This window comes from Scyliorhinus torazame, chromosome 2 (assembly GCF_047496885.1).
Source record: "Scyliorhinus torazame isolate Kashiwa2021f chromosome 2, sScyTor2.1, whole genome shotgun sequence".
NCBI classification, from domain to species: Eukaryota; Metazoa; Chordata; class Chondrichthyes; order Carcharhiniformes; family Scyliorhinidae; genus Scyliorhinus; species Scyliorhinus torazame.
Genome location: NC_092708.1, coordinates 200,260,931 through 200,837,646, shown reverse-complemented (window position 1 = coordinate 200,837,646; position 576,716 = coordinate 200,260,931). Strand labels below are relative to the sequence as shown.

General features: G+C 49.6%; 1 protein-coding gene across 4 annotated transcripts; it reads left to right on the top strand.

Annotated features, from left to right (window-relative positions):
* Positions 1 to 162,929: 162,929 nt before the first annotated feature.
* On the top strand, positions 162,930 to 419,193 carry LOC140395135 (disintegrin and metalloproteinase domain-containing protein 23-like). Of its 4 annotated transcripts, none has more exons than XM_072482614.1 (26): positions 162,930 to 163,242; positions 163,857 to 164,047; positions 183,844 to 183,920; positions 252,837 to 252,900; positions 284,720 to 284,802; positions 286,485 to 286,548; positions 295,415 to 295,484; positions 315,698 to 315,777; positions 316,683 to 316,751; positions 318,695 to 318,766; positions 322,762 to 322,928; positions 324,830 to 324,914; positions 331,222 to 331,312; positions 333,695 to 333,746; positions 354,314 to 354,413; positions 355,890 to 355,961; positions 358,997 to 359,083; positions 359,841 to 359,921; positions 365,133 to 365,183; positions 365,302 to 365,365; positions 368,848 to 368,953; positions 374,442 to 374,561; positions 377,046 to 377,214; positions 381,453 to 381,564; positions 398,938 to 399,028; positions 415,700 to 419,193. In XM_072482614.1, the coding sequence occupies exons 1-26, from the start codon at positions 163,167 to 163,169 to the stop codon at positions 415,746 to 415,748; spliced, it is 2,343 nt and encodes a 780-aa protein (XP_072338715.1). In that variant the 5' UTR covers positions 162,930 to 163,166; the 3' UTR covers positions 415,749 to 419,193. The 4 variants fall into 4 exon arrangements, with proteins under 4 accessions (XP_072338715.1, XP_072338732.1, XP_072338706.1 ...); XM_072482605.1 differs by lacking the exon at positions 398,938 to 399,028 and adding an exon at positions 402,280 to 402,370 and having other exon boundaries at positions 162,931 to 163,242; XM_072482631.1 differs by lacking the exons at positions 374,442 to 374,561; positions 398,938 to 399,028 and adding an exon at positions 402,280 to 402,370.
* Positions 419,194 to 576,716: the final 157,523 nt, after the last annotated feature.

Sequence of the window (576,716 nt, the reverse complement as noted above, 5' to 3'; positions counted from 1 at the left end):
AACATGATACCAGGAGATTACTAATTTAAGGTGGCTTACCTCAGTCCATTCCGTGACGACCAGCAATTGTATCCCGGCACCATGGAGAAGATTCAGGCTCCTCACCAGCTCAGGACCTCTGGCAATCTCAGTGCCAACTGGTGGACATTCAAGCAAAAGTTTCGCAGCCTCAGACCTCGAGGGTGCGTCTGATGCAAGAAAGTTTGCACTTCTCCTCTCACCAGCGGGTGATCAAGCCATCCAACTCTTCAACTCGTTTAACTTCACCGAAGGCCAGGACAAGACAAAGTTTCAGACCATCCTGGACAAGTTCGATAGTCACTGTGAAGTGGACACCAATGAAATCTTCGAGCGCTACATATTCAAACAATGTCTTCAAGGGAAATATGAATCTTTCAATGCCTTCTTAACTAACCTCCGCCTGCTAGCGCTGTCCTGCAACTTTGGTGATATTGCTGACTCCATGATCAGAGACCAAATCATGTTTGGAGTTTAATCTGATCCTCTGAGAGAGCAGCTCTTAAAAATCAAGCATATGACCCTGCCAGTCGCGATTGAAACATGCACAGTGCATGAGCACGCAACAAATCGGTATTCTCAATACAAATTGGCTGAAAATGGGAAACCTGCCTCCCACGAGGCAGAGAGTGTGCAGGCCATCTCCCGGATGCAGTGCCTAAGCATTGAAGACAGCGGCCATCTCGCACACTTTTCCCGGAGCCCCACGCATGCGTGATGCGAACGGGATAACGAAGCGGCCGACACCCACACTGCGCAGGTGCAGACGCCTGCCGACTGCACTGCGCATGTGCAATGACGTACACCGCATCACGACGCCGACGTCATGACGTGCCCGAACTGCGGCAACGCCCACTTAAAGGGACACTGCCCTGCAAGAGGCAGGCGATGTTTAAACCGCGGGAAGCCTGGACACTATGCAGCCTTGTGCAGGTCTGCACCACCAGTCAGGGGCCAGCACTCCCAATTCCGACGATGGCGCGTCCAGAATGTGCAATGACGATTACAGGATTCTGATCCTGGCAGTACAACGGATCCAGAGGACGAGTGCCTGGAGTCCGCCTACTGAGTGGGCATCATTACCACCCATGAACATGCCACACCTAACTCATCTGGCATTCAGTCCATCCTCGCTGTGGATTCGGAGGACGAATGGCGTGCGGTGATGCAGGTCAACCGCTGCTCCATCCAGTTCAAGCTGGACACAGGTGCTTCTGCCAACCTCCTCTCACAAGCAGACTTCAAACACATCAAGAAGCCCCCCAAGGTCCTTCCAGCAGCCTGCAGGCTCCTGGACTATAACAGCAATGCCATCACGGCACTGGGATCCTGCCATCTACTCATCTCCAACCGGAGTACCCATGCACGGCTATGGTTTGAAATTGTCAAGCCGGACAGGGCATCCCTACTGGGCGCGCATGCCTGCACAAAGCTAAACCTGGTGCAGCGGGTTTATTCAACGACATCCCCCAAAGTGGATCTTCAAGCTGGCATTGACGACATCCTCGCTCAGTATCCAGATGTGTTTGACGGGATATCGGTACAAGGTCCTACTGCGACCTGATGCCAAGCCAGTGGTCCATGCACCACGCCGGGTCCCGGCTCCGCTGGAGGAGCGCCCGAAGGAACAGCTCAAGGAGCTGCAGCAGCGGGGGATCATTTCTAGGGTAACCGAACCGACTGACTGGGTCAGCTCAATGGTGGTGGTTAAAAAATCCTCTGGAGACCTGCGCATCTGCATTGATCACAAGGATCTCAACCAGAATATAATGCGTGAACACTACCCCATCCCGAAGCAGGAGGAACTCACCAGTGAGATGGCACCTGTACGGTTTTTCACGAAGTTAGATGCGTCACATGGATTCTGGCAAATCCAGCTGAATGAGTCAGCAGAAGGCCCTGCACCTTCAACACACCGTTTGGCAGGTACTGCTATAACCGTAAGCCGTTCGGCATCGTCTCGGCATCGGAGATATTTCATCGCATCCTGGAGCAGATGATGGGGGACATCGAAGGTGTTCGTGTGTACATGGACGACGTCATCATATGGTCCACGACCCCTGAGGAGCATGTTTCCCGTCTCCAGCATGGCCTGAAGCTGAACAGGGCCAAATGTTGTTTTGGCATGTCGACGCTCAAGTTCCTAAGAGATCTCTCAGCAGGGCGAGTGCCCTGACACAGACAAGGTCAAGGCCATCGCTGCCATGAAGGTCCCGGAAGACAAGAAGGCAGTATTGCGCTTCCTGGACATGGTCAATTTTCTGGGAAGTTCATCCCAAACATGGCCTCACACACCACGGCCCTACGAAACCTAGTGAAGAAGTCCACTGCCTTCGGGTGGAGGGCGGCACACCAGGCAGAGTGCTTGGAGCTGAAAGCCAAGCTCACCACTGCACCCGTATTGGCATTTTTCGACCCAGACAGGGAAACGAAAATCTCAACAGATGCGAGCCAGGATGGCATCGGTGCGGTCCTGCTGTAACGCAATGACACTTCATCCTGGGCACCGGTTGCCTATGCATCGAGGGCAATGACGCCCACCGAACAAAGGTATACACAAAACGAGAAGGAATGCCTGGGCCTCCTCACTGGCATTCTCAAGTTTCACAACTATGTCTACGGCCTGCCGACATTCACTGTCGAGACGGATCACAGGCCCCTGGTCTACATTATCCACAAGGACCTTAATGACCTGACGCCTCGGTTGTAGCGCATCCTCCTCAAACTCAGAAGGTACGACTTTGACCCGGTCTACACGCCTGGCAAGGAGCTCATCATTGCTGATACACTGGCCCTCTCCATCACCATGCCTAGTGAACCACTGAACGTCATCCGGCAAATTGAGTCACAGATTGAATCACAGGTGCAGCTGTGTGCTAGCACCCTCCCGGCATCTGATGAGAAGGTGATTCGTATCCGTGAGGAGACAGCCAAAGACCCCCTCTTGCAGTGTGTTATGCAACACCTAGCCAATGGCTGGCAAAAAGGGCAGTGCCCTCAATTTTTCAATGTAAAGGATGACCTGAGGGTGGTTGATGGTATCCTCCTCAAACTGGACCGGATTGTAATTCCGCACAGTCTCCAAAGCTGGTGGTCCGTCAAACCAACGCTTCCAGCCAGCGCAGAGTAAGGAGACACTTCAGCAGCATGAAATCGAAACCTCTCCGTGGTCCAAGGTTGGCATCGACCTCTTTCATGCAAATAGTCGTGATTACATGTTAATCATTGATTACTTTTCCAATTACCCTGAAGTCGTGAAGCTCTCAGACCTCACATCTCGGACCGTCATCAAGGCCTGTAAGGAGACGTTCTCCAGACATGGTATCCCACTCACTGTCATGAGTGACAATGGCCCGTGCTTCAACAGCCATGAATGGTCTCTGTTTGCTCAGTCGTATCAGTTCAAACACGTCACTTCCAGCCCACACTATCCGCAGTCAAACGGAAAAGTTGAGAAAGGGGTGCACATAGTGAAGCAGCTCATCTGCAAGACCGCGGATTCTGCTTCTGACATTCACCTTGTGCTGCTTGCGTAAAGGGCGACCCCACTGTCCACTGACATGTCGCCGGCTCAACTCCTGATGAACAGGGACCTGCGAACGACACTTCCAGCCATACACGTGCCCAACCTGGATCACCTCCCGGTGCTGCAGAAGGTGCAGCAACTCCGAGACCGGCAAAAACAGGGCTACGAAGCTCATGCCACCGATTTGCCCGTGTTATCCCGTCAGATACTGTTCGGGTCAAGATCCCTGATGGAGGGTGGTCAGCTCCAGCTGTCGTTGTTCGACAGGCTGCCCCCCGCTCGTATGTTGTGTGTCTGACTGATGCTTCTGGTGTGCGACAAAACAGACGGACACTGCGCAAAGTTGCCTGCCTGCAACCACATTCTTCTCCGTTTCCTTCTGTTGTTTTGCCACCTCCTGATACCTCCACTCACGAGGCCACCAGTCAGGCTTCAATCCCGCCCATCAAGGCGCTGTCGTCCCCACCACCACCTTTCCGGCGGTCGACCAGGATCAGACGCAAGCCACAGAGTCTGGACTTATGAACATTTGTTCTGTTTGCTTTGTTCTGTGTTCTCGCATTGGACAGCTGTTTTCACATGTACATATGTTCACATCCACTGCATGTATATATGTTAATATTGGCCTATTCTTGTAAATACGTTCACATATGTCATCCAAACATAAAAAAAAGGGGAGATGTCATGATATGCAGACACACACATAATGATATACAGGCAGGCACAGACAAGCAGCTAATGGACACAGAGAACAGGAAATGACCAATAAGCAGGCAGGACACTCAGGGGTGGGATCTGACTATAAAAGACACAAGGCACTCACACCCCGCCTCTTTCCATTGATGAACATCTAGAGAGTCAGTCAAGGGTGTTGTTACAATCTCACACCCCCACCACGTGGCTAAGAGCTAGTCTGGTTCAGTCAGACAGAGTAACCACACTTAACTTAGCATGGAGTCGAACTCACAGAGAACTGTGCTAACTGTGCTTTTAGTTCAATAAACCTGATTGAACTAACTTCAAGGTCTGGAGTATCTTTTTGATCTAAGCTGCATCCAGTTGCAGCCAGTGTTATACCAGTGTACCTAACATGACACAGCACCCCCCCCCCCCACCCGGAGTGAACGGATGTTTATCGCATATCGGTGCCCACACTGACACCCCCTCCAAACCCCTGTGCTGCCGCCATTGTCCCCACACCCTCAGGGCTGCCACTTGTGAAGTATCGAGCCGACGAGAATGGCAGAGGTGCTGTTAAAATTGCCCTCAAACCCGTGCCCTTACAGGATGCCGCCTCCACTCGCTCCCACACCGAACCTTCCCCCACTACCCACTTCCTGACCATCGATATACTCGCTGCCCAGTAATAGTTAATAAAGTTGGAAGAGCCAGCCCCCCCCCTCCCACCCCCCCACTCTAGCAGCACCTTCCTCACCCGCGGGGATTTGCCGGCCCAAATAAATCTTGAAATTACCGCATTCATCCTGCTAAAAAACGCCTTGGGTATAAAAATTGGGGGAGACTGAAAAACAAGCAGCAACTTCGGGAGGACTGTTATTTTCACAATCTGTTCCCTCCCCACCTGAGACAGCGGGAGCGTGTTCCACCTCCGGAAGTCCCCCTTCATCTGCTCTGCTAGCCTACCCAGATTCAATTTGCGGAGCTGTCCCCATTCACGTGCCACCTTAGGTTGTTGTTTTTGACTGGTGCAGACGCGATAGGTCAAAGGGCTTTTTCTGTGCTGTGAACCTTTTGTGAGGGCCAAGAAGAATCCAGCGCAAGTTTGTAGAAACAAACTAAATAACTTTATTTACAATTACATATATACAACAGCAGCATCACTTCACCACTGCTCACTCCTCTCTCGCTGGTTCCACACTGGCCAGCTCTATTTATGCAGATGACTCTGCTAATGATTTCTCCGCCCCCCTCATTGGAGAAACTCATACTCCCTAAGGATTTTGAAGTGGGTGCAGCCACTCTCTCTGTCTCCGTTGCTGCTACTGTTTCCAGTGTTGAGCTGCATTGAGCAAGGAGAGAGAGGAAGGAGAGTTGGAGCGGAGTTGTTGCTGAAATGGCAGACCAGGGTCGGATTCAGGTCAAGGGTGGAAGGCTGACTTGGCGCTGTATTGCTAAAGATCGTGCCCCGCCGCCTGCAGCTCGAGGTGAATTGATGGTGGCCTGCTGCTGCTCCTGGAGGCTCCGGGGGTTGGCCCCTTGGACTGTTGAAGTAGACTTCGGGATTTTGGTACCTTTCGACTGACATTTGTCTGTTTTGGAGAGACTATCTGGGGTTTTCCCCTACACGTTGCCATGTCACCGGGTGGCCATTTTCTGGATTGTTGGTGAACTTCTCAAGCTGCACCGGGTGTCAGCGAGTTTGAGGCACGATCAATTTGGCTGGAGACGAAGTTGAATTCAAACTGAGGCTTTATTAGTAACTGAACAAAGAACAAAAAGAACAAAGAAAAGTACAGCACAGGATCAGGCCCTTCGGCCCTCCAAGCCCGTGCTGACCATGCTGCCCGACTAAACTACAATCTTCTACACTTGCTGGGTCCGTATCCCTCTGTTCCCATCCTATTCATGTATTTGTCAAGATGCCCCTTAAATGTCACTATCGTCCCTGCTTCCACTACCTCCTCCGGCAGCTGGTTCCAGGCACCCACTACCCTCTGCATAAAAAACTTACCTCGTACATCTACTCTAAACCTTGCCCCTCGCACCTTAAACCTATGCCCCCTAGTAATTGACCCCTCTACTCTGGGGAAAGCTCCCCAGACCAGGCAACATTCTGGTAAATCTCTTCTGCACCCTCTCTAAAGCCTCCACATCCTTCTGGTAGTGTGGCGACCAGAATTGAACACTATACTCCAAGTGTGGCCCAACTAAGGTTCTATACAGCTGCAACATGACTTGCCAATTCTTATACTCAATGCCCCGGCCAATGAAGGCAAGCATGCCTTTTGCCTTCTTGGCTACCTACTCCACCTGTGGTGCCCCTTTCAGTGACCTGTGGACCTGTACACCTAGATCTCTCTGACTTTCAATACTCTTGAGGGTTCTAACATTCACTGTATATTCCCTACCTGCATTAGACCTTCCAAAATGCATTACCTCACATTTGTCCGGATTAAACTCCATCTGCCATCTCTCCGCCCAAGTCTCCAAACAATCTAAATCCTGCTGTATCCTCTGACAGTCCTCATCGCTATCCGCAATTCCACCAACCTTTGAGTCGTCTGCAAACTTACTAATCAGACCAGTTACATTTTCCTCCAAATCATTTATATATACTACAAACAGCAAAGGTCCCAGCACTGATCCCTGCGGAACACCACTAGTCACAGCCCTCCAACTAGAAAAGCATCCTTCCATTGCTACTCTCTGCCTTCCATGACCTAGCCAGTTCTGTATCCACCTTGCCAGCTCACCCCTGATCCCGTGTGACTTCATCTTTTGTACTAGTCTACCATGTGGGACCTTGTCAAAGGCCTTACTGAAGTCCATATAGACAACATCCACTGCCCTACCCGCATCAATCATCTTTGTGACCTCTTCGAAAAACTCTATCAAGTTAGTGAGACACGACCTCCCCTTCACAAAACCATGCTGCCTCTCACTAATACATCCATTTGCTTCCAAATGGGAGTAGATCCTGTCGCAAAGAATTCTCTCCAGTAATTTCCCTACCACTGACGTAAGGCTCACCGGCCTGTAGTTCCCTGGATTATCCTCGCTACCTTTCTTAAACAGAGGAACAACATTGGCTATTCTCCAGTCCTCCTGGACATCACCTGAAGACAGTGAGGATCCAAAGATTTCTGTCAAGTCCTCAGCAATTTCCTCTCTTGCCTCCTTCAGTATTCTGGGGTAGATCCCATCAGGCCCTGGGGAAGTGTGGCCTCCTACAGCAGCTGACGAAATGGCTGCTAGCTGAAGGCCACGCATATTTATAACCTGACCCCTGGGCGCAGCTAGCATGCAGGGGTCCAGGCGAACCTGTAGTGCATGTTCTACCGTACAACCCTTAATATAGGAACACAGTGGTTTACCACATTCAGCCCTGTTAAAATTGAGTCCGGCGGGGGTGGTGGATAACTATATATAATTCGCAATCTTTAATATTTACAGAACAGTGAAAAAAAAAGTCTCTGGTCATCCGGTGGGCCGGTCAGAGGTTCAGCCGGTCCGGCACCTTGATCGTCCTCTGGGATCGACGAAGTGGAGCCGACGATGTTGGTGCTGTCGTGGTCAAAGTTGACTCCGGGAGCGTGCCAAAATCCTCATCATCAACGGGGGTGGGCGGGGGGGGGGGGTCCTGGGGGGGGGTGATGGGGGCAGCGGGGGAGGGGAGGGTGGCGCCGGGGCGACAGGGGTGGTGTGGGGGTGGAGCCTGCTGGTGCCAGGTCCCTGAGGGAGACAGTATCCTGGCGGCTGTCGGGGGACGCCACTTAGGCGTACTGTGGGTTTGCGTGGAGCAGGTGCACCCTTTCCACCAACGGGTCCGCCTTGTGGAGCCGCACATGTTTACGGAGAAGCGTGGTTCCCGGAGCTGTGAGCCAAGTTGGGAGTGATACCCCGGATGTGGACTTCCTGGGGAAGGCAAAAAGACGTTCATGCGGTGTACTGTTAGTAGCAGTGCAGAGTAATGAGCGAATGGAATGTAGTGCATTAGGGAGGACCTCTTGCCAGCGGGAGGCCGGGGGATTTCTGGACCGTAGGGCCAGCTGGACAGCCCTCCATCCCATCCCATTCTCCCTTTCTACCTGTCCATTTCCCCGGGGGTGGTAGCTCGTCGTTCTGCTGGAGGCGATACCCCTGCTGAGCAGGAACTGACGTAGCACATCGCTCATGAATGAGGGTCCCCGTCACTGTTGATGTAGGCGGGGAAGCCGAACAGAGTGAAGATAGAATTAAGGGCTTTAATGACAGTGGCAAACGTCATGTCGGGGCATGGGATTGCGAAGGGAAAATGGGAGTATTCATCGATCACACTGAGGAAATACGTGTGTCGGACGGAGGAGGGGAGGGGGCCTTTGAAATCCACGCTGAGGCGTTCAAAGGGGCGGGAGGCCTTCACCAGGTGCGCGCGGTCCGGCCGGTAGAAGTGCGGTTTGCACTCCGCACAGACCTGGCAGTCCTTGGTGATCGTCCTTACTTCCTCGACGGAGTAGGGCAAATTTCGTACCTTAATGAAGTGGTACAACCGAGTGACCCCTCGGCGACAAAGGCTGTCATGCAGGGTGCGGAGTTGGTCTACCTGTGCGCTGGCACATGTACCTTGGGATAGGGCGTCTGGGGGCTCGTTGAGTTTGCCAGGGCGATACTTAATCTCGTAGTTATAGGTGGAGAGCTCGATTCTCCACCGCAAGATTTTGTCATTTTTGATCTTGCCCCGCTGCGTGTTGTTGAACATGAAGGCTACCGACCATTGGTCAGTGAGGAGAGTGAATCTCATGCCGGCCAGGTAATGCCTCCAATGTCGCACAGCCTCAACGATAGCCTGGGCCTCCTTTTCGACGGATGAGTGCCGAATTTCGGAGGCATGGAGGGTGCGTCGCTTTCTACTTGGAAAGGAAGTGTTTCGTCTACAACGTGCATTGTGGCCTTGGCAATATCAGCTCTGATCCGGGCGAAGGCCTGTTGGGACTCTGCCGTCAGGGGGAAATGAGTGGACTGTATGAGTGGGCGGGCCTTGTCCGCATAGTTTGGGACCCACTGAGCATAATACGAGAAGAACCCCAGGCAGCGTTTGAGGGTCTTGGGGCAGTGGGGGAGGGGTAGCTCCATGAGGGGGCGCATGCGGTCACGATCGGGCCCCAGAACTCCGTTCTGGACCACGTAGCCGAGGATGGCTAAGTGGTTTGTACGGAACTCACACTTCTCCTTGTTGTACGTGAGGTTGAGGAGAGTGGCGGTGCAGAGAAATTTAGCGAGGTGGGCGTCGTGGTCCGACTGATCATGGCTGCAGATGGTCACATTGTCTAGGTACGGAAACGTGGCCCGCAAGCCGTACCGGTCGACTATTCGGTCCATCTCCCTTTGAAAGACCGAAACCCCATTGGTGACGCCGAAGGGGACCCTAAGGAAGTGATATAGACGGCCGTCCGCCTCAAAGGCGGTGTATGGCCGGTCCGATTTACGGATGGGGAGCTGGTGGTAAGCGGATTTCAGGTCCACCGTTGAGAAGACCCGGTACTGTGTAATCTGGTTAACCATGTCAGATATGCGTGGGGGGGTGGGGTACGCGTCGAGCTGCGTGTACCTGTTGATGGTCTGGCTGTAGTCCATGACCATTCAAATTTTCTCCCCAGACTTAACCACTACCACTTGAGCTCTCCAGGGGCTGTTGCTGGCCTCGATGACGCCCTCCCGAAGCAACCGCTGGACCTCGGACCTGATGAAGGCCTTATCCTGGGTGCTGTACCGTCTGCTCCTGGTGGCGACGGGTTTGCAATCTGGAGTTAGATTGGCAAAGAGGGAAGGAGGATTGACCTTTAGGGTCGCGAGGCCGCACACAGTGAGGGGTGGTAAGGGTCCGCCGAATTTAAGGGTCAGGCTCTGGAGGTTGCACTGAAAATCCAGGTCAAGGATAAGTGCAGCGCAGATGTTAGGGAGGACGTAGAGGCGAAAACCGTGGAACTCTATGCCTTGGACTGTGAGCGTGACCGTGCAGTACCCCCGGATCGCTACACGATGGCATCCGGAGGCCAGGGAGATACTTTGATTGGTAGGGTGTACCTTAAGGGAGCAGCGCCTGACCGTATTTGGATGTACAAAGCTCTCGGTGCTCCCGGAGTCCAGTAGGCAGGAGGTCACGTGGCCGTTGACTTTCACGCTGGTGGATGCGTTGGACAGAGTGTGAGGTCTGGACTGGTCGTGGTTGATCATCGGGTAGTGAGGCGGCCGCTGCGTCGGGGTCCTGAAACGCCGTTGGTCTCCGTGTGCTGCGGGGTAGACAAGATGGCGGCGCCCGAAGGTCCTGGGGGGGTCACAAAATGGCGACGCCCATGGAACGCACGTTGCGGGGCTGGAGCAAGATGACGCCGCTCATGAAACGTACGCGTTGTGCAGGGGAGAAGATGGCGGCGGCCATTGCTCGCACATGGCCTGGGAGGAGGGGAGGTTAGCGGTGCCCATTGTCCGTGACCGGGGCGGGTGGGGGCGACTGCTGCCGCTGAGCGGGGGAGACGATGGCGGCGCCCATTGCTCGCACATGGCCTGGGGAGGAGGGGAGGGTAGCGGTGCCCATTGTCCGTGACCGGAGTGGGTGGGGGCGACCACTGCCGCTGAGCGGGCCTGGTGCGGGGGAGAAGATGGCAGTGCCCATTGCTCGCACATGGCCTGGGGAGGAGGGGAGGATAGCGGCGCCCAGTGTCCGTGACCGGGGGTTGGGTGGGGGCGACTGCTGCCGCTGAGCGGGCCTGGCACACCGCTGCGTAGTGGCCCTTCTTCCCGCAGGCCTTACAACGGGCAGCGCGGGCCAGGCAGTGTTGGCGGGGGTGTCTTTGTTGGCCGCAAAAATAGCATCGGGGTCCCCCGGAGATTACCGGCTGGCGCGTAGCGCAGGTGTACTGGGTGGGTAGCGCCCCCGCTGGGGCGGCTGCCTGAGGGGCCCATGAAGTGTAGGCGGAGTGGGCCGCGTGGTTGGGGGCGTAGGACTGGACATTGCGCAGGGCGACCGTCATGGAAACCGCTAGTGTTTTTGTCTCTGCGAGGTCACGCGTGGCCCCTTCTAGGAGTCGATGCCTGATAGCATCGGACCCAATCCCAGTTACAAAAGCGTCCCTCATAAGGAGATCTGAGTGCTCCTTAGCTGTAACGTCCTGGCAGTCACAGTCCTGAACTAGTGGGATCAGGGCCCTGCAGAAGTCCTCGATTGACTCACCGGGTAGTTGAGTAGGCGTTGCGAGCGCGTGTCTGGCGAAGAGCGTGTTCGTCTTCTGCTCATAACTCTCTTTGAGTCGAGTCATAGCATCAGCGTAATTGGGCTCATCCTGGATCAGCGGGGAGATTTTAGAGTTGAGTCTGGAGTACAAGATTTGAATCTTCTGAGCCTCTGGAACAGGGGTCGGTGCCATGTTGATATACGCTTCAAAACAAGCTAGCCAGTGCTGAAAGTCCTTTCTGGCGTCGCTTGCGTGTGGATCCAGCTGCAGTCGATCTGGTTTAATCCGGAGGTCCATCTTCTGAATCAGATACTAATAAATTGAGGCATGATCAATTTCACTGGAGACGAAGTTGAATTCAAACTGATGCTTTATTAGTATCTGAAGTGTGGCCTCCCACAGCAGCTGACGAAATAGCTGCGAGCTGAAGGCCACGCATATTTATAACCCGGTTTTGTGTCGGACTCTGTTTTTGTTGAATTTGGACTGACCTTTTGGACTTTTGTGTTTGATCTGTTACTGTTGTTTCCATGTTGTTAAACTGCACTGCTTACAAATGGTCCCTTGCCTGTTGGGCAGGTTACCACGGTTCTGTGAAGGAAGGTCGCTCTCCCCTCTGCCACACCCTGGTGTGTATCTTTCCGGTGGTTTGTGTCGTGTTGGGTGTTCCGATACACAAACGAACCAACCCGGTTGTAGATGGTACAACTTTGTTTTATTATTCTGTACAATAATAACTATTAACTTCTGGCTGTGGTTCGTACTTCACCAGCTAACCTGTGGACCCAGCCCTATCACTATCTTAGAGAGGCACTCAGCACATGGTCTATGTCTGAGTGGCACACTGTGAGCTCTGTGCTCTGAGCTATCTCCTGGTAGAATGAGCGGGAACTGTGGTGTTCCCTGTTTTATAGTGCGTGTGCTCTCACTGGTGATTGGCTGTGATGTGTGTGTGTTGATTGGTCCGTCAACCTGTCCATCACTGTGTGTGTGTGATTGCACCATGATATGTTAATATGGATATCATGACAGTTTGTGCTGCTCCTTTGGGCGCTTTTTTCCCGATGTGAGGCTACTGCGCCAGGCCCGGGCGGGGGGAGGGAGGTGATGAGAGAAGCGGCCGTTTGCCAGCTTTACGGCTGGCAGCCTGGAACTGTTGTTTTGGATTTAACTGGGAACCTCTTCATGGGAGGGGAGAGTTTTTCCTCTCTCTCTCTCTAACGCTGTGCTCTAAGGTGGTATGTCTCTTTCCGGTGGCCTGTCTCCCTCGTTGGGGGCACTTTTCCTCCGAGGTGAAGCTACCGTTGAGGAGAGGGCATTGGTGTCCCCTTTCCGCTGCTCGCCTGGCCTCGGCGGGCACTTTTCCACCGTCGTGGGGCTGCTACTGGGGAAAGGGGGTGATTGTGTACGTATACTGGTGCTTTTCTGTATTTAGTGGATGTTTTTGGTATGTTACTGCTTTCTATTCCCTTTGACTATACTGTTTCTATATATTGATGGATTGTTTAGATGTTGTGGAGATGCCGGCGTTGGACTGGGGTGAGCACAGAAAGAAGTCTTACAACACCAGGTTAAAGTCCAACATGTTTGTTTCAAATACTAGCTTTCGGAGCGCTGCTCCTTCCTCTCTCTTCGGCAACCTGCCGGGGGCGGGGGAGGAGGATATGTGCTGGCTTGCAGCCGGTGGCCTGGTTCACGACTCATTGTTTTGAGTTGCATTGTGGCCCCTTGTGGAAGAGGGTTTATTTTTCTACTCTCTCTCTCTCTCTCGTACTGTGCCCTATGTGCCCCTTTTCGGTGGTCTACGTTGCTCGCTGGAGTTCCTTTTCCGCCGATGTGGGGCTGCCATTCGGGGCGGGGTGGTTGTATGTGGCTGCACGGTAGCCTTGTGGATAGCACAATTGCTTCACAGCTCCAGGGTCCCAGGTTCGATTCCGGCTTGGGTCACTGTCTGTGTGGAGTCTGCACATCCTCCCCGTGTGTGTGTGGGTTTCCTCCGGGTGCTCCGGTTTCCTCCCACAGTCCAAAGATGTGCAGGTTAGGTGGATTGGCCATGATAAATTGCCCTTAGTGTTCAAAATTGCCCTTAGTGTTGGGTGGGGTTACTGGGTTATGGGGATAGGGTGGAGGTGTTGACCTTGGGTAGGGTGCTCTTTCCAAGAGCCGGTGCAGACTCGATGGGCCGAATGGCCTCCTTCTGCACTGTAAATTCTATGATAATCTATGTATGTGTGTCCTGAAGATTTTGTATCTTATGACTGTTTTTGATATGTAACTGTTGAAGTGTGTTGAGGCCTTGTGAGTTTTTGCTATGTAACTGTTGAAGTGTGTTGAGGCTTTGTGCCTTGTGACAGCTTTTGATCTGTAACTGTCGAATTGTTAATAAACCAAAATATTACAACAGCAGCAGTACTCCACCACTGCTCACTCCTCTCTCGCTGGTTCCACACTGGCCAGCTCTGTTTATGCAGATGACTGCGAATTATTTCTCCGCCCCCCTCATTGGGGAAGCTCATACTCATGAAGGATTGTGAGATTGCCATTAGTCCCAACCAGTAGTATTCAGGCAGGTTATAACATCTCCCCCCCACCCCCGAAAGTCCAAAGAATCCACCGAAGACCCTGGCGAAGGAGGGCGTCGGACTCGTTTTGCCACAGGCCGGACACCATTTGCACGAGGCGCTGGATTGGACGGTGTGTAACAAGAAGGAGAACGGCGCTTTCGTGATGAACGGCGTAACGGTTGTACATCCACGGGCCATGGGACAGAGGACTCCCCCTCGGAGGCGTCCTGTGTCTCCATCTCGGAGTCGGAATCCACTGTCTCCGTCATCTTGGTGTCTCTATCTCCACGCGGTTCTGCAACGACCTCCGCAGGCTTTGAGTGCAGCGCCAGAGGAAGATCATGAGGATGATCTTCCACTGTGTCTGGTCTCTGCAGCTGTAGAAGTGAGCTCCGGGGCGGGGAATCTTTTGAAGAGCCGCCCTTCTGGACTGAACGTGGTCTACATGCTTGCGCTGGAGACGACCCTGGGCTTGCACCTGGTAAGTGATAGGGCCCGTCCGTCGAAAGATAACGCCAGGGACCCACTGGGCATCACCAGCAAAATTTCGAACAAACACCGGATCACCAGGCGCAAACTGCCGAATTGGCCGATGCTGAGAAAGGTCATGCCCCTGGTGTTCTTGAGTGTGGTGTACTTTTGCGTCAATATCCGGGAAAACCATGCTAAGGCGGGCGCAAATTCTCCATCCCATTAGAAGTTCCATGGTAGCCACCCCAGTCACTGCATGTGCAGTGGTCCTATACGAAAACAAAAAATGAGCCAGTCTAGTATCCATAGACCCGGAAGACTGTTTCTTAAGGCCCCGTTTGAACGTCTGCACTGCGCACTCTGCCAACCTATTGGAAGCCGGGTGCTATGGGGCGGTGCGGATATGGCGTATGCCGTTCATCGTCATGAACCTCGCAAACTCCTCACTTGTGAAAGGATTGCCATTGTCCGTGACGAGCACCTCGGGGAGACCATGCGTACTGAAAGACAAACGCATCTTCTCGATCGTTGCACAGGACGTTGTGCCTACCATCTTATGCACCTCGAGCCATTTAGATTGGACATCGATTAATAGAAGAAAAAGGGCCGGTGAAATCCACATGCAAGCGCGCCCAAGGCTGCCCTGGCCATTCCCAGTGATGTAAGGGCGCAGCCGGCGGAAGCTTCTGATGCTCCTGGCAAATGGAGCAGTTTTGGGCCACCTTCTCAAGGGCGTCGAGGCCTGGCCACCAGACATAACTCCGAGCCGGGCCAACATTCATTTTGGTCACACCCGGATGTCCATTGTGAAAGTCCTTTAGTACCAGCTCCTGTCCTTTTCCGGGACGACCACATGCGTCCCCCACAAGAGGATATCGTATTCCATGCTAAATTCTGACAGCTTGGAGGAAAATGCCCACAACTCGCCTGGGAGCTGTCTCTGCTGCCCACCATACAGGACTATGTGCCGAACCTTGGTGACAGGACTGGCTCCATCTGGGTCCACTCACGGATCTTCAATGCCGTGACAGGCAAGGAGTCCATAAAATTTAGGGATGCAACCGCCTCACCAGTCATAGGGGTCGACATGGGGCCGGTCGACAAAGGCAATTGGCTCAGTGAATCGGCATTTGCTATCTGGGTCCCCGGTTTATGCTCCAGAGAATACTCGTATGCAGTGAGCAACAAAGCCCAGCGCTGGATCTGTGCGGAAGCAATGGGCGGTATTGGCTTAACCTCTCGGAAAAGTCCCAGCAGAGGCTTATCATCAGTCACGATAGTAAAGTGGCGGCCATACACGTACTGGTGGAAACGTTCCACCGCAAAGACCACCTCCTTCTCGATCTGCGCATACTTCTTTTCCGCTGCAGTCAATGTGCGGGAGGCGAAAGCTATCGGTCGCTCGGCCCCGTTCTCCATCTTGTGGGACAGGACGGCCCCAATACCATATGGTGATGCATCACATGTGATGAGCAAAGGCTTTCCAGGATCATAGTGGGTTAGTAACCCAGTTGACGACAATTGCTGTTTCACGCTCCGGAAAGCGGTTTCTTGCGGCTGACCCCAAACCCAGGTGTGATTCTTCTTCAGCAGAAGGTGCAACGGGGCCAGTGTATTTGCCAGATTGGGGAGGAACTTCCCGTAATAGTTTACGAGGCTGAGAAAAGAACAAAGATGCAAATTATCAGTCGGGGCAGGGGCCTGTTGAATTGCGTGCAGCTTCTCTGCGACGGGGTGCAAATCTTCACGGTCCACCCGATAACCCAGGTAGATCACTTCCTTCGCCTGAAAGACGCACTTTGTACGACGTAAACGGACTCCAGTCTCTGAGAAGCGTCTAACAACAGACTCCAAATTTTCCTGTTCCGCCGTCTCTGTAATTAAAACGTCGTCTAAGTAAACAGCGACATGTGATAAACCTATCGAGATGCCCTCCATGACATGTTGAAAGATAGCGCAGGCAGAGGATACTCCAAAGGGCAATCGTGTATATTCATACAGGCCTCGGTGTGTATTAATCGTTACAGATGGTCGGGATGCAGGGTCCAGCTCCAACTGTAGGTAGGCGTGACTCATATCTAATTTCATGAACGAGAGTCCGCCTGCACGCTTCGCGTCGAGATCTTCTATGAGGGGTATTAGACATCGGTCGAGCCCTGAAGCCTTTTTCACTGTAAGTTTATAGTCGCCGCACAAGCAAACCGTGGCATCTGGCTTCATTACAGGTGCAATTGGCGCTGCCCAGTCAGCAAAACTGACGGGCCTGATAATAGCCAAGGACTCCAAACAAGTGAGCTCCTCTTCTACCTTCTCGAGCAGGCGCAAGGCACCAGGTGCACCTGGAAATAACATGGCACGGCTCCTGGTTCAAATGGGATACGGGCTACGGCCCCTTTTATCTTCCCCAAACTGGGCTGGAATACATCTGGGTACTATCCTAGTACCTCCGTCAACCCTCCAGAACCTGTTTCAAGGATGTGCTGCCACTGCAGCCGCAAATGGCGCAACCAGTCATGACCCAACAGGCTGGGCCCATGGCCTCGCACCACGATAAGTGGGAAACGCCCCTCCTGGCATCCATAAACAACAGGGGTCATCGTAGTTCCAGCAATATCCAATGGTTCCCCGTATAGGTAGCCAACCTGGCCTGTGTATAGGTTAATGTAAGGGTCTGTATACCCTGCTTGATGTGGTCGAATGTCCTCCGGCCAATCACGGAGACCATCTCAAGCGGGTGACCATTGACCCATACTGTCACCTTAATGGGGGCCACACGGGGAGCTGCCACACAATGCAGCTGCAGGCAGTCGTCCTCCGTCTCCATGTCCTCGGGAGTAGTCGCCGCAGCTTCATCCAAATGGATGGTACGGCCCCTGGGCCGGCCCCAGTTTCTGTCTGAACGACGGCGCCTCTGGCGCCCCAGGATCGGCGCCCGTGACGGGGTCAACTCCCACAAGTCCGGCACTGACATGGCTCCTCATCCATTGGTTCTGGAGAAGGCTCCCTTTGGGGAGGAACGTCCGACAGCCACTGGCGTCAATCTGGACGTCGTCTCGCCCAAGGTACCACAGGGGTGCGGGGAGAAGCTTTTGGACGGAAGGGGTTGCGTCCCAAGGCGTGCACCTCCATTCCCTGAGGCTCCTGCACTCCCCGTCCTGGGCTCTCTCGGGAAAACGCTATCTGAATGGCCTGTTGAAAAGTCAATGTCGGCTTGGCTAACAGCTTTCTCTGGGTGGCCACGTTGTTAATACCACAAACCAAACGGTCACATAACATTTCTGACAAAGTCTCACCATAGTCACAGTACTTTGCAATCCTGCGTAGACTGGAAAGAAACTCTGCAAGGGATTCTCCAGGGGTCCTCTCTGCAGTATTAAACCGGTAACACTGGACTATCGTGGACAGGGTTGGGTTAAAATGTTGCCCCACCAAGGTCACAAGTTCATTAAACGTCTTAACGTCCAGCGCAGCTGGGTACTTAAGGCTCCTAATCACCCCAAATGTATGTGGGCCAGAGGCGGTGAGCAAAATAACCACCTGGCGCTTATTTTCGGTGATGTTATTCACCCGGAAATAGTGACACATCCGTTGTGCGTACTGGTTCCAACTTTCCAGCGCCGCAGCAGCACTCCACCACTGCTCATCGCTCTGTAGCTGGTTTCACACTGACCAGCTCTCTCCACCCGCTTCATTGGGGAAGCTCAAATTCACTAAGGATTGTGGGATTGCCATTAGTCCCCAGCCAGTAGTAATCAGGCTGGTTATAACAGAACCTCCACGACTCTAATGTGCCAATACCCACAAGAACACAAGTGTTAGGAGCAGGAGTATGCCATTTTGCCCACCAGGTCTGTTCAGTCAGTCAGTGAGATCATACTGACTTGACTGTGGCCTCAATTTCATCTTCTGGTCTATACCCAATAATCCTTGACTCCCTTGTCGATCAAACATCTAACTCAGCCTCGAATATATTCTTTTTAAAAAAATGTATTTTATAACAAACATGTATCAAAACAGGTTTTTGGAAGAGGGGAAGGCGCCGCTGGAAGGGATCAAGGCAAAGTGGGAGGAAGAGTTGGAGAGGGTATGGAGGAGGGGTTCTGGTGTGAGGTACTCGTGCGAGGTTGGGGCTGATACAGCTGAAGGTGGTGTACAGAGCGCACCTTACAAGGGCGAGGATGAGCCGGCTCTTTGAGAGGGTAGAAGGTGTGTGTGAACGTTGCGGGGGAGGCCCCGCAAACCACATTCATATGTTTTGGTCCTGTCCAAAGCTGGAGGATTACTGGAAGGAGGTTTTTAGGGTCATTTCTAAAGTGGTGCACGTGAAACTGGACCCGGGCCCTCGAGAGGCCATATTCGGGGTTTCGGATCAGTTGGGGTTGGAAACGGGCACGGAGGCAGATGTTGTAGCCTTAGTCTCATTGATCGCCCAAAAGCGGATCCTGTTAGGGTAGAGATCTACCTCTCCAACCTGTGCCCTGGCGTGGCGGGGGGACCTGCTGGAATTTTTGACTCTTGAGAAGGTCAAATTTGAACTGAGGGGAAGGATGGAGGGGTTCTACAATTCATGGCCGTTATTCATTATGCACTTTAGAGAATTGGATCACGTCGAACATTAGGGGGGTTGGGGGTTGGGGGGAGGGGGATTGTATGTGTTAATGGTGACTATGGGTGATTCCTAATTCCTTTTTGTCATTTGTTTATGTTAACATGTGGGCTAATGTTTGGGGGTTTGGTGGGAGGATGGGATCGTTGTTCTGGATATGGGGATTAACATTACATTCGTTCCTGATTGTTGTTTATTGTTGGGTGTAAATTTGGGAGAAAATGTGAAAAAGAAGGAGAATAAAAGTATTTAAAGAACACAACTGTATCAAAACAGATCACACCAAATAAACACCTCGGGAAACATACTTCCCAACAATCAACTATACAGTCTGTACGGATTTTCCCCCTTTTTGTGGAACAGCTCCTCAAACACGGTCACAAACATCTCCCACCTTTCCTCAAACCCCCCTGATGAGCCCCTTAACTCATACGTTATCTTCTCTAACCGCAGGAAGTCGTACAGGTCACCCAATTGTAGCGCACAAAGACTCACGAGAGACGAATAGAGATGAAGTCGATGAGGCTTTATTAAGCGTGACTTGTTCCCCGCAGTTCAGTAACAAACTGGCCTGCGGGGGAGAACTCCTGGTTCTTATACTCCGCCTTCAGGGCGGAGCTAGAGGTCAACAGCCAACCAGGACCCGGGATCTGTCAGCCAATGACATCACGGCTTCACCGTCCCACATGACCCCTAATGCATACTACCACATTCACCCCTTGTTAAAAATTAACCCGGCGGGGTGGTGCTTCGCATGGTGGTAGGGGTTTACAAGGCTGGTCCTGGGAGGAAAACTTTTGCATGTCATCACAATATGTACAGAGGTTTTTTTTTGTTTTGAACTATTTACAGTAAAAGGGGGGAAAAAGAAAAGTTCTCGTTAAAGTCCACAACATTGTAGTGTTACATCGATGCCACGAGTCAGTCGGGCGGTCTGGTCATCCTTGTCGATCGCCTTGGCCCCGGTGGTGGTGCTTGTTCCAGTGTTGTCGTCTCCGGGAGCCTTACGGTTTCTGCTTCAGCTTCACTTCTGGTCGGACCTGGGAGGAGGACCGATCCTCCCGGGAAGGGGGCGGTGGCGGGGTGCGCCGGTGGCAGGGAGGGGGCAATTGGTGTCGGGGGGGTGTGCGTGTTGCCGGTGGGCGCCAGATCTCGCAGGGAGACCGTGTCCTGTCGGCCGTCGGGGTACTCCACGTAAGCGTACTGCGGGTTCGCGTGGAGGAGGCGAACCCTCTCGACCAACGGGTCCGACTTGTGCGCCCACGCATGTTTTCGGAGCAAGATGGGTCCTGGGACCGCCAGCCAGGTCGGCAGCGACGTTCCAGAGGAGGACTTCCTGGGGAAGACAAGGAGGCGCTCATGAGGCGTTTGGTTAGTGCTAGTACACAGTAGCGACCGGATGGAGTGGAGAACGTCCGGGAGGACCTCCTGCCACCGTGAAACTGGGAGGTCCCTGGACCGTAGGGCCAGTAGGACGGTCTTCCAGACCGTGCCGTTCTCCCTCTCTACTTGCCCGTTCCCCCGGGGGTTGTAGCTGGTCGTCCTGCTCGAGGCTATACCGTTGCTGAGCAGGAACTGGCGCAGCTCGTCACTCATGAAGGAGGACCCCCTGTCGCTGTGGACGTATGCGGGGCAACCGAACAGTGTGAATATGGTGTTAAGGGCTTTAATGACTGTGGCCGCTGTCATGTCAGGGCAGGGGATGACGAAGGGGAAACGGGAGTACTCGTCCACCACATTCAGGAAGTATGTGTTGCGGTCGGTGGAGAGGAGGAGCCCTTTGAAATCCAGACTAAGGCGTTCAAAGGGACGGGAAGCCTTGATCAGGTGCGCACCATCCGGCCTGAAAAAGTGCGGTTTGCACTCTGCGCAGATGTGGCAGTTCCTTGTGACTGTACGGACCTCCTCCACAGAGTAGGGGAGGTTGCGGGACTTTATAAAGTGGTAGAACCGAGTGACCCCCGGATGGCAGAGGTCCTCGTGGAGGGTTTGGAGGCGGTTAATTTGTGCGTTAGCACGTGCCGCGGGATAGGGCATCGGACGGCTCGTTCAGCTTTCCGGGACGGTACAGGATCTCATAGTTGAAGGTGGAGAGCTCGATCCTCCACCTTAAGATCTTGTCGTTTTTAATTTTGCCCCGCTGTGCATTATCGAACATGAAAGCTACCGACCGTTGGTCTGTGAGGAGAGTGAATCTCCTGCCGGCCAGGTAATGCCTCCAATGTCGCACAGCTTCCACTATGGCTTGGGCTTCCTTTTCCACTGAGGAGTGGCGGATTTCTGAAGCGTGGAGGGTTCGGGAGAAAAAGGCCACGGGCCTGCCCGCTTGGTTAAGGGTGGCCGCTAGAGCTACATCGGAGGCGTCGCTCTCGACCTGGAAGGGGAGGGACTCGTCGATGGCGCGCATCGTGGCCTTTGCGATATCCGCTTTGATGCGGCTGAAGGCCTGGCAAGCCTCTGTCGACAGAGGGAAGGTCGTGGTCTGTATTAGGGGGCGGGCCTTGTCTGCGTACTGGGGGACCCACTGGGCGTAATATGAAAAGAACCCCAGGCAGCGTTTTAGGGCTTTTGAGCAGTGAGGGAGGGGAAATTCCATGAGGGGGCGCATGCGTTCGGGGTCGGGGCCTATTATCCCATTGCGCACTACATATCCCAAGATGGCTAGCCGGTTTGTGCTAAAAACGCACTTATCCTCGTTGTATGTGAGGTTCAAGGCTTTAGCGGTCTGGAGGAATTTTTGAAGGTTGGCTTCGTGGTCCTGCTGATCGTGGCCACTGATGGTTACGTTGTCGAGGTACGGGAACGTGGCCTGCAACCCGTGTTGATCAACCATTCGGTCCATCTCTAGTTGGAAGACCGAGACCCCGTTTGTGACGCCAAATGGGACCCTTAGGAAGTGGTATAATCGCCCGTCTGCCTCGAACGCTGTGTACTTGCGGTCACTTGGGCGGATGGGGAGCTGATGGTAGGTGGACTTGAGGTCCACGGTGGAGAAGACTTTATATTGGGCAATCCGATTGACCATGTCGGATATGCGGGGGAGAGGGTACGCATCTAGTTGTGTGTACCTGTTGATGGTCTGGCTATAGTCTATGACCATCCTTTGCTTCTCCCCTGTCTTTACTACTACCACCTGTGCTCTCCAGGGACTATTGCTGGCCTGGATTATGCCTTCCTTCAGTAGCCGCTGGACTTCGGACCGAATGAATGTCCGGTCCTGGGCGCTGTACCGTCTGCTCCTAGTGGCGACGGGTTTGCAATCCGGGGTGAGGTTTGCAAACAAGGATGGGGGCTCAACCTTGAGGGTTGCGAGGCCGCAGATAGTGAGTGGGGGTATTGGGCCGCCGAATTTGAAGGTCAGGCTCTGCAGATTGCACTGGAAGTCTAATCCCAGTAATGTGGGCGCGCAGAGTTGGGGAAGGACGTAGAGCCTGTAGTTTTTAAACTCCCTCCCTTGCACCGTGAGGGTCACTATGCAGAAGCCTTTAATCTGTACGGAGTGGTATCCTGCAGCTAGGGAAATCTTTTGCGCACTGGGACGGATGGTCAAAAAACAGCGTCTTACCGTGTCGGGGTGGATGAAGCTTTCTGTGCTCCCGGAGTCGACCAGGCATGGTGTCTCGTGCCCGTTTATCAGCACCGTTGTTGTCGTCGTCTGGAGCGTCTGGGGCCGTGCTTGGTCCAGCATCATTGAGGCCAGACGTGATCGTAGTGCTTGAGCGTCTTCCTCAAACCCCGTGGAGCCGTCGACACTGGGGTCCGTTGTTGCCGTCCAAGATAGCGGCGGGGGTGAACAAAATGGCTGCCCCCATGCATCGCACATGGCTGGGGGGTCACAAGATGGCGGCGGGGGTGGACAAAATGGCCGTCCCCATGCGTCGCACAGGTCTGGGGGGTCCCAAGATGGCGGAGCCCCTCCTCCCCTCGTGGTGGCCGGGACCCAAAATGGCGGCGCCTGCGGGTCGCACATGGGGCGCTGGGGGGGTTGGGGAGCATTAGAAACGCGCAGGACACCTTGTTCTCCGGGGATAGCGGTGGCCGGGACCCAAACTGGTTGCGCCTGCGGGTCGTACATGGGGCGGTGGGGGGGGTTGGGGAGCGTTAGAAGCGCGCAGGACTCCTTGTTCTCCGGGGACAGCGGCGACCTCCCGGGACCGGCACACAGCCGCGAAATGGCCCTTTTTCCCGCAGCTCTTACAAATCGCTGCGTGGGCCGGGCAGCGCTGCCGGGAGTGTTTCGCCTGGCCGCAGAAATAGCAGCGGGCGCCCGCGGGACGACTTGGTGCCTGAACCGCGCAAGCCTGTGGGGTGGGGGGGAGGGGGGGGGTTAGTCTCGACGGGGGTCCACGGAGCCCCAGGGGCTGCCGCGTGGTCGGGGCCGTAGGCGCAGGCGTTTCGCGCGGCCACATCTAGGGAAGCTGCAAGGACCCGTGCCTCTGAGAGTCCTAGCGACTCTTTTTCTAAAAGTCTTTGGCGGATTTGGGAAGAGTTCATACCAGCCACAAAAGCATCGCGCATCAACATGTCCGTGTGTTCCATCGCGTTTACCGGCGGGCAGCTGCAGGCCCGTTTCAAAATTAGTAGCGCGGCGTAGAATTCATCTATCGATTCTCCGGGACTTTGCCGTCTCGTTGCGAGTTGGTAGCGTGCGTAGATCTGGTTCACTGGGCGAACATAGATGCTCTTTAGTGCTGCAAACGCCGTCTGGAAATCCTCTGCGTCTTCGATGAGAGGGAAAATTTCCAGGCTTACCCTCGAGTGCAGGACCTGTAGTTTCTGGTCTTCTGTGACCCGGCCGGGGGCCGTTCTGAGGTAGGCCTCGAGACAAGTCTGCCAGTGTTTGAAAACTGCTGCTGAGTTCACTGCGTGGGGGCTGATCCTCAGGCATTCCGGGATGATCCTGAGCTCCATAGTCCTTTAAGCACGCTTCATAAATTGTAGCGCACAAAGACTCACGAGAGACGAATAGAGGTGAAGTCGATGAAGCTTTATTAAGCGTGACTTGTTCCCCGCAGTTCAGTAACAAACTGGCCTGCGGGGGAGAACTCCTGGTTCTTATACTCCGCGTTCAGGGCGGAGCTAGAGGTCAACAGCCAACCAGGACCCGGGATCTGTCAGCCAATGACATCACGGCTTCACAGTCCCACATGACCCCTAATGCATACTACCACACCAATCAAGCCGCTACCCCCGGTGGCGATGCTGACCACCTCCCTGGCCTCCTCCACCAGCTTTGTTAAGTTCCATTTATGGAACCCGCCCATTCCCTCGCTACCTGAATCCCCAAATACCAAAACCTATCCTTCGCAACCATAAATGGCATCGCCCCTAAATTAGCCCGCTGTCCCAGCTCATTCACTGGGAATACTTCGCCTTTCCCTAAATTCAGTTTGTACCCCGAGAACCCTCCAAACCTCCCCAGCAGGCCTATAATCCTTCCCATACTATCCAACGGATCCAAAACACACAGCAAGAGGTCATTGGCATAGAGTGACACCCGATGCTCCCTCTGTCCCCTCATAATCCCCCACCTCTCCGCCGATCCCCTGAGAGCCAACGCCAATGGCTCTATGGCCAGCGCAAATAGCAGCGGCGACAGGGGGCACCCCTGCCCTGTACAAGTCAAAGCTTGGTGAACTCATATCATTTGCCCTTGCCCTTGGTGTCACATACAGCAACTGCACCCATGCCACAAATCTCGGCCCAAACTCAAACCTTCCCAAAACTTCAAACAAGTACCGCCACTCCACCCGATTAAATGCCTTCTCTGTGTCCATGGACACCACCACCCCGATGGATTAATCACAACATTCAACAGTCATCTTATATTACTTGCGAGCTGCCTGCCCTTTCACGAAGCCTGTTTGATCTTCTGCAACCACCCTCGCGACACAGTCTTCCATCATCCCCGACAACAACTTAGCCAATACTTTGGCATCCGTGTTCAATTGTGATATGGGTCTATACGACCCACATTCCACCGGTTCCTTCCCCTTTTCCGGGATCAGTGTGTTTACTGCCTGCGTCATCATCTCCGGCAACACCCCTTTCTCCAGTGCTTCGTTAAATGCCCCCAATAGATATGGCGCCAGGTCCATCGCAAATTCCTTATAAAATATGCCAGGTACCCATCCGGCCCAGGGGCCTTCCCCGACTTCATACCCGATACTATGCAGCTCCTCCCTCAGCCCCAGGGGCTCCTCCACCTGGGGAAATTCCAGCTCGTTCAGAAACCGCTCCATGTCCCCCTCCTCTCCTCCCGGGTCCGCCTCGTAAAGTCCTAAATTGGGGGAAGGCTAATTATAACAATATTAGGCGGGAACTGAAAAACCTAGATTGGGGGAGGATGTTTGAGGGTAAATCAACATCTGACATGGGGGAGGCTTTCAAATGTCAGTTGAAAGGAATTCAGGACCGGCATGTTCCTGTGAGGAAGAAGGATAAATACAGCAAATTTCGGGAACCTTGGATAACGAGAGATATTGTAGGCCTTGTCAAAAAGTAAAAGGAGGCATTTGTCAGTGTAAGAAGGCTGGGAACAGACGAAGCCTGCGTGGAATATAAGGAAAGTAGGAAGGAACTTAAGCAAGGAGTCAGGAGGGCTAGAAGGGGTCGCAAAAAGTCATTGGCAAATAGGGTTAAGGAAAATCCCAAGGCTTTTTACACGTACATAAAAAGCAAGAGGGTAGCCAGGGAAAGGGTTGGCCCACTGAAGGATAGGCAAGGGAATCTATGTGTGGAGCCAGAGGAAATGGGCAAGGTACTAAATGAATACTTTGCATCAGTATTCACCAAAGAGAATAAATTGGTGGATGTTGAGTCTGGAGAAGGGTGTGTAGATGGCCTGGGTCACATTGAGATCCAAAAAGATGAGGTATTGGGCATCTTGGAAAATATTAAGGTAGATAAGTCCCCAGGGCCTGATGGGATCTAACCCAGAATACTGAAGGAGGCTAGAGCGGAAATTGCTGAGGCCCTGACAGAAATCTTTGGATCCTCACTGTCTTCAGGTGATGCCCCGGAGGACTGGAGAATAGCCAATGTTGTTCCTTTCTTTAAGAAGGGTAGCAAAGATAATCCAGGGAACTACAGGCCGGTGAGCCTTACGTCAGTGGTAGGGAAATTACTGGAGAGAATACTTTGAGACAGGATCTACTCCCATTTGGAAACAAATGGACATATTAGCGAGAGGCACCACGGTTTTGTGAAGGGGAGGTCGTGTCTCACTAACTTGATAGAGTTTTTCGAATAGGTCACAAAGATGATTGATGCAGGTAGGGCAGTGGATGTTGTCTATATGGACTTCAGTAAGGCCTTTGACAAGGTCCCTCATGGTAGACTAGTACAAAAGATGAAGTCACACGGGATCAGGGGTGAGCTGGCAAGGTGGATACAGAGCTGGCTAGGTCATAGAAGGCAGAGAGTAGCAATAGAAGGGTGCTTTTCTAATTGGATTGCTGTGACTAGTGGAGTTCCCCAGGGAACAGTGCTGGGACCTTTGCTGTTCGTAGTATATATAAATGATTTGGAGGAAAATGTAACTGGTCTGATTGGTAAGTTTGCAGACGACACAAAGGTTGGTGGAATTGCGGATAGTGATGAGGACTGTCAGAGGATACAGCAGGATTTAGATTGCAGCTGTATAGAACCTTAGTTAGGCCACAATTGGAGTATAGTGTTCAATTCTGGTCGCCACACTACCAGAAGGATGTGGAGGCTTTAGAGAGGGTGCAGAAGAGATTTACCAGGATGTTGCCTGGTATGGAGGGCATTAGCTATGAGGAGCGGTTGAATGAACTCAGTTTGTTCTCACTGTTACGATGGAGGTTGAGGGGCGACCTGATAGAGGTCTACAAAATTATAAGGGGCATAGACAGAGTGGATAGTCAGAGGCTTTTCCCCAGGGTAGAGGGGTCAATTATTAAACATAGGTTTAAGGTGCGAAGGGCAAGGTTTAGAGGAGATGTACGAGGCAAGTTTTTTACACAGAGGGTAGTGGGTGCCTGGAACTCGCTGCCGGAGGAGGAGGTGGAAGCAGGGACGATAGTGACATTTAAGGGGCATCTTGACATATACATGAATAGGATGGGAATAGAGGGATACGGACCCAGGAAGTGCAGAAGATTTTAGTTTAGACAGGCAGTATGGTCGGCACGGGCTTGGAGGGCTGAAGGGCCGGTGCCTGTGCTGTACTTTTCATTGTTCTTTGTTTGTTCCCCGGGTCTGTGTGGGTTTCCTCCGGGTGCTATGGATTCCTCCCACATCCAAAGATATGTAGGTTAGGTGGATTGGTTGTGCTAAATTACCCCATAGTGTCTAAGGATGTGCAGCTTACGCTAAAGGGTTATTGGGATTGGGCTTGGGGGTGGGCGTGGATGTAGTGCTCTTTCAGAGGGTTGATGCAGACTCGATGGGCCAAATGGCCTCCTTCTGTACTGTAGGGATTCTGTGAATTCTGTTCATCAGATGGTCAGCATGGTCGGCACAGGCCTGGAGGGCCAAAGGGCCTGTTCCTGTGCTGTACTTTTCTTTGTTCTTTTGTTCTTTGTCCCTGATAGTACTTCCCTGACTCTGACACCACATCCCAGCCTCAGTCCGTATCTTCAATAATTCCCTGGACGCAGCCTGCCTCCGCAGCTGGTGCTCCAGCATGCGGCTCGCCTTCTCCCCATACTCGTATTGCTCCCCTCTTGCAGTTGCCCTACCGCCCTCCCCGTTGTCAGCCTGTCAAACTGCCCATCCAACTTTTTCCTCAACAGTGGGCACCCTCGAATATTCCCTGTCCACCTCCACTATCTCGCTCACTAGACGGTCATGTTCCTCCCTCATTTCCCTATCCGCACGAGCCTTAAACAAAATAATTTCCCCCCGGACCACTACATTCAGTGCTTTGCAAATAAACATAAGAACATAAGAACTAGGAGCAGGAGTAGGCCATCTGGCCCCTCGAGCCTGCTCCGCCATTCAATGAGATCATGGCTGATCTTTTGTGGACTCAGCTCCACTTTAGGCCCGAACACCATAACCCTTAATCCCTTTATTCTTCAAAAACTATCTATCTTTATCTTAAAAACATTTAATGAAGGAGCCTCAACTGCTTCACTGAGCAAGGAATTCCATAGATTCACAATCCTTTGGGTGAAGAAGTTCCTCCTAAGCTCAGTCCTAAATCTACTCCCCCTTATTTTGAGGCTATGCCCCCTAGTTCTGCTTTCACCCGCCAGTGGAAACAACCTGCCCGCATCTATCCTATCTATTCCCTTCATAATTTTATATGTTTCTATAAGATCCCCCGCATCCTTCTAAATTACAACGAGTACAGTCCCAGTCTACTCAACCTCTCCTCATAATCCAACCCCTTCAGCTCTGGGATTAACCTAGTGAATCTCCTCTGCACACCCTCCAGTGCCAGTACGTCCTTTCTCAAGTAAGGAGACCAAAACTGAACACAATACTCCAGGTGTGGCCTCACTAACACCTTATACAATTGCAGCATAACCTCCCTAGTCTTAAACTGCATCCCTCTAACAATGAAGGACAAAACTCCATTTGCCTTCTTAATCACCTGTTGCACCTGCAAACCAACTTTCTGTGACTCATGCACTAGCACACCCAGGACTCCCAGCACAACAGCATGTTTTAATATTTTATCATTTAAATAATAATCCCTTTTGCTGTTATTCCTACCAAAAGGGATAATCTCACATTTGTCAACAGTGTATTCCATCTGCCAGACCCAAGCCCATTCACTTAACCTATCCAAATCCCTCTGCAGACTTCCGGTATCCTCTGCACTTTTTGCTTTACCACTCATCTTAGTGTCGTCTGCAAACGTGGACACATTGCACTTGGTCCCCAACTCCAAATCATCTGTGTAAATTGTGAACAATTGTGGGCCCAACACTGATCCCTGAGGGACACCACTAGCTACTGATTGCCAACCAGAGAAACACCCATTAATCCCCACTCTTTGCTTTCTATGAATTAACCAATCCTCTATCCATGCTAGTACTTTACTCTTAATGCCATGCATCTTTATCTTATGCAGCAACCTTTTGTGTGGCACCTTGTCAAAAGCTCTCTGGAAATCCAGATATACCACATCCATTGGCTCCTCGTTATCTACCACTGGTAATGTCCTCAAAAAATTCCACTAAATTAGTTAAGCACGACCTGCCCTAACCCTAACCCACGCTGCGTCTGCCCAATGGGACAATTTTCATCCAGATGCCTCACTATTTCTTGCTTGATGATAGATTCCAGCATCTTCCCCGAAGTTAAGCTAATCCGCTTTCTGCCTACCTCCTATTTTAAACAGTGGTGTCACGTTTGCTAATTTCCAATCTGCCGGGATCACCCCAGAATCTAGTTAATTTTGGTAAATTATCACTAGTGCATTTACAATTTCCCTAGCCATCTCTTTTAGCACTCTGGGATGCATTCCATCAGGTCCAGGAGACTTGTCTACCTTTAGCCCCATTAGCTTGCCCTTCACTACCTCCTTAGTGATAACAATCAGCTCAAGGTCCTCACCTGTCATAGTCTAATTTCCATCAATCACTGGCATGTTACTTGTGTCTTCCACTGTGAAGACCGACCCAAAAAACCTGTTCAGTTCCTCAGCCATTTCCTCATCTCCCATTATTAAATCTCCCTTCTCATCCTCTAAAGGACCAATATTTACCTTAGCCACTCTTTGTTGTTTTATATATTTGTAGAAACTTTTACTATCTGTTTTTATATTCTGAGCAAGTTCACTCTCATAATCTATCTTACTCTTCTTTATAGCTTTTTTTAGTAGCTACACCTACCCATTCTGATTCAACTCCACATAATCCTTAATCATCACCCGCACCTTATCACAAAAATCTCCATCTGCCAACATCCCCAAATCAAACCTCCACCCCCGACCTCTGCTCACCTCCCAATCAAAACTGAATCTCCAGCCAGCGGGGTGCATGGTCCGAGATAACTATCCCCACATACTCTGCCCCTTCACCCCAACCAAAATCTCCCGACTCACTACAAAATAGTCAATCTTCGAATACACCTTATAAATGTGTGAAAAGAAGGAATACTCCCCTCCCCCCGGGTTCTGAAAGCAATACCCATTCTCTCCATAAACACCCCCAGCTCACTTGCTATTCTTATCCTACCCATCAACCTGGGGCTCAATCTATCCACCATCGGCTCCAGGACACAATTAAAATCTCCTCCCATGATCAACTGGTGCATGGCCAAATCTGGGATCGCTGCCAGCAACTCCCTCACAAAACCCACATCATCCCAATTTGGGGCATACACATTTCCCCACACTACTGGTGCCCCTCCCAGTACCCCACTCACAATCACATATATCCCTCACCTCCTTCACACTCACAATTTCATTTCGTTGCTCATTAAAATCGCCACTCCCCTTGATTTCAAATCAAACCCTGAGTGAAAAACCTGCCCGACCAACCCCTTCCTTAATTTAACCCAATCCAAGGGCAGCACGGTGGCACAGTGGGTTAGCCCTGCTGCCTCACGGCGCCGAGATCCCAGGTTCAATCCCGGCTCTGGGTCACTGTCCGCGTGGAGTTTGCACATTCTCCCCGTGTTTCCGTGGGTTTCGCCCCCACAACCCAAAGATGTGCAGGGTAGGTGGATTGGCCACGTTAAATTGCCCCTTAATTGGAAAAAATGAATTGGGCACTCTAAATTAAAAAAAAAACCTAACCTAATCCTTCACACGAAGATGTGTCTCCTGCAGAAAGACCAGCCCCCGCTTTCAGGCTCCTGAGGTGCGCGAACACCCGCAACCTTTTAATCGGCCCATTCAGTGTCTAGACATTCCACGTTCCATCCTTACCAGAGGCTTATGCCTCCAATCCCCTCTGCTGTCCGTCATCTTCCCCACTTAACTCCCACCCCCTTAATTCCATACTATACGAAGCCCATCCCAGATGGCCTCTTTCTTCGCCCCTGACCATGTCACCTCTCACCCCCTGCCATGTCGCAACAACCTCCGCCCCCCCCCCCCCCCACCCATTCCCCCATCTCACTTCCGTTCACCAGCATCAGCTGCTAGCACGGCTGCCCCTGCCCAAAGGCACCCCAATGACCTCCCCTTCCACCACTCTCTGCAGCTCAAGGAGGAAGGTTCCCTGCTGACCTTCCCCTTCACCACCCAAACAAGGATTTCTCCTGAACTCCAGGCAGCCTTCTCCAAAAGCAAACAAACAAATGTTAAACACAAACAGTCCCATAAACCAGGCGGGGTGGGGGGGGGGGGGGGGGGGGGGGGGGGGCGGCGGCGGGGGAGATGAGAACATCCATCCCCACATAAAATCTTCATCCCTAGAACTCCTTACAATCTCAACAGTACACAGCAAACCTCCCCCCCCCCCCCCCCTCAGAAAAAGACGAAAATCCCCCAATTCCTACACCCACTTCAAACATGCTCCCGACCATTACAAAGTGCCAGCACCCCGGTTCCCAAGCATTGTCCGTACAGTTCTCCCCCAGTTTATGAGTTTATGATACTTAATGAAATTTGCGGCCGCTTCTGGGGACTCGAAATAATACTCCCGGCCTCCGAACGTCACCCAGAATTTTGCCGGGTAGAGCACCCCTGATGCACGATCAATTACACAAAGACGAGAGTTGGATGCAATCGAGGCTTTATTACACTGAGATGTGTGGCCTCCTACAGCAGCTGGCGAAATGGCTGCTGTACGAGGAGCACACATATTTATACTCCGCCTACTGGGCGGAGCCAGCAGGCAGGGAACTACCCCCGTACCTGTAGTACAGAGCCTTACCACAAAGCACCTAATATATACATCAGTGGTGACTACCACAACCCCAAACCTGTGTGGGTGGGTTATGGGTGTGTGGGACGGGGTTTGGTGCCAAGGACACAGTGCTGCCTACTCACCCTGGCCACCCTGAGGAGATTGTGCAGTTTTTCCCGGCACTGCTGACCGGTCCGGACAGTGTTGTCCACTGCACTGACTACTTCTGCCATCTGCATCCAGGCCCGGCGAACGGTGGTGGCTGACAGCATCCTTCCCACTCCGGGGTCCATGGTTTTCTGCCTCTCCACCATGGCATCTAGCACGGTCTCCACGTCCCCCTCGGTGAACCTCGGGGCCACACGTCTTGCTACCACCTTGGTGCCTGGGATGGTGTGTGGAGGAAGTGCAGTGTGTCTATGCATCTACAGCTTGTCAGCCTCGAGTGTCAATCCTGGACCTGGCGAATCCGACACAGTTTCTCATTGGAATCGATTGTGTTTCACATGCCATCAGTGCTGACCCCTCAACACTCGCTGAAACGGTCCAAGTGTGGCGCCAGTTCTGCTGTCGTAGAAGTCCACGAATCCTGCCCCGGCGTCAACGGAGAATCCCGCCATATATATTTCAGTTAGATGGCCTCTCATTCTCCTAAACTCCAATGGGTGTAAGTCCAACCTCGTCAACCACTCCTCATAAGAAAACCCTTCACCCAAAGAATCAGTTAGGTGAATCTTCTCTGAACTGCTCCTCAGACAATTATATGCTTTCTTAAATAAGGAAATGAAAACTGTACACAGTACTCCAAGATGCCGACTATCTGAGGGTCTGTACAGCAGACTCGATTTACTCATACAATAAATGGCTGTACCTGCTTACTAACCTTTTGTGGTTCATGCACCAGGACACCCAGACAGAAAAATAGAAAGAGGAGCCGGAGGACTCCTTTTGTCCCTTCAACCTGCACCGCCAATTGTTATTAACAGAAGTGCTATATTAGTGGTTTTCCAATCCGCTTGGACCATTCCAGAACCTAGGGAATTTTGGAAGATCACAGCCAACGCAGTTCATTAGGTACCTTCTTCAAGACCTTCGAATGAAAGGTATCAGATCCAGGGGACTTGTAAACCTTTAGTTTGAATAGTGTTCCCAGTACCCTTTTCCTGGTGACTATGATTGTTTTCAATTCTTACCTCCCTTTTACCTCTTGATTTTCCAATATCCTTGGGATTTTCTTTGTGTCTTTTACAGTGAAGATGGACAGAAAATTAATCCATGATGCTGACACAAATTAAACAGAAACAGAAAACGCCTGTTCAATGCTTCTGCCATTTCCTTGTTTTCTATTATTAATTCCCCAGTCTCACCTTTTGAGGGACCAATGTTTACTTTAGTTACTCTTTTCACTTTTTAAATACTTGTTGAAATTCTTGCTATCTGTTTTTATATTTCTAGCTGGCTTTCTCTCATATTCTAATTTCTCCATTGTAATCTTTTTTGTCATTCCTAGCTGGTTTCTAAAATCTATTCAATCTTCTGACCTACCACTTAACCTCACAGTATTATATATCTTTCTTTCAATTTTATGCAAGATTTAACTTCCTTCCTTTTTTGTCCATAAAATTTTAGAGTACCCAATTCATTTTTTCCAATTAAGGGACAATTTAGCGTGGCCAATCCATCTACCCTGCACATCTTTGGGCTGTGGGGGAAAAACCCACGCAAACAAGGGGAGAATGTACATTAACATCCTTCCTTAAGCATGGATGGTACATCCTTCTCATACAATCTTTCTTCCTCAATGGAATATATAAGGGTTATGAAGAGACTTCTGGTGGCGGCCATGGAGGAGTAGGTCGCACATTTGATAGCTTCTGCCTGTGACGGACTTTTGGACCTTTTTCTCCCGTTTTGTTCCTGGATTTTATTGGATAAGTCGGTGGAGAGTGAGACGGTGAGGAGAAACCCCCCTCCAGTCTATGGAGAATTGGACCAGAAGTGGCCGTGTGAGAAGACAAAGTTCTACAAGGAAGACGCGAGCAGATCCGGAAAACATGGCGGAGAAGCAGGGCCGCGGGGAGACGGCACAGTGGTCGACGGAGCAGATGGTGAAGTTTTTGAAGATTGCTTCGCCAAGCTTAAGAAGGACACGCTGGACCTGATCAAGGCTTTGATTGATCAGGAGGTACAGAATCAAGAAATCCACGGACATGCGATCCAGGAGGTGGAGAAAAGATGTCAGAGCAAGAAGAGTACCTATCCGTGCTGGGGACCAAGGTGGAGATGATGAATGACCGCCAGAAAAGAATGCGAGAGAAGCTGGAGGACCTGAAGAACATGCCCAGGCGGCAGAACCTGAGAATCGCCGGCCTCCCTGAAGGCAGTGAGAGGTCGGATGCGAGGGCCTATGTGACGAACATGCTGGAGAAGTTGATGGGGGCTGAGGCATTCCCTCGGCCCCTGGAAGTGGATAGAGCGCACAGAGCCTTTGCGAAGAAGCCCCGAGCGAACAAGCCGCGAGGGCGATGATGGTACGTTTGCACCGATTCCTGGACAAGGAACACGTTCTGCGGTGGGCCAAGAAAGAACGGAGCAGCAGGTGGGAGAATTGTGAGCTGCGCATTCATCAAGACCTGGGCGCAGACTTGGCCAAGAGGCGAGTTGAGTTTAATTGGGCAAACGTGGCCCTCTTTAAGAAGGGGGTGAAGACCCAGCCCATCTGTGGGTCACATATGAGGAACGGGATTTTTACTTTGAAACACCAGATGATGTATTGACTTTCATCAGGGAAAAAAGACTGGATGTGAACACTGAATCCTTGGGGAGAGTATTGCAGTGGCGATTTGTTGACAATCACGTTTGTGCTGGTTTGAATAAGTCGTGTTATGTGCAATAAGGGGGTGCTTCGATGGCTAAAGTTAACTTTGTCTTGCTGGGTGGGGGGGGGGGGAGTTTCTGTGGTTGTTTTTGCTGTGGCTGTTTTTCCACTGTTTTTTCTGATGTTTGTTTACTGGGGAATGTGATACTTTGAATATGTATGTCGGAATAAAGTGCTTCGAGAAGTTGGTCATGAAGCGCATCACCTCCATACTCCCAGAATGCCTTGATCCACTGCAATTCGCATACCACTGCAACCGGCCCACAGCAGACGCCATTTCCCTGGCCCTACACTCATCCCTAGAGCATCTCTACAACAAGGACTCCTACATCAGTCTCCTATTTATTGATTACAGCTCCGCCTTCAACACCATAATCTCAGCCAAGCTCATATCAAAGCTCTAAAACCTGGGACTTGGCTCCCCACTCTGAAATTGGATCCTCGACTTTCTGACCCACAGACCACAATCAGTAAGAATGAACAACACCTCCGCCACAATACTCCTCAATACCGGGGCCCTGCAAGGCTGCATACTTTTCCCCCTACTCTACTCCCTGTACACACACGACTGCGTGGCAAAACTTGGTTCCAACTCCATCTACAAGTTTGCTGACAATACGACCATAGTGGGCCGGATCTCGAATAACGACGAGTCAGAATACAGGAGGGAGATCGAGAACTTAGTGGAGTGGTGCAGCGACAACAATCTTTCCCAATTAAGGACCCCACGCACCCTGGACATACTCTCTTACACCTTCTTCCGTCAGGAAAAAGATACCAAAGTTTGAGGTCACGCACCAACCTACTCAAGAACAGCTTCTTTCCTACTGCCATCAGACTTTTGAATGGACCTACCTCATATTAAATTGATCTTTTCTCTACACCTTTCTATAATTGTAGTATTATATTCTGCAGTCTCTCCTTCCTTCCCCATGTACGGTATGTACAGCATGCAAGAAACAATACTTTTCACTGTATACTAATACATGTGACAATAATGAATCAAATCAAATCTCAATGGCAGCAAAACTGAAGAGCTGGTCATTGACTTCAGGAAGCAAAGTACTGTACACACCCCTGTCAGCATCAACGGGACCGAGGTGGAGATGGTTAGCAGTTTCAAATTCCTAGGGGTGCACATCTCCAAAAATCTGTCCTGGTCCACCCACGTCGACGCTACCACCAAGAAAGCACAACAGCGCCTATACTTCCTCAGGAAACTAAGGAAATTCGGCATGTCCACATGAACTCTTACCAACTTTTACAGATGCACCATAGAAAGCATCCTATCGGGCTGCATCACAGCCTGGTATGGCAACTGCTCGGCCCAGGAACCGCAAGAAACTTCAGACAGTCGTGAACACCGCCCAGTCCATCACACAAACCTGCCTCCCATCCATTGACTCCACCAATACCTCCCGCTGCCTGGGGAAAGCGGGCAGCATAATCAATGACCCCTCCCACCCAGCTTACTCACTCTTCCAACTTCTTCCATCGGGCAGGAGATACAGAAGTCTGAGAACACACACGAACAGACTCAAAAACAGCTTCTTCCCCGCTGTTACCAGACTCCTAAATGACCCTGATGGACTGACCTCATTAACACTACACCCCTGTATGCTTCATCCGATGCCAGTGCTTATGTAGTTACATTGTGTACCTTGTCTTGCCCTATTATATATTTTCTTGTATTCCCTTTTCTTCCCATGTACGTAATGATCTGTTGAGCTGCTCGCAGAAAAATACATTTCACTGTACCTCGGTACACGTGACAATAAACAAATCCAATCCAATCCAAGTGGGGGATGAGGAGAGAAAACAATGGGGAGACAGACTGTTTGGTGCCATGGGCGGGAGCTATCAAGTCAGCTAGGTTAGCTGACTCATGGAAGCACAGCGGGGGGCGAGAAGGTGTTAAGCTTGAGCTTGATATGGGAGGTTGCCCCCCGACCAGGCTCCCCCCCCCCCACTCCGGAACGTTAGAGGGTTAAATGGGCCGGTCAAGAGGGCTCATGCATTTGCGCGTTTGAGGGGGCTGAAGGCAGACGTGGCAGTGTTACAAGAGACACACCTAAAGGCTATAGACCAGACTAGATTGAGAAAGAGATGGGTTGGCCAAGTATTCCACTCAGGGCTGGACTCAAAGGCCAGGGGGGTAGCGATTTTGATCAATAAACGGGTGGCATTCGAGGCAGGGAGAATCGTGTCAGACACGGGGTAGGTACATAATGGTGAGTGGGAAGCTGGAGGGGGTGCGAGTGGTACTCGTGAACGTATATGCTCCTAATTGGGATGAAGTGGAATTTATGAGGCAGATGTTAGGTAAGATCCCAGACTTAAAGTCACACAACTTAATCATGGGGGAAGATTTTAACACAGTCATTGATCTCGAATTGAACCGGTCAAAATCCAGGATAGGGAAGGTGCCAGCCGCGGCGAAGGAATTGAAGGGGTTTATGGAACAGATGGGTGGAGTAGTCCCATGGAGGTTTGCACGGCCAAGGGCGATGGAGTTTTCTTTTTTCCCCCATGTGCACAAGTATACTCTCGCATCGACTTTTTTGTTCTGAGCAGGGCGCTAATACTGGAGGTGGTGGATACTGAGTACTCAGCAATTGTAGGGTCGGATCATGCCCCGCATTGGGTGGATCTACGGGTTAGTTTGGAGAGAGGACAACGCCCGCTATGGAGGCTGGATGTGGGGTTGTTAGCGGACAAAGCGATCTGTGGGCGGGTGAACAAGTCTATCCAGAACTACCTGGAAACAAATGATATGGGGGAAGTCTCTGCAGCAATGGTTTGGGAAGCTTTGAAGGCAGTGGTCAGAGGGGAATTAATCTTGATACGGGTCCACAGAGAAAAGGTGGAACGGGCTGAGTGGGATAGATTAGTTGAGGAGATACTCCAGGTGGACAGGAGATACTCGGAGGCCCCGGACACGGGGCGACTGAGGGAGCGGCGGGGGTTACAGGTGGAGTTTGGGCTGTTGACTACAGGGAAAGCAGCGAAACAGCTGAGGAAGGCAAGGAGGGGCGATATATGAGTATGGGGTAAAGGCAAGCAGAATGTTAGCGCACCAGCTCAGAAAAAGGGAGGCGGCCAGGGAGATAGGGAGAGTAAAGAGTAGAGGTAGGAATGCTGTCTTGGACCCAGTGGGGGTGAATGAGGTGTTTAAGGACTTTTACAGTAAATTATATGAGTCAGAACCCCCGGCTGGGGTGGAGGGAATGAGGCAGTATTTGAGTCAGTTGAGGTTCCCGAGGGTGGATGCGGATTTGGTGGAAGGGCTGGGAGCCCCAATTGAAATTGAGGAAATAATTGAGGGGCTGGAGGACATGCAGTCGGGCAAGGCCCCAGGGCCTGACGGCTACTGCTGGTGCGGACATTTAATGAAGCAAGAGAGAAGGGAGTCCTCCCCCCAACAATGTCGCAGGCCTCGCTTTCATTGATCCTGAAACGGGAGAAAGATCCGGAGCAATGTGGGTCAGACAGGCCAATTTGTCTACTGAATGTGGACGCCAAAATGCTGGCTGAGATACTGGCCACAAGGATAGAGGACTGTGTCCTGGGGGGTGATAGGGGAAGACCAGACGGGATTTGTAAAGGGCAGGCAACTCATGGCCAATGTTCGAAGGCTTTTAAATGTTATTATGATGCCCTCAGAAGGAGGGGAGATTGAGGTGGTGGTAACGATGGATGCGGAGAAGGCTTTTGATCGGGTGGAGTGGGCTTCACCTGTGGGAGGTGTTGGGAAGGTTTGGGTTTGGTGAGGGCTTCATTGATTGGGTGCGGTTGCTCTATCAGGCACCAGTAGTGAGTGTGCGTACGAACCGGTTGAGGTCGAGGTAATTAAACTACACCGAGGGACGAGGCAAGGGTGTCCCCTCTCCCCGCTACTGTTTGCTCTGGCCATAGAGCCACTGGCCATGGTGTTAAAAGCCTCTAGGAACTGGAAAGGGCTGGTTCGGTTGGGTGGAGGGGGGGGGGGGGTGCAGAATGTGGAGCACCGGGTCTCGCTTTACGCAGATGACCTGCTCTTGTATATTTCAGTTATGCGGATTCTCGGGGAATTTGGTAATTTTTGGGGCTATAAATTGAACCTGGGGAAAAGCGAGATGTTTGCGATCCAGGCAAGCGGGCAGGAGAAATCTGTCCAGGGGCTGGGGATGTGGTGTCAGAGCCAGGGAAGATAAATGAGGCATTTAGAGAGTATTACCAGGGACTTTATGAGGCAGACCCATGAGGAGAGGAGGGGGACATAGGGTGGTTTCTGGACGATCTAGAATTTCCCCAGGGAGAGGAAGCAAAGAGGCAGGCGTTGGAGAAGACCCTGGAGCTGAGGGAGGTGCTGGACAGTATCAGGGGTATGAAGTCGGGGAAGGCCCCTGGGCCAGATGGGTACCCGGCAGAATTTTATAAGGAACTTGCTGCGGACCTGGCACCACATCTGTTGGGGGCGTTTAATAAAGCGCTGAAGAAGGGGGAGTTGCCGGAGACGATGACACAGGCAGTAATCACACTAATCCCAAAAAAGGGTAGGATCTGGTGGAATGTGGGTCGTATAGACCCATCTCGCTATTGTACACGGATGTGAAAGTATTGGCTAAGTTGTTGGCGGGAGGATAGACGATTGTGTCCCGGGGGTAGTTGCAGAAGATCAAACAGGCTTCGTGAAGGGCAGGCAGCTCGCGAGTAATATTAGACAGGTGTTGAATGTGGTGATGAATCCGTCGAGAGCTCTGGTACCGGAGCTGGTGGTGTCCATGGACGCGGAGAAAGCATTTGATCGGGTGGAGTGGTGGTACTTGTTTGAAGTTTTGGGAAGGTTTGGGTTTGGGCCCAGATTTGTGGCATGGGTGCGGTTGCTGTATGTGGCGCCAAGACGAGGACGAGGACGAATGATACGAGCTCGCAAAGCTTTGACTTACACAGGGGTACGAGGCGGGGTGCCCGCTGTTGTTGCTGATGTTTGCGCTGGCCATAGAACCATTGGCGATGGCTCTCAGGGGGTCGGCAGAGTGGCAGGGGATAATGAGGGGACAGAGGGAGCATCAGGTGTCGCTCTCTGCCGATGACCTCTTGTTGTATGTTTCGGATCTGTTGGAGAGTATGGGAAGGATTATGAGCCTGTTGGGGAGGTTTGGAGGGTTCTCGTGGGAAAAGCGAAGTATTCCCGGTGAATGAGCTGGGACAGCCGCTAATTTATGGGAGATGCCATTTACAGTAGCGAGGGATAGGTTTAGGTACTTGGGAATTCAGGTAGCGAGGGAATGGATGGGGCTCCATAAGTGGAAACTTAACAAAGTTGGTGGAGGAGGCGAGAGAGGATCTTAAGAGGTGGGATACACTGCACTTAACGTTGGCGGGGAGGGTCCAAGTGGTGAAAATGAATATTGTGCCGAGGGTCTTGTTTATCTTTCAGGCTCTCCCGATCTTCATAGCAAAGGCCTTTTTTCGGAATCATCTCTGACTTTGTATGGGCGGGGAAGGTGCCGAGGGTCGGGACGATCCTGCGACAGAGGCAGAGGCAGCAGGGGGGGTTGGCGTTGCCAAACTTGCTACATTATTATTGGGCGGCGAATGTGGACAAGGTGCGGCGGTGGTGGGAAGGAGAAGGGGTAGAGTGGGTTAGGAAGGAGGAGGAATCTTGTAAGTGGTCTAGTTTGAGGGCTATGGTAACGGCAGCATTGCCAATGGCTCCGAGTAGGTATTCAGGGAGCCCAGTGGTGCAGTCCACGGTGAAGTTATGGAATTAGCTGAGGAGGCATTTTAGGGTGGAAGGGATGTCGGTGCTAACGCCGCTGTGCGAGAATCATGGGTTTGAGCCGGGGGGATGGATAGTGTATACAGGAGGTGGAGGGAAGTGGGGCTGGTCAAGGTGAGGGATTTGTATTTGGAGGAAGGGTTCGCCAGTCTGGAGGAGCTAAGGGAGAGAGTAGAGCTGCTGAGGGGGAGTGAGTTCAGGTATCTACAGGTTAGGGACTTTGCACGAAAGGTATCCCAAGGTTGCCGGGATACACCCTGCTGGAGCGACTGCTGCTTCCTGACGTGGAAGGGGAGGGAAGAATTGGGGATATATACAAGTGGCTGGGGGAGCAGGGAGATAAGCGGGTGGTGAAGATCAAGGAGAAATGGGAAGTGGAGTTGGGAATGGAGATCAATTGGGGAGTATGGAGTGAGGCACTGAGAAGGGTAAACGGGACCTCCTCTTGTGCAAGGATGAGCCTGATACAGTTTAAGGTGGTACACAGGGTGCATATGACTCGGGCGAGAATGAATGGGTTCTTTCAGGGGGTAGCAGATGAGTGCGAGAGGTGTGGGCGGGGGCCAGCGAATCATGCGCACATGTTTTGGGATTGTGAAAAATTGGGAAGATTCTGGGCGGGAGTGTTCGTGGTCTTAGCCAGCATAGTGGAGGAGGGAGTGGACCCAGACCCTTTGGTGGCGATATTTGGGGTTTCTGAGAAGCTGGAGCTCATGGAGAGGAGGAAGGCTGATGTCGTGGCCTTCGCCTCTCTGATTGCACGGCGACGAATTTTGCTGGAGTGGCGGTCGGCATCGGCACCGGGGATAGCGGCATGGTTGGGTGACCTGTACGACTTCCTGCAGTTAGAGAAGATAAAGTATGAGTTAAGGGGCTCAGCAGGGGAGTTTGGCAAAAAGGTGGGGGATGTTTGTGACTGTGTTTGAGGAGCTGTTCGTCGCGGGGGGGGGGGGGGGGGGGGGTGGTGATGGGGAGGTGGGGGTGTGAAAAAGGAGAAAAATCTGTACAAACTGTATAGTTGATTGTTGGGAAGAATGTTTCCCGGGGTGTTTATATGCTGTAACCTACTTTGATACAAGTTTGAATAAAATGCGTTTAAAAAAAAAGAGGGCAGGAGAAGAGGTAGAGAGAGCTGCCGCTTAGAATGGTGGGAAGGAGCTTTCGATATCTGGGAATCCAGGTGGCTCGGGAATGGGAGGCACTGCATAATTAAACTTATTCCGGCTCGTAGAACAAATGAAAGAGGACTTTAAGAGATGGGACATGCTCCCGCTATCACTGGCGGGGAGGGTACAGACTGTGAAAATGACGGTCCTCCCCAGATTTCTGTTTGTCTTTCAGTGCCTCCACATCTTCATCCCGAGCGCCATTTTCAAGCGGGTGAATAGGGTTATTACGGGCTTTGTGTGGGCGGGTAAAACCTCGCGAGTGAAGAAGTGTTGCTGGAGCGCAGTCGGGGGGAGGGTGGGTTGGCGCTGCCGAACTTTTGCAATTACTACTGGGCAGCTAATATAGCCATGATTAGGAAGTGGGTAGTGGCGGGGCGGGGGTAGGGGGGGGTGGGGGGGAGGTGGGGTGGGGGGGGTTTGGTGTGGGAGTGGATGGAGGCGGCGTCATACAAAGACACAAGTTTGGGAGCACTGATAATGGCACCTCTCCCGCTCTCGCCGGCCCGATACTCCACAAGTCCGGTGGTGGTGGCGGCTGTGAGAATCTGGGGGCAATGGAGGAGATATAAGAGAGTGGAGGGAGCATCGATTTGGACCCCGATTTATAATAATCATCGGTTTGTACTGGGTAGGCTGGATGGTGGGTTCCGGAGATGGCAAAGGGCAGGAATTAGAAGGATGGGGGATCTATTTATAGACGGGAGCTTCCCCAGCGTGAAAGCCTTGGGGGATAAATTTGAATTGCCAGCAGGGAATGGGTTTAGTTTTCTGCAGGTCTTCTTGAGAAGGCAGGTTCCGGCCTTCCTGCTGCTGCCGCCACAGGGGGTACAGGACAGAGTGATCTCCAGTATATGGGTGGGAGAGGAGAAGGTATCAGATATTTACCAGGAACTTATGGAATCAGAGGAAACTCCGGTGGAGGAGCTTAAGGGAAAGTGGGAAGACGAGCTAGGGGAGAGATAGAGGCGGGTCTGTGGGCGGATGCCCTAAGCTGGGTTAATACATCCTCATCATGTGCCAGGCTTGGCCTGATACAATTCAAGGTAGTCCACCGGGCACACATGATGGTGGCCCGGATGAGCAAGTTTTTCGGGGTAGAGGACAGGTGTGCGAGGTGCACGGGAAGCCCAGCAAACTATGTCCACATGTTTTGGGCATGCTCAAAGCTTAGAGGGTTTTGGCAGAGTTTCGCTAAAGCAATGTCCACGGTACTCAAAACACGGGTGGTGCCGAGTCCGGAGGAGGCGTTGTTTGGAGTGTCGGAAGAGCCGGGAATTCAGGGGGCGAAAGAGGCCAACATCCTGGCCTTTGCCTCCCTGGTAGCCCGGAGACTGATCTTATTAATGTGGAGAGACCCGAAGCCCCTGAGTGCAGAGACCTGGGTTAGTGACATGGCTGGGTTTCTCAGTCTAGAGAAAATAAAGTTTGCCTTAAGAGGGTCAGTGGTAGGGTTGACCCGGAGGTGGCAGCCATTCGTCGACTTTCTGGGGGAAAATGAAAATGTCAGCAGATGCAGAATTCAAAAAATGGGGTGGGGGGTGGGGAAGGGAGGGCGGGGGGGGGGGGGGCAGACTGTTGTTTTATTGATGGGGGTGTGAAGATTGGGATGGGGGTGGAAATGCTTTTTGTACCATGATTATGTCGCCGTTATTGTTATTATAAAAACTTGCAAATACCCTAATAAAAATATATTTTAAAAAAAGATAAGGGTTATGAAATATCAGCTCAAATGTTTGCTGCGGTTTCCTACTTTTAACCTATTTTCCAAGCTCACTTTAGCCAACTTGGTCCTCATACCCTTGGAAAACCCGTTATTTAAGTTTAAGACACGAGTCTTAGACCCACATTTCTCACTTTGAAATCCACGGGGTTGTATTCAAGAATGGCCCAATACCAACACGATTGTACGCCGGAGTGTGTCAATACCCGCAGAACTGTGCCCAAAATACATTAATACCCTCAAGAATGTACTCCAAAATGTGTCAATGCCCACAAGGCTGTACCTCCGTTCGGGCAGCACGGTGGAGCAGTGGTTAGCACTTCTGCCTCACAGCGGCGAGGGCTCGGGTTCAATTCCAGCCCTGGTCACTGTCTATGTGGAGTTTGCACATTCTCCCCGTGCCTGCATGGGTTTCACCCCCACAAACCCAAAGATGGGCAGGGTAGGTAAATTGGCCACGCTAAGTTGCCCCTTAATTGGAAAAAAGGAATTGGGCACTCTAAATTTATATTTAAAAAAAAGCTGTACTCAGAATGTGTCAATATCCACAGGACCGTACCCTAGAATTATTTAATGCATGAAACTTTCCCAGCGTCTATCATCAGCTTCAGGACAAAATGAAAATAAAATTGAAAAAATAAATAAATTGGCACTGGTGCTGTGTGAGGAAGGTTATTTACGCTGTGCAGCAACTTGAGTTGAATCTGTCTCAGATTTCCTTTCCAAACATCTGGTAAGCAGAGCTAATCTATTGCAGTGATCTGAAGTGTAGGTTTTAGCAAGGCATCAATAGTTGAGAATATGCTGACTGGGTATAGAATAGTCAGTGGATGATGCTGTTTTATGCGGTGTGCTGGTGTCATCTTGGGAATGCGCACTCAGCAGGAACAGAAGGCCTGTGACAGTGCATGTGAGAAGCACAGGAAACAAAAGCATTTCAGAGTAAATAATTTCCCTCAGCTTATTTGCACCAAGCCACCCCCCCACCCCCCGACCTCCATCCATCAGCCCTGCATTAGCTGCCATCAGCACCCGTATTTTAGCTCATCCATGTGATCAAATCACTCCATGGCCTGGCCCCTCCTTATCTCTGTAACTTCTCCCCAGTCCCACAAAACTCAAGAGCTCTCTGCTCTCTTCCAGTTTGGGTCATTTGTGTCAGGCCCCCTGATTTTAACTACCCCACAACTGGTGACCATGCCTTCAGGTGCCTCGGCCTAAGCTCTGGAATTTTCTCTCTAAACTCCTCCGCCTCCATCTACTTCTTAAAGGTGTTCATTCCACTAACTCCCAGATCAAGCTTTTGGTCACCAAGCCAAACATCTCCTCACATGCCTGCTGTAAACATTGACCTGCTAACACTCCTGTGAAGCACAGGACATTTTAAAGGTGCTCAATAAGTGGGGCGGCACGGTGGCACAATGGTTAGCCCTGCTGCCTCACAGTGCCAGGGACCCGGGTTCAATTCTACCCTCAGGTGACTGTCTGTGTGGAGTCGGCACTTTTTTCCCATGACTACGTGGGTTCCCTTTGGATGCTCCGGTTTCCTCTCACAGTCCAAAGACGTACAGGTTAGGTGGATTGGCTATGCTAAATTGTCCCTTAGTGTCCAAAGGTTGGGTGGTGTTACGGGTTACAGGGATAGGTTGGGGTAGTTGGCATAGGTAGGGTGCTCTTTCAGAGGGTTGGTGTATACTCGATGGGCTGAATGGCCCCTTCTGCACTGTGAGGATTCTATGATATTCTAAGTTGTTGTTATAAAATTGAATCGGTTCTATTTGAATCGGTTCTACCCTCCATTGGGATTAGGCATTCATGCCAGCAGAGTCTAAATATCAAGAGCACCTAATTCACCCTCTAAATTCTGAGAGGTTCCATTTAAATATCTATTCTTTCAGGTGGCACGGTGGTGCAGTGGTTAGCACTGCTGCCTCACGGCGCTGTGGACCCAGGTTCGGTCCCAGCCCTGGGTCACTATCTGTGTGGAGTTTGCACATTCTCCCAGGTTTGCGTGGGTTTCGCCCCCACAACCCAAAGATGTACAGGTTAGGTGGATTGGCCATGATAAATTGCCCCTTAATTGGAAAAATAATAATAATTGGGCACTCTAAATTTATAGAAAAAATAATATTTATGCAAATCATAATAAAAACCCTAAATTATCTACATATTATCACATTTAGTCACTTGGTAGTGTGGAACTTGAGTATTGTAGAGAAAAGGGATTTGTTTTACCAAAGCTTTTCATCTTGCACTCACCAGAACAATATGCAAGAATACCAAACCCAAAGAATACCAAATATAAAACCCATGCAAACACGGGGAGAATGTGCAAACTCCACACGGACAGTGACCCAGAGCCGGGATCGAACCTGGGATCTCGCCGCCGTGAGGCAACAGGGCTAACCCACTGCGCCATCGTGCTGCCCTGCCCTGGACACTATTTATACCTCAATTAACATCATTAAGCTCATCGCTGTGTGTGGGAGCTTGCTGTGCACAAATTAGCTGCTGGGTTTCCTACATCACAACATTTCAAAAGTATTTCTTTGGTCGTTAAACGCTTTGGGCTGAATCTGAATGCCACCCTGCTCCTTATATACCCAAGTCAGAAGCTGGGCATGAACGTTCAGCCAACTGGCTCCAGGAGTCCTTTCTGTGCAGGATATCAGACTGGGGGTGAAGCCCGGCCTCTTATTAAGACACAAGCTGCTATAAACAGGTAGTTCAAAGGTCCCAACTACTTTGACAGGAGAGAAGTTCAGTGTTGAAGGTAACTGGGTAGGATGGGTCATGTGATCGGGGTGGGCGGGGACCGGGTGGTAGAAACAATTAGTCAGGGTGGGGGAGGGAGATGGTGGAGTAGTCGGGGTGGGTGGTGGCAGTGCCAGCTTTGACATAGCAAGCGGTCACTTGGAGGGTAGAGGAAACATTTCAGGGACATCCTCAAAGACTCCTTGAAAAGAATGCAACTGATGCGACCATCAATTCACACGAGACGGAGAATTGAAGTGAACAGTGGTTTTCATCAGCTAGAACTGTGCCTGCCTGCGATTGCTCCGTACTGAGTGCCGCCTACAGGCTGCAGCTCTATATATCTCTCCCGAGGGGGCGGTGCCACAGGCAGAGCCCACAAGGGCATCAACAGAATACAATACAATGTAATGTAATTACAATGGTGAATGGTAGCAGCAATACATTCACCACATTCACCCCCTGTTAAAAATTGAAGTCCAGCGGGGGTGAAGTGGGCTCACAGATCGAGTCTGTCCGGCGCCTTGATCGTTCGCTGCGATCGCCTGAGCTCTGGTTTCGCTGTGGACATGGGTGTTGAACTCGTCATTGCGGGCACAGGTGTTGGGCTCGTTGACTCCGAGAACGTCTCTTCTGGAGCTCCATCACTGTAGGTTGGCGATGGGGTGAGGGGGGGTGTAGGCCATGTAGGGGCGGGGGCGGTTTTCGGTGTAGGGTGGGGGGGGTGGTAGGTGATGGTCGCAGGGGAACCGGCTGGTGCCAGATCCCGGAGGGAGACTGTATCTTGTCGGCCGTCATGATGCCCCACGTAGGCATACTGAGGGTTGGCGTGAAGGAGCTGGGCCCTCTCGACCAGGGGGTCGGACTTATGGCTCCTCACATGCTTTCGGAGGAGGACAGGCCCCGGTGTTGTCAGCCAGGACGGAAGCAAGACCCCGGAGGTGGATTTCCTGGGGAAAACAAATAGGTGGTCATGAGGGGTCTCGTTCGTGGCTGTGCAGAGGCGTGACCTAATGGAGTGGAGTGCGTCGGGGAGGACCTCTTGCCAGCGGGAAACTGGGAGACTCTTAGACCGTAGGGCCAGAAGGACGGCCTTCCATACTGTCGAGTTCTCCCTCTCCACCTGTCCGTTTCCCCGGGGGTTGTAACTGGTAGTCCTGCTCGAGGCAATGCCGTTACCGAGCAGGTACTGACACAGCTCATCGCTCATAAACGAGGGGCCCCGGTCACTGTGGACGTAAGAGGGGAAACCGAACAGTGTGAAGATACTATGCAGGGCCTTAATGGCAGTGGCCGAGGTCATGTCGGGGCATGGGATGGCAAAGGGGAAACGGGGATCCTCGTCAACGACGTTAAGAAAATACGCGTTGCGGTCAGTGGAGGGGAGGGGCCCTTTGAAATTGATGCTGAAGCACTCAAAGGGCCGGGATGCCTTCACCAGGTGGGCCTTGTCTGGCCGATAGAAGTGCGGCTTACACTCCGCGCAGACTTGGCAGTCCCTGGTCATGGCCCTGACCTCCTCGGTGGAGTAGGGCAGGTTGCGGGCCTTGGTGAAGTGGCGAAGCCAGGTGACAGAGGTCATTGGGGATGGCCCGGAGTCGGTCATCTTGCGCGCTGGCATATGTGCAGCAGGACAGGGCATCTGGGGGCTCGTTGAGCTTCCCCGGACGATACACAATATCGTAATTACAGGTGGAGAGTTCGATCCTCCACCTCAAGATTTTATCATTCTTGATCTTGCCCCGCTGTGTATTGTTGAACATAAAGGCTACCGACCGTTGGTCGGTGATGAGGGTGAACCTCCTACCTGCCAGGTAGTGCCTCCAGTGCCGCACAGCTTCCACAATGGCCTGAGCTTTTTCGTCTGAGGAATGTCGAATCTCGGAGGCGTTGAGGGTACGGGAAAAAAAGGCAACGGGCCTGCCTGCCTGGTTAAGGGTAGCGGCCAGGGCGACATCTGACGCGTCGCTCTCCACCTGGAAGGGGATGGACTCGTCCACCGCGTGCATCGCGGCATTGGTAATATCTGCCTTGATGCGGCTGAAGGCCAGGCGGACCTCAGTCGTCAGGGGGAAGATGGTGGCTTTGATAAGTGGGCGGGCTTTGTCCCATAGTTGGGGACCCACTGGGCATAATATGAAAATAACCCGAGGCATCTTTTCAGGGCCTTGGGGTAGTGGGGGAGGGGGAGTTGCAGGAGGGGGCGCATGCGGTCGGGGTCGGGCCCTAGGACTCCGTTTTCCACGACATAGCCGAGGATGGCCAGTCTGGTAGTGCGGAAAACGCATTTCTCCTTGTTATCGGTGAGATTGAGGACTTGGGCGGTTTGGAGAAACTTCTGAAGGTTGGCGTCGTGGTCCTGCTGATCATGGACGCAGATGCTGACGTTGTCCAAGAACGGAAATGTGGCCCGCAGCCCGTACTGGTCCACCATTCGGTCCATCGTTCGAGATGGAAGACCGAGACCCCGTTGGTGACGCCGAAGGAGACCCGGAGGAAGTGTAAGAGGCGGCTGTCTGCCTCAAAGGCCGTGGAGTGGCGATCTTCCGGGCGGATTGGAAGCTGGTGGTATGCGGACTTCAGATCTACCGTGGAGAACACCTGGTAGTGTGCAATCTGATTCACCATGTCCGCTATCCGGGGAAGGGGGTACGCATTGAGTTGCGTGTACCGGTTTATGGTTTGGCTGTAGTCTACAACCATCCAGTTCTTTTCCCCGGTCCTGACGACCACCACTTGGGCTCTCCAGGGGCTATTACTGGCCTCGATGACCCCTCCCTCAAGAGCCGCCGGACCTCTGACTTGATAAAAGTCCTGTCCTGGGCACTGTACCGCCTGCTCCTGGTGGCGATGGGTTTACAGTTGGCGGTGAGGTTCGAGAAGAGGGGGGGGGATGGGGGTGGTACCTCAGCACATCTCCTGGGACACCCCAAGGTTATGATCCCCTCCCCCACCCATAGAACAGAAGATCTGGGCCTTTGTTTCAGTCGTGATTCTCCAGCCTCGTTAGCACACTGAGTATAGAGCATTGCTGCTGATATAGAACATAGAACATTAGAGCGCAGTACAGGCCTTTCGACCCTCGATGTTGCGCCGACCTGTGAAACCACTTGTGGTAATACCAGGTATTGTGGTACCAGAGAGAGGAATAACCATTGGCTAGACCGCGGGGTCTACCATTGGGCAATGTACATAGCCCCGCCCTGAGAGGCGGGGTATAAGAACCAAAGTCGTCCCAGCAGCCTTCACTTCTGTAACTTCGCTGCTGGGTACAGTTCTATCTGATTAAAGCTGAATCGATATGACTCCACGTGGACTCAAGCGTATTGATTGCGTATCACCACTCTAAAGCCCATCTACACTATTCCCTTATCGTTCAAGTGCCTATCCAATTACCATTTGAATGCCCTTAGTGTTGGCGAGTCCACTACTGTTGCAGGCAGTGTGTGGTATGAATCCGCCCTTACACTCTGGAGTTCATCCAGCACTTGTAAGGTGAGTGCTTGGAGATGCCGGAATCGTAAAGATAAGCGGCCCACATCCACAGCATCTCCCTGTAACTCCAGTTATAGGCATGTCTGTCACTCTGGGCTGTGGCAGACTCATTAAAATCTCACCTCTCCTTTTTCACCATCTCACCTTTCCTGAAAACGACCTGGGATACTCACTGTCTATTTCGCTCCTAAGCCACTCTGATGTAAAGTGATGGTGAGCCTTACCAATGACCAGGCCGCTCAGGGGTACTGCTCCTACGATTCAAATCCAGAGCCAGTGACATCTAATGGAAGGGTCGGTGGATTCCTAGGTACAGGTGGAGGAGGGATTGGGGTGGGGGAGGAAGATTCAATTTACATTTATCTTTCCCTCACTCAGTATTCCAAATTGTTATCACTTTGTGGAAAACAGATGTGGATTTTAATCATTTGATTTTAGGCATTTATTTCTGGCATTAGAAAGAAAAAAGTAACTGCAAAAAGCCGACAAGGATGCCCGGTGTGGAGGCTTAAATCTGTCAGAAATCTTTCCCATGGCAGGGTTCTGCCAGGCACAAATTTGGTTCATATTCATAGAATTGCATAGTATTTACAGCACTGAAAAAGTCCATTCAGCCCAAAGGGCATGTGCTGGTCCTTACGCACCAGTTCCGTCGCCTCCCACCCTTCTTCCATCTCAACCTGTCATCAGAACCTTCCATTCATTCCTCATCAGAAATACTGACTGAAATAAAAGCAAAGTATTTGTGGATGCTGGGAACCCAAAATGAAAGCGGAAAACGCTGGGAAAAACTCAGCGGGTCTGGCAGCATTTGTGGCGAGAGAAAACAGATTTCTTTTCCCCCTCTTTTTTTAAGGGGCAATTTAGCGCGGTCAATCCACTTACCCTGCATATCTTTGGGTTGTGGGGGTGAGACCTGTGCAAACACAGGGAGAATGTGAAAATGCCATAGGGACAGTGACCTGGGGCCAGGATCGAATCCACTGCCACCATGCCACCCAAGAAAACAGATTTAGCCGTTCGAAGCCGTATGCCGCAAACTCTATTTTCTCTCTCCACAGATGCTGCCACATTTGCTGAGTTTTTCCAGCGCTTCTGTCCTTGTTTCACACAAGAAGTAATCTTTGGTAGGGCCCAGCCCTTGTTTTGCCAATAGTAAAGGGATGGAATTGGGGACGTGCAAGAGGCCAGAATTGGAGGAATGCAGATGCCTTGGAGGGATATATGGCTTGGTGCAGATTCCAGAGATGGGAAGGATTTGGAAATGTGGGCGGCATCTTCTGCTCTTGCTGGTGCCGAGCATGGAGGCGGTGGGAAGGGCATGTAATTAGGTGGGATGGTGCCACATTGGAACACTCCCACCTTCCCACCACCACCAGAATTAATTTTTGGGCGGGTGGCCAATGGTCGACTTCCCTGCCCTGCTGCCTATTGAGGCCTTTCAGTGAACAATCAATGACAAATTAATGGTCTCATCCCGTCACCTTGAGTATTAATGTAATGGCGGGTGGGCCTGTTGCCAAGCGACATGCACAGCAGCTAAAGCCATGAAATCAGCTTGTCACCTTCTCGGGGAGGGGGTGCCTCTTCATGAAAACGGCTCAGTGCCTAATCGAGGGACTGGGTATCGGGAAGGTGGCACAGTGGTCAGCACTGCTGCCTCATGGCGCATTCTCCCGTGTCTGCGTGAGTTTCCTCCGGGTTCTCTGGTGTCCCCCCACAACCCAAAGATGTGCAGGATAGGTGGATTGCCCACGCTAAAATTTTCCCTTAATTCGAAAAAATTAATTGCGGACTCTAAATTTAAAAAAAAAAGAAGAAAGCAGATATTGCAAAATTTCCTGGCTCACCTAGCCTGCCTTGGGAGGAACACATATGATTGGCAGGTCTTTGCTTTGGGGAGGGGTGGGGGTGTAGTGAAGGATGGAGTCGGGCTGCTATTCCTGGACACAGATCATGGGTGGCCAGAGGGGTTGTCGAGTGCTAACACAGGTTGGTTAAAGAGGACTGCCTGGGTTCTCTGGGACTTTGCCCCAGTTGTTTTGTTAAATGTAGGCCCTTAACCTTCATGCCTTACACCCCTCACATCTCCACCCAGTCCCCAAGCCTCACCCATTCCAACCCATGACCCCCATGCAATGGGTATCTCATACTCTCTATGCCACCCATGCCCCATCTACCCTAAAGTCTCCTTATAGCCTCAGTCAACTTAATTCCAACTCATGCCACTCACCCAGTGTCCTTTGTCCTTACACCCTCTAAGCCAACTCATCTGATATTCACTATAGATAGGCCTCAGGAGTCATGTTGAGCTTGAATAAAATACATTTCTTGATATCTATTACAATCTTTACTCTATTTTTAGACAGCCCATTCAAAATATTTAAATCCCCCCCAAGTACTTAATCCATTATTTAAACAAACAGACATATTCATAACCCCACATCAAAAACCGCTTGGAACTGTTAATCAAATGTGAACTCAGGATCATCGCTGAGATAATAATAGGTTGTGGAATCTAGCCAAACATTAATAATGACATAATGATAACCCTTGGGGTAATGTCAGCAGACAGCTATTTTATCTGCTAATGCAGATTTTTTCCAACTCTCACTGACACAGGCAGCATATATTTTTATACATTTTTAAAGTCTTTCCTGGTGATTTAAGTATCTTTATGACTTGAGTTTTCTTTACATCTCACTGACACAGGCAGGCTGTTTATCTAATTTTTGAAAAGGTAGGGGTTCAAATAACTTCACAGCTTTGTGCTGCAGGCCTTTTCCATCCTTCAAGAATTACTCTAAAAATTTGTAGCCCCCATGCTATAGCCCCCTTGCTACAATGAAAATAGAGTCTGTTTGAATTCAGCACTGACTTCAGTGGCAATAGAGGAGTCAAGAGAGATTACATTGAGGTAGAACTAGGTGCAGTGGGCATACATTGGCATCATGCTTTTGAATGATGTTACCGAGGGGCAGAGTGTAGGTGAGAAATAAGAGGGAGCCAAGGATCCATGGGGGACTCTAGAGGTAGTGATGTGGGAAGGAGGAAGATAAGTCATTGCAGGAAGTTCGCTGGTTATGACCGGAGCATTAAGAACAAAACAAGCTGAGAACAGTCTCACTCAGATGTAAAATGGAGGAGATGCGCGATCAACCATATAAAAGCTTCTGACAGGTCACGTAGCTGGGGAAGGATAATTTATAGAATACAGTCACATAGTACAGTTGTAACTGTGATAAAAGTTATTTCAGTACAGTACTATAGCAGGGTGGAAACCTGATTGGAGATGTTCAAACATGGAGTTCTGGAAAATATTGGGAAATGATTTGGAAAGTTTCCGGAAAGTGCAAAAACTTCGGAGAGGAAAGGAAGGTTGGAAATAAGGAAGCAGTTGCACAGACAGAAGGGTCAAAGATTTTTTTTTAAGGAGGGTTGGACAGAAGAAGAGATGGACAGCATCTAAGGAGAGGGAATTGTTAACAACATCAGGTAAAATAGGAGCAGGGAAGGAAAGTGGGGTGGTCAGCAGTTTGGTAGGACAAGTATCGAGGGAGCGGGAGGTAAGTCTCATGGTCAAGGTGGGATTGGAGGGGACATGAGGGGAGATAGGCGAGGGACAAAGGACAGGTGCAAGGTCAGCATCGTGACAATGGGGAACATTGGACAAGGTTTGGCCCAGTGGGGTGAGAGAAGACAGGAGTGCAGCAGGGGCAGCTGACTTCCTCACAAAGAAGCCCAGAAACCCCTTGCTCTTGTTGTTGAAGGTGAGGGTGGAGGAGAATGTTAGCATTGAATAAGACAATGTCATAATTACACTTTGTGAATCCTGCTCTGAAAAAGGCACATGTTCTCTTAAAAGAGTCCTTTAGACGAATTGATCGGCCTTTTGGGCAGCATTCTCTACACGCCATCTGAAGGAATGACTGGGAGAAGTGAAAGAGGTAGTTAGAGGATGGAATATGGACGTGATTGGCCAGGTTGTTGTGTTTGTAATAAGCTGGTGCATGTTAAGTTTCTTGCTGCTGATTGGTTGACTGTGGAGCATGGATGGCAATGTGTTTCTTGCGCACGGGTAGCCAGATGCCACTGAAATCTTAACACATGGAGTAACCATAAACTTATCTTCCTCACTGTTACTGTTCTCACCATGAAAACCATCAACCGACTTCTAATTATAGAATAGGCGCAGTATAGGAAGGCCATTTGGCCTGTCAAGCCTGTGCCAGCTCTCTGCTGGAGTAATTCAGCCAGTCCCAGAGGTCAGCCCTTTCCCCATAGTCTTACACATCCTTTTCTCTTCATGTGTCTATTCAATTCCCTTTTGAAAGCCACAGTTAAATCTACCACCATCTCATGCAATGCATTCCTAATCCTAACTACTCACAGTGTAAGATAAATGTTTTCTTATTTGACATTTGTTTTTTTTTGGCAATCACAGTGAGCTGGATTTTAGGACTCCCTTATTCCTCCACACACACTGGGCTTGTTTTTAGAGAGAGAGGCAGGTAAAATATATTGTATGACCAGAACTCTGCCTTCTCGCCTATCCCTGACATGTTCCCCAGTATACATGGGGTCTCTAAAGTGAGCCCGGAAGCCCATAGATCTACTGAAGGCTGGAAGTGGTCAATTATTTTCCACTTAAGATCTCATTCAATCTTCATTGCCATAAAACATTGGGCTGTGGCAGGTGAGCAAGAGTCAGAACTCTATGTTTTTATAACCTTGTTGAAAAGGCAAGAAAGAAGGGGGGGGGACATCATTCGGAGAGATGTTCTGTGTGTATTGCGACACCCAGAAATGATGCTATCCCCTTTGTCCCTCCCACCAAGCCTCCAAGGCCCGCTCCCCCAACCCTCTCACCACCCTCCCTAGGATGCCTTATGCATTCCTACTTTAATAGCCCAGGCCTTCCCTGGCGCCCAAACACCATCGAGATCTCTGTGGGCCTCTTTGCAGTCCCAGCAATGTCCACTACTAGGTTATGGTGCTGTTGGGACTGTTAGAACTGTGGGAGAACCTGAGGGCGGGGCCGTCTGTCCACTGAGGGGTGCAAGTCTGGCCCTCAGTTTGTTTGGGCCACCCCAGCGTGTTCTCCCTGTCGGGGCATCTGAAAGTGCGGGTGTCCAGAATTGAGCACATCCTCCAGCCATTGGGATTCTCTTTTCCCACTTGCAGCACACCCCTACCTGTGGATTTCCCCGTGGTGTGGGGTTACTTCAAAGGGAAATCCCATTGTCAAGTGGCGGGAAGAGAGAATTCTGCTGCCTGGCAGAACAGTGTGCGGCCAGGAATCTCGTGGCTGGGGGACTGGAAAATCCTGCCCATTCCAGTTGATATTGAACAAGTGTTGTCCAAGGATTCTTCATAGGTTCTGTGCATTTGCATTCTGTGCCTCGATTTATAAAGTCCATAAACCCCGTTTACCTTTTTAACCACTTTCTAAACCTGCCCTGCCACCTTCAACAATTCGGACACAAAAATTAGGCGCTGGAGTCGACCATTGTGCACATATACCCTGAGGTCCCCCCATTCCTGCTGCACCTTTAGAATTGTAGCCTTTATTTTACATTGCGTCTCCTTGTTCTTCCCAAGGAGGTCTTGTGACACAGTGGGGAGCATCTCGGAACCAGAGTGTTTGGGTTCCAGTCCCACCCCAGGACTTGATGGCCAAGGAAGGTGCGTTCATAATGTGGTTAAACAGGCTGAGTATCAACATGCAATATCCTCCCAATGGCTGGTGGTCAGAGTGGGAGAGACTCCTGATCAGCCATGCTTGATGTGAAGTTGCGCCCCTCAAGATGTAAGCCTCTGGCGACAGTAACCTGTTCCAGATAAAAACTTGTTAGAGAAACAGATGAAAGTCTGTCATGTGCACCATTTGGTGTGGGAAGAGAAACAATAACATTCTTCATACCAAAATGAATCATCTCACATTTCTCTGCATTCCATTCCATCTGGCCTCTCAACCAAACAAGGCGGGACATAAAGTCATATATCTCATATATATGGGATCTTGCTGGTTGCCACCTTTCCTGCATTTAACCAGGGGAGACATTTCATTGGCCATGGTCCTGTGGACGTGAGAAGTGATAAATGTGAGGATCAGCTCTTTCAATTCTGGTGTGGGCACAATTGGCACAATGTTTTTCTCCCTCACATTGCCAGTGAACTCTTTGGGAACTTGTGTGCCTTTGCGAGTTGTCCGCTGGGAGTGAAGCTCAGGTCTGCGTTGACCCTCTTGGTGGAAGGAATTGGTGAAAGAAAGAGAGGCGAAGTGTGAAAATATTTATTTTACGCAGCGGTTTGTTTTCTTGACCTGGAATGCGCTTCCTGGAACAAAAGGGGATTGGATAAATGCTCAAAGAGACATGTAAATTTGCAAGAAGGAGTCGTGGGGTGTGACTAACTGGATAGCCCAGCCAAAGAGCTAGCAGGCTGCAATGGGCAGATAGCCTCCTTCTGCGCTCGGATTCTATGATTCTATGAGCCCACCAGCAATCACACTCGGTCCTCCCACATGATAAACAGGCGGAAATGGGTGAGATATTGGAGGGTGCTGCTATGGTGTGAATCAGCCCTTTCTGGAGCCTGGCAAGGGAAAGCGCAAAGGCGGTATAGGTAATAATAATAATAATCTTTATTGTCACAAGCAGGCTTACATTAACACTGCAATGAAGTTGCTATGAAAATCCCCAGTCGCCACACTCCGGCGCCTGTTCGGGTACACTGAGGGAGAATTCAGAATGTCCAATTTACCCAACAAGCAAGCCTTTCGGGACTTGTGGGAGGAAACCGGAACTTCCAGAAGAAACTCACGCAGACACAGGGAGAATGTGCAGACTCCACACAGACAGTGACCCAAGGTGGGAATCGAACCGGGGACCCTGGCACTGTGAAACAGCAGTGCTAACCACTGTGCTATCGTGCCGCCTGTGGTAGTCACCACTGATGTATATATTAGGTGATTTGTGGTAAGGCCCTGTACTACAGGTACGGGGGTAGTTCCCTGCCTGCTGGCTCTGCCCAGTAGGCGGAGTATAAATATGTGTGCTCCCCATACAGCAGCCATTTCGCCAGCTACTGTAGGAGGCCACACATCTTAGTGTAATAAAGCCTTGATTGCATCCTACTCTCGTCTTTGTGTAGTTGATCGTGCAACACCGCCCACACCTGTAAACTATCGGTTGCTAATGGGCAGGTCAGTGGAATTCAGCCAAAAGCAGAAGAGAGGTCAATGACTTTTAACAGCCGCTTAATGATTCTTAATTGGCAGAGGGTACTTTTCCCGTTCGTATTAACGATACAAAATGAGTTTAAAAAAAAGGAAAACTGAGCAGATTTTCAGTCCTTGAATAGCGCTCTGTTGGTTGTGCATTTGCAGTGTTTAATGCTGATTTGACAGTTGCCCAAGGTCTCACGACTGAACAAGTCAGCTGATCACAATTCATTTGATTTGTTCAAATTGTGCTGAATGCAGGGAACAAATTACTAATTTTAGCCCCAGCAGCGTGGATATGGATTTAATGGGAGTGGGAGGCTCCAGGGAGGCCAGCAGCAGCCATTAAAGAGCTCCAAAGTGAATTTGATGAAACCAGCTGCTAGAGAGACCCATTTTGAACATGTGTATGGTGTCGGCCATGGCAGCAAGTGACCTAAAACAACATAGAAGGAGCTCGAGATGCAAGTCGGTACTAACATATCTGACCACTTTGACCGAGCTTTTGGTCTCGTGTGGTGTCAGGCTTTGTCTGATAATACTCCTTGGGACATCTTATTATGTTGGAGAAGCTGTACAAATTCATGTTGGTGACGTTGATATTGTTGTAATCTCAAAATGGACATGAAGGCAGTGAAGGAGCTATAAAAAAGGCTGCCCGGAAAATATGCCCATAATATTGCCTCACGCTTCACAGGGTGGCGAACCTCTGCAAATATTAACCAACTCTCAGAGGCGATTAAATGCAACCTGGAGTCGATCCCGGGTAAAACCTTTGCAAATATTAACCGCCTTGCAGCCCAATGCAAATGCTGTGCAATCTTGTGGGACCGAACAAATGTTAACACATTCCCGAGGGATTCCATGCCAATACCGATATGCTCCCCTCGACTCAAAGCAAATAGGAACGCATTCTCTCCACAAACAATAAAATGCCTTGAAGATCAATGCAAATATTAACACACACCAGGATGTCCCTTCGATTATTAATATAAGATCATGGTGACTTCCGGGTGCGGCGATGACCAGCTGAGTCGCATGTTTCGGCAGCTCCCGGTGGAATGGACTTTTGGGCTCTTAATAAGAGCCCCAACGGCAATTTTAACGGCTAAAAGTACTGTGCGGTGAACCAGAAGGGAATCCCCCCTGGATACGGATGAAAAAAGGAGAGGAAGGTGGCCGGATTGCGGTGGATCCTTTAGAGCAGCGGCAAGGAAGGCAAGCAAAAACCAAGATGGCGTCGGAAGGTGGCAGTTTAATATGGGGCCCTGAACAACACGAGTTTTTGAAACGCTGCGTGGAAGAACTCAAAAAGGAAATGAAGAAGGAGCTGTTGGCCCCGATATTACAGGCGATCGAAGGGCTAAAGGAGGAGCAAAAGACCCAGGAGCGGGAGCTTCGGGTCGTGAAGGCAAAGGCTGCCGAGAATGAGGACGACATACAGGGCCTGGTGGTGAAGACGGAGATGCACGAGGCACACCATAAACGATGTGTGGAAAGGCTGGAGGCGCTGGAGAACAACGCGAGGAGGAACAACCTAAGGATTCTTGGTCTTCCTGAAGGTGCGGAGGGAGCGGACGTCGGGGCATATGTGAGCACGATGCTGCACTCGTTAATGGGAGCGGAGGCCCCGGCGGGTCCGTTGGAGGTGGAGGGAGCATACCGAGTGATGGCGCGAGGACCGAGAGCAGGAGAAATTCCTAGAGCCATAGTGGTGAGATTCCTCCGTTTTAAGGATAGAGAGATGGTCCTTAGATGGGCAAAGAAAACTCGGAGCAGTAAGTGGGAGAACGCGGTGATCCGCGTATACCAAGACTGGAGTGCGGAGGTGGCGAGAAGGAGGGCGAGCTTTAATCGGGCCAAGGCGGTGCTTCACAAAAAGAAGATAAAATTCGGAATGCTGCAACCGGCAAGAATGTGGGTCACATATCAAGGGAGGCACCACTACTTTGAGATGGCGAATGAGGCGTGGACTTTTATCGTGGAAGAAAAATTGGAATGAGCGGGTTATTAAAAAAAGAACGTTTGAAACAAAGTGGTGGGTCGAGTATGGGGGGCGAAGAGGGGGGTAAAAAGGGGGGAAAGAGGAGTTTTATGTTATTAATCCTGCGATGTGGTAACTTTTCTCTCTTCCACAGGAGGTGGTGGGGGGAGGAAAGGAGGTGGAGGAGATGGGGCGTTGGCCATTGGGGGCGGGGCCAAGGGGGAAGCGCGGGCTCGGTTCCCGCGCTATGATAATCATGGCGGGAATAGGGAAGCAGGAAGGAGGGGGCGTCGCACGGTGCGAGCCGAGGTCACGGGGGGAAGCCGAGGTCGGCCAGAGTTTGCTGACTTCTGGGAGCAACATGGGGGGTGTAACTACGCTAGTGGGGGATCTAGCGGGGGGGGTGGGAGGGGGGAATTATTGGGCTGCTGCTGCTGGGGAGAGGGGGGAGCTGGTATGGGGTGGGATGGGCGGGGGGGCACCGCCTGGGGGGGACACAGCTGCGTGGGAACCGGGTGAGGAGCTGGAAAAAGGGGATGGCTAATCGATAAGGGGGGGGGGTAAAAAGCCCCCCAACCTGGCTGATCACGTGGAACGTGAGAGGGCTGAACAGGCCGATAAAGAGGGCACGGGTACTCGCACACCTTAAGAAACTTAAGGCAGACGTGGTTATGTTACAGGAAACGCACTTGAAACTGATAGACCAGGTGAGACTACGCAAAGGTTGGGTGGGGCAGGTGTTCCATTCGGGGCTAGATGCGAAAAACAGGGGGGTGGCTATATTAGTGGGGAAGCGGGTAATGTTTGAGGCAAAGACTATAGTGGCGGATAGCGGGGGCAGATACGTGATGGTGTGTGGCAAACTACAGGGGGAGACGGTGGTTTTGGTAAACGTATATGCCCCGAACTGGGATGATGCCAATTTTATGAGGCGTATGCTAGGACGCATCCCGGACCTTGAGGTGGGAAAGTTGGTAATGGGGGGAGATTTCAATACGGTGTTGGAACCAGGGCTGGACAGGTCGAGGTCCAGGACTGGAAGGAGGCCGGCAGCAGCCAAGGTGCTTAAAGATTTTATGGAGCAGATGGGAGGAGTAGACCCGTGGAGATTTAGCAGACCTAGGAGTAAGGAGTTTTCGTTTTTCTCCTATGTCCACAAAGTCAATTTGCGAATAGACTTTTTTGTTTTGGGAAGGGCGTTGATCCCGAAGGTGAGGGGGACGGAGTATACGGCTATAGCCATTTAGGATCACGCTCCACATTGGGTGGACTTGGAGATAGGGGAGGAAACCTAAGGGCGCCCAATGGGACTAATGGCAGATGAGGGGGTGTGTCGAAAGGGTGAGGGGGTGCATTGAAAAGTACTTGGAACTCAATGATAATGGGGAGGTCCAGGTGGGAGTGGTCTGGGAGGCGCTGAAGGCAGTGGTTAGAGGGGAGCTGATATCAATAAGGGCACATAAAGGAAAGCAGGAGAGTAGGGAACGGGAGCGGTTGCTGCAAGAACTTCTGAGGGTGGACAGGCAATATGCGGAGGCACCGGAGGAGGGACTGTACAGGGAAAGGCAAAGGCAACACGTAGAATTTGACTTGCTGACAACGTGTACTGCAGAGGCACAGTGGAGGAAGGCACAGGGTGTACAGTACGAATATGGGGAGAAGGCGAGCAGGTTGCTGGCCCACCAATTGAGGAAAAGGGGAGCAGCGAGGGAAATAGGGGGAGTGAGGGATGAGGAAGGAGAGATGGAGCGGGGCCCCCGGATGGGAGGGAGAGAATGATGGGCTTTCTGGACCGGCTGGAATTTCCCAAGGTGGAGGAGCAGGAAAGGGTGGGACTGGGAGCACAGATTGAAATAGAGGAAGTAGTGAAAGGAATTAGGAGCATGCAGGCGGGGAAGGCTCCGGGACCGGATGGATTCCCAGTTGAATTTTACAGGAAATATGTGGACTTGCTCGCCCCGCTACTAATGAGGACCTTTAATGAGGCAAAGGAAAGGGGACAGCTGCCCCCGACTATGTCTGAGGCAACGATATCGCTTCTCCTAAAGAAGGAAAAAGACCCGCTGCAATGCGGGTCCTATAGACCTATTTCGCTCCTAAATGTAGACGCTAAGATTCTGGCCAAGGTAATGGCAATGAGGATAGAGGATTGTGTCCCGAGGGTGGTCCATGAGGACCAAACTGGGTTTGTGAAGGGGAGACAGCTGAATACGAATATACGGAGGCTGCTAGGGGTAATGATGATGCCCCCACCAGAGGGGGAAGCTGAGATAGTGGTGGCGATGGATGCCGAGAAAGCATTTGATAGAGTGGAGTGGGATTATCTGTGGGAGGTGCTGAGGAGATTTGGTTTTGGAGATGAATATGTTGGATGGGTGCAGCTGTTGTATAGAGCCCCAGTGGCGAGTGTGGTCACGAATGGACGGGGATCTGCATACTTTCGGCTCCATAGAGGGACAAGGCAGGGATGCCCTCTGTCCCCATTATTGTTTGCACTGGCGATTAAGCCCCTGGCAATAGCATTGAGGGGTTCCAAGAAGTGGAGGGGAGTACTTAGAGGAGGAGAAGAACACCGGGTATCTCTGTATGCGGATGATTTGTTGTTATATGTAGCGGACCCGGCGGAGGGGATGCCAGAGATAATGCGGACACTTCGGTAGTTTGGAGAATTCTCAGGATATAAACTGAACATGGGGAAAAGTGAGTTGTTTGTGGTGCATCCAGGGGAGCAGAGCAGAGGAATAGAGGACTTTCCGCTGAGGAAGGTAACAAGGGACTTTTGTTACTTGGGGATCCAGATAGCCAAGAATTGGGGTACATTGCATAGGTTAAATTTAACACGATTGGTGGAACAAATGGAGGAGGACTTCAAGAGATGGGACATGGTATCCCTGTCACTGGCAGGGAGGGTGCAGGCGGTTAAAATGGTAGTCCTCCCGAGATTTCTCTTTGTGTTTCAGTGCCTCCCGGTGGTGATCACGAAGGCTTTTTTCAAAAGGATCGAAAAGAGTATCATGAGTTTTGTGTGGGCCGGGAAGACCCCGAGAGTGAGGAAGGGATTCTTACAGCGTAGTAGGGATAGGGGGGGGGCTGGCACTACCGAGTCTAAGTGAGTACTACTGGGCCGCCAATATCTCAATGGTGAGTAAGTGGATGGGAGAAGAGGAGGGAGCGGCGTGGAAGAGATTGGAGAGGGTGTCCTGTAGGGGGACTAGCCTACAAGCTATGGTGACGGCCCCATTGCCGTTCTCACCGAAGAAATACACCACAAGCCCGGTGGTGGTGGCGACTTTGAAAATTTGGGGACAGTGGAGACGGCATAGGGGAAAAACGGGAGCCTTGGTGGTGGGGTCCCCGATAAGAAATAACCATAGGTTTGCCCCGGGGAGAATGGATGGGGGATTTGGAATATGGCAAAGAGCAGGAGTAACGCAACTGAAAGATCTATTTGTGGATGGGAAGTTCGCAAGTCTGGGAGCGCTGACCGAGAAATATGGGTTGCCCCAAGGGAATGCATTCCGGTATATGCAACTGAGGGCTTTTGCGAGGCAACAGGTGAGGGAATTCCCGCAGCTCCCGACGCATGAGGTGCAGGACAGAGTGATCTCAAAGACATGGGTGGGGGACGGTAAGGTGTCAGATATATATAGGGAAATGAGGGACGAGGGGGAGATTATGGTAGATGAGCTGAAAGGGAAATGGGAAGAAGAGCTGGGGGAGGAGATTGAGGAGGGGCTGTGGGCGGATGCCCTAAGTAGGGTAAACTCATCGTCCTCGTGTGCCAGGCTAAGCCTGATTCAATTTAAGGTGTTACACAGGGCGCATATGACTGGAGCACGGCTCAGTAAATTTTTTGGGGTAGAGGATAGGTGTGCGAGATGCTCGAGAAGCCCAGCGAATCACACCCACATGTTCTGGTCATGTCCGGCACTACAGAGGTTCTGGGTGGGGGTGACAAAGGTGCTTTCGAAAGTAGTGGGGGTCCAGGTCGAACCAAGCTGGGGGTTGGCTATATTTGGGGTTGCACAAGAGCCGGGAGTACAGGAGGCGAGAGAGGCCGATGTTTTGGCCTTTGCGTCCCTAGTAGCCGGCGCAGGATGCTGTTGATGTGGAAGGAAGCCAAGGAGTGGAGACCTGGATAAATGACATGGCAGGGTTTATAAAGCTGGAACGGATTAAGTTCGTCCTAAGGGGATCGGCTCAAGGGTTCACCAGGCGGTGGCAACCGTTCGTCGAATACCTCACAGAAAGATAGAGGGAATGGAAAAGAAGAAGGTAGCGGCAGCAGCCCGGGGGGTGTGGGGGGGGGGGGGGGGTGGGGGTGGGGGGGGGCGGGGGAACCAGAAGGACTCTCAGGGTTGTTAACATATATGTATAATATGTATAGGTCGTTGCTATAAATAATTGTATATTGGACTGTTAAATCATATTTTTGGAGAGTGTTTATCTGAGACAAGGCAGTTGCCATTTAGTTTTAGTTTTCGCTTTTGTTATATATTATTTATTCTTTGTTTATAAAACAGGTCATTGTTATTTATACTGTTATATTATTGTGTAAAGGATACACAATGTACTGTGATGGTTGACCAAACATTTTCAATAAAATATTTAAAAAAATATATATAAGATCATGGTGAACCCCAGCAGATATTAGCACACACCAAAAGTTCAACCTTGAATATTAACACACTCCCAGATATCACCCTCAATATCACACACTCCCTGAGATCTCCCTCAAATATTAACACTCACCCTGAGATCACCCACAATTATTAACACTCTCCCAGAAATCACCCTCAAATATTAACACACACCCTGAGATCTCCCTCAAATATTAACACACACCCTGAGATCTCCCTCAAATATTAACACACAGCCAGCGATCACCCTCAAATATTAACACACAGCCAGCGATTACCCTCAAATATTAACAAACACCGGAGTTCACCCTCAAATATTACCACACTCCCAGAGATCATCGTCAATTATTATTTTTTAAAAAAAATATGTTTATTCAAATTTTTCCAACAAAATTTTTTAACAAACAAGCCCCCCCCCCATAACAAAAAGAAGAAAGAACACAAACACCACAATCAAAAATAATAAACTACTTATACATTGGGTTTCTCCCACATATATTAACCCCCCCATATGACATTCAGGAGTACCCTTGGGGAACCCCCCCCCCACCCGCCCAAATACCCCCCCGAAAGAGACCCCACCCCCACCACCCCGGGTTGCTGCTGCTGACCTCCTCCTAGCGCTCCGTGAGATAGTCTAGGAACGGTTGCCACCGCCTGAAGAACCCCTGCGCAGACCCTCGTAAGGCAAACTTTATCCTCTCCAGCTTAATGAACTCAGCCATGTCATTTATCCAGGCTTCCACACTGGGGGGCTTCGCGTCCTTCCATAGTAGCAAGATCCTCCGCCGGGCTACCAGGGACTCAAAGGCCAGGATACCGGCCTCTTTCCCCTCCTGCACTCCCGGCTCGTCCGTTATCCTAAATAATGCCAACCCCCAACTCGGCTTGACCTAGACTTTCACCACCTTGGACATAGTCCTCGCGAAACCCCTCCAAAACCCATCCAGTGCCCGGCACGACCAGAACATATGGACGTGATTTGCCGGGCTTCCCGAGCACCTCCCACACCTGTCCTCCACCCCAAAGAACCTACTCATCCTCGCCCCTGTCATATGCGCTCTGTGAACAACCTTGAATTGAATTGTATTAGGCTGAGCCTTGCGCAAGAGGAGGAAGAATTAACCCTACTCAGGGCATCAGCCCACAGAACCTCATCTATCTTCTCCCCAAGCTCCTCCTCCCACTTGCCCTTTAGCTCCTCTACCGAAACCTCCTCCTCTTCTTTCATCTCTTGATAGATCGCCGAAACCTTGCCTTCTCCGACCCATACACCCGAAATCATCCTGTCCTGAATCCTCTGTGCCGGGAGCAACGGGAATTCCCTCACCTGCCGCCTCACAAACTCCCTCACTTGCATATACCTGAACGCATTTCCCGGGGGTAACCCAAACTTCTCCTCCAGCGCCCCTAGGCTCGCAAACATCCCATCTATAAACAGGTCCCCCGTTCTTCTGATCCTTGCCCGATGCCAGCTCCGAAACCCCCCATCCATCCTTCCCGGGACGAACCGATGGTTCTCCCGAATCGGGGACCAAACCGAGGCTCCCATCTCGCCCCATACCGTCTCCACTGCCCCCAGATCTTCAACGTTGCTGCCACCACCGGACTCGTGGTGTACCTTGTCGGCGAGAGTGGCAGCGGTGCCGTCACCAGCGCCCTCAGGCTCGTGCCCCTGCAGGGCGCCATCTCCAACCTCTTCCACGCCGCTCCCTCTCTCTCCATTACCCACTTATGGATCATCGCCACATTGGCTGCCCAATAGTAGCCGCACAGATTCGGCAGCGCCATCCCTCCCCTGTCCCTGCTACACTCCAGAAACACCCTCTTTACCCTCGGGGTCTTATTTGCCCACACGAAACCCATGATGCCCCTACCTACCCGTTTAAAAAAGGCCTTGGTAATCACAATGGGAAGGCACTGGAACACAAAGAGAAACCTCAGGAGGACCATCATTTTAACCGACTGTACCCTGCCCGCTAGCGAGAGTGGCAGCACATCCCATCTTTTGAAATCCTCCTCCATCTGCTCCACCAACCGCGTCAAATTGAGCTTGTGCAGGGCCCCCCAGCTCCCAGCCACCTGGATCCCCAAGTACCGAAAGTTCCTTTTCGCCCTCTTCAATGTTAGGTCGTCTATCCCCCTTCCCTGGTCCCCTGGATGCACCACAAAGAGCTCACTTTTCCCTATGTTGAGCTTATAGCCCGAGAAGTCCCCAAACTCCCTTAGGATCCGCATGACCTCCACCATCCCCTCCACTGGACCTGCCACATACAGTAACAGGTCGTCCGCATACAGTGACACCCGATGTTCCTCTCCCCCTCGGACCACCCCCCTCCATTTCCTGGACTCCCTTAGTGCCATGGCCAAAGGCTCAATTGCCAATGCAAACAACAAGGGGGACAGGGGGCACCCATGCCTCGTCCTTCGGTACAGCCGAAAGTGCTCCGACCTCCGCTGATTCATAGGCACACTCGCCACCGGGGCTCTATATAGGAGCCTGACCCAGCTGATAAACCCCTCCCCGAACCCAAACCTCCGCGACACTTCCCAAAGATACTCCCACTCCACCCGGTCGAAGGCCTTCTCCGCGTCCATAGCTGCCACTACCTCCACCTCTCCCTCCACCGATGGCATCATAATCACGTTGAGGAGCCTCCGCACATTAGTGTTTAGCTGCCTGCCCTTTACAAATCCCGTCTGGTCATGAATCATCCCAGGGACACAGTCCTCAATTCTCGTAGCCAGCACTTTTGCCAGCAACTTAGCGTCAACATTGAGGAGCGAGATCGGTCTATACGACCCACATTGCAGCGGGTCCTTCTCCCCCTTCAGAATCAGCGAGACCAGCGCCCCGGATATTGCCGGGGACAGGGTCCCCCTCTCCCTTGCCTCATTGAAAGTTCTCGTTAACAACGGGCCTAGCAAGTCCACATATTTCCTATAAAATTCGACCGGGAACCCATCTGGCCCCGGGGCCTTCCCCGCCTGCATGTTCCCCAATCCTTTAACCAGCTCCTCCAACCCAATTGCCGCCCCTAAACCAGCCACCTCCTGCTCCTCCACCCTCGGGAACTTCAGTTAATCCAAAAATCGTTGCATCCCCTCTTCCCCTGCTGGGGGCACAGATCTGTACAGCTCCTCATGGAAGTCCTTAAATACCTCATTTACTCTCACCGCACTCTGCACCGTATTCCCCCTGCTATCCTTAACTCCACCTATCTCCCTCGCTGCCTCCCTCTTACGGAGCTGGTGTGCCAGCATCTGGCTCGCCTTCTCCCCATACTCATACGTCGCCCCCTGTGCTTTCCTCCACTGTGCCTCTGCTTTCCCTGTGGTCAACAGGTCAAACTCCGTCTGGAGGCTTCGCCGCTCCCTAAGTAGTCCCTCCTCGGGGGCCTCTGCATATCTCCTGTCCACCCTTGAGATCTCCCTCACCAACCTCTCCCTCTCCCTGCCCTCTCTCTTCTCCCTGTGGGCCCTAATGGAGATTAACTCTCCCCTGACTACCGCCTTCAACGCCTCCCAGACTACCCCCACCTGCACCTCTCCGTTGTCATTGGCCTCCAAGTATCTCTCAATGCACCCCCGCACCCTCCCGCACACCTCCTCATCCGCCAGTAATCCCACATCAAGATGCCACAGCGGGCGCTGGTCCCTCTCCTCTCCTAACTCCAGCTCCACCCAGTGCGGGGCGTGGTCTGAGATGGCTATGGCTGAATACTACGTTCCTTCCACTTTTGGGATTAGCGCCCTACTCAAAACAAAAAAATCTATCCGGGAGTAGGCTCTATGTACATGGGAAAAGAATGAGAATTCCCTGGCCAGGGGCCTAGCAAACCTCCATGGATCCACTCCCCCCATCTGGTCCATAAACCCCCTAAGCACCTTGGCCGCAGCCGGCCTCTTCCCCGTCTTGGATCTGGAGCGATCTAATGCTGGATCCAGCACCGTGTTGAAATCCCCCCCATTATCAAGCTTCCTACCTCCAGGTCCGGAATCCGACCCAGCATGCGCTTCATAAATCCGGCATCATCCCAGTTCGGGGCATATACGTTTACCAGTACCACCCACACCCCCTGCAACCTACCGCTCACCATCACATATCAACCTCCATTATCCACTACAATATTCTTGCCCTCAAACGACACCCGCTTCCCCACCAGTATTGCAACCCCTCTGTTCTTCGGATCCAGCCCCGAATGGAATACCTGTCCTACCCATCCCTTTCTCAACCTGACCTGGTCTGCCACCTTCAAATGTGTCTCCTGAAGCATGACCACGTCTGCCTTCAGTCCCTTTAAGTGCGCGAACACTCGGGCCCCCTTAACCGGCCCATTCAGGCCCCTCACATTCCAAGTTATCAGCCGTATTGGGGGGCTTCTCACCCCCCCTGCCGACTAGCCATCTCCTTTTCGAGGCCAGTCACGTGCCCGCGCCTCCCGCACCCTCCAGTCCCCCAGACAGCGGACCCCCGCCCCGACCGCCTCTCCTATTTCCAGTTCCCCATTGGCCAATGCAGCAGCAACCCTTTTCCCCCCCTCCCCCATCCCTCCCCCCCGCTAGATCCATATCTAGCTCTTTTGCTCCCCCCATAACACTCCCGTAAGTCAGCTGACTCCTGCTGACCCCGGCCTCTCCCGCCTTCCCATCGACCCCCCCAATGTGGGAATCCCCCCTCCCCCTCCTCCTTAGCAGTCAGTGTGCGCTCCTCCGACCCCTACCGCCGTCCATCCCTAGCGCAGGAAAAAGCCCACGCTTTCCTGAGCCGGCCCCGCCCCCTCTGGCGCAGCTCCTTTTGCGGCCTTATCTCAATTCCCCCATCCCCGGGCCTCCCCTCCCTCCAACACCGGCACCCACACTGTCCCACAGTCTCCCCATTAAATCCCTTCATCCATCCCCATCCAGCACCCAACCAAGGGAACATTCCCTACACGTAGTTAAAACCATATATACAGCAGACATCCCCCCCTCAACCACAGACCCTCAATTTGAGTCCAACTTTTCAGTTTGTATAAAGCTCCAAGCCTCCTCAGGCGTTTCAAAATAGTGGTGCGATCTTGGAACGTGACCCACAATCGCGCTGGCTGCAGGATACCGAACTTCACCCCCTTCCGATGGAGCACCGCCTTGGCCCGATTAAAGCCAGCTCTCTTCTTGGCCACCTCTGCACTCCAGTCCTGATAGATTTGGATCTCCGTGTTCTCCCACCTGCTGCTCCGCTCTTTCTTGGCCCATCTCAGGACACACTCTCTATCCATAAAGCGGTGGAACCTCACCACGACAGCCCTTGGCAGCTTGTTGGCCTTGGGTCTCCTTGCCAGGAACCGATGAGCCCCATCTAGCTCCAGGGGCCTCGAGAAAGCTCCCGCGCCCATCAGCGAATTGAGCATCGTGCTCACATATGCCCCGGTATCGGACCCCTCAACTCCTTCAGGGAGACCCAGAATCCGAAGATTCTTCCTCCTCGACCTATTCTCCAGGTCCTCAAATCTTTCTGCCCACCTCTTATGCAGCGCCTCGTGCGCCTCCACCTTCACAGCCAGGCCCAAGATCTCATCCTTGTTCTCCGAGGCTTTCTGCCGCACCTCCCGGATCGCCGCCCCCTGGGCCCTCTGGGTCTCCACTAGCTTCTCAATCGCCACCTTCATTGGCGCCAGCATTTCTGTCTTCAACTCCTCAAAGCATCGTTTAAGAAACTCCTGCTGCTCCTGCGACCACTGCGCCCATGCTGCTTGGTCTCCACCCGCCGCCATCTTGCCTTTTCTCCCTCTCACTTTTCGCTGCTCCAAGATCTCTTTTTTCACCGCTCCACTCCTGGTCCAATCCATATACTGTTGGGGGGACACTGGAAGCCGTCGAACAAGTGCCCTTGAGGCCCCTCTAGAGAGCCCTAAAGTTTGTTCCCGGTGGGAGCTGCTGAACGTGCGACCTATTCAGGCATGGCCGCAACCAGAAGTCTCATCGTCAATTATTAACACACAGCTAGCGATCACCCTCAAATATTAACAAACACTGGAGTTCACCCTCAAATATTAACAAACACTGGAGTTCACCCTCAAATATTAACACACTCCCAGAGATCATTCTCAAATATTAACACACTCCCAGAGATCATTCTCAAATATTAACACACACCCAGAGATCATTCTCAAATATTAACACACACACAGAGATCATTCACTAATATTAACACACACCCAGAGATCTCCCTCAATTATTAACACACTCGCAGAGATCACCCTCAAATATTAACACACATCCAGAGATCACCCTCAAATATTAACACACCCAGAGATCACCCTCAATTGTTAACACATTCCCAGAGGTCACCCTCAAATATTAACACAATCCCAGAGATCACCCTCAAATATTAACACATCCCAGAGATCTCCCTCAAATATTAACACACTCGCAGAGATCATTCTCAAACATTAACACACCCAGAGATCACCCTCAATTATTCACAAACACCCAGAGATCTCCCTCAAATATTAAAACACTCCCAGAGATCACCCTCAAATATTAACACACACCCAGAGATCACCCTCAATTATTAACACACATCCAGAGATCACCCTTAAATATTAACACACTCCCAGAGATCACCCTCAAATATTAACACACACCCAGAGATCTCCCTCAAATATTAACACACACACAGAGATCACCCTTAAATATTAACACACTCCCAGAGATCACCCTCAAATATTAACACCCATCCAGAGATCACCCTCAAATATTAACACACCCAGAGATCACCTTCAATTATTAACACACTCCCAGAGATCACCCTCAAATATTAACACACCCAGAGATCACCCTCAATTATTAACACACACCCAGAGATCTCCCTCAAATATTAACACACTCGCAGAGATTACCCTCAAATATTAACACACACCCAGAGATCTCCCTCAAATATTAACACACTCGCAGAGATCATTCTCAAATATTAACACACTCGCAGAGACCATTCTCAAATATTAACACACTTGCAGAGATCATTCTCAATTATTAACACACTCGCAGAGATCATTCACAAATATTAACACACATCGAAGATCTCCCTCAAACATTAACACATTCCCTGAGATCTCCCTCAAATATTAACACACTCCCAGAGATCTCCCTCAATTATTTTACATACATCCAGAGATCATTCACAAATATTAACGCACATCGGAGATCTCCCTCAAACATTAACACATTCCCAGAGATCACCCTCAAATATTAACACACACCCAGAGATCACCCTCAAATATTAACACACTCCCAGAGATCACCCTCAAATATTAACACACACCCATAGATCTCCCTCAAATATTAACACAATCCCAGAGATCACCCTCAAATATCAACACACACCCAGAGATCTCCCTCAATTATTAACGCACTCGCAGCGATCACCCTCAAATATTAATACACATCGGAGATCTCCCTCAAACATTAACACATTCCCAGAGATCTCCCTCAATTATTAACTCACTCCCAGAGATCACCCTCAAATATAAACTTACTCCCAGAGACCTCCCTCAAACATTAATACACGGCCAGCGATCTCCCTTCACTCATGAACACAAACCCAGATATTTCTGTCAAATATTAACACACTCCCAGAGATCACCCTCAAATATTAACACACACCTAGAGATCTCCCTCAAATATTAACACACATCCAGAGATCATTCTCAAATATTAACACACATCCAGAGATCAGTCTCAAGTATTAACACACACCCAGTGATCTCCCTAAAATATTAACACACACCCAGAGATCTCCCTCAAATATTAACACACTCGCAGAGATCATTCTCAAATATTAACACACTCGCAGAGATCATTCACAAATATTAACACACATCGGAGATCTCCCTCAAACATCTACACATTCCCAGAGATCTCCCTCAAATATTAACACACTCCCAGAGGTCTCCCTCAATTATTTTACATACATCCAGAGATCATTCACAAATATTAACGCACATCGGAGATCTCCCCTCAAACATTAACACACTCCCACAGATCACCCTCAAATATTAACACACACCCATAGATCTCCCTCAAATATTAACACAATCCCAGAGATCACCCTCAAATAGTAACACACACCATAGATCTCCCTCAAATATTAACACAATCCCAGAGATCACCCTCAAATTTAACACACACCCAGAGATCGCCCTCAAATATTAACACAATCCCAGAGATCACCCTCAAATATTAACACACACCCATATATGTCCCTCAAATATTAACACACACCCAGAGATCTCCCTCAATTATTAACACACTCGCAGAGATCACCCTCAAATATTAACACACATCGGAGATCTCCCTCAAACATTAACACATTCCCAGAGATCACCCTCAAATATTAACACACACCCAGAGATCACCCTCAAATATTAACACATTCCCAGAGATCACCCTCAAATATTAACACACTCCCAGAGATCATCCTCAAATATTAACACACACCCAGAGATCATTCTCAAATATGAACACACACACAGAGATCACCCTCAATTATTAACACACTCCCAGCGATCATCCTCAAATATTAACACACACCCAGAGATTACCCTCAAATGATAACACACTCCCAGAGATCACCCTCAAATATTAACACACTCCCAGTGATCTCCCTCAAATATTAACACACTCCCAGAGATCATCCTCAAATATTAACACACACCCAGAGATCATTCTCAAATATGAACACACACACAGAGATCACCCTCAATTATTAACACACTCCCAGAGATCATCCTCAAATATTAACACACACCCAGAGATCACCCTCAAATGATAACACACTCCCAGAGATCACCCTCAAATATTAACACACTCCCAGTGATCTCCCTCAAATATTAACACACTCCCAGAGATATCACTCAAATATTAACACACACACAGAGATCACCCTCAATTAACACACTCCCAGAGATCACCCTCAAATATTAACACCCTCCCAGAGATTTCCCTCAAATATTAACACACTCCCAGAGATCACCCTCAAATATTAACACACACCCAGAGATCACCCTCAATTATTAACACACATCCAGAGATCACCCTTAAATATTAACATACTCGCAGAGATCACCCTCAAATATTAACACACACCCAGAGATCTCCCTCAAATATTAACACACTCGCAGAGATCATTCTCAAATATTAACACACTCGCAGAGACCATTCTCAAATATTAACACACTTGCAGAGATCATTCTCAATTATTAACACACTCGCAGAGATCATTCACAAATATTAACACACATCGGAGATCTCCCTCAAACATTAACACATTCCCAGAGATCACCCTCAATTATTTTACATACATCCAGAGATCATTCACAAATATTAACGCACATCGGAGATCTCCCTCAAACATTAACACATTCCCAGAGATCACCCTCAAATATTAACACACTCCCAGAGATCACCCTCAAATATTAACACACTCCCAGAGATCACCCTCAAATATTAACACACACCCATAGATCTCCCTCAAATATTAACACAATCCCAGAGATCACCCTCAAATATCAACACACACCCAGAGATCTCCCTCAATTATTAACGCACTCGCAGCGATCACCCTCAAATATTAATACACATCGGAGACCTCCCCCAAACATTAACACGTTCCCAGAGATCTCCCTCAATTATTAACTCACTCCCAGAGATCACCCTCAAATATAAACTTACTCCCAGAGACCTCCCTCAAACATTAATACACGGCCAGCGATCTCCCTTCACTTATGAACACAAACCCAGATATTTCTGTCAAATATTAACACACTCCCAGAGATCACCCTCAAATATTAACACACACCTAGAGATCTCCCTCAAATATTAACACACATCCAGAGATCATTCTCAAATATTAACACACATCCAGAGATCAGTCTCAAGTATTAACACACACCCAGTGATCTCCCTAAAATATTAACACACACCCAGAGATCTCCCTCAAATATTAACACACTCGCAGAGATCATTCTCAAATATTAACACACTCGCAGAGATCATTCACAAATATTAACACACATCGGAGATCTCCCTCAAACATCAACACATTCCCAGAGATCTCCCTCAAATATTAACACACTCCCAGAGGTCTCCCTCAATTATTTTACATACATCCAGAGATCATTCACAAATATTAACGCACATCGGAGATCTCCCCTCAAACATTAACACACTCCCACAGATCACCCTCAAATATTAACACACACCCATAGATCTCCCTCAAATATTAACACAATCCCAGAGATCACCCTCAAATATTAACACACACCATAGATCTCCCTCAAATATTAACACAATCCCAGAGATCACCCTCAAATTTAACACACACCCAGAGATCACCCTCAAATATTAACACAATCCCAGAGATCACCCTCAAATATTAACACACACCCATAGATCTCCCTCAAATATTAACACACACCCAGAGATCTCCCTCAATTATTAACACACTCGCAGAGATCACCCTCAAATATTAACACACATCGGAGATCTCCCACAAACATTAACACATTCCCAGAGATCACCCTCAAATATTAACTTACTCCCAGAGACCTCCCTCAAACATTAACACACGGCCAGCGATCTCCCTTCACTTATGAACACAAACCCAGATATTTCTGTCAAATATTAACACACACCCAGAGATCTCCCTCAATTATTAACACACTCGCAGAGATCACCCTCAAATATTAACACACATCGGAGATCTCCCTCAAACATTAACACATTCCCAGAGAGCACCCTCAAATATTAACACACACCCAGAGATCACCCTCAAATATTAATACATTCCCAGAGATCACCCTGAAATATTAACACACTCCCAGAGATCATCCTCAAATATTAACACACACCCAGAGATCATTCTCAAATATTAACACACACACAGAGATCACCCTCAATTATTAACAAACTCCCAGAGATCACCCTCAAATATTAACACCCTCCCAGAGATTTCCCTCAAATATTAACACACTTCCAGAGATCTCCCTCAAATATTAACACACTCCCAGAGATCACCCTCAAATATTAACACACTCCCAGAGATCTCCCTCAAATGTTAACATAAACGCAGGGACCTCCCTCAAATATTAACACACACACACAGATCACCCTCAAATATTAACACACTCCCAGAGATCTCCCTCAATTATTAACACACTCGCAGAGATCACCCTCAAATATTAACACACATCGGAGATCTCCCACAAACATTAACACATTCCCAGAGATCACCCTCAAATATTAACTTACTCCCAGAGACCTCCCTCAAACATTAACACACGGCCAGCGATCTCCCTTCACTTATGAACACAAACCCAGATATTTCTGTCAAATATTAACACACACCCAGAGATCTCCCTCAATTATTAACACACTCGCAGAGATCACCCTCAAATATTAACACACATCGGAGATCTCCCTCAAACATTAACACATTCCCAGAGAGCACCCTCAAATATTAACACACACCCAGAGATCACCCTCAAATATTAATACATTCCCAGAGATCACCCTCAAATATTAACACACTCCCAGAGATCATCCTCAAATATTAACACACACCCAGAGATCATTCTCAAATATTAACACACACACAGAGATCACCCTCAATTATTAACAAACTCCCAGAGATCACCCTCAAATATTAACACCCTCCCAGTGATTTCCCTCAAATATTAACACACTTCCAGAGATCTCCCTCAAATATTAACACACTCCCAGAGATCACCCTCAAATATTAACACACTCCCAGAGATCTCCCTCAAATGTTAACATAAACGCAGGGACCTCCCTCAAATATTAACACACACACACAGATCACCCTCAAATATTAACACACTCCCAGAGATCTCCCTCAAATATTAGCACACACACACAGACCTCCCTCAAATATTAAACGCACTCCCAGAGATCTCCCTTATTTATTAACACATTTCCAGAGATCACCCTCAAATGTTAACACACTCCCAGACATCTCCCTCAATTTTAACACACAGCTGGAGATCATCCGAAAATATTAACGCACGGCAGCACGGCGGCGCATTGGTTAGCACAGCTGCCTCACGGCGCGAGGTCCCAGGTTCGATCCTGGCTCTGGGTCGCTGTCCGTGTGGAGTTTGCACATTCTCCCCGTGTTTGCATGGGTTTCCCCCCCACAACCTAAAGATGTGCTGGGTAGGTGGATTGATCACGCTAAATTGTCCCTTAACTGTAAAAAAATTAATTGGGTAGTCTAAATTTATGTTCAAAAAAATATTAAATCACTCCTAGAGATCACCCTCAAATATTAACACACCCTTGGAGATTACTCTGAAATATTAACACGCATCCAGAGATCACCTCAAATATTAACACAGTGATTTCTATCAACTATTAACGCACTCAATCTCAATTACTAACACACACCCAGGCCCACAAGCAAATATTAACACATATCTGGGGATCCCAAGCAAATACAATACACTCTTGGAGCCTCCATGCGTATGCTAAAAACACTGTGCGGGATTCTCTGTAGCCCAACAATGGGTCGGGTTCCGGACGGCATGAGCCACGTGTGGTTTCAAGCGGTTGGGAACCCGACGTGCCAGCTGCGGACAGTGTCCATCACCGCCACATTCGTTCGGGATCAGTGCCACTGGCCAGGGGTGGCTGCTGCTACGGCTGGGTGGGACTGGTGTGGGGTGACCATGGGGTGGTCAGGGGTGGGCTGTGGGGTCACGGTTGGCGGGTTAGATTTTGCGCACGGCCGGCACCATGTAGTATGTCGCGACAGTGCAGGTTGTCAGCCATGCGCATGCACGGCCAGGGACCTGGCCATTCTCCGGCCGTTTTTGGTGCGATCTACGGGAGTTTCACTTATCGCCAGTGCTGGCCCCTTACCGGTACCGGATTCGCGCAGATTGTCCTGTCATGAAAGTCCATACATGCTCCGCTGGCATCATCACTTAATCTCAGAAATGGAGAATCCAGCCTACTTTCTGGAACTGTATGCAAATATTGACACATTCATGGGGACCCCTGCATATATTGATGCACTTCTGCAACTATTAACTCATTTCCAAGAACTGCAGCAAGTCTTAACTCAATTCAAGGGATCGCTTGAATGCGTGGCACGGTAGCATAGTTGTTAGCACTGTTGCTTCACAGCACCATGGACCTGGGTTTGACTCCTGGCTTGGGTCACTGCCTGTGTGGAGTCTGCATGTTTTCCCAATGTCTGTGTGGGTTTCCTCCGGGTTCTCTGTTTTTTTGTCTTTATTCATTCATGGGATGTCAGCGTTGCTTGCTGGGCCAGCATTTGTTGCTCATCCCTGAGGGCAATTAAGAGTCAACCACATTGCAGTGGGTCTGGAATCACGTGTAGGCCAGACCAGATAAAGATGACAGATTTCCTTCCCTAAAGGACATTCGTGAACCAGATGGGTTTTTACAACAATCAACAATGGTTTCTGGCACAGTGGTTAGCACTGCTGTCTCACGGCACCGAGGTCCCAGGTACGATCCCGGCTCTGGGTCACTATCCGTGTGGAGTTTGCACATTCTCCCCGGTTTTGCGTGGGTTTCGCCCCCACAACCCAAAGATGTGCAGGCTAGATGGATTGGCCAAGCTAAATTGCCCCTTAATTGGAAAAAATTAATTGGGTACTCTAAATTTATTTAAAAAACAATGATTTCATGGTCATTAGACTTTTAATTCCAGAGTTTACGGGCGGCATGGTAGCACAGTGGTTAGCACTGTTGCTTCACAGCACCAGGGTCCCAGATTCGATTCCCACTTGGGTCACTGTCTGTGCGGAGTCTACATGTTCTCCCCGTGTCTGCGTGGGTTTTCTCTGGATGCTCCGGTTTCCTCTCACAAGTCCCGAAAGACGTGCTGTTAGATGAATTGGACATTCTGAATTCTCCCTCTGTGTACCTAAACAAGCGCCGGAATGTGGCGACGAGGGGATTTTCACAGTACCTTCATTGCAGTGTAAATGTAAGCCTACTTGTGACACTCAGAAAGATTATTGTTAGAATGATGTAACATAGAAGAGGCCATTTGTCCCATTGTGCAAATGCTGGCCCTTTGGAAAACCTCTCCAATTAGTCCCCAATCTTTTCCTCTTGCCCTTTAGCGAGTAGTGGACGGTGTCAGCTCCCTAAGGAAAATAGTGCTAGCATTGCAAGAAACAGGCTTTGTAGGGTTTTGTGCTTGTTCCAGCAAGTCAGAGAGTACACAAGAAAAATAAACCCAAAGCTGATGGCGTACTTAAATCTATTGACAACAGGCTTCCAAACAAGAAATTTAATGAGCTTACCAGTCCAGTTAAGAGGAGCTGGTCACAATTTCTTGGAGTATGTGAACATAACACCATGAACTTAAGGAAAAGCTGGGAGTTAGGGGAGGGAGGTGAGCAGGGAGAGTGGGAGAAGTAAATCGCGTTCAACAATAAAAACTTGCATTGGTATACACCTTTTTTTTTTGTAGCACCTTTAAACATTGTCAAGTGTCCCGAGACACTCATAGAGAGGTAATCAAACAGAATTTGATACTTAGCCACATAAGGAGATATCAAGACAGATAATCGAAAGGTCATTCAAAGGGGTAAATGTTTAAAGAATATCTGAAAGGAGAACAGAGATATTCCAGAACTAGGGCCTTGTCAGTTAAGGGCATGGCTGCTGATGGTGGCACAAGTAAAATTAGGGAGGCTTGAAAAAGAGTGAAAAGATCTCAGAGGGTTTTCATTGCCAGAGGAAGTTACAGGGATTGGGTGGGGTGGGAGTGTCAAGATAGGGTAAGGGAAGGGTGAGCATTTCCTTTTTAATTTTTTTTTCCAATTAGGGGCAATTTAGTGTGGCCAATCCACCTACCCTGCACAGCTTTGGGTTGTGGAGATGAGACCCACGCAGATATGGGGAGAATTTCCAAACTCCACACGGACAGTGACCAGGGGCCAGGATTGAACCTGGGTCCCCAGCGCCATGAGGTAGCAGTGCTAACCACTGCACCACTGCCCAGGGGAGGGTGAACATTTTCAAACTGGGTTTAAGTGTCGGTCAGCAAAGACAGGCATGCTGGCTCAATAGATTTGGAGCAAGTTAGGCAATGAGCAGCAGAGTTTTGAATGAGTTGAAGTTTCTTATAGAATACTGCGAGGCCTACACAGAGTGGGTGCGGGAAGGATGTTTGCACTAGTAGGGAAAATTGGAACCCGAGGCCACAGCCTCAGATTGAAGGGATGATCCTTTAAAACTGAGATAAGGAGGAATTTCTTCAGCTAGAGGGTGGTGAATCTGTGGAGCTCTTTGCCGCAGAATGTCTTTAAGATGGAGATAGATAGGTTCTTGATTAATAAGGGGATCAAGGGTTATGGGGAGAAGGCAGGTGAATGGGGATGTGAAACAAATCAGCCATGATTAAATGGGGGAGTAGAACCGATGGGCCGAATGGCCTAATTCTGCTCCTTAGTCTTATGGTCTTGTGGTCTTAGTGGATGGTGGAAGATGGGGAGACCAATCAGGAGGGAATTGGAATAGCCATGGCTAAATTCAAAATTCGATGAACATTAAAATTAAAGAGAAAGGCTTCTGTTTATTATTCATGGGACCTGGGAGTGGAGCTTATCTGATGTGGTATTTCTGGGGATGATGTAAGAGTCCTTCTTGCTTATTTTCTTTGTTTTCATTTATTTTTATTATATTGGCCCATGGACCCGTAATCGGGATGTGCCTTTAAGCAGAAGACTCATGTTGAAGCAGCCTGATTGTCAGGACACTGTGTTCCCAGGTTTTGTATTTTGTAAGGGAGAAGCCGGACTCTTCGGCACCGAGTGGCTCTTAGGAACCAGCTTTGGAGGGAATTAGTTTGATTGGTTAACTGGCAACCCGTGGTTGACAATGTCCTGCCTGATAATGGTCAGTGATTGGTTCCTGCATGCTGCTTTTGAGAGAATTGGGCAGAAGGGTTTAGACCTTGGAAGTGAAACAAAACTCTCACTCTCTCCTGCTTGCTGAAGTGAATGAACTGCTCTATGTTTCCGAAAGCAACGAGTGCTGTGAACCTGAAATTATGCTGAGCCTACAAAGAAAGCAGGCAACGTATCCAGGGAAAGCTACCTGAAGTTCAAAGAAAGAAATACCAAAACAAAAGCCTGAACTCCAGAAAGACATCAACTGGAAGTCATCCCAGTGCCTCAGAGATCCTTGTCCTTTTATTGTTATTAATATTTTCTTTCCCTTTCCACCACTCTTTGCCCCCTGTGGTGTGTGTGTATGTCTGTGTGCGTAGAGAGTGGGGCGAGTTGGAAAGAGGGGGTTAGGAAAGGGGTAGTAGATAGTCAGTTACATTTTCTGTCCGTTCAATTATAATACTGTACATAGTAAAAGGTTACTTGTGTCATAAGGCGAGAAAACAAGGTTAGAAAACCTGGTGACTGTAGTTTATTGGGTTTAGCCAAGGACCTCGAATTTTAAAAACGAAATCTAATTTCACTTGGGTTGTGACCCCAGGTCAAGTGGTGAGTGGAATTTGCCGCGACTAGGCCAGGGTGTTGTGACAGCGTAGTGAGCTGCCTTCTTGAACCATTGGAGTTTATGTGGTGTAGACACACCCACTGTGCTGTTAGGGAGGGGTTCATTATTTTCAGCACTTTGTTTTGTTATCAGAATATTGGGTGGGATTTTCTGCTCCCCCTCCCTCCTTTTGCGGTGGGACCAGATGTTCCTGCCAGGGGGAACGGCTGGAAAATGCTGCCAAAGGGCTTTGTGAGGGAAGGCTGTTTGACAGTCAACCATTATCCAGTTGAACCAGAAGGAATCTGCTTGCTTTCCAATTGGAATGGGCAGGCAAGTGCCATGAAGATCGAGGTGTTGGTTTACCAATGGTACAAGTGTGGAGGAGGGAAGGGAACTGGATGGAGGCAGTGGGAGGCCATGTAATGAAACCTCCAGGAATACATCCAACCAGAGTTGGCAACCCTGGGTGGCAGAGGGGGAGGGGGAGAGGGAGGGGGAGAGGGAGAGGGAGGGGGAGAGGGAGAGGGAGGGGGAGAGGGAGAGGGAGAGGGAGGGGAGGGGGAGAGGGAGAGGGATCGGAAGCCAGATCCGGTCCTTTATGGACCCGGCTGCAATCCTGGGCCTTTTGTTTTGTGTGGGTCAAGATCACCCTGTGTCTTTATGATTCAAAATCGTCAGCGTGTTGATGTTCTGCACGAGTGATTTGATGGATCCAGGGCAGACCCCTCTCAATTAGAAATAAATCTATGGGATTATGGCATCATAGAAAAGCACAGGACAGAAAGAGGCTATCTGGCCTGTTGTGATTATACTGGCTTTTGACAGAGCAGTTACGCTTATTCCTACACTTCTGCCTTTAATCCTTAACTCTGTTACTTCCTCATCCTCAAGTACCTTGACATCGGAATCAGCTTCCACCACATTTCAAATCCCGATATCTCCCCGAATGAAGAAACTTCTCTTCATGTCTGCTCTGAACCTTTTGTCAATGTTTTTGAATCTATGACCTCTAGTTATTGATCCATTCGCAGAGGAATTTCTTTCTATCCATCTGCTCTCTTTCATATTTTATCTTTCCCTCTTGTATGCTGTCTCTCATTATACACATGCTGGTCGCATATGACTGGGTCACGTGCCAATGCGGTGAGCCAGGTGGTCAGCGGGCAGTCTTTGTCACCCGGCAACCGAGCTCTGGGTTGACGTGGTGTCTCAAATACGGAGGGGATAGTGGACTGGCACAGAATAAATACATAACTTTTTAAAAAATGTATTTTTCCCCAATTTTCATCATTTTACAACAAAAAAATCACACACCCAATACATTAACCTCCCCCCCACCCAACAAGAAACCCTCCCCCTCCCCCAGTGCATGGTGTACATGGTGGTTGCACATCAGCTGCAGGTTGAGTGAGCGAGAATCTTCACGGTTGTGGGGAGGGAAGGAGTGTGCGTCTCAGCAATGAGGTGCGGAACTTGCAAAGACACATGTGTGTAATCAATGGCCACACTGTGCACCATGGGGAGACCCTGCTATGCTGGCCCCTCGCTGTTCAGGGAAATACAATGTGTTCCCGTGCCCTCTCAGAAAGAGCAGTGATCACCAACCCCCTCGTGCTGCAGTGGATAGTGAACTGGGAGACTTTGCCGACGTCACCTGCTCCAGCCTGGAAGGAGCTGGGGACGTGAAGAGATTCATGATCAAGGTCATCTTCACAGCCATAGGCAGCACTTGTTCTTCCCTTGCTCTGAGGCTGCACGCTGGCTGACAAGAGGTGTCAGCTTTCCCTCAGCACCTTTGTAAAACGGATAACGTATGCACTATTCCTCTTTGGTTGATATAAGAGGAATATTTATGGAGTCCCTGGTTGGTTAAGACCTCCTGCTGAGAGTCTTCCACCTCTCCTCGCCACTCCACATCCTCCTCCCTCCCTGAGCAGCCTGTCCACCTCTGTATTGCCTCTACTCAATCTCCCTCATACTGTAGCCCAAAGGGCGACAGAAACTTGAGCAACCATGCCTTAGAGCAAGTGGTCTGATCAGAATCTTTAGAAATCAGAACCAAATCTTTCTCAGAATACAGGTCTACTTCTGCTGGTTTCACCAACTCCTAACAACTTTAGAAACCACCAAAGGTTATTACAAGCACAGACAGAGGTACTAGAAGTTCATCAGTAACTAAGCTAGAGAGTGGGTGATGTCCTTTTAAGTAGTGCTGCTGCTGAACACACGCTAAACTGTGCATGTTTAAAACAAGATAGAGTGGTTGAAGATGGGAGTGTCGCTGTCAAATTGTTCTCTCTCTGACTCCCTACTACTTTCTTTATCTCCTTGTCCTCCTGTCTCTCCCTGCCATTGGAATTTAAGAACATAAGATACGGAAGCAGGAACTGTAGTGATAGCATGGTTGTGTTGTAATTCACCGACTGACTGCCAGGAGTCTCATTAGTATATAAATGAATGTTAGAGTCAGGTGATCTCAGGCTGATGAGGGAACTGAGAAAGAGAGGCTGTTTGTGCATGTTCACACTGTTATTAATCTGTTGTTTTGTATATATTTGACCCACAGTTAATGTTAATAAATCATTTACAGCTTTAGCTACAAGTGTTTTTGTAATATATAACAGGCCATCCGACAAGAACATTATATGGTACCAGGGTTGGATGGTATTAAACACTGAAAAAAATCTATCAGACTGCCTCGAGCTCCACAGAGATTTTGAGATTTTGCAGACTGCAAGAATGAACCACATGGGGGTGTCAAAACCACCAATGAGTCTCAGAGAATGGTAATGTGGACAGCAACTGGCATGTGTTTAAACAACATTTTAATCTGTTTCTTACTGCAGTAAATTGAGTAGATCAATCTGATTTGCCTAAGGATGCTCCTAGCAACGGCAGGGCCCAAAGCAATTGTGATTATACGTTTAAATTTGCAAACAATGAGGATAGTAAAAATGTTAACGCAGTAATTCGAAGATTTGATGAACATTGCACCCCCAGAAAAAATTTATGAAGGCTGTATGTTTAGATCACGTTTACAGAAGACATGAGAGTCCATAGATCATTTCATCACTGATTTAAAGTTAAAAGCTAAAACCTGTAATTTTTCTGCGGTGGAATCTTCCATGATTCGGGACCAGGTTGTGTTTGGTGTGAATGAAAATAAGCTGAGGGACCGGTTGTTGAGGGAATCGGAGCTGTTTTTGGAACAAACAGTTGAGATTTGTCAGGCTCACTAGCTAGCAGCACAGCATTCTAAAATGTTTCTCAGTAATGGCAGCGTCTTCTTGGAGGAAAGCACTCCGGTTGCCGCCATTTTTCCAGAAAGGTGAGAAACTCAAAAAAAAAGGCGGGGAAGTTCCTGCAGTTCCTCGCACATCAACAAACAGGTTAAAGATCAGGACACAGTATTTCCGTGTAAAGGATGTGGTGAATGGTACAAATTAAGGCAGTGTTCAGCGCTTGGCAAGTTTTGTTTCTAATGCAAAAGAAAAAAATCTAATTGTTACTCTAAGCTCAACCCCAGATCAGTGAGCACAATGGATGACACAGTCTCCACTGATGAAACATCATTGTTTGTTGGAATAATAAGAGAATAAGAATTTTGGGGAGACATCAAAAAATTCTCCAGCATTTATAAAAATGCAAACTGATGCTCCATTTAAAATAAATGCAGTTGATGAGGACAAATGGCTGCTACCACTTGAAATCAATGGTACAGTGATCCGATTGAAGTTAGACACTGGTGCCAAAGCCAATTTTATTTTTTTTAATTTAGAGTACCCAATTAATTTATTTCAATTAGCGTGTCCAATCCATCTACCCTGCACATCTTTGGGTTGTGGGGCCGAAACCCACGCAAACACGGGGAGAATGTGCAAACTCTACACGGACAGTGACCCAGAGCCAGGATCAAACCTGGGACCTTGGCGTCGTGAGGCAGTAATGCTAACCACTGCGCCACCGTGCTGCCCCTACCTTGCACATCTTTGTGTTGTGAGGGCGAATCTCACGTAAACAAGGGGACAATGTGCAAACTTCACACGGACAGTGACCCAGAGCCGGGATCGAACCTGGGGCCTCGGTACCGTGAGACTGCAGTGCTAACCACTGTGCCACTGTGCTGCCCGCCAAAAGCCAATTTTATCACCATGACTGATATAAAAATCTAAAAATTCAGCGGTTTAGAAGAAATCACAAAATATCTCTGAGAGATTATAATGGTTCAAGCATTAATTATTGTGGTGCTTGTGACCTGAGTGTGATGGTGAAGAACACAGTTTATTCTGTCCCATTCTGTATTGTATCCAAGGGCTTGGATTCATTATTAGGTGATCAGTCCTGTGAAGAATTAGGTCTCGTGCAGTTGGTAGACAGCATCTACAATGGATTGGATCAACACTCCAACAATTCTGAGAACATCCTCAGCAAATTAAGTGATGTGTTCACTGATTTTAGTGCACTACCATTCGCCAATGAGATACAATTTGAAGAAGATGCATATATAAAGCACCGGCACAAACTATTTGTAGTGAAATTGCTGAAGATGTAGATCTGCATGTCAATCTCATTTCTACCCTACCACCCCTATCAGATACAAAACCACAAGTTATTAGGGCAGCACGGTAGCACAAGTGGTAGCACTGTGGCTTCACAGCGGCAGAAAAAATTTCTGGCCACCCAGAAAAAATTTATGAACGCTATATGTTTAGATCACGTTTACAAAAGACAGAAGAGTCCATAAATCATTTCATCACTGGTTTAAAGTTAAAAGCTAAAACCTGTAATTTTTCTGCGGTGGAATCTTCCATGATTCGGGACCAAATTGTGTTTGGTGTGAATGAAAATAAGCTGAAGGAATGGTTGCTGAGGGAATCGTTGTCGCTTTGTTGCTATTTTGGCCCCATGGCGCCCCAATCTCTTGACCCCCCCTGACGTGACCCCTGGACTCCCCAATGCCCCAACTAATCTGCAACAGTGTCCTCAGGCCTCCACACCCGCCTCACATGGGCAGGGCACCCCCGAGCCCACTGCCTGACATGGGCAAAATGCCAGCCTGGTACCTTTGCACTGACAGCCTTGTAATGCCAGGGTGGCAGCCAGGTGGCACTGCCAGAGTGCCCAGATTGCACTGCCAAGGTGTCAGGTTGGCAATACCAAGGCGGCCAGGTGGCACCTGCAGTGCCAGGGTGCCACCCTACCCAGAGACTGATCACCTGGGCCTCCAATCACCTGGGAGACCCCCCCAAGTGCAATTCCGCCTGTTCCCCTTTTGTGGGGACCAGTGTTATACAGCGCCTGGCTTGGATTTCCTCAGTGAGGCCGGTAGATACTGGGTGGCTGTTCAATTCGGTATAGACATAGTTAAGTAAATTTCTAAACTTATTTAACAATGTGAGTCTGGACCCCACCCACTGTGGGCGGTATCCAAAGCGCAACGTCTCGCGAGATCTGGTTAAACCTCGTGAGGTGTAACGACTGTCGGGAATCACGGGACAGGTCTCTCCCAGGATCTACCGGCCAAGTCCCATCCCGATTCCGGTGGAACATGGCCAGTACTTCGCGCCCTTAGTTAGCCAACAATACTTCGCAGCAAGAGAACATTGGTCACAGCTCTGTTCAGTTCAGATGTTCCTTCCCTTAAAGCTAGTCCCAATGTCCCAGGAATAAAACTCTTTTTCCTACACCACTGCTCCAGCCGCGCATTCACCTGCATGATCTTTCTGTTTCTATTCTCACCAATAGACGGCATTGGAAGTAATTGTGAGTAATTACTGCCTTTACGTTCCTGTTTTGTAATCTATTCGCAAAGCTCTGCCCAAAGGACCTCAAACCTTTCCTACCTACATCATTGGATCCAACATAGACCATCTCCGAAATTCTCTGTCGTCCTTCATGACTGGGATTTTCTGTTTCACTGAAAGTGTATGGAATTTTGGCTGATTCGCCAAATTTTCCGTTGTTACTCACTACGAGACCACCATGGATAAGACCCGAGACTCCCGCCCTATGACCTCTGCCTGACTATGCAAAATATCCTGCACTCGCTTGATGATATCACCACCCGTGCACCAGGAGACAACATGCTTTTCAGGAATGTGTACGGTTATAGAAATGCCTATCTCTGTCCTTTAGTACTGCATTTCTACTCTTTTCTTTCCTGTGTACAGTCAAATCTTTCATGTTGCTTCTTATTGCATTCCTCCGAGAAGTAATCACTCTCGCTGGTATACAAACTGAAAACTGGTTAGTGAGTGCCACTGGCTTGAGGAATTCCTGTTCCTTCCACCTACCCTTTCTGATAGTCACTCTTCCCTCACCATCTACACCCTCTGTGTCTCTGGGCTGACCACCTCCTGGAAGATACAGCCGAGGACACTCCCAGACTCAATGGATGCATTGCGGTGACTGTAGCCGCTGGTCAAGCTCCAAAATCCAAAGCTTGAGCACAAACAATTTATAGAATACCTACAGCACAGGAGGAAGCCATTTGGCCCATTGAGTCTGCACTGACCCTCAGAAAGAGCACCCCACTCAGGCCCACTCTCTCACCCTATCGCCGTAACCTTGCAACCACAATTAACCTTTAGACACTGAGGGACAATTTAGCATGGTCAATCCACCTAGCCTGTACATCTCTGGACTGTTGGTGGAAACCAGAGTACCCGGAGGAAACCCACGCAGACATGGGGAGAAAGTGCGAACTCCACACAGTCACCCAAGGTTGGAATCGAACTAGGGTCCCTGCCGCTTTGAGGCAGTAGTGCTAATCACTGCGTTACTGTGCTGCCCTAATGGCACTTGCTGCACAAGGAATATCCTGGCATTCTGACATAGAATTACCACAAAGTGCTCCCAGCTGGCCTGCTGTGCAACTCAATCTGCTAACCTCAAAATCACTGAGATCCTGTCCGCGAAAATACTGAACTCGCATGGGCGTGGTGGTGGCACAGTGGATAGCACTGCTGCCTCACGCCGCTGAAGACCCGGTTTCGATCCCGGCCCCAGTCACTGACTGTGTGCAATTTGTACATTCTCCCCGTGTTCTGCGTGGGTCTTGCCCTACACAACCCAAAGATGTGCCGGTTAAGTCAATTGGCCATACTAAATTGCCCCTTAATTGGAAAAAAATAATTGGGTACTCTAAATGTAAAAAAATACTGAACTTGCTAAAAATAAACACTCATGCTCTGACCCTGAATATATGAAAAGTATTGGAACAGTGTTACTCAATGTTGAACAAGGCACTATTCTGATACTGTGGTGCAGACCAGAAATAAAATGGCCATGCTCTAATCAAATTGGTCAAAATCTCCATGTTTGACTACATTTCTAAGGTACTTAATATGAAGCGCTTTGGAATGAACTTCAGTTGTGAAACGTGATGACCTTGATTTTTATTTCTTGCCATGAATATATAACCTTACCAAGGCAAGTAACATAATCTAACTCTCAATAATGCACATCGCCTGGCATTATTTTCTGCTATCAATTGTAAATAAGTGAATTAGCTTAATTCTTAGATGAAGAGACAAAGAGTAATGTATCAGTTTGCTGATCATACCAAACTATGTGAAACGATAAGTTGTGAGGAGGACACATAGAGCTGAGTGGGCAACACGATGGCAGATGGAGCATAATGTAGGGAAATGTGAAGTTAGGCACTTTGCTTGTAGGAGTATTTTTTAAAAGGTGAGAAACATGTAAGCGTGGATGCTCAAAGAACCCTGGGCATGCTTGTACAATCAATGAGAAGGTTAGAATACAGGAAGCAATTAGGAAGACAGATTGCACGTTGGCCTTTATTGTGAGGGCATTGGAGTACAATAATAAAGTTTTGCTGCAGACGCACAGGATATTGTTGAGACCATCTCTGGAAGACTGTAGTTTTGGTCTCCACATTTAAGAAAGGATATACTTGCATTGGAGGTATTTCAGCGAAGGTTCACTAGATTGGTCTCTAGCACGACGGGGTTGTCCTATGAGTTCAGGCTGAGTAAATTGGGTCTATATTCTCTGGAGGTTAGAAGAATGAGAGGCGATCGCATTGAACGTATAAAGATTCTGACGGGGTTTCCTAAGGCGGGGCGCTGGGAGGTTGTTTCTGCTGGTCAGGAAATCTAAAACATGGGGGCAGGAGTGGGGGGAGCAGTCGCAGGCTAAGGGGGCCGATCATTTAGGACTGAGATGAGGCGAGATTTCTTCACTCAAAGGGTTGTGAATCTTTGAAATTCTCTACCCCAGAGGGGTGGTGATGCTCCATCACTGAATCTATTAAAGAGGCTGGGTTGACAGACTTTTGGTCTCTCTGGGAATCAGGGGCTATGGGGAGCCGGCAGGAAAATGCGGATGAAGCCCAGGATCAGCCCTGACTATTGAATGGTGGAGCAGACTCGATTGGCCATATGGCCCCCTCCTACTCCTTTTTCCTGCATTCTTATTTGTTAGTCAGCGTAAAAATGACAGACATGACTCATGTGTTACATAAGTTGGAGACCCGTGTTTAATTCTTGGGCTGGTGGGGAGAGGAAAAAAATCACCTCGAGCCTATTTCAAATAGTGTTAAGGGATCGGTTACGTGAGGGGAGAGAAGGCATGGGTTAAATGGGTCTCACCCGAAAGCTGGATTGAATGGCCAGAAAGAGAAGACTCTTGGGTTAGTAGAATGATATCAAGTCACAGACTTAGGAAGCAGTTGCTGCTGGCGCCCAGTGATCTGCACCCATAAGCTATATTCAGAAAAGTAATGCAAGTTGCTGAAATTTGCAAATAAAACTAAATTACGGGTAAGGAAGCGGGAACAATTGAGTTTATTAAGGAGCCATGGAACTGTAGAAGAACTTGCTCGTGACAGCATTACTGTAAGCGAAAGTCGCTAAAGACCGACGTGTTTCACGTTGGGATGAAATAATTAAACTGTATTGAGAGTAGCTGCTTGCCTTCTGTTCACACCCTAAACTAAAACTAAACTCAAACTCCAGAGACTGCTTCAGCCTGATGCACTATCAATTACAATGAGGCGAGAGTAGAGAGTAATCGAGGCTTTATTACACAGAGATGTGTGGCCTCCTACAGCTGCTGCCGAAATGGCTGCAGTTCGGAGAGCACACACATTTATACTCCACCTACTGGGCGGAGCCAGCAGGCAGGGATCTACCCCCGTACCTGTAGTGCAGGGGCCTTACCGTAAAACCCTCGAATGCAGTGCAGTATATACAATATAATACAACAGTGGTGACTACCACATTCACCCACTGTTAAAAATGAGTCCAGCGGGGGTGGTGGAAAACTATTTACATACAGGTTGTCATTAAAATTTCAGAGGTTACAAATTTAGACGGGCGGGCACCTTGATCCATCGTTGAGAGCGCCGCAGTGCTGGTGGCGAGTCAGGCGTCGGCTCGGTCGTCGGTGACTCCGGGAGCGTGTCGACATTCTCTTCATCCCCGGGTGGGACCAAGGGGAGGACGCATTGTCCTGGAGCGGGGGCTGTGGTGGGGTGCGCTGGGGGAAGGGAGGGTGGTGCCGGGGCAGAGGGGGGGGGTGTGTGTGGGGACCCAGCTGGTGCCAGGTCCCTGAGGGAGGCTGTGGCTTGGCAGCCGTCGGGGTACACTATGTAGGCATATTGCGGGTTAGCGTGGAGTAGCTGTACCCTCTCAACCAATGGGTCCACCTTGTGGAGCCGCACGTGCTTGCGGAGGAGAACGGGTCCTGGAGCTGCCAGCCACATTGGGAGCGAAACCCCGGAGGTGGACTTCCTGGGGAAGGCAAAGAGACGTTCATGGGGAGTTCCGTTAGTCGCCGTGCACACGAGCGACCGAATGGAGTGAAGTGCATCGGCGAGGACCTCCTGCCAGCGGGAGGCCGGGAGATTTCTGGGCCATAGGGCCAGCTGGACGGCCTTCCAGACCGTCCCATTCTCCCACTCCACCTGCCCATTTCCCCGGGGGTTGTAGCTGGTCGTCCTGTTTGAGCAATGTCCCTGTTGAGCAGGTACTGGCGCAGCTCATCGCTCATAAATGAGGATCCCCGGTCGCTGTGGACATAGGCAGGGAAACCGAACAGAGCGAAGATGGTGTTGAGGGCTTTGGTGACGGTGGCAGATGTCATATCGGGGTATGGGATGGCGAAGGGGAATCTGGAATATTCGTCGACCACATTGAGAAAATACGCGTTGTGGTCGGTGGAAGGGAGGGGCCCTTTGAAGTCCACGCTGAGGCGTTCAAAGGGGCGGGAGGCCATCACCAGGCACGCACCGTCTGGCCAATAGAAGTGTGGTTTACACTCCGCGCAGACCTGGCATCTCTGGGGACAGCCCTGACTTCCTCGATGGAGTAGGGCAGATTGCGGGCCTTAATGAAGTGATGAAAGCGGGTGACCCCGGGGTGACAGAGAGCGTCATGCAGGGTCCGGAGTCGGTCCACTTGTGCGCTGGCACATGTACCTCGGGACAGGGCATCGGGGGGCTCATTGAGCTTACCGGGGCGATACAAAACCTCGTAATTAAAGGTGGAGAGCTTGATCCTCCACCGCAAGATCTTATCATTTTTGATCTTACCCCGCTATGTGTTGTTAAACATGAAGGCAACCGACAGTTGGTCTGTGAGGAGAGTGAATCTCCTGCCGGCCAGGTAATGCCTCCAGTGCCGCACAGCTTCAACGATAGCTTGGACCTCCTTTTCGACGGAGGAGTGCCGAATTTCGGAGGCATGGAGGGTGCGGGAAAACAATGCCACGGGCCTGCCTGCCTGGTTGAGGGTGGCGGCCAGAGCGACGTCTGATGCATCACTCTCGACTTGGAAGGGGAACGTCTCGTCGACCGCGTGCATCGCGGCCTTGGCGATGTCGGCCTTGAGACGGCTGAAGGCCTGGTGAGCCTCGGCCGTCAGTGGGAAACCGGTGGAGTGGATGAGTGGGCGGGCCTTGTCCGCATAGTTAGGGACCCACTGGGCGTAGTAAGAAAAGAACCCCAGGCTTCGTTTGAGGGCCTTGGGGCAGTGAGGAAGGGGGAGATCCATGAGGGGGCGCATGCGATCGCTGTCAGGCCCTAGAACTCCATTCTGAACCACATAGCCGAGGATGGCTAATCAGTTTGTGTTGAACACACACTTCTCCTTGTTGTAGGTTAGGTTGAGGAGTTTGGCGGTGTGGAGAAATTTGGAAAGGTTAGCGTCGTGGTCCTGCTGGTCCTGGCTGCAGATTGTGACATTATCCAGGTACGGGAAAGTGGCCCGCAGTCCGTACCGGTCAACCATTCAGTCCATCTCCCGTTGGAAGACCGAGACACCGTTAGTGACGCTGAAGGGAACCCTAAGGAAATGGTAAAGGCGGCCGTCTGCTTCAAACGCAGTGTATGGGCGGTCCACCTTGCGAATGGGGAGCTGGTGGTAGGCAGATTTCAGGTCCACTGTCGAGAAGACCTGGTACTGGGCAATCTGATTGACCATATCGGATAAGCGTGGGAGGGGGTACGCGTCAAGCTGCATGTACCGATTGATGGTGAGGTACCCTCAATAATGATGCTTAGAGATTAAACTGTAAAGAAGGCTTTATTAGGCTAATAACTATGCTACAGATTTGGACGAGAGCTGACTGCTATACAGACCATGAGGCAGGCCTTTATGTATGGCTCCCAGATGGGCGGAGCCAGAGGCGGAGTCCCCAGGGTTCCAAGCCTGGTCTTAAAGGGGACATCACCTTACATGATGATAAGGCAGTAACCGTTCATCACATTCACCCCCTGTTTAAAAAGGAGTCCGGCGGGGGTGAAGTGCCATCATAGGTCCATCCGTCTCGGCGGCCGGATCCTCCTCGATCTCCTCAGTTCGGACGGTGGTGCGGCGGGCACGGACGTCCCGGTTGAGGGCACATCCGGGAGCACAGCGGTCGGAGCTTCGGTCCGGGTCGGGGCAGAGGAACTAGGCAGGGCCGGGGGTAGCGGAGCCGGCGCCGGCGGGGTGTGTAAAGGGGGGGCGCAAGGGGGGGGCGCACGGTAGGAGCTTACCAACGGGTGGTAGGGCCGGAAGGGGGTGTGTTGTAGGGGGCGACGGGTCCTGCAGGGGAACGGCGCGGGAAGGGGCGTCTGTGGTGGAGGATCCAGCGGGCGCCAGATCCCGGAGGGAAACCGTATCTTGCCTGCCGTCGGAGTACTCCACGTAGGCGTAACTGGGGTTGGCGTGGAGCAGTCGGACCTTTTCAACTAGGGGGTCCGTTTTATGGCTCCTCGCGTGCCTCCGGAGAAGAACAGGTCCCGGAGCCGTCAGCCAAGGTGGAAGCGAGACCCCGGAGGTAGACTTCCTGGGGAAGAGAAACAGTCGCTCATGAGGGGTCTCATTTGTGGCCGTGCAGAGGAGTGACCTAATGGAGTGTAGGGCATCGGGTAGGACCTCCTGCCAGCGGGTGGTTGGGAGATTTCTCGACCGCAGGGCCAGAAGGACAGCCTTCCACACGGTCGCGTTCTCCCTCTCCACCTGCCCGTTTCCCCGTGGGTTATAGCTGGTCGTTCTGCTCGAGGCGATGCCTTTGCTGAGCAGATACTGACGCAGTTCATCGCTCATGAATGATGTACCCCCGTCGCTGTGGATATAAGCAGGGAAACCGAACAGGGTGAAGATGCTGTGCAGTGCCTTAATCACCGTGGCTGAGGTCATGTCGGTGCAGGGAATGGCGAATGGGAAACGGGAGAACTCATCGATCACGGTGAGGAAATAGGCATAACGGTTGGTGGACGGGAGGGGCCCCTTGAAGTCCACGCTCAGTCGCTCAAAGGGGCCCGAGGCCTTCACGAGCCGAACGTTGTCTGGCCGATAGAAGTGCGGTTTGCACTCCGCACAGACCTGGCAGGCCCTGACCATGGCCTTGACCTCCTTGGTTGAGTAAGGTAGGTTGCGGGACTTGATGAAATGGACGAGCCGGGTAACCCCCGGGTGGCAGAGGTCATTGTGGATGGCTTGCAGGCGGTCCTCCTGCGCGTTGGCGCATGTGCCGCGGGACAGGGCATCTGGGGGCTCGTTGAGCTCCCCTGGACGATACTTGATATCGTACGAGTAGGTGGAGAGTTCGATCCTCCAGCTCAAAATTTTATCGTTTTTTATTTTGCCCCGTTGCGTGTTATCGAACATATAGGCGACCGACCGTTGGTCGGTGACGAGGGTAAACCTCCTACCGGCGAGGTAGTGTCTCCAGCGCCGCACAGCCTCCACAATGGCTTGTGCCTCCTTTTCGACTGCAGAGTGTCGAATCTCGGAGGCGGTGAGGGTTCGGGAGAAGAACGCTACTGGTCTGCCTCCTTGATTGAGGGTAGCAGCCAGGGCGATGTCTGATGCATCGCTCTCTACCTGGAAAGGGATGGTTTCGTCCACCGCGTGCATGGCGGCCTTGATGATGTCGGCCTTGATGCGGTTGAAGGCCAATTGAGCCTCAGCCGAGAGGGGAAAAGTGGTGGTCTTTAGGAGTGGGCGGGCTTTGTCCGCATACTTGGGGACCCACTGGGCGTAATAGGAGAAAAGCCCCAAGCACCGTTTGCGGGGGAGAGGGAGTTCCTTAAGGGGGCTCATGCGGTCGGGGTCGGGACCTAGGACCCCGTCTTCCACGACATAGCCGAGGATGGCCAGCCGGGTGGTGTGGAAAACGCATTTGCCCTCGTTATAGGTCAGGTTAAGGGCTCGGGCGGTCTGGAGGAACTTTTTGAGGTTCGCGTCATGGTCCTGCTGATCATGGCCGCAGATGGTGACATTGTCCAAGTACGGGTATGTAGCAGCCCGCAAACCGTACTGGTCCACCATTTGGTCCATCGCCCTTTGAAAGACGGAGACCCCATTTGTGACACCAAAGGGGACCCTGAGGAAGTGGAAGAGCCGGCCGGCTGCTTCGAAGGCAGTATAGAGGCGGTCTTTTGGTCGGATGGGGAGCTGGTGGTAGGCAGATTTGAGGTCGACCGTGGAAAAGACTCGGTATTGGGCGATCCGATTTACCATTTCCGCGATGCGAGGAAGGGGGTACGCATCAAGCTGCGTGAATCGGTTTATGGTCTGGCTATAATCCACGGCCATCCGTTTCTTCTCCCCGGACCGGACTACCACCACTTGCGCTCTCCAAGGGCTGTTGCTAGCCTCGATGACCCCCTCTCCCAGTAAACGCTGGACCTCTGACTTGATAAAAGCCATATCTTGGGCACTGTAGCGCCGGCTCCTGGTGGCGACGGGCTTACAGTCGGGACTGAGGTTAGCGAATAGCGAGGGGGGGTGCGACTTTCAGGGTCGCAAGGCAGCACACCGTGAGGGGGGGCAAGGGTCCGCCGAACTTCAGTATCAGGCTTCGGTGGCTGCACTGGAAATCCAGTCCGAGCAGCAGGGGGGCACAGAGGTGAGGGAGGATATAAAATTTGAAACGGGTGTATTTGGCACCCTGGATCGAGAGATCCGCAATACAGTACCCCGTGATTTGTACCGAGTGGGACCCAGATGCGAGGGCTATGGTTTGGGATGTGGGATGGGTGCGTAGGGAACAGCGCCTTACCGTTTCAGGGTGGATAAAGCTCTCCGTGCTCCCGGAGTCGAAGAGGCATGCAGTGTCGTGCCCGTTGACCTGGACCTGCATCATGGAGTTCTGCAGGTGTTTTGGCCGAGTTTGATCGAGGCTGATCGCACCCAGTCGTGGGTAGTCGGTGTCGTAAAATGGCCGCTGCCGTTGGTCGCACGTGTCGGGTCGAGAAGATGGCCGCCGACCAGATGGCCGCTCCCATGATTCGCACGAGGCTGATGACGCGTCAGAAGAGGACGTGTCGGGTCGGTGCGCAGCAGCATTGCGAGGCCTGCGGGCCTGAGAGCCTGATTTTCGGGCCGGCTGTTCTTTGTTTTTCTGGCCCCTGGGTCTGGCCAGGCAGACCCTCGCAAAGTGCCCTTTCTTCCCGCAGTTGCTGCAGATCGCGGAGCGGGCTGGGCAGCGTGGGCGTGGGTGCTGGCCCTGCCCGCAGAAGTAGCAAGGTGTGCCCCCATGGTGAGCGGGTCGCCGCATGGCGCAGGCCTGTAATACGGGCGAGTCTGAGGAAGTCCGGGGGGGGCTGGCAGAGTCCGTGTGGTACGTACCCAAGTTATGTCGGGCCACCTCCAGCGAGGAGGCGAGCGTTAGCGTCTCCTGGAGGTCTTTTGCCCCGGTTCCGAGCAGTCGCTGCCGGATGTAGGTCGAGCGGATGCCGGACACGAAAGAATCTCTGATGTGCAGGTTCATATGGACTTCCCCTGTTACATCCTGATGGTCACAGTCCCTGGCCAGCGCGGTGAGTTTCTCAACAAACTCGTCGAGCGATTCCCCCGAGCGCTGCCGACAGGTAGAGAGCAGATGCCGGGCGTGCACCTCATTGACGGGTTTGACAAACCGCTTGCGGAGCAACTCAATCGCTTCCTCATAAATCGTCGCCTTTTCAAGCGTGGCGGAGATTCTGTGACTCACCCGGGCGTGGAGTAGACGCAGCTTGCGTGGCCCCAGGATGGGAGTCTCTGCGGAGTCCAGGTAGGCCTCGAAGCACCGCAGCCAGTATTTAAAAATTTCCTTTGCCTCCGGCGTTCGTGCTTCCAGATTGAGCTTCTCTGGTTTTAGGCCTGCGTCCATCCTGAATCTAGTTTAGCCTAATAAATTGAGGTACCCTCAATAATGATGCTTAGAGATTAATCGGTAAAGAAGGCTTTATTAGGCTAATAACTATGCTACAGATTTGGACGAGAGCTGACTGCTATACAGACCATGAGGCAGGCCTTTATGTATGGCTCCCAGATGGGCGGAGCCAGAGGCGGAGTCCCCAGGGTTCCAAGCCTGGTCTTAAAGGGGACATCACCTTACATGATGATAAGACAGTAACCGTTCATCACAGATGGTCTGACTGTAGTCAACGGCCATCCTGTTTTTCTCCTCCGTTTTCACCACGACCACGTGTGGTGAATGTATTATACCAATAATCCACCACTGTATCAGTTCCATGCTTTGCCTTTGTATTTGCATCTATGCTATGTTGTTGCCCTTGTGGGCTCCACCTATGGGCCATTGTATGGCATCATCCATAGGGGGCAGCACGGTAGCCTTGTGGATAGCACAATTGCTTCACAGCTCCAGGGTCCCAGGTTCGATTCCGGCTTGGGTCACTGTCTGTGCGGAGTCTGCACGTTCTCCCCGTGTGTGCGTGGGTTTCCTCCGGGTGCTCCGGTTTCCTCCCACAGTCCAAAGATGTGCAGGTTAGGTGGATTGGCCATGATAAATTGCCCTTAGTGTCCAAAATTGCCCTTAGTGTTGGGTGGGGTTACTGGGTTACTGGGTTGCGGGGATAGGGTGGAGGTGTTGACCTTGGGTGGGGTGCTCTTTCCAAGAGCCGGTGCAGACTCGATGGGCCAAATGGCCTCCTTCTGCACTGTAAATTCAATGGTATAGGGGAACATGTTTGGACACGTATGGACTCCGCCCATGGCTCCTCCCCTTGAGGGGGGTATAAAAAGCAGTCGACCTGTAGGCGGCGCACAGTATTGTTTCAGTCGCAGGCAGGCACTGTTCTAAGTTGATTAAAGCCACAGTTTATCTTTACACTTGTCTTGAGTGAATTGATGGTCGCATCACCACTAGGGCTCTCCAGGGGCTGTTGCTGGCCTCGATGATGCCTTCCCGCAGCAGCCGCTGGACCTCAGACCTGATGAAGGTCCTGTCCTGGGTGCTGTACCGTCTGCTCCTGGTGGCGACAGGTTTGCAATCCGGGTCAGGTTTGCTAACAGAGAACAAAGAACAAAGAAATGTACAGCACAGGAACAGGCCCTTCGGCCCTCCAAGCCCGTGCCGACCATACTGCCCGACTAAACTACAATCTTCTACACTTCCTGGGTCCGTATCCTTCTATTCCCATCCTATTCATATATTTGTCAAGATGCCCCTTAAATGTCCCTATCGTCCCTGCTTCCACTACCTCCTCCGGCAGCGAGTTCCAGGTACCCACTACCCTCTGCGTAAAAAACTTGCCTCGTACATCTACTCTAAACCTTGCCCCTCTCACCTTAAACCTATGCCCCCTAGTAATTGACCCCTCTACCCTGGGGAAAAGCCTCTGACTATCCACTCTGTCTATGCCCCTCATAATTTTGTATACCTCTATCAGGTCGCCCCTCCACCTCCTTCGTTCCAGTGAGAACAAACCGAGTTTATTCAATCGCTCCTCATAGCTCATGCCCTCCATACCAGGCAACATTCTGGTAAATCTCTTCTGCACCCTCTCTAAAGCCTCCACATCCTTCTGGCAGTGTGGCGACCAGAATTGAACACTATACTCCAAGTGTGGCCTAACTAAGGTTCTATACAGCTGCAACATGACTTGCCAATTCTTATACTCAATGCCCCGGCCAATGAAGGCAAGCATGCCGTATGCCTTCTTGACTACCTTCTCCACCTGTGTTGCCCCTTTCAATGACCTGTGGACCTGTACTCCTAGATCTCTTTGACTTTCAATACTCTTGAGGGTTCTACCATTCACTGTATATTCCCTACCTGCATTAGACCTTCCAAAATGCATTACCTCACATTTGTCCGGATCAAACTCCATCTGCCATCTCTCTGCCCAAGTCTCCAGACAATCTAAATCCTGCTGTATCCTCAGACAGTCCTCATCGCTATCCGCAATTCCACCAACCTTTGTGTCGTCTGCAAACTTACTAATCAGACCAGTTACATTTTCCTCCAAATCATTTATATATACTACAAAGAGCAAAGGTCCCAGCACTGATCCCTGTGGAACACCACTGGTCACAGCCCTCCAATTAGAAAAGCATCCCTCCATTGCTACCCTCTGCCTTCTATGGCCTAGCCAGTTCTGTATCCACCTTGCCAGTTCACCCCTGATCCCGTGTGACTTCACCTTTTGTACTAGTCTACCATGAGGGACCTTGTCAAAGGCCTTACTGAAGTCCATATAGACAACATCTACTGCCCTACCTGCATCAATCATCTGAGTGACCTCCTCGAAAAACTCTATCAAGTTAGTGAGACACGACCTCCCCTTCACAAAACCGTGCTGCCTCTCACTAATACGTCCATTTGCTTCCAAATGGGAGTAGATCCTGTCTCTAAGAATTCTCTCCAGTAATTTCCCTACCACTGAAGTAAGGCTCACCGGCCTGTAGTTCCCGGGATTATCCTTGCTACCCTTCTTAAACAGAGGAACAACATTGGCTATTCTCCAGTCCTCCGGGACATCCCCTGAAGACAGCGAGGATCCAAAGATTTCTGTCAAGGCCTCCGCAATTTCCTCTCCAGCCTCCTTCAGTATTCTGGGGTAGATCCCATCAGGCCCTGGGGACGTAGCTACCTTAATATTTTTTAAGACACCCAACACATCGTCTTTTTGGATCTCAATGTGACCCAGGCTATCTACACACCCTTCTCCAGACTCAACATCTACCAATTCCTTCTCTTTGGTGAATACTGATGCAAAGTATTCATTTAGTACCTCGCCCATTTCCTCTGGCTCCACACATAGATTCCCTTGCCTATCCTTCAGTGGGCCAACCCTTTCCCTGGCTACCCTCTTGCTTTTTATGTACGTGTAAAAAGCCTTGGGATTTTCCTTAACCCGATTTGCCAATGACTTTTCATGACCCCTTCTAGCCCTCCTGACTCCTTGCTTAAGTTCCTTCCTACTTTCCTTATATGCCACACAGGCTTCGTCTGTTCCCAGCCTTTTAGCCCTGACAAATGCCTCCTTTTTCTTTTTGACGAGGCCTACAATATCACTCGTCATCCAAGGTTCCCGAAAATTGCCGTATTTATCTTTCTTCCTCACAGGAACATGCCGGCCCTGTATTCCTTTCAACTGACACTTGAAAGCCTCCCACATGTCAGATGTTGATTTGCCCTCAAACATCCGCTCCCAATCTATGTTCTTCAGTTCCCGCCTAATATTGTTATAATTAGCCTTCCCCCTATTTAGCACATTCATCCTCGGACCACTCTTATCCTTGTCCACCAGTACTTTAAAACTTACTGAATTGTGGTCACTGTTACCGAAATGCTCCCCTACTGAAACATCTACCACCTGGCCGGGCTCATTCCCCAATACCAGGTCCAGTATCGCCCCTTCCTTAGTTGGACTGTTTACATATTGTTTAAAGAAGCCTTCCTGGATGCTCCTTACAAACTCCGCCCCGTCTAAGCACCTGGCACTAAGTGAGTCCCAGTCAATATTGGGGAAGTTGAAGTCTCCCATCACCACAACCCTGTTGTTTTTACTCTTTTCAAAAATCTGTCTACCTATCTGCTCCTCTATCTCCCGCTGGCTGTTGGGAGGCCTGTAGTATACCCCCAACATTATGACTGCACCCTTCTTATTCCTGATCTCTACCCATATAGCCTCACTGCCCTCTGAGGTGTCCTCTCGCAGTATAGCTGTGATATTCTCCCGAACAAGTAGCGCAACCCCGCCTCCCCTTTTACATCCCCCTCTATCCCACCTGAAACATCTAAATCCTGGAACGTTTAGCTGCCAATCCTGCCCTTCCCTCAACCAGGTCTCTGTAATGGCAACAACATCATAGTTCCAAGTACTAATCCAAGCTCTGAGTTCATCTGCCTTACCCGTAATGCTCCTTGCATTAAAACATATGCACTTGAGGCCACCAGACCCGCTGTGTTCAGCAACTTCTCCCCGTCTGCTCTGCCTCAGAGCCACACTGTCCCTATTCCCTAGTTCTCCCTCAATGCTCTCACCTTCTGACCTATTGCTCCCGTGGCCACCCCCCTGCCATACTAGTTTAAACCCTCCCGTGTGACACTAGCAAACCTCGCGGCCAGGATATTTATGCCTCTCCGGTTTAGATGCAACCCGTCCATCTTATACAGGTCACACCTGCCCCGGAAGAGCTCCCAGTGGTCCAGACAACGGAAACCCTCCCTCCAACACCAGCTGTTTAGCCACGTGTTTATCTGCTCTGTCTTCCTATTTCTAGCCTCACTGGCACGTGGCACAGGGAGTAATCCTGAGATTACAACCCTCGAGGTCCTGTCTTTTAACTTTCTGCCTAGCTCCCTGAACTCCTGCTGCAGGACCTCATGCCCCTTCCTGCCTATGTCGTTAGTACCAATATGTACAACGACCTCTGCCTGTTTGCCCTCCCCCTTCAGGATTCCCTCTACCCGTTCGGAGACATCCTGGACCCTGGCACCAGGGAGGCAACATACCATCCTGGAGTCTCTTTCACGTCCACAGAAGCGCCTATCTGTGCCCCTGACTATAGTGTCCCCTATTACTATTACTCTTCTGTGCTTTGACCCTCCCTTCTGAACATCAGCGCCAGCCGTGGTGCCACTGCTCTGGCTGCTGCTGTTTTCCCCTGATAGGCTATCCCCCCCGACAGTATCCAAAGGGGTATATCTGTTCGAGAGGGGGGCAACCACAGGGGATTCCTGCACTGACTGCCTGCCCTTTCTGGTGGTCACCCATTTCTCTGCCTGCACCTTGGGTGTGACCACATTTACATAACTGCGATCTGTGACGCTTTCCGCCACCTGCATGCTCCTAAGTGCATCCAATTGCTGCTCCAACCGAACCATGCGGTCTGTGAGGAGCTCCAGTTGGGTGCACTTTCTGCAGATGAAGCCATCCGGGACGCTGGAAGCCTCCCGGACCTGCCACATCTCACAGTCAGAGCACAGCACCCCTCTAACTGACATTGCGTCAATTAATTAAAATTAAAATTTGTCTTTTTTTTAAATACTTTTTTTAAAATTTCAAAGTTACTGTCAACTATCTGTTTCCTAGAAGGCGGGTCGACCTTAAATGTCGTGAGGCCGCATACAGTAAGGGGTGGTAGGGGCCCACCAAATTTCAGGATTAGGCTCTGGAGGTTGCACTGGAAGTCCAGGCCGAGTAGCAAGGCAGTGCAGAGGTTGGGGATTACCTAGAGCTGGAAGCCGCTGAACTCTATGCCCTGGATGGTGAGGGTGGTGATGCAGTGCCCCCGGATCGCCACGGAGTTGGATCCGGTGGCCAGGGAGATTCTTTGGTTAATGGGGTGTACCGCGAGGGAGCAGCTCCTTACCATATCGGGGTGGATGAAGCTCTCAGTGCTACCGGAGTCCAGAAGGCAGGATGTCTCATGCCTGTCGACCTTCACCTTTGTCGACGCGGTCGCGAGGTTGTGCGGTCGGGACTGGTCGATCGTGACGGAGGCGAGATGCGGCTGGTCGTCGGCGGTTGCAGGCGATGAGTGGCCCGATGACGTGCCCGACGGGCAGGGGTCCTGAGGCGGGGAAGATGGTGGCGCCCACGGGCCGCACGTGTCCTGAGGCAGGCAAGATGGCGGCGCCCTCGGGCTGCACGTGTCCTGGGGCAGGCAAAATGGCGGCGCCCACGGGCCGCACGTGGTTTGAGGCGCGGAAGATGGTGGCGCCCACTGGCCGCACGCGGGGGTTGCAGGGACGATAGCGGCAATTGAGCGGGCCTGGCACACTGCAGCGAAATGTCCTTTCTTGCCGCAGGCCTTGCAGAGCGCGCTCTGCGCCAGGCAGCGCTGCCGGGGTGTTTTGTCTGTCCGCAGAAGTAGCACTTGGGTCCCCCGGGGTTGGTTGGCAGCCGTGCGGCGCAGGCGTGGGTTTGGCTGGGGGCGGGGTCCACGATGCACAGGAGGGATGGGCTGTGCGGTCGGGGGCATGCGCCTGTACCTTGCGTGAGGCGACTGTGAGCAAGAGCGCTAGTTTTTTGGCCGTCTCGAGGTCAAGCGTAGCCCCTTCTAAGAGGCGCTGGCGGATGTCGGCCGACCCTATGCCCGTAATGAACGCGTCTCTCATTAGCAGGTTAGAATGTTCAGCGGCCGAAACGGCCTGGCAATCACAGTCTCTCACCGGGGCGAGCAGGACACACCAAAAATCTTCCACAGACTCACCGGGAAGTTGGTGCCGCGTGGATGGGAGGTGCCTGGCGTAGATCTTGTTGGTCTGCTGAGTGTAGTTCTCCTTTAGTAGCGCACAGGCCTCTGCATTGGTAGGCACGTCATGGATGAGGGGAAAGACATCGGAGCTCAGCCGCGTGTACAGAATCTGGAGCTTCTGTGCTTCTGGGATTGGGTCTGTCGCAGATCCGATGTATGCTTCAAAGCAAGCTAGCCAATGTGCAAAGTCCTTTTTGGCGTTGTCTGCTTGAGGATGCAGCTGCAGGCGATCCGGCTTGATGCGGAGATCCATCTTTGTAAAATCTCTGTGTAATAAATTGATGCACTATCAATTACGACAAAACGAGAGTAGAGAGTAATCGAGGCTTTATTACACAGAGATGTGTGGCCTCCTACAGCTGCTGCTGAAATGGCTGCAGTTTGGAGAGCACACACATTTATACTCTGCCTACTGGGCGGAGCCAGCAGACAGGGATCTACCCCCGTACCTGTAGTACAGGGGCTTTGCCGTAATACTCATATATACAATATAATACAACAGTGATGACTACCACACAGCCCCTGGTTCCTCCCATTAAATACCTCATTGTACTACGCTGAACACAATGGGCGGGATTCTCCGACCCACCCCGCCAGTTTTCGGGCGGGGACGGGTTTATGCCACGCCAGTCGGGGACCGATCTAAGGGCGGGCCTGTGCCATGGGGGCACTCTTTCCTTCTGCGCCAGCCTCTGTAGGGCTCCGCCATGGCCGGCGCGGAGAAGAAACTCCGTGACGCCTGATCGCCCCCCTGGCCATCCATGAGGCCCCCCCTCCAGTGATCAATCCCCCTGCCCCCCAACAGGGTGGCTGCAGACTGATTGTGGTTAAAACCACAAAGTCGGGAACTCGGCCAGTTTTCCTCGGAGAATCGCTGGGGGGGGGGGGGGGGGCTCTGTCAATGGACCCCTACCCGTGCTGCGTAGTTCGCGCGTGCAATTTGTGAGCGATGCGGGAGCGGTGTCGGACCGGATTTCGGCGTAAACGGCCATTCTCTGCCCCCGGCCCAATCGCGATATCGGTGTGGCGGCTCGGAGAATCCAGCCCCACATGCCTGACACAGCATGTGCTTTTGAATTGATTAGGAACTAGAAATTCCACTTTGACTACACTTCCAATGCACTTCATTGACAGTAAAGCACTTTAGAATATCCTCAGGTTATGAAAGGTGCTATATAAATGCATGCCCTTGACTTTTTTTTACAGCTTGTCATGTCCCTCCAAAATAATATAGCTTAATTTAAGTCTCAATAATGCATAGAACCCATAATTATTTTCTGCGATTAATTATAAATAAGCAAATTAGCTTGATTTACTCACTGACAATTCAGCGTGTTCAGGCATAGTTTACACGTTGTACTGATGGGGGATTAGGATTGTGTGATTGGACTGGTGGGGAGAATGGCAACTCCCCTATGTCATGATATTCAGGAGAACATCACAGCACATACATACACACATAATGATGGACAGATCAACGGACCAATCAACACACACAACACGACAGCCAATCACGGACAAGAGCATACACAGTACAAAGCAGGGAACACGACACTTCCTGGGCACTCGAGCAGGAGAGGGCTCATTGCCAGCCACTCAGAGGTTCACCATGTGCTGAATACCAGAGTTTACTATGTTTATAGTTCAATGAAATAAAACTGCGTTGTACCATACGCAACCGTGTTGGTTCGTCTGTGTGTCAGAGTACCCAACACTTCACCCTACACTTCTTCAAATAGTGCACTGTAATCCTTGATGTCCATCTAAGAGGGCAGATGGGACATTGGTTTAACTCTACATCTGAAAGATGCCACATCCAACAGTGTAGCATTCCCTTAGTATTGTACTGGGAGCGTCAGCCTAGATTTTGTGCTGAAGCCTTTGGTGTGGGACCTGGACTCACAACCTTCTGACTCTGAGATGAGAGTGTCCTCTCAGAGTGACCCACAGGTAAAATACAGAGGTGGGTAAGGAATTGTATGAAAGAGAAGAAGCAACAGGCACTCACAAGTTGATGATATATGTAAGAAGTGCACGCTCCCCTTTACTCTTACTGTCAGTTCTTGACTTTAGGAATTTATAAAGGACAAAATTATACAGACACAGGGGATTTTAGGCTCATCCACAAATGATTTTATTAACAAAAAAAACACTGCTAATTCCTAAAATTAATGGAATTATGCCACAGCACATACTAAACAATGACTTATTAATAAAAAGCCACCATGAAAATCCAAAGGCAAAATCCCACGTCTCTGCCTAGAACCACAACTCAACCCCCTTCACGACTTTGTTGCTACTATTACGATCCCAGTGAGACCCCAACAGTGGCTCAGTGACTGGATGGAAACCCCAATCTTTTATTTTACTTTTGTAAGACTGTGAGGAAAGGAAAATAATAATAATCTTTATTATTGTCACAAGTAGGCTTACATTAACACTGCAATGAAGTTACTGTGAAAGTCCCCTAGTCACCACATTCCGGCGCCTGTTCGGGTATGCAGAGGGAGAATTCAGAGTTTCTTGTACCAGGAGTGATTTCACGGAAAATAGGGATATGGGGCGCGATTCTCCGCAAACTGATGCGATGTCCGCTACCCGGCGCCAAAAACGGCGCGGATCACTCCAGCGTTGGGCCGCACCTTTAGGGGCCAAGCCCTCACCTTGAGGGGCTAGGCCTGCGCCGGAATGGTTTCTGCTCCGCTGGCTGGCGGGAAAGGCCTTTGGCGCCACGGCAGCCGGCGCCAAAAGGACTTCGCTGGGCGACGCATGCGTGGGAGCGTCGCTCACGGCATCCCCGCGCATGCGCAGGGGTAGGAGGTCTCTTCCACCTCTGCCATAGTGAAGACCAAGTGAAGATTAGACCATAGTGAAGGCGGAAGAAAAAGAGTGCCCCCACGGTGGCCTGGCCCGTGATCGAGGCCCACCGATCCACGGGCGGCCCTGCGCCATGGGGGCACTCCAGATCGCCCCGTGACCCCCCCCAGGACCCGAAGCCTGCCCGCGCCGCCTTGTCCCGCCCTTCAAAGGGAGGTCTAATCCACGCCGGCTGGCGAGGGTTGACAGCGGCGGGACTTCGGCCCATCGTGGGCCGGAGAATAGCCGGGGGTGGGCCCGCCGACTGGCGCAGCACAATTCCCGCCCCCGCCGAATCTCTGGTGGCGGAGAATTCGGGACACGGCATATGCCCTGATGGCTGAGCATGTCTTAGTTGGCCATTGGCCTTGCTTTGTTTGTGTCTTTCTGGCGCCGGGATGCCTGCAATAGTACCGGTTACCTGAGTGTCATTCCTTTGTTTCCCGGAGATGGGCCATCAATATGCTAATTGACCTATAGTTTCAATTCCGTCTGGGAGCTGTTGCCCAAAAATACATTCAGGCTTCTGTGCCTGCTTGTTTCCTAGCATTGTCCACAGTTCCCTATATTCTTTGCGAGCGTCCATTTTGTATTCTGGAAGTGGCCATCCCAGATGGCTACACCCCCTCCTTGTGATCCTCAACGCGAAGCGTGAAGGATCATATTACTGCATCTTCTTTGTTCTCTTCCTAAGTCGAGCACCTGTAAGCAGGGACAGGCTCCACTCTACTATGTCCTATGGATTGGAACTTTACCTAAATTGTTTTATATACACACATTATTATAAAATGCTACGGGGCGCTACGACATTCATGCATTACAAAATAAAAACACGGGAACCTCTAAGTATTCTTATTTAAACTTTCCTTGATCAAGTAAAAGAATTTACAACATTATAAACTATACAGTAGCAGCAATACAGGTCTCTGTAGCTTGGCAGTCAAGCACAGAGTTTTACATCTTTTTATTAGAACAAACAAACAAAAAAATCGATGCACTTTAATTCACTTAAAAAGAGTGGGGGGTTTGCTGAAGTCCGAAAATAGGGAGTCTGAAGGTATATACCGGAGTGCGGGAGGCTTTCCTTCGCCATTTCCTAAGTCTCAGTGTCTGGATGACACTCCAGAGTATTGCAATAACTAGCAATGCTTCTACGATATAGGACAGGGAATACCAGGTGTTAAACTTGTCACACCAGGTTGGTGTATCAGTTACTGTCTCTGGGTGTAATGTATGGCAGGGATGGGAAACATTCACGGCCTGTGGGGTAGGGGGTCAGGGGGTCGCGTCCGCACGCAACTGGAGTGATCCCGCGAAGATCCAAATGTGGACCATGATGTTTGTCTTCATGTTCTTTTCTTCCTTCTGTGGTATTCCTATGGCTTCTGTGGTTCTGGAGTTCTGTGGACACAAGCATAATATCTGTTATTATCTTGCTTAAGATCTCGTATGTCTGTCTGTCTGTCCTTTTATTATCAATTACGCATTATAATTGGTCACCATATGTGACTCCCTCATTTTTTTTTAAAACCAAATATTTTGGGACAAGACATCCGAGAAGAAAATACTTTTTTTTAAGAAATATTTTTCTTCAAATTTTTACATATTTTCAACAAACCCCCCCCTTACAGAAAAAAGAAAAACAAAGAACACATAAATAAACATCTTACAACTACATCACAAATTCCCCCAATATACAAACCCCCCATTAAGCAATAATAAACACAGTAGACAACACAAAGTACCCCCCCCCCCTGCCCCCGGGTTGCTGCTGCTGCTGACCACCTCCTAACGCTCCGCTAGAAAGTCTAGGAACGGTTGCCACCGCCTGAAGAACCCTCGCACAGACCCTCTCAAGGCAAATTTTACCCTCTCCAATTTGATGAATCCTGCCATGTCGCTGATCCAGGCTTCCACACTTGGGGGCCTCGCATCTTTCCACTGTAACAGAATCCTCCGCCGGGCTACCAGGGACTCAAAGGCCAGAATACCGGCCTCTTTCGCCTCCTGCACTCCCAGCTCGTCCGATACCCCAAATAGTGCTCACCCCCAGATCGGCTTAACCCGGGTGTTCACCACCTTAGTCACCATCCTCGCAATACCCCTCCAGAACCCATCCAGCGCCGGGCACGCCCAGAACATGTGGGTGTGATTTGCTGGGCTCCCCGAGCACCTCCCACACCTGTCTTCCACCCCAAAGAACCTGTTCAGCCTCGCCCCTGTCATATGCGCTCTGTGAAGAACCTTAAATTGTATCAGGCCAAGCCTGGCGCAAGAGGAGGAAGAATTAACCCTACCCAGGGCGTCCGCCCACGCACCTTCGTCTATCTCCCCCCCAAGCTCCTCCTCCCATTTATCCTTTAGCTCCTCCACCGAGGTCTCCTCCTCCCCCCTGCATCTCCTAGTAGATCGCCGAGATCCTGCCCTCTCCAAGTTGAGCTTGTGTAGGGCCCCCCAGCTCCTGGCCACCTGGATCCCTAGGTACCGAAAACTCCTTTCCGCCCTCTTCAGTGGAAGCTCGTCTATCCCCCTTCCCTGGTCCCCTGGGTGTACCACAAAGAGCTCACTCTTCCCCATTTTGAGTTTATACCCGGAAAAGTAAACTTCCTGAGGATCCGCATCACCTTCGGCATCCCCCTCACTGGGTCCGCCACATACAGTAGCAGGTCATCGGCATACAACGATACCCGGTGTTCCTCCCCCACCGGACCAGCCCCTTCCAGTTCCTGGACTCTCTTAGAGCCATGGCCAAAGGCTCAATTGCCAATGCAAATAGCAAGGGGGATAGGGGGCACCCCTGCCTCGTCCCCCGGTACAGCCGAAGGTATTCCGACCTCCTCCGATTCGTGGCCACACTTGCCACCGGGGCTTCATAAAGTAGCCTAACCCAACTAATGAACCCCTCCCCGAACCCAAACCTCCTCTACACTTCCCAGAGGTACCCCCACTCCACCCTGTCGAAGGCCTTCTCCGCGTCCATCGCCGCCACTATCTCCGCTTCCCCCTCCACTGCAGGCATCATGATTACGTTAAGGAGCCTCCGTACATTGGTATTCAGCTGCCTTCCCTTAAAAAACCCGTCTGGTCCTCGTGAATCACCCCCGGGACACAATCCTCAATTCTGGTAGCCAACACCTTCGCTAACAGCTTCGCGTCCACGTTGAGGAGAGAGATTGGCCTATACGACCCACACTGTAATGGGTCCCTGTCCCGCTTCAAGATCAGCGAGATCAGCACCCTGGACATCGTCGGGGGGTAGGCCCCCCCCCCCCCCCCCCCCCCCCCCCCCCCACCTCGCCTCATTGAAAGTCCTCACTAATAGAGGGCCCAGCAGGTCCATGTACTTCCGGTAAAATTCCACCGGGAACCCATCTGGCCCCGGTGCCTTCCCCGCCTGCATACTCCCCAGCCCCTTAGTCAGCTCCTCTAGCCCTACCGGTGCCCCAAGCCCAGCCACCATCTCCTCCTCCACCCTCGGGAACCTCAGCCGATCCAAAAATCGACGCATCCCCCCCATCTCCGTCGGGGGCTCAGACCTATACAGCCCCTCATAAAAGTCTCTAAATAACCCATTTATTCCCACCGCACTCCACACCGTGTTCCCCCCTTCATCCCTAACTCCCCCAGTCTCCCTCGCTGCTTCCCGCTTCCGAAGCTGGTGTGCCAACATCCGGCTAGCCTTCTCCCCGTACTCATACACCGCCCCTTGCGCTTTCCTCCACTGCACCTCTGCCTTCTTGGTGGTCAACAGGTCGAACTCGGCCTGGAGGCTTCGTCGCTCCTTGAGTAGTCCCTCCTCGGGGACCTCTGCATACCTCCTATCCACCCTTAAAATCTCCCCTACCAATCTCTCCCTCTCTCTCCTCTCCTTCTTCTCCTTGTGGGCCCTAGTGGAGATTAGCTCTCCCCTAATCACCGCCTTCAGCGCCTCCCAGACCACCCCCACCTGCACCTCCCCATTATCGTTAGCCTCTAGAAAGCTTTCAATGCACCCCCGGATCCGCCCGCTCACCTCCTCATCCGTCAGCAAGCCCACATCCAGGCGCCACAGCGAGCGCTGGTCCCTCTCCTCCCCTAGCTCCAGCTCCACCCTTTGCGGGGCATGGTCTGAGATGGCTATGGTCGAATACTTTGTGTCCTTCACCCTCGGGATTAGTGCCCTGCTCATAACGAAGAAGTCTATCCGTGAGTAGGCTTTATGGACGTAGGAGAAAAAAGAAAATTCCCTGGCCCCCGGCCTGACAAACCTCCATGGGTCCACTCCTCCCATCTGGTCCATAAACCCCCTCAGCAGCTTGGCCGCCGCCGGCCTCTTACCCGTCCTGGACCTGGAGCGATCCAATGCCGGATCAAGCACCGTGTTGAAGTTCCCCCCCCTTATCAAGCTCCCTGCCTCCAGGTCCGGAATCTGGCCCAACAGGCGCCGCATAAATCCGGCGTCGTCCCAATTCGGGGCATATACATTCACTAATACCACCCGCAACCCATGCAGCTTACCACTCACCATCACATACCTACCTCCATTGTCTGCCACGATGTTCAGCGCCTCAAACGACACCCGTTTCCCCACCAAAATCGGCACCCCTCGATTCTTTGCGTCCAACCCCGGGTTGAAAATCTGCCCTACCCACCCCTTTCTCAGCCTAACCTGATCTGCCACCCTCAAATGCGTCTCCTGGAGCATAACCACATCTGCCTTCTGTCCCTTCAGGTGCGCAAACACACGGGCCCTCTTGACCGGCCCATTCAGGCCTCTCACATTCCAAGTTATCAGCCTGATCAGGGGGCATCCCGTCGCCACCCACCTGCCGATTAGCCATCCCCTTTCTAGGCCAGCCACGTGCCCGCACCTCCCGCACTCTCCATTCCCCCCAGCGGCAGGCCCCCGCCCCGACTCTCTCGCCGAGCTCCAGCTCCCCTTTGGCCCATGCAGCAGCAACCCAGTTCCCCCCTCCCCCCTTCCTCCCCTCCCCCAGCAAGGTCCCCCCCTAGCTGCGTTGCTCCCCCCATAGCACTCCCGTAAGTCAGCTGACTCCTGCTGACCCCGGCCACTCCCGCCACTCCATCGGCCCCCCAGTGTGGTAGTCTCCCCGCCCCCTCCGTCCATCAGCAGGCGCTCCTCTCCAACACCGCCCTTCCCCCCTGGCCCCACCCCCTTCCCTCCCTTGCGCGGGAAAAAGCCCGTGCTTTCCATCAAACCGGCCCCGCCCTCTCTGGCACAGCTCTCTTTTGCGGCCTAACCCCAGCTCCCCCACCTCGGGCCTCCCATCTCCCCTCCCCCAACGGGGCCCCGTCCTTCTAACCACCGACGCCTACACTCTCACAAAACCCCCCACTTCGAACCGCTTCACCCTACCCCACCCAGCACCCAAGGAAACAATACAGAACAGAACAGAACATCCCACAACATCCCCCAAAGCACAGTAACCACAGTAGCCCCCCGCGACCTCCCCTCACAACCGACGCTCAGTCCGTGTCCAACTTTTCGGCCTGAATAAAGGTCCACGCCTCCTCCAGCGTCTCAAAGTAATGGTGCCGGTCCGTAAACGTGACCCAAATTCGCGCCGGCTGCAGCATCCCGAATTTCACCCCCTTCCAATGCAGAACCGCCTTAGCCCGATTGTACCCGGCCCTCTTCTTGGCCACCTCCGCGCTCCTGTCCTGGTATTTACGGACCTCTGCATTCTCCCACCTGCTGCTCCACTCATTTTTTGCACTCCTTAGGACACACTCCCTGTCCACCAAGCGGTGGAACCGCACCAATACCGCCCGCGGCGGCTCGTTAGACTTGGGCCTCCTCGCCAGGACTCGGTGGGCCCGATCCAGCTCCAGGGGCCTCGGGAAGGCACCCGCGCCCATCAACGTGGTCAGCATTGTGACCACATATGCTCCAGCATCCGACCCCTCCACTCTCTCCGGGAGACCCAGAATCCGCAGTTCTTCCTCCTCGACCGATTCTCCATGTCCTCGAACTTCTCCTGCCATTTCTTATGCAGCGCCTCGTGCGCCTCCACCTTCACCGCCAGGCCCAATATCGCGTCCTCATTCTCCGAGCCCTTCTTCCGCACCTCCCGGATCGCCGCCCCTTAGGCCTTCTGGGTCTCGACCAGCTTGTTGATCGAAGCCTTCATCGGCTGCAGCAGCTCTGCTTTCAATTCCGTGAAGCAGCGCTTGAGAAACTCCTGCTGCTCTTGCGACCACTGCGCCCACGCTGCCTGGTCTCCAGCCGCCGCCATCTTGGCTTTCCTCCCTCGCACTTTTCGCTGTACCAGAATTACTTTTTTCACCGCTCCACTCCTGGTCCAATCCATACAGTGCCGGGGAAATCGCACTGTCACCTTCCCACATTGGGAACCGTCGAACAAATGCTGCTGGGGCCCCTAAAAAGAGCCCAAAAGTCCGTTTCTAGCGGGAGCTGCCGAACGTGCGACTTAGCTCAGCATAGCCGCAACCGGAAGCCCCGAGAAGAAAATACTGTCACAGCACGAGCAGTCTCGCAGCCTGTGCGATCGATGTGGTGAGTGTACCATCCCAGTGTTTGAGGATGTAAATAGCATATGGAGAGCAACCTAAGGGTCGCCGTAAAATAAACAAAGGAGTTTTGAACCACAAGTTCCGAATGGGGTGCGTATGGGCCGCAGCGGATGAGAATGAGTGGAATCCCCCGGTAGGACGGTGACCAGTGCCATATGCGCACTACCCGAGCGTAGCTGGCCAGATGGGGGTCCTCAGGCAGGGCGGGGACCTGTGTCGTTTCTCCACTGCCTGAGCGACCGGACAAGAACGGTAAGAATTTGTGTTCGCCGTGGATGTTGCCTCTCGTGATTACCTTCAAATCTGGAGAGTAGTTATGATCAGTTGTCTGCCGACAAGCTAGTTCCTTTAACTGCCAGTGGCTGTTAAAAGAGTGGTGGCCTGGGGCCATGAAAAACTTTAAGTGGACAAACAACATTCAACATTTACAGTAACAGACATTTAATGTAACACACAAACATTACAAAAATCGTGCAGGTTCCATCAGAAAGTCACCGTAAATCTCCATTGGTTCCTTTTTACCATCATCTGGACACCTCATTGCTCTATAGCGAACAGAGTCGCAAAGGGGTTCATCTGGTGGGAGTCAGACTCTGGGACATCATCTTCTCCCGGTTGCCTTACTCGTGACTGGAGTAGCTGTGCCAAAGATGCTTGGGGCGAATTGTGGTCCAACTCATCATTCCGGATGAGTCTGTACGAATTATCTCGGCGCCAGTGTTTTGTGTCGAGTTTGGAGCTGGTAGGGGGCAATCCATAATCGTTGGGCAGTGGGTCTAGATCAGGGGCCTTAATGTGCGTGGCTTCAAAGGGGTTGAAGGAATCTTGTTCGGAGTCGCTGGGAGTGGGACCTGGTGCAGGTGTGTAATCGTGGCGTGGTGGCATGGGGCTGTCGCTATCGCTGTCGCTGCTGGTTGAGGAAGGGAGAGGCAGAGTCGTGCCTCTGGGGGTGGAGTTGAAGTAGTGTCTGAGGATGGGCTGGACTGGTTGGGGGAGGGTAGGAATAGGTCGTTCGTGGGCGGGGCGTGTTCATCTGCTGCTGTAAGTGAGATGTGGTGTGAATGGTTGTTCTGTGTGCCAGAAGCCTTATGCTGGTTTATGTGGAACCATGCAGACTTGCCATTGGGATAGGTGATTTTATATATGGAGGGGCTGACTTTATCAGAAATAGAGTACGGTCCTGCAAATTTGGGGGAAAGGAATGAGCTGGGGTTATATCGGGATAGCATGACCTGCTGCCCTACCACAAATTCTGTGGCGTGTACTGTTTTGTCGAAGCAAACTTTACTTTGCTTCTTCTGTGTCCCAAGCCTAACCACTGCTGCGAGCTGGGCTGTTTTTACATTCTTAACAATCTGCTGAACTGCTTTCTCATGGGTGAGGGCGGTGACTGTGGGGCTGGCCAAATCCAGTCCTAACAAATATTCTGTCCCCTTCATGGGTCGTCCGGTCATGAGGGTGTGGGGGGTGTATCCTGTCGACGTGGATCCCGTGTTCCTTATGAACATTAGTGCAAAGAGGAGAACTGTGTCCCAGGTGCTATTGTGCTGTTGCACCATTTTCCTTAGGGTTGCTTTGAGAGTCCTTTTCATTCTCTCTTCCGCTGGAGTGGGGGTGGTATGCAATGTGGAATTTTTGTTTGATTCTGAAAATTGTGAGGACGTTTTTCATCACTCGTCCTGTAAAATGTGAGCCTTGGTCGGACTCTATGCTGTGGGGAAGTCCCCATCTTGTAAAGATGTGCTGAGTGAGGATCTTGGCTGTCGCTTTAGCCGTGTTTGTTCTGGATGGAAAAGCTTCCACCCATTTTGTGAAGGTGTCGATGACCACCAACACATACTTAAAACCATTCTTGCAGGTGGGTAGGGGTCCTATATAATCAATTTGCAAATTCGTCCAGGAGTCATTAACGGGCGGGTGTGACGAAGCTGACCTTTCCTTGCATATCTGTCGGGATTGTTCTGGGCGCAGATTAAACAGTTTTCAATGTCGTGCGTTACATTAGCTTTTAAATCAGGCCACCAGCAGAGAGTCTGAGGTGGGCGAGGGTTGCTTCTATGCCTTTATGTTCATTGTTGTCATGGAATTAACAAATAATTTGGTTTCTGTCCTGACCGGGGACCACATAGATACCTTATTTTAAAAGTACACCGTCATATGTTGTCAACGTGTTCTTGTATTTATCGTAGGGGGCTGGGAAGTTGCCTTTTAAAACTTCCCTGAGCTTCTCATCTTCTTTTTGGGCCTGTGCTAAATCCTGAATGTTGGTCTGTGAGTCCTGAACCGCATGTACTGGGGCATTCTTGGGAGGATTCCAAAAGTGACCGTGTCTGGAACCTGCCTTTGCTAGGGCGTCTGCCTTAACGTTACTGGGTGGAAGAACGATGGTGGCTGTGAACTTTAATAATGCCATATTTCCGATCTTTTGCTGTCTTTAGGATATGCTGGAGTAATGGGGCTGAGGGTAGGGGTTTTTCATCTGCGGAAACGAAACCTCTAGATTCCCACAGGGGTATGAATTCTGTCAAAATATTACAGACATATAAACTGTCCGAATATATATCAGCTGGGGTTGGGAACGAGTCGGGGTGTTCTACAATATAAGCTACGGCTGCTAGTTCTGCTGCCTGGGAGCCTAAATGTCCAGGCAATTTCAAAGATATTTCTTCTAACGCGCGTCCCCGCGCGTCCTCTACATGTATACCGCAACCAGTAATCCTTTTTCTGTTCAAAATTGTGGAGGAGCCATCCACATAAATCCTAAGGGGTGCGCCAATGTCTGTGGGCTGGGGTCTCTGGAGTGTAGTACCTGGTTTCGAGGGAGCTGACTTTGGTACAAAGGTTCCTGTATTCTGTTTGGTGGAGATGATTTCACATTCATGTGGGGTGTCGGCATAGTGTAAATTGTCTGCGAGGAAAGTGTGTGTTTTTGTCCTCTTTACTGTAATGTCCCGTCCCTGGAAGAGGAAGGTCCATCGGGCTGCGCGAATTTAGCTGACTGTGCCGTCCTTTAATCTACCATCAAGTAGGAGTTGTGGTGGGGTGTGCTCAGTTAAAATGGTGATGGGGTTGAGTCCTGTAATGTAGGCAAAGTATTGGACTGCCCAAAAAACTGCAAGCAGGTGCCTTTCGCAGGCAGAAAATCCTTGCTCAACTGGATCAAGTACTCGTGAGATGTATGCGACGGGGCCTAAACGATCATGTCTTTCCTGGAAGACCACAGCCAAAAGGGTTCGGTCGGTGGTTGCAACTTCAATTGCATACGGGGAAAGTGGATCTGGGACCTGTAATGCGGGGGCTGTGCTGAGGGCTCGATTTAATGCATCCACGGCATCCGTGTGCTGTGGAAGCCATTCCCATGGGGCTTGCTTTAGAAGTTCGGAGAGGGGGGCTGCTTTTGTGGCAAAACCGTTGATGTGATTCCTACAGTAGCCAACCAGCCCTAGAAATGACCGGAGGGCTATGACATTATGGGGCAGGGGTAATTTGACAATCGAGTCAATGCGTTTCTGCTCGATCTCGCATTTTCCATGGGTGATCACTGTTCCTACGTAAAGTACTTTCTCTTGTAGAATTTGGGCCTTTTTGGGGTTCACTTTACATCCAATTTGTTGAAGGAGTCCTAATAATTCGGTGAGAAGCAAAATGTGCTCTCCCTTAGAGTCCATCTGTAGGAGCAAATCATCTATGTACTGGACAAGGCAATCGGGTCAGGAAAATTTGGCTAAACCATTCGCCAGCTGGAAAATGGAGGGGGAGTAATGGAAGCCTTGTCGAAGGCACGTCCATGTATATTGCTGTCCCTGGAAGGTGAAATCAAATTTATATTGGCACGCTTTATCCAATGGAATGGACCAAAAGCCGTTTCTAATGTCCAAAACCGAATTTTTTTTTGACTGTAGTCCCTGTTTGAGCATTGTCTCAGGACTCGTGGCTGCGGTGGCGGCTGCTATTGGGGTTACTTTGTTTAGTTCCCGGTAATCAATTGTCAGTTGCCATGATCCATCAGGTTTCCTGACGGGCCAAATTGGGGCATTGTTCGTTGAGGCTACTGAACGGAGTACGCCTTGGTCAAGCATACTCTGGATAACCTTTGAGACTTCTCCCTCTGCTTCTTGGGGAATACCGTACTGCTTTTGGGGTTTGGGGTCGGGACTTGTAATGCTCACTAAGACAGCGATCTTGCCACAGTCGTGCTTGTGCTGGGCAAAAGCTGCTTTGTGTCATTGCAAAACGCCCCTAACTTCTCTGTTCTGAATAATGGCTCGAGGGTCGAACCAGAAGTCTCCTACTGCGCTGATTCTGTTTTCGTAGTCTCCAACTGCGAGCGTGGCGGGGGCTCGTGCTGTCTTTGCCATTCTCCATATACATTTGTTTACTGGGTCGAATGATAGATTTTGGGAGCTCATAAAATCAAAACCTAAAATGTGTTTGGCTGTCTGGGGTAGATCGACTAGAACTACGGGGTGTTTAGTTTTAATGTTCCCTATCTGAATCACTACAGGGGCTGTGATCTGTCCTTGCTGCAAATGCCCTGTAAAACCGCTGAGAGTAATGGTGTCTGTGGTGGGCCATGTGTCTCGCTGAAACATTGTGGAGGAGATTAGCGTGGTGCGGGACCCTCCTGTGTCCCAAAGAAATTCTACGGGGTGTCCCCGAACTGTGCCTGCCACTACCGGTCTCCCGGACCTGTTCCAAAAGGTGTCGCAGACCCAAGTTGGGGAGTCCGAACACCGTCAATTGGTGCCGCTCATACCTGCGTTCTTGGAATGGGCGCTAACACTATGGATTGGCTTGGCCCTATTCTTAGTCAGGGTGCCTGCCTGCTGGCTTCGCTGCTGTTTCCGGGGGGCTTGATATTCTCGTGCGTAACTTCCTAATTGGCCGCAATTATAACATTCTTGGGATTTAGTTTGCTGCGGGCTGTTTCTTCCCTCATTTACCCATGCAAGGTTCTGGTGGTCCTAACTGGATGCATGTTCGCATCTGCCTGCTCTTCCTCTGCTTTACCGTAAGCTGATTTTCCCTGGACGGACTGTTCCCAAGCGCGGGATAATCTTTTTAGTACCCATTTCTTATTGTGGGTAAGAAATGAGGGATCGTAACTTGCGCAAGCTCTCGGTCCTGCTTCTGTCGCATGAGAGACTAGGATGCGGGTCCATTTGGCCATTTTGTCTGGGGTCAAATGGGCGTGGGCTAACTCTCCAAATACCACTGTGAAATGAATCCACAGGCGCCCAGCAAACGCTGTGGGGTGCTCTGTCTTTTTCTGCCTACATTTGTTTAGGCCTTCTACGGGGTCTCCTTTGTTGTAGCCGATCGCATCTAGAATCGCTGCATGCATTTCTTGGAGGGTGCCTCCTCCTACATTTTGTGGGTCGGGAAGGGCTGCCACGACTGAGGGGTCGAGGCTCAAAACTGTGAGCTTCACTTGCTCTTTTTCATCCAGGCCGTACATGGTCGCCTGTTGTTTGACTCTTGCAAAATAATGGTGTGGGTCTGATGTGGGTAGGAACGGTGTTATCTTATCGCACGCGTCCCTTAATTGAGTGACGGTTAATGGGGTTTGTGTACAGAAAATCTGGGTCTCCGTCTGTTGTGGCCCTGCGCTGTGTGGTGACAGGGTTCATAGGGTTGTGCTCTGCCTGTGCAGTCGGAGGTGGGGGTGCTTTCTTTTTCCGTGGTTTGTCCTGTGTACATGTTCCATGTACATATCTATGGGCAGTCTCATTTAACTCCTGCCAATCGGGGCCATTTTCTTGATCTAATTGGGGTCCAAACGTGTTCTGGAAACCATTTTGTAAAGAAAGCAGAGATTGCAGGTCTGCAATTTGCTTTCGGCATTTGGCGTGGTTTACCGAGCTCTGCCTTTGTTTCGTCGTGGAACTGTGGAGTGCTCGTAGAGCTGCTTTTAAATCATTACATTGTTTCTGTAGCTGCTCGACTTGGTGTTTTGTTTCTTCTCTTACCAACACCGCTCGTTGTGTGTCTTGGTAGGCCTTGTCATATTGCGACTGAAAGCTGCTTAAATGGACGAGACAAGATTGGTGTGCCCGTTTGACATCAGCCATCTCCTTGTCCTTTGCCGCTAACTGCTCTCTCAGTTCCCTGTTTTCTTTCTCATACTCACTCACTTCTCCTTCACTATTCTTATCTCTCTCTTCAATCTCGCTGCAGAGCATCCTCACGACCTCCTCTGTGCCTCGCAATTGTGCCAAGCAGGACACGATTGCCATCGACTTACGAGCTTTCCCTAAGCTCTTCTTATGGATCTCTGTCAGGTTCTCCAACCAAGTATGCTCTATACTTTCGGGACCTGTTTCAGCATTCTCACAAAATTCACTCCAAAGGGGCCATCCTTTCCCTTTGAGGTACTTTCTGATTTCCTCTTCCCATACAGGACACTGTCCGACTCTACTGGTCGCTGCGACCTCAAATTCCTGGGGGTTCATAAGGTGTTCCATTGCCTTTGAGGAACTGAACAAACGAATGTGATATAAAATAGTTAGTTTAAATATTAGTTACAGTAATGTGGATGTGATCAGTCTAATGGTAGTAAGTTCACAGACAAAGCATTTCAGAAAGCATGGCAAGGAAGGGGGGAGGGGTGTCTGGTGGAGGATGGGAAAAGGATGCTGGGTAACAAGAGGCCCAGGGTTAAGGAATGAGAAATGAGCCAATCAGGATATATGGCCAGGTCAGGAGGTGTATAGGATGGCCTATGGGAATCTTGTATGTGAAACTTGATGCCATTTGAATGTATTTGCAGAGATCTCTTTGTCTCCGACCTCATTCGTTTCCGAGGGGTCCAGGAGACAGTTTCTGTGTTCTGAGTCTCTGTGAAGCGAGTCAGACTTGCAAGTTGGTTAAAAATAAATAATACTATGCCTACAAATCCATCTCGAGTTTTATTGAGGCCAGGCTGACGGGTAAAGAATTCAATATTGTCACCTTCATTGCCATTTCTATCGCTATCTCTGGGGTTTCGACCAATTTTGGAAAAGGGGGGAATAAAGTGGTGATGTAAACATGGGTACGGCTCAAGCTATTTTCCGTTCTATAAAACTCGCGACAGTTTTACACAACAAAATCTCTCAGGTTTACCTTATATCCCTGTTAGTACGTATGCAAATAACACACTTCCGAATCTTGGTGGTTTGATTAGTATTGGTCTTACGCCTGTGGTTTTTCTTTTTTCCAATTGGATTCTAATTCAAATTTTGGGTTCTCTCGGAGTGACTAGGCCACTTCTAGGTTGTGTCCCGTCAGATGTCGCCAGTAATGCTGCTCTGTTTATCTGGTTATAAATATGGCGGTCAATATGGTCGCCTTCCTTAATCCTAATTATGTTTCTTTAGAGGCGCTAGGTATCTCTCGATTCCGCCACAAGGTTCAAACTCGAATACTGATCAAAGAGCCAATACACCAGTTAGTTAGTTCAAAGTCAATACTATTTATTTGCACACACAGTAATCTACTCATGCACAACAGTACTACAAACTAAACTATCTCTAATGCTAACGCCTATACTTAACTTCGGGTGCCCACTTAGTCAGAGGAACAATAGCCGTTGTTCGGATCTGAGGTTGTTGGGTTCGAAGATGTACAGGAGAACAGCTAAGGTCGTCCATCTGGTAGCGAGCGTTGACCTTGAACTTACTTGCTTCTGGTGATGCTGGTTGACGAGAATCTCCGCTTTGAGAGCCAAGTCCAAGAGAGCAAATCTCTTGCGGGGGTTCCTTCTTATACTTGGAGGGGCTTCGCGTGCTTTTAGGCAGGCCTTAGACTTGGTCCTAATTAATTGGGCCGTTTCTTGATCACTGTGGTCGATCTTGACCAATAAAGGGGTGAGTGCCCTGATGGCTGGGCATGTCTTAGGTGGCCGTTGGCCTTGCTTTGTTTGTGTCTTTCTGGTGCCGGGATGTATTGGTTACCTGAGTGTCATTCCTTTGTTTCCCGGAGATGGGCCATCAATATGCTAATTGACCTATAGTTTCAATTCCGTCTGGGAGCTGTTTCCCAAATATACATTCAGGCTTCTGTGCCTGCTTGTTTTCTAGCATTGTCCACAGTTCCCTGTATTCTTTGCGAGCGTCCATTTTGTATTCTGGAAGTGGCCATCCCAGATGGCTACAACAGTTGCTGTCAGATCTGTTGAGATTGTCCAGTATTTTCTGTTTTTGTGCCATTGATCATGATGCTGTTTCTACAACAGAAACAATGGATCCCATCCAGGATTGATGTCTTTGACTTCCATTATGTCATGTAGGTGATAAAGTCCATTTCTCCTTCCTTACCTGCTGTTGATGTTTGGGCGTCATGGTAGCATGGGTGGCACAATAGCATTGGCGGCACAGTAGCACAGGGGTTAGCACTGTTGCTTCACAGCGCAAGGGTTTTGGGTTTGATTTCCGGCTGGGTCACTGTCTGTGCGGAGTCTGCACATTCTCCCCGTGTCCGCCTGGGTTTCCTCCGGGTGATCCAGTTTCCTCCCACAGGTCCCGAAAGATGTGCTGTTAGGTGAATGGGACATTTTGAATTCTCCCTCCGTGTACCCGAACAGGCGCCGGAGGACCCGGGTTCAATCCCAGCCCCCGGTCAGCCCATGTGGAGTTTGCACAATCTCCCCGTGTCTTTATGAGTTTCACCACACAACCCAAAGATGTGAAGGGTAGGTGGATTGGTCACGCTACATTGTTTAAAAATTGGATTGTCTGCTGGCCACTGTTTTTGTCTTTGAGATGGCAATGTCTCAATGTCTTGGTTTCAGTACCAATATGTTTTGAAGATTAACCACTCATAGTACAGCTGAGGCTTAGCCCGTTTGCAGCGTTTATGTCCATGAAGCTTTTGGGTTTTATATTTAATAAAAGTCCAGTTGGAGGAGATTCCAATCCTACGTTAAGGGTTTGGAGATATACGCAGCATTTGGTGCTGCGGACACTTGATTCTAATTTATAAAAATATTCAGATAATCAATTCCCAATGTTGAAATTAGCAAGAGGAGCAACTGGGTTTATGAATCAGACGTGGGCCACAGAAAGATGTGCAAATGGGGGAATCACAAATCAGATTCAGTCAGGGAAAATCCACACGTGTTTCATTCTTACCTAATGCATTTGTGTTGAACCTATTAGAGGATAGGCTGAAATTGGACAATAGCAAACTCACAATTTACCAGATTAGGTCATTGCAGAGTGATAATTGACCACAAGTACACAAGGAAACAAAGCAGGAGTAGACCACTCGGCCCATCGAGCCTGCTCCGACATTCTATACCATCATGGCTGATCTTGGACTGCAAAGCCATTTTTCCACCCGCTTCTCATAATCCTTGATTGCCTGAGAGACCAAAGAAATCTGTCTATCTCAATCTCTTACCTGTAATCACCAATGGAGCATCCACAACCCTCTGGGGTAGAGAATTCCAATGATTCACAACCCTTTGCGTAAAGTCATTTCCCCTCATCTCAATCCTAAATGATTGGCCTCCTTATCTTGAGGCTGTACCTGCATGTTTCAGATTCCCTGAACAGTGGAAACAACGGGCGGCATCTTCCGTTTCCGCCGATGGCACCCCCCCACCATGGGTTTCCCAGCGCTGAGGGATGCATTCAATGGGAAACTCCATTAACAATAGCAAGACCAGAAGGTCCCGCTGCTGGCCAATGGTAGGCTGCCTCTCCCGCCGTGAAACACTTAGCCGGTTGCACTGAAACTCCCACCCAGTTTCTTCTTGATTGAGAAATTCTTGATTTCTTGAGGAATTAAGGGCTATGGAGAGAGAGCGGGTAAATGGAGTTGAAATCAGCCATGATTGAATGGTGGAGTGGACTCGATGGGCCGAATGGCCTTACTTCCACTCCTATGTCTTATGGTCTTATGGTTTCTCAGCACCCACTCTGACTAGTCTCTTCAGAATTTTGTAGCTTTCAATGAAATCGTCTCTCATTCTTCTGATCTCCAGAGTCTATAAGACAAAGAAAAAGTACATTGGGCTTTATTGCTAATTTATTAGAGGAAAACGTGACACTGGCCGCAATTCTCCGGCCAGGGGATTGAATTTACCCGCTGGTAGCACACCCCCATCAGCGGCGTGGGGTGGTTACAATGGGAAATCCCATTGACAATTGGCAGGAAGATAGAATCCAGCTGCCAGCGAACAGTGCGCGACTGAGAAACACGCGGTTGGCAGACCGGAGAATCTTGCCCATGTCTATTAAGCAACATCACTGCAATGATTATCTCCAACAAAAGAGACAGTATAATCTACACTGTTCGACATTAAATTGCATCGCCAATGCTGATCCCCGTTGTTATGGGCCAGGGTTTAGAGAACCCCAAAGTGTATCGTGGAGTTCACCTGACCCACAACTTTTAATAGATTGTGGTATGGGGAGCACACGGCCAACTCTACAGGTATGGTACAGCAGAAATGGAAAAGTATATTTTAAAGCAACACAATGTTTACTCTATGAACTCAGTTAACTTTTTTAAAACATACAGTGAACATCTTAGCAACCATTAATTCAAATACAACCCCCAAAGAATACAACACTAAGTACTGTTTAAGCTGTCCTTTTAACATCCATAAGACTTAAAAAAGAACTTTTAACAGAAGTACATCAGGTTAAAGTCACTACTGAGAGCAGTTATAAGTTTTAAATCACCAAAGGATCGATTTACAGTCTTTAGATTACAGAGAGAGACTAATGGATCACCTTCGGAGCCGCGTGCCAGGATATCACCGCCAAATAGCCCACACCCACTGCGGTCCCTGCTCCACCAGGCATGAACTGGCCCTACCACCCCTACTGCCATCGCCACCAGCCCCTGTCCCAGTTGTGGCCACAGACAAAAACCCCCCAACTGAGGACACCGAGATGTTGGACGAGGATCCACTCAGCTATGACTTAGAGACCAAGGTGGCCATGCTGCCCCCGGCCCAAGGCACCTGCACCAGCACTGGCTGCTCCAAAACCTCTGCCTCCACCTCGGCAGTCGTCATGGAAGCGCCGTTCTCCAGTCTGGCACCCCCCCCCCCCCCCCCCCCCCGGGGCTGCCACAGACCACGCTAGAGCATCAACCCCGATACAAACGAACCGGAGGCCCAGGACAGGTTTTGATAGACATGGACACCTCTGTGGACTTGGGGAGGGGAGGGGTCTTATAACCCCAGCGGAGGATCCATCGGGTTTCCCATGCCCTGCGGGGAATATTAACTTCCTCAGTAAATGGCGGGCTTCCCCGTAACAGGTGTGGCCCCTCTAGTATAAAAACTCCAACCTGGGTGCAGGTTGGGGAAAGGGGACCCTCTGGGGAGTGGTGGTGATTTGACTGTAAGTAAGAATAAACCTCTTTGTGCTCTAACCTACTGCTTATGCATGGCTGCTTACCTCAGATCTAACAGCTTGTCAATGAGTACTAGCGTTGCCAAGAATATTACTGTCATAATATACACCAGTATATCATGGTGCAGACACACACACGCACACTGATGGACATGCAGTGGGACCAATCAGCATACACAACACCGCAGCCAATCACCAGATCTGCATTGACCCAAAGGATCTGAATCGCAACATAATGAGGGAGCATTACCCTATCCCCAAGCGCGAGGAGATCACGTGCGAGATGGTTCGAGCCAACATCTTCACCAAACTTGACGCCTCGAAAGGATTCTGGCAAATTCAACTAGACAGGTCCAGCAGAAAGCTGTGTACCTTTAATACCCGGTTTGGCAGATACTGCTACAACAGGATGCCGTTTGGGATTTTATCGGCATCAGAAGTATTCCATCGGATCATGGAGCAAATGATGGAGGGCATTGAGGGTGTGCGCGTCTATGTTGACGACATCATCATTTGGTCCACCACCCCGCAGGAGCATCGCAGTCGCCTCCAGCGCGTTTTCAAACAAATATGGGACCAAGGCCTTCGCCTCAACAGAGCCAAATGTTCCTTCGGCCAGACGGAACTCAAGTTCCTAGGGGACAACATCTCCCGGTTGGGTGTGCGACCGGATGCGGACAAGGTGGCAGCCATCACGGCCATGCAGAAGCCAGCGGATAAGAAGGCGGTCTTCCGATTTTTGGGCATGGTCAACTTCCTGGGGAAGTTCATCCCCAACCTTGCCTCCCATACCACAGCTCTCCAGAACCTGGTCAGGAAGACGACAGACTTCCAGTGGCTTCCCGCCCACGAGCGCGAATGGGAGGAGCTTAAGACCAAGCTTACCACGGCCCCGGTATTGGCGTTTTTTGATCCCACGAAGGAAACAAAAATTTCAATGGATGCCAGCCAATCCGGCATTGGGGCGGTGCTCCTGCAACGTGATGAGGCCTCATCATGGGCCCCCGTTGCATATGCGTCACATACCATGACCCCCACAGAACAGCGCTACGCGCAGATCGAAAAGGAGTGCCTGGGCCTGTTGACTGGGGTCGACAAATTTCATGATTACGTGTACAGCCTCCCCCAATTCACTGTCGAGACCGACCATCGCCCACTGGTCAACATTATACAAAAAGACCTGAATGATATGACCCCCTCGCCTCCAGCGCATTCTGCTTAAACTCCGGCGGTACGATTTCCAGCTCCTATACACCCCGGGCAAGGACCTGATCATAGCCGACGCTTTGTCCAGGGCAGTCAACACCCCGTGTGACCCAGAGGGGTTCGTCTGCCAGGTTGACGCCCATGTGGCCTTCACGGCCTCCAATCTGCCGGCCACGGATGAACGCCTTATCCACATTCGCCGCGAGACTGCGGCTGACCCCCTACTACAGCGTGTCATGCACCACATGACGGACGGGTGGCTCAAGGGCCAATGCCCGCAGTTCCACAATATCAGAGACCATCTGGCAGTAGTCGATGGTGTCCTCCTGAAGCTGGACCGCATCGTGATCCCGCACAGCATGCGCCAGCTCGTTTCGGAACAGCTACACGAGGGCCATCTTGGTGTGGAGAAGTGCCGACGGAGGGCCCGAGAGGCTGTGTACTGGCCCGGCATCAATGAGGACATCGCCAACACAGTGCTCAACTGCCCCACCTGTCAGGGGTTCCAGCCGGCCCAACCACGTGAGATCCTACAGCCCCATGAGTTGGTCACGTCCCCTTGGCCTAAGGTAGGCGTTGACCTGTTCCATACGCTCGGCAGGGACTATGTTCTGATTGTAGACTATTTTTCGAACTACCCGGATGTCGTACCCCTGCACGACATCACATCATCGTCGGTCATCCGTGCCTGCAAGGAGACCTTTGCTCGTCACGGCATCTCACTCACTCTGATGTCGGACAATGGCCCGTGCTTCGCGAGCCAGGAATGGTCCAACTTTGTCAGCAGGTACAACTTTGTGCATGTGACATCCAGTCCCCTGCACCCCCAATCCAATGACAAAGCGGAAAAGGGCGTCCACATCGTCAAACGGCTCCTCTGCAAGGCTGCTGATGCAGGATCCGACTTCTACCTCGCCTTGCTGGCCTATCGTTCAGACCCACTCTCCACAGGCCTGTCGCCAGCCCAGCTGCTCATGGGTCGCACCCTCAGGACCACAGTGCCGTCCATTCACGTCCCAGACCTCGACCACGTTCCAGTCCTTCAGCGGATGCAACAGTCTTGTGCACAACACAAGGTGGCGCATGACGCTCGGCGACTGATCTCCCTGCTCTAGCGCCGGATGACAACGTCCGCATCCATCTTCCGGAGGGTGGCTGGGCTGCAACTGCTGAGGTTCTTCGGCAGGTGTCTCCCCGCTCGTTCCTGGTTTGTCTGCCAGATGGTTCCATTTGCTGCCGCAATCGGAGTGCCCTTCGTCTCGTTCCACGCTCGCTACGTGATCCTCCACCGGTGCCACGCCCTCCTGTTGTCCCCAACCTGGACTATGTGGAGATCCCGAATACTCTGCATCCTCCTCACTCTGCCGTGGCCCAGCCCGTTCCTCAGCCGGTGGCTCCTGACCCACCCTTGAGGCGGTCAACCAAAATTCGTCGCCCACCTCAGAGACTTGACTTACGAGTTTTACGATGTTGGACTCTTTGATCAGTTCTGTTATCCTGTTTCATCGTTCCAGTAGTTTGTATATAATGTTCATTTCGTTGTTGGTGTGACACCCTATTTCTCGGCACCAGACACCTTCCCGTGTAAATAGATTAGCCTCATGTACATAGTCATGTAAATAACACGCACACATAGTCAGGTACATTCACTACACAATATTTATTGTCACGCAGGCACATATTCTTTATATAAAAGGGGGGCTGTCATAATATGCACCAGTATATCATGGTGCAGACACACACTGATGGACACACAGTGAGACCAATCAACATACACAACACCGCAGCCAATCACCAGTGAGAGCACACGCACTGTAAAGACAGGGAACAGGAGAGTTCCCACTCACCGGGAATGAATTAAAATATGCTTAGGGCAGTGTTACTGCACAGTGAACAATGACCGACAGTGCTCAAAACTCTTTGAATTGTCTACAAACTCCACTTTTGAATACTTCAAAAATAATCCATTGGCTGTTAAACACTTGGAGATGATTTCAGGTCTTGAAAGGGTTATATAAATGTATGTCCTTGCTTTTTAATGAATGCCATAGTATGTAATCGTCCAAAGGAATACAGCATAATCTAAGTCTCAATAATGCATTCGGCCTGATATTATTTTCAGCAATCAATTATAAATAAGCAAATTAGCTTAATTTGCTCAGTGACAATTCAGCATTAACTTGACAGTAATGGAGACCAGGGTTGTCTGACTGGACTTGGCATAGTGCCATTGGATTTTTTACATCCACTGTATAGATTGGGCAGGACAGCCAAAACATTGGCACCTCTGGCAGTGCAGCTCCCTCTCAGTGCTGTACTGTGAGTGTCAACCCTGTTTATATTCTCACTCTGGAATGAGACCCGAACCCATAATATTCTGAGGCTGAGTGAGAGTGCTATCCAAGGGACTTCACATATGTGAAAGGGGGGGAAGGGGAGGTTGAGGAATTGTCTCAAAGAGAATGAAACCACAGAAATGGGTTAGAGAAGCAATGTCTGGGTTGGAAGTGAAGTGAGTCATTGGTACTGTGGGCCCTGAACCTACTTGAATACACTGCATTCAGCAAAGCAATGCTGAAACTCCCAGGTGCTTGGCGAGAGGGAAGAGGAACAGTTGAGCAGTCGTGGAGACTAGGGAGGACTGGAAAGTGGCAGAGCTGCAGAAGATGAAGTTCAGCCAAGTGAGGCCAAACTCTTTCATGCTGGGGTCAAATAGTGAATACATCCCGACTTAATGAGTTGACCTTGGACTTATTAAAGGTTAGGCTGGAAAGGGAAAGTGATAGTTCACAATTTACAACATCTAGCCATTACAGAGCTGCAATCAAAACAAACAGAATTCTGAACTACATTGTTCAATTAATTAAAATTCACAAGTATCAAGTCATTTCCGACAAGATGGACAATAATCAACTTTCCTGGGCATAAAAATGGCATCGCCATCACTGGATTCACCTGATTTCCTCGCCTGAGGAAGGAGCAGAGCTCCGAAAGCTAGTGACATCGAAACAAACCTGTTGGACTTTAACCTGGTGTTGTAAGACTTCTTACTAAGAGAACCAGACATTGACAGTGTGCATTAAGAAACATTTGCGCTCAAGGCAATGATCAAGGCAATGACCACCTATGATGAATGTGGGAAATTTTTATATAGATTGCATTATGTATATCTGTTGCAGTAATGCTATCAAAAGCCTGGTTCAAGGTATATATATCTGATGCAGTGATATTTTTTTAAAATTCTGATGTAACATACAGGCAAGTGATGTGTCTGCAAAAACTGCAATTAAGATGTTGTAAAAATGAGGTGATCATTCATTTAAAAAAATAAATTTAGAGTACTCAATTATTTTTTTCCTATTAAGGGGCAATTTAGCGTGGCCAATCCACCTATCCTGCACTTCTTTGGGGTGTGGGGGTGAAACCCATGCAGACACGAGGAGAATGTGCAAACTCCACACGGACAGTGACCCAGGGCTGGGATTCGAACCCGGGTCCTCAGCGCCGTAGATAGCAGTACTAACCACTGTGCCATGTGCCGCCCTCAGAGAGATAATCATTCATTTCAATCATGTACTTCTTTACAAAGAGAAGCCGAATGGAACTTTGTTATGCTTGCTGAAGATTTCCTGGAGAATAGATAATTTGAGACATCTGGCTGGATTCTCCGCCTCGTGACACCAAAAAAGTGAATCGCGATCGGTCAGAGAATCAGGCATCCAGCAGAAAGGGTTTGCGCCCGGCACGGATTTCAGGCGCAATCCTCCAGTCCCTCCCTGGCGGCGTAAACAAGGTTTGCACCTAATTAGTGGGTTGGACCCAGTATGCTCTGCGCTTCCACGATGCTCTGCCCGCTCTGTGGCAGAAGTTACATGAGCGCAATTACTACAAATATTTACCAATGGAGACTCAGTGCCATGGCGGTGAAGGGGGAGCGGCAGGCTAAACAAACACTGAAAAACTATGAAAAACTTCCAGGCTTGCTGGGGAATGGCTACCCGGGCCAGGCACAGTAGCAGGGAGTAACTTGGTGACTTAGTGCAAAGTCCGTGGACTCAGGGTGTCCCCACGAGATTGTGGTGGCCTGGCTCGGACCGCTATTGCTGCAGTCTATCTTTTAAACACACCCCTTTGGTGCTACTTACAGGTTCCTGGCTGCTCACACTACTGAGTGCTGCCTTAGTCGTTTAAATGCTCAGAAGGCCTTTGGTCATCTGGGAGCCCAACCAGGCTGCCCCTCTGGCTACCCTCAAACCCCAGCTGTTTAATGAAGGGGATAGGTGTGGCCCAGCTCAATCAGGGGCCCGCCAGGTGTTGGCACTCCTCAGAATTGCTGCCCCATTGCAAAGGAAGCAAGGAATCAGCAGAGCTCCCGCCAACCAGAGGACACCTGCACCACAGCCTTTGGAACCCTCCCTGGTTCTCTGCCCCTCTCAGGGCAGAGGCCCCACCAGTGACCCCCAACTCTCCGGATCACCCGCTGTTCCTCCTGGTGAGACTGGCAGCGCTGACTGTCTCTGCCACCTCCTCACAGGCAGTGTTCAGGAGGACAGGCTTGAATCTGTGCCCAGCCTGGGGAAGAGGGTGTCCCTCCGTTCCTCACTGACATGGAGCTGTGGGTCCACCTCGGACCCTCGAACTCTTGGGGGTGTGTATGTCAGGTCTTCTCTGAGCCATCTTGGTGACTGCAGTGAGTGTGTAGTAAGTGGAACGCATATAAACCGCTCCAGCTGCCAGGCTCTTTAGCACTAACTGCGGCCCCAGTGGTTAGAAGGCCGGCTGGGCAGGGAATGGCTCGGAATTCGCACCAGCAGAGCACTGGCCCACTGATGTTCTCACTGAATAGTGCCCCCAATGGGAATGCGAAACGCATGCAATTCAGTTCCAGCATTGACACTTAAAGCGGATCTGCCAGTCGTGTTGCGCCTGAAAAGCAGTGTGGCACAACGCCAGTAGATGCCGGGAGATCCCACTTCTGGATCTACCCGGCTTGCCACACCTCACAAGATCTTATTAGATCTCCCGGGAGGTCGGGAGATCTCTAATATGCGTTCCAAAGATCCACTCGAGAAGGCGTGGAAACTAACTCCCACGCCTTGGAGACCTTGGACGACTGTCATTCTGTGCTGGTCTCCAAAAACAGGGACGATGCGGAGTGGCACTCGTGGGGGTCTCCCAGGGGATTGGAGGTCCCCAGATGCATGACACTGCTAATGCCACCCAGGCAGCTTTACACTGCCAGCCTGGCACCCTGGAAGTGCCTAGGTGGCACTGCCAGCTTGCAAGGGCACTGCCATGATGCCAAGCTGGCCTTTATTTTCACAGCGGTGATCGGGCTGGGGAATGTCTTGTGTGGGTGTGCAGAGGGGGGCCTGGGACCCCCTAATCATGAGTTGGGGCTTGGGGGTGGTCGGGGGGTCACATCGGGGGCTTGACAGATCAGGACGCCATTTAAAAAACGGTGTCCCGATCCGGGTGCCGCCATCTTGTCCACCCCGCAGCACATGGACACCAACGGCGTTCCAGGACCTCAACTCAACGGCCGCCTCACTACCTGATGATCAACCACGGTTCGCCTCCATGGCAATCGACCAGTCCCGACCACACAACCTGACCAATGCATCCACCAGCGTGAAAGTCAACGGCCATGTGACCTCCTGCCTACTGGACTCCGGGAGCACCGAGAGCTTTGTACACCCAAATACGGTAAGGCGCTGCTCCCTGAAGGTACACCCTATCAATCAAAAAATCTCCCTGGCCTCCGGATCCCATCGCGTAGCGATCCGGGGGTATTGCACGGTCACGCTCACAGTCCAAGGCGTAGAGTTCCACGGCTTTTGCCTCTACGTCCTCCCTAACCTCTGCGCTGCACTTATCCTCGGCCTGGACTTCCAGTGCAACCTCCAGAGCCTGACCCTTAAATTCAGCGGACCTTTACCACCCCTCACTGTGTGCGGTCTTGCGACCCTAAAGGTCGATTCTCCTTCCCTCTTTGCCAATCTAACTCCAGATTGCAAACCCATTGCCACCAGGAACAGATGGTACAGCACCCAGGAGAAGGCCTTCATCAGGTCCGAGGTCCAGCGGTTGCTTCGGGAAGCAATCTGACATGGCTAACCAGATTGCACAGTACCGGGTCTTCTCAACGGTGGACCTGAAATCCGCCTACCACCAGCTGCCCATCCGTAAATCGGACCATCAATACACCGCCTTCGAGGCAGCCGGCCGGCTATATCACTTCCTTAGGGTCCCCTTCGGCGTCACCAACGGGGTTTCGGTCTTCCAAAGGGAGATGGATCGAAAGATCGACCGGTGTAGTTTGCGGGCCACTTTTCCGTACCTAGACTATGTCACCATCTGCGGCCATGACCAGCAGGACCACGACGCCAACGTCGCTAAATTTCTCTGCACCGCCACTCTCCTCAACCTCACATATAACAAGGAGAAGTGTGTGTTCACCACAAACCGCTTAGCCATCCTCGGCTAAGTGGTCCAGAACGGAGTTCTGGGGTCCAATCCCTACCGCATGCGCCCCCTCATGGAGCTCCCCCTCCCCTACTGCCCCAAGGCCCTCAAACGTTGCCTGGGGTTCTTCTCATATTACGCGCAGTGGGTCCCAAATTATGCGGACAAGGCCCGCCCACTCATACAGTCCACTCACTTCCCCCTAATGGCCGAGGCCCAACAGGCCTTCGCCGTGATCAGAGCTGATGTTGCCAAAGCTAGAATGCACGCCGTAGACGAAACACTTCCCTTCCAAGTAGAAAGCGACGCATCAGACGTCGCCCTTGCCGCCACCCTCAATCAGGCAGGCAGGCTCGTGACATTCTTTTCCCGCACCCTCCATGCCTCTGAAATTCGGCATTCGCCCGTCGAAAAAGAGGCCCAGGCTATCGTTGAGGCTGTGCGACATTGGAGGCATTACCTGGCCGGCAGGAGATTTACTCTCCTCACGGACCAACGATCAGTCGCCTTCATGTTCAATAACACACAGCGGGGCAAGATCAAAAATGATAAAATCTTGCGGTGGAGGATCGAGCTCTCCACCTATAATTACAAGATTAAGTATCGCCCTGGCAAACTCAACGAGCCCCCAGATGCCCTATCCCGAGGTACATGTGCCAGCGCACAAGTAGACCGACTCCGGACCCTGCACGACAGCCTTTGTCACCCAGGGGTCACATGGTTGTACCATTTCATTAAGGCACAAAATTTGCCCTACTCCGTCGAGGAAGGAAGGACAATCACCAGGGACTGCCAGGTCTGTGCGGAGTGCAAGCCGCACTTCTACCGGCCGGACCGCGCGTGCCTGGTGAAGGCCTCCCGCCCCTTTGAACACCTCAGTGTGGATTTCAAAGGCTCCCTCCCCTCCTCCGATCGACACCCATATTTCCTCAGTGCGATCGATGAATACTCCCGGTTTCCCTTCGCCATCCCATGCCCCAACATGACGTCTGCCACCGTCATTAAAGCCCTTAATTCTATCTTCACTCTGTTCGGCTTCCCCGCCTACATCCACAGCGACAGGGGATCCTCATTCATGAGCGATGAGCTACGTCAGTTCCTGCTCAGCAGGGGTATCGTCTCCAGCAGAACGACGAGCTACAACACCTGGGGAAACGGACAGGTCGAAAGGGAGAATGGGACGGTATGGAGGGCCGTCCAGCTGGCCCTGCGGCCCAGGAATCTCCCAGCCTCCCGCTGGCAAGAGGTCCTCCCTGATGCACTACATTCCATTCGCTCATTACTCTGCACTGCCACTCACAGTACACTGCATGAACGTCTTTTTGCCTTCCCCAGGAAGTCCACATCCTGAGTATTGCTCCCAACTTGGCATACAGCTCCGGGGACCGTGCTTCTCCGTAAACATGTGCGGCTCCACAAGGCGGATCCGTTGGTGGAGAGGGTTCACTTGCTCCACGCAAACCCCCAGTACGCCTACGTGGCGTCCCCCGACGGCCGCCAGGATACCGTCTCCCTCAGGCATCTGGCACCAGCAGGTTCCACCTCCACACCACAACCGGCGCCTCTGGCGCCACCTTCCCCTCCCCTGCCGCTCCCATCACCCCCCCTAGGACCGTCCGTCCTCCCCCTGCCCACGCCCGCCAATGAAGAGGATTTTGGCATGCTCCTGGAGTCAACTTCGACCACGACAGCGCCCATATCGCCGTCACCACTTCGCTGATCTCAAAGAACCATCAAGGCACCGGACCGGCCGAACCTCTGACCGGCCCGGCGGATGCCAAGAGACATTTTTTTTGCTGCTCTGTAAATATTAAAATTTCTAATTGTACATAGTTATCCACCACCCCCGCCGGACTCAATTTTAACAGGGGGTGAATGTGGTAAACCACTGTGTTCTGATATTTGAGGTTGTACGGTAGAACCTGCACTACAGGTTCATCTGTGGCCCCTGCATGCTAGCTCCGCCCAGGAGGCGGGATATAAATATGCGTGGCCTCCAGCTCGCAGCCATTTCGCCAGCTGCTGTGGGAGGTCACACATCTGATACTAATAAAGCCTCAGTTTGGATTCAACTTCGTCTCCAGTCAAATTGATCGTGCCTCAGATTGGCCATGCTAAATAATTTTTATTTATTTGTTTTATTTAAAAAAAAAAAATTTAGAGTACCCAATTATTTTTTTTCCAATTAAGGGGCAATTTAGTGTGGCCAATCCACCTAACCTGCACATCTTTGGGTTCTGGGGGTGAGACCCGTGCAGACACGGGGAGAATGTGCAAACTCCACACGGACAGTGTCCCAGGGCCGGGATCGAACCCGGGTCCTCAGGGCCGTAGGCACCAGTGCTAACCACTGTGCCACCATGCCGCCCTTGGCCATGCTAAATTAACTCTTAGTGTCCAAAGATGTGTAAGTTAGGTGACATTATGGGGATAGGGGGTAGGGTGCTTTTCCAGAGGGCCGGTAGCCTCCTCCTGTTCTGCACCCTCACCAGTATCTCTCTATATTTTTATAACGTGGTGACCAGAACTGTTTATAGTACTCTGATATGGTCTAACCAACGTCCAATACAGGTTCTGCATGACTTCTCTACTTTTCAATTTTAACCCTCTAGAGGTAAAGCCTAGTGCTTGGTTTGCTACGCTGAATGCCTTGCAACTCTGTGGTGCAGATAGTAATTGGTGTATTTGGACTTGGAGATCCCGTCCTGTCTCCACCTTTTGAAGGAGGTGCCCATTGTTGCTGGTATGAACCTGTGGTTGTTGCAGATGTGGGGCTTGTTGGGTATCTCGGTCAGCCCTAAGTGCTGTCGCAGTTGGTTCCACAAACGGAGTGTTGCTACCACCACTGGGCTCGTTGAGTATTTATTCGGTGGGGATGGGACTGCCGCTGTGGCTAGGACGCAGAGGGAGGTCCCCCTGCAGGAGGCCTCCTCCATAACACTCATTCGGCTTTTGGCTCCTTTATCCACCCCTTTACCCCCTCCGCAGTTGCCGTCCAGTGTAATACTGCAGGTTTGGGAGGGCTAGGCCCTCCATGGTTCTCCCTCTCTGCAGTACCCTTTTTGGGATCCTTGCATTCTCTCTCCCCCCCCCCCCCCCCAACACACACACACACAAATGCCATAATCAGTTTTTCCAGTGATTTGAAAAAGGCCTTGGGTTGAAAAAGGCCTTGGGGATATAGATCGTAATAGATCTGAACAGGGAGAGGAACCTGGGCAGCACGTTCATATTGATCATTTCCACTCTCCCAGCCAGGGAGAATGGGAGTGTGTTTCATCTCTGCAGGTCCTTTTTTACTTCCTCCATCAGGCTGGTCAGGTTCCACTTGTGGATCCCTGTCCAGTCGTGAGCTAGCTGTATCCCCAGGTAGCGGAATTTGTGTTGGGCCTGTTTAAACGGCAACCCCTTCAGCTCTGCCCCTCCCTCTTGCGGGTTCACCAGGAAGATCTCAATTTTGCTCAGGTTAAGTTTGTTTATCGTCACGTGTACCGAGGTACAGTGAAAAATATTTTTCTGCGAGCTGCTCAAACGGATCATTTAGTACATGAAAATAGAATAAAATAAAAAGAAAATACATAATAGGGCAACACAAGGTACACAATGTAAATACATAGACACCGGTATCGGGTGAAGCATGGGCAGGATGTCTCCTCTGGGGAGTGAGAGTCATCATTCTACCACTATTAAGAAAACATGTAATGAACCCATTACACAAGGCTATCGTGGTATTGCGTGAATTAATAAGATAGTGAGGAGCTATTTCTAGTAGCCTGGTTTGGATGCCGAAATAAAGGAGAAGGTGGGAATGTGTTCATCTTGCACAAAGATGTGAAACCTGCCGCCATTAGTACTGATGCATCTGTGGGAATGGCCAGAAGAGGCTTGGCAGCGGGTACACATTGACTACCAAAGACCGTTTGAGGGCCGCATAATTCTCATTCTAGTTGATGCTCATTCAAAATGGCTGGAAGTTGCCATCATGAAATCAATGTCATTGGAAAAGACAATTGAGGGGTTCGGAGAAATCATTATCAGATTCGGTTACCCTGAACAATTGGTGAGTGACATTGGAGCACAGTTCATATCTGAAGAGTTTGAAAACTTCTTGAAGGAGGATGGAATACAACGTATCAGGTCCGCACTATACCATTCTGCTATGATTAGATTAGCAGAACGTGTTGTGCAAATGATAAGCACACATTAAAGGTAACCAAAGAACAAGGGGCGCAATTCTCCGAGCCCAGTGCCGGGCCGGAGAATCGACGCAACTGCGCCATGACGCCCCGACACCGGCGCGCGTTTCTCCGAGGTGCGGGGAATCGGCGCCATTTGCGCCGGTGTGTTTGGCCCTGGCCCCTGGCCGTGGGCCGCTGGAATCGTCGGGGTCGCCGATTCTCCGGCCCGGATGGGGCGAGCGACCGCTCTGACACGACAGAGTCCCACCGGCGTCGTTCACCCCTGGTCGCTGCCGGCGGGAACTCTGCGGGAACGCTCAGGGGGCGGCCTGGGGAGGGGGGCTCCTTCACCGGGGGGGGGCCTCCGATGGGGTCTGGCCCACGACCGGGGCCCACCGATCGGCGGGCCCGCCTCTCCCGCCCCCGGGCCTACTTCCTGGCTCGGCCGGCCCCTGAACACCGACCCCATGTTGGGTCGGGGCCGGCGCACGTAAGAAGTTCCCTGCGCATGTGCAGGATGGCGTGGCCCAACTGCGCACGCGCAGGATTGAGCTGCCCCAACTGTGCATGCGCGGGTTGGCGCGGCGCCCATTTGGTGCCGCGCAAGGAGGCTAGAGCGGCGTGAACCGCTCCAGCGCCGTGTTGGCCCCCTGTTCATGCCATCGTGAAACGCGACGGCGGTTACGGCGGCGCGAGCACTTGGCCTCAATATCGGAAAATCGTGCCCATGGTTCCTTGACCAAACGCTTGAGACAATTCCTGCTCTTGCACAGGAACACTGCTCACGCAACAACCCAGATTTCTCTCGCGTTGCTAATGATTAAACATCAACTACGTACAACATTCAACTTACTAAAACCACTAAAAACAAAATAAATCATCCAGAAAAAGCAACAGGATCAGGTCATCTGGTGGGAAAACAAATCCCGCCGCACCTGTTTTCGGGTGAAGCACGCCCTCGCTGGCAGCAGGATTCTCTGTCCCACCAACCAGCCAATGGGGTTTCCCAATTTCGGCAGCCCCACGCTGTCGGGGAAATCCCCGGGTGTGGGTGCATCATCGGCGCAACGGAGAATCCCACCAGCGCAGAATCCAGCCCGTTGTATTTTCACCAGGGACAAGAAGTTCTGGCAAGAAACTATACTGCAAGTGAAAAATGGATCCCTGCCATCATTATAGCACAGACTGGACTGGTCTCCAAGACTGTCCAAACCTGTGATGATATAATCTGGAGGCGGTTCATGGTCAACCTTTCGCGACAAGAGCCAATTCGCCAGAGGCAGAAATGACAGAGTCAAATCCAGCTGTGCCGTGAGATGACCTGGACCTTCCCGAAAATATGACACCAACAGAACCAACTGGGAAAAACAGCACCTCAATTGCCAAGCAAACACCAAGTCAACCTGAGATCATTACATGGACTCCGGTTAAAACAGCCGCTGATGATGTTCACATCAAGCCAAAGACAAAGAGGGTGCAGCAGGTACTAAGAAGGAGACACCTGAGTTTGCCAATAACTTTCAGGGATCGATGTCCCCACAACGTCTGACTTATTGACCGTGGTTGCTCACTGATTGTTCGTGTTATACTGTTTAGTATGTTGGGGAACGTTTAATTTAGTGGGGGTTGAAATGTTGAGCATTTATCGGGTAGGATTCTCCATTTGAGAGAGACTATGGGCAGAATTCTCCATTGGCTGACGCTGAAATCGGGAAATGCGATTGGGCGGGGAATCGGTTCCGATGCTAAAATTGTGAACTTAAGGCCACAGGTCGTATGGGTCCCCCCCCCAGGCCACCCCCCAGGTGCCCTCTGGCCCCAGTCGACCCATCAGCTGTATGGGCATGATCCAGCACAACCAGTGGCACCTTGCTGGCTGGAATGAGTGTGTGTGGGGATTGTAATGTGTATGTGCAAGTGCAGCTTGTCAGCCTCCCGAGTGTCATTCACGGACCAGCGAATCCCGCACCATTTTTCATTGGAATCGATTGTGTTCCACGTGGCGCCGGTGCTAGCCCCTCCACAGTCACTGAATCGATCCAGGTTGGGCACCAGTTTTGCTGTCGTGAAAGTCCATGGAACCTTCGTCGGCGTCAACACAACGGAGAATCCCATCCTTCATCTCAGGAATTGAGGAGAATCTAACCCCTGACTAGTTTTCTCTTTCCAAGAATTTCCAGGTGCTGCTTCCTCTGTCTGAGCCAACAGGTGTATTGCCCAGGTGCGTTTTAAAGCTCCAGACAGGGATTTCACTTCTGGGGGGGCATCCAGGTAGGGGTCTTTCTTCGGGGTCTCTTTCATTGGGTGGTCTCTTTAATTAGGGGATCTCTTGGGGATCACTTTAATTAGGTGGACTCTGGTTGGGCAGGCAGTGGGGGGTCTGGTGGGGGTGGGGTGGGCGGGTCTTGCATTGTAGGCGGGAATGTGACCCTCCAATGAACTTTGGGGCAACTCCCTTAATGAGATACCCTCTTGGCCCACCACAAAGCCCACCATGTCAGGTCCATGCTTGTCAAGGCCTGTACCAATTCTTGCCCATGTGTTTCCTGGCCCAGAGGACCGGGATTCACGCGGGCTTGGAGACTGAGGTGCCCAGCCCGATAATAAGATGCAAATGGGTCTTAATGGCCCATTTTCATCCTCCCACTGGCACGAGGCGTGAACCTCGATCCCGACGCCAGCAGAGGACCAGAGCATCGGAAATAGGTTAGTGCCGGGTGCCAATTCCATTTATCCCCCAGTGTTGGATTCTCCGCCACATCGGGATTCTGCTACCGGCGGCAGGCGGTGGAGAATCCAGCCCATAACATTGTGGTGATATGCCTGTAAGCAATATTGTAGATAGTTGGTGGTGCGACCTCCAACCAGCAGGTGGCGGTACAGATCCACCATGCGGTCTCGAGACAGAGGTCATGTGACAAGGCACTCAGATATAAGTGAGGGCAGATCCAGGGATCAGGAGATAGTTGTAAGGTGTACATGAGGACTGTCATGCATAGAGGTAGTTCCAGGGGAGTATGAAGAAACTGCATGATAACTTGCTCTGTAGCAGATCATTACCTTACCACATGTGTTTGAATAAATATCATAGTTTGGACAAGTCACAAGCAGTTCTGTAAATTCCTTGCTAGACATTGAACACCGAACACAACATGGTACCGGAGTGCTGAAGATTTGAAGATAACGACGGCAGTGACAAAATTAAGAAATTAGCGGAAGAACCGACCTGGTGAACTGCAACCTTTGGGAACTCAATGCACTAGCAGACACTGAAGCTCAAAATGGATGGGCTGAGAGCCCCCCACCAGCTTCAAGTATTCGGTAATATAGATGAAAACTGGCGGCTCTTCAAGCAGCCGTTTAAACTCTATGTTTCGGCCAAGGCCTGCAGGCACAGCCTAACGAAAGGCGAATAGTGTTACTGCTAATGGTAGCAGGTCCACAAGCAATTGAACTGTATAATACTTTTGCTTTTGACAATGAGAAGGATAGCAAGAGAAATGATGAAGTCATTGGGTATTTTGATCGACATTGATCCCCCAAAACGAATGAGACATTTGAGAGATATATGTTCCATACGTGTACGCAGAAACCTGGTGAATCGTTCAACAGTTTTGTCACTGACTTGAGGCTGAAGGCCCAGTTGTGCAACTTCAGTAGCCTGAAATCTTCTGTGATCCACGACCAAATTGCCTTTGGTGTATCAAATGATAAGCGACGTGAGAGGTTGCTGCAGGAAGAAGATTTGGTGCTGAACATGCAATAAAGAGCGAGGCAGCTGCACAGCAAATCAGCACACTCTGCTAGAAAAAAATTGGTGTCAACTCAGCGGAAGAAGCCAGCACCATTAGTGCTGTGACGTACGTCATGAAGAAACGTGGTCTCAATGCGGGCGGCCATTTTAAGCCGCCGACAGGAGCCGCCATCTTGTGCCGAAAGTGTGGCAATCGACATGGCCCACAACAATGTCCGACCTTTGCGAAAGCCTGTTCCAGGTGCGGCCGTATTGGACATTTTGCGAAACAGTGTTTTGCGCGTCCGTCAATGGACCATATAAGATCAATAAATGTGGTTGATGAGATACATCTGGATGAACAGTTCTTCATCAAGGTCATTACAACCAAGGACCAGAAGAGTCCGAACAAAAAAGATGAAAACACAATTTCAAAAAGGAACAAAGTTAGTATGAACTCTCCGGAAACCATCAAAACCAGATGGAAAGCAATGGTGTTCCTAAATAACTCATTAACTAATTATTACTATGCGACTTTGACATTAAAATGAGGGTCAACCTCCCCAGTTGGTCTGCCTTGCACAAGCTGAACGCGCAACTGAAAGTCAATGATCGGCCGGTACTGCCGGTGTATTACGGTTCAAAAAAGATGGAGACTTTCGGTGATTGTGGACTTGAGCACTCCGTGGACGACATGGTATGTTACTGTTTTATATTGTGGGCATGAAAATTGAGTGCATCATAGGAGCAGATTCATGTGAATCCCTGAACTTAGTTCAGCGACTGTGTGTCCCAGAAGCAGTACGGTAGCATTGTGGTTAGCACAACTGCTTCACAGCTCCAGGATTCCAGGTTCGATTCCCGGCTTGGGTCACTGTCTGTGCGGAGTCTGCAAGTTCTCCCCGTGTGTGCGTGGGTTTCTTCCGGGTGCTCCGGTTTCCTCCCACAGTCTAACGATGTGCAGGTTAGGTGGATTGGCCCTGTTCAATTGCCCTTAATATCCAAAATTGCCCTTAGTGTTGGGTGGGGTTACTGGGTTACAGGGATATGGTGGAGGTGTGGGCTTGGGTAGGGTGCTCTTTCCAAGAGCCGGTGCAGACTCGATGGGCCGAATGGCTTCTTTCTGCACTGTAAATTCTACTCTTCGAGAAGATGGCTGGCCAGCTGAATACTACAGATCCCTACAAGATATCAGAGTGTGCACGTTTGATGAGGATTAAGAAGAAATCCATGCAGAGAACAACAAATCAGACAGAGACGGTAGAGCCAGCGAGCATTCTGCAATTCTGGTTAAGTCTTCAAGAACGTGCATGCGCTCAGTGGCATGTTACAGGAGCATGACGAGCCCGTATGAAAGCATCTGCAAGATGCGAGTGTTTAATGGACAGAGCATGAGAAGTCGCGGAGCTTCACTCTGGAGTTGAAGTTCGAGCCCAATGAGTATTCACAAAAGAGGTGATCATGAAAGTATATCAGCTGGATTCGCGTCCGCTTGAATCATCGTTTGATGAGCCAAATATCATGGGCTGCACAGGCTGTAAGATCGACTGGAGGGAGGGCAAAAATGTCACGTTGAAAACAATGAAAACTAAACCGAAACACAAAGGTCGAAGCACTCGCAGAACAGTTACGAAAACTGTACCAAGTGAATCGTTCTTTCATTTCTTCAGTCCTCCCGAAGGTCCACAGCGTGGAATGTTAAACCAAACTTCAGCAGTCAAACTCAATGCTGATTTGAACTTTGCTGCCTCTTGCGTGAACCCATAATTCCGTGTGCAATGTTGTATTTTACAGGAGAGATCATTGTAGATGATGCTGAATCGGACGCCCAGACCGCGCTGGACACTGAGAAGAGCGGGAGCTCTCAGATGGCGCACTCCAAAATAAAGACTGAGATCGCAGTTGCTGATACCTCGGTGGACCAGCCACTGAACAAGCTAGAAACAGATGACATTGTGCCAGTCTTAGAGAAGCTTGCTCCAGAGGCACTTGGTGAATCGTTTCAGACCTCTGAAATAGTTCCGGTAGTTGACTATATGATCCTCGAGGATACTGACGATGAGTGGGAAGACATTGATGATGAATACGATGATAGCAACTTTGATGTTGAAGAGATTGACAACTCCGTGAGTGAACCAGAAGAGGAGCTGCTGACTGTCTCACTTTGCAACACAATGGATCAATCATATGTTCTCGAACAACCCAACACCTGGATCGTCACGACCAGAGAGTGTCAGCATTGTTATTTCCAGTGATGAGGAGCCAGTGAACGTTGCTTCAATGAGCCAAGAAGGGAGAGCACCTGTTATCGTAGATCTAACCTCCACCCAAGCACCAGAAAGCGAGGTGCTCCAACATCCATTTGAGGCTGCAGAAGTGAGAGGGGTCACACAACCCAGTGATGACACATCAGCAGCTCAGGATCCACTTAAGACACCGCAGGCCTTTGAGCACAGGGTGCAGACCAGCATCAAACCAGGGGCTGCCAAACCTCAACATAAACACAAAGGAATTTGCAAACCAACGTCAAAACAAGAAGGAAGACTGGGAGAGTAGCTCATCCAATTGACAAAAGTAAAAGCGAAGAAGGTGAGGTCATGACTGACAAGCCAGAGACAGATGAGACAGAAAACATACAGCGAAGTAGCAAACAGCGTCGCGGCAAGAAACGAGAAAAAAGAAGCTGGTGATGCATGTGTGGCATTCATGGATGCATGCCTTCCAAAGGCACAGAGCAAAGAGGATACGAAGCAAGAGACTGGCACGTAAATCACTCTTCAAAAAGGCTAGCAACAGCCCGAGTGATCACAGGGGTGAATCGGTGAGGGAGGGACAATGATCTGTGCGAAAGGGCCCGACACTGACCAGGCATATCATGTTTATGGACACCCTAGATAAATCTGTTCACATTGTTTAAACAAAGAACAAAGAACAAAGAAATGTACAGCACAGGAACAGGCCCTTCGTCCCTCCGAGCCCGTGCTGACCATGCTGCCCGACTAAACTACAATCTTCTACACTTCCTGGGTCCGTATGCCTCTATTCCCATCCTATTCATGTATTTGTCAAGATGCCCCTTAAATGTCACTATCGTCCCTGCTTCCACCACCTCCTCCGGTAGCGAGTTCCAGGCACCCACTACCCTCTGTGTAAAAAACCTGCCTTGTACATCTACTCTAAACCTTGCCCCTCTCACCTTAAACCTATGCCCCCTAGTAATTGACCCCTCTACCCTGGGGAAAAGCCTCTGACTATCCACTCTGTCTATGCCCCTCATAATTTTGTAGACCTCTATCAGGTCGCCCCTCAACCTCCGTCGTTCCAGTGAGAACAAACCGAGTTTATTCAACCACTCCTCATAGCTAATGCCCTCCATACCAGGCAACATTCTGGTAAATCTCTTCTGCACCCTCTCTGAAGCCTCCACATCCTTCTGGTAGTGTGGTGACCAGAATTGAACACTATACTCCAAGTGTGGCCTAACTAAGGTTCTATACAGCTGCAACATGACTTGCCAATTCTTATACTCAATGCCCCGGCCAATGAAGGCAAGCAGGCCGTATGCCTTCTTGACTACCTTCTCCACCTGTGTTGCCCCTTTCAGTGACCTGTGGACCTGTACACCTAGAGCTCTCTGACTTTCAATACTCTTGAGGGTTCTACCATTCACTGTTTATTCCTTACCTGCATTAGACCTTCCAAAATGCATTACCTCACATTTGTCTGGATTAAACTCCATCTGCCATCTCTCCGCCCAAGTCTCCAAACAATCTAAATCCTGCTGTATCCTCTGACAGTCTTCATCGCTGTCTGCAATTCCACTAACCTTTGTGTCGTCTGCAAACTTACTAATCAGACCAGTTACATTTTCCTCCAAATCATTTATATATACTACAAACAGCAAAGGTCCCAGCACTGATCCCTGCGGAACACCACTGGTCACAGCCCTCCAATTAGAAAAGCACTATTCCATTGCTACTCTCTGCCTTCTATGACCTAGCCAGTTCTGTATCCACCTTGCCAGCTCCCCCCTGATCCCGTGTGACTTCACCTTTTGTACTAGTCTACCATGAGGGACCTTGTCAAAGGCCTTACTGAAGTCCATATAGACAACATCCACTGCCCTACCTGCATCAATCATCTTTGTGACCTCCTCTAAAAACTCTATCAAGTTAGTGAGACACGACCTCCCCTTCACAAAACCATGCTGCCTCTCACGAATACATCCATTTGCTTCCAAATGGGAGTAGATCCTGTCTCGAAGAATTCTCTCCAGTAATTTCCCTACCACTGAAATAAGGCTCACCAGCCTGTAGTTCCCTGGATTATCCTTGCTACCCTTCTTAATCAGAGGAACAACATTGGCTATTCTCCAGTCCTCCGGGACATCACCTGAAGACAGTGAGGATCCAAAGATTTCTGTCAAGGCCTCAGCAATTTCCTCACCAGCCTCCTTCAGTATTCTGGGGTAGATCCCATCAGGCCCTGGGGACGTAGCTACCTTAATATTTTTTAAGACACCCAACACATCGTCTTTTTGGATCTCAATGTGACCCAGGCTATCTACACACCCTTCTCCAGACTCAACATCTACCAATTCCTTCTCTTTGGTGAATACTGATGCAAAGTATTCATTTAGTACCTCGCCCATTTCCTCTGGCTCCACACATAGATTCCCTTGCCTATCCTTCAGTGGGCCAACCCTTTCCATGGCTACCCTCTTGCTTTTTATGTACGTGTAAAAGCCTTGGGATTTTCCTTAACCCTATTTGCCAATGACTTTTCGTCACCCCTTCTAGCCCTCCTGGCTCCTTTTTTAAGTTCCTTCCTACTTTCCTTATATTCCACTCAGGCTTCGCCTGTTCCCAGCCTTTTAGTCCCGACAAATGCCTCCTTTTTCTTTTTGACGAGGCCTACAATATCTCTCGTTATCCAAGGTTCCCGAAAATTGCTGTATTTATCCTTCTTCCTCACAGGAACATGCCGGTCCTAAATTCCTTTCAACTGCCACTTGAAAGCCTCCCACATGTCAGATGTTGATTTGCCCTCAAACATCCGCCCCCAATCTATGTTCTTCAGTTCCCGCCTAATATTGTTATAATTAGCCTTCCCCCAATTTAGCACATTCACCCTAGAACCACTCTTATCCTTGTCCACCAGCACTTTAAAACTTACTGAATTGTGGTCACTGTTCCCGAAATGCACCCTACTGAAACTTCTACCACCTGGCTGGGCTCATTCCCCAATACTAGGTCCAGTACCGCCCCTTCCCTAGTTAAACTGTCTACATATTGTTTTAAGAAGCCCTCCTGGATGCTCCTTACAAACTCTGCCCCATCTAAGCCCCTGGCACTAAGTGAGTCCCAGTCAATATTGGGGAAGTTGAAGTCTCCCATCACCACAACCCTGTTGTTTTTACTCTTTTCCAAAATCTCTCTACCTATCTGCTCCTCTATCTCCCGCTGGCTGTTGGAAGGCCTGTAGTAAACCCCCAACATTGGGACTGCACCCTTCTTATTCCTGATCTCTACCCATATAGCCTCACTGCCCTCTGAGGTGTCCTCCCGTAGTACAGCTGTGATATCCTCCCTAACCAGTAGCGCAACTCCGCCACCCCTGTTACATCCCCCTCTATCCCGCCTGAAACATCTAAATCCTGGAACGTTTAGCTGCCAATCCTGCCCTTCCCTCAACCAGGTCTCTGTAATGGCAACAACATCATAGTTCCAAATACTAATCCAAGCTCTAAGTTCATCTGCCTTACCCGTAATACTTCTTGCATTAAAACATATGCACTTGAGGCCACCAGACCCGCTGTGTTCAGCAACTTCTCCCTGTCTGCTCTGCCTCAGAGCCACACTGTCCCTATTCTCTAGTTCTCCCTCAATGCTCTCACCTTCTGACCTATTGCTCCCGTGCCCACCCCCCTGCCATACTAGTTTAAACCCTCCCGTGTGACACTAGCAAACCTCGCGGACAGGATATTTATGCCTCTCCAGTTTAGATGCAACCCGTCCTTCTTATATAGGTCACACCTGTCCCGGAAGAGCTCCCAGTGATCCAGATAATGGAAACCCTCCCTCCTACACCAGCTGTTTAGCCATGTGTTTAGCTGCTCTTTCTTCCTATTTCTAGCCTCACTGGCACGTGGCACAGGGAGTAAGCCCGAGATTACAACCCTAGAGGTCCTGTCTTTTAACTTTCTGCCTAGCTCCCTGAACTCCTGCTGCAGGACCTCATGCCCCTTCCTGCCTATGTCGTTAGTACCAATATGTACAACAACCTCTGCCTGTTTGCCCTCCCCCTTCAGGATGCCCTCTACCCATTTGGAGACATCCTGGACCCTGGCACCAGGGAGGCAACATACCATCCTGGAGTCTCTTTCTCGTCCACAGAAGCGCCTATCTGTGCCCCTGACTATAGAGTCCCCTATTACTATTGCTCTTCTGCGCTTTGACCCTCCCTTCTGAACATCAGAGCCAGTCATGGTGCCACTGCTCTGGCTGCTGCTGTTTTCCCCTGATAGGCTATCCCCCCCGACAGTATCCAAAGGGGTATACCTGTTTGAGAGGGGGACAACCACAGGGGATTCCTGCACTGACTGCCTGCCCTTTCTGGTGGTCACCCATTTCTCTGCCTGCACCTTGCGTGTGACCACATTTATATAACTGCTATCTAAGACGCTTTCCACCACCTGCATGCTCCTAAGTGCATCCAATTGCTGCTCCAACCGAACCATGCGGTCTGTGAGGAGCTCCAGTTGGGTGCACTTTCTGCAGATGAAGCCATCCGGGACGCTGGAAGCCTGTCGGACCTGCCACATTTCACAGACAGAGCACTGTACCCCTCTAACTGACATTGCATCAATTCATTAGTACATTAAAGTTAAAAGTTGACATTTAAAAAAAAAAGTTACTTTTAACTATCTGTTTCCTAGCACTAGATTTCTACTATAAATGTGAAAGCTAAATATAGTACTCTCCGATCTCTGGCTTAGATACCCCTCTAAATTATAATTAAGTAATTATGTTTAATTAGTTACCAATGCTTGATTTTTTAAATTTAGTGCAGATTCCCACCCAGCCACTCAGGTCACAGCTTTTCTGTGATGTCACTTCAGTTCTCTCCCCCCCTCCCCCCCCCACCCCCACACACACAATTTGAAAAGGTAATAAAAGTAAAAATGAGTAAAAATCACTTACTTGCCTTCTGAGGGTCTCAGATGTTCTCAGGTTCTCTCCCTGCTGATTAAAAGTTACAGGCCAGAAGAAAGAGACAGAACAAAACAGTAGGGAAAAAGCACCTTCTCCTACTCTTCACCGAATTACCTCACTGCACCAAATTACCAAGTTTCAAATTCTCACTCAGTCTGTGTCTCACTCATTCAGGCTGTGTCTCCTTGACCAGCGCAACGCTTACTAAGTGCGCTTTCTGTCTGTCTTTTATACAGACTTTAGGATGACTCACACTACTTAAACTTCAAAGAGAAGAATACAATGTGTACCTTTGTGCCCCTAAACAGGCCTCGGGTGACTGCCAGATAACTGCCTCTCAGCAATTAGGGTGGGGGCAGCTTCAGCCAATCAGACACTAATCTACACTGCACTTTTAACTGAAAAACAACAGAATTAGATTTATCACTTACCTTTCCTGGTTACCTCACTGCACCAAATTACCAAGTTTCAAATTCTCACTCTGTCTGTGTCTCACTCACTCAGACTGTGTCTCCTTGACCTGCGCAACGCAACATATCACAAATGTATAAAGTTAAAATAGTAATCATATTTGTAAACAAACATTAAAATTTCCTGAGGAAGAGGGATGTGGTGATATGCCTTGAAACATTATTGTAGATAGTTGGTGGTGTGAACCTGTGGATTCCTTGCCAGACATCGAAAACTGAACACAACAAATATGTCAGTGATTCCTTACCAGCAGCCTTGCAACTGTACAAGGACACTTTAAGAGAAAGCTTGCGTGACGTCAGTTGTTTGCGCAGGCAAGTGTAACATCGTAGCCTGTAGTGTTAACATCTTCCGAATAACGCTCTTAGTTTTTATTGAACCTCCACGGCCTCCTAAAGTCAATCCTGCAAACATCAGAATGCCCACACCCAGAGAATGAATTTATAAAAATGGTGGTCAGGGATTCTGCACGTGCTCTCATTGCTGTATAGATCAGAAATAATAATCCTGACACACAGCTTTCCCAAAATCTTTCAACTGGCTGCAACTCTACATTTGACAACACTTCAAAAGTAATTTGTTTCTTGCAAAGTGTTTGGGGTTATCATCAGGTCATGAAAGGTGCTGTATAAAAGCACAACCTTGCTCTTTAATGCTTGCCAAAGGAATATAGCATAATTCAAATCTTAATAATTCACACAGCCAGATATTATTTTGAACAATCAATTATAAATAAGCAAATTGGCTTGATTCATTCAGTGATAATTCAGCATAAAAATGACGAGCATGGCTTTGGTGTTGCAATGGTGGAACCGTTGTTCGACTGACTGAGGAGAGCAAACCCCCCCCCTCCGCCAAACAACTCCCTTTCATATAGAGCCAGTGAATCCATTATTTATAGCAATCTGAGAGTGATATCGGTTGATGTCTCAACCGAAAGATGGCACCTCCAGCGCTGCAGCGCTCTGTCAAGCATTGTGGTGCGAGTGTCAGCCTAGATTATGTGCTCTGGAGTCCAGAGTGTGACCTGGAACCACAACTTTCAGACTTTGAGGTGAGAGTGCTCGGGCACAATGGCGCGGGGCCCCATTTTGATTCTAATGCACATGAATAAGCTGCATTCAGAAAAGCAATGTGCACTGCTGAAATTGCCATATGAGACTAAATTGAGGGTAGCGATGGTTGGACGGACATTGAGTTTATGTAGCAGCTAGTGAATCACAAAGGGACTTGCAATGGCAGAATTACAGCGGGTGAAATTTAGCAGATATTAGACCACAGGGTTTCAAATTAAGATAAAGCATTGAGGGCATTTTAAGTTAATGAATTGGTGTTAAACTTGTGAAAAGGTAGACTGAAAAGTGGGAACAATGGAAAACCCATATTGATGGCTCCGTTACCTCTAGACCTATTTATTCTAATGCACTCCTGGCTTGCCTACCACATGCAACCCTCCATAAACCTGAGGTCATCCAAAGCTCTGCTGCCCCAACCCTTGCTCACATGAAGTGTTGTTCATGTATCATTCCTGTGCTCGCTGACCAGGGGTGGCACAGTGGCATAGTGGTTACCACTGCTGCCTCATAGCGGCAGAGGTCCAGGTTCGATTCCCACCTTGGGTAACTGTCTGTGTAGAGTTTGCATGTTCTCCCCGTGCCTGCGTGGGTTTCCTCCGGGTGCTCCGGTTTCTTCCCACAGTCCAAAGATGTGCTGGTTAGGTGGATTAGCCATGATTAATGCCTGGGGTTACAGGGATAGGGTGGGGGAGTGGTCGGAGGTAGAATGCACTTTCGAAGGGTTGGTGCTGACTCGATGTGCTGAATGGCATTGTAGGGATTCTATGGACCGGTTTGCTGTCAAGCAATGCCTTGATGTTAACATTTTCACTCTTGTTTTCAAGTCCCCCATGGCCTTGTTGCTCCCTAACCCTGTAATCATATCCTGCTCCACAGCCCTCCGAGATCATTGCACTCCTCTAAAGTGACTTCTTGATAAAATGATGTCAAAAACAGGGGTTAGGGAGCGGAGGAAATATGTAAGGAATTGATGGAGTGGGAAGGGGTCCCAATCGGGGAGGTGAAGAAGAAGTGGGAGGATGAGTTGGGGGGGAGTTGGAAGTCGGGCTATGGGAGAAGGCCCTGGAAAGAGTCAATGCATCCTCGTCAAGTACCAGGCTTAGCCTGATCCAGTTCAAGGTGGCCCACAGGGCTCATATGACTGTGGCCCGGATGAATAGGTTTTTTGAGGAGGTGGAGGACAGGTGTGGGGGCCGTCCGGTGAATCATGTACGTATGTCCTGGGCGTGTCCGAAGCTGAGGGGATTTTGGCAGGGATTCTCAGAAGTCATGTCAGAGATCCTGGGAGGGAGTGTGACTCTGAGTCCAGAGGTGGCAATATTTGGAGTGTCGGAAGATCCGTGAGCACAGGGGAGGGGGGAAGAGAGGCCGATATTTTGGCCTTTGCCTCCCTGATGGCCCAGAGACACATTTTGCTGGGATGAAGGGACTTGGAGCCTCCTAAGCCAGGGGTGTGGGTCAGTGACATGGCAGGGTTTCTTAGGCTAGAGAAGATTAATTTTGCCTTAAGGGGTGCATTACAGGGGTTCGCTCGGAGGTGGCAGCCGTTCATCGACTTCTTTAAGGAAAACTGATCATCAGCAGAAGAGGGGGGGGGAATGGGGGCAGGGGGGAAAGGGGAGGCATGGAAGTGGAGAATAAGGGCAGGGAATCTAATATATGGGTAGCTAGGAGTTAGGGCGGGGGGAGGTTGGGTATGTTACTGTGGGGTTTTTGCATGTGTCGGACCGCTCTGCTATTTAGAATGTTGATACGTTAAAATGTTAAAATTATAAATGCCTCAATAACATGTTTTCTAAAAAAAAAAATAAAGTGACTTCTTGAGCAATCTTGGTCTTAACCGCTCTGCTATAGTTGACCATGGCTTTCGTCACCTTGGCCCTGTGGTCTGGAATCTCCTCCATGAACCTCCATAGCTCTCTACTTCTCTTTCAGACAATCCTTAAAATCTACCTCTTTGACCTGGGTTTTTGATCATTTGCACTAAAATTGCCTTGTGTGTTTCCACCTGGGGAGACAGTGGCATAATGGTAATGCCATCGGACTGGTAAACCAGAGGCTGAGGCACTCTGAGGCTGAGTTCTGGAGACACAGGTTCAAATCCCACATCAGCTGGTGGAAATTCAATGAATACATCTAGAATTATAAAGTTTGTCTCAGTAATGATGACCATGAAACCAGTATGAATTGCTGTAAAAACCCATTAGGTTCATCAAGGAAATCTGCCATCCTTACCCTGGTCTGGCCAATATGTGACTCCAGACCCACAGCCATGTGGTTAATGCTTAACTGGCCTCTGAAAATTTGTTGCCGATCCTTAATTGTCCTCGAACCAAGAGGGCAATTAAGGATGGACAAATGTTTTTAGCCTTGCCTGCGATGTCTATATCGCATGAAAGAATTAATAGAGAAAAATGTCACGTGGGATTCTCCGTTCCTGGGACTAAGGGCGGGATTCTCCGATTGCCAAAGATGAAATTGCGTTTGGTGATTGGCCGGAGAATCCGTTTTTGCGCCGAAATCAGGAACTGCGCCGTTTTTCGGATGCTCTGCCCTCTCAAAAATGGCGTAATCGCTCAGTACGTCGCACGCCGTTGGGACGGCCTCAGGACGTCACCTGAGGACCTCCCCCAATGCTCTGCCCCAATGTGCCGACTTCCCGACGGCATCCGTCGTGTGTGCTCACAGTTTTCGGGGACCTTGCATGGTGGCTGTGGACTGTGTCCAGCGCCGCTGCAGTCGGGGGGGGTGAGCCGTTCCGCTGGCCGGTGGGGGCTTCGGCGGGGCTGGAGGACTGGGGGGGGGGTTTACAGGGGGGCACTATCTGTCATGCTGGGTCCGCGCGTGGCCGCCACAGATCACCGCCATGTGCATGCGCGGCCACGCACCCGGCCATTCTCCATCTGTACCTGTAAGTAAAGCCGTGCACTTTACGTGGTGCGGCTGTAAGCCCCCCACCGGGCAGAGCATCAGTGCGGGGGCAGTGCCGGCTTTTTGGTCGTAAGACCAGACACACGCTCCGGACATAGTTTCAAAATCGGAGAATCCAACCTTTAGTGTTGACGCCGGCGTAGGATTAGTGGACTTCACGACAGCAAAACTAGCGCCACACCTGGACTGATTCTGCAACTGTTGAGGGCCTAACACTGGTGACACATGAAATACAATCGATTCCAATGAGAAACGGTGCCGGATTCGCCAGAATCACCCCTGTACCCTGTTATGGGCCAGGGTTTAGAGAACCCCAAAGTATATCATGGAGTTCACCTGACCCACAACTTTTAATAGATTGTGGTATGGGGAGCACACGGCCCACTCTACAGGTGTGGTACAGCAGAAATGGAAAAGTATTTTTAAAAAACAAAACAATGTTTATTCTATGAACTCAAGTTAACCTTTTTAAAACATACAGCAACATCTTAGCAACCATCAATTCAAATACAACCCCCAAAGAATACAACACTAAGTAATCCTTACTTTCCTTTTAACATCCATAAGATTTAAAAAATAACTTTTAACAGAAGTTCATCAGGTTAAAGTCACTACTGAGAGCAGTTATTAGTTTTAAATCACCAAAGGATCGATTTACATTCTTTAGATTACAGAGAGAGACTCTAATACACCTTCTGGCTGTGACTGCAGCTATCCAGCTCTGAAAATGAAACTAAAACACACCCTGCAGTAAACAGACTAAAACAAAAGTAAAATGTTGACAGACAGCCCAGCCCTACCCACTCTCTGACAACATAGAATCATAGAATCATAGAAGTTTACAGCATGGAAACAGGCCCTTCGGCCCAACCAGTCCATGCCGCCCAGTTTTTACCATTAAGCTAGTCCCAGTTGCCCGCACTTGGCCCATAACCCTCTATACCCATCTTACCCATGTAACTATCTAAATGGTTTTTAAAAGACACAATTGTACCCGCCTCTACTACTACCTCTGGCAGCCCATTCCAGACACTCACTACCCTCTGAGTGAAGAAATTGCCCCTCTGGGCCCTTCTGAATCTCTCCCCTCTCACCTTAAACCTATGCCCTCTAGTTTTAGACTCCCCTACCTTTGGGAAAAGATGTTGACTATCTACCTTATCTATGCCCCTCATTATTTTATAGACCTCTGTAAGATCACCCCTAAGCCTCCTACGCTCCAAGGAAAAAAGTCCCAGTCTATCCAGCCTCTCCTTATAACTCAAACCATCAAGTCCCGGCAACATCTTAGTAAATCTTTTCTGCACTCTTTCCAGTTTAATAATATCCTTTCTATAATAGGGTGACCAGAACTGCACACAGTATTCCAAGTGTGGCCGTACCAATGTCTTGTACAACTTCAACAAGACGTCCCAACTCCTGTATTCAATGTTCTGACCAATGAAACCAAGCATGCCGAATGCCTTCTTCACCACCCTGTCCACCTGCGACTCCACCTTCAAGGAGCTATGAACCTGTACTCCTAGATCTCTTTGTTCTATAACTCTCCCCAACGCCATACCATTAACTGAGTAGGTCCTGGCCTGATTCGATCTGCCAAAATGCATCACCTCACATTTATCTAAATTAAACTCCATCTGCCATTCGTCGGCCCACTGGCCTAATTGATCAAGATCCCATTGCAATCCTAGATAACCTTCTTCACTATCCACTGTGCCACCAATCTTGGTGTCATCTGCAAACTTACTAACCATGCCTCCTAAATTCTCATCCAAATCATTAATATATTAACACTGCAGTAATAAACACCCATTTCTTAAAGGTACTCTCACTACAGATACTTATATACACACCCATTTATAAACACCCATTTCTTTTAAAAAAAAAATATTTTTATTAAAGGTTTTTAACAACACAATTTTTTCCCCTTACAAACAGTAACTCCCCCCCCCCGTAACAAAATAACGCAAAGTCACCCTGAGCCAGATATATACATGGCAAGATGGTATATTTACATAGCTTTATACACTGGCCCTTGGCCGCACGTGCCATTTCTCCCCACCTTCCATACCATCTCCCGCTCGTCCATCCCCTCAAACAATCTCTCGTTCCCCCCTCCCCCCCCTCCCCAGGATTGCTGCTGCTCCTGACCGACCTTCCTCTAACGCTCCGCGAGATATTCTAGGAACGGTTGCCACCGCCTGTAGAACCCCTGCGCAGACCCTCTCAAAGCAAACTTAATCCTCTCCAATTTTATGAACCCCGCCATGTCGTTAATCCAGGCCTCCAGGCTAGGGGGCTTTGCCTCCTTCCACAATAGCAAGACCCTTCGCCGGGCTACTAGGGACCCAAAGGCCAGAATGCCGGCCTCTTTCGCCTCCTGTACTCCCGGCTCATCCACTACTCCAAATATTGCTAGTCCCCAGCTTGGCTTGACCCGGACTTTCACCACCTGGGATATTACTCCCGCCACACCTCTCCAGTACCCCTCCAATGCCGGGCATGACCAAAACATATGGACATGATTCGCCGGGCTCCCTGAACATCTTTCACATCTATCCTCTACCCCAAAGAACCTACTCAGCCTCGCCCTCGTCAAATGCGCTCTGTGAACCACCTTAAATTGTATCAGACTGAGCCTGGCACACGAGGAGGAGGTATTAACCCTACCCAGGGCGTCAGCCCATAGCCCTTCCTCAATCTCCTCCCCCAGCTCCTCCTCCCATTTACCTTTCAACTCTTCTACTAGCGCTTCCCCCTCTTTTTTCATCTCTTGGTGTATTTCCGACACCTTGCCCTCCCCGACCCATACCCCCGAGATCACCCTATCTGAACTTCTTGCGCCGGGAGCAACGGAAATTCCCTCACCTGTCGCCTCACAAAAGCCCTCACCTGCATATATCTAAAGGCATTTCCCTGGGGTAACTCAAACTTCTCCTCCAGTTCCCCTAGGCTCGCAAATGTCCCGTCAATGAACAGGTCCCCCATTCTTCTAATCCCCGCCCGATGCCAGCCTTGGAACCCCCCCCGTCCATCTTCCCCGGGACAAACTGGTGGTTACCCCTGATCGGGGACCACACCGATGCTCCCGTTGCACCCCTGTGCCTTCTCCACTGGCCCCAGATCCTTACTGTTGCCGCCACCACCGGGCTTGTGATGTATTTTGTCGGCGAGATCGGCAGCGGTGCCGTTACCAACGCCCCCAGGCTCGTTCCTTTACAGGACGCCATCTCCATCCTCTTCCATGCCGCCCTCTCTCCCTCCATGACCCACTTGCAGATCATCGCCACGTTTGCTGCCCAGTAGTAACTCTCTAGGGTTTGGCTCCTCGGTCCCTGTTGCGTTCCAAGAACCCTCTCCTAACCCTCGGGGCCTTATTTGCCCACACATACCCCATAATACTCCTACCTACTCTCTTGAAAAAGCCCTTGGTGATCATGATGGGGAGGCACTGAAACACAAACAAAAACCTCGGAAGGACCACCATTTTGACCGACTGCTCCCTACCCGCCAGCGAGAGTGGGAGCATGTCCCATCTTTTAAAATCCTCCTCCATTTGCTCCACCAATCTCGTCAAATTCAGTTTATGTAGGGCCCCCCAACTCCTGGCTATCTGGATCCCCAGATACAGAAAACTCCTCTCCGCCCTCCTCAGCGGCAGGTCCCCTATCCCTCTTTCTTGGTCCCCCACCTGTAATACAAAAAGCTCACTCTTCCCTACATTAATCTTGTAGCCCGAGAACTCCCCAAACTCCTTCAGAGTCTGCATGACCTCCACCATCCCCTCCATTGGGTCCGCCATGTATAGCAGCAGGCCATCTGCGTAGAGCGATACCCGATGCTCTTCTCCCCCGCGGACTATCCCCCTCCATTTATTAGACTCCCTAAGTGATATGGCCAAGGGTTCGATCGCCAATGCAAACAACAGGGGGGACAGGGGGCACCCCTGCCTCGTCCCTCGGTACAGCCGAAAGTACTCCGACCTCCGCCGGTTCGTCACTACACTCGCCACCGGGGCGCTGTAAAGGAGCTTAACCCATCTGATAAACCCTCCCCCGAACCCAAACCTGCGCAATACCTCCCAGAGGTACTCCCACTCCACTCGGTCAAAGGCTTTTTCCACGTCCATAGCTGCCATTATCTCCGCCTCTCCCTCCTCCGATGTCATCATTATCACGTTTAAGAGCCGCCGCACATTGGTATTTAACTGCCTGCCCTTTACGAATCCCGTTTGGTCCTCATGAATCACCCCCGGGACACAGTCCTCAATCCTGGTGGCCAATACTTTTGCCAATAGCTTAGCATCCACATTGAGGAGCGAAATCGGCCTGTATGATCCACATTGCAGTGGATCCTTGTCTCGCTTTAGAATCAAGGAGATTGTCGCCTCCGACATTGTCGGGGGCAGGGTTCCCTCCTCTCTTGCCTCGTTAAAGGTCCTCACTAGTAGCGGGGCCAGCAGGTCCACATATTTTCTATAGAACTCCACCGGGAACCCGTCCGGCCCCGAGGCCTTCCCCGCCTGCATGCTCCCCAAACCCTGACTCAACTCCTCCAACCCAATTGGTGCCCCCAAACCAACCGCCTCTTGCTCCTCCACCCTCACGAACCTCAGTTGGTCCAGGAATCGTCTCATCCCCCCTTCCCCCCCTGGGGGCTGGGATCTATACAGCTCTTCATAGAAGGCCTTGAATACCTTATTTATTTTCGTTGCACTTCGAACCGTGGCTCCCCTTCCATCTTTGATTCCCCCTATTTCCCTCGCTGCCACCCTCTTACGGAGCTAAACACCCATTTCTTAAAGATACTATCACATGACACCTCCCCCCAAGAAAACAAACAAACCATCAACTTCAAGATGGTTTCATTTTTCACCTTATCACTACCCTTTAAGAAATGCACACAGTAAATACACTTGTTCTTTTCAAAAAACAACACACGCAAACAGGTCCGTTTCTTTTTTTTTCTTCTTCCTCCAACTGAAACTGCTTTCGTTCATCACATTTGTGACAAAGCATCGGCTATTACATTTTCTCGTCCTGCCAAATGGACTATTTTTAAATGAAATGGCTGCAACAATAAACTCCAGCGAAACAGCCTTGCATTATTATTCTGGAATCGCTCCAAAAATGTCAACGGATTATGATCAGTATATATAATGGTGTCAGACGGATTGCTGGTCACATAAATGTGAAAATGTTGCAAAGCTAGCACCAAACTCAACGTCTCCTTCTCAATCGTTGAATACTTTTTCTGGTGAGAATTCAATTTCTTTGAAAAATAACCAATAGGCCGCTCTAGCCCTTCATCGCCGTCTTGTAGAAGCACCGCACCTACACCCACATCACTAGCATCAACCGCCACTTTGAATGGTTTGGGATAGCTAACACAGGAGCAGTGGTTAACACAGCCTTCAGGCCGTCAAATGCCTGTGGACACTCCGCTGTCCACTGGAAGTTGTTACGCTTCTTGAGCAAGTTTGTCAGTGGAGTGGCCACACTGCTAAAATTCGACACAAATTTCCGGTAAAATCCACTCATACCAAGAAATCGCATTATTTCCCGTCGTGTCGAGGGTATCGGAAACTCCCCAATAACTTTAGTTTTCACATCCCGTGGGACCATTCAGCCCTGTCCAATTATATGGCCAAGGAAAGTGACTTGGGCTTTTCCAAATTCACTTTTGGCTAGGTTTATCACCAAACCCGCCTCCTGAAGTCGATCGAATAACTCCATCAGATGTTTTAAATGTTCTTTCCATGTCTGGCTAAAATTACCATATCGTCGATGTATACTGCACAATTGGGTAATCCTGAAACTACTTTGGTAGTTAATCATTGAAATGTGGCTGGGGCGTTTTTCATGCCAAATGGCATAACATTGAATTGATATATACCATCTGGAGTCACAAAAGCTGAAATCTCCTTCGCCCTTTTGGATAAAGGTACCTGCCAGTAACCTTTAAGTAAATCCAGTTTGGAAATAAAAACTGATTATCCCACTTTCTCAATGCAGTCCTCCAAATGTGAGATAGGATAAGAGTCTGTTCTCGTAACTACATTAACCTTTCTATAGTCCACACACAACCGTTGGGTACCGTCTGGTTTAGGTACCATCACTATGGGTGAGCTCCATTGGCTGCAACCCACTTCAATTATGCCATGTTTAAGCATCCTCTCAATCTCTTTGTTAACCTGTGCCAATTTTAAAGGGTTAAGTCTATATGGATGTTGTTTGATTGGAACAGCATTTCCCACATCTACATCATGTATAGCCATTTTAGTACTTCCCAATTTATCTCCACAAACTTGCCCATGTGATATCAATAACTCTTTCAGGTCAGTTCGTTTTTCCTCTGGAAGGTAACTCAACAATTTATCCCAATTTTTAAGAACATCCTCATTTTCCCATTTAAGTTGAGGTGTGTCAAATTCACAGTCATCTGGATTTGGTTTGTCACGTTGAGTTAGAATCATTAAAACCTCCTCCTTTTTCCCTCCTTCCCCTTCAAAGTACCTTTTAAGCATATTCGCATGACACACTCGGTGAGTCTTCCTTCTATCTGATGTTTTTACCACATAATTCACCTCACTTAATTTCCTTTCAATCTGATAAGGTCCACAACACCTTGCTTTTAAAGGTTCACCTACCACTGGTAACAACACTAAAACGTTATCTTCACTGGCAAAACTACGAACTTTGGATTTCTTGTCCGCTACCCGTTTCATCACATTTTGTGGAACTTTCAAATGTTGTCCAGCCAATTCACCTGCTCTATTTAATCGTTCTCCAAAATTTGACACGTAATCCAATAATGTAATTTCCGATTTCTCACTCAACATTTCTTCCTTAATCAATCTCAGTGGTCCTCTTACCTCATGACCAAAAATTAGTTCAGAAGGACTACATTTGGTTGACTCATTAGATGCATCCTTAATTGCAAACAGTACGAATGGAATTCCTTTATCCCAATCCTCTGGATAATCTTGACAATTAACCCTCAACATTGTCTTTAATGTCTGATGCCACCTTTCTAATGCTCCCTGCGATTCTGGATGGTACACAGTTGATTTAAATTGTTTTATTCCTAAGCTATCCATAACTTCTTTGAATAACCTTGAGGTAAAGTTTGATCCTTGACCCAATTGTATTTCTGTGGGTAGTCCATATCTGGTAAAGTATTTAAGTAACTCCTCCACAATCTTTTTCCAATGAGTCAAACTGTATCTCAGGCAACTTTAAATGCTTAGCCACCGTCATAATGACTTCACCTTTTCGCATTCTGTCAGGTAATGTTAACTGCAATGTTTTTGCCAAATCTAACAGTCTGCTTTTAGTCTCTGTCCGTCAGGTACTGTGTGTGACCGTCTCCACCCCCAAAAACTTCTGAGCCTCTGAAAGAGCCGTTGTCCACAACACACTCCCTACTTGAACTGAAATACCACACCTGAAAAACAACCACAATATGCTCACCCCTCACTGTCCTTAAGTTCAGTAAGCCAATCTAATAGATAGACTTTTATCCCCTTCGAGCCCCCAATTTGTTATGAGCCAGGGTTGAGAGAACCCCAAAGTGTATCATGGAGCTCATCTGACCCACAACTTTTAATAGATTGTGGTATGGGGAGCACACGGCCCACTCTACAGGTGTGGTACAGCAGAAATGGAAAGTAATTTTTCAAAGCAAAACAATGTTTATTCTATGAACTCGAGTTAACCTTTTTAAAACATACAGTGAACATCTTAGCAACCATCAATTCAAATACAACCCCCAAAGAATACAACACTCAGTAATCCTTACTTTCCTTTTAACATCCATAAGACTTAAAAAAGAACTTTTAACAGAAACACATCAGGTTAAAGTCACTACTGAGAGCAGTTATTAGTTTTAAATCACCAAAGGATCGATTTACAATCTTTAGATTACAGAGAGAGACTCTAATACACCTTCTGGCTGTGACTGCAGTTATCCAGCTCTCAAAACGAAACTAAAACACACCCTGCAGCAAACAGCCTAAAACGAAAGTAAAAGGCTGAGACAGCCCAGCTCCACCCACTCTCTGACATCACTGCAGTAATAAACACCCATTTCTTAAAGGTACTCTCACTACATATACTTATATACACACCCATTTATAAACACCCATTTCTTAAAGGTACTCTCACATGACAACCCGGGTCTAGGACAAGGTTGCCAGCTGCCACCATTTGCTGTGCCTGGGCACAGGTGTCAGAGGCAGTCAGCGCCACCAGCAGCACCGTCTGGACCGGGCAGCAGTGCCATATAAAACTGCACAACCTCATCAGGGCAGCTGGGTGAGTAGGTAGACTGGCACCAACCCCCATACCACACACCTGTAACCCTATCCCGCCTCCTGGTGGGTGGCTGAACCTGCAGCACATGTTGACACCCATATCAACCGCCATGGCTGGGTGCCCGGGCCACTGAAACCACCAGCTACCCACCCCCTGGGCTGCATGCGTCGGGCTGTCTAACACTGCGCATTTTCTCTTTCCCACTCCCACCAGGAGAAGGCTGCCCATAACCACGGGAGAAAACTGAGGGGGAGCGCCGGACATGCAGGCCCCTCACCGTGGCAGAGCAGAGGACCCTGGGCATGGTCGGCGGCCCAGAGGAAAGGCAGGTCGCCGTTGGCCGCGGGCGAGCAAGTGTGACCCTGCTAAGTTGCGGTTCTCCATGCCACATGCGTCAATCCCTGCCAACACCACCCTCACCCCACACCACCCCCCACACCACCCACACCCTCGTTCTTACCCCCACCACTCGCAGTCTAATCACGCGTCTTGTCTTGTGTCTTGCAGGACCTGTTGGTGATAGGGCGGGTCCATAGGGTGTTCACTAGCCAGTGCCATCGCTTGAACCCCCCATGTGCCGACCAGCGATGAGGAGAGCAGCCCGGACAGCAATCCTCGGCAACAGACCCAAGACACCCAGGAGCTTGAGTCCGAGGATGACACAGATTTCCCGTCATAACCGTCTCCAACACCCTCCACCATCCCAGGGACACTCTCCTTGGCTGCGCACTCCTGGGACACTATCTGATGTGCACCACATACTGATCAGGACAGCAGGAGGAGGTAGGTAGGCCGACCCCCGGGTCACAGAGCCAGGGACTACATGAAGGATTATCAGCATCATCCAGTACCTGCAGGCGAATCATGTGCAGGAATAGGAGGTGGTGCCGACAATGCGTGCCATCCAGGCCAACACCGCACGGGTGGCATTTGTGATGGAGGCAATGGGGGCAAGGGTATGAATCAGCATGTCCAAGGCCTGGGGCATTCTCTGCAGGCAGTAGCCAAAGCCCAGGACAGGGTTGCCACCTCACAGGCAGCCACGTCCCAGAGCCACCTGGAAATTGCAGCTGCGCTCCTGAGCGTGGCCCAACAACAGCAGGCTATGGCTGGGAACGTCGGCGGCATTGCCCAGGCTTGTTCGACATGGCGCAGTCACAGAGGGAAATGACGCAGTCACTGGCTGATGTGACACAGACCGAGAAGGTGGTGGCACAGTCAATGGGTGATGTGGCACAGTCCCAGATGGAGATGGCCCACTCCCTGTGCTCCATGGCTGCGAGCATGCAGACCCTGGTGGAGACCAGAGCGGGTCTCTGGGACCGGCAGCGTCAGGTGGCAGGGGTGCCTTATGGGTTGGCTCCGCTCACACCCCCGTCCCATGGAGTAGCCCGGGATCCACCAGTCACCCCCGAGGGAGGGGGAGGTAATGGGGCCAGTGCCGGTGACTCTTGCGGGGCAGGTGCTGGAACACAGCAGCACCTCGGACTCCACCCCCCCCCCCCCCCCCCCCCCACCCCCCCAATCCTGTCCCTGGTGCATTTGGTGGGCTGCGGGCAGAACAGGGTGACACCATGCCACCTGGGACACCCGAGCAGCAGCCAGGTCCATCCAGGCCTGGTCGCCCCAGTAGACGCCCGCCAACGGGAATCCAGGTCACGGGGCAGGAATCACAGCAGGCCGCTTCCACTCCTGCTGTACCATCTGGAGACCCCACCTAGACGTAAAGTTCGGGCCCGTAAGGCCCGAAAGTTAGGCGTTAGGTCAGCATGGGTGCAGGACACAGTATAGCATTAGGGGTTAGGGCACGTATCTGTAAATATTTGTGCACATTAAACACCTGTTACCACTGTTACAGCCTGCCTTGGTGTTCTGTCAGATGGGTGAGAGGAGTGGGCTGGCTGGGCTGGCCAGAGAGGGGGTGAGGGAGAGGGGGGGAATGGGCGGACGTTGTGGGTGACCTGACTCGCCACCCTTCCTCACCACCGTCACCCCAGAGATCCGTGTGAGGGAATGGCCAGCTTGCATACAGGGATCACCCAGGTGACGGTGGGGAGTGCAACCGTGGGACATTCACATATGCTGCGGAGCAGAAGAGCTCACCACAGAGCAGGTGATCATCATCCTCCAGACCAGACCTGGAGTTACTGCCAACCCAGGGCCCGCACCCTGTGATGTGGCAGGTATGTACCACGGAGGACATTGCAAGCACGGGGGTGGCCGGGGAAGGGAGGAGTGGGGGTGGGATGCGGTGTCCGTGTCCCTGCATAGTTTCCCCTCCCCCAGTTGGTGAACCTGGAGGCGATCAGAGCGTATCGTGCCCGTTGGCCCTGGTGCACACATCGTGCGGCCTCCTGTGAAAAATGAAAAAAAAAGAAAACGTTTCCAGCCAAGGCCCCACGTCCTGCCCAACCTCACCATTCCCCGCAGCCTCATCATCGAATGAGGACTTGTGTTCATCCTCCTCTTCCAGCGCGATGTTATGGAGGACGCAGCAGGCCGCCACGATGCCGACGACCCTCTCAGCGTCATACTGGAGGGCGTTTACATAGAACATACAGTGCAGAAGGAGGCCATTCGGCCCATCACTCTGCACCGACCCACTTAAGCCCTCACTTCCACCCTATCCCCGTAACCCAATAACCCCTCCTCACTTTTTTTGGACAGTAAGGGCAATTTTAGCATGGCCAATACACCTAACCTGCACGTCTTAAGAATAATAATCGCTTATTGTCACAAGTAGGCTTCAATGAAGTTACTGTGAAAAACCCCTAGTCACCACATTCCGGCGCCTGTTCGGGGAGGCCGGTACGGGAATTGAACCTGCGCTGCGGGCATTCTTCTGCATTACAAGCCAGCTGTTTAGTCCACTGTGCTCAACCAGCTTTGGACTGTGGGAGGAAACCGGAGCACCCGGAGGAAACCCACGCACACACGGGGAGAACGTGCAGACTCCGCACAGACAGTGACCCAGCCGGGAATCGAACCTGGAACCCTGGCGCTGTGAAGTTAGGGTTAATGCTAACCACAGTGCTAACCACTGTGCTACCGTGCTGCCCGTCAACTGATGCAAACGCCGTTTACTGTACGTTCGTTCCGGAATGTATTGACACCGCTGTCGAGGTGACGGAGAAATGCGATTTTGCGTCAAATCAGCGCCCACCGCGATTTCGGCATCAGAACCGATTCTCCGCCCAATCGCGTTTCCTGATTTCGGTGACGGAACCGATTCTCTGCCCAATTGCCTTTCCTGGTTTCGACGTCGGCCGACGGAGACTCCCGCCGTCATATTTTGTTTTGTGCAGTGACTGCTTATGTTTTATGGTGCTAGAGATGCTAAACGAAAGGAAGTTGTTGTTCCCATATCTAGTCATTGCAGAATGTCAATTGACAAAATGAACAGACTACTGAATTATATATATAATATATATAAGCTATGTAACGGCATCAACAGAGCAAGACTTGACATTATGTAATCAGTAACATTTCCAAGTGTCAAAGCAACGATCATTTCCAACAGGAGAGAACGTAACCCTTTGGCTTTAGTTAGCATCATCCAAGTCCCCCCATTACCGACATCCTGAGGTAGTGCGGGTGGGTGAGGGGGCAGAGGGGATCAGAAATTGGACAGGACCAGCCACATAAATATTGTTGCTATGAGAGTAGGTCATATATAAGAGTGAGTAGCTCATCTCCTGACTCACCAGAGCCTCTCCATCACCTACAAAGCACAAGCCAGGAGTCTGATCGAATAACCTTCACTTGATCAGAGGGATGCAGCTACAGGAAGATTATCTGGGGCAAACCATTCCTCTTGATTGGCATCCATCCTCTGATGGAAACATGTATCTCCTCTAACATTGGTGCACTGTGGCTGCAGTGTGTACTATCTGCAGGATGCACTGCAGAAGCTCTCAAAGGCTTCATCCCCAGCACCACACAAAAACAGCCACCCGCAGCCTAGAAGGACGAGAGCAGGAGGTGTACGGGATTACCAACAGCCCCAAATGTCCCTCCAAGTCACAAACCATCCTGACCTGGACATATATTGGCCATTCCTTCATGCATGGTTACCGGGTCAAAAATCCCTGAGCGGCCATTGAAGTAGCGCTGTTGGAGCATCTTCACCACATAGAATACAGCGGTTCAAAAAGGCCCACCAGTACCTCCTCAAGGGCTTTGGGGGATGGGCAATAAATGCTGGGGTTCCTTGGTGATGCCTATATCCCAGGAGTGAATTTAGTTTGAACCAGGGTGAACAGGGAACACTATTTGGGGTAGGGATCAGGAATAACAGACACAGTGAGGATCTTTGAGTCGACTGGAAACTTCACTTTTGATTGGATTCAAAAGCAACTGAATAGCTGCAAAACCTCCTCTGATGCACACACGTCCTTTTTTCTTAATGCATGCCGCAAGTATGTAACCCTCCAAGGGAATGCAGCATAATTAAAGTCTCAATAATGCATACTGCCTTATATTATTTTCTGCAATCAATTATAAATCAGCGAATTAGCTTGATTTGCTCAGTGACAATTCAGCATAAAAATGACAGGCGCTGCTCATGTGTTGCATTGGTGGAGCCCAGGGTTGACTGACGGAGCTGGTGGCGATGGGGAGGGACCCTGAGTGCGCAGGTGCGGCACCTGGTTCAGCAGCACCAGTCAAGATGTCCACAGTCAGGCATCCCTGAGACAGAGGAAGAGAGAGAGAGAGAGAGAAAGGGAGAGGAAAGGAAGGAAATAAGGAGCCAGACGGGATCCGATGCCGCATACCCACACCTCTTTGAGTAGGGGAAGAAGGAAGCAGGCGGTGGAGGAAGGATTTCATCACCAGAGCCAGAAGGGAGACAAATATGAATCATGAATCTTCCCGGGCGCTGCTGTTTTTTGTCCCTGCTTCTCCTATGCTCCAGCCTTCAGCCTTTTGGTGCAGCGGGTATGTAAAGGGGAGGAAAGGGGATGGGAGTGGGGAAATCCCATGTGGATGGATGCATTTTGAAACATGGAATAGCCACAGTGCAATGCAGTGCAGAATGACTAATGTTGGCGGGGGGTGGGGGTGAGCTGTGTGTGCAGTAAGCGGGCTGGATGTTACACTGGGTGAGAGAGTGATAGCATTGCAGATACCCTGAGAATTGTTCAGACGCAGAGCGTGTCTGGAGAACTGTCCGTGATTTAGTTTCAAATGTAATCCCTCCACCCCCCCCCCCCCTAACCCCTACACCAATGCAGGTATTTCTATTTGAGTGTAAAGGGTTGAATTTATTGTAGATTCGAGATTGCATCATTTGAGACAAGTGAATTGGGAAAAAAGGGGAAATTTGTCCCCTTAGCAACACGGTCTCAGAATGCATTGTAAACATGAGGGGTTGCTTTTCTTTCTATCTCGCTGCGGTTCATTTTATTGCATGCAGAAAGCATTATTGTGACCCGTGCCTGTTTCATTCAGCATTTCTTTGTATCTTCGATTGCCTGACAAAAGCCAAAGTGAACACGCCTTTCTTTCCTCCCTCTTTTTTTATTTAATCTCTCCCTGCTTGTTGCGAGCAGTTCTGCAGTTGAGCGGTGCTGATGGAGAGCCACTGGCAGCGGGAACTACTGCAACACTCAACCACAGCAGCGATACGCCTCAGCAAGAGATAGCGTGGCCCCTACGCTTGATCTATTACGTCCACGATGACAATGAGAGCACTTACCACGTCCTGGACACCAAAGCCAGGGACCAGCAGAAGCACCACCAGGTAACCAGACCAGAGCCAACACCCCCCTCCCCCAAATTGCCACCCTAGTTTATGGGTGTGTTGGCACCTGCCAACCATTCCGGTATAGAATGAAAAAAACAGTGAGAAGGGGGGGTTGTACAGTACCCCAATTCAAAAGGTTATTGAGTCCTTGGCATTTGCAACATTGACCTGGTCATTTTTTAGCTAATATTGTGCTTTGCTATTTCACCCTTCACCAGAAATTCATTGATTCCAGTGTCAACTTTGCATTTTTGCACTCATGAAATTAATTTAGAAAATCCAAATACCGGTTTATTAACTGCAGTTGTAAGCAACAACTTGAGTTTCATATCTTGCCCAAAATGGAATAATGGATGAGTTATCCAGAGGCCCGGGCTAATGCTGTGTGCGCACAGGTTTAAAACTCACCACGACAACGGGTGGAATTTAAAATTCGAAATGGCTGGAATTGAAAGCTAAGTCTCAGTAATGGCAACCATGACTCTATCATCTATTGCCATGAAAACCCACCTGGTGAACTAGTGCCCTTAGGGAAGGAAATCTGCCGTCCTTACCCGGTCTGGCCTCTATGTGACCCCCAGCAATGTGGTTCGCTCTTAACTGCCCCTCTGCAATGGCCGAGAGAGTCACTCAGTTCAAAGGGCAATAAATGCAAGTGACATCCACATTCCATTAATGAATGAAAAAATAATGTAATAAAATGTTCCAAAGCCCATTTCCGAGGAGTGTTTTAAACCAACATATGGAGCTATTAGGGTGGTTGACTAAAAGCTTGGTCTCTGAGATAGTGTTTAAAGGGGAGGAGAGGTAGTGCAGCTTAGGGAGGGAATTCCAGTGTTTTAGGACACAGACAGTGGACGACATGGCCACCAATGGTGGAGTGATCCATTAGGGATGCACAAGACCAGATTGAGAGCAATGCAGTAGATCTCGGAGAGTCGTAGGGCTTGAGGAGGTCACAGAGATCGGGCGGGGTGGTGCCACGGAGGAATTTAAATACAAGCCTGAGAATGTTCAAACTCCAGAATTTGCTGGGTGAGGGGCCAGAATAAATCAGGGAGCACCGCGACGAAAGAGAGAGGCAAACTGCTTACGTGGTGTGGGCGAGACCAGTTTCAATTAATAGAAATAAACCAGATAGGGATGGTTGTTACGCTGCTAGCTGAACTTGGTGCCAAAGGGATTGGGTGAGGATAAATCAACTTCCTGCTCCGGCTTGCATTCCAGTAGCCTCCCAGGTGTGTAACTGTTCATGGCCATCAGGTGAGGGCATCACCAGGTTTGATTGTGATGGCAAGAAAGAGTTGCATTTATAAAGCGCCTTTCACGACTACTGGATGTCTCAAAGTGCTGTACAGTGAATGAAATACTTAGGCAGTGTAGTCACTTGTTGTAATGTAGAAAACCCAGCTCCAGAATGTGCAGAGTAAACTCCCACAAGCAGTAATGTGATGATGATTGGATCATTTGTTTTTTTTTAGTAATGTTGGCTGGGGGATAGATATTGTCCAGAACACCGGGAAAACATCCCTACACTTCGAATAATGCCTCAAGATCTTTCTCACTCACCCCCCCCCCCCCCCCCCAACACACACACACACAGGTTTCTGGAGTGGGATTTGATCCCACAATCTTGCGATTCAGATAAGAAGGCTACCGACTGAAGACCACTGATCTCCTAGGGGATTGCTGATGGCCTTGGAAAAAATGGCAGGGTGTCACCTTCTCAACAGGAGGAGATGACCCTGTGGAAAACAGCTGTCGTCATGCTTTGACCTGAATGCAAACTTGTCTGATTGGTTGAGGTGACCTCACTTCATCGAATCTTACAGCCCATTGTACCTGTCGCTGGCTCTTGGAGATATATCTAAGTTAATGCCACGCCTGCTCTATCCCCTTAGCGCTAACTTTCCTTTTCAAATATATATTCAATTCCCTTCAGAAAATGAACATTGAATCTGCTTCCAGCTTTTCAGACAGTACATTCCGGAGGGTGACCACCCGCTGGATTTTAAAAAATCCTCATCTCTCCTCTGGTTCTTTTACCAATTATCTTAAATCTGTGTCCTTTGGCAACTGATCCTTCAGCCCATGGGAACAGTCCCTTCCTGTTTGGTCTCTCACAATCTCTTGTGGCCCTTTGTTTAACCATTTCTGCTCACTAGTGGCCAATACTGCCCAATTCCCTTTGCACAGGGCATCTTTGAACGACGCGGCAACTCATGAAATTTCTTTTGTGTGTGCAAAAGTGAATCGGAGTAGCAAAGCAACTTTTTGTGTTCATGCTAGATTTCCGTTGAGCAAGGGTTCGAAAGGCTACAGAATCAAGGTGTGGAGATGGGGAGTTTAGTTGCAGATAATCTAATTGAATGGTAGGACAGACTCCAGGGGCTGAATAATCTCCTTTGGTTCCTAAAAGCCATTGCCTTTTACATCAGGAAGGTTGGCAAGCTGTGATGACAACCTTCAACTTTGTTCATCACAGCAGTAGCGCATTATGCTTTCTATCATATCTGCAATAGCAGCATCGAAGGTTTACTGCAATATTCCAGTAGTGTATTGTAAAGGATATTACAGAATTGTAATTCTTATAATTCTAAGAAATATTATTTTAGAAATATATCACGTAAGTTAGTTATGGTAATGGCCGATTGTCATTTATTTATGGGAACATGTGTGATTCAAAGCTCTTAATTTCAAATATGTGCAACTTCCATCCAATTCCATTGCGGTGTAAACTGCTTCCTACTTATTCCCGTTGTGTCAACGGACTGAAACCTGTTCCATTTTCTGGCCGTCGTAATGTAATCCCAGTGGGTCACATCAGTTCCCCTTTACTCCCAAATGTATCCAGTCCCAAAGGTCCAAGCCAAGCCTTTTCCCGCGTTGTACCGAATAAAACCAAACCTCGGGTATTCCCAATGAGCAAAAGGCAATGGGCCAATCCACTTCCCCATTCAAACAGCTGCTGGAAGATTCAACAGTCATTGACTATTAGGACTGGGCTGGCCCCAGTCGAGTGATCCTCTTGTAGAGTGACGTTCCTCGGAGGTGCTGATCAGGAGGAAATCCTGGGCTATTTTTTCCACTCAAGAATGGGCTTCCCAGGGTTGAGGAGAAAGTCATGTGTTTCCGCTCCCATTTGAAATGCTAGGGCAGCAGAGGCTCCAGGCAGGAAATTGTCTCCCAAGCATCCGGTTTCCAGTTGCTGTGGACGATTCCGTAATGTCATGTGCCCCACTCCACGGCACTGTTTCCCTTTCCTGCGATATTTGAAAATTACTTCCAGCCTCTGACCAGGAATACAGAAACCTCAATCCACCAAAGCAAAATCCTGATGAAGGATAAACAGATTTGTAATCACTTCAACGTTGTATAGAATCTTTGCAGCATGGAAGAAGACCACTCGGCCCATTGCCCTTGTGTTGGCTCTTTGAAAGTCTCCCCTACTCTTTCCTTATGATCATGCAAATTTTTCCATTTTTGAAATAGAAATTCAATTCCCTTTTGAAAATTCGTAGTGAATCTGCTTCCACTGTCTTTTTAGACATTCCTCATCAGAACAACTTGCAACGTTAAAAAAATGTTTTCCGAATGTTCGTCGCTCTTGTCCTTAAGTCAAATACTTTCAATCTGTACCCTCTGGTTCTCAGCACTCCTGCCATTGAAAGTAGTTTATTTTGAATTGCTCCATTAAAACTTATCCTAATTTTGAATACCTGTACCCAGCCTCTTCGTTACCTCCTCTACTCTAAGGAGAACAGCCTCAACATTCTTTCCTTGTAACTGAATTCCCTCATCCTGGTACCAATTCTAGTCAGAGTTATTTACAACACAGAAGGAGGTAATTCGGCCCATCGAGTCCGTGCCGGCTCTCTGTAAAACAACCCGGTCAGTCACCCCCCACCTCACTCTGTCCCCGTCCCAGCAAGTTTAGTTCCCTTGTGGGCCCATCCAACTTCCTTTAGAAATCATTCATCGCCTCTGCTTCTACCCTCCATGTCCGCTGTGGGCAGCAAGATCTTTCTCTAGGAGTTCTTCCTTTCAGACCCCCCATCATATCTCTTACCCAAACCCATAAACCTGTGCCCCTGGTCCTTACCATGAGATAATAGGCACATCTTTGCTTTGTCTACCTTATCAAAACCTGTTGCGACCTTACACAGCTCTGTCAAGTCTCCCCTCAGGTTCCTGTGCTCATAGCTGGAGCCATCCTGGTAAATCTCCTCTGTGCCCCCTCCAAGCGCTTGATGTCCCTCCAAATACATAGCCATAATCGAATATAACACTCCATCTGGCATTTAACCAATGATCTATAAAGGTTCAGCAGACTTAACAGAGCCACACTATACTGCTGGCGGCCTATGAGCCAGGAGACAAACAGACTTGGTTCCCACAACCATGTTGAGCTTGCTAATCTTACTAAAGTCAGGGTGCGAGATTGCTGCAGTTCACCTCAGCTCTACCTCTTTACCTTGGTTTAGGGAGGAAGATTGTGGACTGCTGGGAAGTGCAGCCGCTGAACTGACTTAGTTGCTGCAGTACCCACAGCTGAAATAAAGTGCTCGCACTTGGCCTCCGGGCTCACTCTTAGACAAAATCCCAGTCTAGGATGGTTTCTGGGGAGCTGTCGTACAACCTGTGAGCTCGTGATTTCAAACAGGGAGGGAAAAACTGGGAGGAGCATAAGATTTGTTCCCTGTGGCCTGGATTTTGTGCCTGTCGGACATCCACATTCAGCAGGGCTGGAAGCGAAATGCTCCCCTGGCTGCGGATGAGCACCAGAAAACAATTTCATGCTTTCCAATTCATTGGCAAACAGTGTGAAACATATGCTGAGAAAGGCTGCGTTCTGCCAGGGAGAGCGGGAGTGGGCGGACGCCAGTAAGAAGGAAGGTGTTGGGCTCCCTCGTGGCAGACAGCTGTCTCAGGGAGCTGTAGACGTGTACGGATTAAAGGATAAAATGCAGCAAACGGTGTGCATACAGCTTAGTCAAATACCTGACAGCAGTATTCAGTCCACAGATATTTTTTTAAAAATTATTAAATTGCATCCCAGACATCTCCTCCCGCCCTGGACCGAGGTTAAAGTGAAAATGTAAAGGCCGATTGACCAGCCCGCCACCTGTAAAAGTGGACGGGCCTTGTAAAATCGATTTTATTTGACTCATGGTTCATGGGCTTGATTGTCAGCGGGTACACGCCTGACTCCCGAGCGTGTCCACTGGCCGATGTGAGTGCGCGATGGTGTCGGGATGCACGGCCGATGATTTCTTGCTTGGTTTCACGTGCTGTCAGGCCGGGCGAGCACCCAATCAAACTACTTTTAGAACAAATTACTGAATAATTGTAGCATGAATAGCGATATAAAGATTTGCAGTTGCGAATTGGCACAATTGTACCAATTTTGGGTTTCAGCCTCAATTTCCTGACTGGCGCGCAGAAGGATTTCAGGGTCAGAAGCCATAAAATGAACCATGTTCAGTCAAGGGACGGGAAGGAGAAAGTGTGTGGGGTGGGGGGGGGGGGGGCGTTCCATTGGAAGACTTCTTTTAACATAAGCCCCCCCCACCCACATGCAGCCCTCCCCCATCCCCAGCCTCTTCTCCAACACTCCCATCATCCTCTGCACACACCCCTGGGTCACAAGTCCCCTCCCTGCCCTGAGTCTCTCATTAAAGTGCCCAACAACCCCACACTCTCAGCACTTAGGTCCCGGGAACTGTTTTCAGTCCCAGTCCTGCCCAGTGCAACCTCTGGCGAGGCAGGGATTGGCCAGAAGCACCTTCTGGGGTGGCGCGACCCCAGCCCCGGGTCACTATCCGTGTGGAGTTTGCACATTCTCCCTGTGTCTGCGTGGGTTTCACCCCCACAACCCAAAGATGTACAGGATAGGTGGAGTGGCCCTCCTAAATTGGCCCTTAATTGGAAAAAGAATTGGGCACTTTAAATTTAAAAATGAATGCACCTTCCTTGGCCATCAGGTCCTGGGGCTCAAACCCAGAGCTCCTGGCTCAGTGGCAGGAAAGCTACCTACTGTGCCACAAAAACTCCTTCCTGACAGCCCTACATTACAATGGCATCAATCCTTCAAAAGTGGCTTTGCGATGTCTTGAGGCCATACAAACTGCTACATAAATTCAATTTCTTTTTATCTAATTATTCCCTTCGTTGATTCCTATGGATCTGCTTTCACAGGCCAACCAAGCTCTTTTATTTCACTGGGGGTGGGAAGGGATTAAGTAAACTGTCAGTGTGCTAGGGAGGTGATAAACTGTACAGTGAGCTGTGAGACTGCAGCTTGACTGGTGTTGCAGGCAGCAAACTCTCTTCGCTGCTGTGCAAAAGGCCTCCTTCTAACATCAGCCCCCCCCCCCCCCCCCCCCCCCCCCCTCCCCCCAATCCCTGCAGGTCTTTCCCTGCAGTCTCTTCACCAACACACCCCCTGTCCACCCAGCATCCTATGCTCACACCCCGGCCCTCACCTCCACTCCCTGCCCTGAGGATGCTGATTTAGACTCTGCTGAAGAGTCACTCTAAAATGACTTCCACCCTGGCCCTAAGTTGACATAACCAATCAAAACAGCAGGCCAGAAGTACGGCCCTTGAGGATGATGTAATTGGAGTGAATCATTCTTTTTTTTAATAAAGAGTACCCAATTCTTTTTTTCCAATTAAGGGGCAATTTAGTGTGGCCAAGTCACCTACCCTTGCACATCTTTTTGGGTTGTGGGGGTGAGATCCACGCAAACACGGGGAGAATGTGTAAACTCCACATGGACAGTGACCCGGGACGGGATCAAACCCGGGTCCTCAATGCCATGAGGCAGCAGTGCTAACCACTGCACCACCATGCTGTACAAAAGCAGTCTTAATTAAAATAAAAAATTCCAATTGAGGGGCAATTCGCGTGGCCAATCCACCTACCCTGCACATCTTTGGATTGTGCAGGTGAGACCCAAGCAGCCACAGGGAGAATGTGCAAACGCCACAGAGACAGTGACCCGGGGCCGAGATCGAACTCGGGGCCTCAGTGCTAACCACTGCTCCACTGTGCCGCCCTCAGAGTGAAGCATTCTGATGTCACACCAGGAAGAGTTCCGTTTCTGACCTTTTGCCAGGCAGCCATTTTGAAGCAGAAACCTACGTACGTACAGGGTGACAGAGGGCCGGTGGGAGTGATTCAGGTATCTCCTGCTACAGCATAATTAGAACATCGCAGGTAAATAAATTCCCATTTATTGGATTTTCATTCCAACAGAAGAGGGTAAGTGGCTCATGTGAGTGCAAAAATAGAATTTCATCTGGCCTTTAGCTTTGCGTTCAATGGACAGCTGACATTCAAAGGCCAAATACATCCAAATTGCACACTCCCTTAATGGGGGTGGGACTGTTCAGATGGTAGTCGTACTTTTAGCTGTAAGATACCACAAGCAAATTTTGTAGATGTACGCAGCAAGTGCTCTGTGAGGCGGCAACGGTAGCACAGTGGTTAGCATTGTCGCTTCACAGCTCCAGGGTCCCAGGTTCGATTCCCGGCTTGGGTCACTGTCTGTGCGGAGTCTGCACGTTCTCCCCGTGTCTGCGTGGGTTTTCTCCGGGTGCTCCGGTTTCCTCCCACAGTCCAAAGATGGGCAGGTTAGGTGGATTGGCCATGATAAATTGCCCTTAGTGTCCAAAATTGCCCTTAGTGTTGGGTAAGGTTACTGGGTTATGGGGATAGGGTGGAGGTGTTGACCTTGGATAGGGTGTTCTTTCCAAGAGCCGGTGCAGACTCGATGGGCCGAATGTCCTCCTTCTGCACTGTAAATCCTATGATAATCTATGATTAAATGATAATCATGTTATAACAGGCGATATCTGAATAATCATATGCATAATTGATTTCCCAGTTATAGGACTTCAGTTTCATACTGAACCCAAAGTGTAGAACGTACACTCACAAAAGCTATCTTTTGTGAGGGCCACGAAGAATCCAGCACGAGTTGTAGAATAGAAAGAAATAACATTTATTTACAATAACATATATATATCTTTACAACAGCAGCAGTAACTCCCTTGCTGCTCACTCCTCTCTAGCTGGTTCCATAGTGGCCAGCTCTATTTATGCAGGGAATCTGCTAATGATTTCTCCGCCCCCCTCATTGGATTGCCATTAGTCCCTAGCCAGTGGTAAGCAGGCAGGTTATAACACTATCCAAAGTCCAAAGATGTGCAGATTAGGCAGATTGGTCATGCTAAATTGCTCTTTAGCATCAAAAGGTTAGGTGGGATTGTGGGAGAGTGGGCCTAGGTAGAGTACTCAATTGAAGAGTCAGTGCAGACCCGATAGACTGAATGGCCTCCTTCTGCACTGCAGTGATTCTATCCCTGACCTAAGAGAAATTGATGCGCTGTATTCTAGTCGTTTAAAGTCTGTTATCTCACTTCAAAAGATTCAAGATCTTGAGGGTGGATGGGGAGAGGATGTTTCCTCTTGTGGGAGAATCGAGAAAATAATGGGTCGCTCATTTAAAACAGCGATGAGGTGAAATTTTATTGTTTGGAGGGTCGTGAGTCCCAGGAACTCTCTTCCTCAATAAGTGGTGGAAGCAGAGTCTTTGTGTATTTTTAAGGCAGAGATGGATATATTCTTGATGAGCAAGGGGGTGATAGGGGTATTGGGGGTAGGCGGGATGCAGATTTGAGGTTATTATCAGATCAGCCATGACCTTATTAAGTGTCGGAGCAGGTTCGAGGGGCTGAAGGGCCTACTCCCGCTCTTTGTTCATAAATTCCTATGTGCGTAAACCTATCTCAAAGTCTCTCGCTGCCAGGTTATTGGTCTGTTTGAACAGGTTCAATCCCGTGGCAGCAATGTCGTCTGTGGGGTGTTCACTCTGGTGGATGTGAGGAAAATAAAAGGCAGTTTTAAGGGATTTATATTTGTATTGGTAAACATTAAAAATAAGGTATAGCTTTAAGTGGGTTTAATTTAATGGATTCATATTTGTGTGTTGGCATTTTTGCCTGGAGATGAGGGAGGGGGCTCATGTGAGAATTACCTGTGCACACTGTCGGTTGATTGGTGGACCGTACGGATGGGCATTTTTCCTGTCTGGAGATGTTGCCACACATTCCAAGGTGCCTCAAGAGGCTAATAGATAAAGAGTAACACCAAGTCAAAGGAGAAGACATTGGTACAGATTGCCATATGTTTGGTCATAGTTCAGCTTTAAGAAAAGGCTCAAGGAGGAGATGGAGGCCGAGAGGTTTAGGTTGGGAGTTCCGGAGCTGAAGGCCTAGACAAATGAGGGCAGCCAAGAATTGGGTGAAGGGACTGGGAAGGAAGTACTTCCCAAACCTTTTCCCCATTTTAGCACTGGCAAATTTGCTGGCCTCCGAGAGAGTGGGGGAGGTAGGTCGGAGATTTGGAGAGTTGGGGGAGAGCACTGGTAGATTGGTGGTGGGGGGGGGGGGGGGGGGGGGAGGGGTTAGAGCTGTGAGGCCCGTGGGTGGGTGGGGGGGGGGTCAGGGGGAATTGGAGAGCAGACAGCAATACACCCTCCATACACCTCACCATTTAACAGGCTCTGTGGGATACCATGATTAGGGCTTGGAGCCCATTTCATTAGGCCATACTCACTGAAACTTGGCAAGGAAACAGACACCTGCACACACATCATAGGGCTTTCGAGCCGATACCAGGGCCGACTCATATTACAGTCCCAGCAGATGTTATAACTGGACGGGAAGGATCCCAGAATGGAACCCTGGCTGAAAAGACTGTAACTTTTACTTTTTGTTATAAAGGTGGAGGAACAGAGTCACAGGACTGCTAATTAGTTTTAAGATCAAGAAAAATCATTTATTAAACATGAAAAAGACTCCTTTAATTTCCATTTTATTTTTAAAATTATACACAGGTTTTGAGATTAACACAGATTACAAAGTACATCTTAAACTACAATGGTCTCATTAACACGGCAAGTCCCTTTTAAGCACACAAGATGACTGTGGCCAAATACATACTCTGCTCTGAACCCAAGTTAGTGTCTGTGGATTTCTCCTTAGAATCCCCCAGATGATTATCACATGGGAGTTTCCAAACTCCCCGCCCCCCAAAAAAACACTCTTTAAAATCTTCTGTCATAATAATGCTTTCACTTTAGTGGTTTGTATTACAAAATCCAGACATGTTTTATAAATGACTCTTTTTTAAACAGAGCTCTCGCTCCACTTTTAACTGGGAATCCAGTCCACGATTTACACCAACCCCGTTAGGATTTTTTTGTCTTGACTGCTTAACAAACCTTCACAATTGCTTTAACTCCCGATTCCCAGACTGTAGTAAATGGCATCACTTTTAGTTTAAATTTGAAGTCTGGTTTTCCACTTTAACTCTGGTTACTGCAATTGTCTCTTTAACTCAGAATACTTTGTTTACTCTTCCTTGAATTCTTCTGAACAATACCTTGGTCTCTGTTCTCTAACTCCAGTCATCTTAGACATTCTTTCTGTCCCAATTCTCTAGTTATCCGGATTGTATCTTGTTCCTGAGGAAGTTTGCACCTTTGGAATTCCTTTATCTGTCCAACTTCTCCCGGCAGAGTTGAGAGCTGTTCACTCCCCAGTGTCATGTCTCCCATTTCCCTTGCTTCCAGTTAAAACTAAGAACAAGGAAAGTCCTTCCCTTTGGAAAGTGTCTCTTGTTGCTAAGCAATGACTTATTTATATTAATCTTTACGTCGTAACTCTCTCTAAGCACAATAGAATCACAGTTTGAATTGAAACCAACCCCCACACGTACAAACACTTTTGCCCATCATGAATCTAACTATAGGTTTTACCCTTCCAGGCACAGAGACATTAAATTAAACCCACTTATAGTTATACCTTATTTCTAATGTTTACCAATACAAATATAAATCCCTTAAAACTACCTTTTATTTTCCTAACATCCACCAGAGTGAACACCCCACAGGCGCCATTGCTGCCTCGGAGGAGAGGGAGCTCAAGACCCTAATTGCTCGATGCATGCCCCCACTAGGGGCTGCGACCCGCAGTTTGGGAACTCCTGTGCTGAAGGACAGAATTAGAGTGGTGCAGAGATGTTGAAAAGTCATAAGGCTGGATGAGGTTATAGAGGTAGAGAGGTCTGAGGCCATGGAATGTGAGGATAAGGATGTTAGGTTTGAGCCTTAGACAAAGGGTTATAACAGCAGGCGAACCGAGCTGGGGACAAACCAGCCAAATTACAGAGCGAGACATTGCAGGTGTGGCTTTTTTTAAAGCATATTTCGAAGCCATGTTGTTTTTTTACCTTCTGGGGAATAATGGAGGGAAGTGGCAGAAGGATCCCTGAGCTGATTGTCAACCCGTTGCTCCACATTATGAACACACATCCTGTGGCCGTCGGACTCGAAGCCGGAGCTACTGGTCCACATGTTCTCAAATTCTTCCAATTCATTAAAACACTTTCCCCTTTTCCTCAAATGTCGCCACTTTTAAAAAAATTATTTTAATTTTGTTTTGCGTATTATTTCAGTTTTGATTTTGAACTAATTCATTTTGAAAATCTGGAATTGCTGTTTTCATAAATAAAATAGATTGTGTTTCACCTTAGATTGGGGAAGGACAGCTTGTGTGCGCCGTAGTAAACACAATGAACACTTAATTTATTCAAAGCAAAACCATTTCCGTCGAAGTGTTGTATTTGACCTTACTCAGCCGTACCGATCCAAACTGCAGAAACTTCACTGTCTCAAAACGTTCCAGGTTACCAAAGTTATCAGGAGAAAGCAACTCAAGGCTTACAATTTCTACCCCTTAATCAGTGTATAAACCTTATGTAAGCCTGAGGAAGAGGAAATGGCTGAGGCTTTGATTCAGGGAGAATCTGGGTGACTATGGGGTTTGGGAGAGACACATTGATTGTGGGGCCAAGGGAGCTGCTAACAGATCTTGTGGCTAAGGGACATATTGATGAACGCATGGTGCTTTTAGGAAGCATTGATTCCAGAGATCATGAGAACCACCGACTGTGGGCTGAAGGAGACACTGATTGTCAGAGGCAGATGTGGGAGACATAGGGTGCTATTCTCTAATAATGGGGCTATGTCCCCACGCCGGCGTGAAAACTGGTGCCAACGACTCCGTCGTCAACAGCCCCTGAGAGTGAGGAATTCTCAACTTTCTAGGGGGCTAGGTTGCCACCAGAGTTGCCCCTGCAGCTCCAGCCGGCATGGAACGGCCCGCGTGAGTCCGCGCATGCGCAGAACAGCCAGCCTATTTTCGCGCATGCGCAGAACGACCGCTGTATTTTTGCACATGCGCGGAATGGCTGGCGTGATTCGGCGCATGCCGGCCCCTGGGAAATATGGCGGAGCGCTACAGGGGCCCGGCGCGGAGTAAAGTAGGCCTCCACGGAACCAGCCCACCGATTGGTAGTCCCCGATCGCGGGCCACCGTGGAGGCCCCCCCACGGGGTCAGATCCCCCCGCCCACCCTCCAGGATGGCCCCCGCACACTCACCTTCCAGGTCCCGTCGTGTGGGAGATGAGTAATCCACGCCGGCAGGACTCGGCCAAACTCGTCGGCCACTCGCCCTATCGGGGCCCGGAGAATCGCCGGTGGGGCCACTGTCAACGGGCCCCGACTGGCGTGGCGGCAATCCCACAGGCGCCCGAAAAACAAGGGCGGAGAATGGGAAGCCGGCGTCGGGGCGGCGCCCCCTCGGGGATTCCAGCCATAGATTGTGGGAGAAAAAAAAAACTATCAGAGTATGAAAGAGAGTAATGCCCTGTGGATGTTGCTATCCACAAAGCCTCTTGGGTATCGGTCTCCTCTACCAATGCCAAACAACCATGAAATGGGTAAAGACTGCACGCTCACTCCCTTGTTTTTTTAAATACATTTAGAGTACCCAATTCATTTTTTCCAATTAAGGGGCAATTTAGCGTGGCCAATCCACCTAACCTGCACATCTTTGGGTTGTGAGGGCGAAACCCACGCAAACATGGGGAGAATGTGCAAACTCCACATGGATAGTGACCCAGAGCCGGGATCGAACCTGGGACCTCGGCGCATGAGCTGCAGGGCTAACCCACTGCGCCACCGTGCTGCCCACTCCCCTGTTTTATCCTCATACTCTGCAACATGATACTCCAGTTAACCAGTTGAGAGTTCTGGCTTCCGCACCTCAGGAAGGATTATATTGGCCTTGGAGGGAATACAGGTTTACTAGAATGATACCTGGGCTAAAAAGGTTAAATTAGTCAGATTGAGGAGTGAAACGATTGAAGAGATAAATGATTTGATTGAGCCGCTCGAGAGAACTATTTTCTCTGGTGGGGAAATCCAGAACTAGGAGGCAGAACCTTGAATTGAAAGCACTGTTGTCCACAGAACCACGAATCTCTACAGTGCAGGAGGAGGCCATTCGGCCCTTCGAGTCTGCACCGACCCTCTGAAAGAGCACCCTAGCCCCCCCCCCCACCCCCCCACACACACACACACCAAGGCCAATGGCTAGCTGCCACCCTTAGCCAGAAAACACACCCTGGGAGGGGGAGTGGAAATCCCCTCATTTGTGTCCATCCTGCATAGCTCCGCTGTTAGCTCTCTAATCAACCTATTGATCCCCTTGTCCCCTTGCCAGCTGCCGCTAAGTTGGTAGCACTCGTACTTCTGAGACAGAAGGTTGGAGCTGGAAATCCCACTTTGCAGGCTTGAGCACATAGCCTGTGCTGACATTCCTAGTGCAGGACTGTGGGAGTGCTGCACTATCAGAGGTGTCATCTTTCGGGTGAGCTATTAAACCAAAGCTTTGTCTGTCATTTTAGGTTGACTGTAAAAGGTTCCATGACAGAAGAACAGGATAGTTCTCCACATGTCCTGGCCCAATATTTATCCCTCAATTAGCATCACCAATCGGTTGTCTGGCCATCTATTGCAATGATTTTGGGAGTTTACAGTGTGTAAATTAATACCTCCTTTCTGTAACAGTGACTCCACATAAAGTATTTCATTGGCTGCAGAGAGCTTTGGAATGCCCTGATGTTTAGAAAGGATAAATGCAAGTCTTTGCTTATTTTAGATGCACACCCATTTCCTCAGAAACACGAAAGCTGTCCACTGAGGCACAGCTGGCAAGGAGACTGCAAGTGGACAATAGGTTCATAGTCCAAAGATGTGCAGGTTGAGTGGATTGGCCATGCTAAATTGCCCTTCAGTGTCCAAAAGGATAGGTGGGATTGGGGAACTCGGACGTGGGCCTGGGTAGGGAGCTCTATTTGAGGGTCGGTGCAGACTTGATGTGCCGAATGACCTTCTACACTATAGGGATTCTATGATTCTATCTGAGGACTTGTTGATGGTACTTAGTGAGTTGCACATCAGCACACATAGGAGTGGTGATGTCCTGGCATTTTTGGGATGAAAGGAAAATGCCAGTCTAGACTCATCTGCTCATGGCCCTAGTTCTGGAACGCACTGCCGTTGACAGCTGCTGGGTCTTTGCAGGCTGCTGATGAGGCCATCAATAACAGGCATCAATGTATAACTCATCGCCGAATCAGACAGATGACTGGCGCCTTTGTTTGCAATGACCTCACTTTCCCCATGGAATCCAGAGAACAACAGGAGACGCTCTGGGATGTTTTCTTCCAGTTGGCAGGAGTCTGAAATATGCAAGGTGTTGCTGATGGCACCCATTTAGCCCTGTGAGACTAAAGAATTAAATTAAGAAGGGAGGTCACATTGACTAGGTTTGTATACCCCTGGGTATAGATGATGAAAGGGTAATCTCATTGAGTGTTCAAAATGATTTTTAAAAATAATAAATTTAGAGTACCCAATTCATTTTTTCCAATTAAGGGGCAATTTAGCGTGGCCAATCCACCCACTCTGCACATCTTTGGGTTGTGGGGGTGAAACCCACGCAAACACGGGGAGAATGTTCAAACTCCAACGGACAGTGACCCAGAGCCGGGATCAAACCTGGGACCTCGGCGCCGTGAGGCAGCAATGCTAACCACTGATAGACCGTGCTGTTGTTCAAGATGATTAAAGCATTTAATAGGGTAGATAAGAGAAACTATTGCCTCTGGTGGGGGAGTCGCAAGCAAAGGCACAGGATCAGAGCTAAAGGTCATTCAGGGGTGAGGTCAGGAAACACTTATTGACACCAAGAGCATGGAATTCTGGAACTCTCTGCGTCAAAAAGCTGTTGAGGCTGGGGTCAATTTAAAATTACAGAATTGAGAGCGGTAGATTTTTGTTGCGTGAGGATTACAGAACTGACTCGGGAATGTGGAGTTAAAGTATGGATTGGATTCCAGACGTCCACACAACAGCCACTGTACTTCAGAAACAATAAATTGGAAGGAACTCAAGCTGATGTGATGAGACATGCCGTTAACATCCCCATCCTCCATGCTGAGGGAGTCCAACATGGGCATTTGCAACCACCTTCAGCCAGAAATGTCGGGTGGATGATCCATATCGACCTCCTCCCGAGGTCCCCAGCATCACAGATGCCGGTCTTCAGCCAATTTGATTCAATCCAAATTATATCAAGAAACGGCTGAAGCCCCTGGATACTGTAAAGACTGACAACATCCTGGTTGTACTGTTGAAGAGCTAGTTTCCCCCCCTAACCAAGCCGTTCCAGTACAGCGCCAATACTGCCATCAACACAAAAAAAGTAGAAAATTTCCCAGATATGTCCTGTCCACAAAAAGTAGGACAACTCCAATCCTACCAATTACCGCCCAATCAGTCTACACTTGTTCATCGATTAAGTGATGGGAAGGGTAATCGATGGTGCTATCAAGCGGCGCTTACTCAGCAATGACCTCACAGACGCTCGGTTTGGGTTCTGCCAGGGTCACTCACCTCCTGACCTCATTGCAGCCTTGGTCCAACATGGGCAAAAGAGCTGAGTGCCAGAGGTGGAGGGACTGCCCTTGACATCAAGGTGGCATTTGACCAAGTGTGGCATCAAGCAGCCCTAGCAAAACTGGAGTCAAAGGGAATCAGGGGAAAATCTCTCCACTGGCTGGAGTTATACCTGGCACAAAGGAAGAAGATTGTAGTTTTTGAATGCTAATCATCCCATCCCCAGTACATCGCTGTAGGAGTTCCTCAGGGTATTGTTCTAAGCCCAACCAGATGCTTCATTACTGAACTTCCCTCCATCTTAAGTTCAGAGTGGGGATGTTCACTGACGATTATACAGTTGTTAATTCCCCTAACAACTCGTCAGATACTCAAGCAGTCTGTTCCCACTTGGAACAAGACTTGGATAACATTTAAGCTCTGGTTAAGTGACAAGTCAAATTTGTGTCACATAAGTGCTGACTATGTCTAACAAGAGAGTCTAACCACCTTGTTTTGACATTGAACGCCATTACCAGAATTGAATCTCCCATTATCAACATGCTGAGGGTTATGTCGATTAGAAACTAAACCAGCCATATATATCTTGTGGCTACACGAGTAGGTCAAAGATTGGGAATTCTGCAGCGAGTAACTCACCTGACTTCCAAAGACTGTCAAACCATCTAGAAGGTACGAGTTAGGGGTTTGATGGAATACACTCCACTTACCTGGATGAGTGCAGCACCAACAACACTCAAGAAGCTCAACATCATCCAGGACAAAGCAGCCCCGCTTGATTGGCACCCTATCCACCACTTTAAATATTCACTCCCTCCACCACCAATGCAGTGTCAACAGTGTGTACCATATGCACAAGATAGGTTTCAGCAACTGGCCAAGGTTCCCCCAACACAAACCACCCTGATACGGAAATATATCAACGTTCCTTCGCTGCCACCTATGTAACGCAACACTGGGAGCATCTTCACCACATGGACTGCATCAGTTCACAAAGGTGACACCTCCTTTGTGTTTTCACCTCCATCCAGAGAATGAACTAATACATTTTTAAAAAAAGTGTAAGAATATGGGGCCACTTTGATTTTGCGCGAGATTGGAATAGAATGTTGGGATATGTGTCAAAAGGGTTATCAATTCTTTTCTGCCTGATTTGCACCATTGCTGAAGCAAAATGACTTGTTCTTTTGAGGGAACTTCACTTGCAAATCAATGGCAGTCAGTGACAAGTATTTGAAATTAATAATTTATTATTGGCACAGGACTGCTCCATTAGCACTGCCCTCGCCCTCTGTAAAGGTGATGTGCAGCCACATGAATGTGTCCTGGATTGTGGACTTAATTCATGTCAATATTGTTTGGGCGCACTAAAAGCAAATCCAAGATGATGCCCAATCGCTGTGTAAATGGATGACATGGTCCCGACTGATATTATATCCATATTTTGCCCACAGAGGTTATGCTTTCCAATCCTTAATTAAAATTCAACAACTTCAAAAGGCCATCATTTGGCCTGAGAATATGAGCTGCTTTTTTGCAAGCGGATGCTGTGAAACCATTTATGTTAATATCTTTGCTGCAAGTGGAATATTTGTCACTCCTGTTGTCTCTCTCACACACACTTCAACCCACTTTCCTAAAATGGCTCCTACCGTGAATTGAGCCGTATAAGTTGACCAGGTGGATAAGACAACCCCATTCTTCTAGCACTAGATATTTAATCATGTACTCAGCATATTCTTGCAGAGGCACTGGCCATAATTTTCCAGTGATCCTTCGACACAGGATCAGTGTCAGAGAGTTCCATACTTTACCCTGTTTTTGCTACTTTTCGTGCCCAGCTGTCCTCGGCCTTGTATGAGTCACTATGCCAACTATCTGCTCAAATTCCCCATGATCGGGATTGATGCGTCCCCAAGCGTACATACTCTAGCCAGAGGGAACAGACTTTGAGTCTGTATTTTATGTACTGCCGCTGGGTGTGTTTTGGGTGGAAGCGGCATTGGTGCCCATTCCACAACGTTCCTGCCCAAACCTGACCTCACCCCCATAATACTGGGAGCGGGCAGCAAAATCGGCAGGAAATAATGTGCAAATAAATAATCGAGTCAGTCAAGTTTGCTGTCAAGTCAACTGATCCTGAGAATAAACTGCTCACATTATAAAACATTTGGCACGGGCAGCTGGGTAGGAACGGGAAGCCTGATTTCAAAAAATGTTATTCCAAGGGTGGGAAGGTATAAGGGTTCACTCTTCCGGGGCCACACTTTCCAAATCGTGGGGTCTCCCCCTCCCTATGATCGAACCTCCTTTCCTTCCAACCCACACGCAGCCTTAAACCCAAACCCTCAGAACCCCCTCACCCCACTGACCTCGCCAACCTCTCTCTCCCTGACCTACCTAAATCCCCCCTGCCCCCTGCCTAAGACCTTGCCTGCTCCGGGGATCCATGGGCCTTCTTCCTTCTACTCCTGTAGTCATGACAGCATCCACTGATGCGCTCCCAGCCCCATTGGGACTGATGGAGTTGCTGGCCTTCGAATTGACAGGCAATTCCAGAGGGCCCTTGGTTAGCTGTCCCGCAGTCATAGAATTATAGAATCCTTACAGTGCAGAAGGAGGACATTCAGCATCGACCCTCAGAAAGAGCACACCACCCAGGCCCAGTTCCCCGGAGTCCTGTCACCCCACCTAACCTTTTGACACTAAGGGGCAATTTTGCATGACCAATCCACCGAACCTGCACGTCTTGGGACTGTGGGAGGAAACCGGAGTACCCTGGAGGAAACCCACACAGACACAGGGAGAATGTGCAAACTCCACACAGTCACCCAAGATTGGAATTGAACCCGGGTCCCTGGCGCTGTGAGGTGGCTGTGGGCCACACCAATTTTGCTTCTCGGGAGGTGGAGGGGGGAACCATCCCCCTACCATATTACTCAGCCCAGGCCCATGTCTTAACTCATGCATCATCCTAGTTCCAAGGGCAGAGCAGGATGTTCTTCCCCAGTTATCCTGGCCTGCATTTATCCCTAAACCAACAACACTTTAAAACAAAAACGCACATTATTTGGACATGATCACTTTGCTGTTGGGATTTTGTGGTGTACCAATTAAGACTACATAAATGCATTTCTTCCTTTTCCATTCATCATCAAAGTGAATATCATAGTTACCACCTTGGTTTTGTAATTCAAATGTCTGACTGTGCCAAGTGAGCAAGTTAACTACTGGTCATTGGTTTAGTTATGCACTACTGGGTGGGGACTTGTGTTTGGTGAGCACAAGTTGGCTAAATTAACACATCTGTATGAAATTCTTCTGTCGGTTTTAATATGGTGCATTCACTAAAATAACGAAGAGGTATTTAATACAAAGTAATGGCTGAGGCCCCACCTTCTCAACCTTGCCCTCGCCTGGGGCCTCAGGTTTATTCACCACCAGTCAGCTCTCCCCTTTCAAAAAGGGGAGCAGCCTATGGCCATCTGGAACTACGGCAACATTACTGACTTGATTTCATACAAACGTCTGTTCACCATTATTGGTGAGATTATAACACTGATTATAACGCTGTGGGATAATTAGACCCCAGGGATGAAATTTCTTGCAGTCTGCCTGATAAGCTGATTGTGACTCATCTCAGCTCATTGAATCGTTAAAATGGGAAAAGGCCAGTTGGCCCTTTGACCCATTCCAGCCACAGAGGAATGATATAGCACAGAAGGAGGCCATTTGGCATGTCATGTCTGTGCCGCCTCTTTGGAAGGGCCATCTAATTAGTCCCACTTTCTCCTTTCTCTACTGCCCTTTTTTAATGTGTGGCGTCCAATGTTGGAAACCGTTCTGCAGATGAGGCCCTTATTCATGACTCATCAAGCATTATTAACCCATGTCTCTCTGACTTACCCCCGCAGGCTGTACACCTTACTCATGCAAGCTTCCAGATCGATGCCTTTGGGTCCACCTTTATCCTAGATGTTACACTGAATCAGTAAGTATCGGCATTCATCTGGAAATGGTCTGAAATACAGTGGTGTAGTTAGAGGCTCCTTCTTTACACATACCGAACACCCGTGACCATTGACTGGCTATGGATTTAAAAAAAATAGATTTAAAGTATCCAATTCATTTTTTTTCCAATTAAAGGGCAATTTAGCATGGCCAATCCACCTACACTGCACATCTTTGGGTTGTAGGGGTGAGATCCACGCAGTCATGGGAGAAAATGTGCAAACTCCAGACGGACGGTGACCCGGGGCCAGGATCTAACCCGGGTCGGCGCCGTGAGACCACAGTGCTAACCACTGTGCCACCGTGCCGCCCCTACTGGCTACGGATTGCGTGATGTTCCAATCCGAGAGTTTTTCATTGCAGATCTTTAATTCTTGTGCCTCACGAGGGTGGCTTTGGGTAATGGAGACAGAAGTACAACTTCTGGGAGAGAGTTCAGGCATAAGCAGACTCATAAGGTATAAGCAAGAATGAGCTTGTGTTTATATAGGTATGGGTGGTGGGGCGTGGGGGGTTATTCTCCAGGGCCACTGGCCAGCAGCAGGAATCGTGATGGTCCGGTGAATCGGGCGGGAGGCAAAAACCAGTTTTCAAGCTGGGCTCTTTGCTCGAAAGAACATCCTACAAACAGAAGGTGCTCAGACAGAGCACCTGGTATTTCTAGGAAGCTCTTCAGAACAAAGAGACAGCCTCTTTAAAAACAACTGCGGTTAGGAAGAACACCTGCTCAAAAGAGGAAATACTTCAGAGTTAATGGTCTCCTTTAAAACTGTAGAAATAAATAACGGTAATCCTTCCTTTGAAACTGCTTGGAGCTGTCAATCAAGAGGCTTTCAAAAGGCGATGGTCTGTGAAATTGAATGTAAACAATGCAGTTCAAAGCTTTTAGGCTTCTAAGCTTTCAGAGATGCTTGAATAAATTAAAAGGAAATGAAATTGTGAAAAAAACACATTAAAGTGAAGACATTAACCTTCATCTCACGGATCTTTAATTTTCTCATGACGGGAGACAATTTAATGGGTTTAAAAGCTATAGATGGAAAGACCAGCCAAACAAACTCCATCCCAGGAAAGACCCCTGATCTGAGCTCCTTCAGCCCAGCCCAATCCAGCAACCCCCAACCTCCACCTCCTCTGATAGACCTTCTTGGAACCCTGGAGGCAAGTGTAGGGAGGGTACTCACCCCCTTGCCTCCCGCCGGAGTCCATGGTGTCAGCTTGGCACTGCAAAGGGGTGGGGTCTGAAGGGAGGGGAATAATGAGTGGGGGGGGGGGGAGATGATGGGGGGAATGGGGGGCATTGAAGGGGGGGAACAGGGGATGGAGGGAACTGAGTTGGGGGGGTACTTTGCCAGCAATTAGGGAGGGCGATCCTTGCTAGCGATTGTGGGGGGTTGGGGGAAAGCTCGTGTCAGGGATTATGAGATGCTATGCCAGCAATTTAGGGGGCTGCAACAGTATTCTGAGGTTGGGGCGCCCTTTAAATATAGCGCCCCAATCTCTGAGGAGCGGGACTTGGGAGAGAGATTAGGCCCCTCTCAGGTTCAGCGCAAACCCCAGTGTGTCATTGAATAGTACGAAAACCCCGATCCTCGGTAAAAAAAATTCTAAGTGCCATTGAATGGTGAGTCAGCTTCAATCCTAGCACCAGTGGAAATCAGTCCCGATTCTCCACTGACGAGAGCACATAGGGCGCGATGCCCAGGCCTCGTTGCACTCTCACTTGAGCGAAACAAGGCCGGTGAATCGCAGGAAAGGTCAAAAACAAAACTGTGCCAGACACCAAACATTTGGAGATGCAACCGGCCCGCTCCCGTGGGTGAAATCGTGATCTAGCCGTAGCGTGGCAAGAAACCAATTATCACCACTTAAGCCCTATTGCTATACAATTAACAAGAGCCACCCCATATCCAACGGCCTCCCGTCATTCACCGGCCTCCCCAGCAAGTGTTCACCCTGACGCCGATTAGTACTCCTTTTGAAAAATGTGACCCTGGCAGAAGGACTTCTGTGGGGAGCTGAGGAAGTGAGTAGCCATCTTTGCTCACAGGCAAAGAGCCCTGGGGTGCTGGGCCTGCCGCCCCAGTGCTCAACGAGGGCGGGGGGGGAACGGCACTCTTGGAGGGGTGGGCCGCCATGCGAAAGGGGGGTGGGGAGTAGAGCGCTGGGGGGGGCAACTCCACGAGGCACCAGCATGCCGACCCCTGGATCATGTGTACCCATTCCGGGGACAACCCTATCTGCTGCCCGTCTGACCCATTGACCACCCATAATCCCAATGACTGCTGAGGCCTCTGGCTCTGTGGCTGAAGGCTATTGCTAATAGGGAGTTAGCAATCGTGGTTAAGTGAGACAACCCAAGTGGATTGCCGTGGGTGGGCGAGCCATGTAGCATGTGGGAGTCATGCCTAGCATCCCAATCACACCCTGAAACATGGACTCTGCCCGAACACTGTGGGAGGCAACACCACACATGCAGCAGCCAACACCCGAACACCCAGGGGATGGGACACAGCTCCGGGGACATATCCACAGCTGGAGGTTTGGTGACTGTTAGGGGTAGTGGGAGATGCCTGGAGTGATGGGCCAAAGGTTCAGTGTTTGGCCTGCATAGTGGAAGAAAGTGACAGAGACGTCATTCTGGTTGAGCTCAAGGGTTTCTAATGTGTTGCAGGTGTTAGATAATTCCCCACTCCCGTCGGTGCCTCCCACTTTCATCACCACCCCCTCACCACCCCCCTCACCCCCTACCTATCCCCCCATGCACCCCGCCCTCCCCCCTCCCCCTCCTCCCCCTCCCCCCTCTCCCGGTGCCTTCAGTGATCCTGCTGTGAAGGAAGCCTGCTGCTTACCTCGTCCCATGGTCTTCGATGCTCCTGACGAGTGTTCTCTGGGGGCTCTGGGGCTGGAGGGTCCTTGCACAGCTTTGCTGCCCTGTCCCGTGTGCTGACCTCGAGCACGGCCTCATCAGAGGGGTGGAACTTGGGCGAGCTGGTGGCCACCAGCCCCACTCCATGGGACAGGTCCGGGTTGGCACCCAGTGCGCCTCCCCCGCTCGGTGCCCATGGGGCCCTGGGGTTCAGCTCTGGACAGAGGGGCAGCTGGTGTGAGCCCTGGCTGTCTGCACCATGGTGTTGATGCCCTCGGTGATGTTCCTCAGTAACTGGGACATTCTCTGCGGTGCCTCGGCAATGCCCACCTGCGACTGGGACAAGCCCCGCGGCACCTCGGCCATTCCCATCTGAAAGCGAGACATGTCCCGCAACAGCTCATCAAGGTCAGCTTGATACTGGGTCACATCCCCCAGCGAGTCGGACATTCTGCCGAGACCCTCAGCCATGGCCGTCACCGACTGCGCGACGCCTTGGTAATGGTGCTGACGATGTGCACCAGGCTCTCCATCGAGCCACGCTCCATGGTGCCACACATTGCCGGCGACATCTGTGCCCGTAGCCCCTGGGACTCCTTCGATCGACCATTGATCTGCTGGAGTGTCACTCCCTCTGAACGTCCTGGCTGCTCCCTATCATCTCCATGAGCTCCGGGTAACCCTGTAGCAGAGCACAGCAGGGATCCAGCTGGGTGCTGGGATCCAGCAGACTCCGACTGCCATCTCACCTGGGGGTTCCTGCCTTCACATGTTGTGCATCAGCAGCTGTGGTGCTCACCAGATTGTGCCCCAGAAGCCTGACAAACGTTTCCCGCCGAGGTGTGTGTATTTGCACTGGTGGAGGGTGGGGATGACTGCTGTGACGCATCGATCGTGTCTTCTTCGGATCGCTCCTCTGAGGTATTCTCCTGGAAGGCTGGAGAAGGGGCCACCGGGATGGGCTGGTGCCGTCAGCTGGAGGACCTGTGGGAGAATGGAGATGGGATCAGTGGGAGGGGTGGGTCAGTCAGTGAGGCAATAACAACTCACGTTTGACAGGTCCCCCGGGTGGGACTCTGTGTTTCCTCACCTCTGCGACTTCTGCCAATCTCCGCATGGGTGACTGTCACCCCCTGTCACCTCCAGAGCCCATTCCTTGAAGGTGGTAAGGATTCTTAAGTCGGGCACCCTGCCCCTTGACTGGGCCTTCTCCCGGCGATTGGGCAAGAGCTTCTCCCGCAGAGACACAGAGAGAGCATTGTTAGCCACACGCATGGTTCATAGTGGTACATAGATACATAGAAGATAGGAGCCGGAGGATGCCTTTTGGCTCTTCGAGCCTGCTCCACCATTCATCACGATCATGGGTGATCATCCAACTCAATAGGCTAATCCTGCTTTCTCCCCATAACCTTTGGTGGGGAGATGTGTTGGGGAGATGTGTGAAGGAAGAGCTGGGGGTGGGGGTGGGGTGGTGGTTGTAAGGAGAGGGGGGGGTTGAAGCAAGGGTTGGGGGCTGCCTTGAGAGTTGGGGGGGTGGGGTGGATACTCATGTGGGGGCAGCAAGGTGTCATGGAGGAGGTGGGTGGGGGGTGGGGGGGTGGTTTGGTGTCCACTCACCCGTGCTACCCAGTGTAGGTCATTGAGCTTCTTGCGGCACTGGAGGTCAGTCCTCCTGACCGCGCTCCCAGAGCTTACAACTGTCGCCACCTCATCCCAGGCAGCACTGGTGCCGTGTGACTCACCCTCCGGGACCTTCGAGGGAACAGGACATCCCACCTGGCCTCAACCACAACTAGGAGCCTTGCCAGGTCCGCATTGCCGTAATCTTGGGTCCGGTCTTCTCGGTGCCATGGCTGCGAGCTGGCTGGGGTTGGCTGTGCAAGTGCTGTTTAAGTACTACACGACCTTGTTAGCCGGGGGTGCTGGGAAGCCCGTGGCACCTCATTAAGAGGACCAATTAACATTGAGCGTTGCTGGCCTTGCTGGGCCGAGTGCCGGGAAGCTCACAGCAGTTCCTGCTTGCTAGAATACTGAGGAATCTTTCCAGAATTATGCCCTTAGTCTGCAAACAGTAGAATTTTGCCCAGTGTCTTTCCGTACCCCAAGACATCCCAAAGCACTTTACAGCCGATGATGTACTTCGGAAGTGTAGGCCCTGTTGTAATGCAGGAACCAATTTGCATAAAGCAAACTCCCAGAAACAACAATGCGATAATGACCTGGAAATCTGGGGTTTTTGTCATGTTGATTTAGGGATAAATATTGACTAGAACTATTGGAAGCTCAGAGATTGAGCGTGTTGAAGACAGAAATCTTTTAGAATTCTGGATACTCATGACTTTGAGAGATTTCACAATCGGTAGTGTAGATGCAGATGATCAGCTTGAATGGTGAAACAGGCTCCCAGGTTCCTACGATACCAGGGATGTTTGGTACCTATGAAGAATGAATGAAAATCGCTTATTGTCACAAGTAGGCTTCAAATGAAGTTACTGTGAAAAGCCCCTAGTCGCCACATTCCGGCTGGTGCGGGAATTGAACCGTGCTGCTGGCCTGCCTTGGTCTGCTTTAAAAGCCAGCGATTAAGCCCAGTGTTCTACCTTGCTGTTTGAAATAGTGTCATGGCTTCTTTTACATTCATCTGAGGACAGATGGGGCCTCAGTTGAAAAATCTCGTATCCCTCAGCAGTGGAAAGTCAATCTTGATTTGTGTGCTCGGGTTCTGGAGTGGGACTTGAACCTGGAGCCTCCTGCCTGAGGCCGGTTCTGCCGGCTGAGCCATGGCTGTCACTTTACACCCTGTAAATAAAACTGGCGATGGATTCAAACGGACAACCGATCGGTTAATGACTAGCGATTTTCATGATCAATCTGAATGGGGCAGTGCGTACAACAGATGGATGGTGCCCAAGTTTATTGGCGAAAGGGCAAGCAAGGGTTGCACTTTATGACTTTTGGTGGGATGAAGGAGTCAGGATGGAAAGTGAGTGGGATATTCAGTCCTGCCCTCACCTCGGCAGGCATTAGCATCAAGGCCAGTGTTTATTGTCCATCACTAATTGAGAAGGTGATGATGAGCCAATCCTTGAATATAATTCTGGGCCATTTCAGATGTCAACTAGGTATTAACCACTTTGCTGTGGGTCTGGAATTGCAGATATCATTCCCTTAAGAAAGAATATTGACATGAGTGAAGTGGACAGGTTTTTACAGCAATCCGTTAGTTTCATGGTCACCATCACTGTTGCTAGCTTTTTATTCCACACTTACTGCATTAACAGAATTTACATTTCCCAGCTTCTGTGGCAGCATTTGACCTTGGTGGGCTGGGTTTCCGATCCTGGGCCCCAGTGCCTGGATGAAATGCAGCACAAGAGCCCGGAAAGGCCGACGGTTGAACCCCGAGGGAGATTTTCGAGGAGATGGCCCACTAAGAGAGAGCCCCGTCCAACTAAGGATAATGGATGGGATGTTTAGCCGGGCAAGCCAATCGGAGTACCTGAGGCTCTGGTTGGCCCGTTGGGAATGGTGGGAATTGCCAATGTTGTTAGGAGAAGGTAACGTCGATGGAGATGCCCCGTGAAGACTTTAGGAAGTTTAAAAATAAAATGTGTCCACAGCTGCCAGACCAACTGTGTGGAGAGGGAAACACTTCGGGAGGATAGACTGTGGCTACAGCTGTATCCATCTGGTACCCATTGTGCGAGGGTGTGAGGGAAGATAAAAGAGGCATTGTTGGCTACCCAGCCTGTCACCTGGAGATAGAGCAAGGGCTCTATTTGGTGTTTGGAAAATTCCGGAAGGTATGTCAACAATGTTCTCGAGTGGCATTTTTAATTGACGTAATTGGCTACCAGTCGCTGGCCAGTGAGTAGCCGACAGTCCACCTCACAGAAATAGCTCCCTTAAAATAGCCGGTGGCAGAATCTGCAAATTTGTTGGACCCCCATCCTCTTAACTCTCCATTTGTTTGCTGTATGAAAACTCAGCCTAGTGTCTCTAAATCATTCGTGCAGGCCTCTGGATTATAAATCCAGTAGCATGGCCACCGTACTACTGTATTTTGAATTGAAAATTGAAAATGTAACTGCGCCAACTAAAGAAATAAAGGAGAGAGAGAGAAAACAGGGAATAATAGGAAGGCTAGTTAGTCTGCCATCAGACATAGGAAAAATGCTACAGTGGGCGGAATTGTCCACACTTCTTCACATGTCTTGCTGAGGTGGCCCGCTATTGGCTGTTGGTGGAATCTTCTAGTCCCGCTGCTGTGCATGGGGATTTCTCATTGTTTCTGGGGAGGGGGTTACCCTCGGTGATACCAGAAGATCCTGCCGCAGAAATGGCTGGAAAATCCCCCCCAATCTATAGGCAGAGTTAGCATGGTCTTAAGAAAGGGAGCTGGCAGGGCTAAAGATTTTCAAGAAGTATTTGATGAGGTACAGCACAAAGTTTCTACACAAGGCAGTAGCTCATAGGATTAGCATGGATTGAGGACTGGCAATGCCCGGAAAACAGAGCAAGGAATAATGGTCAACTTTGTGTTGATAGACAGTAATTAGTCGAGTGCTGCAGGTATCAAGTGTTAGGGCCTGAGCTAGGTACATTCTGCATTAACGTCTTTGACAAGGAGTATTGCGTGCAATTCTGGTCGCCGCATTATAGGAAGGATGTGGAAGCATTGGAAAGGGTGCAGAGGAGATTTACCAGAATGTTGCCTGGTATGGAGGGAAGATCTTATGAGGGAAGGCTGAGGGACTTGAGGCTGTTCTCGTTAGAGAGAAGAAGGTTAAGCGGTGACTTAATTGAGGCATACAAGATGATCAGAGGATTAGATAGGGTGGACAGTGAGAGCCTTTTTCCTCGGATGGTGATGTCTAGCATGAGGGGTCATGGCTTTAAATTGAGGGGTGATAGATATAGGACAGATGTCAGAGGTAGGTTATTTACCCAGAGAGTAGTAAGGGCGTGGAATGCCCTGCCTGCAACAGTAGTGGACTCGCCAACACTAAGGGCATTCAAATGGTCATTGGATAGACATATGGACGATAAGGGAATAGTGTAGATGGGCTTTAGAGTGGTTTCACAGGTCGGCGCAACATCGAGGGCCGAAGGGCCTGTACTGCGCTGTAATGTTCTATGTTCTATGTCCTAAGGGTGCCAGGGTAGACTTTATCCAATAGGCTGAAAATTCTATGTTCAATAGGAAGTTAAACTGTGAGGAGGACACACACAGGTGGCAAAAGGTTACAGATAGGTTAAGTGACAAATGGAGTGCTTGTGTGGGAATTCTGAAATGATCCTATTGGCAGGAATCACAGAAAAGCAGACTACTTTTTTCAAGAGTTAGGGACTTGGTTTTCAGATGGACCCAATCACAGAAAGTTATCATGCTGGCACATCTAAAAGACTCATACTGAACTCCAAACCTTAACTCTGCTTCTCTCTCCACAGATGCTGCCAGCCCTGCAGGGGTTTTCCAGCATTTTCTGTTTTTATATGCAGGCGCAGTAAGAGATTAAGAGAACAAATGGTATATTACCCTTTATTGTAAGGAGGTTGGAATATAATAAAAGTGCGGAATTTTGCAGGGATTTAGTGAGACCACACTTGGAGTGAAGTGTACAATTTTGATCTCTTTGACTCTGGAAGGATGTAAATGCCTTGGCGGAGATGCAACAGAGGTTTACTCGATTTATTCCTCGAATGAGGGGGTTGTCTTATGAGAAGTGATTGTGTAAAGTGGACCTTTAAAGTGGGAGACTGAGAGGTGGGGCGGGATTCTCTCAGCCTGGGGCTGGGCTGGAGAATCCCTGCGACTGGCGCAAATTGCGCCACGTCGCCCCGACTCGATTGTCTGCTGAGCGGAGAATCGGCGCCATTGGCGGCGGTCACGGCCCCCCCCCCCACGCTGAGTCTCGGGCCCGGGATGGGCTGAGAGGCCCCGCCAGCGCCGTTCACACCTGCTCCCAGCCGGCGGGACCTCGGCGTGGAAGGGCCCGGGGGTGGCCTGTGGCGGGGGTGTCCGATCCTGGGGGGGGGGGGGCCCTCCGATGTGGCCTGGTCCATGATCGGGGCCAACCGATCAGCAGGCTGGCCTCTCTGGCTGGGGGCCTCCTTTCTTCCGCGCTGACCCCTGTAGCCCTGCGCCATGTGCGTCGGGGCCGGCGCGTTGTCACTGGTGCCACTGCGCATGCGCGGACCCCGCGGCACCCAATTCACGCTAGGATCAGCAGCTGGAGCGTTTCCGATGGTGTCAACACTTAGCCTCAGGATCACAGAATCCCGCCCGTGAATTCTTTAATGTATTTTAAAAATTAATTTACAGGATGTGAGCGTCGCTGGTTAGGCCAGCATTTTTTGTTCATCCCGAGTTGACCTTCAGATGGTGGTGGTGAGCTGCCTTCTTGAACTGCTGCAATCACTGAGTTGTAAATACACCCATAGTGTTGTGAGGGAGGGCATTCTAGCATTTGGACCCAGTGACAGTGAATGAACGGCGATATATTTCCAAGCGGGATGGTGAGTGGCCTGGAGGGGAACCACCAGGGGTTGGTGTTCCCAGGTATCTGCTGCTCTTGTCCTCCTAGATGGCAGTGGTTGTGGGTTTGGAAGATGCTGGCCAAGGCATCTTTGTGTATTCTGCGAGCCTGACAGTGTAGATGTCAAGAGGCTGTTTCACCTGAATGGATTCTCTAATACTGAAGGTCATAGTCTCAGGATAAGGTATCTACCATTCATGTCAGTGATGAGGGCAAACATCTTCACTGGTTATGGGTCTTTGGAATTGTCTTCCTCAAAGGCCGTGTGTGCTCAGTCATTGAGGATCAAGAAATAGATTTATGGAGATTCAGCGTGTCTAGAGATAGGGCAACAACTTGGGATTGAGGAAGAAGATAAGCCATGATTTGCCGGAGCAGGCCAAAGAGGCTTTAACAGCCTTCCCATTCTCCCATTTCTTATGCTCTTATTTCTCAAGTTCTTTGTAAGTTTAGAAAGAACTCTAAACTTAGAGTGGCCATTTTCTTTCTGGGCTATCGTATTTTTTTTCCTTGAAGAACCTGTTTAAAGATTTTTTTTTTCTTGGTGAACCCTGCTCTGTCATTTTCGTTTCTTGGAATGTGTTTTAATTGCTTCAGTTTGAGTGACATTAAAAATTGAAGAGCTTCCGAATTCCCTGTTGTTAAGCACTTTGAGCTTAATGTGCATGAATGATGGTTAGATAGCTTGATAACTTTTAATTTTCATTCTTAAAGAGGGAATATACAATAAGAATTCCAAGCTTCCTTGCACTCAAACTGCTTGCGCTGACCTCTAATTGTTTACACCGATTTTTATCTTTGGCAGGAGGCTTAAGAGTACTTTTGGCTGTAACTTCCTGCAGATAATAAACATCCCTGTGGCAATAGTTGTAACACCTAAGCTTAAAATTTTAAATTCACCTCATCTTCAGCTGCTTCCCCCATCCCTTCCCTCCATCATAAAATCAGAACTGGGTGTTTGCTGATTTCGCAGTGTTCGTCTCCATTTGCAAGCCCTCAGGTCCTGAAGCAGTCCACTCCCATGTGAAATAAGAACTGGACAATGTCCACGCTTGAGGTGCTTAGTGACCAGTAACATTCACAGCACACAATGCCAGTCTATGACTATCTGCAATAAGGAAGAATTAAACCACCTCATGACTTTCTATTACATTATGATGCAGATGGGGGGGGGGGGGGGGGGGGGGGGGTTAATTTAAACAGAGCTAATTTCTCCTTTCACCCATCCCTAAGAAGAAAGGTGTTTTCAATTTGCTTCCCCATTTATAATTAGCATATTCCCCAACCCCTTGGTTTTGGTGTGATCCAATTTCTATTAATGACACGACACTCGAGATAAGACAAACTCAAAGGGTTCATTTATTTTCACACATTCAATATACGGGAGGAAGGGTGGTTGCACTGCTGCTTCCTTTGTAGTCATAGAGTAAAAGAGCGATAGAGAAAAGAAAGTATTAAAATGCAGAGACCACAGAGAAGGGAAATGGTGTTTCACATGGGTTCCAGAGTCTAAAATCAAAATTCAATAAGGTATTCTTTCATGGAGGTCAGTGGGCCGAAAATCGATGCTGTAGAATTCACTTATCTCGTGGGGTTGACTTCATATGATGAGATAGGCATGCAGAAATGAATCAGTCTCCTAGGCGATGGTGTAGAACCTCCAGCATTAGCAGTGTAGATGGGGTGCAGCAGTCCAGACTTGGGCAGGGCACCTTTTATGTGAGGCTGCTTGTAGGATGTTAAAAAAGGCAAACTCAGATTTTGCAGCACAACAAGGTGATATTACTGATTTCACAAACTAGAAGCCCATGTGACAGGAGTCCCACCTCTCCACATTGCCTTTGACAAGGCAAGTATATCCCTCACCTGGGACCCAAGATTGTTAAATGTCCCAGCCATTAAGAATTCAACGGAATGTCGCAGGGTCCTTTTGTCTGAGCAGACTTGGAGACTCCAATTGGCCAACCTGCGTTCGGAAATGCAGATGGCCTTTGGACAGTTCTCTTTAAACATGGTCTCTGCAGCCCTCAGCGGGGTCTCTTCAAAGACAACAAGGTGCAAGGGCACTGTCATGATTGCTCTTTTTGTTCGCAGGTCACAGACAAACATAGCTTCAACTATTTTAAACGGTCTTTGTCCAGTTGTTTAATTTTAGAAGTAACCATGAGGACATCTATGTATATTTTGTAAAAAAATATACAGCCGAGGTCCTAATCCTATTACTATTACCATCACCAAATTCTCCCATCAAGGTCCTGAGGGTCACTATTGCCCAGAAACCCAATCACACCCCATCCACAGATATACACCATGGCTAATAGCACAGGTCAGAGCTGCGTACACTACAATAAATACCATCATCTCATTGGTACTCAACCACCATCGCCAGGAGTGTAATCGATGGATGAGTGCAGCTCTAATCGTACTCAAGTTGTCTGCAAGATCAACATCTCATCCATCATTAAGCATTGCCTCCCTCCTTCAGCGTACCATGGCTGCCATGTGTATTACTTCCACCATCTCACCAAGACTCCTTTGCCAACAGTACCCAATCTGGAAATCTCCACACCTAGAAAAACAAGGGCGGCAGGCACATGGGAACACCACTCCACGTTTCCCTCCAATTCGCACTCCATCCTGAATTGGAAGTATGTCATTAATCCTTCAAGGTCACTGGGTCAAAAGTATCTCTTTAACAGCACTGTGGGAGTACCTTAACCAGGAAGACTGCAATGGCATCCTACCACCTTACAAGGGAAACAAAGGATAGGCCTTGTTAATGATGACTACATCTCAAGAGTGACCCAAAAGGAGATGGAAAATTCATCTGTGGAGGCAGGGAGGTTACACAACACTGGATCCAGTGCAATGTTAAACCACTTGCTCTAATCTCCAGGGGTGGAGATATCCGTTGTTGTTAACAGGACTTAAGCTAATTGTTGAACCTGAAACCAAGATACAGAGTTTTTCTTTATCAAGAGAGCTTACTAACTTTCCCAGTCTCACAGCTCTCCTCCCACACTGACCACTGTCCCAACAGTCCTCTATGTATACTCTTTTCATTAAACAACAAATCAATAAATTAAACAAAAGGTGAAAAATGTGAGGGGGTGACAGTCCCTGATTTCTCTTAACCTTAATAATGCAATTGACAAGACAGTGACAATATAATTCTCACCTTTGATGGAGACACAAAATTAACTAATCGAGTTGACCAGGGAAAACTGGTAGATGTGGTTTATTTAGACTTTTAGAAGGATTTCAACAATGTCCTGCATAGCAGGTTACTATGTAAAGTTAAAATGTGTGGAATTGCAGATAGTGCCTTAGGATGGATAGAAAGCTGGTTAGCAGACAGGAAGCAAAAGATTGGAATAAATGGGTCTTTTTCTGATTGCCAGGCAGTGACGAGTGGGGTACTGCTAGAATTCCAACTGTTCACATTATACATTAATGATTTGGACGAGGAAACTAAATGTATTATCTCCAAATTTGCAGATGATACAAAGTTGGGTGAGAGGGTGAGCTGTAAGGAGCATGCAGAGATGCTTCAGTGTGATTTGGACAAGCTGAGTAAGTGAACATATGCATGGCAGGTGCAGTACATTGTGGATAAATGTGAGGTTATCCACTTTGGTAGCAAAAATAGGAAGGCAGATTATTATTTGAATGGTGTAAATTGAGAAAGGTGGATACTCAGCGAGACCTTGGTATAATTATAATTTTTATTAGTATCACAAGTCGGCTTACATTAATACTGCAATGAAGTTGCTGTGAAAATCCCCTAGTCGCCGCACTTCGGTGCCGGTTCGGATACACAGAGGAAGAATTCAGAATGTCCAATTCACCGAACAAGCACGTCTTTCAGGACTTGTGGGAGGAAACCAGAGCACCCGGAGGAAACCCACACAGACATGGGGAAAATGTTCAGACTCCACACAGACAGTGAGCCAAGCCGGGAATCAAACCCAGGTCCCAGGCGCTGTGAAGCAACGGTGCTAACCCTTGTGCATCAGTCACAAAGTAAGCGTGCCGGTGCAACAGGTAGTAAAGAAGGCAAACGGTATGTTGGCCTTCATAGTGAGAGGATTTGAGTATAGAGAGGGGGATGTTTTACAACAATTGTATCGGGCATTGGTGAGGCCACACCTGGAGTATTGTGTGCTGTTTTGGTGTCCTTACCTGAGGAAGGATGTTCTTGTTGTGGAGGGACTGCAGCGAAGATTTGCCAGGCTGATTCCAAGGATGGCGGGACTGTCATATGAGGAGAGACTAAATCAGTTAGGATTATATTCATTGAATTTTAGAAGAGTGAGAGAGGTTTATCATAGAAACTTATAAAATTCTAACAGGATTAGACAGGGTAGATTCAGAAAGAATGTTCCCGATGGTGGGGGCATCCAGAACTAGGGGTCATAGTTTGTGGATAAGGGGAAAACCTTTTAGGACTGAGATGTGGAGAAATTTCTTCACCCAGAGAGTGGTGAATCTGTGGAATTCACTACCACAGAAAGTACTTGAGGCCAAAACCTTGTGTAATTTCAAGAAGGAATCAGATATTGCTCTTGGAGCTAAAGGGATCAAGGGATATGGGGGGGATGGGATGATCAGCCATGATGATAATGAATGGCGGAGCAGGCTTGATGGGCCGAATGACCTCCTCCTGCTTCTATTTTCAATGTTTCTATGTAAAGAAAGCCAAGGTGAATTTGATGAATAAATGAAAAGATGGACAGGGGAAGACCAACTGTACCAATTAACTACTCCCAGCTCATTATTATGCTAACGAAGGACAGTTATATGAGTCACATCATTTCCTGACAGAAGCAATAAAAAATATTTAAAACCCTAAATCAATTGGGGAGAGCAACAGTTGAGTCGCTCTCACAGTCCTTAAAGCAATCAGTAACCAATCCAAGGAGGCCAGTGACCATGAGGTACAATTCTATTCCACCTACCCTCTTTACACAATGATATTAACCACATTCAATAATTTCAAGTACCATTCAACACAACATGCACGTGTAGTTCACAAGACTGTATACGTCGACCATTGAATCAAACAAACAAAGAACAAAGAAATGTACAGCACAGGAACAGGCCCTTCGGCCCTCCAAGCCCGTGCCGACCATGCTGCCCGACTAAACTACAATCGTCTACACTTCCTGGGTCCGTATCCCTCTATTCCCATCCTATTCATGTATTTGTCAAGATGCCCCTTAAATGTCACTATCGTCCCTGCTTCCACCACCTCCTCCGGTAGCGAGTTCCAGGCATCCACTACCCTCTGCGTAAAAAACTTGCCTCGTACATCTACTCTATACCTTGCCCCTCTCACCTTAAACCTATGCCCCCTAGTAATTGACCCCTCTACCCTGGGGAAAAGCCTCTGACTATCCACTCTGTCTATGCCCCTCATAATTTTGTAGACCTCTATCAGGTCTCCCCTCAACCTCCTTCGTTCCAGTGAGAACAAACCGAGTTTATTCAACCGCTCCTCATAGCTAATGCCCTCCATACCAGGCAACATTCTGGTAAATCTCTTCTGCACCCTCTCTAAAGCCTCCACATCCTTCTGGTAGTGTGGCGACCAGAATTGAACACAATACTCCAAGTGTGGCCTAACTAAGGTTCTATACAGCTGCAACATGACTTGCCAATTCTTATACTCAATGCCCCGGCCAATGAAGGCAAGCATGCCGTATGCCTTCTTGACTACCTTCTCCACCTGTGTTGCCCCTTTCAATGACCTGTGGACCTGTACTCCTAGATCTCTTTGACTTTCAATACTCTTGAGGGTTCTACCATTCACTGTATATTCCCTACCTGCATTAGACCTTCCAAAATGCATTACCTCACATTTGTCTGGATTAAACTCCATCTCCCATCTCTCCGCCCAATTCTCCAAACAATCTAAATCCTGCTGTATCCTCTGACAGTCCTCATCGCTATCCGCAATTCCACCAACCTTTGTGTCGTCTGCAAACTTACTAATCAGACCAGTTACATTTTCCTCCAAAACATTTATGTTTCTACAAACAGCAAAGGTCCCAGCACTGATCCCTGCGGAACACCACTGGTCACAGCCCTCCAATTAGAAAAGCATCCTTCCATTGCTACTCTCTGCCTTCTATGACCTAGCCAGTTCTGTATCCACCTTGCCAGCTCCCCCCTGATCCCGTGTGACTTCACCTTTTGTACTAGTCTACCATGAGGGACCTTGTCAAAGGCCTTACTGAAGTCCATATAGACAACATCCACTGCCCTACCTGCATCCATCATCTTAGTGACCTCCTCGAAAAACTCTATCAAGTTAATGAGACACGACCTCCCCTTCACAAAACCATGCTGCCTCTCACTAATACGTCCATTTGCTTCCAAATGGGAGTAGATCCTGTCTCGAAGAATTCTCTCCAGTAATTTCCCTACCACTGAAGTAAGGCTCACCGGCCTGTAGTTCCCTGGATTATCCTTGCTACCCTTCTTAAACAGAGGAACAACAGTGACTATTCTCCAGTCCTCCGGGACATCCTCTGAAGACAGTGAGGATCCAAAGATTTCTGTCAAGGCCTCAGCAATTTCCTCTCCAGCCTCCTTCAGTATTCTGGGGTAGATCCCATCAGGCCCTGGGGACTTATCTACCTTAATATTTTTTAAGACACCCAACAGCTCGTCTTTTTGGATCTCAATGTGACCCAGGCTATCTACACACCCTTCTCCAGACTCAACATCTACCAATTTCTTCTCTTTGGTGAATACTGATGCAAAGTATTCATTTAGTACCTCGCCCATTTCCTCTGGCTCCACACATAGATTCCCTTGCCTATCCTTCAGTGGGCCAACCCTTTCCCTGGCTACCCTCTTGCTTTTTATGTACGTGTAAAAAGCCTTGGGATTTTCCTTAACCCTATTTGCCAATGACTTTTCGTGACCCCTTCTAGCCCTCCTGACTCCTTGCTTAAGTTCCTTCCTACTTTCCTTATATTCCACACAGGCTTCGCCTGTTCCCAGCCTCTTAGCCCTGACAAATGCCTCCTTTTTCTTTTTGACGAGGCCTACAATATCTCTCGTTATCCAAGGTTCCCGAAAATTGCCGTATTTATCCTTCTTCCTCACAGGAACATGCCTGTCCTGAATTCCTTTCAACTGCCACTTGAAAGCCTCCCACATGTCAGATGTTGATTTGCCCTCAAAGATCCGCCCCCAATCTCTGTTCTTCAGTTCCCGCCTAATATTGTTATAATTAGCCTTCCCCCAATTTAGCACATTCATCCTAGGACCACTCTTATCCTTGTCCACCAGTACTTTAAAACTTACTGAATTGTGGTCACTGTTACCAAAATGCTCCCCTACTGAAACATCTACCACCTGGCCGGGCTCATTCCCCAATACCAGGTCCAGTACCGCCCCAAAAATGGGGATTGACTTATACGCTGAGTGTAAAAGTGAATCACAGGCGTGGCTGGTTGACATCGTTATTGTTCTCACGTGGAATTTGCTTTGTGTGGGCCTGCCTTAAACTGCTGCGCACCGTTGCGACATAACCTATATCGCCTGCTTGCTCTTCTTGTGCCAGTTATAGGGTACTGGTAAGCGTAGCATGTGTTTGTGGGTGTAACATTGAAGCTGACTGCTAATATGAGTATAGCATATGATGACTGTAAAGGTCGGTTGGGGGGGGGGGGGGCTCGATTTACATTCTGAATCTTTACAAATGCATGATTTTTGGGGCAGACGAAAATATGATTAACTTATACGCTGGATCTACGGTAGTTTCAGTTGAAGAAAACCCTTCAGACCATCTGGTCTCATCCTTTCAGAATACCAACCCTACTCATTGAGATATCCAACTGCTGCTTAAACAATTGCTGTGTCCTAGCCTGAAATACCATTCTGAGCAACCTCTTCTAGCTGTTGGTCACATTCCTACGTCAGGCACCCTGTCGTCCCTCTATGGCCCTGAACCTGTGACCTCAGTCTTATCGTTGCAATGCTAATGAACAGAAGAATTACATAGTATCATTCTTCACGCGTTCCAAACCTTGTATTCTGTGTGTCTGTACGAGGGCCTCTCTCCCTTTGGATTCCTCTCAGGGTTCAGTGGCATTTCAATGGTGAGTTGAAAGAAAGGTTAGCGTTAATATTGCACTTCACAACCGTGGGATATCTGAAACGTTCCTCGCTACCAATAGCATACTTTTTTAAGTCACTGTTCTAATGCAGGAAATGCAGCAGCCAATTGTCACGGAGCCAGCTCCCACAAACAGCAATGTAATAAATGACCAGGTAATTTGCTTTCCGTGATGTTGGCTGAGGGATGAGTGTTGATCAGTACACCCGAGGAGAACTCCCATACTCTTCTTCAGATGGAACCATGAGAGGGAAGATGACGGGGCTCGAGTTTAAGGTCTCATCAGAAAGGACGGTGACCGGTGGAGAAGAGCTACCTCTTCGAGGTCTTGAGGCGATTACGGTACGGTTCAACATTTATTCCCTGGGTGAAACTACTATATAATGCTCCCATGGCTAGTGTCCGGACGAATGCTGTTAACTCAGGATATTTCCGACTATACAGGGATATGATACAGGGATACGAGACAGGGATGCCCGCTGTCCCCACTATTGTTCGTGATAGCGATTGAATCGTTGGCCATTGCGCTTAGATCGTCAGGGGAATGGAAAGGTATTGAGAGGTGGGGTGAGGAGCATAGGGTTTCCCTTTACGCGGACAATGTTTTATTGTCTGTCCCTGATCCTCTCATAGTCATGGGAAACATTATGAAACTTTTGAAAAAATTCAGATCCTTCTCAGGGTACATATTGAATATGAGGAAGAGCAAAATCTTCCTGGTGAATTCCCTGGGGAAGAGGACAGGCTGCCTTTTAAACTGGCCAAAACAAAGTTTAGGTATTTAGGGATTCAGGTGGCGTATGATTGGAGAATGTTACATAAGCTGAACTTGGCCGGTGTTCCTCCGATCTTCTACCGATCTTCCTCCCATACCCCGAACAGGCGCCGGAATGTGGCGACTAGGGGCTTTTCACAGTAACTTCATTGAAGCCTACTTGTGATAATAAGCAATTATTATTATTAAAAATCTTTCTTGCTAGGGTTGGGAGGTAAATCTCTGCCTTTGACTGGGTGAGAAAGACTCTCAGAATTAGAAGAGCTTTCCTGTAGAGAGGGTGACAATCGGGTGGGTTGGCGCTACCAAACCTGTGCTCTAATTACTGGGCAGCGAACATTGGGAAAGTGCAAAGATGGTTTGAGGAGTCGGGTGTAGGGTGGAGATGGATGGAGGAGGCATCGTTTGAAGGGTCGTGTCTAAGTGTGTTGGCTACGGCCCCTCTTCCGTTCTCCCAGATCAGGCTCTTGATGAATCTGATGGTAGTGGCATCTTTAAGAGTTTGGAACTAGTTTAGGCAACATTTTGGACTGTGGGCATTACTGTGATAATCATAGGTTTGCACTGTCAGGGATGCACGCAATCTATAAGATCTGAAGGAGAAAAGGGGTTGAGGATTTCAGGGACTTGTTTGTGGAAGGTAGGTTAGCGGGTTGAAGGTAGGTAGGTTTAAGAGGCGATGGAGGATAAATTTAATTTCCCGAGGGCGAGTGCATTTAGGTATTTGCAGGTGAGGAACTTTATTCGTAAAGAGCTGTCTTTGTTCCCCCAGTTGCCGAGACCCACACTGATATGTAGGATGCTATCACGGGATGCGATGGGACAAGGGAAGAACTCTGATATATATGAGTGTTTGCTGGAGATGGGGAAGCCATCACTAGAAGAGGTGAGGGGGAAGTGGGAATTAGAGCTGGACCTTGGGCTCGAGAGAGGGGTTTGGAGTGAGATCTTGCATCGGGTACCTTTACCTCCTCCTGCGCTAGGTTGAGCCTGATACAGTTTAAAGTAGTACATAGAGTGCACTTAACTAAGACACGTATGGGTTCTTCCCTGGGGTGGAGTACAGATGTGAACGTTGTACAAAGGGGCTAGCAAATCACTCACACATGTTCTGGTCCTGCCCCACGCTGGTTGGGTTCTGGGTCTCGTGTTTTGAGATCATGTTGGAGATCGTTGGGGTCAAGTTGGAGCCGTGTCCACTGGCGGCGATCTTTGGGCGTCAGACTCGCTAGAGCTCCTTGAGGGAAGAGGGCTGATGCATTGGCCTTTGCCTCCTTGGTGGCCCAGAGACGAGTCTTGCTTGGATGGAGGTCGGCAGTACCACCAAGGGCCTTAGCATGATTGGGAGATCTGGCAGAATTCCTGCTTTGGAAAAGATTAAATATACCTTCAGAGAGTTGAAAGAAAGGCTCAATTCTAGACGGATGCCTTTCATCACTTTCCCTAGGGACCTGTTCGTAGCCAGCAGTTAGGGGGGTGTTGGGCAGTTGGGAGGGGAGGGGGTGAGGGAGGGGAGAGTGTGAGGGAGGGAAGATAGTCGGGCTGAGGTTGGATAAGGGATTTAGGGTTGTTACTAATACTTCGTTAACATAAAAATGACAAACTGTTTGTATTATTAGTTATGCCTTTACACGTAAGAATTTGATAATGTTTGGAATAAAATATATATTTTTAAATAGGTGGCACCTCCAACAGTGCAGCGCTCTCTCAGTACTGCATTGGAATGTCAGCCTAGAGCTTTGTGCTCAAGTGTCTGACTCGGGCAAGAGTGCTATCCACGGAACCATAGCAGACACCCCAGCTGGAGCTACCTAATTAGCTGTTTGCTGAAGCGTTCCCTGCTCCTGCCTTCTGTGTTGGGTGATTCGCAGCTGTCGTGTGGGGGCATTGTTCAAAATACTGCTGCGTGAGAGAGGACAAGCCCGTCATGGTGTAGTTCCCAAGCTCCCTCACCATGATACCCAACAAGCCTCATGAATGAGCTTCTGGGTTGAAGCAATATATAAAGCCAAGGGAAGTAGGTTAGTTGTGGTTCAACTCAACGTGACCAGGGCTATCCAGTCTGTTAGATGCAGGAACCCTGAGGGGGGAAACACCTTGGGACAATTTGATAGGTGACCCAGATTCTGAAGTGGACCCAGATTCTGAAGGGTTGAAGAGATGAGGTCAAGGAAAGGTATCAGATGTAGTCAATGCGATCTCCGAAGAAGTTGAAAGATACCCATCTCGCATGGCTTACTCAACAGAAATCACACGTTTGCTCTTGGCAGTTCATTTACATGTGTCAACAGGCTTTTATTCATTAAGGTCTTCGTTACTAATTTTGCCAACAAATAGCAACTGATTGTCAAGTTAAAGCCTATTAGAATGTAGAATATGACAAGTGTACATATTAAGCCAGTGACTAATGAAGTAGAGGATAATTAACTGCTAAATTGTGTGCAGGAGCTAAAATGTTCCTTTTACATTGACTTTGCATATTTTCTCCTCTTCCCTATTATACTCTCTTCCTCAAATGGTGATGGAAGCAGAGTCTTTGAATATCTTTAAGGCAGAGGTGGATAGATTATTGGCGAGCAAGGGGTGGATAGGGGTTTGGAAGTAGATGGGGTGTAGGTTTGGGGCTACTTCAGATCAACCACAATCTTATTAAATGGCAGAACAGGCTTGAGGGGCTGAATGGCCTCCTCCTGCTCCTTGTTTCTTTGTTTGTATGCTGGCTGTCGTGTTGGGTGTTCTGGTCTACAAACAGGTCAACACGGCTGGAGATGGTGTAACTCTATTTTATTAACAACTCAACTGTAATAACATACTGTAACTTTGGGTGCGTGCATTACCAGCTTATCTGTGGACTCTGTCCTATCACTATCTAGGTGAGGCACACAGCACATGGTGAATGTCTGAGAGGCAGGCTGTGAGCTCTGTGCTCTGAGCTGGCTGCTGCTAGAATGAGCGGGAACTCTGGTGTCCCCTGTCTTTATAGTGCATGTGCTCTCACTGGTGATTGGCTGCGATGTGTATGCTGGTTGGTCCTACTGTATTTCCATCAGTGTGTCAATGTGTGTGTGATTGCACCATGATATGCTGATGTAGATCATGACATCCTCCCTTTTTGCAAAGAATATGTGCCTACATGAGAATAAATAAAGTGTAGTGAGTGTGTCTGATCATGTGTGAGCATTATTTACATCAATATGTACATGTGGCTATACTATATACACGGGAAGGTGCCAGGTGCAGAGGAAAACTATGTTACGCCAAGAACGAAACAAATGCTATTAACAAACGATGAAAAAGTCTTAAACAGTACTGCAGAACAAGTCAGTGAGTCCAATAGTGCAAGGTTTATAAATCAAGTCTTTGGGGTGGGCGACGAATTTGTGTTGACCACCTCAAGGGTGGATCAGGATCCACCGGCTGAGGATTGGGCCGGGCCACGATCGAGTGAGGAGGAGGCAGAGTATCCGGAAGCTCAACAAAGTCCATGTCAGGGACAACAGGAGGGCGTGGCACCGGTGCAGAATTTTGTAGTGAGCATGGAACCAGACGAAGGGCACGCTGATTGCGGCAGCGAATGGAGCCATCAGGCAAACGAACCAGAAATGAGCGGGGAGCCATCTGTCTAAGAACCTCAGCGGTTGCCAACCAGCCACCCTCCAGAAGATGTATGCGTACATGATCTCCAGGCACCAGGACAGGAAGATCAGTTGCCCGAGCATCATGAGCCGCCTTGTGTTTCTCACGCTCTTGTTGCATCCGCCGAAGTACCGGAGCATGGTCGAGGTCTGGGATGTGAATGGACGGCACAGTGGTCCTGAGGGTGCGACCCATAAGCAGTTGGGCCGTCGATAGGCCCGTGGACAGTGGGGCCGAGCGATAGGCCAGCAAGGCGAGGCAGAAGTCAAATCCTGCATCAGCAGCCTTGCAGAGGAGCCTTTTTACAATGTGGACGCCCTTCTCTGCTTTGCCATTTGACTGAGGGTGCAGGGGACTGGACGTCACATGTGCAAAGTTGTCTGCACTAGCGAAGGAAGACCATTCCTGACTCGCGAAGCAGGGGCCATTGTCTGACATCACGGTGAGCGGAATGCCGTGGCGAGCAAAGGTCTCCTTACAGGCCCGGATAACAGCCAATGACGTGGTGTCGTGCAGGCGTATGACCTCAGGATAGCTGGAAACGTAGTCGATGATGATGATGTAGTTCCTACCGAGCGCATGGAACAGGTCCACGCCCACCTTCGACCAGGGGGCGTGACCAACTCATGGGGCTGAAGGGTCTCACGGGGTTATGCCGACTGGAACCGCTGACAGGTGGGGCAATTGAGCACAGTGTTGGCAATGTCCTCATTTATTCCCGGCCAGTATACAGCCTCTCGGGCCCTCCGTCAGCACTTCTCAACGCCGAGATGGCCTTCGTGCAGCTGTTCTAAGACAAGCCGGTGCATGCTGTGTGGGATCACGATGCGGTCCAGCTTCAGGAGGACACCATCAACAACTGCCAAGTCGTCCCGAATGTTGTAAAACTGTGGGCATTGTCCCTTGAGCCACCCGTCCGTTATGTGGCGCATCACACATTGCAGAAGTGGGTCGGCCGCAGTCTCACGTCGAATGTGGGCCAGGCGTGCATCAGTGGCCGGCAGATTGGCAGAAGTGAAGGCTACATGTGCGTCGACTTGGCAAACAAACCCCTCTGGGTCGGTCAGAGTGTCGACTGCCCTGGACAGAGCGTCTGCTATGATCAGATCCTTACCCGGGGTGTATGCAAGTTGGAAGTCGTACCTCCGGAGTTTGAGCAGAATGCGCTGGAGGTGAGGGGTCATGTCATTGAGGTCCTTTTGAATGATGCCAACCAGCGGGCGATGGTCAGTCTCCACAGTGAACTGGGGAAGGCCATACACATAGTCATGGAACTTGTCAAAGCCAGTCAACAGGCTTGGGCACTCCTTTTCAATCTGCGCATAGCGCTGCTCTGTGGGGGTCATGGCACGTGACACATAGGCGACAGGGGCCCATGATGAGGCGTCATCTTGTTGCAGGAGGACCGCCGCAATGCCGGACTGGCTGGCGTCAGTCGGGATTTTTGTTTCCCTTGCAGGATTGAAGAACGCCAGTACCGGGCGGTGGTGAGCTTGACCTTGAGCTCCTCCCATTCACGCTGGTGGGTGGGAAGCCACTGGAATTCAGTTGTCTTCCTGACAAGATGCCGGAGAGCTGTAGCGTGGGAAGCAAGGTTAGGGATGAACTTCCCCAGGAAGTTGACCATTCCGAGAAAGCGTAGCACCGCCTTCTTGTCTGTCGGCTTCTGCATGGCCGTGACGGCTGCCACCTTGTCGTCATCCGGCCGCACACCCAACCGGGAGATGTGATCCCCCAAGAACTTTAGCTCAGTTTGTCCAAAAGAACATTTGGCTCTGTTAAGGCGCAGGCCCTGGTCCCGTATCCGTTGAAAGACGCGTTGGAGGCGACTGATATGCTCCTTCGGTGTGGTAGACCAAATAATATCGTCCACATAGACGCGCACCCCTTCGATGCCCTCCATCATCTGTTCCGTGATGCAATGGAAAACTTCCGAGGCCGATATGATTCCAAATGGCATCCTATTGCAGCAGTATCTGCCAAATGGAGTGTTGAAAGTGCACAGCTTCCTGCTGGACTGATCCAATTGAATCTGCCAGAAGCCCTTTGAGGCATCAAGCTTGGTGAATCTTTTTGCCCCAGCCATCTCACTCGTGATCTCCTCACGTTTGGGTATCGAGTAATGTTCCCTCATTATATTGCGATTTAAGTCTTTCGGGTCAATACAGATCCGGAGTTCGCCGGAAGGCTTCTTGACGCACACCTTGGAGCTGACCCATGCAGTTGGCTCCGTCACCCGGGAAAGCACTCCTTGGCCCTGAAGGTCCTGCAGCTGCTGCTTAAGGCGGTCCTCGAGGGGTGCTGGGACTCTGCGAGGTGCATGAACTACCGAGGTGGCATCCTGTTTGAGCAGGATTTTGTATGTGTAGGGCAGTGTACCCATGCCCTCAAAAGCATCCTGGTTGTGAGAGAGGATTGAGTTTAGTTGCGCACTGAATTCTGCATCTTGGAAGTCAGACGTGCCTTCTGGAGAGAGAGTGTGTACTCGCTGAATGAGGTGGAAGAGTTTGCACGCCTGTGCGCCTAGCAGAGAGTCCTTTGAAGAGCCCACGATCTCGAAGGGTAGGATGGCTTTACACGAGTTGTGCGTCACTTTGAGTTGGCACGACCCCGTGGCGGGAATGGCGTTGCCTTTCTAGTCGACCAGTTGACAGATTGATGGAAGAATTGCTGGTTTGACCCTCAGGGTTTGAAATGCTGACCATGCGAGGAGATTTGCGGAAGCACCAGTGTCCAGGCGGAATGTGATCTGGGATCGGTTGACCGTCAGGGTGGCACACCACTCGTCGTCTGGATCAATGCTGTGCACCGACAGCGGCTGGTGCGTTCGACTCGGGGACAGCTTGTTCTTGTTGATGAAAGCAATGTGGAGGGGCTCCCTGTCCTCAGTGTCACTGGTCTGTATGATGTTGCGATCGGACTCGGTGAACGTGGGTAGAATTGCTCGAACATTTCTGCGAGACTGGTTAAACTGTTGCGAGTTGGCAGGCTGAGGTGCTTGACAGCAGGCAGCATAGTGGCCAAGCCTGCCACAGCGTAGGTGTTGTCGCGCTTTGGCCGGACATTGACGCTTTAAATGGGCGGAGCCACAGTTGCCGCACATCATGACGTCAGTGCGTTCGTTGCGCCACGGCGCATGCGCAGTGCGGTCTTGCGTAGTGCGCGCCTGCGCATCACGTTTCTCGGCGTCAACGTCCCCTCTTTTGTCGCGTACAAGCGCGGGAGGCCTCGGTAAGAGCATGAAATGGCAGCCCTCCTCCAGGCCGCGGGCCGGAAGGTACTCGATCGTCTGGACCCGCTCCCCCTCGTGGGGCCCCTGCCGCGCCGTTTCAGCCGCCTGGATGTGTGAGTACCGGCTGGTGGCGTTCTCATGCAGGACGCAGGTCTCGATGGCCGTCGCTAGGGTGAGTTGCTTGATTTTAAGGAGCTGCTGGCGCAGGGTGTCCGACATGACCCCGAAAACTATCTGGTCGCGTATCATGGAGTCAGAGGTGGGCCTATAGCCGCAGGACTGCGCGAGGATGCGGAGGTGCGTTAAATAAGACTGGAACGGCCCATCCTTACCCTGCAGGCACTGCAGGAACAGGTATCTTTCGAAGTTTCCGTTGACTTCAACGCTGAAGTGCTCATCAAATTTTAGGAGCACCGTCTTATATTTGGTTTTGTCCTCGCCGTCCGCGAATGCCGGGGAGTTAAAGATGTGGATGGCGTGTTGCCCTGCCGTGGAGAGAAGAAGGGCAATCTTCCTGGTGTCCGATGCATTCTCTCTGTCTGTGGCCTCTAGGAAGAGCTGGAAGCGCTGTTTAAAAAGCTTCCAATTCACCCCGAGATTGCCAGCGATGCGTAGCGGTGGTGGCGGGTTGATGTTCTCCATGCTGCAGGATGGCGGATTGCCGATAAGTTGCAGGTAGGTCTCACAGGGGCTAGTATGTGCCCACTCCTGGAACCATGTCGTGTTGGGTGTTCTGGTCTACAAACAGGTCAACACGGCTGGAGATGGTGTAACTCTATTTTATTAACAACTCAATGGTAATAACATACTGTAACTTTGGGTACGTGCATTACCAGCTTATCTGTGGACTCTGTCCTATCACTATCTAGGTGAGGCACTCAGCACATGGTGAATGTCTGAGAGGCAGGCTGTGAGCTCTGTGCTCTGAGCTGGCTGCTGCTAGAAGGGCCGGGAACTCTCCTGTCCCCTGTCTTTATAGTGCTTGTGCTCTCACTGGTGCTTGGCTGCGATGTTGTGTATGCTGGTTGGTCCTACTGTATGTCCATCAGTGTGTCAGTGTGTGTGTGATTGCACCATGATATACTCGTATATATCATGACACTGGCCACCGATCGTCATGTGTTTCCATTACACACCAAAGCAACCGTTACCATGGTCTTGCATATTAAGGGCCAGACTTTCTCTCCTGAGGCAGGCAGATTGAGTTAGGAAATTTCTCGGCTCAGCCCACCTGAGGAAAAGGTGCTCCGGGAGATGCGTGTGGGATGACGTTGACCTGCCAGCCCTGGATACAGATTAGAGGAGACCACGGAGCCTGCTGGTTATCGGAGGACAACTGGTTAAAAGGCGTGCCTCAGTTCTATGGGACATTGTCCCAATTGTTTTGTTAAACATCAGGCTCTCCAGCTCCCTCGCCCCCTCCACCCCATTCCCCATGCTCATACATGCCAACCAATGCTTCCACCCAACCCATAGCCTTTTATAGCCCAGATGCCTACAGTGCCAACTCATGCTAAACCATGCCCACAGCATGGTTTTGTCCAGGGAAGGTCATGTCTTACAAACCTAATAGAATTCTTTGAGGAAGTGACAAAGTTAATTGATGAGAGAAGGACTGTAGATGCCATATACATGGACTTCAGTAAGGCGTTTGATAAAGTTTCCCATGGCAGGTTGATGGAAAAAGTGAAGTCGTATGGGGTTCAGGGTGTACTAGCTAGATGGATAAAGAACTGGCTGGGCAACAGGAGGCAGAGAGTAATGGTGGAAGGGAGTGTCTCAAAATGGAGAAAGGTGACTAGTGGTGTTCCACAGGGATCCGTGCTCGGACCACTGTTGTTTCTGATGTACATAAATGATCTGGACGAAGGTATAGGTGGTCTGATTAGCAAGTTTGCAGATGATACTAAGATTGGTGGAGTTGCAGATAGTGAGGAGGACTGTCAGAGAATACAGCAAAACATAGATAGATTGGAGAGTTGGGCAGAGAAATGGCAGATGGAGTTCAATCCAGGCAAATGCGAGGTGATTTTGGAAGATCTAATTCAAGAGCGGACTATACGGCCAATGGAAGAGTCCTGGGGAAAATTGATGAACAGAGAGATCTGGGAGTTCAGGTTCATTGTACCCTGAAGGTGGTGACGCAGGTTGATAGAGTGGTCAAGAAGGCATACAGCATGCTTGCCTTCATCGGATGGGGTATTGAGTACAAGAGTCGGCAGGCCATGTTACAGTTGTATAGGACTTTGGTTAGGCCACATTTGGAATACTGCGTGCAGTTCTGGTCGCCACATTACCAGAAGGATGTGGATGCTTTAGAGAGGGTGCAGAGGAGGTTCACCAGGATGTTGCCTGGTATGGAGGGTGCTAGCTATGAAGAAAGGTTGAGTAGATTAGGATTGTTTTCGTTGGAAAGACGGAGGTTGAGGGGGGACCTGATTGAGGTCTACAAAATTATGAGAGGTATGGACAGGGTGGATAGCAACAAGCTTTTTCCAAGAGTGGGGGTGTCAATTACAAGGGGTCACGATTTCAAGGTGAGAGGGGGAAAGTTTAAGAGAGATGTGCGTGGAAAGTTTTTTACGCAGAGGGTGGTGGGTGCCTGGAACGCCTTGCCAGCGGAGGTGGTAGAGGAGGCGGGCACGATAGCATCATTTAAGATATATGAACGGGCGGGGAACAGAGGGAAGTAGATCCTTGGAAAACAGAAGACAGGTTTAGATAAAGGATCTGGATCGGCGCAGGCTGGGATGGCCGGAGGGCCTGTTCCTGTGCTGTAATTTTCTTTGTTCTTTGTTCTATCCCTCCACCAATGGCTTATCATACCCTCCATACCAACCCATGCCCCCCATCAATCCCCATGGCACCTTATAGTCCCTATGTCAACTTACTTCCAACTCATCATCCATGCCTGCCATCCACCAGCCTTTACCCTTGTATCCCCCATGCCAACTCACCCAGCATCTACAATAGGCAGATCTTGGGGGCCATGCTGAGATGAAATTAAATCAAGTTCTGAATATGTATTCTAGATTTCACTGTTTGGAAATACAGTCCCATTCATGAATTACGATTCAATGCATTTAAATTCCCTCATGCATTTAATTGTTTATAAAGACAAACATTTGTGTTCATAACCCCATATCAAAGGCAGCTAATCCATTAATAAATTATTTGATTTGTCAATCAAACTGTGAACTTACAATCGCCTCTCTCCCACCCCCCACCCCCATGATAGATTTTGGTAATTAGCCAAACAAAGAATGCCACGATGGTGGCATTTCGGGTTATGTTAACTAACAACCATTGAAATTACTAGAACAGATTGTTTTCAAATAGTTGCTTGGTAGTTAAGAACTTGAATAATGACAGACAGCATGGTTTTATACGAGGGAGGTCATGTCTCATTAATTTAATTGAGCTTTTTTGAGGAAGTGACTAAAATGATTGACAAGGGAAGGGCTGTGGATGTTGTCTACATGGACTTTAGTAAAGCATTTGACAAGGCCCTCATGGCAGGCTGGTGCAAAAGATTAAATCACATGGGGTCAGGGGTGAACTAGCTAGATGGATTCAGAACTGGCTTGCCATAGAAGACAGAGGATAGCAGTGGAAGGGTGTTTTTCCGAATGGAAGTCTGTAACTAGTGATGTTCCGCAGGGATCAGTACTAGAACCTCTGCTGTTTGCAATATATATAAATGACTTGGAAGAAAATGTAGCTGGTCTGATTAGCAAGTTTGTGGATGATACTAAGATTGCAGGAGTTACGGATAGTGAGGAAGATTGTCAGAGAATACAGCAGGATATAGATAGGCTGCAAAACTAGACGGAGAAATGGCAGATGGAATTTAACGCGGACAAATGCGAGGTGATGCATTTTGGTCAATCCAATTCAGGTGGGAGCTGTAAAAAAAATGGCAGAACCTTCAGGAGCATAGACATACAGAGAGATCTGGGCGTGCAGGTCCACAGATCCTTAAAAGTGGCTGCACAAGTGGAAATAGTGGCAGGTAAAGCATATGGCATGAATATCGAGTATAAATATAGCACAATTGCTTCACAGCTCCAGGGTCCCAGGTTCGATTCCTGCTTGGGTCACTGTCTGTGCGGAGTCTGCACATCCTCCCCGTGCGTGCGTGGGTTTCCTCCGGGTGCTCCGGTTTCCTCCCACAGTCCAAAGATGTGCGGGTTAGGTGGATTGGCCATGATAAATTGCCCTTAGTGTCCAAAATTGCCTTTAGTGTTGGGTGGGGTTACTGGGTTATGGGGAATAGGGTGGAGGCACTGACCTTGGGTGGGGTGCTCTTTCCAAGAGCCGGTGTAGACTTGATGGGCCAAATAACCTCCTTCTGCACTGTAAATTCTATGAAAAAAAGCTTGCAAATTATGTTACAATTGGTTGAACTTTGGTTAGGCCACATTTGGAATACTGTGTCCAATTCTGGTGACCACACTACCAGAAGGACGTGGAGGCTTTGTAGAGAGTACAGAAAAGGTTTACCAGGATGTTGTCTGGTATGGAGGGTATTAGCTAGGAGGAGAGATTGAAGAAACTGGCATTGTTTTCCCTAGAGAGACGGAGGCTGAGGGGCGACCTGATAGAAGTTTATAAAATTATTCGGGGTATGGATAGGGTGAACAGTTGGAGGCTTTTTCCCAGGGCGGAAATGACAATTACAAGGGGGCACAATTTCAAGGTGAGGGGGATAGGTTCAGTGGAGATGTGCGGGGAAGGTTTTTTACACAGAGGGGTGTGATGGCCTGAAACGCACTGCCAAGTGAGGTGGTTGAGGCTGATACGTTAGCGATCTTTAAGACTTATCCAGATAGACACATGAACAGACGGGGTATAACTTCATTGAAGCCTACTTGTGACAATAAGTGATGATTATTATCGAAGGATACAGACAGGTTGGTCTAGGTCTAGATAGGACACGTGATCGGCGCAGGCTTGGAGGGCCGAAGGGCCTGTTTCTGTGCTGTATTGTTCTTTGTTCTTTTGTTCTTGATGCGATCGAAGTTTACTCATCAGGACAGATGCAAGAATGCCAAATTTCAAAGGAACAATAATTTATACTGGATGAGAAAAGGATGCTGATTGATTGGCAAGTGGACATTGATTGTCAAGGGGTTGCCTTGGAGAACTATCGTCCTCCACACGTCCATTCAATTCGAAAAGGTGCAATGCCTGGATATGTTCCTTTTTCCTGCAGAGGATTGGTCCCTCCATGTGAAAATATTGTTTCCAATAAGCGCAAGTGAAAATTGTGAGCTTGGCTGATAATCTTAAATTTGTTGTTAGTGTAATTCTTAGCACATTTGGGTTCAGCAAGTGAGGTCCAAATGTGAAATCACTTCCAACATTGGACAGTATGTTCTGAGTTTTGCAAAACAAGCTGATTTAGTATTGTCTGTATTGCAATGTGCCTCACTCACACTTGCTAGAAGCTACATATTTTCATACATGGGAGCCTGCCCTGTTCAAGTACAAAGAACATGTCCAGACATTGCACTTGTTGAATTAAACAGAAGGGTAGGGAACAATAATTTCCTGGTGCATCCTCCATGACAACACCATGGCCAATCAGTGTTGATTTGCCAACCATACATCGCTGTTTTCCCATGCAGTATAAAGTGAAATTTGGCATTCTTGTGCCTTCCCTGATGAGTCCATGACAAAAAGCTTCAACAGCATGTCTCTTCCTTCAGCAATACTCAAGGTTTCTTTTCAACTCTCACAGACAGAGGCCGTCATTTCTTTTTTCAATTTTTAAAGGCTGGCCATTTAAATAACTTGACAGCGGACAGTTCTACAGATCTTATCGACCCTATAAGACCTTTGGAAAAGATTTGTAACAGAGGATAATATCCTTGCTCCATTGAAACGGGGTCTGTTTGAATTCAGCACAGAGTTCAAATGGCCCTGTTGCCCCCTCCCCCCCTTCCGGGTGAAAGTAGAATCTCTTGAAAATGGCGGTGGCAGGATTTCTAGATCTGGCGCCAGTATCCATTTTTAAAAGTCTCTGGACTCTCCCTGACTGCGTGAAAATCTAGCTCTATGTGTTATCTGGTCACTCAGTGATAAAGATACAGGCCTGGCTCCGTCTTTACCTGCTGCCATGTGCTATTTTCTAGCACTTCATGAGAGCAAGAACCCAACTCGTGATATTTCTTGTTCACTCGAGGGCAATTACAATGGGCCCATCGGAGGTGAACTAATTTAGTATAAACTAAGAACTGAGCCTGAGATCTTCCTGTTGTATACTGCCCAGCACTTTAATAAATGATGTATTAAAACCACTGAACCAGTGCAAGAGCCAACCGAAGAATTTTGGTTAGTTAACTTTGCTGACCCGTTTTACTATTCTTTAGTTTCTTGAGGTCTAATCTCTCCATGGCTTTGTCTCTTATCTTTATAATGTTCTTCAGCCCTACAACCATCAGCCCTCTCTTCCTACCATTCCGGCCAATCCCCAATTTCCTTTGCCATACCATTGGCTGAATTCCTTCCCTAAACTCATTATCTCCCTCCCCGCCTTTAATATACCCCTTAAAAGTTATGTCTTCTTGTCCAATCTATTGATCACTTGCCCTAACGTCTCCTTGCGGCAGCTCTTGTTTGATAATGCTCCCATAAAGTACCTTGGCATGTCTTACTGCAATTAAAACAAAACACACATTGTTAATTCAACACCGGGCAAGTTCGATGTCAGAGACATAACTTGCCTGAAATTCATCAGATTTTCCGTTTTGGACTGAATATTTTAGAGTCTGAATTATATTGCATTTCGAGGTACAAGTACGTTCTGTGCAGGAACATGCTTGAAGACTGACTACAGCTAAGGAAATAATGAATATCACGAGCAGACTGTTTTTAGAAGATGGTGTTTATTTCTACATTGGCGTGTCTGCATTGCTTAATGTTTCCAAACCGACTACCTGCAGTGCTGAGATTGACATAAGCTGTTATTTAAACTCTTGGGTGTATGAACTGACCTCACTTATCTCCGCCCCCAGAATTTGGCATTCATTTTGCATTTATTAAGGGGAATGAAAAGGGGGGAGGTCAGTAGATCCAGCCGAGGTGATTGTGCAGAACTACAGTTATATGGCTGCAATAATTCCACTGAATCTAACAACACAGAGGGTGACCATTTGCCCTTTGCCCTGTGCTGGTACCATTCATCCATTCTCATCCCCCTGCACTTTCAATCAGAGCCCAATAAATGTCTCCTTTTCAAGTATTCAGCCAATTTCTTTTTGAAAGCTATTACTGAGTCTGCTTCTACCACCGTTTCAGGTAGTACATTGCAGAACATAATGAGAAACAAAGTTCTACTCGCTTTCCAGCTGGTTCCTTTGTCAATTACCTTGCATTTGTCCTTCACTCCATTGGTTAGCCAAACAGTTCCGCCTATGTACTCTATAAAACCCCGCATACCCCCCATCCTTCTCAACACCTGCATTAAATTTCCTCTTAACCATCTCTGCTCCAAAGTGAAACACCACATTTGTTTGTAACTCTGGAAGATGCTTGGCTGAGTTTCACATTGACATTTGGCTAACTGCTCTGTGTGGGGGTAGGGAAGGGTCAACTTTTCAATTTGAGCTTAGCAATGAAATGTTTTTTAAAAGTACAAAATGATAATGGGACAGTGCAACTGGTTGGAGCTTTAATAGGTTCAGCTGTAAACTGGGCAGATATCACGCTCTGCACTAGTTCAGCTTTACATGGAGCTGACCATCCCATCAGTGCCAATATAAGAAGATGGGCAGCTATGGTTAGGCACTCCTGCAACAGATCTACAGCAACCTTCTGTCTCATAATACGATGGCCTTCCTCCTTGGTGGTCAACTCTGTCTTAAGCATTGCTCGGTGTGGCTCAGGGGCTGCACTCTGGCATGGTAGTTCCTGGGTGCATTTGCTGCCAATGGAAACAATAGGGCTGAGAAGGTGCGGGATTCGCTGGCCTTTGTTTTCTCTGGGCTCGCTTCTCGGTCAGCTGAGCTGTTTGTTACTGCTCATCACTCCCAATGCCGCTCCAAACAGCCAGCTTCCGGAGAGCATGGGTAAACGACTCTCTCCCATTTGTCAGTGTCATTGTCCGCTGTCTTCATATTCCGATTGCAGGCGCTGTTGACCGGGACCCTTGCCCTAGTCGACTGATAGATACACCTTTAACTTTGAATCAAATCATTTCTTTATTGAACACAAGATAAAATCACAATGTTTATCAATATGACAACAGAGGTTCTATCACACAGTGCATGAAAAGCACTTAAACGATTATCCCTTCCTTTGCTATCACTACATGTTCACAAGCATAGGTCAAACTGTTAATGCTTATCAAACGTCTAGTAGTGGACTTGAGGAGGACATTGTTACCCATGGCACTGGCCTGGCACAAGTGGGGATTGGACTCTGTCTTCAAGCTGGAGACTTGAGGCTTCTTCCTTCTGTGATGCTGTTCCTCGAGGTTTTGCTCTTTGCTGCTCCTTCTTTTACAGATCTCGCTTGCACTGATCTCATGCTTCCAGCCCTGTGCTCACAGGACAGCACTAATCAATCAATGTCCTTTCTGGTCACAAATGCTCAAAAGAGTCATGACTCACTCACTAGAATTAGCCTGCCTCAGACCCTGTGAGCTGATGACCTTGCCCTGCCAAGAGATACCGTGAATACCTCAGAGACAGCAAAGGTGGAAACTTCTTTCAAGCCTTTTCTTCTGCTTGAAATATGCTGTCCAGCTCTCACCATTGCAGAATCATCCTTAGGCTCCTTTTGTGAACAGTGTGACAGAAGTCAATGATGATGTCCTCGCCTGCTTTGCTTCTTGGCGGTAGTAGGAATTATACAACACAATCCTGCTGAATAGATTTGATCTGCACAGTTACACAAGAATCCCTTCTCTGCTAAGGGAGGCAGTGGCGCAGTTGTATTGTCATTGGACTAGTAATCTAAAGTAATGATCTGGGTTCAAATCCTACCGCTACTGCAGACGGTGAAATTTGAATGAAATAAAAATCTGGAATTAAAAGATTGTCGTAAAAACCCATCTGGTACACTAATGTCATGTTGGGGAGGGAAATCTACCATCCTGATCTGGTCAGCTTGACATGTGACTCCAGATCCACAGCAATGTGGTTGACTCTTAATTGCCCTCTCAAAAGCAATTAGGGCTGGCCAATAAATGCTGGCCCAGCCAGCGCATGCCCTACAGTACAGAAGGAGGCCTTTTGATCCATTGAGTCTGCACCAACCCTCTGAAAGAGCATCCTAGTTGGCCCCATCCCCATAACCTCACCAAGCCTACACACCCTGAATAAGGGGCAATTTTAGCACCTTTGGACTGTGGTAGGAAACGGAACACCCGGTGGGGAGAGTGTGCAAACTTCACACCGACAGTCCCCTCAGGCTGGAATCGATCCCAGGTCCCTGGTGTTGTGAGGCAGCAGTGCTAACCACTGTTCTACCATGCTGCCTGAATAGACAAAAGTCAACTGCAAACATACCATTACGTGACAACTCCTGCTGAATAAATGTAAAATGTACATTTATTGATAATAACTTTGCTGAATAAACAAAGAAAGGTCTTGGAGGTACTGGAAAACAGATAAATAAGGAGGATACCAACACGGAAAGTGATCATCATTATCAGGAAAGGTTGAACAGGCTGAGGCTGTCTTGCTGAAAATGTGAAGGTCTGGTGAGGCCTTTAAGAAGATGAAGGGGGCTTAGACATAGATATAGACATAGAATTTACATTGCAGAAGGAGGCCATTCAGCCCATCGAATCTGCACCGGCTCTTGGAAAGAGCACCCTACCCAAGGTCCACACTGCCACCCTATCCCCATAACCCAGTAACCCCACCCAACACTAAGGGCAAATTTGGGACACTAAGGGCAATTTATCATGGCCAATCCACCTAACCTGCACATCTTTGGACTGTGGGAAGAAACCGGAGCACCCGGAGGAAACCCACGCACACACGGGGAGAATATGCAGACTCCGCACAGACAGTGACCCAAGCCGGGAATCGAACCTGGGACCCTGGCGCTGTGAAGCAAGTGTGCTAACCACAATGCTACCGTGCTGCCCGGTAGGGTTGATAGGCTGGAAATAAAGAAAATGTTTTGATTTGTGAGCAAGTCGAAAACTAGAGCCCATTAATATATGACAGAAATCTCGTAGAGAATTCAGGAGAAGCTTCTCTACCTCGAAAGTGGTTAGAATGTGGAAACCACTGCCAGACGGATAAGTTGAGACAAATGACACAGGTATTTTTAGGGGAAGCTAGTTAAGTGAAAAAGGTAGAAAGGAATATGCCGATAGGGTTAGGTGGAGGAGGGATGGGAGGAGAGTCACGTAGAACACGTACACCAGCATTGATCAGTTGGGTCGAATGGTGTCTTTCTGTCCTGGGAACTCGATGTGTTTCTACATTGACTGAAATAAAAACAGAAAACACTGGATAAGCTCACCACGTCTGGCAGTACCCGTGTAGAGAGCGTCAGAGTTAACGCATCGAGCCCGTATGACTTCTTCAGAGCTGAAGAGGGGTAGAGATGTGCCTAAACTGAATGGGGTACACAAGAATACTGAATAGTGGCACACTTGGTGGACATGTTGCAGACTGGCTGATATTGGTTAGATTGCCATGGAGAGGCCTCGGAGGCAGAGGAGCACAAAGCCGAATGGCTCAGGATCCACCTGCAGAAAATCACATGTCTCCTGCAGTAATTGCCTGGTGAACCTGAGCCAACATGTACATCACAGCCCCGTAACGATCAGTTCAGTCACAGCCCCGTAACGATCAGTTCAGTCACAGCCCCGTAACGATCAGTTCAGTCACAGCCCCGTAACGATCAGTTCAGTCACAGCCCCGTAACGATCAGTTCATTCTCCAGAGACACTAAGTGCAGCCGGCATTGTAGTCTCAAGCCGGTGTCCGCTTTATTCCTTAAGATTTCTGAACTCCCTGGCACCCAGAAGAGTTCCATCCAAAAGCCTTGTTCTCTTCCTCCAGGAGACATGTGACTTTCTACAGGTGGATCCTGAGGAGGCACCTAATGGAACTTTTAAAAAAAAAATATGTTTTATTGAAATTTTTTTCCCAAACAACAATTTTTCCCCTCTTACAAAGCAAACGCAACAATAACAATACAGGCATTTTAACAATACACAAATAACAAAACCCCTTTATCTTTGTCCTAAACTAAACAAACTCCCCCCTCCCCCCCCCCCTCCCTCCCTTCCCCCTGGGTTGCTGCTGCTGGTCATCTGTCTTCCCTCTAACGTTCCCCTAGGTAGTCGAGAAATGGCTGCCACCGCCTGGTGAACCCTTGAGCCGATCCTCTCAGGGCAACCTTTATCTGCTCCAGTTTAATGAACCCCGCCATATCGTTTACCCAGGCCTCCAGTCCGGGGGGTTTCGCCTCCTTCCACATGAGTAGGATCCTGCGCCGGGCTACTAGGGACGCAAAGGCCACAACGTCGGCCTCTTTCGCCTCCTGCACTCCCGGCTCTTCCGCAACTCCAAATAGAGCTAACCCCCAGCCTGGTTTGACCCGGGCCTTCACCACCCGCGAAATCACTCCCGTCACTCCCTTCCAATACCCTTCCAGTGCCGGGCACGCCCAAAACATATGTGCGTGGTTTGCCGGGCTCCCGCCACACCTCCCATATTTGTCCTCCACTCCAAAGAACCTGCTCAATCTTGCTCCCGTTATGTGTGCTCTATGTAGCACCTTAAATTGAATCAGGCTAAGCCTGGCGCATGAGGAAGAGGAATTTACCCTGCTTAGGGCATCAGCCCACATACCCTCCTCTATCTCCTCCCCTAGTTCTTCTTCCCACTTTCCTTTTAGTTCGCCCACCGACTCCTCCTCCTCTTCCCTCATCTCTCGGTAAATCTCTGACACCTTGCCCTCTCCGACCCACACCCCTGAAAGCATCCTGTCCTGTATCCCCTGTGTCGGGAGCAACGGAAATTCCCTCACCTGTTGTCTAGTAAACGCCCTCACCTGCATATATCTCAAGAAATTTCCCCGGGGCAACTTATACTTTTCCTCCAATGCTCCCAAGCTCGCAAAAGTCCCATCTATAAATAAATCTCCCACCCTCCTAATTCCCAACTGGTACCAGCTCTGAAATCCTCCATCCATTCTTCCTGGGGCGAACCTATGGTTGTTCCTGATTGGGGACCCCACCAGGGCTCCCCGCACCCCTCTCTGTCGCCTCCACTGTCCCCAGATATTCAATGTTGCCGCCACCACCGGGTTCGTGGTAAACTTTTTAGGTGAGATCGGTAGCGGCGCCGTCACCAGCGCCTCTAAACTCGTCCCTTTACAGGACTTTCTCTCCAGTCTTTTCCACGCCGCTCCCTCACCCTCCATCATCCATTTACGTATCATTGCCACATTGGCGGCCCAATAGTAATCACCCAAGTTCGGTAGTGCCAATCCTCCTCTGTCCCTACTACGCTGAAGGAACCCCCTCCTTACTCTCGGAACTTTCCCTGCCCACACGAAGCTCGTGATGCTCCTGTCTATTTTATTAAAAAAGGTCTTGGTGATTAGTATAGCGAGACATTGAAATACAAATAAGAACCTCGGGAGGACCATCATCTTAATTGCTTGCACCCTGCCTGCCAGCGATAGAGGCTGCATGTCCCACCTCTTGAAGTCCTCCTCCATTTGTTCTACCAACCGTGTCAGATTAAGTCTGTGCAAGGTTCCCCAGCTCCTAGCGATCTGAATCCCCAGGTATCGGAAGTTTCTTTCCACTTTCCTTAGAGGCAAGCCTTCTATCTCTCTACTCTGGTCCCCTGGATGTATCACAAATAATTCACTCTTCCCCATGTTTAGCCTATACCCCGAGAAATCCCCGAACCCCCTCAAAATTCGCATAACCTCTATCATCCCCCCCGCTGGGTCCGACACGTATAACAATAGGTCATCCGCGTATAACGAGACTCGGTGTTCTTCTCCCCCTCTAATCACCCCTCTCCATTTCCTGGAGTCTCTCAACGCCATGGCCAGAGGTTCAATTGCCAACGCGAACAACAATGGAGACAGCGGGCATCCCTGTCTTGTTCCCCTATATAGTCGGAAATACTCCGATCTATGTCGACTTGTAACTACGCTTGCCGTTGGAGCCCCATAAAGAAGTCTAACCCAGCTAATAAACCCGTTCCCAAACCCAAACCTCCTTAACACTTCCCATAAATACTCCCACTCCACCCTATCAAATGCCTTCTCTGCGTCCATTGCCGGCACTATCTCTGCCTCCCCCTCCACTGGGGGCATCATTATCACCCCTAATAGTCGTCGCATGTTAACGTTCAGTTGTCTCCCTTTTACGAACCCTGTCTGGTCTTCGTGCACCACCCCCGGGACACAGTCCTCTATCCTCGATGCCAGTACCTTTGCCAACAATTTGGCGTCCACGTTCAATAATGAAATGGGTCTATAGGACCCGCACTGCAACGGATCTTTATCCCTCTTCAAAATTAACGATATCGTCGCCTCCGACATCGTCGGGGGTAGAGTCTCCCCTTTCCTGGCCTCATTGAATGTCCTCACCATCAACGGGGCCAACAAGTCCACATATTTTCTGTAATACTCCACCGGGAACCCGTCTGGTCCTGGGGCCTTCCCTGCTTGCATGCTTCCCAGTCCCTTAATAACCTCGTCCACCCCAATCGGTGCCCCCAGGCCTACCACCCCCCGCTCCTCCACTTTCGGGAACCTCAATTGGTCCAGGAACTGCCGCATCCCCTCCTCGCCCTCTGGGGGTTGAGACCTATACAGTTCCTCATAGAAGGTCTTGAACACCTCATTTATCTTTCCTGCCCTTCGCACCGTGTCTCCCCTTTCGTCTCTAATTCCTCCTATCTCCCTCGCTGCTGCCCTCTTTCGCAATTGATGAGCCAACAGGCGACTAGCCTTTTCCCCATATTCATACCTCCTCCCCTGTGCCTTCCTCCACAGTACCTCCACCTTTCTGGTGGTCAGAAGGTCAAATCCCGTCTGGAGTCGTCTCCTCTCCCTGTACAATTCCTCCTCCGGGGTCTCTGCAAATTCCCTATCCACCCTTAAAATCTCCCCCAGTAATCTTTCCCTTTCCTTGGCCTCTGTTTTCCTTTTGTGGGCCCCAATGGAGATCAGCTCTCCTCTGACCACCGCTTTTAGTGCTTCCCATACCACTCCCACAGGGACCGCGCCGTCGTCATTGACCTCCAGGTATCTCTCAATACACCCCCGCACTCTTGCACACACTCCCTCATCCGCCATCAGTCCCACATCTAATCGCCAGAGTGTTCTCTGCTCCCTTTCCTCTCCTAATTCCAGGTCCACCCAATGTGGGGCATGATCCGAAACCGCTATGGCTGAGTACTCAGCTTCTTCCACCCTAGAGATCAACGACCTTCCCAAAACAAAAAAATCTATCCGGGAGTACACTTTATGGACATGGGAGAAGAAGGAAAACTCCCTAGCCCTAGGTCTAAGAAATCGCCATGGATCCACTCCCCCCATTTGGTCCATAAACCCCTTAAGTACCTTGGCCGCTGCCGGCCTTCTTCCGGTCCTTGAGCTGGATCTATCTAGCCCCGGGTCCAGCACCGTATTAAAGTCCCCTCCTAAAATCAAGTTTTCTACCTCCAGGTCCGGTATACGCCCCAGCATCCGTCTCATAAATCCCGCATCGTCCCAGTCTGGGGCATACACATTAACCAACACGACCTCCAGTCCCTCCAGCCTGCCACTCACCATTACATATCTACCTCCGCTATCTGCTACGATGTTCTTTGCTTCAAATGCTACCCGTTTCCCCACCAAAATGGCCACCCCTCTATTCTTTGCGTCCAGTCCTGAGTGGAACACCTGTCCCACCCATCCTTTCCTTAGCCTGACTTGGTCCGCCACCTTTAGGTGCGTCTCTTGGAGCATAACCACGTCTGCCCTTAGTCCTTTCAAATGCGCGAGCGCTCGGGCCTTTTTTATCGGTCCATTTAGGCCTCTCACATTCCACGTGATCAGCCTCACTAGGGGGCTACCTGCCCCCCTCCCGTGTCGACTAGCCATTACCTTCTCTAGGCCAGTCCCATATCCCGCCTCCGCGCTCCCGCTCGCTCCCCCAGCGTCGCACACCATCCCCGCCCACCCACTCTTTAGCCATTTCCTTTTGGATTTCCGCAGCAGCAACCCAGTTGTCCCCCCCCCCTCCCCCGCTAGATCCCTATCTAGCTTGATTGCTCCCCCCATATCGCTTCCGTAAGTCAGCTGACTTCAACTGACCCCGGCTACTCCTGCTCACTCCTCGACCCCCCCGTGTGGGGAACTCCCATCCGCCTTGCGCCTGTCTTCCCGCCTTATTCTTTCTGGCGCGGGAACATCCCTTTACCTGACCCGCCTCTTATGGCGCAGCTCCCTTTCCCCTCCCCCTCCCCTTCCCCATTCTCCAAACCTAATGGAACTTCAATGGGAGGAAAGCCAATGGTCCGTTGGTTCGAAGATGATTCGAAGGTGACACCTGCTGAGGGCCTGCGTTTCTGCCATGGGGTCTTCACGTGACTGAACAGGCTTATTCTAAATCTGCAGGATGTCCCATGAGGCAGTGGGATCCAGGGTGCAGGATTTGCTTCCTTTTCTTTCCTCCCCTGCTGCTGCTGTGCCTCATCATTAAGAGATTGTGGCTCAAAGCGTGATGCAGCTTGACGGATAAGTTGTTGTCATTCTAAATAATTGGTTGTAAATTCCTCCCATCATTCATGTCAAGGCTGCCCTGCTTCAGTGAGGTCTTCAGAGAGTCTTTGAAGTGTTTTCTTTGTCCTCTCCTGAAACTTTGGCCGTTTTGAGAGTTGTGAGAACGGGATCGGGCAGGGGAGACAGCCTTCACCCATCCAGACACGGATTCCAGCCCATTATGGCCGAACCTGCAGGAGCTTTTTCCCGAATGCTTGTGGAGCTGGCTTCAAAAGAGGACGGTCCTCCCATTGAACCCGAAGGATGCGATGGAGGCATGGCTGATGAAGTTTCTCCAGCCCGCTTTGGGTCCCTGATACACAGTCCCAGATGTCATTGCAGTGCAGGAGTGTGGTGGGAACACTGCTCTGTACAATAGGATGTGTTGACTTGCGGAGGTCTTTGCTGTCAAACACTCGCTGCCGTCATTTGTAGAAGGCTGAGCTGACATGGCTGACCCATTGTTGGACCTCCTCGTCAGTGGTGGAGAAAATCACCCGCACATTGAAGGCCGGGAAGTTAATTTTGCCCAGTGGCCGGAGGTGACATTAGTTAAAGTTACTGCAACACCACTTGCTATCTGTCCCTTTAAAAAGCCCAGCTGACCAGAATAACCTCTCATTGGCACCCGCTAGGGGCAATGCACACTTTACCGTGCTTGCTTTTATAGAGACAGAATGCAATAATCCTAATACTCACTTTTAGGAGGGCAGACTGCACTAATCTAAACGTCCACTTCTGCAGGGTAACCTCAACTAACTGTAACCCTAAGGCCCCGCTTTATTGAGGCATCTTTTACTAGAGTATTGTGTCCACCACACTTCAAGAAGGCCATAGGGTGCGGAAGTGATTTACTAGAATGGTTCACGGATGAAGGAATTTGGTTACGGGGATATTGTAGACTGGAGACACTGGGGTGGTTCTGCTTAGGCCAGAGAAGAGAATGAGGAGATTTTTAATAGAACAATCATGGGCAGTTTTGATAATTTAATTAAGGAGGAATTGTTTCCCTAGGCAGGGAGGCTAGTAACCAGAGGACACAGATTTAAGGTGATTGGCAAAAGAACTGGAGGCAATGTGGAAAATTGTGATCTTAAATGTAATTACTGCCTGTGGAAGCGGATTCAGTGGAAATGGGAAAGAAAAAATTAGATCGACAATTTTCAGAGCTTTGGGGAAAGAGCAGGAAGCATGGAATTAATTAGTTGTTTTCAAAGAATGGTTCCAGGGATAAGAAACTTCAGATATGAGGATGGATTGGAGAGGTTGGGACTATTCTCCTTGGAGAGAAGAATGCTAAGAGATTTGATAGAGATGTTCAAAATCATGAGGCGGCTGGACAGAGTAGACAGGGAGAAACTGTTCCCGCTCTTGAAAGGATCAAGAATGAGAGGGCACAGATTTAAGTTGATTTGCAAAAGAATCAAATGTGATGAGAGGCACGATGGCACAGTGGCTAGCATTGCTGCCTCACAGTGCCAGGGACCCGGGATCGAATCCGGCCTTGGGTGACTGTCTATGTGGAGTTTGCACGTTCTCCCTGTGTCTGTGTGGGTTATCTCCAGGTGCTCCGATTTCCTCCCACAGACCAAGGATATGCAGGTTAGGTTGATTGGCCATGCCCCTTAGTGTCCAGGGATCTGCAGATTAGGTGGGGTTACAAGAATGGGGCGGAGGAGGGGGACTGAGTAGAGTGCTCTTTCAGAGGATTGGTGCAGACCCGGTGGGCTGAATGCTCTCCCTCTGCACCGTAGGGATTCAATGATTTTATGATGTGAGGAAAAACGGTTTCACACAGCAAGTGGTTGGGGTCTGGAATGCACTGCCTGGAAGTGTGGTGGCGGCAGGTTCAATCGAGGCATTCATGAGGGCATTGCATGATTGCTTGAATGGAAACAATGTGCAGGGGCACGGGGAAAAGGCAAGAGAATGGCATTCAGCCATGATGCTTGTTCGGAGAAGTGCTGCAGACACAATGGGCCAAATGGCCTCCTTCTGTGCCGCAACAATTCTATGATTCTGTGAAGGTGGCACAGATTCAATGGGCTGAATGGCCTCAACGGGTGCTGTTTCACTCTGATTCTCGCTCCAGGGGCATCCTGCACCAACAAAAATTCTCACTAGAACAGGGCCAGTTTACATCTGACCAACAAGTGGGGCAAATCTGGTCAAAGAGTTAGTCAAAGAGGATTTCTCCCAGTGAGCCAGAGAAGACACAGCCAGAGTGAGACAGCAAAGAGTGAGTTTGGGAATTTGAATCAAGGTGGGAATTCGTAGCTTGTGGGGGAGGAGGTGCTTTTTATCCCTGGTAAGTGACTGGTAAGTAGTTTTTCTGTTTTCTTTTTCTTTTCATTGGTATATTTATTTATTTTTTCTTAGTTGTTTTTTTTGTGGAAATTGTAGGTGTTGAAGTTAACTGAAGGTTTAAGACATGGCAGGAGATCTCAGACCCGTGTCATGCTCCTCGTGTGCGTCCACTGCCCCTGGCTCCTTCACGTGCAAGAAGTGTGTCCAGTTGCAGCTCCTGTTAGACCGCTTGACGGCTCTGGAGCTGCGGATGGACTCACTTTGGAGCGTCCACGATGCTGAGGACGTCGTGGATAGCACGTTTACCGAGTTGGTCACACCGCAGGTGAAAGGTACTGAGGGAGATAGAAAATGGGTGACCAAAAGACAGAGCAAGAGTAGGAAGGCAGTGCAGATGTCCCCTGTGGTCACCTCCCTGCAAAACAGATATACCGCTTTGGATACTGTTGAGGGAGATGGCTCACCAGGGGAAGGCAGCAGCAGCCAGGTTCATGGCACTGTGGCTGGCTCTGCTGTGCAGCTGGGCAGGAAGAAGAATGGCAGGGCTATAGTGATAGGGGACTCAATCGTAAGGGGAATAGACAGGCGGTTCTGCGGACGCAATCGGGACTCCAGGATGGGATGTTGCCTCCCTGGTGCAAGGGTCAAGGATGTCTCGGAGCGGCTGCAGGACATTCTTGGGGGGGGGGGTGAATAGCCAGCTGCCGTGGTGCACATAGGCACCAACGATATAGGTAAAAAACGGGACAAGGTCCTACAAGCTGAATTCAGGGAGTTAGGAGTTAAACTAAAAAGTAGGACCTCAAAGGTAGTAATCTCAGGATTGCTACCAGTGCCACGAGCTAGTCAGGGTAGGAATGTCAGGATAGATAGGATGAATGCGCGGCTCAGGAGATGGTGCAAAGAGGGAGGGATTCAAATTCCTGGGGCATTGAAACCGGTTCTCGGCGAGGTGGGACCAGGTCAAACCGGACGGTCTGCACCTGGGCAGGACTGGAACCGATGTCCTAGGGGGGGTGTTTGCTAGAGCTGTTGGGGAGAGTTTAAACTAATGTGGCAGAGGGATGGGAACCGATGCAGGAAGTTGGAAGGTAGTAAAACAAGGACAGAAACAAAAGGCAGTAAGGGGGAAAGTGTAAGGCAGAGAAGCAATAGTCAAAAATCAAAAAGGGCGACAGTACAAGGTACAGTGACTGAGGGGAGCTCAGTGAATAGGACCAGTAATACTAAAAGGAATAAAACGGGAAGTAAAAACATTAATGGTATGCGACGCGGCAGGTTGTTACATGAAGATATGGGTTCAACGACAAGGAAAATTAGGAGAAAAGTTAAGAGGAAATGTCACTTAGGAGAGGTTACTGATCGAGGTGTAAAGATTCAGAACAGAGGTAAAAAAAGCCAACATAAGTGTACTTTACCTGAATGCTCGTAGTATTCGGAATAAGGTCAATGAGTTGATGGCGCAAATCATCGTGAATGACTATGATTTAGTGGCTATTACTGAAACATGGTTAGAGGATGGTCACGACTGGGAGTTAAATATCCAAGGGTATCAAACTATTCGGAAGGACAGAGTGGATCGTAAGGGAGGTGGTGTAGCTCTGTTATTTAAGGATGACATCCGGGCAATAGTAAGGGATGACATCGGTGCTATGGAGGATAAGGTTGAATCCATTTGGGTGGAAATCAGGAATAGTAAGGCGAAAAAGTCACTGATAGGAGTAGTCTATAGGCCACCAAATAGTAACATTATGGTGGGGCAGGCAATAAACAAAGAAATAACGGATGCATGTAGAAATGGTACAGCAGTTATCATGGAGGATTTTAATCTACATGTTGATTGGTTTAACCAGGTCGGTCAAGGCAGCCTTGAGGAGGAGTTGATAGAATGTATCCGCGATAGTTTCCTTGAACAATATGTAATGGAACCTACGAGGGAACAAGCGGTCCTAGATCTGGTCCTGTGTAATGAGACAGGATTGATTCAGGATCTCAGGAGGGCTGTTTCAGGAGGGGCTGTTTAGCACAGGGCTAAATCGCTGGCTTTGAAAGCAGACCAAGGCAGGCCAGCAGCACAGTTCGATTCCCGTAACAGCCTCCCCGAACAGGCGGCAGAATGTGGCGACTAGGGGCTTTTCACAGTAACTTCATTTGAAGCCTACTTGTGACAATAAGCGATTTTCATTTCATTTCATAGTTAGGGATCCTCTCTGAAGGAGCGATCACAATATGGCGGAATTTAAAATACAGATGGAGGGTGAGAAGGTAAAATCAAACACTAGTGTTTTGTGCTTAAACAAAGGAGATTACAATGAGATGAGAGAAGAACTAGCTAAGGTAGACTGGGAGCAAAGACTTTATTGTGAAACAGTTGAGGAACAGTGGAGAACCTTCCAAGCGATTTTTCACAGTGCTCAGCAAAGGTTTATACCAACAAAAAGGAAGGACGGTAGAAAGAGGGAAAATCGACCGGGGATATCTAAGGAAATAAGGGAGAGTATCAAATTGAAGGAAAAAGCAGACAAAGTAGCAAAGATTAGTGGGAGACTAGAGGACTGGGAAATCTTTAGGGGGCAAAAGAAAGCTACTAAAAAAGCTATAAAGAAGAGTAAAATTGATTATGAGAATAAACTTGCTCAGAATATAAAAACAGATAGTAAAAGTTTCTACAAATATATAAAACAAAAACGAGTGGCTAAGGTAAATATTGGTCCTTTAGAGGATGAGAAGGGAGATTTAATAATGGGAGATGAGGAAATGGCTGAGGAACTGAACAGGTTTTTTGGGTCGTTCTTCACAGTGGAAGATACAAATAACATGCCAGTGACTGATGGAAATGAGGCTATGACAGATGAGGACCTTGAGAGGATTGTTATCACTAAAGAGGTAGTGATGGGCAAGCTAATGGGGATAAAGGTAGACAAGTCTCCTGGCCCTGATGGAATGCATCCCAGAGTGCTAAAAGAGATGGCTAGGGAAATTGCAAATGCACTAGTGATAATTTACCAAAATTCACTAGGCTCTGGGGTGCTCCTGGCGGATTGGAAATTAGCAAGCGTGACACCACTGTTTAAAAAAGGAGGTAGGCAGAACGGGTAATTATAGGCCAGTGGGCTTAACTTTGGTAGTAGGGAAGATGCTGGAATCTATCATCAAGGAAGAAATAGCGAGGCATCTGGATGGAAATTGTCCCATTGGGCAGACGCAGCATGGGTTCATAAAGGGCAGGTCGTGCCTAACTAATTTAGTGGAATCTTTTGAGGACGTTACCAGTGCGGTAGATAACGGGGAGCCAATGGATGTAGTATATCTGGATTTCCAGAAAGCCTTTGACAAGGTGCCACACAAAAGGTTGCTGCATAAGATAAAGATGCATGGCATTAAGGGGAAAGTAGTAGCATGGATAGAGGATTGGTTAATTAATAGAAAGCAAAGAGTGAGGATTAATGGGTGTTTCTCTGGTTGGCAATCAGTAGCTAGTGGTGTCCCTCAGGGATCAGTGTTGAGCCCACAATTGTTCACAATTTACATAGATAATTTGGAGTTGGGGACCAAGGGCAATGTGTCCAAGTTTGCAGACGACACTAAGATGAGTGGTAAAGCAAAAAGTGCAGAGGATACTGGAAGTCTGCAGAGGGATTTGGATAGGCTAAGTGAATGGGCTAGGGTCTGGCAGATGGAATACAATGTTGACAAATGTGAGGTTATGCATTTTGGTATGAATAACAGCAAAAGGGATTATTATTTAAATGATAAAATATTAAAATATGCTTCTGTGCAGAGAGACCTGGGTGTGCTAGTGCACGAGTCTCAAAAAGTTGGTTTACAGGTGCAACAGGTGATTAAGAAGGCAAATGGAATTTTGTCCTTCATTGCTAGAGGGATGGAGTTGAAGACTAGGGAGGTTATGCTGCAATTGTAGAGGTGTTAGTGAGGCCATACCTGGAGTATTGTGTTCAGTTTTGGTCTCCTTACTTGAGAAAGGACGTACTGGCACTGGAGGGTGTGCAGAGGAAATTCACTAGGTTAATCCCAGAGCTGAAGGGGATGGATTACGAGGAGAGGTTGAGTAGACTGGGACTGTACTCGTTGGAATTTAGAAGGATGAGGGGGGATCTTATAGTAACATATAAAATTATGAAGGGAATAGATAGGATAGATGCGGGCAGGTTGTTTCCACTGGCGGGTGAAAGCAGAACTAGGGGGCACAGCCTCAAAATAAGGGGAAGTAGATTTAGGACTGAGTTTAGGAGGAACTTCTTCACCCAAAGGGTTGTGAATCTATGGAATTCCTTGCCCAGTGAAGCAGTTGAGGCTCCTTCATTAAATGTTTTTAAGATAAAGATAGATAGTTTTTTGAAGAATAAAGGGATTGAGGATTATGGTGTTCGGGCCGGAAAGTGGAGCTGAGTCCACAAAAGATCAGCCATGATCTCATTGAATGGCGGAGCAGGCTCGAGGGGCCAGATGGCCTACTCCTGCTCCTCGTTCTTATGTAAGACTCCAATTATGGAATTTCCTTCCGGTTTAAGTTCAACATGGAAATAGGAACACCCTTTTCAATCACTTCCCGGTACCTCTTCTGGAGACCCATGGCAATTCTGAATGCGGCTCGGCCTGCTGGAGGCCCAAAGGAAAGCTCCCTTTCCTCATATTTGCCTCTAAAAATCTTGCACTATTTCGGGGATTATAAGGGCCAATAAGTTAATCTTACGGTAGAAATGAAAAGGTGTCAGCTATATCTCAGGGGTAAAACTCTCAGCTCAGAGCCAGAGGTTGTGGGTTCGATACCCCCAGCGAGGATCTTTTTAAAAATATCCTTTCATGGAACGTGGGCATCATTGGAAAGGGCAGCATTTGTCGCCCACCCTTAATTGCCGCCTGAACTGAGGAGCTTCGTTGGCCATTTCAGGGCCAGAATGTTACATTGCTTGAGCGGGTGTGCGCCAGATCTCGATGTCCATGAAATTGTGTGAGAAGATGTTGGGCTTGACATTGTCGTCAATATTACGGTTGGCAGGTGCACGCAAAAGTTGGAATTGCGTCCGTCGACAATCAACCTGCTATTGGGCCCATTAAGGGGCCAGTGGAACACAATTGTACATGGCTCATTTGCTATCACAGTTGGTAGGCGGGCTGATTGACCAGGCAACCGTTAAGTTTTAGCTTCAACCTTGATCCAGGGTGGGGTGAACTGTAAGGGCTGAAATAAAATTGAAAAAGGACCGAGGTTTGTGATTGAATCTGCTACCCAGGCACTCTTTGCGTAGCTTTTTCGTCGCTATTTATTTTCCGCGGGTCAGCAGCTCCCTGAGGCAGCTCTGTACAGCTGGCCCCCCTGTAGGAGCACATTGGAAGCGCTATCCCGCACCCTCCCTTTTCAAGGTGCCCGACCAACCCCGGTAGTGCTCAGCCTTTCACAGGGCGCATTTCATGCTGGATGGCTGTTAATTGGCCAGTCAGTCAGTTGCGTCCCGGGGCCGACTGTGGCCGGGCATGTGCTTCGCCCCCGCTTCGGGGCCCGCTGAGGGTGAAAATGAAAATGAAAATCGCTTATTGTCACAAGTAGGCTTCAAATGAAGTTACTGTGAAAAGTCCCTAGTCGCCACATTCCGGCACTTGTTCGGGGAGGCTGTTACGGGAATTGAACCGTGCTGCTGGCCTGCCTTGGTCTGCTTTCAAAGCCAGCGGTTTAGCCCTGTGCTAAACAGCCCCTCCTGAAACAGCCCTCCTGAGATCCTGAATCAATCCTCTCTCATTACACAGGACCAGATCTAGGACCGCTTGTTCCCTCGTAGGTTCCATTACATACTGTTCAAGGAAACTATCGCGGATACATTCTATAAACTCCTCCTCAAGGCTGCCTTGACCGACCTGGTTAAACCAATCAACATGTAGATTAAAATCCCCCATGATAACTGCTGTACCATTTCTACATGCATCCGTTATTTCTTTGTTTATTGCCTGCCCTACCATAATGTTACTATTTGGTGGCCTATAGACTACTCCTATCAGTGACCTTTTTCGCCTTACTATTCCTGATTTCCACCCAATGGATTCAACCTTATCCTCCATAGCACCAATGTCATCCCTTACTATTGCCCGGATGTCATCCTTAAATAACAGAGCTACACCACCTCCCTTACAATCCACTCTATCCTTCCGAATAGTTTGATACCCTTGGATATTTAACTCCCAGTCGTGACCATCCTCTAACCATGTTTCAGTAATAGCCACTAAATCATAGTCATTCACGATGATTTGCGCCATCAACTCATTTACCTTATTCCGAATACTACGAGCATTCAGGTAAAGTACACTTATGTTGGCTTTTTTACTTCTGTTCTGAATCTTTACACCTCGATCAGTAACCTCTCCTAAGTGACATTTCCCCTTAACTTTTCTCCTAATTTTCCTTGTCGTTGAACCCATATCTTCATGTAACAATCTGCCGCGTCGCTTACCATTAATGTTTTTACTTCCCGTTTTGTTCCTTTTAGTATTACTGGTCCTATTCACTGAGCTCCCCTCAGTCACTGTACCTTGTACTGTCGCCCTTTTTGATTTTTGACTATTGCTTCTCTGCTTAACGGAAGAAAAATTCACGCTCAGTGGACCATTAAGAGTCAACCACATAGAGCAAACAATCCAGGCTGACCATCCTCGTGCAGGACTGAAGGAGGAGATGTTAAATCGAGGCCCTGTCAACTCTCGCAGATGGATGTAAAACAATTCCGGGGCACTATTTGGAAAACAGTTCAGGAGAGCTTCCCCCTGTGCTTGGCCAATTAAGTGGCATCATTAACTCAGATTGCCCTGCTGCCTGTGGGATCTTTCTGTGCACAGTTTGACAGTCATATTATTATTATGTTCCCTTACATTGAAACAGTCATTGCACTTCAGAAGTGTCTCATTGGCTGCCGAAATGTTTTGGGGGACATTTTGAAGTCGCGAGAGCCCGCACTGGCACCTAAGTGGAACATGACTCGATTATTTATGGCGAGCAATAACTGTCACTTCACTGGCACCACTGTCAAATATAAACTCTGATGCTGGGAGCACCGGTAACTTCAACTGAAGACGCTATTTGTTGACGAGACCTCGAAGGTGGCAGTTCGTGCCTGCAAACTTAATTAACTTGGCAATCAACTTCCAAATCTTAGCCAGAGAAAAGAAAAATGAAGTCAATCCCAGCCCGGAGTTATTGTATCAAATTAATTCGATGTAGCCATCCAGATAGAAGGTGATATGATCCCCCATGGGTTCCCTGGTTCTGTGCAACCAATTATGTTTCCCTCTGAGGGAGTCTGTGCTGTTCAATCTTTGGCTGCGCAGTATGAAGAGAGCCAAGTCTGAGCAGTCGGTATATTTTCAATGTCCCAGCCCTTCATGGCGGCTGTACACCTACTAGGATGTTATCTATGAATCCTTCTCAACCTTGCCCCTCACCTGAGGGCTGGTGACCCTCAGGTTAAATCACTACCAGTCAGCTCTCCCCTTAAAGGGGAAAGCAGCCCATGGCCATCTGGGACTATGGCGATTTTTTCTTAACCCAACTAAGTCTTTTGTGATTGTTTTCCTCTTAGATGTGGCACTTGCAGCATGAATTCCCTTTCCTCCCAAATGCCTCTATCTCTGCTATCCCTTTAGAACGTATGCAAATATGAGAATATTTCCAGTGATGAGGGACTTCAGTTATGAGGACAGACTGGTGATTTTAAAAAACATTTTTTTTTACAGGATGTGGGGCATCGCTGTCTAGGCCAGCATTTGTTGCCCAAACTAGTTGCCCTTGAGAAGGTGGTGGTGAGGTGTCTTCTTGAATCGCTGCAGTCCGTGTAGTGTAGGTGCACCCTCTGTGTTATTAGGGAGGGAGTTCCAGGATTTTAAACCAGTGACAGTGAAGGAACAGCTGATATATTTCCAACTCAGGATGGTGAGTGACTTAGAGAGGAATGTCCAGGTGGTGGTGTTCCCGGGTACCTGCTGCTCTTGTCCTTCTAGATGCTGGGATTGCCCTCCTTAGAGAATGGAAGGTTGAGAGGAGATTTGATAGAAATGTTCAAAACCGTGAGGGGTCTGGACAGATTGGAGAGAGAGACCGAGTGAGAGGAACAGTTCCCATTGGCGGAAGGGTTGTGACCCTGAGGGAACCGATATAAGTTGATTGTCAAATAAACTGAAGGCATCATGAGGAAGGACCTTTTAATGAAGCGAGTGGTTAGGATTTGAAATTCAGTGCCCGAGAGATTGGCCACTTTGCAGGGTTACGGGGAACAGGGGGCGTGGCGTGGCGGGCCAAATTATGTCCTTTAGGGGCTGGTTTAGCACACGGCTAAATCGCTGGCTTTGAAAGCAGACCAAGGTAGGCCAGCAGCATGGTTCAATTCCCGTACCAGCCTCCCCGAACAGGCACCGGAATATGGCGACTAGGGGCTTTTCACAGTAACTTCATTTGAAGCCTACTTGTGACAATAAGCGATTTTCATTTCATTTCTTGATTTGCCCTCTTCCTGACCAACTAGGCAGGTGGTCGGTCAGTTATCTGCCAACACCACTCAACAGCGAGGCACATGAGAGTGACTGGAGTAGTTTACTCTTGATTTCACCAATACCCCCCACACCCCATCGACATTCATTTTGTGGATTTGTAGGTGTAAACCTCCATGTTGTCGTGAATGGTATTGATAACACCAATGGAATCCCACCTGCTTTTTTATTGCCATAATCCCAGATAACCATAGACTGCTTTCCCCTTTGAGTCGGAGAGGGGGAGAGCTGACTGGTGGCGATTTAACCTGAGGATCACCACACCCAAAGAGGGGCAAGGTTGAGAAGGCAGGGCCTTCATGAATAACCTCAGCTGGTAGGGGGAATTGAACCCGTGCTGTTTGCCGGTTCTGCATCACAAACTAGCTTTCCAACCAACTGAGCTAAGCGGGCCCCTTTCCTGCTCTGGAGCCGTTGTGTAAAGTATGTTGCAGGTTAGAATAAAAAGATGGACAATCTGGGAGAGGATTAACAGGTTGGAGATGAGGAGGTGACACTAGCAGCACCCCACCCTCGCCCTCTGGAGCTACAACCTGAGGGATCTACCCCACAATTGGAACAGCACCTCTCCCCAACGATTGCCTCATTCCTGATCTTTCCCCGATAGTGCGGTCTTTCTGTTAAATTCGGCAGGACCTCCACATTCCTGGGTTTCCAACCTCCTGAACAGCTACACGCCCCCTCATCCTCACACTATTCAAGGCACAAATATCACCCATTTTCCAGTTAGTGGCTCTTTTGACTCACATTCAAAACGTTATGGTTCAATTCCACTTCATACACATACTGAAACTTCAGTGCAGCATCAAAGGACTGCAGCGTCGTCGGAGGTCCTAAGCTGAGGCCCTTGCATTTGCCTTCTCAAGTGGACATTACACTATTTTGAAGAAGGTAAATATGGAGCTGGCAAAGACTTTAAATTTGCCGAGGAGTGATGGACAAAAAATGAAACAAGCTTAAATATAAATGAATCTGGAAAAGAGAGCCTTGGACAGGCTAAACTACATGAGAATATAAGTGACAAGGAAGAATTAGAGTTAAAGGATAGAGGTGCAAAAAAAAAGATGGGTGAAGATAAAATAAGAGCAATTGCAGAGTTACAGCAATGCACAGAAAGTCAGTGACAAAACAGGGCGCTGGAGGGCATCCTAAATTATGAAGAACAAGGATATGGCAGGGATTATTGAGACATGGCTACAAAACGTCAGGACATGGGAAATAGACATTGCAGGATATGAAACAAAAGAGAAAATGCAGGAAAATCTCAGCAGGTCTGGCAGCATCTCTAGGGAGAGAAAAGAGATAACGTTTCGAGTCCAATGAGTCAAAGCTTTGACAAAGAGTCATCGGACCTGAAACGTTAGTTCTTTTCTCTCCCTACAGATGCTGCCAGATCTGCTGATATTTTCCAGCATTTTCTCTTTCGTTTCAGATTCCAGCATCCGCAGTAATTTGCTTTTCTTGCAGGATATGATATATTTTGAAACAAAATAGAGAGGGGAAAAGCGAGGGTGGAATAGCCGTACTTACTAGCGATAACATATTGACAGAAGGAACAAGTCATGTAGCCATCAGGAAGACAAAAATGGAATCCATGTGGATAACAACGAGGTAAAAAAGGGCCAATCATATCAATAGCAGTAGTTTACACGGTAATGGAACAGATGTGGAAAAAAAAGATGCAAAAAAAATTAGGGGGATGAGTAACAAACATATCATGGAGGATTTTAACCATCCAAAAGTGATTGGCCAGAAGAGGCAGGTAAAAAGGATAAGCAATGGAGGTCCTACAATATACACAGGGCTCTTTTCTAACTCAGTATGTAAGCGACTACTAGAGCTGGTACTGGAGAATGAACCTGAGTAGTAAAAGCTGGGCAACAGTGACCATAATATAGTAGAATTTCAGATAATAATTGGGAAGGGCAAAAATACATCAAGAACAAGGATAATAGATTGGAGGAAAGTTGATTTTGAGGGCCCGAGAGTAGTACATGGGGACATACATGGACAGTAATATTGGCTTGCAATGATGCAGATCAGCAGTGGGAAGGATTTAAAATGGTGCTCAGCACTGATCGAGAAAAATATATTCTACTAAAAAGATCAGAACAAATGCAAAATCAGTGTGACACCATGGGTGAATAAAGATATAAAGGGAAAAATCCAGGGTAAAGAAAGGAACAAACATTACATACATGGGCCGTGATTCCTTGTTGCGCTCTCGCTCGAGGGAAGCGACGTCGGTGAATAGTGGGAGAGGCTGAAAACGAGAACCGCATCAGACGGCAAACAGTTTACGATACAACCGGCCTGCTCCCGTGGGCAAAATCGGGATCTCGCTGTAGCATGGCGAGAAATCAGTTATTACCATGTAAGCCCAATTTCCATACAATTAATGGGAGCAACCCCATATCCAAAGGCCTCCCATGATTTATCCACCTCCCCAGCAAGTGGTCACGCTGGCGCTGATTGTCATGATATGCAGACATGCAGATAATGATATACAGACAGGCACAGACAGGCAGCTAATGAACACAGAGAACAGGACATGACCAATGAGCAGGCAGGACACTCAGGGATGGTATCTCGCTATAATAGGCATGAGTCACTCACACTCCAGCTCTTTCCACTGATGAACATCTACAGAGTGAGTCAGGGTATATGTACAGTATCACACCTCCAGCAAGTGGCTAAGAGCTAGTCTGGTTCAGTCAGACAGAGTAACCACACTTAGGTTAGCAGAGAGTCAAACTCATAGAGAACTGTGCTAACTGTGCTACTGGTTCAATAAATCAGATTGAACTAACTTCAAGGTCTGGAGTATTTTTTGGTTAAAGCTGCATCCAGTTGCAGCCTGTGTTATCCCAGAGTACATAACACATCACTGATCACTACTCCTTTTGAAAAACGTGAACCTGGCGGAAGGACTTCTGTGGGGAGCCGAGGAGGGAGTACCCATCTTTGGGTGGGTGGACCATGTAGCATGTGGCAGTCATTGTCTAGCATCCCAATCACACCTTGATGCCTGGACACTGTGCCTGAACACTGTGGGAGGCAACACCACACATGCAGCAGCCAACATCCGAGCACCCAGAGGATGGGACGCAGTCCCGGGGACATGTCCATGGCTGGAGGGTGGATGTGGGCTACGGGGAGGGGAGGAGGAAATAGCGGGGCACCTGGAGGGAAATTGTCCCATTGGGCAGACGCAGCATGGGTTCACAAAGGGTAGGTCGTGTGCGACTAATTTGGTAGAACTTTATGAGGACGTTACCAGTGCAGTAGATAACGGGAAGCCAATGGATGTATATCTGGATTTCCAGAAAGCTTTTGACAAGGTGCCACACAAAAGGTTGCTGCATAAACTAAAGATGCATGGCATTGAGGGTAAAGTGGTAGCATGGGTAGAGGGTTGGTTAACTTACAGAAAGCAGAGAGTGGGGATAAATGGGTGTTTCTCTGGTTGGCAACCTGTAACTAGTGGGTTCCCTCAAGGATCAGTGTTGGGCCCGCAGTTGTTCACAATTTACATAGACGATTTGGAGATGGGGACCAAGTGCAATGTGTCAAAGTTTGCAGACGACACTAAGATGAGTGGTAAAGCAAAAAGTGCAGAGGATACCGGAAGTCTGCAGAAGGATTTGGATAGGTTAGGTGAATGGGCTAGGGTCTGGCAGATGGAATTCAATGTTGCCAAGTGTGAGGCTATCCATTTTGGGAGGAATAACAGCAGAATGGATTATTATTTAAACGGTAAGATGTTAAAACATGCTGCTGTGCAGAGGGACCTGGGTGTGCTGGTGCACGAGTTGCAAAAAGTTGGTGTGCAGGTGCAACAGGTGATTAAGAAGGCTAATCGAGTTTTGTCTTTCATTGCTAGAGGGATGGAGTTCAAGACTAGGGAGATTATGCTGCAATTGTATAGGGTGTTGGTGAGGCCGCATCTGGAGTATTGTGTTCAGTTTTGGTCTCCTTACCTGAGAAAGGACATATTGGCACTGGAGAGTGTGCAGAGGAGATTCACTAGGTTGATCCCAGAGTTGAGGGGATTAGATTATGACGAGAGGTTGAGTAGACTGGGATTGTACTCATTGGAGTTTAGAAGGATGCGGGGGGATCTTATTGAAACATATAAAGTTATGAAGGGAATAGATAGGATAGATGCGGGCAGGTTGTTTCCACTGGTCGGGGAAAGCAGAACTAGGGGGCATAGCCTCAAAATAAGGGGAAGTAGATTTAGGACGGAGTGTTGGAGGAACTTCTTCACCCAAAGGGTTGTGAATCTCTGGAATTCCTTGCCCAGTGAAGCAGTTGAGGCTCCTTCTTTAAACGTTTTTAAGAAAAAGATAGATGCCTTTCTAAAGAATAAAGGGATTCGGGGATATGGTGTTCGGGCCGGAGAGTGGAGCTGAGTCCACAAAGATCAGCCATGATCTCATTAAATGGCGGAGCAGGCTCGAGGGGCCAGATGGCCTACTCCTGTTCCTAGTTCTTATGTTCTTAAGATGTCTGGAAAGATGCGCCATGGGTTCAGAGGTCGGGCCGCATTGCGGAAGAAAGTGACAGAGGCGTCATACTGGTTGTGGTCAAGGGTGTCTATTGTGTTTTATAGCTCCCCAATTTCCCGATAGTGTCTTCCCCCCCTACCATTCCCCCCCCCCCTTTATCCCCCCTCCCCCTCCCCCGGTGCCCTCAGTGATCCTCGGTGTGCTTTGCCTTCATAGCTCTACCGCTACTTCTAGGTGTGTCTCCAGGATGCACATCAGAGGTGGAGGCAGCCAGCTGCTTATCTTGTCCCATGGCCTCGATGCCCTGGCGGGCGTCCTCTGGAGCCGGAGGGCCCGCGCACTTGTCGGCGGCACATGTACAGCCGTGCCGCCCTATCCCGTGTGCTGACTGTGAGGTGCAGCCACATCAGAGGGGTAGAACTTGGGGGTGCTGTCACCACTCCATGGGATGGGTACAGGTAGCCACCCGGCGCCCCTCCTCCCGTTTCGGTGCCCATGGGACCCTGGGGTTCACCTTGGGATGGAGGGGCAACTGATTAGAGCCCCGGGTGCCCCTGCATTATCTGACTGTGCCAGCTCTGGTGGCTCCCTGAAGGTCCCCCAGGTTGAGCCTGGTGGTTCCTCGCCTCGATCGTGTCTTCCTTGGAGCACCCCTCTGTGGTGGTCACTCAGGTGGCTGGAGAGGGGGCCACCCAGATGCGCCCTTGGTGATGCTCCTCAGTGACTGTGACAAGCTCCACAACATCTCGGCCAGTCCCATCTGCGAGCAGGGCATGTCTCGCAGAATCTCGTCAAGGTCAGCCTGGTGCTGGGTGACATCCCCCAGCGAATCGGCCATTCTGCCGAGACCCTCAGCCATGGCCGTCACCGACTGCGTGACACCTTGGACACCTTCACTCATGGTGCTGACGTTGTGCACCAGGCTCTCCACTGCAGTGTTGGCCACAGTGCCACACATTACCGGCGACATTTCAAGCGCCCGTAGCCTCTGGGACTCTTCCAATCGGCAATGGATTTGTTGGAATGTCGCTGACATCTCCCTCTGAATGCGCTGACAACTCCCTAACCCCTCCATCAGCTCAGCGTAACCCTGTACCAGAGACACAGCTGGGTCCTGGAATCCATCAGACCTCTGACTGCTGTCTCGCCTGGGGGTTCCTGCCTCCACCTGATGTGCATCAGCACCTGTATGGTGCTCACCAGATTGTGCCCCAGAAGCCTGACCACTGACATTTCCCACTGAGGTGCATGTATATGCGGTGATGGAGGTTGGGGGTGACAGCTGTGACACCTCGATCGTGTCTTCCTCGGAGCTTCCCTCTGTGGTGATTACGTGGGTGGCTGGAGAGGGAGCACCTGGGATGCACCCGGTCGTTGGCTGGAGGACCTGCGGGAGAATGGACATGTGGTCAGTCAGTAAGTCAATAATAACTCAAGTTTGCCAGGTCCCCCGGGTTGAGCCTGGGGGTTCCTCACCTCTGCGCCGTTCGCCAATCTCCGTATAGGTGACCGCTCTGTCCTCAACCAGCCGGTCACCTCCAGGGCCTGCACCTCGACGGAGGTGGGGATTCTCAAGACCGACACCCCTCAGCTAGTCTGGCCCTCGCCCACCGATTATAGGTGAGCTTTTCATGAGGAGACACAGAGAGGGCATCGTTAGCCACACGCATGGTTCACAGTGGTGGGAGGGGGAAGAGGGTATGATGGAAGGTATGGGGGTGGTTGAAGGGAGAGGGGGGGTGAAGGGAGGTTTGGGGATCGCATGGAGTGGGGGGATGGATGCTCACGTCGGGGAGGAGAAGTCTCGGGGGTGGGGGGGGGGGGGCACATTGGTATCTACTCACTTGTTCTGCCTGGTGCAGGTTGTTAACCTTTTTTCGGCACTGGAGGCCAGTCCTACTGATCACACTCCCAGAGCTTACTGGCACTGCTAACCCGTCCCAGGCATGTGACTGACCCTCCGGAACCCTCGGGGGAACAGGACATCTCTCCTGGCCTCCACTGCGTTTAGGAGCCTCCCCAGATCTGCATCCCCGAATCTTGAGACCGGTCTCCTGGGCGCCATTGTTGTGAGCTGACTGGGGTTGGCTGAGCAAGTGCAGCTTAAGTGCTGCTCGACCTCGTTAGTGGGGGCCTGGCAAACGCGGTCCCGGCGAATCAGCTGGCGAGCCTTCATTTGTGGCAAGAAGCCTTCTTAAGTGGACCAATTATCGTTGAATAGCGTTGCTGGCCTCGCTGGGCTAAGCGCCGTTAAACTCGCGGCAGTTCCCCCTCGGAACCACACATAGAATCTTTCCGGAGAATCGCGCCCATAAATAGCTGGAGACAATGGGGAACGCAAAGAGGTTAGGGGAGAAATTTTAAAAGGGCACAGTTAGGAAAGCAAAGTGAAACTATGAAATTAAGTTGTAAAGGGACATTTAAAAAAAATTTTGAGTATCCAATTATTTTTTCCAATTAAGGAACAATTTAGAGTGGCTCACCCACCTACTCTGCACACCTTTGGGTTGTGGGGGTAAGACCCACGCAGACAAGGGGAGAATGTGCAAACTCCACACGCACAGTGACCCGGAGCCGGGATCGAACCTGGGACTTTGGCGCCGTGAGGCAACAGTGCTAACCATTGCACCACCCTGCCGCCCCAGTTATACAGGACATAAAAGGAAATGGTAAAATATTCTCCAGCCACACAAATAAATTGAGGAAAGGCAGCATGGGACTGGGCCCGCTAGCTGCTTGTGTGATCTCGCTGTGTACAACACGGCTCCTCAGCCTCAGCACTGCTGTTGAAAATAATTTGACGTGAAGTTTTTGAGAGGGGCTATGAAGTATTACATCAATACATGCTTCACTATTTGTGAGGTGCTTCATTTTCAGAATGGCTGCCTGATTTAGCAGTCTCCTTTGGCTCAGATTCTGCTTCTCAGGAGATTTAACTTCCACCAGTTCCTATTTTAGCTCTTCATCTCAGAGCCTATAATATTAAAAAAAATATCAGTCCAAAAATATATTCTCGCTGCGCTCCGAGGACAAGTCCCTTTGCTTCTGTCCCGATTATTTTTAGATGGGTAGTGGTGGCTGAATATTAAATTTGGCATTGCTGAGGGAAGTCAGTGGTGCTTGAAGAGACACAGCTGCTGTCAGTGTCAACTGCTCTCTGCAATGGCACAGGAATCCTTTGCAAGTGTGAAAATGATGAGGCAGCCATGCCAAGTTGTCACAGTTGGGTGCTCCGTATAGTGTTAATGTTGGCTCAGCTGGTAGTGTACTTGCCTATGAGTTCATGTCTCAAAGCTGGGACACAAATTCCGGCTTGACATTTCAACGCTGTAGTTAGGAAGGTGCCTTTGAGGAGCCCAGGACTTCCCCTCACTGCTTTACAGCCAATAATGCCATTCCTTTTCTTAAAGTGTAGACACAGTTGCAATGCAGAAGTTTGCAGCGGCCAATTTGTGCATGAGAAGAACCCACCAGCACCAATGTGTCACTGGCCAGTGATGCCGTTTGAGGGCTGGATATCAACCAGGGACGGGTTTTTCCATATTTTGTCACAGAGCAGGGAGCCCGCCATTACCTGGCAGCGGGATCTTCCGGTCCCGCTGCTGTCAACAGGGTTTGCTGTTGCTCGAACCGGCGACTGGTGGGGGGCTGTCGTCATCGGTATCCGAAGATCCCGCCGGCAGAAACGGCAGGGAGATCCCGCCCAGGACACTGTGCTCCTTTGAATAGGCACCTTGAGGAATTTTATATCCCCCTGAGAGGGCAGAGGAAACCATGATTTAACATTTCAGCTGATAGGTGGCCTCCGTGGCATTAATGTAGCGGAGAGCATCAGCTTCGATTATGTGCTGAGGTCTCTGGAGTGGGATGGGACCCCAGTTCATTCTGACTCACAGGCGAGAGTGCTACCAACTGGCTCATGGCTGGCAGCATCACCAGTCACATTTGCTGCTGTTGGAGTTTTGAACTGTGCACGGTGGATTTGTGCTCCGCTGGGCAGATAGAGCTAAAAGTGTAGTGGCGAGTGTGACAGCAACGGCCCTATACACAATGTCTGCCCAATGTAGCATTCCTTTTGCTGCGATTTATAATTGCACCTTCGAGACATAGCTGGCAGCAGGTCAGTTTTTATATATAGGTGATGAATTGTCTCATGCACATCCTTGGGACTGCTGATTGAAAATGCTTTCAAACCGTCAATATTAAGAATATTTTCCTTCACATGCTCAGTATATGCAAACAGAATGTGTTCCTCATTAATAGCGCAGGCTGGATAGTAGGGAATGTGGCGATCATGGCTAACGAGGGTGCTGAGTGGCACACTAAGAGATTTCTAAAAATGATCACCTACTCATTATTGCTTGGAAAGAATGATTTGCTTCTAGAAATCACCTTTCACAACCACAGGACACCCCAAAGAAGTTTACGGTCAGTTTGGGCAGCATCGTGATTAACTTGCTGTCTCGCAGCGCCAGGACCCGGGCTCGATTCCGACCTTATGTGGAGTTTGCATATTCTCCCTGCGTCTGCATGGGTTTCCTCCTGGGGCTCTGGTTTCCTCCTACAATTCAAAGATGTGCAGGTAGATGGATTGGCCATACTAAATTCCCCCTTAGTGTTCAAGGATGTGTAGGTTAGGTGTGGTTAGATTGACCATGATAAAATTGACCCTTGGTGTCCAAAGATTAGGTGTGGTTGCAGGGTTAGGGCGGGGGATAGGTGGGGTGCTCTATCAGAGGGTTGGTACAGACTCGATGGGCCGAATGGCCTCCTTCTGCACTGTAAGGAATCTATACGTACTTTTGAAGTGTAGACACTGTTGGTATTGGAAGAACCGTGGCCCCTAATTAGTGCACAGCACGATCCCACAAAGCAGCTCTGCGATAATCTGTTCTTTGCGACGTTATTTGAAGGATACGTTTTGACCAGGTCGCGGGTGAAAATTCCTCTCCTCGTCTTCAAAATAGTGTCATGGGATCTTTCATGTTCACCTGACAGGACAAATTATTCTTGGTTGTGGGATCTTGCTGGGAGCAGATTGGCTGCCATCTTTCTGCATTCTTTTTCCAGTTGGGAGGGAGGTACACAGTGGCGCTTCCAAGGTGTCAGCATTCCAACTATTCTTAATTTTGATCCGTGCACACAAGACATCATTTCAGCATCTGTGGATGATAGGACACTTGGAAATGGGTGCGTTGGGAGGGGAGGCTCGTGGTGTCGGTTAGCGTGTATGCCTCAAACTGGGACGGCACTGGGTTTGTGAGGAAAGATTTTTGCGGTCGTACCGGAGCTGAATACTCACCAGTTGATATTGGAGGGGGATTGGAATATGACGTTGGGACCCAAGGGTAGACAGGTCCTGGCCACGAGGTCCCTTCGCGCGGTGGGGGGGGGGGGGGGGGGGGGGTACTGCAAAGGTGTTAGCCGGGTATATGATTGAGATGGGAAGTGCGTTGGAGGTTTCTATACCCACGGGACAGGGAGTATTTGTTCTTCTTACCAGTACATAAGGATCAACTTTGTTGTAGTAAGGAAGGCGCTGCTGGCTGGGATAAAGAAGGCAGAGTATTCGGCGATCCTGATATTAGACCATGCTCCGCACTGGGTGCATGTGGTCTTGGAGAAGGGTCTAGCCCAGAGGCTTGGGTAAAATTGTTATACAAGGATCCCATAGCTTGTGTGCGGGTGAATGATATGCAGTTGGAGTACTTCCCACTATTCTGGGGAATGAGGCAGGGATGCCCATGTCCCCCTCTCTTGTTCGCCTTGGCGATTGAGCCCTTAATAATTGTGCTGAGGGGTTCGGGCCTATGGAGCGAGATAGTGAGGGGGCGGAGCATAGGGTGTCTCTGTACGCAGATGATTTGCTGCTGTACATGTCAGAACCGGGTTCATCGGTGAGGGGCATAATGGGGTTGCTAGGGAAATTCTGGGCGTTTTCGGGGTATAAATTGAATTTAGGGTAGAGTGAGTATTTTGCCCTCTTCTCCAAGTGTTGGGGCGGGAGTGGAATTTAGAGTTGCGACAACTCACTTCAGGTATTTCGGGGTGCAGGTGAAGCCGAGACTGGGCACGGCTTGGTGAGCTAAATTTCACAAGCCTGGTGGGAAGGTGAAGGAGGTTTTGGGAAGATGAGAAAGTCCCTCTTTGTCATTGGCTGGCCGGGTGCAGGCAGTCAAAATGAATATTTTGCCACAGTTTTTGTTTTTCTTCCAGTGTCTACCAGTCTTTATGCCAAAAACATCTTTTCAAGGGGTGGATAGGGTGGCCTCATCTTTTGTGTGGTCAGGGAAGATAATGAGGATAAGGAAGGCCGTGCTCCAAAGGTGGCGGCAGTCGGGAGGCTTGGCCCTTCGAATTTGTTGCACTATTGCTGGGCAGCGAATGCGGAGAAGATGCGGGGCTGGTGTAAGGAGATGGGGGCACTGTGGGTGCGAATGGAGGCGGGTTCCTGTAAGGGGTCGGGATGTGGGCGCTGCCGGTGGTGCCATTACTGTTTGCCCCAGGGAAGTAATCAGGTAGTTCTGTGGAGGTAGCCACGCTGAAGATTTGGGGGCACTTCTGGCAGTAGTTCAAGCTGAGGGCAGATTAGAAGGTGATTCCGATAAGAGGGAATCATATGTTTGAGACAGGGAGTGGGGTCGATTCAGCGATCTACGGCAGGATTATGGAGGAGGACAAGGAGTCCATGGAAGGGATTAAGGCCAAGTGGGAGGCAGAGTTGGGGATGGGGCTGGAGGAAGGATTATGGTGCGAAGTATTGCGAAGGGTCAATGCTTCGACCTCGTGTTCAAGGCTAGGGTTGACTCAGTTAAAAATAGTGTATAGGGCACATTTAAAAAAATATATATATTTAATAAAGTTTTTTAACACAATTGTTCTCCCTTACAAACAATAAACCCCCCCCCCCCCCCCCCCCCCCCGCCGTAACAAAAAAAAAACGAGAAATCGCGCAGAGCAAGATATATACATGGCAAAATGATATATTTACACAGCTTTGTACACTGGCCCTCACCCGTACGTGCCAGTTTCCCCAGCCCTTCATGTTACCTCTTGCTCATCCACCCTCCCAGGCAGTCCCCCCTTTCCCCCCCCTCCCCCCCCCCCTCCCCTCCCAGGACATCCCCTCCACTCCTCCCCCCCCAAGGTTGCTGCTGCTGCTGACCGACCTTCCTCTAACGCTCCGCGAGATAGTCTAGGAACGGTTGCCACCGCCTGCAGAACCCCTGCGCAGACCCTCTCAAGGCAAACTTAATTCTCTCCAACATTATGAACCCAGCCATATCATTTATCCAGGCCTCCAGGCTGGGGGGCTTCGCCTCCTTCCACATTAGCAAGATCCTTCGCCGAGCTACTAGGGACGCAAAGGCCAGAATGCCGGCCTCTTTCGCCTCCTGCACTCCCGGTTCGTCCACTACTCCAAATATTGCTAGCCCCCCAGCTTGGCTTGACCCGGACTTTCACCACCTGAGATATTGCTCCCGCCACTCCTCTCCAGAATCCCTCCAGTGCCGGGCATGACCAAAACATATGGACATGGTTCGCCGGGCTCCCTGAGCACCTTCCACATCTGTCCTCTACCCCAAAGAACCTACTCAACCTCGCCCCCGTCAGGTGCGCTCTGTGGACCACCTTAAATTGTATCAGGCTGAGCCTGGCACACGAGGAGGAGGAATTAACCCTACCCAGGGCATCAGCCCACAGACCTTCCTCGATCTCCTCCCCCAGCTCCTCATCCCATTTACCCTTCAACTCTTCTACCAGCGCTTCCCCCTCTTCTTTCAACTCCTGGGGCGTCATTCTCCGACCCCCCAGCGGGTCGGAGAATGGCTGTTGGCCGCCGTGAATCCCGCCCCTGCTGGTTGCCGAAGTCTCCGGTACCGGATATTTGGCGGGGGCGGGAATCGGGCCGCGCCGGTTGGTGGGCCCCCCCGCTCGATTCTCCGGCCCGGATGGGCCGAAGTCCCGCCGATAAATTGCCTGTCCCGCCGGCGTAAATTAAAGTACCTATTTACCGGCGGGACAAGGCGGCGTGGGCGGGCTCTGGGGTCCTGGGGGGGGGGGGGGGGCGCGGGGCGATCTGACCCCGGGGGGTGCCCCCACGGTGGCCTGGCCCGCGATCGGGGCCCACCGATCCGCGGGCGGGCCTGTGCCGTGGGGGCACTCTTTCCCTTCCGCCTCCGCAACGGTCTCCACCATGGCAGAGGCGGAAGAGACTCTCCCCACTGCGCATGCGCGGGAAACTGTCAGCGGCCGCTGATGCTCCCGCGCATGCGCCGCCCCGACATGTCATTTCCGCGCCAGCTGGCGGGGCAACAAAGGCCGTTTCCGCCAGCTGGCGGGGCGGAAATCCCTCCGGCGCCGGCCTAGCCCCTCAATGTTGGGGCTCGGCCCCCAAAGATGCGGAGCATTCCGCACCTTTGGGGCGGCGCGATGCCCGTCTGATTGCTGCCGTTTTGGCCGGCAGTCGGCGGACATCGCGCCGTTTGGGGAGAATTTCGCCCCTGGTGTATTTTGTATAGGGCACACTTAATGAAGGCAAGGATAAGCAGTTGTTTGAGGGGGTGGAGGACAGCTGCGAGCGTTGTGGGAGGGGCCCAGCCAATCATGTCCATGTGTTCTGGTCCTGCCCACAGTTGGAGATGTTTTGGGGGTCGTTTTTCAGCATCATGTCTGAGGTCGTGCATATGGAACTGGAGCCGAGTCCACCTGAGGCCAAATTCAGGGTGTCAGACCTGCCTGAGCTGCAGACTGAAGGGGGGTATATGTTGAAGCCTTTGCCTCGTTGATTGCCTGCAGGTGGGTCCTGTTGGGGTAGAGGTCAGCTTCTCCCCCTATTGCCTCAGCGTTTACACAGTAGATGTTTACAGCTTGAAGCTGGATTTCAAACTTGCAATGTACCTAGAGTGTGTGAGATTTTGTTTGCGCTCAGGGCCACAGGCAGGAAAGCACGTCATCTTTCAGGTCGAAAGCGCCAGAGCTCAACCCAAACCTGCCTGCCACCTTCATCGGCGCTGACTAGTGGTTTACCGAGGGGCCTCGTCAGGCTACCTCACCGTGTGTGCCTTGCAGTGCCCAACAGTCACGGAAAGCATCTCCTATTTATATGTGCTTAATGACAATTAATTCCCACTATCTGTTTCTCTTCACCGTAACAAAGTAATTGATATGACATGAATAGAACTCATTACCACAGAGAGTGGGTGGAAGTGAGTAGTTTGGATGCATTTATGGGTAGGCTAGCCAAACATATGTGGGAAATGGAGAATTGAGCTGATCAGAGTCAGTTGAACAATAATGAGAGGAGGCTGCAGTGGTTCATGAAGGTGGCTCACTCACCACCAGAGTAATTGGCGATGGACAATAAATGCTAGTCTTGCCAGAGACCTACATGGAAGATGAATGGATACAAAAAGCGGGGAGCATAAATGTTAGTATGGGCTGGTTGAGCTGGATGGCCTTTTAGGTGCTGCATTGTATTTGTAATTCTTTGGACAGTTTTAAACTGGGTGAAAAAACAGAGGCCGGGATTCTCTGACCCCCTGCCGGGTCGGAGAATCCCCGGGGGGAGGCGCAAATCCCGCCCTGACGCTGGCTGCCTTATTCTCCGGCGCCGTTTTTTTGGCGGCAGCAGGATTCCCACCATGCCGGTCGGGAGCCGTTGACAGTGGCCCCCTCAGCAATTCTTCGGGCCCCGATGGGCCGAGTGGCCGTCCGGTTTTGGCCAGCCCCGCAGGCGTGAATTACTCACCTCACGCACGGTGGAACCTGGCAGGTGAGTATGCGGGGGCGGTCCTGTGGGGGCGCGGGGGGGGGGCCTCGGTGGCCTGGCCCGCGATCGGGGCCTATCGATCCTGCGGGCAGGCTGTTTCCGTGGGGCCCTTCTTTCCTCCATGCCGGGCCCCTGTAGGGCTCCGCCATATTGCCCCGGGGCCGGCGCAGAGAAGAGAACCCCCACGCATGCGTGGAAATACGCCAACCGGTCTGCGCATGTGCGGAAATAGGCCGGCCGTTCCACGCATGCGCGAGAACACGCCGTCCGTTCCGCGCATGTGCGAACTTGCGCCGGCCCTTCCCCGTCGGCAGGAGCGGCGCCAACCACTCCGGCGTCAAACAACCCCCTAGAAAGCTGTGAATTCCTCATCTTGGGGGGCCGTTGGCGCCGGAGTTGTTGACGCCGGTTTTCCAGCCGGCGTAGGGACATAGCCCCATTTTCCAAGAATCCTGCACAGAGATCCTGCACCAAGAGTCAGGACGAGTCAATAAAGCCCTTAACAAAACATATGTGGTCCTTGGATTTGTTTATAACTCAGTAGAGTTACATACAAAGGTCGTTATTGGTAGGATCCCGGATGTGAACCCAACTATTTTTAATTTGTAAAACTGGAGTGATAACTCTGACAAATAGATATCTTGTATGTTAAAACAAACAAATTTAAACACAGTATTAATCACATTAGCATCAAAGAAATAGCTTTACAGTTAACAGTTACAACAGTTCGTAAGTGAAAGAGACAACCTGAACATACTTCCTAAACCTGCCACTATATTCCAATTAGGCAAACCCATATATTTCAAATACCACTCATGAATAAAGTTAACAGCCAGGTTTCTACTTGCTTTTCTCTGTGCAGAATCTTTGGAGAGAACTTTTCAGGACCAAACAGAAACAGCTCTGTTCAGATTAGAGTTTTAGTACCAGCTGCCTTTTCAGACAGACCTGGCTCCTCCCATTAACTGCATCATCTGTACCCAAAGCATAAGATTTTTTTTGTCTCCTCTTACAAGATGTCCCCTGACTTGTTTAGCCAGGACCAAACATAATACCACTCATAAATTATGTACACCCCAGGAGTTTTCCAAACATAAATAATATTCCATTAGCTAGCTATCTGTAAACATGTAAATGGTTCTCAAGATCTATGAGGAGAACACTTCACCTGCTAATTAATGATTACCTATCTTTTATGACACCTTAATCACAGCTCTAACAGTCATACTGTCTGTACCCATCTTAATCCAGGGTTTACCGCAACAAGAATATATGACAATTTCTTACATTCACCGCATTATGCTAAACCTTTCTAAATCATTGGTTAAAGCTGTAGTGTGGTATTATGTTCCGGGTGCCTCACATTAAGAAGGATGTCAAGGCCTTGGCGTGGGTGCAGAAGAGATTTACTCAAATGGTGCTGAGCTTGAGGGAGTTCTGTGGTGAAGCTGGAGAAGCTGGGAATGTTCCCCTTCGAACTGAGGAGTTCAAGAGGTGATTTAATTGAGTTGTGCAAAATCATGAATGATTTTGATGGGGTAGGAAGGAACCGTTGTCAGTGGCAGGAATACTGATAACCATGCTAATGCTAATGTGAGTACTGAAAATAAGGGCAGCACGGTAGCACAAGTGGATAGCACCGTGGCTTCACAGCGCCAGGGTCCCAGGTTCGATTCCCCGCTGGGTCACTGTGCGGAGTCTGCACGTTCACCCCGTGTCTGCGTGGGTTTCCTCCGGGTGCTCCGGTTTCCAGCACCTTCCAAAGACGTGCAGGTTAGGTGGATTGGCCACGATAAATTGCTCTTAGTGACTAAAAAAGGTTAGGTGGGGTTATTGGGTTATGGGGATAGGGTGGAATTGCGGGCTTAAGTGGGTCGGTGCAGACTCGATGGTCCGAATGGTCTTCTGCACTGTATGTTCTATGTAACCAGAGGACATATGCTGAAGGTAATTGGAAAAAGAACCTGTGGCGAGGTGAGAAAACATTTTTCATTTACACAGTGCGCTGTGATACATTGCCTTGAAGATTAGTGGAAGCAGACTGAATAGTAATATTGAAAAGAGATTGGGTTTAAAACGCAAAGGGGAAAATAATTGCACTGCTAAGGGGAAAGAGCATGGCAGTGGATCCAATATTATCTTGCTGTACCAAAGAGCCAGTAGAGGCATGATGGATTGAATGGCTTCCTTCTGTGTTGTAGCATTCAATGATCACAATGGTACTTTAAAAAGTACTTACGTATACGGATTAGTAGCAGGGGTAGGATCCTCGGCTCCTCGAGTCTGCTGCGCCATTCAAAAAGATCATGGCTGATCCGATTGTAACCTCAACCTCACATTCCCGCCGACCCCCAATAACCTTTCACCTCCTTGTTAATCAAGTTCTGCCTTAAACATATTCAAAGACTCTGCCTCCACTGCCTTTTGAGGAAGAGAGTTCCAGGGACTCATGACCCTCTGAGAGAAAAAAATGTCTCCTTATCTCCGTCTTAAATGAGCAACCTTTTATTTTTAAACAGTGAACCCCAGTTTTAAATTCTCCCACAAGAGGATTGGCTGTAAAATGCTTTGGGGCATACTGAGGTTGTCAAAGGTACAATATGAATGCAAATTCTTCTTTATCCCAGTAACAATTTACAATTAATATTTACACTTGTATTTTTAACTTTTCTAAACAGCCTTGACTTTGCAATGAAGTCAGGCAGAGTGGGGTGTTATCAAGCAATTAGGACCCCAGGGAGCCATCTGTAGTGCTGAGGAAGCTGATTTGTTCTGTGATTCTGTGCCAGCTAACTTGTAGTTTTCTTCCTCCACCCCACAGTAACCTGCTGTCCTCCGAGTACAAAGAAATACATTATGAGAAACAAAAGAAATTCTTTTCAAAGGTAAGCCCCTGATTTTGTTAATTTTTGTTCTTTTTTGGGGTAGGAAAGGCTCAAACAGAGAAGGATCAGAATTAAATAAACTGTGATCTGTGATGTGGCATCTTCGTCAGTTTGGGGTGTGGTTTCACTCCCCCACCCCACCCCACCCCGCCTCCCGTCACACCATAGCTGATCTGGGCCATAGGCCAATTGGCCCACACTGATTCCGATCCCTTTTGATAGGCTGAATGTTGTAACCATTCTCTGATTCTACAGGGAAGTGGGACCAATGGAGTTGTTTGCGGAGAGAGCTGGCATGGACGCAACAAACCGAATGGTCTCCTGTGTTGTAACCGTTCTACCTAACCACAATCGGACAATCTCCAGCTTTTTTGGGAAGATAGTTCTGGACTTTCACTCCCCTTTCTGTGAAAAATTGGAAGAATTCCTCCTCAACAGCTCCCAGCAGAACATCCAAAGCGGCTTCACAGTGGGGCCGGAGTCCACATTTTCATGGAAACCTTTCTCTGCTGGCTATCCCCCCCCCCCCCCCCCCCACACAAAAAGTAAATAAATCAGGCTTGTTAAAAGTGGGAGTAGTGGCCCTTCCAACACCTCTTAATGCTGTCATGGGAAGCCAAATGGATTTTTTACAATTACCCCAGGGGTCAATGGAGTTAGGGTCACAGCGGAGGGAAGAGAGGGAGGTATACGGAGACAGAGACGGGGTTGCAGGGGAGGGAAGAGAGTTTGTGGGGGTAAGGCTCTGCTGACTGTCATTGGGGGTTAGAATGACCCCCAATACCAACGTTTGAATGGCCAAGAAATTTAATGAGCTAATCATTCATGTTGAAAAGGTTCAAAGTATGTGTTCCTGTGATTTGACCTCCTTATCAAAGAAAGGATATACTTGCCATAGAGGGCATGCAGTGAAGGTTCACCAGACTGATTCCTGGGATGGCAGGATTGTCGTACGAGGAGACATTGGGTCGACTGGCGTGTATTCACTGGGATTTAAGATTGAGGGGGATCTAATTGAGGCGTATAAGATTCTGACAGGTGAATGACGTGATACAGGGATGTTGTTTCCTCCGGCTGGGGGGGTCTAGAACAAGGGGTCACAGTCTCAGGTAGACCATTTAGGGCTGAGGTGAGGAGAAATCTCTTCACTCAGAGGATGGTGAATCTGTGGAATTCTCTACCACAGAAAGTTGTGGAGGGCAAATCACTGAGTATATTTAAGAAGGAAATCGCTACATTCCTAGACTCTTAAGGTGCCAAGAGCTATAGGGAGAGAGCAGGAGTGTGGCGTTGAGTTAGAGGATCAGCCATGATCATGTTAAATGGCGGATCAGGCTCGAAGGGCCGAATGGCCTCCTCCTTCTCCTGCTTGCTGTTTCTGAGACGGAGATAGTTTAGATTTTTTTTGCAGAAAGGCAAGTGAAGGGTTAACCTAAAGACGTAGGAGATTTACTGTAAAAACAATCCGGAGCTTATGACACCTGAGGTTTCTTGGCAATGTGGTAATTGTGTTGTTCAGTATTAAATCATCTCTTACCAGCAAGTTTTAATTTTTTCGATATATTGATTTTTCTTTTTTGCTGCTACATTAAGCTGTGAATACAATCCCCCAAAGTACCCAGCTTCAAATGGCCAAGTAATGAGCCACGAGCGAGATTTAAAAGACCATCTTGGCATGTGTGCAACTGCAGCAGAACGGGGAATTGCAGAACGCTAATTCAGTAAAGAGTTGAAGTTGGCATCGAGTGTCAGTGCAGAGGGGAGGTAGGATGGGGCTGACCAGCAGGCTCACAGGGCTCAAAGAGGACAGTCAGCCTGTTATTACAATTTAAAAAAAATTCTTTCATAGGACGTGGATGTCGCTATTTGGGCCAGAATTTATTTCCAATCTCTAATTGCCCTGGGTTAGGTGTTGATGAGCTGCCTTCTTGAACTGTTGCTGTCCTTGTGGTGTAGGTACACCCACAGTGCTGTTAGAAAAGGGGTTCCAAAATTTTGACTCAGTGAAGGAACAGCGGTATATTTCCAAGTCAGGATGGTGCATGATTCAGACGGGAACTTAGAGGTGGTGACCACAGAATCATAGAATCCCTACAGTGCAGAAGGAGACCATTCGGCCCATTGAGTCAGCACCGGCCCATAGAAAGCGCACCCACCCAGTCCACTCCCCCATCCATTCCGCCCTATCCCTGTAACCTAACCTGCACATCTTTGGACACTAAGGGGCAATGTATCATGGCCAATCAACCTAATCCGCATACCTTTGGACTTTGGGAAGAAACCGGAGCACCCGGAGGAAATCCATGTAGACATGGGAAGAACATGCAAACTCCACACAGTCACCCAAAGCCGGAATTTATCCCAGGTCCTTAACGGTGTGAAGCAGAAGTGCTAACCACTGTGCCACCATGCCGCCCCATTCTTATGCTGCACTTGTCCTTCGTAGGTGGTAGACATTGGAAGGTGCTGTCAAAGGAGCCTTGGTGAGTTGCTGCAGTGCATCTTGTAGATGGTACATACTGCTGCCACTGTGCGACGGTGTAGTGGGAGTGAATGTTTAAGGTTTCGGATGAGGAGCCAATCAAGCAATTTGACTTGGATGGTTTTTAGCTTCTTGAGTGTTGTTGGAGCTGCACTCACCCAGACAAGTGAGGAATATTCCATCATACTTCTGGCTTATGCCTTGTAGATAGTGGACAGGCTTTGGGAAGTCAGGCGGTGAGTTATTCTCCACAGGAGTCCTAGCCTCTGACCTGCCCTTGCTGCCCTCGTCCAGTTCAGTTTCTGGCCGAAGTTAACCCCAGGATGTGGATAGAGGGTTGCAGAATTAGAGGGATGCAGAGATCTTGTAGGTTGTAGGACTGGAGGAAGTTACAGAGATGGGGCAGGGGGTGGGGGTTGGTTGCAAAAGGTTGAATAGATTTGAACATAGGAATGAAAGCTTGAAGTGTAATGTATTACCGGATAGGAAGCTAATGTAGGTTAGGGGGTGATGAGTGAACGGGATTTGGTGTGAATTAGGATGAGATTTAGAGGGGTTGAAGTTTACAGATGCTGGTGGATAGGAGGCTATCAGTGTTATTGAGTCTGGCAGCCCCAAAAGCAGCACTGAACTCCTTCAGTTGCCACTGTGTGCTACAGGCAGCGGTATCACAGACATGCTCTGAAGGAACGGCAAGTAGCCATTTGTTTAGAAAGCACAGCAGCTGAGGCGTAACGTGCAATAACTCCAGCTGCCAGGCTGCAGCTTGATCTACCGAACGAGCACCTCATTACAGGAGAAAATGCTGACTATGTGTGAAAAAGTAAAATCAGCAAAACACACAAAGCAATTCCGCCAACGTTGGCAATCCACCAGTTTTGCTGAGATCAGGGCAGTTTGATTTCACGCTGCGCCCCGTCATCGTAAGTGATTGATTACCTGCGCAAAGAGAGAGACGTGAACCGCTTCACAATTCCGCTCCCTCCGGAGCCATGACAGGTGTGGGTCAGCGCACACCGAGGAGGTGAAATGTCAGGGTAGCCTCACCCATGGAGGGGGCATCATGGGCGGACTCAGCCACACTGTCCCATCACCATCTTATCATCTCTTTGCTGTGATGTCAAGAAATCTTGACATCACAAGTTGCCGTACCAGTAACAAAAGCATCAATGTCATTGTTTCGACCAGTGCCAGCTATAGATCCATGGACGTTTATAGGGAGCTAAAGGCCATTCAACCCATTAATTCTGTCCTCGCTCTTTACTAAAGCAAGTGGAAAACTTACACGGAAGGAAAACTCAATAAAAATGGGGAAATAAGAAGACTGGTCTGAACTGTTTTTTCCTGTTGCGTAGTCCAATGCCCCCTGTCCCTCTACGGCCCAGTATCTTTACTTTACTTTGAATTATTGTCCATCCTTTCTTTAAGAGATGGAATGGCCGCTGTCTCATTTGCTGTGACGAAACACTCATTCCAGCAATTCTCCACATAAACACATTGCCCCGAACCTCACCCCTCACTCTCAAAACTGTTTCTAACAAAAGTTTTTCATCTCTGCCATTTTAACCGAGGTGAACACATAATCCAGGCTGACACTTCCCGCGGGCACATTGCCTTGTCAGAGATGCCGTCTTTTCGATGGATTGTTGAATCAATGCTCCTGGGCCTCGACGCATGGTCTCCTCTGGAAGGCGGCTGAGCTACCCTCTGCAGATAACCTTTGGCTTTTCTCTTTATTCATCCATGGGGATGTGGGCATTACTGATAAGGCCAACATTCATTGCCCCCTATTAGTTATCCCTTGAGGATGGTGGTGAGTGACCTACCTGACAGCATGGTCGCACAGTAGTTAGCACTGTTGCTTCACAGTGCCAGGGTCCTGATGCACTATCAATTACGACGAGACGAGAGTAGAGAGTAATCGAGGCTTTATTAAGCAGAGATGTGTTGCCTCCTGCAGCTGCTGCCAAAATGGCTGCAGCTCGGTGAGCACACACATTTATACTCCGCCTATTGGGCGGAGCCAGCAGGCAGGGATCTACCCCCGTACCTGTAGTACAGGAGCCTTACCGTATTACCTCTCATATATGTATTGTACAAACAGTGGTGACTACCACATTCACCCCCTGTTAAAAAAGAGTCCAGCGGGGATGGTGGAAAACTATTTACATGGTATGTGAGCATTTTTAAAAACTATTTACATGGTATGTGAGCATTTTAAAAAAGTACAGTTTGGTGAAAGTTCACATATTTAGTCGGTCGGGTGCCTTGATCCTCCGTTGTGAGCGCCGCAGTCCCGGTGGTGATGCAGGCGCCAGCTTGGTCGCCTGTGACTCTGGAAGCGTGTAGTCCTCATCTTCATCCCTTCGTGGAACCAATGGGAGGACGGATTGTCCTGGAGCGGGGGATGTGGTGAGGTGCGCTGGGGAGAGGGTGGGTGGTGCTGGGGCAATTGGAGGGGGGATGGGGAACCAGCTGTTGCCAGGTCCCTGAGGGAGACTGTGTCTTGGCGGCCATCGGGGTACGCCACGTAGGCGTACTGCGGGTTTGCATGTAGCAGCTGTAACCTTTCGACCAACGGGTCCGCCTTGTGGATCCGCACGTGTTTGCGGAGGAGGACGGGTCCTGGGGCTGCCAGCCACGTTGGGAGCGAAACCCCGGAGGTGGACTTCCTAGGGAAAGCAAGGAGACGTTCATGGGGGGTTTCATTAGTCGCAGTGCAAAGTGGCAATCGGATGGAGTGGAGCGCGTCGGGGAGGACTTCCTGCTAGCGGGAGACCGGGAGATTTTTAGACCATAGGGCCAGCAGGACGGCTTTGCAGACCATCCCGTTCTCCCTCTCCACCTGCCCATTTCCCCGGGGGTTGTAGCTGGTCGGCCTGCTCGAGGCAATGACCTTGCTGAGCAGGAATTGACGCAGCTCATCACTCATAAATGAGGATCCCCGGTCGCTGTGGACGTAAGCGGGGAAACCGAATAAAGTGAAGATGCTATTGAGGGCTTTGATGACTGTGGCAGACATCATATCGGGGCATGGGATGGCGAAGGGGAATCTGGAGTATTCATCGACCACGTTCAGAAAGTACGTGTTTCGGTCGGAGGAGGGGAGGGGCCCTTTGAAGTCCATGCTGAGGCGTTCAAAGGGGCAGGAGGCCTTCACCAGGTGCGCTCGGTCTGGCCGGTCGAAGTGCGGTTTGCACTCCGCGCAGACCTGGTAGTCTTTGGCGACCGTCTTGACTTCCGCAATGGAGTAGGGAAGGTTGCGAGCCTTTATGAAGTGAAAGAACCGGGTGACCCCTGGGTGACAGAGACCATCGTGCAGGGCCCGGAGTCGGTCCACTTGTGCGCTGGCACATGTACCTCGGGATAGGGCATCGGGGGGCTCGTTGAACTTACCGGGGCGATACAAAATCTCGTAATTGTAGGTGGAGAGCTCGATCCTCCACCTCAAGATTTTATCATTTTTGATCTTGCCCCGCTGTGTATTATTGAACATGAAGGCAACCGACCGTTGGTCAGTGAGGAGAGTGAATCTCCTGCCGGCCAGGTAATGCCTCCAATGCTGCACAGCTTCAATGATGGCTTGGGCCTCCTTTTCGACAGAGGAGTGTTGAATTTTGGAGGCATTGGGAAAAGAATGCCACAGGTCTGCCTGCCTGGTTGAGGGTGGCGGCCAGAGCGATGTCTCATGCATTGCTCTCGACTTGGAAGGGGAGCGTTTCGTCGACCGCGTGCATCGCGGCCTTGGCGATGTTGGCCTTGATACAGTTGAAGGCCTGGTGGGCCTCAGCCGTCAGGGGGAAAACTGTGGAGTGGATGAGTGGGCGGGCCTTGTCCGCATAGTTAGGGAACAACTGGGCATAGTATGAGAAGAAACCCAGGCATCGTTTGACGGCCTTGGGGCAGTGGGGGAGTTCCATGAGGGGGCGCATGCGATCGGGGTCAGGCCCTAGAACTCCATTTTGCACCACATAGGCAAGGATGGCTAAGCGGTTGGTGGTGAACACGCACTTCTTGTTATACGTGAGGTTCAGGAGTTTGGCGGTATGGAGAAATTTGAAAAGGTTAGCGTCGTGGTCCTGTTGTTCGTGGCCGCAGATGGTGACGTTATCGAGGTACGGGAAGGTGGCCCGCAGTCCGTACCAGTCAACCATTCGGTCCATCTCCCGTTGGAAGACCGAGACCCCATCAGTGACGCCAAAAGGAACCCTAAGGAAATGGTAAAGGCGGCCGTCTGCTTCGAACGCAGTGTATTGGCGGTCCGCCTTTCGGATGGGGAGCTGGTGGTAGGCAGATTTCAGGTCCACTGTCGAGAAGACCCGATACTGTGCAATCTGATTGACCATATCTTATATGCGTGGGAGGGGGCACGCATCGAGCTGCGTGTACCGATTGATGGTATGACTGTAGTCAATGACCATCCTGTGTTTCTCCCCAGTCTTTACAACTACCACGTGGGCTCTCTAGGGGCTGTTGCTGTCCTCAATGACCCCCTCCCGCAGTAGCCGCTGGACCTCCGACCTGATGAAGGTCCTGTCCTGGGCACTGTACCGTCTGCTCCTGGTGGCAACGGGTTTGCAATCCGGCGTGAGGTTTGCAAACAGGGAAGGTGGGTCGACCTTAAGGGGTGTGAGGCTGCATTCAGTAAGGGGTGGTAGGGGACCGCCGAATTTTAGAGTTAGACTTTGGAGATTGCACTGGAAGTCCAGGCCGAGTAGCAAGGCAGCGCAGAGGTTGGGGTGGATGTAGAGCTGGAAGTTGCTGAACTCTATGCCCTGGATGGTGAGGGTGGCGATGCAGTACCCTCGGATCTCCACGGAGCGGGATCCGGAGGCCAGGGAGATTCCTTGGGTAACGGGGTGTACCGCGAGGGAGCGGAACCTTACCGTAGCGGGGTGGATGAAGTTCTCCGTGCTCCCGGAATCGAGAAGGCAAGATGTCTTGTGGCCATCGACTTTCACCGTCGTTGTCGCGGTTGCGAGGTTGTGTGGCCGGGACGGGTCGAGCGTGATGGAGGCGAGCTGCGGCTGGTGTTGGTGGGCCCCGGGCTGGTCGGCGGCGGTTGCGGGCGATGAGCGGCCAGATGAGGTGCCCGACGAGCAGGGGTCCTGAGATGGCAGCAGCGCCCATGGGGCGTACGTGGCGGGCGGCGTAAAGATGGCGGCGCCCACGGGCCGCACGAGGTCTGATGGGGGGAAGATGGTGGCGCCCACGGGCCGCACGTGTTCTGCTAAGAGGAAGATGGCGGCGCCCATGGGCCGCACGTGGGCTGCGGGGACAAAAATGGTGGCGCCACGGGTCGCACGTGGGGGGTGCAGGAACAATGGGCCTGGATACAGCGCCGATCGACCGGGCCTGGCACACCGCAGCGAAATGCCCCTTCTTCCCGCAGGTCTTGCAGATTGCACTCCGCGCCGGGCAGCGCTGCTGGGGGTGGTTTGTCTGCCCGCAGAAATAGCACTTCGGCCCCCCGGGATTGGCTGGCTGCCGCGTGGCGCAGGCTTGGGGTTGGCTGGGGGCGGCCGCTGGTGGGGCCCACAATGTCCATGAGGGGGGGCGCCATGCGGTCAGGGCGTACACTTGTACATTACAGGAGGCTACCGTTAGTGAGGTAGCGAGTTTCTTGGTCGCCGCGAGGTCGAGTGTACCCCCTTCTAAGAGGCGCTGGTGGATGTACGCCGACCCTATGCCCGTAACGAAAGCGTCCCTGATTAGGAGTTCAGTATGTTCAATGGCCGAAACTGCCTGGCAATCGCAGTTCCTCTCCAGGGCGTGCAGGGCATGCCAGAAATCGTCCAATGACTCACTGGGGAGTTGTTGGGCGTGGACAGGAGGTGCCTGGCGTCAAATTTGTTGATCGGCCGGATGTAGTTCTCCTTCAGAAGTGCCATGGCCTCACTGTAGTTGGGCGCATCCCGGATAAGGGGAAAAATATCGGAGCTCAACCGTGCATACTGGATCTGGAGTTTCTGTGCTTCTGAGGGTTCTGTCGCTGCTCCGATGTCGGCTTCAAAGCAAGCTAGCCAGTGGTCGAAGGCCGCGTGGCGTTGTCTGCTTGAGGGTGTAGCTGCAGGCGATCTGGCTTGATGCGTAGATCCATCGTTGTAAAATCTCTGCTCAATAAATTGATGCACTATCAATTACGATGAGACGAGAGTAGAGAGTAAGCGAGGCTTTATTAAGCAGAGATATGTTGCCTCCTGCAGCTGCTGCTGAAATGGCTGCAGCTCGGTGAGCACACACATTTATACTCCGCCTACTGGGCGGAGCCAGCAGGCAGGGGTCTACCCCCGTACCTGTAGTACAGGAGACTTACCGTATTACCTCTCATATATGTATTATACAAACAGACCTACCATAGGTCCCAGGTTCGATTCCCGGCTTGGGTCACGGAGTCCGCATGTTCTCCCTGTGTCTGCGTGGGTTTCCTCCGGCTGCTCCGGTGTCCTCCCACAAGTCCCGAAAGACGTGCTTGATAGATAAATTGGACATTCTGAATTCTCTCTCCGTGTACCCGAACAGACGCTGGAATGTGGCGACTAGGGGCTTTTCACAGTAACTTCATTGCAGTGTTAATGTAAGCCTACTTGTGACAATAAAGATTATTATTATAATACAATCGAGTGGTGTGCTCCGCCATTCCAAAGAGCAGTTAAGAGTCGATTACATTGCTGCATCAGTTGTCGACCAGACCGGGTAAGGACGGACAGATTTCCTTCCCTAAAGGGAACCGGCTGGGTTTTTAATGATAATCTAATAGTTACATGGTCAAGATTACTGATGCACAAGTTTTTCATTCCAGCTTTATTAAATTAACCAATTTAATAATCAACAAATTTCAAACCCCACAGCTAACATGTTGGGATTTGAATGTGTCTCTCCAGATTATTAGAACAGGCCCATGGATAACTAATCCAGTAAATAGCCCAGTAACTAGCCCAGTAACTAGTCTAGCCTATGTCACAGTCCCCATGCTAACACTGTGTGAGAGTTTTGATGCTGACAAACGCAAAGTCTTCTTTCCCTCAGGGGTGACATGCTTCACCTTGATGTCTGATGGCTCAGGCACCTTACTTACTTATCGATCGATTATTTTACTGCTGTCATTTCTGTGCTGCAGAGGCAAGGAGCTGTAAGCTATAACTGCATCCCTAGGCTAATGGAATTAATTTAGTGCTCACTACGGCAACTTCAGCAGTGGGCCGCATATTTTATATGCAAACCATTCCCTCGCAAATCCAAATATAGCTTCTCGTGGTGGGCGGTGAGGAACTGCAGGAGGCAATGGCCGAGCTGGGGGAGGTTGGTTTCTCTAAAATAGAGCTCTTGATAATTTTGGGGAGAAAGGGGGAGGGGCAGGATCAATAACAATCAATTGCTGGAGAAGAACCACTTTGAAATGAAACAATTCTTTTAAATAGAAATTATTCAGCGAACCCCTGGACGGTAAAGCACTTTGTTATTTTAATTATGGCGTTAAATGTTGATCTATTCAGTAAAAAATCTGATTGCTATGTTCTTACAGGTGCTGTGTTTTGGGAGATTATTTTCAACATTATTTTGTGTATTAAAAAAGCACTTGCTGGGTTTTGTGCTCTGCACGGGATGTTAGGGCTGCGAACTGGCTGGTTTTACATTGCAAATTTATCTATAGCCATAGCTAAGTACTCCCGGGGGGCGGGGTGGGGGGAAGGGGGTATATGGCATGACAGGATGCGTTTGCCCATGCTGCCAATCTACCTCAGCTCGACACTTGCACGTGGACATTACTGCAGCAATATAACATGATTCCAATTCTTCCTGTGGTCACCGCACACGAGAGTTCAAATTGGTGCCCGGTTTAAGGCAGTTTTATAGCCTGGGACCGTGTCTACTCTGAACTGGTGTCACTCGTGGCTCAGTGGGAGCTTCCAAATCTCGAGACCTAGGGAGCTGCAGATCACGGTGCAATTTAACGGGACAAATTCTAAGTGCAGTAGCGAGCGAGGTTTCCCGCGAGCTCCTTGACAGTCGTGTTGCGAGCTCCTGACCGCTATTGAACGGCTCTTAGTCATTTTTCTGGGCCGTACCGAATTCCTCTCCGGGCGAGCCCACATTGGAATTATTTTCAGCATTGGGGAGCTGAGCTCACTGGTCAGTCTGGCTCCTCAGAGATCGGGCCACCATTTTAGAAGGGTGCCCCCTTCCCGCCCGATCTCTGAGTGAGCTTGAGGGTCCCCCAAAACCCACGAGCAGTGTCATCCCCGCACACATGGGCGTTCCCCGCACTCCCTCCCCCTGCCCCCAGTGAATGGGACCCCACCCTGCACCCCTCCAACATTTTAGAGGCCAGCCCACTCTCCATACTCCCCCTCATCCCTCCTCTCATGGGCGTCGATCCCCTCAGACACGGACTACCCTTGGTAGTGCCACCCTGGCATCTGGGCACCCTGGCACTGGCACCCTGTCAGTGCTCCTGCCAGCCGGCAGTTATACCCTGGCACACTGGCAGTGTCAGCTGGACAGTGCTAATGTTTCATCCAGGCAGTGCCAAGGTGCCCAGGGGGGAGAGCCAGGGTACCGCCCTGTCCCTAACCACCCATGAGCCTCCCACCGGCAGGGAGACCCACCAGGTGCTGTTCTGCCAGGTCCTTGTTTGTGTGGACCAGTACTAATTGTTGCTCGCGGGACCTCTCACTGGCCAGCACGTTCAATCCCAGGAAACCATTGGATTGGGCAACCATCTCGTTAGTGAGATGGAGATTGGCCTTAATTGGTGATTATCATTTACTCGCCGCACCTAGGCGAGTGCTGGCATCCGCCAACGGGAGCGAGCTGATTCAATCGCACACCGTTTGGTGCCTTGCAAGATTTCCGATTTAGGCCGCTCCCACGATCAAACCCCACGGATTCTCGTCAAGCGTGACAAGGCTGTTCAATCGTGCACCACAGCCACCAACGATGGAGCGAAGGGAATAGGGGTATGCAGATGGTCAGAGTTGGAACAGTGCAGGGATCTCGGTGGGTCATAGGGCTGGAGGAGGTAACAGCGATTGCCAGTGGAAGGAAATTGAAAAATAACAATGAGAATTTTAAAATGGAGACATTGGCGGACCCGTCAGCAAGCACAAGAGTGATGGCTGAACAGGGCCTTGGTGCGTGTAAGGGTACAGACAGTAGAGTTTTGGATGAGTTGAAGTTTATGGAGGGTGCCAGTACAAGTGTGGCAGGGGAGCATTGGAATAGTCAAGTCAAGAGATAACTAAGGCATGGATGTGGGTTTCAATAGCTAATAGGCCGGAGCAGGGGTAAAGATGGGTGATGCTACAGAGGTGGAAGTAAGGGAGGATATAAGATAAAAATCTCATCTCAGCTCAATGGAAGTCCAGGGGAAATAGCTGCACCCGATTCCCCTGCCTGGGACATAGATATCCATATCAATTATCTATAATGTCACGTTAATTGTACACGAGAAAACCTAAGCCCCAAAAATGGATTAAGTGCCATTGTGCTTGCGCTATACTTAAAACATATAAAATTTACAACCTAGAAATAAGCCATTCAGCCCACAATGTTCATGTCATCATTTACCCTCCCTGCGAGCAAATGACCTGAATAATATATATTTTTTAATAATTTGTTCATGGGTTGTGGGTATCACTAGTAAGTCCAGCATTTGTTGCCCCATCTCTAATTGCCCCTGAGGGCAGTTAAGTGCCAACCACGTTGTTGTGGGTCTGGAGTCACATGTAGGCCAGACCGGGTAAGGATGGCAGATTTCCTTCCTTAACGGACTCCAGTCAACCAGATGGATTTTTACAACAATCAATGTTAGGTTCAAGGTCACCAATACTGTGACTAGTTTTTATATTCCAGATTTTTAAAACAAACTGCATTTAACTTCAACCAGCTACCATTGGGGATGTGTAGCTATGTCCCCAGAGCATTAACCTGGCCGCTGGATACTACACCATTGACACCACCACTATGCAACATCTCCCCACTGTTTCCTACATTCCTTCTCTTTGTAAGAATGCAGCAATGTTTTGCATTGTTTTTAGAATGGAACGAAGCCAAGAACATTAACGTTGGTTAGCAATGTGAGTCAATCACAATTGGTTAAAAGTGTATGTTGGTCACAGTGCCATTCCTAAAGTAAAGTTAAAGTTCAGGAAGGTTAACACTGGACAAGGGAGGTAATATTAAAACTCAGCCAGAATTGGACAGTGAAGATGCCTGTTTGCTAAACGGTATAAAGGAGGGATACAAGGAAAACTTCAGTTCGACCACCAGCAACTCCCTGGGGTTGCCATTGACCACAAACTGAACTGGACCAGCCATATGAAGAGCAGGTCAGAGGCTGGGAATTCTGCAGCGAATCACTAACCTCCTGACTCCCCAAAGCCCATCCACCATTTACAAGTCACAGATCAGGAGCATGATGGAATACTCCCTATTTGCCTGGGCGAGTGGAGCTTGACCAGTGCTCAAGAAACTTGGCACCATCCAGGACAAAGCAGCCCACATCAACAGCATACCATTCACCAACTTAAAATCTCCCTCCCTCCACCACCAATGCACAGTGGCAGCAGTGTGCACCATTAGCATGATGCACTGCAGCAACTCACCAAGGCTTCTTCGATAGCACCTTCTAAACACGTAACCTCCACCATCTAGAAGGACAAGGGAAGCAAACGTGTGGGAACACCATCATCTGCAAGTTCCCCTCCAAGCCACACATCATCCCGACATGGAAATATATTGCGTTCCTTCACTATCGCTGGGTGAACAATCCAGGCACTCCCTCCCTTACAGCACTGTGGGTGTACCTACACCGTATGGACTGCAGCGGCTCAGGAAAGTGGCCCACAACCACCTTCTCAATGGGCAATTAGGGATGGGGAATAAATGCTGGCCTAGCCAGCGACATTCACATGGTGTGAAAGAATTTTTTAAAACTTTGACTCCAAATGTGATATTCTAGATGTGGACTGCATTTACTGATCTTTATATAATTTTAAGATAAAAAGGTTTTGAAATAATAATAAGTGAATTATCAGACATATAGGAATATATGACATAGGGCCAGAAGTAGGCCATTTGGCTCCTCAAGCCTGCTATCCCATTCATTAAGATCATGGATGATCTGTTTGTTTTTTAAATTCTACATTCCCCATCTACTTCTGATAACCTTTGATTTACTTGCCTGACAAGAATCGATCTAGTGCCGCCTTAAAAATATCAAGTGACCCGGCTTCCACTGCCTCGTGAGGCAGAGAGTATCAGTTGCGCAGCCCTCAGGAGAAAAAAATTCTCCTCACCTCTGTAGTCAAAGGCCGATCCCTAATTTTTAAACAGTGCTAGTTCTGAACTCATCCAAAATAAGGAACATCCTTTCCACATCCACCTTATCAATACCGTTCAGGATCTCATATACTTCAATCAAATCATTTTGCTAAACTCCAGTGGAAACAAGCCTTTCCTTTTTGTTTGTATAAATTTAGAGTACCCAATTCATTTTTTCCAATTAAGGGGCAATTCAGCGTGTCCAATCCACCTACCCTACACGCCTTTGGGTTGTGGGGGCAAAACCCACACAAACACGGGGAGATTGTGCAAACTCCACACGGACAGTGACCCAGAGCCGGGATCGAACCTGGGACCTCGGCGCCATGAGGCAACAGGGCTAACCCACTGCGCCACCGTGCTGCCCGAAGCCCAGCCTTTCTTACCGCTCCTCATAAGACAACCTATCCAGATATCAAACAAAAAGAACAAAGAACAAAGAAATGTACAGCACAGGAACAGGCCCTTCGGCCCTCCAAGCCCGTGCCGACCATACTGCCCGACTAAACTACAATCTTCTAAAAGAACAAAGAAAAATACCAATCCAGTAAACCTCCACTGAACTACCTCCTGTGCATTTACATTGTTCTTTAAATAAGGAGAACAAAACCGCACACAGTATTCGAGATGTGGCCTCACCAATGCCCAGTTTAACTGACGGATAATGTCCAAACGTCTATCTTCAATTCCTCTGGTAATAAAGGATAGAATTCTATTAATCGTCTTGATTATGTGCTGCACCTGCATGCTAATGTTTTGTGACTCATGCCCGAGAACAACATAATCCCTCTGCGCCTTGGAATTCTGCAGTCGTTCTCTGTTTAAGTTAAACTCTGTTTCTTTATTCTTCCTGCCGAAGTCAACAACTTCGCATTTTCCACATTATACTCCATCCAGATTTTTACCCACACGCTGTATCCATTTGTAATCTCATCTCCTCTCCACATTATATTTTCCGACCTATCTTTGTGTCATCTTTCTCCCCACATCTAAGACGTTGATATAAATTGTAAAAGGTTGAGGCCCCAGCACAGACCGCTGTGGGACTCCACTGCTTACATCCTGCCAAACAGAAAAGCACCCATTAATCTCTGTTTTCTGCCAGCCAGCCAATCTTCTATCCACACTAATATGTTACGCCCTACACCATTTTATTTTCCACAATAACCTTTGATGTGGCACTTTATGGAATGCCTGCTGGAAATCCAAGAACAGTACGGTAGCATTGTGGCTAGCACAATTGCTTCACAGCTCCAGGGTTCCAGGTTCGATTCTGGCTTGGGTCACTGTCTGTGCGGAGTTTGCACATCCTCCCCGTGTCTGCGTGGGTTTCCTCCGGGTGCTCCGGTTTCCTCCCACAGTCCAAAGATGTGCGGGTTAGGTGGATTGGCCATGATAAATTGCCCTTAGTGTCCAAAATTGCCCGTGGGGTTACTGGGTTATGGGGATAGGGTGGCGGTGTTGACCTTGGGTAGGGTGCTCTTTCCAAGAACCGGTGCAGACACGATGGGCTGAATGGCCTCCTTCTGCTCTGTAAATTCTATGAAAAGTAGGTTAACAGGATCCCCTTTATCCATCCTTCAAATACACAAATACACAATCTTGTGTTTTTCTAAGTGCTCAGCTATAACCTCCCTAATGCTTGAATCTCACACCTTCCCCACGACAGACGCCAAGCTAACTGGCCGATAGTTTTTGTTTTCTGCCTCCCTCCCTTCTTGATAGAGAGGTCATGTTTGCTACTTTCCAGTCTGATGGAACATTTTCAGAATCTACCAGATTTTGGAAAATTGACACCAATGCATCTACTACCTCAATAGTCATCTCTTTTAAGATCATAGGATGAAGTCCATCGACCCGGAGACTTGTCTGAGCGCAGCTCCATCAGTTTGCTCAGTATTGTTTCCCTAGTGATTGTAATTTCACCAAGTACCACTCTCTCGTCCACCTCCTGATTTACAGCTATTACTTTAAAAAAAAATATTTTATTCAATGCATTTTTATATAAACAAACAAAAGCAGAAGAACAACCAAACAACATTATAAACACACCGCCCCCCAGCCCCCCTCCCTCCCTCCCCACCACGCCCGTGCGACGAACAATTCCTTAAACATGGTCATGAACAACCCCCACCGTGTCTCAAAGCCACCGTTGAACCCCTCAATTCAAACTTAATCTTCTCCAGCCGGAGGAAGTCGTACAGGTCCCCCAGCCAGGCTGCCACCCCCGGCTGCGTTGTCGACCGCCATTGCAGCAAAATTCTTCATTACTCCCCTCCATCAGCTCCGGCATTTCCGATACCCCAAAAATCGCCATCATCGGTTCCGGCCCGACCTCTACCCCCACCATCTTTGCTAGCGCCCCAAGCACCCCCTCCCAGTACCCCACCCATCCACCAACCGCAATATCTACTTCCTAAACGTCATCGACGAGTTCTCCTGCTTCCCATTCGCTGTTCCCTGTCCCGACATGACCTCGGCCACCGTGATAAAGGCACTGCACAGCATCTTCACCCTGTTTGGTTTCCCCGCTTATATCCACAGCGACCAGGGTACATCATTCATGAGCGATGAGCTGCGTCAAATCTGCTCAGCAAGAGCATCGCCTCGAGCAGAACGACCAGTTATAACCCGCGGGGAAACAGGCAGGTGGAGAGGGAAAACGCGACAGTTTGGAAGGCTGTCCTTCTGGCCGTACGGTCAAGAAGTCTCCCAATCGCCCGCTGGCAGGAGGTCCTACCCGATGCCCTCCACTCCATTAGGTCGCTCCTCTGCACGGCCACGAATGAGACCCCTCACAACCGCTTGTTTGCCTTCCCCAGGAAGTCCACCTCTGGGGTCTCGCTTCCACCTTGGCTGACGACTCCGGGACCTGTTCTTCACCGGAGGCACGCAAGGAGCCATAAAATGGTCCCCCTGGTCGAGAGGATCCAACTGCTACATGCGAGCCCCCGATATGCCTACGTTCGCACCCCGACGGCAGGCAAGACACGGTTTCCCTCCGGGATCTGGCACCCGCTGGTTCCCCCACTGATGCCCCCCCCCCCCCCCCCCCCCCCGCCAGCGCTCCACACTCCCTGCCGGCACCGTTACCCCCAGCCCCAGCTATTCCCCCAGCTATCCCCCCGACCCCCTACCCCGACCGAAAGCTCCGACCACTGTGCTCCCGGATGTACCCTCACCAAAGACGTCCGTGTCTGCCGCACCACCGCCGCCTGAGCTGAGAAGGTCGACGAGGACGATCAGGCCGCCGAAAAGAATAGACATGTAATTCCACTTCACCCCCGACGGACTTTGCGTTTTTTTTAAACGGGGTGAATGTGATGAATGGTTACTGTACCCTTAACACCATGTAGGTGATGCCACTTTAAGACCAGGTTTGGAACCCTGGGGGACTCTGCCTCTGGCTCCGCCCACCAGGGAGCCATATATAAGGTGACACCCTGTAGGCGGCACTCGGTAAGCACACGTCTCTGTAGCTGGCTAGTTCTCTGTTTATTAAAGCCTTCATTTACCATTCCACACTCTCGTGTCGTTATTGAGGGTACTACAGTATCCCATCTCCTAAAGTCCTCCCTAACCTCCTCCACCAACTTTGTCAAGTTCCATTTGTGCACCGCCACCCATCCCCCTGTCACCTCGACATCCAAATACCTAAACCTATACCTAGCAACCCAAAATGGCAACACCCCCAAATTGGCTCCCTGACCCACCTCGTTCACCAGAAACACCTCGCTTTTTTCCCACATTCAATTTGTAGCCCGAGAAGGCCCCTAATCTCTCTAGTAAGCCCATAATTCTCCCCATATTCTCCAGCGGTTCTGACACGAACAGCAGCAGGTCGTCTGCATTCAGTGACACCCGGTGTTCTCTCCTCCTCCTCGTAATCCCCTACTACTCTGCTGACCCCCTAAGGGCCATCACCAAAGGCTCTATCACCAACGTGAACAGCAGCAGCGACAGTGGACACCCCTGCCTCATTCCCCTGTACAACCCGAAGCTCCGCGAACCCATCCGTACACTCGCCACCGCGGCCACGTACGGCAGACGCACACGCCACAAACTTCGGCCTGAACCCAAACCTTCCCAGGATCTCAAACAGGTACTGCCACTACACCCGGTTGAAGGCCTTCTCCACGTCCATAGAGCCCACTACCTCGTTTACCGCGTTCACTCGATAGGGTCATGATCACATTTAGTAACTGCCTAATATTACTGGAAAGTTGCCTAGGAAGGACCTAAAGAGAGAGCTAAGAAGAGCCAGGAGGGGATATGAGAAGTCTTTGGCAGGTAGGATCAAGGATAACCCTAAAGCTTTCTATAGATATGTCAGGAATAAACAAATGACTAGGGTAAGAGTAGGGCCAGTTAAGGACAGTAGTGGGAAGCTGTGCTTGGAGTCCGAGGAGATAGGAGAGGTGCTAAATGAATAGTTTTCGTCAGTATTCACCAGGAAAAAGACAATGTTGTCGAGGAGAATACCGAGATTCAGGCTACTAGACTAGAAGGGCTTGAAGATCATAAGGAGGAGGTGTTAGCAATTCTGGAAAGTGTGAAAATAGATAAGTCCCCTGGGCCGGATGGGATTGATCCTAGGATTCTCTGGGAAGCTAGGGAGGAGATTGCTGAGTCTTTGGCTTTGATCTTTAAGTCATCTTTGTCTACAGGAATAGTGCCAGAAGACTGGAGGATAGCAAATGTTGTCCCCTTGTTCAAGAAGGGGAGTAGAGACAACCCCGGTAACTATAGACCGGTGAGCCTTACTTCTGTTGTGGGCAAAGTCTTGAAAAGGTTTATAAGAGATAGGGTGTATAATCACCTGGAAAGGAATAATTTAATTAGAGATAGTCAACACGGTTTTGTGAAGGGTAAGTCGTGCCTCACAAACCTTATTGAGTTCTTTGAGAAGGTGACCAAACAGGTGGATGAGGGTAAAGCAGTTGATGTGGTGTATATGGATTTCAGTAAAGCGTTTGATAAGGTTCCCCACGGTAGGCTACTGCAGAAAATACGGAGGCATGGAATTCAGGGTGATTTAGCAGTTTGGATCAGAAATTGGCTAGCTGGAAGAAGACAAAGGGTGGTGGTTGATGTGAAATGTTCAGACTGGAGTCCAGTTACTAGTGGTGTATCACAAGGATCTGTTTTGTGGCCACTGCTGTTTGTCATTTTTATAAATGACCTGGAGGAGGGCTTAGAAGGATGGGTGAGTAAATTTGCAGATTACACCAAAGTCGGTGGAGTTGTGGACAGTGCGGAAGAATGTTACAAGTACTGAGGGACATAGATAAGCTGCAGCGCTGGGCTGAGAGGTGGCAAATGGAGTTTAATGCAGAAAAGTGTGAGGTGATTCATTTTGGAAGGAATAACAGGAAGACAGAGTACTGGGCTAATGGTAAGATTCTTGGCAGTGTGGATGAGCAGAGAGATCTCGGTGTCCATGTACATAGATCCCTGAAAGTTGCCACCCAGTTTGAGAGGGTTTGTTAGCTTTTATTGGTAGGGGGATTGAGTTTTGGAGCCATGAGGTCATGTTGCAGCTGTACAAAACTCTGGTGCAGCCGCATTTGGAGTTTTGCATGCAATTCTGGTCGCCGCAATATAGGAAGGATGTGGAAGCATTGGAAAGGGTGCAGAGGAGATTTACCAGAATGTTGCCTGGTATGGAGAGAAGATCTTATGAGGAAAGGCTGAGGGACTTGAGGCTGTTTTTGTTAGAGAGAAGAAGTTTAAGAGGTGACTTAATTGAAGCATACAAGATGATCAGAGGATTGGATAGGGTGGACAGTGAGAGCCTTTTTCCTCGGATGGTGATGTCTAGCATGAGGGGACATAGCTTTAAATTGAGGGGAGATAGATATAGGACAGATGTCAGAGGTAGGTTCTTTACTCAGAGAGTAGTAAGGGCATGGAATGCCCTGCCTGCAACAGTAGTGGACTCGCCAACACTAAGGGCATTCAAATGGTCATTGGATAGACATATGGACAATAAGGGAATAATGTAGATGGGCTTTAGAGTGGTTTCACAGGTCGGCGCAACATCGAGGGCCGAAGGGCCTGTACTGCGCTGTAATGTTCTATGTACTCTTCAGGAAACCCATTTGATCTTCTGCAACCATCCCCGGTACGCATCAATCCATCCTCTCTGCCGCTAACCTAGCCAGCACTTTCACATCTGCATTCAATAGTGATTGGGGCCTGTATGACCCACACTCTAGCGGGTCCTTCCTTCTTCTTCGGAATTAGCGTGATCAACGCCTGGGTCAGTGTTTCTGGCAGCTCCCCCTTCTCCAGCACCTCGCTAAACGCCCCCAATAAATGTGGTGCCAGCTCCGTCGCAACCTCCTTGTGAAACACCGCTGGGTAACCGTCCGGCCCCAGGACCTTCCCTGACTTCATCCCTTTTCTGCTTTTCACCACCTCTCTCAACCCTAATGGATGCTCCAGGGCCTACCTCCTTTCCTCATCCAGCTGTGGGAATTCCAACTTGCTTGAAAAACGCCCCATATCCTCTTCCTCACCTCCCAGATCGGCCCTATACAATTTCTCAGAGTACTCCCTAAACGCCTCATTTATCCTCCCCCACTCTGACAATTCCTCCCCCTTTCCTGTCCGTACTCTCAGCATTTCTCTGGACGTGGCCTGTCTCCGTAGCTGATGGGCTAGTATGTGGCTCGCCTTCTCTCCATATTCATACTGCACCTCCCTCACCCTACGTAGCTGCCCAACCACCTGTCATCAGCCTATCAAACTGCCCCTGTAAATTATTTCTCTTCATCAAACCCTCCACGGTGCCTCGAATATCCTCTGTCCACCTCGACTATCTAATATAATAATAATAATCGCTGATTGTCACAAGTAGGCTTGAATGAAGTTACTGTGAAAAGCTCCTATTCGCCACATTCCGGCACCTGTTCGGGGAGGCCGGTACGGGAATTGAACCCGCGCTGCTGGTATTGTTCTGTATAACAAGCCAGCACGGTAGCATGGTGGTTAGCACAATTGCTTCACAGCTCCAGGGTCCCAGGTTCGATTCCTGGCTTGGGTCACTGTCTGTGCGGAGTCTGCGCGTTCTCCCCGTGTCTGCGTGGGTTTCCTCCGGGTGCTCCGGTTTCCTCCCACAGTCCAAAGATGTGCAGGTTAGGTGGATTGGCCATGCTAAATTGCCCTTAGTGTCCAAAATTGCCCTTCGTGTTGGGTTATGGGGATAGGGTGGATGTGTGGGCTTGGGTAGGGTGCTCTTTCAAAGAGCTGGTGCAGACTCGATGGGCCGAATGGCCTCCTTCTGCTCTGTAAATTCTATGATTCTATGATTTAGCCAAGTGTGCTAAACCAGCCCTCATATCTCATCCAATAATCGTCCCTACTCGTCTCTCCTCCTCCCAGCTCCGTGTGCCTTGAACAAGATAATCTCCCCCCGGACCACTGCCTTCAATGCCTCCCAGAATGTGGCTACCGATACCTCCCCATTTGGTTCAGCTCCACGTGGTCCTTAATCACCGACCGCACCTTATCGCAGAACCCTCGGTCCGCTCACAGCCTGAGTCTAGCCTCGATCCCGGCCTCTGTTCCTGCCTCGAGGGAGATTTTCCCTTATAAACTTATTGCCCCGTAACAGACAATCTCAACAATAAAACAATAAAATCACCCCCCCCCGAGAAGAAACCATGCACCCCCACCCCCCTGCCCCCACACTACCCGCATCTTCCAAACTCCATTGTTCCAACTCCTCCATCTCGCATGAAGGTTCAGTTCTCCTCCAGTTTATGATCTCGAATAAAATCGTTGGCCTCCTCTGGGGTTTTGAAATTATACTCCTGGTCTTCAGAGGTCATCCACAGTTTCACCGGGTTTAGCACCCCAAACCTGATCTGCCTTTGATAAAGTGGCTCCTTGACCCTGTTGAACCTGGCATGCCTTTTCGCCAGCTTCACTCCAATATCCTGATAGATTTGGACCCTGTTCCCCTCACATTCACAGTTCCATTTCTCCCTGGTCCACTGCAGGATCTTCTCCTTCACCACCAACTTGTGGAGCCTCACAATCACCACCCGGCGGCTCCCCTGCTCTTGGCTTCTGCCTTACAGACCTGTGCACTCTATCCACCTCTGGGCCCCCTCCGCGACCAGCCCCGCCAGCATCCTTGAGATGCATCTTGTAGCGCTCGTGCCTCCACACCTTCAGGCAGGCAAATTATACGCAGGTTCTGCCTTCTAGATCTGATCTCCTGCCCCTCTAACTTTGCCCTTAGCGACCTCCAATGCCACCTACAGTGCCACCACCCGATCACTGTGATCAGACATCACTCTCTCCATCTTCTGGATCTGTGACCCCTGTGCCTCCAGACACTTCTCGACTGTCTCCATTGAGCCTTTCACAAAACCTGTTTGGTCTTCGCCTATCATCCCCGGGACGCAGTCCTCGATTCACAAGGCCAACACCTTCGCCAGCAACATGGTGTCTACGTTCAGCAATGATATCGGGTGGTATGACCCACACTGCTCTGGATCCTTATCCTTCTTTAATATCAGGGAGACCAGCCGGGGGCTCAGACTCGTATAGTCTTCAATAAAACACCTCAAACACAGCATTCACCCCCTCCGGGTCCATTACCACCCTGCCCTTATCATCCCTCACTCTGCCAATCTCCCTCGCCACGTTTGATTCCTCAACTAATGGGCCAACATCCTGCTCGCCTTCTCTCCGTACTTACATACTGCCCCTCTGGCCGTCTGCAACTGCTCCACCGCCTTCCCCATAGTCACTAACTCAAACTCCATCTAGAGCCTCTGCCTCTACTTCAACAGCCCTGCCTCTGGCGCCTCCGAATATCCCTTATCCACCCTCAAAATCCCATCCACCAGTCTTGCTATCACCCTATGTAGCTCAATTGAAATGAACTCCCCCTAACCACTACCGTGAGCGCCTCCCACAGCTTGGTGGCGTGACCTCCCCCATATTGTTTAGCTCCACATACCGCCGAATGGCAGCCCTCACCCGCTCAGAAACCTCCTCATGCGCCGCAACCCCCCCCCCCCCCCAATGTGTCACGCACAAATCCCCCCACCCCCTACCAATGTGCTGCATAAACCCCTTCAGCTCCTTTGCCACTGCTGACACCCTCGGCGTCCTGGGACTTGACCAGTCCAAGCTCGGCTATATCACCATATTAAAATCCACCCCCCCATAAACAACTGGTGTGTTTCCAAATTAGGGAATCTTCCCTAACACCCGCCTCAGAAAATCTACATCATTCCAATTTGGGGCATCAATGTTTACTCCGACCACCGGCATCCCCTCCAACTTCCAGCTCACCATCACAAACCTTCCCCCCCAAATCGGCCACAATGCTCCCCACCACGAACGCCACCCGCTTATTCACCAGCACCGCCACCCCCCTCGTCTTCATATCCATCCCCGAGTGGAACACCTGCCCCACCCACCCCTTCCTCAACCTCGTCTGATCCCCTATCTTTAAATGCGTCTCCTGCAAAAAGACCACGTCTGCCTGCAGGCTGCTCAGGTGCGTGGACACACGCAATCGTTTGACCGGCCCATTCAGCCCTCTCACGTTCCATATGACCAGCCTGGTCAGATGGCTCCCCGGCCCTCCCTTGCTGATCAGCCATATGCCTTTTTGAGCCAGCCCCCGGCCCGTGTCACACGACCCTTCTGGCCCACCCCTGGATGTCCACTGCCATCGATCCCTTTCCAACTGCACCACAACAACCACACCCCTGTCAGCAACCCTCCCCTCCACCCTCCAACAAAGAACAGCCCCATTCTCCCCCCCCACTCCCGCACCTGCTTCTTGGTAACCCCACTTCACTCCCATTACCCAGCCCCCCCAGCTGGCATGGTGGCCCCCGCCAAGGCCTCCAACCTCTCTACCTCCCCCAGTACACCTCTGGCCCACCCGTACATCCCTAAAGAGTAGCAAAAGGTGCACCCACCATTGTTGTTCCCCATGAAAAAAACACTGCCCTCCAAACACCCCACCATCAAAAACTTTGAAGAACACCCAAGAATTCCAAAGTTCAAAGTCCTCACACTCTTCACTGTCCATTGGTCCCTCATAAACTCCATCGCCTCCTCTGCCCTGCTGAAATAATATTCTCGCTTCTGGAAAGTCATCCGCAGGCAGACCGGGTACAATACCCCAAACTTCACCCCCTTTTTAAAGAAGGCAGCAGTAACCCAGTTAAACCCGGCCTTCCTCTTTGCCAGTTCTGCTCCCAGGTCCTGGTACACCAGTTCATTCCCTTCCCGGGTACATTTCCTGGTCTGCTTCACCCATCGAAGAATCTTCTTGTCCAGAAAGCGGTGCAAACTCACCATCATCACCCTTGGCGGCTCGTCCGCCTGTGGCCTCCTCATCAGCGCCCTATGAGCTGGCTCAACCTCCAGGGGCCGGTCACAGACCCCCTCCCCCATCAATTTCTCCAGCATCTTAGTGTTATGGGCGAGGCGTTTTCAGAACCCCAGAATGTATCATGGAGTTCAACCAACCTCCTCTTTTAATGTATTTGTTGCTTTACCTAGCACACGGCTTGTTCCCTAGGTGTGGGAGTACAATTATGGACACGTGGGTTTTTAAACACAAAACACTGTTTATTCCATGAACTCAACTTAACATCTTAAATAAACATTGGATCTCTTAACACCCCTTACTTCAAAGATAACTCCGAAAATATTGCAGCAGTAAATAATTCCTCAAAATGTTCCTTCAAACTTCCAAGAGACTTAACACCTTTAAACAGAATCACATCAGGTTAAAGGCTTTACTATTATGAGTTTAAATCACCCAAATGATCCAGAGATAGTCTTTCATGGCAGAGATCCAGCTCACTGCAAACACAGACACTGCCAAGCTCTTTTCAAACTGCAAAACCTAAAACTGCAAAATGGCTGATCAAAAGCCCAGCACCACCCACACTCTGACATCACTGCATTTTCTTAAAGGTACATTGCGTAAACATCCATTTCTTAAAGGCGCTCTCACATGGCATTAGCCACGTGCAGACTGGTCTCCATACCTTCAATGCCTTCAGGCAACCCACAGTCCTGAGGTTTTGCCTTCTGGAGCGATTCTCCAGATCCTCCAACCTTCTCCCTCATCCTCTTCTGGCTGTCCCGTATCACTCCCACCTCGGCCACCAACGAGGCCAGCTACTCCTTGTGCTCACCCATCGCCTCCTTCACTTTCTGGTTCGCTCAGCCCTGGGACTCCAGCCTCTACTCCTCTTTCTCGATCCTCAACTTAATCAGGTCCCCCACCTTGGCCACGTCTTCCAGGGCCTCTTTCCTCTGCTGCCGAAGCTTTTCATCGAGGAACTCTATGAACTGCTCCGTCAACCACTGGACAGGCAGAGCAGCCCCCTTGCCCTCCACGATCTTCTCCTGTGGCGCACCACGAAGACTCTCCTGCACCCGCTGCTCTTTCCTTCTTGCACCACTCCTGGTCTGTGGATCCATCCACCAGCCACACCAGAGAAGCAAAACCTCGAGGCCGGCAGGGTGGCGCAGTGATTAGCTCTGTTGCCTCACGCACCGAGGATCCCAGCCCCGTATCACTGTCTGTGGGGAGTTTACACATTCTCCCCGTGTCTGCGTGGGTCTCACCCCCACAAACCAAAGGTGTACAGGGTAGGTAGATTGGCCAAGCTAAATTGCCTCTTAATTGGGAAAAAAATTAGGTACCTTAAATTTATTAAAACAAAGAAACAAAACCTTCCCCAGGCACTCCTGCACCTCTTGCTCTCAAATACTTTGCCCTTCGGGTGGGGAAAGGACCGAAAAAAATCTGCCTTGGGCGGGAGCCACATAATGTGCAACCGCTCACTCCATGACCACCCCGGAAGTCCCGGTTTACAGCTTTACTGGAAAGTTTTTTTGTATCCTCTGTAGTGAAGACAGAAGCCTAATTTCATCTGCCATTTCCTTATTACCTGTTATTAACTCCCCATTGTCACTCTCTAGAGGGCCAGCACTCACTTTGTTTGCTCTTATCCTTTTAAATATCTACTCACGTTATCTGTTTTTGTACTTCTTGCTAGCTTTACCTCAAACTAACTTCTTTCTCCTGATTAACCTTTTAGTCGTTCTCTGCCATTCTTTATATTCTGACCAATCGTCTGACCTGCCAATCATCTTTGATATTATTGCCTCTAGGTTTTTGAATCTGATATTAAAAGGAAAAAGATTATCCAACACCGTTTAATTAACGACCCCATCTAATTTGGATTTTTTTTTCCTGTCTCAATCTAGAAGAGAGTTCCTCAGAAAACTCTGTGAAGAGGTCTCTTCTGGGTTCCAGAGTTTAAAATCTCTTACATTGAACCATGTGTCCATGGCCCCTTGTACCCAACTGGTCAATTACTGGAATCAGCCTGAATCTGCCAATCCTGTCCAATCTTTCCGCAGTTGTACAGTAGAACTGCTAACATTGTAATAACTAAAACAAAAACATAAAATGCTGGATAAACTCAGCAGGTCTGGCAGCATCTGTGGTGTTAATGTTTCGAGTCCGAATGACTCTTCTACAGAACTTTATTTGTTTTTAAAATTCATTTTTATGCTCGGCCAGCATTTATTGCCCATCCCTAATTGCCTTTGAGAAGGTGGCGGTGAGTTGCCTTCTTGAACCCCTGCAATGTCTGTGGTGTAGGTGCACCCACAGCGCTATTAGGGAGGAAGTTCCAGAATTCTGACCCAGCGATGTTGAAAGAGCAGAGATATATTTCCATGTCAGGATTGTGAGTGACAGGGAGGGTTTCCAAGTATCTGCTGCCCTTGACCTTCTAGGTGGTGGTGCTTGAGGATTTGGAAGGTGCTGCCTCCGGAGCCTTGGTGAGTTCCTGCAGTGCATCTTGTAGATGGTACACTCCACCGGAGGGAGTGAATGTTGGGGAAAGGGTGCGAATCAAGCAGATCGCTTTGTCCTGTATGCTGTCACGTTTCTTCAGTGTTGTTGGAGCTGCACTCATCCCTACAAGTGGGAGTATTCCATTACACTCCTGATTTGTGCCTTGTAGATAGTGGACAGGCTTTGGGGGACGGTCAGGAGGTGAGTTGCTTACCAGAGGATTTCTAGCCTCTGACCTGCACTTGTATTTGTATGGCTAGTCCAGTTCAGTTTCTGATCAATGGTAACCCCCAGGATGTTGATTGTGGGGGATTCAGTGATGGTAATGCCAATAAATGTCAAGGGGGCAATGGTTTGATTCTCTCTTATTGGAGATGGCCATTGCCTGGCACATGAGCGGCGCAAATGTTACTTGCCACTTCCCAGCTCAAGCCTGGATATTGTCCAGGTCTTGCTGCATTTGGACATGGACTGCTTCAATGTCTGAATAGTCACAAAAGATTTGAACATCGTGCAGTCATCAGCAACATCCCCACTTCTGACCTTATGTTGGAAGGATGGTCATTGATGAAGCAGCTGAAGAGGTTGGGCCTTGGACACTATCCTGAGGAACTCCTGCAGCGATATCCTGGGACTGGGATGACTGACCTCCAATCATCACAACCATTTTCCTTTGTACCAGGTATGACTTCAACCAGCAGAGAGTTTCCCCCCAGATTCCTATTGACTTCAGTTTAGCTAGGGCTCCTTGATGTCATACTCAGTCAAATGCTGCCTTGATGTCAGTCCCCTCCCCTCACCTCTGGCATTCAGCTCTTTTATCCATGTTTGAACCAATGCTGTAATGAAGTTAGGAGCTGAGTGACCCTGACTGAACCCAAACTGAGCAGGCTATTGCCAAATAAGTGCAGCTTGATAGCACTGTTGATGATCCCTTCCATAATTTTACTGTGATTGAGAGTAGACTGATAGGGTGGTAATTGGCTTTGTTGGATTTGTCCTATTTCTTGTGTACAGGACATACCTGGGCAATTTTCTACATTGTTTGGTAGATGCCAGTGTTTCAGCTGTACTGGAACAGCTTGGTTAGGGGTGCGAAAACTTCTGGAGCACAAGTCTTCAGTACTAGGGTTGATCTCCTGGCTTGGTGGCATGGTAGAGTGGGGGATATGCTGGGCCATGAAGTTGCAGATTGTGGCTGAGTACAATTCTGCTGATGCCCAGTGTAGGTTGCTAGATCTGTTCTGCACCTATCGCATTTAGCACGATGGTAATGCCACACAACACGATGGATATTATCCCCAATGTGAAGACGGGGCTTCATCTCCACAAGGACTGTGTGGTGGTTACTCCTACCGATACTGTCATGGACAGATGCAGATTGGTGAGGACAGGGTCAAGTAGGTTTTCCCCTCTTGCTGGTTCCCTCACTGCCTATTGCAGACCCAGTCTAGCAGCTATGTACTTTCGGACTCGGCCAGCTTGGTCAGTAGTGGTGCTACCGAGCCACTCTTGGTGATGGACATTGAAGTCCCCTATCCAGAATACACTCTGTCCAAATTTCCTTCGCCAAAGGGCATTAGTGAGCCAGATCGATTTTTTACAACAATTGACAATGGTTTCATGGTCAGCATTAGACTTTTAATTCCAGATATTTATTGGATTCAATTTCCATCATCTGTTGTGGCGGGGTTTGAACCTGGATCCTCAGAGTTTCACCTTGGGTCTTTTGATCACCAGTTCAGTGACAATGCCACTACGCAACCATTTGTTCTGCTGTCTCCTTTTATAATGGGGCGCAATTCAACCAGAAAAAATCTACGATCGGCTTTCGGCGCAGTTAACCGGGTGTTTATTGGTAGCTGCAGTGCCGAGAAATGCCCTGTTACGGCAGCAGGAAAGGCTCCTCGCAGTTCGGGCATCATTTTGGAAGGCTGCCCCGATCTACCCCCCATCTTTCACCCCCCCAAGTCCACCACCCATTTTCAACCCCTCCTCCCCTCCACCTCGGGGAGGCCACCAGGGACACCCCCTCACCCTACCTTCACCTGGCAAGGCACCCCCCCGGCCCGAACCCTGGCAGTGCCAACCTGGCACCTGGGTACCCTGGCACTGCCACCATGGCAGCTACCCTGACAGCCTGGCAGTACCAGCCTAGCACCCTGGCACTTCCAGGGTGGCACTTTGAGGCTGTGCCAAGGTGCCTGGGCATCAACGGCAGTGCCTGCTCTGTATCCTACTACCCGGGGTCTCGAATGGCCTGGTAGACCCCACTAGGTGCCATTATGACTGTTCCACGTTTGTGTACTAAATAGTGCACTGGCGAGGTCTCCCAGGTGCGGCAGCTAAGTCCCGAGCACCACGAGAATCCGCGACGCATATTTAAATATGCCAATCTGGATCACGCCCTGTGAGGGTGAGATCCAGATCGCAATCTGTCGGGAGATTTTGTTAAATCTCACGAGGCATTTCGAGTGTCGCAAATCCCATGAGAGGACACTTGCGAGATTCAGTGGTCTCATCCCGACATCAGGTCGAGCACGACAAGGCTGCTGAATTGCGCCCATGGTATCCCCTTTAGATGATGGATCATACTTTAGTGCCCAGACACCACCAAGCCTTTAAGTCCCCACTTCCCTATCTCCCTCACCTCTACCAGTCTTACAACTGAACTAGATCTCTGCTTTCCTCCAACTCTGGCCTCTCTTGTGCATCTCTAAATTCCTTCACTTTACCCTGTTGGCCATGCCTTCAGCTGCCTTGGTCCTCGGCTCTGGAATTGTCTTCTTAAACCTCTCCATTCCTCTACCTCTCCACCATTAAAACCTCACATATCCTCATACAATAATAATCATCTTTATTAGTGTTACAAGTAGGCTTACATTAACATTGCAATGATGTAACTGTGAAAATCCCCTAGTCGCCACATTCCGGCACCTGTTCGGGTACACGGAGGGAGAATTCAAAATGCCCAATTCACCTAATAAGCACGTCTTTCGGGACTTGTGTGAGGAAACCGGAGCACCCGGAGGAAACCCACACAGACACGGGGAGAACGTGCAGACTCCGCACGGACAGTGACCCAAGCGGGAACTGGACCTGGAACCCTGGCGCCGTGAAGCAACAACACCTTGCGGAACACCACTAGTCACCGGCTGCCATCCTGAAAAGGACCCCTTTATCCCCACTCTCTGCCTCTTGACAGTCATCCAATCCTCTATCCATGCTGGTATCCTGCCCCTAACACCATGGGGTCTTATTTTATTTAGCAAAACCCCCCCTGATAACCAGTGGTCAAAGGTGCTTTGCAGATGGTACAAAAAACGGACAGAACAGGTTTCAGGCTCAGCCTCTCATCTCTGCAGATCTTGGCTGAGGGTAAAGTTTACGGTGCTGCAGTTCACCTCTTGTTCAGTTGCCCATGCCAATGTCAGAAGGTTGTGTGTTCAGGGTCCAGGTCAAAACTTGACCGTGTGATGTAGATTGACATTTGCAGTGCAGTACCGAGGGGCGAGCAGCACTGTTGGAGGTGCCAACTTTCGGCTACAATAATCCAACGCCCTTTCTGCCTCAGGTGGAAATGAAATGATGGGTGGAATTCTACCGAGGCGGCAGGGGTCCCATAGTCCAGGCTGTAAATGGTTGTGGGAGTTGGAGGGGTGGCGGTGGGGGTGGTAACCCCCCCCCCCCCCCCCCCACATCGGCAGGAATGGAAACTGCGGTTGGGATTCTCCGTCCGTTCACGGCAGGGGGCATTTCCGGTCCTGCTGCAGTGAATGGGAGCTTTGACTGAGTGCCAAATCCTCCGTCCTCGCTGGCAGTGGGTGGACTCGTAATGGAGAATCCCGGCCTGCCTTTCTGCCAGCAGCAACCATTTGGATGGCTGAGTCAATCAGGCAGGCCCTGATGAGGGGGCAATAGGGAGAGCGTTGGTTGATGATGGTGGATGATACCAGTGCTCAGGGATGGTAATTGCCATCAGGGGCGGGGACTCTCACTGAGCCAGAGACCAAAAAGGAAGCATCCTTCAACTGTGGAGACTGGCAGGGTTTACCTACCAGCCTCCCCTTGTGGTCTGCTCGATGCGGGCAAAATGCCTGTGGAGGCTGAAATGGGGTCCAGGTGAATGGCCTGTCTGCCACCTTTCTTGCTGCTGGAAAAATAGCATGGAGGACATCGGGCACACTACCAATGCCTCACTGCACCTTTTTGCCGGTCTTCCTGCCTTCTTGCCCACTCCCCCCATCCCCGCAAAGAGCTGGCAGAATTCAGCTCATTATGTTTAGGAAGAGCACGGGAATTCTCCCCGGTGTCCTGACCAATATCTATCTTTCAACCAAAACCCCTAAAAACATATTATCTGATCAGCAGAAGATTGTTGATTGTAGGCTATTGTTGTCCATAGGTTTACTGCCATGGGGCACAGTGGTTAGCACTGCTGCCTCACAGGATCGATCCTGGCTCTGGGTCACTGTCCGTGTGGAGTTTGCACATTCTCCCCGTGTTTGCATGGGTTTCGGCCCCACAACCCAAAGATGTGCAGCGTAGGTGGATTGGCCACACTAAATTGCCCCTTACTTGGAAAAAATTAATTGGGTACTCTAAATTTATTTTAAAGAAATAAATAAAGTTTGCTGCCATGTTCTCTACATCACAACAGTGACTACACTTCAAAGTACCTCATTGGCTATAAAGCATTGTGAGACATCTGGTGGTCGTGCAAACGGCTATATAAATGCAAGTTTTTCTTTCTGATAGTTATGGTGCAAATGAAAGCGAGGCACCAACTGTGAGGCATGCTTCCCAGAATGCATTGTAACCAAGAAAGAAGTAAGGAGTCTATGACCACCAGGACATCAAAACTCATGTTGCTCTGCAAAATGTGGGACCAATTATGGGACCAATTTTAATGTGACCCCCTTCCAATTCTGATGAGATGAGGTGTAGTATGGTCTGATTTAATAGCAGGCGTGCGGGTGTGGGTTACTGGGTGTAAAGACAACTCTCCTCCTGATCAGGTGGGATTCCCACCCAGCAAGGTAGATTAAAATTGCAACCAAATGTTTCTCAGCTAATCCGAAAGGGTACTTTGGCGCTAATGGCTTTGAGCTGTATCCATGCTTCAACTCTTTTCCTTTTCCCCTCAGGGTGGAGAGCATTGTTACTATCACGGGCAGATACGAGGCATTGCCAGGTCCAAAGTTGCACTGTCCACCTGCGATGGTCTTCAGTAAGTATGACCGGGAGCTCTCCTGGTGAATATTGTGTGGGACTTGCAGGCTTAACGTCGGGGTTACCTGAGGGGGTTTTCTGAGTGAAAGGATGCTCAGCGGAAAGGGCTGAGCCTGGCCTGCTGCCCTTTCACCTCTTAGCATCAAAGTTCAAATCCAATGCAGATCAGTGGAATGAAAAGGATGGGGAGGTTAAACCGAGTCACTGGTGGATAATAGAAAGCTGCCCTCATGAGGCAGTCTTGCTCCTAGAAAGTCACAAGATAATGGAGGGTAGGGGGAAATGGAGATGCCCCACAATAATGAGGGTGCTTTGTATGTCCTGTAGGGCGAGATTGCCTCTGCAGCACGATGTACTCTATCGGGGCAGCACGGTAGCATTGTGGATAGCACAATTGCTTCACAGCTCCAGGGTCCCAGGTTCAATTCTGGATTGGATCACTGTCTGTGCGGAGTCTGCACATCCTCCCCGTGTGTGTGTGGGTTTCCTCCGGGTACTCCGGTTTCTTCCCACAGTCCAAAGATGTGCAGGTTAGGTGGATTGGCCATGATAAATTGCCCTTCGTGTCCAAAATTGCCCTTAGTGTTGGGTTGGGTTGGGTTGGGTTACTGGATTATGGGGATAGGGTGGAGGTGTTGACCTTGGGTAGGGTGCTCTTTCCAAGAGCCAGTGCAGACTCGATGGGCCGAATGGCCTCCTTCTGCACTGTAAATTCTATGAAATCTACCTTCCATCTCCTGAAAAGCAAGTATAAACCCAAAGGGACTTTTTATTAACTCATACCAAGACCCATAGTTCAGTGTTCTACTAGAGACTAAGGACGTTTGGCTCGCAGAACAGGCTTCAGATAAACTGTCTCTTTGCATGTGTGGAGGCCTTCAGCGTCATTGAGGCGGCCTCCCTGCGACAACCCTCTGATTGGCAGAGCCTTTTGCCCTCGACCATCCTGAATTTATTGTATCTACTTACCCCATCTCCATGTTGAGCTGCCCTCAGAGTTTCTGACCTTCCTCAGCAGCACCAGCTCTCCTGGCGGCACTGCTGTGGCTTCGGGGCTGCCTGTTCCCTGACTAGGCCTCTAGCCTCAGGAACCGAGCTGCCCTGCTGGTGGCACATGCGGCCTCGGGAAGTCCCTTTAGGTCCCAACATTGGCATCCCAAAGCCGGTGGTAAATGTCACCCCCTTACCGCTGTGAAAGCCCATCATCCAGTTAGCCTGCAACAGTCTGAAGCAATGATAACACTGTTCAATCCTCTCAACATGCTGTCTTGTAAGAGTCATAATGGACGGTTCTGTGTACAATGATTTGACCAAACTCAGGATTTCTCACCCACTTTCTTAATTTCCTCAAAACTGGCTATTAAAAATCCAAGTCTTAAAAACCCAGCACCTTAAGCGCCCAGGTCCAGGGAACTTTAGGTTACATCTAACCTCATACTAAACCTGATCTGGAAGGAATGCTAACACTGGTCGAAGGGTAAATGAGGGTTGTTGATGCGACAGCAACTCTTCACCTTCAGCAACACAACAGGGACCAAAGATGAGGAAACTCGGAGTGAGGGGAAGCAGTTAAAATTTTGGGACGGTAGCATTGGCAAGCATTGTCGAGATCCTGGACACTACGAGAGAGCGCTGGCCTCATTCTAATACTATGTCATGTCTCTCTCTTTCTCTTTCTAGTGGCATGTTTGATGATGGTAACTATATGTATATCATCGAGCCATTGGCGCAGACACATACAGAGGTGAGTGGCAACTATTATTTATTTTATACTGGTGGATGGTAGTGCCACCAATATTGTTGATATGATAGCCCTCGGAATTGTTTTTTTTCTTTATTTCTTTTTAAAATTAAATTTAAAGTGCCCAAGGGGCACATCTTTGGGTTGTGGGGTGAGACCCACGGAGACCACTGGAGAGACCTCGTAATTGTTAATGTAGCTCATGACTCTCAGGATGCAAGCGTCGCTAGCAAGGTCAACATCTGTTTCCCAACACTAATTGCCCTTGAGCAGGTGCTGGTGAGCCGCTGCAGTCCGTGTGGTGAGGGCACTTTTTGCAGTAGTTTTAATACAACTGAGCGGTTTGCTAGGCCATTGCAAGAACAGTCTGGTGTGTGACACCCGAGGTGTGAGGTTAGAGTCATTCATAGACAACACTGGGCAAGAGCACCAAGTTTATTTCCCCAAGGGACACAGTAATCAACAGTAACTTTCACATTGTGACTTTAACATCAATCAACATTACCAGAAACAGATTGATCATTGTCACATTGCTGTTTGTGGGAGCTTGCTGTGCACAGATTAGCTGCCATGTTTCTTCCATTACATGTGTGACTAGGCTGCAAGTACTTAATTGGTTATTTGGATATCGGGTGGTTATGCGTTGTGTAAGTGTAAGTCTTTCGAGTCTGTATTCTTCACCCACTTGTGCCTTTGACCAGAGATCATCTAAGGTTGACTCACTCTGGAGATTTGAAACAGTGTAATGTATCAATCGACATGACATTGAGGCTGCTGAGTTGTCAACCATTTTGCATCGGAAGCTGTCCTCCCAACTGATAGAAATTGCCCGGACCCCGGGGGCAGCACGGTGGCGCAGTGGGTAGCATTGCTGCCTCACGGCGCCGAGGTCCCAGGATCGATCCCGGCTCTTGGTCACTGTCTGTGTGGAGTGTCATGTGAGAGTACCTTTAAGAAATGGGTGTTTACTACTGCAGTGATGTCAGAGAGTGGGTGGAGCTGGGCTGTCTGTCAGCTTTTTACTTTAGGTTTTGAGCAGGCTGCAGGGTATGTTTTAGTTTCGTTTTCAGTGTTGGAGCTGAAGCCAGACCAAGCAGGTGTACTGCTGTTCTCTCTGCCATCAAAAGACTATCTCTTGATCGTTGGTGAATTCAGAATTATAAATGTTTTCAGTAGTGAATTTAACCTGATGTGCTTCTGATAAAGGTTTTGTTTTTAAGTCGTATGGATGTTAAAACGGAAAGCTTAAAGGTTTACTTAGTGTTGTAGTCTTTGGGGGTTGTATTTGAATTAATGGTTGCTAAGATGTTCACTGTATGTTTTAAAAAGGTTAACTTGAGTTCATGGAATAAAAAGTGTTGTGCTTTAAATAAATACTTTGCCATTTCTGCTGTACCACACCTGTAGAGTGAGCCGTGTGCTCCCCATACCACAATCTAGTAAAAGTTGTGGGTCGGGTGAACTCCATGATACACAGTGGGGTTCTCTAAACCCTGGCCGATAACAAATTGGGGGCTCGTCCGGGATAAAAGTCTATCTATAGGATTGGCTTTGTGAACTTAAAGACAGTGAGGGGTGAGCATATTGTTGGTGCTTTTCAGGTGTGGTATTTTAGTTTAAGTAGGGAGTGTGTTGTGGACAATGGCTCTTTCAGAGGTTCTGAAGTTTTTGGGGGTGGAGACGGTCACAAGCAGTACCTTACGGACAGAGACTAAAAGCAGGCTGTTAGATTTGGCAAAAACATTGCAGTTAACAATACCTGACAAAATGCGAAAAGATGAGGTCATTATGGCGGTGGCTAAGCATTTAAAGTTGCCTGAGATACAGTTTGACTCATTGGAAATAGCAAAAATTCAGTTATGAATTAAATAAATGGAACATGAGAAAGAATTAAAGCAGCTTGAATACGAAAGTGAGAGAGGGAAAGAGAGAGAGAGAGGAAAAAGCGAGACAAGAAAGGAAAACAGAAAGAATAGCCTTAGCAGAACAAAAAGAAAGAGAAAGGGAGATACAGATCAGGGAAAAAGATAAAGAGAGAGAGTTTGAACTTCAGAAAATGGCCATGAAACATGACAGTCAGTTAAAATTGGCAGACGTAAAGGGAAACGTACAGTTGGCGGATAGTAATGAGGATAGTGAGAAAGAGCGTCAAAGTCGAAGGCTTGGTGGGAATCTATTTAAATATGTCCAAGCATTGCCAAGGTTTGATGAGAAGGAGGTGGAAGCCTTTTTCATTTCATTTGAGAAGGTAGCTAAACAAATGAAATGGCCACAGGACATGTGGGTATTACTGATTCAAACAAATCTGGTAGGTAGGGCTAGTGAAGTGTTTGCATCACTATCAGAGGAGGTATCTGAGTCGTATGAAGAGGTGAACAAATCCATCTTAGGGGCATATGAATTAGTGCCTGAAGCCTACAGACAACGGTTTAGAAATTTAAGGAAAAAATTTGGTCAAACATACATGGAGTTTGAAAGGACCAAACAAAGTAATTTTGATAGGTGGATAAGGGCTTGGAAAATAGACCAAACGTATGAAGCTCTCAGAGAAATTATGCTTTTGGAGGAGTTTAAAAATTCAATTCCTGATGTAGTGAGAACTCATGTGGAAGAGTAGAGGGTTAAAACTGCGAGATTAGCAGCAGAAATGGCAGATGATTATGAATTAGTTGATAAATCAAAGCTTGATTTCCGACATCAGTTTCAGCCTGTGAGGGATAGAAACTGGGGACATGAGAAATACTCAAGTGGTAAAGGTAAAGGTGATCTGATGGGAGATAATAAGGGGAGTGTACCTCAGACTAAAAAATAAATCCAGGACGGTGGAAGAGACATGAAAAGTTTCAAATGTTTCCACTGTAATAAACGAGGTCATGTAAAGTCACAGGGTTGGTCGTTGAAGAAAAGCACTGGGAAGGCTGATGTGGTTAAACAGGATAAGACAGTAGGGTTTGTTAAAGTGGTAAAGGAAAGCACAAGTGAAGCGAAGGAGGTGCAAAAGATTGTTACAGCATGATCAAGAGGTGATTGATAAGAAGATGCCAGATCTCTATCAAGAATTTATTTGTGTGGGTAAAGTTTACTCATGTGTATCAGGAGGAGCAGGGAAAGAAGTCACAATTTTAAGAGATACAGGAGCTAGTCAGTCTTTAATGGTAAGAGATGAGGAGTTATGTAGTTTGGGAAGAATGTTGCCAGAAAAAGTGGTAATATGTGGAATTCAGGGTGAGAGGAGTAGTGTTCAATTATATAAGGTAAGGTTGGAAAGTCCAGTGAAGAGTGATGAAGTGGTAGGAGTAATAGAGAAACTACCTTGTCCAGGAATACAGTTTATCTTGGGTAATGATATAGCTGGATCGCAGGTGGGAGTGATGCCTACTGTGGTTGATAAGCCAGTGGAAAATCAGACAACAGAAGTGTTGAAGGACGAATATCCTGGGATTTTTCCGGATTGTGTAGTAACAAGGTCGCAAAGTCACAGGTTAAGACAAGAGGAGAAATCAAAGAGTGAAGATGAAGTTGAAGTGCAATTATCAGAAACGATTTTTGATCAGATGGTTGAAAAAGAACAAGGACAGGTGGAGGATGAGGCGGATATTTTTAGTTCAGGAAAATTGGCAGAGTTACAACAAAAAGATATAGAAATAAAACGGATGTATCAGAAAGCATACACGGAAGAGGAATCTGAGTGTATACCAGAGTGTTATTACCGTACAAGTGATGTCTTGATGAGAAAATGGAGATCTTTACATATGCAGGCGGATGAAAAGTGGGCAGAAGTAGTATTGCCGGTAGGGTATAGAATGGAGATGTTGCAAGTTGCACATGAGGTACCAGTGGGAGGTCATTTGGGAATAAGGAAAACTCAAGCTAAAATCCAGAAACATTTTTATTGGCCTGGACTACATAAAGATGTAATTACATTTTGTCAATCATGTCACACATGCCAAGTGATGGGGAAACCTCAAGCAGTGATAAAACTAGCGCCCTTAATGCCCAAACCAGCATTTGAGGAACCTTTTACAAGGGTCCTAATTGATTGCATAGGACCGCTTCCGAAAACAAAAAGTGGGAATCAATATCTTTTGGTGATAATTGATGCGTCTACTAGGTTTCCAGAGGCCATTCCAGTACGTAATCTTACAGCTAAAAAGATTGTGGAGGAGTTACTTAAACTCTTTACATATATGGACTACTCACAGAAACAATTGGATCAAGGATCAAATTTTATCTCAAGGTTATTCAAAGAAGTTATGGATAGCTTAGGAATAAAACAATTTAAATCAACTGCGTACCATCCAGAATCGCAGGGAGCATTAGAAAGGTGGCATCAGACATTAAAGACAATGTTGAGGGCTTATTGTCAAGATTATCCAGAGGATTGGGATAAAGGAATTCCATTTGTTCTGTTTGCAATTAGGGATGCACCTAATGAGTCAACCAAATTTAGTCCTTTTGAACTAATTTTTGGTCATGACGTAAGAGGACCACTTAAATTGATTAAGGAAAAATTGGTGAGTGAGAAATCGGAAATTATATTATTGGATTACGTGTCACATTTTAGGAAACGATTAAATAGAGCAGGTGAATTGGCTAGACAACATTTGAAAGTTGCACAAACTGTGATGAAACGGGTAGCGGACAAGAAATCCAAAGTTTGTAGTTTTGCCAGTGGAAAGTTTTAATATTGTTACCAGTGGTAGGTGAACCTTTAAAAGCTAGGTTTTGTGGACCTTATCAGATTGAAAGGAAATTAAGTGAGTTGAATTATGTGGTAAAAACACCAGATAGAAGGAAACTCACCGAGTGTGCCATGTGAATATGCTTAAAAGGTACTTTGAAAGCGAAGGAGAGAAAAATAAGTGGTTTTTAATGATTCTAACTCAAAATGACGAACCAAATCCAGATAACTGTGAATTTGACATACCTCAAATTAAATTGGAAAACGAGGATGTTCTTAAAAATTGGAATAAATTGTTGAGTTACCTTCCAGAGGAAAAACGGACTGACCTGAAAGAGTTATTGATATCACATGGGCAAGTTTGTGGAGATAAATTGGGAAGTACTAAAATGGCTAGACATGATGTAGGTGTGGGAAATGCTGTTCCAATCAAATAACATCCATACAGACGTAACCCTTTAAAATTGACACAGGTTAACAAAGAGATTGAGAGTATGCTTAAAAATGGCATAATTGAAGTGGGTTGCAGCCAATGGAGCTCATCCATAGTGATGGTACCTAACCCAGACGGTATCCAACGGTTGTGTGTGGACTTTAGAAAGGTGAATGCAGTTACAAGAAAGCACTCTTATCCTATCCCACGTTTGGAGGATTGCATTGAGAAAGTGGGACAATCAGCTTCTATTTCCAAACTGGATTTACTTAAAGGTTACTGGCAGGTACCTTTATCCGAAAGGGCGAAGGAGATTTCAGCTTTTGTGATTCCAGATGGTATATACCAATTCAAAGTTATGCCATTTGGCATGAAAAACGCCCCAGCCACATTTCAACGGTTAACTAACAAAGTTGTTTCAGGATTACCCAATTGTGCGGTATACATCGACGATCTGGTAATTTTCAGCCAGACATGGACAGAACATTTGAAACATCTGATGGAGTTATTCAATCGACTTCAGGAAGCGCGTTTGGTGATAAACCTAGCCAGAAGTGAATTTGGAAAGGCCCAAGTCACTTTCCTTGGCCATACACTCGGACAGGGTCGAATGGTCACACGGGATGTGAAACCAACAGTTATTGAGGAGTTTCCGATACCCTCAAAACGACCGGAAATAATGCGATTTCTTGGCATTTGATCGAACATTTGTGCAAATGTTTTGTAGTGTGATTGCTCCACTGATGGACTTGCTTAAGAAACGCCAAAACTTTCAGTGGACAGCGGACTTTCAACAGGCATTTGACTGCCTGAAAGCTGTGATAACCAATGCTCCTGTGTTGGAGAATTACAAGGGACTCTGTGATCAGATTGAACTAAAGTTTCTGACTTTAAAGAGAAATGCTGAGGCGTAGAGAAATGGATGGATCGCGCAGAGACCTTCTTGTTCAAAGAGACTGTCAATCGAGAAGGATTTCAGTTGGTGGAAGAAAAACGAAACAAAAATGGACTATATTATTATACCTGTTTGTGTGTGTTGTTTTTTGAAATGAAAAAGTATATTTACTGTGTGCATTTCTTAAAGAATGGTGAAAAGGTGAAAAATGAAACCATCTTGAAGTTGAAGGTTCATTTTTTTTTCTTGAGGGGAGGTGTCATGTGAGAGTACCTTTAAGAAATGGGTGTATATAAATGGGTGTGTATATAAATATCTGTAGTGAGAGTACCTTTAAGAAATGGGTGTTTACTACTGCAGTGATGTCAGAGAGTGGGTGGAGCTGGGCTGTCTGTCAGCTTTTTACATTCGTTTTTGAGCAGGCTGCAGGGTGTGTTTTAGTTTCGTTTCCCATATTGGAGCTGAAGCCAGCCCAAGCAGGTGTACTGCTGTTCTCTCTGCCATCAAAAGACTATCTCTTGATCGTTGGTGAATTCAGAATTATAAATGTTTTCAGTAGTGAATTTAACCTGATGTGCTTCTGATAAAGGTTTTGTTTTTAAGTCGTATGGATGTTAAAAAGGAAAGCTTAAAGATTTACTTAGTGCTGTAGTCTTTGGGGGTTGTATTTGAATTAATGGTTGCTAAGATGTTCACTGTATGTTTTAAAAAGGTTAACTTGAGTTCATAGAATAAACATTGTTTTGCTTTAAAAAAATACTTTGCCATTTCTGCTGTACCACACCTGTAGAGTGGGGTGTGTGCTCCTCATACCACAATCTAGTAATAGTTGTGGGTCAGGTGAACTCCATGATACACTTTGGGGTTCTCTAAACCCTGGCCCATAACAGGAGTTTGCACATTCTCCCCGTGTTTGCGTGGGTTTCGCCCCCACAACCCAAAGATATGCAGGATAGGTGGATTGGCCACGCTAAGTTGCCCCTTAATTGGATAAAATGAATTGGGTACACTAAATTTTTTTTTTTTTAAAGAAATTGCACGGACCTTCGGAACACAACACAGTATTTTTTCAGAGAGTCGTGACAAATGGGTCTTTGTCTGGTTGGCAAGATGTAACTAGTGGGGTGCCACAGGGTTTGGTCCTTGGGCCCTAGCAATTTACAACCTATATTAATGACTTGGATACAAGGATCTATTGCCAAATTTGTTGTCGACACAAAATAGGTGGGACAGTAAGTTCCAATGAGGAAATGAGAACCTTACAAATGGATATAGATAGGTTAGGAGAGTGGGCCAAAATGTGGCAGATGGAGTTTAACGTGGATAAGTGTGTGGTCATGCATTTTGGTTGGAAAAATGGGAAGGCAACTAATTATCTAAATGGGGACAGACTTCAGGGTGCTTAGTTGCAGAGGGATCTAGGTGTCCTCGTTCATGAGTCAACAGAAAATGAGCATGCAGGCACAGCAGATAATAAAGAAAGTGAATGGAATGTTGGCATTTATAACTAAATGAATTGAGTATAAAGGTAAGGAAGTGTTGTTGCGATTATACAAGGCATTGGCGAGACTACTCATGGACTATTGTGCATGGTTGTAGTGCATTTATATAGTGCCTTTAACCCCTTAGGGTTTCCCAAAGTTTGTTACAATTCCTGTTTATTTCTAACAAGAACCATAATGAAATATGCAGTAAATGCAACTGGCTAAATGTTATCTAATTCCTAATTCCCCACTTTAACTCTCTCCCCCCCCCCCCCCCCCCCCAAATCATCCACCCTCTACACACACACACAAGACAGACACACACAGTAGGGAAGAAATTAGTAAAAATACATAAGCAAAAGGAAAAAAAGAGTATTTGTTTCAGATGGTGGGTTCCATCATCTTACTCCTCTTCAAACTGCTTTTAGTTTGGGGTTTTATTGTAGGTTCATTCAGGTCTCTGTAGTTTCAGAAATACAGCACTCACAGGCCAATTACCTTTCTTTGCAGCCTGTCATGGTTTTTCTGTAGATTCATTCATTCTCTGCCACTCCAGGAATACAGAATTCACAGCCTTTCTGGAGAAAGATAGAGAACATCCTTACCTTTGTGCTGCTGAGAGTCAAAATTGAAACTCCATGGAACTCTGAAAATCATTCCACTGGGATCACCACCTGTTACTGGGCAAAGTACAGCCTTTTGGGCCAGTTCATTGGCCACTAGCCAATCCATCAAACCAAGTCTCACCCATCTCTCTCTCTCTGTAGCTGACAAGTCTGCAGCTCCTCTTCAAACAAGTAGCGACCAGCAGAATGTTCTCTCGTGCAACTTCTGAATTCTGCTGCTTGACTTAAAGATACATGTCCATTAATCATTCTTGAATCAAAAATGACAATGGCAAAATAAATAAAAGGGGAAATAAGGGAATGGACAGGAAGGACCTTTACAAGTTTATTGAACAAAGATGGCAAACGGTTGCCAAGAAATCGAAACATGAGGACATGTTGAGAAAACTGCCTCACTTCAATTTTCAAAGTCTTAGAGTGAATAAATAATGGGTCAGTGTTATCAAGATCCTATGCCTGCATAAAGTTATCTAGCTTTTTTCTGTAATTGGTAAATTGAATGGATTTTTGATTAGAGATATGCCCACGCATTATTACAGTATATGCAGTCAAAGAATAGAATTATATCCACCTAATAGCATTTGAACCAGCAAATGATATCTTAATTTGCATAATATTCAAGTACAACGAGAAACACTTTTAGACACTTTTGCTATTGCTCATTCCAAATTCCAAATCTCTCAATCACAGCAAGTAGATATGTGACATATGCTGGCTGATGGAGAAATGTTTTCCTGTTTTTTATTCCAGGAGAACTCGCCGCGGCCCCACATAGTACACCGGATCCCAGTTGGATTGGCAGAAAAAAACCTCTATTCTGGTAATTGGAGTCATTGCTGATGTTGACATTTTAGGCTGCTGTGTACCGGAGTAGTGAGGCCTTGCTACAATTATACAAGAGCTTGGTGGGACCGCACCTGGAGTCCCGTGTGCAGTTTTGGTCCCCTTCCCGCACATAGGATATTATTATAAAGGTTCACCAGACTTGTTCCAGGGATGGCGGTACTGTCTTAGAAAGAGTGATTGGACAAACTGGGCCTGTATTTTCTGGAGTTTCAAAGGATGAAAGTTGATCACATTGAAAGCTTCAAAATGCTTAAAGGGATAGACAGAGTAGATACAAGTAAGATATTTCCCCTTGTCGGGGGAGTCTAGAACCGTGGGCACAATCTCAAAATAAGGGGGAAACCCTTATGCAGGGAATTGTCTTTACAAAGAGGATTGTGAATCTTAGAATTCTGTACTCCAGAGGGCTGTGGAATCTCAGGCATTGTGTATGTTTAAATCAGAGATTGATAGAACTTTGATTAATAATAATGTAAATATTTATGGGGATAGTGGGTGTAAAAGGTATTGAAGTGATCAATCAGCCATGATTGTATTGAATGGCGAAGCAGGCTCGATGGGCTGAATGGCCTACTCCTGTTCCTGTGTGTGCCCCAGGTTCTTCGGGGGTTATTGTCCCAGGCAAGGGGAAGTCGGTTTGTGTGTGGCATGGAGGGAGTTAAATCCCCTGGGATTGACGTTAGGGGGAAATTAATGTCCTCCCCTGTAACGAGTTTAAAGATGGGGGTGAGGAGTACAGGTGCTGGGTGGGGACCCCACCACCTACCTGCCTCTGCTCTGATTAAGTCCAGGGTGTGAAAGCTTGTGGACTGCCCTCCAATTAAGGTCTTCAGGAAATAATGGCCACTTAAAGACCTCATCCTGCCTGATGGGGCAGTTGCCACGTTGGAAGACCCAAAAAGTACACCCTGTCTGGGGCTGAGGGGTGCCTCTCTCATAGGCACTCAGTGCCTGATTGAAGGACATGGCACTGGGAAAATTGAAGGAGGTTGAGGGTGGTGGAGGGGTGGTGGGACAGACATTGAGAGCCACTCCCACTGTCCTTACCTCCAACTCCCCCTCCCCCCATCTCTGCCACGACTCCCAGTCTGCGTGCTGCCGATTCAATAAATACTGGCCTAGCCAGCTATGCCCAAATCCCGTTAATGAACCAAAGAGAAAAAAATACCGCCCCCGCTCACCTGTTGCCCGAAGTCCCTCACTGATCTTGGGCTTCTGGTGGGTGCATTACGGGCATCTGTCAATATGTCCAGTGGTGCTGCATGCAATAGCCAACTGCCGGCTTCTGATTGACGGTCATCTCTCAGGGGTGGGGCGAGATATCTGATCCGAGGGTCCTTGATTCGGGGGAAGACCCACCACTGCTGGCCACCTAAATGCCTGATTGGTATTTAATATGGTCAGCCTTCCTCTTATGGGAGAATCTAGAACTAGGGGGTGTCACGGTTTAAAAATAAGGGGTCGCTCATTTAAGACAGAGTGTGATGAATGATATCTGTATACATATGTACCTTTAATGCGTAGGCCCCTTTCAGACCGGGTTTGGAACCTTGGGGGACTCCGCCTCCGGCTCCGCCCCCAGGAAGCTGTATATAAGGTTACATTCAGTAGGCAGCGTGCAGTGAGCACACTTCTCGGCAGCTGTCTGGTTATTAAAGCCTTTGTATTATCGAACTCCTCTCCTGAGTCGTAATTGAGGGTATCTCAATTTAATTACCAGACTACATCATGATGGACAGCGGTCTAAAGCCGGCGAAGCTCAATTTGGACGCTCGGTCGCCGGAAGCCACTGAAATTTTTAAATACTGGCTCCGGTGATATGAGGCCTATCTGAATTCCTCAGAGACTGAAGTTGACGGACCTCGCAAGCTGAGCTTACTACATGCCCGGGTGGGCCAACGACGATCCTCGGTGATCGAGAAAGCTACGACGTATGAAACGGCAGTCAGAATCCTACAGAAGCGCTTCATAAAGCCGATAAGCGAGGTACACGCCAGACATTTGCTCTCGACCTGCTGCCAGCGCTCCGGGGAAACGCTAGATGAATACTTGGAGAGACTCACCGCGCTCGCCGGGAACTGCGACCATAAAGAGGTGACGGCAGAAGTCCACATGAACTTACATATTCGTGATGCTTTCGTGTCCGGTATCCTATCCACGTACATCCGGCAGCGACTCCTAGAAGACGGAGCGAAGGACCTTCAAGGTACGGTAACGCTCGCCTCTTCCCTGGAAGCGGCCCACCATAATCTCCGCACGTACTCCGCTGACCTTGCGAACCACTCTCGATCCCCTCCAGACTCGGCCACGCTTCAGGCCTGCGCCGCGCGGCGTCCCGCTCACACCGGGGGCCCCCAATGCTATTTCTGTGGGCAAGGCCAGCACTCACGCCAGCGTTGCCCGGCCTGCTCCGCTATCTGTGGCGAATGTGGAAAGAAGGGGCACTTCGCGAAGGTCTTCCTGGCAGGGCCCAAAGGCCAGAAACAAAAGTCTCATCGGGCCCAGAAATCGAACTCCTGGGAACACAGGCCCCGCAACGAGGCCGCGCGGTGGCCGGACACGCCTACATCCGACGCGTCATCGACCTCGTGCAAGTCATGGGGCGGCCATCTTGGTGGTGGCCATCTTCAAAACTCAAAACGTGCGACCGGTGGCGGCCATTTTGCGAGTCCGATTCAACCGAGGACTCTGACTGCCCACAACTAGGAGTGATCACGCTCGATCAATCTCGGCCAAAGCACCTGCGAAACTCAATGATGCAGGTTCAAATCAACGGCCGCGACACCCCCTGCCTTTTTGACTCCGGGAACACGGAGAGTTTTATCCATCCAGACACGGTAAGATGCTGCTCCCTGTGCACCTATCCCACTTCCCAAACTATCGCCCTCGCATCTGGGTCTCATTCAGTCCAAATCACGGGGTATTGTGTCGCGAACCTCGCTATTCAAGGTGCCAAATACGCCTGTTTTAAACTTTATGTCCTCCCTCACCTCTGCGTCCCTCACATGACTTTCATCAAGTCAGAGGTTCAGCAGCTACTAAAAGAAGGGGTCATAGAGGCTAGCAACAGCCCTTGGAAGGAACAAGTACTGGTAGTCCGCTCCGGGGAAAAACAACGTATGGTGGGGGACTATAGCCAGACCATAAACTGCTTTACGCAACTCGATGCGTACCCACTTCCCCGCATAGCAGAAATGGTGAACCAAATCGCCCAGTATCGAGTATTCTCCACGGTCAACCTAAAATCGGACTATCGTCAACTCCCTATCCGCCCAGAGGACCGCCCCTACACGGCCTTCGAAGCAGTCGGCTCTTTCACTTCCTCAGGGTCCCTTTCGGTGTCACAAACGGAGTCTCAGTTGTCCAAAGGGCAATGGATTAAATGGTGGACCAGTATGGCTTACGGGCTACATATCCGTACCTGGACAACGTCACCATCTGCGGCCATGACCAGCAGGACCATGACGAAAACCTGAGGAAGTTCCTCCAGACCGCCCGGGCCCTCAATCTGACATACAATAAAGAGAAATGCGTGTGCCACACAACCCGGCTAGCCATCCTCGGCTACATCGTGGAAAACGGGGTCCTAGGGCCAGACCCCGACCGCATGCGCCCCCTTAAGGAACTTCCCCTCCCCCGTAGCCTCAAGGCACTCAAACGGTGCCTGGGGCTCTTTTCCTATTATGCCCAGTGGGTCCCCCGATATGCGGACAAAGCCCGTCCACTCAATAAGACCACGGTTTTTCTCCTGACGGCTGAGGCTCAGTCGGCCTTCAGTCGTATCAAGGCCAGTATCATCAAGGCCGCCATGCACACGGTGGACGAAACCATTCCCTTCCAGGTAGAAAGCGATGCATCAGACGTCGCCCTGGCTGCCACCCTCAACCAGGCGGGCAGTCCGGTAGCGTTCTTCTCCCAAGCCCTCACCGCCTCGGAAATTCGACACTGCAGTCGAGAAGGAGGCACAAGCCATAGTGGAGGCCATGCAGCACTGGAGGCACGACCTAGCCGGTAGGAGGTTCACCCTCTTCACCGACCAACGGTCGGTCGCCTTTATGTTCGATAACGTACAACGGGGCAAAATAAAGAATGATAAAATTCTGAGGTGGAGGATCAAACTCTCCACCTACACGTACGATATTACATATCGTCCGGGGAAGCTCAACGAGTCCCCAGATGCCCTGTCCCGCAGCACGTGCGCCAACGCGCAGAAAGACCGTCTGCGGGCCATCCACGATGACCTCTGCCACCCGGGGGTCACCCGGCTTGCCCATTTCATCAAGTCCCGCAACCTACCTTACTCCACGAAGGATGTCAAGGCCATGACCAAGGCTTGCCAGATCTGTGCGAAGTGCAAACCGCACTTCTATCGACCAGACAAGGCTCGCCTGCTAAAGGCCCCTGGGCCCTTTGAGCGAATAAGCGTGGACTTCAAAGGGCCCCTCCCGTCCACCAACCGCAACACCTACTTCCTCACTGTCATCGACGAATTCTCCCGCTTCCCATTCGCTGTCTGTACCGCACAATGACTTACGAGAGACGAGAAGTGATGAAGTCGATCCAGGCTTTATTAAGCGATGCTTATCCCCAGCAGCTCAGCAACAGAATTAAGCTGCGGGGAGAAGCTCGGGTTCTTATACTCTGCCTTCAGGGCGGAGCCAGGAGTCGGCAGCCAACCAGGACCCGGGATCTGTCAGCCAATAGCATCTCGGCTTCACAGTCCCGAATACATACCACCACATTCACCCCTTTTAAAAAGGAACCCGGCGGCGTGGTGGTTCGCATGGTGGTAGGGGTTTACAAGGCTGGCACTGGAAGGAAAATTTCGGACAGTGTTATTACAGTTTTAGCCCTACACTGGGCTATGTACAAGTTTGTGAGAACTATTTACAATATTAGCAAAAAAATGTTTTTTGTTACAACAACATTCTTGGTGTCACGCGGATGCCATGAGTCGAGCGGGCGGTCTGGTCTTCCTCGTCGATCGCCTCAGCCCCGGTGGTGGTGCAGGTGCTTGCTCAGGCGTTGTCGTCTCCGGGAGCGTTTCGGTGTTTGTTCCTGTTTTACTCCTGGGCGGGCACGGGAGGAGGACCGATCCCCCCGGGAAGGGGGCGGTCGCGGGGTGTGCTGGTGGCAGGGAGGGGATGATCGGTGTCAGGGGTGTGTGTGTGTTGCCGGCGGGCGCCAAGCCCCGCAGGGAGACCGTGTCCTGTTGGCCGTCGGGGTACGCCACGTAGGCGTAATGCGGGTTCGCGTGGAGAAGGTGAACCCTCTCGACCAACGGGTCCGATTTGTGCACCCGCACATGTTTCCGGAGCAAGATGGGTCCTGGGGCCGCCAGCCAGGTCGGCAGCGACGTTCCGGAGGAGGACTTCCTGGGGAAGACAAGGAGGCGCTCATGGGGCGTTTGGTTAGTGGTGGTACACAGCAGCGACAGGATGGAGTGGAGAGCGTCCGGGAGGACCTCCTGCTACCGGGAAACTGGGAGATCCCTGGACCGTAGGGCCAGTAGGACGGTCTTCCAGACCGTGCCGTTCTCCCTCTCTACTTGCCCGTTCCCCCGGGGGTTGTTGCTGGTCGTCCTGCTCGAGGCTATGCCCTTGCTGAGCAGGAACTGGCGCAGCTCGTCACTCATGAAGGACTGTCGCTATGGATATACGCGGGGCAACCGAACAGTGTGAATATGGTGCCAAGGGCTTTAATGACTGTGGCCGCTGTCATGTCGGGGCAGGGGATGGCGAAGGGGAAACGAGAGTACTCGTCCACCACGTTCAGGAAGTATGTGTTGCGGTCGGTGGAGGGGAGGGGCCCTTTGAAATCCAAACTGAGGCGTTCAAAGGGGCAGGAAGCCTTGATCAGGTGCGCTCTATCCGGCCTGAAAAAGTGCGGTTTGCACTTTGCGCAGATGTGGCAGTTCCTGGTGACTGTACGGACCTCCTCCACAGAGTAGGGGAGGTTGCGGGACTTTACGAAATGGTAGAATCGAGTGACCCCCAGGTGGCAGAGGTCCTCGTGGAGGGCTTGGAGGCGGTCTATTTGTGCGTTGGCACATGTGCCGCGGGATAGGGCATCGGACGGCTCGTTCAGCTTTCCGGGACGATACAAGATCTCATAGTTGAAGGTGGAGAGCTCGATCCTCCACCTTAAGATCTTGTCATTCTTAATTTTGCGCCGCTGTGCATTATCGAACATGAAGGCTACCGACCGTTGGTCGGTGAGGAGAGTGAATCTCCTGCCGGCCAGGTAATGCCTCCAATGTCGCACAGCTTCCACTATGGCTTGGGCTTCCTGTTCCACTGAGTGGCGAATTTCTGAGGCGTGGAGGGTCCGGGAGAAAAATGCCACGGGTCTGCCCGCTTGGTTAAGGGTGGCCGCCAGAGCTACGTCGGATGCGTCGCTCTCGACCTGGAAGGGGAGGGACTCGTCGATGGCGCGCATCGTGGCCTTTGCGATATCCGCTTTGATGCGGCTGAAGGCCTGGCGAGCCTCTGTCGACAGGGGGAAGGTAGTGGACTGTATTAGTGAGCGGGCCTTGTCTGCATACTGGGGGACTCACTGGGCATAATATGAAAAGAAACCCAGGCAACGTTTCAGGGCTTTGGAGCAGTGGGGGAGGGGGAATTCCATAAGGGGGCGCATGCGTTCGCGGTCGGGGCCTATTATCCCATTGCGCACTACGTATCCCAGGATGGCCAACCGGTTTGTGCTAAAAACGCACTTTTCCTTGTTATATGTGAGGTTCAAGGCGTTAGCGGTCTGGAGGAACTTTTGGAGGTTGGCGTCGTGGTCCTGCTGATCGTGGCCGCAGATGGTTACGTTGTCGAGATATGGGAACGTGGCCTGCAACCCGTGCTGGTCAACCATTCGGTCCATCTCCCGTTGGAAGACCGAGACCCCGTTTGTGACACCAAATGGGACCCTTAGGAAGTGGTATAGACGCCCGTCTGCCTCGAAGGCGGTGTACTTGCGGTCACCTGGGCGGATGGGGAGCTGGTGGTAGGCGGACTTGAGGTCCACGGTGGCGAAGACCTTATACTGGGCAATCCGATTGACCATGTCGGATATGCGGGGGAGAGGGTACGCATCTAGCTGCGTGTACCTGTTGATGGTCTGACTATAGTCTACGACCATCCTTTGCTTCTCCCCGGTATTTACTACTACCACCTGGGCTCTCCAGGGACTATTGCTGGCCTGAATTATGCCTTCCTTCAGCAACCGCTGGACTTCAGACCAAATAAATATCCGGTCCTGGGCGCTGTACCGTCTGCTCCTAGTGGCGACGGGTTTGCAATCCGGGGTGAGGTTTGCAAACAAGGACGGCGGTTCAACCTTGAGAGTTGCGAGGCCGCAGATAGTGAGTGGGGGTATTGGGCCGCCGAATTGGAATGTTAGGCTCTGCAGGTTACACTGGAAATCTAATCCCAGTAATGTGGGCGCGCAGAGTTGGGGAAGGACGTAGAGCCTGTAGTTCTTAAACTCCCTCCCTTGCACCGTTAGGTTCGCGATGCAGAACCCTTTGATCTCTACGGAGTGGGATCCTGCAGCTAGGGAAATCTTTTGCTTGCTTGGATGGATGGTCAAAAAACATGTCTTACCGTGTCTGGGTGAATAAAACTTTCAGTGCTCCCGGAGTCGATCAGGCATGGCGTCTCGTATCCGTTGACCAGCACCGTTGTTGTCGTCGTCTGGAGCGTCCGGGGCCGCGATTGATCCAGTGTCACCGAAGCCAGTCGTGGTAGTAGTGTCGCGGCGTCTTCTTTGGACCCCGCGGAGACGTCGATGCTGGGGTCCTTTGTTGTCAACCAAGATGGTGGCGTCCATGAATCGCACGCGGCCGGGGGTGGACAAAATGGCCACCCCCATGGATCGCATGTGGTCGGGGGTGGACAAAATGTACGCCCCCATGAATCGCACGTGGCTGGGGGGGTCACAAGATGGCGGCGCCCATCCTCCCCTCGTGGTGCCCGGGACCCAAAATGGCGGCGCCTGCGGGTCGCACATGGGGCGCTGGGGGGGTTGGGGAGCGTTTGGGATGTGCTGGGCTCGTTCTTCTCCGGGAATTGCGGTGACCCCCCGGGACCGGCACACTGCCGCGTAATGGCCCTTCTTGCCGCAGCTTTTACAAATAGCTGCGCGGGCCGGGCAGCGCTGCCGGGGGTGTTTCGCTTGTCCGTAGAAATAGCAGCGGGACCCCCGGGATGGTCTGGCGCTTTAACCGCGCAAGCTTGCGAGAGGGGGGGGGGACTTTGTCGCGACGGGGGTCCACGGAGCCCAAGGGGCTGCCGCGCGGTCGGGGCCGTAGGCGCGGGCGTTTTGCGAGGCCACATCTAGGGAAGCTGCAAGGGCCCGTGCCTCTGAGAGACCTAGCGACTCTCTTTCTAAAAGTCTTTGGCGGATTTGGGGAGAGTTCATACCTGCCACAAATGCATTGCGAATTAGCAGGTCCGTGTGTTCGATCGCGTTCACCAGCGGGCAGCTGCAGCCCCGTCCCAAAATTAGCAGCACGGCATAGAATTCCTCTAGCGATTCTCCGGGACTTTGCCGTCTCGTCGCGAGTTGGTGGCGAGCGTAGACCTGGTTAACGGGCCGAACGTAGATGCTCTTCAGCAATGCGAGCGCCGTTGGGAAATCCTCTTCGTCTTCTATGAGAGGGTAAATTTCCGGGCTTACCCTCGAATGCAGGACCTGCATTTTCTGGTCTTCTGTGATCCGGCCGGGGGCCGTTCGGAGGTAGCCATCAAAGCATGCTTGCCAGTGTTTGAATACTGCTGCCGAGTTCGCTGCTTGGGGGCTGATCCGCAGGCATTCCGGGGCGATCCGGAGCTCCATAGTCTTTTAAGCTCGCTTAATAAATTGTAGCGCACAATGACTTACGAGAGAGACGAGAAGTGATGAAGTCGATTCAGGCTTTATTAAGCGATGCTTGTCCCCAGCAGCTCAGCAACAGAATGAAGCTGCGGGGAGAAGCTCGGGTTCTTACACTCCGCCTTCAGGGCGGAGCCAGGAGTCGGCAACCAACCAGGACCCGGGATCTGTCAGCCAATAGCATCTCGGCTTCACAGTCCCACATGATCCCTAATACATACCACCACACTGTCCCCTGCCCCGATATGACCTCGGCCTCCGTAATCAAGGCACTGCACAGCATCGTCACCCTTTTTGGTTTCCCCGCTTATATCCACAGCGACCGGGTTACATCGTTCATGAGCGATGAGCTGCGTCAGTATCTGCTCAACAAGGGCATCGCTTCGAGCAGAACGACCAGCTATAACCCGCGGGGAAACGGGCAGGTGGAGAGGGAAAACGCAACAGTTTGAAAGGCTGTTCTTCTAGCCCTGCGGTCAAGAAGTCTCCCAATCGCCCCTGGCAGGAGGTCCTACCTGATGCCCTACACTCCGTTAGGTCGCTCCTCTGTACGGCCACGAACGAGAGCCCTCACAACCGTTTGTTTGTCTTCCCCAGGAAGTCCACCTCTGGGGTCTCACTTCCACGTTGGCTGACGACTCCGGGACCAGTTCTACTCCGGAGGCACGTGAGGAGCCATAAGCCAGATCCACTGGTCGAGAGGGTCCAACTATTACACCCAAACCCTCAATACACCTACGTCGAGCACCCCGACGGCAGGCAGGACACCTTTTCCCTCCGAGACCTGGCACCCGTTGGCTCGCCCCTTCCACCGAAGCTCCCCTCCCCACACCGGCGGTCGACTCCGTCAGCACCCCCCCCCCCATAGCACCCCCCAGCCGGCACCAATCACCCTAGTTACCCCGGATACCCCCCCCCCCCCCCACTCCAACGCAGGCAAAGGCTCAGACAACCGTGCTTCTGGATCTACCACCACCGCGGACAACCGTATCCGCCGCACCACCGCCGGAGCTGAGAAGGTCGACACGGGCAATCAGACCACCCAAAAGACTGAACTTGTAATTCCACTTCACCCCCGATGGACTATGCGTTTTTTTTAAACAGGGGGTGAATGTGACGAATGATATCTGTATACATATGTACCTTTAATGCGTAGGCCCCTTTAAGTCTGGGTTTGGAACCCTGGGGGACTCCGCCTCCAGCTCCGCCCCCAGGAAGCTGTATATAAGGTTACGTTCAGTAGGCAGCGTGCAGTGAGCACACTTCTCAGCAGCTGTCTGGTTTTCTGGTTATTAAAGCCTTTGTATTATCAAACCCCTCTCCTGAGTTGTAATTGAGGGTATCTCACAGAGATAAGGAGAATCCTTTTCTCTCTGAGTGTCGCGAGTCTTTGGAACGCTCTTTCTCAAAAGGCAGTGGAAGTAGAGTCTTTGAATATTTTTAAGGCAGAGCTTGATCGATTCTTGATTAGTAAGCGGGGGTGAAAGGTTATCGGGGACCGACAGGAATGTGGGTTTGGGGTTGCAATCTGATCAGCCATGAGCTACTTGAATGAGGGAGCAGGTTCGAGGGACCGAGTGACCTACCCATCCTCTGAATTTGTATGTTCACATGTTTTCAAATTATGGATGAGACCACCGTTGCCAGCATTAAATGTCACTCGTTTGTGTATCTGCGGGGCAGCATTGAAGGTGAGTGGGGAAAACCCCTTGGGTCTGTCAGGTACGTTTTTAAGGTAAGCAAAAGGCATTTAAAAACTGTTTTAACCCTCATTTCTGGATTCCCCAACTTGTTTTTTGACCTTCCAGCAGCTGGCCAGGGCCACTGGGGTGAGTTCACTGGGGGAAAGCATCCTTCCTGAAACAAAGAGGCTGGGAAGCCTTTGATCAGTCACACTGAAGAGCCACAGCCATGCCCAGGTGTTAGACTGCTAGTCAAAGCATTTCTTTTCTCAGAGATTGCATTTACTTCTCGATGATCACCAACTTCTTGCTTAGCATTTTGCCCTGTCCAATAATCCCCTGGCCTTCAGCTGCACTTTCCTGCTGCCAGTTTTTAGCACAACTTGGTTTATCTTCACAGAATGACACAGTGCAGAAGAGGCCCTTTGGCCCACTGAGTCTGGACTAACACCTGATAATCACCTGACTAATCCCATTTGCCAGCACTTGGCCCATATCCTTGAATGTTCTGGCATGCCAAATACTCATCCAGGTACTTTGTAAAGGATGTGAGGAACCCCGCCTCTACCACTCTCACAGGCAGTGCATGCCAGACCGTCAACACCCTCTGGGTAAAAAAGTTTTTCTCACATCCTCCTGCCCCTCACCTTGAACTTCTGTGTCCCCTCGTGACTGATCCTTCAACTATGGGAAACAGTTGCTCCCTGTCCATGCCCCTCGTAATCTTGTACACCTTAATCAGGTCACCCCTCAGTCTTCTCTGCTCCAGAGAAACCAACACAAGCCGATCCAACCTCTCTTTAAAACTTAAATGTTCCATCCCAGGCAACATCCTGGTGAATCCCCTCTGTGCCTCCTCCACTACAGTCACCTCCTTCCTGTAATGTGGCGACCAGAATTGCGCACAGTGCTCCAGCTGTGGCCTCACCAAAGTTCTGTACAATTCCAATATGACCTCCCTGCTTTTGTAATCTGTGCCTCAATTGATACGGACAAGTGTCCCGTATGCCTTTTTCACCACCCTATTAACCTGCCCCTTTACCTTCAGAGATCTATGGACAAACAAGACAAGGTCCCTTTGTTCCTCAGAACTTCCTCGTATCATGCCATTCACTGAATTCTGTAAAATTGCTCCTTCCAAAGTGTATTGCCTCACACTTTTCAGTGTGCCACCTGCCACCTGTTTGCCCATTTAACCATCCCACCTATATCTTCCTGTAACCCAAGACACTCAACCTCACTATTAACCACCTGGCTAATCTTTGTGTCATCCGCAAACTTACCCCCACATTGTCATCGATATTGTTTATATAAATGACAAACAATAGGGGACCCAGCACAGATCCCACAGAAACCACTGGCTTCTAGACACTAAAACAACCGTTTGTCATCATCCTCTGTCTCCTACAGCTCAGCCAGTTTTGAATCCACCTTATCAAGTTACCCTGTATCCCCGTGCATTCGCCTCCATCTATCCATATTCCAAACATATTCAGAAGTACAAAAACATAAATAAGTCGGAGAACACTCTCCACATCTCACAATTTACAGTTTGTATAAGTTTTTCCCCCTTTTCACCTCCCCCCCCCCACCCCCCACCCCGCGCACGACAAACAGTTCCTCAAACATGGTCGTGAACAGTCCCCACTGTGTCTCAAATTTGTCCGCTGATCCCCTCAATTCAAACGTAATCTTCTCCAAGCGGAGGAGGTTGTACAGATCCCCCAGCCAGGCCGCCACCCCTGGCAGCGTTGCGACCACCATTCCAGCAAAATTCTTCGCCGGGCAACCAGAGAGGTGAAAGCCAGGACATCGGACTTCCCTCCATCGGCTGCAGCGCTTTTGATATGCTAAAAATCACCATCATCGGTTCCGGCCCGACCCCTACCCCCACAATCTTTGCTAGCGTCCCAAACACCCCCTCCCAGCATCTCTCCTTCTCACAATCCCAGAACACATGTATATGGTTCGCTGGTCCTCCCCCACACTTCTCACACTCGTCCGCCACCCCCTAGAAGAATCCACTCATGCTCTCCTGAGTCATGTGCACCCTGTGTACCACCTTAAACTGTATTGAACTCATCCTCACACACGAGGAGGTCGAATTCACCCTGCGCAGCATCTCACTCCACACTCCCCAACCTATCTCCCCCTCTACTCCTCCTCTCATTTCTCCTTAATCCTCACCACTGGTGCTCCCCCCTGCTCCCCCAGCTATCCATATATCCCCAATCCTACTCTCCCTTTCCACGTCGTAAGCAGCAAACGCTCCAATAGGGCATATTTTGGTCTTCATATCTTCCGTGCAAAGTTCCTCACTTGCATGTACCTATATTTGCTTCCTTTCAGGAGCTCTACCCTCTCCCGCAGCTCTTCCAGACTTTCAAACCTCTCCTCCAGGTATAGATGCCTCGCCCTCACCAGCCCACCTCTCTCCACCCCCTGTACATGCCATCTGTCTCCCTTAGCTTGAACCCATGGTTCTCACATAACGGTGGCAGCACCGACATCCCCTCCATCCTAAAATGTCTCCTCAGCTGCTTCCATAGTTCCACAGTGTGGACTGTACAACGGGCTCTCAGTATACCTCCTCAGTGCCAGTGGTAGCGCCACCGTCACCATGGCCCTCAGGCTGGACCCTCTACATGACTCTTCTTCCACACTAACCCATTCCGGGCAGCACGGTAGCACAAGTGGATCGCACTGTGGCTTCACAACGCCAGGGTCCCAGGTTCGATTCCCGGCTTGGGTCTTTGTCTGTGCGGAGTCTGCACGTTCTCCTCGTGTCTGCGTAGGTTTCTTCCGGGTGCTCCGGTTTCCTCCCACAGTCCAAAGATGAGCAGGTTAGGTGAATTGGCCATGATAAATTGCCCTTAGTGACCAAAAAGGTTAGGAGATGTTATTGGGTTACGGGATAGGGTGGAAGTGAGGGCTTAAGTGGGTCGGTGCAGACTCGAATGGCTGAATAGCCACCTTCTGCACTGTATGTTCTATGTTCATTCTAACCCCTCTCCTCCCCACTACCGCATCACTTTCTCCACATTCACTGCCCAATAATAGTGCAGCATTGGGAGCACTTTCTGCCTCTGCCTCTGTAACAGGGCTCTCTTTACCTTTGGTACCTTTCCCACAAACTCGCTGCGTCCAGTTTCCAGAAAAAGGCCTTCGGAATGAAGATTGGGAGGGTCTGGAATTCAAATAGACACCTTGGCAGGACATTCATTTTCACCACTTGGACCCTTTCTGCCATTGTCAGGTGTAATGAATCCCATCTCCTAAAATCCTCCTTTACCTCCTCCACCAACTTTATTAAGTTCCATTTGTGCTTCGTGGCCCACCCCACCTCACCTGGACTCTCAGATACCTGAACATATCTGTGACTACCCTGAATGGCAACATCCCTAAATTCGCTCCCCGACCCGCCTCATTTACCGGAAACACCTCACTTTTTTCCCATATTCAACTTTTAGGTGAATTGGACATTCTGAATTCTCCCTCTGTAACCGAACAGGCGCCAGAGTGTGGCGACTAGGGAATTTTCACAGTAACTTAATTGCAGTGTTAATATAAGTCTACTTGTGATAATAATAAAGATTATTATTAATTATTAGCCGTAAAAGCCCCAAACCTCTCTAGTCAGCTCATAATTCACTCCATACTCTCCAGCGGGTTTGACAAGAACAACAGCAGGCTGTCTGCATACAGCGACACCCGGTGTTCCCTATTCCTTCTCGTAATCCCCTGCCACTCTGCTGACCCCATAAGGGCCATTGCCACCCCTGCCTCGTTCCCCTGTGCAACCCGGAGCTCCGTGAACTCATCTCGTTGGTCCGTACACTCGCCACTGGGGCCACATACAACAGATAAACCCATGTCACAAACTTCGGCCCAAACCCAAACCTTCCTTGGACTTCCCTTTCTTTGGAATTAGCTTGATTGTCACCTGGGTCAGCGTCTCCAGCAGCTCCCCCTTCTCCAGCGCCTTGCTAAACGCCCCAATAAATGTGATGCCAACTCTGTTGCAAACTCCTTATACAATTCCACCGGGTAGCTGTCCGGCCCCGGGGCCTTCCCCGACTTTATCCCTTTTATGCTTTCCATCACCTCTGTCAACCCTAATGGTTCCTCTAGCACCTGCCCCTTTTCCTGTCCTGGCCGTGGGAATTCCACCCCACCCAGAAACTCACCACTGTGTCCGCTAACAGCCCCGGGTCTAGCCTCCATCCCGCCCTCTGTTCCTGCCTCGAGCGAAGTCAAACCTTCAGCCAGTGTGGTGCGTGGTCAGAAATCACGATTCCCATATACTCCGCACCCACCGCCATCAACATCTCTCGGCTCATCATAGAAAAATCGATTCTGGTGTATACTTTGTACACGTGCGCAAAGAAGGAATACTCCCTCTCCCCCGGGTTCTGAAAGCTCCACGGATCCACCATTCCCATCCTTTCCATAAAATCCCCCTCAGCTCTTTTGGCCTTTCCACTGACTTGGGGCTTGGCCTGTCCACCCTTGGCTCCAGCAGCAATTAAAGTCCCCCCCCCATAATCAACTGATTTGTGCCCAGGTCTGGAATTGTTCCCAGCAACCCCCTCACAAACCCCACGTCACCCTAATTCGGTGCATTTACATTCACTAGCACCACCGGCATCCTCTCTAACACTCCACTCACCATCACGTATCTCCTCCCTGGGTCCCACACTTCCTAGGCTCCTACAGACCTCGTCCTTTTGCTCAGCAGGATGCCCCTCTCCCCCCCGTGACTTTGAATCAAACCCCGAGTGGAATACCTGACCCACCCATTTCTTTCTCAACCTAACCTGGTCCTTCACCCGGAGGTGCATCTCCTGCAGAAAGACCATCCCCGCCTTCAAGCTCCTTAAGTGCGCAAAGACCCGAGACCTCATCACCGTCCCGTTCAGCCCGCGCGTGCTCTATGTTACGAACCTTTCCAGAGGCTTATGCCTCCACTCCCCTCTACCATCCACCATCAAATTCTACCTCCTTTGATTTCGCCCTGAACCGGGCCCATCCAAGATGGCCCCTTCTCCATCCATGACCACGCTTCTCCTCCAACACTGCCCCCCCCTCCCCTTTTGCCAACTCCCGCGGCCATCTCTGTGGTGATCTCTGTAGGTGCATGCACACAAGAGGTTCATGGGTATATAGCAGCACCACATGATCACCAGAAGGCTGGACCAACAGGGGTATAAAGGGCAGCCACACGGGGTCTCTGTCTCTCTCGGGTGTGCTGTGAACAGGGAAACATCAGAATCACATAGATAGTTAGTGGAGTTACATTTAGTTACAATTGTTAAATCTTGTTATCCAATTCCTAGTTCCCATGTCAAGGTAAAGAACTCACGCATTAATAGTTATAGTTACTCAATAAACCTTTGTTGTTACTGGATGAGTTTGAGTCTTCTTCAACAAGATTCAGAGGACCTCACCATCAGCCAAGGATTGAGTAACACGTGTTATCGACCACGCAGGTAACACTACAATCTCCTCCACCTTTCTTCCGTTCACCTGCCCGCCCGGCGGTCCTGCCCAAAGGCTCCTCCACTCCCCCCACCCTTTCTTCCTTATTCTGTGTAAACAGCTCCATGTGGACCTCCCCCTCCCCCACCCAAACAAAGACGCATCCAAAGCCACAGCTCACCTCCTCCACCCGTACAAATTTATTGCCCCTTAACACATACACACAACAATAAAATCACCCCACCCGAGAAGAAAAAAAACACACCCTCCTGCCCCACACTATCCGCATCTTCCGAACTCTGTTCCAACTCCTCCGCCTCCCATGAACATTCAGTTCTCTCCCAGTTTATGATCTTGAGTAAAGTTAGTTGCCTCTTCTGGGGTTTTGAAATATTACTCTTGGCCTTCAAACGTCACCCACAGTTTTGCCGAGTGTAGCACCCCAAACTTGGTATGCCTTCAAGAAAGAGCCACCTTGGCCCTGTTAAACCCAGCACATCTGTTCACCAGCTCCGCTTCAATGTCCTGATAGATTCGGACCTTGTTCCCCTCAAATTCGCAGTTCCACTTCTCCCTGGCCCACCGCAGGATCTTCTTCTTTACCGCAAACTTGTGGAGCCTCACAATCACCGCCTGGAGAGGCTCCCCCGCTCTTGGCTTCTGCCTCAGAGACCTGTGCATTCTATCCACCTCTGGGACCTTGTCCAGCAACCCCTCCGCAACAGCCCTGCCAGCATCCTCGAGATGTACCTTGTAGCACTTGTGCCTCCCACACCCTCAGGCAGACCAATGATATACAGGTTCTGCCTTCTGGATCTCTACATTTGCCCTTAGCGACTTGAGCCCCACCTCCGCCTCAAATGCTACCACCCGATCACTGTGGTCAAACATCACCCTCTCCATCTCCTGGATCTGTGACCCTGTACCTCCAAGCACTTCTTGACTGTCTCCATCGAGCCTTTCAGGGGTGCAACCGCTCCTTCGATGGTCTTCGATCGGTCTTCCTGCATCCCCTTTCGTTGCTGGCAGAACTCCTCTCTGATGAACACCATCAACTGCTCCATCTGGGGTTTTCCAACATGTAACAACCCTTCCCCCTCCACCATCTTCCCAATTGTTGCTGTGCCGCAGGTCTCCTCCAGTTCCTTGGCCAGGCCTGTAACCTTCTTCTGCCGGGTCTGATAACCAGCAGACATGGCACTCCCGGGGGGAACCTCTCCTCCACACCTTCAGCTACACTTTCCAGTCAAAATTCCTACGTTTTCAGGTAAACAACGCTCAAATCAACGCCTTCAAGTCGGAGCTGCCCTGTGCGTGACCACTCACTCCATGGCTGCCACCGGAAGTCCTAGGGTGGCCCAGAAGTTGACCACTAATATTGCCCACCGAGGTGCGTGTCTCTGCGCTGGTGGAGAGTGTGGATGAAAGCTGTGATACATCAATGGATTCATCCTTGGAGCTCTCCTCCGAGGTGTTCTCATGGGAGGCAGGGAGGGGGGACAACCCCAGATGGACCGATGCCATTGGCTGGAGGTCCTGCGGAAGAATGAACACATGGTGTGGGAGGGATGGGTCAGTCAGTATGGCATTAGCAAATCATGTTTGACAGGTCCTCTGGGTGGGGCCCGGTGGATCTTAAACTCTGTGGCGTGGCCGACCTCCATGTTGGTGACCACTTGGTCCTCAGCCACCCCTGTAACCTGCAGGGCTGTTCCTCGAAGGTGGTGAGGATCCTGATGTCTGGCACCCTGCTGCCAGTTTGGCCCCTCTCAGACGATTGTGGGACAGCTTCTCCTGCGGAGACACAGAGAGGGCAGCGTTAGCTGCAATGTGTGGGTCACCATGGGCGGATGTGAAGGAAGGGTTGTGGGGGTAAAGGAAGGGTTGGGGGGGTGAAGGAAGGGTTGGGGGTAAAGAGAGGGTTGTGGGGGTGAAGGAAGGGTTGGGGGTGAAGGAAGGGTTCTGGGGTGAAGGAAGTGTTGGGGGATGTGAAGGAAGGGTTGTGGGGGTGAAGGAAGGGTTGGGGGGGTGATGGAAGGGTTGGGGGATGTGAAGGAAGGGTTGGGGTAAAGGGAGGGTTGTGGGGGTGAAGGAAGGGTTGGGGGGTGAAGGAAGGGTTCTGGGGTGAAGGAAGGGTTGGGGATGTGAAGGAAGGGTTGTGGGGGTGAAGGAAGGGTTGGTGGGGTGAAGGGTGGGTTGGGGGTAAAGGGAGGGTTGTGGGGGTGAAGGAAGGGTTGGGGGATGTGAAGGAAGGGTTGGGGTAAAGGGAGGGTTGTGGGGGTGAAGGAAGGGTTGTGGGGGTGAAGGAAGGGATGTGGGGGTGATGGAAGGGTTGGGGGGGTGAAGGAAGGGTTGGGGGGTGAAGGAAGGGTTGGGGGGTGAAGGGTGGGTTGGGGGTAAAGGGAGGGTTGGGGGGTGAAGGAATGGTTAGGGGCTTTTGCGTGAGAGTGGGAAGGTTTCGGATTGGGAGCCAACAAACACATGTGGCCCAGTATTGGTCGTTGACCTTCTTGCGGCACTGTAGGCCTGTCCTTCTGGTCACTCTGCCCAAACTATTGACAGCTGCCACTTCATCCCAGGCGGCACTGGCCCCCTGTGGCTCACCCTCCGGGACCCTCGGGGGAACAGGACTTCCCTCCTGGCCTCAACCGCATCGAAGAGCAGCTAAGAGCATCTACGTCTCCAAATCCTGGGGTCGGTCTTCTCGGTGCCATGGCTGCGAGCTGAGTGGGGTTGGCTGTGCAAGTGTTGTTTGTGCTGCTTGACATGTTAGTCGGGGGCTGGCATGCGCGCCCCCAGTGAATCGGTTGGCGAGCCTTCATTTGCGGCGTGAAGCCTGTGGGGCCTCCCTAACTGGACTAATTAATGTTGTATTGTGCTGCCAGCCTTGCTGGGCTGAGCGCCCGGGAAGTTAGCAGCAGTTCCCGCTCGCTACCACACTGAGAATTCTTTCCGGTAAATTGCACGCATAGAAATATTTAGGTTAAATCGCGCCCCATGTCAAAGGCTCTGCTGAAATTTATCTAAACTACATCAACTGCACTACCCTCATCTACACTGCTGGTCAACTCCTCAAAATATGCAATCTTAACAGTTACGGAATGGGTCCAAGTGCGGCGCCAGTTTTTCTGCCGTGAAAGTCCAGAATTCTGTGTTGGCGTCAACACTTAGACTCAGAAATGGAGAATCCCGCGCCTGACGTTTTCTCTCCTGAATCTTGCTCAAGGAACTGACTCTTCTGTTGGTCTCTCACTCTCCACCGTGAGGCAAACAAGGTACCTTTTAAAAAAAAAAAAATATTAGAGTATTCAATAATTTTTTATCCAATTAAAGCACAATTTAGCGTGGCCAATCCACCTACCCTGCATATCTTTTGTGTTGTGGGGGCGAGACCCACACAGACACAGGGAGAATGTGCAAACTCCACACGGACAGTGACCCAGGGCCGGGATCGAACCCGGGACCTCAGCGTCATTGGCAGCAGTGCTAACCACTGCGCCACTGTGCCTCCCACAAACAGGATACCTGGGTTATCACAGCTAGATCTGGTCCTGTCCCCACTCGAGATCCCTACATATACGCGCACATGTGCACAGAATACACACATCGGATACATGTTTAAGAAATCCCTTTCTCAAACATTTGACTCTGTCTGGGAGCTGGAGACTTGATTATTCCATTCTGTTCTGGCTAACCCCTATTCCCCACCCTCATTAAAGTTCATCTCATCCAAAGCTCTGCTGCCCATGTCCAAATCACTCCAGTTCCCACTCGCCCAACACCCTTCCGTGCTCGCGGACTTACATCTCAACAACACCTTGATTTTTAACTTCCCATTTTTGTGTTGAAATCCCTCCGTGGCCTTTCCCTCATTTTGCTCCTCCAGCCCTACAGCACTCTGAGATCTCTGCCCTCCTTAAACTCTGGGCTCCAGTGCACTCCCACTCGCCTTACTGCACCATTTGGCAGCTGCACTGTCAGCTGTCCAGGCTGTAAGCTCTGCCATTCCTTCATCAAATCTCTCTATTTTGCCATCTCTTCTGCTTTAATCCGTGGTTTAAAACCTACCCTGGGAATGATATCCGTTACGAACGGTTTCAGTGAAAGCTGGCTGAGTTACACTGGGTGCTGTTGGTGACCTGTCTCCCGTGATCTCTTTCAGGGAATCGAAGTCGGGCTGATATGACATGGTCTTTTCTGGCGGATGTACCCTGGCTCCGAACCCGCAGGAGAAGGAGAGCGGTAAGTGCCCGCCCCGCCCCCATCAAACTTTCATTACCCCGATCGGAATGTCCGTGAAGTTTTCCGGGAATGGGTTAGCTGTGACTGGCTCCTGGCCCACCTCACAGGCCAGCATTAATCGTAACAAAAGAAGGGAATGCATAGTGGACTCATGGCTAAGGTCAGAACAGGCAAAGTCAGGGGGAAGCTGGCTACATAAACAGGAAATGGAGAGTGGGGACTGGATTTCTGTGTTGGGCTTGGGAAATGCAGGTGGGGCCACTTCTTGGACTCAGAAACCTGAGCCCATCATCTCTGCCCGTACCCACATGTTTCTGTCTCCCCCTGGAGATGTAGGTGGGCAGGGCTCGGGTTTTCTGGGTCCTGAGGCAAAGTTGGAGTGTGTCAAGGCGACGTAGTTGGAAAGCCCGTCTCGATTTGCTGGGACATCAGTCCAGAGCTCCTAACCCTCATCCATCCAACCATCCATCCATTCATCCCAATGCCCTTGCATAATCCCCATAGGTAATTTGATAGTGCTACAAAAGTCAATGTATTCTTTACTGACTGATTTCTGGGAAGCACTTTGGCCACGCTAAAATTGCACCTTAAGAGCTCAAAAGCTGTGCAGTTTGGGTGACTTTACACCCTGGGGAAAGGTTGGGGGAGTGGACCAAGGTATGGAGCTCTTTCAGAGGCCCTGGTGCAGACCAATGGGCTGAATGGCCTCCTGTACTGTCAGGATTCTATTATATGTATTTTGAGGTGCAAAGTAAATGCAAGTGTCCCTGTTCACCATTTACAGTCCATCTGGCAGGTTATTTCCCAGGCAAAGGGAGTGTTGACATTGGCTGGGGCGCAGGGTCAGCGGGTTGGTGACCCCATGTCTGTTGAATGGGCTGACCAATCAACTTCTGTCTCCTCAGGCTCACCGCAGCAGCGTCTTCTACGAAATGAAGTACCTGGAGCTGATGATTGTTAACGACCACAAGATGGTAGGGAGCTTCAATACCTCTTACGATCTACCCCATCTCACGGTCAGTTTGTGTTGTCGAGCCACTCATGCATGCATCAACATTATATAGTGAGTGGGATTTTGCGGCCCTTCCCACCGGTGGAATGCTGTTCGAGCACCAGGCAGCACTGCTTCAAGCGGACACAAGGGGGCGTAGCTTGAAAGCTGTGCTCTTGGGTGTGTTGTGGGAAGGCGTCCTTCACTCATGCACGGACAGGAAACCAGAGCGAGGGGGGGGGCGGGTGGAATCTGGAATTATTGGTACCTTAACTAAAGTTGAATGTTGTGCATTAGGGAAAGAGGAAACTGTTCAGTTTTCCAAGTTGCAGGAGCTGGGATGGGTTGTGTTAAGGATCTGATGGACACTACTCGATAGTGCGCAAATAACTTCAAACCTGGGTAAATGAATGTTACATTTTCAGAGAGACAGTTAACGGGAGTTTAAACTTACACAGAAGAACAAACAGCAATTTTTATATGTTACCCGTTGTAATTTATGACTACCTCTCAAGAGTCAACAGTAATCTTTGCAGACTGCAGACAGGCAGCATGGTAGCATTGTGGATAGCACAATTGCTTCACAGCTCCAGGGTCCCAGGTTCGATTCTGGCTTGGATCACTGTCTGTGCGGAGTCTGCACATCCTCCCTGTGTGTGCGTGGGTTTCCTCCGGGTGCTCCGGTTTCCTCCCATAGTCCAAAGATGTGCAGGTTAGGTGGATTGGCCATGATAAATTGCCCTTACTGTCCAAAATTGCCCTTAGTGTTGGGTGGGGTTACTGGGTTATGGGGATAGGATGGAGGTGTTGACCTTGGGTAGGGTGCTCTTTCCAAGAGCCGGTGCAGACTCGATGGGCTGAATGGCCTTCTTCTGCACTGTAAATTCTATGATAATCTATGAATATGAGTAATTATTATGGATGGGGAGAAACCACTCTCTCTGCTTTGGGCCCAGTCTCCTGTACTTCACCTGTTCACTCACCAGAGGGCAGCCTGTGCACACGCGTTGCTTGGAGACAATCACTAGTTTAAACTAGTTAACTTCCCAATAAAGATTATTTTCTTTTGTTGGGCAATTCTGCCATTCATGAAAATACTTTCACTACAAAATCAAATTCTACATTTAGATTTCCAGTTACAGTATCCAAATATACTTCAGTTCCAATTTTTTCTTTCATTTTAAGACATTCTGCCCTCTTTTTCTCAATCCAGGTCATTAATATATGTCAAAAACTGCAGAGGTTTCAACATCGACCCTTGTGGGGGTTGAGGTGGGTGGGGCAGGGTTGCGGGGTGGGGGTGGGGGGGCAGCACCATTGTCTGCAGTCTCCTCTCTACCTCTCAGACGGTGTTGTAGTCACAGAATCTCGACAGTTACCGGGCTCATCCTCGCTGCTCTGCCAGAACAGGGGCTGTAACCTTTCTTGTCTCAAACATGTTGGTCGTTACCTGGCTTTTGTCATGTTGTTCACCCTGGGGTAACACGGACTGCAACACGATGCAGATAAACGATAAAGCATACACCAAACGTGGGCGTTGGTTCAATAAGATTTATTGAACTTTTGTAACGAAGCACACAGCTACCTGTGGGTTGACTCTCAACTACTCTAAGTAAACTAACATTAACTATCTAGACCAGGCTGGCTCTGATCCACGTGTAGAAGGTGTTGAATGATTTGTACACCCTGACTGTCACTCCAGTTGTCACCAGTGGAAAGAGGCGGAGTGCTGATGCCTCGTGTGTTTTATAGTTGGAAGCCCCCCTCTAGTGTTCTGTCTGGTGATTGGTCGTGTTCTGTTCTGTACGTTGATTGGCTCACCTGGGTGTCTGTCACTGCCAGCTTTTACCTCATGATGTACATGGTTGCATATTATGACAGCTTTCACCGGGAACTAATGTCCCTTTCCTATCTTCTCCGTCACAGTACAAGAGACATCGATCATCCCGGCCTCAGACCAACAACTTTGCCAAGTCCGTCGTTAACCTGCTCGACTTTGTAAGTAAAAATCCAATTGGCACAGATAATGAGTGAAGCTGCAGAGGTTGTTTAGGGGACGCGCAAGGGGAAAGGCGACATGAAGCAAGTTGGTCCTTGGTACAGTCTTCCTCTCGTTGCACCAAAGCTTACAGAGGAGGGGGCAGTTCCTCAGTTCCCCATCTGACAAATTAAGTATTTTTGACAGGTAGACACTGTTGTAATTTGTAGAGATTGGCAGCCATTTCACACTCAGGAAGGTTTTTATTTATTTGTCCATGGGATGTGAGTATCGCACCCTTAATTGCCCCTGACCATATGGCAGTGAGATGCCTTCTTGAACAGCTGCAGGTCCATGTGGTGTAGGCACACCCTCTCAGGAAGAGAGTGCCAGGATGGAATGGACGATAATAATAATAATCGCATATTGTCACAAATAGGCTTCAATTAAGTTACTGTGAAAAGCCCCTAGTCGCCACATTCCGGCGCCTGTTCGGGGAGGCTGGTACGGGAATTGAACTCTTGCTGCTAGCATTGTTCTGCATTACAATCCAGCTGTTTAGCCCATTGTGCTAAACCAGCCTCTATATTTCCAAATCAGGATGGTGAGTGACCTGGAGGGGACTTGCGGGAGGTGGTGTTCCCATGCGTCTGCTGCCCTTCTCCTTCTAGTTGGTAGGAGTTGTGCGTTTGGAAGGTGCTGTCGAAGTAGCCTTGGCGAGTTACTGCAGTTACTCCTCGACTGTAGCTTCATCAGGTTGGCACTTTGGGCGCGATTCTCCCAAACAATTTTGAAGTTCATTTGTGGCGAGTTTTCAAGTTTCCCAGTTCCCCACTGCTACTCAATGACACTTAGGGCGGGATTGTCTTGCCGCGTTGCGATCAAGCAAGAGCACAACGTGACCAGAGGATCCTGGGAAAGTCCTCCAGCGGGACTCTTGGCAGCCTCTGCCCCTCGCGGGATTCATCCAAGAGGGGCAGGGCCAAATGACGCTTGTGAAAGTAGATCTTAAACCTACGTATTACCTACGTGCCCGATATCCACTGGCCTTCGTCAATTCTCCGGCCTCCCTCGGGAGGCTGCAGCGGGCGCCGATCAGCACAAATCTACAGAAATGTGGACCAGCCGGAACGGCATCCGGGGGGTCTCCTGGGCCATCGGTGACCCCGAGGTGACCAGGGTCAGTGCAGGGTGGACCCCTAGAGCCCCCTCCGGAACATGGGTACCTTGGCACTGCCCATCTGGCACCTTAGCTCTGCCACCCTCGCACTGCCAACGTGCCTGAATGGCACTGCCAAGCCAGCAGGAGCACTGCCTGGGTGCCAGGGTGCCCGTGTGAGGGTGCCCTGGTGATTTTATTTGTGGGCCTCGGAGATCGGGACACCATTTAAGATCGCTCGGAACAATGGCCAGTTACGGCGAGCGGAGCTCCCCATTGTAAAAAACGGGGCTATGTACGGTATCATCAGCCCGTTCCCCATTCAGGTCTCTTATTCAACACGAGTAGCGTTGAATAGCACTCACAAGGGGACTTTGTTTCCTTTTGGGAAGATCGCGCCCTTAGTCACTTTTTTGGCACCTGTGGAGTTTCTCAGAGGTTAAGCCCACACCAGCACTGGAGAGGTGATCTCAGAGATTCGACCACCATTATGAAAGGGTACCCCGATCTCTAAGTGAGCTTCTGGGTCCCCCCTCCCCCCCCCCCCCCCCCCCCCCCACCCATAGGCAATGTCACCCCCCCCCCACACACACACATATGGGCACTACCTCACACCCCCCAAGTGAGGACACCCCGCGATGGGGTCACTGGGGGTCCCCCTTCTTCAGGCCCCACTAAGCTCTCTTACAGCACTCCTTCCCTTCCAGGACCCACACCCATAACCCCCCCAACCTCCCGGAGGCCCCTACTTACCTGCCCACTCTTCAAACCCCCTCTTCACCCTTCTTTCAGCGGACTTTTACCCATTCGCCGCCTACCCTTGGCAGTGCCACCTTGGCACTCTGGCATCCTTGCATGGCACCCTTACACTCAGGCAGTGCTCCTGGAAGCTTGGCAGTGCCATCTGGCACCTTTGCAGTGCCAGGTGGCAGTGTCAAGGTGCCAGCTGGGCAGTGCCAAGGAGCCCATGTTCCAGGGGGAGGGCCAGGGGGTCACTCTGCACTATCCCTGACCACCCAGGGGTCTCTGATAGCCCAGGAAACACCCTGGGTGCCGTTCCGCCTGGTCTATCTTTGTGTGGACCAGTGCTGAACGGCACTCGGCTGCGGCCTCTTTGGGGAGGCCGGTGGATCCCGCGATGCCGGTGGATACGAGGTAAGTTTACATCAGCCGGTTTAAAACTGGCTTCGGCACGCGCTGTTTGGTCCTGCCCTTGTCTGCGGGCTCCAGATTCGGATGCCCCGCAGGATTTGGGTGAATCCCACAAATGGTGAAGACTGCTAGGAAGCCCGCGAGAGGGCTCTCCCAGCATTCACCAACCAGCCGCACCACGCTCAAGCGAGAGTGCAACGTGGCCGGTGGATCGCGTCCTAAGTGTCATTGAATAGCGGTGGGGAGATCGCTGGCGGGAAGCTCCCTGAAAAGCCTGCCACAAATGATCTTAGAAATTTTGGGGGAAATTCATACCCTTAGAAATTCTTTCAGCACTGGGGAGCTGAACTCAGAGATCAGGCCGCCATTTTGAAATAGCCCCCACTGATGGGAAATGTCACCCCCCCACACACATGGGCACTACCCCACACTCGTGTTGCATTTATCTAGCAACTTGAACAGCCTAGGGGCCTCTCAAAGTGCTTTGAAGCCAATGAAGCACTTAAAAACAAGTCACTGTAATACTATAGGAAACACGGCAGCCAGTTTTTGCAACAAGATCCCACAAGATCGATGCCTCGGCCACTGAACTCAACACTGAACTGAAACCCTCTGAAGAGCAAAATGCAGGGACCAGCCTCTCCAACCGGTGTTTTAAACCCAAACCCTCGCCCCAGGGTCAGATGGCTGTCAGTGCAGATCGCACTGCGGAGAAGTCTGAGCATGAATTCTAGGCCGAGACTCTCATGCAATACCAAGGATCGGGTACTGCACTGCCAGAGGCGCTGTTTGTTTGGATGAGATTTTGCCTTTGACGGGCATGAACAATCCCTCGGCACGTAGCTCTGCAGCCGAGCTCTCCCACTGCCTGATTAATATTTATCCCTTGACCATTGTCACCAGGACAGACTTTCTGGTCCTTATCTCATTCCTGTTGGTGACATCCTTCTGTGCACAAATTGGCGCTGCAGTTCCCAGAATCACAGAATAGTAATGCAGGTCAGAAGAGGCCCTTCAACTCTCTGAGTTTGCATTGAGTCTTCCCGTATCAAAACAATGATTTTTAAAAAATTAATTCACGGGATGTGGGCGTCGCTGGCTAGGCCGGCATTTATCACCCATCCCAAATTGCCCCTGAAAAGGTTGGGATGAGCCGCCTTCCTGAACCGCTGCAGTTCCTCTGGTGTAGGCACACCTACAGTGCTGCTAGGGCGGGCGTTCCAGGATCCTTCAGCAACACTGAAGGAACGGCGATACATTTTCAAGTCAAGATGGCGTGTGGCTTGCAGGTGTTTGTGTTCCCATGCACCTGCTGCCCCTATCTTCCCAGATGGTAGAGGCCGCAGGTTTGGTTGGTGCCATCTGAAGATTTTTGGTAAGATCCTGCACTTCAAAAAGACTTCCTTGGCTGTTGAGTGCTTTGGGATAGTCTGTGGTCCTCATAAGATTACCTTCCTACGGGTTTTCTCACTGGGTAGCTGTAATGCAGGAATTTCTACCTATTGGCATCAGTAAGCCTCACAAAGACTGGGACGCCTTACTTTTTTGTTGCTGCTTTAAGGAGGAAACGGAACTTGTCTAATGGAGTTTCCTACCCCATGTGTGTCTCCTGCTTTACCCTTGTGTTTCTGCTGATCTGACTGGCTAACTGTCTGTTTACCCAGTGTTCCACTCCTGTACCTGTCCTGTCCTCCTTTCTTGCAGATATTCAAGGAGCAGCTGAACACCAGAGTAGTCCTGGTTGCCATGGAAACGTGGTCTGACAAGGACAAGATCTACGTGGGCCACGATCAGATGCAGACCTTGCGCAGCTTCTCCAAGTACCGGCAACCACTCGTGAGCGAGCAGGCCGACTCTGTCCAGCTGCTCTCGTGAGTAAACCATCACAACAGCTTGCATTCATAATTCTTGGCAGAGCAACCCCCCCCCCCCCCCCCCCGCCCCCCCCCCCCCCCGGGCATGATCCAATCCCATTTGGCCTCGAGCCGTGGATGGCGAGCTTAGAGCTGGCGGCCCAAAAGGTTGGTCAAAGCGACAGCTGTAAGGAGGGTCACAAAGGATGAGTGAGAAGGCGGAGAGGCATAGGGAGAGTTTACAAACCCAGGGCAGCCCATGGTGGGCTGAAGGGAATCTGGGATACACAGGGGGTTGGGATGAGTCCTTGGAGGGCTGTGGGCTTGAAGGAGATTGCAGGAATAGGGAGGGCTGCAACACAAGGATGAGAATTTTAAATTCAAAGAAGGGCAGCCGGTGTTGATCAGCAAACACACTAGTGAAGAGATTTGGATCAGCTTGTGAATGCAAAGAGGGAGAGGCTGACTGGAGAACAAAAAGTGATTAAAAATAGTAAAAAAAATCCCTTTGCTAAGTCTAAGATGGCGGTGCAATAAACACAATTAAATTCTACCCTCACTGAGCATTATGAAGGGCTGTGTTTGAAATCGGAGATTAATGCTTCACAAATAAACAAATGAATATTGCTGAAAAAAAGGGACATGTGGTCGAAGCTTTGCGTTTTGCACAAGAAATGACCAAACTGTAACGGGGGAACAACAATTTGTACTGCCTGAGAGGAGAGGGTTGAGTGTTTGGGGTGTGGATGCTGATCAGTGAAGACATTGCCCTGGGGAATGAACCAGGGAATGGCTGTTCACTAAGCTTTGTTGAGTTGAAAAAGGCACAAAGTGAGGACATGCTCCTTTTGTCTGCAAAAACAGACCCCTGTTTGTGAATGTATGTGGCTTCTAGCATGCATGTGTTGCTACATAAATGCAAACAGGGGGCGAAATTCTCCGGAAACGGCGCGATGTCCGCCAACTGGCCCAAAACGGCGCAAATCAGACGGGCATTGTGCCACCCCAAAGGTGCGGAATGCTCCGCATCTTTGGGGGCCGAGCCCCAACCTTGAGGGGCTAGGTCGGCGCCGGACGAATTTCCGCCCCGCCAGCTGGCGGGAAAGGCATTTGGTGTACGCCAGCTGGCGCGGAAGTGACATCTCCGTGCGGCGCATGCGCGGGAGCGTCAGCGGCCGCTGACAGCTTCCCACGCATGCGCAGTGGAGGGAGTCTCTTCTGCCTCCGCCATGGTGGAGACCGTGGCGGAGGCGGAGGGAAAGAGTGCCCCCACGGCACAGGCCCGCCCGCAGATCGGTGGGCCCCAATCGCGGGCCAGGCCACCGTGGGGGCACCCCCCGGGGCCAGATCGCCCCGCGCTCCCCCCCAGGACCCCGGAGCCCGCCCGCGCCGCCTTGTCCCGCCGGTAAGGTAGGTGGTTTAATTTATGCCGGCGGGACAGGTATTTTAGCGGCGGGACTTCGGCCCATCATGGCCTGAGAATCACGCGGGGGGGCCCGCCAACCGGCGCGGCGCGATTCCCGCCCCCGCCGAATCTCCGGTGCCGGAGATTTCGGCAACCGGCGGGGGCGGGATTCACGCCAGCCACCGGCGATTCTCCGACCCGGCGGGGGGTCGGAGAATCTCGCCCAGGAATCTGAACAGCCTCAGACCCGCCTACTCCTGATTTTAAAGGAGGTGGGCCAAGGGGCAGCGACCACTCCGTTCGCAGGAGGTGTGTAAATTGCCCTTTAAAGGAGGCCACATGCATCCAATTAAACAGAATGATTAGGCCCAAATGGACTGTGTGCACCTTCATATACAGTGGGAATGACAGAATTTGCATTGATTAATGTTTTCCTGGATTCTTATCAATTCTATGTTTGTCTTGCTTTCAGTCCTATAGTGTTACATTTGTGTTTTTCTTGTGTTTTGTGCAGTGGCACCACGTTCAAAAGCAGCATGAGCAGCATGGCGTTCTTTGGTGGTGTTTGCTCACTGACCCGGGGAGTTGGGGTGAATGAGGTAAGACTTTCCAGAAATGCCTTCTGCTCACTCATGGTCATCTGGTATATCTACTACTGATTGACACAATTGACTATAGTCCAAGCTGGCAGTCCAGAGCAGTACCGAGGGAGTGCAGTACCGAGGGAGTGCTGCATCGCTGGAAGTGCCATCTTTCAGATGAGACATTAAAAAAAACAAGGCACTGTCTGCCCGTTCAGCTCGAAAGGATCCCACAGCACCATTCCAAAGATGTGCATTTGAGAGCTCCCCCACTAAACTGCACCAATCACCTGGATTTTGCGAATAACAGTGAGCCTTCAGCATCCACTGTGATTATGGAGTAAATCAAGCTTATACTGTCGTTCACACATGCACAGTTAAACGGGGAAATCTGACTTACCCTGCTGCTCCATTGGCTGCACTCAGCATCTTGCTGATGGATTAAGCATTGAAGTCACTAAGGGCATGAGGATGTGGTACTTTGCCATTTAACACACCAGAAAAGTTAGGGTTGCTCAATTCAGGTGAAGTTGAATTTTTAACAGCGTTAAGTCGTAATTACTGCCAAGCAATCTCTTTGACCATGAACATTTAATTTTACCAGTGTGGAGTCTCATTCCTTCAGAATTTAATTACTATGAGAAATCAAATCCATTTTTTAAAACAGTTTATGCCTCTTCTATCTCAATTCCATCTCCCTTTCATTCTCTTTATCTCGCTTTCTGTGCACAATTTAAATTTAATTTATACTTCTTGGTTTATAGTTTACATTTCTAATTCTGACAGGTGGGTTTGATAAATAGGGGTGGGGAGGAGGGGGTGTGGGTGGTTGATTCAGTATTACATGCAAGACATTTTCTCCTGATATGACATGTGGTTACAATGGTGTTGCCGTAACCATATCTGTGTCTAGTCATCGGTTAACAGTGGCCGACGTTGTGGTAATTGATTGGCTGAACTTTACACTCGTCAAATTGAAGGCACATTCCAGAATCAACTTCAAGTGCCCTGTAGTGAGATATATTGAAGGACAGGGTTGAGCCATGAGGTCAGGCATAGCACAAAAACACAGGGTAAAAATTCCTCCACTCGCACTCCTCGTAGCAGTAGGACAATATCATTTCTTATTGTGCTCAATTGGACTGGAGACATATTGCTGTGGAAGATATTCCTGAACACACTCTAGGAAACTTTGCCACTCACTGCTTTTTACACTGCTACTTTCCCGTTCTATCTTAAAATCCCCCATTATAATTGCACTATAATTCTTGCACTTCTCTGTAATTTCCTTGCTAATTTGTCCCTCAACATCCTTTTCACTAGTTGGTGGGCTACAGACTACACCAAGCAATGCAATTGCAACTTTTTTGTTCTTTAGCTCTGGCTAAATAGATTCTGTCCTTGACCCCTCTGGGACATCCTCTCTCTCCAGCACTGCAATGTTTCCCTTAATCAATACTGCCACCCCGCTTCCTTTTCTGTCTTTCCTGAACACTTTGCATCCAGGAATATTTAATGCCCAGTCTTGCTTTATTTGAACCAGGTGTCCGTTATAGCTACAATCATATTTCCATGTGGTTATCTGTGCCTGTGACTCGTCACTCTTTATTTACCTCACTCCACGCATTCATTTACATGTACCATGTCCTTCCAGCAAACACATGTCCTTTCATCCTGTTTAGGTGGGCTGACCTCAAAGCCCATATCCACCAAAGGTGAAAGGACCATGTGTTAAAACTGCTGAAGGTTACAGGCTGCCTCTCCCACCAAACTCCATTCCTCTAGTACCCTATCTCTCCTGGCTTTATAAATAGAGGCATAGTGTACAAAAGTTATGGTGAACCATCAGATGGAGTACAGACAGTTATTGGACTTACTATGTATTTGGTTGCTGAAAACTAAAGTAAGTCAAAATGTTGTATGTCAGAACTGATTTTCCCATAGGGGCAGCACAGTGGCTAGCACTGCTGCCTCACGGCACCAAGGTTCCAGGTTCGATCCCGGCTCTGTGTCACTGTCCGTGTGGAGTTTGCACATTCTCCCCGTGTTTGCATGGGTTTTGCCCCCACAACCCAAAGATGTGCAGGGTAGGTGGATTGGCCACGTTAATTGCCCCTTAATTGTAAAAAACAAATTGGGTATTCTAAATTTAGTTTTAAAAGTGAACTGGTTTTCCCATGAAAATGCAGTTATAAATCGGGGATTGGTTCCTGAACCAAGGCCTAATACCTGGGCGGGATTCTCCGTTCCCCCAGCTGCGTGGTTCTCGGCGGTGTGACGTTCGCTGGCAGGGGGTTCTCGACACCCGCCGCTGGTCAATGGGATTTCCGATTGAAGCCTCCCCACACCATCGGGACATCCACAGGTGGGGGTGCAGTTCCGACCTGAACAGAGAATCCCAACAGCTGGAGAATTCCGGTCCTTATTTTGATCAAATCATCCCAGAATTTTGTACTCAGTCAATTATGTAAAAAAAAGTAATATGGAAATAAATTAATATTATATAATATAAATTTTAAGAAAAAGTTTCAAAACACAAATTTAACCTAAGAGAAAATGTGTCAGAGCAGCCACTGAGTGTCTTGAGTCAGGGAGAGTGGCGGCACAGATTGTCAATGTGGACAAGGTAGGCTGAATGGCCTCATTCTGTGCTGTAACCAGTCTACAATTCTGTCAAGCTCATTCTTCTCCCACCCTAACTCTCCAAAGTTTAACCAGTTCCCACCCTAACTGGTCGGAATAGAATTTTGAATACATCTGATATTAAAACTTTACAAACAGGTTACTGCAATTGTTTAATGTTTTACTCATTGCTCTACTTTGGTCCCACTGACCTGAGTTATTATGAAATAATAGTCTATGCCATGTGATATTTCAAATACTTTGGTGGGGGGGGGTGCGATCCCCTCATAACCATCTTCTTTCTCAGCTGGAGAACTTGGGCTTGACCGATTGTCCTTCATTGGGAACCAATGCAGGGATGGGAACCAATGCAGGAAGTCAGAGGGTAGTAAAGAGGGGATAGAAACAAAAGTCAGTAAGGAGAAAAGTGGAAGGCAGAGAAATAGATTGAACTGCATTTATTTCAATGCAAAAGGCCTAACGGGCAAGGCAGATGAACTAAGGGCATGGATAGGTACATGGGACTGGGATATTATAGCTATTACTGAAACATGGCTAAAGGAGGGGCAGGACTGGCAGCTCTGTGTTCCGGGGTACAGATGCTATAGGAAAGATAAAACAGGAGATAGGAGAGGAGGGCGAGTTGCGCTTTTGTTTAGGGACAACATCACAGCAGCATAGAGAGAGGATATATCCGAGGGTTCGCCCACTGAGTCTATATGGGTAGAACTGAAAAATAAGAAGGGTGAGATCACTTTGCTAGGACTGTACTATAGGCCGCCAAATAGTCAGTGGGAAATCGAGAAGCAAATATGTAAGGAGATTACAGATATCTGCCGGAAAAATAGGGTGGTAATGGTAGGAGACTTTAACTTCCCCAACATTAACTGGGACAGCCATAGTACTAGGGGTTTGGATGGAGATAAATTTGTCGAGTGTATTCGGGAAGAATTCCTCATTCAATATGTGGATGGACCGACTAGAGAGGGGGCAAAATGTGACCTCCGCTTAGGGAATAAGGAAGGGCTGGTGACGGAAGTGTTAGTGACGGATCACTTTGGGACCAGTGACCATAATTCCATTAGTTTTAAGATAGCTATGGAGAATGATAGTTTTGGCCCAAAAGTTAAAATTCTAAATTGGGGCAAGGCCAATTTCGATGGTATCAATTTTAAAAATAATCTATGTTGTCACAAGTAGGCTTACATTGCAATGAAGTTACTTTGAAAAGCCCCTAGTCACCACATTCCGGCACCTGTTCAGGTACACAGAGGGAGAATTCAGAATGTCCAAATTACCTAACAGCACGTCTTTCGGGACTAGTGGGAGGAAACCGGACTACCCGGAGGAAACCCACGCAGACACGGGGAGAACATGTAGACTCCGCACAGACAATGACCCAACCGGGAATCGAACCGGGACCCTGGCGCTGTGAAGCCACAGTGCTGACCACTATGCTACCGTGGGCGGGAACTTTCAAAAGTTGATTGGGCGAGCCTGTTTACAGGCAAGGGGACAGCTGGTAAATGAGAGTCTTTCAAAAGGGTATTAACTATGGGTCAGGGTGAGCACATTCCTCTTAGAGTGAAGGGTAAGGCTGGTAGAGGGAAGGAACCCTGGATGACTGGGGATATTGAGGCCATGGTCAAAAGAAAGAAGGAGGTATATGCATAGGCAGCTGGGATCAAGTGAATCCCTTGAAGAGTATAGGGTTTGTCGGAGTTGAGTTAAGAGAGAAATCAGGAGGGCAAAAAGGGGACGTGAGATTGTCTTGGCAGATAAGGCAAAGGAAAATCCAAAGAGCTTTTGCAGACACATAATGGGTAAAAGGGTGACTAGGGAGAGGGTATGGCCTCTTAAGGATAAACAAGGTCATCTATCTGCAGGTCCACAAGAGATGGGAGAAGTCCTAAATGAATATTTCTTGTCAGTTTTTACTGTTGAGAAAGGCACGAATGTTGGGAAAATTGGGGAAATAAAAATTGATGTCTTGAGGAGTGTACATATTACAGAGACGGAGGTGCTGGAAGTATTTAAAGTGCATCAAGATAGATAAATCCCCGGGGCCTGATGAAATGTATCCCAGGACATTGTGGGAGGCTAGGAAGGAAATTGACGGCCCCCTAGCTGAGATAGTTGAATCATCGACAGCCGCAGGAGAGGTGCCTGAAGATTGGAGGGTGGCAAATGTGTGTTTAAGAATGGCTCTAGGGATAAGCCTGGGAACTATAGATCGGTTAGCCTTACTTCTGTAGTGGGTAAATTGTTGGAAGGTATTCTGAGGGACAGGATCTACAGGCATTTAGGCAGGCAAGGGCTAATTAGGGAAAGTCAGCATGGCTTTGTAAGGGTAAAATCATGTCTCACAAATTTGATTGAGTTTTTTGAAGGGGTAACCAAGAAGGTAGATGAGGGCAGTACAGTCGACGTTGTCTACATGGCCAAGGCCTTTGACAAGGTACCGCATGGTAGGTTGTTGCAAAGGTTAAAGCTCACGGGATCCAGGATGAGGTAGCCAATTGGATACAAAATTGGCTTGACGACCGAAGCCAAACGATGGTTGTGGAGGGTTGTTTTTCAACCTGGAGGCCTGTGACCAGCGGTGTGCCTCAGGGCTCGGTGCTGGGTCCACTGTTATGTGTTATATATATTCATGATTGGATGAGAATGTAGGAGGCATGGTTAGTAAGTTTGCAGATGACAACAAGATTGGTGCATAGTGGATAGTGAAGAAGATTATATAAGATTGCAACAGGATCTTGACCAATTGGGCCAGTGGGCCGATGAATGGCAGATGGAGTTTAATTTGGATAAATGTGAGGTGATGCATTTTGGTAGATCAAATCAGGGCCGGACCTACTCAGTTAATCGTAGGGAGTTGGGAGTGTTACAGAACAAACAGACCTAGGGATACGGGTTCATAGCTCCTTAAAGGTGGAGTCGCAGGTGGACAGGGTGGTGAAGAAGGCATTCAGCATGCCAGGTTTTATTGGTCAGAATATTGAACACAGGAGTTGGAACGTCTTGTTTAAGTTGTACAAGACATTGGTAAGCCCAATGGAATACTGTGTGCAGTTCTGGTCAGCCTATTATAGGAAGGATATTGTTAAACTAGAAAGAGTGCAGAAGAAATTTACGAGGATGCTACTGGGACTTGATGGTCTGAGTTATAAGGAGAGACTGGATAGGCTGGGAATTTTTCCCTGGAGATTAGGAGGCTTGAGGTGATCATATAGAGGTCTATAAAATAATGAGGAGCATAGAAAAGGTAGATAGTCAACATCTTTTCCCAAAGGTAGAGGAGTCGAGAACGAGAGGGCATAAGTTTAAGGTGAGAGGGGAGAGATACAAAAGAGACCAGAGGGGAAATTTTTTAACACAGAGGGTGGTGAGCATCTGGAACGGGCTGCCAGAGGCAGTGGTAGAGGCGGGTACAATTTTTTTCTTTAAAAGCAATTAGACAGTTACATGGGCAAGGTGGGTATAGAGGGATATGGGCCAAATGCGGGCAAGTGGGAGTAGCTCAGTGATAGAAACTGGGCAGCATGGACAAGATGGGCCAAAGGGCCTGTTTCCATGCTGTAAACATCTATGACTGTATATTTTTAAAAAATCACTGGTCAGTACGGACCTTTTACATCAGCAACTGCAGCATGTTCCACGTTTCTATTGAACTAATTCATATTTAATCTCTCAATCCCAGTGTGGAGAAGTGTGGTCGACAACGGCTGTGCTGGGGCAGAGCCTTGCTCAGAACCTGGGTGTGCAGTGGAAGTCTGAACCCAAAAGGAAAAGTAAGTACTGTTAATATTGACATTTATTGGGGGCGATTCTCCGAGCCCTGCGCTGGGCCGGAGAATCGGCGTAACCACGCACCGACGCCCTGACGCCGGCGCGCGATTCTCTGAGGTGCGGAGAATCGGTGCAATTTGCGCCAGCGCGGCGCAGGCCGCAGGAATCGGCGGGGCCGCCGATTCTCTGGGCCGGATGGGCTGAACAGCCGCCCCGATACGACAGAGTCCCGCTGGCGCGTTTACCCCTGGTTGCTGCCGGCGGGAACTCTGCGGGAATGCTCGGGGGGTGGCCTGTGGGGGGGGGGGGGTTCCTTCACCGGGGGGGGGCCTCCGATGGGGTCTGGCCCACGATCGGGGCACACCGATCGGCGGGCCGGCCTCTCCCCCCCGGGCCTACATTCCGGCATGGCCGGCCCCTCAACACCGACCCCATGTTGGGTCGGGGCCGGTGCGTGTAAGATGTTCCCCGCGCATGCGCAGGATGGCGCGGCCCAACTGCGCATGCGCAGGATTGAGCTGGCCCAACTGCGCATGCGCGGGTTGGCGCGGCGCCCATTTGGCGCCGTGTAAGGAGGCTGGAGCCCTGTGTGGGTCAGAATAGGTCGTGCCCGGGCCCTGTTCGCACCGTCATGAAATGCGACGGCGTTCACGACGGCGCGAGCACTTGGCCTCAATATCGGAGGATCGTCCCCCCCATTGTGTCTACAGGGCAGTGACGTGAATACCCATCAGAATGATTTGAACCTTGGCCCCTCTCCTAGTGGCCGTAATAATTTACCTTTTGTCACTATTCACAATGATAAGGAAAGGCCTGCTGCCAAGTGTCCAGTGGTTTTTAAAAAATCATTCACAGGATGTGGCTGTCGCTGGCTGGGCCAGCATTTATTGCCCAACCCTAATTGCCTTCATTTCAGAGACAACCATATTGCTGTGGCCTGGAGTCACATGTAGGAATGGAAGGCAGATTTCCTTCCCTAAAGGGCATTAGTGATCCAGATGGATTTTTACCACTTATGACTCCGTGGTCATCATTAGACTTTTAATTCCAGATTTCTATTGAATCTGTCATGGTGGGATTTGAACTTGGGTCCCCAGATATTTTGGGGTCCCTGGATGATTAATTCAGTGACAGTACCACTACGCCACCATCTCCTTATGATTTTAATCCTATGATCCCAGGATGCTGTTGGGTGTGTGAGGAGGGGGTGGGAGGTGGGGCTGCAGGTGGGTGAAGAGACAACAAATGACCTAGTGGGTGTACAAACCTCACATTGCTTGGGGCACCCGTGTCCAGAGCATTGAAATTCTCATTCACACATTCAAATCTCTGTGAGACTGCGCTCCCCACCTGTCTCTGCAACCTCCTCCAGCCCAGCAACCCTCTCAGATCTCTTTCCTTTCCTGGTTCCACGAACCTAATTTTCATACCCAACAAAAATATATCAATCAGACTTCGGGAAATTTGAATTAACTCCCCAGCCTCTACAGCCTATTGGTGTGGAGGCTCCCAAATACCGTTTGTGTAAAGAAATGCTCCTCGAAAGGGCGGGCTGTGATTGGGGGAGTCCCAAACAAGGGGAGCATTAACTTAATATAAGAGCCGGAAATAGTTTTCCTCCATCAGATTTTTTAATCATCTTAAACGTGTCAAATAGATCACCCCTTAATATCCTATATTCAAGGACAAGGTTCACTTGTTGTTGCGCATGGCCAATATTTTCAGTGTGGGCATGCATGCAAGGCCGCGGGGCACTGCACACTCATGGCTTAGCGGAATCTCCAACACCCTTTAAGCTTGTTCCTCTAAGCTCAAAATCAATGGCCAGCTGCAATTTAAAAAATAAATTTAGAGTACTCAATTAATTTTTATCCAATTAAGGGACAATTTAGCATGGCCAATCCGCCTACCCTGCACCTTTTTAGGTTGTGGGGGCGAAACCCACGCAAACACAGAGAGAATGTGCAAACTCCACACGCACAGTGGCCCAGAGCCGGGATGGAACCTGGGACCTCGGCGCCGTGAGGCATCAGGGCTAACCCACTGCGCCACCGTGCTGCCCTTGCAATTCTAAATTAACCCTGTGGAAGTGATGTTAGTTTTAACAGTGGGAAAGCCTCAGGAAGCTCCGTGTTGTCTGGCCCGCTCCCCGCTTCACACCTCTCAACATGAGGTATGCTGAGGTGTTTGGATTAGGGTTAGGAGCGGGAGTACAGTCTGAGGGGGGGGGTCTCGCCCTTTAATGCCAATTCCTCCCCAATACAGCAGGAAGGCTGTGAGGCCAACCCCATGTGGGACTCCATTTAAACACTGCAATAAGCCAGTAAAATGCCGCCTGAATGTAGAGGGTCAAGACTGACGATGTACTCCCATTTCTTTTCCAGAGGAATGTGAGTGTCCGGGTTCGTGGGCAGGATGCTTCATGGAAGACACAGGGTATGATTGCACTGATTTTAAATGACAGAAATAGGCCCTGTTATATAACGTGATAGTAATATGTCGTATATATTCTTACTCTCTTGCTTACTTGTGGTTCTGATGGTTGTAGTTCAGTAAAACTATCAGTCCTCAAATTAAGCAAATAACATTTATTGAATAACAAATATAAATATCTATGAGTTTGTTCACACTTCTACAACTATAACTGATATCATAGATATCATAGAATTTACAGTGCAGAAGGAGGCCATTCGGCCCATCGAGTCTGCACTGGCTCTTGGAAAGAGCACCCTATCCAAGGTTAACACCTCCACCCTATCCCCATAACCCAGTAACCCCACCCAACACTAAGGGCAATTTTGGACACTAAGGGCAATTTATCATGGCCAATCTACCTAACCTGCACATCTTTGGACTGTGGGAGGAAACCGGAGCACCCGGAGGAAACCCACGCATACACGGGGAGGATGTGCAGACTCAGCACAGACACTGACCCAAGCCGGAATCAAACCTGGGACCCTGGAGCTGTGAAGCAATTGTGCTATCCACAATGATACCGTGCTGCCCATGATGATTAAGTAAATAAGTATAAATATATATAATGTTTAACTACACGTGCCAACTAAGCTATATCTTTAACACTCTGCTCACCAGTCACTCCTGATACGAAAAGGCGGGAATCTCCTCTCATCTAGTGGTTATCTAGCACTATAATACAGAGGTTAACCCCTTACATACCAGCAGATATACAGATCACTACAGGCCCTTTGTCCCCATAGGTCTGCGACAGTGTTTCTGCTCCAGATGAGCCTTGACCCATGCTAGTTCACTCAATGTAAACTTTCACGCCTCTCTCCCTCCCACCTGTATAATTTTGCAGAAATACTTTTTTTTATTCATTACTGGTAAGACTTGGCCAGCATTTATTGCCCATCCCTGCCCCGTTGTTTACTGATTGCCACTTCAGACGGCAGGTAAGAGTCAATCACATTGCTGTGAGTTTGGAGTCACCTGTAGTCCAGGCCAGATAGTGAATGGCAGATTTATTCCCCTAAAGGGCATTAGTGAACCAGATGGGTTTTTTCAACAATTGAAAATGGATTTAATTCAAGGTTTTAATTGAATTTAAATTTCACCATCTGCCATGGTGGGATTCGAACCCTGGTTCCCAGAGCATTACTCCGGATGACAAGTCCAGTGACAATGTCACTACCCCACTACCTCCCTCAGTGCCCTATTCGCTACAACTTCTTCCTCTGGTAGCGAGTTCCACCTTCTCATCTCTCTCTGGGTTAAGATGTTTTCCTGAATTCTTTATGGGGTGTATCAGTGACTACTTTACATTCATGACCAAGAATTGGTCTGCCCCACACCTGTAAACATCTTCTGTCCATTCAACATATGGACAACCCTTCATAATTCTGAGAATCTCTGATCCATTGTCTCGCAGTCTTCTGTCTACATCCTTTTTGTAATATGGAGACCAGAGCAGTGCACAGTCCTCTATGTGAAACCTCACCGGCTCCTCAATAGTTTCCGTCACAGTTGGCCAGTCGGCAGTGCAAATATTGAGTGAAATTGTAGCCACAAGTTATCACCTGGGCACATTCTTGATACCCTCCTTCATTCCCAATGAATCATGTTTGAACTAATTCTTAAATTTATGCACAGTGAGGTAATGCATGCCTCAAAGGTTTAGATAAAGGATTTGGATCGGTGCAGGCTGGGAGGGCCGAAGGGCCTGTTCCTGTGCTGTAATTTTCTTTGTTCTTTGTGTTCAATAAACACTGATTGCCACTTCAGACGGCAGGTAAGAGGGGGGGTGATTTGTTAGTGCTGTTTGGGGGGGTTTAAACTAATGCAGCAGGGGCATGGGAACCTGGATTGTAGTTTTAGGGTAAGGGAGAATGAGAGTAGAGAGGTCAGGAGCACAGATTTGACGCCGCAGGAGGGGGCCAGTGTTCAGGTAGGTGGTTTGAAGTGTGTCTATTTCAATGCCAGGAGTATACGAAAGAAGGTAGGGGAACTGGCAGCATGGGTTGGTACCTGGGACTTCGATGTTGTGGCCATTTCGGAGACATGGATAGAGCAGGGACAGGAATGGATGTTGCAGGTTCCGGGGTTTAGGTGTTTTAGTAAGCTCAGAGAAGGAGGCAAAAGAGGGGGAGGTGTGGCGCTGCTAGTCAAGAGCAGTATTACGGTGGCGGAGAGGATGCTAGATGGGGACTCATCTTCCGAGGTAGTATGGGCTGAGGTTAGAAACAGGAAAGGAGAGGTCACCCTGTTGGGAGTTTTCTATAGGCCTCCAAATAGATCGAGGGATGTAGAGGAAAGGATGGCGAGGATGATCCTGGATAAGAGCAAAAGTAACAGAGTAGTTATTATGGGAGACTTTAACTTTCCAAATATTGACTGGAAAAGATATAGTTCAAGTACATTAGATGGGTCGTTTTTTGTACAGTGTGTGCAGGAGGGTTTCCTGACACAATATGTTGACAGGCCAACAAGAGGCGAGGCCACGTTGGATTTGGTTTTGGGTAATGAACCAGGCCAGGTGTTGGATTTGGAGGTAGGAGAGCACTTTGGGGACAGTGACCAAAATTCGGTGACGTTTACGTTAATGATGGAAAGGGATAAGTATACACCGCAGGGCAAGAGTTATAGCTGGGGGAAGGGCAATTATGATGCCATTAGACGTGACTTGGGGGGGATAAGGTGGAGAAGTAGGCTGCAAGTGTTGGGCACACTGGATAAGTGGAGCTTGTTCAAGGATCAGCTACTGCGTGTTCTTGATAAGTATGTACCGGTCAGGCAGGGAGGAAGGCGTAGAGCGAGGGAACCGTGGTTTACCAAAGAAGTGGAATGTCTTGTTAAGAGGAAGAAGGAGGCCTATGTGAATATGAGGTGTGAAGTTTCAGTTGGGGTGATGGATAGTTACAAGGTAGCGAGGAAGGATCTAAAGAGAGAGCTAAGATGAGCAAGGAGGGGACATGAGAAGTATTTGGCAGGTAGGATCAAGGAAAACCCAAAAGCTTTCTATAGGTATGTCAGGAATAAGCGAATGACTAGGGAAAGAGTAGGACCAGTCAAAGACAGGGATGGGAAGTTGTGCGTGGAGTCTGAAGAGATAGGAGAGGTACTAAATGAATATTTTTCGTCAGTATTCACTCTGGAAAAAGATAATGTTGTGGAGGAGAATGCTGAGACCCAGGCTATTAGAACAGATGGCATTGAGGTACATAGGGAAGAGGTGTTGGCAATTCTGGACAGGCTGAAAATAGATAATTCCCCGGGGCCTGATGAGATTTATCCTAGGATTCTCTGGGAGGCCAGGGAAGAGATTGCTGGACCTTTGGCTTTGATTTTTATGTCATCATTGGCTACAGGAATAGTGCCAGAGGACTGGAGGATAGCAAATGTGGTCCCTTTGTTCAAAAAGGGGAGCCGAGACAACCCCGGCAACTATAGGCCAGTGAGCCTCACGTCTGTAGTGGGCAAAGTCTTGGAGGAGATTATAAGAGACAAGATTTATAATCATCTAGATAGGAATAATATGATCAGGGATAGTCAGCATGGCTTTGTGAAGGGTAGGTCATGCCTCACAAACCTTATCGAGTTCTTTGAGAAGGTGGCTGAACAGGTAGACGAGGGTAGAGCAGTTGATGTGGTGTATACGGATTTCAGTAAAGCATTTGATAAGGTTCCCCACGGTAGGCTATTGCAGAAAATACGGAGGCTGGGGATTGAGGGAGATTTAGAGATGTGGATCAGAAATTGGCTAGCTGAAAGAAGACAGAGGGTGGTGGTTGATGGGAAATGTTCAGAATGGAGTTCAGTTGCAAGTGGCGTACCATAAGGATCTGTTCTGGGGCCGTTGCTGTTTGTCATTTTTATCAATGACCTAGAGGAGGGCGCAGAAGGGTGGGTGAGTAAATTTGCAGACGATACTAAAGTCGGTGGTGTTGTCGACAGTGTGGAAGGATGTAGCAGGTTACAGAGGGATATAGATAAGCTGCAGAGCTGGGCTGAGAGGTGGCAAATGGAGTTTAATGTAGAGAAGTGTGAGGTGATTCACTTTGGAAGGAATAACAGGAATGCGGAATATTTGGCTAATGGTAAAGTTATTGGAAGTGTGGATGAGCAGAGGGATCTAGGTGTCCATGTACATAGATCCCTGAAAGGTGCCACCCAGGTTGATAGGGTTGTGAAGAAGGCCTATGGAGTGTTGGCCTTTATTGGTAGAGGGATTGAGTTCCGGAGTCAGGACGTCATGTTGCAGCTGTACAAAACTCTGGTACGGCCGCATTTGGAGTATTGCGTACAGTTCTGGTCACCGCATTATAGGAAGGACGTGGAGGCTTTGGAGCGGGTGCAGAGGAGATTTTCCAGGATGTTGCCTGGTATGGAGGGAAAATCTTATGAGGAAAGGCTGATGGACTTGAGGTTGTTTTCGTTGGAGAGAAGAAGATTAAGAGGAGACTTAATAGAGGCATACAAAATGATCAGGGGGTTAGATAGGGTGGACAGTGAGAGCCTTCTCCCGCGGATGGAAATGGCTGGCACGAGGGGACATAGCTTTAAACTGAGGGGTAATAGATATAGGACAGAGGTCAGAGGTAGGTTCTTTACGCAAAGAGTAGTGAGGCCGTGGAATGCCCGACCTGCAACAGTAGTGAACTCGCCAACATTGAGGGCATTTAAAAATTTATTGGATAAACATATGGATGATAATGGCATAGTGTAGGTTAGATGGCTTTTGTTTCGGTGCAACATCGTGGGCCGAAGGGCCTGTACTGCGCTGTATTGTTCTATGTTCTATGAGGTAAACACTGGAGATGACACCCCTTACCGCCATATACCCCGGCCCCTCTTCCTGATTGGTTAGTGCAGTCAACGGCCTGCATTGTCTCCTGTGATTGCTGTCTGTGAACAACTCAACTGTGTGTTTACTGTTGATCAATAAAGTGTACGAAAATGAAAATAAGCAAGTTACCCCGCAATGGCCGAGTGGGAAAAGGCACCACTTAGGTGTCGGGTTTGAACCAACCAGACCAAGAGCATTTGAGCCCATTGACTATGTTAAATTGGCCAAAGTGAATTTGGCCTCTGAACTCAGGATGCAAGCTTCTGGAGCAGAAAAGAGAGTAAGTGTCACCAGGGTTCCTGGACAGAGCTTTATGGCACCCCTTCAGGAATGCGGAATATTTGGCTGATGGTAAAGTTATTGGAAGTGTGGATGTTTTATGGAACCTTCAGTGCGTTCGCAGGCGGATGGTGGGGTGGATTTCCTGTGAAGTTCCCCAGGTGGCCTTCCCACTGCCCGTCGGCCCTTCCCCAAGCTGCCCACAATTTAACATGGGGCAGGCGTGGCCTAGAGTGGCCCTCACCCCAATTGAGGCCATCCAAGGGCCGCTTCGCGCCAGTCCTCAATTTTGAATCTGCCAGGAGGAGTTGAGGAGTGAGGGTGGGGGTGCGCGTGGGGCGGGGTAGGTCACGGTCACCCTGCTTGAGAGGAAAAGGATGAGGGGGAAGATGCTTCCTTGAAGGACCCCCTTTTCACATTGGGTTCCCTGCCCTCCCTTCCCCCCAAGGAGTTCTGCTATCCCCTCCCCCCTAGAAGCACCTCCCCTCACTGCCATGAGACCCTTGCCAGCGGTTAGCTTTTCCTGGACTCTGGGGCTTGGAGGGCTGAGTTTAATGGTTTCAGTGGGATGGGGATAGGTAGAACAGAAAGTGGATGGTCTGCTCGCTTCCACCCCTTGCTATCCCAGCACGGTGAATCGAGTGCCAGAAAGCCAATTAGCTGCCACCCAAGGTGACTAATCAATAGCGTGGAGGAGAGCTTGGTGCCCAATCAGGTGGCTAGGCTGGGATGTCAGGTGACAGAGGAATTATGCTGTGGACAGGAAGTCGACCATGTCCACCAATTTACCGGCCCACCCCCCACCCCTGACTTTGTCAATCACGCCTTAATTTTTATGGGAGGCTTAAAATAATGAGTGAATGAAGTCAAAAAACACCCAAACGCTGCCGCCTTCACCAACAGAATCTGCTGCTGCATCAGGCCATGATCTCGGTGACAGGCTTTTCTTTCCATTGTCAGGTCACCACCTCACATGCAGCATAAAGCATTCCCAAACCCTTTCCTATCACAAAGCCCAAGAAATAGAACGGGCAATGAAATATTGCATTGGATGCAATCTAACCAAACAAAAGCAGAGTCCATTCCGGGGGGGGATTAGAGGGTTCATTTGCGCCAGGAACGACCCCGCTACACAAGGGCTCTCTGGTTTCTTTGCGGGCCTCAACGGGGAATGCCCTGCCAAGGCCGCACTCACTGCCATTTCTGCACTGAGGAGCCCGAACGCACTTGCCAACCGCACCCAATCTCACATGGGCAGGGCACCCCTAGGCCAATCCCCAGTGCAGGCAAAATGCCACCTGGGTGTCACTGCCACGGTCCCATGTGGCACTGCGAGGGTGCCAGGTTGATGTGCCAAGGTGCCCAGGTGGCACCAGAAGTGTCAGGGCGCCACCCTTCCCAGAGACCAACCACCCGGGGGCCTCCAATTGCTTGGGAGATTCCCCCAAATGTCGTTCCATCTGGTCCCCATTTGTGCTAAATGGCACACGGCTGGGGTGTCCTTGGTGAGGTCGGTAGATCCTGGGAGCTGGTTCGATCTGGCATCTGCAAAGTTTTTTTTAAATAAACATTTTATTGAGGTATTTCTTTGGCATTGTAACAGCAACAAAATCAACAATGTACATAACAAGGAAAATATTAACATAGTGCAAATACCACCTCCCTCTCTCACAGGTCCCACCATTACTTAGCCCCCTAATCTACGCTAGCCTAACCCCCCATCCCTCCCCTTCTGCTGACGATTAATTCTCTGCGAAGAAGTCGACGAATGATTGCCACCTCCGGGCGAACCCTAACAGAGACCCTCTCATGGCGAACTTAATTTTCTCCAGGCAGAGGAAGCTAGCCATGTGTTATGGGAGAGGTGTTTTCAGAACCCCAAAATGTATCATGAAGTTCAACCAACCTCCCCCTTTAATGTATTTGTTGCTTTTCCTAGCACACGGCTTGTTCCCTAGGTGTGGGATTACAATTATGGACACGTGGGTTTTTAAACACACAACAATGTTTATTCCATGAACTCAACTTAACATCTTAAATAAACATTGGCTCTCTTAACACCCCTTACTTCAAAGATAACTCCGAAAATATTGCAACAGTAAATAATTCCTCAAAATGTTCCTTCAAACTTCCATGAGACTTAACACCTTTAAACAGAATCACATCAGGTTAAAGGCTTTATTATGAGTTTAAATCACCCAAATGATCCAGAGATATAAAGGTACATTGTTTAAACATCCATGTCTTAAAGGTACTCTCACATGACACCTCCCCCCAAGAAAGAAAAATAAACCATCAACTTCAAGATGGTTTCATTTTTCACTTTTGCACCATCCACTAAGAAATGTACACAGTAAATATACATTTTTGTTTTTAAAAAAAACAACACATGCAAACAGGTATAATAATATAGTTCATTTTTCTTTGTTCTTCTTCCTCCAACCGAAAACCTTCTCGATTGACAGTCTCTTTGAACAAAGTCTCTGCACGATCCATCCATTCCTTTACTCCTCGGCATTTCTCTTTAGAATCAGATACTTCAGTTCAGTCTGATCACAGAGTCCCTTGCAATTCTCCAATACAGGAGCATTGGTGATCACAGCTTTCAGGCAGTCAAATGCCTGTTGAAAGTCTGCTGTCCATTGAAATTTTTTTGGTTTCTTTAGCAAGTCCATCAGTGGAGTAATCAGGCTACAAAACTTTTGCACAAAGGTTTGATCAAATTCATTCATGTTAAGAGATCGCATTGCCTCCCTTCGTCTTGAGGGTATCGGAAACTCCTCAAGGAAAGTGATTCAGGCTTCTCCAAATTCACTTTCGGCTAGGTTCATCACCAAACCGGCCTCCTGAAGTCGATCGAAGAACTCCATACAATGTTTTAAATGTTCTTTCCATGTCTGGAAGTTGGAAATAAAAGCAGATTGTCCCAATTTCTCAATGCAATCCTCCAAACGATAGATAAGAGTCCGTTCTTGTAACTGCATTCACCTTTCGATAGTCCACACACAACCGTTGGGTACCGTCTGGTTTAGGTACCATCACTATGGGTGAGCTCCATTGGCTGCAACCCACTTCAATTATGCCATTCTTCAGCATACTCTCAATCTCTCTGTTAACCTATGCCAATTTTAAAGGATTAAGTCTATATGGATGTTGTTTGATAGGAACAGCATTTCCCACATCTACATAATGTATAGCCATTTGAGTACTTCCCACAATTTATCTCTACAAACTTGCCCATGTGATATCAATAACTCAGGTCAGTTTGTTTTTCCTCTGGAAGGTAACTTAACAATTCATCCCAATTTTTAAGAACATCCTCATTTTCCAATTTAATTTGAGGTACGTCAAATTCACAGTCATCTGGATTTGGTTCGTCACTTTGAGTTAGAATCATTAAAACCTCCTTTTTCTCACCTTCCCTTTCAAAGTACCTTTTAAGCTCTATCTGGTGTTTTTACCACATAATTCACCTCACTTAATTTCTTTTCAATCTGATACGGTCCACAAAACCTCGCTTTTAAACCTCACCTACCACTGGTAACAACACTAAAACTTTATCCCCACTGGCAAAACTACGAACTTTGGATTTCTTGTCCGCTACCCGTTTCATCACATTTTTTGCAACTTTCAAATGTTGTCCAGCCAATTTACCTGCTCTATTTAATCGTTCCCTAAAATTTGACACATAATCCAATAGTGTAATTTCCGATTTCTCACCCACCAATTTTTCCTTAATCAATTTAAGTGGTCCTCTTACCTCATGACCAAAAATTAGTTCAAAAGGACCAAATTTGGTAGACTCATTAGGTGCTTCCCTAATTGCAAACAATACAAATGGAATTCCTTTATCCCAATCCTCTGAATAATCTTGACAATACGCCCTCAGAATTGTCTTTACTGTCTGATGCCACCTTTCTAACGCTCCCCGCGATTCTGGATGGTATGCAGTTGATTTAAATTGTTTTATTCCTAAGCTATCCATAACTTCTTTGAATAACTTTGAAGTAAAATTTGATCCTTGATCCGATTGAATTTCTGTGAGTAGTCCATATCTAGTAAAGAATTTAAGTAACTCCTCCACAATCCTTTTAGCTGTAATATTACGTACTGGAATGGCCTCTGGAAACCTAATAGACACATCCATTATAGTCAAAAGATATTGATTCACATTTTTTGTTTTAGGAAGCGGTCCTACACAATCAATTATGCCCCTCATAAAAGGTTCCTCAAATGCTGGAATGGGTATTAAGGGCGCTGGTTTTATCACTGCTTGAGGTTTCCCTATCACTTGACAAGTGTGACATGATTGACAAAATTTAACTACATCTTTATGTAGTCCAGGCCAATAAAAATGTTTCTGAATTTTAGCTTGAGTTTTCCTTATTCCCAAATGACCTCCTACTGGTACCTCATGTGCAACTCGCAACACCTCCTTTCTATACCTTACTGGCAATACTACTTGATGAACTACTGCCCACTTTTCATCCACCTGCATATGTGCAGGTCTCCATTTTCTCATCAAGACATCATTTTTACGGTAATAACACTCTGGTATTCTCTCAGATTCCTCTTCCGTATATGCTTTCTGATAGATCCGTTTTATTTCTACATCTTTCTGTTGTAACTCCGCCAATTTTCCTGAACTAAAAATATCCGCCTCATCCTCCACCTGTTCTTGTTCTTTTTCAACCATCTGATCAAAAATCATTTCTGATAATTGCACTTCAACTTCATTTTCATTCTTTGATTTCTCCTCTTGTCTTAACCTGTGACTTTGCGACCTTGTTACTACACAATCCGGAAAAATCCCAGGATATTCAACCCTTCAGTTGTCTGATTTTCCACTGGCTTATCAACCACAGTAGGCATCACTCCCACCTGCGATCCAGCTATATCATTACCCAAGATAAACTGTATTACTGGACAAGATAGTTTATCTATTACTCCTACTACCACTTCACCACTCTTCACTGCACTTTCCAACCTTACCTTATATAATGGAATGCTACTCCTCTCACCCTGAATTCCACATATCACCACCTTTTCTGGCAACATTCTTCCCAATCTATATAATTCCTAATCTCTTACCATTAAAGATTGATTAGCCCCTGTATCCCTTAAAATTGTGACTTCTTTATCTGCCCTTCCTGATACATATGAGTAAACTTTACCCACACGAGTAAATTATTTAAATACATCTGGCACCTTCTTAACAATTACTTCTTGAACAGGCTGTACAATCGTTTGCACCTCCTTCACTTCCCTTGGGCTTTCCTTTACCACTCTAACAAACCCCACTGTCTTATCCTGTTTCACCACATCAGTCTTCCCAGTGCTTTTCTTCAACCACCAACACTGTGACTTTACATGGCCTAGTTTATTACAGTGAAAACATCTGAAACTTTTCATTTCTTTTCCACCCTCCTGAATTTCTTCTTTAATCTGAGGTACACTCTCTTTATTGTCTCGCATCAGATCACCTTTACCTTTACCACTTGAGTATTTCTCCTGTCCCCAGTTTCTATCCCTCACCGGCTGAAACTAATGTCGAAACCAATCTTTGATTTATGAACTAATTCATAATCATCTGCCATTTCTGCTGCTAATCTAGCAGTTTTAACCCTCTGTTCTTCCACATGAGATCTCACTACACCAGGAATTAAATTTTTAAACTCCTCCAAAAGTATAATTTCTCTGAGAGTGTCATACGTTTGGTCTATTTTCAAAGCCCTTATCCACCTATCAAAATTACTCTGTTTGAGCCTTTCAAACTCCATGTATGTTTGACCAAATTCTTTCTTTAAATTTCTAATCCTTTGTCTGTAAGCTTCAGGCACTAGCTCATATGCACTTAAGATGGATTTCTTCACCTCCTCATACGCTCCAGATACCTCCTCCGGTCGTGATGCAAACACTTCACTAGCCCTACCTACCAGCTTTGTTTGAATCAGTAATACCCACATGTCCTGTGGCCATTGCATTTGTTTAGCTACCTTCTCAAATTAAATGAAAAAGGCTTCTACCTCCTTCTCGTCAAACCTTGGCAATGCTTGGACATATTTAAATAGATCCCCACCACGTCTTCGACTATGACGCTCTGTCATATCCTCATCCATTTCCTCCAACTGTACGTGTCCCTTTGCGTCTGCCACTTTTAATTGATTTTCATGTTTCAGAGCCATTTTCCGAAGTTCAAACTCTCTCTTTTTCCCTTTCCTCTCTATTTCTTTCTTTGTTCCTTTCTTCTCTCTCCTTTTCTTTCCCCTCTCTATCTCTTTCGTATTCAAGCCGTTTTAAATCTTTCTCATGTTCCATTTGTTAATTTGTAACTGAATCTTTGCCATTTCCCATGAGTCAAATTCTATCTCAGGCAACTTTAAATGCTTAACCCCCGCCATAATTATCTCATCTTTTCGCATTTTGTCAGGTAATGTTAACTGCAATGTTTTTGCCAGACCCAACAGTCTGCTTTTCGTCTCTGTCCGTAAAGTACTGCGTATGACAGTCTCCACCCCAAAAAACTTCTGAGCCTCTGAAAGAGCCATTGTCCACAACACACTCGCCACTTAAACTAAAATACTACACCGGAAAAACAACAATCCTCCACTGTCTTTAAGTTCACAAAATCCAATCCAATAGATAGACTTTTATCCCAGACGAGCACACGGCTTGTTCCCTAGGTGTGGGATTTCAATTATGGACACGTGGGTTTTTAAACACAAAACAATGTTTATTGTATGAACTCAGCTCAACACCTTAAATAAACATTGGATCTCTTAACACCCCTTACTTCAAAGATAACTCCGAAAATATTGCAACAGTAAATAATTCCTCAAAATGTTCCTTCAAACTTCCAAGAGACTTAACACCTTTAAACATAATCACATCAGGTTGAAGGCTTTACTATTATGAGTTTGAATCACCCAAATGATCCAGAGATAGTCTTTCATGGCAGAGATCCAGCTCACTGCAAACACGGACACTCCCAAGCTCTTTCCAAACAGAAACTTCAAAATGGCTGATCTAAAGCCCAGCTCCAGCCCCAGCCCAGTGACATCACTGTTTTCTTAAAGGTACATTGTTTAAACATCCATGTCTTAAAGGTACTCTCACATGTCACATATCAGATAGCCAAGTCTCCTATTTTGGGGGCTTTAAGTCCCTCCATGCTAGTAATATCCGCCTCCGGGCTACCAGGGAAGCAAAGGCCAGAACATCTGCCTCTTTCACCTCCTGGATTCCCGGATCCTGCGACACCCCGAAAATCACCACCTCTGGACTCATTGCCACCCTCGTCTTTAATACCTTAGACATGGCGTCGGCAAACCCCTGCCAAAATCCCCTCAGTTTTGGACATGCCCAGAACAGGGGCAGCACGGTAGCCTTGTGGATAGCACAATTGCTTCACAGCTCCAGGGTCCCAGGTTCGATTCTGGCTTGGGTCACTGTCTGTGCGGAGTCTGCACATCCTCCCCGTGTGTGCGTGGGTTTCCTCCGGGTGCTCCGGTTTCCTCCCACAGTCCAAAGATGTGCGGGATAGGTGGATTGGCCATGATAAATTGCCCTTAGTGTCCAAAATTGCCCTTTGTGTTGGGTGGGGTTACTGGGTTATGGGGATAGGGTGGCGGTGTTGACCTTGGGTAGGGTGCTCTTTCCAAGAGCTGGTGCAGATTCGATGGGCTGAATGGCCTCCTTCTGCACTGTAAATTCTATGATTCTATGATTCTATGTGGACATGGTTGGCTGGCCTCCCCGCACACCTCGCACACTTGTCCTCCACCCCGAAGAATCTGCTCATCCGGGCCATTGTCATGTGGGCCCGGTGAACAACCTTAAATTGGATCAGGCTGAGCCTGGCGCAAGTTGCGGTCGCATTGACCCTGCTCAACGCGTCCGCCCAGAGGCCCTCCTATATCTCTCCCCCAGCTCCTCCTCCCACTTCCGCTTCAGCTCCTCGGTCTGCGTCACCTCCGACCCCATGAGCTCTCTTTCTGTGTCCGAGACGCTGCCCTCTCCTATCCATCCTCTAGAAACCACCCTATCCTGAATCCCCCTTAGCGGCAGGAGTGGGAAGGTTGGTACCTGCCTCCGCAGAATGTCCCACACCTGCAGATATCGAAGTTCATTACCCCCGCCAATAAAAACATCTCCTCCAGCGCCCTCATATTCGGAAAGCTCCTCTCTATAAACAAGTCCTCCATCCTCTCAATCCCCGTTCTCCGCCAAATCCTCCCCGTGGCAAACCGGCGATTATCGCAGATTGGGGACCATACCGATGCCCCTGCTGCTCCCACATGCCTCCTCCACTGCCCCCAAACTTTCAGGGCCGCCACCACCACTGGACTGGTGGAGTATCGCGCCAGCGGGAACGGCAGAGGCACTGTTACAAATGCCCCCAAACTTGTGCCCTTGCAAGAAGCCGCCTCCATGCGCACCCATGCCGGCTCCCCCTCCACCAGCCACCCCCTCACCATGGCTATATTAGCCGACCAATAATAATTGCTGAAATTCGGCAGCGCCAGCCCACCATCCCCCCGACTCCGTTCGAGAATTGCCCTCTTCACTCGCGGGGACTTGCCCCCTCACACAAAGCCCTCAATAACTTTATTGATCCGCTTAAAAAAGGACCGCGGGATGAAGATGGGGAGGCATTGGAAAACAAATCGGAATCTTGGGAGTACCGTCATTTTTACCGATTGGACTCTGCCCGCCAGAGACAACGGGAGCGCATCCCATCTCGGGAAATCGTCCTTCATCGGATCCACCAACCGGGCCAAGTTCAATTTATGCAGTCTGTCCCAATCCCGCGCCAGTTGGACACCCAGGTACCTGAAACTGTCCCCTACCACTCTAAACGGCAGTTCCTGGCGTCGGCAAAGTTAAGTGAGCTTTTAAACTCAATGTGGCGGGATCCAGATCGAGATTCTCCCCCAACTGGCGGGTGGGACGTACTGGCGCCAAAGGGTCCGTCGGGACGCCCGGAAGTTGCGGAATCCTCCGCACTTCCGGGGGCTAGACCGGCGCTGGAGTGGTTGGCGCTGCGCCAACCGGCGGCGAACGGCCTCCGGTGGCCGGCACGAGTTGCCGCATGTGTGGGAGCGCCAGCGTGTTCTGGCGCACGTGCAGAACCGCTGGCGTGATCCCAGCGCATGTGCAGAGGGTTTCTTCTCCGCACCGGCCATGACGGAGCTTTACAGAGGCCGGCGCAGAGGGAAAGAGTGCCCCCATGGCACAGGCCCGCACGCAGATCGGTGGTCCCCGATCGCGGTCCAAGCCATGTGGTGGCCCCCCCCAGGGGACGGATCCCCTCGTGCCCCTCCGAGGACTCCGCAGGCTGCCCTCCGAGCCAGGTCCCGCCGGTATGGACCTTATGTATTTCACGCCAGTGGGACCATCCGAAATCGGGCGGCCGCTCAGCCCATCAGGGCCCGGAGAATCGCCGGGGGGGAGCCACCGCTAACGGCCCCTGACCGGCGCGACGTGATCCCCACCCCCAGCAAAAAAACAGCGCCGGAGAATTCGGCAGCTGGCGTCGGAGCGGCCGGGCGGGATTCACGTAGTCCCCCGGCGATTCTCCGACCCCGCGGGGGGTCGGAGCATCCCGCGCAAGATGTCTCACAAGATCTCGTTCAATCCCACGAGGCGTAAAGGCTATTGGGAATTCCAGAAGATGCCTCTCGCAGGACCTACCGGCCGTGTCCCGTCCCGATTCCGGCAGGATGTGGCCGGTAATTTGCGCCCATAGTGTTGGCTCTTTAACAGACTTGTTAATTGCTCATTTAAAAATGGCGGACCAGTACCTGGTGTCAATGTCCACTCGTGTTTCATTGTGTCAGAGACTGGCGCGATGATGTCGATCAGCAATCCGACGCCGTTGCGCCATATTGTACGTACCTGGGGTGTGAGGATGGGTGAAGGGGAGGTGGTGTTGGTATCCTGCCCTATTTGCAGCCCTAAATTCCAGCCACAATCTGTGGACTGCTTGGGGGCCCATTCCGGGCCACTGCTGCCATTGGCTGCTAGTGCTACAGAGCTTCTGGCCAATCGAATGAGGTGGAACTTGCATCCAGGTGTGGGGTAGACGTTCCATCTCCAACCAATTAACTCTCTTCCTGGAGTGTTATGTGGATGTGGTGGTGAAGTAAACAGCAGGGATGTTTTCCCTCCCACAGCTAACTCTTTGGGTGGCAGGACGCGAAACCCCATTATCTGAAAAGTCCTGTACCTTGCTCGGGTAAACCTGCACTGGAACGTATTGTAGGAGGGCTCGCTGCCTGTGTTGACTGCGATGCCTTGGATGCTCGAAAAACCTGTGGACGTTCCTGTCAGCAGGTTCTTCCAGTCTCACTGAAGGTGTCCCCCCCACAGCGGGTTTCACCGGCGGCGGGACTGACGAGCAACACAAGGGACCATTGACTTCTGAAAATCTCAGCCCATGGCCCTGATTTTAAATTGGGAGGCAAAGGGAGGGTGCCGTTTCAATCCTGAACCAGACCAGTGTGGAGGGGTTTTAACCAGGGCACATGGGAGTCCAGCATCCAAAACCAACACCAGATTGACCAGCAGGTAGGTGGATGGGAGTTCTACAGTTACAGTTAATGCGCTCGCACTCCAAGAGTTAGTGGAAGGAGGGTGAGGGTTGCAGAGAGGACCGGGGACAAGGAGGGGAGTGGGTGTCAGAGGGCATCGAAGCTGCAGATTTAATTGGACATCATTAGGATACAGAGAGCAGGGAGGGGGTCGGACAGTAGGGGTAAATTGGGAGGAGGGCATTAGAAATTGGGGAGTCGATTGGAGGGACTACAAAGGATATTGGCGATTATGGTGGTGGGGTGAAGGGGTTGGTATACAGAGGGGTTGCTGGATTCTCTATTGCCCATGAAATGATCCCAGGGAGACTATGTTCCTTGAGGAGAGATGATGGGGAAAGGGTGGGTGGGGAGCTGCAAACGAACTAATAAGAATTGAAAACAATAAGAAGAAAAAGAGTGTTTGTGCTGGCAGACAGGTGCGTCGTAGTTTTTGCCTCGTTTATCTGAGTGCATTTTCAGATGAAAGAGGGAAAGCCGCCTGGCCACTTTTGCTGATGGCCCTCGAAGGCGGACTGAGGGCATCGGCGGACGGGTTCCGCAAGGAAGAAACAATTTTTTTTAGCAGGAGCCTGGATGGGCAGCGCAATGGCACAGTGATTAGCATCGCTACCTCACAGCGCCAGGGACCCGGGTTCGATTCCAGTCTTGGGTGACTGTGTGGAGTTTGCACTTTCTCCCCGTGGCTGCATGGGTTTCCTCCGACTGCTCTGGTTTCCTCCCACAGTCCAAAGATCTGTAGGTTAGGTGGATTGGCCATGCTAAAAATTGCCCTTTAGTGCCCAGAGATGTGCAGGTTAGATGGCGTTATGGGGATAGGACGGGGCAATGGGCCTAGGTAGGGTGCTCTTTCAGGGATTCGGTGAGAATTGATGGGCCGAATGGCCTCCTTCTGTACTGTAGGAATTCTCTGTTTCTATGATTCCAAAATAGTCCAACGTGTCTCGAGGGACCATTTCAGAGGCACTTAGGTACTGTAGCCTCTTAACTTGGCTCCTGGAACAAACAGGAGACCGTTCATTGAAATTGCAAAGTGCCTCATTTGGCCTCATTGTGTCTTTTTAATTCCTCAGTACTGAATTTGCGAAGAGGCTACAAGTGCACCTTAACTACAATCTTGCTGAGGACCCGGGTTCGATCGCGGCCCCGGGTACTGTCTGTGTGGAGTTTGCACATTCTCCCCGTGTTTGCATGGGTCTCACCCCCACAATAGAAAGATGTGCAGGGTAGGTGAATTGGCCACACTAAATTGCCCCTTAATTGCAAAAAATAGAATTGGATACTCTAAATATATTTAAAAGAAGAAAAAAAAATTACAATCTTGAAAAAGAAAACAAACACTGAGGAGGCAATGTTTACCATGATGCTTGAAAACTTGTACCACACAAACTCTTTTGATTGCTCATCTATTTAAACATAGCAATAAATTTACAAAGTCACCAGGGAGAACTTTCCTGCCTCTCTTCCAAATAGTGCCGCTGGACATTTTTAACGTCAACCAGATGAACCTTCATTTCAGTGTCTCATCCTCAGTACTGTAGTGTCAGCTTTGATTTTTGTGCTCAAGTGGGTCTTGAACCCAGAATCTTTAGGGTCAGAGTGCTACCAACTGAGCCTAGGCTGATATGGCTTCTGTGATTCATGTGATTAATATCAATTACCTCTTGAACATTGCTTGACATTGTTATTATTCATTTTTTCATTTGCAATGGGCTATGCCTGCTGTGGTAGCACTGTCTCCGCTGAATCAGAAGGTTGTGGGCTTCCGTTCCACATCACCAAGTCTGTCAATCTCCACCTCTGTAGCATTCACTCTTTGTCCCTCCCCAAGCTTATCTTCTGCTCATGCCCTTGTTACCTGCAGACCGGATTATTCTGACTCTTTCCTGGCTGGTCTCCCGCCCCTTAAACCTCACTTGAGTTTGACCCAGAATTTTGCTGCCCCCTATCCTAACTCGCACCGAATCTCATTCGCCTATCACCTCTGCGCTTGGTGACCGACATTGGCTCCCAATCTGGAACAGCTCAATTTTAAAATTCTCATCCATCCTTTCAGATCCCTCCATGGCCTTATCTTCCCCACACTGTCCCGTGGCCCCATGCGGATCTCGCCTTCGGCAGGACCAGAAGATCCCACCGACAGGAAGGGCTGGAAAATCCCAACCGAGATCTCTGCGCTCCTCTTATTCGGGCCTCTTGCATGTCTCCAGTTTTAATCACTGTACCATCGGCAGCCGTTCCTTTGGCTCGCTTGGCGAGAAGCTCTAGAATTCCCTTCTTACACCTCTCCAATTTTCTACCTCTCTCTCCTTAACAATGTTCCTTAAACCTACCTCTTTGAGTTGGTTATCTGTCCTAACATCTGCTAGTGGAGCTTCTAGTCAATTATTGCTTGATAATTGCTCCTGGGACCTACAGCAAAAGGCGTTATATAACTGCCAATTGCTAGTGTTGAGACATAATCCACTCTTGACACTTCCAGTGTAGTACTGAGGGGGTGCTGCATTGTCAGGGGTGCGATTAAACTGCGCCCCCCCCCCTCTGCCCTTCCATGATAATATTTTGAAAAAGAACGGGGGAAGTTCTCCTCAGTGCCCTGGAGAATATTTACCCCACATCTGCTATCAGTGAAACAGATTATCTAGAGCTTCCTGTGAGCAAATTGGCTATCCTGTTTCCCACATTACTACAGAGACTGGGGGCGGGATTCTCTCAGCCCGGGGCCGGGCCGGAGAATCCCCGCAACCGGCGCGAATCGCGCCACGCCGCCCCGAAGCCGGGACGCGATTCTCCGCAGAGCAGAGAATCAGCGCCATTGGTGCTGCCGTGGTTGGCGCCACGCCGGTCGGGGGCCGCTCTTCTGGGCCCCCCGGCGATTCTCCGCCCGGGATGGGCGGAGCGGCTGTCGTAAAAGACACGAGTCCCGCCGGCGCCGTTCACACCTGCTCTCAACCAGCGGGAACTCGGCGTGGAAGGGTCAGCGGGCGGCTGTGGGGGGGGGGGGGCCTCTGATGTGGCCTGGCCCGTGCTTGGGGCCCACCGATCGGCAGGCCGGCCTCTTTGGCTGGGGGCCTTCTTACTTCCGCGCCTGCCCCTGTAGCCCTGTGCCATGTTGCGTCGGGGCCGACGCGTTATGGGAGTCACTGCGCATGCGCGCGTTGGCGCCGGTGCCACTGCACATGCGCAGATCCCGCGGCGCCCAGTTCACGACAGGATCAGCAGCTGGAGCGGCGTGAACCGCTCCAGTGCCATGCTGGCCCCCTATAGGGGCCAGAATTGCTGATCCTGAGGCCGTGTTGACGCCGTTGAGAAAAGCGACGCCATTTCCGACGGCGTCAACACTTCGCCTCAGGATCACAGATTCACTGGATTTCATACATACTTCATTGGTTGTGCTTTGGGACATCTTGAGATTTTCATAAATATATATATAAATGATAGTTCTTTTTTCTCGTATGCCATTTAGTTGCCTTGCATATTATTTATACAGTAAGGATGAAATATATTAAATTTTGCATGTTTATACATGCTTTTTCAAGCCATCATTGTTTTGCATCTCTACAATGGCTTCCAGTATCTAAACAAAGTGCAAATTATCGGCTTCATGTGAAATCTCTTCGCAGGGTGCACTTCTGGTGATTACATAATCCAATATGGTGGGGGGAAGCTTTACTCGGTTCATCACGAGGAGACTCGGACTCGCGTCCCAGCAGGGTCAGGGATAGCCAGTGATGGCGGCAAATTGGGATCACATTTCCTGACACGGCTGATCGTAACCTCGGATAGCACAACAATCTCTCCAAGTGTGCTCTTAAAGTTCTTTATACAAATATACATATACAAATTTACTACAGCGAGGAAGTCTTCGAATTATGATGCCTAATCAAAAACACTCTCAATTGGTATATTAAATTATAAGATGAAAACAGTGTTGAACACAATGGCACTTTAATATTTTGCTCTGGAAAGCTTTAGCAGAGTATATCAGTGAGCCCAGTGAGAGATGATGGGGCTATATCTCTCTGCACTGTTTGCACCCATTCCCTTGTGTAGCACCTGCACGTACTCATCCGATCATTTTAAATTCTCATCCTTGTTTGCAAATCCCTCGATGGCTTCGCTCCTTGCCATCCATGTAATCTCCTCCAGCCTCACAGACCTCTGAGACACCTGCACTTCTGGCCTCTTGAGCATTCCCGAATTTTAATCACCCGATCATTGGTGGCTGTGCCGAAGGTTGGCTGGGCCCTAAACTCTGGAATTCCCTCCCTAAATCTCTGTGCCTCTCTCCCTCGCTTTAAGGCACTGCTTAAAGCGTACCTCTTTGACCAAGCTTTAGTCACCTGACCTAATATCTGTGGCTGGAGGCAATACTTTTGTTGCACAATGCCCCTCTGAAATGCCTTGGAATGTTTAATTGTGTTAAAGATGCTATGTAAATGCAGGTTGCTGATGTTACTTGCACTTTGTTTAATTAGCCGGTGTGTAGACATTCGAGTAAGTATATTGATCCAGTTGGCTGGATGTATTTTGCACAGTGGCAACTAGTTGGAGTGAAAGAAACTACGAGGCTTGACTTTGAGAGCGTCCAGTTGGGTTGTGTAGTATTTTTTACATTGCTTCGAGCTGAGTGTGGATCTTGAGATTTAGGTTCAGGCCTGATTTGTTCTGACTGGCTCCATTTATTGGATCAGTTTGAGTTGGGTTTGGTTTTTGTGTGGGTGAGACTGCATTTTGTTTGATTGAATTGGCTTTGGCTAAATTGGGTTGAAATTTACTTTAGTTTGTTTGAGTTCTCATGTCTCCTGTTACTATGGCCCCATCTGCAGGTTCTACCATCCTCGCAAATTTTCCAAGTGTAGTATTATGGAATACAAGGAGTTCCTACAAAGAGGCGGGGGAGCATGCCTGTTCAACAGGCCGACTAAGGTAAGACTTTCTTATTCTAGTAGGACCAAGTTTAGTCAGTTCCCATTAGTATTGGTTACCGCCCTGTCAGAAACTTTATTGAATCTCAGCCACTCAGGTTCACTCAAGATACAAGGACCCTTACCTCGGAAACTTTCCTCATGCTTTACCAATCTGGATGGGGTCATCTTAAATGACACCCCCTCCCCCCACGCCTTCATGTTCCCATCATTGCAATCTTTTCCTCGTTGTACAGTGAGTTGTTAGTAATATGGGGCGGGATTCTCCGACCCCCCGACAGGCCGGAGAATCGCCGGGGGTGGCGTAAATCCCACCCCGCCGCTCCAAGGCCAGCTGCCTAACTCTCCGATGCCGGTTTTCGGACGGGGGCTGGGATCACGTCGCGCCGGTCGAGCGCCGTTGGCAGCGGACCACCCGGCAATTCTCCGGGACCCGATAGGCCGAGTGGCCACCCGTTTTCGGCCAGTCCCGCCGGCGTGAAATGGACATGGTCCATCCCAGCGGGACCTGGCTAGTCGGCCGTCTAGCGGGGTCCTCAGGGAGGTGCGGGGGGACCTGGCCCCGGGGGGACTTCCACGGTGACCTGGCCCGCGATCGGGGCCCACCGATCTGCGCATGCGCCAGAACACGCTGGCAGTCCTGTGCATGCGCCAACTCGCGCCGGCCGGCAGCCGCCCTTCGCCGCCGGTTGGAGCGGTGCCAACCACTCTAGCGCCGGCCTAGCCCCCGGAAGTGCGGAGGATTCCGCAACTTCCGGGCGCCCTGACGCCGGAGTGGTTCACGCCGCTCCTGGCGCTGGTACGGGCCGCCCTGCCAATTGCGGGAGAATCCCACCCATGTTTTATGCTGCTCTGCAATTCCACCTCTTTCCCTGAACCATAAATACCACAACTAAATTTTCTCTAGGCTTTTTGTTCTGATTTTTGTGGGAGGCTAATTCTTTTTTTGGGGGTGGGGGGGTCAATCCATGTGACAGGCGGGACAGGGAGCAGCTAGCTGCCTCACTGACAGGACCTCAAGGCCCTTCCTGGCACAAAGGCGAAAGAAACCCCAATGTAATCTTCAGTTCCAACGGGGGCCAATAATGATTAAATTAGAGCAACAGATGTGCTCTGGGGATTGGTTACCTTGCTTCTGGCAAATTCTACAACCTTAGCTCTCAGATTGACAAGTATTCTGCTGAGGCCTCTTGAGGGTGTTGAGGCTGGAATGTCCTTGCTTACACAGGAACAACCCCCTCCCAGACAGGCCCTAAAATGTAAACTGGAGATCTAATCCGCCTCTGAGCAAAGGCAAATGGCAGAACCAAACACGGAGTGAGGTCCTGTGGAATTGGATGTTGGATTCCACCTTCCAGGCTTGTTGAACGACCATCAGCCCCACTCTGCCTGGGCCCAAGTCAGTACCACAGGCCCAGTATCTCTTCTTACTTCTGACCAGTGTGACAATCGCCCTCTCTCTCTGTTTCTTTACCAGTTGTTTGAGACCACAGAATGTGGAAATGGATACGTGGAATCTGGGGAAGAATGCGACTGTGGATTGCGAGTGGTAAGCTTGGAGCACTAACCGTGCTTACATTTTCCCCTGCTTCTTGAGGCCTGCCCAGTGCTACCGTTGCCATGGTTTCCCCTTGGATTGAGAGCAAGTGAATTGGCCAGGCCAGTGATTAGCCATTGCCGCAGTGGTTTTGTTATGGGTAGTAACCTGGCAGAGGATTCAATATTCCTTGTCAGATCCCCAAATTGATGCTTCTCAATTCAACAAGTGAGAGGCCAGGGATAAGGGAGCCAGGGTTTAAACCTTATTCTGACCTATGAAGATAGGAGATCTGCTGCAGGGAATCTTGAACATCTTACAAGTCTAATAGTGACCAAGTGCCCTGACATTTCACTGCTATCATTTGGTCTGCTGCCCAGCTAGGTTAAATGGGAGAGTCTTACTCCAGGTGGTGCTGACAGGCTTATATTTGCAACAGGCCACAATTGATTGTCAGGCAACCACGGTAATTTGAACATTATGGGCATGATTTTCCGGCCGTTCCGACCAGCAGGATCTTTCGGCCCCACTGATGGCGACCTCTCACCATGGGTTCCCTGGTGGTGGAGGGTGCGAACAATGGCCATTGCCCAGTGGCGGGCCATCTCTGCTGCTGTATGACCCACCGCAAGGGAAGGGGGGCGTTGCGTCGAATCCCGCCGCATATAAAAATATATATTCAAGGCTGAGTTAGACACATTCTTGATTAACAGTGGAGCCAAGAGATATGAGGGCAGACAGAGAGGTAGAGTTGAGGCTACAATCAGATCAGCCATGAGCTGGTCCAGAATTTCTTAATTTGGCTGCAACTGCAGTTCTTCACTTTGCAATGGGGCTTCCCGCTACAAAGCACTTGGTCCACAGTGCATGACAATTGGCTGAGGATTTGAAAATATATCGAGGCAGCAGCTCTTAACAGGCTGCAGAGAATCATGGTCAAAAAAATGGGACATAAAGGTGCAAGAGAGCGCTTGACTCCTCTCTGATACTGGCGCGTCGGGCACCTTGCCGGAAGGTGTGGTCCATCCTAGAGCTTAGGAATACCCACCCGATGCCAGCCAAATGAAGGAACGCCAAGAAAGGAGTCCGTCTAGTCCTGGAGCTACCTGCCTGGCCTACCTCCTACTTGCCTGACAATGAGGAAGAAGTGTGTTGGGAACAATTACATCATTTGTGTGGTACAACTTGAAGCACTGCAATATCCTTGGCCCCATTGTGTACACTCCTCCAGTGTGTCAAAGTTAGCTGGCACACTCACCTTGCAGTTGGCAGATGTGGAACAGCAAACAGCTGTTCAGATTATCAGCCCAAGACCCACTTGTCCCATCAGGGCTTTTTTCAGTGAGGTAAACAGGAATGGGTTAGCCCTGGCATCCCAAGAACCAATCCTTCTCCTCGATCCAAAATTGTAGCCATCATTGCCTACGGCTAATTAATGGCTGCCCCCTTCACCATTGTCCTTGCTTATGCATGGCATCTTGGCAACCAGATGCCTCCTGAAGTATAATTGAGTGCAGTAGATTTGGTATGAAGATCCATCAAGCCCACCTTTACACCTTGCACCTGCCCAGAAGAAGCTTTGTTTTTATACATTCTTGAGATGTGGATGTCGCCAGAGAGATTGGCATTTATTGCACATTCCTAATTGTTGTTGGGGAGAGAAGGTGCTGAAAGACCATGTTAAAGTGTTGCAGTCCATGTGGTGTCATTACTTTAAAATAATTACTGTTCTTCACGGGATGTGGGCATCGTTGGCTGTGCCAACATTTTTATCACCCATTCCTAATTGTCCTCAAGAAGGTGAGCCGCCTTCTTGAACCGCTGTAGTCCCTGTGGTGTAGGTACACCCACAGTGCTGTGGGGAGGGAGTTCCAGGATTTTGACCCAGCGACAGTGAAGAAACAGTGATATATTCTCAAGTCAGGATGGTGGGTTACTTGGAGGGGAACTTGCAGGTGGTGATGTTGCCATGTATCTGCTGCCCTTGTCCTTCTATGTGGTAGAGGTCATGGGTTTGGAAGGTGCTTTTGGCTAGGGAGTTCCAGGATTCTAATCCCGTGCCAATGAAGGAATGGTGATAAATGTCTCAGTCAGGATGGAGTGTGACTTGGAGGGGAATGTGGAAGTGATGGCATTCTCTTACTCCCATTGTCCTTCTTGGTGGGTGAGGCCACAGGTTCTGGAGGTGAGGATGTTCCCTCTTTGCAAATGTAATTTCAGCCTCTTGGTCAACATAGGGACACACTGTAGACCACCCGATGTGGCACGTATATTTGGGGTTAGCTTGGGGCACAGTTTCCCTGTGCCATCTGCTCATGATGAAAGAGTTGTTTCTGTAACACATGTCATTGCACAGTCTGGATAACGATCATGAATGGGAACCATGCCTGATTGCCTCTCCCTTGCCTCAAGATGTGGCAAATTTTAGTATGTTGCCTACAGCTCACAATGGAGGCTAGCCAAACCTGTGCAAACCGTCCGTCTGACATTCGAGGCCAGCACACCCTAAGCTGTATGCTGCTATCACCCGCTTGGCCATTTGTGGCACTCCTGTTCATATTATTCAAATGTGCAATGTCTTGTACAAGAAAGAAATGCGTTGATTGTCTAGTGAACTGATCCAGAGTTAATCCAGCTCACTTATCAGACCTGATAGAGCTTTTCAAAATTGTGATGTGATTTGAGAGAGTCAACGCAAAGATGTCTCCAATTTTAGGGTAATCCAAAACTAGGGACCATCAGTAAAGATTGCAATTAATAAATCCAGCCGGGAATTCCAGCTAACCTTGTATCTAGCGAACTGAGGGTGTGGAACGCAGAACCACATGGAGTCGCTGAGGTGAATATAGATGTATTTAAGGGGAATCGGGACAAACGCATGAGGGAGAAAGGAATGGAAGACTGAGGTGGAGTGGGAGGAGACTCATGGGAAACATAAACACCAGCATGGGCCAGTTGGGCTGAATGGCCTGTTTCTGGGATGTGAATTCTGTGTATGACTGATGGGTGACTTCCCCTTGTCTCTCTCTCTCCCTCCCCCACCCCAGGAATGCTTTGGGAGCTGTTGTAAGAAGTGTTCCCTTGCCAACGGTGCCCATTGCAGCGATGGACCTTGCTGCAATCACACTTGCCAGGTAATTCATGCCAATAATACTAGCTTCACCATAACTGTATGTGCCCTGTTTCCATGATCTCCATGGGATTAACGCCCGCTAACCAATTTGCCCAGAATTGCAGGGTGTGAGGGTGGGGGAAGCAGTGACAATGTAGCGGTTTAATGTTAGAGAGTTAACCAGGCGTGCTGTGAGCAATTGAGCTGTGCGGGTAGGAAGAGGAACCGCAATTCTGTTTAACAGTTTAACATTCATTTGCTCAAGTTCACCCGGTCCAACCCAACTCCTACACCATAACTACCGTTTCTTCGGCAATCACTCACTAATGAGTTTGACTGTCCACCTAAGAAACTCCGTGTTACTGGTCATGGGTTCTGTGGATTCTTGCGTGGCTGATGAGTCCGATTCTAGAGCCGCATCTTCGATCGCACACTTGGCAGGTGTTTCTGGGAGGTGGGGTCGGTCCTTGCACTGCAGATGGCGAGTATTCCTTTCTCAGGCTCCTTTTTTGGCCTCCTCATGCCATCGGGTATCCTCGAAGAATTATGCCCCTTCAATCAGGAGGTCCCTCCAAGTAGGTCTCTCCTGAACTTTATAAGGTTGTTCAACTCACTTATGGCAAAGTTTCCTCCCTGCCCCATTCCTCCAGGCGGTGGCAAGTCCAGTCAAGCTGCTGTCTGCCTTGGGGACAAGATAAACCTTTTTGAAGTGATTTTTAAAAGAATTCTCTTCAAAGGTCAGTAAGTAACTCAGTGATGTTATGTGTTTTTATACTCAGTTCATAAAGCGAGGGTATGATTGTCGAGATGCAGTGAATGATTGCGATATAGGGGAGTATTGTACGGGAGACTCTGGCCAGGTATGTATTGTCCATTCTGTTGAAGAGCCCAAAATTCAGTCGGAATGGAAGAATGATACATAGATACATAGAACATACAATGCAGAAGGAGGCCATTCGCCCCATCGAGTCTGCACCAACCCACTTAAGCCCTCACTTCCACCCTATCCCCATAACCCAATAATCCCTCCTAACCTTTTTCTTTTGGACACTAAGGGCAATTTAGCATGGCCAATCCATCTAACCTGCACATCCTTGGACTGTGGGAGGAAACCGGAGTACCCGGAGGAAACGCACGCAGACATGGGGAGAACGTGCAGACTGCACAGACAGTGACCCAGCGGGGAATTGAACCTGTAACTCTGGCGCTGTGAAGCCACAGTGCTAGCCACGTGTGCTACCGTGCTGATGGAGCTGACCATCCCCGTTTCCCTCCCCTCTACCCCACTCCCATCCCCATAACATCTTCCCTCATGGTTGACTGTTGACACTGTGGTGATATACATCACTGTAAGTACACAAAGGGTTAATGTACATACACTACCCCCTAGCTAGACACTAGCGGGAACACCAGAGACATGACACATAGACATTCAACCAATAGGTCAGTAAGATAGGGCACGACCAATGGGCAGTCACGATGCACACAGAGGTGACACTACCATAGGAGGACATTACATCAACCCATATAAAAGGGCACATCACACATGCTCAGTCTCTTTCCAGTGGAGACTCTCAGTGAGTACAGACACAGGGTTGATTGAGCATCACTCCCAGCACGTGGATTGTAGCAGACTGGTTTGTCAGTCTGAGTAGCTATAGAAGGATTAACAGTAGTGTTGAATCCAAGTAGGAGAATTGTCAATAGTTTTAATAAAGGTGTTAAAGCTATCTCCAAGTCTGAACCTTCCTTTGTCAGAGTGCACATCAAGGAAGCAGCTTATGCTACGTCAAGAGCATAACAAAACATGGTTCCAGGAGTGAACTGTTTCAATCCAGACAGTTAAAACTCAGCAAACAGTGACAACCAGCAACAACACCCAGGCAAGATGATGTTCGAGATTCCGGTCCCACAGCAGCTCAGGTACCAAGGCAATCTCAGTGAAAACTGGTGTTGGTTCAGGCAGAGATTCGAGATCTACCTGGTAGCGTCCGACCTAGATGGCGTGGCGGATGCAGAGAAAATAAAGCTTCTACTTACCATCGCGGGTCAAGAAGCAGCTGAAATCTTCCAGACCTTCAAATACTCAGGGGCAAAACAAGAGCGATTTCCAGGCAGTCCTGGACAAATTCCAAGAATTCTGCAAGGAACATACAAGAAGAAAAGGTAAAAGAGGCGCCAAAACTCACCACGCGGTAGGCTTGCAGCAACGAACGGCAGTTTTGAATTGCAGCCATCTTGGAAAAGGTGCTGCGCATGTGCAGTTGTGCGAAGAGCGCACAGAACGGGAAGATCCGTGAAGGTGCGAGGGGCAAGGTGAACCTGAAATGTCTCTGGAAGGGGAGCATCAAGAAATCTCAGCTGACTCAAGTGAACCTGACGTAGTGCGTAGGAAGCGATTGCGCATGCGCAGATCGCTGTTCCTTTACTTGGGGCCTTGTTCTCAATTGCGCATGCAATTCGAATGCTAGTGATTTGAAACAAACCTGTTGGTCTTTAACCTGGTGTTGTAAGACTTCTTACTGTGCTCACCCCAGCCCAACGCCAGCATCTCCACATTATGGAGAGAGAAGCAGAGTTAATGTTTCGAGTCCATATGACTCTTATTCAGAGCTGAAGAAGGATAGAAATGTGATGGATTTTATAGTTGGAGAGGGGGATGGAGAAGGTGGAGCCGAATAGTAGGTCAGGGATAGGTCGAAGCTAAGGAGAGAGCGATAAAGGTGTCCTGGACACAAGACAAAAGGAGTGTTAATGGTGGCATTAAGGACTAATAGTGGCACAAAGATAAGATAGCAGAATGTGTTAACAGGAGAATAAGGTCAGTGCTAAAGGAAGAAAATAAAAACGGGGTCAGGATGAAGGGGAAAGGTCACAGTCTAAAGTTGTTGAACTCAATGTTGAGCCTGGGAGGCTTTAACGCTGAGTGAGATGAAGTGGTGTGCCTGCAGTTTGCAGTGGGCTTCACTGGAGCATTGCAACAGGCCAAGGACAGACATGTGGACATGAGAGCGAGACACTGAGTTGAAATGAGAAGGTTTGGGTCATATTTGCATACTGAGCGAAGGTGTTCTGCAAAGAGTTTAGTCTCTCCAATGTGGAGGGGGCCGCATTGGGAGCAGCTAATTTAGTGGACCAAATTGAAGGAGTTGCAAGTGAAACATTGCTTCATCTGAAAGGAGTGATTGTGGCTTTGAACACGGAGGAGGGAAGAGGTAAAGAGGCAGGAGTGGTACCTTCTGAGATTGCGTGGGAAGGTGCCATGGGAAGAGATTAAAGGGTGGGGAAGTTGGAGGTGTGGACTAGGGTATCCCTGCAGATTGCGGATGGGAGCGGAGGGGAAGATGTGTACCTGCAAGGCCATTTCAGCAGCATCTGGCCCCAACAGGTTCCCATTTCCTCTCGGCTCTTGCAGCCGGAAGATTTTAAAAAAGACTGCATCAATCCAAAAGGAGCCATTTTGGAATGGAGGCTAGTGGTTTAGGTGAAGCCTGAGGCCTTTCAAAAGGCCACTAGGGTCAAAACAGTGGAGATTGGAATCCAGGGAAACCTGGCTCCACCTTACATTCTCTTCCATTCACTGATCATCCACGCCAGCGATCATTTTAGGGGAAGTGTCCCCACCAGAAGCAACATTTAACCATGAATGTTCCAAACAAAATGACCTTTCCTTTTTCGATCAATGCAGTGTGGCAGTCGGACAATCTAAAGCTGAGCAATACTGCTAAGCCAGATGAGCCCGGAGATTGGAGTGGTGTAGTGCTGTGGAAAAGGAGTGCACTATTTAGCCTCTGGAGCTTGATCTTCCATTCAATGAAACTATATTGGATCTGATCTGTATCCTAACATCACCAACTCACCGTGGTTCCATATCTCTTGACCAGCAAAACTCTACTCATCTCACTCGTGAAATTCTTAATAGGCCCGCGGCTTTTTTTTTTGAGGGAGAGAGAGGTTTTGAGGTTTCCCCCACCCTTTGTGTGAAGAAATACTTCAACTATGATCCCTGAACAACCTGTCATTGCCGCATCAATGTGCATGGCTTCTAACTGTCCCCTGCCTTGCAAGCTACTTGTTTTTTAAAAATTGCTCAAATGGAAGATCTTAGCAGGAGGACCTTTCCCCGCATGGACCACAGCAGTTCCAGAAGATTGCTGACTGCCTGCTCTTCAGGGTAACCAGGCAGTAAATGTCGGCCTTGAACAACACTCAAAGCCTGATGCATTTTTCATTTAAAAAAATAGTGGCAACAGCAATTTATATCCTATTATTACCGAAAAGGTACCCAGCATAGGAGGTGTATCTTTGGTTTCCTGATTAATTTGACCTCCTGAGCCCAATTGGTCGAGATATATTTTGCGCAAGAGGATATATTGGGTGGCATGGTAGCACAGTGGTTATTTTTAATAAAGTTTTATAATCTTTATTGTCACAAGTAAAGATTGGGCAGCACGGCAGCACAAGTGATTAGCACTGTGGCTTCACAGCACCAGGGTCCAGGTTTGATTCCCTGCTGGGTCACTGTCTGTGCGGAGTCTGCACGTTCTCCCCGTGTCTGCGTGGGTTTCCTCTGGGTGCTCTGGTTTCCTCCCACAGTCCAAGGACGTGCAGGTTAGATGGATTGGCCAGGATAAATTGCCCTTAGTGACTAAAAATGTTAGGAGGGGTTATTGGGTTACGGGGATAGGGTGGAAGTGAGGGCTTAAGTGGGTCGGTGCAGATCCGATGGGCCGAATGGCCTCCTGCACTGTATGTTCTATGTTCTAAGTAGGCTTGCATTAACACTGCAATGAAGTTACTGTGAAAAGCCCCAAGTCGCCACACTCCAATGCCTGTTCGGGTACACAGAGCAAGAATTCAGAATGTCCAAATTACCTAATAGCACATCTTTCGGGACTTCTGGGAGGAAACTGGAGCACCCGAAGGAAACCCACGCAGACACGGGGAGAACATGCAGACTCTACACAGACAGTGACCCAACCGGGTCACTGAATTGAACCTGGGACCTGGAGCTGCGAAGCACCAGTGCTGACCACTTTGCTACCGTGCTGTCCATAGGACAGCGGGGGCAGGTAACACAGTAGTTAGCACTGTTGCTTCACAGCACCAGGGTCCTGGGTTCGATTCCTGCTTTGGTTATTGTCTGTGCGGAGTCTGCACGTTCTCCCCGTGTCTGCGTGGATTTCCTCCGGTTGCTCCTGTTTCCTCCCACAAATCCCGAAAGACATGCTTGTTAGGTGAATTGGACATTCTGAATTCTCCCTCTGTGTACCCGAACAGGCGCTGGAGTGTGGCGACCAGGGGATTTTCACAGTAACTTCATTGCAGTGTCAATGTAAACCTGCTTGTGACAATAATAAAGATTATTATTATAGTTTTATAAACTCAGGCTCCTAACAGGATGTGTTGCCATGGGACCTCACATACAGGGATGATCCATGTAGTCATTTTGCTTGATGTTAACCCGCATGTGCCATTGCAGAGGGAATAGCCTTTGGTTGGGGTCTGCGAAGGAGGCCAGTCAATTAGTCCTGAATTATTAGAAAAGGGATGTTGAGGAACTGGAGAGGGTGCGGAGAAAATTTACACGGATGATAGCGGAAATACGGGAGTGGGGAGAAAGTATTGACAGGCTGGGTCACACCGCCCTTGAAAAAGGAAGGCTGAGAGTTGACCAATAAGATGTACAATTCCGAAAGGTTTCATGAGGGTCGATGCAGTGAGAATGTTTATTCTTGTAGGGAAGGGCAGAGGTCATCATTATGAGACAGTCACCAAGAAATACAACAGGGAATTCAGAAGAAACTGCTTTAACCAGAGGGAGGTGAGAATGTGGGATTCGCCACCACAGGGAGAGCTGAAGTGAATAGTGGGGATGTAGTGTTGAAGAGGAAGCTAAATATACACATGAGGGAGATAAGAATAGATTGTTTTGATGATAGGTTTAGATGAAAGAAGGCAGATAGCTCAGGTGAGGCATCATGGACTGGTTAGACCGAATGGCCATTTTCTGTACATGTGCCCTCTGTCATCAATTTTCATTGTGTTTATCATGGGTTTTCTTTTCCCAGTGCCCACCCAACCTTCACAAGCAGGATGGATATAGCTGTGACCTCAGCCAGGTAGGTGCCATTTAGCATTCATCCAGGCTCTTGTCGGCATGTTTTATGGAATGAGGGTTGACCCTTGTCCTCAGTGGCCCAGAGGCAAAGTTGACCATGGATCTTTATCACCTTGCAGGGACGATGCTTCAATGGAGAATGCAAAACAAGGCACAACCAGTGCAAACTGATCTGGGGCTCAAGTAAGTGAAGCATGTTCCCTGTGTTACCATCCCCAAAGAGCAGTAATGGGCAACCTAGGCTGGTGAGTGGGCCGCATGAATGAAATTGGGCATCTGCATTAATCACAACCCCAGGAATAAGATTAATTACATGCCAAATATTTCAGAACCAGTTACAGAAAATGTTTAAATAAACATTCATTTATTAATAAAACTGTCATCAACTCCAAATGGAGAAAAACAAGTGTAATATTTACGCTTATATTATTAATGTGACATCTGGTTGGATCTGTGCTCCACAGGTTTCCTCAGATTAGGGGCACGATTTAATGGTCTCGTCAGGCCCGACTTGGTGATGCGACGAGGCCGTTGAATCTCGCAAGAGGACTTGCGAGGCTCAAAATGCCTCTCGTGATTTAACAACATTGCGCAGGACGTCACAATCTGGATATCGCCCACATTTACATGAGCTATTGTCTGCTCCATATTCTACAGGGGCCGGTAACTGGGAGACCTGACCTCACCACGGCACTGTTTAGCACTGGTCCACACAAACGTGGATCAGGCATAACGGCACATGAGGGTCTTCCAGGCCATTACAAATCCCTGGGTGGTCGAGCTTTGGGCAGGATGGTACCCTGGCACTCCTGCTGACATCCAGGCACCTTGGCATTTACAGCCTGGCACCTTGGCATTTACAGCCTGGCAGCTTGGCATTTACAGCCTGGCACCTTGGCACTGCCACCTGGAAACCTTGGCATTGCACCCTGTTACTGCCTGGGTGCCACTGCCAGGCTTGCAGGGGCAATGCTAGGGTGCCACACTGGCAGTGCCAAGGTGCCCAGGTGTCAGGTTGCCCATGCCAGGAATTTGCCTTGCGGGTGGGGGGCTCGAGGATGCCCTACGAGGTACGTTGCGTGCGGGGGGGGGAGGGTCTGGATGCCATGGTGGGGTGCCTGAGGGGGGGGGGCGAAAGATTGGGGTGGCATTTAGAAATGGCCTGATCTGCGAATATTCTTCCTGAGCTCGTCAGTGCAGGAAGTGAGGTGAGTGCAGCCTCGACGGGAGTTAAATAGCACCATGTTAAAGCGTCAAGAAACTCTCCGCTAAATGCGCCCCAAACAGGAATCTGTTTTTGTTCCGTTAAATCGCACCCATGACTCAGTAATGTGAAGACACTTCATAATTCAGTACATTTGATCAGTTCCTCTTGGTGTTTAAACCTAGAAAATAAAATATCCGAAGATTTGATGAAGTATTCTTTAAATAATTTCCAATCTGAGTTTGGCTTTCCATTTTTTGGTAGTAACCAAGCAACAGGAGAGTTAGCCAAATGTCACTGCGTTGTTCTCATTTAATGCCTGTCTGACTGGCAGCCTCTGCGTTTTCATGGCTTCCTTCAGGTTTGAAAGCTGCAAAGCACCTTGGACCGAAATGTTGCCCTGTGCGAGGGATGGCATGTTACATACTGCCTGTTACCATTGTTTTTTGGGGGGACTGCTATCGCCTCGTTACAAATTAAGCACAATGGTCTCCCTTTCTGTTGAGTAACAAAATATTTCAGCTCCCAACTCTTTTACCATTCTGCCCTATTCACCCATTTTCCTATTTTTGCTACTTCTTCCTCTGTATTTTTTGATTTTGCATGTGATTCTCATAATAAATGAGTAATGATCCCGTGGATCTGACCATCTGAAATGTTAGTGGTGTTTCTGTCCGCAGCTGCGTTTGCATGCTGGATTTTGACATGAATGTGCACTAAAAATAAGGAATGAGGAATTAATGATATGTTAATTTTATTGTTAAGATGCACAGGTGAAGAGCATTGTTTAATTACTTTGGGCGCATATAATTAAGGAGTATTGTTTAGTTTATTGATGTTTTTTGTTCTCACCAACTTTTTCTCTGGCCAAGGGAGTCCATGTTGCATGTCTATGTCGACTGCTAAAGGTTGCAGCCCCGGTTTTTAAAGGGGCTGCTCCTCAACCTTTGGTTGCACTTCAGCCCATATCCGGTGTGGAAGGAGGAGGGGAGGGAGGAGGATTTCCTCATAAGCCTGCTCCTGGACTTGGCCAATTTGGCCACTAACAGTTCCAGGCAGTGGGCAATCGAGGGGGTTGCCGCCCCGACTGTTTGCCCCTCTACCGTGGCTATGGTGACGGCCGGGTGGCCTCGAAGAGGGAGCACACTGTGTCCACCGGCACGCTTCAGGCCCTCTGCAACCAGTGGGCTTTGTGGGGGCTGGGGTGCAACATCACCCCAGGAATGGCATTTTGGTTTAATTAGTTATGTTTCTTTGAGGTTTTGTTTTAGTTACAGTTCCCCACCAGGGGCCGTCACCCCCTTTCATTAGTTTAATTTATTGATATTTTGGGGGGGTTATATTAAAAGAGAATATAATTAGGGAACAGCTGTGGCACTGGGTGGGAGAGGAGTGATGAGAATGAAATAAGTTAGTAAACTCTCAGAAAAAAAACTGGGTCTTAGATTTGACTTTACCAACAAACTCTGATTCTATTAACAATTATGGCTAATGGACTGTTAGCCCTAATATCAGGGAAGTTACCTTCCAATTGTCTAAAGTGCTGGTTAGGCTCCAGATGGATTATTGCATTCAGTTATGGCCTCCACACCTCAGGAAAGACATACTGGCCTTGAAGGGGGTGCAGTGTTGATTGGCCAGAGTGATACAGAGGTCCAAAGGATTAAATAATGTGGACAGGTTGCACAGACTAAGCTTCCTTTGAGTATGCAGGTTTATGAGGTGATCTAATTGAGGTGTTTAAGATAACGATAGTTATCTTTCCTCTGGTGGATTAAGTCCAGCACCAAGGGACTTAACCTGAATGGCCTACTTCTGTGCCATAATGGATGAATGGCCTAAATTTTGTGGAGCCACAGAAGCTGGGCTAAAATGGCAGGGAAAGTGTCAAGTGGTGTCCCCAATGTTGTCCTGCTGTCTTGCCATGTTGCCAGGGGCAGTAAAGGCAGATCATCCTGGAGTCCAATTGAACCACTGAAGGGGTGAGTTAAGGCCCTTTCCCTGCCTTCTCTGATATGTTTCCTGTGGCAAGGCTCCTCTGCCATGTGGGGACAGGCTCTCTAAATCCTGGTAATCCAGAGGGGATGGTCCCTCCTATCAGAGAGCTCCATTTCCACCCCTGTCCTCAGTGATTACCCGCCTCTCCATCCCCAACTTTGCGGGGGCCTGCCTGCTCTGGGGGCTCTCCCGTACCCCACTTAACCTGCTTGTTAGAGTGCCTGGCCATTGATCATCCTCCAGCTGCAGCCCCAGCAGGGCTGCCGAGCTGCTGGCCTTCTGATTGGACTCTTGTGGGGAGGGCTACCATCTTTAATAGGTTTAGAGGCTCGGAGGCAGCCACTTAAATGGTAAAATGCAGTCCTGGGTGCCACCACCCACTGAAAGGGGAGGGGTGCAAAAAACTTCGACCTATAACTTTATGTATGGATATGTGGTTTTTGACAGCTTTTCTCATCCTCAGAGGCCAGCAGTTCAGACAAGTTCTGCTACGAGAAGCTTAACACTGAAGGTACCGAGAAAGGGAACTGTGGAAAGGATGGTAATAAATGGCTGCAGTGCAGTAAACAGTAAGTAGCAACTGGTTAGTAATGAAGAGAGCATTTGGCCCCATTGAGTTCAGGTAAAGCGGCTGCACAAAGGCAAACCTCTGAGATGGTGGATTCTCTGCAGATTGCCCTTTGGCCAATGGCTGTGCTGAATATAAGCAGCAGCAATTGCATCATATGTCCTTATTGTGTTCCTTGGGCAATACTTTTACGAGGTATGGTCCCCAGTGTGGAACTTTACTAGGTGGCACCTTTGGTTGGGTGGAGGTCCCTGCCTCTGAGCCAGAAACTCCGGGTTCAAGTCCTATACCAAGAATTAATGGCCAAGGAAGGTGTGTTGATAACGCGGCAAACAGGTTGTGTGTCAACCTGTAAAAATTCCTCCAAACATGCCAGAGGCTGATGGTGAGTAGGGCAGCACGGTAGCACAGTGGCTAGCACAGTTGTTGCTTCACAGCTCCAGGGTTCCAGGTTCGATTCCGGCTTGGGTCACTGTCTGTGCGGAGTCTGCACGTTCTCCCCGTGCCTGCGTGAGTTTCTTCCGGGTGCTCCGGTTTCCTCCCACAGCCCAAAGAGGGTATGTGGATTAGCCATAGTGTCCAAAGACGTTGGATGGGGTTACGGGGATAGGGTGGAGGGCTTACGTGGGGTGCTCTTTCCAAGGGCCGGTGCAGACTTGATGGGCCAAATGGCCTCCTTCTGCACTGTAAATTCAATGGACTATGGAGAGACTCCTGGTCAGCCACGCTTAATGTGGAGTGGCTCCCCTCAAGCTATAATCCCCTGGCGACAGGCTAGCGATCTGTTCTGGGAATTACTTAGGAAACAGACAAAAGTCTACCTTAGTGCACTACTGGGTGTGGGAAGGGAAATGGAATTGGACCTTTGATTGGGAATAGGACTCCAGTCTTGTAGGGCTGATCATGTGACCTATATGGCTCCCTTAACCGGCTCTGCACGGGGCGTTGCGGTGTCGCACTTACACGGGGAAGTTTCTTAGGCCTCGTTTTTCCTGTGATGTACACCCCATCGGCAGGCACCCAACTGGTCACAGTGAGTGGAAAAACAAACAGAAAAGGCTGAGTAGGCCTGGCAGCATCTGTGGAGAGAAACCAATCTAACGTTTTAGGCTGATGATCTTTCAAGCGATCATGTAGAGCGAGTGTTTATGGGCAGGATTTGGGGTCAATTGGGTGGTGGGGAGGGGGCAGGGTGTCCCAGAGACCAAGTGGAAAATTTCATTCGGCCTCTGTCAATAGGCCCTGATAGGCCTTTAAAAGCCCGTAATTGGCAATCAGCAGTGCAACTTTATGCACTCTGCAGTCTCCTTGCTTGCCTTATCGAGGCCAAAACAAATCGCCCTTGGTCTCAGCATCTTATACCTGGATTGTCAAACACTTGGCACAAGCTTGGGAGATGGTGGCGCAGTGATAATGCCACTGGACTAGTAACCCAGAGGCCTGGCTTCATGTCCAGGGGACACGGATTCACAACCCACCACGGGCAGCTGGTAGAATTTAAATTCAGTTCATAAAATCTGGAATTGAAAACTAATCTCAGTAACAGGGCCATGAAAACCTATCATCACTTGTTGTAAAAACACACCTGATTCACTAACGTCGTCCAGGGAAGGAAATCTGCTGTCCTTACCCAGTCTGGCCTACATGTGACTCCAAACCCCACAGCAATGTGGTTGATTCTTTACTGCCCCAATTAGCAGTTAGGGATGGACAATAAAAGTTGGTCTTGCCAGTGATACCCGCAAGACCTCTCATTTCCCACTCAATGGATTTGGCTCTCGAATAGCTTTCACCAGCAGTCATATTCTATCCAAAGTTTCTGGATACAGTTGATGCCCAAACAGCACATCCCCTGCACAACCTCCTTACCTAAGGTTCACATCCATCGTGATGACACCGGACCCTAGAGACCCTGACCTCTGTAACGGTTTCGTTGGCTCTGGCTAAACTGAAGCAGCAGCAGTGGTCTTGTCTGATCCACAATCTCTGGTCTCCCTCTCTTCAAATTTCTAACCTTTTTTAACTGTACCACAGAGTAACACGGTTACAGCTCTATTCTCAGAGCCTTCTCCCTGCTTCTTCACCAGCGTCTGTTTTGAACTGCAGTTTCTTTGTTTTTTTTGTTCATGGGATGTGGGCATTGCTAGCTGGGCCAGCATTTGTTGCCCATCCCTAATTGCCCTTGAACTGAGTAGCTTGCAGAGAGGGCATTCAAGAGTCACCCTTATTGCTGTGGGTCTGGAGTCACATGTAGGCCTGACCAGGTTTTTTTCCCTGAAGAGAAATAGTGAACCAAATGGGTTTTTACAACAATCAACAATGGTTTCATGGTCATCATTAGACTTTTAATTCCAGATTTTTATTGAAATCAAGTTCCACCGTCTGCTGTGGATTTGAACCTGGGTCTCTGACGACTAATCCATTGTCAGCCCTACTACATCACTGCCTCACCCCTATCCTTCAGCTGCCTATTTACCTTTGCTTCAGCTCCACAGTAATCTAGCTCACATGTACATTTAAAAGAATAAAAATGCTTGCAAGAATGTTAAGCTACTCCCTTTCAGGATATTTGCTAGTTTCACATTTGAATCATAAGGATCAACTCTCAAATAGAAAATACAAGCTTTTCGCAAAAGTCATCTAAGTACACCTGGAGTGCTGTTATGGAGGACGTTTCAGGATTTTGACCCAGTGACTGAAGGAATGGAAATAGTGGGCGCGATTCTCTGGCCGTGTTGCCCTCGAGAGAGAGATCACAACGCGGCGGGTGAATCCCTGGTGAAGCCTCCCGCAGGACACCCAGCAGCATCCGCGCCTTACGGGATCATAGAATTCATAGAATTTACAGTGCAGAAGGAGGCCATTCGGCCCATCGAGTCTGCACCGGCTCTTGGAAAGAGCACCCTACCCAAGGTCAACACCTCCACCCTATCCTCATAACCCAGTAACCCCACCCAACACTAAGGGCAATTTTGGACACTAAGGGCAATTTTATCATGGCCAATCCACCTAACCTGCACATCTTTGGACTGTGGGAGAAAACCGGAGCACCCGGAGGAAACCGACGCAGACACAGGGAGGATGTGCAGACTCCGCACAGACAGTGACCCAAGCCGGAATCGAACCTGGGACCCTGGAGCTGTGAAGCAATTGTGCTATCCACAATGCTACCGTGCTGCCCATTGGGATGCACCCAAGCCCCGCGACGTGTCGGAATCGGAACTCCGCCCAAAAGGGGCGTGGCCAAATGGCGCTCTCGCTTGAGCGAAATGAGGTCAGTGAATAGCGGGAGAGGCTGAAAACGAGAACCACGCCGGGCGCCAAACGGATTGAGATGCAACCGGTACGCTTCCGTAGGCAAAATCGGGATCTAGCCGTAGCGTGGCGAGAAACCAATTATCACCACTTGAGCCCTATTTCCAGATACTTAATGGGAGCTAACCCATATCCAACTGCCTCCCGTCATTCACCAGCCTCCCCAGCAAGTGGTCACGCTGGCATCGATTAATACTCCTTTTTAAAAATGTGAACCCGGTGAAAGGGCTTCTGTGGGGAGCCGACGATGTGAGTAGCCATCTTTGCTCACAGGCAAAGAGCCCGGGGGCGCTGGGCCTGCCACCCCAGTGTTCAGCGGGGCTGGGAGACCCTTGGCTGGGAGGGGGAACCTTTGGAGGGGTGGGCTGCCATGGGAAGAGGGGGGGAGATCCTGGGGGGGGGGGGGGGGGGGGGGGGGGAGATCCTGGGGGGTGGCAACTGCACACGGCATCAGCATGCCAACCCCTGGATCGTGTGTACCCTTTCTGGGGGCAACCCCAGCCACTGCTCGTCTGCTCCACCGACCACCCATAATCCCCAAAGACTGCTGAGGCCTCTGGCCATGCGGCTGAAGGCTATTGCTAATAGGGAACTGGCAGTCGTGGTTAAGTGGGCACTTTATGCAACCCAAGTGGATTCCCAAGGGTGGGTGGGCCATGTAGTATGTGGGAGCCATTGCCTAGCATCCCAGTCAGACTGTGATGCATGGACACTGTGCTTGAGCGCTGCAGGAGGCAACACCACACATACAGCAGCCAACGTCCGAACACCCAGGGGATGGGACACCACTCCGGGGACATGTCCACGGCCGGAGGGTGGGTGATTGCCACGGGGAGGGAGAGATGCCTGGAGAGATGGGCCAAGAATTCGGAGGTCGGCCCACATTGCGGGAGAAAGTGAGAGGCTTCATATTGGTTGTACTCAAGTGTTTTTAATGTGTCACAGGTGTCATACAGTCCCCACTCCCGATGATGCCGTCCCACTCTTCCCCTCACCCCCAACTGCCCCCCCCCCTCCCTCAGTGATCCTTGATAAGCCTGGCCTTCCTAGCTCTACCGCTACGTTTAGGTGTCTCCCCAGGATGACATCTGAGGTGGTCCCAACCAGCTGCCTACCTCGCCTCGTGGCTTTTGATGCCCCTGGCGGGCATTCTCTGGGGGCTCAGGGGCCGGAGGGCCCCAGTACATTTGTCAACGGCACATGCACAGCCATGTCGCCCTGTCCTGCCTCTGACACTGAGAGGCGGCCTCATCAGAGGGAAGGAACACGGGGAGCTGGTGGCCACCGACACCACTGCATGGGACGGGTCCGGGTTGGCCCTCTCCCAGTCAGTGCCCATAGGGCCGTGGGATTCACCTTGGGATCGAGGGGTAGCTGGTTCAAGCCCCAGCTCTTTAAGTGCTGCTCAACCTTGTTAGCGGGGAGCTAGCAAGCGCAGGCAATCCTGGCGAATAGGCTGGCGAGCCTTCATTTGCGGCTTGAAGCCCGTGGGACCTCGTTAAGTGAGCCAATTAACGTTGAAAAGTGTTGCCGGGTTCACTGTACCGAGCGCCAGGAAGCTCGCGGCAGTTCCCGCTCGCTACCACACTTCGAAACCTTTCCGGAGAATTACCCCCTTTGTCTCATCTTCCGAATTGTTTGTTAAAAAGAATCAATAAATAAGCCATGGAATCCTGCATCACTTGCATACATTGCACCTTGCAAGTGTTTACCTGGACATGCGGCCATTTTGTGATCACAAAGGTGTTTAATTTTATGCAGCTGCTGTTTTGTGAAGATTCACCTCAATAACCCAAGATTCTCTCATTTTGTTTGAAAATTTCACCTGTAAAGCTGGTGTGTCTTGTAGCTCTACTAACCTGGAGGCTCAGGCATGTAATCATATCTAACTTCAGTCAAGAGTTCTTCCAAGAGGTGGTGTTAATCAACCTTTTTATTTGTGGGTTGCTGTGGCAGTGACACAGTCAGGTCCCCTGGACTGTCACTCAATGGGAATGCAATGTTATTGTAGAAATTTCTCGAGCGTAAACGTGCATCCAGTTGTCAGAAGTCTCGATCGCATTGTCTTCATCAAAGACCATTTTTCTCTCTTTTCTTGTCCTACCCTTCTCCTTTCCGTCTGTTGCACCCTTCCTGACTTTTCCCCACTTGCCCTCCGACTTCCTCTGTGCCAGTGATGTTTTCTGTGGCTATCTTCTCTGCACTGGCGTTAGTCGAGTCCCACGAATTGGCCGCCTCCTCGGTGAGATCACCCCCACATCCTTTTACCACCAGGGCAAGTTGGTGGACTGTAGGTAGGAGAACAGCGTTCTGACATTTCCTGCTTCACAAAATTTGGTAATTGTTTGTTGTTTTGAGTGCATGAGCTAGATTGGTGTTAATGCGAGTCTTTAAATATCTGCTGGGCTACCTTTTATGCTTCTTGCAATTGAACTTTGAAACTCCGACCATAACAGTGCAGTGTAAAATCTGCAGTTGTCTATTTGTGTAACATGACAGTTCTGCATCTAGAACTTTTTGTTTCTAGTGTGGAGGTTTGTGTGCGTATCCACACTCCTGTGTATAAGTAGTCCCTTGATAGTACAGAACTCAAATATTGCATTTAAAAGAAACATGCCGTCATATCTTTTCATTTTGCATTAATCACGTGAGATGAAAGAATGCCAGAGTTCAAAGGTAACAATAGCTTTTAATGCTTGAGAAAATGGCACTAATTGATTGGCAAGTTGACTCTGATTCCTTGAGGTGGAGAATGCACTACGGAACTATTGTCCTCCATAGAATCATAGAATCGACAGTGCAGAAGGAGGCCATTGGGGCCATCGAGTACCACCGGCCGTTGGAAAGACCACCCCACTTAAGCCTACACCTCCACCCTATCCCCGTAACCCAGTAACCCCACCTAACCTTTTTGGACAATTCAGCATGGCCAATCCACCTACCCTGCACATCTTTGGACTGTGGGAGGAAATCGGAGCACCCGGAGGAAAACCACGCATACACTGGGAGAACGTGCAGACTCCGCACCGACAGTGACCGAAGCCGGGAATTGAACCTTGGAACCTGGAGCTGTGAAGTGACTGTGATAACCACCGTGCTCTTGTGCCACCCATGCTTTTGTTCAATTCAAAAAGGCGCAATGTCTGGACATGTTCCTTTTGCCTACAGAGGGCAGGTTCCTGTATATGAATACTTTCACTTTTAGCCATCATAATTGAGCCCGTTTTATTCTGCATTTTCCCAGTGCAGGTCGGTTGGTATGGTCAGGTCTTTGCCTGGTGAGAACAGTTGCGTGAAAGTGCTGTTTGATCTGACCCGCCGGTTGGGACATACAGCCTACATATCTGGCATTGCACTTGCACTGAAATTCTTATACCACGTAATTCTTACACACCTTAATGCACTCCGCCTGTGCTCAAATTCACCGTTGAAATAGAGCAATCTAACAAGCAATCTTTCCTTGACCATGATAGTTGAGAAATCTCCTAATTGATTCTCTACGACGGTCCTGATGAGTGCAAGATGAAAAGCTTTGACAGCATGTCGCTTTTTTCAGTAATACTCGACTTCTATGTATATGTGCGAAAGTGTATAATGTTTGTGTATTTGTTTGCATGTATGATATGGATCTATACTGTGGATGTCTCTATAAATGCATGTGCAATTTTTTATTTTCTCCCCAGGCAAGATTGCTGCTATGTGCCAACTCTTAAAACTCTTCATGTTTCAATGCCCATCTCCACCTTGGGCTTGGCTCATCTATTGCCGAATCCCTGATCAATGCTTTTGTTACATAGGGAAGGCGGTGGCGCGGTGGCATTGTTGCTGAATTAGTAATCCAGAGACCCAGGATAATACTCTGGGGTCCAGGAGACCACAGCAGGTGGTGGAATTTAAACTCAATAAAAATAGGGAAATAAAAGTCTAATGATAACCATGAAACCTTTTGCCGATTGTCATAAAAACGCATCTGGTTCACTAATGTACTTTAGGGAAGGAAATCTGCCATCCTTACCTGGTCTGGCCTACATGTGATTCCAGAACCACATCAACGTGGTTGACGCGATGGGCAACAAATGCTGGCCCTGCCTGTGATGCCCACATCCCATGAACGAATAAAGAAAAAAAAAATCCAGACTTGACTATATTGGTGTTCTCCCAGCTGACCTCTCACCTTCAGGCCACCTAAAGTTTTGGCTCGTTCCAAATTCTGCTGCCCGTACCCTAACTACACCAAGTCCTGTTCACCTATCATTCTGTGCTCACTGATCTGTCCTGGCTCCTGATCCCTGCCTGTAGCCTGCTCCAGCCCTACAACCCTACAGGATCTCTACCTTCCTCCTGTTCTGGCTGTTTGTACATTCATCACTTCCTTTGCTCCACCTTTGGTGGCCATACCTTACACTGTCTGGCCATAAGCTCTGAAATCCTCTCCTTAACCTCTCTTATCCTTAAACATGATCCTGAGAATATTCATCTGTGACCAGGCCCTCAAAATCTACGACCGCCTGTCCTAATAACTCCCGATGTGGCTTCATCAAATTGTCTGATAATGCTGATGTCAAGGATCTTCGAACATTTGGCCATGCAAAAGGTGCTATATAAGAGCACGTTCTTGTTGAACAGTCGTCTCCTGCTTAATAATATAATAATTGTTATTGTCACAAGTAGGCTTACATTGCAATGAAGTTACTGTGAAAAGCCCCTTCAGATTGTGACTGGATTGTGCTTCATGGGCTTTGGGCTTTTTTGCTATCCTGTAGTTTCCTGTCTTTCAGTGGTAGTCACATCATCATGAATGACGGGACAGACCTAGGATACGTTGAGGATGGAACACCCTGTGGACCATCCATGATGTGCATGGATCGTAGGTGCCAGCCCATTAATTCCTTCAACATCAGCAACTGTTCGAGTGGATCGATGGCAAAGATATGCTCCGGCCATGGGGTGAGTGTGTGGGCGTGTTGTGTGCACACATCCGTGTGCCGGCGTGTTCTTGTCAGTGTGCGTTGCATGTGTACGTGCGTCAGCGCGTGTGTGGGTGTTTGTGTACGTGTGTATCTACAAATTCGGGAACAAAGTGTTCACCCATCAATCATTGTATCGTTGCCAGATGTTTGTCAGGAACACAACCTTCATGAGTCTCGGCCGTGACTCGGTTGGTAGTGCGCTCAGTTTCCAAGTCAGAAACTCGTGGGCTCTAGTCCCACTCCACAGAATCTGTGCTAACACTCCCGCGCAGCGCAGTCCTGAGACCCCACCTGCCACCTCAGCTCAGTTTTCACACCATTCTTCTGAAGAAGAGCAGGGGAGTTCTCATATTCTGCCCCTCAAGCAACGTTATTAAACACAGATTATTTAGTCTTAATTTCATTGCTGTCTGTCGGAGCGTACAGTGGAGAGTTTCAGTGCTGTCTGTCGGAGCGTACATTGGAGAGATTCAGTGCAGTCTGTCGGAGCGTACAGTGGAGAGTTTCAGTGCTGTCTGTCGGAGTGTACAGTGGAGAGTTTCAGTGCTGTCTGTCGGAGCGTACAGTGGAGAGTTTCAGTGCTGTCTGTCGGAGCGTACAGTGGAGAGTTTCAGTGCTGTCTGTCGGAGCGTACAGTGGAGAGTTTCAGTGCTGTCTGTCGGAGCGTACAGTGGAGAGTTTCAGTGCTGTCTGTCGGAGCGTACAGTGGAGAGTTTCAGTGCTGTCTGTCGGAGCGTACAGTGGAGAGTTTCAGTGCTGTCTGTCGGAGCGTACAGTGGAGAGTTTCAGTGCTGTCTGTCGGAGCGTACAGTGGAGAGTTTCAGTGCTGTCTGTCGGAGCGTACAGTGGAGAGATTTGCGGCCACATTTCCCTGTATAGCACTTTAAAGGTCACTTCATTGGCCGTAAAGTGCTTTGGGATGTCTTGGGGTTGTGAAAGGTGCTATATAAATGCAGGCTCTTTTCTTTTTCTGACAATCTTCTGATGAAATGATAGCAGCTGTTCAGGCGACCCTCTCTCTCTCTCCCCCCCCCCCCCCCCCCCCCCCCACCCTCACCCCACCACCACCACCACCACCACCAATCCCTCCTGAAAGAAACTCTGAGCGAATATGGGTTAAAGCAGATCTGTATCTTGGGATATGGGAATCATATTAGGTGAATACTTTAAGTGTGGGTTATCTAACCAATGGATTCGGTGGTGGGTATGCAGATATCAACAGGGAAAGAAAAGTAGAGGTACAGGACATGGTCAAGATTCTGAAAGAACTTCCTGTGGCGGCTATGAGTCGCACATTTGGTGGCTCCCGCTAGGGTCGGACTTTTGGACCTTTTCCCCCGATGTTTTTACCGGACTTGATTTGAAAAATTGATGACAGAGGCAATTGTGTACTGAATTCCCACATGGGTGCATGGAGAGGAGGACTAGAAGTGCTCGCAAAGGCAGAAACAGATGGACAGAGAAGGCTTGGGCTGAAGCTGCAGTGGGAAAAAGCATGGCGGAGGACCGGACCTCTGGTTTGTCGACCCAGCGGTCAACGGAGCAGTTGATGCAAGTTATCCAGGAAAGCTTCGCCAAGCAGAAGCAAGGGTGGAGTGATGGAGATTTGGGCAGCCAAGAATAAAGGAGTTCTCCTTCTACTCACGCGTGCATAAAGTCTACTCCCGGATTGATTTCTTTATTCAGACAGGGCTTTACTGACGGGGGTGGTGGACACGGGGTACTCGGCGATCACAATCTCAGACCATGCCCTGCACTGGGTTGACCTACAGGTTAGTAAAGACAGTAATCAGCGACCGCACTGTAGGTTAGACGAGGGGCTTTTAGCAGATGAGGAGGTGTACGGGTGGTTGAGGAAGTGTATTCAGAATTACCTGGAGGTCAATGACACGGGGGAAATCTTGGCAGTCTAAGAGGCATTGAAGGCGGTGGTTAGAGGGGAGGTGATCTCGATACGGGCCCACAGGGAGAAGGTGGACAGGACAGAGACGGACCAACTGGTGAAGGAGATACTACAGGTCGACAGGCGGTATGCGGAGACCCCAGAGGCAGGGCTTCCAAGGGAACGGCGGAGGCTACTGGTGGAGTTCGGCTTGTTAACCACAGGGAGGGCGGTGGAGCAGCTGAGAAAGGCGAGGGGGGCGATCTATGAGCATGGAGAGAAGGCCAGCAGAATGCTTGCACAGCAGCTTAGAAAGAGGGAGGCAGCCAGGGAGATAGGGAAAGTAAAGGATGGAGACGGGAACCTGGTGGGAGACTCAGCAGGGGTGAACAAGGCGTTTAAGGAGTTTTATAGTAGGCTGTACGGGTCGGAACCCCCACCTGGGCCGGAGGGGATGAGGCACTTCCTAGGGGGGCAGAATATCCCGAAGGTGGACGGGGAGCTGGCAGAAGGGCTGGGGTTCCCGATCGTGATCGAAGAGATAGCGGAGGAGCTGAAGGCCATGCAGTCGGGTAAAGCCCCGGGGCCGGATGGGTACCCAGCGGAGCTCTATAAAAAGTTCTCTGGGATATTGGGGCCACTGTTGATGAGGACATTCAATGAGGCAAGGAAAAGAGGGGTGCTTCCCCCGACAATGTCACAGGCCACGATCTCGCTGATCCTGAAGCGAGATAAGGATCCGGAGCTGTGTGGGTGCTACAGACCGATATCCCTATCAATGTGGATGCCAAACTGCTGGCCAAAATGTTGTCCTCCAGGATTGAAGACTGTGTTCCGGAGGTGATTGGGGAGGACCAGACGGGGTTCGTTAAGGGAAGGCGTTGGTGTCTAATGTAAGAAGGTTGCTAAATGCGATCATGATGCCCCCAGAAGGTAGAGAGGTGGAGGTAGTAGTCGCAATGGACGCAGAGAAGGCTTTTGATCGGGTAGAATGGGAATATTTGTGGGAGATGCTGGGACGGTTCAGATTTGGACGGGGCTTTATTGTCTGGGTCAGGCTACTGTATCAGGCTCCTGTGGTGAGCGTACGGACGAATAGGACGACATCGGACTATTTCAGGCTACATCGGGGGACGAGACAGGGGTGCCCCCTCTCCCCACTGTTGTTCGCGCTAGCTATAGAGCTGTTGGCAATTGGGCTGAGAGCCTCAAGGGGCTGGAAGGGGTTGGTCCGGGGGGAGTGGAGCACAGAGTCTCATTTTACGCCGATGACCTGCTCCTGTATGTGTCGTACCCAGTGGAGGGGATGGGAGAAATCATGAAGATTCTGGGGGAATTTCGCCGGTTTTCAGGGTACAAACTAAATATGGGGAAAAGTGAGATGTTTGTGGTCCAGGAGAGGCGACTGGGGGAACTGCCGTTTAGAGTGATGGGGGGAAGTTTTAGGTATCTAGGCATCCAAGTGGCGCGGGAATGGGAACGGTTGCACAAACTTAATCTCGCCCGTCTCGTAGACTAAATGAAGGACAATTTTCGGAGGTGGGACGCGCTCCTGTTGTCATTAGCTGGGAGGGTCCAGACGGTGAAGTTGGCGGTTCTTCCGAGATTCCTGTTTGTGTTCCAGTGTCTCCCCATCTTTATTCCGCAGTCCATTTTTAAACAGGTTAACAAAGTTATCATGGGCTTTGTATGGGCGGGTAAGATCCCGCGAGTGAAAAAGGGGATGCTTGAGCGGAGCCGGGGAGAAGGCGGGCTCGCGCTGTCAAACTTCAGTAACTATTATTGGGTGGCGAATATAGCCATGATCAGGAAGTGGGTGGTGGGGGGAGAATCGGCATGGGAGCGTATGGAGGCGGCTTCATGTAAGGGCACCAGCTTGGGGGCGTTGATAACGGCACCTCTGTAGATATTCTTACGGAGGGGTTCCCCAAACATACCTGCTGTTCTGGCTAGTTTGGAGCCTTTCCTGAGTGCCTCTATTTTGAGGCACTCTCTTGGCCTCCCTCATCCTCAGTCATGCTAACCTCTCTCAGTGGAGCTGCCGGCTGGACTTGGCTGCCAATCCTCTTATTGGCCCTCCCTGCTCCCTGCTGCACACGCCACCCTTAATTGGATGATGCGCGCAGAGGTTGCCCGCTAATTGGCCGCCTGCCAGAAGATCTCCCCCTGCTTGCTGACCTGGGTGAAGTCAGGATCAGAAATGGCGCCGGCATCTGAAACATCTACAATTGCTGGTGATTCTGATTTATGAACGCAAAGGAAGATTATCTCTTACTATATCTGAATGTGTTTTGAGTGTAGGATGATCACTGATTTAATCCAATCTGTTACAGCTTTGCAGTAATGAAGCAACCTGTATCTGTGAGGGCACCTGGGCGGGAACGGACTGCAGTATGTACGACCCAAAACGCAGTGAGGCAAAACCACCACCTGAAGGCCCGAAGGGTTTGTTTGATTTCACTCGCAGCCTCTCTGACTGTTGCTCTTGGTGTTTCTATTCTTTTTTGCATTCTCTTTGTTGCAGGGTGTTTAGCGTTTTAAATAAAACTCGGCATCTTCACAGTTTGGAACTCAAGTGGGCGACAAAGGCAAGGCAGCTGTCAAAAGAGAAATGTTGCCGTCTTTTGCATTTCTTTTTTATAAAAATCCACTGTTCTGTACATTCTCCTTTCCCTTCCTTTTAGTGTCTTTTCATTGTGGTTCTTTGAAAGGCTGTTAGCTAACCATTGCCACGGTTACTCCTCCCATTGCCACGGTTACTCCTCCCATTGCCACGGTTACTCCTCCCATTACTTTATATTGGCTGTCCAGGGAGGGGAGGGGAAGGACGCTTTTAGCTGGCTCAATAAGTAACTGGTCCAGTAGGTTTAATCATTGACCTTTGGCCTTCACCCTTCGCTCTCAACCATGTAAGAACTGGAACATTTCGTGGGCGGGGGGGGGGCGGATTTCTCTGGCCAGCCCCCCTGTGGTAAACCACTGTATTGCATTGTGTTGTTACATGCCTGGGCTTGTCCCGGCTGGCTCCACCTGTGGCTCCTCCCCTCGGGCTCATGTATAAAGGTGGCTACTCTCCACCCCCGCCCATGTTCGGGACCAGAGGCCAGGAGGCTTGCTGTTTAGTGTATTAAAGCCTCAGTTATGTTTATCACTCATCGTGTGTTTATTGAAGGCATATCAATTTAATACACTAAACTTCTAAGATGAACTCATCACTCAAGCCTGATCGCTTGGAGCTGGACCCACAGGCAGCCGACGCCGCGGAAACATTTGACCACTGGCTAAGCTGCTTCGAAGTGTACCTCGGATCCTTCACCGAAGACTTCACAGACCTCCAGAAGAAGCAGATCCTCCAAGCACGGGTGAGCTCACGAGTCTTTCTTCTCATCAGGGACACCCCCTTGTATGCGGAGGCAATAATGCTGCTGAAGGGACAATACGTGAAGTCCGTTAACGCGGTGTATGCTGGACACCTCCTTGCCACGAGACGGCAACGCCCTGGGGAATCACTTGCAGAATTCCTGCGTGCTCTGCGGGATCTCTGCCGGAACTGTGATTGCTGGCCGATATCGGCTACCCAGCACATGGAGCTGCTGATCAGGGATGCTGCTTGGGGCTGGTTTAGCACACTGGGCTAAATCGCTGGCTTTTAAAGCAGACCAAGGCAGGTCAACAGCACGGTTCAATTCCCGTACCAGCCTCCCCGAACAGGCGCCGGAATGTGGTGACTAGGGGCTTTTCACAGTAACTTCATTTGAAGCCTACTTGTGACAATAAGCAATTTTCATTTATGTCGCAGGCATGAAATCAAATTATGTCCGCCAGCGATTACTAGAAGGGGGTACACTCGGCCTCCCAGAGACAGTGCAACTCTTCAATTCGCTGGAGGTGGCCTTCCCAGAACATGGAGGCCTACACCTCCGACCACGTGGCACCTTCCTGGACCTCCTGGGCGCAGCCATCATCCGACCCGGGTGCGACGCAAGCCTGTGCCGCGCAGCGGCCCGCCATCGCCGGAGGCCCAGGTGCTACTTTTGCGGCCAGGGTAATCACCCCAGACAACGCTGTCCTGCAACCTGCAACAGGTGTGGGAGGAAGGGCCACTTTGCAAAAGCCTGCCAGGCCCGATCTCTCCCTAAAATGTGTAGGCCCAGCAGCGCTGCCTGCTGCCTATCGGGGTCGCCCCCAGCTGCCGCGCCACCCGCCTTGTGCGACCCATGGGCACCGCAATCTTCGCCGCCATCTTCAATTTTGTCCGCCACGTGTGACCCATGTAGGCCGCCATCTTTAACGCATCATCCAACCGCCACGCACGACCCATGGGTGCTGCCATCTTGGACGCCATCGCCGCTGCCACGCGCGACCCATGGGGGCCGCCATCTTGGACGCCATCGCCGATGCCACGCGCGACTAATGGGGGCCGCCATCGTGGGACCACTCCGCAGCCTTGCAGGAGCCCGGCTCACCCGACTGTACGCTGGCCGCCGCAACCTCCGACCGGCCTACCAACCGCCTTCCGAAGCTCGCCTCCATCACGCTCGACCAGTCCCGGCCACATCACCTCACGAAGTCTACGATGACCGTCCGGATCAACGGGCACGAGACGGCCTGTCTTTTCAACTCCGGGAGCACAGACAGCTTCCCTCCCAATCTTACCCGCGACCCAGAAAATCTCCCTGGCTTCCGGATCCCATGCAGTAGAAATCCGGGGGTACTGTGTCACGACCCTTACTGTACAAGGCGTAGAGTATGCTAACTTCAAACTCTACGTCCTTCCCCATCTCTGCGCTGCCCTATTACTGGGGCTCTGCTTCCAGTGCCACCTCCAAAGCCTTACTTTAAAGTTCGGTGAACCCCTGTCCCCCCTCACCGTCTGTAGCCTCGTGACCCTTAAGGTCGCCCCACCCTCGCTCTTCGCAAATCTCACCCCGGACTGTAAGCCCGTCGCTACTAGGAGCAGACGATACAGTGCCCGGGACAGGGCCTTTATCAGGTCGGAGGTCCAGCGACTCCTGCGAGAGGGGATCATTGAGGCTAGTACCAGTCCCTGGAGAGGGTGGTCGTCAAGACTGGGGAGAAGCACCGGATGGTCATCGATTACAGTCAGACCATCAACCGGTACACGCAGCTCGATGCGTACCCCCTCCCCCGCATATTCGACATGGTCAACCAGATTGCGCAGTATCGAGTCTTCTCCACAGTTGACTTGAAGTCCGTGTACCACCAGCTCCCTATCCACCCAGAGGACCGCGAATACGCTGCCTTCGAGGCAGATGGCCGCCTCTACCACTTCCTCAGGATCCCCTTTGGCGTCACCAATGGGGTCTCAGTCTTCCAAAGAGAAATGGACCGAATGGTTGCCCAGGATGGGCTGCGGGCCACGTTCCCGTACTTAGACAATGTCACCATCTGCGGCCACACCTGAACCTCACCTATAAAAAAGAAAAATGCGTTTTCCGCACAACCCGCCTAGCCATCCTCTGCTACGTCGTGGAACACGGAGTCCTAGGGCCCAACCCCGACCGCATGTGCCCCCTCCTGGAACTCCCCCTCCCCCACTGCCCCAAGGCCCAGAAGAGATGCCTGGGGTTCTTCTCGTACTATGCCCAGTGGGTCCCCAATTATGCGGACAAGACCCGTCCACTTATCAAATCCACCATTTTGTCCTGACGGCTGAGGCCCAACTTGCCTTCAATCGCATCAAGGCAGATATTGCCAAAGCCGCGATGCACGCTGTGGACGAGAACGTCTCATTCCAGGTGGAGAGCGATGCGTGGACTTTGCTCTGGCCGCTACCCTCAACCAGACGGGCAGGCCCGTGACTTTCTTCTCCCGTACCCTCTATGCCTCCGAAATTCGACACTATCTGTCAAAAAGGAAGCCCAGGCCATTGTAGAAGCTGTGCGACATTGGAGGCATTACCTGGCCGGCAGGCGATTCACTCTCCTCACTGACCAACGGTCGGTTGCCTTCATGTTCAATAACACACAACGGGGCAACATCAAGAATGACAAGATTCTGAGGTGGAGGATCGAGCTCACCGCCCACAACTACGATATCTTGTATCGACCTGGGAAGCTCAATGAGCCCCCAGATGCCCTATCCCGCGGTACATGTGCCAGCACACAAGTAGACCGACTCCGGGCCCTCCACAATGACCTCTGTCACTCGGGGGTCACCCGTTTTTTTCACTTCATCTAGGCTCACAACCTGCCTTATTCCATCGAGGAGGTCAGGACCGTGACCAGGGACTGCCAGGTCTGCGCGGAGTGCAAGCCGCTCTTCTATCGACCAGACAGAGCACATCTGGTAAAGGCCTCTCGCCCCTTTGAGCGCCTCAGCATCGATTTCGAAGGGTCCCTTAACTCCGCTGACCTAACGTGTACTTCCTCAATATTGTTGACGAGTACTCAAGATTCCCCTTCGCCATCCCGTGCCCTGACATGACCTCTGCCACCGTCATCAAGGCCCTGCACAGTCTTTTCCCTTTGTTCGGGTTCCCCGCCTACATCCATAGTGATCGGGGATCCTCCTTCATGAGCGACGAGTTGCGTCAGTTCCTGCTCAGTAAGGGCATCGCCTCCAGCAGGACGACCAGCTACAATGCCCGGGGAAACGGACAGGTGGAGAGGAAGAACGTGACAGTGTGGAAGGCCGTCCTGCTGGCCCTACGGTCTAGAAGTCTCCCAGTCTCCCACTGGCAGGAGGTCCTCTCCGATGCGCTCCATTCCATCCGGTCGCTCCTGTGTACTGCCACCAATGAGACTTCTCATGAGCGTCTGTTTGCTTTCCCCAGGAAGTCCACCTCCGTGGTCTCGCTCCCGTCCTGGCTGGCAGTCCCAGGGCCCGTCCTCCTCCGGAAACATGCGAGGAGCCATAAAACATGCCTACGTAGCACATCAGGACGGGCGACAGGACAGTCTCCCTTCGAGATTTGGCACCTGCAGGTTCCCCAGCGCCCATCACCACCACCCCCGACCCTACACTGTCTTCCCCCATCCCTGCCCACCTACCTGACAAACTAATACCCGCAGGCCCACCAGCAACCATCACCACCACCTCCGCCCATACACCGCCCCCCCCCCCCCTTCACCGACTCAACAACTGGGTGAAGAAGAGGACAACACGCTCCCGGACGTGCAGATCTTGACACCGGTTTCCACACCACAGCCGGGACTGAGGCGATCACGGCGGAAGATCAAGGCCCCCGACAGACTTGACCTTTAAGACCACTTCATCCCCGCCGGACTCTTTTTTTTAATTTTTTTAAAACGGGGTGAATGTGGTAAACCACTGTGTTGCATTGTGTTGTGTTGTACATGCCTGGGCTCGTCCCAGCTGACTCCGCCTGTGGCTCCTCCCCTCGGGCTCATGTATAAAGGTGGCTAGTCTCCGCCTCCGCCCCAGTTCGGGACCAGAGGCCAGGAGGCTTGCTGTGTTGTGTATTAAAGCCTCAGTTACATTCATCATTCGTCGTGTGTTTATTGATGGCATATCACCCCCACAGCTTGTCTTCTGGAACCAGCTTGCTACAGGCCGCCGACAGGATCCTCTAGTCACGGTTTCTCTAGTTGGCTTGCCTGTCCCGCCATGGCGGGGCAGCCTTTTGGCGGGACCGGACGATTCTGCCAGCAGGAAGGGCCGGAAAATCCAGCGCTTTGTGTGCAGAGTCGAACTGCCCGAACCTGCCCTCCTCCGCCTCCAGACAGGCCGATCCTCCCCTCAGGAGAAGACCCTCAATCCGAGCAAAACATTCCCATGACCCAGCAATTCAAACCCGTCGGCAGCTCACTGCAAGTATGGCCCCACTTACATTTCTGTCACACTTCTCACCATCTGGAAAGCCTCTCCAAGAGCTTAATGTTTGGGATGGAAACGCCACAAGGAAGAATATGGAAAACTGGATAAGATGGAGAGCAGGATCCTGAGATATTTGAAAGCAGAGGCAAGTTAGAGGAAAGCAGCAAGAGCATTTAAGAGTCATGGGGTACAGTGGACTGTGGCATTTTGATTAAGTTGAAGCTTATGGACATTTGAGAAATCACCCTTCAAAGCATTGTGCCTTGCTAGAGATAGATCAAAAGTGATCAATAGAATTGAATAAAGACAATTTAACATGTTTGAGCATTGATTTTCACCAAGGTCTTGAGGGTTCAGTGAAGGTAAATGCATTGAATAACGAGGGTGATTAGAAGAGGAGGTCGGGCAGTGAGTAAAGAGGAAGAGGCATTGAATTAAATTAATTTGAGAAGTTTGAGCATTGAATTGCACAAGATTCAACAGAAAAATATCTAAGTTCATTTATGCCGGGTTTTTCAGGAATGTTTCCCGCCGGCTCTGCTGGCGAATTCCCCACCTCTATCCAATAACAGAGCACAATTCTCCCAAAAGGGAAGAAAGTCCCCTGGCAAGCCCGTTTAGCCGCCTTTTCCCTGGCACTCACAGTGCCGAGATACACATGGCTATTCAACGTGGCTCACATTGAATAAGGGGCCTAAACGGGGAACGCATGGCCGAGGCTGCACATTAACCCCATTTTGTACAGTGGGGAGCTCCACTTGCCGGAACTCCCCATGGTCGTGAGAGATTGGCGGCCCAATCCAAAAATTCCCCGGAACCGCCAACCCCTCCCCCACACAGCCCAAACGCACTACGGCAGGGTACCTGGCGCCCCCAACACCCGCGCCAGGCAACAGAGGCCCAATCATGCATGTGCAGAAATACCAGCTTGGCACTCCTGGCACCATGGCAGTGCCTATGCCAGCTGGTAGTGCCACCTGGGCATCTTGGCAGTGCCAGGTTGCCGTTCAGATGGTACTACTAGGGTGCCAGGCTGGCATTGCCAAGGTGTCAGGGCTGGCACTGCCAGGTGCCCAGGTGGCACCAGCAGTGGCAAGGCACCACCCTGCCCAAAAGGCATGCAGTGGGGGTCTCTGATGAGACTCCCATGAGTGCCGTTCCGGCTGGTCCCCATTTGTGGGCACCAGTGCTGAACTGCGCTCGCCCTGGGTCTCTGAGGAGAAAGGGGTTGAATCCCAAAGCCTCAGGAATTAGGGTGAGGCTTACTGCCTTCCTCAAATATCCAGATTTGCCAAAAAGGGATCCCACCCATTGTGGGCGGGATTCACATCGCAACGTCTCGCGAGATCGCGCTGAATCTCGCAAGGCGTTGCAAGCTGGGTAGATCCTGGGAGCGGGTTCTTCCGAATTTCAACGGCCATACTGCGCCACGACGAGCTGCTTTTCGAGGCTGTTGGATTGCGGCCTTTGGGCCCTGGGAGTTTCTCACCGGTTTAGCCCACACTTAGAATTTATTCCAGCACTGGGGAACTGCACTCAAGCGATCAGGCCGCCATTTAGAAAGGGTGCTTCAATTGTTAAGCGAGCTTCTGGGTCCCCCACACCCGTCCACCCATGGGCCATGTCACACACATGGGCACTATCCCACACCACCCGAGGACACCCCGCCATGGGATCCCTGGGAGCCCCCCTCTTGAAGCCCCCTGACAGCACCCTTCCCTTCCCACCCATCACCCTCTAACCACCCTACTAGCCTGCCCTGCACCCCTCCCACCCTTCAAACCCCCTGCCCACCCTCCTTTCATGGGCATGATCCCTCTCGGGCCCTGACCCTTGGTAGTACCACCCAGGCGCCCTTGCTCTGGCACCTGGGCAATGCTCCAGCCAGCTTGGCAATGTCATCCAGGCACTTGGCAGTTCCAGGGTGGCAGTGCCAAGGTGCTAGCTGGGAAGTGCCAAGGTGCCCATGTTCCAGGGGGAGGGCCATCCAACACTATCCCTTACCGCCCAGGGGTATCCTATGGCCCCGGTGCACCCCCTTTTCCACAGGTTGTCGTTCCGCCTAGTCCACATTATTGTGGACCAGCACGAGGCTGGTGAATCAAGGGTGGCCAGTATATCCCGGATAGGTAGGCCTTCAGTAGGTCCCACCCCTTTCGGCCGGAGTTCCGATTCCGACGCCTGGCGGGACACTTGGTTGTATCCTGCAAGGAGTGGAGGCTGACAGGAGGCTTCACCGGCAGTGTTGTGCTCTAGCTCGAGCGCACAAGGCCAGAGAACCGCATTGAGTTCTTTATTAACGGTATTGAGTAAAGAAGAGGATTGGATGGGATTAGATATTGAATAAGAGCAGGACTCAATGAGGTGGACATTGTATAATAAGGAGACCCAAATATCAGGACGTTGCCTGTGAGTGCACCAGCATCTCCAGCCCAGGTGGCTGAGGCCTACCAACCTAAATTCACCTAAAGGTCAGTAAGGCTGACTGCAAGGATCAGAATATTGAGGTTCAGGATTTGTCTCAGCCAAGCCACTATTAAAGCAGGAAAGGAAATACATCTAACCACAGCCTCCCAGGTATTTGGATTAGGAACAGATTACATTTTTACACACAATTACTCTTGAAATTAATACGATTCGCAACACAGAACGTCAGCTGTCACTGATTCATTAACCATACAGTAAATAATTATACACTTAGCTGTGTACACAACTGAACCTTGTGATTTTTAGTTGTGGAATTCAAATATGTTCTGGTTCTAAGCTCGTAAAACAAGGTCGATCAGACCTTCTTTCTCAGACAGGAGCCTCCCAATAGCTCCCCCCAAATGATCGAGCCAGCTGTATAATTTAAGAATCAAAGTTCCCTCCTAAACATACAAGCAGCTCAAGCCATGGTGCTAACATCTGAGGGGATGGACAGTAATGAAATTGGGCTGAAGACATGGGAGCTCAATTTTATTTCCTTGCAAGCTCTTTCTTCATTGTAACATTTCATTTTGAACAGATACCCCACTGGGTACTTATAGGATGATGCTTTGCTGCCAGTACATTTCTAAAGAGGAAAGGTTTCCAAGGATATGCAGAAAAGCAGGGGAGTGGGACTAAAAGGGAAACTCTTTCAAAAGGGCTGGCACAGCCATGATGGACTGAATGGCTTCCTGGTTCTTCTATGATTCTCGCCGATGATTGAGCCGAGTACAGATGAGCAGACGGTTAGCACCATGATTGAATGCAGGAGATATAAAATGGCACTAGACCTCTATCAGTGATGCTGTTGGGTGATAAGGTTGGTGGGTCAACAAGATAAGGTCACAGCCTGATCGCACTAGGATTCATGAGCTATATCTCTAATGGCCACCTCAGCCACTTGCACAGGGTAAAGGGGCAGATTCACCGGAAGATGGAATGCTCACCTCACCTTCACATCAGGGCATCTGGCTTTCAAAATGGAGCTGTGGCCTGGCTGGCAGCAAACACATTTCCCAGCAGCCCACTCTTCTTGAGTCCGTCATTACAATGGTCGTAAACTAGAGAGGTGATGCCGCACCCAAGCAAAGAAGAGCCAGAACCCCCCCCCCCCCCCCCCCCCAAAGTCAGGCTCTCTTCTAACGTGAGCTGGACCAGAGAGAGAGGCAGGGCATATTGGCATGCCGTCCCTCCTAGTTCACAAAGAGAGTGAGTCCAATGAGGAGGGAGGGAGTGGGGAGAAGGGGGCAGATCAGTAACCGGTACCACCCAGCGGACTTTGTACATACCGCAAACCTATGAAGGGGTGAGCTGATTTTGTCTGATAACACTACATCACTGATTCAAATAAGTTTTTGTTTGATAGCATGCGTTGTATCTGGCATGCTAGGGGGCAGAATCAAGGGTGCCATAGCTAGCAAAGGACTATGAGGGCACAAACGAAAATGTGTAATTGGTGAATCTCAAGCATCAGGGGGGCAGGGCATGGGGAATACAAAAGTAGTGATTAAGCCATTAATAATGTTACAGATGTATGATATGCAGTAACAGAGGTTCAGTGATGGATTGTATAAAAAATATTGGATAGCAGGAAAAAATTATCATGCTGCCATTTAATCAGTGGTAATCGCTGACCTAATTTTCTAGATCAACTGAACTTCCCCAAGATTAATTACAGGCTTGAACTTTTTATCTGCAATTTTAAAGGAGAAGTCGATCGTTCTTTGAGTTAAGCTATTTTGCACAGTTTTTGTTGCAAAGCTTCGGGCTCTTGAGGATACTGATGGAGTGGTCTGGAATTGATCATTTCATAGAATCACAGAATGATACACCTCTTGAGGCCATTTGGCTCATTGTTCCTGTGCTGGACCTTTGAATGAGCTATTCAATTAGTCCGAGAACCCCTGCCTTTTTATCCCATAGCTCCACAAATTCCTCCCTCACATTCCAGAGCGGAACAACTCAATGTGTAAAGAAGCTCCTCCTGCCTTTTTGTTTGCCACTTATCTGAAATCTGTGTGCCATTCTGCCTGCTCTATCGCCTAATTGAATCTCTCACAAACCTTTGTGAATTTGAATACCTCAAAATTTCTCCTTAACCTTCTCTACTCAAAGAGGAAATCTCAATTTGAAATACAGCATCGGGTAGGGAACAGCTTGATAGCCAATAAAGCTGTCCACAAGTGTTTGAAACATTCCCACCCCTCGCACTGTGCATAAAAAGATTTTAGGAAAGCTCTTTATTGATGTGATTAATGTTTCTCTACTTAAAAAGTACAGAAAGGTAATGTGCCCTGCTACAAACATGCATACGAATTAGGAGCAGAAGTAGGTCACTCAGCCTGTCGAGCCTATGTTGCCGTTCAATACGATCATGGCTGATCTATTGTAATCTCAATCCCACATTCTTACCCAACCCTGATGACCTTTCACCCTCAAGGATTAACCTCAGAAGGGTTATATTAGTGGTTCCCACACTAACATGCCTCATTGGGTTTTCTGATGAAGGTTGCTGTTGGCACCAGTTGCTCAGCTGAATTCTTGGATATTTCGCCACCCAATATGTTAGCACTCTTGTGATTGGCTGCCTAATTTATGCTCAAACTCTTTTGATTGACCTCCCAATTTATGTTGGTCTCCTGTAACTGGGCACTTAAATGATGTAATGAACCTTGTAATTGGTCAATCTAAATTGTGTTAGGAATCTAGTGATTGGTCACCTAAATTATGATAGGATCTTATGAATGGTCACCTAAATTATGTTAGGAGCCTTGCAATTGTACACCTGAATTATGTTAGAATTTGTGCGACTAACCACCCAAATTATGGTTGTAATCTTGTGATTGTCCACCCAAACTTTAGCAAGCCAGTGAATTTTGCCAGGATGTTTTAGTTAACAGTCACTGTTTATGAAAGAAAAAAATCCCTGGATCTCTGATCCAATAGTGCAGGCCTATTGATTGAGTTATCACAATCAAGTAGATGACTGGAACATATTGTTATGACCACGGCAGATGTTATTTGCGAAGCAGGCCAAATCCCAGAGGGAAACTTGACTCACTGAATATAACTCTCTTTTTTTGTATCCTGGAACAAGAAGACCAAGAAGCAACCTACTAATCCCAGTAGCATAGAATTCCAGTCACAATTTTGGGATTTTAAATTAAGTTGAAAAGATTTATTAACACGAGGAAAATAAAACTTAAGCACACAAGATTAGAACTACACAGTAAAAAGATTTACAAAACATCCCTCACAAAAATAATTAATAATAATCTTTATTAGTGTCACAAGTAGGCTTACATTAACACTGCAATGAATGTACTGTGGGGGAAAAAAGACTAAGTCAGAACTCACAAGTAAACACCTTCATGACAACACTTCCTTATAGATTTTTAATTCTTAAAATTTCAGTCATGTTACCCAAGACAAAACCACTGCCACTATAGTGTAGGTGTACCACACAACTTCCCACTCACTCCCACTCTGCTGTGGAAATCCGAGAATATTCAGAAACAAGCCTGCTTTTTGCAACAAAGACTCTTCTGGCTTACCTGGATGGCTGATTCAAACTTTGTACCTTCTCCCTGCACAGAGCTGTTTCCCAGGAGATCTTTTCCAGACAGCCAACCCAGCTCAGCCCAAGATATTTCCTTAAATACCCTTTCATCTTTGATTCCCTTGTCATTGGCACCTCTTTGAGCTTAACATTTCCAAAATATAAAAAAAGTTCATGTTTTCCATTGCCTCCCCTTTTGGGTCAAATAACCTTTAATAACCTTTCCTTGTTTACTTATGAAACCATTGCAAGCTGTAAAAGTCTTTTACTCCTGATTGAAAGTTAACAACTAAAAAGCCAAGTCCTTATCCATCTCCAAATGTAAACTTCTAAACTCAACCTATTTACTCATAAATCTACTCCACCATAGCTTCTAATTACAAATGCATGTTTTTAATACCTCTATCACTTTTATTTCCACACTCTCCCAGACAAGTTGTCTCCATTAACCTTACCACAACTTAATTAAATTACTTACACGCGCACATGGCCTTCTTTATAGAATAACACAATATTACCATAACATATTAAAAAGAAATCCATCCTCCTAATGACACGCAGCTCCAATCAGGTTCACTGTGATGCCTCTGTAGTTAGTAATCTGCTGAAATTCATGTCCAGGTTTATGTGTCAAAAATGGTTGTTCAGTTAAGGAACTGGAGGGCTGCTGGTTTATTGTGGAAGTATGTCCCAACACCAGGCAACAAGGAGCACTGCAAACTAGCAAATTACCCCATTTAGTCTCACACTCATCCTGTTTCTCAGGGCTTGAGATTTCACAGAATAGAATTCTTACAGTGCAGAAGGAGGCCATTTGGCTCATCGAGTGTGCACCGACCCTCTGAAAGAGCACTCTACCTAGGCTGACCCCCCACCTAATCTGCACATCCCTGGACACCAAGGGGCAATTAAGTATGGCCAATCCACCTAAATTGCACATCTTTGGTCTGTGGACCAGGCGGAAATGGGAGGACGAACTGGGGACAGAAGCAGGGTGGGGACTCTGGAGCGAAGCACTGAGCAGGGCCAACTCCACCTCCTTCTGTGCAAGGCTCAGCCTCATGCAGTTCAAAGTGGTGCACAGAGCGCACCTGACCAGAACCCGAATGAGCAAGTTCTTCCCGGAGGTGGAGGATAAATGTGAATGGTGCCAGAGGGACCCGGCCAACCACACCCACATGTTTTGGGCATGCCCCAAACTTGCTGGGTTCTGGACAGCCTTCTCTGAGGCAATGTTCAAGGTTGTGGGGGTGAGAGTGAAGCCATGCCCAATAGTAGCTATCTTCGGGGTATCAGAGCAGCCAGAGCTACACATGGGAAAGAGGGCCGACGCCCTCGCTTTCACTTCCCTAATCACCCGCCGGAGAATCCTGCTCGGCTGGCGATCAGCAGCACCACCCACAGCTGCAGACTGGCTAGCTGACCTTTCGGAATTTCTCTACTTGGAGAAATAAAATGCGCCATCTGAGGGTCGGAGGAAGGCTTCCTTACTGCATGGGGGCAACTTGTTGGCCTGTTCCAGAACCTGTTTGAGGCAAACAACAGCCAGTAGAGGGGGAACCGCAAGGATTAGAGAGGGGGGAAAAAAAAACAAATGACAAGGAGTAATGCCTGGGCTGCACAACCCAGGGGGGAGGGAGGGGGAAAGGGAGCAAAGAGTCTGAGACGGACAAACAGGGACAACACAGGTGAGGGGTGGGGAAGATGGGGAACCCGCCCCTTCCCCCCAGCTCCCACCCATCCACAAAAACAAACACAGCTAAAGCCGACAAAGAGAGAAGAGAAGGGAGGGAGTGAGGAGAAGGGGGAGACCCCCTCCCCACCGGTATCGACGAGGGAGGATAGCAAGGGTGGTGGGCGGGGAGGGGTTGGGGAAAGGGGGGCTGGCAGCTGAATGCGGGGGGGGGGGGGGGAGGACACGCCGAACTAGATGGCAGCAATCTGTAAATAAAGTAAAGTAAGATAAAAGCTTTTTTTGCGTTATAGTGTACAATAAATAAACACGAATGTCAATGTACATAATATTGAAAATGCCATAAAAAGATTTTTTTTAAAAAAATCCTTGGCCTGTGGGATCATACTGGAGCACCTGGAGGAAACACACACAGACACGGGGAGAACATGCAAACTCCACGCAGACAGTCATCGAGGCCGAAATCGAACCCAGATCCTTTGCGCTGTGAGGCAGCAGTGCTAACCACTGTGCTGCCCTTTGAAGTGTGACTGCACTCAACATTTCTTCAGATAAATATTTCTATATTGTGAAAGATCACTTCTGATGTTATTCTTTGGGCGGGCAGAGTGCGTTGTTATCAAAATAGGTGACGAATAAGCAGCATTAAAAAGAGCTTAGATGTGCCGGGTAACAACTAAATCCACATCAAGGTGAAAGGGATGTGTGAGGGATATCGTCATGAAGACGATGCTGAGGCCATATGACTTGGGTAGACATTACAGTATAAATACATTTACTTTCGATATATTTGAGAGAAAACTAGCCCTTTTGTCGACACACTTCAATTGGAAGTTTCAAGTAGATTTGGTAGTTCCCGGATAAGGCTCTTGTTGGGTAGCGGGTAATTTTACTTATAAATTGATTCAACAGTCCTACAAAACAATTGGCTTCCAAGGTATTTTACTTGTTGGTTTTCGTAGGAATTAGAATGAGAACGATCACCAAATCTCATAATTGTTACAGTGAAGAAGGATGCCATTTGGTCCATCGTGTCTGCCCTGGCTTTCCAAACGAGTGTCATGACTTAGTTCCTTTCTCCTGCCTTTTCCCCGTACATTGTTTCTATTCGCGTAAACAGAGAAAAAAATGCCAGCTCCAGCCATTGCCACAGTAACATTCTGGTCCAGAATTTACCAGATTTACCGAATCCAATTTTAAAGTTACCAAGGTGCCATTTGAACTCCTGACCTCCAGGTTTTAAGTTCAGCACTATAACCATTACACTACCATACCCATTGGGTCTGAATTTGTGCCGGAAATTCAGTGGAATTCTAGTGAGCACACGTGCAGTTAACCGTGGAAATTAGGAGATGCCCTACCCCTCCATTATCTGTGCAACAGCAGAGAAAGGCTTGCCCATTCTAGTGTAAGTACCCTTTTGACGCCATGAAAGGCCTTAATTACTGCCAAACTTCTCTGAAGCTGAAAATTGACTCCTACACGTGTCATTCGTTTAGCTTTTAATTATTGTTGGAGATTTTAAAATATTTAAATTTGTTTTTCTTTCTGTCTCTATTTTCTCTCCTTTAATCCAATCATACTTTACCTCACATTTTGCTTTCTGTACATGATTTGATTCTGAATTAATTATTCTAACTGCCACTTCTTGGTTCAGATTGTGCTGTTCTGGAACAAGAAGGCTTCTCATGCATATTATCAAAGCTTTGCCTTGGCCACGTTGTCAATTGAAGCAATCGAGCTATATTGGGAAGTGTTGAGGAAGGCAACTTGCAGAGAAAAAGCTCGTAGTCAAAGTTTCTCAGCTAAAGTCTGTCTGTTAAAGGAACTGACTTTTCCAGCTTTGTAACTAAACCTCAGACAGCAAGCGAGAACTAAAACGTGAAGAATTAACCATTAACTTACTCTCCTGGATTTCAGCCAGTCAGAAATCCATTCTTTGAATTTATGACATCCCAGTTACAGAACGATGTGAGGATAGACTTGGACGGCAGTAGCCCCCGCTCCCCCCGTACCTGCACAGTAGTGCTGAGAGCAGATGGAAATACCCTAGGGGGCAGCGAAGGTGAGTGGGAGAGGGTGGTGCAGATATTCACCAGAGGCTAAATTATCCTTTTCCCATTGGCATGGACTGCCCTCCACCCCCCCCCCCCCGACCCCCCTCACTTCTGGGACACGAGCTTGAAGCCAGTCCATACCGATATATTATTGCTCATCCCTAATTGCCCTTTAGAATGTGACAGTCAGCCAGCTTCTTGAATACAGCTGAGTTCCTTGCTAGGCTATCCCAGAGGGAATTAAGAGTCAACAACATTGCTGTGGGTCTGGAGTCAGAGATAGACAAGACTAGGTGAGCTCGGCAGATTGCCTGCCCTAAAGGTCATTACTGAACCAGTGAGTATAGTTTCATATCCACTATTACTGAGACTAACTTTCAATTCCAGATATAGTTTAAATTCTACCATCAGCCATTATGGGATTTGAACCCTGGTCCAAAAAGAATTACTCTGGGCCGTTTGATTACGAGTCAGTGACATTTATACCACATCACCATCTCTCCTTATGGAGGTGGTATACTCTCTCTCGGCTGGGGCTCAGGCTCCCTTGGTATTAAGAGTGCCTTGAGATTGAAACCATCCTAGGTGCAAGTTTGAGGAACATTCTCAGATCAGAGTAAAGGGAGCTTCATTCTGCAAGTATGCATGATATGGTTTTGGTTTTGCCATTAGACTAATAATCTAGAGATCTAGGGAGCATGATAGCACAGTGGTTAGCACTGTTGCTTCACAGTGCCAGGGTCCCAGGTTCGATTCCCGGCTTGGGTCACTGTTTGCGGAGTCTGCGCATTCTCCCCGTGGCTGCATGGGTTTCCTCCGGGTGCGCCGGTTTCCTCGCACAAGTCCCGAATTGGACATTCTGAATTCTCCCTCTGTGTACCTGAACAGGCGCCGGAATGTGGCGACTAGGGGATTTTCACAGTAACTTCATTTCAGTGTTAATGTGAGTCTACTTGTGACAATAAAGATTATTATTATAATACTCAGGGGACCCGGGTTCGAATTCCACCATTGCAGATAGTGAAATTTAAAACTATCTGGAATGGAAACTGACTGTGAAAACCATTGTCAAACGTTGTAAAAACCCATGTGTCCTTTGGGGAAGGAAATCTGCCATCCTTTCCTGGTCTGGCCTACATGTGACACACAGCAATGTGATTGACTTAAATGCCCTCTGAAATGGGCTAGCAAACCATTCAGTTCAAGGGCAATTAGGGATGGGCAATAAACACTGGCTCGGCCAGCGACACTCCCATCCCCAGAACAAATAAAACAAAACATTGGCATGATGGGTGGCAATGGGTTTGATGAGGTGGGGAGGGGGCTGCTTTGGGGCTAAATCTAGGCCATGAACTCTGAAAAATGTGATGTCAACCCCAGTCACTCTCACACTTCAGATGGGCATGAACAGACTCTCATGAGCCAAAACCCAATTGGAACTGGGACAGAGACTCACACCAGAAGGAGGCGGTTGACTGGGTTTGTTGGTGATTATTTTGGCAAAAGCACTAAGCCTGTCAAGCCTTGTGAGGTTTCTGCACAAAAGGAGAGGAAGGAGAATCGACCAACGTCACCCTTTGAATCAATCTAAGCACCGTTTGATTAATTTTATTTTTCAGTGTCGTTGCACATTTTCAGATGTTTCCATCTGTTTACATCCCTGTGACACATTTGGGTTTGACCAGTGGAGGATTCCACTCATTGTTTTTTTTTTAATTTCCAAAGGGGCTTTTAACAGCAGGTCTTGAATGCTGTCTTTTAACTACAACCCTTTGGCTATGTTCAGGCTCGCTTTTGACTCTCCTTTAGCCTAGAGTTACTACAGCTGCATGCCAAGCAAGCCAAAGCCAAATGCCTTTCTGTGAATTTGTCAGTTTGGAATCATATGTTAAAACGTACATGAACACACAAGAAAGAAAATTAAGCTGCTAATTCGCCATGTAAGATACTTTCTTTCCATACGTGTAGTTTTTTTAACAATCCAGTTCTGCAGTAATAAAGTTTTTTTTTATTTAGCTAGTTCAGTTAATTACGTACAAAGCATATTCAGTCAATTTTATTTTCTTTGTTATGAGATTAGTCTGATTTTTTGAATAAGCTACATTAAGAAAAACTTCAACGTTGTACTTAAAAATATTATTTAGTTTCAAAGAAAACACAACTTTTATTTTGGTTTGTCTGTACAGTTTATCTGTTGCCAGTGTTGCTTTAAAGTATCCCTTATCTTTCCCTCTATACAGTGAGCTTGGCCACTAACAGGCTAATAGGTGCAGTGGCAGGGACCATTCTGGCTCTGGGGGTGATATTTGGAGGAACAGGGTGGGGAATAGAGTAAGCATCCTTCTCGGTCTCAGAGTTTGGTATTGGTGCCAGTGTGTGAGGTACATGTATGCACCCGAGGTCTTTCTGTGTGTCGTCTTATTGGCTTTGTGTCAGTGTGGTTGACTGTATTTCTGCGTCATGTGATTGACTGTGTACATGTCCTGTGATTTGCTCATGTAGTGTTGAAACCCTCTCCTTTCTGGGACATGTGGGGCATGAGAGAGAATCTAATTGGGGGAAAGGTTATAAACAAAAAGCAGAAATGTGAAAAAGTATTCCATAAGTCTTTTGGTTCTGCTTTAAAATGGTGATTGACCTAACAAGTTTCCTAGCAACCAGTTCTGGCCCTTCACTGAAGCCTGTTTGACAAGGCCTTGAATGATCAATTCTCATTAGAAAAACATGCAGTGAGGATTTAGTCGAGTAACTAGCTCCAGTGAGGCATTGGAATACCAATAGGGTTGATACATAGAGACCGACCCAAAATTAATCGGCAATTATCCAGACTTCCTACAAGCCACCTGGGCAGCATTTATATGGAGAAATTGGACAGTCTGAGGGCGTGGAGCAACCCTTTTTAAAAACCTGGCTTTAAATCCAATTCTCCTCTCATCATGATCATGACAGCACAAGACCACAATGCAATAAATGCACGGTGACGAAGATTCAGTGGCACTGACCATGAAAGGTGCCTTCTCATTTGCCGCTTAAGAAAAAAAAACCAAATATTTAGAAAGCCGCCACTGGATGGCAGAAAATAAAATAAAGGTGAGGAAATTGCAGAGTGAGGAATCAGTGATGAGACCAGTGCAGTGTTAATTTGTTGATTCAATTTTATTTGAACTAGATTCCTTACCTTTGACAGTGAGGTGAAAGGCAGGAGATCACAAATTAGGGTATCAGGCTAATCAAAGATGCCACAAATGAAGCACTTCCCCCAGCCCCACAGTGGCTCATTTTCTATTGAAATGGCCAGATTTCCCCCCGCCCTCCCTGGGGTGCAGCACCTTGCCAACTCAGTCCCAAACACTGCTCCTGTTTGAAACTCCTGGACCGCAACGCACTACAGAACCGTCATGGCGGCCGTGTTTGCAATTTTAGGTTTGTTGCAAACAGTACTCGTTCCAGTTAGTTTAGTTACCCAGGATAGATTATGACACTGGACCCAGGGCACTTATGTGGAAGTGCGACCCCATCTTTATCTGAAGAACTGTTCCTCCGACTCTGCAGGCATCATGCCAGCAAATCAGCACTAGAGGCATTTGCCTGCCATTGGCCTGTTTGAAAATGACTGCGTGTCATCCAACAATATTATGATATGCATGCTTCAGGCTTTAACTCTATTAACAAATGTTCTCTGACGTTTTGGATTGAATTAATTTATCCACATGCAATTGTGGACTAACACTTAAAACATACTACTTAGTTAGTTGGGTTGAAAAAACCATCTTTGGTACAAACCTGCTCATACACGTAGTTAGTGCATGTTAAATCCTCAACAAGGAACACATCTCTAAGAAACATACGTAAAAAGTAGCAGGAGGAGGCCATTTGGCCCTATGAGCCTGCCTGCCATTCATTATGATCATGGTTGAATGAAAATTAAGTATTGTCCAAATTTGTTGAAGTGTCCAATTGAAGTATACAGAGATCACACTCTTTCTTCACATCCTTTTCCCCAATCTCCCTCTTTCTCCTTGGCCTTCTTGTCCCCTCTTCTTCTCGCTCTAAATCTCCCAGGCAGAGAGTAGCAATGGAGGGATGCTTTTCTAATTGGAGGGCTGTGACCAGTGGTGTTCCACAGGGATCAGTGCTGGGACCTTTGCTCTTTGTAGTATATATAAATGATTTGGAGGAAAATGTAAATGGTCTGATTAGTAAGTTTGCAGACGACACAAAGGTTGGTGGAATTGCGGATAGCGATGAGGACTGTCGGAGGATACAGCAGGATTTAGATTGTCTGGAGACTTGGGCGGAGAGATGGCAGATGGAGTTTAATCCGGACAAATGTGAGGTAATGCATTTTGGAAGGTCTAATGCAGGTAGGGAATATACAGTGAATGGTAGAACCCTCAAGAGCATTGAAAGTCAAAGAGATCTAGGAGTACAGGTCCACAGGTCATTGAAAGGGGCAACACAGGTGGAGAAGGTAGTCAAGAAGGCATACGGCATGCTTGCCTTCATTGGCCGGGGCATTGAGTATAAGAATTGGCAAGTCATGTTGCAGCTGTATAGAACCTTAGTTCGGCCACACTTGGAGTATAGTGTTCAATTCTGGTCGCCACACTACCAGAAGGATGTGGAGGCTTTAGAGAGGGTGCAGAAGAGATTTACCAGAATGTTGCCTGGTATGGAGGGCATTAGCTATGAGGAGCGATTGAATAAACTCGGTTTGTTCTCACTGGAACGAAGGAGGTTGAGGGGAGACCTGATAGAGGTATATAAAATTATGAGGGGCATAGACAGAGTGGATAGTCAGAGGCTTTTCCCCAGGGTAGAGGGGTCAATTACTAGGGGGCATAGGTTTAAGGTGAGAGGGGCAAGGTTTAGAGTAGATGTACGAGGCAAGTTTTTTACGCAGAGGGTAGCGGGTGCCTGGAACTCGCTACCGGAGGAGGTAGTGGAAGCAGGGACGATAGGGACATTTAAGGGGCATCTTGACAAATATATGAATAGGATGGGAATAGAAGGATACGGACCCAGGAAGTGTAGAAGATTGTAGTTTAGTCGGGCAGCATGGTCGGCACGGGCTTGGAGGGCCGAAGGGCCTGTTCCTGTGCTGTACATTTCTTTGTTCTTTGTTCCCCATCTCTCGTCTCCATCTTCCATTCCCTCACTTCCATTCTCTCTCTCTCTCTCTCTCTCTGTCCCTCTCTCTCTGTCTCTTCCTCTCTCCGTGTCTCACTCCCACTCTCTCTCTTCTATCCCTGTAGAAAATTCCGGAACTGACTCGGCATCACATTTCCACAGTTGTGCAGTTGTCATTGAGAGCCTTAGCTAAAAAACGGGTTTTATCTAAGGAATCCTTTTCACAGATCTAATCATCCAACCTTGTCTTCTTTTAAGATGTAGAGTAGGACCTTGGCGGTTTCATTTACTTAATGATTTGTTTTTTGCATGATGTAGTGTTTTAACATTGAAGTGATAAAAGTTTTGTTATTCGATCATTTTTATTAGCATGAACTAAAAATTGTATTCCCTCAAGTGTGACCTCGGTGATTGGTTCTGATGCTGTTTCTTCCCATGATCCTTTGTCACAGGTCCTAGTGCAACCAATCTTATAATAGGGTCCATCGCAGGCGCCATCCTGGTGGCTGCTATTGTCCTTGGGGGGACAGGATGGGGCTTTAAGTAAGCAATGTCGCATGTCTTATCTTCAATAGCTGTGGCACTACACTCTGCTTACAACACCAAGTTTTGAGGTCCTGCTACAAGATCTAACAAAAATAATAATTCTGGCTGAAAGATCGACTATTAATCTGAAGGGACAGCGCTGAAAAATTTGCTGTCTTTTTTTTCTTCCGTTTCTCTCTGTGGCAAAAAAAATCCCAGGTAACGGAGAAACGTTCTTTTTCCATCAATCGGTCTGCAGCAGAACCACAGACAGTTTGGACTGGCCTAGCTCAAAGCTTGAAGTGCATGTTTTATAAAGTATATATATATATATCTTTAATTTGTGTCATTATCTGATATCCCTCAGTGATTTGCAAGACTGGTACATGTGCAAAGTGGTTTTGATGCACTGATCAATTGTTGGTTGTGGGAAGGAGTCCAGGTTGATTTCATTGGGATTCATCATGATCCTTCTAGGATCTAAATGGGCATCTAAATAAGAGGTACTTGGAATCCAGGAAACTGGATAAACCATTTGTTTCTTTGTTTTGAATGCTTCAGTTGGCGTGCTATTTATTTAGCAGCCAGGCGACATCCTCCCTGCCTGCCTGGGACAAGTTCTTCCAACTGTTCCACTGGCAGCATCTTCCTGCCCCGCTGATGGTGTACCCCCATCATGGGTTTCCCAGTGACGTGGGGAAATCCCATTGATGGCGGCGGGACCAGACGATCCCGCTGCCAGCCAATGGCGGGCCGCCTCACGCCCCGGGGAGGCCAGAGAATCTTACCCCTAGGCTATGGGGACGTATTGTCGCACTGTTGTTTCAGTATTCCACTCCTTGAGGAAGTCGACATGAGGCCGGATGAGAAAAAAAGATGGTAACTTGTGGGTCTCGTGTAAGCATCAGGCGAGATCTTCGGCTGTTCACATCGGCGGGATGTTCCGGTCCCGCTGGGGGCACACCCGTCGCCATGGGTTTCCCAAAGGCATCGGGTGGATTCAGTTGGATATCCCATTGACACGCTGGCAGTGAACAATGGGCCGTCTCCTGCTGCCAAGAAACACACAGCGGGGTGGCCAGAGAATCTCACCCAACATTTTATTTTCCCTAGAAGACATACTCCCCATGATTATATTTCTAAAACTCTTTGCCATTTGTCATAATACTTTTAAATTATTGTTCAGTAGAGATTAGTGAAGAGGCCTCAATGATTCCATCATGTCAATTTTAGAATTCAGCAAAGAAGGACGAACGGATTTATTAAGAAAGGGAACGTACAGTATGAAAGGAAGCTTGCAGGGAACATAAAGACTGATACCAAGGACGGGATTCTCCCCTAACCGGCAGAGCGGGCCGTACCGGCGCTGAGGAGTGGCGTGAACAGTCCGGCGTCAGGCCGCCCGGAAGTTGCGGAATCTCCGCACCTTCAGGGGCTAGACCGGCGGCGGTGGGGTTGGCACCGCGCCAACCGGCGCCGAATGGCCTCCACCAGCCGGTGCGAGTTGCCGCATGTGCGGGAGCGCCAGCTTGTGCTGGGGTCATGCGCAGGGGGGTTCCTCTCCGCGCCGGCCATGGCGGACCATTACAACGGCCGGCGCGGAGGTAAAGAGTGCCCCACGGCACAGACCTGCCCGCAGATCGGTGGGCCCGGATCGTGGGCCAGGCCACCGTGAGCCAGGCCACCATGCCCCCCCCCCCGCCCCAAAGGGGCCAGATCACCCCCGTGCCCCCCCCAAGGACTCCGCAGGCCGCCCGCAGAGCCAGGTCCCGCTGGTATGGACCTGGTGTAATATACGCCGGCTGGACCCGCCGAAAACGGGCAGCCACTCGGCCCATTGCGTGCCGGAGAATCGCGGGGGGGGGGGGGGGGGGAGGGCGCTGCTAACGAGCCCCGACCGACGCAGCTCGATTCCCGCCCCCGCCAAAAAAACGGCGGCGGGGCGGGATTCACGCGTCTCCCGGCGATTCTCCGGCCTGGCCGGGGGTCGGAGAATCCCACCCCATGTGTTTCTATCGATATGTAAAGAGAAATGTAGGTCCCCTACAGACAGAAACAGGGGAATGCATAAAACAGAGCAGACAGCGCAGAAGGAGGCCATTCGGGCCATCGAGTCTGCACCGACCCACTTAAGCCCTCACTTTCACCCTATCCCCGTAACCCAATAACCCCTCCTAACCTTTTTGGTCACTAAAGGCAATTTATCATGGCCAATCCACCTAACCTGCACGTCACTGGACTGTGGGAGGAAACCGGAGCACCCGGAGGAAACCCACGCAGACACGGGGAGAACATGCAGACTCCGCACAGACAGTGACCATTGGGGAATCAAACCTGGCACCCTGTTGCTGTGAAGCCACAGTGCTATCCACTTGTGCTATCGTGCTGCATACCGTGCATAATAAGGGACAAAGAAATGGCTGAGCAATTGAATACATACTTTGGTTCTGTCTTCACAAAAGAGGAAACAAATCACATACCAGAAATGTTGGAGAATGAAAGGTTTAGTGAGAGGGAAAAACTGAGGGAAATAAACATTAGTAGAGAAATGGTGCTGGGAAAATTGATGGGATTGAAGGTGGATGAATCCCCAGGGCCTGAGAATCTGCATCCCAGAGTGCTTAAGGAGGTGGCTCTGGAAATAGTGGATGCATTGGTGGTCATCTTCTGGGATTCTATAGACTCTGCAACTGTCCCTGCAGAGTGGAGGGTAGCTCACGTCACTCCAATATTCAAAAAGGGAGGAAGAGAGAAAGCAGGGAATTATAGACCAGTAAGCCTAACATTGGTCGTGGGGAAAATGCTTGAATCCATTATCAAGGACTTTATAGCGGAACATTTAGAAAGCAGTGGCAGGATCAGTCAGAGTCAGCATGGATTTATGAAGGGGAAATCATGCTTGACAAATCTGTTGGATTTCTTTGAAGATGTAACCAGTACAGTGGACAAGGGGGAGCCAGTCGATGTGGTATATTTGGATTTTCAGAAAGCGTTTGACAAGTCCCGCATAAGAGATAATTGTGCAAAATTAAAGCGCATGGGATTGGGGGAAATGTATTGAGGTGGATAGAAAACTGGTTGTCAGAGAGGAAACAAAGAGGAGGGATTAATGGGTCCTTTTCAAATTGGCAGGCAGTAACTAGTGGGGTACAACAGGGATCGGTGCTGGGACGCTAGCTATTCACAATATATATTAATGATTTGGATGAGGGAACAAAATGCAACATCTCAAAGTTTGCAGATTATACCAAGTTGGGTGGGAAGGTGAACTGTGATGAAGATGCAGGATCCTACAGCATAACCTGGACAGGTTGGGCGAGTGGGCAAATCAATGGCAGATGCAGTATAATTTGGATAAGTGTGAAGTTATTCACTTTGGAAGCAAAAACAGGAAGGCAGTTTACTACCTGAATGGTTGTAAATTGGGAGAGGGGAGTGTGCAGCGGGACCTGGGTGTCCATGTGCACCATTCGCTAAAGGTAAGCATGCAGGTGCAGCAGGCGGTAAAGAAGGCTAATGGTATGTTGGCCTTCATTGCGAGAGGTTTCGAGTATAGAAGCAGGGATGTATTGCTGCAATTATACAGGGCCTTGGTGAGGCCACACCTGGAGTATTGTGTGCAGTTTTGGTCTCCTTCTCTGAGGAAAGATGATCTTGCTCTCGAGGGAGTGCAGCGAAGGTTTACCAGACTGATTCCAGGGATGGCGGGACTGTCATATGAGGAGAGACTGACTAGGTTGGGATTGTTCTCGCTGGAGTTCAGAAGAATGAGGGGGGATCTCATAGGTACTTATAAAACTTTAACGGGACTAGACAGGGTAGATGCAGGGAAAATGTTACCAATGATGGATTTGTCCAGAACCAGGGGTCACAGTCTGAGGATTCAGGGTAAACCATTTCGGACAGATATAAGGAGACATTTCTTCACCCAAAGAGTGGTGAGCCTGTGGAATTCATTACCACAGGAAGTAGTTGATGCTAGAACATTGAATATATTCAAGAGGCAGCTAGATATAGCACTTGGGGAGAATGGGATCAAAGATTATGCTGAGAAAGCAGGATTAGGCTATTGAATTGGATGATCAGCCATGATCGTGATGAATGACGGAGCAGGCTCGAAAGGCCAAAAGCCTCCTCTTGCTCCTACCTTCTAGTATGTATGCATCTGCTTGGCTACCTGCAGCATTCTCTTCCCAGATGGTGCAGAAGCTATACTAGTGGACCCGGGGGGGGGGGGGGGGATTTTAAAGAATAAGAGGAATACTTCAACCTCTAAAGGAGCTTGTGGATTGCAAATGCATTTTGTTTAAAAATAGACTCCCTCAGCTAGGGGAAGGGAGCCATTAGCTTAGATATTTAGAGTGTGGTACAGACTAACCCCCAACAGCATGTGTTTAATCCCCTTACCTGTTGAGGTAGTTCATGGGGGCTGACAATGCTATCATTTCCATAAGCCATGATTAACAAAACTCTGTCAACAAGGATACTACCTGCCGAGAGAGAAGCTAGGTGAAGTATAGCTGGGAACTGTTTATAGGGTAGTCATCTATCTTTCTTTTAAGGGTACTGGGGAGGTATGGATAAATGGGAGGCTAAAATGTTTACTATATAATTAGTGTTATTGACACTAAAACGCAGCAGTTTTGCAGATGGAACTGCTTACAAATATGGTCAGGAGCATAATTCAGAGCTTAGAATTTCCAATGCTTCTCCTTCGACTGGCTGCAGTACATGTAGTTTTTATTCTGTATTGTCTTTAACCTGCTCCTACTTTGTCTTTTAGAACTCGTTGCAAAATTAATGGTCTGCGATCTTTGTTGTGTAACTTGTATATCGGTTTCTCGCAGTATTCCAAGGTTAGGCAGGTAGCTATCTATCTTATCATCATGGTCAGTGTCTGAGAGTAAGGCAAACTGATTCTTCTCCCTGGAACCAATCATGCACCAAACTCCAGTTACTCATCACGTTTGTCCTCGGCCACCTCACGTTGATTATCCAACAGCTCAAATTTAGAATTTCCTTCCATGACTTCCCCCATCCCTGTCTCTGTAATCTTCTTCAGACACCTGCCTTCCAAACTCTCCATACCACGCTCTCACACTTTTTTCCTTCCTTTCACTCCACAACTAATGGTCCTGAGAATGCCACCCGGAAGTCTTTTTATTCCATTCATTTATGGGATGGGGATGGGCATCGCTGGTTATGCCAGCATTTATTGCCCATCCCTAGATGGTGATTTAAAAAAAAAAAAATTTAGGTTTTAATTTAATTATTTTTTCCAATTAAGGGGCAATTTAGCGTGGCCAATCCACCTACCCAGCACACCTTTTGAGTTGTGGGGAGGAAACCCATGCAAACACGGGGAGAATGTGCAAACTCCACACGGACAGTGACCCAGGGCCGGGATTCGAACCCGGGTCCTCAGCGCTGTAGGCAGCAGTGCTAACCACTGTGCCACCGTGCTGCCCGCAGAAGGTGATTTTGAGCTGCCTTCTTGAACTGTGGCAGTTCATGTGGTGTAGGTATAACCACAGTGCCGTTAGGAAGGCAGTTCCAGAATATTGACACAGGTACAGTGAAGGGAGAGCGATACAGCTCCATGTCAAGATGGAGTGTGTCTTGGAGGGGAATTTGCAAGTGGCGATATTCCCATGTGCCTGCTGCCCTTGGCCTTCTAGGTGGTAGAGGTCCTGGAGTTGGAAAGCGCTATCAGTCCGAGGACTGTGATAATTGAATTCCAACAGCCATAACTATCTGTCTCTGTGCCAGGTAGGAATCCAACTAGTGGAGAGTTTTGCCCCCTGATTCCCGTTTTTTTCCAGTTTTAGTAAAACTCCTCAATGTCACACTTGGTTAAATGCTGCCTTGGTGTCCAGGGCAGTCACTCTCACCTCACTTTGGCAACTTGCCAAAGTGTATCTTGTAGATGGTGCACACCTTTCAGCTTTACAGTTGCTATTCAGCTCTGGGCAGAGGTCAATAGGTTGCCGGTCCATGCCTGTGCACAGGTGCAGTGTGGTATGTTTGGCCACACTCTCACCTCTGGGTCTGATATCCCACTTGTAATCAAATGTCTGTTTTAGCCTAATGCTTCAGTCCTGCAATGAAAGAGTGCCGTAGTCTTACTGCTGTTATCATTCACCTGAGGAAGGAGCAGCGCTCCGAAAGCTAGTGACATCGAAACAAACCTGTTGGACTTTAACCTGGTGTTGTAAGACTTCGTACTGTGCTCACCCCAGTCCAACGCCGGCATCTCCACATCATGGTTATCTTTTGGATGTAGTGTTCAAGCGGCAGAGAGAGTTGTCCTGGCAAATATTGTCCCCTTGACTAATTTTGTAAATTGACTGCTGTCTGGGCCTACTTAACAACACTTCCAAAGCCAATCCAATGGCAATAAAGTAATTTGTGGCGAATGTGAAAGGCTTTGTAAAAACCTTTCTCAATTCCTTTTCAATCTGCGAGTGGTATTGGGTTTTTCATTTCTGGCATGACTCGTAGGCAGAGTCAAGCAAGCATTCTCAAGGTTATCTGGAGTTCAACATGCCTAATTGAAAGGTCAGATACTGTGGACGTTGGAGATCTGAAATGAAAGCAGAAATCAGTCGAAATACTCAGCAGAGTATGACAAGATCTATGGGCCTTGGAAGAACAACTCGGGTGTCACTCAGTCTCTTTTGCCTTACACCCTATTATGGGCCTTCCTTTTCTTCTCATCCACTCAAAACCTGTTGCATTTCTAACCTTTTCCTGTTGTGCTGAAAGGTCACTGACCCTGAAGTGTTAACTCTGTTTCTCTAACAGACGCTGCCAGACCTGTTGCTCATTTCCAGCGTTTTCTGTTTATTGCAACATGTCTAACCTCTGATCTAAAAAGGACTCAATGTCTGCCTCCCAGAAGTCTTTGTTTTCATTATTCATGGGATGTGGCAAGCCAGCATTTTTTGCCCATCCCTAGTTGCCCACAAGAAGGTGGTGGCCGGCTACCTTCCTTACCCACTGCAGTCCGTGTGGTCTAGGTATGCCCACAGTGCTGTTAGGAAAGGTGTTCCAGGATTTTGACCCAGCGGCAATTAAGGAATATCCAAGTTAGGATGATGTGCGACTTGGTAGGGCACCAGCTGATGGTGACGTTCTCATGCATCTGCTGTCCTTGTCCATCTTCATAGAATCCGTAGATTCCCCACAGTGCAGAAGGAGGCTATTTGGCCCATCGAGTCTGCACTGACCTTCTGAACGAGCACTCTTTCTGGGCCAACACCCCACTCTATCCTCGTAACGCTGACTAACCTGAACATCTCTGGACACTAACAGGCAATTTTAGCATGGCCAATCCACCGAACCTGCATATCCTTGGAATGTGGGGGGAAACCGGAGCACCCGGAGGAAACCCATGCAGACGCAGGGAGAACGTGCAAACTCCACACAGACAGTCACCAAAGGCCAGAATTGAACCCAGATCCCTGGTGCATTGAAGCAGCAGTGCTAACCACTGTGCCACCGTGGCACCCACATCCAAGTGGTAGAGGGTGTGTGTTTGGATGGTTCTGCTGAAGGAGCCTTGGCGAGTTGCTGCAGTGAATCTTGTAGATGGTATCCACTTCTGCCTCCATGTGTAGGTGTCAATCAAAAGGGCTGCTATGTCTTGGATGGTGGCGAACTTCTTGAATATTGTGAGAGCTGCAAGCATTCAGCCAAGTGGACAATATTCCATCACACTCCTGGCATGCATTTTGGAGGTGGTGGACAGGTTTTCGGGAATCAGGCGGTGACTTACTTGCCTCAGAAATCCCGGTCTCTGACCATCCACAGTATTTTTATGGCTGATCCCATTCAGTTTCTGGTCAATGGTAACCCACCAGGATGTTGATCGTGGGAGATTCAGCGATGGTAATGCCATTGAATGCCAAATGGAGAAGGTTAGATTCTCTCTTGTTGGAGAAGGTCATTGCCTGGCACTTGCATGGCATTAGTGTTTACCCATGTCCACGTCTTGTTACATGCTCTCATGGACTGCTTCACTATTCAAGGAGTTGCAAATGGAACTAAACACTGCAATCATCAATGAACATCCCCACTTTTGACTTTGTAATGGAGGGAATGAGGTAGCTGAAGATGGCTGGGCCTTGGACATTATCCCGAGGAACTCCTGCAGCAATGTCCGAGGACTGTGATAATTGACTTCCAACAGCCATAACTACCTGTCTCTGTGCCAGGTAGGAATCCAACTAGTGGAGAGTTTTCCCCCCTGATTCCCGTTTATTCCAGTTTTAGTAAAACTCCTCAATGTCACACTTGGTTAAATGCTGCCTTGATGTCCAGGGCAGTCACTCTCACCTCACATTTGGTGTTCATCTCTTTAATGCACATTTGGACCAAGGCTGTAATGATTTCTGGAGCTGAGTGGCCCTGGCAGAACTCAGACTGAGCATCTGTGAGGAGGTTATTGTTGATGAGTGCTGCTTGTAGCACCGTGAACAACACCTTCCATCACTTAGCTGATGTTTGCGATTGAACTGATGGGAAGCTAATTGGCTGGATTGGATTTGACCTACATTTTACTGATTAGGCCTCTAATTTTGCTTTCTTAGAGCAAATATTCCTTCCTCCCCCATCGCCAAGAATTGCCTTTCTTATTCTTGGTTGCTGTTAGCTTTAAAGTTGCACTGTCGTTCTGAGGCACAATATGTCCTTGATGTGAGGAAGAGAAGCCTAACAGATGGTGTCTCAATAGCCCATGAGGAATTTTGGCCAAAGTCACCGCTATCTCTGATGCAGTACTTCCACACACTCGAGGATTCCCGTATCCTCACTTCTTGATGGGCTGAAACAGAGTTGTGTCACTGCTTACACATTAACCTGCACGCAACATCTGGATCGGCGAATCGTCCTCCTAGAACGGAAGGTTTCCCACATTTCCTGGAAGATATTGGCTACGTCAAGGTAGTTGCTGGTCTCCTATCTTCCATAATTGATATGAGCTCATCTAAAACTCTGATGCCTGTAACTCTCACCGAGTCCCATTCACCCATTACCCCTGCCCTCACTACATTGGATCCCAGTCAGACGGGTCCTCAATTTTAAAATTCTATTTCTTGATTTCAAACCCCTCCAAAACCATGACTTTCCTGATCTTTACAATCCCTTCCAGCCCCAGGATCTTATGAGGCCTCTGCACCCCTACAGTTCTGGCATCTTGCACATCCTGATTTTCATTGACCCATTGTGGACAGCCATGTCTGAGGCAACCTCAGCCCAAAACTCTTCAATTCTCTTCCGAAACCTTTTTGCCTCTCTACCTTTCCCTTCTAGATTTAAGATGCTCCACCACAAAGCTCTTGGTCCTAATCTCTCCTCGTGCTCAGTGTCAATCTTTTCTGATTGGCCAACGAGCCTGTGAACTGTCTTGAAATTATATGTTATGGGGTGTATAAGTGCAAGTTATTGTTGCCATGACAACTGCTATGCAAGATGCTCATAAAGCAAATGAGATTGCACCCAGTCACTGTCCCATAGGAGTGTCCATGACCCAGGAAGTGGCCATGTTTCTGCATCCCATGATTCCTGCACGGTCTCAATCAGTGTCCCAGTTGATAGCATTTCATTGGAATGTGCAAGTAGCAAAGTAAAACTTTCAGGCAGGAGTGGATCTTTGGTCTATCTGTGCACATCATTCCCTTGGTGCATTGCTGTTAACATTGAATCCAATTTGTTGACCAGAATCTGAAAGGTTCCTGCTTTAAATCTATTGAGGTCTCTTGTCCCATATTTTGCTGTCCTGAGCTTTGGTAAAAATCTGTCCCTAGCGGAACCTAACATCAAAAAAGCCGGGGAGAAAATTTGGAGAGTAGCTGTAAACCTGAATGCAAGGCCTCGGGCCTTCCAGTTGTTGCTTCATGGGATGTCCCAATGTCTAGGAGATTTGTGGCTCAAGCATTAGAGATACCTATTGCTGCCTTCCTAGCTGTGTCTCTGTGGTTAACACTCTCAGCTCTGAGTCTGAAGATTGTAGGTTCAAACCCTCCACTCGTGACTTGAGTACAGAGTTTAGGTTGATGGTCACAGTGCAATACTCGAGGGGTGCTGCACTGTCGAAGGTGTTGTCTGTCCGAGGTACAATTAAACTAAAGCCCTGCCCTGTCCATTTTTCTAGGTAGATATAAAAGATCTCATGGCAATATTTCAGGGATGAGAAAGTGAGTTCACTGATATCGCTAAGATTTATCCCAGAACCAAAATAATTGAGAAAACAAATAACCTGGTCATTATCACTTTGTTGTTTGTGGGACCTTGCCGCGCATAAATTGGCTGCAACATTTCTTATATTGGAAGAGTGATAACACTTCCAAAGTACTTCTAGAGCACATTGGGAATTCTTCAGGGTGTCAAAGGCACTGTACGAATTTTTCTTCCTTTACTCTTCAGTGTGACAGCAATGTGCCTCCACCTGGTGCAGAGATCCTAGAGTGACATACAGGAAGTGGAGCGCCTGGTAAAATTGGTCTTCATCACCGCCCCACTTCCCACCTTTTCCTGAACTTTGTGCTTGCTGTTTCCGGAAGGCAAAGGTCAGGAAAACTAGCCATGTTGTCACCTTCTGGGGCAGCCCCTCGGGATCGAGCACGATTAGCTTCCACTTCGATTTGACGCGGCAGATTGTGCTCGAAGGGCCAGGTAAATTGATTGTTTGGAGGTTTGTGCATCATCCCCCCCGCCCTCACCTCTGGGCATTCCCAGCGAAGTCTCTCACTGCGTTTGGTGCCTTCTCAAATGAGCCCTCTCCATTTTGGTCCTCATTGTCTAAGTGACTGTTCACCATCAATGCGCGGAGTGCAAAAGAATTAACAAGCATCAGCCTGGACGTCTCACAGAAGACGATTAGCCTGATGCATAGTTTGGTAATGGCAATCAACAGTTGGCGTTGTCGTTTGAGGTCCCTCCATGAGGTGAGATTGGCCTTGTAAGATTGGCTCCATATCTTGTATCAACTATGCAGTGAGGTTTGGCAATGCTATTGTATGTTTCAGATATTGAGCACAGTTGTCATTCTCGTTCTGTCTGGCATCATGGGCATCCATACCAAGTTGCGGAATCACCATTCACAAGTGTGTTGGGGTGGGGGGCGGGGGGTGGGGGGGGGTTAAACCTCGTGATGGGAAGAAAAGTAGATAACCAGATATTTAATGTCACGCTACAAATATTACTGTACCCAGACTGACCAACTCTCATTGAATGTATTACTGAAGGCTTCATCACATCCTGTTGAGGTCCCCGGTCTCTCTCCATTGATCTCACCAACACATCTCCATGGACATCATTTACCTTATGGCAATTCAAAAGCAAACCACCTTTTGACTGTATTGGATAATTAATAACTGTCAAACAGCCATCCACCTCCCACCCTCGACTCCTATTTGTTTTGTTATTCATGATAAACAAAAGCATTCAAAGAAAATATAAAGGAGGCGCACAGTTTTTCCCCACAACACTTGTCTCCCAGAAGGGTTTCCAACCCTCCAGGGTTGGCCTGGAATTGAAGAAGAATCTCCAGAACACTACTATGTGTGACCCTGGTGAAAAACCATGGGCATTAAAAAAGATCTTTCGATTTTCTTTGAACATTTTCTCTTTATCAGATATAAAAATATTGAAAATGGGGAAATTAAGGCATCAAGCGATGGTTAATGAGTCTTTTTGCTTTCCGATTGGCGTAGGATGGCCGCACGTCACAAGGGTAGATGTGTTGGATGACGAATGGCTGGAGGAAGGGGGTGGGGGGCACGAGTCATGTGATGAAACCTCCAGGAATGCTTGTGATCAGAGTTGGCAACCCCGTCTTCAGGATTGTTCACAGCAGTGCCCTTCTGTTCTGGAGCGGCGAGGGCAATCCTAGAGATTGTTTCACCTCACACCTTGCCTTTTTAGTGGTGAGCTTTAACCACTTCAAGAAAAGGAATGCGTAATAATTAAGCTGGGGAATTGTATTCTAACTCCGCATGGTTCATGACCTCTGGTATATTCTTCGTGTCAGCGCGCACTCCTCAAGATCACTGGTTTCTTCTAGGTTTTCTTTGCATGCCATTTCTAACGGTAATGGGCATGTTTTTTGGAAGGAAAAGATTACACAATAGGTTGGGATGCCTTAGCATGAGACCTTGCATATATGCCCCACATAAAGCCAGACTTTGGGGAGGTTGGAGCACATCCCTATATCCATTGCTTTGTGATGTCTTGCTGTTTTTTTCCCTCCGTAAAAGAACAAGCTTTATCTCCTCCTGCTCCTCCTCTCCCATCTTCTCCTCCTCTACCACCACCTCCTTCCTGGGAGAATGGACAGCCGGTACCAGCAGAGCCGATTACATTCCGAGGGGTGGGAGGGAGGAGCAGGAAGCTCTTGCCCAGTATTCCCAGGAACCCCTTAAGCGTGCAAAGGTCACGGCTCTGTCCATTTTCCAGGGGTGTAACAGTAGGTGTGATGTGTAAGTGTGACCAGTAGCCCTTTAATGCTGCTCAGCTGTGCTTAATTATACAGGCATCCCTCAGTCTAAAGCTTGATTCGAGACAGAACTAAGGATTGAGTGGTGTGTAGCGGCACTTCCACAGCCAGCAATGGCCGTACCATTTGTCAAAACGGAACGTGAAAATTTAAACTGGGAGAGAGGGAAGAAGGGAAACCGAATGTCATTGGCACAAGCAAAAACCAACCCGTTAGTATTCAGAGTTGCCGCGGCAGAGAAGGGCGGGAGTTCATGTCCTTCTGAGCTGCCCAGTTTGTCCACAGTAAGAAGTCTTACAACACCAGGTTAAAGTCCAACAGGTTTATTTGGAATCATGAGCTTTCGGAGTGTAGCTCCTTCATCAGTTTGTCCATGGTATTGTGGGAGACACCGAGGGCTGTTCCTTCCCCCTCACCCCCACCTCCTCCCACGCAACCCAGAGGGAGGATGGGAAAATTAGATACTCGCCCCACCCTCCTCCCTTCCAGCCACCAACATCTGGGGGGCTGGGGCAACTGATGAGTTCACCGTGCTAGGTGAACTGCACCATGGCCCAGAAAGGGGTCATTCATATCGCTTTTAATTGGATCGGAGGTCCATTGTGCCTCTAGTTGCCACCCAGTGACATTCCTTTCCCCCTTCTGTGATCTGCAGCCATCGCAGGAATGATCGCCGCATCCTAGGGAGCTTTAGAGCGGGGGTATGACTGTACCGTGAAGGCAGCATGTCAGAAACGCAGGCTCCTTTGTGCCGTTACTAATGTTCTTCTCTTTTCCCTCCTCCTTCCCCTTCCCCCATTGTGTCTCCTGTGCCCCTCCCCTTCCCCCTCCTTTCCACTGCACGTTGCAAGAAATGTCAAGAAGAGAAGATACGATCCCAATCAGGCTGGCGCTATTTGAAGAGGGGTCCGGCACCGCCTCATCAGCTCTGTCCCTGCGGATTCTGGGTACAATTGCTTAGCATAAACTCTCTTGGAAGAACCACAGGGAGGGCAGAGCCCTACTTCCTGACACCGTGTTAACTCAAGATCTACGCTCCACTCTGCAGTGAGAGAGAGCTGGAGTATTTTACTGACGAGAGAGAGAGTGAGAAAGGCTACCCTTCACCCCCTCAACTCTCTATCCCCTTTGCTCAAGCCCCCATCTCCCCTGCCTCCGCTCCACAACCCCCGAGGACGATGCAGAGACTTATTGGGGAGGGGGGTGGGCTCCAAGTACACCCAAGACAACCTCGAACCAGAGAAAAAAGAGAGTTTGATTCTCGCCATGTGGACAGTCGGCCGCGGCACAGAGGAGGCACGTGACTGAGATTGAAGACTACTTGCTGCACATGAGTTACTTTTATGTTCACTTTGCGTTCCTGAAGCAGACGCTACTCTCCCACAGCATGCCATTCTCTTCCTAAAGGTACCTGCATGGCAATTTAAAAAAGAAACACACACAAAAACCCAATTGAAGGAAATATCGCAGCATCGATCGGCAGATGTCTTAACAGGACTGTTTCTATTTCCTCGGGAGCTTAAACGGTCAATCCTCATCCAATCTCAGGTCCATCCACTCAGCATTTCTTTCTTTCTTTGTCTGCTTTGAACTGCCAGAGTTTTTTTTTCTAATTTGTAACCGAGGCAGCGACAGAACACGTGTAAAATATAGTATATATGGATGTAAAAAAAATAACGGGGGACTGACTGTAAAAGGAAAACTACAAATTGGAAACTTTTTTTCTTTCTTCCACCATGTTCTATTCATCGGTGTTGATGTGTAATGGGCGTTTTAAGGCAACCAGGTGAACATTCGAGGTGAATATCAGAAACGTGATTCAGGATTTCATTGCCCCGCGTGTTCCCCCTCAAAGGATATGCAGAGTAATTTAAATCTCCATTCAGTTTGGCGGGACTGTAATATCCCACGAAGGAGTTTGGGGGGGGGGGGGGCGGGGGAGGCTGTAAAATCCTGGCCATAGGAAACCTAAGGCTCAGGAGACAGCCATTTGACCCATTGTGTCTGTGAGGATCAAGAAAGAGGTATTGTGCCAATTCACTTTCCAGCTCTTGGCCCACACTCCTACAGTTCACCACACACTTCAAGTGAATAAGTATTTTTTTCAAATGCGATGTGGATTTCTGCCTTTGCCACCCGTTCAAGCAGAGAGTTCCAAAACTCGATGCCCTCTAGGTGAATAAACTTCTCACCCTCCCCGACCTGAACTCCCTTATCTCATGGCCAAGGCCTCAGCACTTTGACCAGTGGCTGACGTATTACCCCTGACTAACATGGGCCCCATTGAAGGCTGGAATGCCTCCCTCTTCCCCCATGACATTGCACTGTAAAAATAACATGATTGGCATAGTTTGAAGAGAGAATCTGTTGCCACTGGGAGACCGAGAGAATTAGTATTGATGCTCGCTGATGAATGCCCGCCAAGCCAGCTTGCGACTCCTGTACCAATCCACCTCAGCTTTACTCTCACGCTTCTTCAAAAGAAAATCCAGGAACCAAAATCTTGTTTATTGGGTAGAGAAATTTGTAGCCCGTGCTTGTGCAATCTTGGGGACATGTTTTCCAGAGAGCGGAGAAGAAAACTATCAGCATTCCCCACCCCCAATCACCCCCAAAGAGACATGAACTGTGATTGTAGACTGGTGAACTTACTGTACTATCATTGGCAGTGAAGGAACGGTGTTATATTTCCGGGATAGTGAGTGACTGGAGGGAAGCATGCAGGTGGTGGTGTTCCCATGTATCTGTTGCCTTTGTCATTCTAGGTGGTAGAGGTTGCAGGTTTCGGAGGTGCTATCAAAAGATCCTTGGCAAGTTGCTGTAGTGCACATCTTGTTGAAATGACAGAATGCAGCTAGGGTGTCAGTGGAGGGAGTAATGATAACACAACCCACTGAATTAAAATAGCTTAAACATTTACTGGTGTGGGAATCAAGGGGATTGGGGAATATGATGAATAAAGGAATCCATCAATGAGGGCCTGCTGGAGCAATGACAGTGTCATCCATTCCCAGTGGGATATTCTTACTATCATTGTCCAGTTGCAATGAACCCTCCACACTGACCAGCCCCAGACTGTCCTCCATCCTCAGACTGTCCCCCATCCCCAGACTGTCCCCCAACCACAGACTATCCCCCAACCACAGACTGTCCCCCAACCACAGACTGTCCCCCAACCACAGACTGTCCCCCAACCACAGACCGTCTCCACACCCAGACTGTCGCCACTCCCAGACTGCTCCCCATCCCCAGACCATTCCCATTCCCAGACTGTCACCCTCCTCAGACGGTCCCTGTCCCAAGAAGGTCTCCGTCCCTGGAGAGTTCTCCCCTCCCTAGACATTCTGCATCCTCAAGCACTCTCCGTCCCCATGCAGTCTTTATGCCCAGGCAGTCCTTGCTGATGATGTCAGGCAGCTTTAGCCTCCACATCCCCAACACCCTCTGCAATGTAAAGTATTCCCAATTTAATTTTCCAGTGTAGTTCCACCCACCAGAATGATGACATTCCTGCAAGGATGCTCATTCTAGCTGGTGTTTCTGACATGGCCACCTCTGTCAGCCCCACCCCCATTGGCCATCTGACACAATATCACACCTTCCCACACCAATTGGAAAGAGAGTGGCCCCTTGAAGACCTTATTTCTCTAAAGAAGCATCCAAATCAGACAGCTTGTTCTTCGCCACCACCACCATTTTATGGCCGATAAAAGTGTTTTTTACTTTGTAATGTCCAGCGCCCATCTCGGAGATTAATCTTCAATTCCTGGAGGGATGCTAATCCTATCCATGGATTGGTAACCTCAAGAAGATGGGTTCCCTCAGCCTGTGACTTCCACTGAGGTCAATGGCAATGGTATCTGGACCACAGCACCTGAATAGACACCTGCCTTGCCCAGTACACCTGCTCTATAGCTGCTGCTTCAGTACTGTATATAACATTAGCCATTCTAGAGAACACAAAACCTTGGCTACAGCTGGGATGCTGCATGTAGCAATGTAACCAGGGCTTGGATCATTCATTGAGAAGCTCAATATTAAATTCAGCAGGAATATGCTAATAGGTGCATGGGGAACAAAAACAAAAGGAAGAAAAGATTAACAATTACATTTTTATTTACTATGCAAAGATGTGTATTGCACACAGCTATCCACAAAAAGAATCACGGTATGAACTGCTAAATACTTGAAGATCATGATGAAAATGATTTTTTATATGCTCATTTCTGTTCTTGAAAGTTTTACTTACTAATGAAATGCCATGAATGGAATGACTAATTAGTTCTTTAGTAATATGTCAGCACCAGGTGTATTTTCATTAAAGGTCACCAGACTAAAAGAAAAACTATTGGGCTGATTTATATTTAATATCATTATTCATCATGCAATGGGAGCATTGTAACTTATGACTCGAAGATACGCAGGGATGCAGTAAGCCTCGACTGCTTTCCAAATCCATCGTCACCTGTGGATTTTGAGAACAACGGAAGAGTATCCATGGGCTACGTATCTCACTCTTTGGCAAATTGATAAAGTGCAAGGTCAAGTTTTCCTTTCTCTCCTCACATATTCTAATTCACTCCAATTAGATAACTCCTCGCCAAGAAAAAGCTTTCCAAAATTTCACTGCACATTCTCAACAGTCTCAGAAGCAATGCATGTGCAACATTGGGCATTTCGTAAGTGATCTCTGGGACTCCAAAGTGGTCAATGTCTTGTATGGTGTTGCTGTGGTAAATGGGGAGTAACTGTTCCCTCTGACTGGTAATAAAGGGACACGGGATGAAGATGATTGGCAAAAGAACAGATGGGTTGAGGAGAAATGTTTAACTATGCATTTGCTGTGATTTGGAAAGCACTGTCCAAGAGGATGGTGGATGCTGGGACTGGGATGGTCTGGATCTGCCGAGAATGAGAAGATCAGGATCTGCTGGGATTGGTATGGTCTGGATCTTCTAGGATTTGGATGGATTCGATCTGCTGGGGTTGCTAATATTGGATCTGCTGGATTTGGGTGGTTTTGGTCTGCTGGAATTGAGACGATTTGGATCTGCTGGGATTGGGATGGTCTTTATTCGCTGGGATTGGGAGCATTTGGATCTGTTGGGATTGAGAAAATGTGGATCTACTGGGATTGGGATGGTCTGGAACTGCTTGGAATGCGATAGAATCCCAGTGCATAAGGAGGCCATTCAGCCCTTTGAGTCTGCACCGACCCTTTGAATGAGCACACTACCCATTTGCACTCCCCACCTCACCATAGCCCCGTAATCCCATATCCTAACTGCACGTCCCTGGACACTTAAGGGGCAATTTAGCATAGCCAATTCACCTAACCTGCGCATCTCTGGACTGTGGGAGGAAACTGGTGTACCCGGAGGAAACCCACACAGGCACAGGAAGAACGTGAAAACTCAACACAGTTACCCAAGGCTGGAATTGAACCCAGGTCACTGACGCTGTGAGGCAGCAGTGCTAACCACTGTGCCACCCCAGAGGGCCCGGAGATGCCAGGAGTGAGAAGCCTTGGATCTGCCTGGATTGGGGATGGCCTCAATGATGATGCTCATTCATTGAGTATATTCACGACAGAGATTGATAGATGTTTGGAACCTTAAGGGTATTGAGGATATGGGGTGCAGGCAGCAAAGTGAAGCCGAGACAGAAGATCAGTTGAGATCCTAATGAATGGCAGAGCAGGTTGAAGAGGGTATGTGGCCTACTTGAGCTACTGAGGTGGATTCTCCACTGCCCTCGCCGGCAGCAAAATTTACAGACGGGCAGAGAATCGAGCGTTGGGCTAAAAACGGCGCCGACCCCGTTGCGATATTCCAGACCCCTCTGGTGGCGGCAGCATACAAAGCCACGATTTGCATGGATTTAAATATGACTGGTGGGCTGGACCCTCGATGCTCCACCCCTCTGCCATCCTCCACCCCTCTTGGGCAGGAGTCATTAGGCGTGAATTGGTACAAGTATTTACAAGTGGGGCATGGGTGCCATTGCCTTGAGGGGGCACAAGAAGCTAAGAAAACTCTCCAAACCTTTCGGGCTTGCTAAAGGTGTGTCTGCCTGGATCTCAGGGAGTAGCGGGGAATGACTCCGTGGCAAATACATGGACTCAGGGTGCCCTGGTTGAGACCATCATTGCTGCGTTAGTTCTTTTAAGCCCACCCTCTGCAACTTACAGACTCCTGGCTGTCGTGACTGCTGACTGCTCACAGTATCCTGTATATGCTCAGGCGTCTGGTCATGTGGAAGCCCACTCAGCACGTTGCACAGTGGTTAGCACAGGTGCTTCACACCTCCAGGGTCCCAGGTTCGAATCCCGGCCACTGTCTGTGCGGAGACTGCACGTTCTCCCGTGTCTGCGTGGGTTTCCTCCGGGTGCTCCGGTTTCCTCCACAGTCCAAAAATGTGCAGGATAGGTGGATTGGCCATGCTAAATTGCCCCTTAGTGTCCAAAAACGTTTGGTGGGGTTACTGGATTATGGGGATAGGGTGGAGGCGTGGCCTTAAATAGGGTGCTCTTTCCAAGGGCCGGTACAGACTCGATGGGCTGAATGGCCTCCTTCTGCACTGTAAATTCTATGAATCTATGACCCCTCTGGAAACCCCATACCCCAACAGTATCTTCAAGGGGATGGGCGTGGCCATGCTCAATCACCAGTCCATCAGGTGCTGGCACTCCTCTGAAGCACAAACGCACAGCAGAGGATGCAGGGCATTAGCAAAGCGAATCCCAAGCAAAGGATACATACACCATGGTCACTGGAACCCTCCCTGGCACACAGTCCCACTCAGAGTAGAAGTGTCACCAGTAACACAATCAGCTAGCCCCTCCTAGGGTGGCATGTGGCGCAGTGGATAGCACTGGGACTGCGGCGCCAAGGACCCGGGTTTGAATCCCGGCCCTGGGCCACTGTCCGTGTGGGGTTTGCACATTCTCCCCATGTCTGCGCGGGTTTCACCCCCACAACCCAAAGATGTGCTCCTTAGGTGGATTGACCACGCTAAATTGACCCTTAATTGGAAAAAATATATATTTGGCTACTCTAAAAAAATTTTTTAAATCAGCTAGCCCACTCCTGGGGATCACAAGATGTCTCCAAGCCCTGCCTATCCACCACATGGTCCCATCCATCCTGCCCCTGTCCATGAAACCTGGCCAGCTAGCTGGTGGCTGAGTCATGTTCATCCTGAACCTTTATGCCTCTGGCTCATTCCATGGCTCGAGCTGGAACCTGCATGTCATCTGGGATCTCGCCGTCATTTGCACACAGGTGCATACATGCGCCCTTGCATTTTAAAAAAAATCATTTACGGGATGTGGGCGTCGCTGGTTCAGCCAACATTTATTGTCCATCCCTAGTTGTCCTTCAGAAGGCGGTGGTGGACTTCCGGGTGCGGCGATGACCAGCTGAGTCGCACGTTTCGGCAGCTCCCGGTGAAACGGACTTTTGGGCTCTTGATAGGAGCCCCAACGGCAATTTTGACGGCTAAAAACACTGTGCGGTAAACCAGAAGGGAATCCCCCCTGGATACGGATGAAAAAGGAGGAGAAAATGGCCGGATTGCAGTGGATCCTTTAGAACAGCGGCAAGGAAGGCAAGCAAAAACCAAGATGGCGTCGGAAGGTGGCAGTTTAACATGGGGCCCTGAACAACAAGAGTTCTTGAAATGCTGTGTGGAAGAGCTCAAAAAGGAAATGAAGAAAGAGCTGTTGGCCCCGATACTACAGGCGATCGAAGGGCTAAAGGAGGAACAAAAGACCCAGGAGCGGGAGCTTCGGGTCGTGAAGGCAAAGGCAGCCGAGAATGAGGACGACATACAGGGCCTGGTGGTGAAGACGGTGATGCATGAGGCACATCAGAAACGATGTGTGGAAAGGTTGGAGGCACTGGAGAACAACGCAAGGAGGAACAACCTGAGGATTCTTGGTCTTCCTGAAGGTGCGGAGGGAGCAGACGTCGGGGCATATGTGAGCACGATGCTGCACTCGTTAATGGGAGCAGAGGCCCTGGCGCGTCCGTTGGAGGTGGAGGGAGCATACCGAGTGATGGCGCGAGGACCGAGAGCAGGAGAAATTCCCAGAGCCATAGTGGTGAGATTCCTCCGTTTTAAGGATAGAGAAATGGTCCTTAGATGGGCAAAGAAAACTCGGAGAAGTAAATGGGAGAACGCGGTGATCCGCGTTTATCAAGACTGGAGTGCGGAGGTGGCGAGAAGGAGGGCGAGCTTTAATCGGGCCAAGGCGGTGCTTCATAAAAAGAAGATAAAATTTGGAATGCTGCAACCGGCAAGACTGTGGGTCACATATCGAGGGAGGCACCACTACTTTGAGACGGCGGATGAAGCGTGGACTTTTATTGTGGAAGAAAAACTGGAATGAGCGGGTTATTAAAAAGAACGTTTGAACAAAGTGGTGGGGCGAATTTGGGGGGCGAAGAGGGGGGTTAAAAAGGGGGGAAAGAGGAGTTTTATGTACTAATCCTGCGATGTGGTAACTTTTCTCTCTTCCACAGGTGGTGATGGGGGAGGAGGGGAGGTGGAGGAGATGGGGCGTTGGCCATTGGGGGCGGGGCCAAGGGAGAAGCGCGGGCTTGGTTCCCGCGCTATGATAATCATGGTGGGAATAGAGAAGCAGGAAGGAGGGGGCGTCGCACGGTGCGAGCCGAGGTCACGGGGGGAAGCCGAGGTCGGCCAGAGTTTGCTGACTTCTGGGAGCAACATGGGGGGAGTAATTACGCTAGCGGGGGATCTAGCGGGGGGGGGGGTGGGAGGGGGGAATTACTGGGTTGCTGCTGCTGGGGAGAGGGGGGAGCTGGTATGGGAGGGGATGGGCGGGGGGGGCATCGCCTGGGGGAGATACAGCTGCGTGGGAACCGGGTGAGGAGCTGGAAAAAGGGGATGGCTAATCGACAAGGGGGGGAGTAGGAAGCCCCCCAACCCGGCTGATCACGTGGAACGTGAGAGGGCTGAACGGGCCGATAAAGAGGGCAAGGGTACTCGCACACCTTAAGAAACTTAAGGCAGATGTGGTTATGTTACAGGAAACGCACCTGAAACTGAGGTTAGGCTACGCAAAGGATGGGTGGGGCAGGTGTTCCATTCGGGGCTAGATGCGAAAAACAGGGGGGTGGCTATATTAGTGGGGAAGCGGGTAATGTTCGAGGCAAAGACTATAGTGGCGGATAACGGGGGCAGATACGTGATGGTGAGTGGCAAACTACAGGGGGAGACGGTGGTTTTGGTAAACGTATATGCCCCGAACTGGGATGATGCCAATTTTATGAAGCGGATGCTAGGACGCATTCCGGACCTAGAGATGGGAAAGCTGATAATGGGGGGAGATTTTAATACGGTGTTGGAACCAGGGCTGGATAGGTCAAAGTCCAGGACTGGAAGGAGGCCGGCAGCAGCCAAGGTACTTAAAGATTTTATGGAGCAGATGGGAGGTGTAGACCCGTGGAGATTTAGCAGACCTAGGAGTAAGGAGTTCTCGTTTTTCTCCTATGTCCATAAAGTCTACTCGCGAATAGACTTTTTTGTGCTGGGAAGGGCGTTGATCCCGAAGGTGAGGTGAACGGAGTATACGGCTATAGCCATTTCGGATCACGCTCCACACTGGGTAGACTTGGAGATAGGGGAGGAAACAGGAGGGCGCCTACCCTGGAGAATGGACATGGGACTAATGGCAGATGAGGGTGTGTGTCTAAGGGTGAGGGGGTGCATTGAAAAGTACTTGGAACTCAATGATAACGGGGAGGTCCAGGTGGGAGTGGTCTGGGAGGCGCTGAAGGCGGTGGTTAGAGGGGAGCTGATATCAATAAGGGCACATAAAGGGAAGCAGGAGAGTAAGGAACGGGAGCGGTTGCTGCAAGAACTTTTGAGGGTGGACAGACAATATGCGGAAGCACCGGAGGAGGGACTGTACAGGGAAAGGCAAAGGCTACATGTAGAATTTGACTTGCTGACTACTAGCACTGCAGAGGCACAATGGAGGAAGGCACAGGGTGTACAGTACGAATATGGGGAGAAAGCGAGCAGGTTGCTGGCACACCAATTGAGGTAAAGGGGAGCAGCGAGGGAGTGAGGGATGAGGAAGGAGAGATGGAGCGGGGAGCGGAGAGAGTGAATGGAGTGTTCAAGATATTTTATAAAAAATTATATGAAGCTCAACCCCCGGATGGGAGGGAGAGAATGATGGGCTTTTTGGATCGGCTGGAATTTCCCAAGGTGGAAAAGCAGGAAAGGGTGGGACTGGGAGCACAGATCGAGGTAGAAGAAGTGGTGAAAGGAATTAGGAGTATGCAGGAGGGAAAGGCCCGGGACCGGATGGATTCCCAGTCGAATTCTATAGAAAATATGTGGACTTGCTCGCCCCGGGATTGACGAGGACCTTTAATGAGGCAAAGGAAAGGGGACAACTGCCCCCGACTATGTCTGAAGCAACGATATCGCTTCTCTTAAAGAAGGAAAAGGACCCGCTACAATGCGAGTCCTATAGACCTATTTCCCTCCTAAATGTAGATGCCAAGATCCTGGCCAAGGTAATGGCAATGAGAATAGAGGAATGTGTCCCGGGGGTGGTCCACGAGGACCAAACTGGGTTTGTGAAGGGGAGACAGCTGAACACGAATATACGGAGGCTGTTAGGGGTAATGATGATGCCCCCACCAGAGGGGGAAACGGAGATAGTAGTGGCGATGGATGCCGAGAAAGCATTTGATAGAGTGGAGTGGGATTATTTGTGGGAGGTGTTGAGGAGATTTGGTTTTGGAGAGGGGTATGTTAGATGGGTGCAGCTGTTGTATAGGGCCCCGATGGCGAGCGTGGTCACGAATGGACGGGGATCTGCATATTTTCGGCTCCATAGAGGGACAAGGCAGGGATGCCCTCTGTCCTCATTATTGTTTGCACTGGCGATTGAGCGCCTGGCGATAGCGTTGAGGGGTTCCAAAAAGTGGAGGGGAGTACTTAGAGGAGGAGAAGAACACCGGGTATCTTTGTATGCGGACTATTTGTTACTATATGTGGCAGACCCGGCGGAGGGGATGCCAGAAATAATGCGGATACTTGGGGAGTTTGGGGATTTTTCAGGGTATAAATTGAACATGGGGAAAAGTGAGTTGTTTGTGGTGCATCCAGGGGAGCAGAGTAGAGAAATAGAGGACCTACCGTTGAGGAAGGTAACAAGGGACTTTTGTTACCTGGGGATCCAGATAGCCAAGAATTGGGGCACATTGCATAGGTTAAATTTAACGCGGTTGGTGGAACAAATGGAGGAGGATTTCAAGAGATGGGATATGGTATCCCTGTCACTGGCAGGGAGGGTGCAGGCGGTTAAGATGGTGGTCCTCCCGAGATTCCTCTTTGTGTTTCAGTGCCTCCCGGTGGTGATCACGAAGGCTTTTTTTAAAAGGATTGAAAAGAGCATCATGGGTTTTGTGTGGGCCGGGAAGACCCCGAGAGTGAGGAAGGGATTCTTACAGCGTAGCAGGGATAGTGGGGGGCTGGCACTACCGAGCCTAAGTGAGTATTATTGGACCGCTAATATTTAATTGGTGAGTAAGAGGATGGGAGAGGAGGAGGGAGCGGCGTGGAAGAGATTAGAGAGGGCGTCCTGTAGGGGGACTAGCCTACAGGCTATGGTGACAGCCCCATTGCCGTTCTCACCGAGGAACTACACCACAAGCCCGGTGGTGGTGGCTACACTGAAGATTTGGGGACAGTGGAGACGGCATAGGGGAAAGACTGGAGCCTTGGGGGGGTCCCCGATAAGAAACAACCATAGGTTTGCCCCGGGGGGAATGGATGGGGGATATGGAATGTGGCAAAGAGCAGGAATAACGCAACTGAAAGATCTGTTTGTGGATGGGAAGTTCGCGAGTCTGGGAGCGCTGACCGAGAAATATGGGTTGCCCCAAGGGAATGCATTCAGGTATATGCAACTGAGGGCTTTTGCGAGGCAACAGGTGAGGGAATTCCCGCAGCTCCCGACACAAGAGGTGCAGGACAGAGTGATCTCAAAGACATGGGTGGGGTAAGGTGTCAGATATATATAGGGAAATGAGGGACGAAGGGGAGACTATGGTAGATGAACTAAAAGGGAAATGGGAAGAAGAGCTGGGGGAGGAGATCGAGGAGGGGCTGTGGGCAGATGCCCTAAGCAGGGTAAACTCGTCGTCCTCGTGTGCCAGGCTAAGCCTGATTCAGTTTAAGGTATTACACAGGGCGCATATGACTGGAGCACGGCTCAGTAAATTTTTTGGGGTGGAGGATAGGTGTGCGAGGTGCTCGAGAAGCCCAGCGAATCATACCCATATGTTTTGGTCATGCCCGGCACTACAGGGGTTTTGGATGGGGGTGACAAAGGTGCTTTCAAAAGTAGTGGGGGTCCGGGTCGAACCAAGCTGGGGGTTGGCTATATTTGGGGTTGCACAAGAGCCGGGAGTGCAGGAGGCGAGAGAGGCCGATGTTTTGGCCTTTGCGTCCCTAGTAGCCCGGCGCAGGATATTGCTAATGTGGAAAGAAGCCAAGCCCCCGGGGGTGGAGACCTGGATAAATGACATGGCAGGGTTTATAAAGCTAGAGCGGATTAAGTTCGTTCTAAGGGGGTCAGCTCAAGGGTTCACCAGGCGGTGGCAACCATTCGTCGAATACCTCGCAGAAAGATAGATGGAATGGAAAAAAGAAGGCAGCAGCAGCAGCCCAGGATCGGGTGGGGGGGGGGGGGGGGGGGGGAGGAGGAACCAGAAGGACTCTTAGGGTTGTTAATATATACTGTATAATATGTATAGGTCGTTGCGACAGATAATTATATATTGGACTGTTAAATTATATTTTTGGAGAGTGTTACTTGTGATAAGGCAGTTGCCAATTAGGGTTAGTTTTCATTTTTGTTATTTATTATTTATTCATTTTCTGTTTATAAAATAGGTCATTGTTATTTGTGTTGTTATAATATTGTGTAAAGGATGCACAATGTACTGTGTTGGTTGACCAAAAATTTTCAATAAAATATTTTTTTTAAAAAAAGAAGGCGGTGGTGAGTTGCCTTCTTGAACCCTTGCAGATCCTGAGGTGTAGGGACATCAACTGTGCTGTTACGGAGGGAGTTCCAGGATTTTGACCGACAGTGAAAGAATGGTGATATATTTCCAAGTCAGGGTAGTGAGTGATCTGTGCGGGGGACCTCCATGGTGGAGTTCCCTGGTATCTGCTGCTCTTGTCCTTCGAGGTGATAGTGGTCCTGGGTTTGTAAAGTGCTGCCTAAGGAAACCTGGTATGATACTGTTGTGCATCTTGTAGATGGTACACACGGCTGCCATTATTTGGATGTGGTGGAGGGATTGATTGTTAGTGGAAGGGGGAGCAATCAGTGGGCTGCTTTGTTCTGGATGGGAATAATAATAATCTTTATTATTGTCACAAGTAGGCTTACAGTAACACTGCAATGAAGTTACTGTGAAAATCCCCTAGTCGCCACATTCTGGCACCTGTTCGGGTATACAGAGGGAGAATTCAAAATGTCCAATTCACCTAACAGCACGTCTTTCAGGACTTGTGAGAGGAAACTGGAGCGCCCGGAGGAAACCCAAGCAGACACGGGGAGAACGTGCAGATCCGCACAGATCGTGACCCAAGAGGGAATCAAACCCATGACCCTGGCGCTGTGAAGCAACAGTGCTAACCACTGTCCTACCGTGCCGCTTTTGCTGTTGAGCTTGTGTGTTGGAGCTGCACTCATCCAGTCAAGTGGCGAGTATTCCATTCCACTTCTGACTTCTGCCTTGTAGATGGTGGACAGGCTTTGGGTGGGTTCAGAAAGTGATTTACTTGCCGTAGGATTCCTAACTTTGACTTGCTCTGGTAGCCACGGTATAAATATGGCTAGTCCAGTTCAGTTTCTGATCAATGTTGATCGCGGGGGATTCAGCGATGCTGATCCCATTGAATGTCATGGGGCGATGGTTAGATCCTCTCTTGTCGGAGATGGTCTTTGCCTGGCACTTGTGGGGCGCGAATGTTACTTGCCAATTGTTAGCCCAAGCCTGGATATTGCCAGGACTTGCTGCATTTGAACATGAACTGCTTCAGGATCTGAGGAGTTGCGAATGGTGCTTAACATTGTGCAGTCAAAGAACAAAGAAAAGTACAGCACTGGAACAGGTCCTTCGGCCCTCCAGCCATGCTGCCCGTCTAACCTAAAACCTACACTTCCGGGGTCCATATCCCTCTATTCCCATCCTATTCATGCATTTGTGATGCCGCCCCTTAAACATCACTATTGTACCTGCTTCCACCACCTCCTCCGGCAGTGAGTTCCAGGCACCCACTACCCTCTGTGTAAAAAACTTCCCTCGCACATCTCCTCTAAACCTTGCCCCTCGCACCTTAAATCAATGTTCCCTAGTAATTGACTCTCCCACCCTGGGAAAACCCTTCTGACTATCCACTCTGTCCATTCCCCTCAGAATTTTGTAGACTTCTATCAGGTCCTCCCTCAACCTCCGTTGTTCCTGTGAGAACAAACCAAATTTATCCAACCTCTCCTCATTGCTAATGCCCTCCAAACCAGGCACCATCCTGGTAAACCTCTTCTGCACCCTCTCCAAAGCCTCCACATCCTTCTGGTAGTGTGGCGACCAAAATTAAACACTATATTCCAAGTGTGGCCTAACTAAGATTATGCTGTTACAGCATAACTTGCCAATTTTTATACTTAATCTCCCGGCCGATGAAGGTAAGCATTGTAGCCACTTAAAATGGCCAACTCCCGATTCAAAATGGCAAACGGCAAAGGCTGATGGGAAAGTCAGCCAACAAGTCAAAAACGAGCAGCTGCAGGTTGGCTGTGTATTTACCTCTGGAAAGGACAGACATGTTCGATACCAGCAACCATCAGCATAACAAAACAACAGCCATCTGCATACTAATGAGCAATCCCCGGGAACAATAAGCAACATTTAGACACACAAAGCAAAACCAGACTCTTCGGTGCCAGCAGAAGCCTACACAAAAGGAGGTGAACGACCACCTCAAGACCGCCCATCGATCAGGGAACCGCTCCAGCATTGGAGAAAATCGAACCAAGCGATTGGGACAAAGTCCAATCACTTGGGACCAGGTACAGGGTCCGCCCCGAAAGGCGGGAAGCCCTGGGGACTATAAGAATTGAGCCCCAAGGTCAAATCGCTCTCTTCTTCACCTCTTCACTCTTCAGCAGCTCCTCTTCAGCTCTTCTTCCTGCCCGGGTCACCCAGCAACAACGAACCAACATTGACCGTGACCGGAGCAGTGAAGATTGAACTCGTAAGTTTAATTCAACGCTCGCTACGAGATAGGCGCTCCTAGCTACCAATCTGTACCAACTTCGAATCCCGCAGGCTCAGAACCAGAACAAAAGGCCATTTGTTTCCCTGACCTGGTGGGCTAGTTCCAAGTTAAATAAAGGCCTGTTCATTGTAGAAGTAGCTTAGACGTAGAATTTGTGCATGAGTAGCAATTACTGTGTATAATAAATGTGCTTTGATTTAAATCTTACTAATCGGTGTATTGGATTATTGATCATTACTCGGACTTGAACCATGTGGCGATATCATAAAGATACCTGGCAACTCAAGAGCAAAGGTAATAAAACAGAGCAATTGAACTAAGGCAAAGTTAGCAACAGCATGCCATATGCCTTCTTGACTATCTTCTCCACCTGTGACCTGTGAACCTGTACACCCAGATCCCTCTGCCTGTCAATACTCTGAAGGGTTCTGCCATTCACTGTATATTTCCCACCTGTATTAGATCTTCCAAAATATGTTACCTCACATTTGTCTGGATTAAACTCCATCAGCCATCTCTCCGCCCAAGTCGCCAACCTATCTATATCCTGCTGTATCCTCTGACAGTCCTCATCGCTATCCGCAATTCCACCAACCTTTGTGTCGTCTGCAAACTTACTAATCAGACCAGTTACATTTTCCTCCAAATCATTTATATATGCTACATACAGCAAAGGTCCCAGCACTGATCCCTGCGGAACACCACTAGTCACAGCCCTCCATTCAGAAAAGCACCCTTCCACTGCTATGGCCGACTTATGACCGAGCCAGTTCAGTCATCTGCGAATGTTCCCACTTCTGACCTTATGATGGAAGGGAGATCATTTATGAAGCAGCTGAAAATGGTTGGGCCTAGGGCACCACCCTGAGGGACTCCTGCAGTGATGTCCTGTAGCTGAGGTTATTGACCTTCAACATCACAATCATTTTCCTTTGTGTCAGGTATGACTCCAACCAGCAGAGAGTATCCCCCTGATTCCTATTGACTCCAGTTTAGCAAGGTACCTCGATGCTATACTCGGTCAAATGCTGCCTTGATGTCAAGGGCAGTCACTCTCACCTCACCTCTGGCATTCAGCTCATTTGTCCACGTTTGAACCAAGGTTGTAATGAGGTCAGCAGCTGAGTGACTGGCGGAACCCAAACTGAGCGTCCGTGAGCAGGTTATTGCTGAGTAAGTGCCGCTTGATAGCACTGTTGATGACTCCTTCCATCACTTTGCTGATGATGGGGAGTAGACTGATAGGGCGGTAATTCGCTGGGTTGGATTTGTCCTGTTTCTTGTGTACAGGACACAACTGGGCAATTTTCCACATTGCCAGGTAAATGCCAGTGTTGTAGCTGTACTGGAACAGCTTGGCTAGGGGTGCGACAAGTTCTGGGCCACAAGTCTTCAGTGCTATTGCTGGAATATTATCAGGGCACTTAGGCTTTGCAGTATCCAGTCCCTCCAGCCATTTCTTGATATCACGTGGAGTAAATTGTTTTGGCTGAAAACTGACATCTGTGATGCTGGGGGCCTCCACAGGAGATCGAGATGGATCATCCATTCTGCACTTCTGGCTGAAGAGTATTGTGAATGCTTCAGCCTTGTCTTTTGCACTGATGTGCTGGGTTCCTCCATCATTGAGGATGGGGATATTTGTGGAGGCGCCTCGTCCAGTGAGTTGTTTAATTGCCCACTACCATTGATGGCTGGATGTGGCAGAACTACAGAGCTTAGATCTGATGCATTTGTTGTGGAATCGCTTAGCTCTCTCTATTACTTGCTGCTTATGCTATTTGACATGCAAGTAGTCCCGTGTTGTAGCTTCACCAGATTGACACCCCATTTTTCAGTATTCCTGGTGTTGCTCCTGGCATGTTCTCCTGCATTCTTCATTGCAGGGCAGCACGGTAGCATTGTGGAAAGCACAATTGCTTCACAGCTCCAGGGTCCCAGGTTCGATTCCAGCTTGGGTCACTGTCTGTGCGGAGTCTGCACATCCTCCCCGTGTGTGCGTGGGTTTCCTCCGGGTGCTCCGGTTTCCTCCCACAGTCCAAAGATGTGCAGGTTAGGTGGATTGGCCATGATAAATTGCCCTTAGTGTCCAAAATTGCCCTTAGTGTTGGGTGGGGTTACTGGGTTATGGGGATAGGGTGGAGGTGTTGACCTTGGGTAGGGTGCTCTTTCCAAGAGCCGGTGCAGACTCGATGGGCCGAATGGCCTCCTTCTGCACTGTAAATTCTATGAATCAGGGTTGATCACCTGGCTTGGTAGTTGTGGTGGTATGTATTAGGGGTAGTATGGTACCTGTGATGCCGAGAGGCTATTGGTAGACAGACACTGGGTCCTGATTGGATCTGCCGCCTGCTGGCTCCACCCAGTAAGGCGGAATATAAGAACCCGGGTTCTCCCAGTAGCCACATTCTGTAACTGAGCTGCTGGGGAACAAGTCTGCTTAATAAAGCCTTCGATTGACTTCATCTCTTCTCGTCTCGTGAGTAATTGATTGTGCTACAATTTATTAAGCAGACTTAAAAAGAGCTCCGGATCGCCCCGGAGTGTCTGCGAATCAGCCCCCATGCAGCAAACTCAGCGGCCGTATTTAAACACTGGCTAGCATGCTTCGAGGGATACCTCCGAACAGCCCCCGGCCGGATCACAGAAGACCAGAAAATGCAGGTCCTGCATTCCAGGATGAGTCCGGAGATCTACACGCTCATCGAAGACGCGGAAGATTTCCCGACGGCGCTCATCATGCTGAAAGGAGTCCACATTCGGCCCGTAAACCAAGTCTACGCACGCCACCAACTCGCGATGAGACGGCAAATCCCCGGAGAATCGCTGGACGGGTTCTACAGCGCGCTGCTAATATTGGGAAGTAACTGCAACTGCCCATCGGTGAGCGCAAACGAACAAACGGAGCTCCCAATCAGGGATGCTTTTGTGGCAGGTATGACCTCATCCCAAATCCGCCAGCGACTGCTGGAGAGAGACACACTAGGGCTCACAGAGGCACGGGCCCTTGCGGCCTCCCTCGATGTGGCCTCACAAAATGCCCGCGCTTACGGCCCCGACCGCGCGGCAGCCCCTTGGGCTCCGTGGACCCCCGCTGCGACCAACTCCCCGGCATCCCCCAAACCCGCAAGCCTGCTCGGCCAGAGCACCAGACCACCCAGGGGGGCCCCGCTGCTATTTTTGCAGGCAGTCAAAACACCCCCGGCAACGCTGCCCGGCCCGCTCGGCCATCTGTAAACGTTGCGGCAAGAAGGGGCACGATTCGGCAGTGTGCCAGTCCCAGGGGGTCGCCGCAATCTCTGGGGAGAACGGGGACAGCAGACTCAACCCCCCAACGATCCATGTGCGGCCAACAGGCGCTGCCATTTTGGGTCCCAGACTCCACGCTGGGAGGATGGGCGCTGCCATCTTGTGACCCTCCGGACACGTGCGATCCATGGGCGTGGCCATTTTGTCCACCCCCGACCGCGTGCAATCCAAGGATGCCGCCATCTTGGCTGATAGCCAAGGACCCCAGCATGGACGGCTCCACGGGGTCTGAACAAAATGCCCCGATGCAGCAACCACGACTGGCTTCGGTGACCCTGGACCAGTCGGGGTCCCGGACGCTCCAAACGGCAACAACGACAGTGCTGGTTAACGGGTACGAAACGCCATGCCTGATCGACTCTGAGAGCACGGAAAGTTTTATCCATCCGGATACGGTAAGACGCTGTTTTCTTTCAATCCATCCGAGTACCCAAAAGATTTTCCTGGCAGCGGGACCCCATTCCGTAGAAATCAAAGGGTTCTGCATCGCGAACCTAACAGTGCAAGGGAGAGAGTTTAAGAATTATCGGCTTTATGTCCTCCCCCACCTCTGCGCTCCCACTCTCCTAGGGTTAGATTTCCAATGTAACCTCCAGAGCTTAACGTTCCAATTCGGCGGCCCTATACCCACACTCACTATCTGCAGCCTCGCGACTCTCAAGGTTGAACCGCCTTCCTTGTTTGCGAACCTCACCCCGGATTGCAAACCCGTCGCCACTAGGAGCAGACGGTACAGCGCCCAGGACCGAACGTTTATCTGGTCTGAAGTCCAGCGGCTGCTGAAGGAAGGCATAATCCAGGCCAGCAATAGTCCCTGGAGAGCCCAGGTGGTAGTTGTAAAGACCGGGGAGAAGCAGAGGATGGTCGTAGACTATAGTCAAACCATCAATAGGTACACGCAGCTAGATGCGTACCTCTCCCCCGCATATCCGACATGGTCAATCGGATTGCACAATACAAGGTCTTTTCCACCGTGGACCTTAAGTCCGCATACCACCAGCTCCCCTACCGCCCCAGTGACCGCAAGTACACGGCCTTCGAGGCAGACGGGCGGCTCTACCACTTTTTAAGGGTCCCATTTGGCGTCACTAACGGAGTCTCGGTCTTCCAACGGGAGATGGACCGAATGGTTGACCAGCACGGTTTGCGGGCCACGTTCCCATACCTCGACAATGTAACCATCTGTGGCCATGACCAGCAGGACCACGACTCCAACCTCCGCAAATTCCTCCAGTCCTCTAACACACTGAACCTCACCTATAACAAGGAAAAATGCATGTTTAGCACCGACCGTCGAGCCATCCTTGGCTACGTGGTGCGTAATGGAGAGATAGGCCCCGACCCTGAACGCATGCGCCCCCTTATGGAGTTCCCCCTTCCCCACTGCTCCAAAGCCCTGAAACGCTTCCTGGGCTTCTTCTCTTATTGCGCCCAGTGGGTCCCCCACTACGCGGACAAGGCCCGCCCGTTAATTCAGTCCACTACCTTCCCCCTATCGACAGAGGCCCACCAGGCCTTCAGCCGCATGAAAGCGGATATCGCAAAGGCCACGATGCACGCAATCTTTGAGTCCCTCCCCTTCCAAGTCGAGAGCGACGCATCCGACGTAGCTCTGGCGGCCACTCTCAACCAAGCGGGCAGACCCGTGGCCTTTTTCTCCCGGACCCTCCATGCTTCAGAAATCCGCCACTACTCAGTGGAAAAGGAAGCCCAAGCCATAGTGGAAGCTGTGCGACATTGGAGGCATTACCTGGCCAGCAGGAGATTCACTCTCCTCACTGACCAACGGTCGGTAGCCTTTATGTTTGATAATGCACAGTGGGGCAAAATCAAGAACGACAAGATCTTGAGGTGGAGGATCGAGCTCTCCACCTATAACTATGAGATCTTCTATCATCCCGGAAAGCTGAACGAGCCGTCCGATGCCCTATCCCGCGGCACACGTGCCAACGCACAAGTAGACCGCCTCCAAGCCCTCCACGAGGACCTCTGCCACCCGGGGGTCACTCGGTTCTACCACTTTGTGAAGACCCGCAACCTCCCCTACTCTGTTGAGGAGGCCCGAACAGCCACCAGGAACTGCCAAATCTGCGCTGAGTGCAAGCCGCACTTTTTCAGGCCAGATAGAGCGCACCTGATAAAGGCTTCCCGACCCTTTGAGCGCCTCAGTCTGGATTTCAAAGGCCCCCTCCCCTCCACCGACCGCAACACGTACTTCCTAAACGTGATGGACGAATACTCCCTCTTCCCTTTCGCCATCCCCTGTCCCGACATGACCGCGGCCACGGTCATTAAAGCCCTCTGCACCATCTTTACGCTGTTCGGTTTCCCCGCAAACATCCATAGCGATAGGGGGTCCTCCTTCATGAGCGACGAACTGCGTCAATTCCTGCTCAGCAAGGGCATTGCCTCCAGCAGGACGACCAGTTACAACCCCCGGGGAAACGGTCAGGTAGAGAGGGAGAACGGTACGGTCTGGAAGACCGTCCTACTGCCCCTACGGTCCAGAAGTCTCCCAGTTTCCCGTTGGCAGGAAGTCCTCCCGGATGCCCTCCACTCCATCCAGTCGCTTCTGTGTACCACAACTAATCAAACGCCTCACGAGCGCCTCCTTGTCTTCCCTAGGAAGTTCTCCTCCGGAACGTCACTTCCAACCTGGCTGGCAGCCCCAGGACCCATCTTGCTCCGAAAGCATGTGCGGGCGCACAAATCGGACCCGTTGATCGAGAGGGTTCATCTTCTCCATGCAAACCCACAATATGCCTACATGGCATACCCCTGCGGCTGACAGGACACGGTCTCCCTGTGGGACCTGGCACCTGCCGGAACCACCCCCAACACCAATCACCCCCTCCCTCCCGCCGGCGCACCCCACGGCTGCTCCCTTCCCGGGTGGATCAGTCCTCCTCCCGTGCCTGCCCAGGAGTAGTGAAACAGGAACAAACAGCGCAATGCTCCCAGAGATGACAGTGCCCAAGCCAGCACCTGCACCACCACCGGGGCTGAGACGATTGACGATGACGACCAGGGCACCCACTCGACTCATGGAATCCGCGTGACAAAGCAAAACCTGGAAATAATTCAATAGACCAGTAAAGCGGCAGTGTAAATAGTTCACCATTGAGATCGATGAATAGCACTGTGTTAAGATAATTCCAGTACCAGCTTTGTAAAACCCTACCACCATGCGACCCACCACCCCGCCGGGTTCTTTTTTAACAAGGGGTGAATGTGGTGGTATGTATTAGCGGTAGTACGGTACCTGTGATGCCGAGAGGCTATTGGTAGACAGACACTGGGTCCTGATTGGATCTGCCGCCTGCTGGCTCCACCCAGTAAGGTGGAGTATAAGAACCCGGGTTCTCCCAGCAGCCGCATTCTGTAACTGAGCTGCTGGGGAACAAGTCTGCTTAATAAAGCCTTTGATTGACTTCATCTCTTCTCGTCTCGTGAGTAATTGATTGTGCTACAGTGGTAATGGTAGAGTGGGGGAAATGCTGGGCCATGAGGTTGCAGTTTGTGGTTGAATACAATTCTGCTGCTGCTGATGGCCCACAATGCCTCATGGATGCCCAATTTTGTGTTTGACCGAAGTCTATCCCATTAAGCACGGTGGTAGTGCCACACAACATGATAGAGGTTATCCTCAGTCTGAAGAGGGGACTTTGTCTCCACAAGGACTGTGCATGGATCACTCTTACCGGCGTGGTCATGGACAGATGCATCTGTAGCAGGCAGGTTGGTAAGGATGAGGTCTGGTATGTTTTTCCTTCATGTTGATTGCCTCACCACATGCTGCAGTTTCAGTATAGTAGCTATGTCCTTTAGGACCTGGCCAGCATGGTCTGGTGGTGGTATTACCCAGCTACTCTTGGTGATGGACATTGAAGTTCCCCACCCAGAGTATGTTCTGTGCCCTTGCCACCCTCAATGTTTCCTCCAGGTGGTGTTCAACATGGAGGAGCACCGATTCATCAGCTGATGGTGGCCGGTATGGGGTAATCAGCAGGAGGTTTCCTTGCACATGTTTAACCTGAAGCCATGAGACTTCATGGGATCCAAAGTCGATTTTGAGGACTCCCAGTGCAACTCCCACCCGACTGTTTACCACAGTGCCACCACCCCTGTCCTGCCGGTGAGACAGGACATACCCAGGAATGGTGAGAGTGGTGTCTGGGATATTGTCTGTAAAGTATGATTCTGTGAGCATGACTATGTCAGGCTGTTGTTTAACTATTCTGTGGGACAGCGCTCCCAACTTTGGCAAAAGCCCCCAAAGGTTAGTAAAGGAGGACTTTGCAGGGTCAATAGGGCTGGGTTTGCCGTTGTCATTACTGGTGCCTGGTTCGATGTCGGGTTGTCCGTTTGGTTTCATTCCTTTTTTGTGTTTTCATAGCGGTTGAATACAACTGAATGGCTTTAAGAAGCAACCACATGGACTGCATCACCTTCAGTCTAGACCAGGCCCAACTGGATGCCCGGGCAGCAGATTTGGCACCATTGCTGGCATGCCCTAGGTCCAGTGGTTGATTGATGGCACACATGTCGTCCTCTGAGTACTGATTTGACAAGGGGTGCCCTTCGTCAATAGGAAGGGCTTCCACTCCATGAATGTGCAGTTGGTGTTTGACCACCAGCTGTACATCATGCACATCTGGGCGCAATATCCAGGTAGCACGCACGATGCTTATATCCTGGCACATTTGTTTGTTCCTGGCACCTTTGAAGCGCTCCCGCGGGTGAGGGGTGGCTAGTGGGCAGCGAGGCTTACCTGGTGAGGCCATGGCTAATGACACCTGTCCGCAGGCCCTAGACTGAGGTGGAAAGCCGCTCTAAAGGCACCCATGCAGCAACCAGCAGCGTCACGAGCAGTGCATCGGTGTTCTCAAGATGCGCTTTGGTTATCTGGACTGAGGTGAGCTGTGCTGCTTCTCATTGACATAGCCTGACTACTGCCTTCAAGATAACAATCCGCCTGGATGATCCCTGTATGTGTGCAGATAATTCCTTCTCACGGGTCCAAATTTCTCAGTGGGGGAGTTGAGGAGATGGAACAGTTAGGGCTCACTCACTGGGGATACTGTCATAGAAGGCCGGCTCACACTGCTGCCCTCATGCCCTGGCACTTCTCGGTGAGGGTGTAACCATGTAGGATGCTCATGTGTCATGGGCACCCCGCCCCCCCCCCTCCAAACATCCAGCCCATCCTTCACACCCATGAGTCAGAAGTTAGAGGCAGATCAGTCTGATGGTGCAAAAAAGTGTTAAATTTAAAGAGGTAGAGCAAACCCCCTTATTATCTTCAATACCCATGCCAACTTAAATGTCATCTATCTTCCTAATCTTTCATGCTCTACCGCTCTTTCTAGGTGTTAGCCCAGACAGCACATCAGAAGTGGAGGTGACACACCGTTTGTCTCGCTCTCTGCCCTGTGATGCCCTTGACAGTCATCCTCTGGAGGGCCTGGGCATGGATGGGCCCAGCCGTCTTTCAAGTGTCACAGGTAACGATGTGTCAACCTGTTCTGCCCATCAGATGCGCCAGTGTCAGGTGGGGTGGATTCTGAAGCACTGAGGTGTTCCAGCGCCTTCCTGCGGCATGGGTACCATCACTTCCCCCTCCCTCGGGCTGCTCGCTGGCCCCCGGGCCATGGGCAGTGCAGTGTGCCCCAAGCCTTGGACACATGGCTCTGACATCTTGTCCCAGGCCTTCCTCTGCGGACGGCGCCCTTTTAGTGTTGGTATGGGTGCTGCACATTGTCCGCACCATCTCCTGGGTCGGAAGGCGGTTGGACTTCTCCAGCTAAAGTTGCAGACACGAGAATGTTGTTTATGCCCCCTCATGTAGATTCTGTCTCTGCTTCTGCATCTGCACCAGAGATGGGATTACGTTTTCCAGAAGCTCGACACCTATCTGTGCGACAGCTGTTCCCTGGGATTGGGCGGCCTTCTGACTATCCACTCCCTGGGGTCACACTGCCTCCACCTGATATGATGCACCATGGGTGTGGTGCTCACCAGAGGGTGACCCAGGAGCCTGAACGCTAACATTACCCACCGAAGTGACAGTCTCTGCGATGGTGGAGGGTGCAGATGACAGCAGTGACGAGATGTTGGTGCCTTCCCCGGGGTGGTGCTCCTAGGTGTGCTGAGGATCTGGCTGTTGGGCAGTGACCCCGGAAGGCATGACCTCAGCTGACAGTGTTCCTGCAAGACAAAAGACATAGGGTCAGACTTTGGGAAGGACTGGGGAGAGGGGTGGCTCACTTGCTATAGGGACATCTGGGTTGCATTGGACTCTCACTTGTTTGCCGCATGCCAACCTCCATAACAGCCCTCTCCTCGGCCTCCCCCGCGAGTTGCAGGGCCCTCTCCTCTGATGGAGTGTGGACCCGAATGTCTGGGATGCCCCTCCCGTCTTTTGGTGTTCCCGCCGATTACGGGCCGCCTTATCCTTGGGGACACAGAAAGGACAGAGTGAGATGCTGGGAGGTGAGTTCTATGGGGGGTCTGTAGCTGGTGGTTGGTGTTGGAGTTTGGTGGAGGTTGGGTTGTAAGGGAGTTGTTTTCAGGTGGGATTGGGGGCAGATGTGAGGAGTGATGCCAGGGCACAGAGGTGGCAATTCACCCGAGCTGTCCTAAAGAGGTCATTCATCTTCTTCCTGCATTGCTTTCCGGTCCTCCTGGTGAAACTGCCAGCGCTGCCAGCTTCTGCCACCTCATCCCAGGCATTGTTGAGTAGAGCAGGCTTGAGTCCCTGCCCCAACCCTGGGGAAGAGGGTTTCCCTCCTCTCCTCAATGGCATCCAGCATTCATCAATCTCAGACTCCCGGAATTGGGGGGGCGCAGGTCTCCATGCAGCCATCGTCTTGGTTGGAATGACATTCTGTGGTGAGGGGATCACTTAAATGCTGCAGTCACAAAGGAAGATGGTTGTGGTGGTTGGAGGTCAATCATCTCAGCTCCAGTACATCACTGCAGGAGTTCCTCAGGGTAGTGTCCTAGGCTCAACCACCGTCAACTATTTCATCAAAGACTTCCCTTCCATCATAAGGTCAGAAGTGGGGATGTTTGCAGATGACTGCATAATGTTCAGCACCATTCGCGACTCCTCAGATAATGAAGCAGTTCATGTCCAAATGCAGCAAGACCTGGACAATATCCAGGCTTGGGCTGACAAGTGGCAAGTTACATTTGAACCACACAAGTACCATGCAATGACCATCTCGTATGGGCAGCACTGTGGCGCACTGATGCCTCACGGCACCGAGGTCCCAGGTTCGAATCCCGGCTCTGGGTCACTGTCCACTTGGAGTTTGCACATTCAGCCAGGGGCTGTTTAGCACAGGGCTAAATCGCTAGCTTTGAAAGCAGACCAAGGCAGGCCAGCAGCACGGTTCAATTCCCGTAACAGCCTCCCCGAACAGGCGCTGGAATGTGGCGACTAGGGGCTTTTCACAGTAACTTCATTTGAAGCCTACTTGTGACAATAAGTGATTTTCATTTCATTTCATTTCTCCCCGTGTTTGGTGGACTTTTCCCCCACAATCCACAGATGTGCAGGATAGGTGGATTGGATCATAGAATTTACAGTGCAGAAGGAGGCCATTTGGCCCATCAAGTCTGCTTCGGCCCTTGGAAAGAGCACCCTACCTAAGCCCATACCTCCACCCTATCCCCACACCTCCACCCTATACCCGTAACCCCATCTAACCTTTTTTGGACACTAAAAAAGTGTCCAAAAACTTTTTTTTAAAAAAAGTTTTAAAAAATAAATTTAGAGTACCCAATTAATTTTTTCCAATTAAGGGCAATTTAGCATAGCCAATCCTCCGAACCTGCACATCTTTGGACTGTGGGAGGAAACCGGAGCACCCGGAGGAAACCCACGCAGACACGGGGAGAACGTGCAGACTCCGCACAGACAGTGATCCAAGCCGGGAATCGTACCTGGGACCCTGGAGCTGTGAAGCAACTGTGCTAACCACTATGCTACCGTGCTACAGTGATTGGCCACGCCAAATTACCCCTTAATTGGAAAAAATTAATTGGGTACTCTAAATTTATTTTTTAAAACTTTTTTTAAAAATGACCATCTCCTATAAGAGAGGATCCAACCATCGCCCCTTGACATTCAATGGCATTACCATCGCTGAATTCCCCACTATCAACATCCTGGGGTTACCATTGATCAGAAACTTACCTGGACTCGCCATATTAATACTGTGTCTACCAGGGCAGGTCAAAGGCTAGGAATCTTATGGCGAGTAACTCAGCTCCTGACCCCCCAAAGCCTGTCCACCATCTAAAAGGCACAAGTCAGGAGGTAATGGAATACTCTCCACTTGCCTGGATGAGTGCAGCTCCAACAACACTCAAGAAGGTTGAGACCATCCAGGACAAAGCAGCCCTGTTTGATTGCTCCCCCTTCCACAAACATTCAAACCTTGTACCACCAACGAAGAGTGGCAGCCGTGTGTACCGACTACAAGATGTACTGCAGTAACTCACCAAGGTTCCTTAGCACCTTCCAAACCCACGACCACTACCATCTAGAAGGGCAAGAGCAGCAGATATCTGGGAACCCCAGACATTCCTCTCCAAGTCACTCACCACCCTGACTTGGAAATATATTGACATTCCTTCACTGTCGTGGGTCAAAATCCTGGAAGTCTCACAGTGGGTATACCTGCACCTGAAGAACATGCAGCGATTCAAGAAGGCAACTTCTGAAGGGCAACTCGGATGGGCAATAAATGTTGGCCTAACCAGCGACGCCCACATCCCGTAAATGAATTTTAAAAAACACACTCTTAACCCTTAAATTGCCAAATGTGTATAATGCAATATAACCATGAGGCATGGTGGAGGTGTGGGGGGAGGGGTGTGGGGGAGGATTTGTTGGGGCTGCGAACTCTGGCTTTTGTACCCTTGGTGCCCACTTTGAAACATTGAACCTCCTGCTCCAATGGGTGTCTGGGTTAGCTCAGGGAGGCCATCTATGTGAAACTGCAAAATGCTGGCTGCCAGGCAACAGGATCGGTAATTGGCCCTTTAATAATGCAGATATGTTGCTCTTCTCTGCCTTGCAGCCCACCGCTGAGAAACATCCCTGGCAGCGGGACAGTGATGGAAGTCCTCCCAATGTGGCATCTCGCTCTTTAACCATATGTTCTCGCCAACTGCTGGGGGTGGTGGTGGGTGAAATTGAAGATTCGCCAAAGTCCCCAAGGAGCATTGGCTGTTTTTCCCTTTTGAGAGCGGGCTGACTTGATGGGGATTTAAACTGAGGGCCGCCACACGACAGGCGAGGGGCAAGGTTGAGAAAGTAAGGGCCTTCAAGGGTAACCTCAGCGGGTACAGAAATCGAATCTATGCTGTTGGCATCGCACCACATCACAAACCAGCTGTCCAGCCCAATAAGAGGGACGCAGTGCATTTGGATTTTTTAAAATGTATTTGATAAGGTGCCAAGAGGTTATTGCATTAAATTAGGGCTCATGGGTTGGGAGTAATATATTAGTGTGTATATATATATTGCACAAGAATCAGTCAGGGTTTTACAGCACAGGAAGTGGCCCTTTGGCCCATCATGTTTGGGTCTCAGCTATTTACAGACATGGCCCTCCTGCCCGACAAGACTTTCTGTGAGAAAATATAACAGGCCATAGACGAGTACATTACTAACAATCGGAATGGAGAGGTATTACCTTCTCTGCTCTGGGAAGCGCTGAATGCTGTGATCAGAGGTGAAATGAATGCCTACAAAATATATAGAGATAGGGAAGAGAGGGTGGCTAGGCAACAGCTAGTCGACTCCAACTGGAAGTAGATCGGCAATACTCCGAGGCCCCGACCATAGAGCTTTTGGTGGAGAGGAAAAAAATCTACAAATGGACTTTGACCTGCTCTCCACGAAGAAAGCAGTGCACCAACTTTGTCGGTCACGCGGGACCCTGTACAAACAAGGAGACAATGCGAGTCGCCTGCTGGCTCACCAGCTGAGAAAGCAGGCAGCCACGAGTGAAAAATAGCCCAGATCAGGGACAGCAAGGACAATCTAGTAGTGGAGTCAGAAAAGGTCAACAACGCATTTTAGGTCTTCTACCGGGGGCTGTACACCTCTGAGTCCCCGAAGGAGACTTGGGGATGATGAAGTTCATTGATAGATTGGGCATACCAGCTATGGGGGTAAATAGGAAATGGGGGCTGGAAGCACCAGTAGAACTTGCAGCAGTCATGGAGAGCATCAATTCCATGTAGGCAGGGAAAGCGCCGGGACTGAACGGATTCCCAGCGGACTTCCACCAAAAATACATGATGGCACTGGCCCCGCACCTGCGGGAGATGTTCACAGACTTGCTGGCAAGGGGAACCCTGCCACCTACGCTAGCACTAGCCTCAATCTCGCTGATACCCATAAATGACAAAGACCCAACAGAATGCGGTTCCTACAGACCCATCTCACTGCTAAACGCTGACCTGAAAATACTAGCCAAGATCCTAGCCAGGTGGCTGCAGGTGGCTAGCAAAAGAGCAAACAGGCTTTGTCAAGGACGGACTGCTAACGGCGAACATCAGGCACCTGCTGAACGTGATAATGACCCCAATCCGGGAGAGAACATCAGAGGTAATCATCTCCCTGGATGCAGAAAAGCCCTTCGACAGTGTCAAATTGAGGTACCCCGTACTGGAGCAGTTTGGGCTTGGAGCACGGTTCACCACCTGGGTGAAACTCCTGTACAGCGCTCCCATTGCGAGTGTGCAGACAAACATCACCATTTCCAGCTGCACAGAGGCACAAGGCAGGGATGCCCGCTGTCCCCACTGCTGTTCGCCCGAGCGATCGAACCACCAGGATCACACTCCAAGCAGCAAAGAATTGGAAGGGGATCCAGAGAGGAGACAGAGAGCAGAATCTCGCTCTATGCAGATGATCTGCTCCTCTACGTTGCAGACCCACAAAACAGCATGGAGGGGATCATGGCGCTCTTGAAAGAGTTTGGAGCCTTTTTGGCCTACAAACTCAACCTGAGCAAAAGTGAAATCTTCCCAGTGAACCCGCAAGGGGGAGGGACGGAGCTGGATGAACTGCCATTTAAACAGGTCCGAAACAAATTCCGTTACATGGGGATTCAAATCGCCCACAACGGAACTGGGATCCACAAGTGGAACCTGACCAGCCTGGGTGGAGGAAGTTAAAAGGACCGGCAGAGATGGGGCACACTCCCACTCTCCCTGGCAGAGAGGGTGAAGATGATCACGATGAACGTACTGGCCAGGTTCCTCTTCCTGTTCAGATCCATGCTGATCCCCAAGGCCTTTTTCAACTCAATAGAAAAAATGATTATGCTGTTTGTGTGGGGTTGGGAGGGGGGAGGGAAGAAGATCCCAAGGATCCCCAGAAAGTCCTGCGTAGAACGAGAAGCGGGGGGGGGCTGGCCCTCCCAAACCTGCACTATCACCACTGGGCAGCAACAGCCGAAAGAGTAAAGGGATTGATAAAGGAACCAGAAGGCAAGTGGGTAAGAATGGAAGAGTGTTTCTGCACGGGGACATCCCTCCGGGCTCTGGCCAAGGCAACGCTCCCATCCCCACTGACTAAGCACTCAATGAGCCCAGTGGTAATACCCACACTCAGGTCGTGGAACCAGCTAAGACAGCACTTCGGTCAAACCAAAATGTCCATAAAAGCCTCCATGTGCAACAACCACAGGTTTGTATATCCAAAATGCATACCATCTTCAAAAGGTGGAGACAGGACAGGGGGACACGGACAGTTAGGGATTTGTACACAGGCAACAGACTGACAATACTTCAGGAACTGACAGAGAAGTTCCAAATGACCAAGGGAAACATGTTAAGTTACATGCAAATTAAAAAAATTAATAACAGGTAAGCTCTTTCTTTCTTTTTCTTTTTTTATCTAGAGGGGATGGCAGGGAAGGTGGTGGAAGGTTCCTCCTGCAGAATGTTTGAGGTGAGGAACATCGTCAGTGTCCCTGCTGATTTCACCTGTGGGAAGTGCACCCATCTCCAGCTCCTCAGAAACCGCGTTAGGGAACTGGAGCTGGAGCTGGATGAACTTCAGATCATTCGGGAGGCAGAGGTGGCCATAGATAAAAGCTTCAGGGATGTAGTTACTGCAAAGAATAAAGATAGATGGGTGACGGTGAGAGGGGCTGGGAGGAAGCAGTCAGTACAGGGATCCCTTGTGGTCGTTCCCCTTAGTAACCAAGTATACCGCTCTGGATACTGTTGCGGGGGGGGGGACTTACCAGGGGTAAGCCATGGGGTACAGGTCTCTGGCACAGATTCTGTTCCTGTTGCTCAGAAGGGAAGGGGGGAGAGGAGTAGAGCATTAGTCATTGGAGACTCCATAGTTAGGGGGATAGATAGGAGATTCTGTGGGAACAAGAGAGACTCGCGGTTGGTGTGTTGCCTCCCAGGTGCCAGGGTGCGTGATGTCTCGGATCGTGTTTTCGGGATCCTTAAGGGGAAGGGGGAGCAGCCCCAAGTCATGGTCCACATAGGTAGCAACGACATAGGTAGGAAAAGGGATAGGGATGTAAGGCAGGAATTCAGGAAGCTAGGGTGGAAACTTACATCTAGGACAAACAGAGTTATTATCTCTGGGTTGTTACCCATGCCACGTGATAGCGAGATGAGGAATAGGGAGAGAGAGGAGTTGAACACGTGGCTACAGGGATGGTGCAGGAGGGAGGGTTTCAGATTTCTGGATAATTGGGGCTCATTCTGGGGTTGGTGGGACCTCTACAAACGGGATGGTCTACACCTCGACCAGAGGGGTACCAATATCCTGGGGGGGGAAATTTGCTAATGCTCTTCGGGAGGGTTTAAACGAGTTCAGCAGGGGCTTGGGAACCTGAATTGTAGCTCCAGTATACAGGAGGTTGAGAGTAGTGAGGTCATGAGTAAGGTTTCAAAGTAGCAGGAGTGTACCAGCAGGCAGGAAGGTGGTTTAAAGTGTGCCTACTTCAATGCCAGGAGCATCCGGAATAAGGTGGGTGAACTTGCGGCATGGGTTGGTACCTGGAACTTCGATGTTGTGGCCATTTCGGAGACATGGATAGAGCAGGGACAGGAATGGTTGTTGCAGGTGCCGGGATTTAGATATTTCAGTAAGCTCAGGGAAGGTGGTAAAAGAGGGGACGGGGTGGCATTGTTAGTCAAGGACAGTTTTACGGTGGCAGAAAGGACGTTTGATGAGGACTCGTCTACTGAGGTAGTATGGACTGAGGTTAGAAACAGGAAAGGAGAGGTCACCCTGTTAGGGGTTTTCTATAGGCCTCCGAAAAGCTCCAGAGATGTTGAGGAAAGGATTGCAAAGATGATTCTGGATAGGAACGAAAGCAACAGGGTAGTTGTTATGGGGGACTTTAACTTTCCAAATATTGACTGGAAACGCTATAGTTCGAGTACTTTAGATGGGTCTGTTTTTGTCCAATGTGTGCAGGAGGGTTTCCTGACACAGTATGTAAATAGGCCAACGAGAGATGAGGCCATATTGGATTTGGTACTGGGTAATGAACCAGGACAGGTGTTAGATTTGGGGGTAGGTGAGCACTTTGGTGATCGTGACCACAATTCGATTACGTTTACTTTAGTGATGGAAAGGGATAGGTATATACCGCAGGGCAAGAGTTATATCTGGGGGAAAGGCAATTATGATGTGATGAGGCAAGACTTAGGATGCATCGGATGGAGAGGAAAACTGCAGGGGATGGGCACAATGGAAATGTGGAGCTTGTTCAAGGAGCAGCTACTGCGTGTCCTTGATAAGTATGTACCTGTCAGGCAGGGAGGAAGTGGTCGAGCAAGGGAACCGTGGTTTACTAAAGCAGTCAAAACACTTGTCAAGAGGAAGAAGGAGGCTTATGTAAAGATGAGACATGAAGGTTCAGTTAGGATGTTCGAGAATTACAAGTTAGCTAGGAAGGACCTAAAGAGAGAGCTAAGAAGAGCCAGGAGGGGACATGAGAAGTCTTTGGCAGGTAAGATCAAGGATAACCCTAAAGCTTTCTATAGATATGTCAGGAATAAACGAATGACTAGGGTAAGAGTAGGGCCAGTCAAGGACAGTAGTGGGAAGTTGTGCTTGGATTCCGAGGAGATAGGAGAGGTGCTAAGCCTAATGCAGCTGAAAGTGGTACATAGAGCCTTAACCAGAACCCGAATGAGCAGGTGGAGGACAAATGTGAATGGAGCCAAGGAGGCCCAGCCAACCACACCCACATGTTCTGGTCATGCCCCTGACTTGTTGGGTTCTGGACAGGTTTCTTTGAGATGATGCCCAAGGTGGTGGGGCTGAGGGTGGAGCCATGCCTGAAAGTGGCAGTCTTTGGGGTATCAGAACAGCCAGACTCTTTATGGGGAGGAGGGCCGATGCCCTTGCCTTTGCCTCCCTAATCGCCCGCCGAGGAATCCTGCTCAGCTGCCGATAGGCAGCACCACCCAAAGACCTGTCGGAATTTCACCAAGTGGAGAAAATCAAATTCACCGTCCGGGGGTCGAAGTGGGCTTCCACGAGACGTGGCGGCAATTCACCAACCTGTTCCAGGACCTGTTTTAGCTAGTAGCCAATAAGTCAGGGGGAGGTGGGGATCCACAGGAAAACCACGGACACAAACGGAAGGAGAGAGGATGGGGAGTGGTAAGGGGGACGAAGGAGGGAGGAGGGAAGGAGGGAACAAAGAGAAACAGAACCAAACCATACCCCACAAGGACCAAACACTTATGAACAGGAACAACTGAATAAGAGCAACGAGGTAGCATACGTAGCACTACGCTACCCCAATAGATTCAGGTTTGATGAACCAACGAACAAAGAAGACACACCAGATAGCAAGAAGGGGATGGGACTGGGGAGAAAGAGGAGTTGGGATTGGGAGGCCAAGTCAAAGCTGGGCACTTGTGAAAAAAATGTAACTTACGACATATGTATATAGTTTCTGGGCATGTTCACTTTCATCTTTGTTTTGTCAAAATGAAAAACCCGAATAATATAATAGAAGAATAATCTTTATTGTCACAAGTAAGCTTACATTAACACTGCACGTTGGGAGATTTCTGGACCGCAGGCAGGTGGACGGCCCTCCATACCGTCTCGTTCTCCCTTTCTACCTGTCCATTTCCCCGGGGGTTGTTGCTCGTCGTTCTGCTGGAGGCGATACCCCTGCTGAGCAGGAACTGACGTAGCTCGTCACTCATGAACGAGGATCCCCAGTCACTGTGGATGTAGGCGGGGAAGCCGAACAGAGTGAAGATAGAATTGAGGGCTTTAATGACAGTGGCAGACGTCATGTCGGGGCATGGGATGGCGAAGGGAAAATGGGAGTATTCATCGATCACACTGAGGAAATATGTGTGTCGATCGGAGGAGGGGAGTGGGCCTTTGAATTCCACACTGCGGCGTTCAAAGGGGCGGGAGGCCTTCACCAGGTGCGCGCGGTCCGGCCGGTAGAAGTGCGGCTTGCACTCCGCACAAACCTGGCAGTCCTTGGTGATTGTCCTTACTTCCTCTACGGAGTAGGGAACATTTTGTGCCTTAATGAAATGGTACAACCGTGTGACCCCTGGATGACAAAGGCTGTTGTGCAGGGCCCGGAGTCGGTCTACCTGTGCGCTGGCGCATGTACCTTGGGATATGGCGTCTGGGGGCTCGTTGAGTTTGCCAAGGCGATACTTAATCTCGTAATTATAGGTGGAGAGCTCGATTCTCCACCGCAAGATTTTATCATTTTTGATCTTGCCCCACTGTGTGTTGTTGAACATGAAGGCTACTGACCGTTGGTCAGTGAGGAGAGTGAATCTCCTGCCGGCCAGGTAATGCCTCCAATGTCGCACAGCCTCAACGATAGCCTGGGCATCTTTTTCGACGGATGAGTGCCGAATTTCAGAGGCATGGAGGGTGGGGGAAAAGAATGCCACGGGCCTCCCTGCCTGATTGAGGGTGGCGGCAAGAGCGATGTCCGATGCGTCGCTTTCTATGTGGAAAGGAAGTGTTTCATCTACAGCGTGCATTCCAGCTTTGGCAATATCAGCTCTGATCCGGGTGAAAGCCTGTTGGGCCTCGGCCGACAGGGGAAACGAGTGGACTGTATGAGTGGGCGGGCCTTGTCCGCATAGTTTGGGACCCACTGCGCGTAATATGAGAAGAACCAGGCAACGTTTGAGGGCCTTGGGGCAATGGGGGAAGGGAAGCTCCATGAGGGGGCGCATGCGGTCGGGATCGGGCCCCAGAACTCCGTTCTGGACCACGTAGCCGAGGATGGCTAAGCGGTTTGTGCGGAACACACACTTCTCCTTGTTATATGTGAGGTTGAAGAGAGGAGCGGAGAAATTTAGCGAGGTTGGCGTCGTGGTCCTGCTGGTCATGGCCGCAGATGGTCACATTGTCTAGGTACGGAAACGAGGCCCGCAAACCGTACCGGGCGACCATTCGGTCCATCTCCCTTTGGAAGATCAAAACCCTGTTGGTGACGCCGAAGGGGACCCTAAGGAAGTGATATAGACGGCCGTCTGCCTCAAAGGCGGTGTATGGACGGTCCGATTTACGGATGGGGAGCTGGTGGTAAGCGGATTTCAGGTCCACCTTTGAGAAGACCCGGTACTGTGCAATCTGGTTAACCATATCAGATATGCGTGGGAGGGAGTACGCGTCAAGCTGCGTGTACCTGTTGATGGTCTGGCTGTAGTCCACGATCATTCGGTTTTTCTCCCCAGATTTAACCACTACCACTTGAGCTCTCCAGGGGCTGTTGCTGGCATCGATGACGCCTTCCCGAAGCAACATCTGGACCTCGGACTGATGAAGGCCTTATCCTGGGTGCTGTACCGTCTGCTCCTGGTGGCGACGGGTTTGGAATATGGAGTTAGATTGGCAAAGAGGGAATGAGGATCGACCTTTAGGGTCGCGAGGCCGCACACAGTGAGGGGTGGTAAGTGTCCGCCGAATTTAAGGGTCAAGCTCTGGAGGTTGCACTGGAAGTCCAGCGCAGAGGTTAGGGAGGACGTAAAGGCGAAAACCGGGGAACTCTACGCCTTGGACTGTGAGCGTGACCGTGCAGTAACCCCGGATGGCTACGCGATGGGATCCGGAGGCCAGGGAGATTTTTTGATTGGTAGGGTGTACCTTAAGGGAGCAGTGCCTTACCGTATTTGGGTGTACAAAGCTCTTGTTGCTCCCGGAGTCCAGTAGGCAGGAGGTCACATGGCCATTGACTTTCACGCTGGTGGATGCGTTGGTCAGGTTATGTGGTCGGGACTGGTCGATTGTCATGGAGGCGAGCCGTGGTTGATCGTCGGGTAGTGAGGCGGTCGTTGAGTTGAGGTCCTGGAATGCCATTGGTGTCCATGTGCTGCGGGGTGGACAAGATGCCGGCGCCTGGAGATCCTGGGGATTACAAAATAGCGGCGTCCATGGGACGCACGTTGCGGGGGTGGAGCAAGATGGCGGCACCCATGAAACGCACATGTTGTGCAGAGGAGAAAATGTCGGCGCCCATTGGTCGTGACCAGGGGGGGTGGGGGCGGCCACGGCTGCGGGCCTGGCACACTGCAGCGAAGTGGCCCTTCTTCCCGCAGGCCTTACAAAGGGCAGCATGGGCTAGGCAGCGTTGGCGGGGTTTTTGCTGGCCGCAAAAGTAGCATTGGGGATCGCTGGCTGGCGCATAGCTCAGGCGTATTGGGTGGGTAGCGCCCCTACTGGGGCGGCTGCATGAAGCGTAGGAGGAGTGGGCTGCGCGGTTGGGGGGTTAGGACTGGACATTGCGCAGGGCGACCGTCATGGAGAGCGCTGGTGTTTTAGTCTCTTCGAGGTCGCGCGTGGCCCCTTCTAGGAGCCGCTGCCTGATAATATCAGACCCAACGCCCGTCACAAAAGCGTCCCGCATAAGGAGATCTGAGTGCTCCTTAGCTGTAATGTCCTGGCAGTCACAGTTACGAACTAATGGGATTAGGGCCCTCCAGAAGTCCTCGATTGACTCACCAGGTAGTTGAGTACGAGTTGCGAGCGCATGCCTGGCGAAGAGTGTGTTCGTCTTCTGTTCGTAATTTTCTTTGAGTCGAGTCATGGCATCAGCGTAATTGGGCGCATTCTGGATCAGCGGGAAGACTTTGGAGCTGAGTCTGGAGTACAATATCTGGATCTTCTGAGCCTCTGGACCAGGGGTCGGCGCCACATTGATATACACTTCAAAGCAAGCTAGCCAGTGCTGGAAGTCCTTTCTAGTGTCGCTTGAGTGTGGATCCAGCTGCAGGCGATCTGGTTTACTACGGAGGTCCATCTTCTGAATCTGATATTGATAAATTGAGGCACGATCAATTTGACTGGAGACGAAGTTGAATCCAAACTGAGGCTTTGTTAGTATCAGATGTGTGGCCTCCCACAGCAGCTGATGAAATGGCTGCGAGCTGGAGGCCACACATATTTATAACCCGCCTCCTGGGCAGAGCTAGCATGCAGGGGCCACAGGTGAACCTGTTGTGCAGGTTCTACCGTACTACCTCTAATATCAGAACACAGTGGTTTACCACGGACATGACATTGGCAAATCCCTGCCAGAATCCCCTAAGCTTCGGGAATGCCCAAAACATGTGGACATGGTTTGCGGGCCCTCCCGCACACCTCTCACAACTGTCTTCCACCCATTCAAAAAACCTGCTCATCCGGGCCACCGTCATGTGTGCCCTGTGGACCACCTTAAATTGTATCAGGCTGATCCTGGCACATGATGAGGACGTGTTGACTCTACTCAGAGCATCCTCCCACAGGCCTGCCTCTAGCTCCTTCCCTAGCTCATCTTCCCACTTTACCTCCCCTATCTGGTTTCCCTCCCACTCCATGAGCTCTTTATAAATTTCCAAGACCTTCCCCTCCCCCACTCCCGTTTTCTTAACTACCTTATACTGTATTCCTGTAGCGGTAGAAGCGGAAAGGTCGAAACTTGCCTTCGTACAAAATCCCTCACCTGCAGATAGCAAAACCCATTCCCTCCCACAGTTCAAACTCCTCCTCCAAATCGTCCAAAGAAGGAAACCTCCCATCGATAAACAGATTCCCCAGCCTCTCAATCCCTGCGCTCTGCCATCTCCGAAACCCCCCATCCAACTCCATGGCACAAGCCGGTGGTTGCCACAAATTGGAGGCCACACCGATGCTCCCTCCACTCCCATATGCTTCCTCCACTGTCCGCACACCCTCAGAACTGCCACCACCACCGGGCTTGTGGAGTACCGAGCCGCCGAGCTTAGCAGTGCTCCTAAGCTTGTGCCCCTACGCCGCCTCCACCCGATCCCACACTGAATCCTCCCCCAGTACCCACTTCCTGATCATGGCTATATTTGCCGCCCAGTAATAATTCCTAAAGTTCAGTAAAGCCAGCCCCGCCCCACCCGGCTCCGCTCCAACAGCACCTTCCTTACTCGCAGGGTTCTACCCACCCACACAAACCCAGAGATCACCGCATTGACCCGCTTAAAAATGCTTATGGGATAAAAATAGGGGGACACTGGAAAACAAACAAAATTCTCGGGAGAACCGTCATCTATACAGTCTGTACCCTCCCCGCCAGTGACAACGGGAGCATGTCCCACCTCCGAAAGTCTTCCTTCATTTCCTCAACTAACCGGGCCAGATATAATTTATGTAGCTGCTCCCATCCCCGTGCCACCTGGATTCCCAAGTATCGAAAACTCCCTCCCACCACTTTGAACGACAACTCCCCCAATCTCTTCTCCCTCTCGCCTGGATCACAAATACTTCACTCTTACCCGTATTCAAATTATGCCCCGAGAACCTGCCAAATTCCCCTTGGATCCGCATAATCTCTCTCATCCCCCCTAATGGGTCAGAAATATACTGGAGTATAACCTAACCCAATCTTTAGACACGATGGGCAATTTTAGTGTGGCCAATCCACCTCACCTGCACATCTTTGGAAAGGAGGCTATTCAGCCCTTGTGATTGGAGTATAAGAGTAAAGACGTTATATAGGGCCTTGGTGTGTGTGGCCACACCTGGAGTACTGTGTGTGATTTTGGTCTCCTCACCTGAGGAAAAATATAATTGCCTTAGTGAGAGTGCATCAAGACTGTAAGAAACTTCAGAGCCATGAACACAGCCCACTCCATCACACGAACCCGCCTCCCATCCATTGACTCTGTTTATATCTCCCGCTGCCTCGGGAAAGCGGGCAGCATAATCAAAGACCCCTCCCACCCGGGGTATTCTCTCTTCCAACCTCTTCCATCGGGCAGGAGATACAGGAGTCTGAGAACACGCACGAACAGGCTCGAAAACAGCTTCTTCCCCACTGTTACCAGGCTCCTGAATGACCCTCTAATGGACTGAACTGACCTCTCCGTGCATCTTTTCTACTGTGTAGCACTACACTCCGTATGCTTCACCCAATGTCTATGTATTCACATTGTGCATCTATCATATGTCTTATGTTTTTCATGTATGGTACGAACTGAATTCTGTACGCAGAACAAAACATTTCACGGCACTTTGGTACACGTGACAATAAATCTAAATAAATCTAAATCTTTCAACAAAGACTGACAAGACTGACTCCTGTGATAAGGCAGATTGTACTGTGAGAAGAGATTGAATGGACTCAGCCTATTTACATAGAATTTAGAGAAGGGAAGGTGATCTCATTAAGATATTTAAAATTCTTAAAGTGTTTAACAAGGTAGATGCTGAGAGGATGTTTCTTCTGTCAGGGGGAGTCTAGAATTCCGGGGCCATGTGTTTCACAGTCATTTCGGACAGTGATGACAAACGTCTTCACCCAGAGGGCCATGAATCTACAGTACTCTCTCCCCAGAGAGCTTTGAATGCTCAACCGTTAACTATATTCAAGACAGAAATTGATAGATTTTTACTCAGGTAGTTAATAGGTATGCGGATGTGCGGGAGGGTGGATTTGAAGTTCAAGATCTGCCATTACCTTATTGAACGGCAGACTGGGCTCGAAGGGCTGGGTGGCCTATTCCCTACTCTTATTGCTCATGTTTGAATATTTCATGTGTGAGTGAGCAGGTAACTCACAGTCAACAGAATTGCGAGTGAACTTTGGAGCTCCCTGCATGTGATAAACTGCAGCTAAAATAAGAAATGACTTATAACATTTAGAAACCATTTTACACACATCTCGATTTTGCATTTTCCTGCTCTGACGCAATATGCCAAGGGCAGCATGTGCATAGCAATTATCGATATTTTCCACGATTCATGTTGAAGTTACAGACACATCCCACTGACACAAAGCAAAAATACTGTAAATGCTGGGAATACAAAATAGAAACAGAGAAAACACTGGAAAACACTCAGCAGGTCAGGCAGCGTCTGTGGGGGTGATGGGCTCAGTTTTTGTTCCCAGATCTTCATCTCACAGTCAGGATGAAATGTGAGGGGGGGGGGGGGGGGGGGGACTGCCGGTGCTGCAACCCTTTTTAAGGAGGCGGCTCAATTAAGGACAGTGGTCTCCCACCCAATCGGAGGCAGCCCTATCTTCAGAGGTGGGAACTGCTGATGTAGTTCGGAAAATGAGCGGGCACCTCAAGATGGAGAAGTCCATAGAATCCCCACAGTGCAGAAGGAGGACATTCGACCCATCGAGTCTGCACCGACCTTCTGAAAGTTCATCCAACTAAGGCCCAAGTCCCCACCCTATTCCCATAACCCTGTGCATTGATCATGACCAATCCATCTAACCTGTACATCTTTGTGACACTAAGGGGTATTTTGGGGGGGAAATATTTTTATTAAAATTTTAAAACAATTTTCATACAAAACCTACAAAAACACAGAATAACAATGAAACAGTAAGAGTCCCCTCCCCCACCCCTCTCTTCCCTTACATCAGTAAAACTTAATTACCAAATCCCCTCACCCACCCTGTTCCCCCCCCCCTACAACAGTTAACAGTAACCAACTCTTTAAAGTAAAATTTAAACGGCCACCATCTGCGGTAAAACTCTTCCACTGACTCTCTCATGGTAAACTTTAGCTTTGAGAGATATAAAAACTCCATCAATCACCCAGCCATGCTGAGGCGCTTGGTGGTGTATTCGACCTCCAGCCCATGAGGATCCGTCTCTTTGCCACCAATGAGGAAAAGGCCAGGACATCTGCCCCACCCCGCCTGGAGTTCCAGCAAAACCAAAGCCCCAAAAATTGCTGCCAATGGGCAAGGCTCCAACCCAGTGTTTAGGATTGCCGACATAGTCTCAAAAAAGGACCTCCAGAAGATCGCCAGCTTTGAGCACGACCAGAACATGTGCGCATGATGTGCCAGGCCCCTCAGGCACTGATCGTATCTATCATCCACCCCTTCAAAAAATCGACTCATTCTCGTCTTCATAAGGTGTGCTCGGAACACTACTTTCAGCTGGATGAGACTCAGCCTCGCACAGGACGAAGTCGAATTCACCCACCTCAGTGCCTCACTCCAAGCCTGCTCCTCCAGGAGCGGGCCCAGCTGCTCTGTCCACTTTGCCTTCACACCTTCAACAGAGCCCGTCTCCTCCCCCACCATCAGCTGGTATATACCCGACGTGCTGGCCACCTCCGAACCAGAGCAGGATAAGACACTCTCGAGCAAGATAGAAGGCTGCTTCATTGGAAGGGCTGAAAAGAACTTTTTGACCCAACAGCCCATCAGCATCTGTGAATCCATATTTTTCTTACAGTTCCCCCAAGCTAGCGAACCAACCTGCTAAAAATAAGTCTCCCACTTTCTCTAAACATTTATCCTTCCATTCCCTAAATTTCACATCTGGCCTAGCAGGTTTGAATAACTGATTCGCACAGATAGGGGTCAGACTAGAGGCGGCCCTCAAGTTAAAATGATGGCGGAGTTGCCTGCAGATTTTTACTACCAAGTTAGACGAGCGTTCCTTTGGTACCATTGGTAACAGAGCTGATACCAGTGCTGCTGGGCTTGCTCCCCTCACAGACTCTGCGTCCACCCAAGCCCAAAGCTCATCCAAAACTCCAAACCACTCTGGCACCTTTTCAGCATTAGCTGCTCTATAATAGTATTGAAAGTTTGGCAAGGCCAAGCCCCCTAATTGTCCCGCCCTCTGGAGCAACATCCTCCTGATCCTTGGGCTCTTACCCGCCCAAATAAACCCAGATGGTCAATCGCGCTGAAAAAAACCTTGGCTAAGAATATCTGAAGGCACTGGAATAAGAATAAAAATCACGGCAAGATGTTCATTTTAACAGATTGCACTCAGCTTGCCAGGTAATGGGAGACCATCCCATCTTTGCACGTTTGTTTTGACCTTTGCCACTCGATTTCTATATTTCAACCTCCAGAGTTTCCCCCAGTCCTTTTCTATCTGGACACCCAAATATCGAAAATGACCTCCAGCTGACCGGAACGGCACTCCCTAAAACCCCCCTCTGCCTCACCGACCACAATGTATTCACTCTTTCCTGTATGTATTTTGTAACCAGGAAAGGTTACAAAACTGCAAGATTCCCATAATGTTATCTTTGGCACTTCCAGATCCCTCACCTATAATAGTAAGTTGTCGGTGTACAGCGAGACCCTGTGTTCCACCCCACGTATTTGAGGACCTCAAATAGTGGCTCTATTGCTAGTGCAAACAGCAAAGGTGCCAATGGACAACCCCCCCTCGCACCCCGGTAAAGAGGAAAGGTGTGGGAAGTCACTTTGTTTGTGTAAGCACTACAAATGGGGCCATATATAGCAGCCGGACCCACGCTACAAAGCCTGGTCCAAATCCAAATTTTTCTCAAACCGCAAACAGATAATTCTACTCTACCCGGCCAAACACCTTCTCCGCGTTGAGTGAGATTATGATCATAGGGACCCAGCCCTCCCCGGAGCAAGCTCCACATTCAACAGTCGTCTCGCGTTCGCTGTCAACCTCCGCCCCTTAATGAAACCTGTTTGGCCTTTCCCCATCAACTCCCCCAACAAGGTTCCAGTCTTAATGCCAGCACCTTAGCTAACAGCTTTGCGTCCACATTTAATTTGGAAACTGGGCGATGTGACCCACAGTCTAAGAGGTCCTTGTCTTTTTTCAAAAACAGGGAAATCAAAGCTTGCCTCAACGTCTCTGGCAAATCGCCTTTCTTCAAGGAGTCTCTGAACATCCCAAACAATAGAGGGCTAATAGGTCTATGAATATTTTAGAAAATTCCACTGAGAGCCTTTCAGGTCCCAGTACCTTCCCCAACTGCATCACTTTCATCGCCAGCTTGATATCATCCAACTTCAGCCGAGGTTCAAAGTCCTCTGTAACTCCTCCTCCACCTTGGGAATCTCCAACTCACCCACAAATTCTACCATATCCTTCTCACCTCGTGGAGGGTCCGACCTGTATAAATTTTGGTAAAAGGTCTAAATAACTCATTTACCTTCTCCCAATCCGAGACCAGCCCCTCATCCCGAGTCCCAATCTGGGTAATCTCAGCCTCCTGTTTCCTCAGGTGATGTGCCAGGAGCCAGCTTGCCTTCAACCCATACTTATAATAGCCCCTTTAACCCGCCTCAGCTGTCGTACCGCTCTACCTGTAGTGATCAGATTCAACTACGTTTGCAGCTTTCTCCTCTCCTTGTGATGGGATGTCCACATACTTACGATCTACCTCTATAATATCATCGACTAGGTTTTCCCACTCCCTCCTTGCCTCCAGCTCTACATGGGCCTTTAAAGATGGGCTAGATTCTCCATTTAGAACATAGAACATACAGTGCAGAAGGAGGCCATTCGGCCCATTGAGTCTGCACCGACCGACTTAAGCCCTCACTTCCACCCTATCCCCGTAACCCAATAACCCCTCCTAACCTTTTTGGACACTAAGGGCAATGTAGCATGTCCAATCCACCTAACCTGCACGTCTTTGGACTGTGGGAGGAAACCGGAGCACCCGGAGGAAACCCACGCAGATACGGGGAGAACGTGCAGACTCCGCACAGTTAGTGACCCAAGCCGGGAATCGAACCTGGGACCCTGGAGCTGTGATGCCACAGTGCTAGCCACTTGTGCTACTGTGCTGCCCACAATTCTGAGACTAAGGGCTGGATTTTCCGATTGCCAACTGCAAAATCGCTTTCGGCGATTGGCCGGAGAATCCGTTTTTATGACGAAATCAGGGGCGGTGTCATTTTTCAGATGCTCCGCCCCTCAAAAATGGGGTAATCGCTGAATACGCCGCACAGCGTTGGTACAGTCTCAAGACGTCACCTTGGGCACTCCCCCGATGCTCCGCCCCCGATGGGCTGACTTCCCGGTCGCGTGTGCTCACAGTTTTCAGGGGCCTCGCGTGGTGGCTTCGGACTGTGTTGAACCTGCAGCCCCTGACCGTGACAGAGCTGAGGGCCCTGGATGTGATCGGTCGCCCGGAGGAAAGGGAGGGCGTTGGGGTGGAGTTCGGCTGTGGGCGAGGAAGTGAGTCCCTGCTGAGTTGCGGTTCCTCGAGACAAGTGTGTCCGCCCCCCCAACACCACCCTCACCACCACCCTCACCCTACACCACCCTCACCCTCACCACCCTGCACCATTCTCACCCCCCTATTCTCACCCTCCTTCCCACCACCCCAACTTCCCTCCAGCCCACGGTCTAATCATGCATCTTGTTATGGGCCAGGGTTTAGAGAACCCCAAAGTGCATCATGGAGTTCACCTGACCCACAGCTTTTAATAGATTGTGGTATGGGGAGCACACGGCCCACTCTACAGGTGTGGTACAGCAGAAATGGAAAAGTATTTTTTAAAGCAAAACAATGTTTATTCTATGAACTCAAGTTAACCTTTTGAAACATACAGTGAACATCTTAGCAACATCTCAGAAGGGGTATTTGGTTAAGGGGATAGGGTGGAAGTGAGGGCTTAAGCGGGTCGGTGCAGACTTGATGGGCCGAATGGCCTCCTTCTGCACTGTATGTTCTATGTTCCTTTCTTACGGTGGCTCAGTGGTTAGCATTGCTGCCTATGGTGCTGAGGACCTGGGTTCGAATCCCGGCCCTGGGTCACTGTCTGTGTGGAGTTTGCACGTTCTCCCTGTGTCTGCGTGGGTTTCACCCCCACAACCCAAAGATGTGCAGGGTAGGTGAACTGGCTACGCTAAATTGCCCCTTAATTGGAAAAAATAATTGGGTACTCTAAATTTAAAAAAAAATAAAGAAATAAGAAATCCGAGCAGGACTCGACTAACCAAGCCTGACCACCATTCAACTAGATCATGGCTGATCTACCTGATTCTGTTTTCTGGGAAGGTGGTGGTGTAGTGGTATTGTCGCTGGACTAGTAATTCAGAAACCCAGGGGAATGTTCTGGGGTCCTGGGTTCGAATCCCACCATGGCAGATGGTGAATCTTGAATTTAATAAAAATCTGGAATTAAAAGTTGAATGAATTTTGACCAGCTCGTTGGTCTAGGGGTAAGATTCTCGCTTCGGGGTTTGTGTTGTACGAAAATGTGAGAGGTCCCGGGTTCAAATCCTGGATGAGCCCTTTGATGTTGTTTCTTATTTCTATTGTGGGCAGCACGGTAGCACAAGTGATTAGCACTGTGGCTTCACAGCGCCAGGGTCCCAGGTTCGATTCCCTGCTGGGTCACTGTCTGTGCGGAGTTTGCACGTTCTCCCCGTGTCCGCGTGGGTTTCCTCCGGGTGCTCCGGTTTCCTCCCACAGTCCAAAGACGTGCAGGTTAGGTGGATTGGCCATGCTAAATTACCCGTAGTGTCCATAAGGGTTGGGAGGGGTTATTGGGTTGCGGGGATAAGGTGGAAGTGAGGGATTAATGTGGGTCGGTGCAGACTCGATGGGCCGAATGGCCTCCTTCTGCACTGTATGTTCTATGTAATCTATGTAAACCATTAATTCAAATACAACGCCCAAAGAATACAACACTAAGTAATCCTTAATAACTTCCCAAACAACATCTAGAAGACAAAAGAAACACCTTTTAACAGAAGCACATCAGGTTAAAGTCACTACTGAAAACATTTATAATTCTGAATTCACCAATTGATCAAGAGATAGTCTTTTCATGGCAGAGAGAACAGCAGTACACCTGCCTGGTCTGGCTTCAGCTCCACACTGAAAACGAAACTAAAACACCCCTGCAGCAAACAGCCTAAAACAAAAGTAAAAACCTGACAGACAGACCAGCTCCACCCACTCTCTGACATCACTGCAGTAATAAACACCCATTTCTTAAAGGTACTCTCACTACAGATATTTATATACACACCCATTTATAAACACCCATTTCTTAAAGGTACTCTCACATGACAATCTTGTCTTGTGTCTTGCAGGACCTGGTGATGGGGCTACTTCATCTGGTGTTCCCCGCCCCCAGCCAGAGCCTCCCATGAGCTGTGGGCGGGGGGGGGGGGTCATCTGTTTCAGTGATGCTGGCTGAGGAATACCTATTGGGCTCAGACACCTGGAAGAACTCACCTCAATTGGCAATTTAATGGACCTAATTGGCTGCCCATCACCGGTGGGCAGGTAGCCATCACCCACCAACCACTACCCCCAACCACATTGATGCCATCCAGAGCTGGGACCATGGCGGCATACTGGCACATCAACCAGTAGTGGGAAATCGCAGCCACACCCAGTTCCAGTCCTGACACCCCATTGAAAATCCAGCCCAATGTTTCAGGTCGAGGATCTTCCAACAGAAATGGAAGATTTAACATTTTATAAATAAGTACAGAGTCAGGGAGAGAGGAGGGAAGAGCAATGGTGGGAAGGTGTGTTAGAAGGTGGAGGGCAGGCGTGATTAAGTGACAAAAGGAATGATGTATGCACGTCACAAAGCAGTGGGTAATGTCACAAATACAAACAATAAACGGGTCCCGAGGTGGTGTAAGTGGTAACCGCAGGACTATTACCAGCATCTACTCCCCAAGAAAGTGGTTATGTTCTGAAGTTGTTGAACCCAGTGTTGAGACTGGAAGGTTATAAAGAGCCTGACATCATTGCACTCTGTCTTGGAACCTGTGGAGACTTACGAATAACATCCCACCAGATGACATCAGTCCCCAGTAAAGATACCTTTATGACTGTAACATTTCTACTGGCTCCACATTCACTGTTTAACCCTCAATATACCAGCAGCAACAACCGTTGTGCTTTAAATAATATGGATTTGAAAATTGCTCATTGAGGAATGGCTTCAAAGAACGAATGTGGGAAGCCGGCCTGTTGGGATTCTTCCAACAGGGAATGGTCAAGGTTTTCCCCCATTCCCCCATGGCGCGTTCTCCCGTGGAAGAGGAATTCACCATTGGCTGTCGGTGGGATCTTGTGGTCCCGCCGAAGCCAATGGCCATTTGCATTGCTCGCAGCCGCACCGCCAGGGAACCCGCTACCTAAAGAGGGCACAGCCGTTCTCCTTCCAGGAATGGACACATGGAGCTGCCAGGTAAGTGTTACAGCTGTCAATTTGCTCACTGCCCTGTCGGACCTAGCTTCCAGATAGTGGGCTCTCTTCTGGTGGGGAGAGTCTGTTGGGGGGGGGGTTCCCTTTCATCAGGGATCCCTGTGCAGGTCACATTAATTAAGGGATCACTGTGGGGGGCGGGGGGGGTTCCTTTAGTTAGGGTGTCCCTGAAGCAGGGCTTTCCCTATTAAGGGAGTCCCTGGGGGCGATCTCCCTATTAAGGGGTCTCTGGGGGGTTCTCACGTTTTGGGTGTCTTGGGATCTTGGGGGGTAGAGGAGGGGTGGGAAGGTAGTGCATTGTGTGGGGAGGGTGGCGCTTGGATGGACCTGGCTCACTACGAGGTCCACCACTTCAGGCTCACGCTTGGTGAGAGCTGTAGTAATCCCTGCCCGCGTGTTTCACGGTCCAGAGGACCGGAGAATCATGGAGGGCTGGGGAAGTGGATGCAAGTGGGACATTAAGACTCATCTGCATTAATATGTATCCTCCCACTGGCATGCAAGCACGAACCTCGATCCCACAGCTAACGGGGGGAGGAGGTCAGAGAATCGCGCTCGGATCGGTGCCCGCCGAAGCCAGTCCCAATGTTTCGATTGTCGCTGCATCAGGGACCCCGCTACCAGCAATGGGGAATCCAGGCCAATATCTATACCTTCTACTAACTCCAGGTAAGGGACCCAATACATTTCAATTGCCACTTATAAAGTTAACAAACAAATCACTTGCTTAGTTGTGTAAGAGACTTTTAGAGAGAGTTCCTTTCAAGAGCAGATTCAGAACACTTCTGCTAACCGAAACAACATTTGGCAAAACTGCTGTTAAATTTAAAATCCTTCTGTCTTGACAGACTCAAATCCTATGGCAAACTACAGACAGATCTGGCTCCTCCCATTGATTACACCATCTGTATTAGGATGTAACATGACCTGTTTAGGTAGGACTAAACACAACCTCTCATAAAGTATCTACTCTCCAGCGAATCCCCAGCAATCATAACAATGCTCCATTAGCCCTCTATATGTAAGCAAGTAAATGGTCAGAATCAATCATGATCTCATATTTTATGACTTCTTAGTTACAGCTTTACAGACACACAGTTTGGATACCTTTTTTAAAATAAACTTAGATTACCCAATTATTTTTTCTAATTAAGGAGAAATTTAGCATGGCCAATCCAACTACCCTGTACATCCTTTTGGCTTGTGGGGGTGAGACCCACGCAGACAGTGACCGGGACGGGATAGAACCTGGGTCCTTGGTGCTGTGAGGCACAGTGCTAACCACTATGCCACCATGCTGCCTTCCAGTTTGGATACATTAACCTAGGTTCTTTAATATATTACTGCAACGGGCAGCACGGTGGCGCAGTGGGTTAGCCCTGCTGCCTCACGGCGCCGAGGTCCCAGGTTCGATCCCGGCTCTGGGTTACTGTCCGTGTGGAGTTTACACATTCTCTCCGTGTGGAGTTTACACATTCTCCCCGTGTTTGCGTGGGTTTCGCCCCCACAACCCAAAGATGGGCAGGGTAGGTGGATTGGCCACGCTAAATTGCCCCTTAATTGGACAAAATGAATTGGGTACTTTAAATTTTAGAGAAAAAAATAATAATATTACTGCAAAAAATAAATATTCAATCCATGCTTTTAGAACCCTTCGCACAACATAAAATACATTGGGCTGGATACTACATTTCTGAGATGCTGGGCAGGATTCTCCATTGGTTGACGTCAAAATCGGGAAAGGCAATTGGGCGGAGAATCAGTTCCGATGCCAAAAATGCAGCAGGCGCCCATTTCACGCCAAATCACAATGCTCCAGCCCTTCGACTGTGGCGTCAATGTGTGCCGGAATGCACATACAGTAGACACCGTTTGCATATAATTAGCGGACCTGACCTGGTATTCTCCGGGGCCTCCGCAATTCTCCTCCGCCGATGGGCCAAGTTCACCTGTGCTTTTGAAAATCGTGAAACTGGCGCCGTGGCTGATGAGGGAGAGAGAGAGGAGGTAGGACCTGGAGAGGAGCGACTGCGGGCTGTCGGCCCGTGTCATGATATTCAAACACACACATCATGATGGACACACTAACAGGCAAATCAGAGTACACAACACCACAACCAATCACAGACAAGAACACCAACCACATAAAAAGCACGAGCACGACACCTGGAGGTCAGTAGGTCTGGGGAGAAGGAAGCATGAAAGAGCTGTTGAAACACCACAAGCAGGGAGCCCCCCACGTGCAGAGTGCAAAGACCAAGTTGTAAATAGTGAGTTTAAATAAACAAGCGTTGTACCATATGCAACTGTGTTGGCTCTTCTGTGTGTTAGAACACCCAACACCACATGGTACAGGAGTGGATCGATACCTGCCTACCAACCTGCCATTCTGGACATGGACCACACCGGCAAACCGCAGCCGATGCAAGTCACGGGGAACCTAGGCACCAACTGGAAGCTCTACAGGCAGCGATTTGACCTGTACATCCGTGCCACCGAAAAACAGAATGTCTCGGATGATTCGAAGATTGCAATGCTCCTCTTCTACGCAGGCCCCCACCCAAATGATGTCTTTAATTCACTGGTGTTCGAGGAAGGCGAAAACCAGGCCAAATATGACACGGTCATCCTCAAAATGGACCAGCACTTTCAAACTGAAGTAAACGAAACTTTCGAAAGATACATCTTTCAGCAACGCCTGCAAGGTAAGGAGGAGCTTTTTCAACCCTTTTTGACGCACCTCCGGATTCTGGCGCAGTCCTGCGGTTACGGCACCACCACAGAGTCCATGATCAGGGACCAGATTGTTTTTGGCGTTGCCTCCAGTGGCCTACGCCAGCAGCTTCTTAAAATAAAGAGCCTCACCTTAGCGTCTGCTGTGGAAGCCTGTGTCCTCCATGAGAATGCTGCCTGCCGTTTTGCCCGATTTCAGGCGTCCGAGTTGGCACGGAGGGGGTCCCCAGCCGTCGAATCGGCAAGCCAGGCCGCCCACGACGTTGAACGCATCCAGGCCGTCGATTTCTTCCCGCCCCACGGCCCGGACGACAGCGGCCGCTTCCCGCGCTTTTCGCGGTCTCCCGCGCAGGTGCGCGCCAAGAATAACGGCCACAACGAGGGACGCACTGCGCAGGCGCGCCCACCGCAAGATCGCACTGCGCATGCGCAGTGGCGCAACGAACGCCGTGACGTCATGACGTGCAGCAAGTGTGGAGGTCTACACTTAAAAGGGCAATGTCCTGCAAAATACCAACAGTGCAACAGATGTGCCATGATAGGCCACTACGCAGCCCGCTGTCGTGCGGCTCAACCCATGGATCCGGCGCATCCTCGACAACCTCGCACACGAGTCAGGACCGTCCAGCCCACGCATCAAGACTTCCAGTTAAGTGATGCAGATGACCAGGATGACTTCAGAGTTGCCGTCATTGATGTCAACAAGGTCAATGCCATCAATCCAGACGATGAGTGGTGTGCCACCCTGACGGTCAACCGATCGCGCGCCGCCTTCCGTCTGGACACCGGCGCATCCGCCAACCTGATTGCTTACTCTGCAGTCCAGGCCATGAAGGTCAAACCACTCATCACACCATCCCGGCTTAAGATGGTTGACTATAACGGGAACGTTATCCCGTCCGTAGGATCTTGCCAGCTACAGGTGACTCACAAGAGGTACACGGCCACACTCCCCTTCGAAGTTGTGGGCTCATCAAAGGACTCGTTACTGGGCGCACAAGCGTGTAAGGTCCTTCACCTGGTACAGCGCATCATGTCTCTCTCTCCAGATGAGATATCCGACTTCCCGGATGCTGAGTTCCACGCGAATCTCCATTCCCTCCTCGCTCACAACCAGGAGGTTTTTGAAGGCATGGGGACATTGCCACACACGTACAAGATTCGACTCAGACCGGACGCCATCCCTGTCGTTCACGCACCTCGCAGGGTTCCTGCGCCTCTCAAAGACCGCCTCAAGGCACAACTGCAGATTCTTCAGGACCAAGGGGTCCTATCCAAGGTCACGGAGCCCACGCCATGGGTCAGCTCCATGGTCTGTGTAAAGAAGCCCTCTGGCGAGCTCCGCATATGTATAGATCCAAAAGATCTGAACAACAACATCATGCGGGAACACTATCCCATCCCGAAACGAGAAGACCTCACCAGCGAGATGGCGCGAGCCAACATATTCACTAAATTGGATGCGTCCAAAGGATTCTGGCAGATCCAACTGGACCCGGCCAGCCGAAGACTATGCACATTCAACACCCCTTTTGGCAGATTCTGCTACAACCGGATGCCATTCGGCATCATTTCGGCATCTGAAGTATTCCACCGCATTATGGAGCAGATGATGGAAGGCATCGAAGGGGTACGTGTATATGTGGACGATATCATCATTTGGTCCACCACTCCGCAGGAACACATGCATCGTCTTCGACGTGTCTTCACCCGCATACGGCAAAATGGCCTGCGTCTCAACCGTGCGAAGTGTGCTTTCGGCCAGACGGAGCTGAAATTCCTCGGGGACCACATCTCAAGGTCCGGGGTCCGTCCCGATGCAGACAAGGTTAGCGCCATCACAGCCATGCCACGACCGGCTGACAAGAAGGCTGTCTTAAGATTCCTGGGCATGGTCAACTTCCTTGGGAAGTTCATTCCCAACCTGGCTTCTCATACAACAAACATGCGCCATCTCGTAAAAAAATCGACGGAATTCAACTGGCACCAGTCGCATCAGCAGGAATGGGAGGAGCTCAAGCACAAACTGGTCACGGCACCAGTGCTGGCCTTCTTTGACGCGACTCGCCCTACAAAGATCTCAACAGACGCCAGCCAATCTGGTATTGGAGCGGTACTCCTGCAAAAAGACAGCACGTCATCATGGGCCCCGGTTGCGTATGCCTCACGAGCCATGACCCCTACCGAACAGCGCTACGCGCAAATCGAAAAAGAATGCCTGGGCTTGTTAACTGGACTGGACAAGTTCCACGACTATGTGTATGGCCTGCCACGATTCACGGTCGAAACTGACCACCGCCCCCTGGTCAACATCATTAACAAAGACCTGAACGACATGACTCCTCGCCTCCAGCGCATCTTACTCAAACTCAGGAGGTACGATTTTGAACTGATCTACACTCCGGGGAAGGAACTCATAGTGGCGGACACTCTTTCCCGAGCAGTGAGCACACCACCAGATGCGGAGGGGTTCGTGCGTCAAATTGAGGCACACGTGACTCTGACAGCAGCAAATATGCCAGCTGATGATCCTTGTCTGGCCCACATACGCGCAGAGACGGCGACTGACCCTCTGCTGCAGCGAGTGATGCGCCACATGACGGAAGGGTGGCTAAAAGGGCAGTGCCCCCAGTTTTATAATGTGCGAGATGATCTCACCAATATAGACGGGGTCCTTATGAAATCGCATAGGATCGTCATTCCACACAGTGTGCGCCAGATGATTCTTCGTCAACTACACGAAGGCCACTTGGGTGTCGAAAAATGCAGACGAAGGGCCCGGGCGGCGGTATATTGGCCGGGTATTAATGAAGACATAGCCAACATGGTGCTCAACTGCACAACCTGTCAGAGGTTTCAGCCGGCGCAACCTCCGGAAACACTTCTACCACACGAGATGGTGACGTCCCCCTGGGCGAAGGTGGGTGTTGACCTATTTCACGCGCTCGGCAGAGATTACATTGTTATTATAGACTACTTCTCAAACTACCCGGAAGTCATGCCTCTCCATGATCTGACGTCGTCCGCAGTCATTGGGGCCTGCAAGGAAACGTTTGCTCGCCATGGCATTCCAAGGACTGTCATGTCAGACAATGGACCTTGTTTTGCCAGCCGTGAATGGTCGTCCTTTGCCGCAGCATATGGTTTCACTCATGTGACATCCAGCCCTCTGCATCCACAATCGAACGGGAAGGCTGAAAAGGGTGTCCACATCGCAAAGCGGCTCCTGTGCAAGGCGGCTGATGCCGGATCGGACTTTAACCTTGCCTTGCTGGCCTATCGATCGGCCCCGTTATCCACGGGCCTCTCGCCAGCGCAGCTACTAATGGGTCGCTCCCTCAGGACGACGGTACCTTCCGTCCTGGCACCGACAACAGACCATGAGGCGGTTCTTCGGGACATGCAACTGCAGCGTGATCGCCAGAAAGGTCGGTACGACACACGAGCGACGGACCTGCCCCCCCTGTCCTCCGGAGACAAAGTACGCGTCCATCAACCGTATGGTGGCTGGTCAGCACCGGCCGAAGTCCTCCGACAAGTGGCTCCCCGCTCGTTCCTGGTTCGCATGCCGGATGGTTCCGTGCGTCGCCGCAATCGGCGCGCCCTTCGCCGACTTCCACGTTCACAGCCACACAACACGCCAGATCCTCAACAGGCTTCCGAGGATGACTTTGTGGAGCTGCCGCACATCACGCCCTTTCCATCGCCACCCATGGCCATGCCTGCACAGCAGCCGGTGGTTCTTGATCCACCCTTAAGGCGGTCAACCCGAATTCGTCGCAAACCCATTAGAATGGACTTATAATACAGTTCATATGTTTAATAAGTTGGACAATTTTACATGATAACCTGTTGTTGTTTATCGTTCCAGATGTCGTCTGACTGGACAACTGTTCAAAATTTTTTTTCTTCTTCTCTCGTTCGCATTTCTGTTATGTTATGGTACAACTGGATTCATGTGACGCACTCGACATCGCCCCATGTACATAGTTCCGTCATAGACACATGCTGCACACGACACACACACACTCTTAGATGCACTCACGTCACGATCATATTTATTACCACGTAGGCACATATCTTTGTAAAAAGGGGGGATGTCATGATATTCAAACACACACATCATGATGGACACACTAACAGGCAAATCAGAGTACACAACACCACAACCAATCACAGACAAGAACACCAACCACATAAAAAGCACGAGCACGACACCTGGAGGTCAGTAGGTCTGGGGAGAAGGAAGCATGAAAGAGCTGTTGAAACACCACAAGCAGGGAGCCCCCCACGTGCAGAGTGCAAAGACCAAGTTGTAAATAGTGAGTTTAAATAAACAAGCGTTGTACCATATGCAACTGTGTTGGCTCTTCTGTGTGTTAGAACACCCAACACCACAGGCCCGGACACTGACCATGCTGGCTTGTGGGGGAGGAGGCCTGCCAGTGCCGGGGGAAGGCGACAGGATGGGGGAACAGGCCGAGTGGCCGATATGACCCCTCCATGGAACTGGGGTGCTGTCCAGGCATGGACCGCCATTACGGTGGCCATCTTGATGCGCACCCACTGACCACACACCTTGGTCCCTAGTTCTGCAGAGTGACACTGGCCATATGGATGCCCTCACACCCCAGCTCCTGCCACACAAGCCCCCCCCCCAGCCACCACCCAACGACAGCCCACCCAGGGCGAGGGCAGTGCCAGCCAATGGTACTCCTGGCATCAGGAATGGGTGCCAGGACCAGAGGCCCCCACGGTGCCGGCTACCAATGGGGCCAGGGGAGCTGGTCGCCACAGCTCTGGGGGTGTCCTGCGGCTGTACGAGTGGACACTGCTCGAGGAGGAGGAGGAAGCTGCAGCTGCGGAGCGGGCAACAGCGGAGCAGGCAGCAGAGGGGCAGGTGGAAGCTGCTCAGGTTGGAGAGCCGGCTGCCCAACAGGCCAAGGAGGAGGAAGTGCCAACCAGGCGCCACATGAGGCTTTGCGTGTACTGACACCGCCTGTCATTCGAGTCCGGGCATGGCATCGAAGACCCCGGCTGAGCAGGGAGACAGTGCGACGTATTTGCTATATCATGGAACACCTGGCACTGCAGGGTATGGAGGAGGACACCCGCTCCCGGCAACCATCAAGGTGACGGTCACCCAAACATTTACGCTACGGGGCCCTTGCAGGTGCCGAATCGATACCAGTCCGGGGATCTCACAGAGCTCGGTGCACAGGTGCATCCGCGACATAACGGAGGGTGTAAATGCCCAGGTAGATCAATACATCCATTTCAATGTGGACTGAGCCCACCAGGATGCCCGGGCAGCGGCTTTATCGCCATCGACGGGATGCCCCGGGTCGGGGGTGATCGACGGGTTGCATGTCTACCTACGGGATCCTGCAGATAACAGGTCACTGTTCCACCCAATAAACGTGCAGCAGATATATGACCATCAGCTGTAGATCATGCATGTCTGGGCCTGATAACCAGACAGTGTGCACGATGCCTTCATCCTGGCACGCTCGGCGATTCCTGACATATTCAAGACTCCCCCCCGCCGGCTGGGGGTGGTTGGCTCCTGAGTGATAGAGGTTATCCACTGCGGTCGTGGCTGATGGCACTTATCTGGAGGCCACAGACCGACGCCGAAACCCGCTACAACGACGCCCATAGAGCCACCAGGAGCATGATCGAGCGATGCTTCAGCCTCCTGCGGTTCAGGTGCCTGGACCAGTCTGGAGGGGAACTCCCTTTATGATGCTGAGAGGGTCGCCCGCATTGTGGCGGCCTGCTGCGTCCTCCACAACATTACGCAGCAGAGGGACGATGTGTTGGAGGAGGAGGAACACCAGGACTTGTCCGACGAGGAAAATGCTGAGGAGGGCGAGGGTGGGCAGAACATGGAGCCCAGGCTGGCACGGGAGGCCGCATGATGTGTGGGACTGCGCTGCATCACGCTGCGACTGTGCCACCACCTTCTGGGTCTGTGCCACGTCAGCCAGTGCATGCGCCATCACCATCTGGGACTAGGCCATCTTCCTCTGTGTCTGTGCCAAGTCGACCAGCGCCTAAGCAATGCCGCCGACGCCCAGAAATTCTCTACCCCAGAGGGCTGTGGAAGCTCAATCATTCAGCAAGTTCAAAACAGAAATCGAAAGATTTCTGGATACTAGTGTCATTGAGGGATATGGAGATGATAAGAGAAAGTGGCATTGAGGTAGATGATCAGCCATGATCCAATTGAATGGCAAAGCAGGCTCGGTGGGCTGAATGGCCTACTCCTGGTCCCATGTTCCTCAGGGCATGGTACAGGTTGCTTGAAATGAGGCAGCCATGACAGTAAATACCATCTCTAGTAACACTGGAAAAAATTCAATAACCTCACCAAGCAAACTAAGAAAGGCATTTCAAAGTCGGGGGCGCGACCCACGAGAAGGTCGCGGAGCCATCCGTCGCGGCACTCCTGATTGCGCAAATTCGCGAGCAACAGACGGCTTTTAACAATGCCGGCTCCGAGTGGCCTTCAAAAAGGCTGCAACCATATAAATAAAATGCGGCCGCACTGCGCATGCGTGTCTGCTCATCAGGCTAAACCCTGCGCATGCGCACCAATGAGCGGGCATGCATGTGCAGTGCAGCCGCATTTTTTTTAATATGGTCGCAGCCTATTTGAAGACTGTTCACAGCCAGTATTGTTAAAAGCCTCTGCAAAAAGTTCGGGGAGAATGATGTGATTGGTTGCTTTCTGAACTTTGATGCTTGTGAAGGGGAAATCTCTTACTCCAAGAATGATCAGGATCTGGGTGTCGCATTTAAGATTGGGAAAGACAGTCTCGCTGACAGAGCCTTATTTCCGCATGTTCAATGCCACAATTGTGCTGTGGAGCTTAACTGTGGCGCAATGGGTTAGCACTGCAGCCTCATGGCGCCGAGGTCCCAGGTTCGATCCCGGCTCTGGGTCACTGTCCGTGTGGAGTTTGCACATTCTCCCTGTGTTTGCGTGGGTTTCGCACCCACAACCCAAAGATGTGCAAGCTAGGTGGATTGGCCACGCTAAATTGCCCCTTAATTGAAAAAAACGATTTGGGTACTCTAAATTTATTTTAAAAAACTTTGGACAGATGGAGACTCCATACTTTCCATCACCGGAAGGCTTCACCTTCATCCAACAGGTTCCATTGAAGGAGTGTGTACGAGGGCCAAAGGGACAAAACCATTTCCTCCATTTTGTCAGCAGCAAACAAGGTAAGAGAAAATGGTGGGTCGCGAAGGTCAGCCGGCGTGGGCCGCGAAGGTCGGCCCGCGAAGGTCGGCCAGCATGAGTCGCGAAGGTCGACCAGGGTGGGTCCCGAAGGTTGGTTGGTTGGTAAAAATGGGTCACCGGGAAAAAAGTTTGAATAAGGTAAGAGGAGCCAGTGATGAAGCAACCTTACAAATGTTCATATTTTCATTCAATTTCTTCACTGTGTATTGAATAAATCGGGCTAGAGTTTCTGTTTTGGCCACAATGGTGAATTCCATCCCAAATGTGCTTGAAACTGTGCAGTTTAAGGTTACACTTCGGGTTTCCGGTAAAATTGATTTGCATAATCTCAGGCATAAAATGTTCCATCGACTGACTCAATCAGAAAGCGTAAGGTCGTTGTTACATTTATTGACTGCCATTTCAGATCTGTCAACAAACTTCAGTTGACACGAGAGCATCAATCAAAAAAATTGACTACATGAAAACAAGCTTGAATGTCAACTTTGAAAATTTATTAAACAATATAATCCAGTCGATGAGGAAATCAGACAGTATTGATTTGCTGAAATGTGCGGAGCCATGTTCAATAAATGGAATGTTGACCAAATAGCTCAGGTAATCTTGCCACTATAACTTAATAGAGTATCCTCACTCATAAACGTACAAACTCATTGTGACCAATTGTAGCTCTGATTCTGTTGAATGAAAAGCCTAAGATCATAAAAGCTGGGGTAGGCCATTCAACCCTTGAGTCCTGCTCTGCCAGCCATTCAGTAAGGCCATGACTGATCTGGTAGTGGTCTCAGCTCCATTTTATTATTTCGGCCCCCCCCCGCCCCCCCACCCACCCGCCCGGACCATAATCCTTGACTTCCTTGTCCATCAAAAATATCTCTAACTCAGCCTATGCTCCCTCACATGTGGGAACATCCTCTTGGTATTTACCTTGTCAAGACCCTCAGGATCTTATATGTTTCAAAAAGATCACTTCTCATTCTTCAAAACACCAAAATCTTCTAAATGCCTGTCTGATTCCGTAAACAGGATTTTCAGGGATGATACCAGAACGGAGAGGTTACAACTATCTAGAAAGATTGAACAGATTGGGGCTCTTTTCTCTAGAAAAGAGAAGGCTGAAGGTGCCCTACTAAATACAGGCCTTTAAAATTATGATGGAGTTCGGCTGGGTGGGAATAGAGAAGGTGCCATTATGGGGAGACCAAATCTAGAGGTCATAATATAAGATCTAAGAGAAGGGCGGCACCATGGCACAGTGGTTAGCACGGCTGCATCACAGCGGCAGGGACCAGTGTTCAATTCCAGCCTTGGAACTGTCTGTGTGGAGTTTGTACGTACTCCCCGTGTCTGTGTGGGTTTCCTCCGGGTGCTCTAGTTTCTTCCCACAGTCCAAAGATGTGCAGGTTAGATGGATTGGCCATGATAAATTGCCCCTTCGTGTCCAGGGATGTGCAGGTTAGGTGGGGTTATGGCGATAGGGCAGGGGAGTGGGCCTAGGTAAGGAGCTCTTTCAGAGGGTCAGTGCAGACTCAATAGGCCAAATGGCCTTCTTCTGCATTGTAGAAATTCTTTGATTCTATGAATATGGAACTCGCTTTGACATGGAATAGTTGAGGTAAGTATATAGGTGTCTTGAAGGGGCAGCAAGTGTTTGAGGGAAAAAGGAGTCGCAGGATTTTCTGATAGGTTAGATGAAGAGAGGTGGGAGGCTAATCATGTGGAATATAAACATTGGCATAGCCAGTTGGGCTGAATGGCCTGTTTTGGAAATTCTATGCAATGGAGGGTCATTCAATCTTAAGCCTAATGATACTTAATCTTGAGCGAGTGCTTGAGCTAGATGTGCTTCAAGCGCCGCATCCACTTTATTCTCAAGACTATTGACATCCTTCTGAAACATTGGCCGGAATTCTCTGGCCGTTCGCAGGCGGCAGGATTCTCTGGTCCCATCGGCAGCGCACGCCCGCCCACGGGTTTCCTGGCTGCGTGGGGTGAATGCAATGGGAATTTCCATTGAGAGCAGTGGGAATAGAGAATCCTGCCACCGGCTAACTGTGTGTTCCTCCCACTGCCAAGAAACACGGGGCTGGTTTAGCACAGTGGGATAAACAAAGAACAAAGAAAGGTACAGCACAGGAACAGGACCTTCGGCCCGCCAAGCCCGCACCGATCATGCTGCCCGTCTAAACTAAAATCTTCTCCACTTCCTGGGTCCGTATCCCTCTATCCCCATCCTATTCATGTATTTGTCAAAATGCCCCTTAAATGTCATTATCGTCCCTGCTTCCACTACCTCCTCTGGCAGCGAGTTCCAGGCACCCACTACCCTCTGCGTAAAAAACTTGCCTCGTACATCTCCTCTAAACCTTGCCCCTCTCACCTTAAACCTATGCCCCCTAGTAATTGACCCCTCTACTCTGGGAAAATGTCTCTGATTATCCACTCTGTCTATGCCCCTCATAATTTTGTAGACCTCTATCAGGTCGCCCCTCAACCTCCGTCATTCCAGTGAGAACAAACCTCGTTTATTCAACTGCTCCTCATAGCTAATGCCCTCCATACCAGACAACATCCTGGTAAATCTCTTCTGCACCCTCTCTAAAGCCTCCACATCCTTCTGATAGTCTGGTGACCAGAATTGAACACTATACTCCAAGTGTGGCCTGACTAAGGTTCTGTACAGCTGTAACATGACTTGCCAATTCTTATACTCAATGCCCCGGCCAATGAAGGCAAGCATGCCGTATACAAACAGCTGGCTTGTAATGCAGAACAATGCCAGCAGCGGGAACTCAATTCCCATACCAGCCTCCCCGAACAGGCGCCGGAATGTGGCAACGAGGGGCTTTTCACAGTAACTTCATTGAAGCCTACTTGTGACAATAAGTGATGATGATGTTGATTATTATTATTAAACACGCAGATGGCGGACTGGAGAATCCAGCCCATAGCTTGTCACCATCCCGACTTTGTAACTGTTGGAAACCCACATTCACGTCATTGTCATCTCCATACTCTGTCTTTAGAGGGAGCAGGAGTTGTTCTTAACTGAGGCAGACATCACATCATAAGTGTCTGTAGTTAACAGGGCTTTCTGGTCTCCTGGACTGGTTTAGATCAGTTGGAGAGGAATGTTTCAGCACATTTCTTCCCTATTGGTCCTGTTTTTTATTTTTTTATTTTTAAATTTTAGGGTACCCAATTCAGTTTTTCCAATTAAGGGGCAATTTAGCACGGCCAATCCACCTATCCTGCACATCTTTGGGTTGTGGGGGCAAAACCCACGCAAACACAGGTAGAATGTGCAAACTCCATACAGACAGTGACTCAGAGCCAGGATTAAACCTGGGACCTCAGCGCCATGAGGCCGCAGTGCTCACCCACCGCGCCACCATGCTGCCCGGCCCTGTTTTTTTATTGCCTCTCTCAGAAGATTATAATGTTGGTGAGTGTGGGAGAGAAAGAGAGAAAGTGTTCAGTTCTCTGGTCACTGTACTCTGGGCTGACTTGATGGAGCAGTTTGTCTTATCCTGCCCCAATTCCACACATTCAAATTTTCCAATATTGTTCTTCTAGAGAATGAAAATTCTATTGTAAGCTTTTATTTTACCCATTGACAGGATGTGGGTGTCGCTGGCAAGGCCAACATTTGTTGCACATCCCTAATTTCTCTGAACTGAGTAGCTTGTTAGGTCATTTCAGAGGGCATTTATAAGTCAGCCACATTTCGTGTCATGCAGGCCAGACCAGGTAAGGATGGCAGATTTTCTTCACTAAATGATATCAGTGAACCAGTTGGGTTTTCAACTAGTTTCGTGTTCACCATGACTAGTTTTCAATTCCAGATTTTATTAATCAAATTCAGCTGCTACCACCTTGATGAGGTTTGAACCTGTGTCATAACCTGTGTTAGGGCAGCACGGTAGCATTGTGGATAGCACAATTGCTTCACAGCTCCAGGGTCCCAGGTTCGATTCCGGCTTGGGTCACTGCCTGTGCAGAGCCTGCACATCCTCCCCGTGTGTGCGTGGGTTTCCTCCGGGTGCTCCGGTTTCCTCCCACAGTCCAAAGATGTGCAAGTTATATGGATTGGCCATGATAAATTGCCCTTAGTGTCCAAAATTGCCCTTAGTATTGGGTGGGGTTGCTGGGTTATGGGGATGGGGTGGAGGTGTTGACCTTGGTAGGGTGCTCTTTCCAAGAGCCGTGGAGACTCGATGGGCCAAATGGCCTCCTTCTGCACTGTGAATTCCATTAATCTATGAATAACATCATAACGTACTTTGGTTCTGTCTTCACAACAGACGACACAAATCAGACACCAGAAATGTTGGAGAAAGAAAGTTCTAGTGAGAGGGAAGAACTGAGGGAGATCAACATTACTAGAGAAATGGTGCTGGGAAAATTGATGGGATTGAAGGTGGATAAATCCCCAGGGCCTGAGAATCTGCATCCCAGAGTGCTTAAGGAGGTGGCTCTGGAAATAGTGGATGCATTGGTGGTCATCTTCCAGGATTCTATAGACTCTGCAACTGTCCCTGCAGAGTGGAGGGTAGCTCACGTCACTCCAATTTTCAAAAAGGGAGGACAAGAGAAAACAGGGAATTATAGACCAGTAAGCATAATGTCGGCAGTGGGGAAAATGCTTGAATCTATTATCAAGGAATTTATAGCGGAACATTTAGAAAGCAGTGACAGGATCAGTCAGAGTCAGCATGGATTTATGAAGGGAAAATCATGCTTGACAAATCTGTTGGAAATTTTTGAAGATGTAACCAGTACAGTTGACAAGGGGGAGCCAGTCGATGTGGTATATTTGGACTTTCAGAAGGCGTTTGACAAAGTTCCGCATAAGAGAATATTGTGCAAAATAAAAGCGCATGGGATTGGGGGAAATGTATTGATGTGGATCGAAAACTGGTTGTCAGAGAGGAAACAAAGAGTAGGGATTAATGAGTCCTTTTCAAATTGGCAGGCAGTAACTAGTGGGGTACCACAGGGATCGGTGCTGGGACCCCAGCTATTCACAATATATATTAATAATTTGGATGAGGGAACAAAATGTAACATCTCAAAGTTTGCAGACGATACCAAATTGGGTGGGGTGTGAACTGTGACGAAGATGCAGAGATTCTACAGCATAATCTAGACAGGTTGGGCGAGTGGGCAAATCAATAGCACATGCAATATAATTTGGATCAGTGTGAAGTTATTCACGTTTGAAGCAAAAACAGGAAGACAGACCTGAATGGTTGTAAATTGGAAGAGGGGAGTGTGCAGCGGGACCTGGGAGTCCTTGTGCACAAGTCGCTGAAGGTAAGCATGCAGGTGCAGCAGGCGGTAAAGGAGGCTAATCGTATGTTGGCCTTCATTGTGAGAGGTTTCTAGTATAGAAGCCGGGATGTGTTGCTTCAATTATACAGGGCCTTGGTGAGACCGCACCCGGGGTATTGTGTGCAGTTTTGGTCTCCTTCTCTGAGGAAGGATGTTCTTGCTCTCGAGGGAGTGTGACCAGGAGGACTGGCCTCCAGTACCGAAAAAAGGTCAATGACCTACACCGGGCAGCATGAGTGAGTAGATACCAAGAGCCCCCCCTCCCCTACCCCACCCCGCCAAGAGACCACCCACCCCCATGATCTGGAGGCGACTGGGGTGGCCAAGGACAGATTGGTCACCCCCGCGAAGGCTGGTGGACACCGCAGAGGTGAGGAACCACCGGGCTTCACCCGGAGGACCTGTCAAATGTGAGTTATTATTGCCTTACTGACTGACCCATCCCTCCCACTGACCACATGTCCATTCTCCTGCAGGTCCTCCAGCCGACGGAGCCGGTCCATCCCGGGCGGCTCCCTCTCCTGACTCTGAGGAGAACACCTCGGAGGACAGCTCCAAGGATGCACCTGTCAATAGTCACGGCACAGCTGTCATCCCCACCCTCCGCCAGTGCAGATACACACACCTCGGTGGGACATGTTAGTGGTCAGGCCTCTGGGGCACAGTCTGGTGAGCACCACACAGTCGCTGATGTACATCTGGTGGATGCAGAAACCCCCAGGCGTGACACCAGTCAGAGGGCTGCTAAATCCCAGGACCCAGCTAGGTCCCAGCTTGATGCTCAGCTTGTTGCACAGAGGTACTCGGAGCTGATTCAGATGATAGGGTGCAGCTGGGACATTCAGGAGGAGATGTCAGCGTCACTCCAGCAGACCCATAGCCACATGGAGGAGTCCCAGAGGCAACGGGTGCAGAAGTTGGCACTGGCAATGCATGGCACCGAGACCAACACTGCTAGGGTGACGACCGCAGTGGAGAGCTGGGTGCATGGCATCGGCATCAAGAGTGAAGGTGTCCAAGGCGTGCTCTGTTGGTGACGGCCATGGCTGAGGGCCTCGGTAGAATGTCCGACTCGCTGGAGGATGTCACCCAGTACCAGGCTGACCTTGATGAGGTTCTGCGGGACATGTCCCGCTCTCAGATAGGAATGGCCGAGACGATGTGGGGCCTGTCCCAGTCACAGGTGGGCACTGCCGAAGCACTGCAGAGCATGTCTCAGTCACTGAGGAGCATCACCAAGGGTGTCGACACGGTGACACGATGGTGCAGACCATGGGGAACCGTCAGCGCTGGCAGAGCCAGCTGATACAGGGCTAGCCAGGGCTCGAACCAGCTGACCCTCCATCCCAAGGTGAACTTCCAATCGGGAAGAGGGGGCGCAGAGTGCAAACCTGGACCCGTCCCATGGAGTGGCGACCCTGTGTTCCACCCCTCTGTTGAGGCCGCGTCTGTTGAGGCACGGGACAGGGTGGCACAGCTGTACACGTGCCGCCAACAAGTGCGCCGGGGCCATCTGGCCTCAGAACCCCCAGAGGATTCCCGCCAGCTGGCTGTCTCCACCTCAGATGTGTATCCTGGGGAAAACGTCTAGACCTAGTGGTAGAGCTAGGAGGGCCAAGCATGTTGAGGATCACTGAGGGCACAGGAGGAGGGGGTTGAGGGTGGGGGGGTATGTAGGGTGTGGAGGGGTAGGTAGGGTGTGAGGAGGGGGGTGGGGAGGCGGCACCATCGGGAGTGGGTGATTTTAAAATGCATTAAACACCTTTTTGCACAAGCATTATGATGCCTCTGTCACTTTTTTGTGCAATGCGGGCTGACCTCTGAACCATTGGCCCATCTCTCCAGGCAGCCCCCCCCCCCGCCCCATGGCAGTCACCCACCCTCAGGCTGCGTCCCATCCCCTGGGTGTTGGGATGTTGGCTGCTGCGTGTGTGGTGTTGCCTCCCACAGTGTTCAGGCATCGCGGTGTGATTGGGATGCTGGGCAATGACTCCCACAAGCTACATGGCCCGCCCACCCACGGGGATCTACTTGGGATGTGTGAAGTGCCCACTTAACCACGATGGCCAATTCCCTATCAGCCGCAAGGCCAGAGGCCTCAGCAGTCAGTTGGAGTTATGGGTGGTCATTGGGGCAGATGGGCAAGGATAGAGGATGCCCGGAACGGGTACACACAATCCAGGTGTTGGCATGGTGCCACAAGCGGTTGCACCCCAAACACCCCCCCATCCTCCTATGATGGCCCAACCCTGCGGAAGGTCCTCCAACCCCAGCCGAGGGTCCCTCACCCCACACTGAGCACTGGGGTGGCAATCCCAGCACCCCCGGGCTCTTTGCCTGTGAGCAAAGGTGACTACTCACCTCCTCGGCTCCCCACAGAAGCCCTTCCGCCAGGTTCACATTTACAAAAGGAGTATTAATCGACACCAGCACGAGCACTTGCTGGGGAGGCCGCTGAATGACAGGAAGCCGTTAGATATGGCATGGCTCCCGTTCATTGTCTGCAAATTGGGCTTCAGTGGTGATAATTCGTTTCTCGCCAAGCTACGGCGAGATCTCGATTTCGCCTACGGGAGCAGTCGGTTGCATCACAAACTGTCTGAAGCCTGGCGCGGTTATCGTTTTTGACCTCTCCCGCTGTTCACCGGCCTCGTTTTGCTTGAGCGAGAGTGTAACGAGGCCAGAGAATCACGCCCCAAGTCTTTAGACCCTTTCACACAGCAGAAGAAGCCACCAACAAACCATTTCTAGGGGCAGTAATTCAACATAACAATTTGCCTCTGAACATGTTAATACCCAGGAATGAAGGGATATGGGGAGTGGGCGGGAAGTCGAGTTGAGGCCAAAGGTCAGCCATGATGGTATTAAATGGTGGAGCAGGTTCAATGGGCCATGGTCTACTCTTGCTCTTTTTTCTTTGGTTCATTGTATAGCCCATTGCCCCATCCTTGGGCACCTCCACTTGCAGCTTATGACACCAATCATGCAGTGAACACTTTCAGACAGTATATAACAAGGGGAGTCAAAATTCAGTCAGTTGTGCAGGAACAGAGTGAACTCTGTACTACTCTGTCCAACTGTGAGCTATGATGTGGAGATGCCACTGGCGTTGGACTGGGGTGGGCACAGTAAGAAGTCTTACAACACCAGGTTAAAGTCCAACAGGTTTGTTTCAAGCACTAGCTTTCGGAGCGCTGCTCCTTCTGGAGCACTCATCTGAGGAAGGAGCAGTGCTCCGAAAGCTGGTGTTTGAAACAAACCTGTTAGACTTTAACCTGGTGTTGTGAGACTTCTTACTATGAGCTGACAATACTCAAGTATCTGATTCGTAGCCATGAGTCTCCCTCACCCTGATAAACTCAGAGGTTCCCCAGGCTCTTCAGAAAATCAAAATTGAAACCAAGGAGAAATAGGGTCTATCTTTTTCATTTCTATCTGAAGCCACATCAAAATAAAAATAGCATTGCTGAAGTTCAGAGAGGCGGATGAATCTGGATTTCTCTGGGATTGCTATTTGCTTTCTTTGAACTATGTAGATGTTTTAGAATTTATCAGAAAACCTGGCATGAAAGAAGGAAACAAAAAAAATCGGAATCAAACCAGAAAATGCTGGATAAACTCAGCAGGTCTGACAGCATCTGTGGAGAGAGAAACAGATTTAACATTTCAAGTCCATATGGCTCTTTTTCAGAGCTGAGGAACGATAGAAATGTGATGAATAGTTGGAGAGGAGGTGGGGCAGAATAGAAGGTCAGGGGTATGTCGGAGCTAAGGAGAGATTGACAAAGATGTCAGGGGCACAAGACAAAGGGAGTGTTAATGGTGGCATTAAGGACTAAAGAAGTGTTAGTAGTGACACAAAGGTAAGACAGCAGAATGTGTTAATAAGAACAAAGGTCATTGCTCAATGAAAGCAAAATTAAAGAACAAGTGACAGGTGGTCCCTTGGGGGATGGGTAGTCGCATTGGGACAATCAAAGGACACAAAAAACAAAAAGGGGGTCCTGAAGCAGGGGAACATTCCCAATGTAAAGTTGTTGAACTCAATGTTGAGCCGGGAAGGCTGTAATGTGCTGAATGGGAAGATGAGGTGTTGTTCCTGCAGTTGTGTTGGGCTTCACTGGAGCGTTGCAGCAGGCTAAGGATGGACATGTAGACATGAGAGCGAGATGCTGAGTTGAAATGCCATGTGACCAGAAGGTTGGGGTGATGGTTGCGGATGGAGCAAAGGTGTGCGGCAATGTGGTCACCCAGTCTGCAGAACTTGCATTGATGTGGCGACTTTCCTTCAACAGTGCCTTTCAAGCCCACAACCTCTACCATCTAGAAGAACAAGGGCAGCAGATGCATGGGAACACCGCCTCCTGCATGTTCTCCTCCAAGCTACAGACCATCGTGACTTGGAAATATATCACCGTTCCTTCACTGTTGCTGGGTCAAAATCCTGGAATTCCCTCCCCAACAGAATGGTGGGTGTACCCACACCACATGGACCGCAGTGGTTCAAGAATGCAGCTCACCGCTACCTTCCCAAGGGCAATGTGAGATGGGTGATAAAAATGTTGGCCTGGCCAGCGACACCCACATCCTGCAAAAGAATGAAAAAAAACCTCAGGATGTCCCAAAGTACTTGCATTTCCACAGGGTCTTTCATAACCTGCGGTCACCCAGAGCACTTGGGAGACAACGAAGTGCTCTTTTTGAAATCTTGAACTAAGGGAGCGATTCTCTGGCCGCGTTGTGCTCAAGCACGATAGCACAGTGGTTAGCACCGTGGCTTCACAGCACCAGGGTCCCAGGTTCGATTCCCGGCTTGGGTCGCTGTCTGTGCGGAGTCTGCACGTTCTCCCCGTGTCTGCGTGGATTTCCTCTGGGTGTTCCGGTTTCCTCCCGCAGTCCAATGACGTGCAGGTTAGGTGGATTGGCCATGATAAATTGCCCTTAGTGACCACAATAGGTTAGGAGGGGTTATTGGGTTATGGGGATAGGGTGGAAGTGAGGGCTTAAGTGGGTCGGTGCAGACTCGATGGGCCGAATAGGCTCTTTCTGCACTATATGTTCTATGGCTAAGCGAGAGCTCAACGCGAGCAGAGAATCCCGGGAGAGGCCTCCAGTGGACCTGTTGAGAGCCTCCGCGTCTCGCGGGATTCACCCAAGTCCCGCGAGATATCAGAGACGGAACTCTGCCCAAAAGGGGCGGGACTAAACTCCACTTGCGGAAGTGGGTCGTAAACCTACTTGCGACTTACCTGTCCGGGATCCATCGGCCTCCGTCAATTCTCCGGCCTGCCCAGGGAGGCTGCAGCCCAGCGCGGTTCAGCACTGGTCCACACAAACGTGGACCAATCAGAAAGGCACCCGGGGAGTCTCCTGGGCCATCAGAGACACCTGGGTGGCCAAAGTAAGTGCAGGATGACCCCCTGGCCCTCTCCCACGAATGTGGCCACCTTGCCACTGCCCAGCTGGCACCTTGGCACTGACACCCTGGCATTCCCTAGATGGCTGGGTGCCCAGGGTACCAGTGCAAGGGTGCCAGGGTGGCACTCCCAAGGGCCAGGAGCTGAGCTGGTGCCGAGCCCAACAAATGAAGGTGTGGGGGGGTTTGAAGGGTGGGGGAGAGCAGGGCAGGTAAGTTGGAACCTCCGGGAGGTGGGGGGCGGGGGGGGGGGGGGGGGGGGGGGAGGTGATAGGTTCCGGGAGGTGGGGGGCGGGGGGGGGGGGGGGGGGGGGGGGGGGGGAGGTGATAGGTGGAGGTCCTGGAAGGAAGGGAGTGCTGTCAGGGAGCTTGGTGGGGCCTGAAGACGGGGGGCCCCCAGGGATCCCATAGTGGGGTATCCTCTCTTGAGGGTGTGGGGTAGTGCCCATGTGTGTGGAGAGTGACATTGCCCATGTGTGGAGGGTGTGGGGCACCCACAAGTTCACTTAGAGATCAGAGCACCTTTTCAAAATGGCGGCCGATCTCTGCGTTCAGCTGCCCAGTGATAAAAAAAACTCTAAGTGTGGGCTAAACCTGTGAGAAACTCCCCAGGGCCCCAAAAAATGACTGAGTGTCATTGAATGGCGGTGGGGAACACGCCCGCAGAGCAGCGGGAAACCCCCTGAAAAGCCCGCCACAAATGAACTTAAACATTTTTCTGGAGAATCACGTCCTAAAAGTCTGATGATGACCATGAAAACATTGTTGATTTGTCATAAAAATCCATCTGAGGCACTAATAATAATCTTTATTAGTGTCACAAGTAGGCTTACATTAACACTGCAATGAAGTTACTGTGAAAAGCCCCTAGTCGCCACATTCCGGCGCCTGTTCGGGTACACGGAGGGAGAATTCAGAATGTCCAAATTACCTAACAGCATGTCTTTCAGGACCTGTGGGAGAAAACCGGAGCACCAGGAGAAAACCCACACAGACATAGGGATGCAGACTCCGCACTGACAATGAGCCAAGTCGGGAATCAAATCAGGGTCCCTGGCACTGTGAAGCAACAGTGCTAACCACTGTGCTTCTATGTCGCCCTAACATGTCCTTTTAGGAAAGGAAATCTGCCATCCTTACCTGGTCTGGCCTACATGGGACTCCAGGTACACAGCAATGTGGTTGACTCTTAAATACTCTCCGAAAATGTTTAGCAACAGCCTTTCAGTTCAAGGGAAATTAGGGTGGGTAATAAAGTGGGCAGCCAGTGATGCCCACACCCCATGAATGTATGAATAACTCTTGCGCCTCTGACAGTACTGCGCTGGAGTGATAGAATCCCTGCAGAGCAGAAGGAGGCCATTCGGCCCAAAGACCCGATTCTGTGCTCAAGGAGTGGGATATGAAAGAAGAATTGCTCACCCGCCTCCATTTCAGAATGAATGGATTTGCAGATTTTGGAGACTGGAAGGTAATTTTTTGCAGCATCCTGCACTCTCCAGGTTGCTCTATGCTAGCTAAACTAAAGGCATCTCCAAAAAGTGTCACTGATGCACCGAAAGAGTTAACATGAAACACCATCAATTGCTCAAACAATCTGTATTCATCTGTGCGTAACTGGGCTGATCTTTCGGGAAAATTAGTCATCGAAAGTAATGACACATATTGAAATACCTTACTTGCCCTTGGGTTAGATCCAGTACATTTGATTTGAATTGCTCTCTCAATTACTATATAGCAAGTGTTTTTTTTAAACAGCATGCAGATGAACTGATTCACATGACATTTCAATTTATTATTGGACAAATGGCTCATTTATCTACTAAACCTTCCGATTGTCTTTTCGCTCTCTGGGATATACATTACGCTCAAAAACAGTTGAAGTGCCACCTTTTCCTTTCTTTTTAACATCAAGAGCTATATACAAATGAAGGACTCCCGCTCAATGCACTAAAACCTTGTGCGAAGGAGCCTGAATTTGCATTGCCGTGTTTCGCTGTTGCCGCCATTTTTATTTCTTTATTTGTTTGTTCATGAGGTGTGGGCGTCACTGGCTAGACCATCACTAATTACCCCTGAGAAGGTAGTGATGAGCTGACTTCCTGAACTGCTGCTGTCCCTGTGGTACACCTATTAGTGGAACGCGCTCCAGAATTTTGACCCTGCGACAGTGAAGGAATGATAAATTAACTCCCAAACCACTTACCTTTAATCTATCTGTTTAGTTAAAAGGAAACAGTGGAGTTGCTCTTTGGCACCCTAATTTTGTCTGTATCACTTTCCAGGAGTTTAATTGGGTTGTGAGGGAATCCACCCACACCCCCATGGGGACCTGAATTGTTTATCTCACTATCCTTGACCTCTCATAAAATTACTGCATTGCAGAAGGAGGCCATTTGGTCCATCAAGTCTGCACCAACCCTTCAAAAGGGCATCCTAGCCCCATAACCCTATCAAACCTTTGGACACTAAGGGGTGGGATAATATCCACTCATGTATTTAATGAGATGCAGACAGGCAGTGATTGACACATAGGATGACCAGTAAGCACACAACACAGTGCAGCCAATCACCAGACAGGACACTACCACTATAGAGCCTGAGGGCACTAGGTTTCCAGCTCTCTCAGGACCCAGCCACTGAGACAGTCAGAGTCCACGAGCTAGCCAATGCAAACACCATGCGGTAGCTAGTAAGTCTGGTCAGGCTACTACAAGGTCTCCAGTCAGTTCAGTATAGTGTCGATCCACAGCTGAATATGTATATCAGTTCTATCGTTGAATAAAACAGAGTTGGATCTTCTCCAGTGTTAGATGTCTGTTTCTAGCTTCCCTGCATCGAGTGCAGTCCACATCGAACCTACCTGCCTAACACATCAAGGGGCAATTCAAATGAGAAAAGATTCCAATTGTTTCTAATCCACGCAGACATGGGGAGAATGTTCAAACTCCGCACAGCCAGTCACCCAAGGTGGAAAACGAACCCGGGTCCCTGGCACTGTTAGGCAGCAGTGCTAACCACTATGCCACCATGCCGCCTTCTTCCTTGAGCCTGGAACCTGATTCCCCACTGGTTCTGGGTCTTCAGGGCCTCCTCAACTATCCTGGCACAGAAAAACATGGCCCTCGGAGTGATGCCAGGGCACAGAAAAGGAATTTGGCCAGGGATTTCACATTTAATTTGCAAAAGACCCTGAGTAGTTTCTACATTCTTGATGCATAAAAGAAGATGAGAAAGAGTTCTCGCATACTGTGGCTGGCAAAGCCACTGAGTTATTTGTGTAAAAGAAGAACTCATATTTACACAGCACCTTTCAGAGTCTCAGGACATTCCAAAGTACCTCACTACCGGTGAAGCACGTTTGAAGTGCAGTCACTCTTGTAATGTAGGAATGGCAGCCAGTCAGCGCACAGCAAGCTCCCACAAGCCGTAATGAGAGAACAGCCAGATAAATTCAATTGGTGATGTTGTTTGAGGGGCAAATATTGATCAGGACACTGTGGAAAAACCCCTGCTCATCAAGGTAGTGCCGTCTATTTATGTCCACCTTAGAGGGCAGTCGTGAATGTGCCGTCTCGTCTGAAAGACAGCACATCCGATAGTGCAGCACTCCCTCGACCTCTGGAGTGGGTCTACGACACACAAATTCTAGCACCGAGGGAAGGGAGTAGCAAGGGATTTAAAGCCATTTGGTTAAATTGACTGATGCACCAAAGGATAAATGTGCCATATACATTTGAGTCTTAAGTCGGGATTTTCCCATTAGCGAAACAATAGGAGGCCAATGAGTTAAAGGACGGGATTCTCCGGCCGTGTTTGCCCGGCGACTGCAGAATCCCGCCAGAGGTCAATGGATTTTTCCATTCTACACGGTTCGCCCATGGCGTTCTTGCGGCGGACGGGGCGGGAGAATCCAGCCCAAAGGAGTGTCCTGATTTTGAGGTTGCTCTCCCCAAGGGTGCAGAGAATGCAATGCTACTTGTGGAGGTCCAGTGGCTTAGTAGCAGGACCCAACCTTGCTTCTGAGCAAGTTGCTCTGGGTTTAACTCGCACTCCAGGTCTATTAGTCATGGAGGGAGCTTTATTTAATGGTTCAGCAGGTTAATAAACCAGCCAACTATTCCCAGAAGGGGAAATACAAAGGCGCATGAAGACAGTAAACAAACCACACCTGCTTGTCAGCTGACCACAAATAATGACCCAATTTCCCAGAATGAATTTGCAAGGTGGAAAATTAAAGACCTCCTCCCTAATTTGTTCTAAACTCAGGCAATATCACAGGGGCGGCACGGTAGCACAGTGGTTAGCACAGTTGCGTCACAGCTCCAGGGTCCCAGGTTCGATTCCCGGCTTGGGTTACTGTCTGTGTGGAGTCTGCGTGTTCTCCCCGTGTCTGCGTGGGTTTCCTCCGGGTGCTCCGGTTTCCTCCTACAAGTCCCGAAAGACGTGCTGTTAGGTGAATTGGACATTCTGAATTCTCCCGCTTTATACCCGAACAGGTGCAGGAATGTGGAGACTAGGGGCAGGATTCTCCCGCACTTGGCGCGATGGCCTAACGCTGGCGCCAAGAACGGCGCAAAACACTCTGGCATCAGGCCACCGGGAAGTTGTGGAATCCTCTGCATTTCCGGGGGCTAGGCCAGCGCCGGACGGTTTGGCATCACGCCAACCGGCGGCGAAGGGCTGCCGTGGTCCCACGCATGCGCAGGAACTACCAGCGTGTTCTTGCGCATGTGCAGGGGTTTTCTTCTCTGCGCCAGCCATGGCAGAGCCCTACAGAGGCCGGCAGGGAGGGAAAGAGTGCCCCCATGGCACAGGCCGGCCCGCAGATCGGTGGGCCCCAAATGTGGGCCAGGCCACCGTAGGCGCCCCACCCGGGGCCGGATCCTCCCGCGCCCCCCCGAGGACCCCGCTAGACGGCCGACAAGCCAGGTCCCGCCGTGATGGACCATGTCCATTTCACGCTGGCGGGACTGGCCAAAAACGGGCTGCCGCTCAGCCCATCGGGGCCCGGAGAATTGCCGGTGGGGCCCCTGCCAACGGCCCCCGACCGGCGCGGTGTGAACCCCGCCCGAAAACCGGCGCCAGAGAATTCGGCAGCCTGCGTCGGAGCGGCGGGGCGGGTTTCATGCTGCCCCCCGGGGATTCTCCGACCCGCGGGGATTGGAAAATCCCACCCTAGGGATTATTCACAGTAACTTCATTGCAGTGTTAATGTAAGCCTCCTTGTGACAATAAAGATTTTTTTTAAAAAATGCTGTGGAATTCCTTTTCAAACATTAGATCGAAAGTTCCTGTTTAATAAAAGATACCCAGAACTAAGTATAGGGGATATAAGACCGTGTCAAAATGTCAAACCTTCCCTGCCTTTGAGGAACATGTACCCCAGACACAGTTAATTTTCCACAGAAGGTAACACGATCAAGTTAAAGGATGGATGTCGAAGAATCATGTTTTCTTCTCGTTTTACCAGCCTTGGCAGCAATTGATCCCGCCCTTATGGTTGAACAGGCTGTGGTGAGCCACGTATGGCTGTTGTATATATTATTGCATTTACTGTTGTTGTGTTGATGTTGTTGTTGGCTCCGTCTGTGGCTCCGCCCCCCTGAGAAGGTATATAACCCATCGATCCAGGACAGCCTCTCAGTGCGGGAGGAGCTACTGGTGGGCACATTCTAGCTGATTAAAACCACAGTTTGTGTTAACTACCGTTTCGACTGGATTGATTGGTATCACAGGCAGCTGGTGTAGAGCAGTCATTTTCAAACCCAGGGTCTCGATCCACGGGTGGGTTGCGGGCCAGATGTCGGGAGGGTCGCGGGGCCATTCCTGATCATGGGAAGTAGTGCCCAACGGCCGGGACTGGCTTTCAGAATGCCAGCCGTCCCGCGCCTGCGTGCCCCCTCAGCAGTACGCAGACCCGGAGCCCAGTGGGGTAGGCCGCCTTCTCCTGATGCAGGAGCAGATTTAAAAAAAATTGATACAGTCTTCCTGCTTGGAGCGGCGGCAGAGAGCAGGTCACGCACCCCGTTCAGTGACATCACATGCCCTGGGCTGTAGAGAGATTCCTCCATTTTGTTAGCAGCAAGCAAACAACAGGACTGAACAATTTAAAATGGATCGTTTCGTAATAAGGAACAGAGGGCCGGAGACACAAACAGGCCAGGATCTCACAACTAAATCTGCTGGAGAACGCAGCTCAGGAGAGTCCACAGCAGGAAAAAACAGTGCTGGTGTGAGCTCCAAGGTCTCTGATGTACAGGCCATTCGGAAGAAGATGAAATCAGGAACAAAGCAGTATAAAGATGATTTTGTAAGGTATGGCTTTATTAATTGTGCAAAGCAAATCAGGAAGCGAAGCCCATGTGTGTTATCTACAGGGAAGTATGAATGTTGGTAATATCGTGGGAGCTGTCCTGTTGAGTGCAAACTAAACATCTATGATAGCATGTCTCTTTGTCAAGCAGTTCCCATGTTGGGTACTACCAAATGATAATAAAATAGTTCTGGTCTTGACTGAGCAAGGCACTCTCCATTTAGAAACTATTTTGAGCTATCATTGCTCCAAAGTGGATGGACCTCACACTTCCCCATATTGAATTCCAGCTACCCAGGCTTGACCTACCAATACCCCTTCTCCCATTTCCACTGTTTACTGGAAATCCTACGCAGGCTAAATCTTGCCCAGCCTCTCTCCCCTTCATTCCATTTGCAGAAAACAACAGATTTTTATTCTATTGAAATCAGTTGTAGGATCACCCATGTAGTAAAGCTGAAAGTTTGCTCCTGCACACGCTTGAGGCAGGAGTGAGGCATTCAGAGACAGTCCCTAAAATACACAATTTCCTTAACTGAACATGTTAATAGTAAATTAAGCAAAAGGACAATTGTTAGAAATTGCTCATTTCTCCCTGCTAATTACAATGAGCTTTTAATCTTGTCAATTTAAATTTAATTCCCTAAAAGGTCTTTATCACTCGCTACCATTATTATGCTGATTTTTGTGAACTTATTCATTGATGCACGATCAATTACACAAAGACGAGAGTTGGATGCAATCGAAGCTTTATTACACTGAGATGTGTGGCCTCCTACAGCAGCTGGCGAAATGGCTGCTGTACGAGGAGCACACATATTTATACTCCGCCTACTGGGCGGAGCCAGCAGGCAGGGAACTACCCCGTACCTGTAGTACAGAGCCTTACCACAAATCACCTAATATATACCACATTGACCCCCTGTTAAAATTGAGTCCGGCGGGGGTGGTGGAGAACTATATACAAGTAGATGTTTTAAAGTACAGAAGAAAAAAAATTGAGTCCAGCGGGGTTGGAGGAGAGTTCTACAGAAGGATGATTTTATTTTTTTTAAGACTCCTGATCAAGTTACAGGTTCAGTCGGTCCGGAGCCTTGATCTGCCGTTGGGAGCGCCGCAGTGATGGCGGCGATTCCGGTGTCGGTCTGGTCTTCGGTGACTCCGGGAGCGTGCCGAAATCCTCTTCATCCTCGGGCGTGGGCAGGGGGAGGACGGATTGTCCTGGGACAGTGGTCGCGGCTGGGTGCGCCGGGGGAGGGGAGGGCAGCACCGGGCCAGAGGGGTGTGTGTGTGTGGAAGCAGCTGGTGCCAGGTCCTTGAGGGAGATAGTATCTTGTCGTCCGTCGGGGTACGCTATGTAGGCGTACTGTGGGTTGGCGTGCAGTAGCTGTACCCTCTCAACCAATGGGACCGCCTTGTGGAGTCGTACGTGCTTACAGAGGAGTACGTGTCCTGGAGTTGCGAGCCAAGTCGGGAGCGACACCCCGGAGATGGACTTCCTGGGAAGGCAAAGCGACGTTCATTGGGTGTGTCAATAGTCGCAGTGCACAGGAGCGACCGAATGGAGTGCAGTGCGTCGGGGAGGGCCTCCTGCCAGCGGGAGGCCGGGAGATTTCTGGACCGTAGGGCCAGCAGGGCGGCCCTCCAGACCGTCCCATTCTCCCTTTCCACCTGCCTGATTCCCCGGGGGTTATAGCTGGTTGTCCTGCTCGAGGCAATACCCTTGTTGAGCAGGAACTGACGCAGGTCATCGCTCATGAATGATGATCCCCTGTCGCTGTGGACGTAGTCGGGGAAGCCGAACAGAGCGAAGATGGTGTTGAGGGCTTTGATGACGGTGGCAGACGTTATCTCGGGTCATGGGATGGCGAAGGGGAATCTGGAATATTCATCGACCACACTGAGGAAGTACGTATTACGGTCGGTGGAGGGGAGGGGGCCTTTGAAGTCCACGCTGAGGCGTTCAAAGGGGAGGGAGGCCTTCACCAGGCGCGCATGGTCTGGCTGGTAGAAGTGCGGTTTGCACTCCGCGCAGACCTGACAGTCTCTGGTGATTGCCCTGACTTCCTCGACGGAGTAGGGCAGATTGCGGGCCTCGTTGAAGTGGTACAAACGTGTGACTCCCGGGTGACAGAGGTTGTCGTGCAGAGTCCGGAGTCGGTCCACCTGTGCGCTGGCACATGTACCTCGGTATAGGGCATCGGGGGCTCATTGAGCTTACCGGGGCGATACAAAATCTCGTAGTTGTAGGTGGAGAGCTCGATCCTCCACCTCAAGATTTTATCGTTCTTGATCTTGTCCCGCTGTGTGTTGTTAAACATGAAGGCTACCGACCGTTGGTCAGTGAGGAGAGTGAATCTCCTGCCAGCCAGGTAATGTCTCCAATGCCGCACAGCTTCAACGATGGCTTGGGCCTCTTTTTCAACTGAGGAATGCCGGATTTCGGAGGCATGAAGGATTCGTGAAAAGAATGCCAAGGGCCTGCCTGCCTGGTTGAGGGTGGCAGCCAGAGCGACGTCTGATGCATCGCTCTCGACTTGAAATGGTAATGTCTCGTCGACTGCGTGCATCGCGGCCTTGGCGATGTCAGCCTTAATACGGTTGAAGGCCTGGTGAGCCTCAGCCGTTAGGGGAAAAAGAGTGGATTGAATGAGTGGGTGGGCCTTGTCCGCATAATTTGGGACCCACTGGGCGTAGTAAGGAAAGAACCACAGGCATCGTTTGAGGGCCTTGGGGCATTGGGGGAGGAGGAGTTCCATGAGGGGGCGCATGCGGTCGGGATCGGGCCCAAGAACCGCGTTCTGGACCACATAGCCGAGGATGGCTAAACGGTTCATGCTGAACACGCACTTCTCCTTGTTATAAGTTAGGTTGAGGAGAGTGGCGGTGTGGAGAAATTTGGCAAGGTTGGCATCGTGGTCCTGCTGATCGTGGCCGCAGATGGTGACATAGACTAGGTACGGGAAAGTGGCCCGCAGCCCGTACTGGTCAACCATTCGGTCCATTTCCCGTTGGAAAACCGAAACCCCGTTGGTGACGCCAAAGGGAACCCTAAGAAAATGGTAAAGGCGGCCATCTGCCTCGAAGGCAGTGTATGGGCAGTCCGCATTACAGATGGGGAGCTGGTGGTAGGCGGATCTTAGGTCGACAGTTGAGAAGACCCGGTACTGTGCAATCTGATTGACCATATCAGATATGCGTGGGAGGGGGTACGCGTTGAGCTGCGTGTACCGATTGATGGTCTGACTGTAGTCCACGACTGTTCTGTGTTTCTCCCCAGTTTTCACAACTACCACTTGGGCTCTCCAGGGGCTGTTGCTGCCCTCGATGATGCCTTCCCGAAGCAGTCGCTGGACTTCGGACCTGATGAAGGTCCTGTCCTGAGCGCTGTAACGCCTGCTCCTGAAGGCGATGGGTTTGCAACCTGGGGTTAAATTTGCAAATAGGGAAGGTGGGTCGACCTTTAGGGTCGCGAGGCCGCACACGATGGGGTGCCCGGGGGGCATGGGTCCTGGTACGATGGCGGTGTCCACGGGCCGCACGTGCCGTGGGGGAAACAAGATGGCGGCGCCTGGTGATCCTGGGGAGGACAAGATGGCGGCACCCACGGGCCGCATGTGGTGGGGGTCGAACAAGATGGCGCCGCCCACGGGCCGCACGTTGTCCGGGGAGGGGAAGATGGCGGCGCCCACTGGCCGTACATGGGGGGGGGGGTCGGAACAATAGCGGCGACTGCGCGGGCCTGGCACACCGCAGTGAAGTGTCCCTTCTTGCCGCAGGCCTTGCAAAGGGTGCTCTGGGCCGGGCAGCATTGTCGGGGGTGTTTTGGCTGCCCACCGAAGTAACATTTGGGGCCCCCGAGGTTGGTTGGCTGCCGCGCGGCACAGGCGTGGGGTTGGCTGAGTGGGGTCCCCAATGGGGCGGCCATTTGCGGAGTCCACGATGCGAAGGAGGGGTGGGCCGCGCGGCCGGGGGTGTAGGCCTAGATGGTGTGCGAAGCGACCGTCAGCGAGACCGCTAGCTTTTTGGTTGCCGCGAGATTGAGCGTGGCCCCTTCTAAGAGGCGCTGGCGGATGTAATCTGACCCTATCCCCGTAACAAAAGAGACTCTCATGAGCAAGTTCGAGTGTTCTGTGGCCGTGACGGCCTGACTGTCACAGTGTCTGACTAGGGGAATTAGAGCATGCCAGAAATCTTCCACTGTCTCACCAGGAAGTTGACTATGAGTGGAGAGGATGTGTCTGGCGTAGAGTGTGTTAGTCCGCTGAGCATAGTTTTCCTTCAGTAGTGCCATGGCGTCTTCGTAGGTCGGCGCATCCTGGATAAGTGGAAAGATGTTGGAGCTCAGCCGTGTGTAGAGGATCTGAATTCTGGAATTGGGTCTGGTGCAGACCTGATGTAAGCTTCGAAACAGGCTAGCCAATGTTCAAAGTCCTTTTTGGCATTGCCGGGAGCACCGAGAGCTTTATACACCCGGATACGGTAAGGCGCTGCTCCCTCACGATACACCCTGCCAATCAATAAATCTCCCTGGCCTCCGGATCCCATCGCATAGCGATCCGGGGGTACTGTACAGTCACGCTCACGGTCCAGGGCGTAGAATTCCACGGCTTCCGCCTCTACGTTCTCCCTAACCTCTGCGCTGTACTTATCCTCGGCCTGGATTTCCAGTGCAACCTCCAGAGCCTAACCCTTAAATTCGACGGACCGTTACCACCCCTTACTGTGTGCTGTCTCGCGACCCTAAAGGTCGACCCACCTTCCCTCTTTGCTAATCTAACTCCAGATTGCAAACCCGTCGCCCCCAGGAGCACACGGTACAGCACCCAGGATAAGACCTTCATCAGGTCCGAAGTCCAGTGGTTGCCTCGGGAAGGCATATTCGATGCCAGCAACAGCCCCTGGAGAGCTCAAGTGGTAGTGGTTAAATCTGGGGAGAAACACCGAATGGTCGTGGACTACAGCCAGACCATCAACAGGTACACGCAGCTCGACGCGTACTCCCTCCCACGCATATCTGACATGGTTAACCAGATTGCACAGTACCGGGTCTTCTCAACGGTGGACCTGAAATCCGCTTACCACCAGCTCCCCATCCGTAAATCGGACCGTCCATACACCGCCTTCGAGGCAGACGGCCGTCTATATCTCTTCCTTAGGGTCCCCTTCGACATCACTAATGGGGTCTCGGTCTTCCAAAGGGAGATAGACCGAATGGTCGACCGGTACGGCTTGCGGGCCACGTTTCTGTACCTAGGCAGTGTCACCATCTACGGCCATGATCAGCAGGACCACGACGCCAACCTTGCTAAATTTCTCTGCACGGCTACTCTCCTAAACCTCACCTACAACAAGGAGAAGTGCGTGTTCAGCACGAACCACTTAGCCATTCTCGACTATGTGCTCCAGAACGGAGTTCTGGGGCCCGAACCCGACCGCATGCGCCCCCTCATGGAGCTCCCCCTCCCCCACTGCCCCAAGGCCCTCAAACGCTGCCTGGGGTTCTTTTCATATTACGCGCATTGGGTCCCAAACTATGTGGACAGGGCCCGCCCACTCATACAGTCCACCCAGTTTCCGCTGTCGGCTGAGGCCCAACAGGCTTTCGCCCGGATCAGAGCTGATATTGGCAAGGCCACGATGCACGCTGTAGATGAAACGCTGCCCTTCTAAGTAGAAAACATCAGACGTGGCCCTTGCCGCCACCCTCAATCAGGCAGGCCCGTGGCATTCTTTTCCCTCTGAAATGCCTCTGAAATCCGGCACTCATCCGTCAAAAAAGAGGCCCAAGCTATCGTTGAAGCTGAGCGGCATTGGAGGCATTACCTGGCCGGCAGGAGTTTCACTCTCCTCACTGAGAGCAGCCTTTATGTTCAATAACACACAGTGGGGCAAGATCAAAAATGATAAAATCTTGCGGTGGAGGATCGAGCTCTCCACCTATAATTACGAGATTAGGTATCGCCCTGGCAAACTCAACGAGCCCCCAGATGCCCTACCCCGAGGTACATGTGCCAACGCACAGGTAGACCGACTCCAGACCCTGCACGACAGCCTTTGTCACCCAGGGGTCCCACGGTTGTACCACTTCATTTAGGCACGAAATTTGCCCTACTCTGTCGAGGAAGTAAGGACAATCACCAGGGACTGCCAGGTCTGTGCGGAGTGCAAGCCTCACTTCTACCGGCCGGACCGCGCACACCTGGTGAAGGCCTCCCGCCCCTTTGAACGCCTCAGCGTGGACTTCAAAGGCCCCCTCCCCTCCTCCGATCGTCACACATATTTCCTCAGTGTGATCGACGAATACTCCCGGTTCCACTTCGCCATTTTAGGAAGGATGTGGAAGCTCTGGAAAAGGTGCAAAGAAGATTTACCAGGATGTTGCCTATAATGGAGAGTAGGTCTTACGAGGAAAGGTTGAGGGTGCTAGGCCTTTTCTCATTAGAGCGGAGAAGGATGAGGGGCGACTTGATAGAGGTTTATAAGATGATCAGGGGAATAGATAGAGTAGACAGTCAGAGACTTTTTTCCTCAGGTGGAACACACCATTACAAGGGGACATAAATTTAAGGTGAAAGGTGGAAGATATAGGAGGGATATCAGAGGTAGGTTCTTTCCCCAGAGAGTAGTGGGGGCATGGAATGCACTGCCTGTGGAAGTAGTTGAGTCGGAAACATTAGGGACCTTCAAGCAGCTATTGGATAGGTACATGGATGACGGTAAAATGATATAGTGTAGATTTATTTGTTCTTAAGGGCAGCACGGTAGCATTGTGGATAGCACAATTGCTTCACAGCTCCATGGTCCCAGGTTCGATTCCGGCTTGGGTCATTGTCTGTGCGGAGTCTGCACGTCCTCCCCGTGTCTGCGTGGGTTTCCTCCGGGTGCTCCGGTTTCCTCCCACAGTCCAAAGATGTGCGGGTTAGGTGAATTGGCCAATGATAAATTGCCCTTATTGTCCAAATTGCCCTTGGTGTTGGGTGGAGGTGTTGAGTTTGGGTATGGTCCTCTTTCCAAGAGCCGGTGCAGACTCAAAGGGCCGAATGGCCTCCTTCTGCACTGTAAATTCAATGATAATCTATGATTAATCTAGGACAAAGGTTCGGCACAACATCGTGGGCCGAAGGGCCTGTTCTGTGCTGTATTTTCTATGTTCTATCCCATGCCCCGACATGACGTCTGCCACCGTCATTAAAGCCCTCAATTCGACCTTCACTCTGTTCGGTTTCCCCGCCTACATCCACAGTGACAGGGGATCCTCATTCATGAGTGATGAGCTGCGTCAGTTCCTGCTCAGCAGGGGTATCGCAACCAGCAGGACGACCAGCTATAACCCCCGGGGAAACGGACAGGTAGAAAGGGAGAATGGGACGGTGTGGAGGGCCGTCCAGCTGGCCCTATGGTCCAGAAACCTCCCGGCCTCCCGCTGGCAAGAGGTCCTCCCTGATGCACTACATTCCATTCGCTCATTACTCTGCACTGCCACTCACAGTACACCGCATGAACGTCTTTTTGCCTTCCCCAGGAAGTCCACATCCGGGGTGTCGCTCCCGACTTGGCTCACAGCTCCAGGAACCGTGCTTCTCTGTAAACATGTGCGTCTCCACAAGGCGGACCCGTTGGTGGAGAGGGTACACTTGCTCCACGCAAACCCCCAGTACGCCTACGTGGCGTTCTCCGACGGCCACCAGGATACTGAGTCCCTCAGGGACCTGGCACCAGCAGGTTCCGCCCCCACTCACCCCCGTCGTCCCCGGCGCCACCCTCCCCTCCCCCGTCACTCACAACCCCCCCCCCCCAAGACCGTCCGTCCTCCCCCTGCCCACGCCCGTCGATGAAGAGGATTTTGGCACGCTCCCGGAGTCACCTTCGACCAGGTCAGCACCAACATTGCCGTCACCACTTCGTTGCTCTCAAAGGACCATCAAGGCCCCGGACCGGCTGAAGCTCTGACAAGTCCACCGGATGCCTAGAGACATTTGTTTGCTCTGTAAATATTAAAATCATGATTGTATATAGTTATCCACCACCCCCACCGGACTCAATTTTAACAAGGGGTGAATGTGATAAACCACTGTTGTACTTATATTAGAGGATGTACGGTAGAACATGCACTACAGGTTCGCCTGTGGCCCCTGCCTGCTGGCTCTGCCCAGGAGGCGGGGTATAAATATGCGTGTCCTCCAGCTTGCAGCCATTTCGCAAGTTGCTGTGGGAGGCCACACATCTGATACCAATAAAGCCTCAGTTTGGATTCAACTTTCGTCTTTAGTCAAATTGATCGTGCCTCACTGGGAAACACTCAGTTCGGATATTTGCTCATGTGACTTCAGGATGTCAAGTTGTGAATGTAGAAACCCATTGAGATGTCAAGTTGCAGTTCCTAACACCTCACAGAAACTCACAGAACAGAGTGCTGCTCCAAAACAGGGGGAAAAGAATTGGAAGTCTCCCAGGGACAGGTCTTCATTGTTGCAAAGGAAATGATGTAGAGCATAGAACATAGAGCATAGAAAATACAGCACAGAAACAGGCCATTCGGCCCACGATGTTGTGCCGAACGTTTGTCCTAGATTAAGAACAAATTAATCTACACCCCATCATTCTACCATAATCCATGTACTTATCCAATAGCCACGTGAAGGTCCCTAATGTTTCCGACTCAACTACTTCCACAGGCAGTGCATTCCATGCCCCCACTACTCTCTCGGTAAAGAACCTACCTCTGACATGCCCCCTATATCTTCCACCATTCACCTTAAATTTATGTTCCCTTGTAATGGTTTGTTCTACCCGGGGAAAAAGTCTCTGACTGTCTACTCTGTCTATTCCCCTGATCATCTTATAAACCTCTATCAAGTCTCCCCTCATCCTTCTCCATTCTAATGAGAAAAGACCTAGCACCCTCAACCTTTCCTCATAAGACCTACTCTCCATTCCAGGCAACATCCTGGTAAATCTCCTTTGCACCTTTTCCAAAGCTTCCACATCCTTACTAAAACGAGGTGACCAGAACTACACACAGTACTCCAAATGTGGCCTTACTAAGGTTTTGTACAGCTGCATCATAACCTCACGGCTCTTAAATTCAATCCCTCTGCTAATGAACACGTGCACGCCATAGGCCTTCTGCACAGCTCTATCCACTTGAGTGGCAACTTTCAAAGATCTATGAACATAGACTCCAAGATCTCTCTGCTCCTCCACATTGCCAAGAACCCTACCGTTAACCCTGTATTCCGCATTCATATTTGTCCTTCCAAAATGGACAACCTCACACTTTTCAGTGTTAAACTTCATCTGCCACTTCTCAGCCCAGCTCTGCATTCTATCTATGTCTCTTTGCAGCCAACAACAGCCCTCCTCACTATCCACAACTCCACCAATCTTCGTATTGTCTGCAAATTTACTGACCCACCCTTCAACTCCCTCATCCAAGCCATTAATGAAAATTTCAAACAGCAGAGGATCCAAAACTGATCCCTATGGTACGCCACTGGTAACTGGGCTCCAGGCTGAATATTTGCCATCCACCACCACTCTCTGACTTCTATCGGTTAGCCAGTTCGTTATCCAACTGTCCAAATTTCCCACTATCCCATGCCTCCTTACTTTCTGCATAAGCCTACCATGGGGAACCTTATCAAATGCCTTACTAAAATCCATGTACACTACATCCACTGCTTTACCTTCATCCACGTGCTTGGTCACCTCCTCAAAGAATTCAATAAGACTTGTGAGGCAAGACCTACCCCTCACAAATCCGTGCTGACTATTCTTAATCAAGCAGTGTCTTTCCAGATGCTCAGAAATCCTATCCCTCAGTACCCTTTCCATTACTTTGCCTACCACCGTAGTAAGACGAACTGGCCTGTAATTCCCAGGGTTATCCCTACTCCCTCTTTTGAACAGAGGCACGACATTCGCCACTCTCCAATCCCCTGGTACCACCCCTGTTGACAGTGAGGACGAAAAGATCATTGTCAACTGCTCTGCAATTTCATTTCTTGCTTCCCATAGAATCCCCCCATCAGGCCCGGGGGACTTGTCTATCCTCAAGTTTTTCAAAATGCCCAACACATCTTCCTTCCTAACAAGTACCTCCTCGAGCTTACCAATCTGTTTCACACTGCCCTCTCCAACAATATGCCCCCTCTCAATCGTAAATACTGAAGAAAAGTACTCGTTCAAGACCTCTCCTATCTCTACAGACTCAATACACAATCTTCCGCTACTGTCCTTGATCGGACCTACCCTCGCTATAGTCATTCTCATATTTCTCACATATGTGTAAAAGGCCTTGGGGTTTTCCCTGATCCTACCCGCCAAAGATTTTTCATGCCCTCTCTTAGCTCTCCTAATCCCTTTCTTCAGCTCTCTCTTGGCTATCTTATATCCCTCCAGCGCCCTGTCTGAACCTTGTTTCCTCAGCCGTACATAAGTCTCCTTCTTCCTCTTAACAAGACATTCAACCTCTCTTGTCAACCATGGTTCCCTCACTTGACCATCTCTTCCCTGCCTGACATGGACATACATATCAAGGACACGTACTATCTGTTCCTTGAACAAGTTCCACATTTCAATTGTTTTTTTATCCCTGACAGCCTGTGTTCCCAACTTATGCACTTCAGTTCTTGTGACAGCATCGTATTTACCCTTCCCCCAATTGTAAACCTTGCCCTGTTGCACGCACCTATCCCGCTCCATTACTGAAGTGAAAGTCACAGAATTGTGGTCACTATCTCCAAAATGCTCCCCACAAACAAATCTATTACTTGCCCTGGTTCATTACCAAGTACCAAATCCAATATTGCCTCCCCTCTGGTCAGACAATCTACATAATGTGTTAGAAAAGCTTCCTGGACACACTGCACAAACACCACCCCATCCAAACTATTTGATCTAAAGAGTTTCCACTCAATATTTGGGAAGTTGAAGTCACCCATGACTACTACCCTGTGACTTCTGCACCTTTCCAAAATCTGATTCCCAATCTGTTCCTCCACATTTCTGCTGCTATTGGGGGGCCTATAGAAAACTCCTAACAAGGTGACTGCTCCTTTCCTATTTCTGACTTCAACCCATGCTACCTCAGTAGGCAGATCCTCTTCGAACTGCCTTTCTGCAGCTGTTATACTATCTCTAATTAATAATGCCAACCCCCCCCCCCCCCCACGTCTTTTACCTCAGCTTATTGAAACATCTATAACCTCCCTAATCTTATTGAAACATCTATAACCAGGGACCTCCAACAACCATTTCTGCCCCTCTTCTATCCAAGTTTCCGTGATGGCCACCACATCGTAGTCCCAAGTACCGATCCATGCCTTAAGTTCACCCACCTTATTCCTGATGCTTCTTGCGTTGAAGTATACACACTTCAACCCATCTCCGTGCCTGCACGTACTCTCCTTTGTCAGTGTTCCCTTCCCCACTGCCTCACTACACGCTTTGACGTCCTGCACATCGGCTACCTTATTTGCTGGACTACAAATCCGGTTCCCATTCCCCTGCCAAATTAGTTTAAACCCTCCCGAAGTGCACTAGAAAACCTCCCTCCCAGGATATCGGTGCTCCTCTGGTTCAGAAGCTCTCTGGAGAATAAACAGTTTACCAGAGCTGACTAAAATGTTTAAAGGGGTTGGATACAGGAATCTCTGGAATTTTAGATTACCAGGACTGTCAAGACCTGAGGGAGATTCATCATTGTGCCTTGCTGGTGATAAGCGGATCTGGGAAACTCAGGCAGAGTGGAATGATTGTCGAAGGACACTGGTGGTTATGACATGGCATAGTGGGAGGGGTGACCCTCTCCTGGAGAGCTAGAAGGTGACTTTGAGACTGTCCCTTTAATGGTACATATCTACCAGTAGCATGGTGTGGAGTAAAAGCATTTTGTAAGGCATTTTCTGTTGTGTTAGTTAATGTGAAGCCTACCTTTTTCTTTAGTTATTTGTTCATTAATGTTTTTTCTATCCGGGGGTCATGAGTCTCTGGAACTCTCTTCCTCAAAAGGAAGAGCTGTCTTTAGGTGATTAAGAAGGCAAATGGAATTTTGTCCTTCATTGCTAGAGGGATGGAGTTTAAGACTAGGGAGGTTATGCTGCAATTGTATAAGGTGTTAATGAGGCCACACCTGGATAATTGTGTTCAGTTCTGGTCTCCTTACCTGAGAAAGGACGTACTGGCGCTGGAGAGTGTGCAGAGGAGATTCACTAGATTAATCCCAGAGTTGAGGGGGTTGGACATTTAAGTCTGAAACTACCGGAGTTCTTTGCAGAGGTCAGGTACTCCTTTGTGAAAGGTCAGGCACCCCTTTGGAATTGGGAAGAGTCGATATGAATGTCTGTAAAAAGTGGATAGACTTTGTGGAACTGTCAATCTGTCAAGACATATACATCTCCTGCCCTTTGAATTTTCAAAATATCCAGCCAACTGCAGGTGAAAAACAAAATTGGTACTTGCAATTTTATGAGATGTTTGTTGACACCAACCTGTGTGCTATCATTGTAGTATTATATATGCTTGACTGCATCTACAACCCACCATTATTACAATGGGGACCTGTTAGTTCTCAGTTTGGTTGATTGCTCCAAGTGGTCATAAAGAGTTTAACTGTTTTTGATGTGGGGTTATGAATACAAATGTTTGGTTTTATTTGGGATTAAGTACCAAAAGGAAAAGTTTGTTTTTATGGACATTTGAAGTCATTTAAGGGTGTTGAATGGGCTTTTATCAATGAGGTTGTTTCTTTAATATAGTGAAATTTGTAATAGATACTTAGAACTTTATTTTATTTCTTCTCACCATGGCACCCGAGGTCTGCCCAGGATGGATGCAAGGTAAGTTGTCATGGAGGGTGTAAGGACAAAGGGTGGTGGGTATGGTTGGCATGAGTGGACAAAGGGGCTATAGAGGACCAAGGGAATTAATGGGGATCATGGTTTGGCATGAACTGAATTAACATAGACATAGAATTTACAGTGCAGAAGGAGGCCATTCGGCCCATCGAGACTGCATCGGCTCTTGGAAAGAGCACCTTACCCAAGGTCAACACCTCCACCCGATCCCCATAACCCAGTAACCCCACCCAACACTAAGGGCAATTTTGGACACTAAGGGTAATTTATCATGGCCAATCCACCTAACCTGCACATCTTTGGACTGTGGGAGGAAACCGGAGCACCCGGAGGAAACCCACGCACACACGGGGAGGATGTGCAGACTCCGCACAGACAGTGACCCAAGCCGGAATTGAACCTGGGACCCTGGAGCTGTGAAGCAATTGTGCTATCCACAATGCTACCGTGCTGCCCCTAAACCAACATACATTATATATGAACACACAGAAAGTACAGTGCAGAAGGATGCCATTCAGCCCATCGAGTCTGCACCGACCCACTTAAGCCCTCACTTCCACCCTATCCCCAATAACCCCTCTTAACCTTTTTGGTCACTAAGGGCAATTTATCATGGCCAATCCACCTAACCTACACGTATTTGGACTGTGTGAAGAAACCAGAGTACCCGGAGGAAGCCCACGCAGACACGGGGAGAACGTGCAGACTCCACACAGCCAGTGACCCAGCGGGGAATTGAACCTGGGACCCTGGCGCTGTGAAGTTGGCATGAATCTTATGAGGGGCCCGGTGCAGGCGGGTGATCAATAGAGGGGCAAAGGTTGGCATGGATTGCAGTGAGCAACCACACCCCAGAATAAAATTTCAACAGTTCAGGGTAGTTTCTCTCATGTCAGGTTTGAAGAATTGCAAATTTTCCTGCTGCACAGTGAAAATTTGACCCCTATTCTTTCTGACTGTGTTACTTCAATGAGTTACCAATACTATCTAAGGTACAGAACCACACACCACTGGCAATGTTAGACTTCAACAGTTAAGTTTTGTTGTTCATAAATAGAAGCAAATTATGGCAAATAAATAGCCGTTAAACAAAAATTAAGAAGCCAAATTCGAATATATTGAGTCAGCTACTGCAAACATTGCAGTGAAAGGATCCCTACTCCAGTAAGTGGATGAGAGCAAATGCTATTTTATTCAAGTGTTATAAAAATAAACCAAACCTCTTGCCCTGCAGGCATTAGTAGGATCAAAGATGGTTAATGTCTGAGTGTTGAGTATTCTTCACAATGCAAATGCTATTTTGTTTCTTTGTAAGTGGAGAGCATGCTAGTTTTAAGTTAGGGTGCATATCACCATGGCATTAGAATGTATGAATTCTGGTGCAGTCAGGTAAGGCATTTTAATATGTCAATCCATGTAGTGAAGACACGCTGTAGCTGCCCCAATATGTTGCAGTGTTCTAATGCGCCTGTAACATTAAATATCAAAAGAAAAGGAAGTCTTGTGCTTTTATTCTGTCTTTCACAACTACAGGTTGCTTTCCAGGCAGTTAAGTACTTTTGAAGTGGAGTCCCTATTATAATGCAGGAAACACGTTTTCCATGCAAGCTCCCACATAATAATGTGACAATGACCATTGTTATTTTGATGATCATCTGTTATTTTGTTTGATGATGTTGACCGAGGGATAAATATTGACCAGGACATTGGGGAGAACTCCCCGGTGCATCTTTGAACATCGTCACGAGTTCTATCATGTCTACCCAAGAGAGAAGACAGAGTCTTGATTTAATGTCTTATCTGAAAGTCGGCACCTCTGGCAAAGTAACTCAACTTCAAAAGTGCACTGCAGAGCCAGCTTAGATTTTCTGCTCAAATCTCATGTGTGAACTCACAACCTTCTGAGCTAGAGTCATGAGCTAGGTAGCTGGATAGATAAGATGGATGGACGGACCCTGATTTCCATTGTTCCACCATTAGCGAACATGCCTTTAGCTATCGAAGCTGTAAACTCTAAGCCTCTCTTCTCCCGACCCTCCTCTCTCTCTCTCTCCTCCTTTAGGATGCTCCTCTGAATCTCCATGTTAGATGAAACATTCAGTCGCCTGTCCTGATACCTTTTTATGTGCCTCGGTATATTGGGCAAAATGAGGCAGGTGAATAGCGGGAGAGGGCGAAAATGAGAACCATGCCAGGCGCCAAACAGTTTTCAATGCAACCGGCCCGCTCCCGTAGGCAAAATTGGGATTTTGCGTGGCGAGGAACCAATTTTCACCACTTAAGCCCGATTTCCATATAATTAACGGGAGCCACCCCTGATCCAACGGCCTCCTATCATTCATCGGCCTCTCCAGCAAGTGGTCACGCTGGCGCCGATTAATACTCCTTTTTAAAAATGTGAACCTGGTGGAAGGGCTTCTGCGGGGAGCCGTGGAGGTGAGTAGCCATTTTTGCTCACAGGCAAAGAGCCCGGGGGCACTGGGTTTGCCATCCCAGTGCTCGGCGAGGGGTGGAGGACCCTTGAATGGGTGGTGCGCCTCTGCAGGCGTAGACCACCATGGGAGGATGGGGGAGGTGCTGGGAGGGGGCTACCGGGGGCAACCGTGCATGGCACCGCCATGCCTGTGGTGATGTGCATCACTGTAAATACACAAGGGGTTAATGTAAATACACGAAGACTAAGTAAACACTAGAGGGAGCACCAGAGACGTCATGACATGCAGACATACAACTAATGAACACATAGAATAAGACACGACCAATGGGCAGTCAAGACACCCAGAGGTGACACTACCACAAGGGGGCATTACACAACCCATATATAAGGACAGGGCACACATGCTCTGTCTCTTTCCCCAGGCGACACTCAGAGAGAAGGACAGGGGCAGATCAGAAGCATCCCACCCACCACTCCTGACTGGTTAGTTAGACTGAGTTACTATAGCAAGATTAGCAGAAGAGTCGAACTCATAGAGAACTGTGCTAATGGTTCAATAAATCACATTGAACTTACTTCCACGTCTGGAGTATCTTTTGGTCAAAGCTGCATCGAGTTGCAGCCTGTGTTATCCCAGAGTACATAACACAACAATGCCTACACCTGGATCATGTGTATCCATTCTGGGGGCAACCCTTGTACCTGCCTGTCTGCCCCACCGGCCACACATAACCCCCAATGACTGCCGAGGCCTCTGGCCGTGTGGTCGAAGGTTATTGCTAATAGGGAATTGGCAATCGTGGTTAAGTCAGCACTTCACACAACCCAAGTGGCCGCCCATCAGGCTAGGGGGGGACCCAGAGGGGGAGTTCCTCAACAGCCCAGGGTGTACAGACATCGCTGGTCGTATGAACAGATGATGGACAGCCTGTGCCGCAGGAGGCTCCGTCGCTCAAAGGTGGACCTGGCACCACATGGAGGAGGAAGAAACCCACTCCATTTGGCCCTGAATCTTCATGACTCGGGATTACTCCAGGACTCGAGCAGGGACCTGGTGTGGTGTCTTGCAGGCCACAGCCCACAGGTGCATACGACAGGTCACTGATGCGCTGTTTGCCCCGATGGAAAACGACATCAGCTTTGAAATGGACCAGGCCCAGCAAGATGCCCGGGCAGCAGGTTTCTCCGCCATCGCTGGGATGCCCCAAGTCCAGGGGGTGATAGATGCCACGCATGCGGCCCTGCGCTCACTGGGCCACCTGGGAGTGCTCTACATCAACAGAAAGGGGTTCCACTCCCTGAACATACAGCTCTTGTGTGACCACCACATGAAGATCATGCACATGCGTGCAGGCTTCCCAGAGAGTGTCTACAGCAGCTACATCCTGGGCCAGTCGGTCAGCCCCGGTCTCTTCGAGGAGCACCCCAGGATGGTCAGCTGGCTCTTGGGGAGTAAGGGGTGTCCGCTGAGGACCTGACTAATGACGTCAGTACAGAGGCCAGAGGCCGATGCAGACACAACGAGGCCCATGTGGCCACCTGGGCTGTGATTGAGCGGTGCATCGACCTCCGCATGATGCGGTTCCGATGCCTCAACCATCCCGGTGGTGCACTGCAGCACCACTTTGTGGTGGTCTGCTATGCCCTCCACAACCTCGGACAGTAGCGCAGCGACGAGCTGGAGGTTGGTGATGAGGAACGTGTGGCCACCGAGGAGGAGGAGGAGGACGAAGATGATGAGGTGGCGTCGGATCATGGCTGGGTTGACAGCAGAACAGTACCAATCCATAGGATGAATATTGTGATCAGCGCTATAAAGGATTGGAGGACAATCCCAGGGAGGAACTGAAAGGCCTGCCAGAGGCTGAAGGACAGGTGGCAGCGATGAGGGTCCGAGAAGCCCGGTGGGCCAGTTAGTCCTTCATACTCGTCCGATTCACTTAGGGCATGGCCTGGCCTGTAATTGCTAACTTACCCTCCCCCTACCCTCATCTCCCACCCTCCCAGGGTCTGTGTCACATCACTCCAGGATGCTGGGACTGTGTTGGTACGGTCAGCGGTCACTGTCGAGGGGAAGGGGATGATGATAACCCACAGAGAGCTGAGCGCTGGTGCTCCTCAATCTCTGCCATAGTCTGATCCCTGCATGTCTGCTGAGTGCTTACTCACACCCATCACCTGCACGGGGTGTGCCCGGGGAGGGGGTGTTGCCTGGGGAGATGGGTCAAGGGTTCGGAGGTCGGCCTGCATTGTGAACGAAAGTGACAGAGGCGTCATCCTGGTTGTGCACAAGGGTGTTCAATGTGTTTACCAATTCCCCACTCTCCCAATGGTGCCGCCCCCTCCCCTTCACTCCTTGCCCCAGTGCCCCCAATGATCCTCGATGTGCTTTGCTTTCCTAGCTCGACTGCTACTTCTAGGTGTGTCGCCAGGATGCACATCAGAGGTGGAGGCAGCCAACTGCTTACCACATTCTGTGGTCTTCGATGCCCTTGGCAGGCGTCCTGTGGCTGACCCTCCGAGACCCTCAGGGGAACAGGACATCCCTCCTGGCCTCCACTACATCTAGGTGTCTAAGAGCCTCCCCAGATCTGCATCCGTGAATCTTGGGGCCGGTCTCCTCGGCGTCATTGTTGCGAGCTGGCTGGGGTTGGCTGAGCAAGTGCTGCTTAAGTGCTGCTTGGCTTTGTTAGCGGGGGGACTGGCGAGCGCGGTGCCAGTGAATCGGCTGGCGAGACTTCATTTGCGGCGAGAACCCCGTGGGCCCTCGTTAAGTGCACCAATTAACATTAAATAGCATTGCCGGCCTCGCTGGGTTGAGCGCCGGGAAGCTCACGTCAGTTCCCGCTCGCTACCACACTTAGAAATCATTCCGGAGAATCGTGCCAATTGTGTCTGAAAACATGCCTGTGAAACACGTTGAGAGGTGTTACAGTAAAGATACTATATGAATGCAAAGTGTTCTTGTTGGGGCCTAAAAATGACATCCTCATTTGCCTGATTTAAAATATTGGCCGCAATTTAGTGCCCCGCATTAGTAATGGCCGCAATTCCCATAATGGCCACTAAATCGCGCAAGGTGAAGATAGCGCAATTCTCGGTGGTGAGAATTTGGTTTGCGATCTCCCCAGCCCTCCCCCAATGATGCAATTAGGTTCACGCCCAGGAAGGGCACAAGCCTGATTTGCATTACTATATCATTAGCGGGCATCATGACGCATCGTCTGCCCTCGTTGAATCTTCCCATCTGACCGGCGTGGTGTGGCAAGAAGAGGGTAGCTGTCAGGGGTCTGAGATTGACCTCACGGGGTCTGTAATTACTCTCACAGGGGTCTGTAATTACTTTCACAGGGGTGTGTAAGTACTTTCACAGGGGTCTATAAATACTCTCGCAGGGGTCTGCAAGTACTTTCACAGGGGTCTGTAATTACTTTCACAGGGGTGTGTAAGTACTTTCACAGGGGTCTATAAATACTCTCACAGGAGTCTGTAAGTACTCTCACAGGGGTCTGTAATTACTTTCACAGGGGTGTGTAAGTACTTTCACAGAAGTCTGTAAGTACTCTCACAGGAGTCTGTAAGTACTTTCACAGGAGTCTGTAAGTACTTTCACAGAGGTCTGTAAATACTCTCACAGGGGTCTGTAAGTACTTTCATAGGGGTCTATAAATACTCTCACAGGAGTCTGTAAGTACTCTCACAGGAGTCTGTAAGTACTTTCACAGGGGTCTGTAAATACTCTCACAGGGGTCTGTAAGTACTTTCATAGGGGTCTATAAATACTCTCACAGGAGTCTGTAAGTACTCTCACAGGAGTCTGTAAGTACTTTCACAGGGGTCTGTAAGTACTCTCGCAGGGGTCTGTAAATACTCTCACAGGAGTCTGTAAGTACTCTCACAGGGGTCTGTAAGCACTTTCACAGGAGTCTGTAAATACTCTCACAGGAGTCTGTAAGTACTCTCACAGGAGTCTGTAATACTTTCACAGGAGTCTGTAAGTACTCTCACAGGGGTCTGTAAGTACTTTCACAAGGGTCTGTAAGTGCTTTCACAAGGGTCTGTAAGTACTTTCACAGGGGTCTGTAAGTACTCTCACAGGGGTCTGTAAGCACTCTCACAGGAGTCTGTAAGTACTCTCACAGGAGTCTGTAAGTACTCTCACAGGAGTTTGTAAGTACTTTCACAGGGGTCTGTAAGTACTTTCACAGGGGTCTGTAAGTACTCTCACAGGAGTCTGTAAGTACTTTCACAGGGGTCTGTAAGCACTCTCACAGGAGTCTGTACGTACTCTCACAGGAGTCTATAAGCACTCTCACAGGAGTCTGAAAGTACTTTCACAAGGGCCTGTAAGTACTTTCACAAGGGTCTGTAAGTACTTTCACAAGGGTCTGTAAGTACTTTCACAGGGGTCTGTAAGCACTCTCACAGGAGTCTGTAAGTACTCTCTCAGGGGTCTGTAAGCACTCTCACAGGAGTCTGTAAGTAATCTCACAGGAGTCTGTAAGTACTTTCACAAGGGTCTGTAAGTACTTTCACAGGGGTCTGTAAGCACTCTCACAGGAGTCTGTAAGTACTTTCACAGGGGTCTGTAAGCACTCTCACAGGGGTCTGTAAGTACTCTCACAGGAGTCTGTAAGCACTCTCACAGGAGTCTGTAAGTACTTTCACAAGGGCCTGTAAGTACTTTCACAAGGGTCTGTAAGTACTTTCACAAGGGTCTGTAAGTACTCTCACAGGAGTCTGTAAGTACTTTCACAAGGGTCTGTAAGTACTTTCACAAGGGTCTGTAAGTACTTTCACAGGGGTCTGTAAGCACTCTCACAGGAGTCTGTAAGTACTTTCACAGGAGTCTGTAAGTACGTTCACAGGAGTCTGTAAGTACTCTCACAGGTGTCTGTAAGTACTTTCACAGGGGTCTGTAAGTACTTTCACAAGGGTCTGTAAGTACTTTCACAAGGGTCTGTAAGTACTTTCACAGGGGTCTGTAAGCACTCTCACAGGAGTCTGTAAGTACTTTCACAGGGGTCTGTTAGTACTTTCACAGGGGTCTGTAAGTACTTTCACAGGAGTCTGTAAGCACTCTCACAGGAGTCTGTAAGTACTCTCACAGGAGTCTGTAAGTACTCTCACAGGGGTCTGTAAGTACTCTCACAGGAGTCTGTAAGCAGTCTCACAGGAGTCTGTAAGTACTTTCACAAGGGTCTGTAAGTACTCTCACAGGAGTCTGTAAGTACTCTCACAGGGGTCTGTAAGTACTTTCACAGGAGTCTGTAAGCACTCTCACAGGAGTCTGTAAGTATTTTCACAGGGGTCCGTAAGTACTTTCACAGGAGTCTGTAAGTACTTTCACAGCAGTCTGTAAGTACTCTCACAGGAGTCTGTAAGTACTCTCACAGGAGTCTGTAAGTACATTCACGGAGGTCTTTAAGTACTCTCACAGGAGTCTGTAAGTACTCTCACAGGAGTCTGTAAGTACATTCACGGGGGTCTGTAAGTACTTTCACAGGAGTCTGTAAGTACTTTCACAGCAGTCTGTAAGTACTCTCACAGGAGTCTGTAAGTACTCTCACAGGGGTCTGTAAGTACTCTCACAGGGGTCTGTAAGCACTCTCACAGGAGTCTGTAAGTACTCTCACAGGAGTCTGTAAGTACTCTCACAGGAGTTTGTAAGTACTTTCACAGGGGCCTGTAAGCACTCTCACAGGAGTCTGTAAGTACTCTCACAGGAGTCTGTAAGTACTTTCACAAGGGTCTGTAAGTACTTTCACAGGGGTCTGTAAGTACTTTCACAGGGGTCTGTAAGTACTCTCACAGGAGTCTGTAAGTACTCTCTCAGGGGTCTGTAAGTACTCTCACAGGAGTCTGTAAGTAATCTCACAGGGGTCTGTAAGTACTCTCACAGGAGTCTGTAAGTACATTCATGGGGGTCTGTAAGTACTTTCACAGGAGTCTGTAAGTACTTTCACAGCAGTCTGTAAGTACTCTCACAGGAGTCTGTAAGTACTCTCACAGGGGTCTGTAAGTACTCTCACAGGGGTCTGTAAGCACTCTCACAGGAGTCTGTAAGTACTCTCACAGGAGTCTGTAAGTACTCTCACAGGAGTTTGTAAGTACTTTCACAGGGGTCTGTAAGCACTCTCACAGGAGTCTGTAAGTACTCTCACAGGAGTCTGTAAGTACTTTCACAAGGGTCTGTAAGTACTTTCACAGGGGTCTGTAAGTACTTTCACAGGGGTCTGTAAGTACTCTCACAGGAGTCTGTAAGTAATCTCACAGGGGTCTGTAAGTACTCTCACAGGGGTCTGCAAGTACTCTCACAGGAGTCTGTAAGTACTCTCAACAGAGGTCTGTAAATACTCTCACAGGGGTCTGTAAGGACTTTCACAGGAGTCTGTAAGTCTCTTTGCGGGTGGCTGTGAGGTTGGGGAGGGGTGCTGTGGAGGGGGCTGCTGTTACATTGGTTATGGTGCGGAAGGTCGGGGGTGGGGTGCCCTTGTTCTGTGCCATGCAGCCTGGCCAGCTGGACTGGGTGGATGGGTGCCCACATGACAATGCTTGTTGGAGCCCCCTTCTGCGGGATGGGGCTACAGCTGAAGATTTATTATCCAGTGGTTTTTATTATGAAGGGATGCCAGCAATGAGCTCCCTGATTACTGCCGGTTGAGTTGCCAGGGTGCCTGAGGTAAGCTGTGATTTATACCTTAGGAGTTAATCCTTTGTATCATCAGCTCCCCACATCACGCCAGCGAAGGCTGAGCCTTAGCTTTTGGTGAGGAAGCTGGCAAACTTACTGCCTCGGAAACAAGGGCCAAGGTGTTCACCTCTCCTCAGGGAACCCAGCTCCAGCATTAGCGGTCCCATTGGATCATCCCCCGCCACTTGCCAACGTCTACCTCACCGTTCAATGTGAATCTCCAGGTGTGACAAGGAAACCCAAATTTCCCCTGAAAGAGCCTTCAGTGGTCCCTTGTGCATGGGCAGGAGATCAAGAGATGCCCTCATCCTTGACATGGTTCCAGGAGGTCAAGGATTAGGGAGGACTAATGAGTTACCCTTCTGGACACGGCCCCTACTATGCACCCAGGGGGCTTCCAAGGGCTAAAAGCTCAGGGAACTTGTGATAATAATAATAATCGCTTATTGTCACAAGTAGGCTTCAATGAAGTTACCGTGAAAAGCCCCTAGTCGCCACATTCTGGCGCCTTGTGATGGGGAGTCCCCGAGTGCCAGCTGTCCATTCAATGCAGGAGGGTGATGATGACCTGCAGTGACGAAATGGCTGTGATGCTCCTCAGAGGTACTCAAATGTCTGACATCTGTCTGGCTGCTGGCAGCTCGCAGGCTCTCTGAGGTTTGGGTCATTTCAGAGTGATGATGCATGGAGTCAGCCATCTTTCCTGATGCTGTCTCTGGGGCTGGGGGTTCAGTTAGGTGATTCTCTGTATCGTTACTGAGTCCTGTCAGTGGGAGGGAAACGCATGCGCTGAGATGACCTTATCTCATAGGGGGGATGGAGGTGGCCGACTGAACCCTGACGTTAGATGTGCCATTGCACATTAGTGGAGATCGGGCAGCCTAAAAGTGGTTAACAAAGGTGAGTTTAAATACATTGTGAGAACAAATGTCAGTGCTCTACATCCCAAAGTGCCTAAAGTCACCTGTGTGCACGCTGTGCAACTTCAGTTTCTTAACCTTCCTAACCTTCCCGCTAACACATCTGAGGTTGAGGTGGCCTGCTGTCTGCCAAGCCCTGTTGCCTGAAATTACCTTGGTGGGTGTCCACTGGAATCCAGGAACTGGAGGCCCCCGGCCTACTTGAGGGTGGAACAGGTGTTGTGGCGCCAGCCTCTTCTGTTTGCTGGGCCAGAGTTGCCTCGGTCTCTGGAAGGAGTGAATCAGATGGACTGGAAATTTTCCGTGTCTCCTGAGTGCCAGCGGGTAAATGGGTGCTCTCCTTTCCTCCACAGCATTCAGCATCCGTGTCAGGACACCCTCCATGAACCTCGGAGCTGAAATCCTTGCTGCCACCATCTTGGCTGAACTGTGCGCAAGTGCTGTGGAGCCGTTTAAATGCAGTGGCCCCCTGATTGAATGGCGCGGATGACCCCAGGAAATGAAATGGAAAATGAAAATCGCTTATTGTCACAAGTAGGCTTCAATGAAATTACTGTGAAAAGCCCCTAGTCGCCACATTCCGGCGCCTGTTCAGGGAGGCTGTTACGGGAACGGGACCGCCGATTCTGACAAATTGCACCATGGGCTCAGTGTTACCCTTGTTGAAAAAAATTCCCATGTGTCGAATAATTCTGGTCTAGATCGTGCCGACGGAGCGGACAGGATTCATTTTGGTTTTGCGCCAAAAATGACTTAGTCAAATTTTGGGAATATTCCACTCATTGATGCATATTTTGTTTTCAGTGCTTTGGTGAGCCCCAGTCTCAAACCTTGTCAGAAATCTAAGTCCAGAGTCTTCTTTGCATGGTATATTTGAGATGCTCATAAAACTGTCAAGCGAAACAACAACACTTCAAAATGCACTTCAAAAATATCATGATCCTATTAAGAGGTCAAAATTGCCAAAATAGCCAAGCCTACTGTCCTCTTGACAGCTGTATCAACAACCTTTCTGAGCTGAATACATTAGTGGGGTTCGAACTCAGCCAAGCATGCATGATAAGCTTGCATTTCATAAATGTGCCAACAAAGCCTCCAGAGCTGAATGCATTAAAACATTTGAAGTCATTCACATAACTCATCAATTTGTTCAAACTTTGAAGCAGTCAAACAGATGTCAGAACTGAAGTTCAATGAAAAGATTAAAGCACAGGGGACGATTGACATAGGGAATCTGAATTTCAATATTCTTCAATGCAGAATAGCACTTTATCTGGTGGATAATGCATCTGAAGACTTCTCCAGATTCACAACGCGGGTCAATTTAAGGGTCACTTCTCTTTTAAATACAAAGCCCATTGTCAATCATTGTATTAAAAACATATATAACTTATCAAACAGCATTTCTTGATGACATGTGAAATTGTCAACACGACTTCCGGTTGCGGCTATGCAGAGCTCAGTCCCACGTTCGGCAGCTCCCACTTGGAACAGACTTTTGGGCTCTTTTCAGGGCTCCCAACGGCATTTTGTCGACAGTTCCCGGTGTGGGAATAAGACTGCAACATTCCCCCGACAGTGTATGGCTTGGACCAGGAGCGGGGCGACTAAAAAAGTGGTAGTGAAGCCAAAGAAAGTGCGAGGGAAGAAGAGCAAGATGGAAGCAGGTGGGGACCAAGCAGCGTGGATGCAGTGGGCGCAGGAGCAGCAGGAGGTTATCCAGCGCTGCTTCAGGGAGCTCAAAGCAGACCTGCTGGAGCCGATGAAGGCTTCTATTGATAAGCTGTTGGAGACTCAGATGGCTCAGGGGGTGGCGATCCGCGAGGTTCGACACAAGATCTCAGATAACGAGGACGAGATCTTGGGCCTAGCGGTAAAGGTGGAGGCACACGAGGCGCTCCACAAGAAATGGCAGGAACGGTTCGAGGAGATGGAGAATCGGTCAAGGCGGAAGAATCTGCGAATCCTGGGCCTCCCAGAGGGGCTGGAGGGGCCGGACGTGGGGGCCTATGTGGTCACCATGTTAAACTCGCTGATGGGAGCGGGTTCCTTCGAGGGGCCCCTGGAGCTGGAAGGGGCCCATAGAGTGCTGCCAAGGAGGCCCAAGGCTAACGAGCCGCCGCGGGCGGGGCTGGTGCAGTTTCATCGGTTCGCTGATCGGGAGAGCGTACTCAGGTGGGCCAAGAAAGAGAGGAGCAGCAGGTGGGAGAATGCGGAGGTTCGAATATATCAGGACTGGAGCGCGGAGGTGGCGAAGGGGAGGGCCGGGTACAACCGGGCGAAGGCGGTGCTGCACAGGAAGGGGGTGAAGTTTGGTATGTTGCAGCCGGCGCATCTGTGGGTCACCTACAAGGACCAGCACCATTATTTTGAGTCCCCAGAGGAGGTGTGGGCCTTTGTTCAGGCCGAAAAGCTGGACACAAACTGAGGGTGGGGATGGGGGGTCGGGCGTGGGGATGGTCGGGGATTGTAGTTGTTGTGTTATATTTTGAGGGGGGGTTCTTTGTTCTTGTCTATTTTTGGTTTGGTGTGGTTGGTTAGGGTGGGTTGGGCACTGTTTTGGTTGGATCTGTCGGGTGGGCTCTTGGAGGGGGGCAAGTAAACGGAGTAGGGGGTGGATAGCCGGTAGGGGGGATGGGGCCCTGCGGGGGAGGGGAAGGCCTGAGTCGGGGTGAGGGGACTGGGCCTGTAAAAGGCGCTGCGTCAGAGGAGGCGGGGCCAGGCATGTGGAAAGTGCGGGCTTTTTCCCACGCTGAAGGCTGGAGGGGGCGGGGCCGGGGCAGGGAAGCGCGGTTTCTTCCCGCGCTTGGGATGAAAGGGGGAGGCGGAGAGCCTGCTGGGGGTAATGGAGGGGGAGCGGAAGTCCCACAATGGGAGGAGTCGAAGGAGTGGCGGGAGCGGCCGGGGTCAGCAGGAGTCAGCTGACTTGCGGGAGTGCAATGGGGGGAGCAATGCAGCTAGGAGGGGTCCTAGCTGGGTGGTTGGGGGGGGGGGGAAAACGGGTTGCTGCTGGTATGGTCAAGGGGGAGCTGGAGCGAGTCGAGGGGGTTGGTACGGGGGTCTGCCGCCGTGGGGAGCTGGCTGGGCATGGGGTGCGGGCGTGTGGCTGGCCGAGGAGGGGTTATGGCTAGTCGGCGGGGGAGGGGGCGGGTAGCCCCCTGATCCGGCTGATAACCTGGAACGTAAGGTGACTGAACGGGTCGGTTAAGTGGGCCCGGGTGTTCGCGCTCCTGAAGGGGCTGAAGGCAGATGTGGTCATGCTCCAGGAGACACACCTGAAGGTGGCAGACCAGGTGAGATTGAGGAAGGGTGGGTAGGTCAGGTGTTTCATTCGGGGCTGGATGCCAAAAATCGGGGAGTGGCGATCTTGGTGCGAAAGAGGGTGTTGTTCGAGGTGTCGAGCATTGTGACAAACAATGGTGGCAGGTACGTAATGGTAAGTGGTAAGCTGCAAGGGTAGAGGGTAGTGCTGGTCAATGTGTGTGCCCCGAACTGGGACGATGCGGGTTTTATGCGGCACATGTTGGGTCGGATCCCGGACTTGGAAGTGGGGGGCCTGATAATGAGGGGGGGGGGGACTTTAACACGGTGTTGGATCCGGCACTGGATCGCTCCAGGTCTAGGATGGGTAGGAGGCCGGCGGCGGCCAAAGGGGGTTTATGGACCAGATGGGAGGGGTGGACCCTTGGAGATTTGCAAGGCCGGGAGCTAGGGAATTTTCATTCTTCTCGCATGTTCATAAGGCTTATTCCCGGATTGACTTTTTTGTTATGAGCAAGGCGCTGATTGCAAGAGTAGAGGATACCGAGTACTCGGCGATAGCCATTTCAGATCACGCCCCGCATTGGGTAGACCTTGAGCTGGGGTGGAGAGGGACCAACGGCCATTGTGGCACTTGGAGGTGGGGCTGTTGGCGGACGTGGAGGTGAGCGAGCGGGTCCGAGGAAGCATAGAGAGATACCTGGAGGCCAGCGATAACGGGGAGGTCCGAGTGGGGATGGTCTGGGAGGCGCTGAAGGCGGGGGTTAGGGGAGAGCTGATCTCTATTAGGGCCCACAAGGAGAGGAGAGAGCAGAGGGAGAGGCTGGTAGGGGAGATGGCGTGGGTAGACAGGAGGTACGCGGAGATGCCGGAGGAGGGACTGTTGAGGGAGAGGCGTAGCCTCCAGGCCGAATTTGACCTGTTGGCCACCAGGAAGGCGGAGGCGCAGTGGAGGAAGGCCCAGGGGGCGATTTACGAGTATGGGGAAAAGGCAAGCTGGAAGCTGGCACATCAGCTTCGGAAGCGGGACGCAGCTGGGGAGATCAGGGGAGTTAAAGACGGGAGGGTGTGTGGTGCGGAGTGGGGTTGGCTTTAATGGGGTCTTCAGGGACTTTTATGAGGAACTGTATCGGTCCGAGATTCCACTGGAGGAGGGAGGGATGGGCCGCTTTCTGGACCAACTGAGGTTCCCGAAGGTGGAGGAAGGACTGGTGGCGGGATTGGGGGCCCCGATTGGGCTGGAGGAGCTGGCCAAAGGGATAGGGAGCATGTAGGCGGGGAAGACACCGGGGCCGGACGGTTTCCCGGTCGAATTTTACAAAAATTACGTGGACCTGTTGGGTCCGTTGCTGGTTAGGACCTTCAATGAGGCAAGGGGGGGTGGGGGCTTTGCTGCCGCCGGTGTCCCGGGCACTGATCTCCTTGATCCTGAAGCGGGACAAGCATCCCCTGCAGTGTGGGTCTTCCAGGCTGATTTCATTGTTAAATGTAGATGCCAAGGTGCTGGCGAAGGTCTTAGCCACGAGGATTGAGGATTGTGTGCCGCAGGTCATCCATGAAGACCAGACGGGGTTTGTGAAGGGGAGACAGTTGAACGCGAATGTGCGGAGGCTCCTGAACGTTATTATGATGCCGGCGAGGGAGGGGGAAGCGGAGATAGTGGTGGTGATGGACGCTGAGAAGGCCTTCGATAGGGTAGAGTGGGGGTACTTGTGGGAGGTGCTGAAGAGGTTCGGGTTTGGGGAGGGGTTCGTCAGGTGGGTTAGGCTGTTATACGAGGTCCCGATGGCGAGTGTGGCCACGAGCAAGTGGAGGTCTGAGTACTTTTGGTTGCATCGAGGGATGAGGCAGGGGTGTCCCCTGTCCCCCCTGCTCTTCGCACTGGCGATTGAACCCCTGGCTATGGCACTGAGGGAGTCAAAGAACTGGAGGGGGCTGGTGCGGGGTGGGGAGGAGCATAGGGTGTCGCTCTATGCGGACGACTTGCTGTTATATGTGGCGGACCCGGTGGGGGGAATGCCGGAGGTAATGAGGATCCTCAGGGAGTTCGGGGATTTCTCAGGGTACAAGCTCAACATGGAGAAGAGCGAGTTGTTCGTGGTTCACCTAGGGGACCAGGAGAGGGGGATTGGCGAGCTCCCACTAAAAAGGATGGAGAGGAGCTTCAGGTATTTGGGGGTCCAGGTGGCCAGGAGCTGGGGGGGCCCTGCTTAGACTTAATTTCACGAGGCTGGTGGAGCAAATGAAGGAGGAGTTTAAGAGGTGGGAAGCGTTGCTGCTGTCCCTGGCGGGTAGGGTGCAGTCTGTCAAGATGACGGTGCTCCCAAGGTTTTTGTTCCTGTTCCAGTGCCTCCCCATTCTTATCCCGAAGGCCTTCTTTGAGCGGGTCAACAGGAGCATAACGGGGTTTGTGTGGGCGCGAGGGACTCCGAGGGTGAGAAGGGTGTTCCTGGAGCGGAGTAGGGATGGGGGGGGGGGCTGGCGCTGCCCAACTTCTGTGGGTACTACTGGGCCACTAATGCGACGATGGTGCGCAAGTGGGTGATGGAGGGGGAGGGGCGGCAGGGAAGAGGCTGGAGACGGCATCTTGTGAGGGTACGAGTCTGGAGGCGCTGGCAACGGTGCCGCTGCCACTCTCTCCAATGAGGTATACCACGAGCCCGGTGGTGGCGGCTACCCGAGTGGGGGCAATGGAGGCGGCACCGGGGGGGGGGGGGGGGAGTGGAGGCCTCGGTGTGGACCCCGATACGGGGGAACCACCGGTTTGTCCCAGGGAGAATAGATGGAGGGTTTTCGGGGTGGCACAGGGCAGGGATAAGAAGGTTGGGGGACCTGTTTGTGGATGGGAAGTTCGCGAGCCTGGGTGAGCTGGAGGAGAAGTACGGGCTCCCCCCCGGGAACCACCTTTAGGTATCTACTGGTAAGGGCGTTTGCCAGGCGGCAAGTGGTGGAATTCCCGCTGCTGCCGCCACGCACGGTACAGGACAGGGTGCTCTCGGGGGCGTGGGTTGGAGAGGGGAAGATCTCGGCAACATACCAGGTGATGCAGGAGGAGGAGGAGGCCTCGGTGGAGGAGCTGAAAGGTAAGTGGGAGGAGGAGTTGGGGGAGGAGATCGAGGAGGGGATGTGGGCAGATGCCCTAGGGAGGGTGAACTCTTCCTCGTCGTGCGCGAGGCTCAGCCTCATACAGTTTAAGGTGCTGCACAGGGCACACCTGACCGGGACAAGGATGAGCCGGTTTTTTGGGTGTGAGGACAGGTGTGTTAGGTGCTCAGGGTGCCCAGCAAACCACACCCATAAGTTCTGGGCATGCCCAGCGCTGGAGGAATTTTGGAAGGGCGTAGCGAGGACGGTGTCGAGGGTGGTAGGATCCAGGGTCAAACTGGGCTGGGAGCTCGCAATATTTGGGGTTGCAGAGGAGCCGGGAGTGCGGGAGGCGAAAGAGGCCGGTATTCTGGCCTTTGTGTCCCTGGTAGCCCGGCGAAGGATTCTCCTTCAGTGGAAGGATGCGAGGCCCACAAGTGTGGAATCCTGGATCAACGATATGGTGGGTTTATTAAATTCGAGAGGGTGAAATTTGCCTTAAGGGGATCGGTGCAAGGGTTTTTCAGGTGGTGGCAACCGTTCTTAGACTTCCTGGCAGAACGGTAGACAATGGTCAGCAGCAGCAGCCCGGGGTGGGGGGGTTCTATTTTATTTTTGTTTGTCTATACTGGGGGATCTGATGGTGGTGTACATGTTTGCTATGTGTTTCGGCGGGTGTTAATTTATTATTTGTGAATGGGGGGGCACTGGGTTGTTTTGTATTTAATTCTATTGGGTTCCTTTTACATTTTGTTGTTGATATTTTGTGAAAACTTTAATAAAAAAATTTTTTTTTTTAAAGGAAATTGTAAACACCTTTTTAACTTGCGTGTCATACAATTCCTGACTCTAGAAAGGGCTTCCCTCAGATTCACAACATCTGATTTGGTGTGAACTGCATTGGCTTCAAAAACAAGATAATTGCAGCGGTCTGAAATGTCCATCGCCATTATGGATCCAGCAATGCTGGGACAGCGGTTTGCAGACTCGCGATTTGTACCCTTATCCCAACTTCCCAAATAGTCAGTGATGGGAATAGGGGCAGGTATCTTAGAATTGCCACTCTGGTCTGACATTTTTAAAGTCCACCAGACACACTCCTGTGTCAGGATGGGAAATCTAGGCCCTCCCCTCTTTCTCTGCCCTTCAAAACTGATGGCATTAACATCAGCCCCTGTGAAATCCCACCACAACTCATCTATTCCAACCAAACTGGCCTCCACTTCCAACCTCAACGCGTCTCGTCTGTGACAGTGAATCAGATAATGGCTCCCGTGAAGCACATTCGGGATGCTAAAGTCACGACATAGATGCACATTGCTAGTGCTTCTCTTGATGTAATTTTGTAAGGGAATCCAAGAAAACAAGAAATGTCTAAAATCATGCATATATTCTGTGCCTTCAATGTAGAAAACAATCTTAAGAGCCTCCACAGAGATATAAATCTGACATTGAGCCATAATGGACTCAATGGACCAAATGGTCTCCTTCTGTGCCAAACAAGGAGATATTAAGATGGGTGACCAAAAGATGCTGATACAGGAAAAGGGGGTGGGATTTTCCAATTCCACAGCAGAGTGTCCACGGGCCACTCCCAGGACTAATTCTGGCCCCTACAGGGGGCCAGCACGGCGCTGGAACGGTTCACGCCGCTCCAGCTGCCAATCCTGGTACGAACTGTGCGCAACGGGTACCGCGCATTCGCAGTTGCGCCGGCACCAACGAGGACATGCGCAGTGGTGCAGGTGTCAACACATGCATGCGCAGTGGCCTCCTTCAACGTGCCGTTCCCGACGCAACATGGCGCAGGACTACAGGGGCCGGCGGGTAGGAAAGGAGGCCCCCAGCCACAGAGGCCGGCCCGCCGATCGGTGGGTCCGGATCGCAAGCCAGGCCACATCGGAGGCACCCCCGGGTCAGAACCCCCCTCCCCCCCCACAGGCCACCACCCGACCCTTCAACGGCAAGGTCCCGCCGGCTCAGAGCAGGTTAGAACGGCGCTGGTGGGACTCGGCTCTTTTCTTACGGCCGCTTGGCCCCACGGAGAGTGGCCCGCGACCGCGCCACGCCAACCACGCCGGCGCCAATGGCGCTCTGCGGAGAATCGCGTGCTGGTGGCGGGGCGGCGTGGCCCGTTCGCGGGGATTCTCCGGCCCGGCCCAGGGTTGGGAAAAACCCGCCAGGGTGAGGGAGTGGGCCGAGGTAGGGTGCTCTTTCAGAGGGTTACTGTAGACTAGATGGGCTGAATGGCCTTCTTCTATACTGTCTGGATCCTATGAAAAGCTTGGTCAAAGAAATGATTTGTAAGTAAGGTTTTAAAGAAGGAGAGGAGGAGGGATTCAAGGAGGGAATTCCAGGATTCGGACTGAGACAGCTGAAGACTTAGCCACCAGTGGTGGGACAGAGGGACAAGGAGCCATTGTCAGCAAGACAGCAAATTCGGATGTGGGGAATGGTTAGTACGGCTGGAGGTGATTTAAGACTTAGGAGGGGAATGGAAGTTTAAAACTGGATGCGTTGGGGGAGATGAGGAAACTGGAAAGGGTGAGCGAGGTTGTCCAAGTTAGGCTATGGACAGCAGAGTTTCTGATGAGCTGAAGATTAGGGATGGTGGGAGCCTGACTGGAAAGAATTGGAATAGTCAAGTGTGGAGAATCCTCCATGGTAGGAGTGCAAACAGACCCCACCTGATCCCACCTCTATAGCAATGTAACGGTGGGTCGTATTTGTTACCTACTTAATACCATCCACTGATTTTCCTCTCAGGTCCACAGCTTCCTTTCAGGGGTGTTTATGGAGTGTTTATATTAGTTGCAAACAATCTGAGCATATGAATAATCATAACATCTTGGAAAAATGTCACAATTCCTGTGGCGATCAGTACCTAAAACAAACTTAACAGATGACCACAATAGAAGTAACCAATGGATAGGGTTTTACTTCTTAGAACTTTTACTTTAACAATCAAACTAAAATCAACATAAAAATACATGAATTAACAGAGAAATTTGATTCAGTAGAAATTATAAATTACACAGTAAATAGCGGAAACAACAAAGATAGATCTCACAAATTTACTGACAGACCCTTTAGCATATATGGCAGCACAGGCAACCACAAGGTCCTTCGCAATACTCCAGGAGAGTTTTTCTTTCCTCAGTATTTGGTCATTGAGTCAGTTGCATGAAAGTTGTCATCCTAGTTGCATGGAAAGGGTCATCAACAAAAGATCACAATTCTGTGAAGACCTTCTGACCTCGGTTTGCACAGTCTTCAGGTTCCAGATGTTTTAGTGACCACACACACACACACAAACACACACAGATGTCACCACCAGAATTCCCAATTTACCAACCCCTTGTCCAAAAACTGAAGTTCTAGTTTCTCCAGGAAAAAAAGGCTTTGAAACGAAAGTTAGTATCGACAACAACTTGCACATGCTCCCACTCAACCCTTTTTGTCGTGCAAACCGCAGATTTCATCACAATAGTTCCAGCACAAAAGAGGCCATTTTCACAGTAACTTCATTGCAGTGTTAATGTAAGCCTACTTGTCAGAATAAAGATTATTATTATTTAGCCCATCCCATACCAGCTCTCCATAAGACCAAGTCAGCTAGTCCGACTCCCCCCACCTTTCCCTGTAGCCTTGCATTCAGATAATAATCCAATTAGCTTTTGAAAACTACGATTAAATCTGCCTCCTCCACACTCAGGAAGTGCATTCTAAATGCTGCGTAAAAATATCTTTCCTTGTGCAGCCTCCGTTTCTTTTACCAGTCACTTTAAATTGTCTTCCAGAGTTCTTCTCCTGGCACCAATGGGAACAGTTTCCCTTTGCTACTCTGCCCAGACCCTTCATTATTTTGAACAACTCTATAAAATCGCCTCTTAACCTTCTCTTCTCAAAGGAAAACAGCTTCCGTTTCTCCAACCTAGCCCCATAACTGGCATCCCTCATTCCTGAAACCATTCTCGGGGATCTTTTCTGCGCCCTCTCTAAAGCCTCAATGGCCTTCCTAAAGTGTGGGACCCAGAATTAGACACAATACTCTAGTTGAGGCCAAATTAGTGTTTTATAAAGGTTCATCATACTTCCCTTCCTTCTGTACTCTCTGGCTCTATTTGTTGCCAGGATTCCATCCATTTTTAGAACCACCTTCTCGACTGGCCCAGTCGGCTTCAGTGATTTGTGCACATAAACCCCCTCCCCACCCAGTTCTCTCTGTTTGGCCACCCTCTTTAGAATTGTACCCATTATTTTAAATTGCCTCTGCTTGTCCTTCCTATCAAAATGTCTCACTTCAGACTTCTCTGCCTTAGTTTTTACCAGTGCAAGTGTGCCCATTCCAACAGCAACAGCCCTGTGGCATAGTGGTTAGCACTGCTACCTCAGCGCCAGGGGCCCAGGTTCGATTCCAGCCTTGGGTGACTGTGCGGAGTCTGCTCGTTCTCCCCGTGTGTGCGTGGGTTTCCTCCGGGTGCTCCGGTTTCCTCCCACAGTCCAAAGATGTGCAGGTTAGGTGGATGGGCCATGATAAATTTCTCCTAAATTGCCCCAACTCTTAACACCTAGGGGATTCCCCTTGTAATGCCACAGAAATACACTGGGAGATTTAAAATGCAAAATCCATAACCCTGAGAGACAGGTTGGGAGGACTAAAATTGTTCAGAAAACAAACAGCAAACCTTGCTTTTAATTCTCATGTAAAGTAACCGATGTGTCTCTGGATCACTCTTTAGGGTTACAATGGGCAGAGCTGGGACAGAGGGGAGACGGAGGGCGTGCTGTCATTCAGAGCTGAATTATTCACAGAGGTTCTCTCTCGCTCTTTGTCAACAGCCTGACGCATGAAGCAGAGTAAGGCTCGGAGCTTCAAAAAGACAATAAGACAGTCAGTGAGCACTCAGTGGCCGGGGAGCGGCGCACACACAGACACAGAGGCAGAAACAACACTTGCACCAGAGCCAAAGTGAGACTTCACAGAGACCCGGGGAGCAGACTCTGCGGCGCAAAGCCCGCGCAAGATTTAAGGCAAGTTTTGCTGGCGGGATGTGATGTGAGGAAGGAAATCCTGATGGCGGGAATAGAGCTGCCAGCTTCTAAAAGTTGGGAATACGAATAGAATTTTAAAAATCACAGACATCACCAGTAAGCGGGGAAGGGAAACTAAGGAAATAAAGTTTAAATATGCAGCGCCATACAAGAATAAAATCACCAACATTAGTGGATGTTAATAGAATGTATTTGAACTCGACGGATGGATTTCGTTTCTCCTGAGATTTGGGGTTCGCCTTCCAATTCAATTTCCATTTCCCTTTTGCCATTGCCTCCCCCCCCCTTTCCTCCCTCTCTGCCTCCTTTGCACCCCTCGCCTCTCCCCATCCCTCTTCCCTTACTCCTCCCTCCCCCTAATCTCTCTGCTTTCCCCCCACTTTCCCTTTCCTGCTTATTCAATCCCTTCTTCCTCTCTCCCTCCCTCCAGCTTCCTCTTACCCTCCATCCCCTGGCCTTTATTTATTCCTCCCTCCCAGCCCTTTTCCCCCCTTCCCACCCTCCTTCCTCACTCACTCCCCTCCTCAATCTTTCCTTCCCTCCCATTTCCCTCCAGCCTCCAGCCCCTTTCGCTCCCTCCCCTCTTGCTCCCTCCCCTTTCCCTCTCTTCCTCCCCTTTACTTCCCTCCACTTTCCTTCCTTCCCACCCTCCTCACGCTATCCTTCCCACCCTCCTCACGCTATCCTTCCCCTCCTCACTCTTGGTGCTGCAACGTTTCCAATTCGAGTTCAGGAATTCTGAGTTTTGTAAATGTGGGATCTGGAATCCAGAAACATCCCGAATTCTCAGAAGCCTCACCAACGCCGAGCGGAGACTGGGCTGGGACAGAGTCTGAGCTCCCATCCACATTGTTAAACTGTCAACAAATTAACCAGGGGAAAGAACTAAATATATTGTTGCGCATTTAGTGAAAATGGAGGCAGTTGTAAAAGGTTTGTAAAGTGAAACAACAGACTGTCGGGGGTGGTAATTGAAATGGGGTCTAATCGAGGGAGGGATGTTGTGCATCATTGGAAAAATCGTGTTAAAGTGCAGGTACTTGAAGTAAACCCTGCAGTTTAAACACAAATAATTGCAGATTATCTGATCAACTATGGCCCCAAGTGTAGGGAGAGTGAAATCAACCGCTCTGTATTAATTGTCATTCGCACTGGGAGCATGATTAATCCTGCAATGGAAAAACAAATGATTAATATTGTGTTGGCTACAGTGAAGTGTTTTGTGTGTTTGTTAGCGACACCCTGTGACACAGTGCGCTGCTTTATATTAGTCCCTGTGCACTTGAGACACTTTACTCCGGACTCACTGAAATTGGTCTGTACTGCTTTCTTTGAGGGGTTGGGGGGGGGAGGGGGAGGGGAGACATGTCTCCCGACGTGCCTCCATCCATTCGGGTACAGGTAAGCAACACACATGTGGTGCCGCTTCCTCATCTACCTGACTGTAGCAGAGCAGTTAGCGAGTTCCGCACTGCTGGTTTTCCCTGTGCTCAGCAGCGAATACTCCCAGCATGTGGTGCAGCCAGCCTTCTGTTCTTAAAGGCAGGTCTGTCCGTCTTAAAGAAAAGTTGCACAGAATAACAGGAGACCGCTACTGAATACTATTGCTGCAAATGTGAACAAAGAAAGTGGAACCAGGGAAGAGAGGCGACTCTTGGGCCATAGGCGCAGCACTGGGTGACATGGTAATGGAGATCACCATGGTTCCCTGAGGAGCCAGGGAGCCCCAAGGGTCATCCTCAGAAGTGACTGGGAGTAGGTGGCCAGTGAGGTCAATTCCTGACGTCTGGATTTAAGGACCTGCAGCTGTGCCACAAGAAGTCTAATAATCTCATGCCAGTGATCAATGTCACAACATAATGAAAATGAAAATCGCTTATTGTCACAAGTAGGCTTCAAATCAAGTTACTGTGAAAAGCCCCTAGTCACCACATTCCGGCGCCTGTTCGGGGAGGCTGGTACAGGAATTGAACCGTGCTGCTGGCCTGCCTTGTTCTGCTTTAAAAGCCAGCTATTTAGCCCAGTGTGCTAAACCAACCCCCATAAGAAATGAGAGCAGAAGTAGACCATCCAGTGCCTCGAGACTGCCCCTGGTTCTCGCCCCCTGCAGCAAAGGAACAGCCTTTCCCTATCTTCTCTGTTCAGACGCTCATGCTTTTGAACGCCTCCAGCTAATTTCCTTTCCACCTTCTCTTGTCCAAGGAGGACAGCTCCTGCTTCTCCAATCCACCTAGTAACGGGACTCTCTCACCCTTGGGACCATTCTTGTGTATTTTTGTTACACATTTCCTAATGCCTTCACACCCTTTGTAAAGTGTGTTCAGGATACAATACTCCGATTGAGGTTGAGACAGTGATTCATAGAGGTTTAGCATAATGATAAAAGTCAAAGTAATAACAAGTAGAGTTTACAATGTGATGGAGGGTGGGCACTGATTAGCTGAAGGTGGTTGGTCCAAGGACACCACTCGGAGGAACGACTGCAGCGGAGACCTGGATCTGAGAGGATTGATCTCCAACAACCGCATCCATCTCCCTTTGTGCCAGATATAACTTCAACCAGTTGAGAGTTTTACCCTAATTCCCATTCACTTCAATTTGTTTGGGGTGCCTTAATGCCTCTCTTGGTCAAACTCTGCCTTGATGTCAAGAGCAGTCATTCTCACCTCAACTCATTAATTCAACTCTTTTGTCAATGTTTGGAGGACAGGAGCCAAATAGTCCTGGCAGCATCACTGAGCGTCAATGAATAAATTGTTGTTCATTAGCACTGCTGGTGGAATGTCACATGATCTGTAGTGCCATCAGCAGCGTGGGCTTCAGTTCTCCACCTTAGATTATGAGCAACATTTCCTAATAAACCTTGCATCGTGTTTGTAAGAATCCAAGTGTGTGGCACCTCCATACCTTTTCTCTTTGCAGCATATCGAGAATATAACAGCCACCTTTCCACATTGTAAGGTGGATACCAGTGTTGTGGCTGTGCCAGAACAGCTTGGTTTGCGGTGTGGCAAGTTCTGGGGCACAAGTCTTTAATACCGCTGTCAGCATCCATAGCCTTTGCTGACTCCATTGCCTTCAGCCATTTCATTGATGGGATGTGAAGCTAATCGCATTGGGTGAAGTCCCTCATCTGTGATGTCAGGGATCTCAGGAGGAGGCCAAGATGAATCATCCATTCAGCATTTCTAGTTGAAGATGTTTGTGAATGCTTCAGCCATGTCTTCTTCACTGATATACTGGGTTCTCCTATCAGTAAGGATAACCTTGGACTCAGAATAACATTGCATTTCCTCACGTTATACTCCATCTGCCACCTTGTTGCTCACTCACTGGACTTGTCTATATCTCTTTGCAGTCTCTTTGTGTTCTCCTCACAGCTTACACTCCTATCTAGTTTTGTATCATCAGCTAACTTGGTTACATTACTCTCCATTAGTGTAAGTCACTAATATAGATTATAAATAGCTGAACCCTAGTACTGATCCTTGTGGTACTTCATTAATTACAGCCTGCCAAATTGAAAATACCCCGTGCATCCCTAATCTTTGTTTCCTCACCATTACACAATCTCTGCCAATGCTCATATATCACCCACAACCCCATGGGCCCTTATCTTGTGTTCCTTACATCTTTTGTATGAAACCTGATCAAATGCCTTTTTGAAATCCCAATATACTGCTTCCCCTATACCTTCCCAACTAGCTACATCCTCAAAACTTGCTCATAGATTTGTCAAACACAATTTCCTTTACATAAAACCCTGTTGACTCCATCTGCGCCGTCTGCACATACTATGATATTCTAAACGCATTGTTTCGACTTTCTTAATAATAGATTCCAGCTTTTTCCAAATGAATGATGTCAGACTAAATAGCCTGCAGCTCCTTGTATTCCCTCTCCCTCCTTTCTTAAATATCAGTGTTACAATTTGCTATTTTCCAATCAGCTGGGACCATTCTTGAATCAAAGGACTTTGTTAAACATCATAACCAGAGCATATCTACTCACTCTCTAGCTACCTTCTTTTAGGGTCCTAGAGTGTTGACCCTTGGCTTTGCAGGATTTGTGGATTTTAGTCCTTGGGTTTCTCTAATACTTTATCTCTGCCAATTTTGTTACTTTCAATTCTTCAATCATGTTAAATGTTTACATTTGTTGCCCTCTGTTTCTGGTATGTCATTTCTGTCTTCTGCTGTACAAATAGACACAGAAATGTGTTTGACGTCCCTGCCATTTCCTCATTCCCCATGATAACTTTTCCTTTCTCTGCCTCCAAGCATCCAACATTTATTTTAGCTACTCTCCTTTTTATGTGGTTGTAAGAACCCTTACATTGTTTTTAAACTGCTGGCTGATTGACTCATATTCAACTTTCTCCTTTTGTTTTATCATCCTTTTGATCATTCTTTGCAACATTATATCTTCTTCTTTTAATCTAATATTATCCTTAACTTTCCTAAAAAGCCATGGATGGCTATTGCTTGCTGAGTTTTTCTTTTTTTAAATGGAACTTTTTTTGCTAAATATTTTGAATCATTTATTGATATGTTTTCTATTGTATTTACCATGATACATTTTAGTCTATTTACCCAATCAATGTAACCAGCTCTTCTCTTTTAAGTTTAAGATTCTTGTTTGGAACTTGAGGATGCCACTTTCAAACTTAATATGGAATTAATTACATTATGATCACTTTTCTCACTTTTACTATGAGATTGTTAGTTATTCCTGCCTCGTTACAGAATACTGGTTCTGAAATTACTTTATCCACAATGTATTATTCAAGGTAACGGTGATAAAAGCATTCTACATCTTCTACACTACCTTTGCCAATTTTGGGTCGCCCATCGATATGAAGATTAAACTTCCTCACAATTATTACACTCCTTTTGTTCCCAGTCCCAATTGTTTCTTGTTGAATGTTCTGTCCAAAAATATAACTACTGTTAGTGGTCCTATGAATGACTTCCACCAGCATTTTCTGACCCTTGTTATTCATGATCTCCTTTTAATATTTCTGATTTGACTTCTAGTTGCACTTTTCCCCAGCACCGCAAAAGGACGATTTCTTTTACGTACAAGAATGGCAGTGGGTCTTGCCTTTGTTTTATATATGTTCAGGTCTGATTTCTGTCGTAGTTTAAGTGTCTGGTCACCTCACTATAGGATGTGGAAGCATTGGAAAGGGTGCAAAGGAGATTTACCAGGATGCTGCCTGGTTTGGAGGAGCGGTCTTATGAGTAAAAGTTGAGGGAGCTAGGGCTTTTCTCTTTGGAGCGGAGGAGAATGAAAGGCGACTTAATAGAGGTTTATAAGATGATGAGGGGGATAGATAGAATGGACGTTCAGAGACTATTTCCTCGGGTAAGGTTCAGGGTGGGAGATATAGGAGGGATGTTCGAGGTAGGTTCTTTACTCAGAGAGTGGTTAGGGTGTGGAATGGACTGCCTGCTGTGATAGTGGAGTCAGACACTTTAGGAACTTTCAAGAGGTTATTGAATAGGCACATGGAGCACACCAGAATGACAGGGAGTGAGATAGCTTGATCTTGGTTTCGGACAAGGCTCGGCACAACATCGAGGGCTGAAGGGCCTGTTCTGTGCTGTACTGTTCTATGTTCCATACTGATTCTACTTCCTGATCTCTGAGCCAAGACCCTTTCTCACTGAGGTCCTTATGTAATCCTTTACTATTAGGACAGCTCCTCCTCCTTTTCCATACTGTCTGTCTTTTTGAAATATTGTGTACCCTGGTATATTTATTTCCCAACTTTGGTCACCTTGTAAAGACAATTAGGTCTAAACCATTTATCTCTGTTTGTGCCATTAATTAATCAATTTATTGCAATTCTATATACATTCAGATGAAGGTTTAATTTTTTTAATGACTATTGCCTGCATGGATCTTAATTCATGGATGCATTATTACCATTAAATTCTCTGGGCGAGATTCTCCGTCGACCGACGCTGAAATCGGGAACAACGATTGGGCGGAGAATTGGTCATGAAGCCAAAACCCTGACTGGTACTGGGCACATGCCAGAATGCCATGCTCTGGTGCAACAACAGCGGCGTCAATGCATTAAACTCTACAGGTACAGTAGCGCCATCTGCATATCATTAGCTGGCCTGACCTGGTATTCTCCGGGGCCTCCATGATGTTGCGCCTCCGCCGGGGGGAATTACCGCTGACAAGTTTCAAGTATCACTTGTGGTTTCAAAAATCAGGAAACAGGTGCCATGGATGATGAGGGAGAGAGAGGAGGTAGGACATGCAAAGGCACGACCATGGGCTGCTGGTCCTGCCACTGGCAGGGCTGGCTGGCGGTGGGGTGGGGGGGGGGGGGCGTCTGCCAGGCAGCGGGGAGCAGCGAGGGGTGACCAGGGATCGGCCATGGGGTCGGGGTGACCCCCATTGGACCGTGGTATCCAGGCATGGACCGACATTGCCGCAGCCTGCAAGGCAGCCAACTTGCTGCGTACCCCACTGACCACCCACCGTGGCCCGCGGTTGTGCAGGGTGACACCGGCTGTATGGGTGCCACCACTCTTCCACACCCACACCCCAACCCCCACCCACCAACTCCATCCCCCCCTCCACCCCCGCCAGCGGGCCAGCATGCAGCCCACCAAGGGCAACACCCACAGTAGCCCCAATAGGAGGAAGTTGGACAGGGGCCATGGAGCATACCGCAGGCAAGGGTAGCACTATGGGTGCCCCGAGCAGCAGGGATGGGTGCCAGGACCGGAGGCCCCCATGGTACTGAGCACCAATGGTGCCAAGAGTGTGGAGGGCGGAGTGCCAGGGGGAACTGGGTCTGGGGATGGAAGGGGTGGGGGAGGGGGACATGCGGGGACAGGGCCTGCAGTGCAGGCCAGGGCCATCATGTAGTCCGGTGGACCTGGATGGGCACTGGGGTACACCCCATGCTAACATGTCTGACTGTCATCCCCTACAGACAATAGACCTGGAATGGAGGCCTTCATTCTAGGGGATGAGGCTGTACGAGCTGGAGCTGTTCGAGGGGGACCTTGCAGCAGCGGAGCCTGTCTCAAAGGAACAGGAGGCAGCCAGCCAAAGAGGAGGTGGAAAAGAGGTGCCACCTCTGGCCCCATGTGTACTGGCAGCGCTTGTCATTCAAGGACCTGGCGGACCACAAGCTTTCCCTTATATCGATTAAATGACCACACAACCAGTTAGTTAGTTCAAAAGATGGTTTATTTACATACACAAGGGTTATGTCGACATGCAAACACAATATCTACTACGAGTTAAACTACACCTATCAGCTACAATAACCTATACTTAACTTAAGGGTGACCGGCACTGTGCAAATGGATAAGGCCTTTATCTGGATTTCACTTGGCTGGTTCGAAGAAAGTGGCTCTGTCTCTGCTGGGCTCATCCATCAGGTAGTGATCGACGGTCTTGAACTTAGCTGGCTGTTCCTGCCGCAATTTCGCTGGCACAGGCCGGATCCAAAAGAGACAGAACACATGGCTGTGTCCTCTTTTATCCCTCTGTGATTTCACGCTCTTTGGGGCGGTCCTTAACCTTTGATCCAATAGCTCGACAGGGTTCTGGTCACTGTCTTCGATTTCGGCCAATAAAGGGGCGGGTGCCTTGGTGGCTGGGCGGGTCCTTAGCGGTCATTGACCTTGGCAATTGGGCTTTCTGAGTAAAGGGAGTGATGCCGATCAGTCTGTGGCTGTACCGGTTGCTTGATTGGAGTTCTATTCTCCTGGAAAAATGGGCCATTGAAATGCAAACGAGCGGATGTTTCGATCAGGCCTGGTTACCTGTGTTTCAGATACACATAGGTGCTGTATCTGTCTGAGTCCTGGGTTGGCCATAATTCCCATCGTCCTTTGCAGGTGGCCATCTTAGATGGCTACATTCCTTCCTCTTGATCCTGAAAGCGAAGTGTGGTGGATCACACTATCGATCCCTGTTCATCCTTGGACCGGTCACCCTTGGTCAAGGCAAGGTTCTACTCTACTCTATCTTATGGTTTGGGACATTTACCTAATATTCCATTAATACATTCATAAATTAATTCATCTCTAACGATCACTCAAATTCAGGTCTCGAGGAAACATTTAATTTATCCGCACAGTTGATCTCTAGCTAACACTATCTAAGCTACTCTCATGCTGCTGGTGAACATCAAAGAACTTATATACAGTACAAAATTTAAAACAGCAGCATCACATTTCAACTTAATCCTAATAAAGTTAAAGAGGTACATGGTTTAGTCTTAGCAGCGATTTTAGTACATGCGTTTAATTTTGTTGAATTCCAAAGAAGGGGGATCGGACTGTATATATCGGGGAGCAGGAGGCTTTTGCTCGCCATTTACGGAGTCGAAGTGTATATACCGGGCAGCACGGTAGCATAGTGATTAGCACAATTGTTTCACAGCTCCAGGGTCCCAGGTTCGATTCCGGCTTGGGTCACTGTCTGTGCGGAGTCTGCACGTTCTCCCCGTGTCTGCGTGGGTTTCCTCCGGGTGCTCCGGTTTCCTCCCACAGTCCAAAGATGTGCAGGTTAGGGGGATTGGCCATGCTAAATTGCCCTTAGTGTCCAAAATTGCCCTTCGTGTTCGGTGGGGTTACTGGGTTATGGGGATAGGGTGGAGCTGTGCAGTTGGGTACGGTGCTCTTTCCAAGAGCCAGTTCAGACTCGATGGGCCGAATGGCCTCCTTCTGCACTATAAATTCTATGACACTGCAGATTATGGCAATTACTAGAAGGGCCTCTACTATGTATGAAAGGGGGTTCCATTTGGCAATGTTTTCGCACCAAATGGGGGTTTCGATATCTGTCTTTATGTGTGATGCAGTGTCCGGGCTGGTGGTGGCCTATTGTGTGGTAGTGTTCAGGGCTGGTGTGGAGTTTGTTAAAACAGTCCGTGGCGCGTGCAGTTGCAGAAGTCCAGCGATGATCCAACCGCACGTCAGCAGTCCTTGCTTCATCCTGTGTTTTCTGTTTTCCGTGTGTAGAAGGGACTTTAGTTGGTGGATTAGTTACCTTAATACCCTGTATTCCTTCTTAACTGGCTGCTTGACTATATTTCATGGCAATAGGCACTTGGCAAAGCATGATGGATATATTAGCTTTATTTCAGTCAAGAAGTTCTGCATGTAATAGGCAGAAGGTCAGACTATGTAAACAAGTGCACAGCTGCACATTTTGCTGAGAGTAGATAATTATTATTGTTCTTCGGCTGGGAATTCAAGGCCTGTTGTTTAACTCTGCTCGCTTTTCTGTCTCTGGGCTTATCAAAGGAATGCCTCTTTTTTCTAAATATTGCTTATTAAACCATATAAAGTACTGCTATACTCTTGTAAGGTGGGGACAATTAGAAGGACGGTGGTCACTCTAACTCCCTCCACGAACTTCGTGTTATAATAAAAGACCTTTGCGAAACCTCGAAGTGCTGGCTATTTTTTTCCACAACATCGTGTAATCCTGGGGGTGCATGCATAGTATCTGTTATTATCTTTGGTTAATATCTCATTTTATTAGTCTTTCTCTCCGTACTCCAATTACCCGTTATGATTGTCACCAGGTGTGACTCCCTCATTTTAAAAAAAAAATACCATTTTGGAGAGACAAAAAATTGAAATTTTCAAAGTACAGAGACTCTCGCAGCTTGTGGTTGATGCGGGGAGTGGGCGGACAATTTCTTCGACCAGCCTTTTCTTTACTTGCAACCAGTGGTGGTTGCGGCTTATCTTAACCAGACGAATTTCAGGGTGGCCAGTTTTATAGAGTTTCGTCCCAGGGTTCAGAGGGAGCAGCGTGTATAGCAACCAATTGTGCCTTATGTGTAAATAGCAGGTGGGGAGCGAACAGGGGGTCGCGGAAGGTAAAGGAAAGAAGGGGTGAGCGTACAGAACGTGACAAAATGCTTTCTTTAAACCACAACCAAAGGGAGAGCAGAGAAGGTGAAACTAAGGCCTGCCAAAGGCAGTGCAGAGTGTAGAGAACCATTCCAGAGCGTATGAAATGAAGGGAACATGAGGTGCACGTGGGCCGCTGCAGGATAAGAATGGGTGGAATCCCCGGGTAGGGGGGGTTAGTGCCGTTACTCCACTACCCGAGCTTAACTGACCGGATGCATTTGGGGTCCTCAGGTAGGGCGGGGATCAGTGCTGTTACTCCCTATCTGGGTGACCTGGGTGGATGGTAAGAGTTTGTAGTCGTGTGAAAACTTGTAATAAAGACTGGGAGAACAGTGATCTGTTCCCCACAAACATGTGCCTTTAACTGACATTGGGTATCGTATCTTCGAATCAGAAGAGTAATTGTGTGTCGGGCGACATGAATTAAAACCATGTAGTAGAAAAAAGAAGAAGAAAAAAGGTGGGCAGGCTCCATCAGAACTTGGACACCTTAATACTTAGGCGGTGTCTCTTTCTCATTATCTGGACATCTCAGGGTTCTGTACCAAACAGTGTTGTAAAAGCATTACCGAAACGAGAGTCAGTACCTGAAACATCACCATCTCCCGGTTGCCAGATTAGTGTCTGCCGTTTCTGTGCCATGGCCGTATGGGCCGTCGGATAATCCGAATCGTCGTGCCTTATTAGTCTGCAAGAGTTGTCGCGGTGCCAAAGAGGGGCTTGTTTGCCGTGAGGCGTAGGGGTGGTGGGAGTAGAGGGCAAGTTACTGTGGTCGGGCGGTGGATGTGGCGGTGCCTGGGGGAGGGCATATCGGGGGTGAAAAATATCTAAGTCGTGGTTCCGGGGGCTGGGGTGACTGGGGGCAGAGAGATCGCGCCAGTGTTCAGGGATAGTAATCAAATCCGGGAGGCTCTCGCTGTCGTCGGAGTCAAGTTCAAGGTAAAAGTCTGTACCTGTGGGCTGGGACAAGTTCAGGTCTGTGGGCGTGGCCAAGGGATAAATGTCGGCATGGCTGGGGGAGGGTTGACGTAGGGGTCGGACTAGGTTGCCGATGGGCAGGGCGGAATCGTCTCCTATTGCCAGAGAGATGTGGTGGGAGTGGCTACATTGTGATCCGTAGACTTTAAGTTGGCTGATGTGGAACCAACCAGTTTTACCGTTGGGATACATTATCTTGTACACAGAGGGGCTCACTTTGTCTGAAATGGAGTAGGGTCCTGCAAATTTGGGGGAGAGGAAAGAATTGGGGTTGGAAAGTGAAACCATTACTTGCTGACCGACTGTGTACTCTTCGGGGTGGATGGTTTTGTTAAAGCAGGCTTTACCCTGCTTCCTTCTAGCGCCTAATCGGACAGCTGCAGCGAGTTGTGCCGCTTTAATGTTATCTGTAACCTGTTGGACTGCTTTTTCGTGGGTAAGGGCGTTTACTGTATAGGGCTTGCCAGATCGAGACCTAATAAATATGCAATACCCTTCATGGGCCGTCTGGTCATGAGAGTGTGGGGGGTGAAACCTGTGGAACTGGAAAAGGTATTCCGAATAAACATGAGAGCAAATGGGAGGACTGTGTCCCACGTAGTATTGTCCTGTTGCACCATCTTCCTAATGGTCGCTTTTAGAGTGCGATTCATTCTCTCAACAATGCCACTGGATTGGGGGTGATATGCGATATGGAATTTCTGCCTGATCCCAAAAATTGTTAAAACATTTTGCATGCGGGGGAGACCCCAGCGTGTGAATAACTGTTCGTGGTGGCCTTTGCTGTGTTTGTCCGTGAGGGAAATGCTTCTACCCATTTAGTAAAGGTGTCGATTACAACCAGCACGTACTTGAAACCATTTCTGCAAGGGGGAAGGGGGCCAATGTAATCGATTTGCAAGTTTGTCCAAGGGCCATTCACAGGTCGGGTGGACGTAATTGTCCTTTCTTTAAGTAATGTTCAGGTTTGTTCTGAGCACAGATCAGGCAATTCTCGACATAATGGGTTAGATCCCTTTTTAAATCGGGGCACCAACACAAAGGTCTTAAATGGGCAATGGTATTGTCTATCCCCTGATGTCTGTGTCCGTCATGAAATTGGTAAATTGGTTTCTGTCCTGGGTGGGGACCACATAAATTCCGTTTTTAAAAACTATGCCATGCTTTACAGTCAGTGCATCCTTCCATTTCTCATAGGGGGCTGGGAAGTTGCCGTCTAAAACCTGTTTGAGGGTGTCGTCTGCTTTTTGGGCTTGGGATAGATCCTCAATATTGGTCTGGGAAACCTGGACTGAGTGTATCAGTTCACTTTCGGGTGGCTGCCAGAAGTGACCATGGCGTGAACCTGCTTTGGCTAAGGCGCCTGCTTTTATATTACCGGGTGGGGACGAGCGATGATGGCTTCTTACTTTAATGATACCGTATGTGCGGTCTGAGGCTATCTTGAGAATGTGCTTTAACAATGGGGCAGAGGGTGGGGGTTTTCCATCAGCTGAAACAAAACCTCGAGATTCCCACAGGGGCAGGAATTCTGTTAAACTGTTGCACACATACAGGCTGTCCGAGTGTATGTCTGCGGGGGTTGGAAAAGAGTCGGGGTGCTGGATTACATAGGCTGTGGCTGCGAGTTCTGCTGCTTGGGAACCTAGGTGGCCGGGCAATTTTAAAGAGATCTCTTCTCATGGGCGTCCCTGCGTGTCTTCCATGTAAATTCCACAATCAGTTATTCTAACTCCATTTTCGATTGCGGAGGAACTGTCTGCATACATTTTTAAAGCATTCCCTGTGGTTTGGGAATCCTGTGTCTTACTGCCTGCTTGTGGGTGTAGTGACTTTGGGATAAAGGGTCCTGTGTGGTGTTGGGCTGCTCTGATCTGGCACTCATGTGAGGTCCCTGCATATTGGAGATTATTGGCCAGAAATATGTGGTTCTTGGTGCGTGTTACAGTAATGTCCCTGCCTTGTAACAGTAGTGTCCAGCAAGCTGCTCTGATTTGGCTAACTGAACCATCCTTTAATCTACCGTCTAGTAATAGTTGCGTGGGGGGATGCTCGATCAAGGTCGTGACTGGGTTGAGGCCTGTGATGTACACAAAGTACTGTATTGCCCAAAAGACTGCAAGCAAGTGCCGTTCGCAGGCTGAGAATCCTTGCTCTACGGGGTCTAATACTCTTGAGGCATAGGCTACGGGTCCGAAGTGATCGTGTCGTCCTTGCAGGAGCACTGCTGATAGCGTTCGGTCGGTGGTTGCTACTTCTATGGCACGGGCAAGTCTGGGTCTGGAACTTGTAAAATGGTGGCTGTGCTCAGGGCACGTTTTAAATCATCAATGGCGTCTGTGTGCTGAGGAAGCCATTCCCATGAGGTGTTCTTTTTGCGGAGCTCTGAGAGTGGGGCTGCTTTGGTGGCAAAACCACCTATATGATTTCTGCAATATCAGACCAAACCTGGGAATGACCGGAGTGCAGTGACATTTTGGGGCAGGGGCAATTTGACAATGGATTCGATTCATTTTTGCTCAATTTCTCTCTTCCCGTGGGTGATGATGGTGCCTAAATAAATAACCTTTTCCTTTAAAATCTGGGCCTTTTTGGGGTTGACCTTACATCCGATTGATTGCAGTAGGCCTAGTAATTCAGATCAGAGCTCTACGTGTTCCTCTTTTGTGTCTGTTTGCAAGAGCAAATCGGCTACATATTGTATGAGGCATTCGGGTCGGGAAAATTTAGAATGTCCGTTGGCCAATTGTTGGTGGAAAATGGAGGGGGTGTTATGGAATCCTTGTGGTAGGCATGTCCATGTGTACTGCTGCCCTTGAAACGTAAATATGAATTTATACTGAGAGGCCCTGTCTAACGGGATGGACCAAAAGCCATTGCTGATGTCCAGCATTGTGAAATATTTTGCCCGTACTCCCTGTTTGAGCATGGTCGCGGGACTCGTGGCAACAGTGGGGCTGCTAAAGGGGTTACCTTATTAAGTTCTCGGTAGTCAATCGTTAGTCGCCATAAACCATCGGGCTTTTGTTACGGGCCAAATTGGGGCATTATTTGTGGACGCTACAGGTCGAATAACTCCTTGGTCTAACAAACTGTTAATAAACTTCAAAATCTCACCCTTGGCTTGCTGTGGGAAACCGTATTGCTTTTGCGGCTCTGGATCGGGACCTGAAATCTTTACTGTACCTGGGATCTCCCCACAATCGTGTTTGTGTTGTGCGAACGAAGCTTTGTGTTTTTTGAGGACCTCTCTAATCGTCTGGTCTGCACTGATTGTTTGCAGATTAAACCAATAGTCCCCTACTGAGCAAATCCTGTTTTCATAATCCCCTACTGTGAGCATAGCAGGAGCCCTAGCTGTTTTAGCCATTCGCCAGACACATTTGTTTACTGGGTCAAACAAGAGGTTATGGGAGCTCATAAAATCAATGCCTAAAACATGCTCTGCGGTTTGGGGTAAGTCAACTAAAACGACGGGGTGTCTGGTGCTAATGTTCCCTATCTGAATAGGTACAGGAGCTGTGATATATCCTTGCTGGATGTGGCCAGTGAATCCACTCAGCGTGATGGTGTCTGTGGTGGGCCATTTGTCCTGTTGAAACATGGTGGAGGAGTTTAAAGTGGTGTGGGATCCTCCTGTGTCCCAAAGAAAATTAACTGTATGTCCCCGGACTGTGCCTGTAACTACTGGTCTGCCTGATTTGCCCCAGCGTGTGTCACAATCCCAAGTTGGGGAGTCTGAATACCGTCAATCTGTGGAGTTAAATGCTAAGTCGTCTGAACGGGCACTAATGTTATGCATGTGCCTAACATTGTTCCTAGGTGGGGGGTTTGGTTGTTGGTATCGTTGCTGGTTCGGGGGTTTTGTCGGCATTCGCGGGCGTAATGTCCTATGTGGCCACAATTGTAACAACCTCGTGGTGCCTGTGCTCTGGGGTGCTGTCCCTCGTGTCTACCCTTGTTTACCATGCTGGGTCCTGGCTAGTTCTAACTGGGTGCATGTTTGCTTCTGTCTTGTCCTGATCTGTCTGTCGGTGTAGGGTTTGATCCCATGCTCAAAAAAGTTGTTTCAATACCCAAACTTCATTGTGTGTGTGGTATGCGGGGTTGTAGTTTACACAAGCCTTTTGACCTGCATCTGTGGCACGCGAGACTAAGGTGCGGGACCATTTAGTAGTGTCCTCCTCATTTAGGTGTGCGCGGTTCAATTGTCCGTAGACTGCCATGAAATGAATCCATAGGCGACCAGCAAATGCGGTCGGATGTTCTCCCTTCTTTTGCCTGCAGTGATTTAAACCCTCGACTGGATCTCCTTTGTTATACCCGATGTCATCTAATATGGCTGTTTTCATTTCCTGTAGGGTTCCTGCTGCTACATTTTGGGGTTCAGGCAAAGCTGACCTTACGGACTGGCTAAGGCTCATAACTATTAGCTTTACTTCCTCTCTCTCGTCTCGGCCGCACATAACTTTTGTTGGCGCACCTCCTCAAAGAAGCTGTGCAGGTCTGCGGTGGGCTGGAATGGACTAATTTTCGTGCAAGTTTCTCTTAATTGGGTTATGGATAGTGGGGTGATGTAAACGATATCAGGCTCATCCTGATCCGATGACTTACGTTGTGTGGTAACCGGATTCATGGGGGTCGAATTGTGAGTCGGGGTGTGTGCAGTCGGTGCTGCGGGTGCTTTTCTTTTCTGGGCTTGGGGGGCTCGATTTTGATTTCCCGTCTCTTCTACGTATCTTTGGGCGCTTTCGTTTAACTCTTGCCAATCGGGAGCATCTTCCTCATCTAAATCCTGCCCGAAAGTGTACCTGAAGCCATTCTGTACTGAGAGTAGCGACTGTAACTTTTCTATCTTCTGTCGGCATTTAGCATGGTCAACGATACCCTGCCTCTGTTCCTTAGTGGAGCTGTGGAGCGCTCTCAAAGCTGCTTTTAAATCTGCGCATTTGCTAGTTAGCTGGGCGACCTGTTGTTCTGTTTCCTCTCTTACCAGGAATGCGCGCTGTGTATCTTGGTTGGCTTTATCGTACTGGGTCTGGAAGCTACTAAGGTGAACTAGACAAGATTGATGTGCACGTTTTACATCGGCCATTTCCTTATCCTTAGCTGCTAACTGTTCCCGGAGTTGCTCAATTATCTTCTCGCTTTCGTTACTGTTACCCTCGTTCTTTTCTTCCTTCTCAATTAACTGCCTACGGAGCGTCTTCACGACCTCCTCTGTGTCTCGCAACTGTGCCAAACAGGACACTATTGCCATCGGCTTTCTGACTTTCCCTACATTTTTCTTGTGGACCTCGCTTAGATTCTCCCACCAAGTTTGTCCTATCTTTCCTGGACCTGACTCATCATTAGCGCAAAAATTCGACCAAATGGGCCATCCTTTCCCCTTTAAGTATTTCCTTAACTCTTCCTCCCATATGGGGCATTGCTCTGCTCTGTTGGTTGCTGCGACCTTGGGTTCCTGTGCATTCATCAATCTTTCCATTGCTTTAGTGGCCGTTACTTCTCTCATCTCTTTCTCTACTTTTAATTTGGGGCAGGGGAATAAGGCAGCGATTTGAACTTATGTTCAAATGTATGGCGTAAGCTATTTTTCGGCTCACAATCCCTCGATAGTTGTACACAATTCTAATGAGTTTACCTTACTCTTCCTGTTAGGTACGCATGCGGTTAGTACACATTTCCGAAATTTAGTTATTTGGTCGATATGGGACTTGCACTTGTGGTTCTTTCTCTTTCTCGCAATTGGATTCCAGGTTTGTGGGTTCTCTCGGAGTGACAAAGTCACTTCTAGTCGAGCCCCACCAGAGTCGCCAATAATGTTGCTCTATTAATAATCTTGGTGAACCACAAATCCCTTATTTTGGTCAAATTACCACACAACAGTTAGTTAGTTCAAAAGATGGTTTATTTACATACACAAGGGTTATGTCGACATGCAAACACAATATCTACTACAAGTTAAACTACACCGATCGGCTACAATAACCTATACTTAACTTCAGGGTGACCGGCACTGTGCAAATGGATAAGGCCTTTATCTGGATTTCACTTGGCTGGTTCGAAGAAAGTGGCTCTGTCTCTGCTGGGCTCATCCATCAGGTAGCGATCGTTGGTCTTAAACTTAGCTGGCTGTTCTTGCTGTAATTGGGCTGGCACAGGCTGGATCCAAATGAGACAGAACACATGGCTGTGTCCTCTTTTATCCCTCTGGGATTTCGCGCTCTTTGGGGCGGTCCTTAACCTTGGACCCAATAGTTCGACAGGGCTCTGATCACTGTCTTCGATTTTGGCCAATAAAGGGGCAGGTGCCTTGGTGGCTGGGCGGGTCCTTAGCGGTCATTGACCTTGGCAGTTGGGCTCTCTGAGTAAAGGGAGTGGCGCCGATCAGTCTGTGGCTATACCGGTTGCTTGATTGGAGTTCTATTCTCCTGGGAAAATGGGCCATTGAAATGCAAATGAGCGGGGGTTTCGATCAGGGCTGGTTACCTGTGTTTCAAATATACACAGGCTCTGTATCTGTCTGAGTCCTGGGTTGGCCATAATTCCCATGGTCCTTTGCAGGTGGCTATCTTAGAATGGCTACACCATCGAAGACTCTGGTTGAGCAAGGAGACAGTGCAACAAATCTGCTGGATCATGGTGCACCTGACACCGTGGGGGTATGGGGAGGACACCCACATCCGGTGGCCATCAAGGTGATAGTCGCCTGAGCCTTTACGTCACAGGGTCCTTCCAGACGCCGAGTAAGAACCTGTCTGGGATCTCACCGAGCTCGGTGCACAGGTGCATCCACGTAGTCACGGAGGCCCCATATGCCCGGCCGGCACAATATATCAAATTAAATGAACATGCAGCTGCTGTGTGACCATGAGTTCACACCATGCACGTCTGCTCCTGATACCGAGGCACGACGCCTTCATCCTGGCACACTCGATGGTTCCTGACCTCCTCAAGGCGGCCCCCTGGCTGAGGGGTTGGCTTGTGGGCGACAAGGCTCATGCGCTGCGGTCATGGCTGATGACGCCTATCCAGAGGCCACAGACCAACGTGGAGACATGCCTCAAAGATGTCCATGCGGCTACCAGGGGCGTGATCGAGTGGTGTTTTGGCACCCTGAAGATGCGGTTCAGATGCCTGGACCACTCCGGATCGGCCCTCCAATACAGCTCTTGGAGGGTCTCCCATATCATGGCGCTCTGCTGCATCCTCCAGAACATCGCGCAGCAGAGAGGTGACATGCTGGAGGAGGAAGATGAATGCCAGGCCTCATCCAATGAGGAGGGGGAGGGGGAGGGGGAGAATGGGCAGGAAATGGAGCCTGGGCAGGCTCTGGGGACTGCACAGTGTGTGTGCCTGGGCCGGTGCGCACTGGATATTCTAACCGCCTCCATGTTCACCAACTAGGGAGCCTGGCCAGTGGCACGAACACCGTCCCTGTGCCACCCCCCCCCACCCCCCACCCCCTCCGTGATTCCTACATGCCTCACTATGGAGTGTGGGCCCTGGGTCGGCAGTAACAGCGGGTCTGATCCATGGGATGGAGGATGATGACGACTGCTCTGAGATGGGCTCTGGTGCACCGCAGAAGCACTTTCCACCGTCCACCTGGGTGATTCCTGCATGCGAGCTGGTCACTCCATTACACAGAACCACCAAACCTTTGGGTTGGTGGAGGTGGGGGTGTGGGGGGGAAGAGGCAGGGTGGGGGGTAGGGTAGAGAGGGATTGGACACCAGAGCAGTGAGCATTGGCTGAACTGGGGTGCCTGGTCCATGTGCACCCCAATGTCTGCCACTCCCAGCCAGTCCAGACCAGACCAGCCCTCACACCCTTCTGACAGAGCACCGAGGCAGGTTGTAATGTTGTGAACATGCGTATATTGTGAACAAGTGAACATACATATATAACCAAAGAGAAAATGCTGGAAAATCTCAGCAGGTCTGGCAGCATCTGTAGGGAGAGAAAAGAGCTAACGTTTCGAGTCCAGGTGACCCTTTATCAAAGCTGACGTACTGACATACATGTATACTGTTATGGGCCAGGGTTTCGAGAACCCCAAAGTGTATCATGGAGTTCACCTGACCCACAACTTTTACTAGATTGTGGTATGGGGAGCACACAGCCCACTCTACAGGTGTGGTACAGCAGAAATGGAAAAGTATCTTTTGAAGCAAAACAATGTTTATTCTATGAACTCAAGTTAACCTTTTAAAACATACAGTGAACATCTTAGCAACCATTAATTCAAATACAACCCCCAAAGAATACAACACTAAGTAATGCTTACGCTGTCCTTTTAACATCCAGAAGACTTACAAAAAACATAACCTTTAACAGAAGCTCATCAGAACATTTATAATTCTGAATCCACCAAATGATCAAGAGATAGTCTTCTCATGGCAGAGAGAACAGCAGTACGCCTGTTTTGTCTGGCTCCAGCCATACACCTGCCCAACCTCGATCACCTCCCGGTGCTGCAGAAGATGCAGCAGCTTCGCTACAGCCAGAAGCAGGGCTATGATGCACATGCCACTGATCTGGACGTGCTATCCCCGGCAGACACAGTCAGGATCAAGATACCGGATGGTGGGTGATCTGCTCCGGCTGTCGTTGTTCCTATGTCACGGTAGCACGGTAGCCTTGTGGATAGTACAATTGCTTCACAGCTCCAGGGTCCCAGGTTCAGTTCCGGCTTGGGTCACTGTCTGTGCGGAGTCTGCACATCCTCCCCGTGTGTGCGTGGGTTTCCTCCGGGTGCTCCGGTTTCCTCCCACAGTCCAAAGATGTGCGGGTTAGGTGGATTGGCCATGATAAATTGCCCTTAGTGTCCAAAATTGCCCTTAGTGTTGGGTGGGGTTACTGGGTTATGGGGATAGGGTGGCGGTGTTGACCTTGGGTAGGGTGCTCTTTCCAAGAGCTGGTGCAGACTCGATGGGCCGAATGGCCTCCATCTGCATTGTAGATTCTATGAAATGTCATACGTATGGCTGATGGCTCCATTGTGCGAAGGAATCGAAGGGCACTGCGAAATGTTGCTTGCCCACAACCACTTTCCCCTCCATTTCCACATGTCGAATTGCCACCTCCAGACACCTCGAACCACGAGGCCACCAGTCGTGCCTCCCACTCGCCTGTCAAGACATCTTCAGCCCCTCCACCACCTCTCCGGCGGTCGACGAGGATCAGACGCAAGCCTCAGAGACTGGACTTATGAGCATTTGTTTTGTTTGTTCTATTCTGTATTCCTCAGTCAGTCACATTAGACAGACACATTCACATGTATATACATCTAAAAAAAGAGGGGAGATGTCATGATATACAAACATGCAACCAATGAACACTCAGAATAGGACACAACCAATGGGCAGTCAGGACACTCAGAGGTGGCTTCACCACTGGCTGATGTGGCACAGACCCAGAAGCTGGTGGCACAGTCACAGCGTGATGTGGCACAGCCCCAGAGGGAGGTGGTCCGCACGTCCCTGTTCATCAGGAGTTGAGCTGGCGACATGCCAGTGGACAAGGGAGTCGCCCGGTACGCAAGTACTGCAAGGTGTATGTCAGAAGCGGAGTCCGAGGCCTTGCGGATGAGCTGCTTAACGATGTGCACCCCTTTTTCGACTTTACCATTGGACTGCGGATAGTGCGAACTGGAGGTGACATGCCTGAAATTGTTGCTTTTGGCAAACGTGGGCCATTCTCGACTGTGGAAGCAGGGGCCATTGTCGCTCATGATTGTGTTCGGGATGACATGCTGTGAGAATGTCTCTTTACACGCTTTGATGACGGTCGGTGAGGTGAGGTCTGGCAGCTTCAGCACCTCAGGATAGTTCGAAAAGTAATCGATGATTAAGATATAATCGCGACCATTTGCGTGGAATAGGTCAATGCCAACCTTGGACCACGGAGAGGTCTCTAGGTCATGTGGTTGGAGCATATCCTTGCTCTGCGCTGGTTGGAACCTCTGACAGGGTTCGCTGTTCAGGACCATGTCCGTGATGTCCTGGTTGATGACGGGCCAGTAGACAGCTTGCCGGGCCCTGCGTCTGCACTTTTCTATGCCTCATGAATCTGCCGCAGCACCATGCTCTGGAGATGTAGCGGGATGACTATCCTGTCCAGCTTGAGCAGGATGTCATCGATCAGCGTCAGGTTGTCCCTGACGTTGTAGAATTGAGGGCATTGACCTTTCTGCCAGCCAAGATAGACAGTTTTTTGAAGAATAAAGGGATAAAGGGTTGTGGTGTTCGGGCCGGAAAGTGGAGCTGAGTCCACAAAAGATCAGCCATGATCTCATTGAATGGTGGAGCAGGCTCGAGGGGCCAGATGGCCTACTCCTGCTCCTAGTTCTTATGTTCTTATGTTCTTATGTTCATTGCTGAGGTTGTGGATGACTCGCTGCAACAAGGGGTCTTTGGCCGTCTCTTTCTCGGATGAGAACGATCTTCTCATCTGTTGCCGGGAGAGTGCTTGCATACAGTTGTACCTGCAATTCAATGTGCTGGATGATCTCCAGTGATTCACTGGGTGAGTTGGCGGAGCGGGACAATGCATCGGCGATGATTAGGTCCTTGCCAGGTGTGTACACCAAATTGAAATCACACTTCCGGAGTTTGAGCAGAATTCTCTGCAAACGAGGCGTCATGTCGTTCAGGTCCTTTTGGATGATGTGGACCGGTATGGGTGCTGGTATGTGGTGCAGGGTGGGGGTCCAGTCGCCCTCTGGGTGGAGGATGGGTGGGTCGGGGGTTAGTGCCAGGGGCACAGTGCTGCTAATCACCCTGGCCGCCCTGAGGAGATCGTGCAGTTGTTTTATGGCACTGCTGGCAGGTCTTGGGGATGTTGCCCACAGCGCTCACATCCTCTCCCACCTGTGCTCAGGCCCGATATACGGCGGCAGGTGTCACCCTCCTTCCCACCCACAGGGTGGCTTGCCTCTCCTCCACTGTGTCCAGCAGGGTCTCCAGTTCAGTGTCAGTGAATCGAGGTGCCACTCTTCTTGCTGCCATCTTGTTGGCTGGGGTGAGTGTGTGGGGGGGCTGGCGTGCCTCTGTGCAGCTGCAGCTTGTCAGCCTCTCGAGTGTCAATCCCAACTCTGATGAATCGGACACCGTTTTCCATTGGAATTGATCGTGTTCCACGTGGCGCCGGTGCTACCCCATTAACGGTTGATGAATTGCTCTGGAAACGGTGCCAATTTTGCTGTCGTCGGACATCACCAATTCTGTCCTGGTGTCAACGCTTACTCTGAAACAGAGAATCCTGCCGCTTGTCTTTTCCTGCCCCACTTGTCTTCACTCAAATCACTGTACTGCATCATCATTTCCCTTTAGATTTCTAAACTTCCCTTCACCCTCTCATTTCATTTAAACCCGATCCACAGCTCTCGTTGTATGTTCTATCCCAATCCATCACAATGGAACAGTTCTCTCTTTCCCTAGTACTGGCGCTACTGCCCCATGAATCTAAACTGCTGTGCCCCCACGCCCTATCTAGGCTCAATTGCCCACCCCTTCCCCGTAACCCACCTAACCTTTTTGGATACTAAGGGCAATTTAGCGAAGCCAATCTACCTAACCAATAATACGGAAATGTTTATCATTGCTTTGTCTGTGTTTCAAAGGTGGTATTATTGTTGTGTGGTTAAGGAGGTTTCCCTCATTTACCACCAGAATATTTAAATTAAAGAGGTTCACAAGATTAAACATGGATGACAACAGCCATTTGGCCCTTTCAATTCATCCATCCTTTACCACATTTCCCCCTGCATTACTCTCCCACAGTGCCCCAGTCTTTCTTAAACTTTTTCCTTCTGCCTCTGTGACTCTGCCTGGAGTCCATTGTACACGTTGTTCACGCCTGTGCATGAAGACTTGTAGGGCGGGATTCTCCACTCCCGCGCCGAAGTGGCCGCGCCGTCGTGAATGCCGTCGAGGTTCACGACGGCGCGAAACGGCCCCGATCCCGACCGATTCAGGCCCTGACAATGGGCCAGGATCAGGGCCACGTCATCTACACATGCCAGGCCTAGTCGCCCGCGTAAAGGCGGCACGGCATAGATGACGCGGCCGGCGCCGCATAATGGGCGTCATCCGCGCATGCGTGGTTGCCGTCCTCTCTAAGCCCGCCCGCAAGAAGATGTCTGACGGACCTTGCGGGGCCGCGGAAGGATGGAGGTCCTCCTTCAAAGAGGACAGCCTGGCGATCGGTGGGCACCGATCGCGGGCCACCCCACATTTGAGGTACCCCCCGGTGCAGGATCCCCCCTCGCCCCCCCCCTCAGGCCGCCCCCACAGCGTTCACGCACTGTTCATGACGGCAGCGACCAGGTGTGGACGGCGACGGGGGGAACCCGCCGTTTTGGCCTGGCCGCTCGGCCCATCCGGGCCTGAGAATAGCGGGAGTGCCGGAGAATCGCCATTTTGGGTGTCTCCGGCGGTTCTGCGGCCTGCGGCCCGCGAAACTCGACCGGGCCGTTCCCGCCGCTTGGGAGAACCGCGGGAGGGCGTCGGACCGGCATCCCGGGAAATTCTGGCGGCCCAGCCGATTCTCCCAACCAGCGCGGGAGTGGCGAATCTCGCCCGCGCTGTTTCCAAATTTCTCTTTCACTAACTTTAACTTGTCTCACCTTGTCTCTACTTGATGTGGAGATGCCGGCGTTGGACTGGGGTGAGCACAGTACGAAGTCTTACAACACCAGGTTAAAGTCCAACAGGTTTGTTTCGATGTCACTAGCTTTCGGAGCGTTGCTCCTTCCTCAGGTGAATGAAGAGGTATGTTCCAGAAACACATATATAGACAGATTCAAAGATGCCAAACACTGCTTGGAATGCGACCATTAGCAGGTGATTAAATCTTTACAGATCCAGAGATGGGGTAACCCCAGGTTAAAGAGGTGTGAATTGTGTCAAGCCAGGACAGTTGGTAGGATTTCGCAGGCCAGATGGTGGGGGATGAATGTAATGCGACATGAATCCCAGGTCCCGGTTGAGGCCGCACTCATGTGTGCAGAACTTGGCTATAAGTTTCTGCTCGGCGATTCTGCGTTGTCGCGCGTCCTGAAGGCCGCCTTGGAGAACGCTTACCCGGAGATCAGAGGCTGAATGCCCTTGACTGCTGAAGTGTTCCCTGACTGGAAGGGAACATTCCTGCCTGGTGATTGTTGCGCGATGTCCATTCATTCGTTGTCGCAGCGTCTGCATGGTCTCGCCAGATCGTGCCAGACGTGCCAGATCATCAACATGGATACCACTATTACACGTGAGAACACCACCCACCATGTACGCGGTACATACTGGTGCGACTCGGCCAACGTTGTCTACCTCATACGCTGCAGGAAAGGATGTCCCGAAGCGTGGTACATTGGCGAGACCATGCAGACGCTGCGACAACGAATGAATGGACATCGCGCAACAATCACCAGGCAGGAATGTTCCCTTCCAGTCGGGGAACACTTCAGCAGTCAAGGGCATTCAGCCTCTGATCTCCGGGTAAGCGTTCTCCAAGGCGGCCTTCAGGACGCGCGACAACGCAGAATCGCCGAGCAGAAACTTATAGCCAAGTTCCGCACACATGAGTGCGGCCTCAACCGGGACCTGGGATTCATGTCGCATTACATTCATCCCCACCATCTGGCCTGCGAAATCCTACCAACTGTCCTGGCTTGACACAGTTCACACCTCTTTAACCTGGGGTTACCCCATCTCTGGATCTGTAAAGATTTAATCACCTGCTAATGGTTGCATTCCAAGCATTGTTTGGCATCTTTGAATCTGTCTATATATGTGTTTCTGGAACATACCTCTTCATTCACCTGAGGAAGGAGCAGTGCTCCGAAAGCTAGTGACATCGAAACAAACCTGTTGGACTTTAACCTGGTGTTGTAAGACTTCGTAGTGTCTCTACTTGAGAAGTGTTTAATCTGAAGTGGCTGATGCATAATAATAATAATAATCTTTATTAGTGTCACAAGTAGGCTTACATTTACACTGCAATGAAGTTACTGTGAAAATCCCCTCGCCGCCACATTACGGAGAATTCAGAATGTCCAATTTGCCTAACAATCACGTCTTTCAGGATTTGTGGGAGGAAACCCACGCAGGCACGGGGAGAACGTGCAGACTCCGCACAGCCAGTGACCCAAGCCGGGAATTGAACCCGGGTTCCTGGCACTGTGAAGCAACAGTGCTAATCATGTTGCTACCGTGCCGCCCTGTAAAAATATGACCGCTAAACGTGGGGCTCGAACCCACGACCCTGAGATTAATACGCATGCTCTACTGACTGAGCTAGCCGGGCGCTAGCTCAAAACTCAAATATCCAGGTGGTGAAGGATAGAATACCAAAGCTATGTCTGTACAGGCCATTTGTAAAACATCACATTATATACAATGCACACCCAACAGACTAGCCCTCTTTCAGCTTGCTCATTTATATTCCTGAGCATGCCAATTCAACAAATTGACTAGTTGACAGCTCCTCATTGTGATAAGAACAAAACTTCAAATGAAACTTGCAGACTCTCTTTTGACAACCAATAAACTAATTAACAAGGAAACTAATAAACACTTTGACAGCCCCTTCAAGGGCACTGCAGCGAAAAGACAAAACTTCAAAAGAAATCAATTAAAATAACGTTCCCTGGGCTGATGATGCTCTCCAGCCACTGCCGCATGCGTTATGGGATTGGGATTGGAAACCAAAGTAGCTCAGAGAGCACAGGGGTGATAGGCAAGTGGGACTTGGGTGTGAATTAGGATGCAGACAGCAACATTTTGGATGAGGTGAAGGTTATGGAGGGTGAAAAAATGGAAGGTGAGCCAGGAGAGCACGGAATCATTGTGGCTGCAAGACTTTTCATTGTTAATGAAAGCACAATATGAATATAAATTAGTTAAGCATCTGACCATGAAGATCTGGCACCATTGAACCTTCAAAAGTAACTTCTAAATATTAGTTTGTACAGGTCTTCTTACAGCACTGGGTAACATCTTCCCTTCGGCTGTTGCCTGTGCATCCTAGGTGATTGCAACTTATCCGAGATGAGTGTTGTTAGACTGGTTGAAGACAGCATTGTCGCTGGTGTGTGATGACACAGCAGTGGCAAAACCCCTTTGTGGACAGACAGATTTTAAAGACAACACTTTAATTTACATAGCCCCTCTCAGGTAGCAAAATGCCCCAAGGTCACAGGCATGTTACCACACAAAATTTGACTGAATCCTACCAGGCAGGTGACAAGTAGTTTGGTCAAAGGGGTTTGTAATGATATGTATATTGACTGGGATGTAAAGAGTTAATGCTCTTGATAATGCTTCCTTCCACTAGAAGGACCCACAGATTAGTCATATAAATATCTGGGATTAGAAGATGATTGGATGATTAGGAGTTAAGAGTTAGGAGAGAGCTAGAAAGCAGTTGTATACTTGAGAGATCTGTAAGTTAGAGATAGCATAGTTTTATATAATAACCTTCTAATTTAGGAATGCGAACGAATCTTAGTAATGTAATAAATTTATGGTCATGTTCGTTAACAAAGCTTTATGTTCTTTATTCAACACTACGCATCTGAGCCATCCAGGAAAACAGAATAGAGAATACAACATGGTACAAGAAGTGGACAGCTTTAAATTTTAATGTACCATGTTACAACATGGTACCAGAAGTGATCTTAGAGTAGATTAGTAAGGTTTAGAGAGAAAGAATCTCAGCTTGAAGAAAAAAAACGTGCAAAGAAAAATCTCAACCAGACTCCAGTAGCAACAATAAGACTCCACCAACAACTAGACACATCACAGAAAGAAATATCCAACCGAAGAGTCATGGAAGGTCTGCAGTTTCCAAAGGCGTTCAGCATATCGGGTAATGTAGATGTAAACTGGAAAATATTCAAACAAGAGTTTGCACTGTATCTCTCATCCTCAAACTTAGAAACTGCCAGTGAAAAGCAAAAAACTGCTTTATTTGCTACTAATGGCTGGACAACAGGCTATAGAATTGTATAACTCATTCCACTTTGAGAATGAAGTGAAAAAAGATAACTTTGAACTGGTCATTGGAAAATGTGATCATTATTGTGAGCTTAAAAGAAATGAAAAGCTCAGTAAACAACTGCAAAAGAAACAAAAAATACCTGAAGATTCAATTAAAATGTGCCGTGCAACTAAAGAATTTAAAAATAGAAGTGCCGAAATGTTGAATCAAAGTAAAAAAGTTTTGTCTCCGTTCATGCTATGGGTCAGTTAAAAATTAATCGCGCTGAAAAAGACCAATCTGCGCAAGCTCGCCTGAAAAAACACGCGCTTCAGAGAAGTCGGACATTTCAGATATGCGCAGTTAAAGAAAAAACGCGCGATTCAGAATTTGAATGTTCTGCGCCTGTGCAGGACCAGTTCGCACATGCGCACATTGAAAAACAACGTGATCTGGATGGGGATCGATTTGCGCATGCGCAATGTATGTTCGCGCATGACGTCACGGGCGTGATGATCTCAGAACATTGAGGACCCGCCCACTTAAAGAAAAACTGCCCAGAAATCGAGAAAACAAGTTTTAAAGGCACAGAACAGAAGTTTTTTTACCTCGCAGGTCAGAACATTGCCTGAATTTGAACAAACCGCTGGAGAAGACTTTTGAAGCACCATGGAACAAAATGTTTGCATGCAACAAGAAGAAAATGTCAACAAATCTAAAACTAAACACGATAAATCCTGCATGAAGAATATTACTCAGATACGGTAGAGATATTCAGGTACGATGATTATTCTGTTAGTGACAAGATTGAAAATCTAAATAGCACTCTACTAATGGTAAATTAATCCAATACATTGAGGGACTTGCATTCCGTTGATACATCGGATAACAGTAGCCTGGAAAGTGAAAAACCAGAAATGAAAGACTCCAGAGAGGAAGCAATGAAAGAAGAAGACTATGAAGGTCTATCCAGCTTATTTGATCAACAAAAAGGAGACTATGGCAGTCTATCTAGTTTAGTTCCTGTGCCAGAAGAAGACTGTGAAGGTCTATCCACTGTATTTGCGAATAGTGACAAAGTGATCACAAGTAGCATACAAGCTGTGCAGGACAAAAGCGAGACTGACAGATCTTAGCTGGACTGTACAACAAAACATGACAATCAGAATCAATGAATGAATCAATTGAGAACACATAAATTATGAACAACATACAAGAAAATGACATCTTGGAGAAGTTGACTCCAGAAGAGGAGCACCAAGAGATCAAAGATAAATCAGATCATCCAGAAGGGACTGATGTCACAAAACTCAACGATGCATCAGATCATCCACAGGAACCTGAGATCATAAAGTGCAGCGAAACATCAAATAATACAAAGGACACTGATTGTAAAAAGTTTGAAAATGAATCGAACAATCCAGAAGGAGCAGATCCTGAACACACAAAATGCAACTATGGAACAAGCGACTGTACATAATGGTACGACTCTGAAACCGAAGGACAACTAAACAGCACAGTCCAATGCAACGGCAAAAAAGTGTTGAAACTCGCAGTCACACTTGACAGACCATACAGTATGGAAAGAAATCCAGATGGCAATCGAGCAAGGGACTGCAGGACAGTGTGTGAAACACAGCTATAGGTCGAGGTCAAACAAACAAATGTGTGCGTAGCCAATACAAAATTCATACATGATGGCACAAATGCCAGGAAGAACAGGATGTTGTTTGGACAAAAAAGAAGTCATGCCAACGAATTTCATGAGTTCGCATTTGCTCAAAGACATAAAAGCAAACCAGTTTTGAGGACAAAGAACACACAAAATCGACACCACAAAAACAGAAAAAAGACCAGGTCAGACAACAAAAGTGGTTCAACCAGTCGAACACCTGATTGATTTGGACTGATGACTTGTTGGTACTTCAACACTATCAGAATGAATACTGAGTACAGACTCAATTTGTGGACTGTAAAAAGTTTTTTAAAAAATTGTTAACTACTGTACAATTTCAGTACTAAATTACATGTAAACAACATACAATACTTCTTAGTCTATATATGTTGTAGAAATCTCCAAACATCTTTGAAACAAAAGGGGGATGTAATGATATGTATATTGACTGGGATGTAAAGAGTCAACAAGTTAATGATAATACTTCTTACCACTAGAGGGAACCACAGATCATTCACATAAAAAAATCATGTGACTAGGGGATTCTGGGATTAGAAGATGATTAGATGATTAGGTGTTAAGAGTTAGGAGAGAGCTAGAGAGCAGTTGTATACTTGTGAGTTCTGTAAATTAGAGACAGCATAGTTTTATCTAATAACCTTCTGCTTCAGGAATGTGAACAAATCTTAGTTAGTAATGTAATAAGTTTATGGTTTTGTTTGTTAACAAAGTTTTGTGTTCTTTATTCAACACTATGCATCCGGGCCATCCAGGTAAAGCAGAATAGAGAATACAACAAGGTTCATTTTAGGGATTGTCATAAAGTAAGAACGAAAGGTGTGAAAATAATTTCTAGAACTTAGCATCTCGGCAGCTGAAGGCACAGAGTGAAGGAAAATGCAAGAGACCAGAATTGGAGGAGCGCAGAGATTTCTAAAATAATATTCATGAAGTAAGGGAATATCAGTGGGTAGTGTTCCCAGTATTAAAGGTATAATGTCAGTCCATGGATAAGCAATGTTGAACCATTTACTCATTCCCCTTAGATCAAACTCTGATATCTCTATTTCTTTTACAGAATGACGAAAATGGGCCCTACAAGTATAAGGAGGCTGATGAGCAACCACAGTTTTATTTGTGCACTGTTTCTGGTGGAATTGCTGTTCCCACCCCTATACTCCTGCCATGGACAGATTGATCCCCTGGCTCTGGGTCGAGCGGACCCTCTGTGTTGGGAATCCTCCTCTGGCCTTCTCCTTGAGATGAGGAAGCCCCGAATAGCAGACACCGTAAGCGGTTTCTGGGATTTCATGATCTACCTTAAGTCGTCAGATGAGGCCAAACATGCTGCTCTCTTCTGGGTCCTGGCACAGATCTTCTGGGACATCTATGTGGACTGTATGATCTCCCGAACCCATGGACTGGGAAGAAGACGATTTGTTGAAGATGAAAAGGAACTAACCGCTCTACACGCTCAGATCTCAGGCAGTATGTCTCCATGCCATCTTCGACATATGCTCTTGCTGTTTATTCATCCATCAGTCCCCCTCTTTTTCAATTTACCCTCCATTCCATCCCCACCCCCTGAAGGGGCTAGTTTGATGAGAAACAGTTCCACACGACTAGCAGCCTTCTCCGGCCATTCTCATTCTTATTTTTATTTATTTATTTATTTAAATTTAGAGTACCCAATTCATTTTTCCTAATTAAAGGGCAATTTAGTGTAGCCAATCCACCTACCCTGCACATTTTTGGGTTGTGGGGGTGAATCCCACGCAAACACAGGGAGAATGTGCAAACTCCACACAGACAGTGACCCAGAGCCGGGATCGGACCTTGGCGCCATGAGGCAGCAGTGCTAACCACTGCGCAACCGTGCTGCCCTGCCATTCTCATTCGTGAGCTTGGCAACAACAACACCGTCAACGTGCATTTAAAAAGCGTCTTTATTTTGTAAAACTTCCCAAGGCACTTTACTCCATTAAGAAAAATTGGCACTGAGTCAAAGAAGGAAACATTAGGACAGGCGGCCAAAAGTTGGTCAATGAAGTAGTCTTTAAGGAGAGTCATAAAGGAAAGAGAGATAGAGAGGTGGAAAAGATTAGGGAGGAGATTCCAGGCCTCCTTTTGTGACTATGTCAAATGATATATGATAACACTCCAGTGGAGTGATTTGGGATATTTTACATTAAAGGTGCCACATAAATGCAAGTTATAGTCAGTGTACAATATACCAGCAACCTTGAGTTACTATGATATATCAAAAGAAAGCAGAATTTAGATCTGAAGCCAAATATGGTTGCGACTAAATAGTTTATTGTGTTCAATCAGGTCTCATGACACTTACTGTCTAAGCAGTAGCCACAGAGAAAAACAAGAAAATTAACCTGCTTTTCCTCTGGGTAGAGAATTGTAATCATCATCCATGCCAGATCTTGTGAGGAAAAGCTCAAAAATGCATAGGTTTCTAGTCATGTCAGTTGTTCTTGACAACTCATTATCTCACGATAAACATTGTGAACAAGGCGGCCCAAAATGAGGGGCTGAATTTTTAGGCCCTCGTGGAGCCTTTGCTGAGGTGAGTGGGAACATAAATTCATGCTGCTAGCTGCAGTGCTATTTCCCCAACTCCATCCCACCCTCTGGCCATTTTTCTGATGGTGGCATTGAAGGGGGAGGAGCAGCACAGCTACCTGCCTGTGAGCGGCCAATTGACCTTGTTAAAGGCTTATTAAGACCTATTGCTGGATGTTAACTGGAATTTCCTAGTTGGTCTTGAGAGGCATTGGGGACACTGTAGCTGCCTGTGTGAAACTGGGGAAGGAGGTGGGGACAGTACTCCAGACAGTCTGGGGGTGGAATTGTCTCGCCCTGTCCTCCTCCGAGATCATCCAATCCTGCCTAAAGACTATGGACTTTTGGCTGTGCTGCCGAATCTCCCGCGGTAGGTCCCGCCACGACAGCAACAGAAAATCCTGGCCTTAAGAGTCCCTCCATTTGCACCAGGGACATTTCCGCAATCAGAGTGTGGGTGTGTGCACGGAGAGGAAACCAACGCCTAGTCCAGTTACGTGCAGGTTTCTGGGGTACAGGGTCTGGGGTCCGGTGAGCATGGGCCCCCCCGTTGCAGCCGGAGGTGTGTGGGTTGGGTGAATCGGTTTGGAGAGGGAGGGGAGGGGCAATGGGAAGACTGGAGGGTCCAGGGGTGGAAGACACTGCTGGTTGTCAATCTCACACCTTCACCAATTCCTTACAGATATTGTACAGGATGGACGATATCGTGGACCCCACAGAACTTACCCTTGGGGTGCTGCTGGCTGACCAGACAGCCAAATGCCAGAGATGGCGGCGGCAGCAGCGTCAACAGAGACTGGAGGTGGCAGCCCATGTGCAGGTCTCTGCCCACACTCTGAGGATCCAGCTGCCCATTAGGCCAGGGGGGGAGGCCTGCAACAGCCCCAGGTGTACAAGCGTTGCTGGTCTTTCAAACAGATGACGGACAGCATGTGCCGCAGGAGGTGGTGGGTGGGTATGTCAGCTGTGCCGTGATAATGGTGGCATCCTCGGAGCTGTCATGTGAGGTGTTCACTTGGGAGCTGGGGGAGGGACACCCCGATGTGCTGCCGCCGTCGACTGCAGGTGCTGTGGGAGAATAGGTATGTGGTCAGTGGGGGGAGGGGGCTGCGTTGCTCTCGATGGCATTAACAACTCACATTTGACAGGTCATCTGGGTAGGGGCCAGTGGATCCTCACTGTGGCATGCACCGATCTCTGCGATGGTCACTGCTCTGTCCTCGTCTCCCCAAGAGCTCCAGGACCTGTTCCTCATGGGGTGTGAGGATTCTGATGTCCGGCACTCCACTGCCCCTTTGGGCCATCTCCCGTCAGTTGTAGACCAACTTCTCCTGCTTGACACAGAGGGGGCACTGTTAGCCACACACGTGGTTCATTGTGGGGGTGGGGGTGGGGGGTTGCTCGGGGATTGGAGGAGTATGGGGGGCTAGTAAAGGGGGGAGAATGGGGCAGCGTGGGTGGCACTGCTGGACAGTGGGCCAGGGCAGACTGCCACTGCCACTTCCTCCGAGGTGGCATTGGCTGCCCTGTGGCTCACCCCTGAGACTCTCGGGGAAACAGGGCATCCCATCTTGCCTCTACCACTTTGAGTAGTCTACCCGGGTCAGAATCCCCGAATCATGGAGCTGGGCGTCTCAGCAGCATGGCTGTGAGCTGAGTGAGGTTGGCTGTGCAGAAGCGTTTTAAGTTCTGCTCTCCCTTGTTGGCAGGAGGCTGCTGAGCATGGTCCCAGCGAATCAGCTGCCGGGACCATGTCCTGTGGCGAGGAGCTTGTGTGGCCTCATTAAGTGGACCAATTAACATTTTATGGTGGTGACGGCCTCGCTGGACTGAGCATCGTAGGTTCGTGGCAGTTCCCACTCACTACCACGCTTTTGGTTACTTTTTGCTTAAATCGTGCCCTTAATTTGTGTGAGAATTTGTAAGAAGTGAACTTCAGCCGGACATATTCAGCATTCATTCCCTCAAGTTACTTCTTAAACTGACTTCATCAGAGAAGTACTGAGGGAGTACAGTCCTCTGCTGAGAGGTTAAGCAGAGGTCCTGTCTGCCCTCTCAAGTGGATGTCAAAGATCCCATGGCACACTTTGAAGGAGAGTAGGGGGTCTCCTGGTCATTATCACATTGCTGTTTTTGGGAGCTTACTGTGTGCAAATTGGCTGCAGGATTTCCTACATTACAACAGTGACTACAATACAGAAACCTTCTTCATTGGCTTTGGGACTTGCCGGGACTGTGAAAAGCACTCTGTAAATGCAAATCACAGTGCTGTTGTGGCGAAGATGAGGTCTGGCAATTGCTTTCCCATAAACATTTCTGTTGATAATTATCGAGGATTAGGTGGAAATAAATATGCCCGAGGCCCCTAAATTGTGACACATAATCACTATCCTTCTAGAATGAAGGTATGACGAAAATGTAATTGTTTATCTAACAGTACAGACTGATTTATATTCAAGGACCCAGTGTAAGACACGGAGTGAGTAGCTGTGCCTATAGTGATGGGAGGGGAAGGTTTGCATTTGGATTTGGTTAAGAGTTTGGATTTAAGATTGATCAGTGAGCTCGACATCAGATTACAGCTGGTTGAGGTAAAGGATGTGAACCTTGGGCGCAATGGAATATCTTTTGATTTTTGGTCATCGGTGTCAGGTCTGAAGATTTTCGCAGCAAGTAAATGTCAGATCCAGGGGTGGTATAACTTGCTTTTGGGTGGTCACTCAATCAGGGAAGACTGAATCGGATGCTTCATTTAGACTGTGCCCAAAATATTTATTTCCATTAAAGTCTGCACTGTCGGTATGAAGTTTGCACATTCTCCCTGTGTTTGCATGGGTTTCACCCCCACAACCAAAAGATGTGCAGGCTAGGTGGATTGGCCACGCTAAATTGCCCCTTAATTGGAAAAAATGAATTGGGTGCTCTACATTTTTTTTTGAAAAAGGAATTTGTTGCCAAGAATTTCCAGGTCAAAAGGAGCCTGCTGTTAGTCATTGGCCAGGACTTTAACCCCAGTCTCAGCTGTTGAGAATGTTGTGGGTTTGGGGTTCAATTTCCCCTCCCTCCCCCACATTGACTTGCAGGCCCCAGGCCATTCCGTTCCTGCCTGACGCCACCTTTCCTTCACCGGCTTTCAAGTGAGTCTGAGGATCCTCATGAAGGCTGTCGAGGGACTCCCTTGCCTTCCAAAGTCTCAGTCCCCTAATTCCTTGAGTGCCTTAACGTGATTTTAACGTTGTCCTAGGGCTGGGGAGGTGTCCCACATAACCTCAGTGAGAGGGGGGGGTTGCAGCAACCAACTGGAAGAAAAGTCAAGGAAAAGTTCTGAAAAGTAAATGTCACATTTGCTTGTGGATGAATGAGAGAGAGCAAGAATATTCTCTCCCCCCACCCCCACTGTCCTGTACCTTCCCACCCTCCCTGTTCAGAGCAGAAAACCTCCTCCCTGCCCCCGACTTCCTCATTTGTTCCTTAATTCCAACTCCCACTGATTGTTGGGGGTGTTCCCACAGCCTCCCAGCAGGAGCCTCCAGTTGCCAAGTTGTCAATCCCATTTGGAATGGGGGCCACTGCACCACCCATTCATCTAAATGGGCTTCCTTGAGCATAAGGAAAAGGTTTAACTGAAAGAAGTTAAACTCTCTGTTTCCGATGCTTGCACAGTTTCAAAGCTGAACTTCCAACGTAGAAATTTCAGGCTGGCGCCAGCCGTATGTTTCCCATCAGCCCAGTTGAACCTCTTACCCTCTCGCACCCACTCCCCCGGCCTTAATTTGAATGACTCCCCACCCCCGTGTCCATCAACAGTTATTAACTGGTCAGGATCAAAAAAACCTTTGCATCCTGTTCAACTAGCTCCCATTATCGGAAGGAACTTTTTCAACCCCTGATGTGGCCTGCGTGTTCAGAATGTAGGCCGGGATTTTGCGCCATTGTTTGTTGCGGGTCAAAATGGGGACAAAAAAGAACAAAACTGACCTCACTGACTCCTTTACGGTTCGTTAATTTGTCAATACAGCATTCTTTAGGGTCGGTCAATAAATGCAGCCTCAGCAGCACTTTGCACACTCAAAGTGAGTGAAACATTATTTTTGATGCGTCAAATTAATTCCTGGAAATCTGGTCACGTGTCGTGCCTGTCACTGAGCCAACATGGAGGTTATGCTGAGTAAAGATGTTGCCAACTTTGGCTGGATATATTCCAGGAGACTTCACCACACAAACGCCCATCTCCCAAGTGACCAGTCCACCACTCCTTCACCATTGGTTGCCTGACATGCACATCTTCACCACTTACCCTTCAACCAATCAGAAAGTGTACGTGCTCTGTTACCCAGTTGGCTGATTTTTGACTAATTAACCAGCCTTTCTCTCCCTTAAATCTGTAATTTATAAAATACAATTAAAAAAAATACCCTTCCACGACATTTTGAAAAATACATTCTGCCTATTTGCTCGCAGCAATGTACTGGAGATTAACCGGCATTCTGATGGTTAATCTGCTGGAGTCTCCAGGGCAATCCTGGAGGGTTGGCAAAACCCTACATCAAATGAGTGCTGGAGTAACCATCACCATGTGTCGGCGTAGTCAAGAAGGCATACGGCCTGCTTGCCTTCATTGGCCGGGGCATTGAGTATAAGAATTGGCAAGTCATGTTGCAGCTGTACAGAACCTTAGTTAGGCCACACTTGGAGTATAGTGTTCAATTCTAGTCGCAACACTACCAGAAGGATGTGGAGGCTTTAGAGAGGGTGCAGAAGAGATTTACCAGAATGTTGCCTGGTATGGAGGGCATTAGCTATGAGGAGCGGTTGAATAAACTCGGTTTGTTCTCACTGGAACGACGGAGGTTGAGGGGCGACCTGATAGAGGTCTACAAAATTCTGAGGGGCATAGACAGAGTGGATAGTCAGAGGCTTTTCCCCAGGGTAGAGGGGTCAATTACTAGGGGGCATAGGTTTAAGGTGTGAGGGGCAAGGTTTAGAGTAGATGTACGAGGCAAGTTTTTTACACAGAGGGTAGTGAGTGCCTGGAACTCGCTGCCGGAGGAGGTGGTGGAAGCAGGGACGATAGTGACATTTAAGGGGCATCTTGACAAATACATGAATAGGATGGGAATAGAGGGATACGGACCCAGGAAGTGTAGAAGATTGTAGTTTAGTCAGGCAGCATGGTTGGCATGGGCTTGGAGGGCCGAAGGGCCTGTTCCTGTGCTGTACATTTCTTTGTTCTTTGTTCTTTGTTGTTCTTTTGCAAGTTTGGTGATAATGATGGGAATTTTTCTTTGCTTTGCTTCCTTCTTAGGGTCCCATGTAGAGGGTCAAAGGGTGAAAGATGCTGAAGAAAAAGAATTTGTCCAAGGCTGGATTGGCATCCAAGTGTACAGAAGTGGCCCTGGCATCATGCAGAGCAGGCTAGCAAAAAACATGGGGCTCAAAACAGCCTCGACCACATAAATATTCCTGCTTCGCCCTCACCTTTTCCACAATGTTTTGCTTCAGTTCAAGAATAAAACAGGACAATTGAAATATCCGTGTTGAATTGTCCCCCCATCCCTCAGAAAATCGATTGTATTTCGATTACACACAAGACTCACAGAATGGGAATCTACTCTTCATATTAACAAAAGTTCTCAATCTGTGATATTATACTAATTTTATTTTGTACATGAATAAATTTTACCAATGCTGCATTTAAGTGTGTTACTTAAATCAAATTGTCTGTGGCTAAGGAGATGCAGGAAGGGAGATTGTTTAAAATCAAAGCTAGCCAGCTGTGCCAAATGGTTAAGGTTGCGTTGTTTTCTGTTATTCAACTTAATTAAGTAGAATTTGAAAATGAATCCGAATCATTCTAAATAGGAATCTGTGTCAATCTGAAAGGGAATCTTAATCTAAAAGGGAATCTGAATCAGTCCAAATTGGCATCTGAATCATTCTGAAAATGCATCATATACAATCTGAAAGGGAATCTGAAGATTTCTGAATGGGGATCTGAATCAATCTGAATGGGAATGTGAATCCATCAAATTGGCAATCGCAATCAATCTGCATGTGAAACTGAATGAATCAAAATTTGAATCTGAAATAACCAGAATGGTAATCTGAATCAATCTAAAAGGGAATCTGAATTAATCTGAATGGGAATATAAATCATTCTAAATGGGAATGTGGAATGGTATGTCAGCAGTAGCTCAATGGGTAACAATCTTGAGTCTAAGGGTTGGGAGTTCTAATCCCACTCCAGGAACCTAAGCATAAAATCTAGGGTGAAACTCCTGTGCAGTACTAAGGGAGTGCTGCAGCGCCAGTGGAGCTGCTTTTTGAATGAGATGGTAAACTGAAGGGCCTATATGTCCAAACAGGGTGACATCAAAGATCCCATGGCAGTATTTCAAAGACGGGTAAGGATCAGTATTTATCGCTCCATCGCTATTGCAATACAGATGATCTGATCAGTATCACATTGTTGCCTGTGGGAGCTTGCTGTGTGCGAATTGGCTGCTGAGTTTCCTACATTTAAATTTGTTATGGATAAAGAAATAGACAAGTTGCAAAAAAAGGTTTTGGATTGGGGGAAGAGTTGATTTTAACAAAATAAGGCAGGATCTGGCCAAGGCACATTGGAAAGTGTTACTTGTGTGGAAATCTACAGAAGAGCAGTGCGGGGCATTTAAAGATGAAATGGGGAGAATGCAGGCCCAAATGTTCGCTCTAGGGTAATAGGAAGGTGTAACAAACCCAGAGAAGCATAAATGACCAGAGACATTCAGGATACGATGAGAAGGAAAAGAGAGGCTTTAAACAAGTATAAGGGGAGCAAGTCTGCAGAGGCATTAATGGAGTACAAAAAGTGCAGGGTGGCACTTAAGAAATCAATTAGGGGTGCAAAGAAGGGATATGAGAAAGCTCGGGCTGGTAAAAGTAGGGAAAACCCCCAAGATATTCTATAAGTATATAAATGGGAAGAGGTTAACCAGCGAAAGGGTAGGGTACATTCAGGACCAAGGGGGAAATCTGGGGGTGAAGCCAGAGGACATTGGTCGGATGTTGAATGAATATTTCACGTCTGTCTTCACCCAAGAGAATGAGGAGGGAGATGTAGAACTCGGGAAGAGAGATTGTGAGGTTCTTGAGCAAATTGTCAGAGGGAGTGACAAGGTATTAGAGGTATTGGCAGGCTTAAAAGTGGTTAAATCTCCAGGTCCGGCTGAATTGTGTCCCAGGTTGCTGTGGGAGGCGATGGAGGAGATTGCTGGGGCTCTGACCCAAATCTTTAATTCCCCTCTGGCCATGGGGGAGGTGCCAGAGGACTGGAGAACAGCTAATGTGGTCCCACTATTTAAGAAAGGATGTAGAGCCAAGCCAGGGAACTACAGACCAGTGAGTCTCACGTCAGTGATTGGGAAACAACTGGAGAAGATTCTGAAGGAGAGAATCTATCTCCACTTGGAGAGGCAAGGTTTGATCAGGGATAGTCAGCATGGCTTTGGCAGAGGGAGATCATGCCTAACAAATTTGATTGAATTTTTTGAGCATGTGACCAGGTGTGTAGATAAGGGTAGTGCAGTTGATGTAGTTTACATGGGTTTCAGCAAAGCCTTTGACAAGGTCCCACATTATTAAGAAGGAAAATACACATGGGATACAAGATAACTTGATAAGGTGGATTCATAATTGGCTTAATGGTAGGAGACAGAAGGTGATTGATGGCTGCTTTAGTGTCTGGAAGCCAGTGACGAGTGGCGTACCACAGGGATCCATGATGGGCCCCCTATTGTTTGTCATTTGTACAAATGACATAACTGACTATGTGGGGGGTAGGATCAGTAATTTTTGCAGATGACACAAAGATTGCTCGGGTGACTAATAGTGAGGTTGAGTGTCTTGGGTTACAGGAATATGTAAACGGGATGGTCAAATGGGTGGTTAAGTGGCAGATGGAATTTAACCCTGAAAAGTGAGAGGTGATACACTTTGGAAGGAGTAATTTGAAAAGGAAATATGTTATGAAAGGTCTGACACTAGTTCTGAAGAACAAAGGGATCTTGGCATGTTTATCCATAGATCTCTGATGGCAGAATGGCAGGTTAATAGGGTGGTGAAAAAGGCATATGAGACACTCACTTTTATCGGGGCATAAATTACAAAAGCAGGGAAGTAATGATGGAGCTGTATAGAGCTTTGATGAGGCCACAGCTGGAGTACTGTCTGCAATTCTGGTCGCCACATTGTCGGAAAGATGGAATTGCACTGGAGAATTGCACTGCACTGAAGATTCACCAGAATGTTGCCTGGGATGGAACATTTAAGTTATAAACAGAGGTTGGACAGGCTTGGGTTGTTTTCTCTGGAGCAGAGAAGACTGAGAGGCGACCTGATTGAGGTGTACAAGATTATGAGGGGCATGGACGGTGTTGCTCTTTTATACCAAAGTGTGTGCTTAACCCATATGGTGGACAAATAATCACACAAGTATTTCAGTTCAATTACAGTTTATTTATTAGACACAAGTTATATACTTAAGTAATCACGTGTTCATGCACACTAAGACTATAACTATCAATTTAAATGACCTTAACTTAACTTCCAAATGACCGGCAGGTGCAGGGTAGGTAAGGCCTTTATCTGTTTCCTCACTTCTGGCAGCTGGGACTTGGGTAGGCTGTTTGTACTTGATGGTCGTCCTTCGATAGACGTCGCGGGTCCTTGAACTTGGCTGATGTCGGTAGTTGTGTTGCAATCGGATGTCAGGCGCATAGCCAAAAAAGTGAAAAATCAGGCCTGCGCTGCCTTTTAACCGGCTTGAGTTTTCCCCGCCCCTTTTGTGGGCAATTTCTGGGTCACTGTCAATCAATTCCTCAGGGCTCCACCCTCTGATCGGTCACATCCAATCAGGGGTTGCCACATCACTTTTGGGGTGGGCACTCAGTGGCCAATCCGGGGAGTGCTCCGAGCTTGTCTGTGTCCCAAGCCTGACCACATTTCCCATTATTCTTTGCGGGAGGCCATTTTAGATGGCCGCAACTGGGTGGATAAGGATAGGACTTACATTACCACTGCAATGGTTACTGTGAAAAGTCCCTAGTCGCCACACTCAGGTGCCTGTTCGGGTACACTGAGGGAGTATTCAGGATACCCAATTCACCTAACAAGCACATCTTTCAGAACTTGTGGGAGGAAAGCGGAGTGCCTGGAGGAAACCCACGCAGGCACGGGGAGCGGTGACTCAAGCGGGAATCGAATCCGGGTCCCCTGGTGCTGTGAAGCAACAGTGCTAACCACTGTGCGAACGAGAAGACCACCATCATATCAGTGCCAAAGAAGAATGTGCCACAATGACTACCGTCAGGGGGCCTTGATATCTATTGTAATGAAGTGCTTCGAATGGTTACTCATGAGGCATATCAACTCCATACTCCCAGGATGCCTAGATCCAATTTGCATACCACTGCAACTGGTCCACAGCAGCCTCCATCTCCCTGGCCCTACACTTATCCATCTCGACAACAAGGACTCGAACATCAGACTCCTAATTATTGACTACTGCTCTGCCTTCAACACCATAATCCCACCGGGTCGGAGAATCACCAGGGGCTGGTGTGAATCCTGCCCCCGCCGTGTCCTGAATTCCGCCACCAGAGATTCGGTGGGGGCAGGAATCGCGCCGCACCGGTCGGCGGAAATCGCGCCGATTGGCGGGCCCACCCCCAGTGATTCTCCGGTCTGCGATGGGCCGAAGTCCCGCCACTGCCAACCCACGCCAGCCGGCATGGATTGAACCACCTTTCGATCGGCGGGACAAGGGGGCGCGGGCGGGCTCTGGGGTCCTGGAGGGGGCGCGGGGCGATCTGGCCCCGGGGGGTGCCCCCACGGTGGCCTGGCCCGTGATCGGGGCCCACCGATCCGCGGGCGGGCCTGTGCCGTGGGGGCACTCTTTTCCTTCCGCCTTCGCCATGGTCTTCACTATGGCGGAGGCGGAAGAGACCCCCTCCACTGCGCATGCGCGGGGATGCCGTGAGCGGCCGCTGACGCTCCCGCGCATGCGTCGCACGGCAAAGTCATTTCCGCGCCAGATGGCGGGCGCCAAAGGCCTTTCCCGCCAGCCGGCGGGGCGGAAATCACTCCGGCGCAGGCCTAGCCCCTCAAGGTGAGGGCTCGGCCCCTCAAGATGCGGAGAATTCCGCACCTTTGGGGCGGCGCTATGCCGGACTGATTTGCGCCGTTTTTGGCACCGCTCGGCGGACATCGTGCCGATTGCGGAGAATCCCGCCCAAGATCCTCCATTCCCCATCATTATAACTTAACTTTTTTTGGTTCCATTTAAGCTTATTCCAATGCCTGATGTTTTAGGCGTCACCTATTCTTTGTTGATACTCAAATTAATTCTCAATAAAACACATTACCATCTGCAAAATCTTTGTTCTCTATCGGGGGTGTGATGTGATAACACAACAAAATTCTCTCATTTATTCCAAATTTCTCCAGCCTCTGCTTAAAATTTCCACATTTAATTGATGTCCCTGGGTTCCCATGAATCCACAATTAAACCTGATATCATGTAATTTAGGCTAATAGTCACAGACACAACTTCTGGGAGATTTAAATCAATTCTCTGTCTGCTGAAATGTTAACTTTTCTACAGAACCTAAAGGGACGGGGAGTGGGTGGAAATAATTTGGCACACAATTGTGTCACTTCATGTTGTTTAAAAGCTTCTCATTCCATTTTCTTCAATTTTGCTACAACTTCTTTTCTCCAGTTTTTTGTTTTTCCTTTAAACCAATTTCAAATGTTCATTACTTTGCCAAATTTGAAAGAAATCATAGAATCCCTACAATTCAAGGGGAGGCCATTCGGCCCATTTAGTCTGCACCGACCTTCTGAAAGCACACCCTACCTAGGCCCCGTGCCCCCCCCCCCCCCTGCCCTCCCCCCCCCCCCTCCCCCCCTCCCCCCCTCCTCCTCCCCTATCCCCGTAACCCCAACTAACGTTTTGGACACTAAGGAGGAATTTAGTTTGGCCAATCCACCTAACCTGCACATTTGTGGACAGTGGGAGGAAACCGGAGCACCTGGAGGAAACCCACGCAGACACGGGGAGAACGTGCAAACTCCACAGTCACCCCGCCACCCCCCCCCCCCAAACCCCGCTCCACCCAGTTTCTGCATAGTCCTACAATATTTTCCCCTGTTAAGTATTGATTCAATTCCTTTGAATTCCCATTGTTGCATCCACCTGAAAAGAGGGGTGGGGAGGGGGGGGGGGGGTTACTGGTGATACTTAGTGGTCCATATGACATGTCCACCTAGCAGCGGAAAGCCATGGGCCGCAGAAAATAGAAGGTTTCTTTGTATACTTACCTCTGTTGAAATATCCCAATGGAACTCCTGATGAGAGCCACCCCCTTTGGCCTGCAATGGGATGGCCTCTGCAGGCCCGAGCTTGGCGCAGAAAGAGTTTACCCATGCCTTCTTATGACAGGGCAAGATTTGGAACAGCAGTTTTAAAGTGAACACAGAGACAGCCCAAGGATCCACTGCTATTATTAAGGTATGCTGAAGCTTTTTTTAAATCATTTTTAAATTTCTTTTAAACAATTAATGCTATTGTTACAGGCTCATTTAAATTGTAATTTAAATTTTTCTATGATTTAAGGTGATTATTCAATATTTTAAGTGAACATAGGCTTTGTTATTTGTTTTAAATCTATGAAACTACTATTTCAATTGACAATATTATCTAACTTTGCATGTGACATGCTTAAAAGTATTCCTATGTTTTCATTTAGAACATGGCAGCTCAAAATTGGTTGTGAAGAGAAATCAGAACATCATGGATGATGCGTTGGGTACATGGTGCTCATATAGCTTAATAAATAAAGCAATTGCTAAAATAAAATCCAAGTTTCTGACTATAAAAGTTAAGAAAGGGAATAATGGTTGTTTGCCTATTCCGTTATTGACAGGAGTGGGCTGTTGTACCACCCACTTTTCTTATGCACGCTCATTTTTAAATTTGTTCTGTGCAGCTGGCCACTGACTTGATGTAAAATGTGTTTTGAAACTTCTGGTTTTTTTGATAGATATTTATCATTAGTATTTTTACGCCTTATTTACTTCAAATGTAACAGCCTCCCCGAACAGGCGCTGGAATGTGGCGACTAGGGGCTTTTCACAGTAACTTCATTTGAAGCCTATTTGTGACAATAAACGATTTTCATTTTTCATTTCATTTCATTTCATTTTCAAATGTTATTCAATTATAATTCTATATTTAAATGCTGTGTTTTGATACTTGAATAGGACATTTGTAAAGTTTAATAGGAAACATTTATTGACAAATATGTTATAAATACCATGTTAATCATTTTAATATTTCAGCGAGTGCGACACGGTGGTGGAGTGGTTAGCATTGCTGCCTCACGATGCCAAGGACCTGGGTTCGATCCTGGCCCCGGGTCACTGTCCATGTGGTGTTTGCATCCGTGTGGCAACACTAAATTGCCCCTTAATTGGAAAAGAAATGAATTGGGTACTTTAAATTTATTTTTAAAAGTTAACATTTCAGCTACAGTGTAACATTTTATTTAGTAACTATCTCAGCATCTCCAAATTTCTAGCAAAATATATTTTTTCACTTTAACACAATGATCAATAAAATATATATTTTTAACTCTAACACAACGGTTATTTGTCTTTTTGGAAATAGGGCAGGGAGGTGTTGGAGGCAAGGGAAAGGGAGCTGGAGGAAGGAGGAGTGTAGGGAGAGGGAGTGGAGGGAAGAAAGTGAGGAATGGTTCAATGTCCAAAAGCAGTAGCTGCCAGGCGATCGCGAGCTGCCCTTGCATCACCACGAGCCTGGGCTTCCTCACCTGCACCAGGAGGTACATCCACTTCAGGTTCCATGTTACCCTCTTCCAGCTCCTCCATTTCTGATGACAGGCCATCTTCCGGGTGAATGATCAGTCCATGCTGAAGGGCAAAGATGTGCAATGCACAACATACTACAACTGTCGTGAGTTGCATCTTCACTGTTAAGGCAGTGCAACAGTTAGAGTTCGGCTTCAGGTCTTGGCATCCCAGTGCTCCCTTCTGAAAGGGTCCTTCCTGATTGTTCCTGTTTACCCCTTTCTTTTATTTTTGCCATTACATTTTGATCATGGGTGATTTATGGACTTTTGTCTTTAAGGCAGCCTGTATCTTTAATTCAAGCAGAGGAAATCCATGGCCTGTGCCTTTAATGCAAGCAGATGATTTCAGTTACAGGAGAGATTAGTGAAGACTCAGTTTGACTGATTTGGCTGGTGGCCAATGAATTGGCCTAAAAGGTGGTGCTCTGCCTGGTAACAGGTGGTGATTGGATCAGTTCCCACTGAATTGATTCAGTGCCCTGAAGAGCTTTCAGTTTTGCTTTGGCAGCTCCCTGGGTCTTCTCTCTTGAGGAAAGGTTGGACATGTTGTGTTTGTATCAACTGGAGATTGGAAGATTGAGAGGTGATCCAGAGCTGAATTGCACCTCCCCTGGGGTCATAAAGCAGTTACAATTCAGTATTCCACACCATGCAAATTTATGCATGGCGTGGAATACGAGGGATTCCCAGGGAGTCCTGTCATCGAGCTACCATCTTGAGTGGGCGGCCCGATAGCGAGGTCCCCATGGCCTGCGCGCTCCCTCTGCATCGCAAATTGGCCCCAACCCCCCAAATCGCAAACCGTCCCCAGACCTTCCCACCACTGCATGGCAGCCACCATCCCCCCATCCCCAGATTGATTGGGTGCCCCCCCACCACCAAGTACAGGGGTGAACCAACCTGCACCCCCAGGGACCCTTGTAATAGGGGGCACCCCACAAGGACCCACCCCTGTAATAGGGGAAAGCCTCACAGGGACCTCTGTAATGGCGGACCCCCCAGGGACCCCTGTAATAAGGGGACCCTCCACAGGAACCCCTGCCTAAAGGGACCCCCTCCACAGATCCAGCCCCCACACAGATCCCCCTTCCAGAAAAGAAATTCTGCTTTTAGGACAAATTAGGAGAAATCTCTTCATCCGGAGAGTAGTGAGCCTGTTGAATTTGTTACCACAGAAAGTAGTTGAGGCAAAACATTGTGGGTGGGATTCTCTGTAGCTTGACGCCAAAGTCGAGAACAGCGATTGGACGGAGAATGGCTCCCGACGCCAAAATCGGGGCAGGCGCTGGTTTGATGCCGGTTGCCGATTCTCCGCCCCCTCCAAATCGGTGTCATCTGGACACGCGCCGCGTGCAGTCACAACCCCGTCGGAGTGGCATCAGCCAGCCCACCCGCGATGCTCCGCCCCTGGTGGGCCGAGCTCCCGACGGCGCGGGCCACGTGTGGTCCCAGCGATTGAGATCCTGGCGTGCTGGCTGCGGACAGTGTCCAGCGCCGCCACACTCGGCCGAGATCCGTGCAGCTGGCTGAGGGCTTCTGCTAGGGCTGAGGGGAGCGGTGGGGTGTGGCAAGGAGGTGGTCTGTGGGGTCGGGGTGGGCGGGTAGACGGCTGCGCCATTTTCTCCTGCGTGACCAGTACGGGTGTAGGTTTGCGCGGCTGCAGCTTGTGCGGCCCGGCACCCGCCAATTCTCCGTCCGTTTTCGGCACATTCCGTGGATGTTCCACGCGGTGTCGGTGCTAGCCCCTCACCAATACCGGAATCAGCGAGGGTTGCGTGCGGATTTTCCCATTGTGGAACACCACGTATGCTTCGTTGGCGCTGGCACAGCCTCAGAAACAGAGAATCCAGCCCTGTCTGTTTTCAAGAAGCAGTTAGATATAGCACTTGGGGCGAAGGCGGGGTGGGGGGGAAGATCATAGCATATGGGGAGTAAGCGGGATCGGGCTACTGAGTTGGATGATCAGCTATGATATTGAATGGTGGGAGGAGCAGGCTCAAAGGACCGAATGGCCTCCTCTTACTCCTATTTTCTTTGTTTCTATCTCTTGACACTATGAAGCTGATTTAACCAGTTGATTATTCCAGGAATTTACAAGCCGATGAGCTTTACGTCAGTGGTAGGGAAATTATTGGACAGGATTCTTCGAGTCAGGATTTACTCTCATTTTGAAGCAAATGAAAAATGAAATGAAAATCGCTTATTGTCACAAGTAGGCTTCAAATGAAGTTACTGTGAAAAGCCCCTAGTCGCCACATTCCGGCGCCTGTTCGGGGAGGCTGATACGGGAATTGAACCGTGCTGCTGGCCTGCCTTGGTCTGCTTTCAAAGACAGCGATTCAGCCCTGTGCTAAACAGCCCCTGCATTATGGATGCATTAACTAGAGGCGGCATGGTTTTGTGAAGGGGAGGTCGTGTCTCACTAACTTGATCAAGTTTCTCGAGGAGGTGATGAAGATGGTTGATGAAGTTAGGGCAGTGGATGTTGTCTACATGGACTTCAGTAAGGCCTTTGACAAGGTCCCTCATGGCAGACTGGTACAGAAGGTGAAGTCACACAGGATCAGAGGTGAGCTGGCAAGATGAATATAGAACTGGCTAGGTCATAGAAAAGAGAGGATAGTAGTGGAAGGGTGCTTTTTGTTTTTTAAATAAATTTAGAGTACCCAATTCATTTTTACCAATTAAGGGGCAATTTAACATGGCCAATCCACCTAGCCTGCATATCTTTGGGTTGTGGGGGCGAAATCCACACAAACACGGGGAGAATGTGCAAACTCCACACGGACAGTAACCCAGAGCCGGGATCGAACCTGCGACCTCGGCGCCATGAGGCAGCAATGCTAACCACTGTGCCACCGTGCTGCCCTCGGAAGGGTGCTGTTATGAATGGAGGGCTGTGACTAGTGGTGTTCTGAAGGGATCAGTGCTGGGACCTTTGCTGTTTGTAGAATATATAAATGATTTGAGGAAAATGTAACTGGTCTGATTAGTAAGTTTGCGGACGACACAAAGCTTGTGGAATTGCGGATAGCGATGAGGACTGTCAGAGGATACAGCAGGATTTAGATTGGTTAGAGATTTGGGCGGAGAGATGGCAGATGGAGTTTAATCTGGGCAAATGTGAGGTAATGCATTTTGGAAGGTCTAATACAGGTGGGAAATATACAGTAAATGGCAGAACCCTTTAGAGTATTGACAGGCAGAGGGTTTGGGAGTGCAGGTCCACAGGTCACCAACAGTGGCAAGGCAGAAGGAGAAGATGGTGAAGAAGGCATACGACATGCTTGCCTTCATTGGACGGGGCATTGAGTAGAACAATTGGCAAGTCATGCTGCAGCTGTATAGAACCTTAGTTAGGCCACACTTGGAATATAGTGTTCAATTCTGGTCGCCACACTACCAGAAGTATGTGGAGGCTTTGGAGAGGGTACAGAATAGGTCAACCGGGATGTTGCCTGGTAGGGAGTGCATTAGCTATGAGGGGAGGTTGGATAAATTTGATTTGTTCTCACTTGAACGACGGAGATTGAGTGCGACCTGATAGAAGTCTACAAAATTGTGAGGGGAATGGTCAGAGTGGATAGTCAGAAGCTTTTTCCTTGGAAGAGTCAATCACTAGGGCACATAGATTTAAGGTGCGAGGGGCAAAGTTTAGAGATGTGCGAGAGAAGGTTTTTACACAGAGGATAGTGGATGCCTCCAACTCACTGCTGGAGGAGGTGATGGAAGCAGGTACGATAGTGACGTTTAAAGGGCGTCTTGACAAACACATAAATAGGATGGGAATAGATGGATAAGGTTTTATGTTAGACGTCTTGGAGGGCCATAGGGCATGTTCCTGTTTCTTTGTTTTTTGTTCTTTGTCTGTGTGGTAATACCAGGTATTGCAGTACCTGAGAGGTGGACACCCATTGGCTAGACCTAGGAGTCTACCATTGGTCAACGTACGTAGCTCCGCCCTGAGAGGCGGGGTATAAGAACCCATGCCGTCCCAGCAACCTTCACTTTCTGTATCGGAGCTGCTGGGTACAGTTCTAGCTGATTAAAGCCGATTAGTATGACTCTCCTTGTTTCACGAGTAATTGATTGTGCATCAATTTAATCAGCTAGAACTTCTGAAAGGATGGACCTCCGCATCAAGCCGGAGTGCCTTCAGCTCAGTCCCCACGCAGACAACTCCGCTGGTACTTTTAAGCACTGGCTGGCGTGTTTTGAGAGCTTCATCGACACAGCCACCGACACCCCCACGGAAAGGCAGAAGATGCACCTTCTACGCTCCCGAGTCAACCCTGCAATCTACCCTCTGATCGAGGAGGCAGAGAATTATGCTGCAGCTATCGAGCTGCTAGAAGGACATTACATCCATCCTCTGAACCAGGTCTACGCCCGTCACCTGTTGGCAACTAGAAGGCAGAGCCCTGACAAAACACTGGAGGACTTCTATCGGGCTCTACTAGTGCTGGGCCGGAACTGCGGCTGCCCACCAGTCACGGGGAACAAGCACACGGAACTTTTAATTCGGGACGCTATCGTGGCAGGTATGTCTTCTCCTGACATCCGCAGAAGGCTCCTTGAAATGGACAGGCTGGGCCTCACTGAGGCACGGGCTCTGGCAGGGTCTATGGACGTTGCGTACAAAAACGCACTGGCTTTTGCTCCCGGGCGCACAGCACCCCCCTGGGCTGCGTGGCACCCCGTCGCGGCAGCCCCCCAGGCTTTCCCGCTAACCCCGCAGGCCTGCGCCGCTAGATGGCCCATTTTCACCGCCGGCCAACGCTGCTTTTTCTGTGGCCAAGCGAATCATCCCCGCGCGCGCTGCCGGGCTCGCACCGTCACCTGCAAAGGGTGCCGCAAGAAAGGCCACTATGTCGCGGTCTGCCAGGCCTGCGCCGTGGCAGCGGTTGCCAGCGACTATCATCAGCCTTTGTTCCAGGTCCCGGCCGTCCAAGGCCCACCGCCGCCCTCCTACCCACAGGCAATGTGCGACCCACGGGCGCGGCCATTTTGCCCCCCGGCCACCATGCTGGGTGGATGGGCACCGCCATTTTGTCCCTCACCTACGCCATCTTCTGTATCCCCGGACTCCATGTGCGACGCGTGGCTGACGCCATCTTGGATGGGGCCTCAGGCGCCCAGCACCGCCAACTCCACGCTGCCTGACCAGAACTCCTCCTTGCTACAACTGGTCTCCGTTACCCGGGACCGGCCTCAAGCCCCCAGCACTGCCGACTCCACGCTGCCTGACCAGACCTTCCCCTTGCTGCAGCTGGCCTCCGTGATCCTGGACCAGAGTCGGCCCCGGACGCTAGCGAAAGCCACCTCAACGATCGCTATCATCGGCCACGTGACGTCGTGCCTGATCGACTCCGGGAGCACGGAAAGCTTCGTCCACCCCAACACGGTAAGGCGCTGTTCCCTTGTCATCCATCCCGTAAACCAACGGATCTCCCTGGCCTCCGGGTCACACGCAGTGGAGATAAAGGGGTTCTGCCTAGCGAACCTCACTGTCCAAGGCAGGGAATTCCGCAATTTCCGCCTGTACGTTCTGCCGCACCTCTGCGCAGCCACACTTCTTGGGCTGGATTTCCAGTGCCATCTGAAAAGCCTGACTTTTAAATTCGACGGCCCTATTCCCCCCCTTACTGTCTGTGGCCTCGCGACCCTTAAGGTCGAACTGCCTTCCCTGTTTGCGAACCTCACCCCGGATTGCAAACCCGTCGCCACCAGGAGCAGAAGGTACAGTGCCCAGGACCGGACCTTCATCAGGTCCGAGGTCCAAAGGCTGCTGAAGGAAGGGGTCATCGAAGCAAGCAACAGCCCCTGGAGGGCTCAAGTAGTGGTGGTAAAGACCGGGGAGAAACATAGGATGGTCATCAACTATAGCCAGACCATCAACCAGTTTACGCAGCTGGATGCGCACCGTCTCCCCCGTAGAGCCGACCTGGTAAACAGGATTGTGCAATACAAGGTTTTCTCCACGGTGGATCTCAAGTCTGCCTACCACCAGCTGCCCCTCCGTCATGGGGACCGCCAGTACACTGCCTTCGAAGCAGATGGGCGGCTCTAACACTTTTTAAGGGTTCCCTTCAGTGTCACGAACGGGGTCTCGGTCTTCCAGCGTGAGATGGACCGAATGGTTGACCGGTACGGCTTATGCGCAATGTTCCCGTATCTTGATAACGTCACCATCTGCGGCCATGACCAGCAGGACCACGACACCAAACTCCGAAAATTACTCCAGACCGCGAACCTCCTTAATCTGATCTACAATAAGGAGAAATGCGTGTTTAGCACCGACCGTCTAGCCATCCTAGGCTACGTAGTGCGAAATGGAGTCATAGGCCCCGACCCTGAACTCATGCGCCCCCTCATGGAGTTCCCCCTCCCTCACTGCCCCAAGGCCCTAAAGCGCTGCCTCGGCTTCTTTAGCTATTATGCACAATGGATCCCTAATTACGCAATGTTCCACCCCTGATCCAGTCCACAACCTTCGCCCTGTCGACGAAGGCCCGCCAGGCCTTCTGCCGCATCAAAGCGGGCATCGCAAAAGCCACAATGCGCGCCATCAACGAGTCCCTCCCCTTCCAAGTCGAGAGCGACGCGTCCGACGTAGCTCTGGCGGCCACCCGCAACCAAACGGGCAGGCCCGTGGCTTTCTTCTCCCGCACTCTCCATGCTTCCGAAATTCGCCACTCCTCGGTCGAAAAGGAGGCCCAGGCCATAGTAGAAGCTATGCGACATTGGAGGCATTACCTGGCCGGCAGGAGATTCACTCTCCTCACGGACCAACGGTCGGTGGCGTTCATGTTCGACAATGCACAGCAGGGCAAGGTTAAGAATGACAAGATCTTGCGGTGGAGGATAGAACTCTCCACCTTCAACTACGAGATCTTGTACCATCCGGGAAGCTAAATGAGCCCCCTGATGACCTGTCCCGCGGCACTTGTGCCACAGCACAAGTGGACCGCCTCCGATCCCTCCACGAGGACCTCTGCCACCCGGGGGTCACTCGCTTTTTCCATTTTGTCAAGACCCGCAACCTGCCCTACTCCATCGAGGAGGTCAGGATCGTCACCAGGGACTGCCAAATCTGCGCGGATTGCAAACCGCACTTCTACCGGCCAGAGAGGGCGCACCTGATAAAGGCTTCCCGTCCCTTTGAACACCTCAGTATGGATTTCAAAGGCCCCCTCCCCTCCACCGACCGCAACACGTACTTCCTTAACGTGATTGACGAATACTCTCGGTTCCCATTCGCCATCCCCTGCCCAGACATGACCACAACCACCGTCATCAAGGCCCTCCAGGGTATCTTTACACTGTTCGGTTTCCCCACGTACATACATAGTGACAGGGGTCCTCCTTCATGAGTGACGAACTGCGTCAATTCCTGCTCAGCAAAGGCATTGCCTCCGGCAGAACGACCAGTTACAACCCCCGGGGAAATGGGCGGGTAGAGAGGGAGAACGGAATGGTCTGGAAGACCGTCCTGCTGGCCCTTCGGTCCAGGAATCTCCCAGTCTCCCGCTGGCAAGAAGTCCTCCCAGTGGCCCTTCACTCCATTCGGTCGCTGCTCTGTACTACCACAAACCAGACACCTCACGAACGTCTCCTTGTCTTCCCCAGGAAGTCCTCCTCCGGGACCTCGCTCCCAACCTGGCTAGTGACACCCGGACCCGTTCTGATGCGGAAACCTGACAAGTCGGACCCGTTGGTCGAGAGGGTCCACCTGCTGCATGCCAACCACCAGTACGCCTACGTAGCGTTCCCCGATGGCCGGCAAGACACGGTCTCCCTTCGGGACCTGGCGCCCGCTGGAGCCCCACGCGCACCCGCACCATTGCCCCCACCCCCACCCACCCCGCAGCACCTGACCGGAGGGTCAGCACTGCCGCCGCCCCTACTCAGCGCCGAACAGGCACCGACACCCCCTACAGGTGCCCCTCCCCCTGCCCACTTTTCACCCCAACAGCGCCGCCTAGGGGTGACGAAGCTGCTAGGGAGGAAGACACCATGTTCCCGGAGCCACAACTGCCGGGGCCTACACCAGGATCATCGCCGAAGCCCAGACGCTCCAGAAGGACGACCAGGCCACCCGATCGTCTGATTGCTGCACCATAAAACAATAAAAACTTTCTCTGTTACCCTCGACATCATGGTACCTGCAATACCTGGTCCTACCATGCAAAAGGCGACAGTAACACTGGCCATCACCCCGCTGGGTTCTTTTTTAACAGGGGGTGAATGTGGTAATACCAGGTATTGCAGTACCTGAGAGGTGGATGCCCATTGGCTAGACCTAGGCGTCTACCATTGGCCAATGTACATAGCTCCGCCCTGAGAGGCGGGATATAAGAACCCATGCCATCCCAGCAGCCTTCACGTTCTGTATCGGAGCTGCTGGGTACAGTTCTAGCTGATTAAAGCCAATTAGTATGGCTCTCCTTGTCTCACGAGTAATTGATTGTGCATCAATCTGGAAGCTGGAGAGCAGTCCAGACAGGAGCAGTGGGAAGCATTACAACTGTAATACTTAACTTGCAGCTTCACTTGTCTATTCCTGAATGGTGAGCAGCTGTGCCTGCATCTTGTTCCCATAGATCCATTGGCTGCAGACCATTCATAATTTTCCAATAGTAGTCTGATATTGATGGCTTCTACAAACCATCTGCAGCCTTGATTCATTCACCTCCCTTCATAGTTCAGTGGCATAAGTGGTGAAACCCCAATGTTTATAAACATTGACCATATCAAAGAGGGTGAAGTGAAATCATATGCTTGAGTGATTGGAATGCACTTAGTGCTTGGAATGCACTTATGTCTCTTTGTACACCTGCTCTTTCTAGGAAGTTTTTCATAGTTTAAAAAAACCCACTGTGAAATAAAAAGCAGTGAGACAGAGCACCCCGCCCTTCTCCGAAGGACGTCAGAACAGAGGAACGCCCAGCAGAAAAGAACTGCGATTCAAAGCAACACCTAATGGGCCCTGAAGAACTATAAAAGCAAACAAAGCTAATCCCTCCTTTGAAATAGCCTGGACTTGCCAATCAAGAGGCTTGTAAATTGAAATTGAATGTAAACAACGCAATTCGAAGAGCCAGGTTAAACAAGGCCAAGATGGTGCTTTACAACAATGCAGTTCAAAGTTTTTAGGCTTCTCAACAAGCCCAGAGGCTTGAAAAAGTTAAAGAGGAATGAAACTGAATGCGTAAAAAGGACTTCAAATGTTTCCAACACACCAGAGGAAAGACTTTTACCTTCATCTGGCAAATCTCTGAAACTGACATTTTGGGAGAGCCATCAAAGTTTTCAAAGCTATCGAGGGAAGACTTGCTACATGACCCCCATCCCAGGAAAGAC

What these genes read in the sequence shown, in the direction of transcription:
- LOC140395135 (XM_072482614.1), top strand. Translation starts at nt 163,167, where the DNA reads ATGAATCTTCCCGGGCGCTGCTGTTTTTTGTCCCTGCTTCTCCTATGC. An exon ending in TCAGCCTTTTGGTGCAGCGG is followed by an intron (nt 163,243 to 163,856) that starts GTATGTAAAGGG and finishes TGTTGCGAGCAG; the next exon opens with TTCTGCAGTTGAGCGGTGCT. An exon ending in AGATATGCTCCGGCCATGGG is followed by an intron (nt 377,215 to 381,452) that starts GTGAGTGTGTGG and finishes AATCTGTTACAG; the next exon opens with CTTTGCAGTAATGAAGCAAC.